Source organism: Chiloscyllium plagiosum, unplaced genomic scaffold, assembly GCF_037043375.1.
Source record: "Chiloscyllium plagiosum isolate Xiang-an unplaced genomic scaffold, Cpla_swu_hap1 HiC_scaffold_1, whole genome shotgun sequence".
Classification (NCBI taxonomy): Eukaryota; Metazoa; Chordata; class Chondrichthyes; order Orectolobiformes; family Hemiscylliidae; genus Chiloscyllium; species Chiloscyllium plagiosum.
In genome coordinates this window covers 48029336-48606051 of record NW_028270139.1, presented here as the reverse complement: position 1 = coordinate 48606051, position 576716 = coordinate 48029336, and the positions used below count along the sequence as shown (strand labels likewise).

The 576716-nt window shown below is 43.3% G+C and overlaps 1 protein-coding gene across 11 annotated transcripts; it reads left to right on the top strand.

The window, feature by feature from the left end:
- The first annotated feature begins 187354 nt into the window (after positions 1–187354).
- LOC122551847 (LIM domain-binding protein 2) lies at positions 187355–481375 on the top strand. Of its 11 annotated transcripts, none has more exons than XM_087986727.1 (11): positions 187355–187759; positions 253348–253450; positions 377047–377219; positions 385322–385444; positions 395996–396079; positions 397699–397794; positions 446375–446498; positions 449986–450075; positions 451990–452132; positions 453066–453209; positions 480609–480745. In XM_087986727.1, exons 1-10 carry the CDS (start codon positions 187628–187630, stop codon positions 453180–453182), a joined length of 1185 nt encoding a protein of 394 aa, XP_087842853.1. In that variant the 5' UTR covers positions 187355–187627; the 3' UTR covers positions 453183–453209; positions 480609–480745. The 11 variants fall into 11 exon arrangements, with proteins under 11 accessions (XP_087842853.1, XP_043550358.1, XP_043550333.1 ...); XM_043694423.2 differs by having other exon boundaries at positions 453063–453209; XM_043694398.2 differs by having other exon boundaries at positions 453013–453209.
- Positions 481376–576716: the final 95341 nt, after the last annotated feature.

The following is a 576716-nucleotide window of genomic DNA, read 5'->3' as shown; positions in this document are numbered from 1 at the left end:
TTTATCCTCAGTACCCTCAGTCGAGCAATCACTATTTGCACAGTAAAATCTGTGATAATCAAATGGAAAGTGCCAAGATGGCGGCACGGTGGCACAGTGGTTAGCACTGCTGCCTCGCAGCGCCAGAGACCCGGGTTCAATTCCCGCCTCAGGCGACTGACTGTGTGGAGTTTGCACGTTCTCCCCGTGTCTGCGTGGGTTTCCTCCGGGTGCTCCAGTTTCCTCCCACAGTCCAAAGATGTGCAGGTCAGATGAATTGGCCATGCTAAATTGCCCGTAGTGTTAGGTAAGGGGTAAATGTAGGGGTATGGGTGGGTTACGCTTTGGCGGGTCGGTGTGGACTTGTTGGGCCGAAGGGCCTGTTTCCACACTGTAAAGTAATCTAATCTAATCTAATCTAAAGATATTGGATAACGGGTTTCACATTCCTTTATGGAATGTGTGCATTGCTAGCAAATACAGCATTTGTTATCCATCCTTAGTTGCCCTTGAACTGGTTGCCTCTTAAGTGCCCTCTGAAATGGCCTGGGGAGCCAATCACATTATTAGAGTCTACTATAAAGATTGTAATAGCAGAGCATTTATAGTCATAGAATCAAAGGAGAAAGTCAGGACTGCAAATGCTGGAGATCAGAGTCGAAGAGTGTGGAGGTGGAAAAGCAGAGTCGGTCAGGCAGCATTTGAGGAGCAGGACGACATTTTGAGCATAAGCCCTTCATCATAGAATCCCTGCAGTATGGAAGCAAGCCATTTAGTCCATTGAGTTCCACCAACCCTCTGAAGAGCAGCCCACACAGACCCACTCTCATACCCTATCCCTGTAACCCTTCATTTTCCATGGCTAACCTACCTAGCGGATACATCCCTGGACACTACGGGCAATTTAGCATGGCCAATCCATCTAACCTGTACATCTTTGGACTGTGGAAGGAAATTGGAGCACCCAGAGGAAACCCACACAGACATGGGGAGAGTCTGCTAACACCACATAGACAGTTGTCCTGGGGTGGAATTGAAACCGGGTCCCTGATGCTGTGAGGCAGCAGTGCTAACCACTGAGCTACCGTGCCACCCTTTTAGAAATATGTAACATGATCAATCAGAGTCAGTACACCTTTTATGAAAGGAAAATCATGCCTGAGCAATTGATTAGAATTCTTTGAGGAGTTAACAAGAAGGATAAAACGGAAGTAGTGGAAACAATATATTTGGATTTTCAGAAGGCATTGTTTAAGAAATTAGGCTACCTGATAAGATGACTGCCCATGGATTGGAGGTTGTATGTTTGCATGGATAAAGGATTTGCTAACTATTGGAAGACACAGAGTTAGGATAAGGGATTCTGGATCAGTGGTGCTGGAAGAGCACAGCAATTCAGGCAGCATCCGAGGACAGGCAAAATCGACGTTTCGGGCAAAAGCCCTTCATCAGGAATAAAGGCAGAGAGCCTGAAGCGTGGAGAGATAAGCTAGAGGAGGGTGGGGGTGGGGATAGAGTAGCATAGAGTACAATAGGTCAGTGGGGAAGGAGATGAAGGTGATAGGTCAGGGAGGAGAGGGTGGAGTGGATAGGTGGAAAAGGAGCTGGGCAGGTAGGACAAGTCCGGACAAGTCAGGGGATCGTGTTGCTGGAGGTTAGGGGGTTCCCTCCGTGACTACCTGGTCAGGTCCACGCCCCCCAACAACCCACCCTCCCATCCTGGCACCTTCCCCTGCCACCGCAGGAACTGTAAAACCTGTGCCCACACCTCCTCCCTCACCTCCATCCAAGGCCCTAAAGGAGCCTTCCACATCCATCAAAGTTTTACCTGCACATCCACCAATATCATTTATTGTATCCGTTGCTCCCGATGCAGTCTCCTCTACATTGGGGAGACTGGGCGCCTCCTAGCAGAGCGCTTTAGGGAACATCTCCGAGACATTTCAACTCCCCCTCCCACTCTGCCGAGGATATGGAGGTGCTGGGCCTCCTCCACCGCCGCTCCCTCACCACCAGACGCATGGAAGAAGAACGCCTCATCTTCCGCCTCGGAACACTTCAACCCCAGGGCATCAATGTGGATTTCAACAGTTTCCTCATTTCCGCTTCCCCCACCTCATCCTAGTTTCTAACCTCCAGCAACACGATCCCCTGACTTGTCCGGACTTGTCCGACCTGCCCAGCTCCTTTTCCACCTATCCACTCCACCCTCTCCTCCCTGACCTATCACCTTCATCTCCTTCCCCACTGACCTATTGTACTCTATGCTACTCTATCCCCACCCCCACCCTCCTCTAGCTTATCTCTCCACGCTTCAGGCTCTCTGCCTTTATTCCTGATGAAGGGCTTTTGCCCGAAACGTCGATTTTGCCTGTCCTCGGATGCTGCCTGAATTGCTGTGCTCTTCCAGCACCACTGATCCAGAATCTGGTTTCCAGCATCTTCAGTCATTGTTTTTACCTCGTTAGGATAAGGGAGGCAAGTTCAGGATGGCAATCTGTAACCAATGGAGTGTCTCAGGGATCAGTTCTGTGTGATCACAGTTATTTAAAATATACATAAACGATTTGCATGAGGAAAGTGAATGCACTGTAGCCAAGTTTGCAGATGACACAAAAATAGACTGTAAGGCAAAACAGTAAGGATGATATTATCAGGCTGCATAGAATTGTGAATAGATTAAATGAGTGGGCAAAAGTGTGGCAGATGGAATATATTGTGGAACAATGGGAGGTTATGCATTTGGTAGGAAGAATAGAGGAGCTGGATGTTATTTATTTGGAGAAAGGCTACAGAACCGAGAGATGGGGGATTGTCCATGAATCAAGAAAAGCTAGCATCCAAGTTCGGTGGGTGATATGGAAGACAAATGCAATGTTGGCTTTAACTTCAAATGGAATGGAGTGTAAAAGTAGACAGGTTTTGATAAAACAATACAAGGTACTCGTCGGACCATAGCTGGAATATGATGAATAGTTTTGGACCCCTTATCTAAGGAAAGACATACTGGCGTTGGAGGCAGTTTGGATAAGTTTCACTAGGTTGATACCAGGTATAGAGGGACTATTTTATGAGGAGAGGTTAGATAGATTAGGTCTGTCCGCATGGGAGTATGGAAGGCTGATCTTATTAAAACATACAAGATTCACAAAGGACTTGACAGGGTAGATGTGGAAAGGTTTGTGGGAAAGTCTAGGATCACAGGGCATAATTGCATAAGGGGTCATGAATTTAAGCAGAGATGAAAAGGATTTTTTTTCTGAGGGTAGTCAGTCTGTGGAATTCTTTATCACCCGAGGCATATTGAGGCTGGGTCTTTAAATATATTCAGGACTGAGATAGACAGATATCTAACCAATAAGGGAATCGAAGATTGTGGGGAAAAGACAAGAAAGGGGAGGATTATCAGATCAGTCATGATCTCACTGAATGGTCAAGCAGACTTGATGGGTTGAATGGTCTATTTCTACTCCTGTGTCTTATGGTCTTACAGGATCAAGAAAGAGGACCTTGTTATTAAAGAAAGAGGGAAAGAATAAAGAGGGAATTATAGCCAATTAGCCTAAGATCAATTGGAAGAAATCTCTTAGGGTGATAAAAAGATCATTCAAAAACAATTATACAATCAACACAGATTTATGGAAAGAAATTGGTGTTCAACAGACGTCTTAGAGACTTTTTGAGGATTTACGAAGTCAGGTGGATGAGAAGGAAATTGGTGAATTTAGTGCATTTAAATTTCAAAAAATAGTCTTCATTATAATGCAAGACAAGAGATTAGGATTTATGGGATTGGGATTAGTTTTTAACTGATGGACAAAACAGAGATGGAGTAAGTGAAACATTTTCAGTTTGGCAGGCTGGAAGTAGAGAGGTGTCATAAAGATCATTACATGATTCTCAGCTACCATCATTTGTATTAATGACTTCAAGATGATTAAATGCAACTAACCGAGTTCAGTGGCTGCTTAAAAATCAGATGGGAAAGAAAACTGTTTGTAGAGCACGAAGAGGCAGCAGAGAAATATAGACAAGTTGGGTGAATGGATTAGACTTGATAGAATAGAATGTCTATTGTACATTGTCTATGTTCAGAAGGACCTGTTTGTCCTACACATGAATCAGAGAAGACTAATGTTTGGCTACAAAATGCAATTAGACAGATAAATAGTGGTAGCTTCAATTGCATCAATATTAGAGTAAAAGTGCAAAAGTGTTATCATAATTTTCAAGTCATTGGTGAGGCTGTACTAGAAGCACTACACCCTGTTCACCTAAGGAAGAACGTGCTTGTTTGGGAGTCAGTGGAACAAAGGTTTCCTCGACTGGTTCCTGGATTGAGGGCATTGTCCAAAGAGGAAGTTTGAGTAAACGGAATTTCTGATGTTTGGTGTTCAGAAGAATGAGAGGGTCAGATGCTAAAATAATGTTTCCCTCTAAAATTAGTGAGATCACAATCTCGAATTAAACGATTGACTATCTAATTCTGAGATTAAGAGAAATGTCTTTACTTAATTATGAATGTTTGGAGTTCTTGACCCACGAGAGCTAGGGTGTTCAGTCATCGAGTGTGTTTGAGAAAAAGGTGACAGAGCTTTGGGTTCCAAGTATTTTATGGGATAGCAGGCTCATGTGAGAAGGTAGAGTTGTGATCAGCCATTTCCTTGAAGAAGAGTCAAATTGTTTGCTCCTGTGCAGCTATTAGAGTCATAGAGATGTACAACACAGAAATAGACCCTTTGGTCTAACTCGTCCATGCCGACCAGATATCCCAACCCAATCTACACCCACCTGCCAGCAGCTCACCCATATCCCTTCAAACCCTTCCTATTCATATACCCATCCAGATGCCTTTTAAGTGTTGCCATTGCACTAGCCTCCACCACTTCATCTGGCAGCTCATTCCATACACATACCACCCTCTGCGTGAAAAAGTTGCTCCTTAGGTCTCTTTTATATCTTTCCCCTCTCACCCTAAACCTATGCCCTCTAGTTCTGGACTCTCCCATCCCACAGAAAATACTTTGCCTATTTACCCTATCCATGCCCCTCATGATTTTGTAAACATCTATAAGGTCACCCCTCAGCCTCCGACACTCCTGGGAAAACAGCCCCAGCCTATTCAACCTCTCCCTGTAGCTCACATCCTCCAACTCTGGCAACATCTTTGTAAATCTTTTCTGAACCCTTTCATGTTTCACAACATCCTTCTGATAGGATGGAGAATTTTCTGTGGCCACAATCTCTTGATGTTTCGATAGTGTTTAGAGGATCCACGAGCAGAATTTAAAGGTGCAGTACAATTAGGATGAAATCCCAGCAAAACTGAACTTGACTTATATTCCAACCTGTGCAACATTCCTATCCAACACCAGGAATTTCAGATCAAAGGCTCTAGAAATTAGATTTCTTTCAAAAATGGTCGATATGTGTATAAGATTCAAAATGCCCTATTCATTACAACCTGAAAATCAGTTGTTTAGTGTATCTCAGTAGGTAACATCATGTGTTCCCAAATGAATGTTTTTCTCTGCTTTTTATATGAAGGATATGGCCACTGTGATCCAGCTGTGATCCAGAATATTTGGCTGTTTTTTTAAAGCTGGCAGGTTATTTTTGCCAAAAACTCAACTGACTAAGAATCAAGCCAGTTATCAACATTTATTCATATTTGTGAGTAGTTAATTACCATAAATTAAATTGCTTATTATCCATCTTCAAAACATATGGCAGTGTTTGCTGGAACAGGATAAACACAGTTTTGATATAGATTATCTCTGTGGATCATCATCAGTGGGAAAACTAGCTTTGGCTGTTCAGTGGCAATTTTGGTCACTCTAAAATACCCGGGGTAATAATTTAACATTGCAGTCCTTGACTGAAATGTGTAGAATGTTAATAGGATTGTAATATTAGTCGTTGCTTCAATGCTGTGTGAAAATTGTTCCACAGTTATTTAATCTGCTGGTTCAAACCCTCAGCTTTGTAGTGGATTCCTGATAGAGCCTATTCTGAGGCAGTGAATGGTTTAAAGTAGATCAAAATGCAATTTCCACACAGCTAACAACAGAAGTAAAGCATGGCTTTTGATGTTTAGGAAAGTGCTTGTCATATCTTTTCACCTTTTCATATATAATATTTATTTTAATTGAGGTCTCAGAGAATTATAGATGTGACCATATATGTGCTATTGATGTCAAAAGCTGGGAAAATGATCACTGTCTTGCGGTCACTAATCTGAAGGAGAATGGGTAATCCTATATCATTAATTTTGTGTTATGTATTTCTTTATATTAAACTGTTAGCCAACAAATACTAGTCCCTCGTGTTACATATAATGAAATACTAATATTCCCTTGTAGCATAGGAAGATTTTTTGTTTCCTCTACTTTGTTGATATATTGGTCGAGATCATCTGGTCTCTGGATAGCCAGAAACACAGTGCGCCCTGGAAGACGTGCATCAAGACCACGTGGAATTCTTGATGCACTGTAATCGCTGGAGAATTTGAAGCTTCTGATGGGCAATTACCCAGCATTTGGAACCCTCAGAAAAATCCCATACCCAGAGTTAAGAGTCAGAGACTTCAGATTGTTCCAACTCTGGTACATAGCGTTGGCAAAATTGAGGACTGCAGACGCAGGAAACCAGAGTCTAGATTAGAGTGGTGCTGGAAAAGCACAGCAGATCAAGCGGCATCTGAGGTGCAGGAAAATCGATGTTTCAGGGAAAAGCCCTTCATGAGGAGGCTGGTACAGCTACCATCCCCATGGCGATCAATGACGTCACTTCCACAGCTACTTCCGCCCCTCACGATTCCTCATGCAACACACATTGCATCACTTCCGCCCCCACATCATCGCTGACGTCACATGCTCAGCGACTTCTGCCCCCCCCACTGCCATATTCGCCACCACTTTCGCCCTCACCAACGCCACTGACATGCATTCTGCCGACACGCCCCTGCCCCCCAGAACCCTGAGGGGAACATCATCCCTGCTCATGACTCCACCCCCATACCCCTACCATCACGCTCACTCTAGTTACAGGCTCCTCCCCCATTCCCAGCTCCACACCTACACCAGGTCCTAGCTCCCAGCCCTGCCGAGTTTTCGCCATCTCCCCTCACTGACGACGAACGATCAGTCCTCAGCAAAGGCCTTACCTTTATCCCCCTCCGTCCACGCATCGATGAATTTAATACACACCGTGACGTCGACCACTTCTTTCTCCGCCTCCGCCTCCGAGCTTACTTTTACAATCAGGACTCCTGCCCACCTTCCGAGAACCCCTTCGCCCACCTCCAACACACTCCATCCACCTGGACACCCCGCATTGGCCTATTACCTGCCCTCGACCTCTTCATTTCCAACTACCGCCGAGACATTAACTGCCTCAACCTGCCTACCCCCTTCCCCCACTCCAACCTCTCATCCTCACAACGCGCAGCACTCCAATCCCTCTGCTCCAATCCAAACCTCACTGTCAAGCCAGCAGATAAAGGGGGTGCAGTGTAGTCTGGCGCACTGATCTCTACACCGCTGAAACCAGGCGCCAACTCGAAGACACCTCTTCCTACCACCATCTCGACCATGGCCCTACCCCCCCATCACCAAACCATCATCTCTCAGACCATACAGGAGATCTCCCACCCACAGATTCCAACCTCATAGTCCGGGAACCCCACACCGCCTGATTCTACCTCCTTCCCAAGATTCACAAGCCTGACCACCCTGGCCGACCCATTGTCTCAGCCTGCTCCTGCCCCACCGAACTCATCTCTACCTACCTCGACACTGTCCTATCCCCCCTGGTCCAGGAACTCCCCACATACGTTCGGGACACCACCCACACCCTCCACCTCCTCCAAGACCTCCATTCACTGGCCCCCAACGTCTCATCTTCACCATGGATATCCAATCCCTCTACACCTCCATCCGCCATGACTAGGGCCTCCAAATCCTCTGTTTCTTCCTCTCCTGACGTCCCAACAGTACCCTTCCACTGACACTCTCATTCGTTTGGCTGAACTGATCCTCACCCTTAACAATTTCTCCTTTGAATTCTCCCACTTCCTTCAGACATAAAAAGTTGGCCAGGAAAGTTTAGATGAGCTAAAACCTGCTCTAAATCATGCTAACTATGAACCTGAGCACCCAAGCATTCTCACTGAACTCCCAATCACTGACACTGTCAAAGTCCCTTCCTGTGGACAACAGAATCTCCAGAACCTGCCCCAGTCCCCACCAAACCCCCCCTCATGCCTCTCCCCCTCGCTGTCCACCCCAGTTCCTTGTCATGATCCATAAGACCAGTACTCCAACTGGACCTGACCTGATAGTGTATAGTTTTAATAGAACATAGAACATAGAAGAATACAGCGCAGTACAGGCCCTTCGGCCCTCGATGTTGCGCCGATCCAAGCCCACCTAACCTACATTAGCCCACTATCCTCCATATGCCTATCCAATGCCCGCTTAAATGCCCATAATGAGGGAGAGTCCACCACTGCTATTGGCAGGGTATTCCATGAACTCACGACTCGCTGAGTAAAGAACCTACCCCTAACATCTGTCCTATACCTACCCCCCCCTTAATTTAAAGCTATGCCCCCTTGTAATAGCTGACTCCATACGTGGAAAAAGATTCTCACTGTCGACCCTATCTAAACCCCTAATCATCTTGTACACCTCTATCAAGTCACCCCTAAACCTTCTTTTCTCCAATGAAAACAACCCCAAGTGCCTCAGTCTTTCCTCATATGATCTTTCTACCATACCAGGCAACATCCTGGTAAACCTCCTCTGCACCCGTTCCAGTGCCTCCACATCCTTCCTATAGTATGGCGACCAAAACTGCACACAATACTCCAGATGCGGCCGCACCAGAGTCTTATACAACTGCAACATGACCTCAGTACTCCGGAACTCAATTCCTCTACCAATAAAAGCCAGTACGCCATATGCCTTCTTCACTGCACTATTTACCTGGGTGGCAACTTTCAAAGATCTGTGTACATGGACACCAAGATCCCTCTGCTCATCCACACTACCAAGTATCCGTCCATTAGCCCAGTACCCCATCTTTTTATTACTCTTACCAAAGTGAATCACCTCACACTTAGCTACATTGAACTCCATTTGCCACCTTTCTGCCCAGTTCTGCAGCTTATCTATATCCCGCTGTAACCTGCCACATCCTTCCTCACTGTCTACAACTCCTCCGACTTTCGTATCATCCGCAAACTTGCTCACCCAACCTTCTAACCCCTCCTCCAGGTCATTTATAAAAATGACAAACAGCAATGGTCCCAAAACAGATCCTTGCGGAACACCGCTAGTGACGGCACTCCAAGATGAACCTTTGCCATCAACTACTACCCTCTGTCTTCTTCCAGCCTGCCAACTCCTAATCCAAACCTCCAACTCATCCTCAATGCCATACCTCCATATTTTTTGCAGTAGTCTACCATGGGGAACCTTATCAAACGCCTTACTAAAATCCATATACACCACATCTACCGCTTTCCCCTCGTCCACCTCCTTAGTCACCTTCTCAAAGAATTCAATAAGGTTTGTGAGGCACGACCTGCCCTTCACAAAAAGGGGTGGAGGTGTGTGCAGGTGCGGGTGAATTTGTGGAGACGAAGGAATTGGGAATATGGGATGGCGTTTTTACAGGGGGCTGGGTGGGAGGAGGTGCAGTCTAGGTAGCTGTGGGAGTCGGTCGGTTTATAGTAAATGTCCGTGTTGATTCAGTCGCCGAGATAGAAATGGAGAGGTCTAGGAAGGGGAGGGAGGAGTCTGAGACGGTCCAGGTAAATTTGAGGTCGGGGTGGAAGGTGTCTGTACCTCGGACTAGAGAATCCCCTAACACAATTGATCTCTTGGAACCCGATGCACCCCTCGTTGCATTAGAGCCAGTCTCAATACCAGAAACTTGGCTGTTTGTGCTATGTTCCCCTGAGAATCCATCACCCCTACATTTTCCACCCCTACATTTCTCCCTCTTCACCTGACCCTTCCCTCCACCTGACCCTTCCCTCCATCGGACCTTTCCCACTATCATCCCCCGCCTCCTCACCCCCCTCCCCCCCACCCCACACCTGATCTATCCAAAAGCTACCTGCTGTCCTACCTTTCACCCTCCTGGACCATGCCATCCCATTGCCTGGCACGGAAACCCTCCATCTGCCTGCAGTCCCTCTCTCAACAGGTTTCCAACCCTGATCAAAAGATCTGGGTTATTTAGTCAGAAACGTGCCTTTGCCTGTGAGCTGCCGACCCTGAGCTTGGGTTTTGAGCTTCATTCAGCTTTTAATTGTGAGCTGCCATATTAAATGACTGTCTGACTGCAGTAACTTCAAGGTGAGTGCTGCGTGGACCAGGAATGTGGGGTGACTGTAATATATGGGCAATCAGGGAAGCGTTTCTGGTTTTCGTGGATCCTGGGAATGATTTTTAAGGATTTGTTGGTGGCTGCTGAAGAACATGAAGAACAGCAACACCCAAACAAATTTCTCTCAGCGGCATCATTAAACAATTGTAAGTCTGTGAATTAAGTTCAATTGCTTTAAGTGCTTGAGATGGCTACGAAATTGGTAGTGACCCAATTAAGGCCCAGGCTGTCTCACTGCTAAATCTGAAAAGAAGTTGTTCAGACAACTTCTCTTTCCAATCCTCCCACTTCTTCCAAACCAAAGGAGTAGCCATGGGCACCCACATGGGCCCCAGCTATACCTGCCTCTTCGTAGGATGTGTGGAACAGTCCATCTTCCGCAGCTACGCTGGCACCACCCCCCACTTTTTCCTCTGCTACATCGATGACTGTATCGGTGCTGCCTCGTGCTCCCACGAGGAGGTTGAACAGTTCATCCACTTTACCAACACCTTCCACCCCGACCTCAAATTTACCTGGACCGTCTCAGACTCCTCCCTCCCCTTCCTAGACCTTTCCATTTCTATCTCGGGCGACTGAATCAACACGGACATTTACTATAAACCGACCGACTCCCATAGCTACCTAGACTGCACCTCCTCCCACCCAGCCCCCTGTAAAAACGCCATCCCATATTCCCAATTCCTTCGTCTCCACAAATTCACCTGCACCTCCACACACATCATTTACTGCATCCGCTGCACCTGATGTGGCCTCCTCTATATTGGGGAGACAGGCCGCCTACTTGCGGAACGTTTCAGAGAACACCTCTGGGACACCCGGACCAACCAACCCAATCACCCCGTGGCTCAACACTTCAACTCCCCCTCCCACTCCATCAAGGACATGCAGGTCCTTGGACCCCTCCATCGCCAGACCATAGCAACATTACGGCTGGAGGAAAAGCGCCTCATCTTCCGCCTAGGAACCCTCCAACCACAAGGGATGAACTCAGATTTCTCCAGTTTCCTGATTTCCCCTCCCCCCACCTTGTCTCAGTCCCAACCCTCAAACTCAGCACCACCTTTCTAACCTGTAATCTTCTTCCTGACCTCTCCGCCCCACCCCCACTCCGGCCTATCACCCTCACCTTAACCTCCTTCCACCTATCGCATTTCCAACGCCCCTCCCCCAAGTCCTTTCTCCCTACCTTTTATCTTAGCCTGCTTGGCACACCTTCCTCATTCCTGAAGAAGGGTTCATGCCCGAATTGTCGATTCTCCTGCTCCTTGGATGCTGCCTGACCTGCTGCGCTTTTCCAGCAACACGTTTTCAGCTCTGATCTCCAGCATCTGCAGTCTTTACTTTCTCCTCAGTGCTAAATCTGTCATGGAAAATGGGCAAACTATTGCAGCGACTCATCAATGGTCCTCCATCAGCAGCTTCCAAACCCACAAGCTGTGCCACCTGGAAGGGAAGGACAGCAGCAGTACGAGAACTCCACTCCTTTATCCACCTTCAAGCTGCACACTACCTTGATGTAAAATAATAATACTACCTTGTTCTTTCACTGTCACTGGGTCAAAATCATAGATGTACCTATCTTCCCAATAGAGCAACAGTTCAAGAAAGCTGGTCGCCATCACCTACTCAAGGATGGTTAGTAACAGACAATAAATGCCAGTTTAACCAGCAATGCCCTATTTAAAAAAAATAAACTTTTAAAAAAATGCTGCCAACTTTCCATTGTTTAAATTTAATGTCCACATTTGATTTAGAACTGGTCCATTTAAACTTGTCACATTGTAGTTTTCTCTTCCTATGAGTGATGGCACTGTAGGATCAGAGTTGCAGATATCTGGCCCCCAGCCTGCACTATAGAGATTGTCTTATACTCCCAACATCTTTGCATCTCTGTTTTGCAAATTGTTGATGATCAAACAAAATTTAATGACGCTTATTACATAGGATCAGTTTCTGAATTCAGATGCCTAATATACATGGTTTAGTTTATTTAAATAAATGCCGTGGAAGTTATTTATTTTGATGGAACAGCAGTTAGAGAAATGTCCAAGGATCAAAGAAAAATTCCATGATGCAGCGATGTGTTTTGTTATGTTACTTTCTTGAATTATGTGCACTTAATCTGGTAATAAGAGAGATGTCTGCCAGCAGTTAACAATTGTTTAATTTAAAGTTAATTTTGTTTCATTACTTAAACAAGTAACTTGTAAAGTATGTAATAAAACCAAAAATAGGTATTTTCAAAATAGTGTGAAATTATGACAGTTTGACAATAGGCAGAGAAATTATATTGGCAAAAGTGGGAGATACAGCATTCAAGAGTACCACCATCATTGGGCAATACTTTGCTGTTGACTTGACAAGTTGATGCAGCAAGTAGACTCACACAGTCTAGGGAGATAACAGTTTGCATAAAAGGCCTGAACTGTTCCATTGATTTCTGGGGAGTGGATTCTGAGCTCACTCCCTCTGTATTAGAGGTTGGGGGTTAGGCCGAGCTCATCAAGGGTTTCTGCTCCTGATGAAGACCATAAGACCATAAGACATAGGAGCGGAAGTAAGGCCATTCGGCCCATCGAGCCCACTCCGCCATTCAATCATGACTGATGGGCATTTCAACTCCACTTACCTGCATTCTCCCCGTAGCCCTTAATTCCTTGTGACATCAAGAATTTTTCAATTTCTGCCTTGAAGACATTTAGCGTCCCGGCCTCCACTGCACTCTGTGGCAATGAATTCCACAGGCCCACCACTCTCTGGCTGAAGAAATGTCTCCGTATTTCTGTTCTGAATTTACCCCCTCTAATTCTAAGGCTGTGTCCACGGGTCCTAGTCTCCTCACCTAATGGAAACAATTTCCTAGCGTCCACCCTCTCCAAGCCATGTATTATCTTGTAAGTTTCTATTAGATCTCCCCTTAATCTTCTAAACTCCAATGAATACAATCCCAGGATCCTCAGCCATTCCTCATATGTTAGACCTATCATTCCAGGGATCATCCGTGTGAATCTCCGCTGGACACGCTCCAGTGCCAGTATGTCCTTCCTGAGGTGTGGGGACCAAACCTGGACACAGTGCTCCAAATGGGGCCTAACCAGAGCTTTATAAAGTCTCCGTAGCACAACAGTGCTTTTATATTCCAACCCTCTTGAGATAATTGACAACATTCCATTCGCTTTCTTAATCATGGACTCAACCTGCATGTTTACCTTTAGAGAATCCTCAACTAGCACTCCCAGATCCCTCTGTACTTTGGCTTTACAAATTTTCTCACCGTTTAGAAAGTAGTCCATGCTTGTATTCTTTTTTCCAAAGTGCAAGACCTCGCATTTGCTCACATTGAATTCCATCAGCCATTTCCTGGACCACTCTTCCAAACTGTCTAGATCCTTCTGCAGCCTCCTCACTTCCTCAGTACTACCTGCCTGTCCACCTAACTTTGTATCATCGGCAAACTTCGCTAGAATGCCCCCAGTCACTTCATCCAGATCATTAATATATAATGTGAACAGCTGCGGCCCCAACACTGAACCCTGCAGGACACCGCTTGTCACCGGCTGCCATTCCGAAAATGAATCTTTTATCCCAATTCTCTGCCTTCTGTCAGACAGCCAATCCTCAATCCATACCAGTAGCTCACCTCGAACACCATGGGCCCTCACCTTGCTCAGCAGCCTCCCGTGTGGCACCTTATCAAAGGCCTTTTGGAAGTCTAGGTAGATAACATCCACTGGTTTTCCCTGGTCTAACCTACTTGTCACCTCTTCAAAGAACTCCAACAGGTTTGTCAGGCACGACCTCCCCTTACTAAATCCATGTTGACTTGTTCTAATCCGACCCTGCTCTTCCAAGAATTTAGAAACCTCATCCTTAATGATGGATTCTAGAATTTTACCAACAACCGAGGTTAGGCTAATTGGCCTATAATTTTCCATCTTTTGCCTTGATCCTTTCTTGAACAAGGGGGTTACAACAGCGATCTTCCAATCATCCGGGACTTTCCCTGACTCCAGTGACTTTTGAAAGATCTCAACCAACGCCTTCGCTATTTCCTCAGCCACCTCCCTCAGAACTCTAGGATGTAGCCCATCGGGGACAGGAGATTTATCAATTTTAATACCTTTTAGCTTTTCTAGCACTTTCTCTTTTGTAATGGCAACCATACTCAACTCAGCCCTCTGACTCCCTTTAATTGTTGGGATATTACTCATTTCTTCCACTGTGAAGACTGATGCAAAGTACTTATTAAGTTCTCCTGCTATTTCCTTATCTCCCATCAGTAGCCTTCCAGCATCAGTTTGAAGTGGTCCAATGTCTACTTTTGCCTATCGTTTGTTTCTTATGTATTGAAAGAAACTTTTACTATCATTTCTAATATTACTGGCTAGCCTACCTTCATATTTGATCCTCTCCTTCCTTATTTCTCTCTTTGTTATCCTCTGTTTGTTTTTGTAGCCTTCCCAATCTTCTGATTTCCCAGTGCTCTTGGCCACTTTATAGGATCTCTCTTTTTCTTTGATAGATTTCCTGACTTCCTTTGTCAGCCATGGCTGTCTAATCCCTCCCCGGATAACCTTTCTCTTCTTGGGGATGAACCTCTGTAGAGTGTCCTCAATTATACCCACAAACTCCTGCCATTTTTCCTCTACTGTCTTCCCTGCTAGACTCTGCTTCCAGTCGATTTTCGTCAGTTCCTCTCTCATGCCCTCATAATTACCATTGTTTAACTGTAACACCATTACATCCGATTTTGCCTTCTCTCTTTCAAACTGCAGACTGATCTCTACCATATTATGATCGCTGCTTCCTAAGTGTTCCCTTACTTTAAGATTTTTTATAAAGTCTGGTTCATTACATAGCACTAGGTCCAGAATAGCCTGCTCCCTTGTGGGCTCCATGACAAGCTGTTCCAAAAAGCCATCCTGTAAGCATTCCATGAATTCCCTTTCTTTGTATCCACTGGCAACATTATTTACCCAATTTCTGATTTGAGTGTGTTTGGGGAAGGATTTCTGCCTTCACACTGTATCTTCCAATTAAAACAATGACTGGAATCTTCCCAGCTCCTGATGATTTGGGCAATGGTGAATCAGATGGGGAAAAAAATAGGAAGGGTAGCAGGAATTAGTTTCCTGATGTCTGATTCTGTAACCAGATTCTGAATAGTGAGATGAGAATCTCACTCGTGAGCAGTAAGAGGTCTATTTTCATTTGTTTGCATTCTATTAGTACCTAATCTTACCTCATTAATGGGCAATTTCCTGTTCTTCCACATGCTGGATCAAAACTAAACAGTGACAATTCAGGAATGGAAGTCAGAGTGAGTAACAGGCAAATCCAGCTCATTGCCTGCTCCTGACAGATGGTGGTTCAGTGGTTAGCATTGCTGCCTCTCAGTGCCAGGGCCAGGGACCCAGGTTCACTTCCACCATCTGGCGACTGTGTGTGGAGTTTATACAATCTTCATGGGTTTCCTTCAGGTGCTCCAGTTTCCTCCCATAGTCCAAAGATGTGCAGGTTTGGTGGATTGGTCATGCTAAATTGCCCAGAGTGTTCAGGGATATGTAGACTAGGTGGATTAGCCATGGTAAATGCAGGGTTACACGGACAGGGTAGGGGGTGGGGTCTGGGTGGGGTCCTGTTCAGAGGACTGGTATGGACTTGATGGGCAAAAGACCTGCTTCCACGCTGCAGGGCTTTTATAATTTGGGCCTCCAACTTAGATACCTGGAACCGACATCTTTTTCCATAACAAAATCTCCATCAACAGTGACTGGCCACAACCCCATCCTCCAAGGTTGGAATCAGACACATGCCATCTTCTCCACAATGCACTTTTAGTGGAGAACTGCATTATGGGGCAAAAAAGCATTTTTTATTACAAGGTTGCTACCAGGGCACTTTGCGGACAGGGACACGCACCTGGAATCTGCAAGGCTGCAGCTCCAAGCTTTGAGCTTGCTGTCTTAGCACTCACTCATTTTACACCTAATTGGATGCTCCCAGCTTCTCTGTCTGGCCTTGCTCTTTGTTAGTCTGCCCCCTTATTGAGAATTTTCCGACTCACTGTACTCCTGTCTTGCTTGCCATTGAGCACACATGACAAACTGACTGCTCATCAACCAAATGGCCATGTTTCAGAGTCTAAGGGGAGTAGTCCAGTCCAGTCAAGGGAGACAATCTTCAGTCAGTGAGTACGAGCACAGTAAGTCAAGGGCAGCATTTGATATCAGTCCATGTTGGTTGGCCGCTTGGAATGGTCAGAGATTCCATATCACTACAGTCTAGGGAGTAGGCCAAGATTAGTCCTGCTGGTTAACCTCAGTCAGTGAGGGGATTTACAGGAAGTCAGTTGGGAATTAGTCAGAGCCCAGTCTGGGCTGTCTGTCCAAGTTGCTCAGGTGGCTGAACCATAGTCAGTCCTGGAGTTAATCAGGGCCACTATTATGATGGGGAAGGTGCAGATGTGATTTGTGATGTTTGGAGGTGACATGATAGAATGCAGAGGGGAGAATCTTTGTGAAGGCGGCAACTCAACATATCTTGGCCCGCTCTATGTTAGTGCATTGGAGGACAGAGTGTGCGTGTTTGTGTGTATGGTGGTATGGTCAGTGATAGTTATGACCATTCTTGCCTAGACATGGGGACTGTGCAGTATGATGGTAGGCGTGACTAAGCTGTAGGACTGGGTTCAGGAGGCGATGTTGGGAGAGAACTGAAATGCAAGTCAATGAAAGAGTTGTGTTGGTATGTGTTGAAGTTCAGTGTTATTGGGGTTGACAGGAAATAGAGGTTCAGGAGTAGGGGTGGCACATGATTACCACATGAGGGTGAGACTCACAGTGCCAAACATGACCTGCACTACAATCAGTAGTGCATCTCATACAAATCAGAAATGTGGACTGAAAATGGAAAATGGCTGTCACCACACACCTGCAGCATGTTTTTTTCTCTGTCTGAAACACAAATTCTCCTTGTGAGTAATATGAAGTTGTACAAGGGGTATCTGCATTAATCTGATACTTACTGGTCAAAGGCTCTGAAATCATAGTACCCTGTATGTGAAATGTTTGCAGTCAGCTACTGTGTGACCAGCTACTGTGTCAGATGATAATCCTAGCTGCGAGCAATCCTGACCATGTCAATGGTCGTTACAAATTGAGAATAGTCATCTCTTTGAAGCCAAAGTAATCACAGGCAACCTTAAAAGTCTCACCTGTGTGTTACAATTCACAACGACAATCCAAAAGGCTGCACAGGGCATGGAACTGATTTCCTTTCACTGTAAACACTTACCAACACACTTTTGTACACAACACTATCTTTCTTAGGTGACATGGGGGATGTGGGGAACAAGATATCAATAATCATGCAATACACGATCTGCACGGCATGGCTTGTGTTGCATAGATCAGAATCAAGTCCCTATGTCAACACTCCATGTCCAGGTATTCTATAGCCCTTCTTGTCAGACTCCTCCATATCCCATTGTCTGGCACAGTATGTTGAACTGTCATTTGTGAGTGATGCAAATGCGAACTGCTGCCATTACTAAGGACCTGTTCTGTTTCTTATATTCCCAACATGGGTTCATTGCAAGTTAACTAATGGATCCAACCACAGCAGGATTATGATTGCTGTTACTGCGGTGCAACAGAGGTGTACAGCAGCATTGCTGCCTCACAGCACAAGGGACCTGGATTTGATTCTAGCCTCGGGTGACTGTCTGCGTGGAGTTTGCACATTCCCTCTGTGTCTGTATGGATTTCCTCCCAGTGCTCCGGTTTCCTCCCACAATACAAAGGTATGGAAGTCAGGTGAATTGACCAGGCTAAATTGCCCATAGTGTTCAGGGATGTGTAGGTTAGGTGCCTAAGTCAGGCATGAGTGTAATGTAATAGGGTAGGGGAAATAGGTCTGGATGGGTTACTCTTCGGAGAGTTGGTGTGGATCTGTTGTGCCGAAGGGCCTGTTTCCTCACTATCGGGATTCTATTCTATGAGGAAAAATTTGGAAGAGAAACACACTATCAAGCCCATGCCCATTAACAAGCTCCAGGGAATGCCAAGCCGTCTGCACCAGAAAATCTCACAGCTAAATGTCCCCCCAGTATGGACAGGAGTTAGAGGAGGGTACTGTACACTGTTCACACCTTGGCCTGGGAGATTTCATAATACCAGTTCCATACCATCATTGTGCAAGTAATCTGTGATCATTGATTCCACTTCTTAGATGTTTCCACCCAGTATCTTGGGAACTCTCATGATGCCCATAACCTTGAGACCATCATGGTCCTACTTAATTTCAAGGGCCGAATGTCTTGAAAGAATGCTGGGATGGAAAGGTTACTCTGTCCAACCTTGGCTCATGGCTTTGTTACACAACACCACGGACTGAGACTGAGCATAGATGCAGCATTGCTCATTCTTCCACCAGGGCTATCCCAGAGTAGATGATAGGCCACCTGAAAACAAGGTTCCGATGCTTGGATTGGTCTGAGGGGGCCTTACTGTAATTTACGAACAAGGTATCCATGTAATCCTATATACTGTTTTTCATATATCTGGGGCAGGAAAAGAGGGGATGCAGAAGAACTGGGAGAACCAGATCAGTCTTCCCAGGATGAAGATGAAAACATTGAGTAGGAGGAGCATCACCTTCTGCATGATAGAGTGCAGCAACATTGGGCACAATACTCCAGACAAAATTGAATTCACACCCGTTTCCAGTAGAGGGAAGCTGGCTGCAGTGATCACTCTGAATGTAGATTTATTTTAGCTCCAAAGGCAAGCATTCCCTATCCATTCCCAGAAGCAAATGAATCTTGTATTCATATTTTTAGTTATTGCTGAATAAAAATAAATATTTTCAGCTGTTTGAAGACTTTCAAGTGTGTATGCTCCCACATTGTAACATAATGTCTTCTCATTATTCACTGAGTGTTAGGGAAAGTGTAGTACTCCCTTTGACATGGTTTTTAGTTGGGATGACACCAAGAATGAGTGACCTGTGTTGCTTGCTTATTGAATCTGTAGTCACAATGACATTTCATCAGACAGGTGATGTTAAACAGCAATATGTTTATGAATGTGAGCGTGTATTTACAATGAAGTGCCAGTTGTTTTGTCTCTGTGACTTTAGGAGAATTTATTTTCCATACCCCTTCCATTATGTGCACTGTGCAAGGCAGATCCTGGCTAGTAGCACCAGACCTGGTGCAATCCTGGGCTTTAAAAGGTGGTGGTGATGCTGGGAATTTCAGGAGGTCGTGACAGTGCCAAGTACTTCTGCTGGTGAGGGCACGATGACACGAACAGGACCCCATGGCCGCATAGTGCTGTAGAGAAATGTCTGAGGAAACTCACTGGGGATCTTGGAGAGTAAAGCATACTTTGTTGATTTTTGTTTGGTAAAAATCAGCCAAATTCATTTTTAAGATATTTCATGAATGTTCTTCATTTGCAACCAAAACTATGCATGGCAATACATCTTTACCAGTGCTGCTGTATTCATAAACAAAAACAGAAGTTGCTGGAAAAGCTCAGCAGGTCTGGCAGCATCTATGAAGAGAAATCAGAGTTAATGTTTCAGCTCCGGTGACCTTTTCTCAGAACTGGTGTGTTAGTATGTGATAGAAATTGACTGTTATGGTAGTATAATAGGGTACTCTAGTGTTTTTTTGACTTCTGGTAAGCTCTGATGGTTTTTAACTCATGATTTCTGAAATGGTTCAGATTCTTAAAGTAATAAATAAAAGAAGATGGGGTGGGTCAGCAAGAGTAGGCATGAGGTAAGTGAGATTTCACATCAGGAATGTGGATTTGTAAGAGTCACCCAAGAAACTTGCTGCTGTAAGCTGCAGAATCTGGTAGTTTGCTGAATAGAAATTGGCCAGTTTACATTATGTCAAGAAAAAGCAAGATGTGATGGCTAATTCACTTAGGACTGCTCTGGGACCTCCTGGTGCTATGTTAATAGCTGGGATTGTTCGAGACTGTCTGCTAAGCCCTCTGGTGGTGAAATTGTGTGGGGTACCAAAAAGGGAATGAGAAGATCTAAATAAAAAGAAATGTCAGAAAGACATTGCATAGAAATATTAGACTTTAGCTTTCAGTAAAGAGAGCTTGTCAGGATTAAACTGTATCTTGACGTTTTCTTGCCTTTCTTGTGTCTGAGTTTTTTCTTAACGTGTGACAATGAGAGAAGAAACAAGCAATATTGTGCAATACAGTAGCGCCTCGACATACGAACGACCCCGTTCACGGACAAATCGCTTTACGAACAGGATTGTACGTAAAATTTTGCTTCAACGTACGTACGAAATTCAAGGTGCGGACGAAGGTACGAACGCACAAAGCCCATGTGTGACCACGTGGTTTCATTGTTCTGCTTTGCTACGCGCTTGTTGAACGCAAAAGCTCTCGGGCCCCGCGTGATCTCATTCAGTTCGTCTTTGGCATGTGCGCTGTGAACAGCGTTCGTTGCTACGTCTAAGCATTCCGAACAATGGGAAAAATTGATTCAGTTTGCGAACTTTTCGTTTCGCGAACCGGGTCCCGGAACGGATTAAGTTCGTACTGTATATAGTAGATGAGGTGATGGAATAAATTGATATAGTTTAGATTGGTGAGAGAATGACTTTGGCATGTGATTTGTTTGATGCATCAGGAAGTAGGGAAATTAAGTCTGGAACAACGTCGCTAGCAGCCCCATTGGATTCTCAAACTGGGAAGTATTATAATGTTGGATGAGTTGAAGAAGTAGGTTGGGGAGGAATTTACTTGACCTCTCCGCCTCCATCCTACTCCGACCTATCACCCTCACCTTGACCTCTTTCCACCTATCACATTTCCAACGCCCCTCCTCCAAGTCCCTCCTCCCTACCTTTTATCTTCTCCTGCTGAACACTCTCTGCTCATTCCTGAAGAAGGGCCTGTGCCCGAAACGTCGAATCTCCTGTTCCCTGGATGCTGCCTGACCTGCTGTGCTGTTCCAGCAATAAAGTTTCAACTTTGATCTCCAGCATCTGCAGACCTCACTTTCTCCTCGAGGAATTTACTTGACATTAGGCAAATGGCAGAAGATGGTCAGAGTGTTGGTTGATATAAAGCATCCAATTAACTTCAATGCTTGATGTTCTGGTCAATGTTAACTAGAATCTATATTGAAGCTGCACTAACTGCCCACTGTTCATGTTTGATTTTATTTGTCAGGATAGAGTCTTTTGCCATTTACAAAGCCTTCAAAAGAGTTTGGCAACCTAATCTTCTCGTAAGATGACATCTTTTGGGATTCTGAGCGATTAATCTTTGAAACAGTAATTCTAATGTGTTGCTGAAAGAAAAAAAGACATGTCCTGAATTTTTATAAATGAATGATAAGTTTTATGAGCTTCAATGCTGTTGTGATCCTGGGTATGGAGATGATATGCCCTAAAGATTGGTGGGTGTGTCAAACAGCATTTCTCTTTGGGTGTTTGCAACAATCAAATCTGTGCTGGCAAAACTTGCAATTACTCCCCCCTCCTGTTGATGGTGTTGCTGCATCTCAGGTTTGGATCTTCCAGCTCCTTAGACTCTTCTGCAAAGAAATTCCTTTGTTCCAATCAACTCAACTGCTCTGCTTACCTAAATTTTGTTACTTACCAATAATGGCCCATATCATGTTGGAGCAGCACCCTTTGCAGGAGGACCCATTTGTTTAGACTTTCGTCTGCCCCCGACAGCTCCATTTTGTTTTCATGTTGTAACATGCTGAATGTGCAGGTGACAACAGGGCACATTTGTACAATTTCACACAGTTTGCCAGCTGAATGAATGAGACCCCATTAGCTTCAGTTGTTTCTGAGCCAGAGAGATTTATTGGCGTGACATTAACAATGAGCACATAAGAAGTACCCATACTGTTAGTAACAGACTTACCTTTTGGTGATGAGATTAATGTTGAAATTGATTGGAAGACTAAAGGTGGGATGCAGTTGATGCAAAGAAAACAATGGGTGGAATACAACGCAATCAGCAAATTCTGGAGATTTGCAATACATGACATTTCTCTTATTCCCTAACCTGCTTGTCATTTATACATTAATAATGGTGTGTATCATGAATTCATATTTGGTCAGTTTGTCAGCAATAATATCAGATCAAAGTATTTTAATAAAACAAATTCAGATTCCATGGATTTCAAGTTATGACCGCATGTCCTAGTTATGTTCTACTCCATAACTTCACTATTTGCTGAATGTATGTGATAGAGTTCATGATGGCACAAGCTGCAAAGTTTGTCACTGCTTTCAGCAACATCTTTTTAGGATCTCCCTACAGAAAGAAGTAGAAATTACCTCCTGGCTTAATGACAAATAACTATACTCATGGTAAGGCCAGTTCAGTGCCACACATTGGCTGGCTCAATGGCTCTCTGAACTTGAAGGACTGTCTCAAAGATAAATTCAAGCAAAGATTCACTTCCCGACCACCCCCTATGCAATCTCTGCCTTAACTAACAAAATGGCTGGACCACCATTTGTTCTTTTCTAATGATTGTCGATAACCATCTCATTCTAAAAATAAACACTTTCAGTTATTGCACATGGCAACCATTATGCTGGTGTGAAAGGAGAATCACAGAGCACGCAACAGTTTCAGGAGCCATAGCACAATGATGAAAATGATATTGGACAATTACGTCAGGCAGAAGAATCCCTGCACTATGTCAGACAGCACAATGTTGCTGCATCTTTATAAACCTAGTAGTCATGGAATGACAACTATGAGGTTGAGGTGGATGACATTTTGGCTGCATTGCAGGTGAGGAATAATCCTGCATGCTGACTGTTTGGTCTACATGCAGTACAGGCCATTCTTTCCTTTAGAGCAGGTATTGTTAAACAATCAAACAATCTCATACAGTTCAGTTAACGTATTCCTCATGTGCTGCCATAGGAATCAACATTTAATTTACTACTGCCTCCGATCATCCTTTCTGGACTTTGTGCGTGGAAGTATGCAGTGTATGTGTGTGGTTTCATCTGCCTAGGTCCTAAGCTCTGGAACTTCATCCCTAAGCTTGCCTCACTCCCCATCTCTCCATCTTTAGGAGCCAGATTACAACCTACACCTTGCAGCAATTTCTGGTTCCCTTTTTGAAAAATGATCCAGAATTTGCAGTTATCAGTGCTAGGGTGGTGCTATTCATACTGTCAACAGCTGACCTTTTGCAAGGTTTTTCTCTGGCAGCTTATCATGCTGTTGTAAGATTCTGATTGATTGGTCATCTGCAGCTAGTATGAACTGCAGACTGCTTGTTGGGTCTGTTTGGTCGATGTGAGCCATATGACACCATATTCAAATATTGGTGGCAAATAATTGGGGGGAAAAAAAAATCTTTTTCAGATACCATGCCAGTTACTGATTATTAATCTTCCACTGGGCATCTTAACCAAAACGTTGATTTTTCTGCTCCTCGGCTGCTGCCTGACCTGCTGTGCTTTTCCAGCACCACTCTAATCTTGACTCTAATCTCCCGCATCTGCAGTACCCACTTCAGCCTATCTTAGCTACTATTCCCTATTTAAACCCAGTCCCAAGCCCTCCAGTCCTGAATGCATGGGTTTTTGTATCTTCATCATAATACTCTGGGTCTCTGCTCTTGCCCTGTCATACCCTCCAGGAGTGGGTTTTTTTGTGCTTGTCCACCTTAGGTCATCACACACACAACTTGTTAAGACTCCACTAAATGCAAAACTGGAAGTTTCCCATTCACCATGCTTTCCCAGACATCCTGCCCAAGCAAATATCAATTTCTCATATATCCAATGATTGATGTAAAGTTGTAAGCTGATTGGAACTGAGTGCTGCACCTTCACTAACATTCCCTGATGAGCAATGTAATCCACCTCGTGCCCACCTCCATCCCAATTCTCTATTTGTAGCAATCTTCCTGAACAAGATCCATTTGTCTGGGACACTTGGTACATCCAGACTTCACAGATTTTCAAGAACTATAAGTCTTCTTGAAATTTCCTGGTTCATCAGAATTATTTATTTCATTTAAGTTCAGATTTCATTTCACAATACTTCACAAAGTATTCTTTATTTTCTATCCATTACACCTAAAGTTTTGTTTTTTTGTAGTTAGGCTTTCATCGGGGTAAAATGAATATCAGAAATGCAGTTTTAAATTATGATATTTATTCAGTCTGTTTTTGCGCTAAACAAGTAACACCCACAAACCTGTCTGTAAATTATTCATTGTACTGAAGTTTAGAGCAATTACTGAAAAGCTTATTGAATCATTTTGTCCAACATGAGGAGAAATTTACCAAATATGTCCAGAAATTATTCATGAAAGCTAACTTGTTTAATGACTGCACAGTTCTTTCATAACAAGCTTTGCTAAGTGACAGTTGAATAGAAAGTTTTTAGTTTTGATGAAAAGCAAAATCAGGACCAAGAACCAGGATCCAGGGTTATTTTGTTTCCAGGAGCAGGAAACCTTTCTTGGTAGCATCAGTCAGTCAATGTTGAAATTGCTACTTTTAAACATCATTTTAAAACATATTTTTGAATAAATTGGAAACAAATGAAAATATTCATGCAACCTCCCATTTTCATTCTTTTTACAGCTATACATTTTGAATAGCTTGTATAGTGAGTATAAAAGAGATGCTTTTTGTTAATGAGCTAGTTCCATTTCAATGATTAAGTTTCTTTATTTTTTACCCATTGGGGTGTTAACAGTTTCAAAGAGCTTAACAAGTATCAGTGGAATGATTTGCAACCCCCGACACATCTTTAACAACATCTTCGAACAGAGTTTACTAGATTTGGAACCTGTGTTAATTATTTTAAATTTGCATGATCTGTCTTAAATACAGTATTTCCCCTTCCAAAAAAAACCCGCCTGATTTCTCCCACTAACATTGTTTTCTTATCTGAAAACCATATTGCATTTTATTTTCACTGGTGAAAGCAATCACAAAATCATGACTTGGCAGTTCTTTACAGTTCGCTTTTCTCAGAAACCTATCACTGGTAACAATGCAGTTGTCCTCTGTGTACATCTCTTGCTGTTTATATGTTTAAGAATGCTTTCTTTTGCTCTTTATTTCATTGCCCTTTGTTATGCTGACACTCTTTACTTGAAATTCTTATCTTGGGTTTCCTCTGTAATTTTTCTTACCCTGCTTTCTTATATTTTTGTGTTTTGTGCACATTATCATTTTTCCTTTGGCTTCTCTGATTTATTTTTTTGTTTGTCTTTGATTTTCTCTCCTCTTATATCTTTTTCTCGGGGTAAATTGCATTACCATGCAATACCTGTCTCCTATCTCCCTATGATAACTATTTTTTCTCCCTGTTCACTTCAATATATAATTTCCATTTAAGAAAGAGGAGGAATAGTATCAAATGTTATAAGTGTTTGAAATTTGGCATTCTTGCATTTGTCCTGATGAGTGCAACACAAAAAGCTTCATAATGTGTCCCTTTTGTCAGCAATCATTTACATTTTATTTATTTTGTGTGTGTTCACATCCCTCAAAGTCAACTTTCCTGTAGTCTAATTTTCTTAAACATTGCTATTCGTAGATTCCATTCAAGGTTATAACCAGTTATTTGTTTTATCCTATTTCAATATCATGGTCACTAAATAATCAAAAATGACAAATTATTTGAGATAAATCCAAATTGCCTCTCCTCAGTGGATTCCCTCATTCACAATTTAATAGAGGATGTTTAGAGGACTTCAATAAGCACAATGTGTATGCCTCGTGCTTGCTGCAAATCCCAGCTGATTTGAGGTAGATACTAATTCACCATGATCACAACTTGGGGATAAAGTCCCAAAACTGAATATCCACCTCTATTTTGCTGTGATTTGTAATGTAACAACAAATTTTTACACTTGTCAAAAACATGTTCTTGTTATGGAGGTGTTATTAGATTAGATTATTTACAGTGTGGAAACAGGCCCTTCAGCCCAACACCGACCCTCTGATGAGTAACCCACTCAGACCCATTCCCCCTGACTAATGCACCTAACACTGTGGGCAATTTAACATGACTAATTCACCTGACCTGCACATCTTTGGACTGTGGGAGGAAACTGGTGCACACCCATGCAGACACAGGGAGAATGTGCAAACTCCACACAGACAGTCACCTGAGGTGGGAATTGAACCTGGGTCCCTGGCACTGTGAGGCAGCAGTTCTAACCACTGAGCCACCATGCCGCCCACAAATAAGGTCTTTTTTAATGCCATTGTTAGCTGTACCGAGACAGTATTGGAATTTGGCTTGCAGGGTAATTACAGTAGCCTGGGTTTTTCTGTCAGTATTCTCTTCACTACTCAATAAAATCAACAATCGCTTATGATGCCTGCAATTAAACATTAAAATCTGGAAGTTGCTTTAAGAAATACCAATCTTTATTCTTGTTACAAATATAGAATCAAACAAGAATTCCATTTTTGTTCACCCAAGCTCATGTACGCAGAATATGTTTTAAGTATAAGCATAGAGATAATTAAATAATGTTGTCACTTTTGTTTTCTCCTTTCTTTCATGTTCCTTTACATTTCTAATGCTTTGTTAAAAGAAAAAATCTTGAGTTCTTCAATATCTGTTTCTCAGGAAACAACATTGCAATTACTGATATGACCATGGCAAAATGTTATCTTGAACAGAATACAGGCAAGACTGTGTATTTCCTATAAAGCAATAAATTTCTATTTGTTTTCACCCTGTCTTCATTGTTTTATCTTTATCCATTTCTCAAGAACAGGTAGGGATGGGAAATAAAGATTGGCCAAATTGACTACGTCCACACACCAAACAAATATTTAAAAATCTATAATTGAAAACTGACTTGGTAACAGTTTCCTGACCTGCATGTGAAATTTAAGTTAAGAATTATCATCGGATCACAGAATCATTGGATTTTCATAGCACAGAAGGAGGTCTTTAAGCTTGCTATGTCGCTGAAGGAGCAACTTGCCTTCTGCCATTCTTTTGCAAACATTTTCTTTTCACATCGTGATTCAATTCCTTTTTGAAAGCTTCAATTCACCCAGCCTCCAATCACCCTCAGACAGTACATTCAAGATCATAGCCACATGAGGCGTGAAACTGTTTTTCTTCATTTTACCATTGCCTCATTTTGCCAATTATCTGAAATCTGCGCTGTCTGGTTCTTGATTGCTTCATTGATAGGAGCAATTTCTTCCTGCTCTGGTCAAAAGCTAATGACTTTGAATATCTCTATCGCATCTCCCTGAAATCTTCTCATCTCCTGGGCGAATAGTTCAAAATTCTCTAATCTATCCAAAATACCTTCCTCATCCCTGGAACCATCCATTGAGCAATTAATGCACAGTTTCAGCTGAAAAGTACAATAACACATCAAAATTTAAAGACACCTAGGAATAAAAAGCAACTAATAATTTCAGCACTTCTAGTGACAATACAAATCTACAAACTATCTACAAGTAAAAGAAATCAAAAACTGTAATTGTAGGAAATTAAAACAAATGCTAATCTTACACAATGATACCCTTCCTTTTCACAGGCTGAATATATGTAGTCTTTGTTGATGAAATGTAATGATGTGAACTCAGGTTAATTATTAATTATTAGGTTAATTACCACCATTCCCATTCTAAAAATAGCTGGAATAATTGGAACTTGTTCAAACAGGCAGATGTAACTTTTGACAGTGCAGTAATTGATAGTTGCTCTTGAACTCACTTCTAGCCTTAAAAAAATTTTTGGTGTTCTTTCAGAAGAAAATTCATGTTGCATATCTTTACTACCATATATAAAGCCACACTTCTGTTTGAAGTTGTGTACAACAATTTACATTTGTTATTTTTAAAATTTGATTGTCTGAAGAGCCTTTCCATTGCTTGATAGGTAACATAGATCATTATCACCTGTATGTGTGCTAAATTGAAACAATTGATGGAAGAGTAGAAATCACTGCTGTTAAACCTGCTCACAGTCTGGGGAGATCTGTCCATGGAGCTGTATATGGAGAGGCAGCAGCTTCATGTATCACTGGACTAGTGATCCAGAGCTCCAAGCTAATTTTCTGGGGACAAGGGTTTGACTCCCACCATGGTGAAGTTTGAAATTTAATAGAATCTGAAATTTAAAAATTGGTTGATATGATCAGTTGGGATCATAATACTGGGCAAGTCAGATCCCAGAGTGAAAACTGACTTGGTACATCATAGATTTTATTTTTGCAATTTGTTCACTTTTGTGGTCCGTCACTAAACATATTCACAAGAGGCTACCAATGTACTTTAAAAAAAATTAACTTCAATGTTTAATGCACAAAAGTTAAAGGCGTGAACTATATCACATGCTGCAGGAGTCATTTGTAATGGCCTTATTATAAATGTCAGAAAGAAAGATTCAATCCTTTTACCTCAACAACCTCACAGAACATAATTCTCTGTGAAGAGACACTTTATCTTCACTTTAAAGTTGCTTTTTCATTTGATAACTGTAATCTGTTCCTTTTCTACAAATTTCTGTCTGCACTAGATTTTTTTTTCATTACTATTGCTTCCTGAAACCCTAAAAAAGAACTATAGATGCAGCTTGCTTAATATTCAACATATATTTTGTGAACTCATGTCTGTCACAACATTCTGGGCCTGAGGTTGTCTTTGAGGTAATGCAGGACTTCTATCCTCATCTCTGACTGTTTTAGAGACAGCTATTAACAGCATTTCTGCTACTCAGGAGCCAAGTTTTCTTACTGAAGCATGCACATTGTTTGAAGCTTCTGATTTTTCTGTTGTTGTGCAACTGCAAGCTATTTTCCTATAGCACCGAACCGTTCACGTCGAGGGTTTAATCATTTCATTAAAAACAAATCACCAGACACCCATTACCATTCTCAGACATTAAAATGAAACTGAAATTATGTCTCCCACTCACCCCTGCCCTCCTTAATCCACCCAGTATATAAATAAGAGCAAACTTAAAACTTTACATTGGTCTTTGGCTTTAAACCCTAGTTGCTAAATAATAACACACCATATCCCTTCTTCACATTGTCTAATGCTGACCATGAAGGCATTATGCATTGTTTTGAGAGCCCATCACATTCACTAATGCTCTTTAAGGAAGGAAACTGCTGTCCTAGTCTGGTCTGGCCTATGTGTGACTCCATTTAGCATGGTCCAGCAAGACAATTTGAGTCCAAAACAAAAATGAAACCAGATGGAACACCTGGAACTTACCTGGGCACCAGAAACCACAATGGCAACCCAGCCCTGTCGACCCTGAATCACCATGCCTAGCAACATCTGGGCGTTTATATCAAAATTATGAGACTTCCCCGGAGACTTATTGAGCAGCAACCTGGCATAGTCATATTCATGTAATTGTTTCTTAAAGAAAATGGCCCAGAGACCAACATTATCATTATTGGGTATGTACTGGCCCACCAGTGGAGGTGGCAGCACAGTGGTATACCGTTGGAAGAGTGTTATCCTGGGAATCATCAACATTGATGCCAGACCCCTTGACATCAAACATGGACAAAGAAACCTCCTACTGATTGCTATCCTTGATTGAATCAGCATCCTTCATATTGAACCCTACTTGTCGGAATTACTGAGGGTTGAAAGAGCATAAAATGTACTCCAGGTAGGTTACTTCAATGATCATTACCATGTGTGGCTTGGAAGGAGCACAATTGACTGAGCTAACTGAGTCCTAAAGGAAATAACTGTTGATGTCAGTAGTAGGTGTTTAGAGAGCCAACAAGAGGGAAAAACTGAACCTCGTCTTCACCAATCTACCTGTTGCCGTTACATCAATCCATAATGGTATTGGTAGGAGTGACCACTGCAGAGTCATTATGTAGATAAAGACCCATCTTCACAATGAAGATGTTCTCCATTTTATTGCGTGGCACTACTATCCCATTAAACAATATGCACTTTGACCACATGGAGCAATCCATGAGGTGCTGTGGTCCACTAGAAGCAGTACAACTGTACTCAAACCACAAGTTGAAACTGTGCTCAACCACAAGGCTAAGCATTTCCACCACTCTCCCATTGCCTTCATGCTGGGAGATCAGTCCTGACTCAATGAGGTGCAGGAATACATGAAAGGAGCAGCTCTAGACATACCTAACAATGAAGTGTCAACCTGGTGGAGCAACACTACAGGATTATTTGTGTACTAAACAATGGAAGTGACATTCAACAGGCAGGGTTAAATGATTCCATGATCAATGGGTTAGATCTAAGCTCTGCAGTACTGCCACTCTAAGACATGAATGGTGGTGGCCAAATAAGTAATTCACTGGAGAAAGCAGTTCCACAAGCATCCACATCCTCAACGAAAACAGAACCCAGTACATCAGGGTGAAAGATTAGACTGAAGCATTTGCAACAACCATCAGTCATAAGTGCCAAGTGCATATCCATCTTAGCCTCTTCCTGAAGTCCCCAGCATTACAGATGTCATCCTCCAGCTAAATCAACTTGTTCCACATGTTATCAAGAAACAGCTGCAGGCACTTGATGCTGCAAAGGCTAAGGGTGTTAATATAGTTCTGGCAATGTTGTTGAGAATTGTGTTCCAATACTAGCCACACCCACACTCAGTTGTTCCAATGCAGCTAAATACTGCCAACTACCCAGCAATGTGGAAAATTTACCAGATATTAAGAGTAAACAAAACACAGGACAAATCCTATCTGGCCAATTACTGAAATATCCCTCCAATCTCAATCGTTAGCAATGTGATGGATGGGGTCATTGACAGTGTTGTAAAACAGGAATAGCTTGCTCACTGACACTGTCCTAAGGTTTTTCCAGGGTGACTTAGCTCATTATCGGCTTGGTCCAACCATGGACAAACAAGCTGCTCTTCAGGTGATGTGAGAGTGATTACTGTTGACACCAAGGCTGCATTTGACCAAGTATGGAATCAGAAGCTCTAGCAAAATTAGAGTCAATAGAAATCAGTGGGGGAACTCACAGCTGTTTGGACCTGGCACAAAGGAAGATGGTTGTGGTTATTGGAAGTCAATCCAAAGACACCCCGCACGAGTTCCTTTGGGTTCCTTGGCCCAATTGTCTTCAGCTGCTTAATCAGTGAGCTTCCCTTCATCACAAAGTCAGCAGTGAGAATGTTTGCTAGTGATTGAAACAACATTCAGCAACATTTGTGACTCCTCAGATACTGAAACAGTCCGTCCATATACTGGTAATTCAAGATGGAGGATGGGAAAAATTTCTCACTGTAACAGCTGCTCCTTTTTTTTTGAGGTATTTTAGGTGCTGGAGGTGATTTTCTCGAATTCCAGGAGTAGCAGTTACTGTTTTATATGCTGTTGCATTGTTTTGGAACTTTGGGAAAAAAAAATCAAAACAACAGCAGTTTTAAAAGGGAGAAGAACAGACAAAGGAAGAACATGGTGAGGACAGTGCAGGAGAGAAAGAGAGAGTACCTGCACAGTTACGGGAAAATTAACAAACAGTGAATTTCACAACTAATGTTGGAGGAACCAGTTTGGGCGAAGTTCACAACACAGAATCAGATAAGTTAATTGTTGTTTTAAGTCTGTCCAATAGAAAGGCTGCAGTAGTGAGTAGAATGGGTTCTTTCTTGATTATGTGTTTTTGGAGATAAGTCTCTTGATTACACTTAAAATAGAAACCATAACTATTAATTTAACCTGTGGCAGTGTTTTGTAGAGGAATAAGACGGTGTTATTTTCTGGGTCTGTAGATTGTGAAGGAGCAAAAGTGGCCTTTAGTACAGTGATATGTACTTCTTGTCAGATGTGGGAGTTTAAAGAGAGTTTAAGGGTTACTGCGGATTATATCTGCCATAAATGCTGTTGGATGCGAATCTTATCAGATCAAATGGATTGGTTGGAGAGACAGTTAGGAGCGATGGGGAATTTGCAACAGCAACTGTGTGATGGATGGCAATTATAGGAAGGGGGAAAGTCTCAGATACAGTCTCATAGATGGGTTAACTTTAGGAAAGGTAAGAGAGGTGGGCAGCTAGTGCAAGAGTCTTTTGTGGATATACTCATTTCAAACAGGTATGCTGTTTTGGAAAATGTAGGGGGGATGGATTCTCAGGGGAACGTAGCACGAACAGCTAAGTTTCTGGTATTGAGACTGGCTCTAATGCAATGAGGGGTACGTCGGTTTCCAAGAGATCAATTGTGTTAGGGGATTCTCTAGTCCAAGGTACAGACAGATGTTTCTGTGGCCAGCAGAGAAAAAGCAAAATGGTGTGTTGCTTCCCTGGTGCCAGGATCAAGGATGTCTCAGAAAGGGTGCAGAATGTTCTCACAGGGGAGAGGGTCCAGCAAGAGGTCATTGTCCACATTGGAACAAATGATACAGGAAGGGAAAAGGTTGAGATTCTGAAGGGAGATTACAGAGAGTTAGGCAGAAATTTAAAAAGGAGGTCCTCAAGGGTAGTAATATCTGGATTACTCCCAGTGCTACGAGCTAGTGAGGGCAGGAATAGGAGGATAGACCAGATAAATGCATGGCTGAGGAGCTGGTGTATGGGAGAAGGATTCACATTTTTAGATCATTGGAATCACTTTTGGGGTAGAAATGACCTGTACAATTGGAAGGGGACTAATATACTGGCAGGGAAATTTGCTCAAACTGCTCGGGAGGATTTAAACTAGTAAGGTGGGGGGGGGGGGGGGAACCCAGGGAGATAGTGAGGAAAGAGATCAATCTGAGACTGGTACAGTTGAGAACAGAAGTGAGTCAAACAGTCAGGGCAGGCAGGGACAAGGACTAATAAATTAAACTGCATTTATTTCAATGCAAGGGGCCTAACAGGGAAGGCAGATGAACTCAGGGCATGGTTAGGAACATGGGACTGGGATATCATAGCAATTACAGAAACATGGCTCAGGGATGGGCAGGACTGGCAGCTTGGTGTTCCAGGATACAAATGCTACAGGAAGGATAGAAAGGGAGGCAAGAGAGGAGGGGGAGTGGCATTTTTGATAAGGGATAGCATTACAGCTGTGCTGAGGGAGGATATTCCCAGAAATACATCCAGGGAAGTTATTTGGGTGGAATTGAGAAATAAGAAAGGGATGATCACCTTATTAGGATCGTATTATAGACCTCCTAATAGTCAGAGGGAAATTGAGAAACAAATTTGTAAGGAGATCTCAGCTATCTGTAAGAATAATAGGGTAGTTATGGTAGGGGATTTTAACTTTCCAAATATAGACTGGGACTGCCATAGTGTTAAAGGTTTAGATGGAGAGGAATTTGTTAAGTGTGTACAAGACAATTTTCTGATTCAGTATGTGGATGTACCTACTAGAGAAGGGACAAAACTTGACCTACTCTTGGGAAATAAGGCAGGGCAGGTGACTGAGATGTCAATGGGGGACCAGCGACCATAATTCTATTAGTTTTAAAATAGTAATGAAAAATGATAGACCAGATCTAAAAGTTGAAGTTCTAAATTGGAGAAAGGCCAATTTTGATGGTATTAGGCAAGAACTTCCAAAAGCTGATTGGAGGCAGATGTTCACAGGTAAAGGGACGGCTGGAAAATGGGAAACCTTCAGAAACGAGATAACAAGAATCCAGAGAAAATATATTCCTATCAGGGTGAAAGGGAAGGCTGGTAAGTATAGGGCATGCTGGCTGACGAAAGAAATTGAGGGATTGGTTAAGAAAAAGAAATAAGCATATGTAAGGTATAGACAGGATACATCGAGTGAATCCTTACAAGAGTATAAAGGAAGTAGGAGTATACTTAAGAGGGAAATCAGGAGGCAAAACAGGGACATGAGATAGTTTTGGCAAATAAAATTAAGGAGAATCCAAAGAGTTTTTACAAATATATTAAGGACAAAAAGGTAACTTGGGAGAGAATAGGGCCCCTCAAAGATCAGCAAGGCGGCCTTTGTGTGGAGCTACAGAAAATGGGGAGATACTAAATGAATATTTTGCAACAGTATTTACTGTGGAAAAGGATATGGAAGATATAGACTGTATGGAAATAGATGGTGACATCATGCAAAATGTCCAGATTACAGAGGAGGAAGTGCTGGATGTCTTGAAACGGGTACGGGTGGATAAATCCCCAGGACCTGATCAGGTGTACCTGAGAACTCAGTGGGAAGCTAGAGAAGTGATTGCTGGGCCTCTTGCTGAGATACTTGTATCATCGATAGTCACAGGTGAGGAGCCGGAAGACTGGAGGTTGGCAAACGTGGTGCCACTGTTTAAGACAGGCGGTAAAGACAAGCCAGGAAACTATAGACTGGTGAGGCTGACCTCAGTGGTGGGCAAGTTGTTGGAAGGAATGCTGAAGGACAGGATGTACATGTATTTGGAAAGACAAGGATTGATTCGGGATAGTCAACATGGCTTTGAGCGTGGGAAATCATGTCTCACAAACTTGATTGAGTTTTTTGAAGAAGTAACAAAGAGGATTGATGAGGGCAGAGTGGTAGATGTGATCTATATAGGCTTCAGTAAGGTGTTCGACAAGGTACCCCATGGGAGACTGGTTAGCAAGGTTAGATCTCACAGAATACAGGGAGAACTAGCCATTTGGATACAGAACTGGCTCAAAGTTAGAAGACAGAGGGTGGTGGTGGTGGAGGGTGGTTTTTCAGACTGGAGGCCTGTGACCAGTGGAGTGCCACAAGGATCGTGCTGGGTCCTCTACTTTTTGTCATTTACATAAATGATTTGGATGCGAGCATAAGAGGTACAGTTAGTAAGTTTGTAGATGACACCAAAATTGGAGGTGTAGTGGACAGTGAAGAGGGTTACCTCAGATTACAACAGGATCTGGACCAGATGGGCCAATGGGCTGAGAGGTGGCAGATGGAGTTTAATTCAGATAAATGCGAAGTGCTGCATTTTGGGAAAGCAAATCTTAGCAGGACTTATACACTTAAGGTCCAAGGGAGTGTTGCTGAACAAAGAGAACTTGGAGTGCAGGTTCATAGTTCCTTGAAAGTGGAGTCGCAGGTAGAAAGGATAGTGAAGGCGGCGTTTGGTATGGTTTTCTTTATTGGTCAGAGTATTGAGTACAGGAGTTGGGAGGTCATGTTGCAGCTGTACAGGACATTGGTTAGGCCACATTGGAATATTGCATGCAATTCTGGTCTCCTTCCTATCGGAAAGATGTTGTGAAACTTGAAAGGGTTCAGAAAAGATTTACAAGAATGCTGCCTGGGTTGGAGGATTTGAGCTATAGGGAGAGGCTGAAGAGGCTGGGGCTGTTTTCCCTGGAGCGTCGGAGACTGAGGGGTGACCTTATAGAGGTTTACAAAATTATGAGGGGCATGGATACGGTAAATGGGCAAAGTCTTTTCCCTGGGGTCGGGGAGTCCAGAACTAGAGGGCATAGGTTTAGGGTGAGAAAGGAAAGATGTAAAAGAGACCTAAGGGGCAACTTTTTCACGCAGAGGGTGGTGCGTGTATGGAATGAACTGCCAGAGGATGTGGTGGAGGCTGGTACCAGTGCAACATTTAAGAGGCATTTGGATGGGTATATGAATAGGAAGGGTTTGGAGGGATATGGGTCGGGTGCTGGCAGGTGGGACTAGACTGGGTTGGGATATCTGGTCGGCATTGACGGGTTGGGCTGAATGGTCTGTTTCCGTGCTGTACATCTCTGTGACTCTATGCAGGACCCGGACAAAATCTGTCCAAATGTTGCAAATCCCAGGCCAGAAAAGTAATATGTAACATTTCCAACTATACATTCCACTCAGTAACCATTTCCAACAAGAGAGAATCTACCCATCATCCCTTGAGTTATCATCACAGAATTCCTCCCAGTATCAACATCCTGGGGTCACAATTGGCCAGAAACTGAACTGGATCAGCCGCATTATTATTGTGGCTACAAAAGGAAGTCATAGACCAGGAATTCTGTGGTGAGTAATTCATCTCTTGATTCCCGAATGCTTGTTATAAGCCAGGCATGTTATGGGATGCTCTCCACTTAAGTGTTACAGGTGCACTCAACCAATATTCAAGAATTTTGATGTTCACCAGGAAAAGTAGCCCATTTGATTGGCGCCCATCCACTAAGGTCACCAGTCACTCCCTTCACCACCAATGCACAGTGGTCGCAGTGTGCTGCATCTACAGGATGCACTGCAGTAATTAGGCTAGACTGTTTAGACAGCACCCATGATCTTCTATGATCCTGAAGGATATGGAAATGTCATGATCTGCTTGTTCTTTTCCAAATCACACACCATTCTGACAAACAACTATATTGACTTTCCTTCACTGTTGTTGGGTCAAAATACTGGGACTGCTTTGCTTTCTGCACTGTGGGTAGAGTCCTGCAAAGTCCTGCAGAAGTTCATGAAGCCAGCTCACCACAACCTTATTGGGGGCATATGAGCAGTAGAGTAGGCCATGTAGGCATTTCAATCAGATCATAGCTCACCTGATTACTTGACGTTCCTACTTACCCCAATAGCCTTCCATCCTCTTGCTAATCACTTTATCATACGCATTGCTGTGCTTGAAGAAGATTGCTCACAATCACCTTCTCAGGGACAACTAGGGATGGGTAATAAATGCTGGCCGAGCCAGTGATACTGACATTCCATGGGTGAACTTAAATTCAGAATTTATCTAGCTCTATCTTAAAAAATATTCAATGATTCTGGTTCCATTACCTTTGCAAGAAAGGTGCTGCTAAAACTTGAGACATGCTGTGAGAAAAAAAGCCTTCTTAAGTTGCTCTTAAATGGGCAACATTTTTAAACACTGACCCTTAGTTCTCGATTCTCCTGGAGCAGGAAACCAACTTTCCAAAATTCACCTTGTCAAGGCATCTCAGGAGCTTAAAACTTTGTTAACTCTAGCAGATACGAACCTGGCCTGTCCAACCTTTCCTCATAAGGCAGCCTACCTATTCCATTTATTAGTCTAGTTAGCCTTCTCTGAACTGCTTTGAATGCATTTGCAGCCTTACTTAAGTAAGGATACCAATGCTGTCCACAACACATGAGATGCAATCTCACTAATGTCTTATCTAATTGAAGCACAACTTCCTTACTTTTGTAGTCCGTTTCTGTTGCAATAAATAATTGCAATTAGCTTCTATTAGCTTTCCTAATTACTCGTTGCACTTGGATAAATCACAAGATGTTAGTACACACTAAGACAATCAGATCCTCCTATATCTCAGAGCTTTGCAATCTCTAATAATTTAAAATGTATCCTCTTTTACTATTCTTTCCAAAACTGGCAATTTTGCATTGTCCCACATCAGATTTTCGTCTGAATCATTTTACCTATCCATGTCGCTTTGTAGCTACCTTATGTCCTTTTGGTTTACAACCTACCTTTGCATCATCAGTAAGTTTGACAACCACATTTCAGGTCCTTTCATCCAAGTCATTTATGCAAATGTAAAGAATTTGAAGCTCCTAGAATGATCCCAGTAGTTGTACATCAATTATTCTATCTTACGACCAGCAAATGACCCATTTATGCCTCCTCTGTTTCCTGGTAGCTCTCCCATCTTTTATCCATACAATATGTTAACCCCTACATCAGGAATCTTTTTCACCTACAATAACCTTTGATGTGGCACCTTATGAAGTGCCTTCTGGAAATCTAATTATTGTCATTTACATTTATTTCCTCAAAGATCTCCAATAAACTGATTAAATATGATTTCACTTCCATAAAAAACACATTGAATCTGCCTGATTAAGCTTGAACTTACCTAAGTGCCCTGACATAATATTTTTAGTAATAACTTCTAATATCTTCTTGAGAACGGATGTTAAGCTACCCTTCTGTAGTTTCCTGATTTTTGTCTCCCTTCCTTTTTGAAGAGGCATCTGAGCAATTTTGGAAAATTGACAGCAACACAACAGTTATCACAAAAGTACTATTCCCCAAAGCCACTTCAAGTTTCCACGCATGGTGTCGGAACATCAGTCATGGTTGTGACATCTGATTTCAGAAGTCGCTGTTGCACATGGACCTTGGAGGCCTACACATCCGGCAAAAGGTTTAGAGGGAACCCTCCTCACGAGCCATTTCATTGTGGTAGAGTCTTAAGTCCTTCGGAGCCTTGTGAGTTGTCAGCCTACAATTTTAACAATTTGATCAGTATCACTTCCCTGGCGATTGTAATTTTTCTGAGTCCCTCTCTCCCTTCTATTTCCTGATTTCCAACTTTTTCTGGGATGTTAGTAAAGTCTGATACAAAAAGACCTGCTCAATTCATCTACCATCTCCTTATTTTCCCTTCACACTTTCTCAGACTCACTTTCAGATTGATGCTCACTTTGTTAACTATTTTCTTTGTTAATCATCTTTAAAAAATTACTGTTTTAATGTTTCTGGTAAGCTTTCTTTCATATTCAGTTTTTTGTTATGTACTAAGATTTTAGTCATTCTGTGCTGGTTTTGTTCTCTATCTGAACTTCAGACCTGAGCAGTAATATGCAGTTTTCCATAAATCGGTTGTGGCGTTGAACTTTTTGTAGTTAATCATGAATACTAGTATCTCCCTTGGAACATTTCTTTCTTATTAGAAAGTAACCACACTGTCATCTGAAATACCCTCTGAAATGTCGACACTGCATTTTTATTGACTTGTTACTTAGCATATTTGGCCAGATCATTTTAGGCTAGATCATTTCAGGCCATTATAAGTGCTGTTACTTAAATTTAAAAACTAATCTTGGCTCCACCCTTCTCCACCAGAATTTAACATTTAATATTTTTAGGCTCACTACTACCTAGGAGTGCTTCACCATGAAGTCACTAATTAATCCTACCTCAGTGCACAATACCGGTCCTCAGTGGCTTTAGAACATGCTGTTTGAAAACACTATCCTGAATTAATTCTAAACACTCCTTATCGAGGTTACGTTTGCCCATCTGATTTTGCCAGTTTATGTAGAACTTAAATAGATTAAAATACTCTCCATGGTTATTGCTGTGCCTTTCTACTGAGCTTGAATTAGCATCAAACTTTGTGATTACAGCATTTTTTATACCACTCCCACAAGTCATTTATTGCCTTTATCATAGCTCGACTCATAAACTATTTCCTCATTTTGGTTTCCTGAATTTAAATAAACCTTCTGGGTTGTGCTAGAGCTACCATTGATTAACAGAGCCAATCCTCCACCTTTTCTTGTCCTTTTGTCTATCCTAAATGTCCCATATCCTTCAGTATTCAATTCCCACTTGATGTCACCATGCAGTCATATATCCGTAATAGCTGGAAGATCATAACTATTTATTTCTATTTGCGCAAGCATTCCATCTGGTCTGTATTAAATGCTTTGTGCATTCAAATACAGAGCCTTTAGTTTTTTTTTGTTTTATTACTCTTGTTAATTCGAGATTTATCCCATCCTGTCATATTCCACTTATCATTTCCCATATAAACAACTTTCACTCTTGCCTTATCTTCATTTTGATTTACCAAATGTGATGCCTTTCCCCAACAATTTAGTTTAAAGCTCTCCGACCTTCCCTAGTTATGCAGCTCACTAGAACACTGATGTAACATGTTTCAGGTGTGAACTGTCCTAATAGTCCAGACACCACTGTGCCACAAACCAGAACCACTTCTCACACATTAGTTATTGAGTCAGGCATTTATTTCTTCAAACTTATTTGTCCTATTCCAATTTGCTTGAGTCACAGGTAATAATCCAGAGATTCTTACCTTTTGAGGTCCTGCTTCTCAATTACGTACCTAGTTCCAGATGCTAACTGGAGAACCACGTTCCTTCTCCTGCCTAGGTCATTGGTGCGTACATGGACCATAACAACTGGAATCGCCCAGCCAGATGTCTTGAGCCCTGGAACCAGACAGGCAGCACAATCCTCTGGACTCTTGCTCTTTGCGGCAGAGACAAGTATTGATCTTCCTCTTTATACAGTCCTCTATTAACTCTTCATTCCGTTTTGTTCTATGCATTTGAATGGCTTTCTGTATCATGGCGCATTAGTCAGTTAGCTCTCTTCACTTTCATCTATACAAGCAAAAAGAACCTCAAACCTTTCAGACAATTGAAAAGGCTGAGGTTCCTGCTCTTCTTCTCTCCAGATCTCCTGACGTGCCTCCCTTGCAGTCCCATCATCCTTTACCTGACCAATAGCTAAATTAGAAGATCCTATCCTAAGGGTTTGTCCGCCTCCTGAAATAGTATGCCCTGATTGTTTTTCCCATCCCTGATGTGTCTCACTGCATTTAGTTTGGACTCCAGTTCATAAACTATAAGCTGAGGCTACTTGGGTTGCAAACACTATTGCATTTTTACTGTGGATCACATTGGCATCCAGGAGACCCCACATTCCACTGTCGCAACACATCTCCCACCCCATCATCCTTAATGTATTTCAGCTAACCACTTAATAATTTTATTCAATTATTTATTTTCATTTTTGTAAATATATTTTGTCATCCTTACCTCAAATCCCTGTACTATTTAGGCAATGAGGGATAGGCAATAAATGCTGGCTTATGTAGTAACACCCACATCCCACGAATGAATAAAAAAGAAAGGATGAAGCAGTTTCCTTTGCTACTCACAGCACATTATGTGCCATTATTTCTTTCTGAGATGTTATAGCATTGAGTTGTGTTTTGACTGTAAAGATAGACAAAGTGATTGACATTTCAATGAAATTGAGAGTGGAGAAAGTCAAGAGGCAAACATGGTGCAAGTGGACTTTGTAATGTGGATACATATTAAAAGAATGGTTCCCATTTTGTGATTCTAGATGTAAGTTCCAAGTCGTAGTATCTTTACAAAGTAATTATTTTTCCAGTTACAAATCATTAACCAAATAAACACTGTGATAGTTCTTTAGTCTGCTGTACTTCTTTTGTTTATTTTCCACTAAATATTTCATTACATAACGGAGAAGTTTGCCCTGAGAATTGGAGGATAATCAATATTCTCTTCTATATTAAAGGTCATATTTCTAACCCATTGTTGTTACTTAAAACATTATTGCTCGGCAAAAAGTAAACTTCCTTTCAGAATATGCTTCTGTCAGACACAGTTGCTTTCTAAGTGGAACTGGGCTAATGTTGTCAGTCTATGCTTTTGTTTGTATTTGTCCACAATCAAGTTGTGTTCTGTTTGTATATTTATATTACCTGCTAAATACTTATCCTTTGGAACTTAATTAGTTGGCAATAAGAATCAAGTCTGGAGCCTATATCATTATTTAATTAAGAATCTAAGCTGAAGAGGATGTAAGGAGAAGATTGGTGCAATGATGAATGACTTTTGCAACATACCTGTCAAGAGAAGCAGAAATACATTTTTAAATAAGAAGTTCCAAAGCACATCATTTAATTTTAATTTGGAGATATCATTAAATGACATTTTAAAAAGATCCTCTGGGATTCTGATGCATCTTAGGTGCATTGAATCAGTTGTGCATTGGAGAAAAATGCACTGCACTGAGGTTAGTTTACAAGCCCCATAGGACTTGCAATGTGACATTCTATAGGGAAATACTTTTGCTGAAACCAATTAATTCTGTAACAAAACAGGGAATTATTGAAGTAGAAAACTGACAGCTTAAAATTGAGTTAAAAAATAAAAATAGATTTCAACACTTGCTTAAATGATGTGTGCAGAGAAAGGAGCTGTCAGACTTCCGAATTCAAATTGTGATCTAGCTGGGCTTATTGCTGTACCATTTGTACATTATTTCTTTGATAAAGCTAGCGTTTTGATACACCTTCTTGAGCTTGACCAGTCCTAAGTCACTCTGAGAAGAAATCCTGCTGGGTATTTCCATACTAATTTGCAATGATTATGTTATCAGGCAAGCCAGGCAAAAGGGAGGAGCAACCATAATTTGAAACCAGGATTAGGTTGAAATAACGAGGTCACTGAATTGCAGTTGCTATGGCTACAGCACATCTAAGAATACAGTATACTGCTACGAGATGAGTCAAGCCTAGATATTTTGATGTACATTGGATTTTAGCAAATGGCTTTCTCCTTTTAACCTGCTGTGCCCTCTATATGAGTGTAAGGCCAGAGTGACTTCAAAGAATTACGAATTCACTTTGCTCTTCCAGAACTGTTCGTCCTCAAACACCAAGGTTTTTGATCATGGACATAACTGGTTATCCCACAACATCAACATAAATGGTGAAGTATAGAGGTGGGCTGAGATGGAGATGAACCCCCTTGATATCCTGTGCCAGTGTGCCATGAACTAGGACCCATTAGTCACTGAGTCAGAAATTTATTTCTTTAATCTTATTTGTCCTGTGCTAATTTAAATCTTGATAATTAGGATTCACTGAATGAAATACGCTGTAAGAGAAATACATTGTAAAAGAATATATTCTTTGGAAGCCCCAAAAATATCAGTCTCCTAAAAGCCAGTTTTATCTTGTAATTAAGAACAATATCAGCACTGTTACTGAACAGAAAGTGAAGCAATTTTAATAACGTTGTAACTGAAAAATGGAGTTGATAAGATAGTTGTTTTCACATGTATGTTGCAGATAAGAGTCTTCAGTGAGGTATGGGCTTCTATCCAATCCATTGCTTGCCTGTTGAATAATGTTAAGGAAACCAACTAATTTTGTCATTTTACGTGTGACAAATGATAAATTTTGCTTTTTTATGGCAATTTCAGAAACATAAATAGTTTGAACTGCAACTTTTATGTCTCCTTTAATAAAGTCAACTGTGAATAATGCTGATAATATTTAACGTGTCTGTCAAGACTGGTTTGTGTCTCGAACAAGAAGTGGCCCAAAAATATTATCCTACCTATGGCAGGTGCTGATTATGTAATACAACAAAGTGGAACATTACTCCGACATGTTCTGTCCTCATAACAGGAAAAATCCAACCTGACCAATTGCCACCCCATCAGTCTCCTCCCAGTCATCAGCAAAATTTCAGTCAGTGATATTGACAGTGTCATCAAGAGGCACTTAGCTTGGAATGCTCAGTTTAAGTTCCACCAGGACTGCTCAGCTCCAGACCTCATTACAGCCTTTTTCCTAGCATGAACAAATCTAAATTCAGAAGTGAAGTGAAAGTGAATGCCCTTGATATCAAAGTGTAGCATCAAGGTGCCCTAGCAAAACTTAAGTCAGAAGGAAGGAGGGACAAACTCCGCACTGATTGGGATCATTCTAAACGCATAGGAACATGGTTGTGGTCAATGTAGACTAAGCGTTTCATCTCCAGACACTGCAACAGGATTTTAGGTCTGCACTAATAAATGGCAAGTAACAATTGTACCACACAAGGACCAGGGAGTGAACATCACAAACAAGAGAAAATCAAAGTGCATTGTGTTCACATTCAGTGATGCTACTATTGTTACACATTGCCTCTGAGCATTACCATTAAATTTTTAGATTACTTACAGTGTGGAAACAGGCCCTTCGGCCCAACAAGTCCACACCAACCCTCCAAAGAGCAACCCACCCAGATCCATTCCCCTACATTTACCCCTTCACCTAATACTACGGGCAATTTAGCATGGCCAATTCACCTAATCTGCACATTTTTGGACTATGGGAGGAAACTGGAGCACTCAGAGGAAACCCACGCAGACATGGGGAGAATGTGCAAACTCCACACAGACAGTTGCCTGAGGCGGGAATTGAACCCAGGTCTCTAGTGCTGTGAGGCAGCAGTGCTAGCCACCGTGCCACCCTTGATTAGAAGTTTGACTGGATCAGATTTATAAACACTGTGTGGCTCCAAGCCCAGGTCAGAAGCTGGGTATTTTGTGGCTGGTAACTCACCTCCTGACTTCCTGCAGCCTGTCCGCCATCTACAAGGCACAGGTCAATGTTGTGATGGAATACACTCTACACTTGCCTGAAGGAATACAGTTTGATAAATACTCACTAAGCAAAAAATAATCCAGGACAAAGCTAACCCATTTGATTCCAACCCCATTTACAACCTTAAACATTCACTCCCACCATCACTGAAACAATGCTGCATTGTGCAATCTGTCTGTAAGATGCATTGCAGCATTATATCATTTGCTGGATAAAAAACAAACCTCAAACTCATTCCCCTAACAGCACCCATGGTGTACCTTCACCACAAAGAATGCAATAGTTCAAGAAGGTGACTCATTCTTCCTGTTTGGAAGATTATGAGCGCTGGGCCATAATACTGACATTACCAGCCATACCCACATCCCACAATCTAAGTAAAAATAAATTACTTTTTGTTTATTTTTCCAGAATTTGTTTAAGACATATATTGAAATTTATTGGCTTGTGAATCACAAGATTAAAATTTTGTAATATAAGGGGTATTTTCTATTGATGTGGCTAAGGGAGCAGTTATTGTCTGATATTGAAGTTAGCAATCTATTTGATGTGATATGAGCGCATGAAGGTGTTGTAGTAAGTTTGTAGTACTGAAAACTATTGATATTTAAGTAAGTGGTAGTAACTCCAGATGAGTGAGTACTCTGGATCTACACAGTAGGAACCAAGTAACAGTAGGGAATAGCTTTTGTTTTGGAGAATGAGTACATATTGTGCATAAGAGGTAGGTGTATATTGTGACCTAATTATCTCTGAATTAATTAGTCATTAGAAGACTTGTAAGGTGGAAGCTTCATTTTTTAAAATCTCACTCTGCAGCAGTTGCAAAATAATCCTAATGTTGTTTCACTACGGCATCATCTATGTATAACTTCATAATGTAGATAATTTTGCTTCATGACATAAGGAAGTTTTAATCTATATTCAAATATAGTGGTGCATTGGTGAAAAGATTGCAGGTTCCTAGGAAAGTGCAGTTGTGCAGAATGTGAAGAAGACCCACATCCATTTATTTGATTCTTTTTGTTTGCTTGTCATTTCCAGTGTTCCATATTGGCTTTTCTAATTCTGATTTGTTATCTATTTCTGTCTCAAGACTCAGTCCATCCCTCACTCAATGGTTAAAAAAAAAGAGGTATTTGCAATCTCAAGTCATCCAGAAACTAGATACAATCTTGATTTCAGAAACCATTTTTCCTCTCAGTTCAATGGTTGGGGAGTAAACATTGGAATAGGAATGCTCTTGATATTTGAGTTGAGTTTGGATGGGAAGGTTTGAATTTGGTTTGACTCTAGTTTAGATGTTGGGCTTAAATTGAGTTTGAATCTGGTTTGGGTGGTGACTTGTGCTACCCATACCATCTCTTTGTTGCATTGGTGGAGAATCCTGTGACCTAACTGGATAATTCCAAACTTTGACCTGTCTTACCTGTCACGATAGAAATTGCTCTCTTTCCAAGTCCTGCATTTCTTACTGCCTTGAATCTTTAGTACTTTTATCCAGGCATGTTTACAATTCATTCTTAGCGTTATAAGCAGCAATTATAAATTATTATCAATGAAACGTATTTTCATTGTTCAACAGTATTTTTAAATTCCTGGACAGTCGTCAAAGAAAAGTGAGATGTTGATTGTAAGAAGGAAGGTCAAAGTAAAGATTTGTGACTACATGGTTGATGTTTACCAGTGATTTGCTCAGACTGTGTTGATGCATAAACAACATCTGTCAAAAATTCTGGCAGCATTTCAACATACATTTCCCATTTTACACTGACCCCATCCTGAACCAAGCAGTGTGACTTCCAGAGTGCTCTTGCATGTGGCAGAAATACATAGAAACCGTGCTGTCTGATATTGACAGTCCTCCCTGCTATCTTCCTGGCATTATGTTGTTTGATAAATTTACTATGTCCCATTAAGTGTTAAAAATGAACTTTGAAAGTTATAATTATGCTAATTTTAATGGCATATTTAACCTTACAGTAAAAAATATGACTAAATAAGAAACAAAAGATAATTATTGGAAAAAAAAATCAACCTCCATGCTGTTTCATTTTGTACAGAATAATTACATTTTTTATAAATTAAACAATTCCCATATACTTTAATAATGTAGACCTTTTTTGGGCTTGTCAGCTAATGAGTGTGCAGATTTATTTAAACATCCTTGGTAATAATACAACACCAGGTTGTAGTCCAACAGGTTTAATTGGAAGCACACTAGATTAGATTAGATTACTTACAGTGTGGAAACAGGCCCTTCGGACCAACAAGTCCACACCGACCCGCCGAAGCGCAACCCACCCATTGCCCTACATTTACCCCTTTTACCTAACACTACAGGCAATTTAGCATGGCCAATTCACCTGACCTGCACATCTTTGGACTGTGGGAGGAAATTGGAGCACCCGGAGGAAACCCACGCAGACACGGGGAGAATGTGCAAACTCCACACAGTCAGTCGCCTGAGTCGGGAATTAACCCGGGTCGCTGGCGCTGTGAGGCAGCAGTGCTAACCACTGTGCCACCGTGCCGTCGGAGCGACGCTCCTTCAGCAGGTGGTAGGAGCGTCGCTCCGAAAGCTAGTGTGCTTCCAATTAAACCTGTTGGACTATAACCTGGTGTTGTGTGATTTTTAACTTTGTACACCCCAGTCCAACACCAGCATCTCTAAATCATTGGTAATAATAAATTGTTGCTCAAGCTTTGAATTCTTTTTCATTTTGTTTAATCTTAACTGCAGCCCCATCTATTCCTTCAGGTAGATGGCATTATTGAGAGAAGAACAGGGCTTTTGAAGTGTCCCTCGCTAATTCTGCAATCACTAATGCTAAAAGGGATAATTTGGTCATTGTCACATTAGTAGTATCTGTGAGATTTAACTGCACACGTATTGGCTGCTGTTTATATGCATTTCTCCATCTCCAAAATTTTCTGGCATTGAGAGCTAGGTTGTTCTCAGTGCACCATTTTTCCACTTCCCATCTGTAGTCTGTTTCATCACCATCTGAGATTTGACTGAGTATGGTGGTGCCATCAGCGAACTTGTAAATGGCATTGGTCTGGTATTTGGCGACGCAGTCATGGTTATACAGCGAGTTCAGTAGGGGAGTGAGTATGTACCCCTGGGGGGATTCCAGTGTTGTGTTAGTGAGGATGAAATATTGTCCCCCATCTTCACTGTGGCCTGTGGGTCAGGAAACTGAGGATCCAGTTGCAGAGAGTGGATGTGTTGGAATATTAGTCATTTGTCTGAATAAATGCAACTCCAGCAACACTCAAGAAACTTGACATCCAGGACAAAACAACTCACTTGATTGGCATTTCACCCTACACGTTAAACACTTATGCCTTCCACTATTACTGCACAGGAGCAGCAGTGTGTACTGTTGAGAAGATGCACTGCAGAAATTCACTGAGGATCCTTAGGCAGCTTCTTTTAAACACATAGTTACTATCATCTAGTAGAATAAAAGCAGCAGATGCATGGAAACACTCACCTGCACCAATATTAACTTGACTTGGAAATATATTGCTGTTCTTTCACTGTCATTGGGTCAAAATCCTTGCACCTCCTCGCTAATAGTATTCTTGGTATAATTGCTCCATCTTCTCAAGGACAATTAGAGATGGACAATAAATATTGGCCTATCTCTAATTGTTCTTAAGAAGGTAGTGTACATAAGGTCTTCTGCACTGTATCATTCCTCTAACCACAAGTGACCACTTAATTACCTTTTCTTAGCTTAATAATGGTAGAATACTCAACTGCTGTCTTTACTTGGACATTTTTTCACCATGTCAATGTCTCAATTGTCTATTTGCAAGCTCTTCCTCTCAAATATCTCTGTGCCCCAAACACACCATCACAACACAACTCCATGTCACTCGCTTCCTGCTCAGATCCTTTCAGTCTGATCATGGAACTGGGAATAACTTGAATCGATATTTAATTTTGCTGTGCCAGGAGTTGATTATTCCTTTTTTTTCACTTGACTTCTGTGGCCTTTGAACTAATCCATCATTCTCAATTAATGTTTTACCATGATTCACTTCTGTGGCATCACACACTTGCGTTTCTAATCCTAGAGCAAATCTCCTGCAATTCCTTCTCCTGTGTGCCCTGAGATTCTGTTCTCTGACCTCTTCTGCTCTTCCTGTGTGCAATCAGTCTTTGGTTTGACAGCTTCCCGATGCACACAACGCCCAGTTTTAACTTTCTGCCAATATTTTTGACTCCTTAATTATTATTACGTTCTATCAGTTATTAGCTAGTTGTCCCATTCAAGAGGAATGGCAATGCAGAAAAATTTTAAACTGTTAGTGAAACATCCCAAAGTGGCTTTCATTCAGAGACAAAAATTAATTCGCAGCACAGAGTCATAGAGATCTACAACACAGAAACAGGACCTTTGACCCATTGCAAGTGCACCAGTCTAAGACAACCACCTGTCTATTCTAATCTCATTTTCCAGCACTAGGGCCAGAACCGTGCACATCTAACTACTTTAATCTTATGAGGGTTTCTGGGTGAAAACATTTTTCCTCAAATTTCCTGGAAATCTTCTGTCCTTTACCTTAAGTCTATCACCCCGGTCATTGATTCCTCCACCAAGAGATAAAGTTTCTTCTTGTCCACCTATCTATGCTCCTCATTATTTTGTACATTTTAATCATGTCCCATCTCAATGTCCTCTCCTGCAAGGAAAACAACCCCAGTGTGCCCAATCTGTCTTCATAACTGAAACTCTCCAACAAGGCAACATCCTGGTAAATCTTCTCTGCATCCTCTCCAGTGCTAGCACATCTCTCTTATAATAACAGTGGGAGAAGAGCTATTGGAAGAACAATGAAAGATAGATTTTGAGGTGAGGGTTGGAAAGGATAATCTCCTTAATGGTTTAAGGCAAAAATTCCTTAAATTTGTTCTTAAATTGTAGTCCAGAAGTGTGGTAGTGGTGATGGTAAAAGTGATGGTTGAGAAAGGGGAAACAAATGAATCCAGAGAGAGTAGGCATTTAGCTGATGAGGCTGAAAGATGGATGTGCAGGTGTGGATGAGATACAAGGTGAATCAGGAATATATGTTTTAGGTTCGCTGTGTTCAATCCTTAAGATTCATTAGAGGTTAGAGGCAAACACAGTGATGGTGGAGTGCTGCATAGTGTGAGATAGGATACTTGTTACAGTGTGTTAAATAATTTTGTGTTTGTACAGAGCTGAGTTTTGGAGTGCTGAAAAAGTGTGTTTAAGTTGGCTGTGGTAACTGGCTAAAGCAGTATTTTGGCATTGTTGGATAGAGTCAGCACAGAAATTTATGATGTAGTGGAGATGGAAATAAATAGCATCAATGATGGATTAGGCAAGGCATGGAACTCAAGTCAATGCCAAGAGAAACATTGTTTTGCCTCATTGGTTCAACCTTGCTGAGGTGTGGGGATTTTGATGGAAACATTCATGCTCTGCTTTACTGAGTTTGAATTATTTGGCATTTTATCCCCTGTTCACCCACTGTTGTTGACAGAACATTCAATCATTACGACTTGTCCTCTAGAATTCTCGTTCAGAGCTCCTCTGTCCTGATGCATCTCTTTCAAATTCTCTGAGAATTTTGTCGAGCTTATTTCTTTGACCTTGCCTTCCTTTCTAGGACTTGAACACAAAGTTCCACATTGACGTTCTAGTACGGAACACAAAGTTCCACGTTGACGTTCTAGTACGGAACACAAAGTTCCACGTTGACGTTCTAGTACGAAGAGTGCCTGATGTGCTGGCCAATCTGTGCTTCTCAATCAACACCACAAAGGCATTTTATCTGTTCACTATCGCAGTTACTTTTATGGAAAGTAGCTGTCACATTTTCCACACTACAATGGTGAGTGCATTTCAAAAGTACCACATTGGCTGCAAAGTCTTTTGGGATGCCTTGTATTAATCAAGGGTGCCACATGAACTCAAGTCCTTTTTATTCTCTTTGAACAGAAGTTAGGTTATTGTGTCAATTCCACCAGGCTCTCCCTCCTCATCACCCCCAACTTCTTTCTCCCTTATCTTGAAGTAACTTGGTGCAAATTACTCTCTTAAAAGTTATCCATAAGAATAAATTTGTTTTAAATTTTGTTGATAAATTATGTGATCTAGAAACAAGGATAAGGAGGGTGAAGATGAACAGCATTCAGAGAGAATCATACTATTGTCTATACGCATGTAAAAATCCACTTTTCGAGACTAGATTTTTCATTAAAAATGTGATGGTTAACCTTTGCATGAGTAACATTTTGGGGGGATGTTGAAATCCATCTTCATCCAATGTCTCGCTGGTGACCATCATTAAAATATAAACAATAGAAAATGCATCTAAAATATTGGTTACCATAGGTTATTATCAGTTAGTTTTGAAATAGTTTTCAATTACAATTGTTTCATTCTTAACAATGGTCTCAAGACTGGAAAAGCTAGGCAGAAGTGGTACTGCAGATGCTGGAGATGAGAGTGAAGATTAGAGTGGTGCTGGAAAAGCACAGCAGGTCAGGCAGCATTCGACGAGCAGGAAAATCGATGTTTCGGGCAAAAGCCCTTCATCGTGGAATAGCTGTCCAGTGACGTGAATGCTTTTTTGTTTGTTTGATGGCCTGTTCACAATAGTTGCACAATGAGTCAAACTTATTGAATGTTTCACCACAGGTAACGTGGATATTCAACTTCACAGCCCGTATACTGCTTTGTTTGGTGAATGTCTTCTCCCTTCTGAATATCCGTTTTTTCCCTCATTAACTTTGAATATCTTGTTTTGAGTGACATCCAATAGTTGAACAAGGCAGTTTAGATCACCAGGAATCACCTCAGGTTCACTGTTTTGCAATCTAATTTGGGCAACAAAGTGGACAGCTCCCAGAGAAGATGTTTTACTTTACATAATTTCTCTAGATTGAAAACTCTAGACTTTTCTCAGCCATATTTTAAAGCCACCTTCATCTAATTATTCTTTTAGGGTGAACTGCAGGGACTTGAGAAACTGGCTAACCACTTCCTTCTCATGAGCAATTACAAATGGGCAGCAATTGATACATTCCACAAAAGAATAAAATAAAACATGTTCTAGCCTATCTTGGATGCTATCCCACAAACTTTATTCTCTTGACTAATCTTCAAAAGTCATCTGGTAAACTTCCCCAAATCCACAAGCCTCTCACTCACTATCTTGATGCTTTCAACAAATGATTACCCCGCTCACTTCAGGTCTTGCTACAATTTATCATTGAATCCTCTTGGATATTTGATTATTTCAGTCTTTACTTGTAGCATGTCTCTCTGCTGACGAGAAGTCTTCATCAGTAATGATTTTATTCAGAATCTCAGCACAATTTTGGAATACTAATTAGATAGGCTGAAAAGATGGTTAATGTGGGGATCCAGGAACATACCACACAGTTACAGTTGTCATAATTGTGTGATTGTGACATTATAGGTTTTCATAACAAACTACCATGGACACATGAAACGTTTAGTTTTGGTTCCTGAAGTAACCTGGCAAAATCACCTGACTTCTCTTGTGGATACAACATCAATTTACGTAACTGTAGAGTTTAGACTATGTTTCTCTCAAGAAGGATCTCAAGCCATTAAAAATGGAATGAGCATTTCTGTAAGAGTAGACAGAAACACATTGAGAGTAGCTTCCCTGAAGGTGAGAATAGATCCTTCCTTTCCCACCAAACTTTGAAGAATGAGAACCATTCAAATTAATGGCTGAGACAGTTAACTGTTAATTATCTCACCTAAAGGACAATGGACGGAAATATGCTCCAGACTAGTGCTAACCCAATAATCAAAATGGAAGTATAATGTGACAGTTTGGGATAGCAAGCATTTTCAGCTTTGAAAGTGTGAAAGGGAACAGCCTTGGGATGCAAGCATTTCAGGAGACCCTGAGAATACCGTTCCGGGCACCACTTTCAGCTGAACAAACTGTGAACACCAGGCAACAAGTTTAGATACACAACTCTGTAATTGGGAGTTGCCAACAGAAGCTGTCCAGAAATCATCAAAGTTCTGCAGCAGCAGTGGGAGTGGGGAGAGCGGGGAGCTGAGTGGGAGTGGGGAGAGCAGGGAGCTGAGTGGGAGTGGGGAGAGCGGGGAGCTGAGTGGGAGTGGGGAGAGCAGGGAGCTGAGTGGGAGTGGGGAGAGCGGGGAGCTCAATGGGAGTGGGGAGAGCGGGGAGCTGAGTGGGAGCGGGGAGAGCGGGAAGCTGAGTGGGAGCGGGGAGAGCGGGGAGCTGAGTGGGAGTGGGTAGAGCGGGGAGCTGAGTGGGAGTGGGGAGAGTGGGGAGCTGAGTGGGAGTGGGGAGAGCAAAGAGCTGAGTGGGAGCAATGGGGAGCTGAGTGGAAGTGGGGAGAGCAGGGAGCTGAGTGCGAGTGGGGAGAGTGGGAGGCTGAGTGGGAGCGGGGAGCAGAGTGGGAGTGGGGAGACCGGGGAGCTGAGTGGGAGTGGGGAGAGCAGGGAGCTGAGTGGAAGTGGGGGGAGTGAGAAGTTGAGAGGGAGTGGTGAGAGTGGAGAACTGAGTGGGAGCGGGGAGCTGAGTGGGAGTGGGGAGACCGGGGAGCTGAGTGGGAGTGGGGAGAGCGGGGAGCTGAGTGGGAGTGGGGAGAGTGGGGAGCTGAGTGGGAGTGGGGAGAGTGAGGAGCTGAGTGGGAGTGGGGAGAGTGGGGAGCTGTGTGGGAGCGTGGAGAGTGGGGAGCTGAGTGGGAGCGAGGAGAGTGGGAAGCTGAGTGGGAGCAGGGAGAGTGGGGAGCTGAGTGGGAGTGGGGAGAGTGGGGCGCTGAGTGGGAGCAGTGAGAGCAGGGAGCTGAATGGGAGCAGGGAGAGTGGTGAGCTGAGTGGGGGGGGGTTAATTGGGAGTGGGGAGAGCGGGGAGCTGAGTGGGAGTGTGGAGAATGGGGAGCTGAGTGGGAGCGGGGAGAGTGGGGAGCTGAGTGGGAGCGGGGAGAGTGGGGAGTTGAGTGGGAGTGGGGACATTGGGGAGCTGAGTGGGAGCGGGGAGAGCGGGGAGCTGAGTGGGAGCGGGGAGAGTGGGGAGCTGATTGGGAGCGGGGAGCTGAGTGGGAGCGGGGAGAGCGGGGAGCTGAGTGGGAGTGGGTAGAGTGGGGAGCTGAATGGGAGTGGGGAGAGTGTGGAGATGAGTGGGAGTGGGGAGAGTGTGGAGCTGACTGGGAGCGGGGAGAGCGGGGAGCTGAGTGGGAGTGGGGAGTGGGGAGCTGAGTGGGAGGGGGAGAGTGGGGAGCTGAGTGGGAGGGGGAGAGTGGGGAGCTGAGTGGGGGGGGTTAATTGGGAGTGGGGAGAGCGGGGAGCTGAGTGGGAGTGTGGAGAATGGGGAGCTGAGTGGGAGCGGGGAGAGTGGGGAGCTGAGTGGGAGCGGGGAGAGCGGGGAGCTGAGTGGGAGCGGGGAGAGTGGGGAGCTGATTGGGAGCGGGGAGCTGAGTGGGAGCGGGGAGAGCGGGGAGCTGAGTGGGAGTGGGTAGAGTGGGGAGCTGAATGGGAGTGGGGAGAGTGTGGAGATGAGTGGGAGTGGGGAGAGTGTGGAGCTGACTGGGAGCGGGGAGAGCGGGGAGCTGAGTGGGAGTGGGGAGAGTGGGGAGCTGAGTGGGAGGGGGAGAGTGGGGAGCTGACGTGGAGGGGGAGAGTGGGGAGCTGAGTGGGAGCGGGGAGAGCGGGGAGCTGAGTGGGAATGGGGCAAGTGGGGAGCTGAGTGGGAGCGGGGAGAGCGGGGAGCTGAGTGGGAGCGGGGAGAGCGGGGATCTGAGTGGGAGCGGGGAGAGCGGAGAGTTGAGTGGGAGTGGGGAGAGCAAGGAGCTGAGTAGGAGCGGAGGGAGCTGAGTGGGAGTGGGGAGAGCAGGGAGCTGAGTGGGAGCGGGGAGAGTGGGGAGATAAATGGGAGCGGGGAGAGCAGGGAGCTGAGTGGGAGCGGGGAGCTGAGTGGGAGTGGGGAGAGTGGGGAGCTGAAGCGGAGCGGGGAGAGGAGGGAGCTGAGTGGGAGCGGGGAGTTGAGTGGGAGTGGGGAGACCGGGGAGCTGAGTGGGAGTGGGGAGAGCAGGGAGCTGAGTGGGAGTGGGGAGAGTGAGAAGTTGAGAGGGAGTGGAGAGAGTGGGGAGCTGAGTGGGAGTGGGGAGACCGGGGAGCTGAGTGGGAGTGGGGAGAGTGGGGAGCTGAGTGGGAGTGGGGAGAGCAGGGAGCTGAGTGGGAGTGGGGAGCTGAGTGGGAGTGGGGAGAGCGGGGAGCTGAGTGGGAGTGGGGAGAGCGGGGAGCTGAGTGGGAGCGGGGAGCTGAGTGGGAGTGGGGAGCTGAGTGGGAGTGGGGAGAGTGAGGAGCTGAGTGGGAGCGTGGAGAGTGGGGAGCTGAGTGGGAGCGGGGAGAGTGGGGAGCTGAGTGGGAGCAGGGAGAGTGGGGAGCTGAGTGGGAGTGGGGAGAGTGGGGCGCTGAGTGGGAGCAGTGAGAGCAGGGAGCTGAATGGGAGCAGGGAGAGTGGTGAGCTGAGTGGGGGGGGTTAATTGGGAGTGGGGAGAGCGGGGAGCTGAGTGGGAGTGTGGAGAATGGGGAGCTGAGCGGGAGCGGGGAGAGTGGGGAGCTGAGTGGGAGTGGGGACATTGGGGAGCTGAGTGGGAGCGGGGAGAGCGGGGAGCTGAGTGGGAGCGGGGAGTGTGGGGAGGTGATTGGGGGCGGGGAGCTGAGTGGGAGCGGGGAGAGCGGGGAGCTGAGTGGGAGTGGGTAGAGTGGGGAGCTGAATGGGAGTGGGGAGAGTGTGGAGATGAGTGGGTGTGGGGAGAGTGTGGAGCTGACTGGGAGCGGGGAGAGCGGGGAGCTGAGTGGGAGTGGGGAGAGTGGGGAGCTGAGTGGGAGGGGGAGAGTGGGGAGCTGAGTGGGAGGGGGAGAGTGGGGAGCTGAGTGGGAGCGGGGAGAGCGGGGAGCTGAGTGGGAATGGGACGAGTGGGGAGCTGAGTGGGAGTGGGGAGAGCGGGGAGATGAGTGGGAGCGGGGAGAGCGGGGAGCTGAGTGGGAGTTGGGAGAGCGGGGATCTGAGTGGGAGTGGGGAGAGCGGAGAGTTGAGTGGGAGTGGGGAGAGCAAGGAGCTGAGTAGGAGCGGCCGGAGCTAAGTGGGAGTGGGGAGAGCAGGGAGCTGAGTGGGAGCGGGGAGAGTGGGGAGATAAGTGGGAGTGGGGAGAGCAGGGAGCTGAGTGGGAGCGGGAAGCTGAGTGGGAGTGGGGAGAGTGGGGAGCTGAATCGGAGCGGGGAGAGGAGGGAGCTGAGTGGGAGCGGGGAGTTGAGTGGGAGTGGGGAGACCGGGGAGCTGAGTGGGAGTGGGGAGAGCAGGGAGCTGAGTGGTAGTGGGGAGAGTGAGAAGTTGAGAGGGAGTGGAGAGAGTGGGGAGCTGAGTGGGAGTGGGGAGACCGGGGAGCTGAGTGGGAGTGGGGAGAGTGGGGAGCTGAGTGGGAGTGGGGAGAGCAGGGAGCTGAGTGGGAGTGGGGAGCTGAGTGGGAGTGGGGAGAGCGGGGAGCTGAGTGGGAGTGGGGAGAGCGGGGAGCTGAGTGGGAGCGGGGAGCTGAGTGGGAGTGGGGAGCTGAGTGGGAGTGGGGAGAGCGGGAAGCTGAGTGGGAGTGGGGAGAGCTGAGTGGGAGCGGGGAGAGTGGGGAAAGTGAGGAGCTGAGTAGAAGTGGGGAAGCGGGGAGCTGAGTGGGAGCGGGGAGAGCGGGGAGCTGAGTGGGAGTGGGGAGAGCGGGGAGCTGAGTGGGAGTGGGGAGACCGAGGCGCTGAGTGGGAGTGTGGAGCTGAGTGGGAGTGGGGAGTGCAGGGAGCTGAGTGGGAGCGGGGGGAGTGGGGAGCTGAGTGGGAGCGGGGAGACCGGGGAGCTGAGTGGAAGTGGGGAAACGGGGATTTGAGTGGGAGTGGGGAGAGCGGGGAGCTGAATGGGAGCAGGGAGAGCGGGGAGCTGAGTGGGAGTGGGGAGAGCGGGGAGCTGAGTGGGAGTGGGGCGAGTGGGGAGCTGAGTGGGAGTGGGGAGACCGAGGAGCTGAGTGGGAGTGGGGAGCTGAGTGGGAGTGGGGAACTGAGTGGGAGTGGGGAGAGCGGGGAGAGTGGGGAGCTGTGGGAATGGGGAGAGCAGAGTGGTAGTGGGGAGAGCAGAGAGCTGTGTGGGAGCGGGGAGAGCAGGGAGCTGAGTGGGAGCGGGGAGAGTGGGGAGATAAGTGGGAGTGGGGAGACCGGGGAGCTGAGTGGGAGTGGGGAGAGTGGGGAGCTGAGTGGGAGTGGGGAGAGCAGGGAGCTGAGTGGGAGTGGGGAGCTGAGTGGGAGTGGGGAGAGCGGAGAGCTGAGTGGGAGTGGGGAGAGCGGGGAGCTGAGTGGGAGCGGGGAGAGTGGGGAGCTGAGTGGGAGCAGGGAGAGTGGGGAGCTGAGTGGGAGTGGGGAGAGTGGGGCGCTGAGTGGGAGCAGTGAGAGCAGGGAGCTGAATGGGAGCAGGGAGAGTGGTGAGCTGAGTGGGGGGGGGTTAATTGGGAGTGGGGAGAGCGGGGAGCTGAGTGGGAGTGTGGAGAATGGGGAGCTGAGTGGGAGCGGGGAGAGTGATCAGCTGAGTGGGAGCGGGGAGAGTGGGGAGTTGAGTGGGAGTGGGGACATTGGGGAGCTGAGTGGGAGCGGGGAGAGTGGGGAGCTGATTGGGAGCGGGGAGCTGAGTGGGAGCGGGGAGAGCGGCGAGCTGAGTGGGAGTGGGTAGAGTGGGGAGCTGAATGGGAGTGGGGAGAGTGTGGAGATGAGTGGGAGTGGGGAGAGTGTGGAGCTGACTGGGAGCGGGGAGAGCGGGGAGCTGAGTGGGAGTGGGGAGTGGGGAGCTGAGTGGGAGGGGGAGAGTGGGGAGCTGAGTGGGAGGGGGAGAGTGGGGAGCTGAGTGGGAGCGGGGAGAGCGGGGAGCTGAGTGGGAATGGGACGAGTGGGGAGCTGAGTGGGAGTGGGGAGAGCGGGGAGATGAGTGGGAGCGGGGAGAGCGGGGAGCTGAGTGGGAATGGGGAGAGCGGGGATCTGAGTGGGAGTGGGGAGAGCGGAGAGTTGAGTGGGAGTGGGGAGAGCAAGGAGCTGAGTAGGAGCGGACGGAGCTAAGTGGGAGTGGGGAGAGCAGGGAGCTGAGTGCTAGCGGGGAGAGTGGGGAGATAAGTGGGAGTGGGGAGAGCAGGGAGCTGAGTGGGAGCGGGAAGCTGAGTGGGAGTGGGGAGAGTGGGGAGCTGAATCGGAGCGGGGAGAGGAGGGAGCTGAGTGGGAGCGGGGAGTTGAGTGGGAGTGGGGAGACCGGGGAGCTGAGTGGGAGTGGGGAGAGCAGGGAGCTGAGTGGTAGTGGGGAGAGTGAGAAGTTGAGAGGGAGTGGAGAGAGTGGGGAGCTGAGTGGGAGTGGGGAGACCGGGGAGCTGAGTGGGAGTGGGGAGAGTGGGGAGCTGAGTGGGAGTGGGGAGAGCAGGGAGCTGAGTGGGAGTGGGGAGCTGTGGGAGTGGGGAGAGCGGGGAGCTGAGTGGGAGTGGGGAGAGCGGGGAGCTGAGTGGGAGCCGGGAGCTGAGTGGGAGTGGGGAGCTGAGTGGGAGTGGGGAGAGCGGGAAGTTGAGTGGGAGTGGGGAGAGCTGAGTGGGAGCGGGGAGAGTGGGGAAAGTGAGGAGCTGAGTAGAAGTGGGGAAGCGGGGAGCTGAGTGGGAGCGGGGAGAGCGGGGAGCTGAGTGGGAGTGGGGAGAGCGGGGAGCTGAGTGGGAGTGGGGAGACCGAGGAGCTGAGTGGGAGTGTGGAGCTGAGTGGGAGTGGGGAGTGCAGGGAGCTGAGTGGGAGCGGGGGAAGTGGGGAGCTGAGTGGGAGCGGGGAGACCGGGGAGCTGAGTGGAAGTGGGGAAACGGGGATTTGAGTGGGAGTGGGGAGAGCGGGGAGCTGAATGGGAGCAGGGAGAGCGGGGAGCTGAGTGGGAGTGGGGAGAGCGGGGAGCTGAGTGGGAGTGGGGCGAGTGGGGAGCTGAGTGGGAGTGGGGAGACCGAGGAGCTGAGTGGGAGTGGGGAGCTGAGTGGGAGTGGGGAGCTGAGTGGGAGTGGGGAGAGCGGGGAGAGTGGGGTGCAGTGGGAATGGGGAGAGCAGAGTGGTAGTGGGGAGAGCAGAGAGCTGTGTGGGAGCGGGGAGAGCAGGGAGCTGAGTGGGAGTGGGGAGAGTGGGGAGATAAGTGGGAGTGGGGAGACCGGGGAGCTGAGTGGGAATGGGGAGAGTGGGGAGCTGAGTGGGAGTGGGGAGAGCAGGGAGCTGAGTGGGAGTGGGGAGCTGAGTGGGAGTGGGGAGAGCGGGGAGCTGAGTGGGAGTGGGGAGAGCGGGGAGCTGAGTGGGAGCGGGGAGAGTGGGGAGCTGAGCGGGAGCAGGGAGAGTGGGGAGCTGAGTGGGAGTGGGGAGAGTGGGGCGCTGAGTGGGAGCAGTGAGAGCAGGGAGCTGAATGGGAGCAGGGAGAGTGGTGAGCTGGGTGGGGGGGGGGGGTTAATTGGGAGTGGGGAGAGCGGGGAGCTGAGTGGGAGTGTGGAGAATGGGGAGCTGAGTGGGAGCGGGGCAGCTGAGTGGGAGCGGGGAGAGTGGGGAGTTGAGTGGGAGTGGGGACATTGGGGAGCTGAGTGGGAGCGGGGAGAGTGGGGAGCTGATTGGGAGCGGGGAGCTGAGTGGGAGTGGGGAGAGCGGGGAGCTGAGTGGGAGTGGGTAGAGTGGGGAGCTGAATGGGAGTGGGGAGAGTGTGGAGATGAGTGGGAGTGGGGAGAGTGTGGAGCTGACTGGGAGCGGGGAGAGCGGGGAGCTGAGTGGGAGTGGGGAGTGGGGAGCTGAGTGGGAGGGGGAGAGTGGGGAGCTGAGTGGGAGGGGGAGAGTGGGGAGCTGAGTGGGAGCGGGGAGAGCGGGGAGCTGAGTGGGAATGGGGCGAGTGGGGAGCTGAGTGGGAGTGGGGAGAGCGGGGAGATGAGTGGGAGTGGACCGAGTTGGGAGCTGAGTGGGAGCGGGGAGAGCGGGGAGCTGAGTGGGTGTGGGGAGAGCGGGGAGCTAAGTGGGAGTGGGGAGAGCGGGGAGCTGTGTGGGAGTGGGGAGAGCGGGGAGTTGAGTGGGAGTGGGGAGAGCAGGGAGCTGAGTGGGAGCGGGGGGAGCTGAGTGGGAGTGGGGAGAGCAGGGAGCTGAGTGGGAGCGGGGAGAGTGGGGAGCTGAGTGGGAGCGGGGAGAGCGGGGAGCTGAGTGGGAGTGGGGAGATGAGTGGGAGTGGGGAGAGTGGGGACCTGAGTGTGAGTCGGGAGAGCGGGGAGCTGAGTGGGAGTGGGGAGCTGAGTGGGAGTGGGGAGAGCGGGGAGCTGAGTGGGAGCGGGGAGCTGAGTGGGAGTGGGGAGACCGGGGAGCTGAGTGGGAGTAGGGAGAGCAGGGAGCTGAGTGGAAGTGGGGAGCTGAGTGGGAGTGGGGAGCTGAGTGGGAGTGGGGAGAGCGGGGAGCTGTGTGGGAGCGGGGAGAGTGGGGAGCTGAGTGGGAGTGGGGAGCTGAGTGGGAGTGGGGAGAGCGGGGAGCAGTGTGGGAGCGGGGAGAGTGGGGAGCTGCGTGGGAGAGTGGGGAGAGCAGTGAGCTGAGCGGGAGCGGGGAGAGTGGGGAGCTGAGTGGAAGTGGGGCGAGTGGGGAGCTGAGTGGGAGTGAGGAAAGCGGGGAGCTGAGTGGGAGTGGGGCGAGTGGGGAGCTGAGTGGGAGTGGGGAGAGCGTGGAGCTGAGTGGGAGTGGAGAGAGCGGGGAGCTGAGTGCGAGTGGGGAGTGCGGTGAGCTGAGTGGAAGTGGGGAGAGTGGGGAGCTGAGTGGGAGTGGGGCGAGTGGGGAGCTGAGTGGGAGTGGGGCGAGTGGGGAGCTGAGTGGGAGTGGGGAGAGCGTGGAGCTGAGTGGGAGCGGGGAGCTGAGTGGGAGTGGGGAGAGTGGGGTGCTGAGTGGGAGCGGGGAGAGCGGGGAGCTGAGTGGGAGTGGGGAGAGCGAGGAGCTGAGTGGGTGCGGAGGGAGCTGAGTGGGAGTGGGGAGAGCAGGGAGCTGAGTGGGAGCGGGGACAGTGGAAAGATAATTGGGAGCGGGGAGAGCAGGGAGCTGAGTGGAAGTGGGAAAGTGAGAAGTTGAGAGGGAGTGGAGAGAGTGGGGAGCTGAGTGAGAGCGGGGAGAGTGGGGAGCTGAGTGGGAGTAGAGAGCGCGGGGAGCTGAGTGGGAGTGGGGAGCTGAGTGGGACCGGAGGGAGCTGAGTGGGAGTGGGGAGAGCGTGGAGCTGAGTGGGAGCGGGGAGCTGAGTGGGAGTGGGGAGAGTGGGGTGCTGAGTGGGAGCGGGGAGAGCGGGGAGCTGAGTGGGAGTGGGCAGAGCGGGGAGCTGAGTGGGAGTGGGGAGAGCGAGGAGCTGAGTGGGTGCGGAGGGAGCTGAGTGGGAGTGGGGAGAGCAGGGAGCTGAGTGGGAGCGGGGACAGTGGGAAGATAATTGGGAGCGGGGAGAGCAGGGAGCTGAGTGGAAGTGGGAAAGTGAGAAGTTGAGAGGGAGTGGAGAGAGTGGGGAGCTGAGTGAGAGCGGGGAGAGTGGGGAGCTGAGTGGGAGTAGAGAGCGCGGGGAGCTGAGTGGGAGTGGGGAGCTGAGTGGGACCGGAGGGAGCTGAGTGGGAGTGGGGAGAGCAGGGAGCTGAGTGGGAGCGTGGAGAGTGGGGAGATAAGTGGGAGTGGGGAGAGCAGGGAGCTGAGTGGGAGCGTGGAGAGTGGGGAGATAAGTGGGAGCGGGGAGAGCAGGGAGCAGAGTGGGAGCGGGGAGCTGCGTGGGAGTGGGGAGAGCAAGGAGCTAAGTGGGAGCGGAGGGAGCTGAGTGGGAGTGGGGAGAGCAGGGAGCTGAGTGGGAGCGGGGAGAGTGGGGAGATAAGTGGGAGTGGGGAGACCGGGGAGCTGACTGGGAGTAGGGAGAGTGAGAAGTTGAGAGGGAGTGGAGAGAGTGGGGAGCTGACTGGGAGCGGGGAGTTGAGTGGGAGTGGGGAGCTGAGTGGGAGTGGGGAGATCGGGGAGCTGTGTGGAAGTGGGGAGAGTGAGAAGTTGAGAGGGAGTGGAGAGAGTGGGGAGCTGAGTGGGAGTGGGGAGAGCGGGGAGCTGAGTGGGAGTCGGGAGAGCGGGGAGCTGAGTGGGAGTGGGGAGCTGAGTGGGAGTGGGGAGAGCGGGGAGCTGAGTGGGAGTCGGGAGAGCGGGGAGCTGAGTGGGAGTGGGGAGAGCGGGGAGCTGAGTGGGAGCGGGGAGCTGAGTGGGAGTGGGGAGCTGAGTGGGAGTGGGGAGAGCAGAGAGCTGAGTGGGAGCGCGGAGAGTGGGGAGAGTGGGGAGCTGGGTTGCAGTGGGGAGAGCAGGGAGCTGTGGGAGTGAGGAGAGCGGGTAACTGAGTGGGAGCGGGGAGTGGGGAGAGAGGGGAGCTGAGTGGGAGCGGGGAGAGTGGGGAGAGCGGGTAGCTGAGTGGGAGCGGGGAGTTGAGTGGGAGTGGGGAGATGAGTGGGAGTGAGGAGAGCGGGGAGCTGTGTGGGAGCATGGAGAGTGGGGAGCTGAGTGGGAGTGGGGAGAGCAGAGAGCTGAGTGGGAGCGGGGAGAGTGGGGAGCTGAGTGGAAGTGGGGAGAGCGGGGAGCTGAGTGGGAGTGAGGAGAGCGGGGTGCTGAGTGGGAGCGGGGAGAGCGGGGAGCTGAGTGGGTTAGTGGGGAGATCAGGGAGCTGACTGGGAGCGGGGAGAGTGGGGAGCTGAGTGGGAGCGTGGAGAGCGGGGAGCTCAGTGGGTGCGGGGAGCTGAGTGGGAGTGGGGAGACCGGGGAGCTGAGTGGGAGTAGGGAGAGCGGGGAGCTGAGTGGAAGTGGGGAGAGTGAGAAGTAGAGAGGGAGTGGAGAGAGTGGGGAGCTGAGAGGGAGTGGGGAGCTGAGTGGGAGTGGGGAGAGTGGGAAGCTGAGTGGGAGTGGGGAGAGCGGGGAGCTGAGTGGGAGTGGGGAGCTGAGTGGGAGTGGGGAGAGCGGGGAGCTGAGTGGGAGTGGGGAGCTGAGTGGGGGTGGGGAGAGTGGGAAGCTGAGTGGGAGTGGGGAGAGCGGAGAGCTGAGTGGGAGTGGGGAGCTGAGTGGGAGCGGGGAGAGCGGGGAGACTGGGGAGCTGAGTTGCAGTGGGGAGAGCAGGGAGCTGAGTGGGAGTGAGGAGAGCGGGGAGCTGAGTGGGAGCGGGGAGAGTGTGGAGAGCGGGGAGCTGAGTGGGAGCGGGGAGAGTGGGGAGAGCGGGTAGCTAAGTGGGAGCGGGGAGTTGAGTGGGAGTGGGGAGCTGAGTGGGAGTGGGGAGAGCGGGGAGCTGTGTGGGAACGTGGAGAGTGGGGAGCTGAGTGGGAGTGGGGAGAGCAGAGAGCTGAGCGGGAGTGGGGAGAGTGAGGAGCTGAGTGGAAGTGGGGAGAGCGGGGAGCTGAGTAGGAGTGAGGAGAGCAGGGAGCTGAGTGGGAGTGAGGCGACCGGGGAGCTGAGTGGGAGTGGGGAGAGTGGGGAGCTGAGTGGGAGCGGGGAGAGTGGGTAAGCGGGGAGCTGAGTGGAAGTGGGGAGAGCGGGGAGCTGAGTGGGACTGGGGAGAGCAAGGAGCTGAGTTGGAGCGGGGGGAGCTGAGTGGGAGTGGGGAGAGCAGGGAGCTGATTGGGAGCGGGGAGAGTGGGGAGCTGAGTGGGAGCGTGGAGAGCGGTGAGCTGAGTGGGTGCGGGGAGCTGAGTGGGAGTGGGGAGACCGGGGAGCTGAGTGGGAGTAGGGAGAGCGGGGAGCTGAGTGGAAGTGGGGAGAGTGAGAAGTTGAGAGGGAGTGGAGAGAGTGGGGAGCTGAGAGGGAGTGGGGAGCTGAGTGGGAGTGGGGAGAGTGGGAAGCTGAGTGGGAGTGGGGAGAGCGGGGAGCTGAGTGGGAGTGGGGAGCTGAGTGGGGGTGGGGAGAGTGGGAAGCTGAGTGGGAGTGGGGAGAGCGGGGAGCTGAGTGGGAGTGGGGAGCTGAGTGGGAGTGGGGAGAGCGGGGAGCTGAGTGGGAGTGGGGAGCTGAGTGGGAGCGGGGAGAGCGGGGAGACTGGGGAGCTGAGTTGCAGTGGGGAGAACAGGGAGCTGAGTGGGAGTGAGGAGAGCGGGGAGCTGAGTGGGAGCGGGGAGAGTGTGGAGAGCGGGTAGCTGAGTGGGAGCGGGGAGTTGAGTGGGAGTGGGGAGAGCGGGGAGCTGAGTGGGACTGGGGAGAGCAAGGAGCTGAGTTGGAGCGGGGGGAGCTGAGTGGGAGTGGGGAGAGCAGGGAGCTGATTGGGAGCTGGGAGAGTGGGGAGCTGAGTGGGAGCGGGAAGAGCGGGGAGCTGAGTGGGAGCGGGGAGAGCGGGGAGATAAGTGGGAGCGGGGAGAGCAGGGAGCTGAGTGGGAGCGGGGAGCTGAGTGGGAGTGGGGAGACCGGGGAGCTGACTGGGAGTAGGGAGAGCGGGGAGCTGAGTGGAAGTGGGGAGAGTGAGAAGTTGAGAGGGAATGGAGAGAGTGGGGACCTGATTGGGAGCGGGGAGTTGAGTGGGAGTGGGGAGACCGGGGAGCTGAGTGGGAGTGGGGAGAGTGGGGAGCTGAGTGGGTGTAGGGAGAGCGGGGAGCTGAGTGGGAGTGGGGAGCTGAGTGGGAGTGGGGAGAGCGGGGAGCTGAGTTGGAGCGGGGAGCGGAGTGGGAGTGGGGAGAGCGGGGAGCTGAGTTGGAGCGGGGAGCTGAGTGGGAGTGGGGAGCTGAGTGGGAGTGGGGTGAGCGGGGAGCTGTGTGGGAGCGGGGAGAGTGGGGAGCTGAGTGGGAGTGGGGAGAGCAGGGAGCTGAGTGGGAGTGAGGAGAGCGGGGGGCTGAGTGGGAGCGGGGAGAGTGGAGAGAGCGGGGAGCTGAGTGGGAGTGGGGAGAGCGGGTAGCTGAGTGGGAGCGAGGAGTTGAGTGGGAGTGGGGAGCTGAGTGGGAGTGGGAAGAGCGGGGAGCTGTGTGGGAGCGTGGAGAATGGGAAGCTGAGTGGGAGTGGGGAGAGCAGAGAGCTGAGCGGGAACGGGGAGAGTGGGGAGCTGAGTGGAAGTGGGGAGAGCGGGGAGCTGAGTGGGAGTGAGGAGAGTGGGGAGCTGAGTGGGAGTGAGGAGAGTGGGGAGCTGAGTGGGAGTGGGGAGAGCAGGGAGCTGAGTGGGAGCGGGGAGAGTGGGGAGTTGAGTGGGAGTGGGGAGAGCGGGGAGCTGAGCGGGGAGCGGGGAGCTGAGTGGGAGTGGGGAGCTGAGTGGGAGTGGGGAGAGCGGGGATCTGTGTGGGAGCGGGGAGAGTGGGGAGCTGAATGGGAGTGGGGAGAGCAGTGAGCTGTTTGGGAGCGGGGAGAGCGGTGAGCTGAGTGGAAGTGGGGAGAGCAGGGAGCTGTTTGGGAGCGGGAAGAGCGGTGAGCTGAGCAGGAGCGGGGAGAGTGGGGAGCTGAGTGGAAGTGGGGAGAGCAGAGAGGTGTTTGGGAGCGGGGAGAGCAGTGAGCTGAGCAGGAGCGGGGAGAGTGGGGAGCTGAGTGGAAGTGGGGAGAGCGGGGAGCTGAGTGGGAGCGGGGAGTGTGGGTAAGCGGGGAGCTGAGTGGGGGTGGGGAGAGCGGGGAGCTGAGTGGGACTGGGGAGAGCAAGGAGCTGAGTGGGAGGGGTGGGAGCTGAGTGGGAATGGGGAGTGCACGGAGCTGTTTGGGAGCGGGGTGAGTGGGGAGCTGAGTGGGAGCGGGAAGAGCGGGGAGCTGAGTGGGAGCGGGGAGCTGAGTGGGAGTGGGGAGACCGGGGAGCTGAGTGGGAGTGGGGAGAGCAGGGAGCTGAGTGGAAGTGGGGAGAGTGAGAAGTTGAGAGAGAGTGGGGAGCTGAGTGGGAGCGGGGAGCTGATTGGGAGTGGGGAGACCGGGGAGCTGAGTGGGAGTGAGGAGAGTGGGGAGCTGAGTGGGATTTGGGAGAGCGGGGAGCTGAGCGGGGAGCGGGGAGCTGAGTGGGAGTGGGGAGCTTAGTGGAAGTGGGGAGAGCAATGAGCTGAGCAGGAGCGGGGAGAGTGGGGAGCTGAGTGGAAGTGGGGAGAGTGGGGAGCTGAGTGGGAGTGAGGAGAGTGGGGAGCTGAGTGGGAGTGGGGAGAGCAGGGAGCTGAGTGGGAGTGGGGAGAGCGGGGAGCTGAGCGGGGAGCGGGGAGCTGAGTGGGAGTGGGGAGCTGAGTGGGAGTGGGGAGAGCGGGGATCTGTGTGGGAGCGGGGAGAGTGGGGAGCTGAATGGGAGTGGGGAGAGCAGTGAGCTGTTTGGGAGCGGGGAGAGCGGTGAGCTGAGTGGAAGTGGGGAGAGCAGGGAGCTGTTTGGGAGCGGGGAGAGCGGTGAGCTGAGCAGGAGCGGGGAGAGTGGGGAGCTGAGTGGAAGTGGGGAGAGCAGGGAGCTGTTTGGGAGCGGGGAGAGCGGTGAGCTGAGCAGGAGCGGGGAGAGTGGGGAGCTGAGTGGAAGTGGGGAGAGCGGGGAGCTGAGTGGGAGTGGGGAGAGCGGGGAGCTGAGCGGGGAGCGGGCAGCTGAGTGGGAGTGGGGATCTGAGTGGGAATGGGGAGAGCGGAGAGCTGAGTGGGAGCGGGGAGAGTGGGGAGAGCGGGGAGCTGAGTGGGAGTGGGGAGACCGGGGAGCTGAATTGGAGTAGGGAGAGCGGGGAGCTGAGTGGAAGTGGGGAGAGTGAGAAGTTGAGAGGGAATGGAGAGAGTGGGGACCTGATTGGGAGCGGGGAGTTGAGTGGGAGTGGGGAGACCGGGGAGCTGAGTGGGAGTGGGGAGAGTGGGGAGCTGAGTGGGTGTAGGGAGAGCGGGGAGCTGAGTGGGAGCGGAAAGAGCGGGGAGCTGAGTGGGAGCGGGGAGAGCGGGGAGATAAGTGGGAGCGGGGAGAGCAGGGAGCTGAGTGGGAGTGGGGAGAGTGGGGAGCTGAGTGGGAGTGGGGAGAGCGTGGAGCTGAGTGGGAGCGGGGAGCTGAGTGGGAGTGGGGAGAGCAGAGAGCTGAGTGGGAGCGGGGAGAGCGGGCAGAGTGGGGAGCTGAGTGGGAGTGGGGAGAGCGGTGAGCTGAGTGGAAGTGGGGAGAGTGGGGAGCTGAATGGGAGTGGGAAGAACGGGGAGAGTGGGGAGAGTGGGGCGCTGAGTGGGAGTGGGGCGAGTGCGGAGCTGAGTGGGAACGGGGAGAGTGGGGAGAGCGGGGAGAGTGGGGAGCTGAGTGGGAGTGGGGAGAGTGGGGAGAGTGGGGCGCTGAGTGGGAGTAGGGCGAGTGGGGAGCTGAGTGGGAACGGGGAGAGTGTGGAGCTGAGTGGGAGCAAGGAGAGTGGTGAGCTGAGTGGGAGTGGGGAGCTGAGTGGGAGCAGGGAGAGTGGTGAGAGCGGGGAGAGTGGGGAGCTGAGTGGGAGTGGGGAGAGCGGGGCGCTGAGTGGGAGTGGGGAGAGTGGGGAGCTGAGTGGAAGTGTGGAGAGCGGGGAGCTGAGTGGGAGTGGGGAGAGTGGGGAGCTGAGTGGGAGCGGGGAGAGCAGGGAGCTGAGTGGGAGCAGGGAGAGTGGTGAGCTGAGTGGGCGCGGGGAGCTGAGTGGGAGTGAGGAGAGTCGGGAGCTGAGTGGGAGCGGGGAGAGCGGGGAGCTGAGTGGGAGTGTGGAGAGTGGGGAGCTGACTGGGAGCGGGGAGAGCGGGGAGCTGAATGGGAGCGGGGAGAGTGGGTAGAGCGGGGAGAGTGGGGTGCTGAGTGGGAGTGGGGAGAGCGGGGAGCTGAGTGGGAGCAGGAAGAGCAGGGAGCTGAGTGGGAGAGTGGGGAGCTGAGTGGGAGCGGGGCGAGTGGGGAGCTGAGTGGGAGTGGGGAGAGTGGGGAGCTGAGTGGGTAGAGCGGGGAGAGCGGGGAGCAGAGTGGGAGTGGGGAGAGCGGGGAGCTGAGTGGAAGTCGGGAGAGCGGGGAGCTGAGTGGGAGTGATGAGAGCGGGGAGCTGAGTGGGAGTGGACCGAGTTGGGAGCTGAGTGGGAGTGGGGAGAGCGGGGAGCTGAGTGGGAGCGGGGAGAGCGGGGAGCTGAGTGGGTGTGGGGAGAGCGGGGAGCTGTGTGGGAGTGGGGAGAGCGGGGAGTTGAGTGGGAGTGGGGAGAGCAGGGAGCTGAGTGGGAGCGGGGGGAGCTGAGTGGGAGTCGGGAGAGCAGGGAGCTGAGTGGGAGCGGGGAGAGTGGGGAGCTGATTGGGAGCGGGGAGAGCGGGGAGCTGAGTGGAAGTGGGGAGAGCGGGGAGCTGAGTGGGAGTGAGGAGAGCGGGGTGCTGAGTGGGAGCGGGGAGTTGAGTGGGAGTGGGGAGATGAGTGGGAGTGAGGAGAGCGGGGAGCTGTGTGGGAGCATGGAGAGTGGGGAGCTGAGTGGGAGTGGGGAGAGCAGAGAGCTGAGTGGGAGCGGGGAGAGTGGGGAGCTGAGTGGAAGTGGGGAGAGCGGGGAGCTGAGTGGGAGTGAGGAGAGCGGGGTGCTGAGTGGGAGCGGGGAGAGCGGGGAGCTGAGTGGGTTAGTGGGGAGATCAGGGAGCTGACTGGGAGCGGGGAGAGTGTGGAGCTGAGTGGGAGCGTGGAGAGCGGGGAGCTCAGTGGGTGCGGGGAGCTGAGTGGGAGTGGGGAGACCGGGGAGCTGAGTGGGAGTAGGGAGAGCGGGGAGCTGAGTGGAAGTGGGGAGAGTGAGAAGTAGAGAGGGAGTGGAGAGAGTGGGGAGCTGAGAGGGAGTGGGGAGCTGAGTGGGAGTGGGGAGAGTGGGAAGCTGAGTGGGAGTGGGGAGAGCGGGGAGCTGAGTGGGAGTGGGGAGCTGAGTGGGAGTGGGGAGAGCGGGGAGCTGAGTGGGAGTGGGGAGCTGAGTGGGGGTGGGGAGAGTGGGAAGCTGAGTGGGAGTGGGGAGAGCGGAGAGCTGAGTGGGAGTGGGGAGCTGAGTGGGAGCGGGGAGAGCGGGGAGACTGGGGAGCTGAGTTGCAGTGGGGAGAGCAGGGAGCTGAGTGGGAGTGAGGAGAGCGGGGAGCTGAGTGGGAGCGGGGAGAGTGTGGAGAGCGGGGAGCTGAGTGGGAGCGGGGAGAGTGGGGAGAGCGGGTAGCTAAGTGGGAGCGGGGAGTTGAGTGGGAGTGGGGAGCTGAGTGGGAGTGGGGAGAGCGGGGAGCTGTGTGGGAACGTGGAGAGTGGGGAGCTGAGTGGGAGTGGGGAGAGCAGAGAGCTGAGCGGGAGCGGGGAGAGTGAGGAGCTGAGTGGAAGTGGGGAGAGCGGGGAGCTGAGTAGGAGTGAGGAGAGCAGGGAGCTGAGTGGGAGTGAGGCGACCGGGGAGCTGAGTGGGAGTGGGGAGAGTGGGGAGCTGAGTGGGAGCGGGGAGAGTGGGTAAGCGGGGAGCTGAGTGGAAGTGGGGAGAGCGGGGAGCTGAGTGGGACTGGGGAGAGCAAGGAGCTGAGTTGGAGCGGGGGGAGCTGAGTGGGAGTGGGGAGAGCAGGGAGCTGATTGGGAGCGGGGAGAGTGGGGAGCTGAGTGGGAGCGTGGAGAGCGGTGAGCTGAGTGGGTGCGGGGAGCTGAGTGGGAGTGGGGAGACCGGGGAGCTGAGTGGGAGTAGGGAGAGCGGGGAGCTGAGTGGAAGTGGGGAGAGTGAGAAGTTGAGAGGGAGTGGAGAGAGTGGGGAGCTGAGAGGGAGTGGGGAGCTGAGTGGGAGTGGGGAGAGTGGGAAGCTGAGTGGGAGTGGGGAGAGCGGGGAGCTGAGTGGGAGTGGGGAGCTGAGTGGGGGTGGGGAGAGTGGGAAGCTGAGTGGGAGTGGGGAGAGCGGGGAGCTGAGTGGGAGTGGGGAGCTGAGTGGGAGTGGGGAGAGCGGGGAGCTGAGTGGGAGTGGGGAGCTGAGTGGGAGCGGGGAGAGCGGGGAGACTGGGGAGCTGAGTTGCAGTGGGGAGAACAGGGAGCTGAGTGGGAGTGAGGAGAGCGGGGAGCTGAGTGGGAGCGGGGAGAGTGTGGAGAGCGGGTAGCTGAGTGGGAGCGGGGAGTTGAGTGGGAGTGGGGAGAGCGGGGAGCTGAGTGGGACTGGGGAGAGCAAGGAGCTGAGTTGGAGCGGGGGGAGCTGAGTGGGAGTGGGGAGAGCAGGGAGCTGATTGGGAGCTGGGAGAGTGGGGAGCTGAGTGGGAGCGGGAAGAGCGGGGAGCTGAGTGGGAGCGGGGAGAGCGGGGAGATAAGTGGGAGCGGGGAGAGCAGGGAGCTGAGTGGGAGCGGGGAGCTGAGTGGGAGTGGGGAGACCGGGGAGCTGACTGGGAGTAGGGAGAGCGGGGAGCTGAGTGGAAGTGGGGAGAGTGAGAAGTTGAGAGGGAATGGAGAGAGTGGGGACCTGATTGGGAGCGGGGAGTTGAGTGGGAGTGGGGAGACCGGGGAGCTGAGTGGGAGTGGGGAGAGTGGGGAGCTGAGTGGGTGTAGGGAGAGCGGGGAGCTGAGTGGGAGTGGGGAGCTGAGTGGGAGTGGGGAGAGCGGGGAGCTGAGTTGGAGCGGGGAGCGGAGTGGGAGTGGGGAGAGCGGGGAGCTGAGTTGGAGCGGGGAGCTGAGTGGGAGTGGGGAGCTGAGTGGGAGTGGGGTGAGCGGGGAGCTGTGTGGGAGCGGGGAGAGTGGGGAGCTGAGTGGGAGTGGGGAGAGCAGGGAGCTGAGTGGGAGTGAGGAGAGCGGGGGGCTGAGTGGGAGCGGGGAGAGTGGAGAGAGCGGGGAGCTGAGTGGGAGTGGGGAGAGCGGGTAGCTGAGTGGGAGCGAGGAGTTGAGTGGGAGTGGGGAGCTGAGTGGGAGTGGGAAGAGCGGGGAGCTGTGTGGGAGCGTGGAGAATGGGGAGCTGAGTGGGAGTGGGGAGAGCAGAGAGCTGAGCGGGAACGGGGAGAGTGGGGAGCTGAGTGGAAGTGGGGAGAGCGGGGAGCTGAGTGGGAGTGAGGAGAGTGGGGAGCTGAGTGGGAGTGAGGAGAGTGGGGAGCTGAGTGGGAGTGGGGAGAGCAGGGAGCTGAGTGGGAGCGGGGAGAGTGGGGAGTTGAGTGGGAGTGGGGAGAGCGGGGAGCTGAGCGGGGAGCGGGGAGCTGAGTGGGAGTGGGGAGCTGAGTGGGAGTGGGGAGAGCGGGGATCTGTGTGGGAGCGGGGAGAGTGGGGAGCTGAATGGGAGTGGGGAGAGCAGTGAGCTGTTTGGGAGCGGGGAGAGCGGTGAGCTGAGTGGAAGTGGGGAGAGCAGGGAGCTGTTTGGGAGCGGGAAGAGCGGTGAGCTGAGCAGGAGCGGGGAGAGTGGGGAGCTGAGTGGAAGTGGGGAGAGCAGAGAGGTGTTTGGGAGCGGGGAGAGCGGTGAGCTGAGCAGGAGCGGGGAGAGTGGGGAGCTGAGTGGAAGTGGGGAGAGCGGGGAGCTGAGTGGGAGCGGGGAGTGTGGGTAAGCGGGGAGCTGAGTGGCGGTGGGGAGAGCGGGGAGCTGAGTGGGACTGGGGAGAGCAAGGAGCTGAGTGGGAGGGGTGGGAGCTGAGTGGGAATGGGGAGTGCACGGAGCTGTTTGGGAGCGGGGTGAGTGGGGAGCTGAGTGGGAGCGGGAAGAGCGGGGAGCTGAGTGGGAGCGGGGAGCTGAGTGGGAGTGGGGAGACCGGGGAGCTGAGTGGGAGTGGGGAGAGCAGGGAGCTGAGTGGAAGTGGGGAGAGTGAGAAGTTGAGAGAGAGTGGGGAGCTGAGTGGGAGCGGGGAGCTGATTGGGAGTGGGGAGACCGGGGAGCTGAGTGGGAGTGAGGAGAGTGGGGAGCTGAGTGGGATTTGGGAGAGCGGGGAGCTGAGCGGGGAGCGGGGAGCTGAGTGGGAGTGGGGAGCTTAGTGGAAGTGGGGAGAGCAATGAGCTGAGCAGGAGCGGGGAGAGTGGGGAGCTGAGTGGAAGTGGGGAGAGTGGGGAGCTGAGTGGGAGTGAGGAGAGTGGGGAGCTGAGTGGGAGTGGGGAGAGCAGGGAGCTGAGTGGGAGTGGGGAGAGCGGGGAGCTGAGCGGGGAGCGGGGAGCTGAGTGGGAGTGGGGAGCTGAGTGGGAGTGGGGAGAGCGGGGATCTGTGTGGGAGCGGGGAGAGTGGGGAGCTGAATGGGAGTGGGGAGAGCAGTGAGCTGTTTGGGAGCGGGGAGAGCGGTGAGCTGAGTGGAAGTGGGGAGAGCAGGGAGCTGTTTGGGAGCGGGGAGAGCGGTGAGCTGAGCAGGAGCGGGGAGAGTGGGGAGCTGAGTGGAAGTGGGGAGAGCAGGGAGCTGTTTGGGAGCGGGGAGAGCGGTGAGCTGAGCAGGAGCGGGGAGAGTGGGGAGCTGAGTGGAAGTGGGGAGAGCGGGGAGCTGAGTGGGAGTGGGGAGAGCGGGGAGCTGAGCGGGGAGCGGGCAGCTGAGTGGGAGTGGGGATCTGAGTGGGAATGGGGAGAGCGGAGAGCTGAGTGGGAGCGGGGAGAGTGGGGAGAGCGGGGAGCTGAGTGGGAGTGGGGAGACCGGGGAGCTGAATTGGAGTAGGGAGAGCGGGGAGCTGAGTGGAAGTGGGGAGAGTGAGAAGTTGAGAGGGAATGGAGAGAGTGGGGACCTGATTGGGAGCGGGGAGTTGAGTGGGAGTGGGGAGACCGGGGAGCTGAGTGGGAGTGGGGAGAGTGGGGAGCTGAGTGGGTGTAGGGAGAGCGGGGAGCTGAGTGGGAGCGGAAAGAGCGGGGAGCTGAGTGGGAGCGGGGAGAGCGGGGAGATAAGTGGGAGCGGGGAGAGCAGGGAGCTGAGTGGGAGTGGGGAGAGTGGGGAGCTGAGTGGGAGTGGGGAGAGCGTGGAGCTGAGTGGGAGCGGGGAGCTGAGTGGGAGTGGGGAGAGCAGAGAGCTGAGTGGGAGCGGGGAGAGCGGGCAGAGTGGGGAGCTGAGTGGGAGTGGGGAGAGCGGTGAGCTGAGTGGAAGTGGGGAGAGTGGGGAGCTGAATGGGAGTGGGAAGAACGGGGAGAGTGGGGAGAGTGGGGCGCTGAGTGGGAGTGGGGCGAGTGCGGAGCTGAGTGGGAACGGGGAGAGTGGGGAGAGCGGGGAGAGTGGGGAGCTGAGTGGGAGTGGGGAGAGTGGGGAGAGTGGGGCGCTGAGTGGGAGTAGGGCGAGTGGGGAGCTGAGTGGGAACGGGGAGAGTGTGGAGCTGAGTGGGAGCAAGGAGAGTGGTGAGCTGAGTGGGAGTGGGGAGCTGAGTGGGAGCAGGGAGAGTGGTGAGAGCGGGGAGAGTGGGGAGCTGAGTGGGAGTGGGGAGAGCGGGGCGCTGAGTGGGAGTGGGGAGAGTGGGGAGCTGAGTGGAAGTGTGGAGAGCGGGGAGCTGAGTGGGAGTGGGGAGAGTGGGGAGCTGAGTGGGAGCGGGGAGAGCAGGGAGCTGAGTGGGAGCAGGGAGAGTGGTGAGCTGAGTGGGCGCGGGGAGCTGAGTGGGAGTGAGGAGAGTCGGGAGCTGAGTGGGAGCGGGGAGAGCGGGGAGCTGAGTGGGAGTGTGGAGAGTGGGGAGCTGACTGGGAGCGGGGAGAGCGGGGAGCTGAATGGGAGCGGGGAGAGTGGGTAGAGCGGGGAGAGTGGGGTGCTGAGTGGGAGTGGGGAGAGCGGGGAGCTGAGTGGGAGCAGGAAGAGCAGGGAGCTGAGTGGGAGAGTGGGGAGCTGAGTGGGAGCGGGGCGAGTGGGGAGCTGAGTGGGAGTGGGGAGAGTGGGGAGCTGAGTGGGTAGAGCGGGGAGAGCGGGGAGCAGAGTGGGAGTGGGGAGAGCGGGGAGCTGAGTGGAAGTCGGGAGAGCGGGGAGCTGAGTGGGAGTGATGAGAGCGGGGAGCTGAGTGGGAGTGGACCGAGTTGGGAGCTGAGTGGGAGTGGGGAGAGCGGGGAGCTGAGTGGGAGCGGGGAGAGCGGGGAGCTGAGTGGGTGTGGGGAGAGCGGGGAGCTGTGTGGGAGTGGGGAGAGCGGGGAGCTGTGTGGGAGTGGGGAGAGCGGGGAGTTGAGTGGGAGTGGGGAGAGCAGGGAGCTGAGTGGGAGCGGGGGGAGCTGAGTGGGAGTCGGGAGAGCAGGGAGCTGAGTGGGAGCGGGGAGAGTGGGGAGCTGATTGGGAGCGGGGAGAGCGGGGAGCTGAGTGGGAGTGGGGAGATGAGTGGGAGTGGGGAGAGTGGGGACCTGAGTGTGAGTCGGGAGAGCGGGGAGCTGAGTGGGAGTGGGGAGCTGAGTGGGAGTGGGGAGAGCGGGGAGCTGAGTGGGAGCAGGGAGCTGAGTGGGAGTGGGGAGACCGGGGAGCTGAGTGGGAGTAGGGAGAGCAGGGAGCTGAGTGGAAGTGGGGAGCTGAGTGGGAGTGGGGAGCTGAGTGGGAGTGGGGAGAGCGGGGAGCTGTGTGGGAGCGGGGAGAGTGGGGAGCTGAGTGGGAGTGGGGAGCTGAGTGGGAGTGGGGAGAGCGGGGAGCAGTGTGGGAGCGGGGAGAGTGGGGAGCTGCGTGGGAGAGTGGGGAGAGCAGTGAGCTGAGCGGGAGCGGGGAGAGTGGGGAGCTGAGTGGAAGTGGGGCGAGTGGGGAGCTGAGTGGGAGTGAGGAAAGCGGGGAGCTGAGTGGGAGTGGGGCGAGTGGGGAGCTGAGTGGGAGTGGGTAGAGCGTGGAGCTGAGTGGGAGTGGAGAGAGCGGGGAGCTGAGTGCGAGTGGGGAGTGCGGTGAGCTGAGTGGAAGTGGGGAGAGTGGGGAGCTGAGTGGGAGTGGGGCGAGTGGGGAGCTGAGTGGGAGTGGGGCGAGTGGGGAGCTGAGTGGGAGTGGGGAGAGCGTGGAGCTGAGTGGGAGCGGGGAGCTGAGTGGGAGTGGGGAGAGTGGGGTGCTGAGTGGGAGCGGGGAGAGCGGGGAGCTGAGTGGGAGTGGGGAGAGCGGGGAGCTGAATGGGAGCGGGGAGAGTGGGTAGAGCGGGGAGAGTGGGGTGCTGAGTGGGAGTGGGGAGAGCGGGGAGCTGAGTGGGAGCAGGAAGAGCAGGGAGCTGAGTGGGAGAGTGGGGAGCTGAGTGGGAGCGGGGCGAGTGGGGAGCTGAGTGGGAGTGGGGAGAGTGGGGAGCTGAGTGGGTAGAGCGGGGAGAGCGGGGAGCAGAGTGGGAGTGGGGAGAGCGGGGAGATGAGTGGAAGTCGGGAGAGCGGGGAGCTGAGTGGGAGTGATGAGAGCGGGGAGCTGAGTGGGAGTGGACCGAGTTGGGAGCTGAGTGGGAGTGGGGAGAGCGGGGAGCTGAGTGGGAGCGGGGAGAGCGGGGAGCTGAGTGGGTGTGGGGAGAGCGGGGAGCTAAGTGGGAGTGGGGAGAGCGGGGAGCTGTGTGGGAGTGGGGAGAGCGGGGAGTTGAGTGGGAGTGGGGAGAGCAGGGAGCTGAGTGGGAGCGGGGGGAGCTGAGTGGGAGTCGGGAGAGCAGGGAGCTGAGTGGGAGCGGGGAGAGTGGGGAGCTGATTGGGAGCGGGGAGAGCGGGGAGCTGAGTGGGAGTGGGGAGATGAGTGGGAGTGGGGAGAGTGGGGACCTGAGTGTGAGTCGGGAGAGCGGGGAGCTGAGTGGGAGTGGGGAGCTGAGTGGGAGTGGGGAGAGCGGGGAGCTGAGTGGGAGCAGGGAGCTGAGTGGGAGTGGGGAGACCGGGGAGCTGAGTGGGAGTAGGGAGAGCAGGGAGCTGAGTGGAAGTGGGGAGCTGAGTGGGAGTGGGGAGCTGAGTGGGAGTGGGGAGAGCGGGGAGCTGTGTGGGAGCGGGGAGAGTGGGGAGCTGAGTGGGAGTGGGGAGCTGAGTGGGAGTGGGGAGAGCGGGGAGCAGTGTGGGAGCGGGGAGAGTGGGGAGCTGCGTGGGAGAGTGGGGAGAGCAGTGAGCTGAGCGGGAGCGGGGAGAGTGGGGAGCTGAGTGGAAGTGGGGCGAGTGGGGAGCTGAGTGGGAGTGAGGAAAGCGGGGAGCTGAGTGGGAGTGGGGCGAGTGGGGAGCTGAGTGGGAGTGGGGAGAGCGTGGAGCTGAGTGGGAGTGGAGAGAGCGGGGAGCTGAGTGCGAGTGGGGAGTGCGGTGAGCTGAGTGGAAGTGGGGAGAGTGGGGAGCTGAGTGGGAGTGGGGCGAGTGGGGAGCTGAGTGGGAGTGGGGCGAGTGGGGAGCTGAGTGGGAGTGGGGAGAGCGTGGAGCTGAGTGGGAGCGGGGAGCTGAGTGGGAGTGGGGAGAGTGGGGTGCTGAGTGGGAGCGGGGAGAGCGGGGAGCTGAGTGGGAGTGGGGAGAGCGGGGAGCTGAGTGGGAGTGGGGAGAGCGAGGAGCTGAGTGGGTGCGGAGGGAGCTGAGTGGGAGTGGGGAGAGCAGGGAGCCGAGTGGGAGCGGGGACAGTGGGAAGATAATTGGGAGCGGGGAGAGCAGGGAGCTGAGTGGAAGTGGGAAAGTGAGAAGTTGAGAGGGAGTGGAGAGAGTGGGGAGCTGAGTGAGAGTGGGGAGAGTGGGGAGCTGAGTGGGAGTAGAGAGCGCGGGGAGCTGAGTGGGAGTGGGGAGCTGAGTGGGAGTGGGGAGAGCGGTGAGCTGAGTGGGAGTGGGGCGAGTGGGGAGCTGAGTGGGAGTGGGGAGAGCGGGGTGCTGAGTGGGAGCGGGGAGCTGAGTGGGAGTGGGGAGAGCGGGGAGCTGAGTGGGAGAGGGGAGAGCGGGGTGCTGAGTGGGAGCGGGGAGAGCGGGGAGCTGAGTGGGAGTGGGGAGAGCAGGGAGCTGAGTGGGAGCGGAGAGAGCTGAGTGGGAGTGGGGAGAGCAGGGAGCTGAGTGGGAGTAGGGAGAGCGGGGAGCTGAGTGGGAGTGGGGAGCTGAGTGGGAGTGTGGAGAGCGGGGAGCTGAGTGGGAGCGGGGTGCTGAGTGGGAGTGGGGAGCTGAGTGGGAGTGGGGAGAGCGGGGAGCTGAGTGGGAGTGGGGAGACCGGGGAGCTGACTGGGAGTAGGGAGAGCGGGGAGCTGAGTGGAAGTGGGGAGAGTGAGAAGTTGAGAGGGAATGGAGAGAGTGGGGACCTGATTGGGAGCGGGGAGTTGAGTGGGAGTGGGGAGACCGGGGAGCTGAGTGGGAGTGGGGAGAGTGGGGAGCTGAGTGGGTGTAGGGAGAGCGGGGAGCTGAGTGGGAGTGGGGAGCTGAGTGGGAGTGGGGAGAGCGGGGAGCTGAGTTGGAGCGGGGAGCTGAGTGGGAGTGGGGAGAGCGGGGAGCTGAGTTGGAGCGGGGAGCTGAGTGGGAGTGGGGAGCTGAGTGGGAGTGGGGAGAGCGGGGAGCTGTGTGGGAGCGGGGAGAGTGGGGAGTTGAGTGGGAGTGGGGAGAGCGGGGGGCTGAGTGGGAGCGGGGAGAGTGGAGAGAGCGGGGAGCTGAGTGGGAGTGGGGAGAGCGGGTAGCTGAGTGGGAGCGGGGAGTTGAGTGGGAGTGGGGAGCTGAGTGGGAGTGGGAAGAGCGGGGAGCTGTGTGGGAGCGTGGAGAATGGGGAGCTGAGTGGGAGTGGGGAGAGCAGAGAGCTGAGCGGGAGCGGGGAGAGTGGGGAGCTGAGTGGAAGTGGGGAGAGCGGGGAGCTGAGTGGGAGTGAGGAGAGTGGGGAGCTGAGTGGGAGTGAGGAGAGCGGGGAGCTGAGTGGGAGTGGGGCGAGTGGGGAGCTGAGTTGGAGTGTGTAGAGTGGGGAGCTGAGTGGGAGTGAGGAGAGCGGGGAGCTGAGTGGGAGTGAGGAGAGTGGGGAGCTGAGTGGGAGTGAGGAGAGCGGGGAGCTGTTTGGGAGCGGGGTGAGTGGGGAGCTGAGTGGGAGCGGGAAGAGCGGGGAGCTGAGTGGGAGCGGGGAGCTGAGTGGGAGTGGGGAGACCGGGGAGCTGAGTGGGAATGGGGAGAGCAGGGAGCTGAGTGGAAGTGGGGAGAGTGAGAAGTTGAGAGAGAGTGGGGAGCTGAGTGGGAGCGGGGAGCTGATTGGGAGTGGGGAGACCGGGGAGCTGAGTGGGAGTGGGGAGAGTGGGGAGCTGAGTGGGATTTGGGAGAGCGGGGAGCTGAGCGGGGAGCGGGGAGGTGAGTGGGAGTGGGGAGCTTAGTGGAAGTGGAGAGAGCAATGAGCTGAGCAGGAGCGGGGAGAGTGGGGAGCTGAGTGGAAGTGGGGAGAGTGGGGAGCTGAGTGGGAGTGAGGAGAGTGGGGAGCTGAGTGGGAGTGGGGAGAGCAGGGAGCTGAGTGGGAGTGGGGAGAGCGGGGAGCTGAGCGGGGAGCGGGGAGCTGAGTGGGAGTGGGGAGCTGAGTGGGAGTGGGGAGAGCGGGGATCTGTGTGGGAGCGGGGAGAGTGGGGAGCTGAATGGGAGTGGGGAGAGCAGTGAGCTGTTTGGGAGCGGGGAGAGCGGTGAGCTGAGTGGAAGTGGGGAGAGCAGGGAGCTGTTTGGGAGCGGGGAGAGCGGTGAGCTGAGCAGGAGTGGGGAGAGTGGGGAGCTGAGTGGAAGTGGGGAGAGCAGGGAGCTGTTTGGGAGCGGGGAGAGCGGTGAGCTGAGCAGGAGCGGGGAGAGTGGGGAGCTGAGTGGAAGTGGGGAGAGCGGGGAGCTGAGTGGGAGTGGGGAGAGCGGGGAGCTGAGCGGGGAGCGGGCAGCTGAGTGGGAGTGGGGATCTGAGTGGGAATGGGGAGAGCGGAGAGCTGAGTGGGAGCGGGGAGAGTGGGGAGAGCGGGGAGCTGAGTGGGAGTGGGGAGACCGGGGAGCTGACTGGGAGTAGGGAGAGCGGGGAGCTGAGTGGAAGTGGGGAGAGTGAGAAGTTGAGAGGGAATGGAGAGAGTGGGGACCTGATTGGGAGCGGGGAGTTGAGTGGGAGTGGGGAGACCGGGGAGCTGAGTAGGAGTGGGGAGAGTGGGGAGCTGAGTGGGTGTAGGGAGAGCGGGGAGCTGAGTGGGAGCGGAAAGAGCGGGGAGCTGAGTGGGAGCGGGGAGAGCGGGGAGATAAGTGGGAGCGGGGAGAGCAGGGAGCTGAGTGGGAGCGGGGAGCTGAGTGGGAGTAGGGAGACCGGGGAGCTGACTGGGAGTAGGGAGAGCGGGGAGCTGAGTGGGAGAGTGAGAAGTTGAGAGGGAATGGAGAGAGTGGGGACCTGATTGGGAGCGGGGAGTTGAGTGGGAGTGGGGAGACCGGGGAGCTGAGTGGGAGTGGGGAGAGTGGGGAGCTGAGTGGGAGTAGGGAGAGCGGGGAGCTGAGTGGGAGTGGGGAGCTGAGTGGGAGTGGGGAGAGCGGGGAGCTGAGTTGGAGCAGGGAGCTGAGTGGGAGTGGGGAGCTGAGTGGGAGTGGGGAGAGCGGGGAGCTGTGTGGGAGCGGGGAGAGTGGGGAGCTGAGTGGGAGTGGGGAGAGCAGAGAGCTGAGTGGGAGCGGGGAGAGCGGGGAGAGTGGGGAGCTGAGTTGCAGTGGGGAGAGCAGGGAGCTGAGTGGGAGTGGGGAGAGTGGGGAGAGCGGGTAGCTGAGTGGGAGCGGGGAGTTGAGTGGGAGTGGGGAGCTGAGTGGGAGTGGGGAGAGCGGGGAGCTGTGTGGGAGCGTGGAGAATGGGGAGCTGAGTGGGAGTGGGGAGAGCAGAGAGCTGAGCGGGAGCGGGGAGAGTGGGGAGCTGAGTGGAAGTGGGGAGAGCGGGGAGCTGAGTGGGAGTGAGGAGAGTGGGGAGCTGAGTGGGAGTGAGGAGAGCGGGGAGCTGAGTGGGAGTGGGGCGAGTGGGGAGCTGAGTTGGAGTGTGTAGAGTGGGGAGCTGAGTGGGAGCGGGGAGTGTGGGTAAGCGGGGAGCTGAGTGGGGGTGGGGAGAGCAAGGAGCTGAGTGGGAGGGGTGGGAGCTGAGTGGGAGTGGGGAGTGCACGGAGCTGTTTGGGAGCGTGGTGAGTGGGGAGCTGAGTGGGAGCGGGGAGCTGAGTGGGAGTGGGGAGACCGGGGAGCTGAGTGGGAGTGGGGAGAGCAGGGAGCTGAGTGGAAGTGGGGAGAGTGAGAAGTTGAGAGAGTGTGGGGAGCTGAGTGGGAGCGGGGAGCTGATTGGGAGTGGGGAGACCGGGGAGCTGAGTGGGAGTGGGGAGAGTGGGGAGCTGAGTGGGATTTGGGAGAGCGGGGAGCTGAGCGGGGAGCGGGGAGCTGAGTGGGAGTGGGGAGCTTAGTGGAAGTGGGGAGAGCAATGAGCTGAGCAGGAGCGGGGAGAGTGGGGAGCTGAGTGGAAGTGGGGAGAGTGGGGAGCTGAGTGGGAGTGAGGAGAGTGGGGAGCTGAGTGGGAGTGGGGAGAGCAGGGAGCTGAGTGGGAGTGGGGAGAGCGGGGAGCTGAGCGGGGAGCGGGGAGCTGAGTGGGAGTGGGGAGCTGAGTGGGAGTGGGGAGAGCGGGGATCTGTGTGGGAGCGGGGAGAGTGGGGAGCTGAATGGGAGTGGGGAGAGCAGTGAGCTGTTTGGGAGCGGGGAGAGCGGTGAGCTGAGTGGAAGTGGGGAGAGCAGGGAGCTGTTTGGGAGCGGGGAGAGCGGTGAGCTGAGCAGGAGCGGGGAGAGTGGGGAGCTGAGTGGAAGTGGGGAGAGCAGGGAGCTGTTTGGGAGCGGGGAGAGCGGTGAGCTGAGCAGGAGCGGGGAGAGTGGGGAGCTGAGTGGAAGTGGGGAGAGCGGGGAGCTGAGTGGGAGTGGGGAGAGCGGGGAGCTGAGCGGGGAGCGGGCAGCTGAGTGGGAGTGGGGATCTGAGTGGGAATGGGGAGAGCGGAGAGCTGAGTGGGAGCGGGGAGAGTGGGGAGAGCGGGGAGCTGAGTGGGAGTGGGGAGACCGGGGAGCTGACTGGGAGTAGGGAGAGCGGGGAGCTGAGTGGAAGTGGGGAGAGTGAGAAGTTGAGAGGGAATGGAGAGAGTGGGGACCTGATTGGGAGCGGGGAGTTGAGTGGGAGTGGGGAGAGTGGGGAGCTGAGTGGGTGTAGGGAGAGCGGGGAGCTGAGTGGGAGCGGAAAGAGCGGGGAGCTGAGTGGGAGCGGGGAGAGCGGGGAGATAAGTGGGAGCGGGGAGAGCAGGGAGCTGAGTGGGAGCGGGAGCTGAGTGGGAGTGGGGAGACCTGATTGGGACCGGGGAGCTGAGTGGGAGTGGGGAGAGTGGGGAGCTGAGTGGGTGTAGGGAGAGCGGGGAGCTGAGTGGGAGCGGAAAGAGCGGGGAGCTGAGTGGGAGCGGGGAGAGCGGGGAGATAAGTGGGAGCGGGGAGAGCAGGGAGCTGAGTGGGAGCGGGAGCTGAGTGGGAGTGGGGAGACCGGGGAGCTGACTGGGAGTAGGGAGAGCGGGGAGCTGAGTGGAAGTGGGGAGAGTGAGAAGTTGAGAGGGAATGGAGAGAGTGGGGACCTGATTGGGAGCGGGGAGTTGAGTGGGAGTGGGGAGACCGGGGAGCTGAGTGGGAGTGGGGAGAGTGGGGAGCTGAGTGGGAGTAGGGAGAGCGGGGAGCTGAGTGGGAGTGGGGAGCTGAGTGGGAGTGTGGAGAGCAGGGAGCTGAGTTGGAGCAGGGAGCTGAGTGGGAGTGGGGAGCTGAGTGGGAGTGGGGAGAGCGGGGAGCTGTGTGGGAGCGGGGAGAGTGGGGAGCTGAGTGGGAGTGGGGAGAGCAGAGAGCTGAGTGGGAGCGGGGAGAGCGGGGAGAGTGGGGAGCTGAGTTGCAGTGGGGAGAGCAGGGAGCTGAGTGGGAGTGGGGAGAGTGGGGAGAGCGGGTAGCTGAGTGGGAGCGGGGAGTTGAGTGGGAGTGGGGAGCTGAGTGGGAGTGGGGAGAGCGGGGAGCTGTGTGGGAGCGTGGAGAATGGGGAGCTGAGTGGGAGTGGGGAGAGCAGAGAGCTGAGCGGGAGCGGGGAGAGTGGGGTGCTGAGTGGAAGTGGGGAGAGCGGGGAGCTGAGTGGGAGTGAGGAGAGTGGGGAGCTGAGTGGGAGTGAGGAGAGCGGGGAGCTGAGTGGGAGTGGGGCGAGTGGGGAGCTGAGTTGGAGTGTGTAGAGTGGGGAGCTGAGTGGGAGCGGGGAGAGTGGGTAAGCGGGGAGCTGAGTGGAGGTGGGGAGAGCGGGGAGCTGAGTGGGGGTGGGGAGAGCGGGGAGCTGAGTGGGACTGGGGAGAGCAAGGAGCTGAGTGGGAGGGGTGGGAGCTGAGTGGGAGTGGGGAGTGCACGGAGCTGTTTGGGAGCGGGGAGAGTGGGGAGCTGAGTGGGAGCGGGAAGAGCGGGGAGCTGAGTGGGAGCCGGGAGCTGAGTGGGAGTGGGGAAACCGGGGAGCTGAGTGGGAGTGGGGAGAGCAGGGAGCTGAGTGGAAGTGGGGAGAGTGAGAAGTTGAGAGAGAGTGGGGAGCTGAGTGGGAGCAGGGAGCTGATTGGGAGTGGGGAGAACGGGGAGCTGAGTGGGAGTGGGGAGAGTGGGGAGCTGAGTGGGATTGGGGAGAGCGGGGAGCTGAGCGGGGAGCGGGGAGCTGAGTGGGAGTGGGGAGCTGAGTGGGAGTGGGGAGAGCAATGAGCTGAGCAGGAGCGGGGAGAGTGGGGAGCTGAGTGGAAGTGGGGAGAGCGGGGAGCTGAGTGGGAGTGAGGAGAGTGGGGAGCTGAGTGGGAGTGGGGAGAGCAGGGAGCTGAGTGGGAGTGGGGAGAGCGGGGAGCTGAGCGGGGAGCGGGGATCTGTGTGGGAGCGGGGAGAGTGGGGAGCTGAATGGGAGTGGGGAGAGCAGTGAGCTGAGCGGTAGCGGGGAGAGCTGGGAGCTGAGTGGAAGTGGGGAGAGCAGGGAGCTGTTTGGGAGCGGGGAGAGCGGTGAGCTGAGCAGGAGCGGGGAGAGTGGGGAGCTGAGTGGGAGCGGGAAGAGTGCGGAGAGCGGGGAGCTGAGTGGGAGCGGGGAGAGTGGGGAGCTGAATGGGAGCGGGGAGAGCGGGAGGCTGTGTGGGAGCGGGGAGAGCGGTGAGCTGAGCAGGAGCGGGGAGAGTGGGGAGCTGAGTGGAAGTGGGGAGAGCGGGGAGCTGAGTGGGAGTGGGGAGAGCGGGGAGCTGAGCGGGAGTGGGGAGAGCGGGGAGCTGAGCGGGGAGCGGGCAGCTGAGTGGGAGTGGGGATCTGAGTGGGAATGGGGAGAGCGGGGAGCTGAGTGGGAGTGGGGAGAGCGGGGAGCTGACTGGGAGTAGGGAGAGCGGAGAGCTGAGTGGAAGTGGGGAGAGTGAGAAGTTGAGAGGGAATGGAGAGAGTGGGAGCGGGGGGAGCTGAGTGGGAGTGAGGAGAGCAGGGAGCTGAGTGGGAGCGGGGAGAGCAGGGAGCTGAGTGGGAGTGGGGAGAGTGGGGAGCTGAGTGGGAGCAGGGAGCTGAGTGGGAGTGGGGAGAGCAGGGAGATGAGTGGGAGCAGGGAGAGCAGGGAGCTGAGTGGGAGTGGGGAGAGTGAGAAGTTGAGATGGAGTGGAGAGATGGGGGAGCTGAGTGGGAGTGAGGAGAGCGGGGAGCTGAGTGGGAGTGGGGAGAGTGTGGAGCTGAGTGGGAGCGGTGAGAGCAGAGAGCTAAGTGGGAGCGGGGAGAACGGGGAGCTGAGTGGGCACGGGGAGAGTGGGGAGCTGAGTGGGAGTGGGCACATTGGGGAGCTGAGTGGGAGCGGGGAGAGTGGGGAGCTGAGTGGGAGCGCGGAGAGCGGGGAGCTGAGTGGGAGCGTGGAGAGTGGGAAGTTGAGTGGGAGCGGGGAGCGTGGGGAGCTGAGTGGGAGCGGGGAGAGTGGGGAGTTGAGTGGGAGCGGGGAGCGTGGGGAGCTGAGTGGGAGTGAGGAGAGCGGGGAGCTGAGTGGGAGTGGGGAGAGTGTGGAGCTGAGTGGGAGCGGTGAGAGCAGAGAGCTAAGTGGGAGCGGGGAGAGCGGGGAGCTGAGTGGGCACGGGGAGAGTGGGGAGCTGAGTGGGAGTGGGGACATTGGGGAGCTGAGTGGGAGCGGGGAGAGTGGGGAGCTGAGTGGGAGCGCGGAGAGCGGGGAGCTGAGTGGGAGCGTGGAGAGTGGGAAGTTGAGTGGGACTGGGGAGCGTGGGGAGCTGAGTGGGAGCGGGGAGAGTGGGGAGTTGAGTGGGAGCGGGGAGAGCGGGGAGCTGAGTGGGAGCGGGGAGAGTGGGGAGCTGAGTGGGAGCGGGGAGAGTGGGGAGCTGAGTGGGAGTTGGGCTATTGGGGAGCTGAGTGGGAGTGGGGAGAGTGGGGATCTGTTGGGAGTGGGGAGAGCGGGGAGCTGAGTGGGAGTGGGGAGAGTGGGCAGCTGAGTGGGAACGTGGAGACTGGGGAGAGCGGGGAGAGTGGGTAGAGTGGGGAGCTGAGTAGGAGCGGGGAGAGCGGGGAGCTGAGTGGGAGCGGGGAGAGTGGGGAGCTGAGTGGGAGTGGGGAGAGTGGGGAGCTGAGTGGGAGCGGGAAGAGTGCGGAGAGCGGGGAGCTGAGTGGGAGCGGGGAGAGTGGGGAGCTGAATGGGAGCGGGGAGAGCGGGAGGCTGTGTGGGAGCGGGGAGAGTGGGGAGCTGAGTGGGAGCGGGAAGAGTGCGGAGAGCGGGGAGCTGAGTGGGAGCGGGGAGAGTGGGGAGCTGAGTGGGAGTGTGGAGAGTGGGGAGCTAAGTGGAGAGCTGAGTGGGCGTGGAGAGAGCGGGGAGCTGAGTGGGAGTGGGGAGAGCGGGGAGCTGAGTGGGAGTGGGGAGAGCAGGGAGCTGAATGGGAGCGGGGATAGCAGGGAGCTGGGTGGGAGCGGGGAGAGTGGGGAGCTGAGTGGGAGTGGGGAGAGTGGGGAGCTGAGTGGGAGCAGGGTGAGGGGGGCGAGCGGGGAGCTGAGTGGAAGAGCGGGGAGCTGAGTGGGAGTGGGGCGAGTGGAGCGCTGAGTGGGAGAGGGGAGAGTCGGGAGAGCAGGGAGCTGAGTGGGAGCGGGTAGAGCGGGCACCTGAGTGGGAGCGGGGTGTGCGGCGAGCTGAGTGGGAGCGGGGAGAGTGGGGAGAGCGGGGAGCTGAGTGGGAGCGGGGAGAGTGGGGAGCTGAGTGGGAGTGGGGCGAGTGGGGTGCTGAGTGGGAGTGGGGAGAGTGAGGTGCTGAGTGGGATTGGGGTGATTGGGGAGCCGAGTGGGAGTGGGGAGAGCAGGGAGCTGAATGGGAGCGGGGAGAGTGGGGAGCTGAGTGGGAGTGGGGAGAGCGGGGAGCTGAGTGGGAGCGGGGAGAGCGGGGACCTGAGTGGGAATGGGGAGGGCTGGGAGCTGAGTGGGAGTGGGGAGAGTGGGGAGCTGAGTTGGAGCGGGGAGCTGAGTGGGAGTGGGGAGAGTGAGGATCTGAGTGGGAGTGGGGAGCTGAGTGGGAGTGGGGAGAGTGGGAAGCTGAGTGGGAGCGGGGAGAGCGGAGTGCTGAGTGGGAGCGGGGAGAGTGGGGAGAACGGGGAGCTGAGTGAGAGTGGGGAGAGTGGGTAGAGTGGGGAGCTGAGTGCGAGCGGGGAGAGTGGGGAGCTGAGTGGGAGTGGGGAGAGTGGGGAGCTGAGTGGGAGCGGTGAGAGCGGGGAGCTGAGTGGGAGTGGGGAGAGCGGGGAGCTGAGTGGGAGTGGGGTGAGCGGGGAGCTGAGTGGGAGCGGGGAGAGCGTGGAGCTGGTTGGGAGCGGGGAGAGCAGGGAGCTGAGTGGGAGCGGGGAGAGTGGGGAGCTGAATGGGAGAGTGGAGAGCGGGGAGCTGAGTGGGAGAGGGGAGAGCGGGGAGCTGAGAGGGAGCGGGGTGAGCGGGGACCTGTGTGGGAGCGGGGAGAGCGGGGAGCTAAGTGGGAGCGGGGAGAGTGTGGAGAGTGAGGAGCTGAATGGGAGTGGGGAGGGCGGGGAGCTGAGTGGGAGCGGGGAGAGTGGTGCGCTGATTGGGAGTGAGAGAGCGGGGAGCTGAGTCGGAGCGGGGAGAGTGGGGAGCTGAGTGGGAGGGGGGAGAGTGGGGAGAGCGGGGAGCTGAGTGGAAGCGGGTAGAGCGGGGAGCTGAGTGGGAGCAGTGAAAGTGGGGAGCTGAGTGGGAGTGGGGAGAGTGGGGAGCTGAGTGGGAGTGGGGAGAGTGGGGAGCTGAGTGGGAGTGGGGAGAGCGGGGAGCTGAGTGGGAGCAGTGAAAGTGGGGAGCTGAGTGGGAGTGGGGAGAGTGCGGAGCTGGGTTGGAGTGGTCGAATTGCACTCTTGGAAAGTGAGTGAACTGATATATTTGGGCAGCAGCTGAACCCGAGACCTCCAAGTGTAGTTTCTCCCATCTGCCCTCCTTTTTTAACTAAAAAAAAGACTCTGTGGTGTGTTGATAAGGTAAGGATTTTTCTATTTTTTGATTGTATGTTTTGTAAAAAAAATTTATTTTTTCATTTAACTATTATTTGTTATTATAGTTGGACTAAGGTAAGCCTAAGAGTAAAAATGGAAGGAGATCTCAGACCCTTGTTATACTCCTCTTGCTCAACGTGGGAGCTCAAGGACGAAGCTGATGTCCCTGACCCCTTCACGGGCAGGTAGTGTGTCCAGCTGCAGCCTCAGACTGCATGACGGCTCTGGAGCTGCGGATGGACTCGTTTTGGAGCATCCACAATGCTGAGGAGATCGTGGATAGCTCACACCGCAGATTCGGATTGTTGAGGGAGAAAGAAAATGGGTGACCAAAACGCAGAGAAAGAACAGGAATACAGTACAGGTGTCCCCTGTGGCCATCTCCCTCCAGGACAGGTATACTGTTTTGGATACTGTTGGGGGAGATGGCTCGCCAGGAGAAAGCAGCAGTTGCCAGGTTCATGGCACCGTGGTTGGCTCTGTTGCGCAGAAGGGCAGGAAAAAGAATGGAAGGGCTGTGGTCATAGGGGAATTAATTGCAAAGGGAGTAGGTAGGCAGTTCTGTGGTCAAAAATAAGACTCCCGAATGGTATGTTGCCTCCCAGGCGCATGGGTCGGGGATGTCTCAGATTGGCTCCAGAACATTCTGAAGGGGGTGGGTGAACAGCCAGTTGTCGTGTTGCATGTATGCACCAATGATATTGGTAAAAAAAATGGGCTAAGGCCCTACAAGCAAAATTTAGGGAGCTAGGAGCCAAGTGTAAAAGTAGGACCTCAGAAGTAGTAATCTCAGGATTGCTACCAGTGCCATGTGCCAGTCAGAGTAGAAATTAAAGAATAGGCAGGATGAATGCACGGCTTGAGAGATGGTGCAGGAGGGAGGGGTTCAGGTTTTTGGGACATTGGGACTGGTTCTGGGGAGGTGGGATTATTATAAATTGGACTGTCTACACCTGGGCTGGACTGGAACCAATGGGGGTGCTTTTGTTAATGCTGTTGGGGAGGGTTTAAACTAATGTGGCAGGGCGATGGGAACCAACTGAGGAGGTTAGTGGACAGTAAGGAGGTAGTAACTAAAGTCTGTAAGGAACTAGATAATGAAGTCAGCATGACTACGGGGGAGAGTAGGCAGGGAGTAGATGATAAATGTGAAGGGACAGGTTGTCTGAGGTGCATTTGTTTTAATGCGGGCAGTGTAGTAGGTAACACAGATGAACTTAGGGCTTGGATTAGTACCTGGGAGTATGGTGTTATTGCTATTACTGAGAATTGGTTGAGGGAAAAGCATAATTGGCAAATACATATCCCAGGATATCGATGCTTCAGGCGGGATAGAGAAGGAGGTAAAAGGGGTGGAGGAGTTATATTACTGGTCAGAGAGGATATCACAGTTGTGCTAAAGGAGGGCACTATGGAGGCCATATGGTAGAGCTCAGAAACAGGAAGGGTGTGGTAACAATGTTAGGGCGATGCCACAGTCTCCAAACAGCAAGCGTGAGATGGAAGTGCAAATATGTAAACAGACTATGGAAAGTTGTAGGAGCAACAAGGTGATGGTGATAGGAGATTTTAATTTTCCCAATATTGACTGGGATTCACTTAGTGTTAGAGGTCAAGATGGAGCAGAATTTGTAAGGAGCATCCAGGAGGGTTTTCTCGAGCAGGCTGTAAATAGTCCAACTCGGGAAGGGGCCATACTGAACCTGGTGTTGAGGAATGAGGTGGTTAAAGTTTCAGTGGAGGATTATTTTGGGAATAGTGATCACAATGAGTAAGTTTTAGAATACTCATGGATAAAGATGAGAGTGGTCCAAAGGGAAGTGCTAAACTGGGGGAAGGCCAGCTATAGCAAAATCTGGCAGGAGCTGGGGAATGTGGATTGGAAACAGCTGTTTGAAGGTAAATCCATATTTGATATGTGGGAGGGTTTTAAAGAGAGTGGAGGATAGACGTGTCCCTGTGAAAATGGGGGATAGAAATGGCAAGATAAAGGAACCATGGATGATAGTGAAATTGTGAGATTAACTAAGAGGAAAAAGGAAGCACACATAAGGTCTAGGTGACTGAAAACAGACAAAGAGTTGGGAAAGTAGGACCAATCTGAAACAAGGAATTAAGAGGGCGAAAAGGGTTCATGAAATATCTTTAACTAACAGTGTTAAGGAAAATCCCAAAACCTTTTATTTATATATAAGAAACGAGTGGGCCAACCCTTTCCCTCACTACCCTCTTAAGGACAAAGGAGGAAAGTTATGTGTGGAGTCAGATTCTTAATGAGTACTTTGCATCGGTATTCCCTGAGGAGTGGGCCATGATGGATGCTGAAGTTAGGGATAGGTGTTTGAATATTCTAGGTCAAGTTGGCATAAAGAAGGAGGAAGTGTCGGGTATTCTAAAAGGCATTAAGGTAGACAAGTCCTCAGGTCCAGATGGGATCTATCCCAGGTTATTGAGGGACATGAGAGAAGAAATAGCTGGGGACTGAACAGATATCTTTGCAGTATCCTTGAACACTGGTGAGGTCTTGGAAGACTGGAGAATTTGTAATGTTGTCCGCTCATTTAAGAAGGGCAGCAGTGATAATACAAGTAATTATAGACCAGTGAGCCTGACGTCAATGGCCAGGAAGCTGCTGGAGAAGATAGTGAGGGATATGATCTATTCCTAATTGGAAGAAAATGGGCTTATCAATGATAGGCAACATGGTTTTGTGCAGGAAAGGTCATGTCTTACCAACATAATAGAAATCTTTGAGGAAGTGACAAAGTTGAGAGAAGGACTGTAGATGTCATATACATGGACTTCAGTAAAGCATTTGATAAAGTTCCCCATGGTAGACTGATGGAGAAAGTAAAGTTGCATGGGGTCTAGGGTGTACTAACTGGATTGATAGAGAACTGGCTAGGCAACAGGAGATAGAGAATAGTAGTGGAAGAGAGTTTCTCAAAATGGAGAATTGTGACCAGTGGTGTTCTACAGGGACCACTGTTGTTTATGATATACATAAATGATCTGGAGGAAAGTTTGCAGATGACAGTAAGATTGGTGGAGTAGCAGGTAGTGAAGAGGACTGTTGGAGAATAAAGCAGAATATAGATAGATTGGAGAGATGGGCAGAGAAATGGAAGATGGAGTTCAATCCAGGCAAATGCGAGGTGGTGCATTTTGGAAGACCCAATTTGAGAGCGAACTATATGGTAAATGGAAAAGCCCTGGGGAAAATTGATGTACAAAGAGATCTGGATGTTCAGGTCTATTGTGCCCTGAAAGCGGCAATGCAGGTCGATAGAGTGGTCAAGAAGGCACATGGCATGCTTTCCTTCATCGGTCGGGGTATTGAGTACAAGAGTTGGCAGGTCGTGTTACAGTTGTATAAAACTTTGGTTCGGCCACATATGGAATATTGTGTACAGTTCTGGTCGCCACATTACCAAAAGGATGTGGATGCTTTGGAGTGGGTGCAGTGGAGGTTCACCAGGATGTTGCTTGGTATGGAGGGTGCTAGCTATGAAAAGAGATTGAGTAGTTTAGAATTATTTTCATTGAAAAGACAGAGGTTGAAGGGGGTCATGATTGAGGTCTACAAAAGCATGAGAGGTATCGACAGGATGGACAGCAAGAAGCTTTTTCCCAGAGTGGGAGACTCAATTACTAGGGTCACATGTTCAAGGTGAGCGTGGAAAGGTTTAAGGGAGATATGCGTGGAAAGTTCTTTTCACAGAGTGTGGTGGGTCCCTTGAACGCGTTGCCAGCGGAGGTGGTAGAGGCAGGCATAGTAGCATCATTTAAGATGTATCTAAACAGATACATGAATGGGCAGGGATCCTTAGAAAATAGGTGACAGGTTTAGATAGAGGATGTGGATTGGCACAGGCTTGGAAGGCTGAAGGGCCTGTTCCTGTGCTGTAATTTTCTTTGTTCTCTTTGTTCTTTGTTCTGCTAAGAAGGAATCCAGGCATTGTGCTGGCAGACTCAGTGATGGGAACTGAATGTTCACATGCAGTTTTTGGTCTCTTTGTCTGAGGAAGAATGCTCTGGCTAGAGGGGGAATGCTGTGAAGGGTTACTAAACTGGTTTCTGGGATGGCAAGGTTGACTTATGAAGAGAGAATGATTTATTAGGACTGTATCCACTGGAATTTATAAGATTGAAGGGGGATCGCAAAGAAATCTATAAAGTTCTAACCGGACTAAATGATGTAAATACAAGAAGAATGTTCCAGATGACCAGGGAATCAAGAATCAGGAATCACAGTCAGAGGATATGGGATAGGCCATTTAAGACTGAGATCAGGAGAAATTTCTTCACCAGATGAGTAGTGAGCCTGTGGAATTGTCTGCCACAGAAAATGGTCGAAGCTAAAAAAAAAGTTTTCAAGAAGATATAGCCCTTAGGCCAAAAGAGATCCAGGAGTGTGGGGCAAAAACAGGAACCGAATACTGAGTTGGATGATCAGTCATGGTCATATTGAATTGTGGAGAGACTCAAAGGCTGAAAAGGCCTGGTCCTGCTCCTGTTTTCTAGGTTTCTATGTTTCTCCTGCAATCAACCACCGTTAAACTGTAAGCTATGGTCCTGCAATGAAAAACTAAAGAATTGAACTGAATTTTATCTTTAGAACTATCTGTTATTGGCATTTTATGCTTATATATATTTAGTTACTAACTAAATATAACTTGGATGTAAGTAACTTACAACAATATTGTTTTAATAAACAAACCGTATCCTATTTTAGATTAAAGCTTTACGACCAGTTATTTTAAAATTGGAAATTAAAATTTTATGCACACAGATTGCTAGCTAACCAACCACGTCTTTGAGGAAATGCCTTTTTACATGGTCATAACACGGTAAAGAATATATCAGATTTTCTGGGGCAGCATGGTAGCTCGGTGGTTGGCACTGCAGCCTCACAGCACCAGGGACGTGGGTTCGATTTCAGCTTCGGGAGTTTACATATTCTCCCCGTATCTGCGTGGGTTTCCTTCGGGTGCTCTGGTTTCCTCCCACAATTCAAAGATGTGCAGTGTGGGTGAATTGGCTATGCTAAATTGCCCATAGTGTTCAGGGATATGTAGATTAGGTGTAGGAGTCAAGGGTAAGTGTAGAGTAATAGGGTAGGGGAAATGGGTCTGGGTGGGTAAGTCTTTGAAGGGTTGGTGTGGACCTGTTGGGCCGAATGGCCTGTTTCCACAATGTGAGGATTCTATGATCTATGATTTGGGATTAAAGCATATTATTAAGTTGGAGCAGAGTTGCATCTGTGTGTTTTGTATTTGGCCTGGGAAAGTACATGATGTTCACATTAGAGGCTGGAAGTAGAAAATAGTTCCCACTTCCACTTGGCGGGCAAGAACTGTTTAAAAATAATTTGGGAAAGTGAAACATTTGTTTCCCTTTTATTACAAACAAGTCTAGGTACTCTTGTTAAGAATGCTGTGCCTCAAAAATTATTGGAATAACCTGTGGTTATCGTTTGATTGAATTTAGATAACATTTCTAAGCTTTAATCCACTTTATTATCTACAACAGCAAGAGATCAAGATATCCAACTATAGATAACTAGGCATGTGGAGAGTATGTAGGAAGGAAGATAAGACCCAAGATATTATAATCCACTCACTGTGACTGTGCCTCAAATTGAAACTCATTACCTGGATGATTCATATTATTATTATCACTGTTAAATTGTCAGGTGACCTCAAAAAACTGTAACAGTCATTCAAAGCTTGCATTACAGTCTACACTTTCTTCCTGTTAGCTGCTAACATTTCAGATTTACACGAAATAAAGAAAACTGAAAGACATGGGCGATAGGAAGAGAGAATTAAAGAATGGGAGGCAAGTAAACAGTTACAAGCTGGGGAATGAGGCAGTTTAAACAATAAAATGTTTAGTTCCATTGCAAATCAACTATAAAAGGTTGATTTTTTGAGTCTTCATCCGTGACATGAGGGCTGGCCTGCTGTGAGTGCAGATTGGAAAATAGTGGGTCCACTGCCTGTAATTTTGCAATCTATTCTTGGTGTTGGCCAGGTAACTCACCATTGGTGAGGAATTTGAAAATCAATGTTATTCCATCTACTCGACATGTGAGCATACAAGGACATAAACAGTTTGTTATGTTGCATTAGGTGCAAAAAGCAGCACTGTTCAATTGATTACAGGATGATTCCATATTCAGCATAAACTGTGTGTAGTCTGCAGCTGAGAGCTGCAGTGTTTTATTAAGGCTTTAAATAACTAAATACTGAAAATAATTTAGACAAAAATCAGCAGAGCAGCCATAAACTATATGGCCAGTGATATGTTGAAATTATTGAGGAAGTAAAACCTATGAAGTAGGTGCTTCTAGATTTTCTTTTTGAGTCAAAATGCATAATTGTTTGATGTCAGTGTTCAAATATATATTTATCTTTTGAAATGGTATTAGTTCCAGATTATGGGAGTCTTAATTCAGTTTAAAATAAACAATTACTTGATACAAATGCACCTTGAAAGAGTTTCAAATTAGACTAAAGCAAAATAATAGTATGTCAGTTTCTTAGAAGTTGTGAATGTTCTGCACAATGCTCAGAGGTACAGTTATTGAGAAAACACTAAGGACTGTGCTAGTTTGGGAAGCAAAATATCTGGTGTAAGGTATAGGGTTAAAATTGTGCAGAATAAGGGAACAGGTGTTGCTTCTGCAAAAGCTTACATTATAAAATTGGGCTGCGCATGAAAATGCTAAACAGTGAGAAGCGAAAACAGGTAGAATTATCTATAACTAATAAGGCAGAGCAATCGTGGAGCGGGAAGTACCAGGCATAGGAAAACAGAAGAAGCGAAAACAAGTAGAATTATCTATGACTAATAGGGCAGAGCGACCATGTAGCGGGATGTACCAGTAACAGGAGAATAGTGTGCCAATCTCAAGAGGGATGTGGCCAACGGATGGAATTTAGTTTGGCAGGATGATCGCACGAAGACAGCAAACTATGCCAGGATAGTCACATATAAGGAATGAGATAAATAAGAGTAAGGGGCGACAGGCTTAGAGTAATGGGAGAAGTAAACAGAGGTGGAGAGAAGCTAGACAAAGGTGGAGTGAAGCTAGAGCTTGTGATAGGCTACGCGCTACAGCAAAAGTAACCAATGGGTGAAAGGGGAGGACCGAGAGACGCAGCTGAACAGCATAAATCAGAATGTAACCCTCAGATCAGAGTGCTTACTTGTTAGGCACCCGTTCTTGCAAGTACGTATCAATAAAATTCGCTGCTTCAGAATTTGACTTGGACTGAAATTTATTAATATGTGAGTTTTGTTTCTCACATCTGGCAAAATGTCTGCACAACATTTTAGAGAAATGTTCCCAGCCGTTTGATTAAATTAATTGGTTTTCTACTGGAAATCAAGAACACTTTTGGGCAGTTAGTTGCATGTGGTGAGGTCATATTTCATCCAACTCCTGCTCCCACTCTTCAACAAGTGAACATTATGAATAATTGGGACCAGCTTATGGACCTAGAGAATTTGCTTCAAAATACTTCTTTTCTCAGTGCAGTTGATTCCAAAGAAATGAAGAAGAACTGAAGGAAGTGTAGAATTCCAAAATTCCAGGCGACATCTTCCCAATTACATGTATTCATTTTGATTATTCAGTCATGAAGTGTTCTCCAATTACTAGAATTAAAATGGTAAGCGCTCTAAGTATTTCTGCTAAGGTATAAAGCACAAATTAAAAATATAATCAATTTAATGTGAAACATATTCTTATGACAAGTTTTGATCTTTTTTCCTTAGATTGTAAATTGAATTACATGATGAACTAAAATTAAAATTGCCATTAACATTATCAAATAATTTGCTTTTGGCAGCAGTTTATTGAACTTTTAAATTGCAATTAGAAGTTAGAACATAGTTCAGCACCAGAAGAGGCCATTCGGCCCACCATGTCTGTGCCAACTATGATGCTATTCTAAACTAATCTCATGGTCCATATCCCTCAATCACCTGCTTGATGATGTGCCTATCTAAATGCCTCTTAAACATTGCTAACTCCCCTGACAGCTTGTTCCAAGCTCTTAACACCCTCTGTGTTTAAAAACTTGGAACAACTTCTCATTTAAACTTTCCCTATCTCACCTTAAACCTACGTTACATCGTGAATGAATTTTTCACACTGGAAAAAAAACTCCGACTCCACCCTATCCATCCCTCTCATAATTTTATATACTTATGTCAGGTAGCCCCTCAGCCTCTGACGCTCTAGCAAAAACAATCCAAGTTTATCCAACTTCCTCTTACAGCTAATACACTCCAATCCAGGCAACATTCTGGTAAATCTTGTTCACACCCTCTCCAGAGGCATCACATCTTCCTATAATGTGGTGCGCAGAATTATACACAGTATTCCCCATGTGTCCAAACTAAAGTTTTATACAGCTGCAACATGACATCCCAACATTTATACTTGATGCCCTAACAGATGAAGGTGAGAATGCCATATGCCTTCTTTACTACCTTATCTACTTGTGTTGCCACTTTCAGGGAATTATGGACTTCCAACCCAAGATCCCTCTGAACATCAATGCTCCTAAATATCTTGCTATTTAGAGTTATAGAGTCATAGAGATGTACAGCATGGAAACAGACCCTTCGGTCCAACCATTCCATGCCGACCAGATATCCCAACCCAATCTAGTCCCACCTGCCAGCACCTGGCCCATATCCCTCCAAACCCTTCCTATTCATATACCCATCCAAATGCCTCTTAAATGTTGCTATTGTACCAGCCTTCACCACATCCTCTGGCAGCTCATTCCATACACGTACCGCCCTCTGTGTGAAAACGTTGCCCCTTACGTCTCTTTTATATCTTTCCCCTCTCACCCTAAACCTATGTCCTCTAGTTCTGGACTCCCCGATCCCAGGGAAAAGACTTTGCCTATTTATCCTATCCATGCCCCTCATAATTTTGTAAACATCTATAAGGTCACCCCTCAGCCTCCGACGCTCCAGGGAAAACAGCCCCAGCCTGTTCAGCCTCTCCCTGTAGCTCAAATCCTCCAACCCTGGCAACGTCCTTGTAAATCTTTTCTGAACCCTTTCAAGTTTCACAACATCTTTCCAATAGGAAGGAGACCAGAACTGCATGCAATATTCCAACAGTGGCCTAACCAATGTCCTGTACAGCCGCAACATGACCTCCTAACTCCTATCCTCAATACTCTGACCAATAAAGGAAAGCATACCAAACGCCTTCTTCACAAAAAGTAGAGGACCCAGCACCGATCCTTGTGGCACTCCACTGGTCACAGGCCTCCAGTCTGAAAAACCACCCTCCACCACAACCACCCTCTGTCTTCTACCTTTGAGCCAGTTCTGTATCCAAATGGCTAGCTCTCCCTGTATTCCATGAGATCTAACCTTGCTAATCAGTCTCCCACGGGGTACCTTGTCGAACGCCTTACTGAAGCCTATATAGATCACATGTACTGCTCTGCCCTCATCAATCCTCTTTGTTACTTCTTCAAAAAACTCAATCAAGTTTGTGAGACATGATTTCCCACGCACAAAGCCATGTTGACTATCCCGAATCAGTCCTTGCCTTTCCAAATACATGTACGTCCTGTCCCTCAGGATTCCCTCCAACAACTTGCCCACCACCGAGGTCAGGCTCACCGGTCTGTAGTTCCCTGGCTTCTCTTTACCGCCCGTCTTAAACAGTGGCACCACGTTTGCCAATCTCCAGTCTTCCGGCACCTCACCTGTGACTATCGATGATACAAATATCTCAGCAAGAGGCCCAGCAATCACTTCTCTAGCTTCCCACTGAGTTCTCGGGTACACCTGATCAGGTCCTGGGGATTTATCCACTTTTAACTGTTTCAAGACATCCAGCATTTCCTCCTCTGTAATCTGGACATTTTGCAAGATGTTACCATCTATTTCCCTACAGTTTATATCTTCCATATTCTTTTCCACAGTAAATACTGATGCAAAATATTCATTTAATATCTCCCCCATTTTCTGTGGCTCCACACAAAGGCTGCCTTGCTGATCTTTGAGGGGCCCTATTATCTCCCTAGTTACCCTTTTGTCCTTAACATATTTGTAAAACCCTTTGGATTCTCCTTAATTCTATTTGCCAAAGCTATCTCATGTCCCCGTTTTGCCCTCCTGATTTCCCTCTTATTGTATAATATTTTTTATTTGCTTATTTCTTATTACTTATTTAATTTTCTTATATTTTAAAGTGTGCATAATTGGTATGTTAATTAGTGACTGTTGCTGAAAAACACCATGAAAAGATTTATTTTGAGATTTAATAATTAATGCAAAATAGAGTGTTTGATTTCAGATGCTTTGTTTCGAATTTCGTTGGAGATAGTGTTAAATTACATCCAACCCACAGCATATATTGTCATATTCCAGTCATCTGGGTCATATCTGTAAGGCAGTCGAACTTATGGTTGCCTTGACGATATTGTCTGCATTATAATTTTTTTTACTGTACTGAGGTTCCAGTTGTGAGATATTGTGGAGACATTGACAATTTTGAGCATTTTTATTATCCGTACCAGCAGTGCTAGGAATCTACTATGTTGAGATTGGTGCTAATATATTTTGTGGCAGGAACTTCATTTCGTGTCTAACTCCAACTAATTTGACCCAGAGGAATTGGTATTTTCATTGAGTTAGTAATCTTTAATGCATGCGTACATTAATCTCAAAACTGAAGTAAAAGCTATGCTATTGCCATGAAGTCTAATTTGTGTAATGGTTCTCTATTGTGATTTCCTTTGGTTTCAAAATTAGCACTCTAAGGTCCATTGAAAATATTTAAATTTGAAGCTTTAATTCAATTGTGTGTGTGTGTGTGTGTATGCATTCATGGCTAGCATTTATTGCCCATCCTAATTGTCTTTGTGAAAGTGGTGGTGGTGAGCTGTCTTCTGAACTACCGCAATCCTTACGGTGTCGGTACACCCACAGTGCTATTGGGAAGGTGAAATAACTGCACAGAGGCTGAGTCCTGTAACTAAGTCACCCTTTATTTACTGGTGCACAGTCCACTGGTTGTGGTTGGGCCACCTCAGAGTCAGTCCTTAACTGAGGAGATTCTAATCTCTTGGTTGTATTGGTCAGCCAAAGTTTTCTTGATTTGGCCCAGATTAACTACCCCAATCAAGAACCTTGTAGTCAGCAAGATCCACCTGGCCCCAGTCACTACCAATGGGTGTTTCAGTGACCCAGAAACAATGAAGAAATGGTGATATACTTCCAATTAAGTCCAGATGGTGTGTGGTTTGAAACTTGCAGGTGGTGGGCTTCTCATGTATCTGCTATCCTTGTCCTTCAAGGTGACAGAAGTTGCATGTTTGGAGGGTGTGGTTAAAGGAGCCCTGTGTCAGTTTTTGCAGTTCATCTTCTATATGGTTGTACACTGCTGCCACTGTGCGTCAGTGGCGAAGTGAGTGAATGTTGGTAGTGGATGGGGTGCCAATCAAGCGGCTGCTTTGTCCTAGATAGTGTTAAGCTTCTTGAGTGTTATTGGAGCTTCACCCATCCAAGCAGGTGGGGAGTATTCCATCAGACCCTGACTTGTGTCTTGTCAATGGTGGACAAACTTGAGAGAGAGAGAGAGAGATGAGATAGTCACTGCCTCACTTGCAGTTCATTGCTATAACTTTATAAAGAGAAGGCTGCCTGGAGCATCTTGCAAATGCTTTTCCTCCCCATGGAGTGTTGAAAAGATGCTCCCACTCAAATGGAGACTAGGGTTGTAGCTGTACTGCAATCATGAAAATAATGTTTGTAAATTTTGTATTTTGCGGAATGTAACATTGTCAGTGATGAAAAATGCAAATAAGAAAGTACTACGTATGTCGGTGCATGATGGTAAATCCACAGAAAATGTCCAGGAACATTTAAGGTTTTATAAGGAGAGATACAGAGTAAGGAGCAATATAAATTTGTAAATTGGTTAAACCACTATACTGTGTGCAGGTTTTGGTTGTTCCATAATCGAAAGGACAATGAATCTAATCTCTTTGGCTTTACTATTCCTGTGGTAATAGGAGCTATAGTTATGAGAAAAGATGTGCAATACAGACTGTTCCCATTTGCGTACAGAAAGCCAAAGAACAAGATTTCACAAAAAATAAACCAAGGTTTTGATACAGTGAATAGGGCAAGGCTTTTTTTAATTGATAGATCAGTAATAACATTTCAGACAGAGGGTTCTTCCACAAGGCACGTGTTTCTACAGGGACTAGATGATATGGATAGCATTCTATCTTTTAGGCAAAATTGATACATATTTAAAATAGAAGGGCACTTGGGCTTTGGTTAGAGAACAACAGTAGCATATTAGTTTGGGACTGAGTTAGTGAAGAGTAAGCCCAGATGTCATGTACTCAGTAACCCTTTGGCATGCTATATGTCTGCATGATTATGGAGGACTTTGTTTTCAGGCTAGCAATAAAAAATGTAAATAACCCTTTACATTTGTTGGTTTTTTAATTTGACTGTAAAAAGATAGGGCTTGCAAAACAGTGCTGACATTGTGGCACCATGTAGTCCTTGATCTACAGTTAAAGCCAATGAGAGAATGTGGACCTGACATTATTTACATATGCATGGCCAATCAGAAAGACTTATTGAATGAAAAACCATTCCAGCCTAATTATTCAAATTCATCTTTCAATTATGTTTAACATTTATAGTATACTGTTTCTTATTCTGGGCTTTACCACTAAAAGTTTTCTGTTTAGTCTTTTTAAGTACAAACAAAAGAAATGAGTTGTTAGTCACCTATATGTAACTGTGTGACTCTTTAATATAAAAGTAAGGTGACAAATAATATATTGCTCATTCGGTTGTTACCTGAAGAAGATGCAGATGTATTCTCCAATTTATTCTGGAATCTGCTGTAGAACAATGGAACTGAAGTTTTGATACTGGATAAAAGTGAATCCTTTGTTGTATGTCGAACATTATACATATAGTTAAAGCACAACATCACTCCAGCTGATGGAAGAAGAAAGACTTGTAGCCAATGTTTTTGAGTGAGTTTTCAAGTAGAATTCTTGAACTCTGAAGATAATAAAAGCCATAAGCAATCATTTTACAATGAAATTTTGTATGGTAATTTTTGTTACATATTGAGCCCTTAATTGAGAACATGATTAATTGGGAAAACAGGAGTGAAGGTTATAGCCAAGTGGTATTATCACCAGGCTATTAATCTGGAAACCCGGGTCATGTCCTGAAGTCCTGGATTTAAATTCTGCTATAGCAAGTGGTGGAATTTGAATTCCACAAAAATTTGGAATTAAGCAACATTCATATCTTGCGAATGAATTAAAAGAACAATAGGGTCTGAAATATGTTTTGACTGCTTGATTGGTTCACTTGGTTTGTGTTTATTCCTAGAAATGTCCACATTTATGATTGCTTTTAAAACATTCAATGATTTAGTGTAAGAAAATTCACTTCCTGGAACAAATTTCAATATCAATCTGTCAGCTCTAATTGGCACAGCACTTTGTCTAATACTGTTGTGGTAGTGAAGTATAATAGAATGAATTGAGCAGAAAATCTACCATTTTTTATAATATGGCTGGATTTAATAAATTATGCAGACATAGTTGACTCTGAACTCTAAGTTAAGAAAAAACACTCAAAAATATGAACAAAATGTCCATTCTTTCAACATGATTGAAATAGAAAAGGAAGGATTTCTACAGAGTCTTTTCCAGATCATATTGGACACAATCGTATTTAGGCATTGAACCTCAGGGACAATATGTTGACACTGGAAGATATACAATGGAGTGTGTTGCTGGTACTTAAAGAGTTAAATGATTATGGGAGATGATGGCATTGTGGCAGAGTCACTGTACTGTGATCCAGAAGCCCATGCTAATAACCTGGGAACATGAGTTCAAAGGTAGTGTTCTCAGCCCAATCATTTTCAGTTGCTTCATTAAAGACTTTCCTTCCATCCTAAGGTCAAAAGTGGGGATGTTCATTGATGATTACAAAATGTTCAGCTCCATTCTCAATTCTTCAGATTTTTAGGCAGTTGGTATAAATATGAATGCAAGTTCTGAACAACACCAAAGGCTTTGATTAGATGAGGGACTTTCCCTTCAAAAAAAGTGATACCAGGCCAATTGAAATGTTCAAATATGAGATTAATTTTTGTTGGATCTATTTGGGCAATGAATAGAATAGTATGATAATTTGATGTAATTTATATTTTTCCAAAAATTACAGTGGGGGGTGTTTAAGTCATCATACTCTGGCATCTATACCAACACCAGAAATCATATATTAAAAAAATTAAGACAAAGTCCATCTTTGTTCCATTCATGGCTTATGGGTTCTCAAGGTCGAAGGAAACCTCATTCACCACCACTGTGGAGAGCCGATATGGAAGCAGCCAATTCTCAGGCTGCTGGAATCACGGGCTGGGACCACCGTGCCACTGAAGAGGCTGTAGAAGCCACCTCAAGGACCCACCTCGTTACCAAAACTGCCACTCGTTTGCTGTCATAAGATAAATCAAATGTTTCTTGATCTGCACTGACCCCACAGTGTTTCATTTCAAAGTGGTATTAATTATAATGAATAGTTTATCTTTGTTCTATCTTTATAAAATTGATCTTTAATGATGGGAGAAGAAGAAGGACAATGTCTGCCTGGATTAACGCACTTCAGCATTTTATTTTCTTCTGCAAACAAACGAATGTCAGAACAAATGGCACTGCAAATCAGAATTCATTCATTGCTTTGAAGTCCTCTGAGACGTTCTGAGCACATAAAAGGCTCCATGTAAATGCAGGTTATTTAGTTATGTCGGTTTTCTCTTTTCATTTCCAGTTGCTCCCTTACGTTTTCCTGAACGTGTTCACCTTATTACTTGGCCAGGGCTGTTAAACTTATTTTGTATATTCATCGACACCATCATATCCACTTCTTCATTAATGTCAATTTCCACTATCGTCCAGCTTCACCATATATTAAAAAAAAATGACTGGCAAAGTTTGGTTCTGAATTAAATCTGTGTGCAAAAATAGAATCGAAGTCCGAATCTAAAATCTAACTATTTATTCATTTAAAATATTGAGATTAACCAGTCCATGTTGGCAGTTTGTTGCTTTGTTTAGTTTTGGCTGTATGATTCTATGTGGAAAGCATGCTTAAAAAATATTAGTAATTCTAGTGACCATTTGAATGTTTAAAAAAGAGATATTGTTGATTTAAACAAATTCAGATTTTTGTCCGTGTGTATTTTCCCGTAGGAAAACCTCTGATGATATTTCTTTCGGAGAATAAGATATAGTATTTATTTGCAAAATATTGTTTGTTCTGAATTGCTTGGAAATAAAAGAGTTAATCTTTTTTTCCATTGTTTGGTTCTGTCATAGATCAGTGGTGGGAGTCAGAAATCCACTTCAGATGCACTGCTTGCCTCTGTATTTGCAATAACCTTAGCTTTGTTTAAAAAAGATTCAAAGCATTACTATTGTAGAGGCCTGATTATAGTAGTCAAAGATAATGATGTCTGGGGATTTTGCAGTTCTTGGAGTTCAAAGCAATAACAGGGAAAAAAAATCTAATTTGCATTACAAGTGTAAATCAGACACTTAATTTCAGAATGTCTCACTAAGGTTCAAATCAAAAACTGCTACATTTCTATACCAGGATGTTTTCTTCATTTATTGCAGTACGTACACAGACAATTCTGTCTGATCACATATAAGTTTTCAATAATACAAATATACTTGGTGATGTAGCACAAATTTGATCTAACCTACAAGTTCCAAATGATACAGAAATGCTCTGCATTAATGTTTATTGAGTTAGTCTGTGCTGACATCTGGGATGTTAAATAAGACTTTATACAGAATAATTTGCTTTAAAGCTTTATAATTTTAAAAGTATCTTTGATCAACCACCTTCTTGTACCTCCATTTTATAACTTACAAGGTGTGCAATTCATGTGTTTGTTCATTTTGCAAGCAATTTTTTTTTAATGTTTTCCTCCTTGCATTTTTCTAGCTGGGTGTGATTTTGATGAGACCACTAAATATTTTAAAACAACAGTATTCTATAATTGTGGTTATAGGAAAGTAGATCTTTTTGTAAATGGTGATTATAATTTGAACAATGGAATTTTCAGTTGTGCAGATATAGCTTATATAAATTATTCACAAACCTTATAAGTAATGATAGGATATATATACTTTGGTCACAAATCTATTGTAATATCGTGGACATGCACTTGATTAGCTGAGAAAACAAAATTAGACAAACTGTAATACACTTAAAATTGCATGAGAGTGCATTTTAGATTTCATTTTTTAATTGTTTGCTTTTAGATTATGAACACAAAATTATTCCTCCTGTATTTTATATTACCACAAGTTACTCATAAACCATCACTGAATCTAGAAATAGCTTGTAAAGGTAAATGCCAATAAATAGAGTTTATCACATGCAGAGTCCCTTTAAATGCGAAAGCACATAATGTAATTATTTAATGCTTTACAGATTAAATGCTAAATATACTGATTACCATATTGATTTGTTATACTTTTAACTGCCAATTTCATTGATTAGATTTGCCTGCGTCCTCTCCCATAGTGAGTTAAATAGTGTTCGGCTTATCTGACAACTCTTTTGATTTCTGCAGAATTCCAAACCCTAGGAAACCTTTAGAGGGAATTCTTAATCAGGAAAAGCAGCTTATGTTGCTGTTCACTGTACGATGCAAATAGAATAGCCTGAGCTGTAAAATGACAGCTATGTTAAAAAGAAGACAGTGTGGCTTTTCTCTCCATATCATTTTAAATCTTAAAAACTTTCCAATAATAACTCTGCAGTAATAAAAAAAATTAGCCTTCCTTCATTTCTTTTCAAATTTGCAGTGAACTTCCTATGATTCCGACTGAATGGTATGAGAAATGTGCATTTCAGCATGTTCCATTCTGAGTCTTTATAAGCTTATTGTATATTAACATAGAAATTAGGCATTTTTGCGTAAGAGGAGTATGTGGCACAGTTGAGCATTCTGTGTTGAGGGAGATTGGGTGGTCTAGTGGGTCAGCACATTATCCAAGACTGGAATTCAAATGGAGCTTAGAGGAATAGATTGGAAACTTTTTTTGCTTGATTGTTAGGTTCCTATCTGAAAACTCTCAACTCATTCTTTATAGTATGGTACCCATAATGCAAATAATCCCATAATCCAGAATAAATTGTCACTCTTCTTTGAAGTTGAGGTTCAGACCACAAAACTGTAAGAAATAAGAATACAGGTAGGCCATTTAGCCCCTTGAGCCTACTCCACAATACTGTAGGATCATGGCTGATTTAATGTGCCTCACATCTATTTTCCTGCATTTTCCCTGTAAGCCTTTATTCCCTCACTGATCAATCCATCCATCTCAGCCTTAAATGTACACAAGAACTCTGCCTTACAGCTGTCTAAGGCAAAGAGTTCTAAAGACTCATAACCCTCTGAGAAAAGAAATTCCTGCTCACCACAGTCTTAAATTGGCACTCCTTTATTCTGAGACCTAGCCCTATGGTCCTAGATTTTCCCATGAGGGGAAACATTCTCTCAGCATTTACCCTGTCAAGCCCATTAAGAATCCTACATGTTTCAATCAGATCACCTCTCATTCTTTTAAAAAACAGAGAGTAGAGTCCCAACCTGTTTAGCCTTGCTGAGAAGGCCATCTTTCCATTCTGATTGGACATAGTTTTGGGTTGGTGAACAATCATGACTTTTCTCTGTTCCTGACTATATTTGGTGTGATCTACTTTTTAAACATTTTTTCAGGAGTTGAAATGTTGTTGGCGAGGTCAGTAATTACTGCCATTTCCTGATTGATAGCATGTGAGAGGTTGTGGTGAGTCATCTCTTTGAGCCATTATAGTCTGTGCTAGGTTTAGAGTTGGTGGAGTTTGACCCAGTGGTGACAAAGGAATAATGATGTAGCTCTCAATTACGATGATGAACTAGAGATGGTGGGATTCTCACATGTCTGCTGCCTTTGTTCTTCCAAATGATAGTGCTCCTAGGTTTGGGTGATATTGTTGAAGGAGCTTTGGCCCAGACAACCAGGACAACAACGTTGGTGTCAACGTTCTCACAGACTGTTGGAGCTACGCTCATCCATTACAACAGATCAACGTAAGAACTCAGAGCAGGAGTAGGCCATCTGGCTCTTCGAACCTGCTCCGCCATTCAACAAGACCATGGCTGATCTTTTCGTGGCCTCAGCTCCACTTACCCGCCCTCTCACCATAACCCTTAATTCCTTTACAGTTCAAAAAATTATTGATCTTACCTTTTAAAAACATTACTGAGGAGGCCTTCTTCACGGTGCAGGGAATTGCTTAGATTCTTCAATCTAGGCAAGTGTGGAGTATTCCATCACAGCCCAGTCCCTTATAGGCTGTGAGGAATCAGGCGATATGTTATATACTGCATTCTCAATGTGGCAAAGTATCTCACCTTTGAACTGCTGGACTAATGGAACATAGATCTCAACAAAAAGTATTGATTTATACTTTTCCTTTTTTTTGAAAAGCAAGTCTACATGATCACTGAAATTGGATTCCTTCTATGAAGGGCATTTCTTTTCAATTAAAAACAGGAATTTTACCAAGGCAATGGCAAATTGTTAATTTTTGGGGTTTATCTCCATGAGCTCTAGTGAGTTATCTCACTCAATTCTTTGATGCTCACCTCATTCTGGATGCTTCAGGCCTGTGTGGCACTGCTCGCACGCTATCCTGCACTTACCAGTGGCAGACGTACTCGCCATTGCTGGGATCTTCTGAGCATTCCCACATTGACATCATATTTACACCCCAGCTGTAGATGAGGTGCATCACTGCAAGAAAGGAACCACCATTCACAGTTGCACTGTGGGAAGAACAGCCCTGGAGATGGCCAGGAGATCTTGGTCCTGGTGGATGGGATGGACAGGAGGGTCACCCTGTTTCCTTGGGACCGCCAGAGGAGATCACATGCCAGAACCTTCCAGCCTGCTCCGAAGGTCAGTGCAATCCCACTTTCCAGAGAATGGCAGCTTTGCAGGAAGAAGGTTAATGACCTCAGTGCTTCACAAAAATAAGTCCCACCATCTTCTCTGTGCCGCCTCAGTCTTTGGCTGCATTCACTTCTCATCAAGGTTCATGGTCTATCATTCCTCAATCGCTCTCACCTATCCTACCTCCCAGGAGTACTAACCCTGCAAGGCTTCTGTGCTTCGTCTTCAATCATTTAGGATAATTCACGACCTTTCCCACCATGACCAGCACTAGCGGTGCTGAGGAAAGGTCACCAGATCCAAAATGTTAACTCTGATGTCTCTTCACAAATGCTGCCAGACTGACTGAGTTTTTCCAGTAAATTCTGTTTTTGTTTCTGATTTATAGCATCCGGAGTTCTTACGCTTTTTTTGTTTCTAACAGCTCTGGTGGCCACTTTCATCTCATTGCTTTGTCCAAACACCATTAGCTTTTCATCAATGACATTCCATCCATCATAAGATCAGAAGAGGTGATGTGTAATCAGCAGTGAACAATATTCAGCGTCATTTGTGACTCCTTAGATACTTAAGCAGTCCATATTAAAATGGAACAAGATCTGGACAATGTCTAGGCTTGGCTGACAAATGACAAGTCACATTCGTGTCACACAAGTGTCAGGCAATGACATCTTCAATAAGAGAAAATCTAACCATTACCCTTTACATTCAATTGCAATAACTATTACTACATCCCCCACTATCTATATCCTGGGGATTGCCATTGACCAGAAACTGAACATGACTTGTCATATAATATTGTAACTACATGTGCAGGTCAAAAGCTAGGAATACTACAGCGCATAACTAATCTCCTAACTCTCAAAAAGCTGAGCTATTATTTTCATGACACAGATCAGGAGTGTAATGGAACATTCCCCACTTGCCTGGATGGATGCAGCCCCAACAACACTCAAGAAGCTTGACACCATCCAGGACAAAGCAACCCGCTTGACTGGCACAATTCCACAAGCATCCATTCCCTCCACACTGATGCTCAGTAGCAGCAATGTGTACTATCCACAAGGTGCGCTGCAGAAATTCACCATTTCTTAGACAGCATATTCCAAACCCACAACCACTTCCCTTTCAAAGGACAAGGACAGCAGGTACATAGGAACACCACTACCTACAGGATCATCTCCTTCCCGAAGTAGAATTATATCGCCATTCCTTCTCTGGGTCAAAATCCTGGAATTTCTTCCGTTTAAGAGCATTGTGGGTTGACCCATAGCACATGGACTGCAGCAGACCATTACCTTCTCAAGGGCAACTAAAGAAGGGCAATAATTGCTGACTCAGCCAGTGCACCCACATCCCATGACTGAATCAAAATGTAGTCCCTCCCATTGTCTCATTCCAGGATAAGACAGTTCACACTAGAATGTGAGAGAACCAAGATCGGTAATGGGTTATCCGATATCTATCTCCTCACTCCTTCGAGGAGAGAATCCTTTCCTTAGTGGGAGAGGACCATGACTGCTCATGTGGTGATGCTAAGACCTCCATTTGCCAGCAACCAAATCAGATTCATTGGCAAGTGTTGTGCAGCTCTCCTGTTAGCACCTCTGCAGTCCTAACATGGCCAATTTTACAACTCATTCTCTCTCCTATACCGACAGGCACGAAAAGCATCTGCACAGTCTCTACCATGATGACACAACCCTGGACATGATCTCCTCTTCCACCTCTGAGGAAGAAGCCACAGATCCATTAGAAGAAATCACCAGTGAGGCTGCACCAGCTTAAATACTGACACCTTGGTAAGTACTTTAGGAATGTTACACTCAGGGGCACAATTCTGCTGAGTTCACACATCTCTACAGCTGGCAAAACAAAAAATGCAGAAGACCACCAGTAAAGTGGCATCTGCTCAGCCCCAGGCAGGTGTGGGCCCTATAGATTTCCCATCAGTAATGTCATTCGAATGCACAATAAGAGGAGAAGCAGCAAGCAGGTGAATGGGAGGTTAGAGGAGCCTACCAATGCTCTCTGCATGGCGCTGCCCCTGGCTTGTTTGTGTCTGGCTATGTCCATGGACAGATTGGCAGTTTCAATGGAGACTAAGTCCAGTAGTCTGTATCTGCTGAAAATATGCACAGACCTGCACTCCCATATTCCTTGATTGATAATAGTCCACCTTGAACTGACTGAAGACTGTACCCCTTCGACTTTGAGACATGGCTGTTTCATTGAAGTCCACACTACCTGTTTGCTGCGGAAGTTGCCGGCACCATGATGCAGGTGCAACATTAATGTAGCACTATGCCACACTGCAAAAATATTCCAAAAACTACTCACTGCTGACAACATGACATGTTGCTTGGCTTGTATCTGTGCCTGAAGGCAAGGCCAGACGGAAGCATGGTGAGCCTACAAGTTCTGAGGTTGCAAAGTTCAAATAGGCAAGTCAAGGCAGAAGTTCAAGGTGAGTGAGAACTAAGAGAGCAAGCTAAGAGCCCTGAGGTGTACCCTGCTCCAATTCATGAAATGAGGTGCTTGTTCCTTCGGAGATGTGGCCTGGCAGCAACATTGCATTGAAAGCTTTCAGGTGCTCCAAATGCCGTATCAAAGTGGAAAACTAAGTGAATCAGAGATGTGCTCTCATGATGTGGTGAAGTTGGCATAAGTTTGATGCAACCTCCATAGAATGCGCCCTGTGGTGTAGGGGATGGCTGGTCAAGATGGAGGCCTGGAGCTGCCAGAAACCCACTGTTGTGTTGAGAATTATTGACATCTAGTTTCTCTCTACTGTTTGGTACAATAGCAAACAGCATACAACTGAGGCAAAAATAGCTGATAAGGAGATATTAATCCATGCAAGTAGGCATCTTGTTGTTCACTAGTGAGATTCTCATCTTCACGTTCAAACCTTGCTGGTGTGCAGAAGCAAAAGATCTTGCCACTAATGTGGGCCCCTGCTTTAACCAGGAGATATTCCTGTTCTGTTTTGTGTAAGGAAACACATTTTTATGGCAGGGGAGCACATTGAATTCAAATCAATTCTTGAAACATATTTTGTACATTTTAGACTGAAGTGTTTTGAATTTGATTATAACTTATATTGACAATACTGCCATTGCTGTGGGTTAGTGCGAATGCTTTTGTGTCATTTTAGACTGTTCTTCTGTTTGCAGGCTTCTGGCTATTTGCATGTAATGTTGCGCTATCAAATTTCTAGATGCGAAACTGATTACAGCATTAATAGCAGAGAAGGAAAGGAAATGATGAAATGTGTGTTGGAGACTTGGAGTCTCTACGGGTCTATGTTTGCAAAATGTTCAGTGCACATCACACAGAACTTCAGATCATTTTTAGAGAAATCAATATTGAGAAATGAAAAGCTAGGCAGGTATGACCATATGAGTTATTTATAGTCACATACGTCTAGAGAGATACAGTGAATAGTATTTTGTTGCCACAATTCAGCGCCATTTTGAGTTACAAAAAGAATAAAAAGTAATTACATAAATAGAGATCATCTTCTGTACAAGGAATCTTCAAACCCAGCTCAAGTGCTTCAGCAAAGTCTCTGTAAGGTGTCCCAGACCTCAAGGATTCCTTGCTCTGGGTGTAGCAATGATGACCCTCGCAGAGTCCCTGTTCCTGGCACCACCTCCACTGCAGATGACGACGATCCGCCGAGTCCTCGCTCCTGGCACCGCCACTGCAACCACCGACTTGTCATTATACGCACGTAGAATGAGAGCCCATTGCTGAATTCAACCTGAAGCTGAATTCAACAAGGTGCGGCCTTGTCCCCTTTGAATAACCCTAGCAGTGGTTTGTAGTTTGTTACTATTATACATTTATATCCATAAAGGTATTAATGGAACTTTCTCACATCAAAGATGACCGCCAAACTTTACTTCTCCTGCTGGGTGTACTTTATGCTCTGCATCAGCCAAAGTTTCAGAAGCATATGTTAATAGGCATTCCTCTCTACTGGGCCATCATTGAGCCGACCTTACCCCAATATCATACAGGGAGGATTACATGTCAGTACCACATCTCATTCTGGATTATAGTCTGCCAACACCTTCGATGAGGGTAGCTGCTTTTTTCACTTCCCTAGTAACTACATCTTGATTATGAGACTATTTTCAATTCTGTCCCTTTTTCAACAGTAGATGTAAGGGTGCCTAGATGGAGGCTAGGTTACTTTCTGTATTAGGTCTTTCCTTGGATTGATGAATTAAGGTAAAGTACAGCCGTGGGAGCTGAGGCACCTTTGATTGCCCTCACTTTATCTTGGAGCAGGTATAACCCAATCTTGTTAAGTCTGTAGCTCAAGTAGGTCATTTGGGGTGCCTGGAACACACATTTTTCTCTTCTAAGGCATATGCCCGCCTGGGAGAAATGTCTAAGGACAATATCCAAGTTCTCTAAGTGTTCCTTATTGGTCTTCCCTGTTATTAGTACATATCAAGATAAATGGAGACTTACAAGGGGTAGACCTTGTAAAATGTTCTCCATTGTCCACTGGCACAGGCTGATGATCCCCTAAATAACAATCTCGTATATTGGTGCAAACCCTTATGGGTATTAATTGTAGCATACTACTGGGAATCCTCATCTGTCTGCAATTGCAAGTACACATGGCTTATGTCCAGCTTCATGAAGGACAACACCCGCTTCCCCCCCCCTCCCCCATCCACCACACTCCCCTCCCGTTCCCGACCAGCTTTCCATATAAATCCTTTATGTGAGGGATTGGGTATTTACCCAGCTGTAAGAAGCGGTTTACTATTTATTTCCACACAAAGGCGAACCGACTTGTCGGGTTTCAAAATCGGTACGACTGGTGCTGCCCATTCCAGAAGCTGTACCGATTTGATGATTCCTTCACTTTCCAGCCTCCTGATTTCTGCCTCTACGTTTGCTCGTAAGTCAAATGGAACTGGGCAGGCCTCGCAGAATGTTAGAATTGCTTCCTGTCAACATGCAAGGTGGCCTGGTCACCTTTGATAGGACATCAATTCCCTGATTGGAGCTGTTAACCTGATCAAATCAGGGAGCCCTGGCTGACAGATAAGAACAGCATTGCCTGCCACCGGGCGGTGGGGATCCCCAGTGGAGGGCTCTCTACGCGGGAGTCCTCCCCCTTTCTCTCGGGGATCTGGGGTGGAGGGTGCTGCACGTAGCAGTCCCCTGCAACAACAGATTGCGGTGGTTCACGGACTCCCAGCCCAACTGCTTGTTCTGTGGCGCTGTGGAGTCCGTGGACCATGTATATATTGGGTGTGGGCGTTTGCACTCCCTTTTTGATTTTCTTAAAAAACCTCCTCCTCTGCTTTTGGTTGCACTTCAGTCCCACGCTCCTGATCTTCGGGCACCCGGTACGGAGGAGGGAGGGCAGGTCTGAAGACCTCCTCGTGAGTCTGCTCCTGGGCCTGGCCAAACTGGCCATCAACAGGTCGAGGCAGCGGGCCGTGGAGGGGGTCGTTAGGGTCGACTGCCTGCCCCTCTTCCGCGGTTACGTTAGAGCCTGGGTGTCCTTGGAGAAGGAGCACGCGGTGTCCACCAACACCCTGCAGTTGTTCAGGGAGAGGTGGGTGCCGCGGGGAGTGGAGTGCATTATTTCCCCCTCCAACTCTATTTTGATTTAGTCCCTCCCCTCCCCTTCACTGTTTTGATCACACAGCACTGCCCTTTGATGTGAAGGGCAGTGCTTGTCACTGGCCACTCGGGTGTTTTCCTATCTTCCTGGTGGTGGAAATTGAATAAAGATTCGTTCACTTTGTGTCTTTCACTGTGTCTCTCACCTGCACACACATACCATGGGTGCTGGGGAAAAAATAAGCACTACCACGGTTAGGCAGTAGTGTGGGGGTTAAAAAGAAAAAAAAAGAACAGCATTGCCTGCCACCGGGCGGTGGGGATCCCCAGTGGAGGGCTATCTACGCGGGAGTCCTCCCCCTTTCTCTCGGGGATCTGGGGTGGAGGGTGCTGCACGCAGCAGTCCCCTGCAACCACAGATTGCGGTGGTTCACTGACTCCCAGCCCAACTGCTTCTTCTGTGGCGCTGTGGAGTTCGTGGACCACGTGTATATTGGGTGTGGGCGTTTGCACTCCCTTTTTGATTTTCTTAAAAACCTCCTCCTCTGCTTTTGGTTGCACTTTAGTCCCACGCTCCTGATCTTCGGGCACCCGGTACGGAGGAGGGAGGGCAGGTCTGAAGACCTCCTCGTGGGTCTGCTCCTGGGCCTGGGTGTCCTTGGAGAAGGAGCACGCGGTGCCCACCAACACCCTGCAGTTGTTCAGGCAGAGGTGGGCGCCGCGGGGAGTGCAGTGCATTATTTCCCCCTCCAACTCTATTTTGATTTAGTCCCTACCCTCCCCTTCACTGTTTTGATCACACAGCATTGCCCTTTGATGTGAAGGGCAGTGTTTGTCACTGGCCACCCGGGTGTTTTCCTTTCTTCCTGGTGGTGAAAATTGAATAATGATTCGTGCACTGTGTGTCTCTCAATGTGTCTCACACATGCACACACACAACGTGGGTGCTGGGGAAAAAATTAATAAGCACTACCGCAGTTAGGCGGTAGTGTGGGGGTTAAAACAAAAAAAATAAAAAAACGAAAGAAAAAAAAGAAGAAAAAAAAGAAACAAGAGTGTGATCACACAGCATTGCCCTTTGATGTGAAGGGCAGTGCTTGTCACTGGCCACCCGGGTGTTTTCCTATCTTCCTGGTGGTGGAAATTGAATAAAGGTTTGTGCACTTTGTGTCTCTCACTGTGTCTCACACCTGCACACACAAAAGAAAAAAAAGAAGAGAAAAAAACCCAGGAGTGTCTGTAGAGGAGACCGCAGCAGGCTAATCTGTGCCAAGGTAACCATCTTGGTACAGTGAGCCCCAAAAAAAAGAAAAAAAACACTGCCCTTTGATGTGAAGGGCACTGCTTGTCACTGGCCACTCGGGTGTTTCCTTTCTTCCTGCTGGTGGAAATTTGAATAAAGATTTGTGCACCTTCTGTCTTTCACTGTGTCTCACCTGCACACACGCAACATGGGTGCTGGGGGAAAAATAAGCACTACCGCAGTTAGGTGGTAGTGTGGTGGTAATATATTAAAAAAAGCAGGAGTGTCAAAGGGGTTCTGTTCACTCTGAGAAAAAACAAAAAGATAAAGCAACTATTTGTCCAACAAAATGACATTGTAGACAATCTCTCGACCGAACTTTCCAGTGCAGACTAAAGCTCATTTTGGTAGTGGGTAGCAAGTCCGTTCTCTGAGGCACACTTGTAAGCTAATTCCATTCTGACCATCTGCAAAGTCATTAGTTTTTCTGGTATTGGTTCACAAATGGACAGCCGCTGGGAAATAACTGCACAGAGGCTGGCATCTCGTCACAAAGTCACTCTTTATTTAGTTGTGCACAGTACACTGGCTGTGGCCAGTCAGCTCAGAGTCAGTCCCCTGAACTGAGGAGATCATAAATCTCCTGTTTATATTTTGTTTTACTTTATTAAACAGCACAGTTTACAAACAATTAACATTAACAGCTGTGTACAGAGAAACAGCAATTTACAAGGGAGAGGAGCAGCAAAGCCAGGCCCGAACCTCACCGTTCAACCAGTTTTCGAGGAAATTAGGACAAACCTCGACTCACACTTAAAAAAGGAACAGGATTGTCTTTGATGTGAAGAGCACTGCTTGTCATTGGCCACTCGGGTGTTTCTTTTCTTCCTGGTGGTAGAAATTGAATAAAGATTTGTGCACCTTGTGTCTTTCACTGCATCTCACACGTGCACACACACAACATGGGTGCTGGGGAAAATTTTTTTAACAAAGGTTAAAATATTTTTTAAAAAACAGGAGTGTCGTGCTGTCATCCCAGGGAAGGGGACGGGCTGTCCTAGAGGTGGCTAGAAGGTTTGTCAGGGCAGTCCACAACCCGGATGGCACATCAGGGTTGGCGAGAGCCCGATGGTACTTGGGGCACACCAAGAGCCAGAAGGTGGGTAGGCCGTCCTCAGCATTGTCATCCCGGGCAGGTATTGGGGCGGGCTGACCGAGAGGTGGCTGGAAGGTGCTAAGGGTGTTTAGGGAAGCCGGAAGGTGGGTAGGCCGTCCTGACCGCTGTCGTCCTGGGGAGCACTGGGTAAGCAGGATGGGCTGTGCTAGAGGTGTTCGGAAGGTGTGTCAGGGGGGACCGAGAACTGGAAGGGGAATGGAGTGGACCAACAGCCGGAAGGTATGTAGGGGCATACTGCCTTAGAGTGGCCGGACGGTGGGAGGGACGGAGGGTTTGCTGGATTTCTGGGGGTCTATATTGTATGCACTGTTTTTTTTATGTAATTGTCTTGTACGTACAAATGTCATCGTTACTGTTTTGTAATGTTTGAAACTGGGATTTGAGGTTTGTCTTCATTTCCTTGAACACTGGTTGAATGGTAGGGTTTGGGGCCTGGCTTTGCTGCTCCTCTTCCTTGTAAAATTGCCAAACAAACCCAGCAGTGCAGACACCCTGTTCACACTGAGAGCTGGCTCTGAGGGAGTTGGATCAGTGGTAAAGGCTCTCCAAGGATGACTTGGTGACGGGATACCAGCCTCTGTGGAGTTATTTCGTGGTGACGAGAGAAAAAAAATACACTGCTGAAGAAATTTGTTTGCAACTGTTGTCTTTGAGTTGGGGGTGAGCATTTCTGGCATCATGCCATTATTTGGGACTGTGAGGTCCAGCTGGCTGATCTCGTGACAAACACTACATGGGGATTCCACATCTCAGAGTCCTCACTCTTGGCACTGCCACTACTGCAGCGTCAAAACCCTCTGGCTGCCCCATGACATCAGAATATGAAGGAGAGGGAGGGAAGGATGTAGCTGGTCTGCAGTGAATGGGTTCAGAAGACCAAACCAAACCCTACTGGCACCAAAAGAGAAAATGCTGGAAAATCTCAGCAGGTCTGGCAGCACCTGTAAAGGGAGAAAAGAGCTGACGTTTCGAGTCTAACTGACTATAGTCAGTTAGACTCAAAACATCAGCTCTTTTCTCTCCTTACAGATGCTGCCAGACCTGCTGAAATTTTCCAGCATTTCTCTTTTGGTTTCAGATTCCAGCATCCGCAGTAATTTGCTTTTACCTACTGGCTCCGCCATCTCGAATTGAATATAGCACTGCCAGTAAATTCTGTCAAGGTATGGTTGGCAAGCAGCAAATAATATAGTCTTTGGCAGTTTTACTCTGCTTATAAACTGCTGGAGCAGACTTTTCTGTTCTTAATTTTTACTCTTACCAATGAAGCAGTATTTTTAAAGGTTATGAATCCCGAGAGAAATGGCTCAATGTTTATATCGTGCAGCAAAGCTCAGGCTGCATTTCCTGTTAAAACAGCACAAAATGGCAGAGCTGTTACTATATGGAAAGGATACCTGTCAAAATTGGGTATATTGGAATTATTCAAATTTGTTTTTAATAGAAATTTGCATCTTTTTCTTACAATAAGCCCAATCTTAATAATTGTGGTTTAATGTTTCTTTTCTATTGTTATATTCTCAGTCTTCTGCACACTGTCTCAGGTTATTATGCAATGTAACAATGTGCAGTTGACTGTTTTTTTTACCAGAAGATTATTTTTAGAAGGGAATTAGTAGCTTAATTATCTCCCAGTGTTACTTAATCTTGATAGTTTACAAATGAATGAATTGACACTGTCTAGATCTGTGCCTACACTCCTTTCCAGCCAGCGATGTAGCATATGAATGATCCAGCAGACAGTATCTTGGAATTTTTCCTGTTGCCTAGGGAGCAATACTTGACCTTAGTCAGTGCCTCCCTGCACCAAGATTATGAGAGGGAATTCAGTATGCATCCAGGCTTTCATGACATTGCAGTTGGGCACCACTGCAGCTGGAGAGAGCTCTGAAAATTTCACCTGCTGCTTTTAATCTGTCATCTTCATATTAGAAAACCCTTCTACATATAATCCACCTGGTAGCTGGTAGGCTCACAAACGGAATGAGAAATGTAACCACAGGGATGAGGGTTGGAGACTGCTTTCACAGTATGCGTACCAAGCTCTCGACACAAGTATTTCCTCATGAATGGTATGAAATCCTCTTGTGTCGGGATTTTAAAGCAAGATGTAAAATCAGGGCAAATAGTCACTTCTCTGTGCTTTTCTTTGTATATATTAATCTCGTTGCTGGAGGAATCGAGGATTACAGAGTCAAGTTTGCAAGCACAATACATTGTGTGAATGCAAACAGGAAGTTAGAAATGGCAGAGCAAACAGAAACGGACTTGACGATTAGACAAAGCTATTGCAGGTAGAAATCAATGTCAGGAAGAGTGAGACTCTCCGTTTTGGATGAGGAAGTGAAAATGGGATATTTTCCACACAGTGCACCTGGGAGTTCTTTTTATTCATTTGTGTGACTTGGGTGTTGCTGGCTGGCCAGCATTGATAGCCCATCCCTATTTGCCCTGGAGAAGGTGGTGGTAAGCTGCATTCTTGAATCATTGTAGTCCACTTGCTGTGGGTTGACCCACAATGCCGGTAGGGAGGGAATTCCAGATTTTGATCCAATGACTGTGAAGGAACAGTGGTGTATTTCCAAGTCAGGGTGGTGAGTGGCTTGGAGGGAACTTGCAGCTGGTGGTATTCTCAAGTACCAGCTGCCCTTATCCTTTTGGTGGAAGTTGTTTGCGGGTTTGGAAGATGCTGTCCAAGGATCTTTGCTGAATTTCTGCAGTGCACCTTGTAGATATTACACACTGCTGCTACTGAGTGCCGGTGATGGAGGGATTGAGTGTTTGTAGATGTGGTGCCAGGTTGTAGCGAATCTAGGTACACAGGTAATCACACAACCCTTAAAATTTGGTGCAGAGGTACAAAAGTAATCAAAAATGTGACTTGAATGTTGCCCTTTATCTCAAGGGGATTGGAATTCAAATGTAAGGAAGTGATCCTTTGGCTGTACAGCAGCTTATTCAGACTCAGTTTGGGATAATGCATTCAGATTTGGAGATAATCTCTCAGAGAAGATATATTGGGCTGGATAGAGTTCACACTCATCAGAATTATTCTGCCTTACAATGTGTTAAATATTCAAGATAGTTTGCAAAAGGCTGCTTTTTGTTCCCTTGCATTTGCAAAGTTGAAGTGTGATCTAATTACAGTGATACATTTAGGCAGGTACAAAGAAACCATTTTGTCTGTTCAGTACAAAAGAGAATCATGTTAAAATTAAGCCCGTTTGAGAATGAAGTCTAGAAGCACAATAGCCTCCTTCACACAAATAATCATGGCAATTCGGAATATCCTGAGTCAAAATGTTTGCAGCAACTTGGTTAATTGAGATTTCAAGCCTCAGGTCAATAATATTTGATTGGGCAAGGCAAGGTTAAGGAGAAATATGGAACCAGAGAATGTAAGTGGAGTTGAGGTCTGCTTTTCTTCTAATTTTTAGTGCTGCTGCACAGACCTTTGGGGTTTGTATGGAACAGCAAAGCAAGACCGAGAGTGTTGTGAGCCTCCGAGTTCTGAATGATGCAGCAAAGTGTAAAAAGATAAGAAGAAGATGTGAGCATCTAAGGGAAAGCAAAGGTTGAGAGTGCTAAGAGAGCAAACAAAGTCTGGTCCATTCCATGAGGTGTGTGCCTGTCCCTGCATGCAAAGTGTCCTGGCAGCAATATGATGATGAAAGATGCCAGAGCACTCCAAAGTTGAGAACTATATTGTGAATGAGTCCGAGATTTGCCATGATGATCCACTAAGGCCACTGCATGTCCAATGCAAATCTCCATGAACAGCAGTGTGGGTTGCTGATGTCCAAGGAGAGTCACATGCGATGTTGGGGACTGGTGTCCCAGATGGAGGCCATGAGGAACAAAAGGGGAGCTGGAGTTGCCAGATACCTGCTCTGAGTTTAAATTAAGAATTGTTACCATTCAGTTTCTATCCAGCATGTGGGAGAATAGCAATGAGACGAGATTAGATACTAATGGCAAACACATATACGCATATTGTCTCACACCACTCATTAATTTGATTTCCATCTTAACATTCAAAATGTGGTTCCAGTGTCTTTCCCTTGACACTGACAATCTCATTTTTTCTAATCTCACCACATTTTTCTAGTTGATTAGTTATTGTCTTCAGGGCAGGGCAGATTCAGACTTTTAAAAAATTAACTTCAAACTCTCAAACTGTGATGATGTATTTGTACCCTTGAGATTATTAGTCTAGATATCTGAAAGACTAGTCCAGTATTCCAGGTTCTATGCTACTCCACTCTTGTACTTCTGTCCGTTAACTAGATTCACTTACTTGGGCCTCTTCCTTGCTTTCACTTCCACCAGCACCAGCAGCAATACCCTCCCAAATAGCATCAACAGTTACCGTGTTCGGCAGTAATCTGGCATTGCAACTTCCTTATCAGTCCCACCAGCAGATTCGAGCCTTGTGTCTGATTCTAGTAGCAACAGAGAACTCATACCTTTACAGAGATGTCTCCTGCTGCAGAGCTGACTGTTGGTGCTTGGTGGGACTTTTGAATGTGTCAATTGCAGCTGTTTCCTCCGCTGGTTGGATGACTTAACTGGAGAAAAAGCTGGTGGAATTAACCTTTTGCTTTGAGATGCCAGCATTCCATATGAACTGCAGTTTTTAACCCTCGGGGTGATTTTTCTGCCCAATGATGCTGTGCTTCATTTCAAAACCATGCAGCACCTCCGTGGGAAAAAAAACAACAATCCACATTACATTTGTTGTTTCTGCGGTTATAGACAGAATAATAACGCTGCAAACATTTCTGGAGGTGCTGGCTAGGGTGGAATTTGAATTCCCAATCATCCAGCAGCCTTCCTGTCTCAGCCTGCCACACCGACTTGTCTTAGTGCCAACCAGAAGTGTAATTCATGTTTCATTTTTATTTTCCCTCCTAACTGTTTACATAGATGGCAAAACACAGACAATCCCAATTGACACAACAGGTCTAAGACAGCACCAAAAGCTGCCTCTCACTTCATCAAACCCATTAAGGAAATGTTTTCATCTCTTTCTCCCTCATGCGTTTGTCCAACTTCCTGTTAAATGCATTTCTCATTCACCTTTACTACCCCAAGTGGCAGCAGGTTCTACATTCTAACCACTTTTTGTTGATGCCCAGGCTTGGTTTATAGCAACATTTTGTTTTAAAAAAAACAATACCAGTTTTATTAACAAGTTTGAATTTATAAAATGTAGAGAAATGTTACTACTTATTCAGTTGTTAACCCTTCCTAGTGGAAACATCACCTCAATAACAACTGGATTTAAGTACTCAACAAGGTTTTACGTAGTTGACCCATAGTTCCAAGTTCTTCAGCAACTTCCCAGTGAGCCACCTCGATTGTTTAACTCAGATTGAATTTGAATTAAGCAACAGATTTCACTGGTCAAAAGCCATTTGGGAATTCACATTAACCATTAATTCAAATTAAAAGGTTTAGATGTAGTGACAGGTTGTGACATAATGGCCCAGATATGGAAGGAAAGGCATTCGCCTTTCACTTATCATAGAATCCCTACAGTGTGGAAACAGGCCATTTGGCCCAACAAGTCCACACCAACCCTCCAAAGAGTATCCCACCCAGACCCACTCCCATACCCTATTACTCTACTTTTCCCATGGCTAATGCAACTAACCTACACATCCCTGGACACTCTGGGCAATTTAGCATGGTCAATTCACCTAACCTGCACATCTTTGGACTGTGGGAGGAAACAGGAGCACCCACAGGAAACCCACGCAGACACACAGAGAATATACAAACTCCACACAGTCAGTGGCCCGAGGTGGGAATTGAGCCCAGGTGCATGGTGCTGTGAGCCACTGTGCCAACACCACTTTGTAGAGTCACTTCATGTAAGGGGGTTGTCCAGAGAATTTTCATGCGATTGTCAGGAGAGATTCTGAATCCTTTACAAAAATGGAAATTGCTGGAAAAACTAAGCAGGTCTGTGGAGGGAAAGTGCTGCTTCTAAATTCTGCTTTTTCTTCACAGATGCTGCCAGACCTGCTTAGCTTTTGCAGCAATTTTTGTTTTTGTTTCTGATTCCCAGCATCTGCAGATCTTTGGGGTTTTTTTGTACTTAATCCTTTGTCTGATCCAATGCGATATTTTTTCTTTTATTTCTGTTTTCTTTCTCTATAGCCAAGAAATAGGAAGATATTACAGTTGAATGTGTGCCTACAAGGCTGGTGTTGGAGGGAGGGTTTCACGTATCACTGAGATATCTTCCAGGGCAGATGGGACTTGTACAAGAAGGACAGATTGCAACTAAACTGGCAAGGTACCAATATCCTTGCAGGCACTTGGGAGAGTTTAGACGAATGGTGGAGGGTTGGGTGGGTGGGGTGCAGGAACCTGAACAGTAGGTCAGCATTGAGGAGAAAGTAGAAGTTAAGTTTAATATCAAGAATAGGTGGGGCCAGGTCAATGAACGCAGTGGTCTGAAGTGTACTTGGTTAAGGGAAGGGCAGGACTGGCAGCTCAGCATTTCACGGTCTATGTTTCAGGCATGATAGAGAGGGATGGAAAAGAGGTGGGCAAGTTGCATTTCTGATTAAGGAGTGTGTTACAGCTGTACTGAGGGAGAACATCTTGAGGGTTCATCCAGTGATGCCATGTGGATGGAACTCAGGAATAAGAAACGTGCATTGATGGAGTAATACTATATGCTGTCCAATAACCAGCAGGCTTAGAGGAACAGTGTGTAAGCAAATAATGAAAATATGTGAAAATAACAGTAGTGTGGTGAGCGATTTTAACTTCCTCAATATTGACTGGGTCTCTCTTAGAGCTGGGGTATATATGGGACAGAATTTGATAAGTGCATCCGGAGCGATTCTTGAAATGCAGATAGTCAAACTAAGGAAGGGGTTTTACAAGACCTTATCCTTGGGAATGAGCCTGGCCATATGATCGAAGTTTCAGTAGGGGAGTAATTGGGAACAGTGAACATAGCTTAAAGCTCATGGAACTATCATGGAAAAGGTTAAGTCCTCAGGAGTTAAATTGGGGGAAGGCTAATTTAAACAGCAGCAGCTGGGAACTGGAGAAATTAGACTGGGAGTGGGTGTTTGAAAGTGATATGTGAGAGTCTTTTAAAGGCTAGTTGATCAGAGTTCAGGATCAGTATGCTCTACGAAGATGAAAGATAAAGAGGGCAAGATTCAGGCACTCTGGATAACAAGAGATATCAAAAGTTTGGTCAAAAAGTAAAACAAAGCATATGTAAGGTGGTTTTCTTTTGTAGCAACTGTATTATGTGTGTTGTGCAGGGACTCAGTGAAAACGCCATTTGTGTAAATAATTTTATTTAATACTTCCAGCACCGGGAAAAATGCCCATTGGCCAAAGAAGCAGTAGCAAGCAAAGCCTGATAGAAGCAATGCTTACTTGAAAAAAGTGAAGGTGGAGAGTAGGGATCAAATCAAAATAGAATTGGAGGGGGAAATAAAGCACTCCATCCCCTGCAGTGCCAACCTCTCCCTAAAGGCAGTGAGACATTGGTGGACACTGCATGCTCCCTCTCCGAGAACACTCAGGCTCGAAAGTAACCGCTGAAGAGGGACAGGCAGTCGGTTGAAATGACCCCCTCCATGGCCCGCTGCTTGAACCTATTTATCGCTAGCCTGTCGAGGCCCAGGAGCAGACCCACAAGAAGATCGTCTGACCTGCCTGCACCCTTCCGCTCCAGGTGCCAAAAGATCAGGAGTGTGGGGCTGAAGTGCAACCAAAAGCAGAGGAGAAAGTCCCTTAGGTAACTGAAAGGGGAGTGCAAACGCCCACAACCAATATACACATAGTCCACGAATCCACCCAGTGCTGCAAATCAAACAGTTGGGCTCGGAGCCCATGAACCACCACAATCTGCGGTTGCAAGAGACAACTGCGAGCAACACCCTCCACCCCAATGTGTAAGGTTTATGAAACTGAAACAATACAAGGCATTTGAGGAAAATAAAGGAAACCAGAAAGAACTTAAACAAGGAATTGGGAGGGCTAAAAGAGACCATGAAATGTCCTTGGCAAGTAGGATTAAAGGGAATCCCAAAGCATATCAGGAGCGAGTGGACAGCTAGGGAAAGGGTAGGTTCACCCAAGGACAAAGGAGGGAATTTATGCATGAGGACAGAGAAAGTGGGTGATGTCCTTAATGTGTACTTCACATTGGCATTCACCAAGGAGAAGGACATGGATGCTTGTATAATTAGGGAGGGGTGTGTTGATATTTCAGGGCATGTCAATAGTAAAAAGAAGGTGTTGGGTATCTTAAAAAGTAGATAAATCCCTTGGACCTGAGAGGAAAGTATAAAGGAGATGTGCGAAGAAAGCTTTTTAGACAGAGGATGGTGGTCGCCTGGAACGCGCTGCCAGGGGAGATGGTACAAGCTGATACGATAGCAATGCTTAACAGGCATTTAGATAGACACGTGAAAATGCAGGATTAGAGGGATACAGACTACGTGCAGGCAGATTGGGATTAATTTAGAATGACATCATGGTTGGCACAGACCTGATGAGCTGAAGGGCCTGCTCCTGTGCTGTACTGTTCTATGTTCTATTTAAATCGCGCATGTTTCCAACAAATTCCAGCCTGGCAAAGACAATGCATACCATCAAGAGATGAAGGAGCGGGGTGATCCAGTGTGTTTTTTTTTAATCAACCTTTTCAAGAAGTGTTATAATTCAGCTCTGGAGCAGGTCAGACTCAAACCCAGAACTTCTAGCCCAGTGGTAGGGACACTACTGCTGTACCACAAGGACAGGTTTTTAATCCAGTGTGATGCCCTCCACAGTGAGCAACACAAGCTGCAGAAATACTTCCCAGTCAGAGTGAAGAATTCTTCATGAGCTATGCAATTTATAAACCAGGAAGTGAAACAATATAAAACACATGTAAATCATTGTGCAAAAAGCAAAACAATGATTGGGATATACTGATGAGATTAAGGGAGAAAATTATATGAGGAAGATTTAAACTCAAGTCTATTGGTCAGTGCACCTTGGTGAATAGCAGGTTACATCTGCAGTAACTTTTGTTAGCTTTGTTGCTAGTATTCCTACAAACTCTGGACCATTGGACTAAACTAATAAAATAATTCTAAGAAAATTAAGCCAAATGTGCTCCATTCCATGTGCTGCATCAGACAACATTTAAAGAATCCTTTGATAATGATTAATGACAGAAAACAAGTCAAACATGGAAAGTGTCACTAAATTGAGAATATTTCATTTATCTTGGGTTCTGTTTTATACTTCTGCTGTAATATTGTTGCAAAGCCTTTTCTGTTTATGCTGATACCATTCCATTATATACATGCAGCCAAAACCCAAAGTCCTTCGCTCTGAATTTGCACGAGTTTAATTTTGGTATGAAATCCTGCAAGTCCTGAAGCTTGCAAATAGTATGAAGCTAACCTCTCTCCATCAATGCTAAACTCGGGAATATAAATGCACCCTTAGTTGCCTTTGGCTTCTTTCAAAAGCAGATGGCTAGTTCTGTGGTTTCTAGTTAATCAAATACAGGCTGGTTCCTGAGATCCTCTTTCACTTCAATGAAGTTATCAGATCTTTGGGGGTGTTTTCAACCATCACCTTTCCATTCTTCTGGAGTGTTCATTATTCATGCACTCATGCAATCATATAGTACAGAAGAAGCCCTTCAGCTCATTGAGTCTGTACCGCCAAAAATACATTGCTACCTACACCAGTCCCACTTTCCTGCACGAGAGTCATAGAGATGTACAGCACGGAAACAGATCCTTCAGTCCAACTCGTCCAATCTGACCAGATATCCCAACCCAATCTCATCCCATTTGCCAGCTCTTGGCCCATATCCCTCTGAACCTTTTCTATTCATATACCCATCCAGATGCCTTTTAAATGCTGCAATTGTACTAGCCTCCACCACTTCCTCTGGCAGCTCATTCCATACACGCACCACCCTCTGTGTAAAAAAGTTGCTCCTTAGGTCCCTTTCATATCTCTCCCCTCTCATCCTAAACCTATGCCCTCTAGTTCTGGACTCCCCCACCCCAGAGAAAAGACTTTGTCTATTTATCCTATGCATACCTCTCATGATTTTATAAACCTCTATAAGGTCACCCCCCAGCCTCCAATGCTCCAGAAAAAAAACAGCCCTATCCTATCCAGCCTCTCCCGATTGCTCAAATCTTCCAACTCTGGCAACATCCTTGTAAATCCTTTCTGAGTCCTTTCAAGTTCCACAACATCTTTCTGATAAGAAGGAGGCCAGAATTGCATGCAATATTCCAAAACTGGCCTAACCAATGTCCTGTACAGCCACAACATGATCTCCCAACTCCTGTACTCAATACTCTAACCAATAAAGGAAAGCATACCAAATGCCTTCTTCACTATCCTATCTACCTGTGACTCTACTTTCAAGGAACAATGAACCTGCACTCCAAGGTCTGTTTGTTCATAGGACCTCACCATTAAGTGTATAAGTTCTGCTCTAATTTGCTTTTCCAAAATGCAGCACCTCCCATTTATGCAAGATTAAATTCAATCTGCCACTTCTCAGCCCATTGGCCCATTTGATCAAGATCCCATTGTAATCTGAGGTAACCTTCTTCGCTATCCACTACGCCTCTGATTTTGGTGTCATCTGCAAACTTACTAACCAAACCTCTTATGTTCACATCCAAATCATTTATATAAATGATTAAAAGTACTGGACCCAGCACCGATCCTTGTGGCACGCCATTGGTTACAAGTCTCCAGTCTGAAAAGTAACCCTCTATCACCATCCTCTGTCTTCTACCTTTGAGCCAGTTCTGTATCCAAATGGCTAGTTCTCTCTGTATTCAATGAGAATTAATCTTGCTAACCAGTCTCCCATGAGGAACTTTGTTGAACGCCTTACTGAAGTCCACATAGATCACGGCCAATGCTCTGCCCTCATTAATCATTTGCGTTACTTCTTCAAAAAACTCAATCAAGTTTGTGAGACATGATTTCCCACGCACAAAGCCATGTTGACTGTCCCTAATCAGTCCTTGCCTTTCCAAATACATGTACATCCTGTCCCTCAGGATTCCTTCCAACAACTTGCCCACCACTGACATCAGGCTCACCGGTCTATAGTTCCCTGGCTTTTCCTTAACATCTTTCTTAATTAGTGGTACCCCACATTAGCCAGCTTTCAGTCTTCTGGCACCTTACCTGTGACTGTCGATGACACAAATATCTCAGCAAGGGGCCCAGCAATCACCTCCTTAGCTTCCCACAGAGTTCTCAGGTACACCTGACCAGGTCCTGGGGATTTATCCATTTTCATCTGTTTCAAGACATCGAGCACCACCACCTCTGTAATATGGACATTGAATTGATCTACGTTTTCTGAATTGTTAGGTTGATGGTAAAGAAGGGGAACTTAGTTTTGTATGGAGTGTTTGAAAATAATTATCTTTGTGGAGAGGAACTTTGAAGCAATTTGTCTTCCTTTTACAAAATTCGTTCAAGAGATTATGGTGTTTCAGGCAGTTTAGCATTGTGTTTTGTGGATGAAAGGAACTGAGGATGGTTGTAGGAGGCTGACATACTTTCCTGGAATTAATTTGGCTATTTTTTAACAGGAGAATAGCATTACCCATGGAGCAGACTCTACAGTCACTATTTCTCCCGGGTTTTTTGCTGAAATTATACTAGGAGACTCGGAGAACCCATTGGAAAGTTTTCTCATTGCAAGAACTATAAGCAAAAGTGACGTATTTCTGCAATAAAGATGGGAAATGCTGGAAATTGTTATGGGTTGATCAATGCTTGAATGAAAAATTGGCAACAAGACTGTGTAATTCCTTTCTTCAGACATCAATTGAGTTAGCGCACATTTCTATTTCAAGTTTTGAGCATGTGTATTTGTTTTATCTTCATATGTTGAATCTTATTTTTCAAAATGTTGGGGATATTTATGTACAGATTTACCTTGATACCCATGTTGTTGTGATTACGTTTCCATTTGAGTATCACATTAGAATTGAGCAAATCGTAGTTTGGTAGTGGCCCCTTTAACTCAGCTGTAGTGTATAAGGCATCAACAGCCAGCCACACTCCTAATCTAAAGTAATGCAGTTGTTGCAAAGGTGATTGACTGTTTGTCTCAGGGTTTTTGGGTTGACGGAAGAGTTAAGCCTTATGATTCAGACATGAACATAATCTGTGGTTCGATCAGTTGTGTATTTGCTTACCTGTTTATTTTTTAAGTTGGCTGCCAGAAATTCCACAAACTCTGGTAATTTGATTTGGAATGTTTCAAAGCTGGAACATTCAAAAATACTTTGTCAACACATGATTTTTTTGAGGACTTGGCGCATTCTAATATTAATTGTATTTTATTTAGTTATTTATGTTCCTGTTCATTGATTGCTGAGTAAACCTACTTCATAGTTCAGGCCTAAAACAAGACCTGGTGGTATAAGGTTTTGTTGCTTTATTAAATAGGTGAGAAGGCTTTGTAAAGCGGCAGGATAGATTTCAGTAAAGAGAAGAAAGAAGCATTTTCTTTTCCTTATCCTCAACGAAGAATCCTTATCAAAGTTAACAAGGTAACAGGGCTACTCCAACAAAACAAAGAATTACAGTGATGGAAAGCTGAGACAAACACAGAAATTGCTGGAGAGACTCAGCAAGTCTGACAGTGCTGAGAAAATCGAGTTACTGTTTCAGATCCAGTGACCCTTCTTCAGAACTAGAAACATGTTATTGGAGTTGAAACCTGAACTCTGCTTTCTGTCCACAAATGCTGCCAGTCCTGCTGAATTTCTCCAGTAATTTCTGTTTTCGTTAAAAATCACACAACACCAGGTTATCGTCCAACTTGTTTAATTGGAAGCACTAGCTTTCGGAGCAACGCTCCTTCATCTGGTGGTTGTGAAATGCACAACTGTAAGACACAGGAATTTATAGCAGAATTTTTATAAATTCTGTGTCTTACAATTGTGTACTCCACAACCACCTGATGAAGGAGCAGCACTGTGAAAGCTAGTGATTCCAATTAAACCTGTTGGATTATAACCTGGTGTTGTGTGATTTTTAACTTTATACAGACGAGTCCGACACCGGCATCTCCAAATCATTATAAGACACAGAATTTATCGCAAAAGATTACAGTGTCATGCAACTGAAACAATATACTGAATAGACCTGGATAGTCGTTAAGTCTTTCATCTTTTAGAATGTTTCACTTCATTAATATGTAAATCCAGAACTTCTTTTAAGTCACCTTCTCGAGATAACTTAAGGTTTTATAACAAAAAGTGACATCTCAGCTCAGACAATGTATTAAAGGTGTGAGGTTAGAGTCTGTCTGTATCCCAATCTTGAGTCAGACTAGTTCTATTTCCAAATTGGAATTTGTACAATATCGCATGGAATAACTGCCTGCAGATTGTGCATAGTTTGAGCAAAATCGAATGTATCTACAAATATAATTCTGCAAATGCAAATTCACCCCATAGACTTATATATATATGTGTGTGCATGCATGAGAGAGAGAGAGAGAGAGAGAGAGAGACAAAGTGTGTGCGTGTGAGTATGAATGCAAGTGAGTGTGTGTTTGCATGTGTCTTATGGTCTTATTCTCTACAACCACCTGATGAAGGAGCAGTGCTCAAAAAGCTAGTGCTTCCAAATAAACCTGCTGCTGTATAACCTGGTGTTGTGTGATTTTTAACTTTGTCCACCCCAGTTCAACAATGTCTCATCCACATCTGGTTTTATTGTTGAAGGTAACAGGGCTGTTGAGTAAGGTAATGGACATGAAGGATTGGTGGCAGCATTTAAGCCCAACCACAAATGGTTGGTAGCTGTAACAAGGGTGAATATGAGCTTTCTCTGTTATGGAGACCTTTTGTGGGAACAGCTGAGTCACAGAAGGTAAAAATGATCTTCTCAAATAGGAGAAATAGATCCAAATCCTAGCAGTTGAATCTGATGAATGAACTTGTCTTTTTGCAAACATCAAAGCACTGATGTTAGACACTGGTACTAGTATTTTTGACAATTAAGAACAAATGTGTATGCAAAAAAAACACTTCAGAGACAATTGTATTTTCCCCAAACTCTCACTTTGTACTTGCTAAATGCTAGCTGTGATCTTACTGATACATTTGTTTTACAGAAAATAATATCTAATGAAGTAACAGATTCCCTTTATGTGTCTACCTTGTTTAGTTGTTTTCAGAACAATTGCCTTTCTATTTGATAATCCTTTATTGTGTTCTCACATCCATTATGTTTCCCAAAGATGAGGATTTGGTTCTTTCTACATTGTACTTTGTTCCTTTAAAAGATGGAGGGTTATGTCAATTTGTGTCATGACAGCACATTATAAAATCTGCATAGATTCTGTCAGCCTACATTACAAGAAAAGACTGAGCACACAGGTCAGAGTACAAGCCGTTTGTTGGATGTATCCACACACAATTCAGCAGGGACCCTTTATCTTTACTACAGGATAATCATTTTTATAATCATTTTAAAATAATAATCTTTTCTTTGGATTGTTGTTTCAAGGATGAAATTGCTACAGATTTTTAAATATACATTATTTAATATGATGTCAATACCGTTGTAAGGTTAGGAGTGTTAGCATAAGGGAATAGAAGTGCAGGTGAAACCTTTTCTGTTGACTCAGGATTTTTTTATTAGGTGTAAAGCCAACATTCCTATTGAAAGGAGCAAGCAGAATGTTGATGAATGCTTTAAATAAGGAGATGAAAATATATTTGGTTGCAAACTGTATTAACTGCTGTAAGCATGAGTAAATGTTTTAGAACTGCTATTCCAAAAAATATCAAGATCTAATCACTTGGAGTTCAGTAACCCTTGAGATTTTTTTTTTTCGGATTTGAAGTCAAGGTCAGAGACAAATTCTATTTTTATTGTATTCTGAAGCTCCTTCCTGTTCAAATTTCTTAACTCTTTAAGTCCAATCATTGTTTTGTCTCAGGATTTATAACAAATAATTCTTTCTTCAGGGGATCTGTATAGTAGAAGCTCTTTGTTCTTTGTTGTTCCAGTTCTGGGTTGGGCATACCTATTCTTGGAATGTCAGTGGGGACTTTGGGGAAAATAATGAATGGCCTATCAGATTTCTTGTAAACATATGCCCTCTGGTTTGTAATTTTATGTTTTGCTTGGCATGTCATAATGTTCTTTCTTGCATTGATTTAATTTTAGTTACTTTAATTTCTGGCGCCAGCCTTTTCTTATTTTTCCACTTACAATTTGTTTTCGTGATATAGTGAACTGAACCAAGAGGTTGTGGAGGTAAAAACATCTTTGCTTCGGGACCCTGGATTTCTCAAGTATTTGTCCAAATAATGTTAAGATTAAATTTGACACAAAAAAATCCTAATAGCTGCCTTACTTAGGAAGGCAGGAAATACTTTACGGCATGGAAAGATTACCTCTGTTGCTTCCCACAGGAAAAACATTCTAGGTAACTAGGTATCAAACCTGGGAAGGGAAATTAAAACATTGAGAGTAATAAAATTCATGAATCTTGAACCAAGAAGCCATGCAGAATGTAAAGTGGAAGGCTCAAATACATTTCTGTGATCTGGTTCCAGACCCCAAAGGTAGCTATGTTGACCATACACTTAAAGAAATGAATTGATTATAGTTCTGGAGATCAGAGGTGTGTATTTTCATTTATCTTGACACTAATCAAATGCTCAGGGACGGAACCAGCATTCTGTTTCAAACCTCATTTTTTTGATAGTCTGCCTCTTCTAAACTAATTTCATGAATTATTGCTGACGTGACAAGATACTTCAGAAGCAGGTTGAATGTGAGCAAAAACCCGGAAGTCTAAATCGAGATGGAGTTGGAGAGATCATTGGCATTAAAGAAAATGAATAAAATGTTGGATAATTAGAAAACCTAATTCAGAAAAATACAATAGTAATAAATGGAGACAGACAGAGAGAGGGGGATGTCATAGACATTACAGGCTCAATAGGGAGAAGGAGATTACAGAATGTGGGGAACAGTGAAAAGGTAATTACAAAACTGTGAACCTGTCAACCATCAGAAAAGTAAACACTAAGTGAGGAGGCAATCACAGAAATGCAGATTGCTTTTACTTGTTGTTCGGATGTGGGTGAAGGCCAAGGCTATGTTTATGGCCCTGTCATTGGTTTTCTTCAACAAGTTAGCAGTGAGTCTTTGGCTTTACCTGTTGTTGCCCTTGTGGTGATAGTACATTCTCTATGTGCTTGGTTGGGATTTACATTCTAATCTGGCAGAGTGAAGGATGTAAATTCAAGTTAGGGTGGTATGTGACTTGAAGTGTTTCCCATTATGCTGCTGCTTTTAGTTCTTCCTGGTGATAAATGTCACAAATTGGGAGATGGTGTTGAATTATGCTAAGAGGAAAATGATAGTGTATCCTGTTGTTTGTACTTTAACTGCTATCTGCTGGTATTGAAGGAATACTGAGTCTCCATTGTCAGTCAAAATAATTGGGTGATTTTGAGCTGTTGAATGTTTTTGAGGCTGTAATTACTGAGCTGATTAAGGAGTACTCTGATCTGAGCTGTATACAGAGAGAACAGGTCCTGAGATGGTATGGCAGGAAGTCATAGAGTCATAGAGATATACAGCACACAAACAGAACCTTTAGTCTGAATCATCCATGCCAAAAAAATATAGTCCCATTTGGCCCATATTCCTCTAACCTCTTCCTATTCATATATCCATACAGATACCTGTAAACAGACAACTGGGCATACCCTTCACTAACTCAATCCCAAACTAATATGCTACTGTTATTCTCCAACCAAAGCCCTGGTGCCCTTCTATTTTAAATATGTATCAATTTTACCTAAAAGATACAATGCCATCCATATCATCTAGTCCCTGTAGCAACACATGCCCTGTGGAAGAACCCTCTGTCTGAAATGTTATTACTGATCTATCAATAAAAAAAGACTTTCCCTATTCACTGTATCAAAACCTTCGAGTCATAGAGATGTACAGAAAGGAAACAGACCCTTCGGTCCAACATATCCATACTGACCAGATATCCCAACCTAATCTAGTCCCATTTACCAAACTTGGCCCACATCCCTCTAAATCCTTCCTATTCATATATCCATACAGATGCCTCTTAAATGTTGCAATTGTATCAGCCTCCACCACTTCTCTGGCAGCTCATTCCATACACACCACCCACTGTGTGAAAAGGTTGCCCCTTAGGTCCCTTTTAAATCTTGCCTCTCTCACCTTAAACCTTTGCCCTCTAATTTTGCACTCTCCCACCCCAGAGAAAAGACATTGTCTATTCACCCTATCCATGCCCCTCATGATTTTGTAAACCTCTATAAGGTCACCTCTCAGCCTCCGACACTCCAGGGAAAATCGCCCCATTATTTTCAGCCTCTCCCTATAGTCTGATGTTTCCAACCCTGGCAACATCCTTGTGAATTATTCCTGCACCCTTGAAGTATCACAACATCGTTCCAAGAGAGGGAGACCAGAATTGCACACGGTATTCCAAAGTGGCCTAACCAATGCCCTCTACAGCAATATGACCTCAACTCTATACTGAATAACACTGACCAATAAAGGCAAGCATACCAAAAGCCTTCTTCACTATCCTGTCTACCTGGCACTTTCAAGGAACTATGAACCAGCACTCTAAGGTCTCTTTGTTCAGCAACACTCCCAAGGACCTTACCTGCCCTGATTTGCCTTATCAAAATGCAGCACCTCACATTTATGTAAATTAAACACCATCTGCCATTCTTTGGCCATTGGCCCATCTGATCAAGGTCCCGTTGGACTCGGAGGTAATCTTCTTTGCTGTCCACTACACCACAATTTTGGTGTCATCTGCAAACGTACTAACTATACCTCCATTTCTCCAGCACTTCAAAATATGATGTGATTTTGTGGAATTATAGCACAATAACAAGCTGTTTGGTCCAGTCAGTTCATTGTGGTGTTTTATGCTCCATTCAAACCTGTTCCGCTTCTCCATCTAAAGTTATCATCATCATCAGCTTCTGTTCCTTTTTCTTTTATGTATTTTGCTTTTTATTGTGTCCAAAGTTTGATAATCCCAGACAAGGCGTATCATCATGACTGCACGGCACTTCCAGAATGACCAAAGCCTGTAACCATTGCTTACGAGCCAGGAATGAGAGTCTTGTGTGTCATAGTCAATATTGGAAGAAATTATAATCACAAAAAAATGTGTGCAACATTAGGAAGCAAGTGCATGATCTCACATTGCTAAGTGAACTAATTTGTCAGGTGATTAGCACTCTAAGTTCTAAATAGTCTCACTTTTGTTCACTATATACAAATACCTAGAGAACATGTTTATGGTTACTTTCAATACTGAATAGTTTAGTAAAGCAAACAATGATTGTCCCCTGACAGACTCAGTTGGTACTGACAATATAAAGGGAAGACTCGTGTTTTTGTCCATCCATCTATAAGACAGCAAATCTGCTTTCTGTGTGATCACTTTCATGACTCAGCATATTGCATTATCTCTTTACAGGGCCATCTTAAGGAGAAGGTTAGAATAATTCCTAATATGGTGACTTCTAATACACTAATATACAAAAATGTTGAAGGTGCCATAAAGTACAAAGAACTGCCTTCACAAGTCCAATTGGTACGAGTCATTGGTTGGAGGGTTTAACCTTATTTAGACTTGTTCATGAAAACTTTTGTTGGCAGATTTTTAAGACGTGGTCTGTTTACTATAAAATGGAATCTGCAACACCAAATATTCAACTTTCTTGCCAGTTGTCTTACAATAGACATGTTATCTTTGTTCCGAATCTTATGTCAGGTTGACTGCAAATGTTGTCTTTGTGGCAGCCAAACAAAGACCTATTATCTAGGAGTCTACTTCTCAGGTTCTGACCACAGAGTAGGCATTGGTTGTTCAACAGCAAAATACATTGCCAAACATTATTCTACTTCCATGGAATGAAACAAAAGTAGGACAGTGGCACAAGAACCATAAGAGATTATTTGGACACCCTTTTAAAAATAATTTGTCTTGTCACCCTGGGAAGTTTTAACAGTACTGTTTGAGTATACTTAAATATTTTATCCAATAACTGTATGAATGGTTAAAATTTAAATGCTCTTTGGTTTTCCAGGGTTTAGTTGGGGAATTTGCCATCTATAACTGGTGAATTGTCAGTTGGACATTATCCTTTCCTCATCTTCATTATGTTTTAGAATTTTTCCTTTTGGTCTTTCCTCTACAGCAGATGGTTCCCACTTTTGCTTTCATATTCCATTCTTTAAATTATTTTTTGAATCCTTGTTGTGGGATTCGTTGGTGATTGACAGGTTGAAGATGGAGGTTGAAGACGGTCCAATGAAGTTAGGAGCTAATAATTTGTGTATCTTTTAATTTATGATTTTGCAGCATGAAACAAAACAGTGTAAAAAGGAAAAAAAATTAGGGAAGATTAACCAAATGTTCTTATTTTTGCCATTGAAGTTTGGTACGTACTTTATTCCCTGTAGTTGACAGGATACTAATAAGCTACTATTACTCCCGTAATTTTCTTTCATGTCTTTGTAAGATCAGTCCTCTCCTCAATCTCAGCGTGTAAAGTTCAAAACTGGTTTCCAGTGTTTCCCCGTAACTCAAATGTGACAGTAGGAATCAGACTCTTGTCTCTTCACTGCATTGCCTCTACTGAGACTGGAATATGGCCACAACTGGATAAGGTGCATTCCAGTCAGTACATTGTCTACTTTGATCATATGAACAAGAACAGGGTGAGGCCAGTTGACCCATTGAGTCTGCTCTGTCATCTAATATGATCATGTCCAATCTGGTTGTGCTCTTAACTCAACAATTTTGTCTGCCCCAAAACTTTTGACTCACTTGTCTATCATAAATGTATCTAATTCTGTTTTCAATAAATTCAAACAAGCCTTCGTTGCTTTATGAGGAAGGGAATTCCACATATTAATGACCCTATGAGAGAGAAAAAAAGTTCCTTCTTAAAAGGGAGACATCTTATTCTCAAATTCTATCCCTTATTTCTAGCTTTCCAGTAAGAGGATTAAAAACATATTTTTTAAAAAATCATGGGATGCGGGTATCGCTGCCTGGGCCAGCATTTATTGCCCATCCCCAGTTGTCCTTGAGAAGGTGATGGTGAGTTGCCTTCTTGGACCGCTGCTGTCCATGTGCTGTTGGTTGACCGACAATGCTATTAAGGAGAGAATTCCAGGATTTTGTCCCCATGACACTGAAGGCAATATATTTCCAAGTCAGAATGGTGAGTGGCTTGGAGGGGAACCTGCAGGTGATGGTGTTCCCATGTATGTGCTGCCCTTTTCCTTCGGAATGCTAGTAGGTTTGGAAGATGCTACCTAGGGTGCCTTAGTGAGTTGTTGTAGATGGTACACACTGCTGCTACTGAGTGTCAGTGGTGCAAAAATTGAATGTTTGTGGATGTAATGCCGTCGAGCGGGCTGCTTTGCCCTGGATGGTGTCAAGCTTCTTGTGTGTTAGAGCTGCACTCATCCAAACAAGTGGGGAATATTCACTTACACTCCTCACTTGTGTCTTGTGGATGATGGACAGGCTTTGGGGAATCAGATGAATTACTCCCTCAGGATTCCTAGCCACTGACCTGCTCTTATAGCCACAGTACTTACATGGTGAGATCAGTTCAATTTCTGGTTAATGGTAACCTTCTGGATGTTGATAGTTGGAATTGTAGCAATGCTGATGCCATTGAGTGTCAAGGAGTTATGATTAGCTTCCACCATTATTCACAACTATATGTGACAGGATTGCAGAAGCTAGATCTGATCTATTGGCTGTGGACCCTAACATTCCCCTCAGTATCCCTCTAGAATTTCAATAAGATCAGCTTTCATTTTGCTAAACTGTGATGTGTATAAGCTTTTCAACCTTTCTTCATGAGGTACACCTTTCATCTCAGGAATGAGATGAGTGAACCTTCACTGACCTGCTTCTAATACAGTTACAGCTTTATTCAAATAAGTTGTCCACCGTGCTCCAGATGTGGTCTCCCCAAAGGCCTGTGTGCTGGCAATAAAACTCCCTAATTTTGTATCCCATTCCATTTGAAATAAACACCCATGTCTAATTGCTTTTCTTAATGCTTGTGACCTGCACAAGAACTTGTTGTGATTTGTGTATCAGGACACCCAGATTCCTCTTTACCACTAGTTCTGCAATCTCTGTTTATTTATGCTGTTTTCTGCTTTCTATTCTTGCCAAAGTGGACAGGTTCATGTTTTCTCATATTATAGTCCATATGCCAAATTGTTTGCTGACTCACTTAATCTATATCCTTTCAGACATTCTGAGCTTCCGTTTGACTATTTACTTTTCTACCTATCTTGGTGTCATCAGTAAATCTAATTATCATGCATTCAGTCTTTTCATCCTAGTCATTTAACTAGATTGTAAGTAGTTGGGTCCCAACCTTGATCCCTGTCATACTCCATTAGCTACAGCTTCCCAACTCAAAAGATCCATAATCCCAACTCTTTGCTTTTCCTGTTGGCAACCAGTCTTCTTTGGCAACCAGTCCACACTTGTAAGATACATCATGTGCTCTTACCTTGTGAATTAGTAACCTTTGATGTGGTACCATGTCAAGTGTCTTTTGGAAATCCAAATTCACTACATCTACAGTTCCCCTTTATTTGCCGTATTTGTCACTTTTTTTTGTAAAACTAATAAATTTGTTAAACACGGTTTGCCTTTCGAAAGACTATGCTGACTCTGCCTAATCATATTATGGTTTCCTAAATATCCTACTGACACTTCCTTAATAATTGGATTCCAGCAAATTCACAAATTGTCCTTGTGAAAGTAATGGTGGGCCATCTTCTTGAGCTACTGCAATCCAGAAGGTTTCGATATACCCACGTTGCTATGCAGAAGGGAATGTATTGAAGCTGACTCAAAGTCAGTGAAGAAATGGGTTGGTGTATGACTTTGAGGGAAACCTGCAGGTGGTGATTTCTTAAATGTTTGCTGCCCTTGTTCTTCTAGGTGATAGGAATAATAGGGTTGGAAGATGCTTTAGATGGTGCCTTAGTGAGTTGCTGCAGTGCATTTTCTATACACTGCAGTGTTTCTTTGGATTTATATTCTGATGTAAAAGGAAAGATTTACAATTATACATCACCTTTTCATGCCCTTGGAACGTCACAAAGTGCTTAATAGCCAGTGATGTACTTTTGGACTGTAGTCAACTTTGGAAAGTAAGAAACTGTATTGGTTATACTGTTCAGCATTCTATTGGCTTCATTTAATTTAGCTGCATGAGTTGGATATATTGACTGTTGTGTCTACTAAGATGATTGAAGCATATATGATGTCTATAAGTTGTGCGCATTTTCATCTGCCACTGTGTTTCCCATCTTCCCATCAATCTCACTTCTAATTTCTCAGCTATCGTTTCCTATTCCATTGGCCCTCTACCCTGCTGGGTACCATTAAAAGAGGGGAGAGTCAACAGTATAAGAATTGCTGTGTAAAGTGTGTAGTCCTGCAGCTAGCTGTCTATTTGAAAATTAACCTGCAAATTGAATTGTGAGGGAAACCTTTCTCATGTATTTCTATAACTGTAATGACATTTCCTTCAATGTGCTCATAATCATACCATGAACACAGATTTCAAAAGCATAAAACAAACTATAATTTCTGAGAATTATTTATGAAGGCAAGTCTAACTGCAATGCTTGAACAACAGGATTCTGCTATGGCTGTTATGAGCTAACAACTGTTTTGCAGATCTTGAAATCTCTGTCACGATTACCAGGCATATTCACACCATGGTCAGTAAACTGAATTAGTGTAGCTTGTTAAGGACCCCCTTTTTAATTTGTGATCATTCAAGTTAAAGTAGACCATCAGTCAAGCTTTTTTTTTATAGATATTTTTATTAGAAATTTAACATTTTTACAAGTTTACAAAAATAAACAAAACTCTCAGATATAAACATTGATATACAATTAGCTCAAATATACAATAGCCAAAATTTAACAAAAAACAAGCTTTTTTTTAACCATAGAATTATACAACGTGGACACAGACCCTTCAGTTCAACTCGTCCATGCTGATCATTGAGTGTATTCAAGAGTCTCATTCCTGATGAAGGGCTTATGCCTGAAACATTGATTCGCCTGCCCCTTGGATGCTGCTGACCTGCTGTGCTTTTCCAGCGCCACACTCTCGACTCTGCATTCAAGAGGCGGCTTGGTATATCACTTAGGGTGAATGGGATCAAAGGTTATGGGGAGAAAGCAGGATTAAGCTATTGAGTTGTGCAATCAGCCATGTTCGTGATGAATGGCAGAGCAGGCTTGAAGGGCTGAATGGCCTCCCCGGCTTCTATCTTCAATGTCTATGTCAATGACCAGATATCCTAAACTGATCTATTTCCATTTACCAGCATTTGGCCCATATCCCTCTAAACCCTTTCTATTTATGTACCCATCCAGCCTTTTAAACATTGTATTCCTCCCAGCCTCCATCACTTCCTCTGGTATGTTAAAGATTACTTAATTACCAGCTGTTACCAAAGATTCCTTAAGAATAAAGGAATAAAGCTATGAACTAAAAATTACAAACACCAAGATTAAAACAAGGATAGATAAAATAGAAGAATTCTCAAGAGAACAAAGTCCTGATGGCTTACTGGGTATATTGTTATTTGAGTTCCTTGTTGCTGAAGCTCATACGTTAATAATTGAAGCTGAAAATGTGTTGCTGGAAAAGCGCAGCAGGTCGGGCAGCATCCAAGGAGCAGGAGAATCGACATTTCGGGCATGAGCCCTTCTTCAGGAATCATTATAATTGAAGTCAAGTTCTGTGGTTGTGATGGCTTCTATAGATGAATAGTTGTTTTCGTGCATAGATGAACTTAGCAGATCAATGGATTTTGGGAGCAAGAGAAGATTCCTGGCTTCTACTTCTGCACATGTCATATTGAACTATTGAGTTGCTGTTTTGAAGTGTTTCTCTTTCTGGTGAGTTTTTTTTTCTCTAGATGATTCAAGACATCATCTCTCTCTAGGCCACTTGTCATTTTGTAATCGAGTGCAAAATCCTGTGCAAAAAGCTAAATCACGTACTTCCAAGTAAGACATTGGCATTCCAGAACAGTCCTACTCTCATCTGCAGTTCATGACCTATTGCCAGCCCAAGCCTAGTCTACCTTCTCATAATGACTTTTCATTGAAACACTTAGCTCCTGGATGAGAGTTTTTACTTTTCTGGCATGTCTCTCTGTAATCCACCTAAAAATTGATTGTATAGTCAGGTGATTTGTAGCATCAATTGTTTTAGATTCTTGACATCCATTTACTGTCAGATTAATGTTTTCAAAGCCATTTATTTCAAAAACATGATCAGATCGTAACTACACAGGCATGACATGTCAAAGGTACAGTAGATGGATGTAAATCATTCAAGTTTACCAGTGGGAGAAAAGATGAAGGGTAAGCAGCCTGTGCAAAACAACTTGCAGAATTATTTGATTAATAGTTATTGGTATATGGGTCAAACAGGTAACATATATCATGAACCATAATATTTATAGTGTAATAAAAAGTGTCTGATGACTAAGTGCATTTGCTTGTCATAGCAGAAATCAAAATTATTTTTTAAATCAATAGCAAAGTTAAGATTGTACAATAAAGGCAGTAAGGTATTTTATCTGTTATTTTAGCTTTTGTAACATTCACTTTGAAATGCTGGGAAGAGCTGTGTGGTTTGTCTTCTCATCATTGCTACTTGAGGCATTTATTCTGAATTTTTAAATGACTGCACAGCTTATACCAAAGATTGTTAGAGAGTCATAGAGTCATTCAGCACGGAAACAGACCCTTCAGTCCAACCAGTCCATGCCAACCATAAACTACATTAGTCTGACCTGTCTGCATTTTACCCATATCCCTCCAATCCTTTTCTACTCATGTATGTATCTAAATATTTGTTAAATGTTGTAACTGTAGCAGCATCCACCACTTTTTCTAAAAGTTCATTCTACACATCAATCGCTCTCTGTATAAAAAAATCGCCTCTCCAGTCTTTTTTAAACCTTTCTCTTCTCACCTTGTGCCCCCTCGTCTTGAAATTCCCCACTGTAGGGAAAAGACACCTGCCATTCACCTTATCTAAATGCCTCATTATTTTATAAACTTCTACAAGGTCACCTCTCAACCTCCTATACTCCAGCGAAAAATGTTCCAGCTAATTCAGCCTCTCCTTGTAACTCAAACCCTCCATTCCTGGCAACATCCTGGTAAATGTTGCGAGATATTCATTCATTTTTAAAAATCCATTAATTGGCTAGACTACCCACACCTTACCTGCTTTTTCTATTTGTTCCCACTCCTTTTCAAGGCAGTGACAGAAGAAGCTGCAGGAAGGGAAGCCTGAACCCCATGCCCATACACAGGGTGATAAAGATGTATGTGAACTCACTTCCTTTTAGCCTGTTGCATTTTTATCAGAGATCTCTAAAGAAGCTAGCCATCCAGTCCCATTCCTTATACTTTTCAAAATTATACATTTCAAATATTTATCCTCTATCCTTTACAAACTATTACCATTTTTTTGGCATTAAATTCCTTACCCTTTTAAGTGTGTAAAATAACTACAGTAGTTTTCTTCATATGGAGTGTTCTTAAATTATTCCTTTAGTTATTGACTCACTGAGCAATTAAACATAGATTTCCTTATTTACCTTCATCAAAACCCTTCATAATTTTGTACATTCCATCATATTGCTTGTTATGCTTCTCTGTTCTAATGTAAAGACCCCATGTTTCTCTCATCGTTCCTCAGATGCCTTGTCTCTAATTCTGTCCATCTCTGAATAGGAATCAGGACCAAATATATTGGCTGATTTTTTTTTTGCCATTGTTCAGCAAGATTATATTGAAGTAATTTTCAACTGCAACTCCAACTGATCATTTGTTTTGGAGAAGGAAAACGAGATTGAATTTGTTTTATTGCTATATATAGCTGAGTACAGCAACTCATTTTTATTTATATTCAGTAATCAAATAAACTCTTTGTGGGTACCATGGATCTGTGAGTCCAATGTAACATGTGATGCAGCCACTAACAATTATCAGGTTCATAACAAACTAATTGTTGTTACAGTAATTGTTGTCAGAGGGCTCTAGTGGCACAGTGGTGGTGACCTCATCTCTGAGCTAGGACACTTAGGTTCAAGAACTGTCTGCTCCAGAGGTGTATTGGAACATGTCTGATGTTTGATAACAGGTTGATTAAATATATCTACTTGTTTCAATGCCTGTTTGATCCCAAACATATGCAGGTAAAATACCACTAAACGAAAGTCCTGAAGTCTTAAATTTAATCCCACAATCTCCCACAATCAAGCTAGTTTATGATCATTATGATCTGAAGTCTAAATCCTAATGGTTGCCAATAAATTTCATCTGGATAACTAGATCTACTTTTAAAATCTGATACAAATACGCAAACCTAGAGAGAGCAAGGTGGAAGGCCTTGTGATACCACAGATGTTCAAGAGTATATCATGAAGTTATATAAGTGATGTCAAAAAGTGTGGCACTGGAAAAGCACAGCGGCTCAGGCAGCATCTGAGGGCAGGATAGTAGACATTTTGGACGTAAGGGCTTATGTCTGAAATGTCAATTCTCCTGCTCCTCAGATGCTTTCTGACCTGCTGTGCTTTTCCAGCGCCACACTGTTTGACTCTGACCGTCCAGCATCTGCACTCCTCACTTTCTCCTTAAGTGATATCAAGCTGAGTTTTAAAGCTCCTTAACATTGTAGCAGAAAAGGAAGACTGAGGAAGATGATGAGCTTGAGATTGTGAGGAAGAATGTGTTTGAGTAGGAAACTGAGGCCTTAATTTTGACATGGTTAATATGTGGGGTGAGGGGTTGATTTGAAATTTGGAAATAGCCATGCGTGGAGCAATCAGAAAGATGCTGAGTTTAGATGTATCAATAAAGTCAGGAAATATGAAACTGAAAAATATTGTCTTGGAAGCTGAAAATGATAGAAAGGTTTTCGTGTACGTTTTGGGTCCTGGATGCAGCAGAAGTGCTAGAGGAGACTCTTTCTTTATCCTAATATAAAAACAGCAATCAATCCCATTACCTGAATCTAGTGTTTGATACATGCAAAATCAAATATACCAGTAAGAAGAACAAACGCAGATAGAATATTGAAATCAATGTTGTTCATCTCAAAACTTCAGTTCCCTTAACCTTTCCCCTTCTTTCCCAAAGAATTTCTTTAAGCTTTCCTGTACCTCAAATCTTGATATTTGGGACAATAATTCTGGCTTGTCTCTAGAATTACAATAATATTCTTCATATGTTTAAATGATCAGAACTGAACATGAATATTAAAGGATGACATGGTCATTCAGAAGTATACTACACTGGCTTCATAGAATGTCCATTAACGCTGCAACTCTCCCATTCTGCCTTATGCTTTTGACCATACAATTGTCACATTGCATAAAGAAGTTTCATCTGGTTCCTGTTGGAAGTGTATTTTGGACTGGTTTATCATGCTCTGAGCATATGACTGGAAGTGTCTTTAGAAAATTACAAATGCTAATTTGTAGAGAATGCAGGGTTGCCTTTAGAAGCAGTTTTTTAAAAAAATATGAGCACAAGAGAGAGTTTTGATACACTTCCCATACCCCCATTGCAGTAATGATTACTTCCTCATCATAAGTAGCTCCCCTGCTGCAGTGAAAGCTGCCAGCAAACGAATGGATGTGAAGGTGGAGATTGAGAATCTGATGTAATCCTGCTCAATTCTGGCTTTAACCCAGACACATTTGCAGGTGAGTGTGGAACTCACGTTAAATTGACAAGTAATTCAAACACTCAAAGAGGCAATTAACTGTGAAATTAATATGATATTTAGATGTTATAGCATCTCCAAAGCCGCTGTCTTAAGTATTAGGTTTACAAAAAGAAGGGTAGAAATAGTTTTATAACATATTTGGGCGTACAATTATAATAACTAGGCTGTAGAGCTTGTTTTGATATTATGCAGCAGAGTAATTGACATCAATTTGACTATATAATTATATATCACTTTGGTTAATTTCCTGAGGTACATTGCTTTTGCTTATTGGGTATGATTGTGGAAGAGAGTGATTGAATTGACTGATGTAATAGACTATATTTGGGCTGACATTTAGTTTTATTACAAACTTGAAGAAAATACACGTACATTATCCAGGATCTAGCTGTCCAATAAAATTGAATTTTCTGAAAACCAGACATTTTTCTCTTGGGAGTTCAGGTGCCATTCATAGAACAGTGATTGAATCGCTTGTTCAATGATTCATTCATTCCCACTGCACACCGGCTTTTTAAATATTTACTTATGAATGTGGACATCGCTGGCTGGGCCCAGCATTTAATGCCCATCCCCAGTTGCCCTTGAGAAGGTGGTGGTGAGCTGCCTCCTTGGACCACTGCAGTCCATGTGCTGTCTGGATGAAACTCCAAGATGTTGATCCAGCAATGTTGAAGGTGATCTGTTTCCAACTTGGGATGGTGAGTGGCTTCGAAGGGAGTTTGTATGAATCACCCTCGAAAGCAAATTTAATAGACTGCCTTGATATAAACAGAGTGGGAATACAGGATATCTCATAGACCCTAAACTTCACAATAGTTCACAAATATAACTCATTACGTTGTTTATCACACAAGCACTGAAGTCCATTGTTTTTTTCTGTCAGAGTGTGATCTTCTAGTTTATCAACTCAAGCCCATGTCCTTTGCAGCATTTCTCTGCTTTAAGAGTCGTCACCCTTCCTACCCACAGCTGTTTCTATTCTTTGGACTGTGTGCTGCCTGTTCCACTAGTGAGTAATCCAAAACCTGGGAAAATCCAAAATCCAGCAAGATCTTGGTCCTGAGGGCACTGTAGATCAGACAAGGGACTTGCATTAACAGTTTTGTTTTCAAAGCTGTAATTTAGATATTAGCCCAAAATTAAAATCTCAAATGCTCTACTTTTGGATCCTTGTATTTTAATTGAAAACAATGGCAAAAAGAAATGTCTTTATGGGGTAGGTTGTGTAATAATGTGCTTCTGCGTGTCATTCTGGAGACTGAGAGTTGGAAGATTTCCCAGTAAATTCTAGAAAAGTGAGGTTGCAATGTTAGATTCTTTGGAAAGGAAGAACCATGAAAACTTTGAGGGTTTCAACTTGTTTTGTTCTTGTATATTTGAGACAGATTTTAACCACAAGAGATGAAGAGGATTCAGGTATAGCTGAGGAGTTAAAACTCTGAAAAGTTATGTTGTTTGAGAAACACAAAAGATCAAATTGATATGGGTTTAACCCCAGAGAATTGCAAGTGAGAGGGGTGAGTCCAATTCCCACCTTTCCTCATTCCCCCCTTTTGGGGAATTGGTGAGAAATCTCCAGGATTTACCTTGATCATGCTTGATGTGTACTGTGGAGTATTCAATTTCAGTCCATTGTTAATATTTATGAGATGTTAATTTAGGATGTTAGAAATAAATTATACATATATCAAAGATTGTATTGCTGCTCAAATGTTGCATCGTAAAGTTTATTCAAAATTGTGGAATCTTGTGACTTTATTCTCTCCAAGTCCCTTAGATCTCACAAATTGTCTACTTAAAATAAATGACTGATCCCAACCAGACTGAAATATAGACTTGGCAGTCAAGTCCAGGATTGTATCAATTTAAAGAGGCTTTTCATTGTTAATTCACAATGGTTTTTAACAACCAAAGCATGACTTTCCTGAAGAATTTACCAGGGTCAACGAGTGTAAAGTGTAAAGGGGACTCATTGAACTGACACATTGGAAGCCTTTAAAGAATGAAAACTCTAAGCTTGTGACCAGCCTTAATGAAAGACTTGTACTTGCAGGATTTATTCTAAGAGCCTGAATGCATTGAGTGGCATTTTCAACATTTTGGAAGTGCTTTCAGAAGCAACTTGATGATTTGTTTGGAGATGGCAACAATATGGCATTTTTGTGGTGTCAATGTTATTTGCCACTTTTCAGCCAAAGCTCAGATATTGCCCATTTGCTTCAGTATCTGAGGAGTCACAAGTGGTGCTGAATATTGTGTGAATATCTCCACTTCTGACCTTATGATGGAGGGAAAGTGATTGCTGAAGTAGCTGAAGACAGTTGAGCCGAGGACACTCCCCTGAGGAACTCCTGCAGAGATGGTCTGGAGCTGAGAGGACTAACCTCAAAAACCACAACCATTTTCCTTTGTCCTAGGTATGACTGTAACAAGTAAAGAGTTTTCTCCCAATTCCCATTGATTCCAGTTTTGCCAGAACGTCTTGATGCTGTACCTGCTGAAATGTGGCCTTGATGCCAAGAGCTGTCACTTCACCTTAACCCTGGAATTCAGTTCATTTGCCTATGTTTGTACCAAGGCTGTAATGAGATCCAGAGCTGAGTGGCCCTGATGGAACCCAAACTGGGCACCACTGAGCAGGTTATTGCTGAGCAGGTGCTGCTGGATAGCACCGCTAATGACACCTTCCATGAGTTTATTGATGATCAAGTGTAGACTGATGGGTGGTAATTGGTGGGGTTGGATTTGTCAAGTTCTTTATGAGCAGGGCATACTTGCACAATTTCTCATGTTGTCAGGTAAATAAATGCCAATGTTGTAGCTGTACTGGAATGGTTTCGCTAGGACAAGACAAAATCTCTTTTTAGTACTGTTGTTGGAATGTTGTCAGGATCCATAACCTTTGCAGTATCCAGGGCCTCCACTAAGTTTTGAGAAGATTTGTAGCTCAGGTTGAGGTTCTGGATGTAACTTTGCTTGCTGAGCTGGAAGGTTCGTTTTCAGACGTCCTGTCACCATACTAGATAACATCATCATTGAGCCTCCGGTAAAGCACTGGTAGCATGGTCCGCTTTTTATTTATGTGCTTAGGTTTCCTTGGGTTGGTAGTGTCATTTTCTGTGGTGATATCACTTCCTCTTCTTTCCTCAGGGGGTAGTAAATGGGATCCAAGCCAGTGTGTTTGTTGATAGAGTTCCATTTGGAATGCCATGCTTCTAGGAATTTTTGCACATCTCTGTTTGGCTTGTCCTAGGCTGGATGTGTTGTCCCAGTTGAAGTGGTGCCCTTCCTCATCTGTATGTAACAATAGTAATGAGAGTGGGTCTTGTCTTTTTGTGGCTGGCTGATGTTCATGTATCCTGGTGGCTAGTTTTCTGCCTGTTTGTCCAATGTAGTGTTTGTTACAGTTCTTGCAAGATATTTTGTAAATGACATTAGTTTTGCTTGTTGTCTGTATACAGTCTTTCAAGTTCCTTAGCTGCTGTTTTAGTGTGTTGGTGGGTTTGTGTCCAATGTAGTGTTTGTCCCCACTTCGACTGGGACAACACATCTATCCTAGGACAAGCCAAACAGAGACACGCACGAGAATTTCTAGAAGCATGGCACTCCAACTGGATCTTTACCAACAAACTCATTGACTTGGATCCCATTTACCACCCCCTGAGAAAAAGAACAGAAAATGATGTTACCATATGAAATGACATCACCAATCCAAGGAAACCTAAGTACATAAATACAAAGCAGGCCATACCACTAACGCTTCACCGGAAGCTCACTAAATATGTTACCTAGTAGGGTGATGAAACGTCTGAAAATGAACCTTCCAGCTCAGTGAGCAAACTTACATCCAGTACCTCCACCCTTTTCTTGATATCACATGGAGTGAATCGAACTGGCTGAAGACTGGTGTCTGTGTGCTAGGGAAACCAAGGGGAAGCTGAAATAGATCACCCATTCAATTATTCTGGCTGCAGATTGTAGTGAATCCTTCAGCATTTTGCATTGATATACTGGGCTCCACAAGTGTTAAGAATGGGGATATTTGTGGAGCTGCCTCCTCCAGTGAGATGTTTAATTGTCTACCACCATTCATGACTAGATATGGGCAGGGCTGCATAGCTTAGATCTGATCCATTGGTTGGAGGATTGCTTAGCTCTGTTACTTGCTGCTTATGTTGTTTAGTCACAAGTAGTCCTGTTCTTGTAGCTTCACCTGGTTGACACCTCATTTTAGGCCTGTCTGATGTGGTTCCTGCCATGCCCTCATGCACTGTTCATTGAACCAGGGTTGATCCTCTGGCTTGATGGTAATAGTAGAGTGAGGTTATACTGTGCCATGAGCTTACATGTTGTATGCGATAATTCCACTGCTGCTGATGGTCCATGGCGCCACATGGATGGCTAGTCTTGACTTGCTACATCTGTTTGAAGTCTGTCCCATTTAGCATCATGAAAGTGCCACACAACAAGGATTGTGCGGTGGTCACTCTTACCAATACTGTTATGGACAGATGCATCTTTGGCTGCCAGGCTGATGAGGATGAGGTTGAGTATGTTTTTCCTAGATACAAAACGCCACACTCTTACTGCTCATAGCCACCACTACTTCCAGTTACGCTGGCTAGCTGGCCTCACATTTCCACTTGTCCAGAGGAAAGAGTAGGGCCTCCAGCATAACCTCGAGAAAAGAGTCGAAGAACATCGGGTTTGGTTGGTAAAGGGGAAGCTAGGGAAGCTAACAACAGTCTGCTAAGAGAAAATTCCAAGAAGAAGAAAACAGGCAGGAATATGGGAATGTGTTTTCTGTTCCAAAAAAGAATGATGTTCTGGGAAGTGGGGAGGGGAAATAAAAAAAAGGAGATGGAATTATTGGGAGGTTCCCATTAAAAAGGCCTAAATATGCGATACTTCATTGTTACTAAGTGATGAAAGTATCAAATTTACATTATCCCTGTACTAGTCTTTTTCCATTCATTGTGCCAGAAAAAAAGCCAGCATCTTTTATAAATGTAAATGTAGGAATGAAAGGAATACCAGTGTTTTGTACAATTTCACATTTTAGAAAATTTATTATAGTCCCTTCATTATAAGGCAGGTTATGCCTTAGGCTATATTGGTCTGAAAACGCCCGATCTTGTCTGATCTTGGAAGCTAAGCAGACTCAGGTCTGGTTAGTACTTGGATGGGAGACCGTCTGGGAATGCCAAGTGCAGTAGGATTTGGAGACTTCTTGTGATACAGTGGTAGTGTTCTATCCCTGGAACTGGAGGCCTGCGTTAAAGTTCCACCTGCTGCAGTGCTGTATAATAGGTTGATTAGAAAAATAGATGATAACGCAGAGTATAAACAAAGTAAGAAATATTAACAAGGCATTAGCAGTTACAATCCACGCCACTTACTATCTAATCCCATGTGATTTGAACTGGAAAGAGATCAAATACGTGCTTCTATTCAGATCCCTGTCACTGAGGCAGGTGCACAACTCTGCTCAGACTGAGAAATGATCAGTTTAAATGAATTACCTAGTTGGCACCTCCAGCAGTGACCTGCAATTAATAGCTTAATATTTTACTAAGGTTTTGATTTATAGCACTCTATGAAGTTTCTAACATTTTGGAGTAGATTTTTTCATATACAAGTGTTTTATGATATGTATAGTGCTTTATAGAAAAGCATTTACCATAACAAACTTGACTGAAAACATTTATAATGAATGACTCACGAGTGTTGGCAAAATAATGTGCTCAATTCTTGAACAATTTATTTGCTCTGACTTTTTTTTTGAGTATAGGAATTTCTGTTGGTCATATTAGCAGATATTTTCATGTTTTTTTTATTTTCTATTCTGATAGAAGTGTTAAACCAGTTATTTAAAATGGGTTGGCAAATCCATTAAAATAGTGGGGAGAAAAGGAAAGTCGTACAAATTTGTTGAGTGCTAGCCTGCCCATTGTACTTAATCTCCAATGAGTCAATGATAATATAATAATATTGGTATAATTACAGTACTATAAAAGTGATTGTCATTCTCGTTCCTTCAGTTCTGAAGAAAAGTAATTTTGGATTCAAAATGTTAACTCTGTTTCTCTCCCACTGCTGCCAGACCTGTGAATTTCTCCATCATTTTAATTTTATTCCAGAGGTCCAGCATCTGTGGTACTTTGCTTTAATTCTGATTACAGTAAGTGCATGCACTGCAGGGACTCACAAAGATTTCTCCATGAACACCTTCCAGACCTACAACTTCAACCACTTGGAATGACAAGGGCAGCAGATGCATGTGAATACCACCACCACTTGCAAGATCCCGTTCAAAATACACACCATCCCAAATTGAAACAATGCACCGTTCCTTCACTCTCACGGTATTGATTCTAGGGTGTTTCATAATCACAGTTACCTCATGTAGGCAGTCAATAACATGTAGCAATTTTTTCTATTAATTTGGAGTTTTTTTAATGAATCAGTAGTTTATATAGGTTTAATTAGATAAATAAATAAAGATTGCAATCTGACATTCTAGTATGCTTCATTGATATCGAAGGACAAACAGGCTGTTGTTGGAGTATGTGTTAGTTTCATTCAAGTTTGGCGGCAGCATCCTGCCCCCTAGCCAAGGTGTTAGGGAATTCTTTTCTTGGTTTTCCTCCCGTTCTTCAGCTCCATTTTACAACTGGAGAAGACCGTTCAGCTCTGAGGTCCACCCTCTGCTCCTGAGCATTTTTTCTAGGGGCAAATAACTTACGCCATGTCAATAAATTGATTTGATTTGATTTATTACTTCACATGTACCTAGGTATAGTAAAAAAATTTAGTTTGCAAGTAGTACAGGCAGATCATACCATACAGAGTGCATTAGGGTAATAGAATAAAGCGAGGGATACAATGTTACGGCTGCAGAGAAAGTGCACAGACAGCAAGATCAACATATTATTTAAAATGTGAGAGTTCCATTCAGTAGTCTAATAACAGTGGGGAAGAAGCTGTTCTTGAATTTGTTGGTAGATTTGTTTAAGCTTTTGTATATTCTGCCTGATGGAAGAAGTTGGTAAAGATTATAAGCAGGGTGGGAGGAGTCTTTGATAATGTTGGCTGCCTTCCTGAGGCAGTGAGAAGTATAGATGGAGTCACTGGATGGATGGTTGGTTACATGATAGACTGGGCTCTGTTCACAACTCTCTGTAGTTTTTTTACCTGGGCAGAGCAATTGCCATTCCAAGCCGTGATGCATACAGGTAAAATGCTTTTGATATTACATCTTTATGGTCATGCAATATTTCCATAGCCTCCTGGGGAAGTGAAGGTGTTGTTATGCTTTCTCGACAATTGCATCAATGTAGGTGGACCAGGACAGATTGTTGGCGATCATCACTCCAAAGAATTTTGGCGTTCTTGACCATCTTCGCCTTAGGAGCATTGATGTTCACAGGGGTGTGTCCTTCACCTTGGTTCCTAAAGTCAGTGAATCCTTTGGGCCAATGACCACGGGTAGTTACTTATTATGGCAGGATGACAGTTGTCTCCTTGCTTAACTCCCTTTGGAAGGCTAGTTTTCATTCCTTCTAAGTACAAAGACAACTTATTTTCAAAAACATTGCACTCATAATAGTGTGGTCCCTAATGTTGTTTACACTGGGTCAAAATCCTCAAACATCTTCTGTGCGCATTTTGGGTGCACTTGCACCCAGTCCCCAAGTTCAAAAAGGCAACATCTCCAAGGCCATTACAGATGGTTAATACTGCCTGGGCCAGGCAACATCACCCATATCCCATGAAGAAATATTTTTTTCTAAAATCTGAACCATAAAGGTGAGATAGGGAGTACCAAAGTTATGTGTGAGGAATAAACTTAGAAACACCTTCAACAAAGTGGAAGGTCTTAGTTATTGCCAGAAGAAATCGGTATGAAAGTATTGTTTTTCTAAATACATTGAAGACGGGTGGGCAGATGGGTAGCAGCTAGAGGAAGATGTTTATAAGTTCCTGTTTTGATCCACGACAGTACCATTATAAATGACTAATTATTTAAACGTTAATTCACCAAAATGTAATCATACTCATCAAGTTATTGTCAAATAGTTGTGAACCTAATTTGAAGCACAGCAGTCTATATTGTCTCAATTGCCCAAGAATAACATCTGCCTATAAAAGACAGGGAGGGATAAATTACCTTATTTGAAGGTAATGAACATTTCTGCTGCCTTCACTTTTACACCCCAAACTTGGAGGATTATTTTAAGTTTGCTGTGAGATTTGTATTCAATATAGCTTTGTAGAAATTGTCAATTCATACATGTGTTTTCCTTGAGAGTTCACTTAATTTGTTTGGCGGTGGAGGTTGGGGTCAGGAGTCATAGAAATTCTTGCACAGTTGGGACAGTTGTAGAGAGGAAACATTTGACAATTAAAGTCAATCATTTAATTCAGATAAGTTCCTACAAAGACGCAACATACAGCCTTACTAGGCCTTGAGGGGTTCCATCCAGAACTATTCTCAACATCTGCCACATGTCAGTACACAAAATACAAGCCTACCCTTACAACTCTGTAACATTCAGTAATCGACACAAACCATTCACTTAACAAGAAGCATATGTGCAATTTGCTTTTAAGCAAAGCAACGTATGGATGATAGTTCCACCAGGAGACCCTTAATTGAAGCAGTTTATTCCAAGTCTGCTACATACTATTATCCACAGTAACGATGGGCATTATTTATGAAATTTAAATCAGGTGGTTGAAGGTTTTTCACCCCCTCCAGCTTACTCTGCCACAGATCTACCAGAGATTATTGGTATGGTGCCTGTGCTCTTAGGTATATATAAAAAAAATTAATCAAGTTTAATTTTGATTAAAATGAATTCAATATGAAGTACATCCTGAATGTAGAACTTATGAGAAAAGGGTTTCAGAACAAGGTCTGGACTGTACAAACCCTCTTAAAGCGAGTCGTAGAAAGAATTGAACAGAAAACAGAACTGAAACACTGATTTCCACTTTAGCTATGATTGTTGAACATCACATCATTATACCTGTAGCCTTAGCTTAACTATTTTGTAAAGGTGCCATTCAATTTTAGACAACAAAGACTTGAAGAACTTTGACGCCTAGTTCTAGGTATTTCTTAATAGGACATGTTCACATTACTCCATTGAGTAAGCGAGAGACTATTTTGCTTTGCATCTGTGCTGAAATTAGACTTGAGTGTAGGAGCTTGACCTGGGCAATTAAGACTCCATTAACTTTGGAGCCAGTTTGAGCTTTGACAACAAATCACACTGCTTTAAACAGGGACTAATCATATGCAAAGTTATTGTTAAACTGACACTAGTATAATTGACAATAGTGTAAAAATTCCCAGAAAGCTATATACTGGCACATTTCAAAAGGTTCAGTTAAAACCTACCAGGCTTTCTTTTCAGAACTCAGGCTTAGTAGCCTAACTCGGGTTTAACCTAAACAGTAGCACATGACCTGGGAAGAGTGGGAACAAATAGCAACTCAAATAAATTTGACAAAGTCTTAGCATTGTGAAGCAGGCACAGAAGGCTTTCACCTAAATTGCTTTTGCAACCCTCAAGCCTGTGCCCATGCTGGAAATTTCCACTTTTGGGCCATTTGGTGTCTGAAAAGCAAGGGGCTGTCTGGCCATGGATCCTGGGAGCGGGGTTGGGATAAAGAGATGCAGCCTCGAGCTGGTTCCCCAGAATGGAGAGTCACCCTTGGGTGCTTTTGATGAGATTGCAGACAGACATTGCACACATTAAGTAAGTAGGAAATATAAGTCTTACAGGTTAAAAACAACCCTAATGGTTTGTTATAGGGAGTTCAGTGGAAATCTTATAGCAAGATTTGGTGCTCAGAAACAAAATGTTGGCAGACGTTTGGCATAGGTAATAATCTGTTGGGCCAGGGAATGTTTGCCTGTTGTTGATCTGTGACTAGAGAGAAAAGTTATAGATGGCGTGCTGGAAATTGGCCTGTGCCAGATGATTCTGGATTAGTGGTGCTGGAAGAGGACAGCAGTTCAGGCAGCATCCGAGGAGCAGTAAAATCGACGTTTCGGGCAAAAGCCCTTCATCAGAAATACAGGCAGAGACCCTGAAGGATGGAGAGATAAGTGAGAGGATGGTGGGGGTGGGGAGAAAGTAGCATAGAGTACAATAGGTGAGTGGGGGAGGGGATGAAGGTGATAGGTCAGGGAGCGAGGGTGGAGTGGATAGGTGGAAAAGAAGATAGGCAGGTAGGACAGGTCATGGGGACAGTGCTGAGCTGGAGGTTTGGAACCAGGGTGAGGTGGGGGAAGGGGAAATGAGGAAACTGTTGAAGTCCACATTGATGCCCTGGGGTTGAAGTGTTCCGAGGCGGAAGATGAGGTGTTCTTCCTCCAGGCGTCGGGTGGTGAGGGAGCGGTGGTGAAGGAGGCCCAGGACCTCCATGTCCTCGGCTGAGTGGGAGGGGGAGTTGAAATGTTGGGCCACGGGGCGGTGTGGTTGATTGGTGCGCGTGTCCCAGAGATGTTCCCTAAAGCGCTCTGCTAGGAGGTGTCCAGTCTCCCCAATGTAGAGGAGACCGCATCGGGAGCAACGGATGCAATAAATGATATTGGTGGATGTGCAGGTAAACCTTTGATGGATATGGAAGGCTCCTTTAGGGCCTTGGATGGAGGTGAGGGAGGAGGTGTGGGTGCAGGTTTTGCAATTCCTGCGGTGGCAGGGGAAGGTGCTAGGATGGGAGGGTGGGTTGTAGGGGGTCGTGGACCTGCGAAGGTTGGTAGGGTGGAAGATGAGCACCAGGGGCATTCTGTCCTTGTTACAATTGGAGGGGTGGGGTCTGAGGGTGGAGGTGTGGGATGTGGACAAGATGCGTTGGAGGGTATCTTGAACCATTGTTTTTACCTAGTTGATTTTAATCCCACTGCGAATCCTCTTGCAAGGATGCCTGCCTTGAAGAAGTTTTCCTCCTCTCTCTACAAGAATCTCAGGGAGTCCCTCTCCAACTGCAACTCCCAGGTCATTTCCTCTGCCCTGAAGCTCTTCAACCATGCCCCGAAACAGACTCGCTACCACAGCCACATTTGCTTCCTCAGTGCCTGCTTCCGTAACCAACTCATCCCACACGGACTCCAGACCACCTTCAAACCAGCAGAGTTTGGACCCAAACAGTACAGACTACAGATTCAAAAACACCAGCAACGGTTCTCCTTCAAGTTCCTCCGCTCCACACTTGCAGCAATGCGCCGGCACCTAACGTCTCTACAGTCAGCTGAGGGCCACACTCTCTCAGAATTGCAAAGGACCCACTCGGTACTACACCCTCAGGAGAATTCATACTCTCAACAAACAGTATTTCAACTCCATCTCAAACATCAAAAACTGTAAGTACAACAAACCTTTATCTACCCAGCTCCATAACCAGTACTCCTCAAACATTCCAGTAGATTCCCCCGGCCTCTGGAACCGCTCAGACTCCATTAGCCATGCAGCTGGTGCAGCCACCATCCCCACGCTGATTGATGACGTCACTTCCGCCCCCATCATGGCCACTTCCACCCCTCACAATTCCTCATGCACCACATGTGACATCACTTCCGCCCCTCACATCATCGCTGATGTCACCCGCTCAGTGACGTCCGCCCCCCCCATTGCCGTGTTTGCCACCACTTCGTCCCCACCAATGCCACTCACTTGCATTGTGCTGACACGTCCCCCACAGATCCCACTGTCACCATCCCCACCCCCCAGAACTCTGAGGGAAACACCACCCTGCTCATGACTCCACCCCCATTCCCCCCACCACCACACCCACTCCAGTTACAGGCTCCGGCCCCACTCCCAGCTCCACACCCACACCAGATCCCAGTTCCCATCCCTCCAGACCTCCCCCTCACTGAGGGCAAACGATCAGTCTTCAGCAAAGGACTCACCTTCATTCCCCTCCGCCCACGCATCAATGAATTTAATACACGCCGCCTCCGCCTCCGAGCTTACTTTCACAATCAGGACTCCCGCCCACCTACCGAGGACCCCTTCGCCCACCTCCAACACACTGCATCCACCTGGACACCCCGCGCTGGCCTATTACCCGCCCTCGATCACTTCATTTCCATCTGCCGCCGGGACAATAACCGCCTCAACCTGTCTACCCCCCCTCCCCCAATCCGACCTCTCACCCTCACATCGAGCAGCCCTCCAATCCCTCTGCTCAAATCCTGAACTCACCATCAAGCCAGCAGATAAAGGGGGTGCAGTGGCAGTCTGGCGCACTGACCTCTACACCGCTGAAGCCAGACGCCAACTGGAGGACACCTCTTCCTACTGCCCCCTCGACCATGATCCACCCCCCATCACCAAACCATCATCTCCCAGACCATACAGAACCTCATCACCTCAGGAGATCTCCCACCCACAGCTTCCAACCTCATAGTCCGGGAACCTCACACCGCCCGATTCTGCTTCCTTCCCAAGATCCACAAGCCTGACCACCCTGGCCGACCCATTGTCTCAGCATGCTCCTGCCCCACCGAACTCATTTCCACTTACCTCGACACTGTCCTATCCACCCTAGTCCAGGAACTCCCCACATACGTTCGAGACACCACCCACACCCTCCACCTCCTCCAAGACTTCAGTTTCCCCGGCTCCCAACGCCTCATGTTCATCATGGATATCCAATACCTTTACAACTCTATCTGCCATGACCAAGGCCTTCAAGCCCTCTGTTTCTTCCTCTCCCGAAGTCTCCAACAGTACCCTTCCACTGACACTCTCATTCGTTTGGCCAAACTGATCCTCACCCTGAACAATTTCTCCTTCTAATTCTCCCTCTTCCTCCAGACCAAAGGGGTAGCCATGGGCACCCGTATGGCCGCCAGCTATGCCTGTCTCTTTGTTGTCTACGTAGAACAGTCGATCTTCCATAATTACACCGGCAGCACTCCCCACCTCTTCCTCCGCTACATTGATGACTGCATCGGCGCCACCTTGTGCTCCCGCGAGGAGGTTGAGCAATTCATCAACTTCACCAACACATTCCACCCTGACCTTAAATTTACCTGGACCATCTCTGACACCTCCCTCCCCTTCCTGGACCTCTCCATCTCCATTAATGACGACCGACTTGACACCGACATTTTTTACAAACCCACTGACTCCCACAGCTACCTGGATTACACCTCTTCCCACCCTACCTCCTGCAAAAATGCCATCCCGTATTCCCAATTCCTCCGCCTCCGCCGTATCTGCACCCAGGAGGACCAGTTCCACCACAGAACACACCAGATGGCCTCCTTCTTTAGAGACCGCAATTTCCTTTCCCACGGGGTTAAAGATGCCCTCCAATGCATCTCGTCCACATCCTGCACCTCTGCCCTCAGACTCCATTCCTCCAATCGTAACAAGGACATAACGTCCCTGGTGCTCACCTTCCACCCTACCAACCTTCGCATAAACCAAATCATCCTCTGACATTTCCGCCACCTCTAAAAAGACCCCACCACCAGGGATCTATTTCCCTCCCAACCCCCTTCCGCCTTCCACAAAGACCGTTCCCTCCGTGACTACCTAGTCAGGTCCACGCCCCCCTACAACCCACCCTCCCGCCCTGGCACCTTCCCCTACCACCGCAGGAATTGCAAAACCTGCGCTCACACCTCCTCCCTCACCACCATTCAAGGCCCCAAAGGAGCCTTCCACATCCATCAAAGGTTTACCTGCAAATCTACCAATATCATTTATTGTATCCGTTGCTCCCGATGCGGTCTCCTCTACATTGGGGAGACTGGACACCTCCTAGCAGAGCGCTTTAGGGAACATCTCTGGGACACGTGCACCAATCAACCACACCGCCCTGTAGCCCAACATTTCAACTCCCCCTCCCACTCTGCCGAGGACATGGAGGTCCTGGGCCTCCTTCACCACCGCTCCCTCACCACCAGACGCCTGGAGGAAGAACGCCTCATCTTCTGCCTCGGAACACTTCAACCCCAGGGCATCAATGTGGACTTCAACAGTTTCCTCATTTCCCCTTCCCCCACCTCACCCTAGTTCCAAACGTCCAGCTCAGCACTGTCCCCATGATTTGTCCTACCTCCCTACCTTCTTTTCCACCCTCCCCCCTGACCTATCACCTTCACCCCCTCCCCCACTCACCTATTGTACTCTATACTACTTTCTCCCCACCCCCACCCTCCTCTCATTTATCTCTCCACCCTTCAGGCACTCTGCCTTTATTCCTGATGAAGGGCTTTTGCCTGAAACGTCGGTTTTACTGCTCCTCGGATGCTGCCTGAACTGCTGTGCTCTTCCAGCACCACTAATCCAGAACCTTGTTTCCAGCATCTGCAGCCATTGTTTTTGCCTGTGTCAGATGATGCCAGCTGAGATGGGAATCTAAGTTCATTGAGAATCTCAGACATGAACACGAATTACACCATCTATTTGCAACAGCAGAGCTTTTCAAATAGTATACAAGGGCTCTTTTCAATTTCAGTAAGAATTCATTTTCAGTGATGCACAATAGTTTCCATGATTTAATTTACAGATGAATCTCCCAGGACATTGTACTGGTGTTAAATGTATCATTAGTTAACATATACTGATGATTTCCCATGTGATTTTCCTCAACCATTTGAAGGGGGAAGAAACTGTTATGTAACAATTTAATAAGTCAAATTCCTTGTCTTATTACATGATATTGCGGATATTTTATTAGTGTTTTGAGGATCAGATTTTTTGTTATTCAGTGAAAACTGTGAATGAATGGCTGTTGCTGTAATAGAGTTGGGGTTTAGCATGCACCATTTTGCTGAACTTTGGGAGAGCTGGAAGGCACTTTCAAACTTTACCAGTAATACAATTAGATTGCTGGGATTTGGCATCAAGGAAAGGCAAGTTGGAAACTTTGTTTATTCTCATATCATTGCGAAGGGGGTACTGGGGTCTAGCTGAAGTGCAGTAAGAGTGCCCAGAGTCTGCAAGAAGTTTTATTCAGTGGTAAAATCCTTTTGAGAGTCAGTGAGGAAAATGGATGGGATTCAAAGATCTGAATACGATGCACAAATCTCAGCAACAACCTTTTCAATCATTGCATTTGTACCATGTGGTGGATTTTGCACACCTATCCCTTCTATTTCACTGCATCATTCTCTTTCCTTAGATTTCTCTTTACCTTTTATGCACAGCAGTCACTGATGAGAATGGTTATAATTTCTAACAATCTGCAAGTGATTTTAATCCAAGCCTCTTTAACAGAAAAGTTTAATTTATTAAAAATAAAACTCAGGTTGAAGAGGTACAACACCATCTCTCTGTGTTATCTGAAGTTTAAAGATATGATTGGCTATGATTAAACCTACTTGAAGTCTTGCTGAATTTGTCATCCAGTTTGCAGTTAAATCCTCTACAATCAGTGTTGTGGTCAGAAATACCATTTGATTTTTCCACTGCATGACAATGTTACAACGTGACAGTCAAGGTTGGAGAAGTGCACTGTTTCCTTTTTTAAGTCCCACTCCTCCCAGGTTGCAACAAATTTTATTTGAAGTCAGGTTGTTGATATGGCCAATTATTACAGGCCTCCGGTTCAATAGAAACAAGAAGTTTGGTTCCTTCAGTCAACCATGAATAACTGGTTTATAATCAAAAATGAACTCATATAATTTTTAAAAAAGCTAATGTTCTTAGGTCTGGGGAGAAACAAAGAAAATGAAAATTTAAGTTTAAAGTACTTTGGCTAATAGTTAAATTCAAGAAAAAAAAGGATAATCACAGATTGTCCCAAAATGAACTTACTCGAACATAATGCAAACGAAAGCTAATGTACACACACTTACTCAGGTCAGAGAGAACCAAAAAATGAAAATTTTAACTTTAAAGTACTTTGGTTAATAGTTAAACTCAAGAAAAACGGATAATCACAGATTGTCCCAAGTGGTGTTTTGTGCCTGAATTTATTCTGCAAACACAAACTGCTGGCAAGGGAAAGCTGGTTGAGTGTGGGAGGGGGGGGGGGGTGCTCATGGGGAGGAGTGTGGGGGTGTCTCCCTGGAACTTAGTTCGCTGGGGGCAGTGAGATAGATTTCAACAAATTTTCTCCCTGAGTCCTCCATGGGTGATAATGATGGCGATTAGTTTTCAACTCTCTCACTTTGCTGAGATGAGTTGCAAAGAGAGAAGGAACTGTCAATTCTCAGCTGTTTCTCAAGTTCAAAAATGCAATAGTCTTATTCTGTCCACTAACTGGGCTATATGACCTGTATCTGAAAGCTGAAAGTTCTCCAGATTGTATCTGATCCACAGGAGCTCTCTGCATCTTGCAGGTACAACAATTTTGCTGTTGTATCCAGTGCCCTTTCCTTAAGAAAGTATCTTTTTCGTTTAGAAATACAAGGTGAATATATATGGGTCCACATAAACTTTTTACAAAACAGTATTTGGATCACATCTCTTCATAGCATCTCCACATCTCTCCATATTTTTAAGAGAAATGAAATTTAGCTTAGATTTGCTAGCTTAAGGCATTAAAGTATAAAAAGTAAAAAACCTATTTCACTCTAAGTCTAACTCATACAGTTATGTTTTTCTCCATCTTAACTTCTGAGTAATTCGAAACAAAGTTAAATTCTGACAAAGCATTATCACATTTCTTTTCTCTCCCAAGTGGATAATGGTTAACTGATAAGACTGCAAAGCAAATTTCACTCAAATGCTCGGACATTTCTGGTGTTTGAATGTGTTCATGAAAGTTAGGAGGTTGTCATCAGTATATATATGTTTTCCTGTATCTGTGAAAGATATGTGTACAAAACCCAGTGATAGTCCCAGAATTACCTTCTCCATAGCATAATACCATTTTTGGTGACAATTGAAGTTTTTGGAGATGCATCCACTGGGCCCTGAATGCCCGATCTACCTTTTTGAAGTAGTACTGTGCCTATTCCCAGATCCCAAACATTAATTGCTACCTCAAAGGATTGTTGGAAATTTGGTGCAGCCATCAGTGGTTTGTTGACCAAGTTGGCTTTCTGCAACTGAAGAAATGTTTGGCCGACCACATGACCTTTTGGTTTATCTCTATAACAAGCCAGCCATTGGAGCAGCATTGGGCTGAAGTTTGGTTTAAATGTATTATAGAAACTACACATCCAAAAAAATCCCATCGGTTCCATTTTGTTTTGGGACAGGGAACTCTGCCAATGTCCTCCCTTTACTGCTACTCTTGGCAGTACTTGTCCCTGACCCACTGTATACCCAAAGTAGATTACCTGTGCTTCTGCAAACTTGGCCCCTCCGAGTGTCACTGTGTACCAATATGTCAAAGTATACTGCTGCTTGCTCCGTTAGCCTCTGGAGCACTCTTTTTTTCGTCCAAATGGCAAAATTCAGTGTTGGAAGAGGCCATTTGGGGTGGCAAAGGCTGATTATTTCTTTAACTTGTCCCAAACCTCCTCACCTTCTTTCTGATCCTTCAGCTAAAGAGTTGTATTTGTAGACACTTACTGTTTGCAAAATTTATCAGATTTGTAGATGTTACTTTTGCCTTTTGGGTAGTCCTTTGTTTTAATTCTTTCCAGAGATGAGAAGAGGCTTTGTTGCCCATCCTTAATTGCTCTTGACAAATCTTTAGTATTACATTCCCTTCATGTGATTGAGTTGATTTAAATAGATCTTTTATGGGACAGATGTGACTTAATAAGAACATTACTTTGTTCAGATAAGACATTAAAAAAAACTATGCATAACTCCTGTCATCCTGTTTTTAATTTGAGTGATGTCCCATTCATGTGGAAGTAGAATCTATAGCACAGAGATGGTCAAAAATATGACACAGTATTGACTCTCGATGCTGGATCACAGCAGAAACTAATAGAAGGCACTACTGCCTCACAGCACCAGGGTCTCAGGTTCAATTCCAGCCTCGGGTGACTGTGTGTGTGGAGTTTGCACATTCTCCCCATGTCTTTGTGGGTTTCCTCTGGGTGCTCCAGTTTCCTCCCGCAGTCCAAAGATATACAGGTCGGGTGAATTGGCCATGCTAAATTGCCCGTAGTGAGAGGTGCGTTAGTCAGAGGGAAGTGGGTCTGGGTGGGTTGCTCTTCCGAGGGTTGGTGTGGACTGGTTGGGTCGAAGGGCCTGTTTTCACACTGTAGGGAATCTAATCTAATCTAATAAAAATCTAAAGTTGCAGAGCAATATGTGATTGGTATGGACTAGTTGGGCCGAAGGGCCTGTTTCCACACTGTAGGGAATCTAATCTAAAGAAAATCTAAAGTTGCAGAGCCATATATAATTGATTGATCATTAAAGGTGTATTCATGATTAACATCAAATATTTTGGCAAGGCAATCTTTTGGCCTGTTTAAACAGTGGGAAGCAACATTAAAACAAAATTTGTATGAAGTAAAAAAAAATTACAATCAAATTCAGTAAAATAATCTCTAGATTAGGATAGTTTTCATACCAATTGTGCAACATGGTAAATCTTTTTGGGAGCTATTAATGTTGGTTAAATTGCTCTGACACATGCTTAACAGGGCAATAAATCTTTTATGTTGGTGGAGTGTAATTTAGCTAATTATTAGAAACAAATCAAATCAACTTTAATCATGCTACACATTCTCAATGGCATATATCGTAAAGGTTTTGTCAGTTCCTGGACCAGGCTCAATGTAAACCTCCAAGCTAAAAATCAATATTACACAAATCATTTCTAAATCTCAGCATTTGCCAGACCTGCATATCATTCTGATGTATGTGGAGGTTCTGGAGATAGGTATTGATGAATTTTTTAGACATTGTGCAATCTGAGGGTTCCATCAATGAAATTTCTGCATCTTCTATTCAGGCAATGTTTTCATCATAAATAATAAATATTCCCCCTTTCGTATTATCCTTCTCCAGGAATAGCTGTGCATCATTGTTACCTTTCTGCAAGGCAGCAGCTTGGGCAGATTAGCGATGCCTTTGAAAACCATGGCTGATATATCTGTCTTTCTGTGTAAAGCATCAGAAACTATGCTGTTTGGATTTTGCATGCCTGTGGTCACATCCTGTGGGGAGTGATTAGTTTGTCAAGAATTAGCATCCAGAGGCAGCCAGTCTATCCATGAAAGACAACCTCATGAATACATGTGACACAATCCTCAAATGGTTGATCTGTACTCTATCTTTTGTGCTCCTGAGGGTAGTCTGCCTGGCACATCAATATCTTCTGCTGACCCTTTACCTATCTTCTTATCATCATGGTCTCTAGGTTTCCAGCTACGTCTAGTTAAGCAGATCTTGTAGACGGATGTGTACTCTCCACTGCTGCCCCTGCCATCAGTGTCTGCTTGTGCTCACTTATGAATTGCAGTTTTCTAGGTGAGTTTCCACCCAACTCTGTAACACCCATCAGAGGGTGAGTGTCTGTGCTGCTGCCTGGAAATGATGTGATCTGTGATTGTACAAAAAAAAGAATGAGTTGATTTGCAGAATCCTCCCGATTTCTGTGCAGCAGCTGCTGTTCCATGCGTGGTGGGTCATATGTTTTATTCATGGGAATGTAAAAGTGTTGCAACTCTGCATGATTAACGTAATCATATTTCATTCCATACTGAATTCAAGCCAAGTAGAGCATGTGAATTGCATAGATTAATTCTGTCAATCTGCAATACTAACTCCCAGTCTCTTCATCAGCGATGGTCAGGATGCAGAAATTCCTCTTTTATTAAAAACTTGCTCAGCTCAATGATCTATAGAGTCCACTGTAATCATCTCCCTTGTATTTTGCATTCACATATCTTCTAAGGAAGTACAAACAGTCAGAAGTGACTGTAAAGCATGTATACATTCAAAAAGGTCATGTGGGTCACTATCAGGCAAATTAGGAAGGAGTAGCTTGCATTTGAGTATATGTGGTGAGACTGGGGGAGCTGACTGAGATAGTATCACATTATATAAGGACAGTGGTGGAAGGAGGAATGAATGTTGCTGCTAAAACTGATGTTGGCTGTGAGAAGTGATGTGAAAGGATTACGTATCACAACACAGAGTAAGGAATATAGAGGAGTCTGCTCTTCCCTTGCACATTGGGTTAATTAGAACGTTCCTTGTACGAAATTCAAGTTATCATAATCTAGAGATCTACAGCATAGACAAAAGACACTTCAGCTCATTGAGTTTGTGCTGGTCACCCTCTTGATTATAGTATCTGGTGCTTACCTCTTGGTCACACCTGCCCATATCTTCTTTCTTGTGGCACAGCTATGGAAGAGGACCCACTTCCTCATCTGAAAGCTGCACCCACCAGTACTTCTAGCATAGTAACCTCTTCCCTCTTTGATTCCATTTATCATCTTGAACTTCACACATAATTCACAGGATAACAGGCCCCCTCTTTCATCACAACTTATGCTAAGCCTTTAAGTCCTTGAGGCAAAATTACAAGATGCTGGTATATGTCCCCCTCACCCATGTGGTGAGCATATAAAATCTGGAAGTTAAATTATAATGAGATATTTCCTTTGGAATAGTGTACACATGTATCATTTCTGAAATATCTTAGCAGGTAGAAAAGTGTGGTTTAAGCTAATGGAGAAACGTTCCTTTGCAGATGAGGAATTCTGGTGTCCAGTGCACCTGGGTGCAGATCTGGGAAAGTGCCCACCACTAGTGCCAGAAAGCAACAAACACAGCCACAATGGCCATACTGGACCTTTATGTTTGAGAATTTCTATTACGTTTTAGGATTGTACTTTAATAATACTGGGTCATCTTTTGACTTGAGGCGTTTCAATTTTGCAAAGTTTGAATTTTCTGCTTTTGCCAGTTTTCGCCCATCTCTTCACCAGTAGGTGCTTTGTGGGAAGTTATGATAACATTCACCAATTACCCTGTTACAATCCTCCCTCATTTTATCCCAATGGCCACAAACTGACAGACTTCAAAAATCAAAATGGGGACTCTCCAAGTCTATATGGCTTAGAAATACAGCAGATAAACCCATCCATCAGGGAGCTCTTTTGTATCCGTTACTACTGCTTACATATGTCACCTTAATTAACATTCATTTGACTACATTAGTATATGTAATGTATCTTGTTCTCACTCATTGAGAGATTTGAATAACTTGGATTAACATCTGATTAAGTATCTCAATTTGCTTTCTATTGTGGGAGAAGATGCACTGTATTTTAATTTGGACAATTTTGGACTGTATGGTAAATGAGTACACTTATCACCACATAACTGTTTATAGCTCTACAACAGCTGCAAGGTGAGGATATTATCTCTTCCGCATTATGCAAAGTGACATTGCTGCTAAGTAGGAAAACTCTGACATGAAATGCCTAGAACTGTATGAAAGTGCAACGAACGCCTTTATACCAGTATTTCTCATGAGTGCACCTTTTATTAAGCTCCTGTACATTGGAAGAGTTTTGGCTTCAGCTAATCTTGTCAGCTAGGAATAGTTCATGCTTACGGAGACCGAAGAGTAGGATATATTACAATTAAAGTATGATTTGTGAGATACTTTGAGGCACAGTACCTGTCGCAAAAATATAATTCCGAATCCATACATTTTAGAATATAACTTTTAGCTTTAGAAATTCAAGTTTTAACTGTGGAAAAATCTTCTGTTTGAGAAACCGATAAACACCATAGAAGTAAATGCAATTTAAACAAGTGTGGGGTTTCTTGCCTTTAAAATCTAAGCTGTGTTAATTTTATAAGATCAGAATTCAAAGATAAAATACAATATGACCTATTTCTGTGATCATTTGACAGAGCTTTTTGTTATCTCCACGAAAATAATGAAAAACTAACAGTTGTGGAAAGTGACTCAAAATTGGAAAGTTGAAATAATTAATTTGAGTAGCAGAATCAAAGAATTGTGTTGAAGGTAAAATATTTACTTTGGTCAGAGTCAAATAGAAATGCAAAGTGTTCCACAAAGCCATAGGGATAATGATTCAGGTCATTATGTTCTTTTATGAAAAATATCTTGCTGGAAAAACACAGCAGGTCAGGCAGCATCCAAGGAGCAGGAGAATCAACGTTTTGGACATAAGCCCTTCTTTGGGCTTATGCCCGAAATGTTGATTCTCCTGCTCCTTGGATGCTGCCTGACCTGCTGCGCTTTTCCAGCAACACATTTTTCAGTTCTGATCTCCAGCATCTGCAGTCCTCACTTTCTCCCATTACGTTCTTTTGTTTATTTATCCATGTGTTTGCTGACAGGATTAGGCAGTTCCATTTGGCAAACAGACAAAATAAGTCGTAGTTTTGCTCTAGGATAGACTACACCTCGCCAGATTGAGAGAGCCACTGGTGATGTTATTTAGAGTTGTACTTCGAGCAGAGAAAATACTAACTTCTTTGTTCACTGCTTGAAATGTGCATAGAACTCAAGTTTAATTTGTGTTTCATGAGGAAAAACCAGTTGGAAGATTTGCTCTAGAATTCTAAGTATGGAAGGAGTCAACAGTGGTCCTCTCAGCGCCTTGTGACAGAAAGTAGTCTGCCTGAATATTAATTTAGAAAGAAGCTGTGGGAAAGGTCTGGGAACTACAGCCTGTGTATAGCCAGGACAGGGAGCTGAAGAGTATGCAGAAATGAGGTGTTTAAAGGGTTGCTTAGCCCATAGCAAATGGATGGGTAATTGATACCTCATGGAAAAGTTGGAATAATCAGGAAAATTAAGATAAATTCCAGAGGTCAATGACCTTTGTTTTTGGATTTATCCTAGGATAAGTGCATGAATCTTCAATATTTTGTAAAATTAAGATCCTCTAGGGTGGATTTTAAAAGCATAACTGAGTTTACAGCATAAATTGTTATAAACTATAGTGTTAAGCAAGTGATACATGCTTTGATTAATTTCTCTGCAGCAAGACATCCCTCATCTGTACTTGAGTCATCTTGCTATAGAGGCCAACATACTATTTGCCTTCTTTACTGCCTGCTGCACCTGCATGCTTATCTTTAGGCAACTTGTGTTCTAAGACACACAGATCTCACTGCACATTCCCCTGTCCTCATTTATAGCCATTGAGATAATAATCTGCCTTCTGTTTTTGCTATCAAAGTGGATAACCCCACATTTATCCACGTTCTACTGCATCTGATATGCATTTGCCCAAATTACAATGAAGCATCTCTGCATCCTCCTCACAGCTGACCATCCTACCCAGCTTTATGTCATCTACAAATTAGGAAATATTACATTTCAAAGAAAACAACTTATTGCAGATAAGCCTGTTTTATCCTCGACAAATACCCCCAAAAAAGGTTAAACCTGAGGCAAATCTGTGTGTTTGGCTGGACATCTTAGTGTTTTTGCTTGGAATGGCAAAATGACTAAGAGGAGCGATTGAGCCGACTCCACCTATTTTCTAGGTTTCTGCTGGTGGGAGGAGGGGGATGGTCATTTGCCACCTCAGCCTGTTACCTGGTATTATCACCAAGTCACATCTTTCCTTCTATTTTAGCCATTCGCACCCTTTCTTATTCAAACATCTCACCTTGTTCACCCCCTTTCTCACCTTTCCTGTAAAAACATTCTCCCTCCTCCCTCAGCCTGTGTTCCAGGCAATTCCTCTTCCGGTGTAATTCTAATCTTGGCCACAGCTCCTCTTGTCCTCATTCATTCAAATCTATCATCCTGCTATCCCTTAACTGGCTCACCTGGATAGGTCAGAATCTTGGAACTCTCTGTCTAACAATATTGTGGCTGTATCTGCAGCAAATTGATTCAAGAAAGCAGCTCACCACCACCTTTGCTGATTGATTTAGCTCAGTTGGCTGGATAGCTGGTTTGCGATGCAGAGTATCGCCAACACCATGGGTTCAGATCTTGCACTGTTACCATGAGGTTACCATAAAGGATTCTCCTTCGTAAGCTCTCTCCTCGCCTGAGATTATGGTAACCCTCAGGTTAAATCACCACCAGTTGTCTCTATCTAATGAGAGAGTCTGGTAAGACTATGGTTACTTTAGAGTACTGTGTTCTCTAAGAGCAACTAGGGATGGGCAATAAATGTTGGCCCAGTCTGCAAATCCCATACGCCAGCATTGAATTTTTGAAATGTCGGTGTTAGTGTTCAATTAACCTTCCACTACACTCATCTCACCCTAAACATTTGTCATCTGCTCTTGTAGCTTCCCCTTAAAGGCATCTAAGTTAACTGCCTCAACTGCTCCTTGTGGGAGTGTATTCCAGATTTGTGCCATTTTTTGAGGAAATCGGTTCCTATTGGATTTATCAGTTCTATTTTTATAGTTCCTAGTTGTTGTGTTCCCTGAAAGTATGAACATCTACATGTCGATCCTTTCAAAACCTCTCATTTTTAAGAAGTCTATCAGGGTACCCATCAGTCTTTTTCATTGAGGCTATGTGTGTCCACTTGTTTAGTGTACACACCACACAGTCTTCTTAACCATCATAAATCTCACTTCATTCTGGATTTGGTTCTGACAAATACAAGTCACATATGGCTGCATTCTTAAACTTGGAACTGCTTCAACTTTGACTGAATTTGTCACAACTCTCCGTAGTTGTTCATTTTATCATTTTAGATGATTCTAAAACTCTTCACTACTGTCAACATGAGTATACTCTGGTAAGACCACAATGTTCCATTTATCAATGGGGCAGTACCAACTTAAGCTTGCTTACTTATTCGAGCAATATCTGATATCTCACCTCCTGATTCCCAAAAGCCTTTCCAACATCTACAAGGCAAAAGTCAATGGTGATGGGATGCTTCCCATTGCTCTGGAAAAATTATATTCCACCAACACTGAAAACTGCAAACCATACTAGATAAATACTGTACTGAAAACATGCACTCTCTCCAGCAATTGTGTACAATTCCTGCAGTTAAATATATAAAAGGTGCATTCGGTAGCTTATTTGAGGCTTGTTGAACAGCACCTTCCAAATTCTCAATCTTTGTCACCTCAAGGAATAAGGGCATTTGGGACAAAAGCCACTGGCAAGTTTCCATCCAGGTCCACGCAGCATTCGCAATAGGAATTACATTGCTGTTCCTTTCTCTATGGACCAAAATCAGAAAACTCTCCATCTAACAGCCCTGTGCAGTGATCCAAGAAAGTATTTCATCACTATATCTTCCAACAGCTAGGGGGATTCACAATAAATGATCACACCCATCCTTTCACCTTATTACTGAATCAAGAAAAGTACAAGTACAGTGTATGACTGTTGTTATTTTTTATGTCAGCCTAATTCACTGACTTATCAACCTTGGAATTTAGTCGCTAGTCTGGTATACTCCTCTTCCTCCAGCAATCCTAATTCCTTTTCTTTATATAAATTAATCCAGTTTTAGCACAATTTTTCCAGTATTCCTGATGTTGCCTTGTAAGGTAAATTATTCCAGATTTGATCTTTCTTTCCCATAGCTAACTAATATATTAGGTCTTCACAGCATGTTGTTAATATGTTTTTAAATACATCACAGGCAATAAACCAATATTTGTTTAATTGTATCTACTTATGAGCCAAACATATTAATTCAATTAACAATCCTTGAAGACTTCCATACTGCCTGTGTAAAATGGAATTCAGCTTCAGCTTTCTGGATTTTTGTTCCAAAAACAAACCATGTTTTATTACCATCACTGCTATGGCAAAAATTGATTTGTCTTGTGAAGAAATTCAGGAGAGGGAACCTATTAAATTAAAAAGCTTGCATACGCTTCTTTTCTTAACTCTTTGGGTAGTTTTGCATAGCAATATGCAAGACATCACATGTCTTTGAGAAAATCCTGTGGGAATACGCTCCAGTATGTCAGTTCTTTTCCCAGAGCTTGCAGCAATTTTGTTTTGAAAATGGCCTTATTATTGTTAGACAAAGGCTGCAATGGTATAGTGTTCATGGGCCTGCTGAAAAGGCCATTTAGTTGGGATTCTGTGACGTTGCTTTTAATTGTTGTAAACAATTGTTTAATTGTTTTATTTTAAAACACACACACATTTAATTCCTTGCATTTTTGCATTGTCTAACTTTGCTGAGAATTGTGTCTTAATCCGTATAGCTCAATATGGCTTTGAGACTGGAATCAGTAGTGTAGAAGAGGTGAAGATAGGTATGAAAATGGAGATGGGTAGTTGTCGACGAATTGTTGGATCCGTATGGAAAATTTCTCTAACATATGTTTTAGAAATAGAAATTACATGCTTGCAATAGTAGTATGGTGATAGTAACGGCAGTCCCACCTGCCTCATGAATAGATTGCTTGCCTGCACACTTGCCTTCCTGAACCTTGCCTGTGCTATTTTTGCAGACAGGCTTTTTAAGCGATTGAGGTTGCATACTAATGTTTATTCTGTAGATTAGTGATTTAAGTTGTAATATATTACTGTGCTGTTAATTGCTGTTTTAAAGAAACAAATGAGAATATCTCCTTCTTTTCATAATTGCCCACTAACCAAATGTGCAGCTTTGGCAGTGCCCCTTTATTAGCTAGTCATGAATTACACTTAAAATTCAATTCTGCTTTTACTACTTAAGGGAGAAATTTCACCTTCACTGTTTAAGATGATAAAATGTTGTTAGGTGGTAGGTAACTATGCGGTGAATCCATCTCCTAGCATATCTGCCTTTTACAATTCCTTCTTCAAAATTTAAAATAAATAATCTTTCTGATATTTATAGTCCCGCTGGAGGAGAATCAGTGTTATAAGAAATTCCTGTGACAGATTTAATACTAATCTATTGACAGACATATAGAATGTCATATAAGTTCAGCGTTTTTATGTGTTCATCTGTCAAATCATCGGTTATTTAGCAGCAGCTGATGATTTTTGTTATTGATTATACGATTACAGGATAACCCCTTTCTGGATGCATTGCGTGGAGGTACGCTATGTTGGCTGAAACTGGTGGTTGTTACTTATATTGATTGTTCTTAACAGAACTGGCCTTTTAATTCTTATAAAGAATTTTCACTTTCACTGAAATGGAACATTTCAAAAATGATACAGCAAGGATGCAGATATAAGTAGTTGCTCTGTGTTAAGGTTCTTTTGCAGCTGATGCTCTTCTGAACGCACTACTCTTCAGCCGAGTGGGTACTTGGCCCTCCTTTAGCAAATGCTTCTCTACAATTGAGAGAGTTACATCCTTGCACTTGGTCATTGACTTCTTCAGTGCAAATGAATCTGGACCTAAATATCATGATTTAAGTGTTCCAGGTCCATGATGACTTACCAGCTGAGATGGAAGTTGGATGGGATGGGATTATCTGACTGACAGTACGATTTTATTCTGATTTCCATGTACACTTTGAGTGAATCAATTTGAACTCCTGTTACTGATGAGCAGAAGTTGCCTCTTTCCTTTTATCATGAACTCTAATACATGTCTTCCAAAGATTAGTGGTGCAGTATTTAAGATCGGTGTTTCATGATACAAAAGAACATTTCTAATACGATTTGTAATTTCATTTTTATACCATTTTGTTTAAGATAAAATTGCAATCAGAATGACTAAACAACCAAATATTGCAGATATCACAGAAAGAGCTGTGCTGTTTAAATTTGTAATTGCGTGCAATCGTTTCTTAACTTTCTGTAAGAATTGTCCAGCTTGATTCACCTCCTCTTGGTATAAAATTGGAAAGAAAGGCATTTCCTAAGTGTGTAATTCTACTTAAGTGTGTAAAAGATTCAAGAGCAGATAGGTTCCAAAAGGCCAGATGATTGATATATTTCAAATACCCGTAGCCATTATGTTGAATTTGTTTCTCCTGTAAGGAATTATGTTACTCATGAGAATGGGGACAAATCCCATATCAAATATCGCTGACTCACATTTTACACGCTTTCGTCCTGGATGTAGGAAGACTTTCCACTTTCCACATACAAGTGGTAAAATTTCACCTTCAGCCCAACCAGTTCATATCCTTGAGGTTGTAAAATTGAATTCAGTAGCTTCAGAAAATGATTGCATTATGTTCATTTCCCACCCCACCAAGGAGCATCAACTTGTTTTGAGAAAGAGAGTTGAGCATAGTATTAGTCCCCTACTTAAAGGAATGCTGTAAATGCATTGCAAACCTTTTCTGAGCTGCTTCCTAAGTAATATCTATAACGGGTGGTTTTTCTTTTGAGGAACATATGGACAGCTGGGCTTATATCTGCTGGAATTTAGAAATGCAAAAGAAGCAATTTGATGGAAATATATTAATTAGAGAAATCCTGACAGGTTGCATATGGCAAGTACACTTTCTATTGGAGAAGATGCTAGAACTAGGTGTTTCCATTTTAAAAATAAGGGGCTGGAACTTCTGACCATGATGAGAAATCTTTTCTCTCAGAATGTCAGGAGTCTTTGGAACTCTAATTCTCAAGAGTTGGTGGAAGCAGAATCTGTAAGTCTTTCTAAGGCAGAGGTAGATAGGCTCTTGATTATCAATAAGGTGAACGATTCTGGTGGATAGGTTAGAGGATGGAGTCATCAGATCAGCCATGATCTTACTGAATGGTGGAGCAGTCTCAAGTAGTTGAGTGCTCCTAATTTGTACAGAGGGTCTCATCTCAATGTTACACATACCTATGAGGTTTATACTCTTTGCAAACTTCTTTTTCAAGGACAATCTAAAAATATACATTTTTAAAAAGTGCAAGTTTATATTAACCTTTCTTAGGCCCATGACAATTTTAAGCCTTAAATATCTACTGATAACCTGAGTTACTTTTTAAGGTATAAATAAAATGAAATTTGATGCATCGTTTGCTATCAAAATAACGATAACACTAGTAATGCTCACCCATACTTAGGTGCAATGGGGAGGGTAGATACGTACAAATTGAAAAGTTCTTATTGGAAATGCTCCAGTGTTAGCTTTGTGATACTTTTACTCATTTTTCAATGTTGTATTTCATTACTGCTCCTATGTTGCAAACACATTTTAAGGCACAGCATATTGTTTAAAGATTCTTGTAGTTTTGCAGTAGTTCTTCAAACATGTCAGGACACATTGTGGAGTTGGTATTCATGCCTTACCAGTGCCAGGCAATGACTGTTTTCAACCAGAGAGTTCATACCTTCCCTTTTGACATTCAACCCCCGCATCAATTTTACTGAATCATCCATTAACAACATCCTGGGGATCACCTTGGACCAGAACTTAACTGAACCAGCCATGCACACACTTTGACTTGGTAATTGGATAAACTTATAGAGAGATGACTAGCTGTTGAAATAATAGAGTAGTTGGAATTGAAGCATCTTGTTCAGAAAGAGAAAAATGAACTTTGTGCACCTAGCCGCACATCTCCTTACTGGGACTGATTGAAATTTAATGTGGAAAGTACAAATCCATCAGCTGTCAGAAATTTTTGTTTCATAATGTCAATTGTAATATTTTAGTAACAGCATACAAAATCAGGCAAGGGTCAGAGGTAATTAGTTTTGACTGTACAGATTCAGGAAAAGTAGAGAGCTATTCCATAATTTGTCAGTTTTTATAATGTTGTAAAATGTTGTGACAAAACTGCTCCTTGAACAAGGTTATGGTGTCCTTGGCTTTTTTTTTCCAGAGATGTCATAAACAATACAGACTCCTAAACGTCTGGAGGTTGAAGGGTTTTAGGGCCAATTTGATACTAGCTAACAGAGATTGTCTCAGTCAGAAGGCTTTCAAGTTTAAAAAAAACGCTTGTATGATATAAGGGGAATGGCCCATTCTCTCAGCTCAGCTTTTCTCTGGTTTGGTTCTTTTTTAAAGTGTGAAGAAAGGCTGTTGGACCCACAGAAGCAGGTCCAGGGAAGTACTCTCTCTCTCTGACCGCTGTCCTGTAAGAACTTGTGCTGGATTTTATCTTTTGTGCCAAGGGGTGTTTATGGGGAATGTTGCAAGTATTTGGAACAGCATCATTAACTTGGGATAGTCTGTTAGTTTTTCCAATAGGATAAGTTATTCGGTATTCTGTTTTCTGTTGTTTGTGTTTCATTCAGTAATCTTGTCAATGAATTCTATTTTGTTTAAACTGAAGTGGTTGGACCAGCTGATTCTCTCCTGGAATACCCACTTTACACCTGCTTAAAACAATGAGCAAATTTTACTGAGCTACCTTCTTGAACTGTTTTGATGGATCCGTCCTGGTCCATAACAGACTGGGGGCTCTTTGTTCTATAGTGCTAAATTGGAATTAGGATTGTTGGACTTGAAGGCAGCGAGTGGTAGTGTCTTTTGTTCCTGATGATGAAGTTGGTTGGTTTAAACAGTGCTTGAGATAGCAATGGCTCTTTTAATCACCAAGATTTTTCTGAGAGTGGAAGAAGTGACTTTAGGGGTTTTGCAAAAGGTGATTAAGGTCAAACTGCTGGAGTTAGCAGACAAGCTGGAGTTGGAGCTGCCTCCTTCTGTGAGGAAAGGGGAGATAATCACAGCAACAGCTCAGCATTTAAATTTGCTGGAAACACCATCAGAATCTTTGGAGATGGCTAAAATTCATTTGAAAATGAAGCAGCTAGAGTTAGAGGCAAAATGCAAAGAATTAAGATTAAAGTAGAAGAAAGAGAAAAGGAGAGGGAGAAAGGAAGAGAGAGAGTTTGCACTTCACAAATTGCCACTTAGACAGGAGTTCAAAAATTTATTTTCTGAAGTAGGGAGAACTCATGTGGAAGAGCAGAGACTTAAAACGGCAAGAATAGCAGCTGAAATGGCTGATGATTATGAGTTGGTCCATAAAGCAAAGTTTGGCTTCCAGAATCAATTTCAATCCATGAGGGATAGAAATTGGGGAAAAGAGAAATCCTCATGTGGAAAAAGAAAGGTAGATCTCGGTAAAGATCATAAGGATGATTAGATTAGATTAGATTAGATTACTTACAGTGTGGAAACAGGCCCTTCAGCCCAACAAGTCCACACCGCCCCGCCGAAGCGCAATCCACCCATACCCCTACATTTACCCCTTACCTAACACTACGGACAATTTAGCATGACCAATTCACCTGACCTGCACATCTTTGGACTGTGGGAGGAAACCGGAGCACCCGGAGGAAACCCACGCAGACACGGGGAGAACGTGCAAACTCCACACAGTCAGTCGCCTGAGGCGGGAATTGAACCCGGGTCTCTAGCGCTGTGAGGCAGCAGTGCTAACCACTGTGCCACCGTGCCGCCCATAGGGTATTTACCACAGGGTAAATAGGAAATCCTTGAAGGGGACAGAGAAGTTAAAAAGCTCCAGTGTTTTCACTGCAATAAAGTAGGCCACATGAAATCACAGTGCTCGTGGGTTAGGAGAAGCACTGGGAAACCCAATGTAGGAAAACAGGATAAGCCGGTGAATTTTGTTGGAGTGGGAACAGAAAGCACAGTGAAGGCTAGAAAGCTGCACCAGAATGTACAAGCTGGTTGGAGGTTGGTTAAGGAGGAAGTGCCAGATCTTCTTAAACTATATACCCGCAAAGGGAAAGTTTATTCACATAGACGAAGAGCAACAGGTAAAGAGGTTACAATATTAAGAGACACAGGATTGTCTTAGTCTGTGATGCTGAACATTGAGGAGAAATGTACTTCTGAAGGACTATTGCCAGAAAAGGTACAAGTAACGGGAATTCACGGTGAGACAAAAAGCGCTCCATTATGTAAAGTGAGATTAGAGTGTCTGGTGAAGAGTGGAGAATTCTTGGTAGGAGTACTAGACAAACTCTCAACTCCAGGAATATAATTTATGCTTGCTAATGATATAGCTGGTTCACAGGTAGAAGTGTTGCCTACTGTGGTTGAAAAGCCAGTTGAAACTCAGGCAACTGAACTATCTTAGGACACATATCCTGGAATTTTTCCTGACTGCGTGATAATGAGATCAGAAAGTCACGAGCTGAAACAGGAGAGATCAAAGAGTACAGATAAGCAAGTTGAAGTGGAATTAACAGAGATCCTGTTTGATCAGATAGTTGGCACAAACCAGAAACAAATAACGACAATGCAGACATCTTTAGCTCAGATAAATTAACTGAGTTACAGTAGAAAGATGAAAACTTAAAGCAAATGTATCAAAAGACATACACAGAAAAGGAATCCAAATGTACCTCTGAATGTTACTATCTTAAAAATGATGTCGTAATGAGGAAATGGAGACTCTCACATACTCAGATAGATGAGAAGTGGGCAGAAGTTCATCAAATCATATTGCCAGTGGTGCGTAGAAAGAAGGTATTGCGAGTGGCGCATGAACTACCATTTGGAGGTCATTTAGGAGGGAGGAAAACACAACCTAAATACAAAACCAGTTTTACTGGCCTGGACTGCACAAGGATGTAGTTGAATTTTGCCAGACATGTCATACATGTCAAGTAATTGGAAAACCACAGGCAGTAATAAAACTTGCACCTTTAATACCTAATACGGCATTTGACGAACCTTTTACAAGAGTCTTAATTGATTGTGTAGGTTCCCTACCTCAAACAAAAAAGTGGGAATCAGTATTTGTTAACAATAATGGATGTGTCGACTCAATTTCCAGAGGCTGTTCCATTACACAATATCACTGCTAAAAGGATTGTAGAGGAATTATTCAAATCTTTCACTAGATATGGACTACCGACAGAGGTACAATCAGATCAAGGGTCAAACTTCACACCAAAATTATTCAAGGAAGTTGCAGACAACTTAGGAATAAAACAATTCAAATCTACTGAGTACCATCGAGAATCACAGGGAGCACTAGAAAGGTGGCATCAGACATTAAAGACCATGCTGCGGGGCTTATAGTCAAGATTATCCGGATGATTGGGATAAGGGAGTTCCATTTCTGCTTTTTGCGATCAGAGATGCACCAAATGAACTGATGAAATTCAGTCCATTTTAACTTAGTTTTTGGGCATGAGAGGACAGTTGAAATTGATTAAGGAGAAATTGGTAATTCAAGATTCAGAGAGAGCACCTATTTGGACTATGTGTTAAATTTTAGGGAACGATTAAATAGAGCTGGGATGTTGGCTCGACAGTGTTTATCACAGCATTCAATGAAAGAGGAAGCAGACAAGAAATCAAAAATTTGCAATTTTGCTATTAGGGATAAGGTATTAGTGTTACTTCCAGTGATAGGTGAACCGTTAAAAGCAAGGTTTAGTGGACCTTATGAGTTGAAAGGAAATTTAATGAGGTGTATTACTTGATAGGAACTCCAGACAGAAAGAAATCTCAGAGTGTGTCATGTGAATCTGCTCAAAAAGTATTTTGACAGGGAAGGAAAGCAAGAGGAGAAGATGTTAATGATTACAGCACTGAAGGAAGAACCAAGTTCTGGGTTCTGAATTGGACATTCCTCAAATTAATTTGGACAATGAGGAAGTTGTCAAAAATTGGGATAAACTATTGAGTTACCTTCCAGAGAAAATTTGAAATGACCTGAAAGAGTTAGTACTATCACATGGGGAGAAATGTGGAAATAAGCTGGAAAGTACTAACCTAATTATGCATGATGTAAATATTGGAGATGTTGTTCCATTAAGCAATATCCTTATAGGCATAACACTCTAAGGTTGGCACAGGTTCAAAAGAAGATTGAACACATGCTCCGAGATTACATAATCGAACTGAGTTACAGTGACTGGAGCTCACCCATAACAATGGTGCCAAAACCAGATGGTACCCAACGGTTATGTGTGGACTATTGCAAAGTCAGTGCAATCACAAAGACTGATACATATCTGATTCCATGTTTGGAAGACTATGTTGAGAAGGTGGAAAAGCAACTTCTATGTGTAAGCTGGACTTTCTCAGAGTATACCGGCAGGTAAGTTTGTCAAAAAGAGCAAGGGAATTTTGGCTTTCATACCGCTGAATGGACTGTATCAATTTAAAGTCATGCCATTTGGCATGAAAAATGCATCAGCCACATTTCAGAGACTAACCGAAAGGGTCATTTCCGAATTACCCAATTGTGTCATGTATATCGATGACCTGATGATTTTTAGTCATGGAAGGAACATTTACAACATTTATCAGACTTGTTTGATCGACTTCGGAATGCAGGCTTGAAGATAAACCTGGCTAAAAGTGAATTTACCAAAGCCCAAGTCACCTTCCTGGGCCATGTTATTGGACACAGACAAATGGCCCCATGGGATGCAAAAACAAAGGGAATTGGGGAGTTTCCCATACCACCGACAAAAAGAGCAGTACTAAGGTTTCTGGGATTGAGTGGATTTTATTGAAAACTTGCACCAAACTTTAGCAGTGCGGCTGCTCCACTCACTGAATTGCTAAAGAAAGGCAAGCAGCGTCAGTGGACAGCGGACTGTCAGAAAGGTGTTAACCATTGCCCCGGTATTAGCTACACCTAATCACGCAAAGCCATTCAAGGTGGCTATCAATTGAGTGAAGTGGGTGTCGGTACTGTACTCTTGCAAGAAGACGACGTGAATTGAGAAAGACCTATTGGATATTTCTCCAGAAAGTTGAATATCCATCAGCAAAACTATTCAATGGTTGAGGAGGAGACTTTGAACTTAGTGCTGGCATTATAACATTTCAGTGTTTATATTACCCGTAATGTATCTGAGACAATCATTTACACTGATCTTAATCATAGAGTCATAGAGATGTACAGCATGGAAACAGACCATTCAGCCCAACCTGTCCATGCCGACCAGATATCCCAACCCAATCTAGCCCCACCTGCCAGCACCCGGCCCTTATCTCTCCAAACCCTTCCTATTCATATACCCATCCAAAAGCCTCTTAAATGTTGCAATTGTACCAGTCTCCACCACTTACTCTGGCAGCTCTTTCCATACATGCACCACCCTCTGCGTGAAAACGTTGCCCCTTAAGTTTCTTTTATATCTTTCCCCTCTCACCCAAAACCTATGCCCTCTCGTTCTGGACTCCCTGACCCCAGGGAAAAGACTTTGCCCATTTACCCTATCCATGCCCCTCATAATTTTGTAAACCTCTATAAGGTCACCCCTCAGCCTCTGACGCTCCAGGGAAAACAGCCCCAGCCTGTTCAGCCTCTCCCTATAGCTCAAATCCTCCAACCCTGGCAGCATTCTTGTAAATCTTTTCTGAACCCTTTCAAGTTTCACAACATCTTTCTGATAGGAAGGAGACCAGAATTGCATGCAATATTTCAACAGTGGCCTAACCAATGTCCTGTACAGCTGCAACATGACCTCCCAACTCCTGTACTCAATACTCTGACCAATAAAGGAAAGCATACCAAACGCCTTCTTCACTATCCTATCTACCTGCGATTCTACTTTCAAGGAGCAATGAACCTGCGCTCGAAGGTCTCTTTGTTCAGCAACACTCCCTAGGACCTTACCATTAAGTGTATTCGTCCTGCTAAGATTTGCTTTCCCAAAATGCAGCACCTCGCATTTATCTGAATTAAACTCCATCTGCCACTTCTCAGCCCTTGGCCTATCTGGTCAAGATCCTGTTGTAATCTGAGGTAACCCTCTTCGCTGTCCACTACACCTCCAATTTTGGTGTCATCTGCAAACTTACTAACTGTACCTCTTATGCTCGCATCCAAAACGTTTACAAAAAGTAGAGAACCCAGCACCGATCCTTGTGACACTCCACTGGTCATAGGCCTCCAATCTGAAAAACAACCCTCCACCACCACCCTCTGTCTTCTATCTTTGAGCCAGTTCTGTATCCAAGTGGCTAGTTCTCCCTGTATTCCATGAGATCTAACCTTGGTAATCAGTCTCCCATGGGGAACCTTGTCAAACACCTTACTGAAGTCGATATAGATCACATCTACTGCTCTGCCCTCATCAATCTTCTTTGTTACTTCTTCAAAAAACTCAATCAAGTTTGAAACATGATTTCCCACGCACAAAGCCATGTTGACTATCCCTAATCAGTCCTTGCCTTTCGAAATACATGTACATCCTGTTCCTCAGGATTCCTTCCAACAACTTGCCCACCACCGAGGTCAGGCACACCGGTCTATAGTTCCCTGGCTTGCTTTACCGCCCTTCTTAAACAGTGGCACCATGTTTGCCAACCTCCAGTCTTCCAGCACTTTACCTGTGACTATCGATGATACAAATATCTCAGCAAGAGGCCCAGCAATCACTTCTCTGGCTTCCCACAGAGTTCTTGGGTACACCTGATCAGGTCCTGGGGATTTATCCACCCTTACCCGTTTCAAGACATCCAGCACTTCCGCCTCTATAATCTGGACATCTTGCAAGATGTCACTATCTATTTCTTTACAGTCTATACCTTCAATATCCTCTTCCACAGTAAATACTGATGCAAAATATTCATTTAGTATCTCCCCCATTTTCTGCAGCTCCACACAAAGGTCGCCTTGCTGATCTTTGAGGGGGCCTATTCTCTCCCTAGTTACCTTTTGTCACTGATATATTTTTAAAACTGTTTGGATTCTCCTTAATTCTATTTGCCAAAGCTCCCTCATGTCCCCTTTTAGCCCTCCTGATTTCCCTCTTAGGTACACTCCTACTTCCTTAATACTCTTCTGAGGATTCACTCGATCTATCCTGTCTATACCTGACATATGCTTCCTTCTTTTTCTTAACCAAATCCTCAATTTCTTTAGTCATCCAGCCTTTCCTTTCACCCGAACAGGAATATACTTTCTCTGGATTCTTGTTATCTCATTTCTGAAGGCTTCCCATTTTCCAGCCATCCCTTTACCTGCGAACATCTGCCTCCAATCAGCTTTCAAAAGTTCTTGTCTAATTCCGTCAAAATTGGCCTTTCTCCAATTTAGGACTTCAACTTTTAGATCTGGTCTATCCTTTTCCATCACGATTAGAATTATGGTCACTGGCCCCAAAGTTTGCCCCCCCCACTGACACCTCAGTCACCTGCCCTGCCTTATTTCCCAAGAGTAGGTCAAGTTTTGCACCTTCTATAGTAGGTACATCCACATACTGAATCAGAAAATTGTCTTGTATGCACTTAAAAAATTTCTCTCCATCTAAACCTTTAACACAATGGCAGTCCCAGTCGATGTTTGGAAAGTTAAAATCCCCTACCATAACTACCCTATTAATCCATTGAAGTTTGTGGAGAAATTTAAGGACACTAATGCCAGACTGTTTTGATTGAGCTTGTTGTGTTAGCTATTCAATATAAGAACTGTGCATGTGGCAGGACAAGAAAACGTGATTGCCGATGCATTGTCGGGACTCGAATGAGAAACGGAGGTGCTCAGTGGCAGGAGTACAACAGATTAAAACAGAATGTAGTTGTGCATGTTTGCACATTTATAGTCAATGTAATGTATATGTGTGTTTTAGAGTGGTAACAATTTTTAAAGGGTTTTAAAATGCAGCCATCTTTAGATATTGATGGTTTTTTAAAGGGGGGAGATGTGACGAAGGCTGCTGCTTTTACAAGGTTTTGTTGTCCTTGGCTTTTTTGTCCAGAGAGGTCGTAAATGATAAAGACTCCAAAAAGTCTGGAAGTTGAAGGGTTTTCGGGCCAATTTCATAATAGCTAACAGAGACAGCCTCAGGCAGAAGGCTTTCAAGTTTAAATAAAAACACATATAATGAAAGGGAAATGGCCAATTCTCTCAGCTCAGCTCTTCTCTGGTTTGTTTTTTTTTAGCAGAAGTGTGAAGAAAGGCTGTTGGACTCACAGAAACAGATCCAGGGTAGTACTCTCTCTCTGACCTCTATCCTCTAAGAACTTGTGTTTGATTTTACCTTTTGTGCCAAGGGATGTTTATGGGGGTCGTTGCAAGTATTGGGAACAGCATCATTAAGTTGGGATAGTCTGTTGAGTTTTCGGATAGGATGAATTGGTCGGTATTCTATTTTCTGTTGTTTGTGTTTCATTCAGTAATCTTGTAAATAAATTCTGTTTAGTTTAAACCTAAGTGGTTTGTCCAGCTGATTCTCTCCTAGAATATCCGCTGTACACCTGCTTAAAACAACTATCAAAGTTAGGGTCTAGGCTACCTTCTTGAAATGTTTTGAGGCTTCTGGCCTGGGTCGTAACAATATTCATTTACCAGCTTTGACAGCATTCACTTTGAGCAGAATAATTCAAGTATAAAGGAAATAGCTACCAGTTGCTAATTAACAGATTTCAGCCAGTCTTAGACAAATGATAATTGTTCAACTCTCAATTCACCATAAAATGTCTGTGCACAATGTCACTGTAGATAAATCTAATTTGATTTATTACTGTCATGTGTGCAAGCTATGGTGAAAAATGTTGCCTTGCATGCTTTACAGGCAGATTGTACTACACAATTGTATCAGGATAACAGACAGTGCACAATACAATGTTATGGCTGCTGAGAAAATGCAGAGAGAGATTAATATTAACATTAAAGAGGTCCATTTATATGTCTGACAATAGTGGGGAAGAAATGTTCTTGAATCTATTCATACATGTATACAGAGGAACCTCGATTATCCGAATGAGATGGGTGGGCAGCATTTCGTTCGGATAATTGATTATGCAGTTAATTGATTCAATGCCTCTCCTCTGGGGCTCAGAGTTTTCTGAAGTTTCCTTTTTCCTCGCTTTGCTCCCCCTCTCTGTTTCAGGATTTGTTTCTGAGCAAACACACACTTGTGTGTAAGGGACCTGCAGCATTGCTGAAGCCTCCTGCGCATCCCTCCCTCCCCCAATCAGTTCAATGGGATTGACACAGCAAGCACTTGCTATGTCCACTCCCCATTAAGGAGACTAGGTAGCAGCATATCGCATGTGAACCCCCACCCCTGCTGCCCCCAAGCCTGTCCAACATCGCCCCCATCCACTCCACCGACTGTTCTCTCCCCTCCCCCCAACCTCCAGAGCCACCGGACTGGACACCAACAGCAGACTGCTACTGCCTTTGGGGGTTTGAGTCTCAAAATAGTGTGCGCACGCACACACACAAACAGACCTTTTTGACAATTCCACCTTTGCCCTGTTCAGGACAATGTTAGAGAGATTATCTGGGGAAGGGGTTTAGGGTACACCCCTGTGTTGAACTCCAGGGAAAGTGTGTGGAGAGAGAGAGAGAGAGAGAGGGTGGAGGTCAGTTATTGGGAGACAGTGCCTGGGCTCCCATCGATGTTCAGGACTGTTCTCGGCAGCATTTCAGTAAGCTGAGTTCATTTTTAATCATTGTAAACAAAAGACAAGATCAGTGTTGAAACACCTCTTTGAGGTAATGTTTCTATTAGGACCTTGAGATCTTCTTCGGATAATCCGGAATTCAGATAATTGATATTCGGATGGTCGAGGTTCCTCTTTATAAACCTTTGTATCTTCTGCCTGATTGAAGAGGGTGGAAGACCGTACAACTGGGGTGGGAGAGGTCTTTGATTATGTTGGTTGCTGTCCCGATGCAGTGGGAAGTATAGTTAGAGGTAATAGATTGGAGGCTGGTTTACGTGATGGAATTGGGCTGTGTTCACAACTCTCTGTAGTTTCTTTTGGTCTTGGGAAGAGCGGTTGCCATTCTGCGCCGTGATGCATCCACATAGGCTGCTTTCTAGGGTGCATTTATAAAAATTTTTAAGAGTCTTTATGCACATGCTGAATTTCCTTGGCCTCCTGAGGAAGTACAGCCATTGCTGTGGTTCGTGCTTGTAGTGTCAAAGTGGGTGGACCAGGACAAATTGCTGATGATCATCCCTTTCAGGAAGTTTATGCTCTTGACCATCTCGACATCAGCACCATTGTTGCAGACAGGGACGTGGCCTCCACTCCACTTTCCATTTTGCTGACGTTGATGGAGACATTGTTGTCTTTACCCTATGCTGTTCATCGCTTTCCTGTGTTCTTTCCCGTCGTTGTTTCAGATCTGACCGATAACAGTGGTTTTGTCAGCAGAGTTGGTGCAGAATTTGGTGTGTGTATAAGGATTATAGAAAGGGGCTGGGTATGTAGCCTTGCCGGACACCGGTAAGGATGATCGTGGAGGTTGTCAATAAATAGGAGTCTGGTGTAGGTATCCTTATTGACCAGATGTTCCATGGAGAGTGTAGGGCCAGCGAAATGGTGTCTGCTGTGGACCTGTTGCATTTGTTGTTGAATTGCAAGAGATCAGGGCAATCTGGGAGCCATGACCAACCCCTCGAAGCACTTCATAATGATGGATGTCAGAGCAACCGGTTAGTAGTTATTGATTTTTCTTTGGCACTGGGATGATAGTGGTCTTCTTGAAGCAGTTGGGGACTTCAGATCCAAGTAAGGAGAGGTTAAGGATGTCTGAGAATATTCCTGCCGGCTGGTCCAGACAGGATCTGAGTGCACAGCCAGGGACTCAATCCAGACTGGTCACTTTCTGTGTGTTCACTCTCAAAGGTCAATCTAATTGACCTAGATCTAGGTGACCTAGGGTCCAGGTGGATCCAAGGCTGATGGGACAGCTGATATCATTTCCAATATGCTCTTCCATTCAAAGCTCATGTAGAATGCATTGGGTAGGAATGTACTGTTGCCCACGATTTTCTGTTTGAGTTTGCTTTGTAGCCCATTGTGTTGTGTAAGCCTTATCATAAACGACAGGTGTCCATGTGGTTAGTCTGGGTCTCAAGCTTAATTTGGTATTGCCTCTTGGTGTCTCTGATGGTCTTGCGAAGGTTATACCTGGGATTCCTGAATAGGTCGGGGTGGCCTGACTTAAATGCCTCAGACCTAGGCTTCAGGAGGGAGTGGATTTCCCGGTTCATCCTTGGTTTCTGGTTGGGGAACGTTCGAATTAACTTCTTCGGCACACAGTCAACTGCAGACTTACTAATGAAGTCTGTAACAGTAGTGGTAGACTGATTTATGTTGGCTGCTGAGATTTTGAATATGTATCAGTCCACCGGCTCTAAGCAACTCCATTGCCTCAGACTAACACCACTACTTTCTATACTAGATCCTCATGCTTCAAGTTCTGCTTGTAAGTCAGGAGCAGGAGCACAGCACTGTGGTCTGATTTTTCAAAGTAGGGAATGGAGTGGTAGGCATTTTTTACAGTTGTGTAGCAGTGGTCAAGGGGCAAGAGATGTGTTGGTGGGAGTTTTGGTTGCACATTCTTGAGGTTGGTCTGGTTGAAGTCACTGGCTACAATGAACAAGACTTCAGGGTATTCTGTCTCAAGACTGTCTGTAACGTTGTATATACGTTCTGTTGATTTTTTTTTGCCCGCTACTTGGGTGTGTGGTGCTTCAACAGCCGCTGATTGTTTCTGTGTAAACAAACATTGTTGGTACAGAGCACTGGATAGATGAGCTCAAATGGCCATATCTGTATTCTCGATAGTTTCTTCCAGAAGCTGAACTGCAATCGTGAGTTTCCATTTCACTGATATAGGAAGTAACCACTTCCTGCAAATGGACAAATGAGCATGATACATCATTAAGAGCAACTGGTTTGTTGACACATGCACAATTCCTGGGTCAATATAGTTGGGTAGTACCTCCTCACAGCCAGAGCATGTGTTGCATTTGGATCAAAAAGGGAAGACGTCAGACTCACTCGGACATTAGTCTAGGAAGTGACATTCATCATGCTTCTCTAGTAACTGTTTAAAAGGTGGAAGACAGATCTGAGCCTGAAGGCAGCAAGTGAACTTAATTATATGGGATAGTGGTAGTTAGAACCCCACCTACATTCCTGTCCTTTTGATTATCAACTGAGGCTCTTAAGTAGTCGATTAATGACCATTTAAGAACTTCAGTTTTATCTGGGCTGCATTTGTTTCAGCTTCAGACAGGATGAGAGGGTGACCAGTGCAGGCAGGCTATGAGTTTGGTAAGGAGGATGTCTCTCAATCTGAACTAATTTGTTAATGATCAAGAAATGGGAACTAGGATAGGGGAATGGTTGATGAGAGCACCTCATACTCCAGGTGTCCTCTCCCTGGGAGAACTCCTCTCACACACCACTTACCATTCCCATGGGTAGTCCTGGGGGTCATGTTGGGCGTCCAAAGAATGTTGCTGTGTCCCTGCCATGTTGTGGGCCTGCTGACATCTCCTGGTGACTGGGACTTTATTGTCAGGGGTCCTCTTCCCTGCAGAGAGCTCACCAGCAGACAATCTGCTGCCTGATTGCCAGAAGCTCCAGCAAGCATTTTCACTGTCGTGTGTTGCAGATTTGTCTCCTTGAAATTCTCCTCTTTCAGATTAAATTCAAAAATAGGAAGATCCTGACCATGGTCTCTGCACCAGCTGCAAAATGGTCTCAGTGCTCGAGTAGATTAACTATTCCAAACATCTGCTACTGTCTGCGACTTAGAAAAAAACCCACCTAATTTGTAGCCTATTCCTGATTTTTGCATCATTTAAATCATTGCTCCCAAAACTTGAAAATTGGTGTGTGTGTGTGTGTGTGTGTATTGGAGGAGCAGAGTTGAGCATAGAGGGCATGTATGGTGTAGTGGAACTCTCTGTGGTCACCTGAGCTGAAATGTTGACTCTGTTTCTCTTTCCAGAGATGCTGCCTGCTGAGTTTCTCCTGCAATTGCCTTGTTTTTGTTTTCAGATTTCCAGCATCCACAGTTCTTTGCTTTTTGTGCTTTTAACTCTAGGTTGTGCGAAAATAAATAGAGGGACGATATCGAAAGGCAAAATTGTCTTCCTCCATACTTTTGAATTCTTGATATAACTTAATAACGATATGGGCTTTAGCAAAAAAAATTGTATGAGATTGATGGCAAGGAGCTTCCTGCTGTCAAGACTAAAATATATAATTTTTCACCAAGTGGTGAACAGTGAGACAAGATTCGCACTTGTGAGCAGCAAGAGGCCTATTTGCATGTATTATCATAAATTAACATCTCCTCATTACATCACCTACCCTCATTGATATGCGGTTTCCCCATTCTCCCACTCACTGCAAAGACAGTGACAGTTCCCAACATGAAAGTCAGAGCAGTCACCTGGAGACTCCAGCTTGCTATGTGCTCCTCTGGATTTCCATCAGTCATTAACATCTCAGGGCATATTCCTTGGGTAGTGACCATTCTCGACTCCTCCCAGCCCAGGTCCCTGTTGGTAATGGTGGTGCTAATTACTCTCTATCTGCCAAGTCTGGGAAAAACTGTAAATGCAGCTGCAGGCTCCAAGATGCACAGCTTAGCTTTGAAGATGGCATTGACACCAGGAGGTCCCAGCAGATGGGCAGTACTCCACTTGTGGCAAGTGGGAGAACACATTGTACTGTGCACAATGGCGGGGGGGGATAATGATGTGAGTTTGGGAAAATAACACAAGATAGCTTACTCGGGCTCGTGGAGAGAGACCCTGCATGATTGGCACTTAGCTGTTCTTTGGGAAGATTCAGTTCAATGTCTCAAAATAGAGCTTCACAAAAATATCTAAATTTTTGTGTTGACTAATTAGAAAACTTGAAGCTTAAAATACAGGAATTGTCTTGGTTAGAATTTGCTTGTTAGAATTTCAGAATCAAAATTGGTATTTGGTTCTTAAATTGTTTGGTCGGAAGGCTTGTTTTCTATGGATTATTAACCCCTACCTGCCCACACCCAGTTAAGCTTTACCAGGTAATCTTGATGGAAATATAATGATTCTTTTCAGAAAGCAGGTATCTTTTTATTTTCTGATATCAGTGAGTTCAGTAAGCCTGACCTCCACCTACCCACTTCAGTTTGTCTATCTGTGTGAGGAATGCAGAATGAGAGAGAGAGAATAATAGCTCATGGAAAATACTTGCGGGAAGCCGGAGAAAGCAGGAATATTGGGAAAACACACGACAATAATCTCAGGAGCCTGTTGAGAGTGGATCTTGGAGATTTCAGAAGCAGGGAGAAAGCAGAAGCCTATGAATGCATGATCAGAGATGAGGAAGAGCTCAGAGAAAGAGAGAGAGCAGGAACCCAAAGCATGCAGGAACAGAGGGAATGTAGAAGTCCAGAGGAGAAGCAAGGAGAGAGCAGGACAGTGCATCTGGGTTGCTGCTTACTGTTGATCATGGTGCACACCAGGGAGCAAACACTGATCAGTGAATGTTGGAACACAGAGATTGCAGGAATCTGGAGAGAGCAGAATCAGCAAGAAAGCAAAAAGCTGAGGGAGCCAAAGCCCGGATTGAAGAGGAGCCCAGAGAGAGGAGGGAGTTTCCCATGTCACCGATCCTGGATGGAAGACAGATTCAATGGACCCATTTTGAGATATGCGGTCTTGAAATATGCTTATGATATATCGTTTAGGCTGAGTTAGTTAAGAGCTGAATAAGAAGAGCAGAAAGCGAGAGAAAAGGAGGAAGTATTTCCAAAAATAATGCATCAGTAAAAAGAGCAGCATAGTGGCTTTGTGGTTAGCGCTGCCGCCTCACAGCACCAGGGACCCAGGCTTGATTCGAGTCTGGGGTGATCGTCTGTGTGGAGTTTGCACAATCTCCCCGTGTCTGCATGGGTTTCTTCCGGGTGCTGTGGTTTCCTCCCACAGTCCAAAGATGTGGAGTTTAAGAGGATTGGCCATGCTAAGTTGCCCATAGTTTGCAGGCTGAATGGATTAGCCATGGGAAATGTAGGGTTACAGGGATGGGGTGGGTCTGGGTGGGATGTTCCTTGGAGATTCGATATGGACTCGCTGGACTAAATGGCTTGCTTCCACATTGTAGGGATTCTATGACAGTATGAGTCAAGACAATGTAGATGCTTCCTGTATTCCATTGTGGACAACTGTATCTTCTGGCATTTTACAGGACATCAAAAGCCTTGAATTTTAAAATAAATAAATAAACTAATAAAATGTCATGATTCGGAGATGCCGGTGTTGGACTGGGATGTACAAAGTTAAAAATCACACAACACCAGGTTATAGTCCAACAGGTTTAATTGGAAGCACATTAGCTTTCGGAGCGACGCTCCTTCAATCACCTGATGAAGGAGCGTCGCTCCGAAAGCTAGTGTGCTTCCAATTAAACCTGTTGGACTATAACCTGGTGTAGTGTGATTTTTAACCTAATAAAATGTGAATGCCATGGAAACAAACTTCCCCTTCAACTTGAAACTGAGTTTGTAAAAAGCTGATCACCTGACTGCACAAAGCTAAACCATCTATCCAGTTTCATTCACCTACCCTGACAGTTTCATCATGTATTTTAACCAGTGGGACTGTTCTCCTGTATACTGTAGGGCTGTCCTTGTTAATTGTGAAAGAATGGAGATTTTAAAGAGGGGGTAACATTCTCATCATCATCTGGTCCATAATACTATATCTTTCCTCACCACCACACCACATGGGTTCTGGAAATTGGCTGGTAGGAAGTTGGATGCAGGAGTATTTGTAGGTTATACCAAACTTGACTGTTCATCAGAAGTACCACAAGTTATGTTTGTATAAAAATGTTAAGTTTGTTTGAATGCTAATTATCACTTCTCCTGAGCAGATTAGATTACCTACAGTATGGAAACAAGGCCTTTGGCCCAACAAGTCCACACCAACCCTTTCAAGGGTAACCCACCCAGACCCATTCACTTACCCTATATTTACCCCTGACTAATGCACCTAACACTATGGACAATTTAGCATGGCCAATTCACCTGACCTGCACATCTTTGGACTGTGGGAGGAAACCAGAGCACCCAGAGGAAACCCACGCAGACACAGGGAGAATGTGCAAACTCCACACAGACGATCGCCCGAGGCAGGAATTAAACTCGGGTCCTTGGCGCTGTAAGGCAGCAGTGCTAACCACTGAGCCACCATGCTGCCCCAGAAGAAATGTGGAAGATAATTTAGCCTTTTTCTTTTTAATAGGTTTGGCGGACAAAAGGAAGAAATGCAATGGTGTTCAAAATTATACATTTCATAAAATGAACCGTATTGTTTAGCAACAGCGCACAAGGGGCAGAAATACTTTTAATTATACAGAATGTGTAAACAGAGCTCTTTCTTGATTGAGTTTGATCCACTTATAGATTGGAATGAAATCACATGTAGTCGTTAGAATAAATATTTCTGGAGTAGATATTTGGAGTTTAGGGTAGCAAGTTTTTGATAATGTTAATGAAATGACATTGCAGAAGTAAAATGTTTCCAACAAAATACAGGCCACTAAAGAAGTGCTCACTGAAGAAGTTAGGCTATCTTATTTATATGTTCCTTTGGAAATAATCTAATAATGTGTTTCACTTTCTGCACTTGAAACCCTGTCATTTTACTTCACATATGAATCAACCCAATCTATGTTGCAATTCGAGCATAATAATGGGACTGGTATAAGCTGATTTTTAAAAAAAGAGTAATTGGAGGGAGCAACTTGGTATGTCATTGTTCTTTTTGTAATATATGTGCACTCAGATGTAAACAGAGGGTCAAGACTCCATGTAGCCATGTGACCTCAACAGGAAAAGGGGAGGGGGTGGGGGGGTCACTTGGGGAGGCTCACTCTGGCAGTGACTATTTAAAGTATATGAACTCAAAGAGTTAATGAATGTCACTGCATCAGCATGTTATGAAAAATGGAACGTTATAAACTCTTTAATATATGATTTTAACTTTTAGACTAATTTACCACACAATCATCAAATAGTCACATAAGTATGATGGATGTTATTCCATACCCCCCAGGAGGCTCCCTGTTACTGGTAAAGTATAGCTTCCTTATATTAACATAAAAATTTATGAAGAGGAAATCATTTCTGCTTGTCTTTGGAAAAAATATTCAAAACTTTTTGTAAACAAAACAATCTGTCTCCTGAGAGTTGTCTAACAAAGTACAGTTACTCATTATATTCTTCAAAAAGATGTATTTCTGTTCTTCCACCTCTTCTGTAATTCTAATTCTATTCTTAGGTGTTTAACACTTCAAGTTAATTGCATAGTACAGTCAATGTTAAGGATGCTCTTTAAAAGAGAGTGAAGTAAATGTGCTGTTCAAAGTGTTGACATTAGAAAATGCAGCACTGCAGTGTGGAATATTCCTTGCAGGAGGTATTTTAGTTCAGGCAGCTGTTCAACCACCTATATGCTAACAAGTCTTGCTGCCAGGTTCCTGAGGGGTCCTTGCTGGGAAAAATTAAAACCAAACCTCAGACCTCTCTGTCAGCTTGAAGAATTATATTTTTGCCAGTCTTTGGAGCGGACAGGAAATGACCCTTTCACAAACTGATTTTTAAAAACAAGTTTTTCTGCCTAGAGCTATCCAGTCTTTCTCTTGCAGTAGAGGGCTCCCAGAGCATTTCCCAGTGTGTTCTGCTGGTAGCTTGCCTGCACTGTAGCCTAAAGCCCATGTGCACTGTATGGATGTTGATGTTACAGTGTGTAGTTTAATTCTCTGCAAGCATCCAAGATGTCCAGCACACCTCATGACCCTTTCTATTCCTCTCCTTTTGGACCATTTTATAGGAGGCACACGCCATACGTGGTGCAACCAGACTATCGGATATATGAGCTGAACAAGCGACTGCAGACTCGCACGGAGGTAAGTCCTTCAGCTTTTTGAAAATAGCACATAGTACTTCAAATGTGGCTTTGGGATAATTTCGCAGCAACTCATTACGCTGCTTGAAGTATTCCATTTTATGGAGAAACACATAGCTGTGATTATTTTTGTAATTAAATAATGTGGCCTCATTATCTCTTGATGCAAATTAATTGTTTAACTTGATAAAAGCTGCTGCTTCTTTGCAGAATTTAATCAAGCCAAGAAATAAGGCATTTTGTTCTCAAGGTTGAACCTTTTAACAGGAAATTTTCTTGATTTGGGGAGTGGACGGGTGTTTGATGGTTAAGTATTTTTTTAATGGAAAGGAACTATCCCACATTACTGAAGCGAAACGTTTTAATTTATATTTTCTTTGGAAGAATACCTGTGTTTCCACTGAAATTATCACAAGCAACGCAGTGGGAGCATTTTACTAGATCAGTGACAGCTGGTTGTCTGATACTTACTGTAAGTAAGAGGTGCTTGGAATGGCTCTCACTGTTGCAATAGGGAGAGTAATAACAGAGGTTGAAATGGAAGTTACTCTTTCCTATTGTGCAGCCACCAAGCTCAGTTAGTTAAATTTAAGGAAGTGACAGGGAATTTAGAAGAAACCAGCAGATCTGTTAATTAAGAAAATCAGACTGTCATCAGTGCCTTATCAGACAGTTGCTCATAAATTCACCTTTTATATTTAAAGGCACATGAGATATTTATTGCAAAACTGAATTTTGCAAGCAAAGAAAATTACATATGTGTAGATGCTAGTCTGTAATCGGAGTTGATAACAAGTTCAGGTACTGATTACAATTTTGACATTGAATAAATCTTCAGTTTTTATTGCTGTTGGAAGCATTCATGTCCAGTGACAGGATCTTCAAGCTGATATTTAAAAAAAAAAGCAGGCTTCTCTTTCTCATTACACAGATTATACGACCAGTCAAAGCCGTAATAGGAAAAATGCATTGGAATGAATTGATGAGCTTTAGTGAAATTTAGACGCATCTGTTTGGTAAAAGTGAAACATTACCAGAGACCTTTTTGCTTTTACAATAGTAAAGGTTACCCGAAACAGAGTCTGTGTGTACAATATTTTTTCTGCGATGTGTTAATATTCTGTACGCAGCTGCATTTACAGCTCTTAATGTGATAGGAACAGCCGCCATAGTTTTAACATTTTCAAACTGCTGATTTTTGTTGATGCTGGGCTGTCTTCTGTTTTGTTTATCAACTTTCGAAAGTGCCGTTTCCACTATTTGCCTCTGCATTTTTAATATTGAAGCATTGATTTCAGCAGAGTGAGTAGTGAGCATCTCTAACTTCAGTGTTGATATAGTTTGTGCACTTAGATTTCTATATTGTAAATGGAAGCATTTGTTTTGTGCCACATTCTTGTTATTATAGAAATATTTAATGTTGTAAATGCCTGTCTCTCTCTCCCCAAATGACTGTTTTGATGTTGTCGAAATTTACTAATTTCTAGGAGTTTAAGTAGAAAGACTACTGCATGAAAGCTGAATTTTCTCTTGACACATAGTCCATGAGATATGCATGTTCACTTTGGCATGCACATGCATCAAAGAAAGATCTAAGACAAAATGTAGGGAGTATAGTAGGTATCACAAATAGTTGCATTTGAGTTTGCTGTGAATTGCAGTGCCAGTGTTGGGAGCGTGAACAGCAGTTAAGAGGTGTTGATGACAGATTGCTTTTTATTCTCCTTCAGGCTAAACGAAGTGATGGCCAAGTTCAGCAGTTCCCAAAGTACAAATTAATAATTATTCAGCAACTGCATCAATCTTACTAAATGTAACAAATTTAATGAGCTTGCTTTAGTTCAGATGGTATTTAATAAACAATCAGGAAGAAATGAATGTCATATTTGCATGATTATTGCTTAGTGTTTCGATGGCAATTTTATCATGAAGAGATTAAAAAGAACCAGGTTTATTTTTTATTTTAAATTTGAAGGGGAAGTGGTAACTGTATGTAACAATGCCTATGCTCCTCTAAAACATGAGCTTTTAGAGTTAAAATCTCGATAGTAAGGCAATACATTATTTCTTTTCTGTTTTTTAAAAAAAATCTGCCACAACTTTGTGCTTTGAGAGTCAGTTAGGTTAAGCCTTTGTCAAATGGTTTTCTTTCACCAGCTCTGCTGCTCGCTTCCCTCAAAGGTGATTGCTGCATGAGTGCTATAAGGTCCCAAAATGCTGCTGTAGATCTCTTCGATTAGTAATTGTAAATATATGAAGTTTTGTGGTCTCTGTCCAGCTCAGGACAAAATATTCTTGAACACTTATTCAACACTGATTTGTGTTAGTTGGGCATTTTCTTTGCTCATAAAAGACAGAGCACAGCCCACAATTTCGAACTGAGGGGCAGTGAATGGTTGGAAGACAAGTTGCTCTGAGTTAGGGACTAATGTTACGTTTTGGGGAAATTCATACTTTGATTCAAAATCATTTCATTGCTGGCCTATGACTTCATGCTGTACCCTGTAGAATACATACTGAAATAACGCTCAGTAATATGGAATGGCTGCTGCCTCATTTTTGAGACAAAACAGAACAAAACATGAGATGCCCCACCCCCCCCTTCTATTTTTGCCTGAGACATATGCCCAATTTTAATTATTTGACTAAGTTAAGATCCTGCCATTAATTCTATATTTATTTGATCTTGGGATATGCATCATGTTGTGCAGAATTACAATTGTAGCTCTTATATTTCTACGCTCAACGTGGTGTGGGCCACTTCAAAAATAATTTTGACCCAGGTCTCTAATGGTTATGGGATTGGAGTCACTTGTAAGGTAGTTAGTAATGAAAGCTAGGCAGATTCTCTTCCCCGAAGAACCTTTGGTGAACCAGATTAAAACTGTCTCATTTTATAAAAAAAAGCTCTTTAGTTCTTCTGACCCCCCTCGTCAACAGCAGAAAAAAGTCATTTCCAGCCCCCTTCAGTTCTGAGAAGTTATATTGGATTCCAAGTTGTTACTTTGTTTCCTTCTTCATAGATGTTGCCAGTTCTGTTGTTTCTTCTTGGTGCCAACACCTTGTTTTAATTTAGCATTAAAATACTTTATTTTTACAGTCGGTTCTGCTATCATGTATGTTTCTTCAACACGAGTTGGCTTTAACGTCCTTGAAGAGTTCAGAACGTTATCTGTGGAACATGAACTTTTCTTACCTGTATTGGTTATAACACGATTCTGGCTCCATTAGTTTAAATGACGTGGCTATTGCGCGATTTTCTTATGACGCGAGAATGGAATGATCGCGTTATATCAGAACCAACTGTATAATGTTATCTGATTTATTCTTGGTTGTTTTTCTAGTACCTGTCCACAGATTATTAGGTTCACAGAATTCAGTTTCACACCATGCCTTGATAGGGTTTCAGCTCTAAGTTGCAAACCCACATGGACTGCATGGTTAGTTACCTATGAAGTCAATATTTCATTTGGATTTTAGAATCCTAATAAAGCCTGGTTTTTTTTTGGTAAGTGCATTGAACGTTAAGATGTGGCGAACTGGTTGGCCTAGTGAATGACTCTCTGGCTTTTCACCAACCTCCAATTCAAATCTTACCTCTTTGTTTGATTTAAGACTCCCATGTGCACTAGGGTTTGGTCAGCCTGATTCCAGCTCCTGGTGGGCATGGCCATTCAACACAAAAGTGAGAAGTCACAGAGTTGAAGAAATCGTACTCTGGCGTGTATGGCGAGCGGTTCTGAGTTTGGAATAAATTGATTTGTTTGGGCACTAAAGTGTTTCTTTATTCATGCACAGAATGTGGGCATTGCTGGCAAGGCCAGCATCATTACCCATCCTAACTGATCTTGAGAAGGTGGTGGTGAGCTGCCTTCTTGAACTGTTGCAGTCATGTAGTTTTGGGTACCGCAACAATGCTTCCCGGGATGGAGTTCCACGATTTTGACCCAATGACACTGAAGGAACAGTGATATAGTTCCAAGTGTGGATGATGTACGTCTTGACTCAGGTTGTGTTTTCTTGTAGTTGTTAGAGTTCTTGGGTTTTGACAGTGCTGTTTAAGTAGCCTTGGGTGAGTTGTGACAGTGTATCTTATAGATGGTACACACTACTGCCATTGTTTGTCTGTGGGGAAGGGAACGAACGTTAAAGGGTTGGTCAGTTGGGCTATTTTGTCCTGAAAAGTGTTGAGTTCATGGAGTGGTAATGGAGCTGCACATATCCACGCAAGTGGAGAATATTCCACTGCATTCCAGACTTGTACCTTGCAGATGGCGGGTGGATTTTGAGATGACAGGAAGTAAATTACTTCCCACAGAATTCCAGGTCTTTGGGTTCCTCTTGTGGCCACAGTATTTATGTATCTGATCTCACGCAGTAGCTGGTCAGTGGAAAACTCCATTGAATGTTGAAGGATGATAGTAGGATTCTGTCTAGTTGGATATGGTAATTGTGATACTTGTATGGTATGACTGTTATTTGCGACTTGACAATGTTGGCCTCTTGATGCCTCACTGGATGCCTCACCCCACCAACCTCCATGTACAACGTATCATCCGCTGTCATTTCCGCCACCTCCAAACGGACCCCACCACCAGGGATATATTTCCCTCCCCTCCCCTATCAGCATTCCGAAAAGACCACTCCCTCCGTGACTCCCTCGTCAGGTCCACACCCCCCACCAACCCAACCTCCACTCCCGGCACCTTCCCCTGCAACCGCAAGGAATACAAAACTTGCGCCCATACCTCCCCCCTTGCTTCCCTCCAAGGCCCCAAGGGACACTTCCATATCCGCCACAAATTCACCTGCACCTCCACACACATCATCTATTGCATTCGCTGCACCCGATGTGGCCTCCTCTATATTGGGGAGACAGGCCGCCTACTCGTGGAATGTTTCAGAGAACACCTCTGGGACACCCGGACCAACCAACCCAACCACCCCGTAGCCCAACACTTTAACTCCCCCTCCCACTCCACCAAGGACATGCAGGTCCTTGGACTCCTCCATCGCCAGACCATGGCAACACGACGGTTGGAGGAAGAGCGCCTCATCTTCTGCCTGGGAACCCTCCAACCACAAGGGATGAACTCAGATTTCTCCAGTTTCCTAATTTCCCCTCCCCCCACCTTGTCTCAGTCAAATCCCTCGAACTCAGCACTGCTTTCCTAACCTGCAATCTTCTTCCTGACCTCTCCGCCCCCACCCCACTCCGGCCTATCACCCTCACCTTGACCTCCCTCCACCTATCGCAATTCCAACGCCCCTCCCCCAAGTCCCTCCTCCCTACCTTTTATCTTAGCCTGCTGGACACACTTTCCTCATTCCTGAAGAAGGGCTTATGCCCGAAACGTCGATTCTCCTGTTCCTTGGATGCTGCCTGACCTGCTGCACTTTTCCAGCAACACATTTTCAGCTCTGATCTCCAGCATCTGCAGTCCTCACTTTCTCCTTGCAGTACCTAGAGGACCAAGAAAGGACAAGCCTTTGTGAGTTTGGAGTTAGCTGATCCAGGGTCATAATTTGGCTTGATTGAATCCAACTTTTGTTTGGTTGTCTACTACATTAAACACTTGAGATTCACCACTGTCTCTCTCTCTCTCTTTCACTTTTTTCCAATGGTCTGTGAAACAATATTTTAGTACAGTAATTTAGTAAATTCATATAACAATTCAGAGTGTAATGATTTTTGTAGCTCCATGAAAACCAGTACAGTGAATGACAAAGTGTATAAATTGATTTGAAGTCAGTGTGCACATGCAGAGTAGAAGGAAGGAACAGCTGCAAACATATTTGAATGTGCTGATTGCATATGAGCGACGAAACTGTAGGTGACAAAAACACATTTGCCCCTCGTCAGGAGAACATCTCGGAAATAGAAGTGCAATTGTATTTCGCCCGTGTTACTTCACACGGATCTAGAAGAACCAAAGCAGTTTATACCTCGGCAAGGTCATAGATCTGCAGAAGCAAAAGTCAAATGATTTCTGAAGTTATCAGAATCATAAGTTCCAAAGTATTCTTGAATCGTTTTTAAAGTCACATAAGACTTGGCAATCACTTTGACACTGCCATCGGTATTCTGTATGCAGTTGACTGAGAGTAGACGGTGGTAAAGTAATGAGCTTGGTTGAATTTGACGTACGTTTTACTCTGCATCAAGTTGTGATTCAGCGTACAGTTGGTCTGTGCGTTGAATGTGCCTGTGTTTTGTGTTTCTTTTTGTTCTATATTTAAGGCAAATAAGAGTTGGTAGGAATGGAATTTCAAAACATGATAACCAAAATTTATGGGAGAAAAAGAGGTGCAGCCATGGCATTGTTATAAGGAAACAATTTAACCTAAGTTGCTGAATCATTTTCCGGTTGGGGTACAAAAATAATGTTTTGTTCACTAAAAGCAAAGGCTGAATATAAGAGTGTCCTCCTGTTATCTGCCCCACCCCCAATCACATTGGTGAAAAGTCTTATACCTGCATAAATCAAATTGACTTCGTGGGAGAATCCAGCATTCTATTCAGTTTTGTCAAAGCAGAGAGCCACATTGATGTAATTGATGTAAATTACATTGAGTTATTGATGTAAATTATAAACAGTGTTGCTTCAGCGGAGGGAAGGTGGAGGTCCCCTCAGTACATCCTATCCACTCCCTGCCCAATCTGATCTAACCCCTCTAACAAGTTCCTAATGTTTTCTACATTTCTGCCAGTTTCCTACCCTTTCCCCAGGTTATCCCATGTCCCCACAACTTTGAGCCTAATTCATACCATTTTATGTTAAGCTTTGTCAAATGTCTTTGGAAGCCTTGTTGTATAGTATTGCAGGATTTTCTAAAAATCCACTTAAGTTGCCACATCCTCAAAGAGTTTGGACAGACAGGACAATGTTCTTTCAATGCTATTCTAACTGTTGGTTGCTAAATTATGATTCTACAGCTGATCATGAAGTTTCCTCCTGAATATTTTTATTATTTATCATTTGTTGAAATAACTCTAATGACCCTGTAGTTACCTGTGTCTGTTCAATAACCTTTTTTGAATATAAGCATCACATTATCCTGTATCAAATTTACAATGCCATTGACTCTCTTAAACTTATTATCAATACCATAAATCTCCTACTTCAACTCCTTTGGTAATCTGGGATTAATTTGATGTATCCCGAGAGATTTATTTGCTTTTAGTTAAGTTGGTCTGTCTAGAGCTGCCAATTTTGTTACATTCAAATCATTATTTTTGTTTTGGTTACCTTTGGGAAGGGTGTCATCCTTATGTCTTCCCTGTAAATATTTTACAAGATGATTAGGGGTTTAGATAGGGTTGACAGTGAGAATCTTTTTCCACGTATGGAGTCAGCTATTACAAGGGGGCATAGCTTTAAATTAAGGGGGGGTAAGTATAGGACAGATGTTAGGGGTAGGTTCTTTACTCAGCGAGTCGTGAGTTCATGGAATGCCCTGCCAGTAGCAGTGGTGGACTCTCCCTCATTATGGGCATTTAAGCGGGCATTGGATAGGCATATGGAGGATAGTGGGCTAGTGGAGGTTAGGTGGGCTTGGATTGGCGCAACATCGAGGGCCGAAGGGCCTGTACTGCGCTGTATTCTTCTATGTTCTATGTTCTATGTTCTATTTAAGGAAAGTGTGGTAGATGTGCCCTTGAAAAATGGAAAGGAGCAGTATCCTTGCAGATTGAAATGCAATAATTCTCATGTTGATTATGTTGAAGATGGGAAAATGCAGGAAAACTATAAAATACCTATAAAATTGTTAAGTCAGAGCATTCTGCAAGCTAACAGTGTCTGTCAGTGAATTTGAGACCTATAAGTACCATCAATGTTCACTTCTGAATATTAATGGTGGGTGGGCATTGAAAGCATATTCTGAAAGCTACCTAATACATGTCCTGCCCAAAAGTATTTCAGTTGAGTTTTAATGTCATTCAAGTTCAATGTGACAACTTTAAGTGTTTCCATATAGTGGGCAAGATCAAAACTCTCTGATGTGTCTGCATTTATAGACACTAATCTCATTTGCTGCTGGACTCTGCTTGTCAAAGAGCTAAAAGCCATCAGGTAATGAAGGAGCATCGCTCCAAAAGCTAGTGCTTCCAAATAAACCTGGTGTTGTGTGACTTTTAACTTTGTCCACCCCAGTCCCACACCGGCACCTCCACCTCATGACTATCTATAGTAGATATGGAAACCTTTTGTAAATGTATGTTAAAGCAACAATGAACTCAACTATAACCAGGAATGTGCCATTAAAATTAATTGTGTTAACATTGAGATTTTAGGATAAGTAAAACCACAAAACAAACTTGTGGGATGTGAATTTTAGCTTTAGTCTTGATGCAACAAATGGTGACTGTTTGTGAGCTCTATGGCTGCCTCCTTGGAGCAGTGTGCGAGTGACTAAGTTCCAGTCTTCCTCACTGTAGTGAAGCAGATGTCTCTTGTTTGGCAGCACTCCGGGGCAGCATGCTCTGACACTGGAGTTCCAACGACAGTTGGAAAATCTCCACTGCTCACTGCCTGTACTGAAATCATGTGTATCTATAAAGAATGTGCTGATGATTTTCAGCAAACTGGTTAATTTATACCGCTGATGTAAATTTCTTGCACTGCACCTCGATTTTCTGTAGAAAAATTGTTGCTATTGATTCTTGTAAGGACAAGCAAGGAAAGAGTCAGCAATGCCTCTAACTTCACAGTCCTTCACAACCAGGAATAGCTGTCTGCAGTGTCTCTTTGACAGTGACTTTTGAGGTGTCAGGGATTGCTTTCCTCTTCTGTGAGCCAGGGCACCTGATGTATTGTTCAGGAGGCTGTCAAAGTCAGAAGTCGAGGAAGGAAAAATTGCCAAAATCTAAATGAACCATTTTCACTTAATTAATTTGATACAGAAGCTTCATTTTTTTTTTAGTTATGTGGACAGTGGACTGAATAGTTTAGCTGGACTTTTCTCCACTTTATATTTTCCCTCCAAGATGCTCGAGAACATGGACAGGTATTTGAGTGGAAGCAAAACATGGCATTCCATTTCGTTGAGGTCTCACAGCTGTGTAAGGCAAGGAAAGTTGCTCTTTGGGTTGATCATGTGCTGTTCCTTTTGCACATAATGGCCCAGAAGTGAATAGCAATGAATTGATGCAGGAGAGAGAGAGAGTGAAAACTGCAATGAAAATGAAATGTGGAACAAATGTCTTAAGAATACAATCAGTTTAAAGTTTTAAAATAAAAAGTAGATACAAAGACAACATGAGTACTAAACTGATTAGGGATAAGGCTTAAACCAAATTGTCTATTTTTAAACCCATTTAGTGGGTGATTTTTTATTTGTCCCAAAGTTAATAGTTGATACATGTTATATGTATTCTCTTATTTTTGCAGACCATGATATGTAGTGAAGTGTTCAAAAAGGCTTGTTAAAACAGGTTTTTTTGTAAGTGCCCACTTTAGCCTGATAGACAGACATACAGAAGCACTTGATATATAATGAGTGATTTGTACACTTAGACCTTGTCTGTGTTCTCAGTCCTTCTCTGTGTTTCAATGATCGGAGCAAAAGAACTTGAATGTTGGACTGTCATTTCAGGTTAATGGCAACATCACTCAAACCTAGTGGAATCAAAATGTGACAAGAAAAAAAAGATAAAAACACACATTAACCCTGAACCCTTGACTCTATGTGATCTGATTTCTTTTCTAAAGCCAGCACCATAAAGGGAAAGGGTTAATGTGCATTTATCAAAATGTCCTTTAAATTATGCATTGCAAGTATTAATATGAAATCACTTAATCTATTTTATGAAATTCCGTTGTCTTTTTAACGAAAGCATTAACCCATTTATGTGGCAGTTATAACAGTCTCATAGGAAATCATCAGGCATTTGGCTGTTCATACTTACATTCTGTAATTTTCGAGGTTTATGAATATTATTTAAGACTGCAGATTTGGGAATTGTTGTGCATAAATCACAGAAGTTAGCATACAATTTCAGTGAATAATAGGGATTGCCGATGGAAAATTGGCCTTTATTTCAAAGGGATAGGAATAATAAAATAGGGAAGTTATATTAAAACTACAGTTATAAGAATCTAGCTAAAACCATCAAAGGTATTAATCTGACTGTAGCTGCAATGCCATGAACAGATTTGGTCCCCTTATCTAAAGAAAGATCTACAGGCATTGGAGTGCAGCCCAGAGAACTTTGCAAATGTCCATTCCGGCTATGGAGGAACTGTTATATGAGGAGAGGTTGAGCAGGTTGGATGTTGGAGTTTAGAAGAATGAGAAGTGGCTTTATTGAAATGTATAAAATTGTTAGTGGGCTGGACAGACTATTTTTGGAAAAGGTTTTTCCCTCTTGTGGGTATTCTCGGACCAAAGGGCATAATCTCAGAAGAATGGGTCATTCAAGGCTGAAATAGACAGAGTTTTAATCAATAAGGGAATCCAGGATTATGGGGTAAAGGTACGAAAGTGGAGCTGGGAGTTAACAGATTAGCCAAATTTCATTGAATGGACTGCTTCCACTCCTACATTTTCTGGCCTTACAGTCTACCAATGCCACAAGCTGGAAGCTAGGCACTGGTTCAGTGAAGAGTACAGGATGTCAAATAGGACTAAATGAGCCCTCAACCAACAGATCAGATGCAAGCTCTGAATGTAGGTTTGCTCACTGAGCTGGAAGGTTTGTTTTCAGATATTTCATCACCATACTAGGTAACATCAGTGAGCTTCCGGATGAAGCACTGGTGGTATGGCCCGCTTTCTATTTATGCGTTTAGGTTTCCTTGGTTGGTAATGCCATTTCCTGTGATTATGTCGTTTCCTGTTCTTTTTCTCAGGGGGTGGTAAATGGGATCCAAGTCAATGTGTTTGTTGATAGAGTTCCAGTTGGAATGCTATGCTCCTATGAATTCTCGTGTGTGTCTCTTTGGCTTGTCCTAGAATGGATGTGTTGTCTCAGTCAAAGTGGAGTCCTTCCAGATCTGTCAAAAACAATACTAGTGAGAATGTGTCATGTCTTTTTGTGGGCTAATTAATATTCATGTATCCTGGTGGCTAGTATTCTGCCTGTTTATCCAATGTAGTGTTTGTTACAGCTCTTGCAAGATATTTTGTAAATGACGTTAGTTTTGCTTGTTGTCTGTACACAGTCTTTCAAGTTCATTAATTGCTGTTTTAGTGTGTTGGTGTGTTTATGGGCTCCCATCATGCCAAGAAGTCTGAGTAGTCTGGCAGTCATTTCTGAGTTGTCTTTGATGTAGGGGAGAGTGGCTAGGATTTCTGGACGTGTTTTGTCTGCTTGTTCGGGTTTGTTGCTGAGAAATTGGCGGACCTGTTCTTTTCGAATGCATTGTACAGACACCACTTTGACTGGGACAGCACATCCATCCTCGGACAAGACAAACAGAAACATGCATGAGAATTCCTAAAAACATGGCATTCCAACTGGAACTCTATCAACAAACACATTGACTTGGATCCCGTTTACCACCCCCTGAGAAAAAGAATAGGAAATGACATCACCACAGGACATGACATCACCATAGGAAATGGCATCACCTACCCAAGGAAATCCAAACACACAAATAGAAAGCGGGCCATGCCACCAGTGCTTCATCCGGAGGCTCACTGATGATGTTACCTAGTATGGTGATGAAACGTCTGAAAACGAATCTTCCAGCTCAGTGAGCAAACCTACATCCAAAACCTTGGCCTGAGCTACAAATCTTCTCAAAACTTGCTAGATGTAAGCTCTATCATCCCTCCATACCTAGTTAGAAAATCCTGACAGGAGAAGGAGGCCTCTCAAATATCCCCAATCTTATTGATGAAGACTAACACATCAGTGCACAATACAAGTTTGAAGCATTTGCAAGCAACTCCAGCCTTTAACATTGGCATCCCCCAGAGGTCCCCAGCACCACAGATAATAAACTCTAGAGCTGAGATAGTTAGGCAGAGTTCAGGCATGAAATTTTCTGGTCAGTTTTATTCAACTCACACATCGCAAACTCCAACCACACTGATTACTTATTTCCCATAATACATATATATATCTATATTCACACACCAAGTACAGTCGTTATCTAATTATCCCCTCAACTAATTTATGACTGTCATCTGTTCCCTAGTTCTATTTGGCCTTGGGTATCCCCACTACACCCAACCGGATGATAACAGATTTCCTTTCATTTATTAAAAGAATTAATATATACATAATAATAACAAACAAAACAAAAAAAAGACAACATGTTAGAGTTCCAAAGGTTCTTTTCCAGTATTTGCCAGGACCTTGCTTCTTTCTTGGGAAAGCATTCTGATAGCTGACTGCTATCAGCTCACTGTTTCAATTTGGAGATGCTTCTGTTAAATGTTCTGTTAAAGGAATACAATTGTATCCTGATTGGAAAATCTATGCATTTGTAATTTACACAAACATAATAGCTGTGTCATTTTCTACATTAAGCCTCATTTGTGCTTTTTCTCATTAATGACTTACTTTAATAACGATACAGTATTTGACTGGATTTGTGCTAATAAAGTTATTGATTTCACTCTTTTGCAAGGAATGACCATTCTGTTTAAAGATTTTAGTGTGTTATCATTTCCAAATCTGAACTTAGTGGTACTCTCAAATTTCTTAACTTTGTTCCAATCCTGATTACTCAGAGTCTCGGCAGGGTTTTAGCCTGTTCATTCCAGTGTGGGCATGCATCCACAGTTTAATGTGGCACAGTTGAAAGATTCTGCCACCAACAGATTGAATACTGGGCTAAAACTTTTTTATGACTTCAGGCATACAGGAAGAGCCAGCCATTTGGATACAGAATTAGCATAAAGGTAGAAGACAGAGGGTGGTGGTGGAGGGTTGTTTTCAGACTGGAGGCCTGTGACCAGTGGTGTGCCACAAGGATCCGTTTGAGTCCACTGCTTTTTGTCATTTATCTACATGATTTGGAGGTATTGGTAAGTTTCCAGATGACACCAAAATTGGAGGTTTAGTGGACAGCGAAAGAGGTTACCTCAGAGTACAATGGGATCTTGATCAGATGGGCCCATGGGCCAAGGATTGGCAGAAGGAGTTTAATTTAGATAAATTGAGGTGCTACATTTTGGAAAGGGCAAGATTTATACACTTAATGGTAAGATCCTGGGGTATATCAAACAAAGAGACCTTGGTGTGTGGGTTCATAGTTCCTTGAAAGTGAAGTTGTAGGTAGATAAGTTAGTGAAAATGGCATTTGGTATGCTTTCCTTTACTGGTCAGAGTATTGAGTACAGGAATTGGGAGGTCATGTTGCGGCTGTGCAGGACATTGGTTAGACCATGTTTGGAATATTGTGTGCAATTCTGGTCTCCCTCCTATAGGAAGGATGTTGTGAAACTTGAAAGGGTTCAGAAAAGATTTACATGGATGTTGCCAGGGTTGGTGGGCCATAGGGAGAGGCTGAATAGGCAGTGACTGTTTTCTCTGGAGCAATGGAAGTTGAGGGATGACCTTATAGAGGTTTATAAAATCATGAGGGGCATGGATAGGGTGAACAAGGTCTTTTCCCTTGCGGGGGTGGGGGGGGAGGTGGGGGGGGGGGGGGGGGGGGGGGGGCGGGGGGCGGGGGGGGGGGGGGGGGGGAGTCCAGAACTAGAGAGCGTAGGTTTAGAGTGAGACGGGAAAGATTTAAAAGGGACCTAAGGGGCAGCTTTTTCACACGGAGGGTGGTGTGTGTATGGAATGAGCTGCCAGAGAAAGTGGTGGAGGCTGATACAATGACAACATTTAAAAGGAATCTGGATGGGTGTATGAATAGGAAGGGTTTAGAGGGATATGGGCCAAATGGGACTAGATTAATTTAGGGTGTCCAGTCAGCATGGACGAGTTGGACTGAAGGGTTTGGGTCTATGCTGTATATCTCGATAACTCTATGACTAATATCCATATCTTCAGCATCTTCTGAATCATCCATTTTGTGTTTAGTTTGAAGGCACCATTATACTATTTGTGACAGTTAATGGTGTAATGGTACGCTGGATCACATCTGAAATATTGATTGTGCATTTCAGGGGTCTGTTCTTTTTATGGTAAGTCCCAAATTCCCTTCACTTCCCATACTTGTCAAAAGAATTTTTGTCCTCATTTCTCTTAGCTAAAGTTTTCTTTTGTATTGTTGTCTGCATTCTCTATCTGGATGGTTCTATCACTTTGTTAACCTTGCATCCTGCATTTTCTGTCTTGTGACCAATTGCCTGATTTGTGCCACGAGTACCATTGGATAGGAATATTTTCCAAGAAATATTTTTAGCGCTTCTGACATTTTGTCTCTCAGCATGTGATTACCTGCAAATTTAGCTTTTTTCAGAAATAGGAGTCTGTCTAAGCTGGATACTTTGGTACAGTCTAAGGATTTAAATGTCACCACAGACTGGGAATTTCCTGAATAGAATTTCTGCAGTCTTGCATACAATCTCCTGAATTCCATTATGTACTCTTCTATGGAGCTATCTTCCCTCTTTTTTTATGAATGTCAAAATCTGCTGTCACCCAATCGGTTGGTAAATCATTTCTAAAATAAATTGCATCCATGAAAGTTGTGAATTTGTCTAAATGGTCATCTGTGTCTAAATCATCAGTCTTCACTTCTGAAAAAAAATGTTGCTACTTATCTCGCTTTCATATGGTTAAAGCAGATCCAAGGTCATACCCTATTTCTTCTAGGTGAAGAAGTAATGTGGGTCCACATGGTTACTGCATTCTTCCACTGATCATAAGCTTCATATTCAGAAAACAAGGCTTCTTAGATTTTAATTCAACCATCTCTCTGAAGTTATCTTCAAATACGTTTTTGTTAGGACAATGTTTAACTTGAACTTGCAAGGAGCTAACAATCTCTGCTACCACTGATAAATACCAGTGCTTAAGGGTTGATTAGACAGAGTGCAAGAATATATTTTTCTAGTCAGAATTTTATTTCAATTTACATCACACAAATCCAGCCCCATACATTAAGTATGTGCATCTACACACCCAGTGAAGTTCTCGCCTAGTTTAACTCAATTAACATAAAGTCATCTGTTGTTCCCTCATTTGATTTGGCCTCAAGATTCCCTGCCAGATGCTATTAGATTATGGTAACAGATGGCAACCCCCATGATATCCAGAAACAGCTGCAAAGGCTGGATATTGCAAAAGCTCTGGGTCCTGACAATATTTGGGCAATATTATTGAAGACTTCTATTCCTGAACTAGTCTTATCCCCACCCACCCTGTTCCAGTGCAGCTACAAAGTTAGCATCTAATTGGCAATGAGAGAAATTGTCCAATAGTACCCTGTACATAAGGTACAGCACAAATTGCCTGGAGGAAGAACGTCTCATCTTCCGCCTCGGAACACTTCAACCCCAGGGCATCAATGTGGACTTCACCAGTTTCCTCATTTCCCCTTCCCCCACCTCACCCTAGTTCCAAACTTCCAGCTCAGCACTGTCCCCATGACTTGTCCTACCTGCCTATCTTCTTTTCCACCTATCCACTCCACCCTCCCCCCGCCCCTGACCTATCACCTTCATCCCCTCCCCCACTCACCTATTGTACTCTATGCTACTTTCTCCCCACCCCCACCCTCCCCTAGCTTATCTCTTCACCCTTCAGGCTCTCTGCCTGTATTCCTGATGAAGGGCTTTTGCCCGAAACGTCGATTTTACTGCTCCTCGGATGCTGCCTGATCTGCTGTGCTTTTCCAGCACCACTAATCCAGAATCTGGTTTCCAGCATCATTGTTTTTACCTACAAATCCAACACTCCGATTTCTACCCATCATTCAATCATTGTCCATTTCCTGAAAAAAGTAGCACAATCCAATCCAGCCTCAACAGTCTGCTCTGTCATTATTGAAGTGATAAAGGAGGCATTGACAGTGTTAAGTGGCTCACAAGAATCTCTTCAATGGTGTCCAGCTTGGTTCAGCCAGGCTTGCGAAGCTCCTGACCACATTACAGCCTTGCTTCAAACATTGACCGATAGCCAAGTTGAGAGGAGACGAGGATGATTGTACTTGACATCGAGGCAGCGTTTACATCGTGTGACATAAAGGAGTCCAAGCAGAACAGGTGCCAAAGTGAATCAAGGGAAAACTGGTTGGAGCTATACTAAGCAGAAAGGAAGATTGCTGTGGTTGTTGACAGTTGATCATCTCAGCCCCAGGACATCGTTGAAGATGTTTCTTGGGATAGTGTCCTAGGCCCAACCATTTTAAACTGCTTTATTAATGGCCTTCCCTCTGTCTTTAGGTCAGAGGTGAGGATGCTTACCGATGATTGCATAATGTTCAGCATCATTCATGACTTCTCAGATACTGAAACAATCCATGTTTAAATGTAGCAAAATCTGGACAATATCTATGTGTGAACTGACAAATAGGAATTGACACATGCATCATAAAAGTGCTAGCAATGCCCATCTCCAACAGGAGAGAATCTAACCCTTAGCCCTTGACATTCAATGGCATTACCATAGCTGTCCACCTGGGCAATACCATTGACCAGAACTTGAACTTAACTCATTAGTTTCCACTCATGTTTAGAAGAGTGAGGGTGACGAGATTATGGACATAAGATTCTGAAAGATCTTGACTAGATTGATGTGAAAGGTTGTCTCCTCTTGTGGATAAGTCTAGAATTACGGGACGTTATTCAAAAATTAGGAGCCCCTCCCCACCCCACCATCACCATCACTACCACCACCACCACTTAGAATAAAGATAAGGGTAGAACCTGTGTGGCTAGAATTGAGAAATACCAATGGGCTAAAAACATTATTGATCACAAAACTGGAGTGGTGATGTTGCGAATGGCATTAAACAGGATATCTGAGATAGGGTAAAGGAACATATGTAATTATAGGTGACTTTAATATGCATATAGATTGGACAAATCAAATTAGTCACAATACTGTCGAGAAAGAATTCCTCAAGTTTCTATTCTGGATCAGTGCATTGAAGAACTAACCAGAGAATTGGACTGGATATTATGCTGTGAGAAAGGAATAATGGGTAACACAGTTGCGAGAGACTTCTAGGAAATGAGTGACCATAATATGATAATCTCCAGCTTGATGAAGAATTCTGAGGTAGTTGATTTGCAACTAGAGCCCTGAATCTTGATAAGGAAAACCATGATGGTATGAGGTATGAGTTGGTTATGATGTTTTGGGAAATGTTACTGAAAGAAATGACTGTGGATAGGCAATGGCAAACTTGAAAAAAGAAGTTAAAAATCACACAACACCAGGTTATAGTCCAACAGGTTTAATTGGAAGCACACTAGCTTTCGGAGCATCACTCCTTCATCAGGTGAAGGAGCCAATTAAACCTGTTGGACTATAACCTGGTGTAGTGTGATTTTTAACTTTGTACACACCAGTCCAACACCGGCATCTCCAAATCTTGAAAAAAGAAATGAGTGAACTACAAAAATTGTTTATTCCTGTCTGGCATAAATGTGCAAAGAGATCTGTGGCCAAACCATAGCTGATGAAAGAAGTTAGAGATCATATTAGAGGCAAAAAAGAGGCAAAGTTGAGTTTGTTGCCGTGTGCTCAGGTCAAAGGAGTTGGTCTCCTGGACACACACAGTGTCCAACCAGGATGTCTCCTGCCCTGGTCTCATAAAGATACCACTTATACCAGTGGTGCTGGGAGCAAGTGTGTGTGTCATCTCCTGCCCCTTCTCAGATTATCTGTCCCCCACTTCTCTCCCCTTCCACCCTGCTCCTTGCTCCTTGAAACTCTGACCCATGTGTTGCCGTCTTGGTGATGGATCATTGTGCATATCCGTATAATTACAAACATTACAGTCAGGATTTAGGGAATATTGATTTCATGATTCAGTCAAGGAACATTTAATTCCAACAAATGGCTGTTTGGTAATATATTGAGTATTCTTTTCGAAACAGTACGGTTCTTCTGTAAGTGAAATGGAAATGGGATGTTTGAAGATTTTGATTAAGAATGCCACTTTGCCATTTGCTTTCATGATTGTTGGACCATTTCTGTGATGAGGATGCTGGGATGTGGCATTTTAGCACCTAGCCTTAGGCTCCCAGGATTGCTACTGCAGCCCTTTCTTCACTTGTTGAGAAAGCGACATGCTCAAATAGAAACAATTTAATTTTCATTTATTGCATTTATTTTGTCTGTGTTGCGTGAACAACATTGTAATATGTTGAATTTTTTTTTCTGCTTTTCACATCCAATATCAACATCAAATATACTGAACAGTTGTTGTGTGGCCAGATGTGATATATCAGCTTTCCTGTTCTGTTTGTATAAAATTGCCAATATGTGTGCTAAATGATCAACAGTGTCATAACTCACTTCAGCAGCAGGGATTTTGCATACACAGTGAGAATGTGTGTATTATGGAGACCCCAAGAAACAGATTCTGGATATGTCCAATGTTATTCATGAAACTTGGTATTCTTGATGCAGTATGAAGATAGAATGTAATATGTTAGAAATGAAACCTGGATTTAATTTGGGTTGGGGGAATTGCAGATGTCAGTTTCTGTAAAATTAACAAAAAATATTTTTAGACCTTTTGTGCACCTTTAACATCAATGATCACTTGAACACCACTAACCTTAATCTGTCGGCGTTTGTGTGTACATCAGAGAGTGATCTATTTAGGCTGGTCGTGCAGCATGCAGAATTACTTTCTGGGATGCTGGTGAGTCAAGAAAAGGGCATTTGTATGTGTGACCTTTTAGATATTAAGTTGATGGAAGAATTGCATTTACATGCAATATGATGTTAAGTCAGTAGAGGAAATTGGAAGGGGTAGGATTTATCAGCAATGTGCTGAGCTTCTCTATTGCAACTCTTAAATTTGTTACTGATGGGCTGATTTCAAATTTTGAGCATGAATTTAGATTGGCATCAGTTATGTTGGTGTTCCGTTATGTGCATGACCATTCACGCTATGAATATCACTTGTCTATAACTAAACACATTTGTTCTTGTGTATAAATCTCAAGTATAAAGTGGTTTTGAAGATAGAGCTTGACTTTTCAAATTTTGAATACACATTACAGACACGACAAACTAAGCTACTTAAGCCAACAAGAGGGAGCATTCGCCAAAGCTTTCACCTTTGCTTAAATCACTGTGCGTAAAGTAATGACATTAAGATCAGAATTGTTTGACTCCATTTGATGTAGGAACTCAGTTTATTAAAGAGCATTTTGATATTCCTTTGAACATATTTTATAAGGTGATAGTTTTTGTTTTAAAAAAATTAGAACCTCTTAAACCTGGCATATTTTATGTCTGTTTCCTGTCTTGAAACTTAATAATGCAATAATGCATGTAACAGTCGGCCAAGAATTAACAAAGGGAACATGTGTAATTGATTTCAGTGGGGTGAGCGGTGCCAGTTTGCAAATGAGCTGGAAATGTATGCTGCATTTTCCTAACTGTGAAGAAACCCGGTCTTTGTGTGTATTTATTTTATATAATAGGCAAAAGGCAGAAGATTATAAATAAAATAAGGTGCTATGATTTGGATTTCTTAATATTATTCTCCTTTTGCTACAGGACAAATTTTTGTAAAATAAACTTTATACATAAAAATTCATCTGCAAATACGTTCAGAAAGGACATCATTCTGTTTCATACAATTCTTTTTCAACAAGGGAAAAGAAACAAATGATACATTGAAATTTTGCATCCTTTGGAGCTACCATGCAATAGCAAATAACAAGGGCATTTTCAGCTCTTGCAGGAAGAAAATATTGTCATTTTGAGGCAACAAGAAGGTTTGATAACTGAACTGACCCCTGTTATACTTTGGCAGAAAGACTTTAGCCTTTCCCCACTGTGCTTTGCTGGCAGCTGGCCCAAGCTTTACTGCATCCTTCAGTACTTAATCCTGAACCTTGGAATGTACCAGTCTACAACGCACGGTTGAGGTCAGTTGTTGGAAGACCAACAAGTTGCGGACAGACCAAAGAGTGTCTGTCACTGAGTTGATGGTCCTCCAGCTGTAGCCAATGTTTGTCTCATTGTGAGTCCTGGGGAACAGACCGTAGAGCAGAATCCTGCGCCACGGAGCTGCTTGGGATAAGCCTCAATAAAAACCACTGCGTCTCTCTCCAGATCTTCTTTACAAAGCATGTTCCAGAAGGAGATGTGTGACATCTTGGTGCTTGTTGGGAAGTCCTGATGATGAGACGTTCTGCCAAATGACTGACACTCTCCTCAGCGAACCACCCAACAGGATCAATCCTCTCCTTTTCCCGCGGGGTCTGGAGGATGTTGCGTGCTGACCATTTCCTGATGGACATCCTGTCCAATAGAACAGACAATTCTAACATGATAGGAATTTGTGAAGCCTTGGCTCACCTGCTAGTTATTACAGATTTATTTGCGAAGTATTGCTTTGTCATTTCTAATAATTGAAATAAAATGCTAACTGAGATCTTAGTACAGGTAGTTGACCACAATTGAGCTTCAGTTCCCTTTCCTCAGCTCCCTTTAGGTTTTAAATGGGACAACAATAGCAGTTTCTTCCTCTAAACATTATTTACTGCTCCATTATGGAATTCTGCATCATGGGAAAACAGGGACCAGCTCTCGGCTGTGATGCCCCATGTAGATGACTAGGGGCTTTCATTAGCTAACAGCTTGTATCTTGTGCAAATTGCAGGAAGATGAACAGCAAGAATGTAATATCTTCAGGACAATAAAAAAGGGAACAAATTGTTTAAAATTTACTAAATACCCTTGGAATCATGACATTTGTAGTAACACCACAGCGATGTGTTCACTACCCGAATGCTAAAAATTATAGGATAGACCTGACAGATGAAAAAGCCACTGAGTATGAGGCTTTAAATGTGACCTTCAAAATTTATCACATACTCTAACACTCTGTTGTTTTATCAGACTATGCTTCATTGTACTGGTTTAAAAATATGATCATGCATACTTGTGAATAAAGTACTTTTTAATACTTGTGAACAAAGTGTGAAGTTTGATTTTCCAAAATGAACTTATAATTTGAATTTTGACAAGGATCATATTTATAAATTTTATAATGTAGGCTTCAGCAGTTGAAGGAATATAGGCGTAACACATGAACTCCTCCATAGTGACGACAATAATGACAAGCTATGTGAACATTTTAATTATGATTCTAGGACAGACCCTACATTTTGTTATGGTCATGGATTTATTGCAATCTGTTTACGAACAAGTAACGTTTTCTTTGTCAAATTAGACAAGATTTAAAACCCCAATTACTCACTAGGAGAATAAAGCCACAATATTCTCTGGTTTTTGATTATCTGAATAACTTTACAAAAGTCAGCAAAGCAAGCAGTCAACGCTATTGATCTTATATAATAAAAACCATTGCTGGAGAAACTCAATGTCTGGCAGTGTCTGTGAGGAGAAAATAGAGTAATGTTCTCCACAGATACTGCCAGATCTGCTGAGTCTGTTTAGCAAATCTGTTCCTGTTTGTTTCATATCCCCAGTATTCACAGCTCTTCTCTAGTTTCATATTACTATCTATTTTCTGCTCTAACATACAGAATTACCAGATGAAAACTGTGGTCTTATATACCACAAGCAGCCCAATAAATAGCAGACGCAACAGCGGTAGACAGGTCTGCTGAATGCTGTCATTAGTCCAACCAGACATTAGTCTGTCACCAAAATTCCTGTAGGCGCTATCTTCCTCATGAAGAATCTCAACTCTTCTCCTTAAAGAGTTAGTCTAATCCCAGCTGACAGCAACTCTTTTGTACCTGGCTTCTGTGGACACAATGTTAACCCAAAAGCAGCACTGTTCCTGTCTTCTCTCACGTCTGCTCACAGGACCAGCTGTCTTGGCCATCTTTTCCAGCTGATCTCTTGTTGAGACATTATCTTCACCTGACCAGCTCCAGCATCTCAATGCAAGCAAGATCCCAGCATTTGGGCCAAACTGCTGCCAACAATGGCTTCTGCACACTCCTGAGCTTTGTTTTAGATGCACCAAGCAAATCCTGCATCTGGGCTTCCTTGAGTGTCAACTCTCAACAACACAGGGCAATGAATGGCTCCCAGGGCTTCTCCAGTGCACTCAGTTGTATGGAGCTGACCCTCCTATTCATTTTGTCTGCTCCCCACTGACTGACTGTTCACTCCGCTCCGTGAATTAATTGGTGTGACCTGGTAGTAATGCATGCTATGAATCCTAGGCAGGATAAAATGCATCAGCCTTTGGTGCATTTGAAGCATTAAGTGCCCCAGTAAGCAAAGGTGTGAAACCGCAAAGGCACATACAGAGATTTTTGAAAAATCACAACACAATATATCACCACAATGAGATTTTAAATGGAGTCATTTGAAATTAAAAGTTATGTTGCTGTTAAAATCCACAATTTATTTTTCTCCCAGGCCTTCATCTTTTGAAATTTGTTCTTGCACAAGATGTGAACCATCTCGTTAACCTCAAACCTGGTACACGTCCAACAGTAGCCAGTTACACGAGAAAATAAACCAGGAAGAGAAGGACAATATGGGTAGTCAGGAAAAGGAAAAGTTAAGATTAGAAATAACTAATTTATTGAGGCAAGAACTAACAACTGAAAAAGGGAGAAATCGCAAAAGGAGAGAGCAACACAATTTATTAGATTGTTATGCAATCTCAAATAAATTATGCTGACAAAAGTAAGCATCAAAAATCCTGTCAGCTGTAAGTTGTTCCATCACTTCACGACACATAATTGCTGGTGTCTTTCTCTTCCTCAATGATGCTTCTTTTTGATGTAGCTCTCCAGCGGTCTTATGTTCCCTCTTATATGTTTTCAGCCCTCAGCTCTATGACCAGCAATGGGAACTGTTTATGTGACATTATGGATTGTTCTGCTGTAATGCGACAGTTGTGTTCCTCTGCAACCTTATCCTATGGAAAACCACTGCAGAAAATCGCACTGTAGAAGATCTCCATTAGAAAATCACTATACCCATTCAGTAGAAAGTTCACATTATCCAAACGGCGTCCATAATTTGTCAATCACATGAAAGCCAATTTGCGCTTACGGAAAGTGTATTACAGCAGAATGACCTATAAAGGATATTCTGTTTCTCAGGAGTTGCTGTGATCTGGTAGTTGAAGGTAACAGCATGTGAAAGACTTGTGAATTTACCCCTCTAGCAATGTGTCAATAATTTTGCACCAGTTCTGAAAATACACATGGGTTGTGGGAGGAGGTTAGCGTGGGGAAGAGATAGGGAGTGCAGAGAGGAGCCAGCAGATTAATTTGCCTCAAAAGCCTCCAAGACATTCAAGAAAATTCATCATGAGGGTGATCTCTTGGTTAAAATGTCAACCCCTAACATGTAGGTGCGAGTGTCGCTGAGGAGCTGTTCCTCAAAATCTTTCATGTTTGCTGCTAATAGGCTCATTCCAGCACAAGAGAGAAACAGCTTCTGATGATGGGGAAGGGGGAGAAGTTAAGTAGAAGTGGTGAGGGTTAGGGCCAGGGAAAGAGAAGCTGCGAGTCAATGAACCATCACGAATATTAGGGAAGTGTGGGTTGTAGAGCCTTTGTTGGAAATGGAGAAATGTAAGTTGCTACACTGGGAGTAGCAGGCTGGAGGAGAGGGAGACTGCAGGGGTGGGAGAACAAAGGGAAGATGGGGGAGCTGCAAAGCGTGGTCAATCATTTTAAAACAATTAATTCACTACTCAGATAAAGCCAGGAAAACCTAGTCACTGAGGTAATGTGTTCCTTGCAAGTGAATGTGGAATCTCCAGCATAAGGCTGCATAAGTGCGACAGCTGGCTTGTGGCAGAAAAGATACAGGTGCTTTTGTAATGAATAGTCACTTGTTAAACTTAAATCTGAAATTGTGATCGGACATGATTGTAATTACCTAGTTAAAATCCCCTGTGATGGAAATGCAGTGATCTTCTAGTCTGCAGAAGGTACGTTTAAGATGAAGGCTGTTTGCTTGTGTCTCAGTTAAATCAGAAAAGAAATTGTTGTTAATTTGTGTTGTTTTCTGTCAATTTAAATGCTGTGTTGACTGGGAAATTAGTGATTTCCTTGTGTTGTGGCTTAGGTTTGATTGAGTCCGATGATTATTGAGGATATTAATTAATTCTACTATCTCTAGTTCTGCGAGAGTCTAGATCCCCATGTATCTGTATGAATAGAAGAGGTATTGGTACGACTTGACTGCATCAAATAATAAAGGAGTTATTGAGAATTGTAATGAATGTCTAAAAATAAACAAAAACCTTTAAAGACATCTCAAGAGGACCCCTTTGGTTGAGGTGATGGGTGTCGGGGAGGGTCATATGTTTAACCCTTGTTTTGCATTCTTGTAAATCCCAGAAAAGTTCAGATTTAAAGAATATGTAGAATAAAGAACAGAAACAGCTTTTGTTTTCGAAATGAACCTCAATTATTCTTTGCAGTCCTGTTTACCTGACATGCATGAAAACAATGCGGCAGAATTTATTATCCTTGTCCCTGATTTCGGCAGGTTGTGTCTGAGGTTGAAAAGCAAGGCTGATAATGTGGTGCCAGTGAGTGATGAGATGTGGAATTCTGATCCAGATTGTGTCAATTGTGGGAAATGCCTGGCAAAGACCAAGTAATTCCCCACAGGGAGGAAGAGAGTCTCCTCATTATCTTGAACACCTTGCGTCGGAAGCTCGGCAATTTTGATAAGCTTGGGAACAGCTCTCCAACTCATTGTTTCACATTGGGGAAGTGAGTGCATCATAGGAAGAAAACTTACTTTGGAAAAAAATAACAGTTCAGAATTTAATACAGTTTTATCTAGTGTTATTGTCAACTACCTCTTTTCCTAAATCTAAATTTCTCTCACAGTTAGAAAAACAAACACTTCCTATTTTTGTACAGGACTGTCCAACTTTGTTGCAATAGAGGGGAGGCATATTTACATTTTTCTCTTACTTGTGGGGGTGGGGGATGGTGTGAGCCCATTTTGGAAAGTTAAGGTTTGCTATAATAGTAAATTTGAATTTCAGGGTTACTTCCCACAAATGCTATGGAAGTGAGGCCATTTTGGGTAGGAGGAATTGTAGGAGATTAGTATTAGTTAAAAAATAAACAAGCTCAAGAAATTAACGGGACTGAAGATTGATAAATCTGCAGATATTCTATATCCCACAGTACTAAAAGAGGTGACCATGGAAATAGAGCCTGCATTAGTTGTTATCTTTCAAAAGGCTATATCGTGGAACAATCCTAGTAGATTGGAGGGTGGCAAATGTAACCTCACTGTTTAAAAAGGGAGGGAGGGAGAAGACTGGGAATTACAGACTGGTTAGCCTAGCAGCATTAGTAGGGAAAATGCTGGAGCCCATTATAATGTGATGACAGCATGCTTGGAAAAAGTGCAGCTGCAGGGCATTCTTTTGCTGGTATAGGGGCTGGTGAAGAGCCAGAGGTTTGGGTCCACATTGGAACCAGTTATAAAAATAGAAGGAGGAAGAGGTCTAAAAGGAGAATTTATGGAGCTAGACAAAAATTTGAAAAGCAGGATATCAAAGGCAGTAATTTTTGGATTGCCCCCAGTACTACAGGGTGCACAGTGATTGCAGAAAATGTTACAAATCACACAAGGCCAGGTTATAGTCCCAACAGGTTTATTTGGAAGCATAGCTTTCCGAGAGCTGCTCTTTCATCAGGTAACTGTGGAGCAGGACCATAAGACACAGACTTTATACAAAAAATTACAGTGTCGTGCAACTGAAATGTATATTGAACAAACCTAGTTGAAGAGCTTATGCTCAAAACGTCGACTCTCCTGCTCCTTGGATGCTGCCTGACCGGCTGTGCTTTTCCAGCGCCACACTTTTTGACTCTGATCTCCAGCATCTGCAGTCCCCACTTTCTTCCAGAAAATGAGAAATTGGGTGAATGAATGAGCTGGGAAAATGGTGCAGGAGGGATGGCTTTTAACTCTATGACACAGGACGAGTTCTGGGGCAATTGAGACCTGTGTAAGGAGGACAGGTTGCACCTTATCGGGACTGGGACGAATATCTTCATGTGGAAATTTGCTAGGATTGTTGGAGAGGACTTAAACCAGCTTGTCAAGGGGATGCGAACCTAAAAAGGAATGTTACTGGAATGAAAAAAAAAGCTGCATTTGGTAAGTGGAAAATCTCTAAATGAAAGTGGAAAGAGCAGAAATAAATCCAAGAATCACCAGGATTAAATTACTGAAATAGGAGCATGCCATCTGAATACACACAGTTTTTGCAAAAAGATAGTGAATTGATGACACTGGTAGAAGTTACAGGATATGACTTTGCTGCCATTAGGCGACATGATTGCATGGTGATCAAAACTGGGAGCTGACTGTTAAAGGAGGTGACATTTAGGGAGGGCTGAGGTAAAAGGAAAAGTAAGTTAGGTAGTGCTGCTAATAAGGGAACAGGGTCAGTATTTGGCAGAGAGGATCTCCAATTAGAAGAGGTGTATGTAGAAACTATTTGGGTGAAGCTGAGAAACAGCAAGGGGCAACTAACATTGGTAAGAGTGAGAGGAGCCAAGAGGCAGTATTGAAGCATATGCATACTGTACGTGAATCAGAGAATGCCATGAAGTTTCTTAGAGACAGGCACGTCAGATATCAATGTTGACGGACATGCCAAATTCTTAGCATCCAGTGTCCGTGTGGTGGTTGGTACAACAGAAAGCTGAAAATTAATGAGGCAGAATCTGAGGTTAACAAGCAATAACCACCTTTTAATAGGCAACTCTCCATTGTCTGGTGAGAGTCTCATCTTGATGCCTGGAGCTTACAGAAAAGATGTTTCCAATGGTGAGAGAAACCTTGCTGCACTTCTTGTGCGATTCTGCCACATTGCTTGCTGTACACGACATTGTTCAGACCCCGTTAGGATTCTGTCTTCACAGAAGACACAAGAAGTCTCCCTGAAATAATTCAGATCCAAGGGTCTCATGAGAGTGTGAAACTGAAAGAATAAATGTTGATAAAAAAGAGCCTGAAAAAATTAATAAGACTGAATGTTGAGAAATCCCCAGGACCTGATGACCTTCACTCTAAAGTGTTAAACTAAATGGCTACTGACCTAGTGGATGCATTGGTGATCAACTTTCAATGGTGCCTGCAACTTGGAACTTTGAGAATGTAAGCCAACCTTAAGAAAGGCGGGAGAGAGTAAAATGGGGACTACAGGTCTGTTGACCTTACATCAATCAATCTATTATAAAGGAAGAGTTATCTGGATATTTAGAAGTTAATTTTGATTGGAGAGAGACAACAGGATTTGTGAAAGGAAAATTCTGTTTGACAAACCTGAGTATTTTGAGGATCTTATTAGCAGTGTCAGTAAAAGGGAACCAGTGAATGTGGTGTGTATGCATGTTCAAAAGGGTCTTGTTGATGCCCCACATAGGAAGTTGGGCAGACAAAATTAAAGCATGTGGAATTGGAGTTAAAAAAGAAGAAGGGTTGAGGATTGTGTAGCAGGCGGTGAGTAGAAACTAGGAGTAAATTGGTCATTCTCAGTATCACAGCTGTGGCCACTGGGTACCATAAGGATCAGTGCTTGGGCCAGGCTGCTCAGCATATATGACAGTGATTTTTATGGGGGAGGGGGATGTCTGTCTCTGTAATATTTTCAAGTTATATAATGTGGATAACAGTGAGGTTATAATATTTGATAGGAGGAGTAAGGATGCAGAGTATTTCCTGAATAGTGAGTGATTGGAAAGTGTAGCTGTTGAAAGAGACCTGCACGTCCTTGTTCACAAGTCACTAAAAAATAGTATTGAAATACAGCAAGCAGTTTGGAATACAAACTCACCCAAACAGCACTGTGTCACTCAGTCTTGCTCTCACCTTCTCACTCTCTCTCTCAGCCAACATCCACACCCACCACTCTCTCACTCACTCTCACAGCCACATGCCCACCTGCTAACCCCTCAACCCACTCGCCTGTCCACCTACTCATCCCCTCACTTGCTTCTTCACCACTGATTCACTCAGCTGCCCCATAATGAATAGAGGCACAACATATTTGCTCGACACCTTAACCATTTCATAATTTTCCATATGTTTCTCCGTCTGTGCCTTCATGATTACTTTGTAAATCCCTTTATTAAATATTTGTTAAAGCTTTTGCAATCGATTTTCATATTCCTGGTTGGATGTTCTCATTCTATTTCTTTCCCTTTCACATTTGTAGCGCCAGCCCATCGCATGGTGACCAACAAAAAAATTAAAACTTCAAGTATCTCTGATCCTAAACTTTATACAAAGTGGGCAGCAATTTTAGATTCTTTTTCTCACACTTTGGGAGGTAGGCACCAGTTTGATTCACCGCCTAAGGTACTTCATAGAATATATCACTGGAAATTAATTTTAAAAAATGTTAGTGCATTTTAATCAATCCTCAGAGTGAGAGAGCTTATGTTATTAAACCCCAGTTGCTGCCTGTGTGTTTGGAGAACTATTGCATTTTAATGATGCTTTGAAGCCTTTAGAAATTGAATAACCCAGATGGGTTGGGAATGTGTCAAATTCCCTATCCAGCTTCACCAAAAATGGAGAATGTAACAAAGTACCTCTAAAATATCAGCGTAAACGTTGAATGTTACCGAGACGAGGGACATGTTGCTAAAGGTTTTAATCCTATACTCCTCAGGACAATCACAAGAGTGCCAAATTTCAAATGATTGCAACAAGTTATGCTGCAAGAGAAAAATAATTGTTATTATTTGACAAACCACCTCTAGCCAAGGCACCATCATGGAAGTAGCAACTGAAAAATCCTAGCATCCCTATATTTTGAGAAATTCAATATAAATTGCAAGGCTTGAAGACATTCCTTAGCAAGCCCTGGCTTTTCAATGCATGTTGCTTCCAGCAAGTCTAAATATGAGCCACATTAAAATATCTGCCTATTACCTAAAATTAGCATTCTGGTTATTCAGCAAGTGCAATCCAGTTCCAGAATCACATCTGACTGTAGACATTTTGTTTTGGGTTTTACATGCGTGGACTGGTTGAACAAGGTCAGTACTCTGCCTATAATGAACATGTTGTTTAATTCAATCAGTGCTTCACAGGGACAGCCACAGGTTAAAGATTATATAAAACTATTTTTATATAAAATAGTTATATAAAATTATTTTTAAATAATGTGCACAAGAGCAAGTATCGGGCATGGTTCTGTTTAAAAGAGTGAGCGGTGAGTTAGCGAGTGCATGGTGAATGGGGTTGGGTGGTTTTTGGGGATTTGGGTTGTTTGGGATGTTTAGAGGTTTTGGGGTAGTGCTGACATCTCAATTGCCGGGTGGCTTTTGATAAAGTCCCATATAACAGATGAGTGTGTGAAATTAAAGCACATAAGTTTGGGGGTCGTGTACTGACGTAGATAAACTGTTTGGTACACTGAAACCAAAGAGTAGGAATAAATAGATCAAATGGCAGCCAGTGACTAGTTGGGTACCACAGAAATCCAGCTATTTACAACATATGGTAATGATTTAGGTGAGGAAACCAGGTGTCATATCTCCAGCTTTTCAGAGGATACAAAGCTGGGTGGGAGGGTGAGGTGTGAAGAGGATGCAGAGAAGCTTCAGTGTGATTTGGACAAGTTAAGTAAATGGGCAAATACGTGGCCAATGAGGTATGTTGTGAATAAATGTGAGGTTATCCACTTTTATAGCGAAAATAGGAATGCACATTATTTTCTGAATGGTAATAGGCTGTGAAATGGAGAAGTAAAACGAGACCTGGGTGTCCTTGTGCACCAGTCGCTGAAAGTAAGCATGCAGGTGCAACTGGTGGTGAGAAGGCAGATGATATGTTGATCCTCATAGTGAGAGGATTCGAGTACAGGAGCAGGGATGTCTTGCTGCAATTGTACAGGGCAGTGGCATAACTACACCTGAAGTAGTGTGTGCAGATTTGGTCTCCTTATTTGAGGAAGAAGGTTTTGGTTGTCAAAGGAGTGCAAGGAAGGCTTACCAGACTGATTCCTGGGACTGATGTAAAGGAAGAGACTGGAGCAGTAAGGACTATATTTAGTGGGGTTTAGAAGAATTGAAGGGGTGGGGGGTGCGGGTGGTGATGGAATTTCATGAAAACCTATAAACTTTTAACAGGATTGGACAGTAGATACAGGCGGAACTTTCTTGATGACTGGAGAGTCCAGACTAGGGGTCACAATCTAACCATGAGAGTAGGCCTTTAGGAAGGAGATGAGAAATAATTTCTTCACCCAGAGAGTGGGGAGCCTGTGGAATTCCCTGCCACAAGTATCTAATGAGACCAAGACATCGAGGACTTTCAAGAAAGGTGCCGATGTAGTTCCTGGGGCTAAAGGGATCAGAGGATATGGGGAGAAAGCAGGAACAGAGTACTGAGGTGGATGATCAGCCAAGATTATATTGAATGGTGGAGCAGCTCTAAGGCCCAAATGGTCTACTTTTGCTTCTTTTATCAGTGTTTCTGTGTTCAAACCCCTGTTCCTCCCACTGTCTGATCTCTTGGCCTCTATTCAGTGGGAGATGTTGAAATTTCATCCATCTGTTGGAGGTTGTGGGTGATGTCAGGAACTTGGCAGGGACAGGGCAAAGTCAGAATGGGAATATTTGTACAGTCTATGCACATGGCATTTTCATGTTGCAGCAAATTTTACAATATCTGTTTAACCAACTGTCATCTCAGATGTACTGAACTTCAGTGGAATAACAACTGACCAATCAAAATAGTGAGTGGGTGGGCATTCATTAGATTCTTCTATATGTTATTAGGCACCTTGGTTGAAGAGTGTACTACCACCTACAATGTGCCTCCTCTGTTGGTGCAATTGACATTGTCTTACTGTTATCTATACCTATTTCCAAATGAAGTTCATTAATGCAAACAGAGGCCTGGAAATGATGTTAAATTATTTTTGCCTCACTTTGTGCCACTAATGAATAGTTTTCAAATTGAAGGTGGCAATCAACTCACTACTGAGTAGCTTGTCCCACCGCACCATGTATTCAACAGGATGTGCTGCATGAATCCGTTCACAAATGGAAGCAGCTCCAAGACTAGCCTTTGTGTGATTGCAAAAATAATCTGTTGTAAAATAAAGCGATGCACAATCCAGAAGGAAGTAGCAATCCTCCTCCCACCCTTTTCCTGTGACTTGCCCGGAGTTCCTTTTGGGCAACAATGGTGTGCTGCTACCGAAGAGCTGATTTATTTTTGAACTGTTGGTCTGTATTCGATATTTAGCCTAAATTTCCAAGTGTGGGAGGATGTGTGTTTCATCTTGAAGTAAGGATTGGTGATATTTATAGATCAGTGCCTGAATTAACTGGAGGTTTTTGGAGTAATTTAGTTTTGTGCACTGGGGCTACAGTGAAACTGTAATGAGTCCAATTTGGATCTCCCAACCTTCCTGTTATGAAGAAGTTGTCAGCCACTGCCATCAGCAGGTTTGCTGAAGTATAAGAATGATGACTCCTGGATTATCCGGATTCACATGAGCTTATCTTGAGACTGCACCAATGAATCAGACCAGAGTTAGACCATATAGAATTGTGGAGCGCAAGGCCAGCCATCATTTGACATTGAGATTTTTGTTTGAAAGATGCGTAAATAATTAAAGCTGAGAAACAGGTAAATTGTTGATGACTGGAGAGAAAGGGAAGTTGATGCAGCAAATGCCAGATTGCTCTTTGATGTTTAAAAGTGAATTGAGTAATGGTCAAAAGTGGAGCAGGGACAAGATACTGCTATGGTCTGTTGCAACGTGGATGGCACCAAAATGTTGCTGCACCTTGTGACAGGAAAGTCCAAGAAGTGATGTTTTGTTGAATGATGAGACACTGTATGAGGCTAACAAAACAGCTTGGATCAGCAAAGTGGTTAAAGCACTTTGATGGAAGAAAAAGATTATTCTTGTTGTTACAGATGCCAACTCCATGCACCCTGACATCTCTGGCCTCAGAACCGTCGAGCTGAAGTTCTTGCCTCTCAAAACCATGGCCAAGCTCCAGCCAGTGGATCAGGATCTGATTAGGAACCTTCAAAGCACAATAACAGTCTCTGATGGCCATTGATGATGAGCAGGAATACAACCCGACTGCTCTGGAGGCCACTTTCATGATGAAAAAGGCATGAAAGATGTCTTTGAAAGTTGCTACCTGCCTTCACCCCACTAAGTTCAAATGGGCTACAACAGCAGCAGACGTCAAGAGTGGGGAGGATCACGGTGAGCCTGATGACCAGGTTCTTTTCACTCACTTGCAGGAAGCCAGCAAAGCAAATTCGAACTGAGACAACCAGAGAAGCATACACTGAGGTGGAATACACTATATAATTGCACCAACTGAGGAGGCACATTGTAGGTTGTAGTACACTCTTCAACTGAGGTGCCTAATGACTCATAGAAGAATCTGATGAACACCCACCCACTTGCCAGACTGTTTTCCTAGCTGAACATCAAAGGCTGTAGAAATATAACTGGGATTTCAAAATGCAGTACAAAAGCATCGAATATCTGTTTGACTGCATTTACAGCATGATTGACTGTATCACACTTGTCCAAAGGGAATGTGCTAAACAGAAAAAGACTGAGATTTTCTTGAACTAACTCCCAACATTTTTCAACATACAAGGGTCAGATCATTGTAAGATATCAACAACTTGATATCTTTGACAATTTACATATATTTGCAGCTTAACTATGTTTTCATTTGAAACATTTTTGACTTGGGTTACATCTTAGGCGGATCGGATTAGAACGGGACCTCTAGCGGTCTCACACTCCACTTAATATGGATTAGTGAGCAAGTCCCCTGCAAACTCGAAAGAAGGTTTTACTATATTCTCATGTGAGGTGATCCTGTGAAAGTGTTATACCAGTGAGTGGCAGTATAATTGCTGTGTTCACACATGGAGCTTCCGAATGTCATCGCACCATTGGAGGTTTATGGACAGTTATGGTCACTTCTATCGAAGAAATGACTGAAAGTTGAGAAATTAATTTTTCTGGTCATGTGATAATTTTTACTGAACCATACCTCAGAAAGTATAAATACCTGACCCAAACTAATACACCTCCTCAGAAAGACCCTAAAGTCCTCACATCTATTTACTCTTAAAATGATCTGTTTAACTTTCATTATACTACCTGGAGTCGTAAAATACAAGGAATTATGAAAGAACAGTATTGCTTGTAAACAATAAGTAATTCAGCTCTTTATTTTTCGTGTGTGTTTCTGCAGATTTCACATTGTCTATAATTCACTTCACTCCCTCTCATTCAAATACGGACTTCATTACGGTCTCTGCATCACTCTTCAATGTTTTTTCTTTATTTTTTTCCAGGGTTTGTAATTATCTCTCACCATCTGCTTATGAATGGCTTGAATATCTCTTTCTTTTTCACATTTGTTCCTTTACTGACTACTAATTTTTTTCACTTGCTAGGGTCTTAAAAAGCATCACATTGAGTTGGCTGAGGTTGGATGTTGTAACAGGGATGTTGCAGGGTGGTTGGGAAATATGACTGAGCTGAAGAGTTCACTTAGACTTTTATGTTAAAATTAAATCTCTTTTGTTTTCTGAACTCCTTGATGTATTGAGCTGCGTTTTATGATCAGTGATGAAGCAAAGTTCTCACCGTTCATTACATTTCTAGCTGTCTACAGGCATTTGTTGGGCTTTTGAGTAGCAACCTGTGATTCCTGGGGGATGCTTTTCATTGTGATGCTCTGAACTGGGAATGTTGTAGCACACATGAGCAATGCAAACAGCAGTGTCTCTTCAACATATCAGATAGAAGAATCCTCACTCAGGCATGCAGAATCTAAACTGGAAAGTATAAATAAGAATATTTAATTCAACATAAAATCATGTATGGAAGGTGAAATAACAAGAGTCAATTAAAGATGGGATGAAAGAGGGGAAAAGATGTAAATGCAATAATGAAATGCTGAAGGAAAGAGGGTCTACACTTTAAAGTTACATTTTTAGGGTTAAAGACATTGGACAGCAACTGGACCAAGGCTGATCTCAAACAATACACATTACTGCAGGTAGCAAAGGCACGTTTAAGATTTTCAACAACAGGGAATTAAGCCAAGACTGAGGTGAACAGTATTGGAGTGATGGTTTGGAATTTAAAGCTCAACGTAGGATTAGGATGCCAATTTGCAGTTGGTTTGACCTAACTGATGTTGCAGTCATAAATCCTGAGTCTTATTAAAGAGATGACATTGGAGAAGCAGTCTACCAGCCACAAACACTACATAGGACAAACAGGAAAGTTAGCCACCAGGATACACGAACACCAGCTAGCCACAAAAAGACGCGATCCTCTCTCCCTCGTAGCCCCACACACGGATGATACAAACCACCATTTCGACTGGGACAACACATCTATCCTGGGACAGGCTAAGCAAAGACATGCCAGAGAATTCCTAGAGGCTTGGCACTCCAACCACAACGCCATAAACAAACACATAGATCTAGATGCCATCTATCAACCCCTCAGAAAACGAACAGGAAATTACATCACCACAAACCCCAGGAACCCCATCCAGGAGAAAGATATAAATAGAAAGCAGAAGACTTGGAGGTCGCCACTGATGATGTTACCTAGCCAGGTAATGAAACGTCTGGATATCAAACCTACAGCTCAGCGAGCAAACCTACGCCCTAAACACTTGAAGCGTCAAGGGAAAGTGCTGTAGAGAATTGTTGGTATTCTTCAACATACATTTGAAAACTGATCCTCTGCATGATATTATAAGTGTATAAAGAGAAGAGAAGCAGGGGCCGAGGGTAAGTACTTCGGTGCCCCCCCCCCCCCCCCAGATGGAGATGGAGGGGGTAGGGTTTGAGGGGTGTGGTGGAAGGACTGCTGTAACTAAAGAGGTTCTAACTATATTTGAGTAGATATACATGGAGCCATGAATGACCATCTCATGAACTTGAAAGATCTTTGAGAAATATTGGATGGCATGGAGAGTGGTATTGATTTCTGTGAAGAGCTGATAGAAAGGATAAGCAGTTTTGATGTTAGACACAGTAGATGCAGTTTATATTTTGAGTCATCCTTTGAGTGTGAACACTAGAATAGAGAGAACTGAAGAAGTAATTTGGGGAGAAATAGGCATCAAAACATATAACATTGACATGCAGGAAAGTCCTATAAGATCTGATCATTCACACTGTCTGTCACACACTCATCATACTGCATCATTAGGCTAACAACAACTTGCATTTATACAACACTTTTACCTTATAAAATGTTCCAAGATAATTTCCAGGATCATTATCAAACAAATTTTAACACTGAACAATATCAAAACATATCAAGCCAGGTGAAAGCATTTTAAGGAATGAGTGTTAGAGAGGCAGAAAGATTTAGGGAAAAAATTCCATTGCTCAAGGCATAGACAACTGAAGGTCAGCTGCATGTGGTGGACCAGTAAAAATTAGAATTACAAGAGTCCTGAATTGGAGGAGTGCAGATATTTAAATGGATTGTACAGCTGGAGAAGGGTGCAGAGATAGAATGCAATGTGAACTTTAACATCAAGGTGTTCATAGATGGAAGTTAATTTAGGTCAGTGAGCATGAGTGAAGGGTGAATGGGACTTGGTATGACCTCATGTCAGGCAGGAGGTTTTGGATAACCTCAGGGTTTACAATGGTGCAATCTGGGAGGCCAGCAAGAACATATCGGAACAGTTGAATCTGAAGATAACATTAACAGATGAGAGGTAGATTTGGAGGTAGATTACTTACAGTGTGGAACTTTGGCAATAGTTGAGTTGACAGATTGAAAAACATTGTATTTCCATTATGTTTGTGTAATTGAGCAGATATAAGGTGAGAAGCTCTTCTCGAGGTTAATTAGGATGCCAAGCTTATTAACAGTCTGGTTCAGCCTCCAACACTTGCCAGGGAGAGGGATGGAGTCGATGACTGGAGAACTGTGCTTCTAATGGGAATGAAAATAATGGTGTCACATTTCCTGGCTTTTTTGGAGGAAACTTCTGTTCTTTGAGGACTGGATGTTAGACAAGTAGCTTGGTAAATCAAGGGCAGTGGAAGGATTGGAAGAGATGCTGGTGAGGTGGAGCACTGTATTGTGAGCACACATGTGGAACTTGATTGGACATTTCCTATCCAAGCCCTGACTCATAATCTCGAGTGAAGCGTGAGAGTAGTAAAAACACAACAGAGAAAAAAAAAACCTGACAAGTTTCTCATCAACCCTTTAAGTGATGAAAATGTGTCTTGGATAGCAGACAAAGTTTGTACGATCTATGCAGCCACTTACCTTGCAATGTTGCAATCTCTGTCTCAGTCAAGAATAAGTTCAGTTCCATTGATATTGGGCATACTGGATTACACACTCCAGAGGCATAAATTCAGCAACAATCTGAAGACCTTAGGAAGGAAAGGGAATTTGAAAATAGATTGATTTTGTTTTTGCAAACATTGGTCATGGTGTCTTTGAGGGTGGGTGGGATGCTCAATTGGGAAAGGGAACCATTATCCATATTAACTAACATGGGGATGATGAAGAGGAATTGAGTGGATATGAGTTGAAGCAAAAGATATAAAAGCAAGTTTCTTATTTGTTTTTACATGCCTGTAACATTGAGAAAATGCTTTTGGGTATGAAAGTCAAGTCAGGATCAAATCTTAGCAAGCATTAGGGAAGCTGGATGGGACTGGAGCGGGGATAATGAAGTCATTCTGGAAATGTATTGATTCCACTGGGACAGCTTAGTGGAGAACCAAGGGAAAGTGATACAGTGTTGGAGAAATGTTGCAGAAGGTTGAAATAGTCAATCTGATAAAGAAGACAAAAAAGGTCAAGTGCTGCAACTGTAATTCACAGCCAATGTTGATAGTTCTAAGTTGGGTATTCATAGCATTATGGTGAAGACAGAGACCTGACTGAAGAGAATTCGGGTTGGGTAAAGTGAGCTCTGAGCGGAGAGGTACTAATTAATTTGAGAGGCTCAGGGAGATCATCGTTGGCTTCAATATAGGGCTTTATGGTGAGTTCTTTTAGGTGCAAGAGGCTGATGACGGTCGTTTTGAAAATGTGAATTCAATGCCAGTCGAAGGAAAACCACCTAAAATTGTGGCAAATATTGAACCAAGGAGAGATGGTAGTTAGATCTGATGTGGGTTAAAGTAGCTCTGAGATATTATGCCAATTAAGTCCAGAATGCATTGGAATATTAATCTTGCTAGTTGATGTAATTTTTGTTTAACTTTAAACAAAATTAAATTTAAATGATACTTTTAATATTTAGGCACTGCAGATTATGCTAAAATGTGGAATACTGTAAATAATGGCATGGTAAATCATTCAGTAACTAGTTTAGCTTGCCAGCATTTATCAAGCAATTTCAACAGGTAAGTTTGAGTTGTTATTAATTAATGAATAAATCATGCAAACAACTAAGCAAGCCATGAAGACTGCCAGACAGTCCACAACAATTTTTTGATTATTTTACAGTGCCAGATTTTTGTGTATATTTATGTTGGGAGAGTTATCTTCTAATTCTTTGTCAGAGTTCACACTCCGGTGCTTCAGATATTGCATTGAGTTGCTGCAGAAATATAGGGACCATGTAAATATGTGAAGAGGCAGTGTACTCCAGAGATGACTACTTTGTATGTTCTGTCTGCTGTCATGTTTTCTGTTTACTACTTTATCAGATGCTGTACTTGGTTTAGAGACCTGAATGTTCACAATGTGTTTCAGACTCATGCTTCAGTGCTCTTTTGAGACTACCGACATGTAGATATAATTGAATAATGGCAACCTCTGATTTTAAGTGCCCTTTTGTAAACCTGAAATAGATACTTGTCAAAGTGGCCATCTTACACTTTGAATCCCACCGAGAGCAAATTATTAACACTATGCACCATGTGGTTTTTAAAATGCAATTTCTGGTACATGGCTTTGTGAAAACAATGAGTAAATCAATTTAAAATGTTTGTTTATTATTATCACATCATAGAAGAATTCAGTATGTTCTCAGCATCTGATTGAACAGGCATTTGACAAATGCATGCAGTTTTCTGAATACAGCAATCAATCATGCACTTAATCCACCTTTGAGAATAGATTGATTTAACCAAGAAGTCAGTGGAAGAGCTTATCTCCCTGATACTGTAATCACGTGCAGGGTCACTGTAACGACAGCTGGGAGTTGTGGTAGTAATGACCGGAGGTAACCACATGGCTTTTCACAGATACTGCATTCAGAATTCAAGTAAGTAAAAATAGAACAAGTGGCAGAGGGGCAACGTATTCTCTTTGAAAGTGGTTTCTTCATTATTCTCTGGCATGCAGACCTTCAACAGTTTGACAAACAGTGCACGTTTCACAATGGTTCAGAGGTGACATTATTTCATTACTTTATCACGTTTATTCTTGTTTTAGTAACATTTGTATTCACAAGAAAATTGTTTATGCAAATAAGTATAGCATAATTGTAACAGGGGTATTCAAAATTAGTTCTTAAAATGCACCATAATAAACATTTTATGTGTAGAAAATGAACTGGAGATATCTCCCCTGAGTTCACCTAGGTTCAGGAAACAGATTTCTACTCACATCTCCAAAATCGATCTTCATCTCCTGGGTTCTGATGACTGTGGAGTCTGTTGCTGGTACATTGTTCTATCTATCTGCTGTGTAAATGCACACATGAAGAAGAGTTCATTAAATTTCGGATCAAATATAATTATGGATTCTGTTACCTCAAATTCAGCAAAGACTTTACATTTTAATCCTTTACATCCTTTGCAGGCAACGTTCCAGCCCTATCCTTGTTCTACTCTGGTTTTGGAACCCCAAACTGCTGAAGACTTTGTTTCAGACAGTGATCTGTGATTTACAATTTTTTAAGACCATAAGATGCTAGAGGTTGCAGTTTTGCATCTCTGGGTCAATTGCAGATGGCATTGCTTTTAGAGTCACAGTGAAGAATAACTTGTATTACTGTGAAGCTAGATGTTTGTGAATGCATCCTTGGTGGGTATATGACAGCCATAAGTTGATAAAGAATCACTTTGAGTACCAGATGATTGTTTTTATGATTTGCATATGATGTGTGCAATTCTGTTCACAATTACAGTTTACCAAACTAAATAATTTGGTGCCAGTTATTATTAATACTAAATGGTTTTCTTCTGAAGAATTACAACCTGGATTCCATTAGAAACAATTACAAGTTAATGCAGCATTTTCAGACTTAAGATTTGTGGGTGGCACAGTGGCACAGTGGTTAGCACTGCGCCAGATACCCGGGTTCAATTCTCGCCTCAGGCGACTGACTGTATGGAGTTTGCACATTCTCCCCGTGTCTGCGTGGGTTTCCTCCGGGTGCTCTGGTTTCCTCCCACAGTCCAAAAATGTGCAGGTTAGGTGAATTGGCCATGCTAAATTGTCTCTAGTGTTAGGTGAAGGGTAAATGTAGGGGAATAGGTCTGGGTGGGTTGCGCTTTGGCAGGTCGGTGTGGACTTGTTGGGCCGAAGGGCCTCTTTCCACACTGTAAGTAATCTAATCTAATTTAAGAGAAATACTTTGTGCTAAATATAAATGAAAAAAAGTCCACAGTTAAATTAGCTTTTTGAAATCTTGCTTAGTGTTTATTGCACTATTTATTCTACTAATCAATTCCATTTGGCTGCACACAGTGATTGAAGTCCAAGTGAAGTATTAAGGCCCAAAGAACCAAAATGTAGAGCAAGATTGGATCAGAGAAGGGGTGAAAGAGGGAAACAAAGATAGCAGAATTACATCAGTGGGTGGCAAGCAAGCAAATAAAAATCTCTTAGGGTTTTGGAGGGCTGTGCAAAGCTCTTTTCCCTCTGTCATGTTTCATCTCATGAGTGGGAATGATGGGGACTACCTCATCACTGGGACTACCATTGGTCCAGTTTTTCTATCAATAGGATGAGGGTTTGTGTACTTGGTTGTATAGTCCTCAGTTCTGTACAGTACAGACAGTACAGGTGTGAAATCACAATCAGTCAAAGGATCTGGCCTGAATAGCTCTTCATTGTATTTTCTGAGGGGATTGCAGTGGATGCAGACTTGTGGACAACGATTGTTAGTCTTAAACATACCAACCTTGGAATGTTTCCCTGTGACATAACTTTCAGATTTCAAATTGTTGCAAGGTTACTGGGGAGTACAAATACCTTAATGATGGTGCTTTTACTTTTTATCCGCTGAGATGTCACAACGTTTTGGAGCTGCTCTGGGCTGGAAATGTTAATGAGGCCTGGTTTATTATTTATTGAGGTTCTCAGGTAAGCTGATATAGAGATATGGGACTAACCTTGTTGGTTTGGAGTTGGGAGGTCAAAATTGCTTATTTTGAAAAAAGAGGAATAAAGCTCTTTTACAGAATAGTCTACAGATTGTCAGAATCACTTGTTTTGATTCCAACACTACTTGGAGTGGATGCTGCTGAAGTTCATAGAGACTCATCAGAGCCACTCCAACTTCCTCAACTAAAGCCCTTCCTCTCAAAGTCCTTGTTCTTTTATTTAAAAGGAAAAATGTCGTGACCTGTGAGAATTAAAAGAACAATGGGTTTCAGAACTTCCTTGGCCTATAAATATTTTAAAATAAATAAAACATCAGTCCATGCCCTGGCCACTTGTCCACTTCTGATGGTGTTCAGGTTATTGGTTAACTTCAGGAATGAACCCCTAACCCATAGACTTTAGACGGTTTGTTGAAATAATAAAGAAAAAGAATGTTAAGATGAACCAGGTGACTAAGAAAGAAGATATTTAGAGAAATGTGTGATATCAAGACAGGATAAATGTGAGAAAGGTAAGATGTAAAATGTTTAACATTGAAAGCACCCACTAATGTCACCATGTACAGCCAGGACAGGTACTGTAGACAAGATGGTACTTGCCCATTGACAAAATGCATTTACTGAAGTTTGTTGATTAAAGTTATCTGGCATATCCAGTGTGTCTGAAGCTCACAAAACATCCTGATTGGTTCACTTTTTTCAGGAATGAAATGTGAATAATTAGCTGCGTGAAGTGGCTTATGGACAAAGAAAAACTGATGATGCTGGAATGTAAGGTAGACAGGCAGGAGGGTGGAAGAACACAGCAAGCCAGACAGCATCAGGAGGTGGAGAAGTCAATGTTTTGAGTGTAACCCTTCTTCATGGGTGGGAGTGGGGGACCTGCAGATAAAGGGGTTGGTTGGGGCAGGGTGGTGAAGAGGGTAAGGGGAGCTACAGATAAGGAGGGTGAAGGGGGCAAGATGCAGAAGAGAGGAAGTGACTTATGAGCATTTGGGAATGTTCCTGCTCAGTGACTCACTCCTTTTGCATCAATGCAGAACTATTTCACACTAACGCAATGCGGCCATATAGATAGCAGTTTAGCAAACATTGAAGGTGGTAACCATTTCCTTCAGAATGCTTTAAGCAGCCATTTTGATTCCTAATGTTAATATAAAATAACATGTTAATCTGCAATTTTGTGAAAGATGGTTTTTTCCCTCCCTCTTCATCAATGTTTAAATGAATATTGTCAATCATAGATGCCCTACCTGTGGAAGTAGGCCATTCAGTTCATCGGGTTCACACAAATCTTCCAAACAACATCTTACCCAGACCCATCCCTCCAAATCTAACCCTGTAACCCCTGCATTTCCCATGGCTAATTCAGCTATATTGCACATGCATGGATACTCTGGGCAAATGGATATGGGCAATCCACCTAACTAGTACATCTTTGGGCTGTGGGAGGAAACTGGAACACCTGAGGAAACCCATGCAGATATGGGGAGAATATGCAAACTCCACACAGACTGTTACCTGAGGGCAGAATCGAGCCCAGGTCCCTGGAGTTGTGAGTGTTATGAAGTTGAAGGCATGTACTCTACCTTTGAGAGAGTGAAAGCTGGCAAGCATATGTCGTGTCACAGAGTGTGCTGGAAAATTGAAAGATGCAATATTTTGGCTGTAACCTAGATACCAGTTGTTTTCACAGCAGTTCGAATTTAATCAGTTTAAATTATGCCCCAAGATACTAAAACCCAATCAAATTTGAATTTTACTGTTTTGACAACATCAAACCAATGAGACAATCTGATGTTTGGGATATACAAAGCAGACATTTTGTACTGTCAGCCAGAAAGAACATCACCTGCCATTGTCAGACAGACTGCCGGAAAACACAGTCTATCAAAGGTACCTTTTCATATGAAAAATCTGGGCAAAAGAAGACCAAAGGCGACCCAGGGAGATATACAAATAGAGGACGAACTATACCAGAGACGGCAGCCACTAATGGGTTTGAAAATTGAATTGCTGTAAATTTAATAGGGGCTTTATTGGATCAGTATATTGTTATAAAGTGGGAGGTAGATAACAAACGTTTAAGAGGAAGGAGGCTTACAGTTGTAAATAGCCATTATTTTATGTTCATTTTAGAGTTGAAGAATAATTTTTTTTTAAATAGTGAAATTTAGGTATATATCTGTCACTCATACTTTAACAGATTACGAGTTGAGCTTTTCTGTGTATTTGGCTTAATTAGCAGAAGGGTTCACCGGCGTGTCATAACATGAGGCAGCAATGCTAACCACTGACCCACCATGCAGTGGTGTGTTCCTCAACCCCTACTCTGTGTGTAACCCTTCCTCCCCCAAACGTATCCCTACTCTGTGTGTAACCCTTCCTCCCCCAAACGTATCCCTACTCTGTGTGTAACCCTTCCTCCCCCAAACGTATCAAACTCACAATTAATTCCAACTCACTTATTTCTCATGAGGTTAACAATTCTAACTATATTTCTCCTCTAATTTGTATTATTTTGCAGTTGTATTCCCAAAATAAAAAGTAATCCGTGACATCTTTCCTTTCCTTGGTACAAGAAGATGTTCCACTCTTTCTTAATTTTTGCAGCATATTTTTGGACTTAGTCATAGGGAAATGGATTGTCTAAAGGACCTCGTGAATGTGCCTAGCAAATAATTTTTACAATTTCCTTACTTCCTGAGGTCCCTGTTATTTTTCTTGCTTTGTTAGTGTTCATGCATCAAATAAAAAACATATCAATATACATGGCTTTGTTCCATGCTGTAAGAATTGATTGGAAAACAGCAAATCTGGCAGCTTACCACCAACCAACATAATGGGAGATCCACCGATGCAAACATTCAATATTGAAGTAATGGCCTGCAGAAGAACCATATTAAATCAAAGTTTCTCTGTGTTACTTCAAATTCTAAGAGCTTTACCACAATGTTGCAGAGAAAGGAGGGTTTGAGTTAGAAGAAGAGGCTGGATCAGGCTGGAACTTCTTTCACAGGAGCATAAGAGGTTAAGGGGTGACCTTATAGAGGTTTATAAAATCATGAGGGGGATAGATAAGGTGAATGGTTGTTGTCTTTTCGCTCAAATGGGGGATTTCAAGACCAGTGGACATATTTTTAAGGTGAGGAGATAGAGATTTAAAAAGGATGTGAGGGGCAATTTTTTTACACACTTCTCGAGGAAGTGGTGGGTATGGGTAGAGTTACAATGTTTGAAAGATGTTTGGATAAGTACATGAATAAGAAATGTTTGCAGGAGTATAGGCCAAGTGCAGGCAGGCATGAGTGGTTTAGTTTGGGATTATGGTTGGCATGGACTGGTTGGACAGAAGGGTCTGTTTCTATGCTGTTTGATGCTATGCCTCAATGACTATCTTTTAAGATAATGCATGAAAGTAACTGTGAAAAACTATATGTGTTAACAAGTTGATTGACTGATTTTTCAAATTGTCTCGTTATTGCAAATGATCATGTGAATGAATCATGAGTTAGACATAGTGAAGATAATTTGTAGGTATTAAGCCTTTAGGTTATTAACTGAGCCTTGAAGTAGATTCCAAGATGGAATGTTTGATTCTGTTTAATCTTTCACTGCGATGCAATAAATCTGGAGTGAATTAAGAAAAGTAGAAAAGAATTTTAAAATGTTTCCTCCAGAAGATGTTTTCTTGGTTCTGTGTGCTTGTTCAATAGAAACAGCTGTTTGATTAACTATATATATTTCCTTTTTGTATGTGTTAATATTTCTAGTTTTTATGGTGTTGGCAGTATTGTAAGAGTCCAGTATGAACAGATCCTTCATTGTTCTAGGAACTAGTAAGGAATAATTAAATCTGCAAAAGATGTAAAACCGTTAATGTTGCTGCTCCCAACCTCTGGCCCCGACCCATGACTATTCAGGGCAGTAGTAATTTGTATTTTGCAGTTTTCTGTTCTGATTTGGATGCGTTTAGGTTGCACCCAAGAGAACTCCATATGTTTGTAGCTGAATTGCTGTGAACAATTCTGGACATAATTACCATACATTGGCTTTGGAGGGAAGATAGTAGATTCACCAGAATGATAACAGGACTGCTAAGGTTAAATTAAGATAAAAGATTATTCAATTTAACATTCTATTCCTTTTGACTCCTTAGTTAGTCAAGAATCTATCTATCTCAGTCTTAATAAGATTGAGTAACCCCAGCCTTCACTGGTGTCTGTGCCAGAGTTCCATAGATGAATGATCCTCTGGGAAAAAAAATGTCCTTCTCTTCATCTTTAGTTAGGAAACACCTAATTTTTAAACTGGGCCCCCTCATTCTAGATTGTCCTATAAACCTTTCAGTATCCACTCTGTCAAGGTTCTTCAGGGATCTTATGATTTTGCAATGAGGTCACCTCTCATTCTTTTAAAGTCCACCAGAGAGGCCAACTTGCCCAATCTTTCATCATAAAATAACCTCTCTGAAGAAAAGCACCAATCCAGGAATCAGTTAGGTGAAATTTCTCTAAACTGCTTCTAATGTAATTATCCCCTTTCTTTAAGGAGACCAAACCTGTATACAGATGAAGTCTCATTAATGCTCTATATAGTTGCAGCAAAACTCACCTTATATTCCATTCTCCTTACAAAGAAAACAGCATTCAATTTGCTTTTGTAATCACTTGCTATAACTGCATACTAAAGTTCAGAGATCCATGTACCAGAACACCTGGCTCCCTCTGGGCCACAGAGTTCTGTAATCTGTCTCCATTTTATGCAATATGCTGTTTTTACTATTCTTTGTGTCAAAGTGAACAATTCATATTACCTCACGTTATATTCCATCTGCCATTTACTTAACCTGTCCATATTTCTTATGTCACCTTCATAATTTACTTTCCTACTCATCTTTATGCCTTCAGCAAATTTAGCAACCATATATTCAGTCCTGAGAGTGTGATGCTGGAAAAGTACAGCAAATCAGGCAGCATCTGAGGAGCAGGAAAATCAATGTTTTGGGCAAAAGCCCTTCATCAGGAGCCCTGCTCCTCGGATGCTGCCTGACCTGTTGTGCTTTTCCAGCATCAGACTCTCAACCCTAATCTCCAGCATCTGCAGTCCTCATGTTCGCCTACACATTTAGTCCTGTAAATCAAGTATTGGTACAGGTTATAAATACTCAAGGTACTCGTCATTAGACCTGTTGCATGTTTCTAATTTGAAAAAGACACAGTATCACTGTGTTTCCGGTTAGTTAACCAATCCTGTAACCATAATAACATTAACCCCTACATCATGAGCCCTTGTTTTATGCCTTTGATTTGGCACCATGTCAGATTCCTTCTTAAAATCTAGGTGCACCACATGCACAGGTTCCCCTTTATTCCATGTGTTACTTCCTGTAAGAATTTTGACAAATTAGGTGCGCACAATTTTCCATTCATGCAACAATGATGACTTTGCCTGATTGCATTGAGATTTTCTAAATGGCCTACTATAGCCTGCTTGACAATAGATGGAGCATTTTCCCTGTGACAGAGATTAGGCTAACTGGCCTAAAGTTTCCTGCTTTCTCTCACTTTCTTGGAAACAGGAGTTACGTTTGTTATTTTCCAAGCTGATGGGACTTCAAAGAATTTGGGGAGTATCTGTAGAAGTTCTAACAAACTGCCTTTGTTTTTCTAGCTAGCTTTCTCTTTATGCTCATAATTTCTCACTCCTTACTATTCCTTTAATTTTTTTAAATAGTCTTTCATCTCAGAATCATACAGTCAAAGTATTGTTGTGGTGCAGCAGGAAGTTATTTGGCCCATTGTGTCTATGCTGGCTGTTTGAGCACTTTAACTTTGCATCAATCTTTTGCCTTGCACCCCTCCCCCACACCCCCTCTCCACAAACCCCCATAATCCTGCACAATGTTTCTGTTTAAATAACCATTCAGTGCCGTTTTTGTATGTTTCAAATGAACCTGCGTCCACTACATTTCTTTTTAGATTTGATTTATTTATCATCAGGTGGATTTTGTATAAAATACAGTGAAAGGTGTGTCGCCACTCTCAGTGTCAACTTAAAACACAGAAAAATAAACTAAAACATAGAATATAGAGGCAGAAAAATAAAGAAATAACATTGAGCTTTACAGTCCATGTTACGTGTTCAGCCATGGGCCTGCCACGAGAACTCTCGCCAGGCTGTCAGAAAAAGGGTTGGCACTCCCTGGCGCCATCCTCCCTCCACCGGCACTGTCTACACCATAGATCCTCATCGGACCTCACCAATGCAGCTGCCACATCCATGAGTCTATGCTGAATGCACGTGCCCCCGGGCCTTGGCTCATGCCGCAACCGAGCTCTTCAAGAGAGGTAAGTAAAAAGAAGAAAAAAAGTGAGAAAAGAGAAAAAAAAGGCAGAAGAAAAGGAGACAAATTTCCAGGCAGTGCATTCCATTCCATGTGTACTCACTATGTGAATCTCATAGTTGCTTCTTTTGCACTCTGAAACTGTGCCCTCTGGTTCTCAATTTGTTTAAGCCAGGGAATGGTTTTGTTCTATCTACTCTCTGCAGACCCCACACAATATTAGAAACTTCTGACCTGACACTAACCTTTGCAGAATTGTATCTTATTTTTCTTTCTATGTTATGCAATCTTTTAAAAAGAGTGATTTTGAAGTGTTCAATGTATTCCTAAAAGTGTTTAGGAACCTAATTATTATACTGCAGTCATGAGAGGGTAACTCCTGCAATTATGTTTGCATTACTTGGATTCAGTCTGTGCAGGATTTGGATCAGGATCTGCTTCCTGACTTTCACTTCACCTTTTGCAATGATGCTTCTGTTGATGAGAAAATAACATTACAAATGCATGATATGAATGAAAACGAAGGTGCTAGAACTACATTAAAAGAAGTCCAATTGTTCATGTGTAAAAATGTTGTGGGCAGAATGACTAAAAGATTGAAAAGATTTTGTTGCTACATAGCAGTGCTGTTCGACAATACGCATGTTTCCCAATTGATATTTGTTTTTAGAATTAATTCTTGAAAGATATTTTAATATCATAAATAAGAATTTGTTTTCTGGGATTTGTGTGACATACAAAAAGCCACCAGTAAAAGTAAACTGTATAAAGTGCTAAGTAGGTGCTTGATTTCAACAATAAAGATAACATTAGAGTTGTTTTAGGTCTAATGGGAAACTTGGTTTCTAAGTCACTGTGAAGCTTATTAGTCACCTACGTGCATCATCCCTGTTGCATAGTCCTTTTTAGAAAGGCTGTGATTACTTGAAAGAGAGACCTTGGGTTTAAAGGTTAGCCAGTGATGCTTGAATCACTCTGTTAGGATGTGCAATCTTTATTGACACAATTCATATATAATATCTGACTCTAATCAGGATGGTGAGTGGCTTGGAGGGAAACTTGTAGATGGTGGCATTCCCATTTATCAACTGCCCTTGTCCTTTCAGATGGAAGTGGTCATGGCTTTGTAACGTGCTAAGCAGCTTTGGTGAATTTCTGAAGTGCATCTTGTCAATGGTGCACACTGCTGCTTTGGTGGTGGAGGGAATGGATGCTAATGGGTATGGTGTGGGCAAGTGGGAACATTCCACCACACTCCTGAATTGTGCCTTGTAGATGGTGGACAAACAGTAGAGAGTCAGGAGGTGAGTCACTGCCTACAAGATTCCTAGTCCCTGATCTGCTCTTGTAGCTACCATTCATAGAGTTAGTCAAGTTCAGTTTCTCATCATTGTTGATCTTGGGGGAATTCCATGATGGTGATGTCATTAACTGTCAAGGGGTTAAGTTCTCTCTTGTTGGAGATCATCATTGTCTGGCACTTGTGTGGCACAAATATTACTTTTCACTTGTCAGCTCCAACCTGGATATTGTCCAACTGTGTTTGGGTGTGGACTGCTTCAGTTGTATAGGAGCTTGGTTAGCCTAGCGTATGCAGTTTTCACCTCCTTATCTCAGGAATGATATCATTGCTATAGACGGAGTGCAACAAAGGTTCATCAGACTTGTTCCCGGGATGGTGGGACTGTTCAGTGAAATGAGATTAGATAAACCATTTGTATTCATGAGAGTTTTGAGGGAATTTCATTGAAAGTAATGAAATACTTAAAGAGAAGGACATAATAGATGCAGAAAATATGTAGAACCAGGGAGCACCATTTATAAACAACAGACATGCCACATAGGTCTGAGGTTAGTTGAGATTTTTGTTTAAAGTCAGAGTTGTGATCCTTTATAATTCTTTACAACATAGGGTTGTGGAAGCTCAGTCTTGAAGTCTATTTAAGGTGGAGTTTGATAGATTTCTGATTACCAGTGATGGACAGAGTTATGCAGATTGGCTGGGTAAAAGGCACAGCTATGATCATATCGAATGGTGGAGCAGACCTAATTGGCTGAACGGCCATCTCCTGTTTCCTATGCTCCTACATTCCTATAGGTGGGGTAGCAGACTGAGTACGTTGCTGGGAAAATAATCCAGAGATTTGTATTAGTGAGTTCAAATCTCACTTTAGTAACCTGGGATTTAGTTAGTTACATAAATCTGGAATTATGAAGCTAGCAAAACTACTTGATTGTCATAAGAACACATCTGGTTAGGCACCCTTACCAAACTGGCTTACATATCATTACAGAACCACAGCAATATGGCTTACACTGAACTGCCCCTCTGAAATGTGGGCGGCACGGTGGCACAGTGGTTAGCACTGCTGCCTCACAGCGCCAAAGACCCGAGTTCAATTCCCGCCTCACGCGACTGACTGTGTGGAGTTTGCACGTTCTCCCCGTGTCTGCGTGGGTTTCCTCTGGGTGCTCCGGTTTACTCCCACAGTCCAAAGATGTGCAGGTCAGGTGAATTGGCCGTGCTAAATTGCCCATAGTGTTAGGTAAGGGGTAAATGTAGGGGTATGGTGGGTTGTGCTTCGGCGGGGCGGTGTGGACTTGTTGGGCCGAAGGGCCTGTTTCCACATTGTAAGTCATCTAATCTAATCTAAAAAAACCCAGCCAACCCATCCAGTGATATCAAACTACAAATAAGAATAAAACTGGACAGACCACCCGACATTTGACCTATAAACAAACAAGACAGTGGGACATACAGTTCAGCCAATCTTGCAGAATCCTCTTTACTAATATATTTTGAATTTTACTAAATTGAAATTGTATCCCCCACGCTGTTCAAGCAAGTTTACGTGGTCATAGTCAGAATCATACCTGTAAGATAAAAATCCTAGGTTCCTCGATCATCAAGTTGTGATCTTGAGATGTACAACCAGAAGACACTCTGTCTGTCCCATGAATATTCAGTCATTTTTCCACCACTGACAGTGTGTAGCTGCAGTGTATATACCATCTGTAAGATTCACTGCAGAAACTCTACAAGGCTTCTACAACTGCATTGATGAGTCATTAATTTGTATCTCGCAGTCACTGACAGACCAAAGTACTTTGCTCTCCCAACTTGCTGTTCCCTCATTATTATTAGACCAAAAGTGAAGATACTCATCATCTTTTCAGTGGGTAATTAGGGATGGTCAGTTACTGTTGACCTTGTCAGTGACAGTTACACCCACTCCCAGCCAAAAATAAAACTGTTGTTCCTCTCCCTTGCTTGTTTTTAATCAAGAGTTCTTTTAAAGGCATCTGTGGGTTAATGTTTTAGCTACTGCATTGTGGGAAGGTGGCAGCTTAGAGGTAATGTGCTGGGGACATGGTTTGAATCCCACCCTGGTGGATGGTGAAATTTGAATTCAGTAAAAATCTGGAATAAAGAGCGGGTGCGATGTTGATATTGTAAGAAGTCATCTAATTCAGTTTTGGGATGGATATCTACTGTTCTTACCTGGTTTGGCCTTCATGTAACTCCAGAGCCACGACTGACTCTGAAATGCCATCTGAGTAATTGGGGATAGGTAATAAATGCCTGCTTAGTTGGCAATGCCCACGTCGCATGAACAAAAAAGAAATTCGTAGTGAATTTCTCAGTTTTGTCAACTGTCTTTATTACAAAAGATTCTCCTAAATTTCATTTATCAGTGACTATCCAGGAGCTGAAGTTACTGGAAGTAACTGGATGGCTTAGAAGGCCACTTCATTGAACTGTTAATAGGTAACTGCATTTGATATGGGTGTGGAAAGCATGGTGTGGAGAGCATGTTTCCTTTCCTGAAGAGTATTTATTAAACCAGTGAGTGTTTATTACAAAATGATGGCTCCATAATCAGTTTGACTTCTACCAATTTCTTTTTTTCTTATTCTATACTTGAAACTGATTTAAAATTCTTAAGCGATCTTGGGAGTTTGAATTTTTATTCCCTGGACTTTTTAGCCCAGATCTCTAGATTACTCACCCAGCAATCCTGCAACAAAGCTATCGTTCTGTAATCTGATACTAAACCAAGAATGACTGTGGAACAGGGCTTGTAGAGAAATGAACTTCAAATGAACTTCAAATGGTCTTTGGCTTTGGACTAGTTTTCCATTGTGTTAGAGAATGTGCCTCATAAAGAACACTTAATCAAAAACAGAAATTGCTGGAAAATCTCAGCAGGTCTGGCAGCATTTGTGGAGAGAAAGCAGAGTTAACGTTTCAGGTTGAGTGGCCCTTCCTCAGCACTCAGGGTTCTGCTGAGCTCTTCCAGCAATTTCTGTTTTTGTTTCTGATTTCCAATTCTTTTGTTTTGTATTTAGTAAAGAACACTTAATACTGGGTTTTCTTCTTGTCCGAAATCTGACAATCTGAATCAGTTTTAAAGTGAAGGAAAGCCTGTGTTCAGATTTGAGCATGCTTATGGTAAATTGTGTGGCGTAATATTGGTGTTGGGTGAAGCTGGATCTGTTGACTACTAATCAATTCACAGTTCTTTAGTAATGTATCATTTCCATAGCACCTATAAAAATCCAAATTTCAACACAGATCATCAGCCTTTCTCCTGCCAATGAACTAGTATTTACCTTCACATGAGGTGATATTTAAAAAAAACTTGTGCAAGTATTTTGTGGATCTCTACAAATGTACATCATTAATAGTTGATTTTTTTTACTTTTCAGCAACTGGGCAAATGTGGATATAAAAGAAAGTTGGTTAGAAAAAAGTTACCATGCATAGAATCATTTGTTTTGTATATTTCAAGCTTATTGGTCAGGAAATGATTGTTGGCTGAAGCCTCAGTTCCTGATATGTGTTTCCGGCTCTGAGCTGGCCGTGCTGAAGGTGAAAATTCACCACATGTGGAAAATCTTGATTTACTACCTAAAGGAAGAACGTGCATAAAATGTGACCCAGTAAAATTTGGGATGATTTATCCTCTTTTTCAAGAAACAAAATATTTTAAGAAAAATTGCTGTGAAGTGTTAATCATCCAGCCTTTAGAACCAGTGTTGAATCTTTTAAATTTACGCACTTAGGAAATGCCTTTCTTTCCAATTTTACTCCAAGACCAGGTTAATTGAGCTGGACAATTCTGACAGAAAGTTAAGAAATAATTGCACACATTTAAACAGTGCCCACCATTCCGTGATTGTTTTATTCATTCTATTGTTTTGTTTTAGATAAAATTATAATGTAAATATGAAATTACAAATCACATTATGAATTTCCTTTGTGTCACGGAACACTGACCTCAAGTATTGCAACACTTTTTTGGAAGACATGTGTTACAAGTTTAGGATGAAAATGTGCACAGCAGAACTTTAACAGAGAAAAAATATCTTATGTCAGTTGTGTTCAAGATATGGGCTGCAGGGAAGATGTATCCTGCATGCTGTTGATCTGCTGTACATTCCATTTGTCTTAGTGCAGTCATGTCAGCTTTATCAACTTCACATTCCTCACCTTTCAGATCAGTAAAAGCTGCTCCCTGATTAGTAGAGTGGGATGGTTTAGGAAGTAACTCTTACCACCTCAGCAATTATCACTTGCATTTATATAGCACCTTAAGCATGGTGAAACATCCCCAGGATGCTTGATCAGAGCAATTATGAAACAGAATTTGCGATCAGGATATGTAAGGACAAATTATGATATGTGATTGTAAGTAACGGAGGTAGAGTGTTTGAGAGATTCATGTGGGAATTCTTGAGCTTTAAGCCCAAGTTACTGAAAGCACAGACACAGCTATTGGAGCAAAAAGGTTCAGGATATGTAAGAGACCATGATGGGCTATTATAAACAGCTGAGGCACATTTATTCTGCATCCTGTACTGCTTCGATGACCTCAGTTAAATCTTTCCCACTAATTGTATTACTCGTGGAAAGATTTTGGGCTTCCTGAGTAGAGTTTATTGAATGCAAAAGCATGGAAGTTCTGCTTAATCTTTAGTATCATAAAACTTGACATAAAGTTTCAGCCATTTTGATTCAATCCATGTGATAACAAGAAATTGCTAAAAGCACTATATACTACAAGGTTTATGGGACCTGACAACATTACAGTACTGTAATAGTACAGTTAGTTCAGCTAGAACGTGGTGTTCTATTCTCATACAATCCTGTGTTATAAGAAAATCGTGTAATAACAACACCATTTAATCTAATGGGGCTAAAATCAGGTTATAACCAATGCATGCTTTAAAAATTCACACTTTAGAAATAATGTTCCCAATTCGTCAACCGTATTATAGCGACTTCGCATTCACAAAATGTGCCTTATACCAGAATGATCTGTATTGACAACTTGTGTTCCAGGACTAGTCATGTCCCTATCCAAACTGTTCGAGTGCAACTGTAACAATCTCTACTTGACAATGTGGGAAATTGCCCAGTAGTGTCCTATGCTTCAGAAGCGGGACAAATCCAACTCTGCCAATTACCACTCAACAATCAATTATCAGCAAATTGATGGAAGGTGTTTTTGACAGTGCTATCAAGTGACACTTGCACATGTGACAATCCCAATACTTGGTGCAGGTTGTGCCAGCGCTACTCAGCTCCTGCCTTATGCTAGCCTTGGTCCATGCATGAACAAAAGAAACTGAATTCCAGGGGGGGAGGCGAGTGTGACTGCTTTGTGGCATCAAGAGGCCCTAGCAAAACTGAAGTTAATTGAGATGGAGGTAAAGATCTAGTTGACACATTTATTGGTAATGTTACTGGGCTTGTAATCGAGAGGCCAAAACTAATGCTCTGGAGACATGGATTAAAATCCCACCATAATCCCTGGTATCATTGAAATGCAATCAATAAAATCTGAAGTTGAAAGTTAGTCTCAGCGCTGGTGACCATCATATTTATCATTGATTGTCATAAAAACACATCTAATTTGCCAATATGCTTTAGGGAAGGAAATCTGCCACTCTTAAATGTCAGGTCCAGTGTGTGAGCCCAGACTCACAACAATGTGTTTGACACTTAACCATCTTCTGAAAAGACTGAGCAAATGCATCTTCGTTCAAGGCCAACTAAAGATGTCAACAGATACTGGCCTTGCCAGCGACACCGACACCCCATGAAAGAATTTAAAAATAATTATCTGACTTCACTTGACAAAAAGCAAGAATGACAATTTTACTAAGTACTGAAAACCTCCCAGTGTTGATGGGGCTGTTCCTCACTAAGAGTCAACACCTGCAGGACAGGAAGGAAACTAACATAAAATGAGCCCATGAAGTCAGTTGTCTTTTTGTAGATACCTGCTTGCTAAAATCAAGTGGGTTGTTCAGTTTCTGGGTGGCTATCCCGTACTGCACTCAGATAAACATTCATTGAGGCAGATTTGGGCAGAAAGTGGAAAAGCAAGAATCAAGGTGGACTGCAGTTGGTCTACTTATGGTGCCTGTGAGCCCTCTTAGTAATTCGAATTTTATCTAAACTGTGATATTGAATGATTCTTATATGACCTAAATTAATAAATAATCCTGTAACTGGTATTGGAGTCATTGAGGAAACTTTTTTTCACCAAGAGGAAATAAAACAGCAAAGGCTGCAAACAAAAAAGAGCCAATGTATACATCAACTGGAGATACTGTGGGGATAAGAGAAGTCTTGAAGCAGCATGATATCCAGGAAGGTTGTCAATTCAGTCCTTATGATTCATCTTTCCTTGTGTTAACCTAGATAAGAACAACCTCTGCTTTCCAAGTTATTCATTTGAAGTGATAGGGTGCAATGGAAGGAGTTTTATTTACTTGTTCTTAAAAAAAAATATGATATTTTTGTTCAGGAGTGACAGTGTGGATTTAATTACTGCCTAATTCTGTTATGGTCTGTGTTATGATCCATTGGGGTAGTGCAGTGGAAATCAAGCCCCACTATTCCCCAAAGGTTGAGTTATAAAACCCAGATCAAAAGAATAAGTATATGGCAGTAGGTTCTTATACATAACCAGAGAGACATTAGTTATTGTGAACAAATTGTCTTTAACTGATGGAAACAAATATGAATTGCTAACAAATTCCATGACTGTACCCCTTCTTAATTATCGAAACGCACACAGATATACATAAAGACAGGGATTGTAAGTGCGAATGAAAAACAGGGATAATTCAGTTCAGTCATGCCAATCTGGAGTGCAGGGTTCAGTGAGTGGTTTTAGTTTGATGTCTTCCAATTTCCTTCAATATCCTTTCAGTTCTTTGTGGACGATATCAGTTGCTTGCACCAAAGTCCAGTCTTTACAGCTATTGGTTGAGAATTAGTCATCCTGGAATTACCCTGGAAGTCTTTGTTTTCTCTTTCTGTGGAGGGATGGGGTGGGGATAGGGGCTGGTAAAGAAAAGCAGTTTACGGGGAAATGAGTGAGAATGGGCAGTAGGAGCTGAATTTGCTACTAGCTTTCACTCACCGGAGAGAGAGGAGCTATAGTTTGATGCGTTTCCTTTGAAAGTTAGATTCTCTCCGCTGCCCGCACAAGTGGTCTTCTCTTTAAAAGCCAACCCACATTGTTGTTAAATAGAGTTTGTTCACATTTCACACATTCATGGTGAATCCAATCAGTTAATGTTGCTGGATCAGTTTGTCCTGAATATAGAGAAGTGGAGACAATTTATCTGACTTCAGTGTCCCCTACTCTTAACAATTTCTCATGCATCTGTTAGTTCCACTTGCTTTGTAATCTGTAACCAACTTCAGTAAGCAGATTTTTAAAACTGCTTACACTTTCCACTCAGTGAGTCAAAGCAATATTTTTCTAGATTTAGACCACAATAAAAAAAAGTGAATGAATGTAGCTTTGCATTTTTGAGATTTAAGACTTACGCATATACTTAAACACAGCTCTTAATTTTTTTTGTGGTCATATTGCCAGAACAGGGAAAGTTTCCTCCATATGCTGGGAGAATTTTTTTGCATTCAGTTTTGTAGTAAGTCATTGTTTTCCTGTGATTTGTCGTAAATTGCAACAAATGAATAGCAAGCTACAATTTGTGAAATACAGAGAGAAGATATTTGCCTGACTGATATTATCCCCAAGTATATAATGGGAAATGCTATATTAATTACAAGGTAGATCCAATATAATTGAGGCTCTTAGTGTAAAAGAAGCGTAACTTAAAATAACTGAGCTGGACTTCTTATTCTGCGACTAATTAATTGCATCAGCCACTCATTACATTTGAGATTACCCAAAGATTGTATGTGAGGCTTTGGAGTCCACACCCCCCACCGACCCAACCACCACTCCCGGCACCTTCCCTTGCAACCGCAGGAGGTGCAACACTTGCGCCCACACCTCCCCCCTCACTTCTCTCCAAGGCCCCAAGGGAAACTTCCATATCCGCCACAGATTCACCTGCACCTCCACCCACATCATCTACTGCATCCGCTGCAGCCGGTGTGGCCTCCTCTATATTGGGGAGAGCGATTCAGAGAGCACCTCTGGGCCACCCGGACGAACCAACCCAACCAACCTGTGGCACAGCATTTCAACTCCCCCTCCCACTCCACCGAGGATATGCAGGTCATTGGACTCATCCACCGCCAAACCACAACAACCCGACGGTCGGAGGAGGAACGTCTTATCTTCCGACTGGGAACCCTCCAACCGCAGGGGATGAACTTGGACTTCACCAGTTTCTTCATCCCCCCTCCCCCCACCTTGTCTCAGCCGGATCCTTCCAGCCCGGCACCGCCTTCCTGACCTGCAGTCTTCTTCTTGACCTCTCCGCCTCCACCCTACTCCGACCTATCACCCTCACCTTGACCTCTTTCCACCTATCACATTTCCAACTCCCCTCCTCCAAGTCCCTCCTCCCTACCTTTTATCTTCTCCTGCTGAACACTCTCTGCTCATTCCTGAAGAAGGGCCTGTGCCCGAAACGTCGAATCTCCTGTTCCCTGGATGCTGCCTGACCTGCTGTGCTGTTCCAGCAATAAAGTTTCAACTTTGGAGTGAAACTTATGGTAAAATTGAAAGCTTAAAACCACAGTGCCCTTTCTCAGGGATCTGGGATCTGTGTTTACCATTTCTTCAATTTGATTATAAGCTACATGAAGTCCAAACCAGGAAGTGCCTTCTCGAGTGTTTAATTTCATATCAAATTAGGTATGGGAAGCAAAATAAATAGAGGGAAAGAAAAATTACATTCAAGAGAGGGATAAAAGGGATATGAAAAGATTAAATAAACATTTTCATTCATTTTTAAAATTTTGAACAATAACCAAAATTGTGTGAATCAGACTCCATTCTTGAAAGAATAAATTTTTGGGACCAGAGAAATCGCTGTGAAAACAGCACATTTTTAAAGGGTTGCTTACACTGCAATGTTCAAACCCTTACTTTTCCTGGAGTGCTTAGTTTCCATCTCTGTGGAAACCTCGTGTTGCTCAGTACAGTTGAATAATGAACCTGTTGCTGACGTTACATTGCTATACAGGTTATAGTGAAGAAGGGCATCGTGGACGGCAGCTTTCTGATTTTTGCATTTAACTGTGTGTGTGTGTGTACATGTATGTACATATGTACTGTACACAGACCCAGACATTGTGCCACAAATTCCACGTAAATAACATGAAACCTTACCATTATTTTGACTGCAGAGTGGGTCCATTATTCAGGTGCTGGATTAGTGGTGCTGGAAGAGCACAGCAGTTCAGGCAGCATCCAAGGAGCAGCGAAATCGACATTTCGGGCAAAAGCCCTTCATTGGAAGGGCTTTTGCCCGAAATGTCGAGTTCGCTGCTCCTTGGATGCTGCCTGAACTGCTGTGCTCTTCCAGCACCACTAATCCAGAATCTGGTTTCCAGCATCTGCAGTCATTGTTTTTACCCCATTATTCAGGTGACCAATGCCCAAGAGATCTTTCCAAAAACCTGAAATGCTCATCCAACATTATGTAGTGAAAAAGGTGGAATTTCTTTGGTAAATAGCAGATCTAAAGTCAAATCTCTTAAATTTCCTGCCTTATCACCCAGGGAATCCATGATCATGAGGAAAATTGGAATGAAGTCTACAATCAGATCAGCTCTGATATTAAAGATCAGAGCAGGCTAATTGACCTACCTCTGTTCCTAATCCTAATGCTCTTACAACCCGACACCAGATCATTGTGAGGAATCAACCTAATGGGTAACAGCAAGGGGGTAATTTGCCCGGAGGAATGAAACATGAATCTATGCCCCTACATAGAACATTTTCGAATGTCTAGTAATCAAGTGTTTCCAGTCCCAAACACAGCAGGATAAGATGGGTTAGTATTTTGATGTTCAGTGACAGATGTGGCTTCACAGTTAGCCAGCTCCACTGTTTGACTAAAAGCAGATTGCACGCAAAATGGAGGTTAGCGTCATGATTTTGAACCATCTATTTTCTGAACTACATCTCCTAATTATACATGGGAAGAAAGTGGTATTGTATAACCTTTTAATATTTTTAAATGAAAAGCAAGAAAAATATTTGTTGCATGCATGATGTATCTTTGTAATTCTGTGGCATTGTAAAGAATAAGCAATGATTGAAATCTGAGAATACTTTGCCCATGGAATTAAATGTACATTGCTGTACGGAGCTAGATTGTAACGTGACTGTCAGAAAATGTTATACAAATTAAATGAATATAGTTCTTGAAGTGGTAAAATTTTATCTGTGGTAACAGGTAACTGTATAATAATTGTTGACTACTGGAATTTTCTATACAGTCAACAGGGTCAACATCTACCTTAGTAAATTATACAAAACAATTCCCATGTTGTTATCATGCTGGTATTTCTCCGATAATCTCCATTTCCATTGTTGTTGGATTATGGAGTGACTGTACTTGTTGACTGTTGCTTACTTAATGCAACACATATCAAAACCCACAAATTCCTTTCATAAATCATTGAGGTTGTCCTACTGTGATCTTTTCTACAAAGTGCCCTGACACATCTATAAATTATTTTGACAAGGGTAATATGTGAAAATCAATATCCGTTTATCAGGTGTCATCAAGTGGATATTCATGCTAGTTGGCCTGATGTAGGACCTCTTCAAGAGCTGTGTAATTGAATACGGCTGATGCCTGCAAAGTGCCGATTGTCAACTGACACTGATAAACATCCTTTCAATAGGTTTGTTGCAACCGTGTTTGATACTAAGACTCAACATAAAATCACAAACTCACCTTGGATTCATTTTCAGCAAGAAGACTGGTTTCTTGCTCAGTAGTTTATGAGGAGCTTTTTGCATTTTCTGTTGTCTTTGTTTCTATTTATTTTGTCTGCATACTGTAAGGTTATATTTTTGAATGGGGATTTGAAGCCCAAGCTGAATTCGAATGGAACAATACATCTAAAGGCAATGTTTAGAATGTTTAAGAAGTCTTTGCCTGTTGCCTTCTACCTGTGTAGTCATTTGAAGCAAAATTCGTTTCCTTCAGTGGTGGGCGTTTTAAGCACTGAATATTTAAACTTACACCATGTACTACATGAAGTCCTGCTCTGTCAAATAAATGATTTAACACGGTAGATGTTAGATTGCTAACTGTACTGCGGGTGTTGATCAATGAGTGTGACAAAAGGTCTGGAGATCTTTCTCAGGGCTGAAAGATTGTGCGGAGTGTGAACACCAGTCAGGTAATCTGCTGTGTGACGTCAGTTTTAGTGTCACTGTAGTTAATTATCTCATTACTGTACTATAAACCAATCAACAGTGCTCAAAGAATGGAATAAATTAATGAAATTAATTTTAAAAACACCTGAAGCAGTTAACTGATTCGGTAGATGTCATGTTGCCCTGACCACTGAAGGAGAAGCAAATTATTGTGACCTAGCATATTTGCGTTATTTGATATCAGTGTGACTATTGTAAGTAATACGATAAAATTAAACTTTTTAATCAATATGTTTTAAGTGTATAAAGCTTCCACAAGTATTTCTTTGTGAGGTAGACAAACTATAGCCTTAGTCTTTTCTGCAATTTCTTTGCTGTCCCCAAGGACTCTGGATATGAATAGTTGAGTGATCCATTACTGCTCTGGGTTGGCTGCTGAGAAATGTTTTTTGCCTTGTCCTGTGGGAATTGCTGAGCTTCTTGTCTAATGCAATTGGAATGAGGTTGAAGCTTAAGTGTGTTCCTGATTAGGGGCATGGTCGGGTTTTACAGTGTGTCTTCATAACAGGTTATCCCTATCTATGCTGCATTTGGACTGGAAGTCATTACCTTCATATTCAACATCAAGTTAACACAGCTGAGTCCTGCCAATCATGTTTTATACAACTTTTCTGCTTTTCATTGTGTGAACTGCATTGTGTGTGTCCTGAAATAATTCCACAGAGGCCAGTATCCCCTCACCAAGTCACCCTTTATTTTCATGTGAAAAGTCCATGACACTGATTCAGCTCCTTCAGGTCCAGCTCTCAGAGTGAGTAGAACCTCTGACACTCCTGTTTATATTCTGTCAGCAAGGGCTTCCTGATTAACAGCTCCAGTCAAGGAACGCATATTCTGAGAGGTCTGGCTGACATTGTTACAATTACTATATCCCTCTCCCAATGAGTCGGAGAACATAGGCCGGTTCTTTGTTTTTGTAGCTCCTCTTGTCAGGTTCCTCCAACTCTGCCTCTGATATGGGCAGCATGTAACATACAACAGCTCGCCTCTTGTGCCCGGAGCATCTCGGAAGAAATTCATTCTCCTCTTCAGGTGGCAAAGGCAGCAACACTTGCTGTGTTCATCTCAGATTCCGAGGTAGAGGTTCTCAATCTAACCGAGGTCTTGCGCAAATTTTAAAGGTTAGAATCTCGAACGAATTTTATTAAAGACTGGTTCTACGATCACTGAAACATTAGTGCCGGTATCGACCTGCAGTAGAACCAGCTGATCATTTAACCGGGTGTTTATTTTGATTGGTTCTGATTTGGATGTTGCTAAGCAATTTAATTGTTCCAAACCAGATGTAGGTGGACTTTCCAGGATGTGCACTCTGCTGGATACCGGCCTATGAGTTCTCTTAATCAATTTAGGTCGAGTGCAATTCTTTTGCTGTCTTGAGACTGCATACCTGTAGTAACTAGCCAGCCTAGATCCTGAAGAAAGTTTTAACTGTTTGGCTGAGGCTTGGCTTTGTTTTGGGGTGTTGCTGGAATCCTTCTGTTCAGGGTATATCCTGAGTGAGCCTATGTTATTGCCTTCACTCATGTGGTGGCCCCTAAGCTTAGTCAGACTGGCAAGAATGTTCACTTCCATCGGAATATCCTGCACTCATGCTCCACTTGCCACATTTTCCAATGATAAAGCCAGTTGTTGTCTCTATTTGAAGTTCACTTGGGCTTTGATCAGTAGGTACTTTTGCATGGTTACATCATTAATCCCATATACCAAACAGTCTCTGAGCATCTCATTAGGTGTTAAACCAAAATCACACGCCTCTGCCAGTTGTCTTAACCCAGTCAAAAATCCCCGTATGGATTCCGCTGGGTCTCGAATTGCCAAGTAAAACTGATAGCATTTCAGAATTAGAGAAGGCTTGGGGTCATAATATTCCTTAACTAAATCTGTCAACTGTTGAAAGGTTTTAGTATCTCAAGCCTTAGGGAAAGTTAGGCTCCTAATAATTGAAAAAACTATGCGTTCACAAGCTGTCAGGAGAGTTACTCGTTGCTTTATCTGCCCTAATGTCATTTGCCCTAGAAAGAATAATGCATTCTTTCCACATAGTGGGTCCAGTCTTCGACAGTTGGATCAAACAAATCAAGCTTTCCAAATAACAGCACAGTGCCAGAAATGCTTACCCCCCACACCCCCCAACTGAAAGATGACAATTGCGAGTGAATTTCTTCAGCAGTGTGCTTTTCTCTTGTCTCCACTGAAATAACTCTTCAGAGGCCGGTATCCCATCACCAAGTCACCCTTTATTAACACTTGGTGAGTCCTTGACACTGGTCCAGCTTCCTCAGAGCCAGCTGTCAGAGTGACACTCTTGTTTATGTCTGTCAACTAGGGCTCCCTTATTGGGCCAGATTAACAGCCCCAGTCAGTGAATTCATATTCTGTGATGCCCACCTGGCTGACCTTGTTACAATCACTGCACGTATCTTGTCTTTGGTCTGCCCACACAAATCTGTTGTTTTTCTGTAAATGTGCTTTATAACTTAGAATCTGTTTTAAATGAACTATGTATCACAAAAAGCTAGTATCTAAATTCAGCAGATAACAAAGAAGACAAATAGACTTCTGGCCTTTATTTCAAAGGGAATAAAGTATAAAAATAGCTGGGCCTCACTGCAACTATACAACGCACTCGACAGACAACAACTGGAATACTATGACTTTCTACTGGCATTAGAGGCAGTCTAAAAGAGGTTCACTGGGCTGATAACGATTTTAGAGAGATTTTCTTAGGAGGTTTACAATTGGTTCAGGATTGGGTGATACTGAATAAGTGAGCAATTACCGTTTAGGAAGAGTAGCAGATAATAACAAGGCAGAGCATAAGTGAGACCTCTAACAGCCTTTGACAACCATTTCATTTGAAAAGATTCTGCCAGGGACCAAATTCAATAAAAGGGTCCAGAAACCTGGTGTACCAGAGATTTGCAGACTGATTAAAGGTTGTGAACATGGAGACCTAAAAGTAGAATGAACTTGAGACTATTGTAGTCAGTGCTTCTGATGAATTTTAACGGATTAATGGCATTAACGGATTCAAGGAAACCTTAATTTTAAGTGAAGCAATTCAGTTTGAGAGTTAATCAGTGGTCCATTAACTAAACTGGGCAGTGCTGAGATATAGGTGACCAGATGGTTCCAGAAGCGCAGGAATTTAAAGAAGAAGCAACAGAATAAAAGATATAATTAAGAGGGAAAGTGTTATATACTCTAAAACTTTTCCAAAGATGTGACATCAAAGAGACCTACAGGGGGAAACAGTGCCTTACAAACATTGCAGAATGCTCTCCTTGCAGAGTAATTGAGCCTTTTGAAAATCTGTGCAGAAATGTAACCCTATCTTTGCAGGTTCCAAAGGAAAGGTCTTCAGAGTTATAAGTAGTCATGAACTTGTAGAATCTGTGGTAGAAAAGAAAAAAAACTTTAGGTGGAATCAGTGACTCCAAGCATACGTGCAGGACATAGCATTGCCAAGAGACAGATCACCATTTTAAACTATATATTGGAGCATGGGCTGGGTGCTGGCAGGTGGGACTAGATTGGGTTGGGATATCTGGTTGGCATGGATGGGTTGGACGGAAGGGTCTGTTTCCATGCTGTACATCTCCATGACTCTATGACTCTATAAGTGAAATGGTTTTCTCAGGCAATGATTTGGGAAACACCAAAACAAAAAAAAAACGGAAAGGGCTGTGGATGCTCGAAATCAGAAACTTAAACAAAAACAGCAATTGCTGGAAAAATCCATAGGTCTGGTTGCAACTATGGAGAGAAATCAGAGTTAATATTTTGAGTCCAGTGACCCTTCTTCGGAACGCAGTTACATAGTCTTGAAGCAACTGACATCTCACTCCATTGTGAATGTGCTGAAGAATATAATCGGAGGGGTAAGGTAGTTTTAAGTGGTCTACAAGAAGAAGGTTTGACACTCAATGAAATGTGTAATTCTAGAAAGCATCTATTGGTTTCTTCGGGCACCTTGCATAATGGTGGTGCCAACGATGTGGTGGCATAATGGCGGACCCACAATAAACAAGAACTGTTCATGAATTTCTGTTTCCATCCTGATTCTTCAGTGATTCCTTGAAACCAAAGGAGGTGCCAGAGCCAACAAAGCATTGTTGAAGGAGAGCAACAACTTTATAATTCCGCTCCTAATTTACATGTTCACTCTATTGCAGTGTGGGTTCGCACCATCAATTACTTCCAGGGCTAGTAGTCCCAAATTAACAAAGAGTTCAAGAATGAGAGCGGTTGTATCCAAACAGCAGGCTTGAGACTATGAGTAGAGATACCATTCCAGGAAGCTAGTCAGGTTGACGGAAGGAGAAAAAGTGAAGGTGAGAGACCAAGGGAGAGAAGGAGTCATTGTCCAGAGAGATGATAATCAACAAAGATCTTATTTATTACATACTTCAGAAGGTACTATAGGTGGTAAGAGGAGAATGTTATCTATATTCATCAAAGATAACAATCAGTCAGATATTTGGGAGAACCAGGTAATAAGCCAAAAACAAATAAAGGACCGGATGTTACACATTTCAGTGAAAACTGTCCAAGTCAAGAAAAGGAATTCACAGAGAATCTATTCACCTTCCTCATCTAACAAGAACATAATGAAGGAGGCCTCCTGACTGATTGATTGATCTTGTGACGTCAGAGACCTGGGGAAGATGGGTAATATGTTAAAAGCAAAAATGGATGAAAACTTGGGTGGAGATGAAGTATTGGGTTTTGTAAGGTTAATGCAAGGGAGTGTGTAACCAGCAACTTGCATGATGACAAGGTAAGAGAACGCATGACTTAAAGACAAGATGAGAGGAGAATGATCAGCATTGTTTGACCTAATAATAAAGAGCTGTATCTAATTCAGTAGTTTATAATGAACCAGTTGCCGTTTGAACATACCAGTGTGATGAAGCAATGCAGACATACATACAAGCTAGACTGGTGTATGGCCTGGAAAAGGTGTTTGGAGTTTGGAGAGAAGTTCAAAGTAAATAGCTGCTTTGTGCCCTGTGGATATATTGCATTTGTTGTGATGAATATTTGATTTCAATGATGTGGATATCATTCATTGGAACCATTTTATTCCTGAGCATGTTGAACATTTAGTGTTTGGTGGCTGCACCAATCAATGCGAATCTTTCCGAATTCTTGAAATGTAAAATGTCACAGTGTGAGCTATGGAGGATTGATTATTGCTTTACTTCCTTTTTTTCCTTCAGACCTTTTCTTCACTATTTAGCAGCATGCTTGAGAAGATATGCCTGAGCCTCTTTCAGCTTTATTTGTTTGTTAGGAAAATTGTCCCTTAAAACAAATGTACCGAATGGATTTTAATTCTGTCACCAATTAGAGGCAATGGCACTGCTCTCAGATTGTGTTTTGTTTTAGTTTATCATTATTATTTCTGAAGCTTTGCCCACAGCTTAGTGAACACTGTTTCCTTCTTTCTGAATTGGAGATGCCGGTGTTGGACTGGGGTGTACAAAGTTAAAAATCACACAACACCAGGTTATAGTCCAACAGGGTTAATTGGAAGCACTAGCTTTCGGAGCGCCGCTCCTTCAACCACCCGATGGAGTGTCACTCCGAATGCTAGTGCTTCCAGTTATAGCTGTTGGACTATAACCTGGTGTTGTGTGGTTTTTAACTTCATTCTGAAGCTATTGTTGTGTGTTTTTGAACTGTGAATACACCATCATTCTAAACTGGAAAAATGTGTCTTCCAAATTGTAGTTCCCCACGTACTGAGCCCCTGATCTTACCGGTATCATTGCTTTTGTGATTTCAGCCTCTTTTTGAAAAATAGTGGGTGATTTTGCAGATCTAAAGAGCAGAAGCATTGGTACATATGTTCATCTTCAACACATGAGTGGTATTCCAGTGAATCAGATTGCCTGACCATCATAGTACTTGATTGACATTAAATCTGTTGTTGAAATGAAAATAGGGTAGGTTCTATTAGTATAACCACTTCACCAGGTTACCACCCATACAGTCACAACATATATTTTAATTATGTTATCTCTGGGAAGTCTTGCAGTGCTTTAGTTTACAAAAAGATTACTCTTCTGATCGCGGATGTTGTGTATACAGTTTTATTTTGTAGCTAAATCAGCTGGATTCTCAGTACTGATTGTTCCCTTTCGGAATTTCTTTGTCTTCAGGATAGTGACAACCTGTGGTGGGATGCCTTTGCTACAGAGTTTTTTGAAGATGATGCAACATTAACACTTTCGTTCTGCTTGGAAGATGGACCAAAGAGATACAGTAAGAGGCTATTTTATCTGACTTAGACTAACCAGTGTAAATGTTTGTAATTTTTCTCGACTTAGGAAATTTGAGGGAAAAGAAACTCATTCCATTGTCACTCAATTCATCATCACGATGTTGGTTCTTTTTGGTCCTTTTCAAGTTTGTGTTGCGTTTTGTGGTCTTTACACTGGATTTATAATTTCACTGTGATGTAGATGAGGAGGTCATCTGCAATTATGAACTTGCGTTTGTCAATGAGGAAATTTCTGGCTATGTAATTTGCTTTTCAAAATAATTGAATTAAAACTGCGGTGGCTTTTTTCCATAGCAAAATTCTGAAATGTCTGTGGCAATCAATGCTTTTTGCAACTAATTAACTTAAAGTTGTTTCAAAGTTGGAGCATCTTGTTTGAGTTTTTTTAAAGAAAACGGGTGGCAGTCATCAAAATAGATCATTCTAATCTTGTTGAAATGCAAATATTATTTCAATCAACTTAACCAGTTTGTGGCTTCAAATGCCAAATAAATGAACTAATGGATGACAAGGAACTTCAGTTCCATTGTATTGAAACATACTAGTAGTGCCACAGCATGTGGGAAGAAATTGTGCAAACCTGCTCTTACATTAAACAATGGACATCTGTAAAATTTAGAGATATACTGATTCATATGAGCATGCACGTTATGAGCAGAAGTGGTCTATTTGGCCCCTGTAATCTGCTCTGTCATTTAATGATATCATGGCTGATCTGGTTATGACCTCAAATCTACACTCCCACCTACCCCCATCAATCTTTGACTCTATTTTAGTCAGGAACCAATCTACCTCTGCCTTAAACAACCCTGGGAAAGAGAGATTCAAAGATTCACAATCCTCTGAGAGAATCATTTTCCTTTATCTCTGTCTTGCATAAACAAACATGCACATTTGGAGCACGAGTCGGCCATTTGACCTGTCTGTGGTAACTAATTCCATTTTGCCAGTGCCTGTACCAGGGGTGAGTATGCCTCCCACAAACCAGTGATATCAGTCTAAAACATTCATTGAAAGATATTGCTGGAAGCAACTGAAGAGGAATGCCAAGGTTTCTGGAATTGTTCTGGTTTGAATGATTGTACACACAGACTCGTGTGCCTCTCAACTTTTCTGCATTATTGAACTTGTAAGTAAATCTGATCAGTTAGTTTGACTCTGTACATGGTGTTTAAAATGTTGCTTTTAACAATTACCTGTCTCCCAATTACTTAGAAAAGTAGAAATGTATGCAACATTTATGCTTTAAAGGTGAAAATCAAACTGAATTTGTAATTCTGTAAATCGAGTCTGACATTAATAACAGAACATCAGAGTCACAAACACTGAAGATAAGAACCGAAGATGTAATTTTTGTTCTTTTGTACTCATCGATCAGGGTAAACGTTAGACATTTAATGGATGTACAATTTTAATTGTGTCATTTTCAGTTTAAACACAGTTATTTGTTTATTTTATTGAAAAGCAAATAGTCATCTTCAGAAGTTCAGGTGTGGTATATTTGATGAATAAATTGGAGGGAAAGAAAAAGCAAACCAGTGAATGATTTTTTTTTGCTTGATGCCCGGTTATCTAATTATTTTTTTAAATGGATTAGTCTCTTATCAGGGTCACTAGTTTAGAAACTGAGCAAGTGAAGTACCATTTTCCATGTGGTAATATTCAATTTGTTTATGTGTCGTGGAACTTATTCCATTACACCATCCATTTGCAAGAAGAATCATGAAAAATAGTATATGTTTTGAATTTTTATTGGATTCTGCTGGTGTTTTCCACATCTGTAACTTTGTCCATTTTTCTGTGACAGCAATAGGATTGACCTTACCCTTGAGACTGTTCTCAAAAAAAATGAACAACTCCATCTCCATTCAAATTCTTTTCTATAAATTTGCAAAGATTTTAAATCTCACCACTTCTTAAGTGGAGTGACTGTTTATTGCTGAAAAGGTATTTTTAATTAACCTGTTCAGATTTGCTACTAAACACCACCTCTGGTGCAGGAGAGACTTGAACACAGCTAGCTCAGAGACATGGACACTACCTCAGTGCCACAAGATCGTTACATTTAGTACTTGAGGGCTTAAGTCCTAGATTTGTCCCAACACCAGGCTCCACTCTCCAGTCATTGATTTAGATATTTATTGAATATGCTGTTGCAATGAAGAATTGCAAGTTTTTTTTGGAAACAATAATTTCACTTGGAAACAAATTTGTTTAAAATATTATAAAAAAAGATATTCTGAATATTTCTTTAACATTGCATTCGTACTTGGTGCTGAAGCCCAAATCACTGCTGAGTTAATTTTGTATTGGATTTATCTCCACGAAGTAACTTCATTCACATTTCAAGAACATGATGGGATGTATCCTGTGCAGTCCCTGCCACGATGAACAAGGACACGGTTTAACACTGTGCCTCACAGCACCAGGGACCCAGGTTCTATTCCAGTCTCGGGTGACTGTCTGTGGAGTTTGCACATTCTCCCCGTGTCTGCGTGGGTTTCCTCCGGGTGCTCCGGTTTCCTCCCACAGTCCAAAGGTGTACAGGTCGGGTGAATTGGCCATGCTGAATTGCGTGTAGTGTTAGGTGTATTAGTCAGAGGGAAAAGGGTCTGGGTGGGTTACTCTTCTGAGGGTCGATGTGGACTTGTTGGGCCGAAGCACCTGTTTCCACACTGTAGGGAATTTAATCTAATAGTTTGATTTTAATGTTTTGGACGATTTTCACTTATATGTGGGCAAGAATGTTTTCTTGTATTTTCTAAGATATCATTAAAATATCAGGTTGATTAAAAATATCCTTGAACTGTTTAAACATTTCTTGGATGTTAAATGTAACCCCTTGACTAATGTGGCCTCTCTGCACTATCAGTTGGTTACGATATCTGCTAGAAATATAAACATGTTTGTGTGCCCCTAAAAAGATCAGAGTGTAGTCTAGGCCTGAAAAGATAATTCATCTTTTCTCTGTTTCAATGCCGATGGACCTGTGAAGTATTTCTGTCATTACTGGACTATTTTTCCTTTTTATTAAAGAATAGGTCATACATAGATCTGACCTATTTGTTGACAGATGTCTGTCAAATGCAATGACATTACTTCCCCTTGAATCAGAATGTTTGATTTAGCCTCCTCTTGGTAGAGAATGGCTGGCAGAACAAAATACTAAGACATCAAATTCTCTTCATCAACCCGCTGGATTGCATTTTTGTTCATGCTTTTTATTGTTATTGTGCTCTTTACAATGATTAAGTTTTATCGGGTATGAACATTGGCTGTTAAGAATCAAAAACGTTTATTCTACATCACATGAGTTTTATTCTGTTCTTCCAAACCATAGGAAAGATGATTATGACAGGTGCAAAGATTATAGAACAAGAGTTACAGGCAGTAGGGACTGACTTATATGTTTTCTCGAAGGAAATCTTTTCCCAGTGACTAGAAGGAATGGTCTATTTTTCTAAAGCTAACAGCTGTTTTACTGTTGAGGAAAGCATCGTGGGACACCAGTATTGACAATATCCAATTCATCTCTTTAAGAGCTACAGATAATTCTGCAGGCTACTAAAATTGCACCTTGTAGCAGTGATAAGAACAGGGGATAGGGTGCGATTAGGTCTATTCTTGTTGTCAGGCATCAGATTTGTTCGTTGTCTTATCAGTCAGCAAAGCATAGAACCTGGAGGGCAAAAGGCAATTAACATCTGGTCAAATCAGTTGGTGCATCATTCCTTGTGAACTGTTCCAGATAACAGGTTATGTCATAGAACAAAATTATTGTGTTGTCAGTGTAATGCAAACCTGTAATAGTAAATCTCTAGCCTATCTTTTCAGTAGCTCTGAATGTTTTATTGGCTATTTAGGCTCCCATTTTGTCACAGCATGATTATATTAAGCACTGGGTTTTTAGAATAATTTCTGAATGTACAATACACAGATTAACCGGAATTCTAATTTATGCACAATGAGAAAATTCTTTAGATAGAGTAATTTGGATGAAAGCAATAGACTTCTAGTGATAAAACTTCAGAAAAGCTCTGTACAGTGTACTATATATATACATATACATATAAAAAATATACTAGAACAATATGAAAATTAACTGAATAAGAAGATGTATCACAAACCCTGACTGATGTAATCTGAGTGATGAATGCTTGTTTTATACAAGTTGAATTTTTCTTTATTCATTCATGGGATGAGGGCATCACTGCCCATCCCAGAGGGCAATTAAGAGTCAACCCCATTGCTGTGGGTCTGGAGTCACATATAAGCCAGAAAAGGTTGGCAGTTTCTTTCCGTAAAGGACATTAGTGAACCAAATGGGCTTTTCCTGACAATCGACAATGGATTCATGGGCATTATTAAACTGTCAATTCCAAATTTTCATCGAATTCAACTTCTACCATCTGCTGTGATGGAATTTGAACCCGGGTCCCCAGAACATTACCTGGGTCTTTGGATTAACAGTCCATTGATAATACCATTCAGCCATCACTTCCGCTGTGATATACATGTTTGTGCATGCCATGTATACACATACGTATTACATTGTATTCAAGTGTTAGGATGTATGAGTGTGCAAGTGTTGTAGTGCTGAGCTGGAAGTTTAGAACTAGGGTGAGGTGGGGGAAAGGGAAATGAGGGCCTCACCACCAGACGCCTGGAGGAAGAATGCCTCATCTTCCGCCTTGGAACACTTCAACCCCAGGGCATCAATGTGGACTTCAACAGTTTCCTCATTTCCCCTTCCCCCACCTCACCCTAGTTCTAAACTAGGGCGGCACGGTGGCACAGTGGTAAGCACTGCTGACTCACAGCGCCTGAGACCCGGGTTCAATTCCCGCCTCAGGCGACTGACTGTGTGGAGTTTGCACGTTCTCCCCGTATCTGCGTGGGTTTCCTCCGGGTGCTCCTGTTTCCCCTCACAGTCCAAAGATGTGCAGGTCAGGTGAATTGGCCATGCTAAATTGCCTGTAGTGTTAGGCAAGGGGTAAATGTAGGGGTATGGGTGGGTTGCGCTTCGGCAGGTCGGTGTGGACTTGTTGGGCCGAAGGGCCTGTTTCCACGCTGTAATGTAATCTAAACCCTAGTTCTAAACTTCCAGCTCAGCACTGTCCCCATGACATGTCTGGACTTGTCCTACCTGCCGATCTCCTTTTCCACCTATCCACTCCACCCTCTCCTCCCTGACCTATCACCTTCATCCCCTCCCCCACTCACCCATTGAACTCTATGCTACTTTCTCCCCACCCCCACCCTCCTCTAGCTTATCTCTCCACGCTCCAGGCTCACTGCTTTTATTCCTGATGAAGGGCTTTTGCCTGAAATGTCGATTTCGAAGCTCCTTGGATGCTGTCTGAACTGCTGTGCTCTTCCAGCACCACTGATCCAGAACCTATTAAGATTTAGTTGAAGTATAATGGAATTTAAACAAATTCCAGTTTATGGAGATTGCCACTTGGTTAGGTTTAGATTAGAGTGCAATTCCTGATGAAGGGCTTTTGCCCGAAACGTCGATTTCGCTACTCGTCGGATGCTGCCTGAACTGCTGTGCTCTTCCAGCACCACTGATCCAGAATCTGGTTTCCAGCATCTGCAGTTATTGTTTTTACCTCGTTGATTTTAAATCTTAACAGGACAACCACCAAACAAACTCTTGACAAATGGAAATATTGCTTATTTTGCTACACACAACACGATGTTTAAAACTTGCTTGAAAAAGTCTTGAAATTCTGTAATACAAAGTTTACATGTCTTCTCACACTGTAACATTGTTTCACCTCAGCCTTCAGTAAAAGTAAGATTATTCATTTATGATGTTCTTTATAATAGATTTCAGAACGTCTGATCATCTGGTTCATTGTATACAAAAGGCTGCTGGAATTGAGAGGAAAGGTGACAGGGCTCCATGGAGCATGAGTTTGCCATCTTTTCTCTCCCTGCCATTTCAGCAGGGCTGCTATCCAGTCATTGCAGATGACTTCCATCAATGTCAAGATGGTATTGTCTGTGGAGCAGACACCAGAGGCTCAATAGCCTATGTCTGCACCACCATCTCATGGTTCGAAGCCAGGCCTTCTAGATCCAGCGATACATAAAGCTATGTTCCAAAGCCATTTTCAGCCTTTCAGTCCCCCACTGGCATTCACCTGCCTTCCACTAGCCACACTGTAGTCACTTGGCAACATTGTGCAGGAGCACAGGAGACACATGAAAGACAGACACTCAGGGAATGCACAAATGTGGTTGGTTAGCACTTGTAAACAGTGTGACAGTGATTTATTTATAAACTTGGTTTGGAATGTCCAAACGGAATGTTTTACTTTTGCATTATGGCCAATTGAACACTGGTGGTCAGTGACAGATAAGGTGTCAGGTGGTGCTGAATGGGATATTGAGGTTGCACATACTGATATCACACTTTGGCAAATGATTCATGGGCAGCGTGGTCAGAAAGGACTGTCTACATCACCTCCTCTCCTCTTCAAGTTCCAGGTTCTCAGCTGCTTGCCATCAAGCTAGTGGCAAGGGTTATCATCTCAGATTAGCAAAGTTGTTCACAACTTTGCTGAGGTTTTATCTGAGACCGGATTCATCCTGCCTCGAAGCTGTCCTCCGGTCACGGGGAGGGGGGGGAGAGGACACCATGTTGACTCAGTCAAAGGAAAGATTTCTCATTTAAAGACCTACTGTGTGGATTAGGATTGATTTAAGTGAAAGTGGAATTTTTGAGGCTGCAGCAGCCACATATCTGCAAAAGGGACATAGGAAGATTTGTACCCAGCCTGTCATCTGGAGGCCCTGTGCTGAGATGTGAGTGACTGCAGTGGGATGATCTCTCCCAAGAACGTGAGCAAGGGACATCCTTTCCATGTTATTAGGTGTACATGCAAGTGGCTGAGCAGGTCGGCAGCATGAGTGTGGTCCCACCTGGAGGCTGGTTGAAGTGGATTCAGGACCTCATGAGGTCTGGAACGTGAGTGTGGTAATATTTTCCAGTGTCTATCCCAACATTCTGATTTTCCCAGTTTTCTATTGTACAGCACTACTCAGGTCAGGTCAACATACCTGCAGTTTCAGAACAGGTATCTGTCAGCCCTGTTCAACAGCAGTCACCCAGACACTACTTCATGCTACTTTCTCTTGCAATGATGCCTCACAATCACCCTCTCCAAGCTCTCTCCTCACAAGTTGTCACTAATACTCTCTTGGCAACCACTGGAAATGTGTGTGTACCAGGCCCATTGGGTGATATGTTAAACCAGAGCAGGATGGAAAGGAAGGTCATTCACTGTGAAGGGGTTAGCTCTCTTTCTTTCACCACAGATGCTCCAGTACCTGCAGAGTTTTTCCAACATTTTCTGATTTTATTTCAGATTTTCAGCATTGGCGCTACTTTGCTCTTGCATCTCTGGAAAGTTGTTGTTCCAGGATGCTGCAGATGGAAGCCGTGATCTGCATGAAAATCCGAATATCAAGGCATGTCAAGAGGGTGACCCTCTGGATGTTGACTGTGTGAAGGCACCTGCTTCCTTCCAGCCAGACACCTCTGCCTATTCCATTTGTGGAGTAGCCCGTGACTGAGCAGGAGACTTTTGATGCAGATGTGAGTGGTCCTGCTTTTATTGCTATTGCTGCTCTTCTTGGTCCTTGGAAGAGGCGCACATTAGAGATGCTCATGCTGCTTTGTATGCTGTGGTGAAGGCTGACACCAGGGAAGTGCAGCTAGAGGTGAATGGTATGAAGTTGACATTGACAATCCTGAAAAGTGAGCAGAGCAGCCTTTCACCTGATCAGGCTGCAGCCCTTCACTTTCATTGCTTGAAGGGTTCCCAGTGGTCAGTCTCACTAACTCTCCCACTTTACACCCTCTTAGTGTTCCAGGTAGCTGCTGCCAGCTCGGATATTAGGTCTACTATTTGCTTGCTGTTAAAGCCAAATCTTTCCTAAAAATGCAGCTTATTGAACTATTTAAATATCTTATTCCATAGCTGCACGAAGGGCCCTCCACTTTCCGGCAAATCCAATTGATGGAAAGCTGGAAGTGAGGGGAGGGAGGGGGAGATGGGATGATGTTGTGCCATTGACCCACCATCACTTTGAAACAATCTAATTCCCCACACACTTTAATGCAGGTTTCCTTATACTGGAAGATTTTCATCATAACAGCAAGAAACGTCCAGATTTATTTCAGGCAGTGTGACAATAAGAAAGATAGAATTGACTTTGAAGCAGTCTGAGCGTTACCATTCCTGATTACTAACCAGTGATTTTTGCTGGCAAGTGTGTACTTTTGTACAGCTATGACCAGCTTGGGTTCCATATGAAGAGCTCTATTCTGAAATTGTATCACAGCACAGGTTGATGGCCCATTCAGGGCAGGACTGGCGTCAGTGTGGATTTTAAAAATACAGGTACTGCAGTATCTGTGTTGCCCTACAGAATTCAGTTCTGTCTTTTTAAACCACTTTATTCTTGAATGCTGCTGTTGCATCGTAAAACCCGGAGCAGTGATGTTATATTAATAACAAGTGCATTAACATACTTTGCAGCACCATTTTGAGTGGTGTACAGCGCAGCGTTTTATAAAGTGCTGTGAAATATGTCAATGCATCCTTCATTAACTGTCCATCATTTGTGGCTCAGGCTCCACCTCTGTAAAGTTATTGTGTTGTGAATCAAAAAGGATTGTGCTATTTTTACATTTTTTTTATAACACTGGATGTTCTTTCAGCTGTGAGGTGACTTTAATTTTGAGAATCTGATGCACTGAAGCTTGTGCACTTTATAAAGGCAGATAAACGATGGAGGAGCTGACACGACTAGACATCCACTGTTAAAAGAGTGGACAGAATTGAGTTGTGACAAGAAATGGTAGCACAAATAATGTAAATGAAAATTTTAATTAAATAAGGTACTGTAATGTTACACTTAGCTACATTGTATGTAGATATATAAAATAAGCAGCAATAAAATTGTAGTTCCTGCAGAGGGTAATCCCACTATTTGTAGCCCAATCTATCCTAGACATTTCTAAATTAGGATTACTTTATTAAAAATTGGGACTGTTAAGAATGAGAAGTGGCGTGAAAATGGAGACAAATCTCCACATAGAGAATGATTTTTTTTCTTACAGCAGTTGAAGTTATGAATGTGAGTTTGAATACCACGTCTATATTTTAGCAAGGAAAAGGGTATAGGGGAAACTTGTCCTCACTCGAGACATAGGCAGAAACAGACAGGTGACCTGGAGTGGACAGTTCTCTGTCCCTCAGAAGGAAAGCTGGTGGTCAGTGGACAGACCCAGAAGAAGCCTGCCCTGCAGCGATAACATGTAGGTTATTGGTGCAGCATGGAACATCAGCCCCTCAGCCGGAGGAAGTGCCCCCCCCCCACCCCTCCCATTGCAGCAGCTTGCAAATCTGATTGGTTGGCAGCTCCAATAGTCCTGGCAGTGCCACAGCTTGGACATAGGTGCTGCTGTGACCTCTTGTCAGTCCCAGGAAGAAGGCTCAATGGATCCTGGGAGCCAGGACAGTAGGAAGCATTGTATGGGGGAAGGTTTGCTGACCTTCAGGAAGGTGGGTCAAGACAGCTGACAGATGTCATTCTTAACAGTCCCAATTTTTAATAAAGTTTTCCTAATTTAGAAATGTCGAGGATAGATTGGGCAAGAAATAATGGGGTTGCCCTCTGCAGGAACTACATTTTTATTGCTGATTATTTAATATATCTACATACAATGCAGGGAGGAAGGAGTTGGGTTACTATCTTCTGGAGGTACTCACTATGTCCTCTGAAGATCATGTCCCCTTTCCTTCCTATATGTCTAAAGACTTTTTTAAAAAAAGCAGGATGCTCACTCCTGCCTGGTTTCCCATGCTAATAATAAAGCAGAATGGACAAGTTAATACTGGACTGAGTTCAGTGCATGCCCACTCTCTGCATTACAAAGGTGAGTTCAGGAATGGTTGGCTGTGATGTGGTGTACTGAGCACTCACCCTGGTTTTACATGACTGCCATTCCCTGCTGTAAAAAGGCATGGCGGTAACATGTAAATTCTGGCCCATTTGGTGAACAGAAGAGAACAGTCAAGGGATGCCATTGTTGGTGGAAGGAAAATTAAAAGATCAGACAGTGCAAAACCTAATGCTGGTTTATTAAAGGACAATACCTGACAGCCACTTGGCTGCTAACTAACCTTTGCTGTAACGTGCAACCTATGGCCAGTGATGAAAAAGAGAAAATGTTACTTAGAAAATATTTTTAAAAGAATATCTCTTCTGCTAATCTCAGTAGTTTTCTCATACACTGTATATCAGTATTATTTTTCGTAAAATTCTAGGTATGGGGCTTGTTAGAACTATGTCACTTGCCCTACTAATTTCTCATCAGCCTTAAACTATTACTCATTAACTTTGTGAATTTCACTCCACTCTCTTTCTCCTCATTTTCATTCTAGCAGTTTGTATCCAGTACACATTTAGTATCTTTTAAACACTGCTGCTGGAACCGTTTGACGATTTGCCTGATGTATTCCCTTGCACAGAGATTCTTTTGAACAAAATAGACTTAATATGGATTCTAATATTTGCTGGGTTCAAAGAGCTCAAGCAGTCGATGTCTCTTATGCCAAACTATTTCCAGAATTGATATGAGAAAGAGAGTTGACTGGCAGCCTTGAGGAGGCTCTCTGAATTGAGCACATCAGCTGCAGCAATGACAGCCCAGTGATGGGAGATGCAGTGAAGCTCTTCCACTTGGCAGTTGATTGGCGGCTTCTGACTTGGGAGCTGAGATGGTCAAATACTTCCTTCCCTGCCCCCATTTCCCAAAATAATCTGTGTCGGAGATGGAAAAAAATCCTTTATCGGTTATTTCTTATTGAGCATGCTGACATTAAGTTTGGGTCAGCATTGTTAAAAAAAGTCTCAAATTATATTGTTTCTTCACATTTTACAATGTTAATCCAAAAGCAATAGTTAAAACATTGAACGCGTCTTTAAATATTGATTGTCTTTAGCTATAAATATATAAAACCTGAATGAAATTAATTATTCAATTCTGTTTCGCTCTGAAAGTTGTGTCAGCTTTAACATTCCTATCTGTGCAGTACATCCACAATTGTTCTTTACAATTACAAAAGCTGCATATGCAGAAGCGAAATTGGAAGGGCTTGGGATGACTGTTAAGATGCAATGTATTTTCATTTAAAATAATAATATGGTTATATTTTATTTGATGCAGCAGAATAGCAAAGCAGACCTTCAAAGGGTCAGCTCAAATAAAAATGATCCATTTCCGTGCTTGATTCAAATTCTGAGCACAGTCTGTTTCTGAGCCTCTGTGTGAAATAGCGATGTAATACATTGTTGAAAGAATGTTTACCCCATCTCTTTGCTTTTAGATATATCTTGTTCAGTAATTACTGGAAACCTGAATCTGTGTGTAAAATGCACTTCATTAAAATTGGAGCTCGGTGCTACCTTCACTAAGTTGTTGATTATAAATGTCAGTGTTTTAATAGATTTTCATGCAACCCATAATTCTTGTGCTTTTTCTCCCCTGTTGCGTGCCTGCAACTGATAGTAAAGAAATCTATATCTCACATTAGCATGGTATATTCTAATAAAGTGCAAGAACATTGAATTCCCTTTTATTAAATCTCAATGATCCAATGTTCCAAACATCAACTAGTTGCATTGCATAGATGGGAGTGATTTAACAGGCAAGATAGTAGGTATGCATCATTAATGGATCTTCACCTTGTTTTCTCACTTCAATGAAATAAACTTTACCTCGTTTTTAGTAAACCTGCTTCAACATAATTATAAAATAATTCTATAAATTGTCATGACCCAGTTTGATTTTGCTTCATTAAAATCGCTACAGTTTTCTCTGCTGTTTAAAACAGATTTGTAGAATACAATGTCAAGTCAATCACATCAAATTATAAACTGGAATTAGTCCTTAAATTTCAAATAACATAGCAAACACCACGGCACTGGTTTGCATGATCATCCAGGGTTTCATCTTTGAGTCAATTTGACCTGCCCTAGAAATAACATTCAGGTGAGAAAAGATATTTGATCTATCTAGTCTACACATCCAATTATCCCTTCTTTCCTCTACATTGCTTTAAAAATGAATAAGTGTAAATTATTTTAGATGCCAAATGCAGGTCTATTTTCCCAAATTCTGTTGCACGTTTTAAAAAAGAAATGGATTTTACATGAAGTGAGCAAGATACACTCACAGAGAATATTAATGTATAATAAAGAATGATGCATAATTAAGAGAAAAATGATCTTATTTAAGTCTGAAGTAGCAGCTGAGAGAATTTCAGAATAATAAAATCATAGCCTCTGGGCTATTAGCAGATTTTTTTACCTTCCAAAGCTGTTTGGTACCAGTGAATCACTACGAGTAACACTCACAACAAAGCTAAGTTTGCTGAGGACTTAGTCATTCACCATTTACTCGTTCTTTTCAAATGCAGGAAGATATCATCCTTTGTTTACGTATTTCTGGTCCACACAATTTTCTTTCTACACTGTAGAGTCTTGGTCATCGTACCAGTATCTAATTCATAGCAGTTTCCCTGACACACAAATTCGCTCATTCCTTTTCACAAGATCACCTCTTGGCTACCAGTTTAAAACAAGCAGAAGTGAGGGTCCTCCTCAATAAAGACTGACACCAGCTAATTGCCCCTTTTCCCAGTTGAGAAACAAGGAATAAAGATCTCTTAAAGAGTCATCCATGATGTCTCTTACAGAATATGGAATTACTCACTCACCAGGAGTCACCCATTCCAAGAAGGAGTTGTTGCCATTTCACCCATCATGACCTATCTGACAGAATAATAGGAAAATCAACGCAATATTGAAAACTTGAATGAAATCCTGTAATTCTGCTTCCAACATCATGCTCAATTTATTATTAAAATAAAAAAGAACTGCCAACAATTTTATTAACAGTGAACTGTAAAACATTGACTTCAAGCTCACAATAAGGATATTAGTTCTTTAGCTTTTTTACTTTCAGTCCAAGTCTTCTCATTCACATTCAGTTTATTCCTTCAATGCTTACCTATAAACCTTGGAAAGCATAATTTTGCTCATCACATGTTGTATAAGGAACAATTTAGGAACAAAATTAGGCCATTTAGCCCTTCAGACATCTTGCAGTAAAACCATGAATAATCCATGATTTAACTCCATAGAACCGCCTTTGCTCATATCCCATGTACCTTCCAAAAATCTTGTTGGATTAAGCCACGTTTCAGAGTTAGGTTCTTTCTTGTGCCTCATTGTGATCATGGCTTAATTTTTGTGCAGCTTTTCTGAGTTCAGAATTCATAGCATAGTTGCTGAAATTTTACTGGGATCTCCTCTCAAACTTTTACTGGGATCTCCTGCCATTTTTCAAGGCTTTTGCTTATTTCTTGTTAATCACATGTCAGAAAATTGAGAAACTCACTGTTGAAATCCAGGATTGGGTCATTCACAATTTTTCTAAGTTCTTCCGAGTTTGGAATTTATTTTTCTTCATGAGAAGGACAGTGGGATGATGATGAGGCACAAATGAAACAGTCAACCCATTTTAAATATTTTGTTTGCTGAAATAATTCTGCATACCATTCCTTATTCATGAAAACCTATTATCATAAACTCTACTGAGTAATTTTGAAGATATGCTGCAAATATGACTGTACCTTAAAAATGAATTCAGTAATGACAGAGGCAGTCACTGATAGCTCTGAATTGAAGATTTTTTAAAATTGGATCCTTACAATGTGAAAACAGGCATTTGGCCCAACAAGTCCACAATGACCCTCCAAAGAGTATCCCACCCAGACCCATTCCTCTACACCATTAGTCTACATTTCCCTTGACTAATGCACCTAACCTACACATCCCTGAACACAATGGTCAATTTAGCTTGGCCAGTTCACCTAACATGCACATCTTTTGATTGTGGGAGGAAACCAGTGCATCCAGAGGAAATCCACGCACACAGAAAGAATGTGCAAACACCACACAGACAGTCGCCCGAGGGTGGAATTGAACCCGGGTCCCTGGCGCTATGAGGCTAACCACTGAAGGACTGCACAGCCGGCTTTGTAAACCATCAGAAATCTATTCAAAGCAACATAAGATTGCTTTGGAATTTAAAACAAGCAAAGATTGTTCAGCTCCTTCCCTCCACAGATCATATATAATATTCCCGTCATGGCATTGACCTAAGCCTCATGAATGACTGCAGATCAAGACTCCAAGAATTTCTTTGAGTTTCTCCCTGACCTCCAAGAAGAATTACTGCAGAATATTTATTGACAGAAAGCACCCACACACTTCTGACCAGTAACAATCCTGATATAATTCAACCATCATCTCAAACGCACATGACGATTGAGTTTTGGTAATGTTTGTTTATCCTTATAACGATCATTCCTGTCTTCAGGCACTTTGTTTATACAACTGTTTTTTTCAATTTAGTTAATTATCTATTCCACACATTCCCTATGCTACTTTCCATTTTAATTGGAGACCTTTAATTCATTTAATTATCATACTGTACCACCACTGATCAACACTCAGCCAAAAGATTTCTCCCTAATTGTGGATAATAGTTTTATGTTAGGGAGCTCAGATAAAGCATTCTTTTACCAAACATTAAAAGGAGAATACTTGTACAGATCTCTCATCTGACCGTACATACAAACTGGGACCATTTGGCCATGTGAGTCTCCTTTGTCATTCTATCCTGACTAGCACCAGTAATCGGTGACCTTCCATTTTAGTCAAAAATCTGACTACCTCAGCCTTGAAAACATTGAGCCACCCCCACCTGCACTGCTCTCTGAGGAAAAGTCCAAAGACTTCTCTCTAGAAAGGAAATTCTCATCTGTGACTGAAATGGGAGACCCCTTACTTTTAAACTGTGTCCTCTAATTCTAATCTCTCCCATGAGGGGAAGCATTCTTTCAACAGCTACTTTATCAAGATCTTACATGTTACAATAAAATTAGCTCTCATTCTTCCAAACCCCAACTGGACTGTCAAACTTTTTCTTACAAGATAACCCGCACATCTCAGCTATCAGTTGTGTGAACTATCTCTGAGCTGTGGTTGCAATCTGTATGATTCATCTATATTTTCATATCATTGATGTTGGACTTTTGAATTTTGAGCTAGTGATGTATGGGCTTTCTGTGTCTCTGAAGGGGTTAAATGATTAATTTGTAGGTATTTCTGTAGCTATAGTGTTTGTTTTAGGAGTTTGAGACAGAGTTCAGAGAGGTTAACGAAAATTTGTTTACTTTGGGTGGTTTTTATGAGTGATCAAAGTAAACAGTTGTACATCTAATTTTCTGTTTTAGAAAGTCAGGGATTGATATCTCTCTTTTCATTAGGTAAAGCGCCCATTGCTTGAAGAAAGACCATTTAGTTTGAGTTTGATAATTTTGCATGTGTCCTTGCTGAAGCTGAATGAGTTGCTCCTGAGAAAAAGTGTTCGTTTAGGCTGAGAAGAAAAGGGTTACATAAGTGTGAGGATGTTACTTACATATTCTGAATACTTCAATTCCAGATCAGAAGTGCTTGGTTAAGACCTGAAGGGGTTATACGATGCTGAGAAAGTCTGAGAAGAATTGTATGACTAATCCTAGAAGAGGCTATCAGAGTCTTCTGACCGCAAATTGAGACCACTGTTAAGTCAAACCCTATATGGGTTAGGGAAAAGCATTCGATAATAGGATAGTGTTGGGATTAGTGTGATTGTATTTTTACTAGGGTGTTTAAAATCTTTAAATGTGTGCTTTATTTAAATAGTTTGGTTTATTTAATTTTATCTTCAATTCTTTTGCATAAAAACAATCTTCTGTTTCATTGTTAAAAACAAATCTGTCGCATTGCTTGTTTGTCTTTCAGTGAAAGACCATCTCAGTAAAACAAACAAAAAAAATCTATCAAACTAGATTTCAGATTGGGATCTGATTGGTCCATAAATAACATCAGCAGGGATCACAAGTACTGCTTACACATTTACATCCTTTCTTGAATAAGGTGACCAAAACTGTACAAATCATGTTGCTGCTGCTGAATGATCAAGATGCAACTGGTATCAGAAATGGATATGAAAGGTCAACTTTGTCCATTAATACTGTAGTTACCACATCCTGCCATTAATTTTATAACTCAATTAAAAGCGAACTACCAGCGACAAGTCACATTTCATGCTGGACTTTTTAAAATGACTTATTTTATATAAGAGAGGTTCGAGTTTAGAAAATACATTGTTGTCTTTTAATGATGCTGCCTTTCATCCTGGTTAAAGCTCAAAAAACACAAAGCAATAATCCTATTGCAAGTATAGAGACTCAGGTTGTTAATGTGAATTTAAAAAATACAATCATTTTGATGTTGTCAAATAAGTGACTCTTCTTTTAATACATGTTGCAGAGCTTGGCTCTTAAGATTACTAAAGATTACTAAAAGCAGTCCTTTATGAAAATATTCAAATTTTTTGGAAGAGGTCACTTTTAATAATACATCATTTTGTGCAATTATGTATCGACCTCAGTACTTCGCCCTGAGTTCCTGCTAATCACAGAGCCAGACCTCCGGGCAAAGGGCAAAGATCATCAATGTAAATAGTTTAAGCCAAGCATTCTCCAGTTTAACCCTCTGTGAAAGCTTGGTACTAGGAATAATTGTTTTATCAATAGGTTTCCTTAGATGAGGCATTGCATTATATGTCAGCTAGACTGAAATATTATGCAACACTTGTAGTTTCCTCTCTCAGTAATACCAGGAGTTTTAAAAATTGATAATGTTTCAACTTCATAAGTAGTAAAAGAAAAATAAGAGATTAATTTAATTATGGCTGTGGGAGCAGATGGGATGAGTTTAAGTTAGTAGTGCACAGGGACCTCACTAACAGGATGCTGCAGTCAGTCCAAAATTATGTTGTATTGACCACACATTTGAGCAACATGCTGTGTGAATTTCAGTGCCAGTTTAATTTCAGGTCCATGAACTATACATCCTGACAAGTGGTTAGTTGACTCAAACACCTTATTTTTTTAATTGTTTGTAATAGTCAGACAAAAGACCATATTCAACATGCCTGTATTTGTGAAATCCCAAACAAAACATCTACTGCAAGATCTGATTACACAAAGTGCAACAATTGCTAAACAAACCTGAGTACATCAATTGCTGCACTAACAACCATTTTAAAGCAATCAATTGAGCTCATAATATCATTGATTTATGCTTTCTAGAAATCATTTATATTCATTATGAAGGTACCTGCTCTCTGTATGGAGAAGGAACATGTTCAAACCTAAGACCTTTATTGAATCACCTGGGATCTTGGAGCACCTAGTGTTATTTTCTCCAAAACAATACTCCAGCCAATCGAAGTTGATTTGATGACAATTGGTGCCCTTCCTTAGTATAAATTGTGAAGTGTTTGAAATTTTGCCGTTGTCCTGATGAGTACAAGATGAAAAGCTTTGGCAGCCTGATGGTGCAGGTAGAATCATTCTGCATCGGGAGAGCAGTATCCAGAACAGGGTGGGAACCAGCAGGAATTGGTTAGCCTTGGAATAATACTGACCTTAAAGAAACTGAATGGAGCTAGCCTACTCATTTGAAGTTGGCCAGTTTTAACAGAAAACAATGGCCAAGTGCAGGTCATAGCAAAGTATAGAAACCAGTGGAGAAATTGAATGCTCTGAACTCAAATCAAAAGCACAGTAGAACATGACGTCATGTTGATATTAGAACAGTAAGGTTGTAATTACTGGGAATTGTACTGTGGTTTTAATTAAATGCAGCCTCAGTAACCCAGTAATGAGACAATTAATATCCATATGTATTTAAAGATTACTGAAAAATTGAGATTAACTGTAATTGTAGAAGTGTCCATTTTGCTTGTGGGAATGTTCTCAGTTAAAGAGAATGATGCTTGACTATATTGCATCATGATTTATGGCAGTGAAAATTATGGAAGTATTGTGATTTCTAGTAATAATAAATTGGTGACTGGCAATTTCTCAGGCTCTTCACCTTCAATCATCCATTGTTCTTTATCCAAATAAAGTGACTGTGTTGGGTCACTGAGGAGTCAGATATCAGGTCTCCCCACTGACTCTTGAGGTGCTGGAGCTCCTGGGATAGCACTGTGGGGAAGGGATTCTGTTAACTGGCTGCTTGTCTTTATACTGTGTGGCTAGGGAGGAAGGGAAAAAGTTTTTAAAATTTTAACTTTTAACATTGCTAGAAGCAGATATTTTGACAAGGAAGATGAGGTTGGAAAATAGGATATCAGCCAGTATGTATTTAGTGTCTAACATTTACCAAACAAGCCTGTTAAATTTCTAGATAATATCAAGCTTGGAACTGGAACAGAACTGCTTTAGGAAAGTGTAGTTTTATTTTCAATGAGCTGCTCCGATCAACGGGGAGCCAATTCTGTCCAATTGTGCATCCAGTCATCATGAATCCAATTAAAGAGTCAGCATTCTTCCCTTTGCCTACTCTGTGCTTGGGTTTGAAAGCAACAGCTCTCGTCGGAGTAATTTGGTTTACAGGAGTGTGGGGCATGGTGAGAGAGGAGGCGTTTGGTTCATTTATTTCTGAGACTGCTAGTTAAAATTAGATTTGTTGTACTGGCCTATTTTTAATATGCTTCCATTGTAAGTGTCCAGAGTCTGAATTTGTTTCATAGCATTGCTCACCTAAGCTTAACATGTGAATAGTAACTTACTTTGTGCCAGCAGCTCAGATTTATATTTTACTTGTGAATCGTGCCACCAGTAGCCCTTTGAAAGAGTTAAAATAATGTGCAATTAAAAGTGTATTCATTGTCTATTTTACTTCCTAAGACAATATTATTATGAAAACTGATTAGCGTGATAGTAACATGAATTAATAATACTATTGACATTGTCCACTATTCTGCTTATTACATGATACATCTGTTGTAATGTGATGGAATAAAAATGAGATTATTACTGCAGTAATCCAGAACTATTTCCCTTGTAGTACATAAGGTGATGTTGAAAAAAATTCATTTCAGGAGACTGTTACAAAGCAAAATAGCTGGGCTTCCAAAAAAGCTGGCGTGATGATGCAACCATTGGAGAGGTTATTATCTGGTTTAAAATACAGTTCCCAAATGATTTTTCATCAAGCAGTTGTTGTGTATTTCTCTTTTATGTACAAATAGTTTGTGTTTATGTGAATATCATTTCCACTTCTTACTAATTGCATTTAATTTCCAAGCTTTTAAAAAAAAATGCTGCTTTCAACATGACTTAGATTATTTTAAACAATAACATGATTTATTGTAAATGTGGAGATCTTTCCAACTTCCCAGTATTTAACAGGCTAATAAAACCCCAGTGAAATTGTTAAAAGGTATCAAAACCTGATTTATCTTCAGGCTGCATGTACTATTTAACTCTTTGTATTTTGTTTATCTTTATATTCTATAAAAGATGGAGATTAGTTTGGGAGTGTTGAAAATGCATTTCCAACCTGTACATCGTTGGTGATTCAACTCATTAATTTGAGAATCTGAGATAAAATACTCTGGAGAAAATTAAAACAATTCCAAATCAACTCTGATGATCACCTCTCTATAACATTCCAAGTTCTATTTTGATCTGTAATTTGTATTGATAACAAAATGATTGGTTGCTCTTTCACATTCTTGTGGATACTTTCACATTGCATTGAAATAATTACTCAGTTTTGTTTTTTCCCTTACTGTGTTAACAATCAATTATGCTTTTGGGGAGGATACATAGGCATCTAGGAAAGTACAGAGCCAGAAAATATTACACAGAACTTTTGTCAGGTCTCTAAATTACCCACGTGTTTGGGAATAATTTCAGTCATTCTCCATTCCCACCGAGCCTCCCAGGAGAAAAGAAATGCAAACCAATGTAGAACCACTGAGTGCTGGAGTACTGAAAGAAACCAGTTGGCCTATTGTATCCATATCAACTCTCGGCAAGAACAGCTCACTTGTTCCGTTCTCATGCCTTTTCTCCGTAACCCTGCAAGTTTATTTTCTCTTCAGATAATTACAAATTCCTGTCTTGATTGAATTTGTCTCTACCACATCCCCAGGCAGAGAAATCCAGATCCTAACCATTCAAGGGGGGGAATAAGACTCTTCATGTCACCATTGCTTATTTTTCCCAGTCTCCTTAAATCAGTGTCATCTAACTCAGGATCCTTCCACCAGTTAGAGCAGTCTCTCCTTGTCTATCTTTATCATTTGAACACCTGTATCCAATCTCCTGTTAATCTTTTCCAAGGAGAACAGCCACGGTTTATCCAGTCTGTCCACATAACTGAAGTTCCTCATTCCTGGAACCAATCTCATGTGTCTTTTTTCTACTCTCTTTAATCTTTGCTAAAGTATGGTGCCCAGAGTAGGATGCAATACTCCAATTGAGGCTGAAGTAACATTTTATTCAGGTTTATCCTAACCACACTGCCTTTGTTCTCTATGTCTCTATTGAGTCGATGAACCATCGTAGTTAACAAAGTCAGTCAAGGAGAAAATTAAATTAAAAACTAAGACACACAAAGCGGTGAAAACTAGTGGTAGATCTGAGATTGGGAATTTTTAAGGAACAGCAGCAGATGAGTAAAAAATCAATTTAAATTGAGAAAATTGATTCTGGAAGAATATTGTAAGAAATTTAAAAACAAACAGTAAGGATGATAATGGGGACAATGTAATGGCAGGTAACTTAAATCAATATTTTTACATTGGTGGAGGATACTAAACATCCCAAAGATAACAGATAAGCAAGGTGTTCATGGGAGGAAAGCTTTTGTAACCTTCGCTATTACAAGGAAGGAAGATTTTGGCAAATAATGGGATTGAAATCAGTCAACATTCCAGGAACTGATGTCCTGTATTCAAGGGTGTTAAATTAAGTGGCTGCAGAGATAATGGAGGCATTGGTCAAAATATTCATTTTTGTTTGCACATCCTGGGTCAGTGGTACCACTGGTCCTTTTCATCTTATCTTTCAGGCTGTTACTTGAGGGCAGCTTGAACTCTTGGCCTCTCACTTTTATTTATTTTGAGATGACAACCACCAGGAGGGACCCAAGACATGAAAAACCATCTTTGTCACCATTTCAGATCTGTTCAGCTGTCGACAACTTAGTGACCTTCTGGCAGGTATCGTGTTACCAATCCAAGCTTTAGATTTGCTTCAGCTAACATGAGTGGATGTTCCTTAGCATATATGAGCTGAATCCACATCTCTGTGCTTCCCATTACATTGGGCCCTCAGTTTCATTTGTCCTCTTGGGATGAGTTTCATCATGTTGACCCAACCTCACTTCGAGTTTCATTTTCAGGTCACCATCTTGAAACGATTTGTACAGGTCTGTGAAGCCCATGATGTTTGCATGAGGGTTCCATGTCTCGCTAGCACTTTCCATTCACTTGATGCTCTCCCTCTGCATTTATCATTCTAATAGTTACAAGACCATTTGTTAACTTGACAGCTGACAACACCAGCCCATGATGTGTTAGAATCATTTGGATGCCGTCTCTCCATAGGTCACCTGTTATAGGCTTGCTTTGCTTCTTCCTAGGAGAAAGTGAGGTCTGCAGATGCTGGAGATCAGAGCTGAAAATGTCTTGCTGGAAAAGCGCAGCAGGTCAGGCAGCATCCAGGGAACAGGAGAATCGACGTTTCAGGCATAAGCCCTTCTTCAGGAATGAGGAAAGTTTGTCCAGCAGGCTAAGATAAAAGGTAGGGAGGAGTGACTTGGGGAAGGAGCGTCGGAAATGTGATAGGTGGAAAGAGGTCAAGGTGAGGGTGATAGGTCAGACTGGGGTGGGGGCGGAGAGGTCAGGAAGAAGATTGCAGGTTAGGAAGGCGCTGCTGAATTCGATGGATTTGACTGAGACAAGGTGGGGGGAGGGGGAATGAGGAAACTGGTGAAATCCGAGTTCATCCCTTGTGGTTGGAGGGTTCCTAGGCGGAATATGAGGCGCTCTTCCTCCAGCCGTCGTTTTGTTGTGGTCTGGCGATGGAGGAGTCCAAAGACCTGCATATCCTTGGTGGAGTGGGAAGGGGAGTTGAAGTGTTGAGCCACAGGGTGGTTGGGTTGGTTGGACCGGGTGTCCCAGAGGTGTTCTCTGAAATGCTCCGCAAGTAGGCGGCCTGTCTCCCCAATATAGAGGAGGCCACATCGGGTGCAGAGGATGCAATAGATGATGTGTGTGGAGGTGCACGTGAATCTGTGGAAGTTTCCTTTGGGGCCTTGGAGGGAGGTGAGGGGGGAGGTGTGGGCACAAGTCTTGCACCTCCTGCGGTTGCAGGGGAAGGTGCCGGGAGTGGAGGTTGGGTTGGTGGGGGCTGTGGATCTGACGAGGGAGTCACGGAGGGAGTGGTCTTTACGGAATGCTGATAGGGGAGGGGAGGGAAATATATTCTTGGTGGTGGGGTCCGTTTGGAGGTGCAAGACTTGTGCCCACACCTCCCCCCTCACCTCCCTCCAAGGTCCCAAAGGAAACTTTCATATCCGCCACAGATTCACCTGCACCTCCACACACATCATCTATTGCATCCTCTGCACCCGATGTGGCCTCCTCTATATTGGGGAGACAGGCCGGCTACTTGCGGAGCGTTTCAGAGAACCAACCAACCCAACCACCCTGTGGCTCAACACTTCAACTCCCCCTCCCACTCCACCAAGGATATGCAGGTCTTTGGACTCCTCCATCGCCAGACCACAACAAAACGACGGCTGGAGGAAGAGCGCCTCATCTTCCGCCTAGGAACCCTCCAACCACAAGGGATGAACTCGGATTTCACCAGTTTCCTCATTCCCCCTCCCCCCACCTTGTCTCAGTCAAATCCATCGAATTCAGCAGCGCCTTCCTAACCTGCAATCTTCTTCCTGACCTCTCCGCCCCCACCCCAGTCTGACCTATCACCCTCACCTTGACCTCTTTCCACCTATCACATTTCCGACGCCCCTCCCCCAAGTCCCTCCTCCCTACCTTTTATCTTAGCCTGCTGGATAAACTTTCCTCATTCCTGAAGAAGGGCTTATGCCCGAAACGTCGATTCTCCTGTTCCCTGGATGCTGCCTGACCTGCTGCGCTTTTAGCAACACATTTTCAGCTTTGCTTCTTCCTAGTAAACATTTGTGTGGAACGTCATTTAGCTCCTTCCAGTTAGGTATTACCTTCCCCACACTGGACATGGGTTCTTTTCCTTTGTGTGATGTTCTCCACAATATTTACATACTGCGCTCTGGCCTTGAACTTTCTGTTGGCTCTTCTGCAAATATTTCTTATGTTGTTCTTATTTGCCCTGAAATATGCCTCAGCCTTGTCTGTTCTCCCATTATTATATCTAGCTGATGGTTGACAACTTCAGACCCTCTGCACATGTCGATCACTTTCTTAAGAGTATGTTTGCATCCCTCAGTAGATAGACACGTGCCTAAGACAGTTTTAGCACTGCCCAAATCACAGGTATCAACAATTGATTGCAATTGTGTCATTGCAATCACATATCTGATCAATATTCTCCTTTTCCTCCAGGCTTTGACATTGAACATATAACATTCATCAGTAACCTTAATATGGGGTATTAAGCTTCTCCTAGCTGAGTTTCCTATTCCTCAGTCAGGTTTTAGCTTGTAACACTGTTGTCCCAGCACAGACAACGGGGTTGTAACTTTTACTTGCTCAGTCTTTTTATTTAGTTCGATAGCACTGAGTCTGAAAAAAGACATTCTCTCTCCTATTTCCTTTCATTTCCACAGTAGCAGGGACTGGAAAGTTCACTGTCATTCTGACTACCTGACTTCAAAGTTGCAGACTACATTTAAAAAAAAAATTCTTCCTCTCTTGTAGAGTAGCTGCCTCCCTTAGCATTCTGCAAATTCACTCAATCAGCTTGACACTTCTGACAATCATGTTTCAAGTAATGTGGTTCATGGCTGTCACAAAATGAAGTAAAAGGCAGTTACAGCAGAGGTTGAGGTCACATGTCCATAGCCATCTAGCCAGTACATGATGTATAAATGCTTTTTTCTAAATGCCTGCTGTATGTTTTCCATCACTCTGAAAAACAACCATTCAGCAATATTCTGTCTTATCACTGAGCCAATCTTTGATCCACGCCACTAGTGTCTGTTTCATTCTTTGGGTTCTAACTTTCTTAGTAATCCTGTTTTGTGGTGCATAGTCCTGGAAATGGTGGAGGCTGGAAATTACCAACATTCAGTTAAAAACATGCATATTGACGTTTTTAGTAAGGGAATTACAATCATTTCAGATCTCTAAAGATTTGGAGAGGAGTAAGTACATCGAGAAATTTGCTGTTGTGTATCTGTCCCCTGAGGAAGTAGTTCACTTCTAGATCAGGACTTTTGGGAATGATGTGGAGGTGCCAATGTTGGACTGGGTTGGACAAAATCAGAAGTCACACGAGACCAGGTTATAGTCCAACAGGTTTATTTGAAACCACAAGCTTTCAGAACATTGCTCCTTTGTCAGCTGAGGTTCAGGACTCCTGGAGTGATTGGAAAGGGATTCGAGTGTTGAGCTTTCTTACAACAAAATAAGTTCTGTTCTGCCGATTGAGGCGACACTGTCCATTGTTTGAGGTTACTTCTAATACGTTCCATGTCATGAAACCAACTGCATACACCTGATTTTCCTCTGCCTATTTCCCACCATGTGAGCCATGTAACACAGAAGAAAAAGGAGCAATGAAGAACTGATCCCCATTTTATTCCTGAACAACACTACACTTAAATTTACACTATGTGGTTATTTGGATTTGCTGACTTCAGAAGAGGGCATATTACAATCTACATGCAAATTGATGTCAGATGCCTCTCCATGCAAATTTCCTTTAACAGCATGGGTGCAAATTGGGGCAGAGTGACTCCACAAATCGCTGGTGTTGCACTTCTTGAACTACCATTTAGTCACGATGGTCCATATCAAACTTGTACCACTTCCTCAGTCAAATACACAAAAATCAATAAAAAAGTGTGCATTGTTTTGAGATTTCTTTCCAACCTTGAGCAATTAAGCAAGATAGGATGTAATTTTCACAGCAGAGCATCTGCTGGTTATTAGTTTTAACCTTGCACATTTAAGTTTATGAATTGTTAGTGTGTCAAGTTGCTGAAAATGCAGGCTGAAAGGATTGCAGCAAAGGAAAGCAGGCATCTCGAACTTAATTGAACAGTAAACACCGTATAACTTCATAACTTTACAATTCTTCAATATGATTAACAATACAAGGATTGATCAGGAAGTGTAAATTTGCATTGGTGAATTCTTTGTTTAATCAGCTACAGGAAGAATAGTAGAAAGTGGATTAATAAAAAAAGGAAAATTGAATTTAAAAATAACATTTTAAAAATCTTTAACAGCAAATATAACATGAAAGAATGAAACCCTGTGCTTGTAATCATTAATTTTCAATGCCAGAGAAGTTGATTGGCTGTAATTATCGCTTATAATATTGTTAAATTGGAACTTATATATGAAATTTTGACTTAAATTTGTGTAATGAGTTTAGTTTGTCTCTAATGTGCAAGTACAGAACCTTTGTGTCATTTGAATTGAAGTGCTGAAATGATATTTTCATAAACCTAATGAGTGGTGCAGGCAGCTTCTGGAAGTCCAAGTTTAACACATCTGTTCTTAGAGTAAAGTTACCATTGTCTGACCAGATCATAGGGCTGCTCTCTGATCAGAAAGAGACAACTACTTGTGGTTTCACCTGAAGGTCACCATACCTCAAGCAAGGGGAGAGGTTAAGAAGCTGGGACTTTCATGGTGAACTTAGACAATGTGAGAATTGAACCCACATTGTTGGCATCATTCTGTTTCACAAATCAGCCATCTAGCTAACTGGGCTAATAGTGAATACTTGCATACAATCCTAACAAATCAGGAGCATGTGCTTTCAGACCCGCAAGCTGCTCAACCGTCATGGCTGATTGACTGTGATATTTAACTCTATAATTCCACCAACACACTATAACCTTTAATTCCTTTGTTAGTCAAGAATTTACTTACCTCTGCCTTAAAAATATTCAGTGACCTTATTTCCATGCCTCTCTGGGGAGGAGAATTACATGGACTCATGAACCTCAGGGAGAGAAAAGAAAATCGATTTATGTCTATCTTAAATGCAAAACCCTTGGCCCAAATGTTCCAATCGGAATCAGAAACGTAACTCAGTTTGTGATTGGATCAAAACTACCCATTTACCTTTAGATGACTTCTGTGTTGGAGATAGCTGGAAGGTGACCTCCTGTTCTGAAGCAATGAGTACCTGCCTCCACCACCCTGTCAGACAGCACGCTCCTCTTTCTACGGCTGTCTGAATGAAAAAGGTCTTTCTCAGATTTCCTCTAAACCACTTGTTCCTTGCCTTATTTGTATGCTCTGTGGTCTTTGACAGGTCTACTATGGGGATTTGATTCTCATGTTAGTTGGAGTTTATTATAAAGGATGTAATAGCACAGCATCTACAAATACATAATATGATCAAGCAATGTCAGTATGGCTTCATAAAGGTAAAATTAAGTCTGACAAATTGACTAGAAATGTTTGAGTTGTAACAAGCAGGATAAGTAATGGGGAAGCATTGGATATAATATATTTTGATTTTCAGAAGGCATTTGTTAAGTGCCGTGTACTAGGCTGCTTAATGAAGTAACAGCCCATTGTACTGGAGTTAGTATATTAACATGGACAGAGGATTGGCTAACTGTAAAAGACAAAGAGTTGGGATTTGGGAGGTGTATTCAGGATGGCAATCCTGAACTAGTGGAGTGTCAGAGGGATCAGTGCTGGGGCCACAATTATTTAAAATATGTATTAATGACTTGGATAAGGAATGTGAATATATTACAGCCACGTTTGTGGATGATTCACAAATAGGTGGGAAGGGTAAGCTGTGAGGATGTCACAAAGAATCTGCAGAAGAATATCGACACGTTAAGTGAGTGGGCACAAAAACTTTACAGATGGAATATAATGTGAGTTTATGCACTTTCGCAGGAAGGATAGAGGAACTGAGAATTATTTATTTGAAGAAAGGCTGCAGAAAGCTACAGAACAGAGGGATTTGGGAATCCTTCCCATGAATCACAAAATCTGAGTTCAGTGTGTAACAGGAAAGGCAAATGAAATGGTGGTGTTTATTTCAAAGGGAATAAAGTATAAAAGTTAGGAAGGTTTGCTAAATTTATACAAGGCACCAATCAGGCCACAGCTGGGATACTGCAAACAGGTTTAGGTCCTTTATTGAAGACTGGATTGCAGGCAGTCCAGAGAAGGTTCACTAAGCTGATACTAGATGTAGAGTATGGGGAAAGTTTGAGTAGTTTGGGCTATATGCATTGGAGTTTAGAAGAATGAGAGGCAACCTTATTGAAATACACTTGGGTTTGAAAGTGGGTACTGAGCGGGATGATCACATTGAATAACAGAACAGGCTCGAAGGGCCAAATAGTCTGAGATCCTTAATTCCCAGTATCTCCATGTAATTTAAGCCCCTTATGCCTGGTGTAACCGTAAGAGATTTTTTAGAAGCATCATCTCCAGATGACAATAGTGGAGATATTGTCTCCAGCCTGCTGGACACACTTTCCTCATCCCTGAAGAAGGGCTTATGCCCGAAACGTCGATTCTCCTGTTCCTTGGATGCTGCCTGACCTGCTGCGCTTTTCCAGCAACAAATATTCAGCTCTGATCTCCAGCATCTGCAGCCCTCACTTTCTCCTAGTGAGAGAGTCCACAATCAAAGGTCACCATTTAAGGATAAGGGTAAATCTTTTGGGTCTGATATGAAGAGAGATTTCCTCACCCATAGAATGGTAAGTCTATGGAATTCCACCACAGAAAGTGGGTGAGGCCAAAATATTGTGGTTCCAAGAAGAAGATGAATATCACTCATGTGGCCAAAGGGATCAAGGGGGAAAGGGATTAGAGCATTGAGTTCAATGATCAGCTGTGATAATTATGAATGGCGGAACAGGCTCTGCTTCTATGTTACACTCCTCCATTCCCCTAAACCCTGACCTGCATGAGCCTCACCCCGCCTCAACCCTGCTCCCTGACCCAGAAATACCCCAAATCCAGCTCCCAACTCCCCCATCAGATGCCTTGAACTTAACCAATCTGATATGTGACCTGATTCTGACCCCAGACCCCACTCCAACTCAATTTCTGACCTACCCTGGCTTACCTGGAACCCAATATACCTCACTCACATGGTACCTGACCCCTTCACTTTACATCCGTATCCTTTCACAGTGACTGTGAAAGTGTCTGCTGGACATTTAAATAAAAACCAGGCTTCCCAAAGCAATGGCCACTGTAGAATACCAAACAAGTAGTACCAACTGTGCTCTTAACCATACAGGCCTTTCCTCTCACATCCACCCAAACCATTCTCATGGATCTCTATGAAGGGTTGCAAAAATCGTCATGCCTTGATATGGGGTCACAGTGGGAAAAAGCTGGAGAAGTCCCACAACACCATAAGATATAGGAGCTGAATAAATCTGCTCCACCATACAGTAAGAACATGGTTAACCTGATAATTCTCCACTCTACTTTCCTACCTTTTCCTTGTAATGCTGGATTCCCTTACTACTTAAAAATCGATTTATCTCGGCCTTGCAGACACTAATGATCCAATTTTACAGCCCTCCACGATAAAGAATTCCACAGCCTGACAAGCCTCAGAGGAGAAATTCTTTCCTACCTCCATCTTACATGTGCAACCCCTTAATCTGAGATTACGCCATTTGGGCCTAGACTCCCCCACATGGTAAACAACCCTTCTGCAACTATTTTGTCAAGTACCCAGAAAATCTTGTAACATGGAAACAGAAAATAGACCATTTGGCCCTTCGAGCCTGACCTGCACCTCCATGGACACTATGGACAGGTTAGCTTGGCCAATCCACCTAACGTTGCCCTCTGGCACTTCATCATGACCTGTTTTCTAGTCAATGGTCATATACTGTTGGCAGGGTGAGGAGGCAGGTCCCAAGCCAACCTCAGATGCAACTGGAATTGAATCCTCGCAGTTGGCATTAATCTGAACCACCCACTGGTCATCTATCCAATTGAGCTAGTGGTTCCCTAAGTGATTATGTAACTGGCTTACAAAAACCTGAAAAATGACCATTATGAAAAATCGTGGCAACGATGGGTTAATGCTGTGAATGTAAGACACTTCATCGAGATTTTTCCATTTAATTCAGAATTCTGGCGCTTTCAAATTTGTAAAAAAAATTTTTTTTAAATTGACTGATTATCCTTCTGCAGAAAACCTGTCTGTGGATCCAGTGTGGCAAAGCCATAGGTTTTCATGGAACATTCAATGACCTATGCTTATTTTTGTTTTGATACTGCAACCCCATTCTTAAACAGACATATATATCCAGCTGGGCTTTGTTTTGCTGGAGTCATCAGCATACCATTAATTTCTTTTGTTAGGCAGTATTTCCCATTTAGCCACTACTCTAGAGAGTGGGAAGCATTTTAATCTTTCGCCTTGCTTGAGGCTTGCTAATTTTGCATTCATGTCGCCTGGTTACTTTATTGCAGCCCAAGTTAAATGACCTGCTTAAATCTACTTATCCATTCCTCTCGTGTTTGAGCTTGTATCATTTGAGCAGCTTATTTTTAGAACAAATCAGTGAAGATAAAGTTTAGGGATCAGAAATTATTTATCACTGTGGAGGCAAATTATGAATAGCTTTCGTTCCAGTCTAGCTAAGTGTGTAGTTTTCAGCTCCAGTAACCAGAGCTCTGTCACCTCTCTCCCTGGATGGACTGGTTTGTTTGAGCATGTGCTGAGCACGATCTCCCAGACTATCATGGAATCTGTGCACCGTGAAAAACTGCAAGATCGTTCTATGAGACTAAGGACTAATGGCTGGAGCACACACACTAATACTATGTATATTGATGTGATAAATGTTGCTGTTGGCTGATCGTTGACCTTCACATTGACTTGGAAAATCATAAAGTAGTTACAGCGTAGAAAGAGGCTGTTTGGCCCATTGTGTTATTGCTGGCTCTCTAAGCAATTTACCTTGTGCCACTGCCCTGCCTTTTCCTTGTCAATCTATATATTTTCCTGTTTTCAGATAATCTCGATGAGCTATTGAAATCTTCCATTAATCCTATCACCACCAGATTCTCAGACAATACAATTCTAATCTATCTTCATGTTGACATTGCTTTTTTTGCCAGCAACTTAAACTTGTATCCTCTAGTTCTCAATCCTTCCACTAATGGTAACAAATTCTCCCCATCTACTCTGTCTCGACCCCTCATAATTTTTTAAAAAACTCTGCCAAATCTCCTGTCAACCTTCTCCAGTCTTTTAAAGCTTACAACAAATGCAAGCATTGTTAACCATGAGAAGGGTAGTGTATGAAATAGCTCGACAGAGGCTGGTATCCTGTCATCAAGTTACTCTTTATTTATACTTGGAGAGCCTTTGCACTGATCCAGCTCCCTCAGAGCCAGCTCCCAGTGTGAACAGGGCGTCTGACACTGCTGTTCTTATCTGTCAGCCAGGGCTCCCTGACTGCACCAGATTAACAGCCCCAATCAGGGAACTCATATTCTAAACAGTCCACCTGGTTGACCTCATTACAATCACTGCATCCCTCCCCCTCTGAGTATGAAGACATCTGGCTACTTTTTTTTTGCTCATTCCTTGTGGGGTTTTTAAACACTAGATCAGGATTCTCCAACTCTCCCTGTGATACAGGTAACATGTAAAGCATAGTAGATCACCAATTATGCCCAGAGCATCTCGGAAGAAATTCACTCTCTTCTTCAGATGGCAAAGGCATCGAGGCGGTGGTGTCTGTCATATCCATCTCAGGTTCCGAGGTAGCTTCAACACTCGACAGAGAGGGAGAATCTATAGGTTCCGGAACAGTCAGAAAGGCTGTCAAGGAGCCAGCACCTTTTGCTCCCACACGACTTGCGAGTTTGCCACTTTCATATACTCTACGTGCTTGTTCAGGACTGTCGCACCTATCCAAACTTCATACGTCACTGGACCTGACCACGTGTTGTCCATCCCTCTTACCCACACAGGCCCATTCCCGTGGTTCTGACAACAAACTTCGTCCCCTGAAGTAAATTTGTCTGTCTCACTGAGCAGAATCTTTCGTCTGGCATTGGTATGCCTCATGCTGTAGGGTAGATAATCAGAGGCTTTCTCTCATGGAGGGTCAACTACAAGAGGGCACCGGTTCAAGGTGAGAGAGGAATAGTTCAGGGAGAAGTGTGGGGAAAATATTTCAGACAGATAGTGATGTGTGCCTGGAATGGACTGCAGTGGAGGTGGTGGAAGCAGGTATATTACCAATGTTTAAGGCATATCTTGATAGACACAGGAATGAGAGGTGAATGGAGAAACAGAAATGGCATATGGGCAATAAGTAGTGGGCCTGAATAAGGATTAGGAATCAGCACAAGGGCCTGTTCCTGTATTGTATTGTGTGTTCTGGCTGAAGAACATTGGTAAGGCCACTTTTAGAATAATGAGTACAATTCTGGTCACCTTGTTACAGGAAGGATGTTGTTAAACTAGAAAGGGTCCAGAAAAACCTTTACAAGAATGTTGCCGATCTGGAGCGTTTGAGTTGTAAGAAGAGGCTGCATAGGCTGAGACATTTTTCCTTGGAGCGTCAGAGGCTGAGAGGGACCTTACAGAAGTTTACAAAATCAGGAGTGATATAGATAAGATGAATAGCAAAGGTCTTTTTTCCCAGGGTGGGAGAGTTCAAAACAAGAGGGTATAGGTTTAGTTGAGAGGGGAAAGATTTAAAGGGACCTGAGGAGCAATGTTTTCGCACAGAGGCTGTGTGTATATGGCACACGCTACCAGAGAAAGTGGTAAAAGTGGGTACAATTGCAATATTTAAAAGGCAGCTGGATGGATACATGAATAGGACATTTTAGAGGGATGTGGACCAAACACAGGAAAATGGGACTAGTTCTGTTTGGGATACCTGGTAAGCATGGATGAGTTGAACCTGTTTCTGTGCTCTATGACTCTGATATTCTGTCAGTCTGGAGTAGTGATTAGGTAAACATGTGTGAGGTTGGCAGATTTCCTTCCCAATTGATATTAGTGAACTTCAATGTCAAAACTTTGAAAACTTTGTGATGCATATACTATGACACCCAGATCCCTTTGCATTACAGAGCTCTGCAATCTCTCCTCATTTAATGATATGCTTCCTTTTATTTCCCTGCCAAAATGGATAATTTCACATTTTCTCACATTCTAGTCCATTTGCTAGATCAGTGCCCACACATGTAAACTATCTATCTTTATGTAGCCTCCTCACAACCTCTAGTAGCTCTGCAAGCATTGCACACCTCCTTTATATTACATCACTTTCTCTCTTAGGCTGAAACCATCCATTTCCTATTATAATATGATCATTTCTAAATATCTTTTACATTTTGGTATTTTTCCCAACTATTACCTATTGTTCCCACACCCTATCAAGCTTGTGTACATCTCTCCAAAGGCACTAGCAGATTTATCTGGGTTCTGAGTAGGTGCTATCTGTCTAACCTGTACAAGTCCCAGAATGATCCTCCACCTTTTCCAAAAACCTGAAGTGCTCCCTCCTGCTTTATTTCTCCAAATGTCTTATCTTCCTATTTTTACCCACCTACTTGCACCTAGTGCCAGGAGTAATCCAGAAACGATGGCTTTTGAGATCAAGCTTGCAAATGTTTTACTTATTTCCCCAAATTCTGACTGTGTCATTGGTTCTGATGTGGATCTCACTGTTGACTGTTCATTTCCTCCCCTTCACCAGATCTTCATGATATATTGTTGAGCAGTGAAAGTCAAACACTGATGCTGTATAATTGAAGACAGCTGTTATTTAAATCAAGATCCCAGTATCAGGCTGCTATTTAGTGACTCCAGTATTATCTGAAACTGTAACTTAAACTGTCATTCCTAGCACTGAAGTTCATTACTCCCCATATTGAGATGAGACTACTTTATTCTGTCTTCTGTCATTCGTGATGTAGAATTCTCTAATATTAGACAGAGTACATTGACAATTACATTTACAGGAAATAATATTCTGTATGGGTTTAAGTAAAGCTTGATTACTTCCAGAGGGAGGATTTTAAACTCCAGCCTCTGGTATTGAATGCTGCTCACCATTCTATTACCCTTTGAGTTTTAATGTAAACATCAGCTACTCTTCCATTAACCATCTTCCTTATCCAATATTTAGCTTCCAACATATTTCAGTGGTTTGTTTAAACAGCTTAACTAAATTGTTGTGAAACTGGATGTTGTTAGTTGAAGTTCCAGTCGATCATCTTATTTACTGCTTGCAGATCTGTGCCTAAACGTAATAAATTAGTGACCAGCCCTAAGTTTCCAATTTCAACCTTTGATCTTGTGTAGAATGGCAAAAGTCCATTTTGAAACTTGTATAATTGTATTTTATTCCATCAGAATTGAGTATGCCCAGTTATATTTGTTTCTGTAAACTGTTTTCTTCTGATCTGTTTTATCATTGTTTTTATTTTTGATAGGTTTATCAGTTCATTCCCCAAACTCCTCTTGTTCCAGTTTAGCTTTCTATCAGTGGGGAGATAGAAGTTTTGTTGTGTGGTTATTGGAATGTGCATCATAATAGCTGTGTGACAGATGCCATCTTGTATTCACTTCAGAAAGCAGTCTTGATATCTTATACCTTTCTGATGAAAGGTCATTGTGCTGAAATTTTAATGTTGTTTCTCTCCTCAGATGCTGCCCACTTGACTGAGTATTTCCAATTTGCTTGTTTTTCAGATTTCCACCATCTTTATTATTTTGCTTTTGTACTTTTATAGGAGTTGATTCACATTGCCCTGTATTCACTATCACAAAAACCACTGTACTGGGTGTGGGAAAATACTCCGTGCCACGTACATATCATCTGAAAGTATGATTGTTTAGTTTCTCTAGTTGTGGACCTAGTGAACAGTGAAAAAGCAAGAACAGATATGATTTACCATGATGCTTTTTCTCACAGCACATTAGCACACAATTCCAGTTTTCATTCAAAGGATGTGTCCCATTCAACTTTACATTTCGATACAACAATTGGCCGTTTTAAATGGAATTCTCATGCTTTTTTTCTGACAGTCTCTGTAGTAGCACTTTAACAGTTTATAATGCCAAGGACCACGCCTCCCCTCTGTTCCAACACTCCCGCAGCATTGTCAGATATTCTGAATCTTCCGAGAATCAAGGGTATTAATTGACACCCTTTGCTGTGAAGCAACAATTTTGAGTGTGTGTATTCTGCCATTATCATGCACCAAAAGGGTTTTGTACCATATAAAAGAATCCATTTATTTAAATGCTGTTCCCTAGCCCAGAATGTAAGATATCAAACTACTGTGTCAGTGATTACAGCTTGGCACAGGTATTGAAAGGCTTTAGAAAGAGCTAAAAGAGAGAAAAAGACGAATGTTGGAAATCTGAAATGAATACTGAAGTGCATAAAAAATCTGTAAGGAGCACTATCTGAGTTGCTAATCTAATGGAACTGTTGAATGCTGACAGATCTAATGTATAATTCGTGAATTCACTGTTTGTGTCAGAGTCTTCCAGAGTGTCTCAGCTTCTGTTGGCCTCTTACTGAGCATAACACCAACCTATTGTATGGTGAGTTTGTACATTATATTTATTCCTTTGCTCCCTTTTGTTTCATTTTGACACCCTGAGTTGGGAAAATGGCACCATCTTGCCAACTGATCTCTTCACATCCTTTCCTATTATTGAGCACTTTGAGAGGCTGGAATAAGTCTTTTAATGGCTTTTGCCTTATCCCACTGCTTCCTTGTAGCAAAATTAGTTTGATCTTGAAATGTGATATGATACTATGCTGGTTTTCTTAATTTATTGGAGTGAGTTTGAGGAGTACAGTGATAGACAATTGATCGCCAATTTTGTTTGCTGCTGAAGGTATTGCCATAGATCAAATGGAAACAACCGTCAAGACTACAAGATGCGTTTTGTTTTACTAGCACCAGAGGTATTAGATGCTGATACACATTCACCTGGGAAATCTATAAATGGGATGTCACAGCCTCCATTTGGGGTACAGGGTTTGATTCCAGTATCTGTGGGTTCAAAAATTGTCTCAAAGTAATGCAATGAAAATGGAAGGTATGCTTGAACATTATTCCTTTCAGACACAGGTCATGAATTTGGTCAGGTTTTGCATAATTTTGATTTAGTCAGCTGACATTTGAAATAAATGGAGTATGCGCAGTGAAGGAAAAATTGTGCAAAACATCTTTGTTCTCAGACATTTTTTTCAAAAGTCAGATTTTTGTGGCCGTCTCTTCTTTCACAACAGACCTCAACCATTTGTTTTCTGTTTTGAAACTTGACCGTTCATTTGTGAAATTACAAAGAGTATTTCTCGAGGCAATAGATTATAATAACCTGTATCACTTAGCTTTGACCTCTTAGATGCTCGTGTTTATCATTATCTACAGATACTTTCTAAACCAGAAAACCACTGTGTTCAGAAGAGGTTTATACTTTTCTGGGGAAGGTAAAGGCTACACATGAAGAGTACTGACAATACTTCTTTGTCATTATGGTGCAATAAAATGTTAATTGACAGTACTTTGCGTGAAGATTCACATTCCTGAGGCTTTGAGTTTGGACCACCCAGAATTCAGACCTCCCCGAATTTGGATCACCTTAACATTATTGACAAACAAAGGATTGAGCTGGTCTGAAACAGGGGAAAGGCTGATTACGTATTCTAGTAGAGAATAAATGTTATGGGATATGATGGAAGTGAATTCGTTATTAAGCAGTTGTGTAAAATGGATGACAGTGAATCATTATCTCATTTTACATTTCTCCCTTTGCCTGGGTGGAAATGAAAGTGGATAAAAATACAGAACAGGCATAATTGCACAATGTCAAAATGAATTTCACTGGCACTTTGTAAACTCTGAAAATGGCAGCATGTAGCACCAGATTAAACTGGAACAATCAGTGATTTAACCAGAAGATAGTCTTGTGTAAATTCCACAGCCATTGAATAGCTTGACGGCATTTCTTTTTTGAAGAATGCACAATTTGAGTACTGAATGTTAAAGCTTTATTCAACATGAGTCAATATCTTGAGGAAAATAATGGGACAGGAAAGTGTTAGATTGAATTTCTCGGTTTCAAACCACATTAAATTGAGTTTTTTGTTACTTATCCACTTTTTATGCTGTAAATCTCTAATTACAACTAAGCTATTTATGTTCTGATTTGCAGTATCTCTAAATGTTCTAGTCAGCATGGACTAGTTGGACTGAAGGGTCTGTTTCCATGCTGTACATCTCTATGACTCTAAGTTGGCTTGCTTTTTTAAACTCCAGTGGATACAAGCTTAGTATGCCCATATTTTCCTCATAATATACAAGTCAAAGAGGAATTATTGTTTTTAAAGGTGGAAATCTGTTTCTAGGAATGTGTAATTTAAAGAGGTGCATGGTGGCTGAGCGGTTAGCAGTATTGCCTCACAGTGCCAGGTTTGATTCCAGGCTTGAGCAATTGTCTATGTGGAGTTTGCACATTCTTCCCGCCTCTGCATAGGTTTCTGCTGGGTGCTCCAGTTTCCTTCAAAGTTATGCAGGTCAGATGGATTGGCCATGCTAAGTATTCCATAGTATCCAGGGATGTGCAGATTAGGTGGATTAGCCATGGGAAATGCAAGGTTATGGTAGTAGAGTTGGGGACTGGGTCTCTTCGGAGGGTTGGTGTACAGTTGATGGGCTGAATGGCCTCTTTCTGTACTACAGGGATTCTGTGATTCTATGAAATTAAACCCCTCGTTTTCCTCTCCTAAAGATGTTGGTGCCTTTCAGGTGTTCAATTCCATGAGTGCTCAATGGTCTTTTGTGTCTTACCACACAACCATTTCCTAATTAGCAAATGTAAAGATTCAGATTCACGCTCTGAAGTGCTGTCTTGTATTCTGTGCTGGAAAGAGCACCTCTTGTTCTGAAGTGAGAACTGAATGGAGATTGGCAGTGATGAGCACAGTTGTCATTCTGCCAGCAGCCTGTACCTCAGTGTACACCATGAATGAATGGCCTCTTGGACAGGACACCAGATAGCTGCCACAACCTGTGGAAGAGGATTGCACCTAAGAGTCATTCTGTTATTAGGAAAGAAAATCTACTATTGTTTTAAAATGCAACTTTTTAAGGACTTTGTTTGAACTCCTAAAAAAATTACTGCTCTTGTACTGAAGCTAATTAAATATTCAGCTTTTATTTGCACCATTACTGAAGCTTCTGGCTTGCATGCTACAGTCATACTCACATGAAAGTGTAGAGCCACTAATTACTCTCTAACTTCCTTCTCTGGCTTGGCTTTGTTCTTAAAATTATTCTTGATGTGCTTAACTTGATGATAATGTTCTTTTATGTTAGTTATTGTACAAATGAATCACTTATTAAAGCAAGCCTAACATTTACATGTAGAATTGTGGATTTTTGTGTGGTCTGTTTATATATACCACATTCTCCTGAAAAGGGAAATGGATTAGTTATGATAAGCATGTTTAAGCATTTCAACCTGCATAGTTTATCTCGCTTGCACTGAGACTGTTTAGGATTTTGTACAGGAGAAAGTGAGGACTGCAGATGCTGGAGATCAGAGTTGAGAGTGTGTTGCTGGAAAAGCACAGGAATTCCTGACAAAGGGCTTATGCGTCGATTCTCCTGCTCCTCGGATGCTGCCTAACCTGCTGTGCTTTTCCAGCCACAAACTCTCGACTAGGATTTTGTACAGGTTTGTCAAAATTAAGAATGAAAAATCGATTGTTGTTGTTATCAAAATTGTTGTCAATTTGAAGCTGAAATGACATTGAGGATATGTGGGTTGAAATATGTTGAACATTTGTCACATTCGGCCAATATTTCTGCAATGTTAAACTTCTGCAAGTTCCAGTTTGTTTCTTCAAGATCAATTAGAACCTGTTTAAAACAAAAGTACTTACTTATTGCATTCTATAAAGTGCTAAACTATATTCTAATTTCCAAACCCTTCCATCTAGAAGGACGATGGGAGCCTGCAATTTCCCGTCCAAGCCACTCACCATCCTGACTTGGAAATATATCCCTGCTCCTTCACTGTTACTAGGTAAAAATCCTGGAATTCCCTCCCCAAGGGCTGTGTAAGTCAACACACAGCACGTGGATTGCAACGGTTCAAGAAGGCAGCTCACCACCATCTTCTCCAAGACCACTAGGGACGGGCAGTAAATGCTGGTCAGCCAGTGACACCCATGTCCCACAATAAATAAAAACCCCAGTTTTAAAATAACACGATTAGCTTAGCAAATTTTTATCTTGCTGCCTGAGTTAGTTTAAGCAGGTTGGAGGAATCTGATTTGTCGTTGTATTTTTCTGAGTGGATCTGGTGATTAATTTCTGAAAGTAAATATTTGCAGAAAAAATTCCATTCTGTGCTGTGGAGAAGTGACAGATGTGTTTAACATGGGCACAGAGCACAACTGCCCTAATCTCAAATTTTATTAAGAATGTTTAAAAATATATGGGTATTTGATGATTATTTGGATACAAATAATATGCAAAGGTATGGCGGGGAGGGGAGAAAGCATGAGATTGGTATAATGTAATGGTGCTCATTTGAAGGGCTGCTGCAGACATGATGGGCTCAATAGCCTCTGTCTGCACCAATAACACTTCTGTGCTTTTATGATGTTTTTGACTCTAAATCCATTATTAAAGCTGAATGCAGAGCTAATTAGTTGCTGCATAATGGTGTCTTCAAGATATACCCTGAATGTTGTGCAAAATTGGAACGCCGCAGGAAGCAAAATTAGGTCATTTTAATTTTAATTGTAAACTGCGGCTTCGATGAGTGCATTTCCATTTCAGATGAGTTGAATGCTATGGAGTACAACATTGACTCAATGTGACATGATTCAATATATAAGCCTTTATTTGGTAAAGTTTATGATTGGCAAAAAAGATTAAGTAGTCTAATTAAAGATAAAATTTGTACACGTTTCATGGATCTTATTTTTGAGACTGAATTCCCCATGGTGAAGCATCCCTCATCAAGAAGGTGGTCACATGGACTGTCCAAAGTTAAAAATCACACAACACCAGGTTATAGTCCAACAGATTTAATTGGAAGCACTAGCTTTCAGAGCGTCGCTCCTTCATCAGGTAACTTTGTACACCACAGTCCAACACCAGCATCTCCAAAACATGCACTGTACCCATGCTTGCACCAATGGAGAGGGCTGCTTCCTTTCCTATTGGGTCTTGGTGCAACATCAAAACAACCACATTGACTCACCACATGTACCCTCCTCCTTCCACACAGTACCCAGCAAAATATGATCATAAACTAGAAGCAACTGAATTGGAAAGAAAGCAAAGTTGCCGTTCAGTGACCGTTCATCAGTATTAATGAAGAATTAGCACTCTGATATGTTAATCTTGTTTCTCTCTCCACAAATACTGCCAGACCTGCTGAGTGTTGGCAGCATTTTCTCTTATTATTTTGGTTTTCTAGCCTCCATAGGTGGCTTTTGCTATTAGCTAGATAGGATGTATGATTTCTCAAATTCTAGTGTCTAATGTTTATGCATATTTTTGTATATTCGTACTGTTCTGTATTCACAACTCTGGTATGTACTCTGACTTTATAAAGTTTGAGAGTTGGCAGTTACCAGTGTGTGTGACTCATGTGACAGATGCATGACTGTGACAAGCCAAAAAGCATATTGGGAAGATTGTATTTCTGCCCCAGGCCATCCCTTTCTCACATGGGCGACACAGTGGTTCAGTGGCTAGCATTCTGCCTCATGGGTTCAATTCTAGCCTTGGGCAACTGTTTGTGTGGAGTTTGCACATTCTCCCCGTGTCTGCGTGGGTTTCCTCTGGGTGCTCCGGTTTCCTCCCACAGTCCAGAGATGTGCAGGTCAGGTGAATTGGCCATGCTAAATTGCCCCTGGTGTTCAGGGATGTGTAGGTTATGTGCATTAGTCAGAGGTAAATGTAGAGTAATAGGGGAATGGGTCTGGGTGGGATACTCTTCGGAGCGTCAGTGTGGATGTGCTGGGACGAAGGGCCAGTTTCCACACTGTAGAGATTCTATGAAATATGAGAAAGTAAACAAAAGAAATTGCTCACGTTAAAAAAAACAAAAATGCTGGAAATCAGAAACAAAAGCAGAAATTGGTGGGAAGGCTTAGCAGGTCTGGCAGCATCTGTACAGAGAAATCAGAGTTAATTTTTCGTGTCTAGTGACCCTTCCTCAGAAGTAAATTGCCCATTATTAGGTACATTTTGAGTTACCCAATATACAAAGAACTGTTATCATGTATCGGTTGTTATTCTCATCAGTCTGAGTGTGCTGGTCTCTTAATAAAATGCATACTGTTGTGGTCATTCACTTGGGTGATGTTCGTTCCTTGAGAGTGTTGTTCATTTGTTGTTTGTTGTTGCCATGGTATCTGTTGTTCTATTTCTGTTGTTGGCTTGCTCTGAACCTCTGGGACACATGGTTGGACCTGTGGACTGTGCAATTGGTGAGTTGACATCGTGATTTACATATCTACATCAGCTGCCTGCTGCTGAGGAACAGCTTTTCCACTTCTATGTATGTGCCTGTGGTCGCAAAGGTGTACCTGGTCATTCACTTCCATTGGGTATGATCGAGGTGACAACAGCTCTGCACAAAGAGTCATAGAGATGTACAGCAAGGAAACAGACCCTTCGGTCCAGTTCGTCCATGACCAGATATCCTAAATTAAACGAGTCCCATTTGCCAGCACTTGTTGTATATCCCTTTAAACCCTTCCTATTCATGTACCCATCTAAATGCGTTTTAAATGTTGTGTAATTGTACCAGCCTCCACCATTTCCTCTGGCAGCTCATTCCATACATGTACCACCTTCGGTGTGCAATTCTGCTCTCCCTCCTGTCAGAAGGATATTGTGAAACTTGAAAGAGTTCAGAAAAGATTTACAAGGATGTTGCCAAGGTTGGAGAGTTTGCATTATAAGGAGAGGTTGAATAGGATGAGGCTGTTTTCCCTGGAGCATCAGTGGCTGAGGGTGACCATATAGAGGTTTATAAAATCATGAGGGGCATGGACAGGATAAATAGACAAGGTCTTTTCCCTGGAGTGGGAGAGTCCACAATAGAGGGCATAGGTTTAGGGTGGGAGGAGAAAGATTGAAAAGGAACCTTCTTCACTGTCCACTACACCTCCAATTTTGGTGTCATCTGCAAACCTACTAACTACTCCTTCTATGTTCACATCCAAATCATTTACATAAATGTTCTTGAGACCATTGAAGATTTGTACCTCTGGGTAATGTTCAACTCTGGCAACAGCTTGACAGTCTTGTCAAAATGAAATTTGACTTTCTGCCATTTCATCTTGATATTGTCACAGCTGTTACCATAATTGACTTCAGTGAGTTTTTGCGTTTGGAAGAGATTGGGATGACATTAGTCTTTCTATTGACTGACCCTTCGTGCCATCAGTAAATGTGTTTCTCCACTCTAGGATTACCTTGTATACACTGGTGCTGGAGTTGCTCAATTTATTTGATTTCTTTGATGATTTTCTTGCTGCTTTAGCCTTTCATTTGACTGGGAATAGTGTGGAGATGATGTGTGCTGTTGATTTCCCAATCCTTTATTCAGCAATTGAAGTTTTCAGTCATGAACTGAGGGCAGTTGTGGTTCCATCACAATGTCAGGAATGCTGTCTCAGTAATGGCTGAAATGTACTTTCAAGTATGCAATAATCTCACTGGTGGTTGTGCCTGCCAGTTGTCAAATGGTAGTCTGTGGTGATGAAATGATCAGTTCCTGTGAAAATAAAGAAGTCTATTCCTAACTTCATCTTTCCTCTCTCTCCTTGGGATGTCATGTATCATTAACGGCACTCTAACTTGCTTAGCTTGGTAGTCATTACAGCTCGTGCACTGCTGAAGTGTCCCTGAGTTTGCTGCTTATGTCTCTTGCTGAAAATGTGTTGCTGGAAAAGCGCAGCAGGTCAGGCAGCATCCAAGGAACAGGAGAATCGATGTTTCGGGCATAAACCCTTCTTCAGGAATGAGGAAAGTGTGTCCAGCAGGCTAAGATAAAAGGTAGGGAGGAGGGACTTGGGGGAGGGGCATTGGAAATGCGATAGGTGGAAGGAGGTCAAGGTGAGGATGATAGGCCGGAGTAGGGTGGGGGCGGAGAAGTCAGGAAGAAGATTGCAGGTTAGGAAGGCGGTGCTGAGTTCGAGGGATTTGACTGAGACAAGGTGGGGGGAGGGGAAATGAGGAAACTGGAGAAATCTGAGTTCATCCCTTGTGGTTGGAGGGTTCCTAGGCGGAAGATGAGGCGCTCTTCCTCCAACCGTCGTGTTGCTATGGTCTGGCGATGGAGGAGTCCAAGGACCTGCATGCCCTTGGTGGAGTGGGAGGGGGAGTTGAAGTGTTGAGCCACGGGGTGGTTGGGTTGGTTGGTCCGGGTGTCCCAGAAACCGGTTGGTCTCTGAAACGTTCTGCAAGTAGGCGGCCTGTCTCCCCAATATAGAGGAGGCCACATCGGGTGCAGCGGATGCAATAAATGATGTGTGTGGAGGTGCAGGTGAATTTGAGGTGGATATGGAAGGATCCCTTGGGGCCTTGGAGGGAAGTAAGGGGGGAGGTGTGGGCGCAAGTTTTACATTTCTTGCGGTTGCAGGGGAAGGTGCCGGGATTGGAGGTTGGGTTGGTGGGGGGTGTGGACCTGATGAGGGAGTCACGGAGGGAGTGGTCTTTTCGGAACACTGATGGGGAGGGGAGGGAAATATATCCTTGGTGATGGGGTCTGTTTGGAGGTGGCAGAAATGACGGCGGATGATACGCTGTATATGGAGGTTGGTGGGGTGGTAGGGTGAGGACCAGTGGGGTTCTGTCCTGATGGCGGTTGGAGGGGTGGGGCTCAAGGGCAGAGGAGCGGGAAGTGGAGGAGATGTGGTGGAGGGCATCGTCGACTACGTCTGGAGGGAAATTGCGGTCTTTGAAGAAGGAGGCCATCTGGATTGTAGGCTTTGGAACTGGTCCTCCTGGGAGCAGATGCGGCGGAGACGAAGGAATTGGGAATATGGGATGGCGTTTTTACAGGGGGCAGGGTGGGAGGAGGTGTAGTCTAAGTAGCTGTGGGAGTCGGTCGAGATAGAAATGGAAAGGTCTAGGAAGGGGAGGGAGGAGTCTGAGACGGTCCAGGTGAATTTGAGGTCGGGGTGGAAGGTGTTGGTAAAGTGGATGAACTGTTTAACCTCCTCGTGAGAGCACGAGGCAGCGCTGATACAGTCATCGATGTAGCAGAGGAAAAGGTGGGGGGTGGTGCCAGTGTAGCTGCGGAAGATGGACTGTTCCACATATCCTACGAAGAGGCAGGCATAGCTGGGGCCCATGCGGGTGCCCATGGCTACTCCTTTGGTTTGGAGGAAGTGGGAAGATTGGAAAGAGAAGTTGTTCAGGGTGAGGACCAGTTCAGTCAGTCGAAGGAGGGTGTCAGTGGAAGGGTACTGGTTGGTACGACGGGAAAGGAAGAAGCGGAGGGCTTTCAGTCCTTCGTGATGAGGGATGGAGGTGTACAGGGACTGGATGTCCATGGTGAAGATAAGGCGTTGGGGACCGGGGAATCGAAAATCATGGAGGAGGTGGAGGGCGTGGGTGGTGTCCTGAACGTAGGTGGGGAGTTCTTGGACTAAGGGGGACAGGACCATGTCGAGGTATGCAGAGATGTGCTCAGTGGGGCAGGAGCAGGCTGAGACAAGGGGTCGGCCGGGGCAATCAGGTTTGTGGATTTTGGGCAGGAGGTAGCGGGGTTGTGGGACTATGAGGTTGGAGGCGGTGGATGGGAGATCCCCTGAGGTGGTGAGGTTATGGATGCTTATGGTCTGGGAGATGCTTATGTCTCTTGACTTCCTCAGACTTGGCTGGTGGGTTGCATGGTGCACTTTAGCCATTCTCCTCTCAATTTCTTAATTATAACAATTCCATTTATTTTGGACTGTGTGTCATCTTGTGCTGTCATTTCACCTGTCATTACATCAATAGATGTGTCTCTGATGTTTTCAGACCATTTTTTTATAGCTCCTTTTTGCAACACTTGTTCTGTTCTAACCTGGACAATTCTCTTGGTTTGAGCAAGATGCTTTCTGTTTAATTCACTCTGCTGGTTCAATGATGTCCAGAGCTGCTGCTTCACATCAGGTTCTGTTAAAGCATTCTCTAATTTCTTCTTATGGAGTGCTGCTCTCAGCTGTATATTTGTGATATCTGCCTGCTTTCCTTGCTTGTATTTCATGTTGGAATGATATCTCTGTAACCAGAGTAATGTTTTTCGAATGCACAGTGAAACAACTCGGAGTGGCTTGAAGAAAATGCTTTGAAGTGGTTTATGGTCGGACTGTACTGACTCTTAGTCTGTTCCAAGAAGGCATTGATGAAAGTGTTCACAAACAAAGACAATGGCCAAGCCCTCTTTCTCTGTCTGAGAATAGCATTGTGCTAGTTGTGTTAACTCTGCATCCAAATGCATGTCGTTGTCCTTGCTGCATTAGGGTTGCTCTGATTTCTGTCTCACTGGGGTCACGCTGCAGGGTGACTTCAATACCAGCACTGGTATTGCTGTCATTCATTGTTTGATTTTACTGAATGTTCCTTTTGTCCTGTGCCCCAGTAAGGCTGCATTTCACTGTGAGTAAGTTCACACTCTGGCAACAAATTGGCAACAATTTTGCTAAATAGTTGACTAATTCAACAATTCATTACATTGCTTTTACACCTACTGATCACTGTTTAGGGATTTGGACAAAGACCTTTTCCTGTCAGTACGTGGGCTATGTACTTGACTTCAGACAATCTAAATTGCAACTTTTTATTCTTCAGGTTCACTCTGCACAGTGGCTATCTTGCTATTGTGCTTGATTTTGGTTATGGTCAGAAATAGCTTCTATTGTATACCTGCTCCCAGAAACTAGCTGATCATCCAGTATTGCTTCCACTATGGAAGATCATTAACTATCTCGTGTTGTTTGTGTTAATGTTCCTATGCAGGTGTGAATATGTCAAACAGATTGTGCAAACAATTGGAGAGGTGTCCAGAATATAGTTTGAAAGTTATTGCTTTCATTTAACTTCTTTTGTTGGTAACTATTCTTTGCATCTGTGGTAGAGAAGATTTTTGCCTTTGCAAGTTGTGGTAAAATTCCTATTATAATTGGCATGGGGAAGTCAGATCTCTTCTGAGCTTCATATCGATCCTTGCATGTTGAAGAGCTGGAAAAAGCACATTTACTGACTGAGACACAGGAATGTTCAGGGCAGTGAGAGCTACTACAGGCACCTGAAAACGAACATAGAAGCAAGCCTCATCTCGGTTACTGTAGTGGCTACAACATTTCCTCTCCCAACTCCAGTCAAAGTGAAAGGTGACATAAAGCATGTCTGACGGTATTGTAAAATAGTGATAGATTTGCTTAAAAAGCTGAGTAGCTACGTTAATTCTTGCTGGACATAGACTGTTTACAAATGCATTCTGCTCTAAAACAGGAAAAAAAAACAGAAGGAATAAACTGCAGAAATTTTGAAGTGAACACAACTTCAAAGTGAACACAACTTATAAACAGAATGTATTCAATATTGGGAGCCAAGGTTAAAGGTGAAGAAGTTCCAATTGATCATTATGTTTCTTTATTAACTTCATTCTCAGGATCCTGTGAATTTGTCCAACTAGAAGACCATGTGATTAAAGGCAGGATTGTACAAGGCATAAACAGTCCTGCAGTAAGAGCTTGTCTTCTGAGAGAGGAGAAAATTACTTTCTGGAAAGGAATTGACATGCAGGTGTTGTGGGAGAGCAGCGAGAACAAAACAAGCCACTCCTTGCATTATGTTGAAAGATACTCCAGGTTCAAAGGACAGAACAATTGCAGACAAAGGGCAGGATGCAAATATTGTGCAAAGGCAAGAAAGGCCTGTACAGCATTGGGAAAGCAATATTCTCACGACATAAAGTCAAACTATTTTGCACATAAGTGGGCGGCACGGTGGCACAGTGGTTAGCACTGTTGCCTCACAGCGCCAGAGACCCGGGTTCACTTCCCGCCTCAGACGACTGACTGTGTGGAGTTTGCACGTTCTCCCCGTGTCTGTGTGGGTTTCCTCCGGGTGCTCCGGTTTCCTCCCACAGTCCAAAAGATGTGCAGGGCCAGGTGAATTGGCCGTACTAAATTGCCCGTAGTGTTAGGTAAGGGGTAAATGTAGGGGTATGGGTGGGTTCGCTTTGGCGGGTCGGTGTGGACTTGTTGGGCCGAAGGGCCTGTTTCCACACTGTAATGTAATCTAATCTAATCTAATCTAAAAAAAAAGCGTATGCTAGAAAGATGTGCAATAGTAAGTACAGATAGCCACTGGAACAATATCAACTGACAATTCTGACGGATCACTCTGCACCCTACAACCATTCAGTTTGGTCTGCACTCTGTCTTTATTGGAGAGCTTGTAAGATGGCTGCCTCATAGTAGATGTCACATGATTGTGCCAGGTCAAGGAGCACCTTGGTAGAGCTGGTATTTCTATCCCAAACAATTGCTCACTTACACAAACAGAAATTGCTGGAGAAACTCAGCAAGTCTGGAAGCATCTGTACAGATAAAACAGAGTTACTGTTTTGAGTCATGTAATCCTTCAGATACCACCTACTCTTGGACATTCTGAGAAGCAGTTTGTGGATGCAACGTAGTTAGAGTTGGTTACAGAATTCTGTAGTCAGCCCTGCAGTGTATTAATTCTTCATTAAATACTTCCAGTCACGTCAGCAGCAGCCTTTGGAAAGTGAATGTTCAAAGCGCAGATTTGTTTTGGCATTTAATGTGTACATAATTCTACCAAGTTCTAATTTCAATCTTTATAAAAGTGAATAAGGATCAAAGACTGCTGTCTATTTAACATTACTGTTCAATATTATAATCGCACATTAAGAGAGAGGTTACATTTTTTTTTCATGGGATGTCAATGTTGCTGGCAATAATTATCTATCCCTAATGCCCTTCTATTGAGTGGCTTATGAGGCTTTTCCAGTTAAGAGTCCAGGACATGGCTGTGGATCTGAAGTCACCTTTAGGCCAGACTAAGTAAGAATGACAGATTTCCTTCCCTGAAGGGTATTAGTGCAGGAACTGGGTGTTTTGCAGTAATCAGTGGTGGATTCATAGCACAATTATGGTGGCTAGCTTTATATTCCAGATTTATTAAATGAATTTAATTTCCACCGTCCACAGAGCAATCTGTTTTCTGGATCACTGGTTCTGTGACATTAGCACAACATCACCTGTGACGGTACTATGGCTTTAAGAGGTGTATTTTATCCTTTTACTTTAAGAAAGAAGTTTGAGAGACAGATACCAGACCATAGGGCAATTCTCTCATGAGAGAGAGATGACTGGTGGTGGTTTAACCTGAGGTTCTTCATGTCTCAGGCGAGGGGAGAAGTTGAGAAGAAGATGCCTTCATTTTGACCTCAGCTGGTGAGGGAGTTGAACCCATACTGTTGGCATCACTCTGCATCACAAACGAACTGTCCTATCAAGGGAGCTAACTGACTCCTGTGTTGTTAGGTTACTATTATTAATAAGTAATTTCTGCTAATTTCTGTTATACAAGTTATTCATATCAAGTATGATATTGTAATGCTGGTTTGATATACACAATTTTCCTGTGATTTAGAAGAAGGAATGCCAGCTATGATCTGCAGCACTTTGGTTTCAACATTGAGTTGGTTTACTTTGCAGAAAAGTTTTGCCTCTGCCCCTAACTGGCAGTTGTGAAGAGTCAAAATGAGTGAGTTGCAAACAGAGGAAACTGTTCAAAAGTTGTAGGTTAGCAAGCTGAAGTGCCCAAGAATGGGGAGACTATTCAGAACACTATGATTTCTCACTTTACAAATTTCAGATCTGGAAGTGCCATTTGTGTGAATGGAAAAGAAAATCTGCCAACTACAGGCTTGGCACTGTCTATAGGGAGGAATGGGGAAGTGTGACAGTAAAGTTAATGTGGAACATCCTCTTGTACTTCCCTTCTGCGTACTCGTGAAAGATAAGTTGTATTATCTTGATGGGGAGATGATGCATGTTCTGAGATGTTGAAAATTCATATCCGGAATAAATAAACAGAAAAGAAATGTTATTTTAAGATTTTATTGGTCTTTTCCTTCCAACTGAATCAGATGCATCTGACAGAATTTGAAGTGATAGAGTTGTATTCATTTCAATGAAATGAATCAGTAATGAGTTTTATAATGAGTGGCTATTGTTTAGCACTATGGAAAAATAGACAATGATAGCTCATGCTCCAGCATTTTACAGATTTTATCTAATGTTACATTGCATTCATGGGTGGAATTCCCTCTGGTTTAATTAAAGGATAATTTACAACCCAGAATTAATAAATATTTTAGGAAAATAGAAGCATTTGGGTCTCTGGGTAACTAATTATTTTACAGAGAGTTGCCCCTGTGCTGATCTTCCTGTTCAAAATTTCTATTTTGTTCTCAAGATGCAACCAATGTAGTGACGATGTATTTGCAACTTTAATCTCCCTGCAGCATTTAGTCATCTTTCAAATGCAACTTCAGTTTTACTTTGAGCACAAATTAATTTTGGTACCTTTATGTTTTGTCAAGAAATAAAATTGGTGAAATGAAATCACTTCTGTTTATGGGTAAATGCGCCCAATGAACAAATGGGAACATTAGAATTCAAATTCTGAATTTTAGAACGTGCAGATTTTAATTTTGGTAAAGAAATCAATCTGCATCTTACATAACTAATTTTTGTTACTATTTCTGCAAATATTTAAATATTACGTCTTTATATACTTGTACAATATGCATTCAAGTGCTTTATTCAGATTGGAGACTCTGGATCTCAGTGAGTTTATAAGGAGACAACTATACAACCCTGAGGTTATCAACCCTCTGCATATCTCACTGACTCCCTTAATTTTCTGATTAGGATGTGCATTACTGTTTATTATTTTTATATTATCTTAACAAAAAAAACTCTATAATGACAGCTGACACAGCCTTCGAGAAGATACCCTGGATACCCAGGGGTCTGTCACTAGGGGTGTATTTAGATTAGATTAGATTAGTTACAGTGTGGAAACAGGCCCTTCGGCCCAACAAGTCCACACCGACCCGCCGAAGCGCAAACCACCCATACCTCTACATTTACCCCTTACCTAACACTACGGACAATTTAGCATGGCCAATTCACCTGACCTGCACATCTTTGGACTGTGGGAGGAAACCGGAGCACTCGGAGGAAACCCACGCAGACACGGGAAGAATGTGCAAACTCCACACAGTCAGTCACCTGAAGCGGGAATTGAACCCCGGTCTCTGGCGCTGTGAGGCAGCAGTGCTAACCACTGTGCCACCGTGCCGCCCACAAAAGTTGGAAATCCCTTTGAACTTTTATATACGTGAGTGGCAACCCAATTCATTTTATGGATGAATGGGGATCTTCTATGCAGGCAGTCAGTGTTTTAATCTGAATGTTGAATGACATACAAACTTGCCTTGCTCTAATGGACTGAGGGCTGAATTTTCCCTTTTAGAGTTGAAGTGTGATGGCGAGTGAGGTTTGTGCTGTCAAACTCCATCTTGGCCTGGAGCAAGCTATCATACATGATCTCCCATTAAATCATCATTGCAAATCACTTAATGAGAATTCGGTCATTAATTATGCAAGCATTAAATTAGGAGCGTTTCTAGGTGAGGTGTGCGGTCAGCAGGATGGATGTGCTTACCACTGCCAGCACCTGCCAACTTACATACCTTTGGCACCCTACTTAAAGTCCAGTGCACACTACTTCAGGACACTGCCATCGAGGAACTGCCCCCTGAATGCAGTGTACAGCTTTAAACTCTGCAGAAGAAAGCCAGGCTTGCTGCCTGCTTCCTGGAGAATGATACTGTGCCACGTGCAGAGAGGTTGGTGAACAGAAGGTCAGTTCTTTTCCCAGCTGACTGCAGCAAGAGACCCAGACCAGTGCTGTAGGCCGAATGGCCAGTGAAGACCAGCAGTGCTGCTTCCAGAAGGTCGCTGCTCTCCTATGCTCTACATGGTTAAATGGCACCACCTTCTTTGTGTTACCTCACGCTAACAGGGTCATCAATCTTCTTAACACTTTCACTTCACACTCTTCCCACCAAGGCTGATGGACAACAACTCATTATTACTTCCACATGACCCTGAAGGGCTCTCACCTACCTCATCCTTCCAAATTACAAACTCTTCTTACCCTCTGTGTTTCGTGTTCACTCACTGGGGGCCTCTCCCCATCCACTCCTCCTCTAACTACTCTCCCATTCACTTCTCTCATACTGAATCTCTCTCTTTTATAGAATCTTACAATAGAGAAGAAGCCCTTTGGCTCATTGCGTCTGTACTAAGAATAAAACTGCTTTAAATCTATGCTGGGCCCATGTTCTAGCACTTGGCTCAAGCTTGCATGTTAGGCCACTTCAAGTGCTCATCCAATACTTTTTAAAGGTTTTAAGTGTTCCCGTCTTTATATCTCAAGTAGTGCATTCCAACTTCCCACCACCCTCTGGGTGAAAAAGTGTTTCCTCAAATCCCCATTCACCTGAAAATTATGTTCCCATGTTGCTGACCCTTCAACTAAGGGGAACAGGTGCTTTCTATCCACCCTATACAAACCCCTCAATCAGATTCCCCTTCAGCCTTCTCTGCTCCAAAGAAAATAACCTGAGCCTATGCAGCCTCTCTACTTAGCTAAACTGCTCCATTCCAGGTAACATCCTAGTGAATCTCCTCTGCATTTCCTCCATTGCAATCATATCCTTTCCTGTGGTGTGATGACCAGAACTGCACATGATCCTCCAACTGTGGCCTACCTAAAGTTCTTTGCCGATCCAGCATAACCTCCCTGCTCTTGTGATCTATGCCATGACTGATAAAGGCAGTTGTCTCACACGCCTCCTTCACCAACTTATTCTGAATTACCCACTTGTCGCAGGGTAAATGGGTGCACACGTGGGCCGGGGGAAGGTGGGAGACATGGGGCTCATCACCTCATATGAGAAGAAGGTACAAAGGTCTGGGGAAGACCAGGACTGCTCACCATAGGGCAACTAACCGAGCAGGCCTGGGCATTCCAGGCCAAACCCACCATTTCGATCATCACACATGTCTTCAAGGCCTAACTGAAGTGCAGGCTACTTCCACCCCAGCTGTGGAATTCAGGGCTGGATTTAGACGTAGTGGGAGTGGTCACATGTTATTTAAACGTTAAGGGAAGAGGATGTTGGCTATGCTGAAATTAACATCGGTCATCCCCACTTGGGTGCACTTATGATTGGAGCATCGGGAAATGCCTCGGAGATCCTCAGTCGATCCCCAAAGTGAGCCACTAGCTTAAAAGTTAAAGGCAGCTGTGATCTTGGTGGCCACTGAGATGGGATTTCTGCCCAGCCCTTGTTATCAAAAGGCCCCCTCCAGCAGCTGATTGCTTATACGATGGAGCAGAACATCTTTAATTAACAGCAACATTGTTGTACAACATTGAAGATAACTGCATGAAGCCTATACACTGGGGGTCGAACCATTTCCCTGTGCATCCTTGGTGAACTGTGACCTGCAGTGTCTTCAACTAGAGGCTCCATTCCATGGCGCTCTGAGGTATGTGACCATCTCCAGTTTCATGGTGGACAGCCAACGTGTCTGTATTCCTTTGGAATTGGACTTGTGCCAGTAAACACTCATGAAGTGAAAGCCCTCAGTAAAATCTCAAAAATCCTCCCTTCCACATCACAGCCCACATTGTTACATCCTTATTTTTCCCTGTGAGGCTATGACAGCAGCAATGTCTTTCCAGAACTTGCTGTGGAATGTCCTTGCCAAATGGGAACTTCAGGTTCCGCCTTTAGGTTCCTTGCTACTGTAAGACTTGTTGAGTGTGCATGGTAAGGAGGCAGTTAATGGGCACACTGTATGCTCATGATTGCTTGAGGTCATAACTTGTTATCCACATTTTTTTGATGGTTACTGAATTTCACACAAATTAAAAATTGAGGCAGATAGGTGACATTGCCTAATCAGTGGAGGCAGTATTACTGCAATTGTCCCTTACAGGGTCTCAAAATCAATGTTTGTAACTCTGTCCCGTATAGCTTACCTCCCATGCTTTGCACGCATTCACAACCATTCTCTGAAGTTTTTATGCTGTTGACTTTCTATCCAAAGTTCTAATTTGCATTAGCCTGAGTGATTTGCAGGTTCTCCCTGTGGCAAAGTAATTTCATCCCAAATTCTCATGCTCCCTTTTCTGTTGCTGTCCCTGTGATGACCCTTCTACCTCCCCACCCCTCCCAATTCCAGTAGATCCCCTTTACATCCCTAATCATATCCATGACTTTGGCAATTCCTTTGTCACTCTCAGCAGTACAACCTCTCCTTGTAGAGGTCAGACAGAGCTCCAGTCCCCTCGCTTTCACTGAGGACCCATCCTATCTGCAATTGTCCCCTATCAGTGTGACCATTCCCTCAACAATGAAGCTGGTCCCTACATGTGAGCTTCTTCCGTTTTTCCCTTTGGCCATGAATAAATGGACCAGCATCTGATAAGCCTGTTAACTAATTATTAACCAACTGACCTCTTGCCCTCCCCATGACTAGCTTGGAAACAGCTCCAGCTCACAGAGACCCACCCTGGACTGATACCTACACAACATCCTGACAGACAGACCTGTAATGGCTTGACTGCTTTCACTTGCCCCTGTGACTGACCATGGCCCCGACCCCAATTGAATTTAGCTCCCATTAAGGACCACCCCCCTCCGCCCGCCTTTGACTATCACAAATCACCAGACACATGCTGCAGCTCTGATATTGCCACTGTATAGTGCTGCACAGTAACATGTCCAGCTCCTTGTCTGATACCACAAACTAGCTGCCTCTCCCAGGAAATTGAAAAGTCAGCTAACCCACAGGGACAGGTGGTGTATAATTCAGTAATAAAAGCTTACTGCACTGAAAAAACAAGCTAACCCGCAGCGGCTGCCTGCCTCTAAGTCATTACTAACGACATTGTGCACCAACATGCAAGCTAAATCTAGAATTATCCTGGCTCCATGTCAGTGCTGCAAATTCTGCATCGATAGATAAGATTACTGCAAATTACTGCAGATACTGGAATATGTACTGAAAACAACAAATGCTGGAAATCACAGCAAGTCAGGCAGCATCTAGGGAGACAGTGCAAGCTAGTGTTTCAAATCTAAATGACTCTTCATCAGAGTTTATGGATAAGATGCCTGGCCATCCCTCAGCGCAAACCAACCTGCCCCAGGAGTGCAAGTCCTGGCTGTCTGTCAGTTCCATAGCGTAGACTTGAAACCTTGGAGTAGTGGCTGAATTGGACTGAGAGGAAGTTTGGTTATTTTTGAGGCTTGTGCTTTGCTGAAACTAGGTTTGGAAAAGTAGGATCCAGGAAGAATGTGGCCATTGACCAAAGGGACTGAAGTAGGCCATTCAGTGTTTCAAACCTGTTCCACCGTTCAGTGAGATCACGGCTGATCTGTGGCCTAACTCCATTTACCTGCCTTTGGTCCATATCTATAAACACCTTTGCTTAACAAAAATGTATCTATCTTGGATGGCAGATTTACTTACCTAAGGAATATTAATCAACCAAATGAGTTTTTACAGCATTTGATAATAGTTATGATAGTTACCATTACTGAGACTAGCTTTAAATTCCTGATTTATTATTTGCATTTAAATTTGACAATCTTGAAGTTAGGGTTTGAAAGTATGTCACAGGAACACTAGCTCTGGATTACTGGACAAGTCGGACCCCAGAACTTTGATAGTTTTTCTTCGATTTAATATCGTGCTCTTTCTCTTAAACATAAGCATGCATAGATGTATTTGGTTTTAACAATAAAAAATGAATTTTATTACGCAAATAGAAAATAAAATAAACCAAACCAAGCTATCTAAACACAACACAGTTTGAAAGATTTTAAACACACTGCAACACAAGCCACATCAACTCCCCAACACTATCACATAGCAATGAATTAGAATCTAGAGAAATTTTCCTTCCCTCTCAAATCTATTGGTTTGATTTAAATGTTTCTTCCAAATTCCAGTCCTGTCAGCCATGAATGCCATCCACCCTCTTGAACGTTGTTAGAGCTGTGCTCATACAGGCAAGCAAGAGGTATTCCATTGCACTTCTGACTCCTGCCTCGTCACTCATGCACAGACTTTCACGGGTTAGGGATGGACTAACTGGCTGCAAAGTGCTCAAACCTTTGACCCCCTTTTGTAGTTTATCTGCTCCAGTAAAATTTCTGGTTGATGATTAATCCCAATATGTTGACAAGAATTTCAGTATTCGTAAAGCTGTTAACTGTCAAGGGAAGAGAGTTAAATTCTTTCTTGTTGGATATTGTCAATACCTAGCACTTGTAAAATGTACATTTTGCTTACAGCTTTAAGCGGGCATAGATCGCTTCAATACGTGGGGAGTCACAAGTGAAATGGGATATTTTACAAAAAACAGAGAATATTCCCACTTCTGATGGATCAGCTGATGGTGGTAGACTGAAGAACTCATTCTACTGTGTTTTGGGATTCCAACAACCAGAACCATTTGCCTTTCTGCTCAGTAACACTCCAGCCAGAGGAGAGTTTTCTTCCGGAATCAGATTATTTTCAGTTTCTGTTCGGACACCTTATTGCCACATTAGGCCAATGTTGCCTTAATGTCAGGAACATTGATATTTAGTCTAACTCTTGAGTTCAGCTCCTTTACCCAAGTTTGGACCAAGGCTGTCATGAGGCCAGGAAATGAATGAAAGCCAAATTGAGCATCAGTGAGTCAGTTATGGGTGAGTAAGTGTCCCTGTCAATGACCCCTCCCACCACCTTGCTGATGATTGAGAGTCTATTGTAAAGGTGATATCAGATTGGATTTGTCCTGCTTGTTGTTGAAATGTTATAATTAGGCAATTTTCCACATTATCAAGGATGCAGATGCTGTAACTCTACTGGAACAGTTGGGATATGGGTACTCTGTCTGAATTATTGAGTAAATGAGTGCAAATCTGATTCATTACCTATAAACTGTTGATCCCAGTACGATAGATGGTGAAATTTGAATTCAATTCAATTTCAACTGATATCAACTGAAATAAATGCCATTTGGTTCATTTTGGAAAGGAAACCTGCCACTCCTATTTAGTCTGGCCAATATATGACTCTGCACCCACAGCAACATCGTTGGTTCTGATCTGCCATCTGAAGTGGCCCAAGCAAGACACACCATTTAAGGACATTTAGGAATGGGCAATAAACGCTAGCCAAGTCAGTGATGGAGTGCCCACATTCTATAAACAATAGGGAAAAATGAGCTCAAGCAGAATGTTGTTGCTTCTACTCTAATTCACACCCAAGTCTATTCCACTCATACTCATTGATTAAATTGATTTGATAACATCTCAAAATTAAAATTATAATTTTCATGTTGAAAGCTTTTGTGGCTTTGTCCCTCCCTTCAACATTGCAGTCCACTATCTGCTCAAGTCACCTTTATTAACCTGTAGTTTGTGTGTGGACTCTGATCAGTCTGCTCAGAGCTAGTCCCACGGTTCAGGAGACTCTGTTTTTATTTATTAATTTTTTTTCTTTTTTTTTTACTATGTCGGGTCTGAGCACTGCTGTCTTAAGGCGTAATCTCCTGTTTTTTTTTGTGTAATCTCCTGTTTTTATCAGTCAGCCCGGCTCCCTAATTGGCCTAGATTTACAACCTCAGTCAGGGATGTCATAGTCAATGAGATCCACCTGACCTTGGTTCCAATCGTTACATCTACCTTCTTCCAATTGTCCTTTTGCAACCCACTCCTTTGTGCGACCATTGGTCATTGTGCCTTCAGCTACTTAGGTCTTGAGTTCTGGAAATCTCCCCATAAATCTCTTTTCTCTTTGTCTTTTCACTCTTCTCGCTTTGTTTCTCTTTGCTTCTCTTCTCTTTTCTGAACCTCTCTAAAATCTACTTTTTTTTGACGAGTTTATAATCACACTTACAAATATCTTCCTTTTTTGCCTTGGTATAAGTGTTTGAATATGTCCGTATTATGTACTTTGGGATGTTTCAGAATGTTACATGTGCTATATCAGTGTAAGTTGTTGCTGTTCCTCATTCAGTTCAGTGCAGTGCTGTTTTTGAAAAAGAGACACTGAACATTGATGACATGCGCGGTGCCAGAAAGCTCCTGCCCAGCAGTGAACTCTACCATAATCCGTGCTATCTCCTTAAACTTAGCAGTGCTTTGAGATGCATGTAAGGCTGTCAACATTTCTTCCCTGCATATGCTGTCAAATGGTAGAAGCAAGATGATGTTAGGTCTGAGCTTAGGGAAGCCTAATTCTTTACATTTCTGTGCTTTGATGTCCAAGAATGTTTGTGATACCTTTCAGCCAGTTTGGCACATTGGACCTTTGGGGAGGCAAAGGCATAGAGGTATTATTGCTGGATTATTAATTCAGAGAATCAGGCAATATTCTGGGGACCTGGGTTCAAATCCCACTATTGCAGATGGTGGAATTTAAATTCAGTAAATATCTGGAGTTAAGAGTCAAATGATGACGATGAAACTGTTGTCGATTGTTGGAAAAACCCATCTGGCTCACTAATGACCTTTAGTGAAGGAAACAACCATCCTTACCTGGTCTGGCTTTCCTATGACTTCAGACTCACAGCAATATGGTTGACTCTTAATTGCCCTCTGGGTAGTTAGGGATGGGCAATAAATGCTGGTCTAGCCAGGGATGCCTGTATCCCAAGAATGCTTTAAAAATACTTTGTGATTTCCAAATATTTCTCCAGTTGGAAGCTAATAATTTAAATTTTATGCCTTTGTATAGTTCATTTAACAGTGTTTTCTTGAAATGGAAGTTATTAAACATATGAACAATGCCTGATATCTTGGATGTCAGTTAAGTGATTGGTATGATGCATCTAGATTGTGGTAAAGCAATTGATGCAATGTGTTAATGTGCCATCCTTTTAGCTGTAAGTTGTAGCTTGAACGTTTGCCCTGGTAAAATATGACCATCATGAGATAAGGTTGTAAGGTTGTCAGAGTAGTTCGTCACACAGTTTATGTTCCTTCTATTTCCATATACTTTCCAGGTATGGATTACACTGTATGGCAAATGTTAAAATGGGCTTGCATATAATTTTCTCCCAAGAATTTAATGTGAATAAAAATATCGAATTGAAAATCTCGCTATGAAAAGTTACCGTAAACTGTGAGAGAAGTACTTAAGTGTATTTGCTTTTAAGAGATACCTTACACATGGAGTTACCTGATCATATTTGTGTTCCGTAACAGTTAGACTCCAAGTAGAAAAAGAGGAAGATCTGTTACAAGATGATGTATTTAAAGTACCTTCTTTGTTTCCAACTGATAACACCTGTAAACAGAAAAAGATAGATTTTATAGGACTCCAAGGAACTGGTGGTTAAATATAACATGCTGTGTGAATTTCAAAGGCTGATTTGATTTGATTGATTGTTGTCATATGCACTAAGATACAGTGAAAAGTGTGGTTTTGCATGCTATACAGGCAGATCATACCAAACAAAGTACATCAGGGTAGCAGAGCTGAGTGCAGAATACAGCTGCAGAGAGATTAATATTAACATTTAAAATTCTGACAACAGTGGGGAAGAAGCTGTTCTTGAATCTGTTTGTATGTCTTTATTCTGCCAATGGAGGAGGGTGGAAGAGACTGTAACCAGAGTAGGAGGAGTCTTTGATTAGAATTTAGAATTAGAATCCCTGCTGTGTGGAAACAGACCCTTTGGTCCAACAAGTCCACATTGATTCTCCAAAGAGTATTCCAGCCAGACCCATTCCCCTAAATTTACCCCTGACTCATGCACCTAATCTATACATCCCTGAACACTATGGGCAATTTAGCATGGCCAATTCACCTGACCTGCACATCTTTGGATTGTGGGAGGAAACCAGAGCACCCGGAGGAAACATGGGGAAACACAGGGAGAATGTGCAAACTCCACACAGACAGTCACCTGAGGCTGGAATCGAACCTGCATCCCTGATGCTATGAGGCAGCAGTGCTAACCACTGAGCCACCATGCCACCCTGTTTGACTTCCTTAGGGAGTGAGAAGTATAGATGGAATCAATGGATGGAAGGTTGGTTTGTGTGATAGACTGGGCTGTGTTCACAACTCTCTGTAGTTTCTTTTGATCTTGGGAAGACCTATTGTCATACTGCACTGTGATGCATCCATACAGGCTGCTTTCCATGGTGCATCGATGAAAATTGGTAAGAGTCTTTGTGGACATGCTGAATTTCTTTAGCCTCCTGAAGAAGAGAGGCTGCTGTGCTTTCTTGACCATTGCGTCAGTATGGGTGGACAGTAGTTGGCTGAGTACGCAGCTTTGTGGAGCACTGTTGTTGAGGATTATTGTGGAGGAGGTGTCGTCATTTTCTATTTCTGATTGTGGTCTACAGGTCAGGAAGTCAAGGATGCAGTTACAGAGGGGAGAGCTGAGATCTAGATTTTGGAGTTTGGATTTGAGTTTGTTTGGAACTATGGTGTTGAAGGTGGGGTTTTAATCAATAACTAGTAGCCTGATATACCTTCTTATCTAGACGTTACATGGAGATGGTGTCTGCCGTGGACCTGTTGCCCTGCTAAGTGAATTGCAAAGGGTCAAGGCAATCTGGAAGGTTGGAGTTGATGTGAGCCATGACTAATCTCTCAAAGCTCTTCATAATTGTGGACATCGGAGCAACTGTGCGGTGGTTATTGAGGCATGTTGCATGATCTTTCTTTGGCACTGGAATGATGGTCATCTTCTTCAAGCAGGTGGGGTCTTCAGCTTGAAATAAGGAGAGATTAAAGCCATCAATGAATATTCCCACTAGCTGATTTGCTCAGGATCTTAGTGCACGGCCGAGAACTCGATCCGGGCCAGTTGCTTTCCGCATGTTCACCTTAAGAAGGCCAATGGAACGTCTGCGGTGGTGACCGTGTATACATGTGCATCTGAGAGTATTGGGACAAGTGATATTGTTTCACTGCCCTTCTGTTCAAAGTGAGTGTAGAATGCATTGAGCTCATTGGGTAGGGATGTACCGTTGCCCGCAATTCTGTTCGACTTTGCTTTGTAGCCCATTATGTTGCGTAAGTCTTGCCAAAAATGACAGGTGTCTGTGTGGTTAGTCTCAAGCTTAGTTTGGTATTGCCTCTTGATGTCTTTAATGGCCCTATGAAGGTCATACCTGAATTTCCTGTATAGGTTAGGACTGGCCATCTTGAACACCTCAGAACTGAACTTCAGTCGGGAGTAGTTCTCCTGGTTCATCCATTTTCGGATTACCTTCTTCAACATGCAGTCTTCTACACACTTACTGATGAAGCCTATAACAATAGGTGGCATACTCATTTAGATTGACCGCTGAGTTTTTGAATATGAATCAGTTCACCGACTCTCAGCAGCCCTTCCATTGCCTCAGACTAACAGTGTACCACTTTCTGTCCTGGGTCCTCATGCTTCAATTTTTGCTTGTCTGCTGGGAGGAGGAGCACAGTGTTGTGATCTGATTTTCCAATATGCGAATGGTTGGTGGAGCAATAGGCATCTTTGATGGTTGGTATAATAGTAGTCAAGGATGTTCAGCCCTCTTGGGGACAGGATATGAGTTGATGGTACTTTGGCAGCACATTCTTGAGGTTGGCCTGGGTTGATGTCACTGACTACGATAAACACGGTCTCGGGATATTCTGTCTCAGGACTGTTTGTAGTGTTGTATACCTCGTCAAGTGCATTCTTCATTTTCATATGGGATGGGATATAGACCACTGTCAGGAGAGCAGAGGTGAACTCACACAGCATGTACTATGATTGGCACTTCACTGTTAGATACTTGAGGTCCAGGGAGCAGTAACTCACCAGGGTCGCCATGTCTGAGCACCAGGAACTGCTGATAAGGAGGCAGACACCACCGCACCTTGCCTTTCCAAAGGATGCCAAGCGGTCTGTTAGAAACCGTCAGGGTGTAAGGCACAGTCAAATGGAGCAGGAGTGAGTTGCATCTTTGTGAAACAGAGCACAAAATTACCTTTGGCGGTCAGACGAACTTTATGTTCATCCATCTTGTATTCAGTGGCATAGACATTTGCCATGAGTATTCTTGTGGGAGAGGAGACTTGAAACCTCAGATTTTCATTTTTACCTGAAGTATAGTGCATCTCCCACATTTCCTGGGTACGTAGCTGCTCTTAGCCAGGGATCCTTGACATCAGTGAGTGATGTCTGCTGCTCCGAGAGATAACCGTATGCTCCTGATGGGGTCCTGGGCACTAGTCATGGCCTTGAATGTTCCAGGCAGCCTGGTGGTAGGTTCAGTCGGGTCTCTGCGATGTCAAGTCACTGTGGGGTCAGGTCTTGTTTTTGCACTGGTCAGGCCTCATCGGTCAGAGAATCTTCAAACCTGAAAGTAGATTTAAGAGAGCATTGTTTGTAATTCTGATAGACTTAAAAATGAGGTTTAGAATGACAGAACGATTGTAAGATATGTAAGAATAAGATCTGCTGAAGGCAGCTCACAAAGGGCATGATTAATGTGGATTTCACCAGTTTCCCCATTTCCCCTCCTCCCACCTTATCCTCGTCCCAAGCCTCCAACTCAGTACTGCCCTCCTGACCTGTCCATCATCCTTCCCATCTATCCACTCCACCCTCTTCTCTGACCTATGACCTTCTCCTCTACCTCCACCTACCTATTGCATTCCCAGCTACCTTTCCCTCAGCCCCACCCCCTCCCATTTATCTCTCAGCACCCACCCACAAGCCTCATTCTTGCTGAAGGGCTTATGCCCGCAACATTGATTCTTCTGCACCTCAGATGTTGCCTGACCTGCTGTGCTTTTCCAGCACCACACTCTCAACTCTGTGTGAGATCAGTAGAATGGCTGCAGCCAAGCTAACATGAGCTTTCATCCCTTCAAATCCTTATACCATGAGCAAACTAAAAAATATATTCCAATATATTAAGATAAATTCTTCATATCTTATTTTTATTGTATGGATTCAAATATATAAAAACGAGCTGTGTACTTCTTCATATGGACTGAAATTTTATGCTCCTTGAATGAAGTGTTGGGATGAGTACCTTCAGGTTAACTTGACAGCTCTCCACCATCCATGAGAAAGCTCACTGGATCAAGCTCCAATTAAGACCTTCTCAGTGAATTATGACCTCGACAGTGAGGCCCTGCCCTATCAGATGCTCCTGGCCAGTCAGAAGCCAACTACCACTCTAATCCAGAATCTGGTTTCCAGCATCGGCAGTCATTGTTTTTAACCTAGAAGCCAACTACTTCTGGGTCTTGGCGATCATTGTTGGTTGCCCGCATTTCTGGAGATGCAATGGTGAAAGGTGTTTCCTTTCAAATCTTGTGTAGCGGGATTCATGGAAAATGGGGGCAGAGAGGTCGGAGGCAATGGCACATGATGGCTTTAAGCAGGCATCATATTTCTCCCTGCACCATTTCTGCCCCAATTGGGTTCAGATTAAGGCGTGTGCTGGCCCCTCCGAAAATGGCAGGTAGGTTGTCCTTTCTCCCAGTGAGTAACACTTATTTTGCTTGCCAGAAGGCAGGTAAGGTTGGTAGCAAGTGAATGTCTTTGAGTGGCCATTAATTGACCACCTAAGAGCTTTAATTGATGAGTGAAGAAGGCCCCTAATGAACCTCCTCGCCCACACTTAATTGCTGTGGAGGCAAGTATTCTTAAAGGGCCAACTTGCCCTATTATTTGCACTCAATACCATCTTCCTTGCCACATCTAGGAAGAGGATAATCATGCCCAATTATACAAAATACAGCCAGCTCTATTTAAATACAGAATGAAATGCATATTTGTACGGGAAAATCAACAGAAACCAATAGAAAATGCATAAATAGGTGAATAAAATAGTCAATACACGCTAAATCATTGAGAATTTAAGGTTTTAGATCATTTTAATCAGAATAAAAAAAGGATTTGATGCAACTATTTGTGAAAGCCTTCATTTCCATCCACATTTTGTTCTTTTATTTGTTGTTTATAGTGAGTGAAGTGGTAAAAACCATTTGTCAAAAATGTTAGCACCATTTATCTTAAGTGTTTTTCAAATTCTGCTTATTTCATAGGCAAGACCATATGTCTAACTAGTTACTATACTGACAATTTATTTCCAGATAGTTGCTGTAGGTAATGACAGTACAATGGCAGCTTGTAATATTTGAACCTGTAATCATCTATTATTATCAAACTTGATGAATCCTTCTTGATGGTGTGTTTTGCATGTAATGTTGTGTACATTTCTGGTTTTAAATTTTCCTTGCTTCGTTTTTTTCTTACACTAAATATCCGAAACCTAAAATGAATAACTAATACCTGGAGTGTCTGCTATGCTAACTCCATCTACTCCTGTGCAAAATGGTGGTGAACTATCAACATTTCTGTGCTTCTGAACTGCACAAAGTAAACCTTTATTGATTGATTGCTGTCATGTGGACCAAGATACAGTGAAAAGTGTTGTTTTGCATGTTATACAGGCAGATCATACACTACAACATGCATCAGGGTAGCAGAATTGTGCATAGAATACAGTGTTACAGCCACAGAGAAGATGCAGAGAGAGGGAGATCAACATTAACATTTGAGAGCTTTGATTAAATATGTAAAATACTTGCCCTGCCTATTTTAGGTGTAGCATGTATTTTATATATAATTTAGGTCAAAGATTAATTGTTAAATTCCACATGCAAATTTTGTACATAACATGTTAATATTGAATGTAGATATTGCTTGTGCAGACTGACCTCTTGAGAGTGTACATTGACGATACTATATGATGTTTTAGTAGAAGGAAGTTTTGCCTGAAAGTCCAGAAAAGTAATTTGTTGTTCAAAGCTGCTAATAAAAAAAATTCTGTGGCTTGGTTCTTTTCACATCTGTTCCTCCTTGCCACAAAAGGTTTAAGTATTTATCCCACACTTCCAGTGGGAAGCATTGTTTATGAAGCACAATATGGATAATCAGCATTTAAAATCTCTGTTCTTTATCTGAAGTGCAGTATTTACCCTCTGCATTCTAAAAATGCTGTACTTGTGGTCTGTAGCACACATGAAATGTTCTCAGATTCTTAAGACTAGATCTTCATTGTTTGTTCCTTCAAAGTTTTCCCTCTCTAGGTGTGATTTGTCCCTTCTCTGATTATCATTTTGAGAGTTGCAATTGGTTCAAACTGCTGTGATTCATGGCTGAGATTTGAAGAGAATGCTGACTGTGTTTTTACAGTGAATGGCACGACAGCCAAATCTAATACTGCCCTCGCTCACACTATATACACTCATGTATCCATTGATAAAGGTGTAATGGGGAGTAGGGTCTGTACAGGAGCCCAAGCCACAGCAAGTATCCCCTTTTCTATTATGGATGTTACAGCCAATTGCTGCACCCTGCATCAGCTATCTCATCACCAACAGTAAATTCAATATTTTTCACAACACGGTTTAACAAAATATTGTGAATAATTAATTTGAACTGTGACTTAACAATTCAGTTTGTAATAAATTTATGTTTATACAGCATTTTTGTGACAACCAGACTCTCAAAGATCTTTATAGCCAATGAAGGACTTTTTGAGTGTAATGTAATTGATGTAATGTAGGAAATGTGCTGTTTGTGGGTAGACGGTTACTGCTACCAATTCTGTTTCCTTAACTGAGTCTGAAGGCCTACTTGGTTCACCACATTTCATTCACAGCAAAAATTGACCATCAATATTCACTTCCCTAAATCAGTATTCATTTCACTTTCATACCTAAGACTTTCATGGGCTAAAAATGGTTTTGTAAAATACATCACTAACCCAACAAGCCCAGGCGACCTACATAGAACATAGAACCCACATATCAAACAGGCTGTTTTTGAATTACCATTTTAATCAAGAGACACTGAAATTCTGTGAGGCATCACGAAATTTCTATCTCTTGTTTTACTCATGTCTAAATAATAAACTCACATTGGAGATGAAAGGTGGCATGCAAAGTGTTCACCTTGAAAAAGACAATTGAGCTAGACTTGGAATTTTAAATGAACATTTCAATAGTCCTCTTTGAGCAACACAGGAGAGACAGAGGATTCCAGCAAGGATACTGAAACTTCCTCTTTCCCTCTTTCTGTCAATCCCTCAAACTCAGAAACCAATGCTAATGACAAACCATCATTTACTGAAGAATCAAGGTTAGCTGTAAGTGTCACCACTCCTGAGGAAAGAGTACAACAGCTAAATCGTTGGAAGTCAAGTTTTACTTCCACAACTCAAGGATTTTTGAAGATTTTAAACTGCAATATATCCTCCTGTCTGTAAAGAGACTGATCTCATTTCCTCTTCATTTTACACTTATTGCCTTTTGTTGTGTGTATTTGTTGAACGCTATGTTTTATTATAATTCTTAGGTTTAGTAGGTAATAAAAGTTCACTTTTTCATTCACAGAAACCTAGAGAATGGTTCTCCTTTGTTTATGATCTGGTTGACTAAACTTAATTGAAATGTGATAGCTATGTGCTAATAAAACGCTAGAAATAAAAATCAATTGTGAGGGAGTAAAAATGAGGGGAACCAATCACACTTCCTCACTTGGTCATACTATAGTGATCGAGCAAAAAAAACACTGGTGAGTCTCAACAAAATGATGCTCTTTGCCTTCACAAGATGTAGTTTATTGAATGATAACAATTAAATACAAGTTACATTAGCTAGTCAGACATGTTACTAAGAATATTCATTGACATTGATGCCACAGGTACTTAAAGATCCGAGCTGGTCTCTTAATTTTCCTGGTTTTTGTCCCTCAATTTTCTAATCAACCTGTTCAGAGTTGTTATTACACTCCTCTGGAGGAGGTTGGACTTTAATGGGATGTCCTGGACCATGGGCATGGACACTACCACTGTGCCACAAGAGGGCCTCTCTCCTAATTTCCCTACACACGTGGCATGACATCATCAGACTGGGTGAAGCTTAACACAATCTTTAATTTTTTCACAACTGTTACCATGTACAACATGTTCATTCACCAAGCATTTTTCCACAGTTAACATTTGTATATTAATGTGAATAATTGGATTAATTACATTTAGCAATACTTCATCACCCATCCACACCACCCCCCCACTGAAGTCTCTGACTTTATAAATTCAAGCAGTCTGAAGGTTTCAGGTTTCTTCGAGAATGCCCTCTCTTCATACTTGGAAGAATTCTTATCATTATGACATTACTCATTGCATTCATCTCAATCATGGTGGAAAAGATTCCTACATACAATTTCCTCAGTAGTATTGTTAAGATATGATTGCTGCCTCTCTAACAACTATATCTTTACTCTAAGGTCCTTTATCCATAACTGGGGGCCTTAGCACAAATATGGTACCTGCCATGTACAATGATGCCTATTCTGCTGGATAACATTCTGCCATTGGTAGTATTGCTGCTTTTTGCAAACACTTGGACAGTTCCATGGCCTTGACTGTGCAGTCAACCTCTTTGGCAAACCAACTCTTTGGTTTTCTATTCATCAATAACTCTAGAGTTACTAAGCCACACCTGAGGTGGATGGACCAGTAACTTAACAAGACTGTACAAAAGCCAACACTGTCATTCAAAGGGGATTTAACCTTCTGGACTAAAAGCAAACTATTGCAGATGCTGGAACTCTAAAACAAGCATTGAAAATGCTGGAGAAACTCATCAGGTCTGACAGCATTCATGGAGACAGGAACACAGTTCATGTTTCAACTCCAGTATGATTCTTCTTCAGAACTTAGTTCTGTCAGAACTGCCAAGCTTCTCCAATATTTTCTATGTTTTTTTAACCTTCTAGACCCCATGCTCAGATTCTCCATCTGACTGTGGATACCATAGCAAGCTGGTTCAGTGTACAAATGCAGAGCTGGCTGCAAACTGGCTGAAAGACTCATTAACAAACTGAGGGCAAATTTCTGATGTGACATCCATCAGAGATCCCATGTGTAGTAAATACTGCATGCAAGACCCTGACAACTGCCTCTGTGATTGTGGTTTTTAACATTTTCAGCTCATTCTATAAGATCACTCGGCCCATTGTGTCATTTTATCATGGCCGAAATGTTTCTCAACTCCGTTCTCCTTCCTTCTCCCTGTGACTCTTGATCCCCTTCCCAATCAAGATCCTATCAATCTCTATCTGAAGTACACTCAATGACATGGCCTGCAGAGCCCTCGGTAACAATGTGTTCCACAGATTAACCACCCTCTGGCTGAAGAAATCCCTCCTCATTTCAGTTCTAAAGGGTCGACCCTTCACTCTGAGACTGTGCCCTCAGGTCTTTGCCCCTCTACTAGTAGAAACATCATCTTCATGACCACTATCCAACAGCATAATGTAAGAGTGTCAAATGTAAGTAGGTCCCACTCACTTACATGGTCGAGTGAGGAATGTAGTAGGATCAGTGCCTCTCGTTGCTTGGGCCTGTAAATAGTGCAAATTTTAGGGTCAACTATGAGATTCCCAGTCTCTTTTGAGAGCCATGGTTCTGCGCTTGGTATTCCCCAAGTGTCACTGCTGTATCTTAGAGTCATAGAGATGTACAGCATGGTAACAGGCGACTGACTGTGTGATGTTTGCACGTTCTCCTCGTGTCTGCGTGGGTTTCCTCCGGGTGCTCCGGTTTCCTCCCACAGTCCAAAGATGTGCAGGTTAGGTGAATTGGCCATGTTAAATTGCCTGTAGTGTTAGGTAAGGGGTAAATGTAGGGGTATGGGTGGGTTGCGGTTCGGCGGGTCGGTGTGGACTTGTTGGGCCAAAGGGCCTGTTTCCACACTGTAATGTAATCTAATCTAATCTAAAACAGACCCTTTGGTTCAACCCGTCCATGCCGACCAGATATCCCAACCCAATCTAGTCCCACCTGCCAGCACCCGGCCCATATCCCTCCAAACCCTTCCCATTCATATACCCATCCAAATGCCTTTTAAATGTTGCAATTGTACCAGCCTCCACCACATCCTCTGGCAGCTTATTCCATATACATACCACCCTCTGGGTGAAAAAATTGCCCCTTAGGTCCCTTTTAAATCTTCCCCCTCTCACCCTAAACCTATGCCCTCTAGTTCTGGACTCCCCCACCCCAGGGAAAATACTTTGTCTATTTATCCTATCCATGCCTGTCATAATTTTGTAAATCTCTATAAGGTCACTCCTCAGCCTCCGAAGCTCCAGGGAAAACAGCCCTAGCCTGTTCAGCCTCTCCCCTGGCTCAACCCTGGCAACATCCTTGTAAATCTTTTCTGAACCCTTTCAAGTTTCAAAACATCTTTCCAATAGGAAGGAGACCAGAATTGCAAGCAATATTCCAACAGTGGCCTAACCAATGTCCTGTACAGTTGCAACATGACCCCCCCAACTCCTGTACTCAATACTCTGACCAATTAAAGAAAGCATACCAAACGCCTTCCTCACTATCCTGCGACTCCACTTCCAAGGAGCTATGAACCTGCACTCCAAGGTCTCTTTGTTTAGCAACACTTTCTAGGACCTTACCCTCCAGTATATCTTACTGCAGTGAAACTTGAATGACTAACATTTCATCAAACACCAGTAAGATATCTACAATTGTGAAATGTTGTTGATGCTCAAAATAGGTTATAATGGCCAACCCTCTGGGCCTTGGTCTGGCTAAGTTCAACACAAAACAGATGAACATCAACAATCTGTCTTTCGTTCATGTCACATTTGATTGAGCCTGTTCTGGGTGGCTAGTCCCTGTATTATGCTTCATGCAATTCACCTATTAGATAAATGACCTGCAGGAGAACCTGAAAACAGCAGCCGATGCACTCCCTGATTCTAGATTATAATCTCACCACCAAACTCCTTATTATTTATTGTAAAGCTCAGTTGTCACTTGGGAGAGTGCGTCTGCTGTTGTTTGAAGCTTTTCCTACATTTCATAGGTGAACCTTATGAAGCAGAATCTGAATCTATTTCTCTGAATCTCTCTCTGCGTGGGTTTCCTTCAGATGCTCCAGTTTCCTCCCACAATCCAAACTTGCAGGGTCAGTGGATTAGCTGTTGTAAATACAGAATCATAGGGATAGGGCAGTTGCTACCTCTTTTTCATTGGTGGGAAGATCAATAGTTTAAGTTGAGCACATTCAGGCCAAAAGTATACTCTGAAAATGTCTTAGACGACCATGTAAACTAGAGAACCTCTTCTTTTATAACTGCATAATGTGCCTCTGTGTCTGACACCAGTTTGTGCCAGCCAGCTGGTTGCTGCTGAAAGAGTGTCGCTTGTGCAGCTACGATCATTGGAAAGGATGGGTTGTCGTGTGTCAGGACATTGCAGATATCAGTGTGTCCTTGGTCTTTTAGAAAGCCTCCTCCTGAGGTACATCCCAGCCCCATTCTTGAGGAGTTAGAGTTTTACAATAGGGAAAGAGGCTTTTTGGCCCATTGTTCCACATTGTTCGTCAAACATCCATTTTCTAGCACATGGACTAACATGTTGTCTATTATGGCTTTTCAAGTGTTCATCCAAATACAGTATTCTTCAAAGCCTTGACTATTTTTGCCACTGCCATCCTTTTAGGCAGTGACTTTAAGATATTTACAATCCTCGAGGTGAGAAACCTTTTCCTCAAATCCCCTCTGGATCTCCTGGCCCTTATTATAAAACTGAGCCTCCCTCACACCCCAGTTATTGATCCCTCTACTAAGGAAAATTTATCCTATCAACCTTTTCTATCCACCTCATTTAGATCCACCCTCAGCTTTCTCTGCTGTAAGGAAAACATCTCCAGCCTATCTACCCTTTCTTCAAAGGTGAAGTTATTTTAAAGGTTCAGTCATAGTTGCCAAATGAGGCAAATATTTAATCAAATCAAACGTTTTTACCCAGGACGAGCAATTCAGCAGAGGTTCACCAAAGCACCTTCCAAACTCATGACCATCTGGAATGAAAAGGGCATTGAGCACATAGGAATACCACCACTTGCAAGTTCTCCTCCAAGTCACTAACCATCCAGATTTGGAAATATAACTCTGTTCCTTCAGTGTCATTGGTACAAAAGCCTGGAATTCCATCCCTGGCAGTATTGAGAGTCTATCTACAGTAAATGGACTGCAGCGGTTCAAAAGGCAATTCATCACCACCTTCTCAAGGCCAACTAGGAATGGGCACTAAATGTTGTCTCAGGCAGCAACACTCATCTCTCATGAATGAACAAAAAAAAGTAATCGTTATAGGTCATGAACTGGTTCTGGAGTAGGAAACTCCTGAACAGCTTTTGTTTTCTGTGGGCCCAGCATTATTCCTTGTTATTCATCAGTTGACAATGTGTCGCAATGTGTTGGAAATTGACACTTAGCATTGAGGATAAATTCTTCAGCCTCTTGGAATTTCAAATTTGTGTGGGCCCTCAGGTCATGTTCCTTTACTCTGTCCCAATGTATCAATATTTCTTCCATGTGGCATTAGGCACCTTAAAAACCTTGAAGAACAATGGATAGTGTCTCCTGATAAATTGGTGACACTGAGGTAATCCCAAACGGCTGTCTTTTGAAGTAGAATCTCCCAAATGAAGAGATAAATGTAGTAGTTTTGGTTGCTGGTCTAATGGCATCTGCTAGAACCCACTGTTGCATGAGGTTTAGTGAAAGGTCTACTTTCAGATGACTTAGCTAAACTGTCATCCAACACGGACATAAGGATTTCCATTGCTACTGCCTTGATGAGCTGTTAGGTCAACACATATTCTGTTGGACCCATAGTAATAATTTTGTCCTAGCACCATTTGATTAGTTTTGGCTCCACAGAAGTTAGATAGCCCATCTCAGAGGAACTTTTACTTACATGTTGTTCAATGTCTTCAATATTTTGCAGAAGATTGAAAACAAAATGCACATTTTGTTCAAGTGAGGTTTCCTCATTAAGAATAACATATGCATCTTCTTATCTCCTGTGCATTTGTGTTGCAGAGCTGCTTGTAGCATACTTTAAATCTTAACAGTCATCCCACCTGAACAATGTAGTTCGATATGTGTAGGTTTAAACTTGTGTTTCTTTAGCCATGGATATTTGATCTAATAACACAGTGATATTTGTCCCACAAATTAATGGAGCATCCATTGACATGAACAGATTCTGTCAAACTCTAGTTGGTTGGCTCCCCAGTTCCCCTGAAGAATGCATTGATACCTTATCTACTGTTGGTGGTTCTATTTTATGATGACCTTTTGTGAGAAAGAATTTGAGTCGTTTCTTCTGTGAAATTATTTCCTTCTTCTGCACATTGTCTGAAAATGACAAAGAGTTTTACAGACATTGATAAGATTGATCAATGATAAAATAATACAATGATAAAACTTCATCATTTACTTAGCACACTGCTTGAACTTGTGAAGATTTTTATGTATCACAATGCTGACACTGACTCTTATTATCTTCTTTCTAGCCAACTCTTTTGTTGATTTATCATATGTATCTTTGTAATGTGGATAGGTTCTGTTGTATTCCTGGGTTAAAGTTTAGATTAGATTAGATTCCCTACAGTGTGGAAACAGGCCCTCACCAGTCCCTCCGAACAGTAACCCACCTGCCTCTGACTAATGCACCTAACACTATGGGCAATTTAGCATGACCAATTTACCTGACTTGCACATCTTTGGACTGTGGGAGGAAACCCACGCAGAAACGGGAAGAACGTGCAAACTCCACACAGACAGTCATCCGAGGCTGGAATCGAACCTGGGACCCTGGTGCTGTGAGGCAGCAGTGCTAACCACTGAGCTACCGTGCCGCCCCTGTCCTCTCAGGATTTGTCTGTAATTATACATTCCAAATCAATTTCTCCACAACCTAATCATTGAACTGTAATAAATATGACAAAAGACCCATTAATATTTCCAATAATAATTCTGACTCTTAAGAATTCTGAATTAAAATCTCCTTGGTCACAGTTTTCCACTAATCTGTAAAGATTCTTAATACAGTTATTAATTGGTTCTCTGGATACCTAACTTAGGTCTTGCTCTTTCAGTGATTTTATTTTGTAGAACTTCAAAAATATCTGTGCTTGTTAGATTTTGGTAACTTATGGTAACATCATCAATAGGTCGCATCTGAATACATGTAATTATTTGTTTAGCTTGCAGTTTAACGTTTACGCTCAAAGCAGTTCTGTAACTTCATAATTGTTTTCTTCAAGAAGACTAATACTGTATTCTATTTGATTCATCTCAAATATGACATCTTGAAGGTAGTGTTATTCTCCTGCCATGTTTTCTTAATGTGAACTTTTATTCTTCTTACTTTAAAGCTTTAAATTCAGCTTTATCTCAATGCTATTTAACATTCTTTCCATTGAAGACTGCTACTGTAATGAGGAATACTGTTTTGGTTTCTCTGTGTTAAAGCTTTTAATTCTATTAAATAGTAATGCTTATTGGGGGATTTCCTCTATTTTTGTGATAAAAATGATTTTCTACCTTTCACAGCCTGATAAATAATGTCTGTTCTACAACTTAATGAATAAAACTTTGTGGTTGCAGCCTTTATAAATTCCTCCTGCGCGAACCATGGTTTAAATTATGTATTTCCTGTCCTTATCATGGCCTCAAAACTCTTCTAACTAAGTTCGTCTGTTAGACTCTGTCTGCAATTAAATTGTCCCTTTAGTTGCCTTAATTTTGCTTCAAGCATTCCTGGTGAAAGCTCCTCTAAGGCCCCTGGTTTCCCTAATGCAGCTGTACCAAGTGAAGTGTGCTTACTATGGTGGGGACACTTGCTGTGAACTGTCCTTTTTTTTACTTCTAGCCTTCTCAGCCTATTTTTTAGCATTAATTTAAAAGTCTTTCTACTTGCTAAACAGGGAATTTTACTTTCAGTTGCTGAGCTCTGATATTTTGGCTGCCTCACTCCCTGATAGAATATGCAACTGCCGACTGTGACTTGATTTTAACTTGTTTTTAGCCCACACTGTTCCTCTGTGCTTCTTCCCAGGTCTGGACTGCTGCTTCTCCGTTGTTGGTCTTTTCACAAGCTCTTGTTAACTTGTTTGTTTGTTCAAGTGTTTGCAACTGCTGACTGTATACGTGAGGAGTTCTGAATGCAGTAAAGTCTTTAAAACTGTAAATTCACTTGGTGCTTTGGAACTTACTTCTCCAGTGGATTTTTTTCATCATTGCTTCATATCACAAGGTACAATGTTGCCCACAACTGACCAGTACTCAGTGGTATTTGTGGGTTGACGGATGCTGCCATAATCCTCTTTCCTTTGATTAAGTCCAAGGGTCTGTTTGGGTTTCAGTGGCAGACAATCAACCAGTAGTGAGTATTAACAAGAGGCTTTTGTCTTAACAAGTTGTAGTTTATTGCATGATGGCAATTAGATACAAATTACATTAGCTCATTAGACGTTGGCTCCCAATAGTCCTAGTAACATAGAGACAATGGTGGCCCTTTGAGATCCAGAGCCAGTTTCTAACAATAATCCTTTCAGAACCATTACCTTACACAAAAGAAACTCATTTGCGCCCAGCAAAACACCCACAAATAGCGATGTGATAATGACCAGATAATCTGTGTATTTTTGAGATGTTAATTGAGTGATAACTCGCCTTCCCTTTGAAGTGGTGCCAAGGGAGCTTCTGCATCCCAAGTCGACACAAGTTGTTTCAGTTTTACGTCTTATTGAAAGATCATGCCTGCAGCAGTTCAGTGATGCCTCAATGACCGCCTTGAATTTTATGCTGAAGTGGGGCTTGAATGCAAAAGGTGGTGTTTCAGAGATGAGAGAACTCTTCCCCTGAGCCATGGCTTGTATGCAATTTGACCAGTCAATTTTGGCGGCACAGTGGCACAGTGGTTAGCACTGCTGCCTCACAGCGCCAGAGACCCGGGTTCAATTCCCGTCTCAGGCAACTGTCTGTGTGGAGTTTGCACATTCTCCCCGTGTCTGCGTGGGTTTCCGCCGGGTGCTCCGGTTTCCTCCCAAAGTCCAAAAATGTGCAGATTAGGTGAACTGGCCATGCTAAATTGCCTGTAGTGTTCGGTGAAGGGGTAGATGTAGGGGAATGGGTCTGGGTGGGTTGCTGTTCGGAGGGTCAGTTTGGACTTGTTGGGCCGAAGGGCTTGTTTCCACACTGTAAGTAATCTAATCTAAACCAGTAAAGGGCTAACTTGGCACTGACAACAAACATTTCTTTCGTCACCTCAAACTCAACCACTGCACTGCTATTTTTTGCCAGTCTTTCACCTTCCACACTCTGAGTTTTGGCTGATCGAAAAAGCTGTTCGTACCTCAGTTAGCTTCACTCGTTATCCTTGTGACAGTTCATTGCTAAGATTTGACACTGATTGGCCAAAATATTTCCATGGGGAAATGAACCACTGCATGGCTGTTATATGTTTTATTGAGTTGTAAGAGTGCAGTGTGCCTGCAAAGAACAAGGTCCTGTGTGTAATATGTGCAGCCTCCAGCGCACAGAAGTGTGCCATGCTGAAATCACACACACAGGATTGTTTAGCAAATGTTATTCAAGTGCAGAATCATGTCTAATGTTAGACATAGTATTGTGAGTTTTGCATGGGTTAGTTGCTTTTCCAGCACCACATTCTCAACTCTAATCTCCAGCATCCTCAGTCCTCACTTTCACTTAGGGGGTACAATCAGTGCTGCGCTTGTTATGAAAGCCAAAGGGATATGCTGTTCAATACAACTTGCCAGTGTTTGGGATGCACACCTACTACCTAGTATAGGTGAAAGTGAAGACTGCAGATGCCAGAGATTAGAGTTGCGAGTGTGGTGTTGGAAAAGTACAGCAGGTCAGGCAGCAACCGAGGAGCAGGAAAATTTACGTTTTCCTGATGAAGGGCTTTTGCCAAAATGCTGATTTTCCTGCTCCTCGGATACTGCCTGACCTGCTGTGCTTTTCCAGCGCCGCACTCTCGACTACATAGCATGATGCAAGCACTTAACCTCATATACTACATTTCTCATTTATAATAGGCAGAATGTCCATTTGGTTTGATGGCAGTATCTTCTTAAGGCCAAAGACAATTCTTGCTGCTACTGTATCATAGTAGCATGAAATAGCTGTTACTCACATTCCTTGAGGTTTCATAATCTGAGGTAGACTGGTAACTTTACAGGACCAGAAACAATGACCTTGGGCCTATTCATGAATTTATGTCATATACAGTGAGAAATGGTCTGCTCAGGGTAGCCATTATCCCACAGAATTGCTTTGCACCTTGTTTTAGCACAAAGCTTGCACAGTGAACAAAATGGCTTGGGTCTTATTTACAAGGTTGCTGATAAAGCCAATCTGACAGCTCATGGAATTGTAGGAATCCCAAAATGTTTGTTGTTGTATGAAGGTAGGTTTGTGGTGAACCGTTATAGAGAATCCATTCCCAACTTCTCAACTAAGAGATTGAGTAAAGGGAGTTAATTTGATTGCTGGATTTCAAGGGTGAATTTGAGCACAGAATGGAGACTTTAACCCACCTTTCTTACATGCAAATTAGGGTCATATTGTCTGACTTTTAACCTCTCTGAGTTGAAGTAGTAATTGATAATTAACAAAAATTTGGTAGATTTACTTAAAACTGCCCAGTGACTCTTTAAACGGATTAAAAATTGCTGATGATAATGGATTTTCATCATCTTTATTACAAACTAGAGCTTAAACCTTTGAGTTAGGATATACAAATACTAAATTAAGGCATGCTTAGCTCCTAGCTTAAGAAATATGTTGGCCCAAATCTAGCCAGGCAATCCTCACCATTAGGTTGCTGTTCCCATCCTTGGTTTTGTTTAGTACCTATGTCAATCCTAGTTACCTCTGGGCCCAACTTCCAAAGCCAAATACTTATAGTGTAAGACAGTAATAGGAAGCCAAACTGCACCCCTTTCTTACAGCAGTGACTGCTGTATTTGTATAAATTAATGCATTTACTAAGAGACTGAATAACGCTAGTTATGGGACATTTAACCAGTTTTCTGTGTGTTAGTGAATAAGTGAGAATCAGATAAGTGACGAAGGGATGGGATTTGCAGTCAGCTGGCAGAGTAGCAAGGGGCCAAACTGGATATGGTGGTATCTAGAAAGTGAAGGTAGGTGGAGTCAGGTTCATGCTGGTGGATAGTGGGATTTGAGTCGGCTCTCCAGGTTGGGGGGCTGGCCAGGTGATAGGGTGGGGGAGTAGAGTTGGATTCAGAGAGGGTTTGAAATGAGCAGGAGTTGGGACAGGTGTCCAGGATGGTCAGGGTGGGGTGGCCATTGAGACAGAGTGTGTGTGTGTGTGTTTGTGTGCGTGTTCCCTGACTCTGAGTCAGATTTGAGGACTAACCCAGAGGGCTCAAGGTGCCAGAACAATCGACTGTCAAACATTTAAACTTTCTGGGCACTTACAGCTTCAGGACTTCTGAGGCTCCCAATGTACATCTTTCAGAGTAAATCCAGTTCCAACTGTCCAGATCTGGGTTTATACACATGGATTGTTCCTCATTCAGGAGTGAACTGTTCAGGCCTCAGTGAAGTCAGAGAACATGCTGATGTATGAGGTATGCTTACATTATTACAATCTATTTCCTTCACCAATTGCCTTCTGGTTGCATGAAGAATTTCTTTAAGGGCATAAAATTATGTGAATGCTGATGTTTGTCATTATTTGACATGTCTCTTCATGTACCTTATGGAAGCCTTTGGGCCAACAGCTGAAGCTTTATCTGCTGTTAAATTGTGTGAAGAAAGTGCACTTTTATTCAGAGTCTTATTGTTTGCTGAAAGCTTTATTTCCATTTAGTAACGAGTGTGGATCAAGGTGTCCTTGACTGCAGTTGGCGAAAACATTTTATCTGATGTATGTTGTCTAACATCTATATCAGTTTGTTTGAATTATGCCTTGAACACATCCACATTTTAATGGAATTCACTTCCATGACCATGACCACTGTCCCTGATATGTTTAACTGCAGCTTTATACTTCAGAGCTGCAACAATGTTTTTCAGTAAGTATACAATGTGAATATTTGAAGTGCTGGTGAAATTGGCTGAAAAGAAAGGAAAGCTGATGCAAAAATAGGATTTCAGTCGGCAAGGTGATTGTCCATTGTTGCAGGAGAGAAAAGCAAATTTTCATGTTTTAAGCAAAGAAGTACAAACATTCACACAAATCCCTTCTGAATGACCATGCTTCTGTTAACGATTTAGCAATTCTCAAGGAATGCTTCTAAATCTATAACTTCTGGCTTGTTTCCTTCAACATCATCTTCACTTGTGAGTTAGCATTTGTGCCATCAAGCCCTCTGGTTTATCCATTTCGCACATGACCACTGATTTGCCATATGAAGACTCCTTTAATGACCCTAACCTCGAAGTTACTTGTGGCGCCAGTCTCAGAACTGGTGCTTACTAGGGCCATTTCAAGTTACGAGAGTATCTTTCAAAAGCCTGTGATAACAGAGATGTCATTACGTTTATAGCACTAAAATACAAACAGGAACAAAGATTTACTTTTAGGGTAAAGGGAAATGAGAGAGAGAAGTGCTTGCTGAAAGGAATTGCAGTGTTGCATGTGGGTTATGGTGGGTGAGATAGGAGAAAGGAAATAAGGTGTGAGGGACCCTTCAGTATCTCCAGTGTTACCATTTGATGAGACTGTAAATCTCCCTTGCCTGTGAAGACTTGTCTATTTGTGTGTATGGATTAGAGTGGTGCTGGAAAAGTACAGCAGTTCAGGCAGCATCTGAGGAGCAGTAAAATCGACGTTTCGGGCAAAAGCCCTTCATCGGGAATACAGGCAGAGAGCCTGAAGGGTGGCGAGATAAATGAGAGGACGGTGGGGGTGGGGAGAAAGTAGCATTGGGTACAATAGGTGAGTGGGGGAGGGGATGAAGGTGATAGGTCGGGGGGGGGAGGGTGGAGTGGATAAGTGGAAAAGAAGATTGGCAAGTCATTGGGACAGTGCTGAGCTGGAAGTTTGGACCTAGGGTGAGGTGGGGGAAGGGGAAATGAGGAACCTGTTGAAGTCCACATTGATGCCCTGGGGTTGAAGTATTCCAAGGCGGAAGATGAGGCGTTCTTCCTCCAGGTGTCTGGTGGTGAGGGAGTGGCGATGAAGGAGGCCCAGGACCCTCCATGTCCTCGGCAGAGTGGGAGGGGGATTTGAAATGTTGGGCCACAGGGAGGTGTGGTTGATTGGTACGGGTGTCCCGGAGATGTTCACTAAAGCCCTCTGCTAGGAGGCGTCCAGTCTCCACAATATAGAGGACACCGCATCGGGAGCAACGGATACAATAAATGATATTGGTGGATGTGCAGGTAAAACTTTGATGGATGTGGAAGGCTCTTTTAGGGTCTTGGATGGAGGTGAGGGAGGAGGTGTGGGCGCAGGTTTTGCAATTCCTGCGGTGGCAGGGGAAGGTGCCAGGACGGGAGGGTGGGTTGTAGGGGGGCATGGACCTGACCAGGTAGTCACAGAGGGAACGGTCTTTGTGGAAGGTGGAAAGGGGTGGAGAGGGAAATATATCCCTGGTGGTGGGGTCCGTTTGGAGGTGGCGGAAATGTCGGCGGATTATTTGGTTTATGCGAAGGTTGGTAGGGTGGAAGGTGAGCACCAGGGGCGTTATGTCCTTGTTACGGTTGGAGGGGTGGGGTCTGAGGGCGGAGGTGCGGGATGTGGACGAGATGCGTTGGAGGGCATCTTTAACCCGGTGGGAAGGGAAATTGCGGTCTCTAAAGAAGGAGGCCATCTGGTGTGTTCTGTGGTGGAACTGGTCCTCCTGGGAGCAGATACGGCAGAGGCGGAGGAATTGGGAATACGGGATGGCATTTTTGCAGGAGGTAGGGTGGGACTCCCACAGCTACCTGGATTACACCTCTTCACACCCTACCTCCTGCAAAAATGCCATCCCATATTCCCAATTCCTCCGCCTCTGCCGTATCTGCTCCCAGGAGGACCAGTTCCACCACAGAACACACCAGATGGCCTCCTTCTTTAAAGACCGCAATTTTCCTTCCCACATAGTTAAAGATGTGGGATATATTTCCCTCCCCACCCCTTTCTACCTTCCGTAAAGACCGTTCCCTCCATGACTACCTGGTCAGGTCCACGCCACCCAACAACCCACCCTCCCATCCTGGCACCTTCCCCTACCACCGCAGGAATTGCAAAACCTATGTCCACACCTCCTCCCTCACCTCCATCCAAGGCCCTAAAGGAGCCTTCCACATCCATCAAAGTTTTACCTGCACATTCACCAATATCATTTATTGTATCCGTTGCTCCCAATGTGGTCTCCTCTACACTGGGGAGACTGAACGCCTCTTAGCAGACTGCTTTAGGGAACATCTCCGGGACACCCGCACCAATCAACCACACCGCCCCGTGGCCCAACATTTCAACTCCCCCTCCCACTCTGCCGAGGACATGGAGGTCCTGGGCCTTCTTCACCGCTGCTCCCTCACCACCAGACGCCTGGAGGAAGAACGCCTCATCTTCCGCCTTGGAACACTTCAACCTCAGGGCATCAATGTGGACTTCAACAGTTTCCTCATTTCCCCTTCCCCCATCTCATCCAAACTTCCAGTGCAGCATTGTCCCCATGATTTGTCCAACCTGCCAATCTTCCTTTCCACCTATCCACTCCCCCCTCCCCCCTCCCCCCCGACCTATCATCTTCATCCCCTCCCCCACTCACCTATTGTACTCTATGCTACTTTCCCCCCACCCCCCCCACACCCCTCTCATTTATCTCTCCACCCTTCAGGCTCTTTGCTTGTATTCCTGATGAAGGGCTTTTGCCCGAAACGTCGATTTTACTGCTCCTCGGATGCTGCCTGATCTGCTGTGCTTTTCCAGCACCATTCTAATCTAGACTCTGGTTTCCAGCATCTGCAGTCATTGTTTTTACCTATTTGTGTGTATGGGAAGGTGAATGTGCAGGCAGACCTGGTCTCCTTTGGAGGCATCCTATCCCTCCAACCTAGCCCTTTGGTCAATTATAGATCATGGCCATTTGTTGAAGAACCTGGCAGTGATATGCTGAGCAGGTATCTAGATTTTTGAACTTCTGCATCACTTCCTCCTAAATGATCGAATGGTTCGATCCTAGAAGGAGTCTATTCAGGATTGCAGTTTGACAAAGTTGGTGAAAGAGTTGTTTATGGAAAGCACACATGGTAATGTGGAATTAGTCTGTGACTTTGTGCATGATGACAAAGATCCCAATAAGTGAAAAGCCTAACTTTCTTTCTTTTTTTAATGCCGTGTCCACACCAGAAGAAATGTAGCTGTTCCTCCTGCTGTAGGAGCCTCAGTCACCATCCTGGTAAAGTAGTGGATTGTAAGCTGGCAGAGGTTGCTGTCTTCACTCGCAACAGCCAAAAAGGAGCTGAAAATGTGTTGCTGGAACAGCGCAGCAGGTTTCCTGAAGAAGGGCTTATGCCCGAAACGTCGATTCTCCTGTTCCCTGGATGCTGTCTGACCTGTTGCGCTGTTCCAGCAACACATTTTCAGCTCTGATCTCCAGCATCTGCAGACCTCACTTTCTCCTCGAAGACAGCCAAAAAGGAGCCAGTTTAATAAAGGAAATGCGATTGGTGAAGTGAGTTTGAGGCTCAACTTGCCTTTGCAGTAAGTGATATAGCTCAGTGGTAGTTTCCTTTGTGAAGTAAAGACATCTGAGACATTCCTCAGGTTGAGGTAGGAGAAATTCTTCCTTAAGATCTGCTTTTGGACTCCATTATATTTCCCTCACTGATCTCTGCATTATGTTTTTTTCACTCTCATCTCCAGCCTCTAAGGAAGTCTGACCAGACTACTGGGATTCCAGTGAAGCTGTTCTGAAAATCAGAAAGCAACGTTTGGTTATAGAAGTGAGAAAATCCATCAAAAATACTCAAGATAACAAGCAGGCAAAAAGAACCATACAGTAACTAACCTGTAGGTAGTGAATGTTCCACTTTATTTGTTAGCGTGGCTGTTTTGCTAGGGGTGACCTTATTTATTACCTGCAGCAGCAAATCAAAAGTTGGAAATCCAATGGTGTGGTAGCAATCAGAGAGGGAGTATTATCCCTTTGTTCTGTAATTCTGTGCAGCCTTTCCAGTGCTGCATTCAGAGACAAAATTCATTAAAAGTTATGCTTAATACATCCCTGTAATTTACATAATGTTGCCATACCCCGTTGGGATTAACCAAGAGTGAATCCCTGAACCTAGCCTCATTGAACATTTTACAAATCATGCTCTTCATACTGGCGCCCTTATGTATGCTGGAAAGTGGCCACAGAGGCTGAATGAAATATGATTTTCTCTATTAATGTGAAAAAGCTCAGCACAGTTATTTTTAGCATCAATTGTGCTTACTTTCTGAAAGCTGCAGAATAATTTTCTTTTTGAATATTAAGTTGAACAGCAGTCTGGCAGCAAATTCAGAAAGCCTCCTCCAAAACCCTTCAGCAAAATCAAAATAGAAAATGCTAGAAATACCTGAGCAAAATCCTGCAGATGCTGGAAATTTGAAATAAAAATATAAACTCTTGAAAATGCACAACAGATCAAACTGTGAAGGTAAAAAGCAGTATTTACATTTCAAATCCTTGATCTTTCAACAGAGCTGGAAAAAGTTAGAGACAGAACAGTGTGTGAGGAAAAGAATAGGAGTGAAGCAGGCAACAGATAACTTTGGTACCATGGTGAGAGGGAATTAAATTAAATGACAAAGGGGAGATGGTGCAAGATGATAAGAAATGTAAATGGAATAAATGCAGAAAAAGTAAGACGATGCGTAAAGAGGGAGAAATGTGACGAATGATAGAAATAATTCTTGTGATATAAATGAGATTAGCAATGATACCAGGAGGGCGGTCTGACTCCAGTAGATATCAACAGTTGAGTGTCAGTGATGCATCCACAGTGGTATAGGAGGCTGAGAGATAAAATCCCAGAAAAATCCAATACAATCCAATAAAAATCCCAGAATCTATGGGAGAAGGTATTCCCTGGTGTAATGTGAAAAATCTTGTGGTCATACGGTTTTCTAGCTTGTGGGAGTATGATTCATTTTATTCCTTCAAATTTACTTTGGATCATTGAACTATGCACTCACTAAATTTTCTGTCCTCCTGTGAAAATTAAGATTTATTTGAGTTTGTATGTACAGTATCTTACATAGACATGGATTAATGCCAAGGGCCCAATTCAATTGATCAATCAATTCAGTTATTTGGAGCAAAATTAATAAATTTTGTATAGCTCCACAGAGGGCCAGGGATGGGGCAGGGTGTACATAGCTTCTAATAACCAAGTTCTGAGGCTCCCGGAGCAACACCAGGACCTGTACCTGGTTTCTGCCCCTGCCCCTGCCTCTTGGGCTTATCTATTGCAATGTGTAACATTTTGGTGCAGTTGCAACAAATCAAGCAAGTTTACACAGGGGTTGATTTTAAAGATTAAGCTGATGTTATTTGACTTCTAGAAAGATTACAGTAATTCCTTTGATATTGGCTATTTGTTTGAGTCATGCTGCTTAAATATGCTCAGAGTTTCTGACCCAACCAGCCTTTCAGACATTAAGTTCCACATTCCCACCACCCTCTGTGTGAAAACAAATCTCCTTAAGTCCCTTCTTAGCTGTTTACCTCTTACCTTAAATCTATGCTCCAGATTATTGACCCCTGTACTAATGGAAAAAGTGCCTTCCTATCTACCCTATCCATGTCCTCGTAATTTTGTTCACCTCTATCAGGTCCCCTCTCAGACTTTGCTGCTCCAAGGAAAATCACCCCAGATACTTCCAAAACAATGACCAATAGTAGTGTGTCTTGTTGTGTTAAGTTCTGCACTTAGCTCCACACATAACTGGTAATTATTAGGTTGAGATTTGCTGAGACATAAAATACTGTTATTCTTTGTATAAAAATAAAAAGTTTCGTAACATGCTTTTGTGGGAATTTGCTTCACACAAATTGGCTCCCCTATTTCTTAAAGTACTCGGAGACAGCACTTCACAAGTACATTGTTGGTTGAAAAGAACTTTGAAGCGACTGATGATTGTGAAGATGCTATATAAATGCATGTCTTTACTCTTTCAGAGCGACAAGTACTTTACAATCAGATTTGTATTGTGCTTCTGATAAGTTGATTGCAAAGCACATAAGTGCTTTTACCTGGACCTCTGTGCTTACAGCACACAGTTAGCTAGTGTGTTGAAGTAGTGCCGGAGTTTCCCATTGCCAGATAACTGTCTTAGAAGAATAACTGGGAGTAACAAGAGGACCCTACGGAATTCCCATCACAGCTGGTTCAATGGAATTGCCCAGGGAATTGTACTTTCCAGTGGGAAATTCCCCTATGCCTGGAGCCTTCTGAAAGTATCAGTTTAAGTTGGAGAATTCAGAGGGTCCTATTGCAGTTAAACAAGTACATAGTTTTACTCCTGAGCAACTATTAAGCTGACCTCCAGTTTTCCTCACACGGCCCCAGCGATACCTGACCCACACCCCTATCTCTCCCCTGATCCTCCCTTGACAGTCACCCTGGGACTTGATTCTCTGCCAGTAGTGGTCTCTCCTCCTCCTCTGCCTTCGGACCTGACCCCTTCTGTCTCATCACCAGATCAGAATTCCCTTCTCTCTCCACTGGATCCAACCATTCTGCCCTGCTGATGGACAGAAGCTCCCTTCTCCACCACCGAACCCAATATCTTCGACCTACTCTAAACGTTGCATACCTAATTGGTTCAGCCCTCACCAAAGATGTGCAGGTCAGGTGAATTGGCCATGCTAAATTGCCCATAGTGTTAGGTGCATTAGTCAGAGGGAAATGGGTCTGGGTGGGTTACTCTTCGGAGGGTCGGTGTGGACGTGTTGGGCCGAAGGGCCTGTTTCCACACTGTAGGGAATCTAATTATCTGAGACGTGAGGATTTTCTTGTTATTCCACCATATCAAGCTTCTTGAGACTTCAGAACGTTGCAGTGTACAGGTATCATTATGAAATTAAATTTGTACAGGGGTGTGATGCCTCACCGAATTCTGCAATGCTACCAATTAACTGAATATGACTCATTTCAAACTGCAGAGTCAGCAATCAGCAGGAAATTCAACACCAATTAGATCCCAAAGCTACACGGCTGAGCATCTGAACACAGTAATTATGTGAACACAGTAATTATGTGCGTTTCCCTTTGGTTACAATTATTCATAGAAATCCGTCCATGATTTAATATTTTCTTTTAGTCAGGCTGACTTTCTATAGTCTTAAAAAATATTCACTTTGGGGCTCAGTGTTTTTCTCATCACTTAACATCCTAAATTTCCCTTACTAGTAGTATAAAAGAGCATCAAGCAAAATTAAATTCAGCAATCACTGTTTATTAAAACATATGTTCACTTAGATCTTAACTCTAAAGCCAAATTTGAGTTTTTGTTGCATTCACATCATCCTGCTCATATGACATAGAAATCCACAATAAGCTTTTTAAATTTAATAAATAGCATAGGGACTTCTGACATGAGATTGTTAGTTCAAGATACATTTGTACCTGAAGATATTTCTCCTTTTGTGGCACTAGAATATTTGTTGAATGAAATTGATTTAGATTGGATATTATTTTCATATTGTGTATAAACTTTCTTTCTCTGCCACTAATAAATGTGAAAGCTAGAAGCCAAATTCTTATTTAATTGTTAGTAACAGAGGAAGAGGAGTAAGCAATTTAGATCCTCCAGCTATTTTATTATTCATTTTGATCATGAATGATCTATACTGTAAATCTGTCTGAATTTTTTTGTTTCCTTCCCCTTGATATCTTTCTCTCACTGGTAAGTAGGGAAAAAATAGGCATGGACACCCTGGGTAGCACTTGTGCATATTCTGTTGATTATGGTTCTACCTTAAAGCATAGTTTTATTCTAGCAATTAATTATTGCATATACCCTGTCCAGACTCTGAATAACCCAGCTGTCAGAATGGCATTTGTACCAAAATATTAATTAATTTGGTTTTACTGTTTGATTCCTAGAGGTGTAGATAATAAACTACTGTGGTAGCATATGCGTATTCATTAAAACCACAATTTCATTTTAGCTGATTTAAGTCTCTTAAACTCTTCTTTGTGTGATCTCCTGTATGATTGATAAATTGAGCAATTTCATGGAATGAACCTTCCACAGGGATGGCTTATGCATTTAAAACGTTAACCTACTTGTGTTAGAACATAGAATAGAGAGCAGTACACCACAGGACCAGACCCTTCAGCCCACTGTATCTGCACTGACCAGGATGCCATTCTAAATTAGTCTCATCTGCATGCACATGCTCTGTATCCTACTATTCCCTGCCTGTTCATGTGTCTGTCTAAAAGATTTGAAAATATTGCTATTGTATCTGCTCCTACCTCCACCCCTGGCATTGTGTTCGAGGCACCTACTACCCTCTGTGTTTTTAAAAAAAACTTGCCTCGCACATCTCCTTTAAACTTTATCTTTCTCACCTTAAATCTATGCCCCTAGTATTTGATATTTCCACATTTATTAGTTCCTGTAAATAATGCTATTGCTTGAATCATCCTCAGCAATTTTCCCTTTTCTTGAGCAGCAGAGAGATTCATGGGCTTTGATTAGAGTGGTGCTGGAAAAGCACAGCAGGTCAGGCAGCATCCGAGGAGCAGGAAAATTGACGGTTCCGGCAAAAGCCTGATGAAGGGCTAATTTCCAGCATCTGCAGTCTTCACTTTCGCCAGATCCATGGGCTTCACTGAGTGATAGAATATCTTCTCACATGTCTGTTTTACTCTAAATTTCAATTCCCACACATTTTCATCTTGCAGTTCAGACTCATGTTCATTGGATATGTCTCTTTATCTAACTCAACAGATTGTAAATAACTGAGTTACCAGCACCGATTCTTGCAGCACTTTACTAATTACAGCCTGTCAACTAGAAAATGCCCTATCTATCTTTAGTCTTTGCTTCCTGTCCAATAACCAATCCTTAATCAATTCTAGTACTTTACCCCCAACTCCATGTGCCCTTAGCCTCCATATTTTGAATGGTACATTCATTATTAGTAAATACATATTGGGCATGTCTGATTATTTTTGCAATGCAGAGTTCTTCATTAGGATTCCATTAATAAGAGTTTCCAGAATTTTTCTGACAATTATTGTCCAAGTGCTGGAACCGTTTTAATCTCTACAGAATTTTGGAAAGTCATCCGTTATTGTTTATGTTTTCTTTTGCAGTATACTATGATATAGGCCATCATAGACCACCTGAGGACTTGTCAGCTTTCAGTCCCCCATGTTTCTCCAATTTTTTTTGCCTGCTGTACAAATTAGTTTACATCTTTCACCTTTATTAACCCAAGTAACAAAGGAACTTGAGTTTGCACAAAGTTTGTTAGAAATTCCAGAATAAGCTGTCATAAAATGCTTTGCAAAAATGGCCTGTCACTGATTGTTTAGATTAGATTACAGTGTAGAAACAGGCCCTTCGGCCCAACAAGTCCACACCGACCCGCCGAAGCGAAACCCACCCATACCCCTACATTTACCCCTTACCTAACACTACGGGCAATTTAGTATGGCCAATTCACCTGACCCTGCACATCTTTGTGATGTGGGAGGAAACCGGAGCACCCAGAGGAAACCCACGCAGACACGGGGAGAACGTGCAAACTCCACACAGTCAGTCGCCTGAGGCGGGAAATGAACCCGGGTCTCTGGCACTGTGAGGCAGCAGTGCTAACCACTGTGCCACCGTGCCGCCCAAATTTGAAACTATGAGTTTGGTAATGAACATCCAGAAGCTCAAGTTACTTCAGAAGTTATCACTCTCATTCCTTGAGCAAAAGTGTTAAAAAATGTAACTGACGCTGAATGGATCAGGATACTGTCTATAAAGGTTCACTCTAGAGAAACCTGCTACAGCCATGAAATTATATCATACTCAAAAGTCCGTGATTGCAAATAACCTGTTACTTTTCCCTCACCCAGATGAAATTCACACATTTAGCCAGAATTTGTTTCAGTTGGATATCATTTGTAAATTTGTTCAATGCATTTAGGTTTCACAGTTTTTTTGCCAGAACCTGGATACTTGATGAATAGTGGGACAAACGGTCTATTTCCTTTGAGATCTAACAATTGAGAAATAAACACAGGGTACCCCATGAATTTAGAATGAGTAAATTAATGTTGTCATGTATGAAAAATATTGGATTACAGGATGGAAGGAGAAAGTAAAATAAAACTCAGAATTTAAAATTAACCATGGTTTCTAGTTCTCCTAAAAGAATAAAGGAATTAAATTCCATATTTAAAAAATTACTTTCTGGGCAAGAGACAGCCATTAACAATTATTATATTGTTCTAAGGATACTTGTGCCATTAATTATGACAATATTCTGTGACATGTTCCATAGTTAATACAAAATGGAAGCATAGCAACTTTATACAGCAAATTATATGTCAATGATTTAGATGAGGGAACTAAATGTAATACCTGGGTGAGAGGGTGAACTGTGGGGGAGGGTAAAGAAATGCTTTATTGTGATTTGGACAAGTTGAGTGAGTGGTCAAAAGTATGGCAGATGGGGAAATGTGAGGTTACTCATTTCGGAAGCAAAAACAGAAAGGCGAAAGTGAGGACTGCAGGTGCTGGAGATCAGAGTCAAGATTCGAGTGGTGTGGAAAAGCACAGCAGATCAGGCAGCGTCCGAGGAGCAGGAAAATCGACATTTTGGGCAAAAGCCCTTCATCAGAAAAGCAGAAAGACAAGTTATTATTTGAATGGTGATAAATTGGCAAAGGGGTAGTGCACCAACACCGGTGTGTCCCTGTGGAGCAATAACTGTAAGTAGGTGCTGCCGGTGGTGAAGAAAGTAAATGGTATACAAAAAAACCGAAAGAACTGCGAATACTGTAAGTCAGAAAACAAAAACTAAAACAGAAATTGCTGGAATGTTTTTTAATTTCAAAAATATGCTTTATTCATAAAAATATTTTGATATCTGTACAGTTAGTGATACCATGCATATGTATACATTGCATGTCTTTACCTACAGAGATCAGACTGAATCATTTGTATATACAGGTCTGTATGTTAACCATCCAGGTGTTTAGCTGAGGCATATCAGCAGACCCCAATTACTGAGTGGGCCCCCCCCCCCACGTTCTTCTTCAGCAGGCAGACTTTACACGTTGGTCTTTCCCCACCGCACCTTGGCGACAGTGGGTCCCTCAACACATAGTCCTGGACCTTGGAATGTGCCAGTCTGTAACACTCAGTCGGGGTCAACTCCTTCAGCTGGAAGACCAACAGGTTTCGGGCAGACCAAAGAGCGTCCTTCCCCGAGTTGATGATCCTCCAGGCACAGTTGATGTTCATCTCGGTGTGCATCCCGGGGAACAGACCGTACAGCACAGAGTCCCGCGTCATGGAGCTGCTCGGGACGAACCTCGACAAACACCACTGCATTCCTCTCCAGACTTCTTCTGCATAGGCACATTCCAGAAGGAGGTGTGAGACAGTCTCGTCCCCTCCATAGCCACTTCGAGGGCAGCGTGCGGTGGCACAGAGTCCAGGCCTGCATAAAGAAGCTCACAGGCAGATCCCTTCTCACCACTAGCCAAGCCATATCTTGGTGTTTGTTGGAAAGTTCTGGCAATGAGGCATTCTGCCACATGACTTTGACAGTCTGCTCAGGGAACCGCTGAACAGGATCCGCCCTCTCCTTTTCCCGAAGGGTCTCAAGGACACTACGTGCTAACCACTTCCTGATGGACTAATGGTCAAAGGTGTTTTTCTTCATGAATTTCTCCATGATGGACAGGTGATACGCAACAGTCCAACTACTTGGAGCGTTCCACAGCAGCGAGGCCAGGCCCATCCTTCGCAACACTGGGGACAGGTAGAACCTCAGTACGTAGTGACACTTGGTGTTTGAGTACCGGGGATCCACGCACAGCTTGATGACAAGGCTGGGAGTGGGGGGCGGGGGGGTGTGGAGTTGGGGTAAGGACATGACCTCAAGCCCTAAAATTGCTGAACTCGAACTTATGTCCAGACAGCTGCAGAGTTCCCAAACGGAAAACGAGAGGCTGCTCTCCCAGCTTGCACTGAGCAAATGGTGTGCTAGCCTTCTTAGAGAGAAGATTCAAGTAAAGGAGCAGGGATGTCTTGCTGCAATTGTACAGCCCTTGGTGAGACCACACCTAGAATATTATGGGTAGTATTGGTCTCCTAATCTGAAGAAGGATGTTCTGGCTATGTTAAAAATCACACAATTCCAAGTTATAGTTCAACAGGTTTATTTGGCAGCACTAGCTTTTGGTGCACTGCTCAGGTGGTTGTGGAGTATAAGATTGTAAGACACAGAATTTATAGCAAAGGTTTACAGTATGATGTAACTGAAATTATATATTGAAAAAGACTTGGATTGTTTGTTAAGTCTCTCAACTTTTAGAATGACCATGTTGGTATCAGTTCATTCATATGTGAATTGCAAAACCTTTTTTAAAAGTTACATTCTCAAGTGAGCTTTAATAATTGGTGTCATGTCTGCCCAGATAATGTATTTAAGGCGTGAGCTGCCCTGTGTGAGACTGTCTGTGCTGCAATGGTCAAACTGAATCTAATCTAAAAAATGGATTTACAGAATCTTACATGGATTCATGCAGTTTTTGAGCAAAGTAAAATGTAATCCTGCAAGTATAAATTCACCTCACAATCTTGCGTATGTGTGCATGTGGATGTGTGTTGGGGTGGGGGTGGTGGGGGTTGTGAGTGTCTGTGAGAGAGTCTGTGTGTGTGAGTGTAACGGAGTATAATTCTGAGAGAGGGTGTGTGTGTGAGTGTATGAGGGTCTGCATGAGTGTATGAGTCTGCAGGAGTGTGTGCGTGTGTAGGAGTGTCTATGTGTCTGTGTGTGTGTGTGTGTGTATAGTGCTATGGGGGCACTGACGAAGGAGGAGAGACTGGATCAGTTAGGATTATAGTCCCAAGAGTTCGGAAAAATGAGTGGGATCTCATAGAAACCTGTAATACTCTAGCAGGAGTAGACAGGGCATAAGGCAGGAAGGTTGTTCCCAATTACTGTTTTATATGCTGTTGCATTGTTTGGAATTTTGGCGAAAACAAAAGTTAAAACAACAACACTTTTAAAAGGAGGAAAGGCAGACAAAGAAAATAAGCACGTGGTCAGAAAGGAGAGAGAGAAAAAGAAACCTGCTCACTGACACAGCAGTGAATCTACACAGTTAAAAGGAACCTAAGGGGCGACAGTTTCATGCAGAGGGTGGTGTATGTGTGGAATGAGCTGCCAGAGGAAGTGGTGGAGGCTGATACAATTGCAGCATTTAAAAGACATGTGGGGGTGGGTGGGTGGTATATGAATAGGAAGGGTTCAGAGGGATTTGGCCAAGTGTTGGCAAATGGGACTAGATTACATTAGGTTAGGACATCTGGTTGGCATGGAAGAGTTGGACCGAAGGGTCTTTTCCATGCTGTATGTCTGTACGACCCTGTGACCGGGAGTCCAAAACCAGGGAGACAGTCAAAGGATATGGGTGAAATCAATTAGGACTGACATGAGGAAAATTTTCTTCACTCAGAGAATAGTGAGCCTGTGAAACCCTCTGCAAGAGAAAGCAGTTGAGATTAAAATACTGGATGTTTTCAAGAAGGTGTTTGATATAGTTCTTAGGGCTAAAAGGGATCAAAATGTATGGCTTGAAATTGGGAGCAGGGTATTGGATGATCAGCCATGATCATGTCGAGTAGCGGATCAGACTTGAAGGGCTGAATGGCCAAATCGTGATTGTGTTTTCTATGTTCCATGAAAATCTCAGAGTACTTCACTGAAATACTGCTTTTACAGAATTTTGTTCTTGGTTATCTTCTTTATCACAGGTTACAGGGCTCATTTACATATTAATGATGGTCTGCGCTGTCGAGATCTAGGCCATGAATAACTGCCCAAGAAATTAGTTGGGAATAACCTGCCCTTTGTGTATATTAAGTTTATTCATTAAGAGATTTCTTATAAAGCACTTATTTCAAGCCCAGTGTAGCAGACTGTTTTTTTGTGTGTACAATGCACTTAGGTGAGTTTTGAAAAGACACAGCTGTCAATCATTGCAATCTCCGAAAAGATTTTTTCCAACTCTGCCTGATGATAACTCTACAAGTTTCAAGCTTTGAATGCATCAGTGTCACTGTGGTAACTGCAGACAGAAAGGACATACTGCCAATAACTTCAAAGTGTATTTTCCCCCAGTCTTCACCTTTTGCCGATGGCTGTTTCCAAGTGCTTTTAAAGTATGGCAGCAGAACTTCCTGGAATGAATTGTCATTCTGTATGTGCAAGAAATAGGAAATGTAGCAACTGTCATGGCTCTAATGAACTGACTTTCCTTTGCCCTTTAGATTCTTGCCTTCCAGTGACATACTTTCTAATGCAGATAACCACTATAATTATTAACGTCAACTTGATAGGGTGCCTGCATTAGTGGTTGAAGAGCAGTATGTGATTTTGGAGGACAGATTTGTACTTAAATTTATTTCTCAAGTTTCTAAAAGATAATGTCACAGGTCAACCTGGGCGAGTTATATTTTCCATTATCGTTCCCTGCTGCACAGAAATCTGTGATATATTTCACTATGTTAATATAAGTAGGATGCTTGGTTATTATGGTGAATACACAAATTATGTTAGCTATGCTAGTCAGTTATTAATACCTGTAAAATTATAGTATTATCCAATCCTGGTGGGAAGAAAGGATAACTTACAAGTTTTTAGTTGACCCTCCTGTTATTGCCTACTTGGATCAGATCAGTTTTTGTCTGATTGCAATTCTCTGAAGCCCATTTCAATTAGATTCCCCTACAGTGTGGAAACAGGCCTTTCGGCCCAACCTGTCCACACAGACCCTCCGAAGAGTAACCCACCCAGACCCATTTCCCTCTGACTAATGCACCTAGCACTATGGACAATTTAACATGGCCAGTTCACCTCACCTGCACATCTTTGGACTGTGGGAGGAAACCAGAGCACCCAGAGGAAACCCACGCAGACATGGGGTGAATGTGCAAACTCCACACAGACAGTCGCCCGAGGGTGGAATCGAACCTGGGATCCTGGTGCTGTGAGGCAGAAGTGCTAACCACTGAACTACCATGCCACTTTTTTTAAATGTATACAAGTTGTGCTGGACTATTTAACAACCCATAACAGTGATATCTATCTAGTTATTGACATAATATTTCTAATTATTCTGTGTAATAAGCATTTTGAAGTATAATTTAGTACTTTTGGATATATTGGTAAGGCAAAAAAAACTTTCTAATGCTCAGCCAAGTCACATTGGTTTGAACTACATTGTTCCATTCTGAGCAATCTCAATTCCCACAATGTAGCTGAAAGACCAGACCAGAGGTTATACCACATTCAGACATGAATGTTCCACTACAAGCTTTCATGAAAGTTTCAAATGAAAGTGTACTTAATACCTACCTAAAGTTGAAGCTAATGTGAGAAAACAAGTACTGGGCCTCTGACCACCCATCATCTCCCTACATGTCAATGTTTCTGTGCACTTTGGATCTGAATTTGTTGAAATCTTCACTGCAGTAAAGGCCCATCTGTGATGTATGCCATTATTACAGTGCAGAAATTCCAGCAAATGGTGGAATGAGTGACTTATGTTATCGTATATAATTTGCTGGTCCTTTTGTACTCTCCATGGCAACTCTCTAAAAATGTTGAAAGTTATCGTAACTCCGCACTCCCATTACAGTCATGGTGAGATTGTGTTTACTGAATTAACACCACTGGTCAGAAACAAAACCAGAAATTGTTGGAAATGCTCAGCAGGTCTGGCAGCAACTGCAGAAAGAAAGTAGATTAAACATTTCAGGTTCAGCGACCCTTCTTCAGAACTGATCAGAGCTGACCACTATGATCAGAGTAGATTGAAGGACTCAGAATTAATAAAGTGTTCAATTGTTGTGCATTTTGACCCAGTTTGCACAAAGCTTCCAAAATGTCAAACATTGAAGGAGTGTTGTACTCAAATGGAATAATCTGATTATAACAGTATTGTACTCTTCCCTGTATTTATATAGCACTTTTTAAATGTAATGAAAAAAATCTCAAAAGTGCTTCAAAGAAGCATTAACAAAAACTTTTAGTATTGAACTAGAGTCATACAGTACAGAAACAGACCCTTCGGTCCAACCAGTCCATGGCAATCATAATCCCAACCATAAACTAGTCTCATCTGTCTACGCTTGTCCCCTATCTCTCCAAGCTTTTATTCCTGATGAAGGGCTTTTGCCTGAAACGTCGATTTTGCTGCTCCTTGGATGCTGCCTGAACTGCTGTGCTCTTCCAGCACCACTAATCCAGAATTGGTTTCCAGCATCTGCAGACATTGTTTTTACCCTATCTCTCCAAGCCTTTCTAATTCATGTACTTATTCAAATATCTTTAAAAAGTTGTAACTTGAAATAACTGCACAGTGGCCTGTATCCCATCACCAAGTCACCCTCTATTTACATGAGCACAGTCTGAGGAGGCCTTCTGAATCTCCTGTTTATGTCTGTCAGCCAGGGCTCCCTGATTAACAAACCCAATCAAGGATCTCATAGTCATGGCCCTGGTTCCAATCATCACAACTGGACCTGCACCAACCATTCCTTTGGAAGTTCATTCCACACACGCACCACTCTCTGTGTAAAAAAAAAAAATTGCCCTTCAGGTCCTTTTTAATCTTTCCCCTCTCGCCTTTTAAAAAAAAGAGATTGTTTTAAGTCAGATCACTAAAATCTTATTTGAAATGATAGATTTTAAACAGCATCTTAAGAGAGAGTACAGAGGCAGAAAGGTTTTAGAAAGGATACTTCAAAGGTTAAAGCCTGAGTAGTTGGAATCATAGCTGCTAATCTATCGATCCTTGTAAAAAAAAAACTTAAGACGTTTAGTCTAAAACAAAAATTTTATATATTTGTGCTAGTCACTTTAGGTTTTCAGGGATCAACCACTTTTAATTTCTAATTACTCACCTGTAAATATTGCAGTTTGCTCATTACAAGATAGTCACAGGAACTTTTAGATTTTCTCTCTCAATTCCAGGAAATCTCCAAGCTAATCAACAAGACTAATGTACATTACATTGTTTATAATGAATCATTTGAGAGAGAGTAGTAAGTACACAGCTGAATTCATGATTAAAGTTGTAGGATTCACCAAGAAAGCAAATAATCGTGTAGCAGAAAGAGAAGTCAGCAATTTAGAGAAAATGATTAAAGAAAGAAAAATATACAGATAGAAGCAGGATTAGGACACTTGGCCACTTTGCCAAGCCATAAGTTTATGGCTGATCAGGTTACTCCACATTCCACATCCCCTTCCCATAACCTTTCAGCCCCTTTTTGTTTCTAAAAGATCAATCTTAAAATCTATATTAAAATTATTCAGAGTCTGTTTAACTACTTTTTCAAGAAGAAAATCCCTGATCCTCAGAGAGGATCTATCTTTGTTTCAAATGGGTGACCTTGATTCTTAAACAGTGAACCCTAGTTCTAGATTATCCCACAAGAAGAAACACCCTTTGCATATCCATTTTGTCAAGACTCCTTAGAACCTGGTACATTTCAATCAAGACACCTCTTCCTCTTCTAAATTCCAGCCAATACAAGACTAACCTATCCAAGCTATCCTCATCAATAAATATGCTCAATCCAAGTGTTGACCTGGTAAAACATCTCTGAACTGCTTCCTACGCATTTACATCCTTCCTTAAATAAGAGGACCAATACTGTAAACAGTACTTTAGATGTAACGAAATAAAACTCTCAAGGACAGCATGCAAAAGATATGGAGTAATTAGATATTGCAAGACAGACAAAACAATCACTCATGGGAGAAATGTGCAACCACACTCACTCTCAGCAATCTATAAATGGGTTTATGGATGCATGGAAGAAGTTGATCTCAATATTGTCAAAAAAATTTTCTACAATCTGGAAACTTAAATGTTCACACCGTACCAAGAATGATTACTTGTGGAATGATGATGCAGACATTACCAGTATGACTGATGATGATGATGAAGACAAGGAAAATCCATATATAGATGCTATATTTCCATTTATACTGGGACTTCAACATAAAGCGCCGTTGTAAATTTGTTTTAGCACAGCAAACATTTTATTAACTGGCACCTATGGGACCAGGAATGTTCCAGTTGATCAAGAGATCCACATAATTGTTGTAAAAACACACACTAAGTAATAGAAACATAATGCAAGGGGTACACACGTTACTGTTTATACTTTATTTACAGCATAAATCACTTAAACAATAATGGAACTTTACCTTAACTAAAACTTACTGGCTGACAGCCTTCTTACTCGCACCCTCTACCAACAACTCGGACATTGTAGAGATCGTGTTAATATTGTAAAATTCTGGTATTTGAGATTTATCATTTTTGCCAGTTTGTGGAGAATGCCCGTTCATAAGGTGCCAGTTAAAGCAAAATTTGCTATATATATTTATACAGTGGTAGTGTTCTTAATTCTGAGCCAGAAGGTCTAAGTTCAATCTGCATCAGAGACGTGTCATAATGTATCTAGAGTCCTAGAGTCATACAGCACAGAAACAGATCCTTTGGTCCAACTCATCTGCATCGACAGATATTCCAATCTGACCTGTTCTCATTTACCAAGCATATGCCCTATACAGGGGAACCTCGATTATGCAAACGAGATGGGCAGGCACTATTTCGTTCAGATAATCGATTATTCAGTTAATTGATTAAATGCCTTTCCTGTGAGGCTTGGAGTTTTTAAAGTCTGCTCGCTGTTCAGGAGACTGCAGCAGCACACAGTGCGTGAGCCCCCGCCCCTGACATGGCCCCTCCCCCCCGCTCCCCAAACCCGTCCAAAACCACCCCCCCAATCCATCCAATACCGCCGCTCGCCCCCCAAACCTGTCCAACACTGCCGCCCCTCCAACCCTATCCAACACCCCACCCCTGCCCGCCTCCCCATTCCCATCCAACACTGCTCCCCGCCCGCCCCAACCCCTTCCAACACCACCCCGTGTCCACCCCCCCATTCTCATCCAACACTGCCCCCCACCCGCCCCCAACCCCTTCCAACACCACACCCTGCCCACCCCCCCATTCCCATCCAACACTGCCCCCCCACCCGCCCCAACCCCTCCAACACCATCCCTCATTCCCATCCAACACTGTCCCCCGCCCGTGTCCCCATTCCCATCCAACACCGCCCCCTACCCCCTCATTCCCATCCAACACTGCCCCCACCCGCCCCAACCCCTTCCATCACCACCCCTCATTCCCATCCAACACTGTCCCCCGCCCAAGCCCCCATTCCCATCCAACACCGCCCCCCCGCCAACCCCAACCCCTTCCAACACTGTCCCCCACCCGCCCCCAACCCCTTCCAAAACTGCTTCCTGCTCCCCCATGCCGTCCAACACTGCTCCCCTGCCTGTCCCCCAACCCTGTCCAACACCATCCCCCGGTTCCCCAACCCAATCCTGTGACTCCGCTTTCAAGGAACTTTGCGCCTCCACTCCTAGGTCTCTTTGTTCAGCAACACTCACCATGAACTACCTTTCACTGTACAAGTCCTGCTCTGGTTTGTTTTGCCAAAATGCAGCACCTCATATCTATCTAAATTAAAATCTATCTCCCACTCCTCAGCCCATCTGATCAAGGTCCCATTCTATTTTGAGACAATCTTTTTCACTGTCCAATACACCGCCTAGTCTGGTGACATCTGCAAACTTACTAGCCGTGTCTCCTATGTTCGCATCCAAATGATTTATATAGATAACTTGTGGCACACTGCTGGTCACAGGCCTCCAGTCTGAAATGCAAATCCTCTATCACCACCCTCTGTCTCCTACTTTTAAGCCAACTTTGTATCCAATTGGCTAGCTCTGCTGGATCCCATGTGACCTAACCTTACTATCCAATCTACCATGCGGAACCTTGTTGAATGCTTTGCTGAAGTCCATATAGACAATGTCTACCGCTGTGCCTTTATCAAGCTTTTCTGTCATCTCTTCAAAAAACTCAAGTTAGTGAGACATGATTTCCCATGCACCAAGCCATGTTGACTATCCCTAATCAGTCCTTGCCTTTCCAAATGCATGTAAATCCTGTTCCTTAGAATCCCCTCCAACAACTTAACCACCACGAAACAGGTTGTTCAAAAATACCTGTATTGTATTGGATGAAATATATATTGTATACCATGTTATGAAATAAATGTGTTACAGAATTAATATGAAATCACTAATGATGTTAGTTTTTACTTTATCCTGGTGTGATGATCCTTTTTGGGCCCTAATGAAGTATATATGTTGGTCCCTGAAAAACATTACACTTTGCATAAAGAACTGGCCTGAAGAACATTGACTTTCCCATGGTTACATACAGTAAATTCAGGCATGTCCCAAGAGGTAAGAATTAAAGGAACCTGTGTAATTTTCAAGGACGTTGTAGGACTGGAGGAGATTACAGAGATTATGGGGAGGCAAGGCCACTGAGGATTTTTGAAACAAACAAAATTTTAAAGTAAGTCTATTGCCCATCCAGGAAGCAAGGTGACGAGGAAACTGGATTTGATATGAATTAGGATACAGGCAGTAGATGTTTGGATGATCTTCAATTTGTGGAGGGTAGAATATGGGGGAAACCAGCTAAGAATATGTAGGAATGGCCAAATCTTACAGGGATTCCAATAGCACATCAGCTGAGGCAGGTATAGAGTCCGATGACCCTATGGAATTGAAAATATGCCTTCTTAGTAATGGCTTTGATCCATAGCTGAAAGTTCTACTCAAGATCGGGTGTGGCATCAAGGTTGAGAACCATCATATTTGGCCTCTTGGTTGCCAGAGAGAAAGATGGAGACAAGGATAGCAAGGGACAGCAGCTTCAGAATTTCCATCAGTCAGCCTTAATTATGTTTAAGTAATGCCACCATCCACATATTGACAATAGAATGTCAGAATTGAAGTTAACCACTTAATTGTGGAAGTAGGCGCAAGCCTTGTTTAAGAGACTGATGCTGTTATTAGCAAGGAAAATTTGTTACTTTTTGAAAAATACTCGATTAAGATTAATCCATTTTGATGAGGGACAGTGATGTGGTGTTAGCATCACTGCACTCATAATCCAGAAGACCAGGCTATTATTCCAGGGAGCTAAGTTTGAATTCCAACAATAGCATCCGAGTGGAACGTTAATCCAATAAATACGTCTAGAATTAAAAGCTAGTGCAAAGAACAGTGGCCATGAATCTATCATCATTTGTCATAAAAATCCAATTGATTCATTAAGGAAAGAAATCTAACATTTCTACCTGGCCTGGACTCCAAGCAATATAGTTTACTCTTTACTGCCTTCTCATATAGCCTGGTAGGCCACTCCTGTGCAAAATTAAGGATGGGCAACAAATCCTGGCTTTGCATCAATGCCACATATCATGAAATTTTATTTATAAAATTAAACTATGGAAAAAGGAAACCGTTGCAAATCATTTTGCTTTTCTACTTTGACAGTCACATTAAATAATCTGTCCTGTGTTTGGCCCCGTTGATTTGATGCATATGATATGTAGGCTGCACTGAGCCACTCTGCTGTTTTGCAATTTATCTTTGTTATTCCTCCACCAAGGATTCTGCACTGGAGGACTGGAAGGCATGGAGGTCTCACCTTAGGCAATTGCTATCAATAATTGCAGCACATTGTGGATCGACAGTTTTGCAGCAGTGACTTTGCCAGATGCATTTCAGGTTTTCATGTTTTCTCCGTTTATCAGAAATGAATGACATTCTCATTAAAGGATGTTATGAGGTTTAAGCAACGCATCAATGCAGCTCTTCATTAAAAAATCAAACTAGAAACCTTTGTAACAGAACAAAATTGCATTGAATAACAACTTGTAATCCAAAGTACAATAATGCACTGATTCATTTATACGATGGTTATTATTCCTTGGCCTGTATTCAGTATTGGTGTTTGGGTTAGGAGTGTGGGGTTGGGGTGGATCTTTTTCACTTCATTGTGTTCAGTTTTCTCTTATCTAGAGCTTTCTCAGTATGATATGCTTGCAACTAAAACACTGTATAAGTTTATAATTTCAATGGAATTGCTGCTTTAAAATTTGTTTCAGTTGCATCACTTCATTTACTCCACATTTACATATCCCATTTGCAAACTTCAGCCCTCTGTGCACAAAATACTATCTTGCTGCATAAACAAACGATTTTAATGTCTTGCAGTAGTGTAGTGTTTTTAAAACAATGGTTTTCTGTCACATTTCCATATTTTACCTAGTAATGCTTTTGATCTGCAGGAGGCAATGATACATGTAATCAAATTATTGAAGTTTGAACCTACTGTGGGGGGAAAAAAAATTGAAAAATATAATATGGTTGTTCTGAATGAAGGAGCAGTTGTGTAGATTTACTGCTTTGTTTTGCTAGATCATATATAATTATTTACACTGTTTAAAGAAGCGTTCAAAGTAATTTAAGCAGCCATGTTTTGAATTTACAAAGAAAGTCTTCCACCTCACTTTTTTTAAAAATAGTATCTACATGAAATTTCCTTTGTAATTAATAAATAAATTGATTAATTACAATTATGATTATAACCTTCATTGTTAATAATATTTAATAGTAAGTAATTAAATTTGAGAACATTAACAGCATAGAACATGCACTAACATAGATAGCGTTTGCATATCCTACAGTGACTCAAAACCTGTACTGAACTTTCGCATTAAAATTGAATATCATGTATGTCAGAATATAGCAGACGCCATGTACTGAAGAGTTGACTGTAGCCTAATCTTGAGCTTCAAGTAATGGTTTGAAACCTTAGTGTTATTGGCATCCTTCAATGAGATTGCCATCTTTTATTCATTCCTCAGTCGTTACAATGTTCAGAGGTACCTTATCCTGTCCTCCCTGGTTGCATACCCTTGTTGACTAATACAATGTTAGAGTTGATCAAATGCTCTTTTGTGCCCTCACCAGTAGCAAGTGCTGAAGCATCTCTTGTGAGATGATAACTCAAGGGCAACTAATAGCTGAAATTAGGCTATTGAGTTATTATAGAGAAGCTGCAAAAATAAGAATAGTTTGTATTGCAGAACAGAGGTTCAGCAGTGATGTTATTGAAATGCTCAAATTCCTGCAGTGTGCAGGCAGATTAATATAATCATTATATTGCTGCTTCTACACTAAGAAGAATGAAAACTGGGAAGGCTGAGTGAAATATTATTATTTCATTAACTACCTTACTTAGATAATATTGAGTTTAAAGAACAGTCAGCCATGGGAGGCAATGGCCTCTCATTGTGTCAGTAAATCCAAGTGGGAATTGCATAAGTACCTGGTGGATGAAGTTTATTGGCGATGGGGAGCTGCAAAATGTGGAACTGCCTAAATCTTGGGACTAACCTTTTCCAACTGTATTCCCATAATTAGTGGGGACGCAGAATTCTTAATGAATTAAGAATAAATATATTAAAACACCCAAATGTGGAACTCCATTGCCATTCATTGTACTATCTGTTGGTGCTTCAGAACTGAAGAAATTGGTATGGGTTGACATTCCAATTTTTGACATGTTTGTACTTGGGAAATGTGCCATATTATTCAGCTTTCATTATAAATTTTCACTGTTTTCAAGCCTGATCACTCAAGTTTTATAAAGCTATAGTAAAAACAGAAAGTGTTGAGAAACTCAGCAGGTCTGGCAGCATTTACAGAGAGAGAAAAACAGAATTAATGGTTTGAGATCAGTATGATGCTTATTTGTGCAGTTATGAAAAGCTAAGAGACTGAACAAGGGGGAAAGAATAGAATCAAGATAGGAAGAAATAAATTGACTGGGACTGGAACAGGCTGAAAGGGTCGGTCGGCCAGGGTAGTCCTGTTTGTGGACTTTGGGCAGGCCATGCCAGGCTAGGGACTATGAGGTGTGAAGCTGTAAAGGAGTGGTCACCAGAGGAGATGAGGTCAGTGACAATCCTGGAAATAGCAACTTGTTATTCAGTGGTGGATTCAGAGGGAGATACAGGAGGCAATGTCTGAGAATTGATGCTCAGCCTGTGTAAGGTAGAGCTTGGCCATGCCAGAAGACAACAGCACCATCCTGATTGGCAGGTAGTTCACCAAGTCAGGAGAGAACGTAATGCAGCAAATTCAGAGGGAGGCAGGTTTGAGTGATTGAAGGACACAGAGAAATGAAAGTGCTGATGTTATGAAGGCAGTTCTTGTTGAAGAGATCACGTATACTGAAAAAGCCAGAAGAAAAGTCCAGGCAGAGGAGACAGGTGAAAGGGTCCATGCAGTGGTGACAAGATTCCTGTCTAAAGAAGTGAGCATGGAGGCAAAGACAATGGGAGAAGAGTTCATTGTCATGTCGTGCCCAAATTTCATTGAGGTAGAAGCATAAAGGGGTGAAACTAAACGCTTTGCTAAGTGATCATTCTGCATCAGAGAGGGAAGGTCAAAGGATATACTGAAACACAGTAGGAATTAGATGAAGAGATAGAGTCGGAGGGAAGGTGAGGGGAGGAAGAATCCAGTGGATGTTCTGTACCTGAGAGTTTTTGGTGGTGGTGTTCCATAATACCTGCAATAGATAAATAGAAGATAAAATGAAGGTGAATAGTAAAGGTCCTTTCCCTAAGGTTAGAGGAGTTCAAAACTAGGGGGGTGTAATATTAAGCTAAGAGGAGAAAGATTTGAAAGGAACCTGTTTGAAAGGAACAGGGTGGTGCATATGTGGAATGACCTGCCAGAGGAAGTGGTGGATGCCGGTACAGTTACAACATTTAAAACATTTGAACACGTACAAGAATGGGAAGGTTTGGGAGGGATATGTGCAAAACACAGGCTAATGGAACCAGTTTAATTTGGGAAACCTGGTCGGCATGGATGTGTTGGACCGAAGGGTCTGCTTCCGTGGTGTATAACTATGGATACGTTTCACACATTAAAAATATATTTATCGGCAGAAGACCATTGATTGTGTTCCGAAACCTGAAACAATAGCTTCCAACATGACTGAATGCGTCACTATCTTACAAGTTTACAAAGCTAATAAAACAATCATGTAAGATGATCAACTGAGATAAATGTGAATGGGTCAGGAGATGTGGCCTATTCTTTGAAGATTCAGAGGACACCTGGGTGGAAACCAAGCATTAGATGTAATCATATCGAACAACTAACTCTGGCTGAGAAAGGAATTCATCCAACCATTATCTAATTAAATTGAAATCAAGTACGAGGAATCCACTAACCATGATCACATCGAGTCACTTCTCAAATGGAGAGAGGGGAAGGTGGGAAGCCAGGTAACTAGTTTGTGACTATACAGCTGTTTACCTCTCGAGTACATGGCAGGAACAAAAGCAACACTGAAGGACCAGAACATTTGAGTGGGCTCCTCTGTTTCTTTATCCACTTACAACTCTGAGCCTCGTATACCTTTTGATCATCCAAGTTCTGCAGACAGAGGTTTAAGACATCAATCCAACAGCTGCATACAAGGGATATGTTGGCTACCAACATATTTGAGTCATCCAAAACCCAAATTCCAGGGACCTTTAAGCTCAGTCCAAAAACCATCCAAGTCAAAAACTCCTGTATGTCTATAACTATCACTTAGAACTTTTCTAAAAAAAATGTTTAATCTGTCGTCTCACTCTGTAACTTACTGGTGTGTTTGGGAACCTCAGTATCTGTGCAAATGTTAGTCATAGAGTCATAGAGATGTACAGCATGGAAACAGACCCTTCCGTCCAACCCGTCCATGCCAACCAGATATCCCAACCCAATCTAGTCCCACCTTCCAGCACCCGGCCCATATCCCTCCAAACCCTTCCTATTCATATACCTATTCAAATGCCTCTTAAATGTTGCAATTGTACTAGCCTCCACCATTTCCTCTGGCAGCTCATTCCATACACGTACCACCCTCTGCTTGAAAAAGTTGCCCCTTAGGTCTCTTTTATATCTTTCCCCTCTCACCCTAAACCTATGCCCTCTAGTTCTGGACTCACCTAAACCGGGGAAAAGACTTTGTCTATTTATCCTATCCATGCCCCTCGTGATTTTGTAAACCTCTATAAGTCCACCACTCAACCTCCGACGCTCCAGGGAAAACAGCTCCAGCCTGTTCAGCCTCTCCCCATAGCTCAAATCTTCCAACACTGGAACATCCTTGTAAATCTTTTCTGAACCCTTTCAAGTTTCACAACATCTTTCCAATAGGAAGTAGACCAGAATTGCACGCAATATTCCAACAGTGGCCTAACCAATGTCCTGTACAGCCGCAACATGACCTTCCAACTCCTGTACTCAATGCTCTGACCAATAAAGGAAAGCATACCAAATGCCTTCTTCACTATCCTATCTACCTGCGACTCCACTCTCAAGGAGCTATGAACCTGCACTCCAAGGTCTCTTTGTTCAGCAACACTCTCCAGGACTTTACCATTAAGTGTATTCGTCCTGCTAAGATTTGCTTTCCCAAAATGCAGCACCTTGCATTTATCTGAATTAAACTCCATCTGCCACTTCTCAGCCCATTGGCCCATCTGATCAAGATCCTGTTGTAATCTGAGGCAACATTCTTCGCTGTCCACTACACCTCCAATTTTGGTGTCATCTGCAAACTTACTAACTATACCTCTTATGCCCGCATCCAAAAGTTTTATGTAAATTACAAAAAGTAGAGGACCCAGCATCGATCCTTGTGGCAGTCCACTGGTCACAGACCTCCAGTCTGAAAAACAACCCTCCACCACCACCCTCTGTCTTCTGCCTTTGAGTCAGTTCTGTATCCAAATGGCTAGCTCTCCCTGTATTCCGTGAGATTTAACCCTGCTAAACAGTCTCCCATGGGGAACCTTGTCGAACGCCTTACTGAAGTCCATATAGATCACATCTACTGCTCTGACCTCATCAATCCTCTTTGTTACTTCTTCAAAAAACTCAAATCAAGTTTGTGAGACATGATTTCCCACGCACAAAGCCATGTTGACTATCCCTAATCAGTCCTTGCCTTTCGAAATACATGTACATCCTGTCTCTCAGGATTCCCTCCAACAACTTACCCACCACCGATGTCAGGCTCACTGGTCGAAAGTTCCCTGGCTTGTCCTTACTACCCTTCTTAAGCAGTGGCACCACGTTTGCCAACCTCCAGTCTACCAGCACCTCACCTGTGACTATTGATGATGCAAATATCTCAGCAAGAGGCCCAGCAATCACTTCTCTAGCTTCCCACAGAGTACTAGGGTACACCTGATCAGGTCCAGGGGATTTATCCACCTTTATGCGTTTCAAGACATCCAGCACTTCCTCCTCTGTAATATGGACATTTTGCAAGGTGTCACCATCTATTTTGCTACTTTCTATATCTTCCATATCCTTTTCCATAGTAAAACCTGATGCAAAATACTTATTTAGTATCTCCCCCATTTTCTGCGGCTCCACACAAAGGCCGCCTTGCTTTGAGGGGCCCTATTCTCTCCCTAGTTATCCTTTTTTCCTTAATGTATTTGTAAAATCCGTCTGGATTCTCCTTAACTCTATTTACCAAAGCAATTTCATGTCCACTTTCTGCCCTCCTGATTTTCCTCTTAAGTATACTCCTACTGCCTTTATACTTTTCGAAGAATTCACTCGATCTATCCTGCCAATACCTTACATATGCTTCCTTCTTTTTCTTAAGCAAACCCTCAGTTTCTTTAGTCATCCAGCATTCCCTATACCTACCAGCCTTTCCTTTCACCCTGACAGGAATATACTTTCTCTGGATTCTTGTTATCTCATTTCTGAAGGCTTCCCATTTTCCAGCCGTCCCTTTACCTGCGAACATCTGCCCCAATCAGCTTTTGAAAGTTCTTGCCTAATACCATCAAAATTGGCCTTTCTCCAATTTAGAACTTCAACTTTTAGATCTGGTCTATCCTTTTTCATCACTATTTTAAATCTAATAGAATTATTGTCACTGGGCCCAAAGTGCTCCCCCACTGACACCTCAGTCACTGCCCTGCCTTATTTCCCAAGAGTAGGTCAAGTTCTGCACCTTCTCTCGCAGGTACATCCACATACTGAATCAGAAAATTTTCTTGTACACACTTAACAAATTCCTCTCCATCTAAATCCTTAACACTATGGCAGTTCCAGTCTATGATTAGAAAGTTAAAATCCCCTACCATAACCACCCTATTATTCTTACAGATAGCTGAGATCTGCTTACAAGTTTGTTTCTCAATTTCCCTCTGACTATTAGGGGGTCTATAATACAATCCCAATAAGGTTATCATCCCTTTCTTATTTCTCAGTACCACCTAAATAACTTCCCTAGATGTATTTCCGGGAATATCCTCCCTCAGTACAGCTGTAATGCTATCCCTTATCAAAAACGCCACTCCTCCTCTTCTCTTACCTCCCTTTCTATCATTCCTGTAGCATTTGTATCCTGGAACATCAAGCTCCCAGTCCTGCCCATCCCTGAGCCATGTTTCCGTAATTGCTATGATATCCCAGTCCCATGTTCCTAACCATGCCCTGAGTTCATCTGCCTTCCCTGTTCGGCCCCTTGCATTGAAATAAATGCAGTTTAATTGATTAGTCCTACCTTGTCCCTGCCTGCCCTGACTGTTTGACTTGCTTCTGTTCTCAACTGTACCAGTCTCAGATTGACCTCTTTCCTCACTATCTCCCTGTGTTCCCCCCCCCAACCCACCTTACTAGTTTAAATCCTCCTGAGCAGCTCTAGCAAATCTCCCTGCCAGTATATTAGTCCCCTTCCAATTTAGATGCAAACCGTCCTTCTTGTACAGGTCACTTTTACCCCAAAAGAAATTCCAATGGTCCAAAAATGTGAAACCTTCTCCCATACACCAGTTCCTCAGCCATGCATTCATCCTCGCTATCCTCATATTCCTGCCCTCACTTGCTCGTAGCACCGGGAGTAATCCAGATATTACTACTCTCGAGGACCTCATTTTTAAATTCCTGCCTCACTCTCTGTAATTTCCCTTATTAGTGTTTTATTATTTTAGTTAGATTGGTTCGATACACATTTTTCTTTCATAGAAACCAAAAAGAAACACCGTAACAATGAAGCACTCACTGAATAGGAAAACATATTGTTTTAAAAACCCCATTGTGGTCGAACAAAGAGAGGAACCATTCTACTGCTCCTCACCAGATCACAACACAAGCAAAATGCCACATTTCATTTTGCACCTGAAAAGTCACCTGCTTTGTAGAAATGTTTCCTTGATGAATAAGAGAGAGCTTTTTTGAACAGCTTCTCTCCATCAAGTTTGAATTATTTGAATTGCCAATATTGAGGTTAATTCCTGCTAGTCAATCAGCTTCTCTGGTCCCAGCTGCCACATGTTTATCTAGTATTACTCAGTCAAAGCCCTTATTTTAACCTGATATGAATTTTCACATGCTTCAGCTTAAATTGCTGGCATCTTTCCTAATGTCTCTGAGGAAATAATTTAATACAGTGGCATAAATTAATGTGACTAATTACCACAATGTTAATTATTTGTAGATTGTGCATATATGGATACACATTACTTAAGAGGCATATGCTTCTTTAAACATTTAGTGAAACAATTAATTGCTAATCTCATCTCTTGAGTGCTCCATTCAGCGTGATGTGTACACAGAAGTCTGAATATTTTCAAATGCAATCCTGTGGGAAAGTATGTTGTGTACCATCAGTAACAAAATCTGAACTGTAAATAAGAAAAGAAAATGCCTTTGGGGTTGCATTGTGAAATAAATCCAGCCTTTTAAGTTTACAGTCCATCATTATGAATAATTAAACATTCCCATTCTTATGATTTGTAAGACAACAAAGAAGTTTTGAGTGCAAGTATTGTTAATCGTTACTCCAGTGTTGTAAAAATTCTCTTAATCAGACAAAAGGATTTTTCAAATTTTGAAACTTGCTACATAATTCTCTCAGAAAATACAATTGAACACAATGTAAGAACATTGTCCAGAGTTTCTCATGGTCTCGCTCAATCTTCCAAGATGACTGGCATTCACAGCATTTCTTAAGAGTTTCTATGAAGTAGAAGATGAAGAGACTCAGAATATATTTTAAACGTCTTGCACAAAGGATATGTTTACAGAATAATAATGATCCTTGTGGTGGAAAAGACAAAAGCTTGAATAAGAGTGTGCCTCTGTCTCTGATACTCATTATCACTTTGTTGACGATAATATTTTCTGGCAATAAATTTAAGTTTTTTAAACTTGATTTTATTTCATTCCAATGGATGTTACCTAACCCAGGAGAGCAGCCCAGTTTGGTTATGTACGTTATACTGGGAAAACAGAAAGAAAGGAAGGAAGTAGTAAAAGGGTCAGGAGGGAGATCAAGGATTCACATTGTAGTATCAGCTAATGATAGTACAGATAATTATTCAATGAGAAATAAATGCCAGGTTCATCAAATTGTAAAAGGGTTAAAAGATGGCTAACTAGTTAACCCCCATCTTCCCAAATATCAGTGTTATCAGTTCGATGAATTAATCTGCGGAGGTCATTGAAGGTTAGGCTTAAAACTCAAATGAGAGAGATCTGAAAATATTGTACGTTGCAGTGGCAGAGGAGAGATCAATTATGTTTCCAATGTGACCTCCTAAGTCCACTCATAAATATCTCTGGTGCCATCGGAAGTCAGGAATATTACAGGATCCATACACTGTAGATAGCTGTGGTTACCTCATTAAGCTTTAACGTTGCAGTGTAATGGGGCTTGTGTATGCACAGTGTCAGGACCTTCATTTTAGCATCATTTCACCCCAGTGCCTAAGTAGGCGTGATCCAAGTTTTGCTGTTTTGGGGTAACCTCTCTCACTGACCAACCTTCCTGCTTACCACTTCTGTCCCCAAACCTCCATCTTGCAGTTTCTCTCGCTCAATCTCTCCTTCTCACTGGTCCTCTCCCAGGCTCTTGCTCACAGTGGGAAGGGAAAGCGTGGGGAGGGAGGCAGCAAGGAGAGTGGGTGAGAATCCGAAGAGAAGTAGAGTTGGCAACAAGCAGGAGATAACCAAAAAGAGGTTGCATATTTCTTTTCTATTTATATTTCATTGCTTTTCAAAGTTATTTCATTGGAGATGTGAATTTAGGAATATACAGAAGTTTAAATATATTTGTTATAATTTTCAGGAACACAACTACAACATTGTGAAGAATTACTGTATTTATCAATGGAGAAAGTGAGGGCTGCAGATGCTGGAGATCAGAGCTGAAAATGTGTTGCTGGAAAAGTGCAGCAGGTCAGGCAGCATCCAAGGAGCACCTGAAGAAGGGCTCATGCCCGAAACGTCGATTCTCCTGCTCCTTGGATGCTGCCTGACCTGCTGCGCTTTTCCAGCAACACATTTTCAGCTCTGTATTTATCAATGCCCCACTTCATCTTTCAAGCTGCCTATTTGATATTTGATTTTACCCTATCTTTGTTAGCTTTCTGGCCACATGGAATCAAATAACTTTGTTCTTTGTGAAGTGCAAATCATTTTATCTTCAGTCAGATTTATTTATATATTTCAGTTGCAGTAGGACTACTCTAAACATGGAACTCACTTGCAATCACCTGATGATTCAGTGGCAATGCCTCAGTGTGAAAGTGGATCAGATAACCAATGGAAGGTTTTTATATGCAACCTATGGTCTACATTCAGATGGCTTTTATTGCTATTGGCCTGAGGATTTCCAGAATACAGATATTACAAAGAAACAGTTAGGTTTCTTGTTCCTGATTGCTGGCTAATGAATCTTATTGAAGGCAAAATCAGATTTGATGCCTCACCGTAACTCTGGCAATTGATGACACTCACATTCTAAGTTCTTTCATGATGAATGACTGCTGAAGGAATTATTATGGGAAAAGTATATGGAATTATACTTCCACATTTAAAGAGCTGTTGGAGATAAATTGGAATGGGAAACAAAACAGTTTAGAAGTCTTTTTATTTCCCAAGAGCACACATTACTCTGGATATTACATCAGAAATCATGTTCATTCTTTTGGTAGCCTTTGAGAATATTTTGCTTTTATGGACCATGCCTCATGTTTGTCTTTGTAGTTAATAGAAGTAAACATTATCTTAATTACTGGGTTTCTACAATTGTAGAAATACACACATGTGCTTTCACTGTACTGGAATGATGAATGACAACCATTATTGTATTTAGTTTAGTCCTAGCTTGACCCGATACATTGAGAGTGGTGATAAACTGCCATCTTCATCCTGATTGACACAAATTAATTTTCAGCTAGAGGGAATTACTGTCTGTATGTCACAAGTAGCAGGTTGGACAATCCTATTTTGATTTGTGCGATGCTGACTTTTTGCTTGCACGCTCAAAGCTCTGAATCAATTCTTAATCTTGACTATCCTTGATCAGTGTGCTTCCAACTTCTCAGTTTAACAATGTCCTATCAATTCAATAGATTAAAATAGCATTGCAAGTACAATCCATCTCAGTGGTTTTGTTTACAGGTCTATGCATTGAAACAACAACAACAACAGCTTGCATTTATATAGCTGCTTTGACATAATGAAACACCCCAAAGTGCATTAGAAAATAAAGTATAGCACCTCGCCCAGCCACATTTGTGATCAAGTGACCAAAACCTTAGTCAAAGAACTTTAAACAGTGTTTTGTAGTAATATACCTGTCATTTTAAAAATCTTTTCAATTTCAAGACTGCTTTTTAAAATTGATAGTTATATTGCAACAATTACAGCTAATTAATTGATTAAACCTAACCTGAATACTTAGTGGTTTCAAGGCTTGTTTATACATGGCACTTCAGGAGAGAAATACTGCATCTGAACTAATCTAGGAGCAAGACAGGAGGGGAATTTGAGATTTTGTTTGGTTTTGTTGAGTGTACTTCATCCAAGAGTGATCAAACCAACTGAAAAGATTATGGCATTTCAATAGCTCCTTGTCCAAGTTATGTCCAATGCAAACCAAACTTCCGTGATCTTTTGCACTGGTTTAAACACATATTGCTCAGACAGCCAAACTTGCCACAAAATTGGGCATCACTAGATTGAATTAATCACTATCATGAATTTCTGCCAGTTTAGAGTCATAGAGATGTACAGAATGGAAACAGACCCTTCTGTCCAACTCGTCCATGCTGACCGGATATCCCAACCTAATCTAGTCCCATTTGCCAGCAGTTGAACCATATCCCTCTAAACTCTTCCTATTCATATACCCATCCATATGCCTTTTAAATGTTGTAATTGTACCAGCCTCCACCACTTCCTCTGGCAGCTTATTCCATGCATGTACTGCCCTCCATGTGAAAAAGTTGCCCCTTAGGTCTCTTTTATATCTTTCCCCCCTCAGCCTAAACCTATTCCCTCCAGTTCTGGACTCCCCCACCGTAGGGAAAAGCCTTTGTCTATTTATCCTATCCATGCCCCTCATGATGTTATAAATCTCTGTGAGGTCACCCCTCAGCCTTTGACACTCCAGGACAAACAGCCCCAGCCTATCCAACCTCTCCCTATAGCTCAAATCCTCTAATCCTGGCAACATCCTTGTAAATCTCTGAACCCTTTCAAGTTTCACAACATCCTTCCTCTAGGAGGTAGACCAGAATTGCATGCAGTATTCCAAAAGTGACCAAACTAACATCCTGTACAGCCGCAACATGACCTCCCAACTCCTATACTCAATGTTCTCACCAATAAAGGAAAGCGTACCAAACGCCTCCTTCACTATCCTATCTACCTGCGACTCTACTTTCAAGGAGCTATAAATCTGCATTCCAAGGTCTCTTTGTTCAGCAACACTCTCCAGGACTTTACCATTAAGTGTATAAGTTCTGCTAAGATTTGCTTTCCCAAAATGCAATACCTTGCATTTATTTAAATTAAACTCCACCTGCCACACCTCGGCCCATTGGCCCACTGATCAAGATCCCGTTGTAATCTGAGGTAACTTTCTTTGCTGTCCACTATACCTCCAGTTTTGGTATCATCTGCAGACTTACTATCTACACCTCCTATGATCATATCCAAATCATTTATATAAATGACGAAAAGTGGTGGACCCAGCACCGATCCTTCTGGCACTCCATTGCTCACAGGTATCCAGTCTGAAAAATAACCCTCCTCCACAACCACCCAGTCTTCTACCTTTGAGCCAGTTCTATTTCCAAATGGCAAGTTCTGCCTGTATTCCCCCTGTATTCCGTGAGATCTAACCTTGCTAACCAGTCTCCCATGGGGAACATTGTCAAATGCCTTACTGAAGGCCATGTAGATCATGTCCACCGCTCTGCCCTCATCAATCCTCTTTGTTACTTTTTCAAAAAAATCAAGATCGTGAGACATGATTTCCCACGCACAAAGCCATGTTGACTATTCCTAATCAGTCCTTGACTTTCCAAATACATGTACATCCTGTCCCTCAGGATTCCCTCCAACAACTTACCCACCACCAAAGTCAGGTTCACCGGTCTATAGTTCCCTGACTTGTCCTTACCACCTTTCTCAAATAATGCTACCACATTTGCCAACCTCCAGTCTTCTGGCACCTCATCTGTGATTATCAATGATGCAAATATCTCAGCAAGAGGCCCAACAATCACTTCTCTAGTTTCCCATAGAGTTCTAGGGTACACCTGATCAGGTCCTGGGGATTTATCCACCTTTATCCATTTCAAGACATCCAGTACTTCCTCCTCTGTAATATGGACATTTTGCAAGATGTCACCATCTATTTCCCTAAAGTCTATATCTTCCATGGCCTTCTCCACAGTAAATACTGATGCAAAATACTTGTTTCGTATCTCCCCCATTTTCTGCGGCTCCACACAAAGGCCACCTTGCTGATCTTTGAGGGGCCCTATTCTCTCTCTAGTTACCCTTTTGTCCTTAATGTATTTGTAAAAACCCTTTGGATTCTCCTTAATTCTATTTACCAAAGCTATCTCATGTCCCCTTTTTGCCCTCCTGTTTCCTTCTTAAGTATACTCCTACTGCCTTTATACTCTTCTAAGGATTCACTCAGTCTCTCCTGTCTATACCTGACAAATGCTTCCTTCTTTTTCTTAACCAAGCCTTCAATTTCTTTAGTCATCCAGCATTCCCTATACCTACCAGCCTTTCCTTTCATCCTGACAGGTATCTACTGTCTCTGGACTCTCGTTCCCTTATTTCTGAAGGCTTCCCATTTTTCAGCTGTCCCTTTACCTGCGAGTATATGCGCTCAACTTTTGAAAATTCCTGCCTAATACCGTCACAATTAGCCTTCCTCCAATTTAGAACTTCAACTTTTAGATCTGGTCTATCCTTTTCCATCATTATTTTAAATCTAATAGAATTATGGTCGCCGGCCCCAAGTGCTCTCCCACTGACATCTCAGTCACCTGCCTTGCCTTATTTTCCAAAAGTAGGTCAGCTTTTGCACCTTCTCTAGTAGGTACATCCACATACTGAATCAGAAAATTGTCTTGTACACACTTAACAAATTCCTCTCCATCTAAACCCTTAACAATATGGCAGTCCCAGTCGATGTTTGGAAAGTTAAAATCCCCTACCATAACTACCCTATTATTCTTACAGATAACTGAGATCTCCTTACAAGTTTGTTTCTCAATTTCCTGCTGACTATTAGGGGTTCTACAATACATTTCCAATAAGGTGATCATCCCTTTCGTATTTCTCAGTTCCACCCAAATAACGTCCCTGAATGTATTTCCGGGAATATCCTCCCTCAGTACAGCTGTAATGCTATCCCTTATCAAAACTGCCACTCCCCTTCTTCTTTTGCCTCCCTTTCTATCCTTCCTGTCACATTTGTTTCCTGGAACATCAAGTTGCCAGTACTGTCCATCCCTGAGCTACATTTCTATAATTGCTATGATATCCCAGTCCCATGTTTCTAACCATGCCCTGAGTTCATCTGCCTTCCATGTTCGGCCTCTTGCATTGAAATAAATGCACTTTAATTTATCAGTCCCATCTTGTTCTCTGCTTTGTTCTTGCCTGCCCTGACTGTTTGACTCACTTCTTTTAACTTGCCCGTTTGTGAGCCGTCAAACAAGATTCTTTCAAGTTGCAAGGACCCTAATAAATGAGTTTTGAATTTTTAAAAATGTTTTCAAGTGTACACCAACAAAACCACTAAATGATCTATACAGTTCTTCTGAAGTCACTTCCAGTTGTCACACATGTTACAGAATTCCTACAGTGTGGAAGCAGGCCATTCAACCCACCAAATCCAGACTGAAGAACATCTTAGCCAGGCCCAATCCCCCTATCCTGTCCCTGTAGCCCTCCATTTCCCGTGGTTAACCCACCTAGCCTATACATCCCTGGACACTATGGGGAATTTAGCATGGTTAGTCCATCTGACCTGCACATCTGTGGACTGTGGAAGCAAACCTGAGCACCCAGAGGAAACCCATGCAGACACAGGGAGATGTTGAACTAAGCTATTATCTTAGAATTATTTATGATAAACTAATTTATCATTGTATGAATAAAACTACCCCACATTACGACTCGAAAATACATTGAATGTAGACAAATACAATTTTTCCAAATTGTATTTGAAAACACTGTGTGGGAAATATGCCAATATACAGATGAACTTGAATAGGAACCTGAGCAATTAAAGGCATTTCAATTTATTGCACAATTTGGCAGAAATATTTGGCCATATTCTTTATTGTTTATTTGTACCACCAGCGAAAGTAACCTCAGAATCACCTGAGGTTCCATCTCATAAACATTGCCATCTTCATCTTTACACTTCTATCAGTCCCACAGCTGTTAATTTAAGAACCAATCAGACTGATAGCTTTGAAACTGGATATAATGTCCAGGTGTTTGTTCAGTTAGATAACTGACAGATGAAGAAAAGTTGCTTTGCTGGAAGAATGCAGAATCCATGGGCTGCAAATTAGAATGAAGTGTTAACCCTGTAGAATGGCTGCAGTGCATATTCCTCCTTAGAGTCCCTCCCATTGCTCAGTCAGTTCTCAGCTTTCAGTTTGAGATATTGATATGCAGGTCAGGTTATGAGGAAAATTAGCAGGAGACTCATTACCAGGTTAATTTTGCACATCTGTCAGGAGGTGGTTCCACATGGTGTTAGCTGCCTCGGATCTGTGCCTGCGTATTCTCAGCTTCTATTGCCACAGGATCTTGGGAAACCAGCGGAAAAAAAAATCACTTACTTGAGAACAGCTGGAGAAAGAGAATTCAAAGCCCTTATCAGAATATAGAAATTTAAATAGTGACAACCTGTGACCCACTGCATTTTAAAAGGAGGAAGAATCCATAGGAGGAAGGGAGGACTTGCCCTCCCACGCAAACCTCTCTGCATTTCCAATAACAAGTGTCAACCACAATCAAAGGAAGCTGAAGACAAAACAAGAAATAAGGTGCTATAGGAACAGAGATAAAATTATTGTTCTATATACATATATACATTCCAGCTTCTAATAGCAAACATGGGGCAGGCAGTGAATGTGTATGTATGTGTAAGTACATCAAATGTGTGTTTGCCTCCATTGGTCTAAGATGTAATTGGAGCTGCAAGTGTATGAATAGTTGTCAAGTTATTCAAATACTTAACCATATGTGTCTTAAATATCCCAATATCATTAGAAAAGCATCCTCTCTATTTACAAGACTGAGGCAAAATTTTATTTTTCATATGTTTGCACAAATGAGAACTTTTTAACATGGCATTTCTTCAGATGCGGGTTTATGTTGTAACCAACAAATCAGGTTCCAGACTGAAACTTGCCTTGTTAAGTTATATTTTGATTTGCTTTGGTTTCAACCAACTGGTCTCTCATTGAAATATAAGCACATAATGCTGCATTTTTTGCTCTTATAATGAAACAGGTTGTCAGCAAAAGAAATGAAGATGAAGTAGGGTAAACAAAATAATTTACTTATCTTACAAAGGGTTTTAGACAAATGTTAAAAGTTATAGTCCCATTAATCCCAAGACACTCCTTTTGAAATTGAAAAAGAAAACAACAAACAAAAACACCACTTGTACATTACTCTCACTTGTATCTAACTGTAGGTTTAAGTCACTTGTGCCTTCAACCTTTAAACTCAAATGGCAGATCGTTGCTGCTTCTTGCCCCTGTCCTACAGCTGAGCTCCAATGTACTCATTGGTTTATTCCCACCATTTCTAGTCTGAGACTGAAACTACCTCTTAACTCCAAGGTAATCTTATTCACTATATATATACTTCCATTTCCAGGAGCACTGGTCTCCACTAAAGCAAGTAGCACTGGGAATATTGGGTGCATTGATTGTTATTTTCCAAAACCTATAAACTCTGGAGCAGTTTCTACAGATTAGAGGTTGCAAGTTTATATGAGTGAGTAATGACTTGATTGAGGTATATGAGACCCTGAATGGTCTTCTCACGGTAGATGTGTCAAGGGCTACTTTCTCAAGGACATCTAGTGATGGGCAATAAATGCTGGCCAGCCAGCGACTCGCACATCTCATGAGATAATAATGTAAAAAAATTGTTCGGTATGTTGTTATGTTTCTCTCTTTTCTAAATATGGTAATTCATTCTTTGGGATAGTTTTAACAGGGCTGAGAAGCTTTCTGCCATTTCCTCAGCAAAATTAAATGGTGAAAATTTGGCAAAATAGCCATCAATCAGGGCATTTCAGAACTTTCGTGTGATTAACTCCTGAAAGAAGCAGAAATATTTTTGTCTTCTTCCTCTGTTACCTAGCTTCGGGATACTGAAGTTAACTGTAGGACACCCACTTGAGATTAGCTCATTTCCCACTGGAGCTTTAAGCAGTGTTGGTGGAGACCTAAATGTCTTTGCATTACATGATTGACCAGGCTTCTCTTCTGCTGTTAATGGCTGCCATGGGTGGACATTAGAAATGCTGCCAGGTTGTTACTCAGGCTATTTGGCCACATTATACACCCATCTTCCTTGGGGTTTGAACCTCAAGTTTCATATTCGGGTTTAGAACTCCATGAAAAGAATCAGCTGGAATATTGCATTCAATGCCAAATCATGTCGAGAAAGTAAAATAAAATACTCCAACAATGATTAAAATCAGAATCTCAAATTTAATTTTCAGTTTTAGGAGATTGTTTAGCAATAGAATCTTGCTGTTTGTAAAAGCTTGAAATGGGCTAAGTTGCAGTTAACACAAGCGATTATCAATTCTGAACAAACAATCAAAGTGTTACAAGGATTGCATTCACATCAGGATATAACGAATGTGAATGAGCAGATTTTGCTTTTTAAACTCTATGATACAGCACTGCATAAGGAAGTAAAAATAGTTGACTAACAGCTGTTTTTTTTTCCACATGGTTGTGTGTTAACCAGTGCACTATTTGCCACGTTGTAATTTGAATGTCAGATTTATTGATAAGTTTATCAGGATTGACTGCAGCCAATATGGTGGGTATGTTAAATGTAATCATGACTGAACATAATGCACTAGTTATACAGGAAAAACTTAAGCCTGTGCCAAGTGTCCAAGTTGGCCAGGATGGCTGGTTAAAATGAACAACCGCTTTTATTTCCCTTCCTCTGTCCCTCTTCTCAGTGCCCAAAATATTTAAAATTTCCCAAATTCCCCAGGAGTAGTTTCATGGGCTTCTACCCTTGGGAGTTTTCCTCCATTTATGACTGCATTTAGGCATTAAGCCTCATAATTTATGCCTTCTTTTAAGGGTGTATCTGGATCAATTACTGATGAGACTTTACACTCCTGTAAAGATTTACTTTCGTTTGAAAAAGTAAGCCAAGCCAGAGACGCCCACATGCTGTGAGTGACTACGCGATCAAATGTCAATGCTTTGTTCCAGTCATGGAGTGCAATTCCACCATCAATAAGTCCATAAGATATCAGAGCAAAATGGGCTTATCAAATCTGTTCCACCATTCAGTCATGACATGTTTCTCAACCCCATTCTCCTTCTTCCTCCCTGTAAGCCTTGGTCCCTTAATAATCAAGAATCTATCTGTCTCTGTCTTAAGCATGCTTAATATCTTCACCACCATAGTCCTCTTCTGCAAAGGTTTCCACAGATTAACTACCCTCTGGCTGAAGAAATTCCTCCTCGCCTGAGTTCTAAAGAGTTGTTCCATCATTCTGAGGCTGTTCCCTCCTGTCCTAGTCTCTCCTACTCATGGAAATTCTTCTGCACTTTATTCAGGCCTCTCGATTTTCTGATAGTTTCAACGAGATCCTCCTTCATCCTTCTAAGCACCATTGATTCAGACCCATGGCCTTTAACTGCGCCTCCTATGACAAGCCCTTCATCCATGGGATCATTCTTGTGAACTTCCTCTGGATCCTGTCCAAAGCCAACACATCCTTCCTTAGATATGGGGCTCACACAGTATTCTAAGTGCGGTCTGACCAAAGCCTTATACAACCTTGGCAATGCATTTTGCTGTTGTATTTTAGCCCTCTTGAAATCAATGCTAAAGTTACATTTGCCTGCCTAGCTGCCAATTAGACCTGCATGTTAACCTGAAGAGAAACTTGAACCAGGACTCCCAATTCCCTTTGTGCTTCAGATTTCTGAAACCTTTCTGTGTTTAGAAAATTGTCTAAATCTCTATTCTTCCCACCAAAGTACAGAACCTCACAGTTAACAATGTTATCCATCTACATCAACTTTCTGAACCTTCACTTGTGCCTTCTGTCCTTGATCAACCTATCTTTGTATCGTCTTTCCTTATTTCACCCTGTGCCACTCCCTAAGGTTGGTTTAGTAATTCCCATCCATCTGATCATTGGACTAACCTCAGAGGCTCCATTGTTCAGACTGGCCTGTTAACAAACTCCACACACACACATGCACTCTCTTTCTCTCTCTCTCTCTCTCTCTCTCAGACACATGCATGCACAGCCACATATAAGTCTATGGGGTGAATTTGTATTTCCAGATACTTTCTATTTTGCCCAAAAAAATTTTGGGATTTACATATTAATGAACTGAAACCTGCTTTCTAAAAGATGAAAGTCTTAACAATCCAGGTTTGTTCAATATATCACTGTGTGACACTGTGACCTTTTGCTATAAATTCTGTGTCTTATGATCTTATACTCCATAACTATCTGATGAAGGAGCAACGCTCTGAAAGCTAGTGCTTCCAATTAAACCTGTTGGACTATAACCTGGTGGTGTGTGATTTTTAACTTTGTACACCCCAGTCCAACACCGGCATCTCCAAATCATTCATAATGGATGTCTACTAAAAGTGGTCTAACTTCTTATCTGAATTTGGGAACGATTGGATTGTTCACTAACTTGTATCCTTCTTCCACATACTAATTAGCTGAAGTATTACAACAAGCTTCTTAATTAGACAAGGTAAGGGAAAAATCCCAACAGTTACGATGTATGTTTATTTATTTGTTTTAGTATCTACCAGTTGGGGGCTGATTTGCTTAGTTGACTCAAAGATTCAATTTGTGGATCAGATAAACATTAACAGCATGGGGTTAAATCTGGGTCTGATTGAGGTAGACTTGAGGCCTGACTCCTTGCCCTAACTGGAAGAAGGAAAATCACAGCACTTTGCCTCGGTTTGGCAAATACTGACTTGCTTCGTAAAGAAAACCTAAGAAAATTGTTGCTCTCCCAATGCTATAGAGGCCATGTCTTTGCATAGGGCTGTTTGGTTAGATTGTTACAGCTATCAGCGCCTGAAATGAATCTGAATGTCTCATGAGAAACAAAATGTTAAGTAGTTACCATTAAAATAAAATTGGCAACACACATCTACTCCTTTTTCTCCTTCAGGCTTAATTTTTATGCGTTATACTTGCAGTAAACATAAGGCTCCTTTCTAACATCCGGCAATTTCTGGTGTAACACTACGTGGAGGAGGTGGAGATGTGCATTTACTGAAAGGTGAAAACCGGACAGCAAGAAACTTCCGAGGTGAAAGTGAGGACTGCAGATGCTGGAGATCAGAGTCTAGATTAGAGTGGTGCTGGAAAATCACAGCAGATCAGGCAGCATCCGAGGAGCAGGAAAATCGACGTTTCGGGCAAAAGCCCTTCATCAGGAAACGGCAAATTTCCTGCTCCTCGGATGCTGCCTGACCTGCTATGCTTTTCTAGCACCGCTCTAATCTAGAGCAAGAAAATTCTTGCTTGGATTTAACTAATTGAATTTTTATCATCTTTCTGTTGGGAATAGGTTTTGCTTTTACTGAGCTTTCAGACTTCTAAATATCGAATTATTTCTAAAAGGCAGAATTGTACTCATTGCTCAGCAGGTTCCCCATTACCATCACCATTACCATCAAGTCTGTGGATTCAGTGAAGAATGCAGGAAGGGATGCCAGCAGCAGCACCAGGCATACCTACAAATGAGATGTAATCCTGATGAGGTTCCAAAAGAGCAGAACTACTTGAGTGAAAAACAGCATAAGGAGCAAATGACAGACAGAGCTAAATGTTTCCACAACTGATGAAGCAGTTCAAAGTTCTACAGTCCTGCTACATCCAGTTGTGAATTGTGGTGAACAATCAAACAACTCACTGGAGGGGGAGGCTCCATAAATATCCCCATCTTCAAAGTTGGGGGAGCCCAACACAGTAGTGCATAAGATAAGACTGAAGTATTTGCAATATTCTTCAGCCAGAGGTTTCAGCTCAGCCTCTTCCAAAGGTCCTCAGCATCAAAGATTTCAGTCTTCAGCCAATTTGATCCACTCACTCAATGTGATATTAATAAACAGCTGGAGTTACTGGATATTGCCAAGGCTATGGTCCCTGACAATGTTCTGGCAACAGTAATGAGGACTTGTGCTCCAGAATTTGCCATTCCCCTAACCAAGCTGTTCCATTACAATTAAAATACTCGTTGAAAAATGTGGTGCTGGAAAAGCAGAGCAGGTCAGGCAGCATCCAAGGAGCAAAAGAATCAATGTTTCAGACATAAGCATATGCCTGAATTGCTAGGGTATATCTTGTACACAAAAAACTGACAAATTCTACCCAGCCAATGACCCCCCTGACAATCCACTCTTGGTCATCAGTAAAGTGATGGAAGGGGTCATTAACAGAGCTCTCAAGCAGCACCTACTCAGCGACAGTCAGTGACACCTAGTTTGGGTTCCGCCAGGGCCACTCAGCTCCTGATCTCATTACATCTCTGGTTTAGACATGGACAAAAGAGCTGAATTCCAGAGGTGAGGTGAGAGTGACAGCCCTTGGCATCAAGGCTGCATTTGACCACGTGTGGCACAAAGGAACCCTAGCATAACCAAAAGCAATGTATATCAGGGGGCAAATTCTCCTCTGGTTGGAATCATACCTGGCACGTAAGAAGATGGTTGTGGCTGTTGGAAGGCAAACATCTCTGCAGAAGTTCCTTAGGGTGGTGTTCTAATCCCAACCAACTTCTCTCCAATAATAAAGCCAGAAGTGAGGATGTTAACTAATAAGTGCCATTCACAATTCCTCAGATATTGAAACAGGCCATGTCCAAATATAGGAAGACCTACACAATACCCAGGTTTGGGAAAGTAACATTTGCAACATACAAGCCACCTACAACCAGAGAGAATCTAATTATCACCTCTTGAAATTCAATGGGGTTATCACTGAATTCCCTATGATTAACATCTTGGGGGTTACCATTGACCAGACATTGAACTGGAATTGCTAAATGAGTACTGTGGCTGCAGCAGCAGGTCAGAGGCTGGGAATCTTGCAGTGAGTAACTCACCACCTAACTCCTTAAAAGCTGGCCACTGTCTACAAAGTACAGATCAGGAATGTGATGGAATGCTCCTCACTTCCCTAATAAATGCGAGGTGCTGCATTTTGGGAAAGCAAACCTTAGCAGGACTTATACACTTAATGGTAAGGTCCGAGGGAGTGTTGCTGAACAAAGAGACCTTGGAGTGCAGGTTCATAGCTCCTTGAAAGTGGAGTCACAGGTAGATACGATAGTGAAGAAGACGTTTGGTATGCTTTCCTTTATTGGTCAGAGTATTGAGTACAGGAGTTGGGAGGTCATGTTGTGGCTGTACAGGACATTGGTTAGGCCACTGTTGTAATATTGCATGCAATTCTGGTCTCCTTCCTATTGGAAAGATGTTGTGAAAGTTGAAAGGGTTCAGAAAAGATTTACAAGGATGTTGTCAGGGTTGGAGGATTTGAGCTATAGGGAGAAGTTGAACAGGCTGTGGATGTTTTCCCTGAAGGCTGAGGGGTAATCTTATAGAGGTTTATAAAATCATGAGGGGCATGGATAGGATAAATAGACAAAGTCTCTTCCTAGAGGTGGGAGAGTCCAGAATGAGAGGGCATAGATTTAGGGTGAGAAGGGAAAGATGTAAAACAGACTTAAGGGGCAACTTTTTCACTCAGAGCAGGTACGTGTCTGTAATGAGCTGCCAGAGGAAATGGTGGAGGCTGGTACAATTGCAACATTTAAAAGGCACCTGGATGGGCATATGAATAGGAAGGGTTTGGAGGGATATGGGCCAAGTGCTGGCAGGTGGGACTAGATTGGGTTGGGATATCTGTTCGGCATGGATGTGTTGGACCGAAGGGTCTGTTTCTGTGCTGTACATCTCTATGACTCTATGACCCCTCATCCACAAACATCCATTCCCTCCAGCACCAATGTTCAGCAGCATTAATGTGTACCATGTACATTTAGCACTGTAGAAATTCACTAAGTCTCCTGAAACAATACCTGCAAAATTGTGACTACTGTAATCCAGAAGGGCAAAAGTTGCAGATCCATGGGAATGCCAGCTCTTTAACTCACTGGTCACCATTTTTACTTCGAAATACAACCCCATTCCTTCAGAATGCCAGAGTCACCTGGACGAAATCCTGGAGCTCTCTACTTTATGGCATTGTGAATCTGCCGACAGCACGTGGACTTCAGCGATGCACAGAGGTAGCTTACCCCCACCCTCTCAAGGGCAATCAGTGATAAACAACAAGTGATGATCCAGCCAGTAACATCCACATTGTACAAATGATTTTTTTAAAAATATGGGAAAATATTTTGCCATAATGCTAATGGCATCGATTCTGCATTTTCCCATAGTGTATGTTGGTAGCATCCCTGTAGTACAAGATCAAAAAGAAATCACTGAACTGACAAGAAACTCACTTTTTCTCCTATTTGTGTCAGTGTAAAATTGCTTTTAAAAGTTGCATTTTGTTAAATGAAATGCAACTTTTTAGTGATTTACTAATTTTCAGAATTTTTGTGGGCAAAACATATACACCACAACTGAGAAACTAGTTTTATACTTATGACATGGCAAATTTCACCATTATGATTAAAGATTGTAGATTTTTAAAAAGTTTTCTGTATGATAGTTCAGAGTCTACCTTAATCTCATGTCTGATTGGTCTCTAATAAAATGTAAGTAAAAGTTAAAGATAGTCATTTCATTTATTTCAAAGTTCACTGTCTGTGAGAATCCTTCAGTCTGATTGGCTGTTTTCCCTGCTCGATGGCACCTCTGGTGATGGTTCTCTGGAAATCTCACATTGAAGTTGGTGCCAGATTCAAACTATCAAAGCAAAAGGGGTAATCCATTTCACAGAGGTTGCTATATCTTTGTGGACAGTATCCTTTGAGGCCAGCAGCAAATACAATTGATTTATTGCTGACTGCAAAATCTGGATTGGACAACAATATTCAATATGCCAGTGCTTTAATAGAAAACATTTGGTATATTGATCCACCTGTTTGAGTACACAGCAAGAACAGTTCTACATAGGCTTCCTGCAAAGGCTGACTAATTCATACTGTGCTATGTTTCATAATTGAATAGTTGAGGATGAAGATCCCAGCAGATGTGAAAAATACACAGCCTGAAACAAGGAAGAGAGAAGGGGTGGTAAATGATGCGGAGGAGCTGAAACTGAGCCAAGCAGACATAGTAGTGCAAGCTGTTTGAAAAGAGGTTTTACACCAAAAGAAATTAGCATTCCTGAAGTCTAGAGGTCAATAGTTAATAGGCAAGAGCTGCCAACTTTATGTAGCCTTATCATTATTCTATAGCAAGACAGGCTGACAGGGCAAAGATGATGATCCTGATGGTGAATCATTCTTGGACAAATATGTTGTACACGTCTCTGAATTTGAAAGAAAGAACAAAGCTTCAGACTAAAATTTGCGCCTTTTCCAATTTTAATACATGGGCCTATTGTGTTGATGTGATTGCATACATAATGGTCATTCATTGTTAATAATTATTCACAAGTGTGAAAGACCCATGAGCCATAGATGACCTATATGATACTTTTGCTGTAAAACATAAGGAATGGTAAAATGTTTCTGGAACACCTTTCATACTGTGAACCATTCAATAGTAATGAACTCCCGCCAGAAATATAAATCAAGTAATATTGCAGCACTGTTGTAAAACAGAAGAACATGTTATTCCTAGTCATATCCTCATCTGAGTTGACCCAATTTTACACCTTGCCTAACACAATGTGGGAAAAAGTCTCTTTCTTCCCTTTATATCTGACTTTTTATGAAGAATGTTAACACCCAAGACTATGATGATTGTGAGATTGCTATTGGATAAACCTTTTTAGCAAATAGTAGAAATGGGAAACTGCGTATTTTTAAATAAAAACACAAAGATCTGGAGCATCTAAGCTGGTCTAAAGGCACCTGTGGAGAGAAAAGAAAAGTTCATGTTTTGAGTCTGATGTGGCTTTGTTGGAACACATATTTTTTTAAATACTGGGTCTTAGAGGAATGCTCACAACTGTAATAATATTTTAAGGATTCAGATGGGCATGCACCCTGGCATAATATATGACTTTGTCCTAACCCATGTTCAACTTTGTACTGCACGACGATGGGCAAGCATTATATTTTCTTTTTTTTCTTAATGCTTTGAAACCAAGGTGACTTTACATAGCTTTCACTGAAAACTTTTATTTTAATGCAGCCTGGTGTAATATGCCAGTGTGACTTGGGCTTTATTTTAAAACACAATTGGTGTATTTTGAAAATCTGTAAACAGCAATGAACTCGGGGACTGAGTAATCCATACATATCTCATTCTTTTCTTGTTGTGATTTTATCTTGTACAGCTATTGGAAGAACCCTCATTCCTCGATATTTCAGTACAATCTTTGAGGGGGGAGTGACAGACCTTTACTATGTTCTTAAACACTCGAAGGAATCCTACCACAATTCATCCATCACCTTAGACTGTGATCAGTGTACTATGGTCACCCAGCATGGCAAGCCCATGTTTACAAAGGTAAGAGAAAGAAGAAAAATGTGAGGAAGAATTAGGAAAAGCAAATTATTACATTGAGAATGATGAGTTATAAACACATTAAACATTCCAGAATATTATGTGCGATTGTCATTTCAGGTACTAATGCAGTATGTTGGGAGGTCACACACAATTTACCTTCATCAAGACATTCCATGTCACTGTTCAATGGCAGCAGTAAACGAAATTTACAAGATTAAAAGAGGTTCCAAATAAGACCCTGATATGGCATTGGAGATTTCTAATTCACCCATAATTAATCAAGTTAGCCAAAAAGATCAATGCATTTCAAATAGAAGCTATATTCACACGAATTGAGTTTCTGCATTCTTCTGTGCTAGCTTAAGAGCATTGCACTGACTGCTAGCCCCTCCACCAAAGCTGTTCATGCCCCAGATCAAATTGATCATCATTGTGTATTTCCACGAAGTTTACCCATTTTCAGCCTTTTGAAGAGATGCTTTAAAATTAAGCTAGATTTGCAGCACAGTGCCACTAATGACACCCTTTTAAAAGGAAATGACAACTGTACATCATTGAAACATAAGATCCAGTGTAATTATTTTAAGTAATTTTAATTTATTTAAATTAGGGTTACATGCAGAATGACTGGACACTTATTAAAGAGGTGTTTTTTGTAGCACACACATTTTCAGTTGTGTTTATAAAACTGCACCAAGTTACAACCATGAAAGGTGTTATTTATTTTTCTAATGCAAGAGTCTTTTTTTAAAGAAAGTTAACTTCTAAAACACCACTGACTGCCTTGGCTCCTAAAAGATTTGAAGTTTATGATATTACCAAATGCGTTTGAGTGGACGCCTGAACCATAACTTCATTTTGGAAAGCTGGCACATATGTAAGTGCAATTATCCCTCAGAAGACGACTTCAACTTCACAGTTCATGGTAGAAGCACAAATTAGACCAGGAGAAATAGGAACAGAATAGGCTCTTCAACCCCTCAAACCTGCTCTGCCATTCAATAGGATTGCAGCTGATGCAACATCCCTCATGTCCATTTTCCTGCCCTTTCCCACAATCCTTTATTCCTCTACTGATCAATAATCTATGTTTCTCAGCTTTAAACATACACATGGACGTTGCCCCTGCAGCTCTCTGTGGCAAGGAGTTTGAAAGACTTAACCCTCTAAGAGAAGAAATTCCTCATCATTTCAGAAATGTTATTGTTTCTAAACAAAACTGATTGAGGAGAGATGTATTTCCAGTCCTCTGCTCTTCCTGCTGTTTAACAGGTCATGGTACAGTTCGTGAGAAGAGGGGGATGTAGCTGTGATGGTGGTGGTTGCCTGAGTCACTTATTTTCTACTTCTTCATGTGGAAAATTCCAGCAATGTTTTGTCTTACATCAAATATTTTGTCTGCTCTGAGGGGCTGATACTTGCAAAACAAATTTATATAGAAAAATTAAACCAAAGTCGAGGAAGGTGAATAGTGGATTCTTGCACACAGCAAAGTACATGACTGAAAAAAAATCTACAGTCTATCTGCTCAGTTGCAAAATAAATGAATGCTGCTTGATCACTAATTCCTTTAAATATCAATCCAATTCTGCCTGAACATTTTCCACACTTTCTGCTCTGGTTCCAATTTAGAAACTTCATTTCACATGTTCACTACTGTGCATAAATTAATTAAATCTTTTATTCCCTGGGTGCTTTCCTTTTTCGAAGCTAAAGATGTGCTTCTGGCTCTAGAGTTTGTGGCAACTTTGAATATATTATTGGGGTTAAAATTTGCTGTTCACTTGTATATCCTAAACACTTGAATGTTATTTCCCCATAGACTCATTCTCTCCTTTATATCTCAAGTGGTTTAATTAGGTATCACATCATAATATTTTTTTTAAATGTCATCTTTCTTTCCTCATGCCTTGATCAATTCTGCCCCCATCCACACAGAGTTATACAGCACAGAAACAGGCCCTTCACCCACCATGTTTATGCCAACCAATAAACACCAAGCTACATTAATCCCAGTTACCTGCACTAACTCCATGGACAGCTATACCCTGGCATTTTAAGTACTCATCCAGATGCTTCTTAAAAGTTGCGATTGTACCTGGCTCCACCATCCTCTCAGACAACATGTTCCATATATAGATTAGATTCCCTACAATATGGAAACAGGCCCTTCAGCCCAACAAGTCCACACTGACCCTCTGAAGAGTAACCCACCCAGACCCACTCCTCTATATTTACCCCGACTAATGTATCTAACCTACACACCCCGAACACTATGAGCAATTTAGCATGGCCAATGCACCTGATCCACACATCTTTGGATTGTGGGAGGAAATTGGAGCACCTGGAGGAAACTCACGTAGGCATGGGGACAACGTACAAATTCCACACAGTCACCTGAGGCTGGAACTGAGCCCGGGTCCTTTGCGTTTATGAGGCAGCAGTGCTAACCACTGAGCCACTGTGCTGCCCCACTGGTTGAAATTTTGTTTTCAGCTGTCCTCCAGATGATTTACTCCTCTCACCTTAAACTTGTGTCCTCTTGGTCTTAAACATGTCCACCATGGGGGAAAAATTCTCAGTCTAATCTGCTTTTGCCTCTCATAATTTTGCATACCTCCATCAGAATCTCCCTCAGTGTCCTGTTTTCCTCCAAGGAAAACAAACCCAACCTATCCAGTCTCTCCTCATAACTGAGACTTCATCTCAGGCAGCGTCCTGGTGAATCTCTGCACCCTCTCCAGTGCAATCACATCCTTCCATTGGTTTGGTAACCAGAACTGCACACAGTATCCCATCTTTGGCCTAATCAATGTTGGATAAAATTGTAACAAGACTTCCTTGCTCTTACGTTCTATCCCCTGGCTAATGAGGTTGAGCATCCCATATGTCTTCCTCACCATCCTGTCTACTTATGCTGACATCTTTTGGGATCTATGGACTTGTATACCAAGGTCCCATTGTTCCTCAGTACTCCATAGGGACCTACCATCCATAGTGTACATCCTTCCCTTATTAGATGTCCCAAAATGCATAACCTCACATTTATAGGGATTAAATTCCATCTGCCATTTTTCTGTCCAATTTACCAACTGATAGATATCAGACTATAGTTTGAGAACATCCTATGCACTACCAATAACACAGGTTTTGTGTCATCTGCAGACTTAATAATTAAACTTTGTGCATTCACATCCAAGTCGTTCATGTACATATTAAACAGCAAGTGTTCCACCACTGATCCCTGTGGTACACCACAGGCTTCCAATAAAAGAAAACCTCTAACACCACTCTTTGCCCACTATTTGTAAGCCTATTTTGGATCCATTTTGCCAACTTGCCTTGGATCTCATGGGTTCTTAACTTTTGGACTAGCCTTCCATATGGGACCTTGTCAACTGCCAATGTAAACCACATCAACTGCACTATCCTCATCAATATATTTAAATATCTTTTCAAAAAGCTCAAAATTAATCAGGTAGGATCTCTGTCCAACAAATTATTGATGAATCCCTGCCTTTCCAAGTATTGAGTAATTCTTTCATTCAGAATTTATTGCAATAATTTCCCTACCACTGATGTCAAATTAACTGCTCTGTAATTACCTGGCTTATCCCTTCTGCCCTTCTTGAACAAAGGAACTACATTAGCTCTCCTCCAGTCATCTGGCATCTCATTTGTGGCCAGCAAAGTAATAAGTATCTCCACCAAGGCTAAGGAAATTTCCTTTCTTGCCTCCCGTAGCAGCCTGGGGTAAGCTTCAACAGGTCCTAGGAACAATCACCTTTATGCCCACTAAACATTTAATACCTCCTCCTTATTAATCTTAAAATGAACTGGAACCTTACTATCCCAGCTGAAATTTCCAGCTACCGTACTTTTCTCCTTTGTGAATACAGATGAGAAATATTCATTTAAGACCTCCCTCATTCTCTGGTTCCATGCACATGATCACGGAAAGTCAGTCAGGCTAGCTAACCACCAAAGCCTAGAGCCAAGAAAAATTGATTATGTTCAAAATGTTCAGTATCTATCAACTATAGTTACATGCTATGCAAGTATGCAATACTTTCACATTCAAGTTCATACTTTGAACTTGGTATTTTTAAGGTACCTTACATGGATACTATTTTGTGCTAAGCAGTTAGATTGTGCACCCCACCCATTAAAGCTGATGTAAGGTAAAATTGTGAATTTAAATAATAATTCTTTTAACGTTTTTGCAAAACAAAAGTTACCATGCTTTCGCATCATTATCAAATACGCCATATTCTGGAAATCAAGAAAGGTTTGGCTTTGTACCTAACTGCATTTGCTTACTAATATGAATTGTGGCGTGAATGTTAGTTGATTTAAAAAAAAATATTGTTTGCAATGTATTCTTTGTAAATGATGAAGTGTGAAACAATAAGGAACAGAAGGTGACAAGTTCTTGCTCTGTGTAAGAAAGCTGATTGCAGTGAGGACACAAGCTAAGACATGACCACTTACCTCAGTATCCCTAAAGAGAGGAAAACATATTACCTAACAACTGCTGAAGACTGTGGGTATGGTTATTGCTTAAGCATATCAGCTAATTCAACATGGTCACTATCTTAAATTCAAGAATTCTTTGGTCTGAGAATGGCTTGGGAGCTATTGCCAAAGTGAACTCATCTTCTGTTGCACACAATCCAGTTTATCAAATAAATTGTCATTGCCTTTTTGGAAGATAGAAGTCCACATGATGTTTTTAAAATCTGGTTGCACGCCTAAATTTGGTGTGATTTCTGTGGATTACTTCTAGAGAAACTTGATTTTCCGAAATGCTAGATCATTTAAAACAAATGATGGCTTTTTGAAGAAAAGCTTAAAGGAATGTTGGACATATACATTTAACAAATCAGTCCTTGCAAGAGAGGCAAAACAAATGCCCCATTGGCATAAATTCCTCCTTTGCTGAGAAAATTGACAGTAAGAATCAGTTTTTGCTGATACTGGAAGTAACAATTTTAGTCAATCTTTATTAAAAAGATAATTTTCGGATTGTTTGGCATTAAAGGCACTCCTGTTGTATATTTAAATTATTGATGACTTTCCCCTCTGTATCTTTAGGTGAAAAACTGTACTATCTAAATTATTTATCATTCCTGCTTAAAACACTGTAGTACCAAGCGGCACTTGCCAAGTCAATTGAAATTGGTTGTGTGCCTCTCGCTGTGGAGTACATGATGTGTGGAACTGATTTTCACAAGTATAGAAAGTGTTGTTTCCACTTATCAGTTGATGAACTGTGTTTATGAATTATGCTTTAGTTACAAACTGAGAAAGTAAAAACTAGTGATCGGAACAATTCACACCAGATAATTAGTTCAGTATAATAATCACTACTTCATTTTTAAAATAATGTTTGCAAGGCTCCTCTTGTCAAACCATGCAACAAAGCATTTCAGTAGATTGCTTGCCAAAGCCATCACTCAAATTTTAACAGTGTCTTTGGGACCTGTGTAAATGTGCTTGCTATTTCTAACACATATTCCCTCACTGAAACATTTCACAATGATATACAAGTTGATTGGGAAAATCTCAATGAATAAAAGCATTTGTTCGTGGAACATGAGTAACACTGACAATGCCAAAATTTATTGCACTCAATAATTACCCTTGAGAAGGTGATAATAGGCACCATTACAATCCAATAAGGCAAAGGTGTAAGAAAGGACTAATGTATGATAGGTAGGGCGATACTGGGTTTTGACCCAGTGATGATGAAGGAACATCAATACATTTCTAAGCTAAGGTGTTATGCGAAGTCTTGGTGTTCCCATACATCTGTTGCCCTTCCCGTTCCACAAGGGTTTTGGAGGTAAATTAATCCACAGTTTGAATGGGTTTCAGTTCACAGTTTAGTAGTCTTGAGTCTTGTTGCAAATAAGGATTTCACCTTTTTTCACAAGTTAATATGTATGACAATATGCCTTGAGTGTTACAATCTTGTGTTACAATATTATTCCTTTCTTCTTTCCTGCATTACTAGAGTTGAGTCACGGTTTATAATGCTGGAGAAATGCAAAGTGATAGTGAAGTGAATCCTCACATTCAGCAAAGGACAGCCAGCAGACAGCTCAAACCAGGCTGCTCTCAAAGATCTGCTGAGAGCCAATGAAGCTGGATTCTTTAGAGGGATGGACAATCAAAAACAGTTGTCAGTCCACTATGGGGAGACTTTTATGAAAGCAAACAGTACAGTACACACTTTATGCCAGATTTCATTCTTTAATTTTATTACATTTAAAATTATTGAAATCAGAGATAAAAGCAATTTAAATTTAAGCTTCCCTATTAGGAATGTGAATAAAGATGCCGTCCAGAGCAGAATCAAGTTATAAAGATTAGAGGATCCCTGCTTTGAGTCCCTATCTGTTTGAAAGTAACTGTCTTAGTTGTGTGAGAGATTTGCTTCGAATCCCTGAAACAAAAAGTTCCCATGTCCAATTCTCACGACTGGAAAATGTGCATAATATATACTGCATGTACTCAAGTATTAGTAGAATTGTTTTGAAATATTTTTAAGGTTAAATTTATGGGGTCGACTATTACATGGATACTACTTTTGAGTGGCTGAAATTCATGCGCATCAAAATTCACCCTGTATCATTAGCAGAATCTCAATTGATCTCTAAACGAATAAAGAAATAAAATGAATTATGGTAATTCTGAAGACCCGGAGCGGCGCAGGATGACCAGCAAACTAGAAAGCCAGAGCTGAGCACAATGGCTGACACACTAACTCATAAATATTGATTTGTTATCTGTGAAGAACTAGGATCAACTTTTACATGAGATGTATGGAAAATACCAGATTTATTTGGCCAAAAATAGGAGGTCGACTTTTTCATGAGATTGACTATTACTCGAGTATATGTGGTGTATATATACATAGAACAGAATCTGACTCGGCTCTGAGCCCGTACATAGTCAAGTAGTTTGCTAATATTCTGCATTCACAGATAGGGAGTGGTCAGTGACATGAGATACTGAGAGTGGTTAGTTGCTTGTGGAATAATATACCAGAAGGAGTCAGCCTCTTCAGGGAGGGAAGGTTGAACATCTGCAAAATTAAATCCATTGAACCCTAATTGTTAAGTTCTTTACTTCAAAAGGGAAAAAAAAACATGAGGGAGTCGAATTAGAGCAGTATCCTTACTTATCTGGTAGCCCTGCTTGAATCTAGCCCAGCTTGATGAGAAATGAGTCTTCCAAATAAGAAGTTCCTATGTGGAATGGATTCAAGAGCCGTCCCACTACATTTCTCAGATATTCCTAACCTAAGTGTAAAACTGTTCCTGATTAACATGAAATTGGGAATCACAGAAACCCCACCAAGTTTTATAATATGGATCTGAAATGATCAATTAGTGTACTAGGTGAACATTCCTAAGTTTAGAACCAAGGGAGCATATTGGATCAAAGCAGAGGGAGATTTATTTTGTGTTTGATAGTACTTTGAACAATGCATAAGTATGTGACAATACTTGATACCTGAAGTAAGAATATATTTCCACTGTTGAGCATAACTTCTATCAAAAAATAATGTTTTCGTAGTAAGTGTTAAAAACTGAGATTTTTAAATGAAAAACTGTCAAGTTTTCTAGTGCCATGTAGTAAAGGCATGTGATGTGCTGAATGCTTGAGAGACTCTTTCTTGTTGATCCTCTAGAGACCATCTGTGCTGGGAGCATTGATTATAACGCGTCTGCTGGAATTACATCTTTCTGGTTGCCATGCCAACTAATCAGCTGGCTCCTGTTGCCATGGCAATAAAATGTCACAGCTCAGAGAACCGTAACAGAAATTGAACAAAACAGCAAATGTTTTCTTAATTGCAACTCTCCAATATCAAAGATATATTGTTTTTTAAAAAAGCAAGATGAAATAGAGAAGCTGCAAAAAACATTTAAATAGGTCAAAGTTTGGTGAGAAACCCCATACTGTTTGATTTTTAAGGTTCAATGTTAGATTTTAAATTCCTTTATTTTGTAAGGAAAGTGCTTATTTGTATCATTTTCTTACACTTAACTCTGTATTTCCTTTGTTTTAAATCCCTGATCTCAATCTAATAGGTTTGTACCGAAGGGAGGTTAATTTTGGAGTTTACATTTGATGACCTGATGAGAATAAAGACATGGCACTTTACCATCCGGCACTATCGTGAGTTAGTCCCCCGCAGCATTCTTGCCATGCATGTAAGTAACAGCCTTTCATTGCTCCTATGAAGCCAAATAACACTGTCCTGTCAAATAACTGACATAAATACTTTTGTGACACCCCTTAAATGTACAGAACCCTCATTTCTTAATTCCAAAAACACAGGAATATTATTTGATATTTTGCAACAGTATCTGGAGCTAATGAAATCTGAAAAAGACAGTATGTGCAACTTAGGAAAAACCAATATGCCAGTCTTACACTTCAAAACTATTTAATTGAGTCTTGATGTAGTAAAAGGCACTATATAAATTTAATTTCTAATTTGTATCACTTTGACAGTGAAACTGATAATTTAACACACATTGTGCGGTTTGCTTCATGTGTTTTATCTCAATGAATACTAGCCAACTCCTTGATAAAGGCAGTATGTTAATTGCAACCAATCTTTGGACTAGATATTCCATACTAGTTAATTATTTTGTTTGTAATACTTTTGTCACAGGTAATTCCATGTTTAAGGGCATTTCTATGTCGTGGTAAAGTGTTTACCAAATTTATTTTATTTGTTTGTTTGTCATACCAGTCCATTTGTTCCTTGACTCTGCTTTCTCTTTTCCATTCTCCAAACTATCTCTGCACAAGAGTTCCAAAAATTCTTCTTTGTGAAGAAAACATACTTTTAGTTATTACTTAGACCTTGTTAATTCAGAGAGATCTATTTTGTAACATCCCCTTTTCATTATAACGTTACTCATTTAAAAATATAAATTTTTATTTTCTTGGTTCTTGTAGGTTTACACAAAAGCCTTTTAAATGAAGTTTCAGTAGTGTACATTTGAATTCTCAGGACGTACCGTTCCAATTACAGTGAACCATGATCATCAGTTTTGATCATCTGGAGAAAATCTGTGCCTGCATAAGAATCTAAGATTTGTAGCAGTTGTTATTGTTGCTTTAATGTTTGTTGACTATTAGTTATGTTGTTGGTGTATAATATCACCTGAAAATTTACCTTTTTCTTGTTCATAATGAATGTTAATATGGTATTAGTTTATTCTCTGGTTACTGAATTGCAAGTAAAACCTGGCTAGCATTTTTATTTGTTGTTGATTGTTATACTTTTGCTTCTCAACCATACACTTCACTGTAAGATATGAACATTACACTGTGCCACCTTCAAGATTAGATGGTGATCTGAGGCTGTCTTTGATCAATGTTGTTCTGCTATCCCAGTGTGCCCTAACTGATGGCACTTTCAAATTGTCATCTACTGGCAGGGAAGTGCTGTAGAGTATCCTGAATATATGGAAGGAAATGTTTAAATTCAAGTGTTTTCTCTCATCCTCCTGTCAATATTAAGCAGTATTTGCAGATTTTTTAAAAAAAAAACAAGTTTTAAAAATTTATGTTGCAGATTTTGTTCAAAAGGCATCAGAATCAAATTAAACAGGGTTATTTATTTATGACAGCCATAAGCATTGCTTTGTACAGCTCACTCTTAAGTATAATTGGTGTTAGTTGCTGCTATTTGTAATGAAGCATTGGCTGACTCCTTTGGCATCCTAAGAAGTCCCACCTCTGACCAACGACTTAACACAATGGCTGTGCTAAAGAAGCAGAACAAATCTCCATGACTTGTCAAACAAATAAACAATTGGCCTTCCGACAGCAAAGATTGTCACTGGAAAAGTAACATTGTTGCAAATATGTAATAAAATCACCAATGAGGATGACATTGCAAACTCTGCTGGAGTATTAAGATTTACAGTTCGTGTTATTTTGCATTTCAGTAAGGATGTTTACTGCATTTTTAAAAATTTTATTTGGAATTTTTACCTTGTGACATCAAACTTGTTAATAAAAAGGAAATTGGATGCACTTAATGTTCTCATACCTAATGTTTTCATACAACATAATGTTGTATGTCAGTTATTTATCTCTACAACCAAAATGTTTTTTTTCATACATATCTCTCTACATGACAGTTAAGTGAAGAACACATCTTGGCTCTCCAAATAAAAACCTCTAGTTGGCCAAATTTTAGCCTGAGTGAATTTTCGTCATCATTTGGAATGCAACTAGGTTAAGTAGCTATCTAGCCCATATCCCAATAGTACAAGCTTTCAAACCACTGGGGAGATGGCACATGGAGTAATTACTGAACATTGTTGCAGGTTTCATCTTTTAAAATAATTAGATGAACAGCAGAATCTACTGAAAAAGAGACTTCTAGTTTTGCTTTTTAACCAGATGCTGCTGCCATCAGCATTTAATGATCTGTCTGACACATTGCATTTCCCTGGGAGGATACTAGCTGGTGTGCTCTCTGTAACACATTGTTTCCCAGCTTGAAAAGGCATCCATAATCAAGGCATACAGTCATCTATCAAAAAGAAAAACAGAATGAATTACTGAATCATGATCAAGAGATTCCTTCAATGTGCCCCTACCCTTTCCACCCCCAGTGGATTCTGCTGGATTTATTCTAGTTGATTGTGGTTTTGCACCATTGAAAATTGATATTAATGTAAGCAAACTGACTAAAGAGCAGAATGTTTTGTGTTCATGTTCATTATTTCTTGATTTGTATTATTGTGATGCCACCAAATAGTGCAGTCTGTGGACTCACTAAATTACTAGGTTCCATCTATTTTGCTCCGCATTTTCCAATACCTATTGTCAATACTGATTTTTGCACAAAAAATGCATGATATGGAAAAGTGGCCACTCTTATCAATAAGTTAATCTGTGAGAAGTGCACACAACACACTTACAGAATAAAACATAAACTCAGCATATTTGATCTTTAAGTCTCAGGAAGGAGAATATGAAATATTTATCTGGATGTGGGTGGATGTACACATATACAGGGTTGGTGATGTACCAGATGCAGGATTAGTGAAATAAAAGATCTGCTTTTTGGTGGGCACACTGCAATTTCAAAGTTTGTGGGCAATACAAACGTGGCAGGACTGTAAATTGTGAGGACCGTGTAGAATACCAAAAGGATATTGATAAGTTGATGCAGGGGGTGGTCATCTCACAGATGAAGTTCAGTGCAGAAAAGTGAGAGATGATACATTAAGGTAGGGAAGGCATGCAGAGACAGTGTAAAACAAAGGGTACTATTTTGAAAGGTATGCAAAAGCAGAGGGCGGGGGGGAGTGGGGGTGCTGGTAATGCTGAACTTACATAGGACACTAGTTAGGCCTCAGCTACAGTACTGTGTATTGTCTGAGTGCTACAATTTAAGGAAGGTTATGAAGGATGTCAGAGAGTGGAAAAGGGGCTCACAACAATGTTTCAGGGTGACCTAAGGGGCAACTTTTTCACGCAGAGGGTAGTGCGTGTATGGAATGAGATGCTAGAGGAAGTGGTGGAGGCTGGTACAATTACAACATTTAAAAGGCATCTGGATGGGTATATGAATAGGAAGGATTTAGAAATGTATGGGCCAAATGATGGCAAATGGGACTAGACTAATGTAGAATACCTGGTTGGGAGAGACAAGTTGGACTGAAGGGTTTGTTGCTGTGCTGTACATCACTATGACTCTTACGTCAAAGTGACTGATCTGTACTTGACTTATGCTTACAACCTTTTTTTGAACATGAGTGTTGGGTTTGTAATTACCCAGTCATCTGGCACCACCCTTGAGATTAGGAACGATTGAAAGATTAATGCCAATTGCTCTGCAATTTCCACACTCACTTCCTTCAATATCATTGGGTGTATCTCATCCAGTCCTGATGACTTATCAACTTCAAGCATTGATATCTTATCCAATAATACTACTTCACCAATTTTAAATATTTCTAGTGATAGATCAGTCACCATGGCCTGGGCAACATCTGCCTTGTCAGTAGAGACAGATGCAAAGTAATAATTAAATGCTCCCTGCCTCCATATGTAATTCCACCTATTGGTTGCTAATCAGCCCAGCTCTAATTTTAAACCCTTTTTCTATTGATGCCCGGATAGAAGACTCTGACATTTCTCTGTATGTTAACTGCCAGTCTTTATTTACTAAATACTCTGCTTTTCTACTTTGCTTTTCCACCTCGCTTCGGAATTTTTGTTTTCTGCTTGGTTCTCAAATGTATTTTCTACCTGACATCCATCATAAACTTTTTTCTTCTTTAGCTTAGTATCTCCATCATCTAGAGACTATAGATTTATTTGCCTTGCCTTTCCCTGTTGTGGGCATATTCCCCGACTGTGCCTGATCCATCTCCTCTTTGAAGGTAACTCATTGATCAGCTACTGTTTGTTCCTGATGAAGGGCTTTTGCCCGAAACGTCGATTTTCCTGTTCCTCGGATGCTGCCTGACCTGATGTGTTTTTCCAGCACCACTCTGATCTAAAAACTACTGTTTGTTCCCACCAACCTTTGATTCCAGTGTATCTGGCCCAGCTTTGTCCTTACACCAGTGAAGTCTCTTTCAGTTGATTCTTCTTACTTTTAATTATTCGTTCTCATTTTCTGCCATAATCCTAACCTGATGATACAATGAACACCTAAATGTTCACCCATTGTCTATATCTAACTTGTCTACTTGCCTTGCTGCCTATTTTTGTGTCACCCACAAACTTGGCTGTAGTATGTTCACTTGCCTTGTCCAAGTCATGAGAATGTATTGTAAATAATTGTGGCCCTAGCACTGATTCTCCGGCACACCACTAGTTACTGGTTGCCATTCTGAAAGTGCCCCCGTATCCCAATTCTCCTGTTAACCAATCCTCTGTCCATGTTCATATTCTACTCCAAACATTGCAGGCTGTGCCCTTATTAAGTAGCCTCATGTGCAGTACTTTATTGAACACCTTTTGAAAATTCAAATATTTTATACAACCTGGTTCCCATTTATGAATCCCACTTGTTCAAAGAATTTAAATACATTTTTCAGGTATGATTTCCCCTTCATTAAGCCACGCTGACTCTTACTGTCAATCATTAACAAATGTCATTGCTAGCTCGATGAAGTAATCCTTGCTATTAGCCTGTTCCAGATCTCATTATAGTCCTGGTCCAAACATACACGAAGGAGCTGAATTCCAGAGGTGAGATGAGAGTGATTGGCCTTACTATCATGATAGGATTTCTTCAAGTGTGGCCCGAAAATTGAATTCAGTGCAAATTAAGATGCTAGCTCCTCAGTTGTTGCAGATGTCTTACCTCGCATAAAGACAGATGTTTATGATTTTTGGAGCCAATCACCTAAGCTTCAGGACATCATTGCAAGAATTCCTCAGTGCCATGCCCTAGACTCATCCTCATCCTCACCCTCATCTACTCCTGTCCATCATAAGGTTGGAAGTGGGATGTTTGCTGAGTGCAGTGCTTAGTATTAATCATAACTCCTCAGACACTGAAGTAGTCCATATGCAGTGTTCATATTTCGATATTCCGCTTTGAGTTGATAAGTGGTAAGTCACATTTGTCCCATTCCATTGTCAGACAACAACTATCCTGAACGAAAGAGAATGTAATCATCTCCCCTGTAATTTAGAGCTATTACCATTCGTAACTACCACCACACATTCTTCACCTCCTCCCCTCCCACTCCACCACAACCTGAGGGCTACCATTCATCAGAAACTTAACCAGACCAGCCACAAAAATGCTGTAGCTACAGGAGCTGCTCAGAGACTGTGAATTTGATGGCAATTAATTCACCACCTGATTTACCAAAGTCTTTTCACCATCTACAAGCCACAAGACAGGAGAATGGTGAAATATTCTACATTTGTCTGGATAAATACAGTTGCACCAACACTAAAGAAGCTTAACACCATCCATCACATTCACTCTCACTACCACTGACATACGGCAGCAGCACGTAGTACTGGGTAAAAGATGTATTGCAGAAACGAACAAAGTTGCTTTGAATAGGACACGTGACCCAAACACCTAGACAAAGAAAGGCACCAGGCACATGGGAACACAACCAATTGCAACTTACCCTCCTTCGTCATTCTGACTTGGAGAATGTTGCCATTCCTTCACTGTTGCTGGGTTAAAGTCCTGGAACTCCCTTTCTAACAGGTCTGTTGATCTGTTTACACCACATAAGCTACATTGGTAAGTGATTCACTACCACCTTCTCTAAGGCATTTATGGATTGGCAATAAATGTTGTTCTTGCCAGTGACTGCTATATCTCATACACATTTTTTTTCTTTTTTAATATTAGCATAGACTGTTGATGTACATATCATACAATAGCTAGTTTCTGAATACCTTTACCCCAAAACAAATTAATGAATGTTGAATATTTATAATAACTTTGGATTCTCACTTAACAGAAGTGCTCAGTCAGCAAGTTTCCATTTAAGTAGTTAATAATTACTTATGATATAGGAATAATGGGTATTTACCGAGATTCTGAACAAGAGATGGTTCTTTTTTTTTAGAATTATGCTAAATCCTTCTTTTTCTAAGCATTCTTCATGCTGCGGAAGCCAGCATTTTGTGAGACATAAAATTCAGGGCAAACTCAGTTCCAAGGAATTATTATGTTTGGCTGTTCCAATATATAACTTCTATGAAATTCTGCCTAGAAATACGGGTGATACTTGTTCTAAGGTTTTCAATAAGTAATTTGTGATGGTTCAAGGATCATTGAGGAAAGTCACTTATGTGTGATAGAGGAGAGATAGACAACAGCATAGACTGCGCTACATTTGCAGGGTTCACAAACCTTTTTGAGTTTTTTGCAGAAGTAACAAAGAGGATTGATGAGGGCAGAGCGGTAAATGTGATCTACATGGACTTCAGTAAGGCGTTCGACAAGGTTCCCCATGGGAGACTGATTAGCAAGGCTATATCTTATGGAATACAGGGAGAACTAGCCATTTGGATACAGAACTGGCTCAAAGGTAGAAGACAGAGGGTGGTGGTGGAGAGTTGCTTTTCAGATTGGAAGCTTGTGACCAATGGAGTGCCCAAGGATCGGTGCTGGGTCCCCTACTTTTCATCGTTCATATAAATGATTTGGATGTGAGCATAAGAGGTACAGTTAGTAAGTTTGCAGATGACACACCAAAATTGGAGATGGAGTGGACAACGAAGAAGGTTACCTCAGATTACAACAGGATTTTGTTCAGATGGGCCAATGGGCTGAGAAGTGGCAGATGGAGTTTAATTCAGATAAATGCGAGGTGCTGCATTTTGGGAAAGCAAATCTTAGCAGGATTTATACACTTAATGGTAAGATCCTAGGGAGTGTTGCTGAACAAAGAGACCTTGGAGTGCAGGTTCATAGCTCCTTGGAAGTAGAGTCGCAGGTAGATAGGATAGCAAAGAAGGCATTTGGTATGCTTTCCTTTATTAGTCAGAGCATAGAGTATAGGAATTAGCAGGTCATGTTGAGGCTGTACAGGACATTGGTTAGGTCACTTTTGGAATACTGCATGAAATTCTGGTCTTCCTATAGGAAGGATGTTGTGAAACTTGAAAGGGTTCTGAAAAGACTTACATGGATGTTGCTAGGGTTGGAGGATTTGAGCTATAGGGAGAGGCTGTACAGGCTGGGGCTGTTTTCCCTGGAGCGTGAGAGGCTGAGGGGTGACCTTATAAGAGCTTTATAAAATTATGAGGGGCATGGATAGGATAAATAGACAAGTTCTTTTCGTTGGGGTGGGAGGTCCAGAACTAGAGAGTATAGGTTTAGGGTGAGAGGGGAAAGATATAAAAGAGACCTAAGGGACAACTTTTTCACTCAGAGGGTGATACGTGTATGTAATGAGCTGCCAGAGGAAGTGGTGGAGGCTAGTACAATTGCAACATTTAAAAGGTATTTGGATGAGTATATGAATAGGAAGGGTTTGGAGGGATATGGGCTGGATGCTGGCAGGTGGGACTAGATTGGGTTGGGATATCTGGTGAGCATAGATGGGTTGGACTGAGGGGTCTGTTTCCGTGCTGTACATCTCTATGACTCACGAGAAGCAAAGATCTTTGGATTTAATAGAAATTTGGGCAGAAGTTCTAGGAATTAATAGGTAACTATATATTGGAGAGAAAGTGAGGGCTACAGATGCTGGAGATCAGAGCTGAAAATGTGTTGCTGGAAAAGCGCAGCAGGTCAGGCAGCATCCAAGGAAAAGGAGAATCGACGTTTCGGGCATAAGCCCCGATTTCCTGAAGAAGGGCTTATGCCCGAAACGTCGATTCTCCTGTTCCTTGGATGCTGCCTGACCTGCTGCGCTTTTCCAGCAACACATTTTCAACTATATATTGGAGTCAGGAATTCAGAAAAGTGCTCAGAACTGTGAGGGCTCAGAAGAAGCTCTGTCTGCTGGTTGTGCAGTGCAGCTTAGTGTGGGTTGAAAAGCCTGTAAATGGTTTTTGTTTTATACAGCTGAACAAGATTCGAGCTCAGGGAAAAATGAAGAGGTTGCTTTAGCTTGGTAAAGCTGGCTGTTGGTGAATACTTCAAGTTGTGTCTGTCACAGAGTATTTAAGTGCAGTATCAGGGAGTCCAGGCAAATCTAGATCTAGGAAAGGAGAGTGATGTATTGAATCAGAAACAGTCATTAAAGCAGTTTATCCCACTTAATAGCTTTCTTGAAACATTGCATGGCTCAATCAGTAAAAATGAAGTATTGCAGTCCCTTGTGAAGTTAAATGAGATTTAATGATCCACCGTGCTAGCTATGTCCTGGGGCATATTGCTGAGAAATCTCTGGAATCTGTTTCTATTGCATTTGCTAATTGATGTGCTCTATGAGATGTTTTACCCCATTACCCATATTTACCACATGTTAATTTTGGGTGATACAATCGATAATACATTCCATTCTATTACTGTTCAAATGTTGTGTAGCAAAGTTTGTTCTTGGTTGTTTAAAACCCAGAAATCTTGAAGTTTTTTTTCTCTTTGTAAGTCTCCTGGATCTTATACTTTATCTGTGTTTTTTAAAAAAAGTTACTGACCCATAACTAGATTTTAATATAACTTAGCAATCCTGTCTGTCTTATAACTACAATTATTTTAAAAATTTTAACTAATGTTAGAAATCAATGAAATGAATATGGTACAATTTTGTACAATATAGGTTCTGCTCTCATCTTGTACGTTTTTAAGCGCATACAAAGGTTCTAAATCACTTCTGTACAGTCTTTATAGAGTAAAAAACAATGCAACATTTTAACAACAGTCCTTCTAAAGTAGCAAAACCAGCACAGCAAAGAAGTTTACAACAATGAGGAAATCAAATTTGTTTTTTCTCTGGATGCTCCGGTTTCCTCCCACAGTCCAAAGGTGGTTTGGCCATGCTAAGTAGCCCATAATGTCCAGGGATGTGTAGGTTAGGTGGACTAGCCATGGAAAATGCAGGGTGACGGAGATAGGGTAGGGGGTCGAGTCTGGGTGGGATACTTTTCAGAGAGTCATTGTGGACTTGTTGGGTCGAAGGGCCTAGACCCACACCGTAGGGATTCTATAAATTCTAAATTCTGTAAAATTCTGATTTTTTGGGCATTGCTGGCTGGCCAGCATTGATAGCCCATCCCTATTTCCCTATTTGTCCTTGAGAAGGTGGTGATGAGCTGTCTTCTTGAATTGCTGTAGTCCACTTGCTGTGGGTTGACCCACAACACTGGTAGGGAGGGAATTCCAGGATTTTGACCCAATGACTATGAAGGAACGGCGGTATATTTTCAAGTAAGGGTGGTGAGTGGCTTTGAGGGAATTTGCAGTGATGGTGTTCCCAGAGCTCCTCTACAGTTCCCAGAGTTACAAAGAATAAAATGCATTTCCTATTTACACAGGAAACTTTAATGTTCATTTTGAGGAACTGAGAGGGTCTGAAAACTGACCTTGTTAAACCTTGGTATAAAGACCATGATCTTTCTCCACTGCGCCTTGGTGGCAGCTGCCCCAAACATTAGTGCATCCCTCAGCATGTAGTCATGGATCTTGGAATATGCTAGGTTGCAACACTCAGTTAAGGTCAACTCATTCTGATGGAAGATCAGCAAGTCTTGGGTGGACTAAAGAGCAAGTTTCATCAAGTGGATGGTCCTCCAGTTGCCGTCAATGTTTGTCTTAGTGTGCGTACAGAGCATTGAGCACAGAGTCCTACAAAACAGAGCTGCTTGGAACAAACCTCGAGAAAAACCATGACATCTCTCTCCAGACCTTATTTGCAAAGGCACTTTCCAGAAGGAGATGTGGAACTGTGCGTTCATACTAATTCTGAAGTTTCAGCGAGTCAGATGAACTGATCTGTAGCTCAGTTTGGTAGAAAAAGCAGTATGTATGAATTGAGATAGTCAAAAAAAATCTATTATTTACAAATCTTTTTGATCTTTATATCCCAACTGTTGAAGGATTAATGTATACCTAGTGTGGTGCTGAGTGACACGGATTAGCAGAATCATTCATGATGTTAGATGGAGCACGATAACTGGATTTTGAAAATAAGTAACACAAATCGCATGCAGAATTGTGTTCCATGCCAATTAAAGATATGTTCCTAATGCACGCTGTAAAAATAGATGCAAAGGCAATTGTTGGTTTGCATGCAGTTTGCTTTTGTTTTTATCAGTTATTACATGTTCTAACTCTCTACTGTTTTCAGGCACAAGATCCTCAGGTGCTGGAACAACTGTCCAAAAACATCACTCGAATGGGGCTGACTAACTTCACTCTCAACTACCTCAGGGTAAGATCAATAATCTAGAGATTCATTTGATAAATGCCAACATAAATAACAGTTTCAGAGTCAAATCCAAGTTATTACATCTATTATCTTCATTTGAAAGATGCTTATAACATCTAAAGGTGAGTAATCAGCTTATTTATGCCATGAAGATGGGCCTAACAGCAAGAAGTATGTATAAATTTATGACAGGAAAAAATACATGTCAATGAATGTCAATTTACAAAGGTGACAATATTTATTTGCATTACTTTCATTTTTGTCAAAATGCTGTTCTAGTTATTTGAAATCATGTACTTCAGATTTAGTATTGCATAGAACATACATCTTTCAAAATGGAAGTTATTGAAAGGAGTATAAACTACTCACAATAGCCTCGTTAGTGTCTACTTTGAGTAGTCAATTATATGGATTTTTTGATGTGTATATTTATACTTAAGTCATATTTATATAGTGCTCTTATTGAATTGACTATATGCTATTTATAATAAAAGAGTCTGACAATTCATTTAAAATATTATTAATCGACAAAGTTATGAATGCATTGCCCATAATTAATTTGAACATTAAGTTATGACTTTTCCTGCAATAGCTGTCAATGAATTAAGATGTTTATTTGAATAAGGTGAAGAGGTTGCTATTTTTGAAGAGTTGAGAATTGAAAGCTGGAATTTTCTAAGCTGTAGTATGCAAAATCAGGAGTGGGAATAGAGTGGATGACCTGATGGTGGATCTGGACCTGTTACACCCACCTAAACAGGGAGGCCAATTGCCCAAACCTTTAAAGTCAGGGAGTGGATGGTGAGGGTAAAGAAAATTATTAATTTTCTTGCCTTGCTGCCACAATACTGTCAATCCCAGGTAAGTTCAATACAAGGTGGAAACAGGGAGACAGCTGGTTCGGATGGAGAGAGCAAGCCTTGGAGTAGCCACTTCTCCCTGACTTCAAAAGCCAAGATATCCAACAACATTGATGCAACCTCATTCTGAATCTCTCACAATTAAAACAAAACACTTCTGCATCCTTTAATAGTGGCTTCTCCTGCTTCAGCCACTGTAGGCAGAGACAATCCAGTACAGCTCTGTTGGTGTTTATTGTCCACTAAAGACAGACTCCTTTGTATCAAGTATACTAGGGACTTGCTCTGCATTTTTAATTCAGTCCCAATTGCATTGCAGCAGTGAACAGAGTCCTTCCTCAAGTAATGAAACCACCTGCAAGAAAAGCCAGGCCAGATGCTCTACCATAGATTGCAAACAGTAGTTCTAGATTTTCTATCATTGGTCTCCAAAAGTAGTGACATTTAAATCAAGGATCCAGATGTGGTAAATGCATACCTTCCCCCTGGAAATCCACTGACCTTATGGCTTGGTGTGATTTCAAGAGTGAAGGGACCATCCATGTAGGAAATTTCCATCTCAAATTGGCATCAGTGTCAATTGAATATTGGGAGGAAATTAGAATTGTTTGGGAATCATTTTAATGGTAGCTTATCCCAGGGGCACTGGTAAGTAACTTAAATCTTTAATATGTAAGTCATTTTCTGACCATTTCGGTATCTTTTTCTGTGGCACTTCTCATGAGCTTTTGTGCCAATTGTTCAATTTCTTTTGCCCCCCAGCACCATTACTGCAACCACTGGGTTACTCAATGGGAATTCCCCTATCTGAGGTGTTTGGAAAAAGAAGAAGAGGATCTACAGAGGGATGCCAGGCAGGTCAGGCTGCACCAGAGGTGCTTTGTGCCCACCTGTCAGGGTTCTGTCATCTGCATCTGCAGACAAATTGTGAACATAACTTACTTTGCTGGGTAATTAGTGCATGTGGCAGCCCCATTTCCTAAAGGAGGACTGGCTAGTGAACCCAGCTGCACTGCTCAGCTCCATTAATGCCAAGTAACCGTTGTAAAAAGCATGACATTCAACCTGGCATCCAGGTTGGCCAAACCTGATTAGGTACTACCAACCACACCTGCGGGCCATCAAATACTATTGGTTAAATCACTCTGACAAACTGTCTCCGCTGTGTTTAGGTCACAAGAGAGGGAAATAAAGAGATGTGTCCGGAATATAAAGGCATGCAAGTTATCTGACAACTTTATAACATTCTCATTAGATGGTACTTGCAGCATTATATTTAGTTCTGAGCAGTGATGGTGGCATCATATAGATTCATTAGAATTATTCTCACTCGAAAAGGGTTAAATTAGGAAGGCAAATTGAAGAGACTAAGTTGTATGAGTTGAACACTGTGAGAAATTCAAGGGGTGACCTAATTGAGATGTTTATAAGCATTAAAGAATTGAAAACATTGGCTGGAAACTATTTCCCCTGGTGGATGGGTGGGGTGGGGGCGTTGGTGATGATGCGACATAATCTTAAACTTCGAGCTGTGCGGGCATATCAGGGTTAATATAGGGAAGCGATGAAAATTTATAGCTTTCTTCCAACAAATTGTTGAAGCTTAATCAATTGGAAAAATTAAAATTTCAAAATTTCAGGGGCGGCACGGTGGCACAGTGGTTAGCACTGCTGCCTCACAGCGCCTGAGACCCGGGTTCAATTCCCGCCTCAGGCGACTGACTGTGTGGAGTTTGCACGTTCTCCCTGTGTCTGCGTGGGTTTCCTCCGGGTGCTCCGGTTTCCTCCCACAGTCCAAAAGATGTGCAGGGTCAGGTGAATTGGCCATGCTAAATTGCCCGTAGTGTTAGGTAAGGGGTAAATGTAGGGGTATGGGTGGGTTTCGCTTCGGCGGGTCGGTGTGGACTTGTTGGGCCGAAGGGCCTGTTTCCACACTGTAATGTAATCTAAAAAAAAAAATCGCATATTCATAGCTTAAGACAAGGCTAATAAGAGAAATTACATCAAGGCAGATAAATTTAAGTCGTCATTGGACAAGCATATGAACATACATGGAATAGTGTAGGTTAGATGGGCTTCAGATTGGTATGACAAGTCGACGCAACATCGAGGGCCGAAGAACCTGTATTGCGCTGTAATGTTCTATCTTCTATAAATAAAGTTTGCTTAGAGAATGGCAGAATGGGTCAAGAGATAATCTACATCTATTCCTTTATGTCATTTTAGTAGAATCATAGAGTCATAAAGATGTACAGCACTGAAACAGACCCTTTGGTCCAACTCGTCCATGCCGACCAGATATCCTAACCTAATCTAATCCCTTTTGGCAGCACTTGGCCCATATCCCTCTAAACCCTTCCTATTCATATACCATCCATTTGCTTTTTAAATGTTGTAGTTGTACCGTCTCCACTATTTCCTCTGGCAGCTCATTCCATACACACAATACTCTCTGCGTGAAAACATTGCCCCTTCGGTCCCTTATAATTTTTCCCGTCTCACCCTAAACCTATGCCCTCTAGTACTGAACTCCCCACCCAGGGGGAAAGACCTATTTACCCTATCTATGCCCCTCATGATTTAATAAACCTCTATATGGTCACCCCCTCAGCCTCCAATGCTTCAGGGAAAACAGCCCCAGCCTGTTTAGTTCAAAGTCTCCCTTTACCTCAAAGTCTCCAACCCTGGCAACATCCTTGTAAATTTATTTTCTGAACCCTTTCAAGTTTCACAACATCTACAATTCTTATTCAACACAGAACTAACAGATCGAATTGTGGAATAGTCGTGCACAATGGTAGTAATTCTTCAGGAATGCTGCAATGCTGAGCAATGGGAATGGTGCTGTGAACAGATCATCATCATCCTTGCAGCTGCCTCCATTTCAAGGACTCAAATGTTAGCCCACTCAGCATTTTCCCTGCACAGTCATGCCTTAAACCTGTTCCTTTTCCTTCATTTTTTTTCATGCCACTTCTTAGACACTTTCCCTTCATCCTTAGCAAAGAGGATTAATTGATTAAGATGCTTTCTGACTCCTTCCAAAATTTTGATCCTCCTTTTTTGACTAGTTCAATTTAAATTTCTCTTTTGTAGTTTTCCACACCCACCATTAGTGTACTCTCTTCATTCATTCAATTGTGGATCGAAGTCTAAACAAAGTAACTAATCTCAGAAACTTGGTTGTAGACAGTACACTTTTATTTGAGTCTATTTAAAACCTGTCAATAACTGTTCTAGTCCAGGTTGCTCCAGTTCTGGATAACTAGAAAAGAAATATTGCTCATCAAGTCTCTTGAACAATTATTTAAAATGGGAGCTTAATTCCTTTACTGATAAAGGATGATGTTCTATTATATCGTTACGGATTTCCATGACTGTCTCTCCACAACTATTGACATGCTGTTCAACCAATTTAACTCTTTGAGAACCGTGCTGTGTTTGCTTTGTGCACTCAATCGTATCTATGGCTCAGAATGTCATACCCATATCAGCCATGTCCGCAGAATCATCCATGAGCTGTGAATTGGCAGAAATTGTTTAGCTGCAATTTGACTTTTTGTGTGCCAGTGTAAAAATAACCAGCAGCATAGTTTTAATCTTAAGAAAGATTACAGTTTATTATATGCACAACTATTGTTGAAGGATAATAAGTAAAATGTAATATAGTTGCTAGTTAAAATGTAAATCTACAGTTTAAACATGGTAAGAGTAAAATATACTTATAAGATGATAGTAAGATCAGTCCGTTAACTTTTCAGGCATATAGCTTAGTTAAATGCTCTCTTTCTGAGGTGAAGGGTTTGAAATCCTGAAGTCCAAATTCAGCAGCTGTGATGGCTTCTATAGTTGAATAGTTGGAGGTTTCTTCAGAGGACAGAGCAGAGCAGTTGGTGAGGAAGTGAAGACTTCTTTGATTCACTTTTGAGACAGTGCATATTGTGGCCCTTGCTAGCCAACACAGCAGTTCTTTAGCTGGGTTACCTTACTGCCTTGTATTCCCTTTGAATGAGACACAATCACTTTCTGAGTTCTTATTGGAGTTCTGTATAACTGCTTTGTTAAAGACTGCCTTATACAGATCAAAGCTTACAATAACTGCTGTTTAACATGAGTGGAATATTGGTCCACAAAGCAAAGTCCATTCTGCTGGAATTCTATGTCTTTGACCTTCCAGTCTCTTGTTTTTTTTCAGAAACTTTAAATGCTGTCACATTTTAGAAGACCAAATGTATTTTCCAAAGGTTACTCTAAATGTCTCTCATTATGTTTGATGCTAAATAACATAATAGTCTTAACAAGTACAGTCATGCACCTTCTGAGAGTCATCTTGTAATTTGATGTATCTATTTTAAAAGTTAAATTAGCCTTCTTTATAAATTATATAACATTATAATTACACCGTCATGAGATGAATTGATCATATTAAACTTGCTTGCATTTCAAGATGTTTTGGCTATTTGTTCAGAAAGATATGGAAATATCATTTAAAATATGTTTACATTGCAACATATTTTACTTATTCTGCCTCAGTGATTCGTAACTCCTCGTATTGATTGTGCTAAGAAACCTCTGAAACCTTTCTGGCTGTGGACAGAAGGAGATAAAATGTAGAAATAGAGACGCAGACACTCAGATTTTGAAATGATTGCTTTAAAGGTAAATTAGACTCAACAAAAGCTGTGAGGTCAGAATGTGGGTGGATAATTATAACTTGTTTAATTCATCAAGTATTCATCACAATTGCTGATGCTGGGATGCTATCCAAAGCGCAGAGTAAGAGCAGGCAGAGGGAAGTCGCAGGGCTTAGAGGGAATGGAGATCTGGAGTGTATTTCCTTCAATACAGGAAATATAACAGGTAAGACAGATAAAAAAGAGCATGGCTTACTATGAAATAATTATGTTATTGCCAGTACAGAGACATGGTTAAAGGAGGGGCAGCACTGGCAGCTTAACATTCCAGGGTATCATTATTTTTGATGGGACAGAAAGGGAAACAAAAGGGATGGGGGATTTGCACTGCTGATTAGGGATCACATCAGAGCTGTGTTGAGGCAGGACAAATTGGAGGGATCTTGCAGGGAGGCACTGTGGGTGGAGCTCAGGAATAGGAAGGGTGAAATCACAATGTTGGGAGTTTCTATAGACCTCCCAACAGCTCACAGTAGACAGAGGAGCAGATATATAGGCAAATACTGGAATGGTGTGAAAAAGGGTAGTTTTGATGGGTGACTTCAATTTTCCTCTTATTGACTGGGAGCCCCTTAGAGCCAGGGGCTCGGATGGAGAGCAATTTGTTTGATGTGTCCAGGAGGGCCTTTTGAGGCAGTATTTTGACAATCCAACCAGAGAGGAGGCCATACTAGAATTGGGATTAGGGAATAAGCCAGGACACATGATCAATGCTTTAGTAGGAGAGCATTTTGGGCTGAGTGACCATAACTCCATAAGATTTCGAGTAGCCATGGGCAGGGCAAGAGAGGCTCTCAGCAGGGAGTGCTTAACTGGGCATCGGCCAATTACATCGAAATTAGACAGGAACTGGGGAATGTGGATTGGGAGCAGTTATTTGAGGGCAAATCTACATCTGGCATATGGGAGGCTTTTAAAGACCAATTGATTAAAGTGCAGGACATGCATGTTCCTGCAAAACTGAAGAATGGAATGGCAGGATTCAAGAACCATGGATGACAAGGGAAATTGTAAGCTTAGTCAAAAGAAGAAAGAAAGCATAAAAGGTTTAGGCAGCTATAAACTGATGAAGCCCTTGAGGAGTATAGAGAAATTTGAAAGGAACTTAAACACAAAATTAGGATGACTAAAAGAGGCCATGAAATGTCTTTAGCAAGCAGCATCAAGGAGAATCCCAAGTCTTTTTATGCATATATTAAAAGAAAAAGGGTAGCAAAGGGAAAGAGTAGGCCCACTCAAGGACAAAGGAAGGAAGTTATGCATGGAGCCACAGGAAGTAGGAGACATCCTTACTGAGTACTTTGCATCGGTATTCACCAGGGAGAAGGACTTGACTAATGTTGAGGTCAGGAACGATTGTGTGAATACTCTAGAGAATGTCAATATATTGAAGGAGGAAGTTTTGGATGTTCTAAATTGCATTAAGGTAGACAAGTCCACAGGACCAGATGGGATCTATCCTAGGTCACTATGTGAGACAAGGGAATAAATAGCTGGGGCATTAGCAGATATCTTCATGTCCTCTTTGACCAGACCACAGGTGAGGTTCCTGAGGCCTGAAGGTTAGCCAGTGTTTTCTTGTTTAAGAAAGGAATCAGGGATAATCCAGGAAATTATAGGCCGGTGAGCCTGCTGTCTGTGGTGGGGAAGCTCTTGGAGAAGATACTGAAGGACAACATATGTGCACATTTGGAAGAAAATGGACTATTGGTGCCAGACAAAATGGTTTTATATAGGGAAGGTCATGTCTCACCAACATGATTGAATTTTTTGAAGAGGTGACAAAGATAATTAATGAGGGAAGGGCTGTGGATGTAGTTTATATGGACTTTAGTAAAGCATTTGATAAGTCCCACATGGCAGATTGGTACAAAAGCTAAAATCACATGGGATTTGGGGTAGGCTGCCTAGATGGATACAAAACTGACTTGGTCATAGAAAACAGAGGGTAGCGATGGAAGGGTGTTTTTTCAGAATGGAGACCGGTAGCTAGTGGCGTTGCACAGCTGTCACTCTTAGGGCCTCTTTTGTTTGTAGTACATATAAATGATCTAGAGAAAAATGTGGGTGGTCTGATTAGTAAATTTGCAGACGACTCAAAGATTGGTGGAGTTGCTGATAGTGCCGACGATTGTGAAAAGATCCAACTGGATATAGATAGACTGGCGACTTGGATGCAGAAATGGCAGATGGAGTTTAATCCAGACAAATGCGAGCTGATACATTTTGGGAGGATCAAATTTAGGTGTGCATTATACTGTGAATAGCTGAACCTTTAAAAATATTAACATACAGACAGATCTGGATGTACAGGCCCACAGTTCCCTAAAAGTGGCAACAGAAGTGGCCAAAGTGATTAAGAAGGCATATGGCATGCTTGCCTTCAACTGCCAGGGCATGGAGTACAAGAGTTGGAAAACCATGTTGCGGCTACATAAAACCTTTGTTAGGCCGCATTTGCAGTATTGTGTGCCGTTTTGGTTGCGACATTACCAGAAGGACGTGGAAGCTTTGGAGATAGTGCAGAGAAGGTTCACCAGGATGTTGCCTGGTCTCAATGGCATTGGCTATGAGGAAAGGTTACAAAGACTAGAATTATTTTCACTGAAAAGACAGAGGCTGAGAGGAGACCTGATAGAAGTCTACACAATTATGAGAGGCACAGATAGGATGGATAGTCAGAGGCCTTTTCCCAAGGTTGAAGTTTCAGTTACAAGAGGGCACAGGTTCAAGGTGAGAGGGGGAATGTTTAAAGGAGATATGCGAGGGAAGGTTTTCATGCTGAGAGCAATAGGAACCTGGAACGCACTGCCAGAAGAGGTGGTGGAAGCAGACATGTTGGCAACGTTACATGAATAGGGAGGAAATAGGGGGTTACAGGCTGAATAAGGGCAGAAGGTTTGTTTTTTGGTTTAATTGATGCATGTTGATTAGCACAGACTTGAAAGGCTGAAGGGCCTGTTCCTGTGCTGTACTTTTCTTTTGTTCTTTATTCTACCTTGTGGAATCATGGCAGACTCCAAAGGAATTGCCCTGGAAATTGGATTTACAATTGAGCAATTCCTCTTCCCTGGATCTCTCTGAAAGTCTCTATTTAAATCTTCAGATGGTTCCAATGAAATTAAGTAAAATAGTTACTCAATAAAAGATAAACTGTTAAATACATAGTCAGTATTCTGAGAAACTATTAAACTGGCTCCATACTCACCTCACACACACCAAATTACACCTCCCCAAGACCCAGCCCTGACTGTCCCCATGCACTTGTCCTGGGCTAAACCCCCACCCCAGTCCTTCTCCACCAGTGGACGTGGTCCAACATCCACCCTCAGAATCTGATTCCTCTGCCCCCAAGCTCCCGCCAGACCCAACCAGCCCCACATCTGTCGTTGGACCCAACTCAACTCCAGACCCAACCAGCCCTCCCTAGTATCATCTCCCTCCCCCTGCCAGACTCAAATTCACTGCACACTCCTCTCCTCAGCCAGATCCAACTTGACAGCAGCTTTCAAAGTGACTGTTAGGAACTCAAAATTTTAGAATACAGCTGCCGATTGCTGTGAACAGGGAGTGTGGTTGCTTTCCTTTGACAACTCTATGCTACGATAAACTGTCAGTATGAAGTACGACTCTACACTTCTGAGGGAGTCCTGATTGGAATCTCCTGTCAGACATGCAGAGATCCCTTCTACTGTAAAAGCAAAGTGTCAGAGAGGTAATCTGTGGAAGATTACCATTCTCTGTCAAATCTGCCCCGTTATCTATACTTATTTGTCAAAAAATTCTAAATTCCAGTTCACACATGACTTTTGTTAATATGTACCTTGTTTCATTTGAAACTGGAAACTCTAATATTCTTTGTTTTCTTAATAGTGAGTTGCAGTGTAATAATTAAAACATAGTGCCTCCATTCAGCAACTGTAGGTTTAAATTGCTCTCTTCAATATTGATTATAAACACATATTTGCATGAAAGTTCGATATTTATTACTTTAAGCAAGTTAATACCTCGAATACAATAGTGGACAGAAAAATTTCACATTAATGGCTTTGCTATTACTATTACTTAACAGTTTCAATCTACACATTTCCAATGAAAGATGGCATGTGGAAAGTTGGCATTTCAATATGTGTGGCTCTGAATTTTATGCACTAGAGGAATAATGTCCTAAGTTAATATCTCAATCATTTAAAAAATTGAGAACTGAATTTTCATCAGACTCTTTTGATTGGTGAAGGGCTTGATCCTGTGCTGTCCTGTCCTTTGTTCTCCTTGAATTTTAGGCGTGCTAACTTCTGATGACAAACACAGACCCTTGCAAGTTCATTCAATTTCAAACATACATATAAATCTTCTCATCAAACACTGCGTTCCTTACACAATCATTTGCATTTAATTGCATCTTTAATATAGTAAAATGCACACCACGATCTTCAAAGAGCCAAAATCAAAGACCAGGATGTATAGCTAAAACCATGGGATAGAGAGATTTAGAATTCTGTAGAATAGCCTTCATTAGGTTGTGGCACAAGCTGCTGATGTTGGGCGCATTGAGGGGATGATGTGGAGAACTAAAATAAGAGAGAGAATTTGGGAGGAGGAGAGGGGGAGAGAAAGGTGGGAAGGGACTGCAGAAATAGAGGCAAAGCTCTCTAAGGATTGACTGAATGAAATTGAGGCATCAGGTGACTTCAAGGCAGTTTGGCTCAACAAGCATAGTGATAGTGGGCATTCGGGAGAGCATTGAATTAGATCCAGAGGCATTATGTACATAAGTAGCTGTTCAGGTGCAGGTAGCTGAGATACGCGCAATGGTAGATGGTATTATGGAGAGGAGAACAGTTAATCTTATACCTACATTTTTGCTGTAATAGAAAGCCTCATCATGCTGACAAAAGTTCCTAAAAATGGCAAGTGCTGCATATGTCTGCAACATTTCAGTTTTTGCAGTGATGGGGATTGCCAAAGATTCATATATACACAGTTCAGGGTGAAGCTGGCCATTTAGATAATTTGCCATCTCTATTTAGTCCCATTTTGTTATGCTGTGTGTGGTACCATGAGTGCACAGAGCAGATGAGGTCAGATTCAGAAAATTTGCATTGGATAACGAGATAGTCCTTTTTGGAGAACATGTATTCCAGAGGGGTTAGGAGAGAGATGGGGGAGGTGGTAAAGTACTCTTTAGGATGGTTAAAAGTAATTAGAATATGCCTAAACATGCTGAATCAATTGGAACTGATGAGGAGCTGTCAAACTCTGAAAGAACTGTTTAAAATAAGGCAGCACACAATATTTGTTTTCATGAGAGATAAGTTGAAGGAATTTCAATTGTTTTCTGATTGAGAATTTTAACAGTGGCATCATCAATAGATCTTAACTTTTGCCGTCAATGTGGCTCCTGAGGTCTGCCAATGAATATGAGGTGAGTTGGCATGGAGGGGACAGAGGGCTGTAGATGAGAGCATAGTTGACGAGAGTTTGAGTTTCCCTACAGTGTGGAACAGGCCCTTCGGCCCAACAAGTCCACACTGACCCTCCAAAGAGTAACCCACCCACTTCCCTCTGACTAATGCACCTAACACTATGGGCAATTCAGCATGGCCAATTCACCTGAACTGCACATTTTTGGACTGTGGGAGGAAACCGGAGCACCCGGAGGAAACCCATGTAGACACGGGGAGAATGTACAAACTCCACACAGACAGTCGTCCAAGGCTGGAATCGAACCCAGGTCCTTGGCGCTGTGAGGCAGCAGTGCTAACCACTGAGCCACCGTGCCGTTGACATATAAAGAGCTGGCTATAAAGGGGGATGTGTGGGAGAGCATAAAGTTTATTGGGAGACACAGGGAATGGGAAAACAGGAATGTATGGAATAGAAAGTTTAGTAGGCCATGGAAATAGGTACAAAGAATTTAGGTACTGTGCGTTAGAATTAGTGAAGCACGGGGATTTGGAGGAATGGTGTGTGGGGGAATGGGGCATGAGGGATGAGGGCTGGACAGCTGCATTTAGTTTTGCTATTTTTTTTATTAATCTTTTACACAATACCAACACAAAAAGGTAGACGTTACACCCACTCTGTATTGATAGCCAGCAACTTTCACTTCCATTCACAACCACCCTGTCTGACGAGAAACCCCACCAGCCCAGGATGAAAGCCTCACCTCACATGTTAATTTTTGATGAGTCCAATATGTGGAACCGGAAAGTGTCCTGAGCGCAGCAGTGAAAAATCAGGCCTTTCTGAAGGAAGAGCTATCACGTCAGAAACTCAGCTTAGGACTGACATGAAACAGTGTCCAAGGAGTTGTTGATGGTGGAAGAGATGTGAAGTTTGTGGCAGGAATTGAGGTATTTGACTCCCTATCCGAAGATAATATTGTCAAGGAGCGGCATAACAATGATGAAGAGCAGAGGAGCAATGATAGATTGATGAGGGGTCTAAAATTATGATGTTGAGTGAAAGGAGAACAGCAATGACTAGAGATTATCTGGTTTTGAACAAATAGTTAAGAGTGAAAAGGGATTCCAACTTAGCTTTGTGAAGGAAGAGCTAGGTGAACGAAGATTGCGTTATCAGCTGTAGCAAGGCTGAGGAGGATGAGGAAAGGTGACTACTATCATAATCATAGAATGTCATTTGTGGCTTTGTTTAGAGTACTTTATACACTGTAGGAGGGGCAGAAAATTGAGAGATTCAAGTATGGTTGCAGGGAATTGATCTAAGAGGTGACAGTGCGTTCAAAGACTTAAGTATCAAACATCTTTGGAAATAAAACAGTTGTTTGCAGTTGGAGGAGTGTTAAGAATTTGTTTTTCATGAGACAGCGATGATGGCTACTTTTTAACAGGCAGGTAGCCAGTGCCTGAGTAGAGGGAGCCGCATGTGAGCTGACATGGAAACTCAAAGTGAAGTTGAGAAATTGGGAGATGATGAGATTGATGAGCAAGGTGAATATGGTGATGGCATAGGGTGAAAAACAGAAAGCAAGGAAATAGTTTTTGATTTTTAGCTCCTTTTTTGGCCATTTGGGATGTACCAAAACCTTTCAAGTATTGTTTGAAATGTAAATGCAGGATAAATGTTGCCCAAGAAGCTAGTGATGAGAATTAGTTGTCGTCAGTACTGGTCATAGAGTCAACAGCACAGACACAGGCCCTTCGGCCGAAACTTGTCCATGCCAGTTTGCAGTCGCATGGGGTCCAGGGTGTACTATCTAGATGGATAAAGAGCTAGCTGGGCAACAGGAGATACAAAGTAGTAGTGGAAGAGAGTTTCTCAGAATAGAGAACTGTGACCAGTGGTGTTCCATAGAGATCCATGCTGGGACCACATATACGCACATGATTTGGAAGAAGGTATGGATGGTCTGATTAGCAAGTTTGCAGATGACACTAAGATTGGTGGAGTAACAGATATTGAAGGGGACTGTCAGAGAGTACAGCAGGATATAGGTAGATTGGAGAGTTGGGCAGAAAAATGGCAGGTTGAGTTCAATCCGGGCAAATGCGAGGTGGTGCATTTGGAAGATCCAATTCAAGAGCGACTGTACAGTAAATGGAAAAGTCCTGGGGAACATTAATGTACAGAGAGATCTGGGTGTTCAGGTCCATTGTTCCCTTAAGATGGTAACACAGGTCAATAGAGTGGTCAAGAAGGCATACGGCATGCTTTCCTTCATCAGACAGGGTGTTGAGTACAAGAGTTGGCAGGTCATGTTACAATCGTATTAGACTTTGGTTTGCAATACTGCATACAGTTTGGAATACTGTATACAGTTCTGGTCGCCACCTTACCAAAAGAATGTGAATGCTTTGGAGTGGGTGCTGAGGAGATTCACCAGAATGTTGCCTGGTATGGAGGGTGCTAGCTATGAAGAGAGGTTGAGTAGATTAGGATTATTTTTGTTCGAAAGACGGAGGTTTAGGGGGTCCTGATTGAGGTCTACACAATCATGAGAGGTATCGACAGGGTGGATAGCCAGAAGCTTTTACCCAGAGTGGAGGACTCAATTACTAGAGGTCACAAGTTCAAAGTGAGAGGGGATAAGTTAAGGGAGATATGCGTGGAAAGTTCTTTATGCAGAGAATGATGGGTGCCTTGAATGTGTTGCCAGCGGAGGTGGTAGAGGCGGGCACAATAGCATCATTTAAGATGTATCTAGACAGATACATGAGTGAGCAGGGATCAGAGGGATGCAAACCCTTAGAAAATAGGTGACATGTTTAGATGAAGGATCTGGATTGGTGCAGGCTTGGAGGGCTGAAGGACCTGTTAGCTTAAACTGACTCCCTCGAGTCATCAATTCCCCAACCCTGGGAAAAAGGCAGTGCATTCACCTCTAATGATCTTACACACCTCTATAAGATGCCCCTCAGTCTCCTGAGTTTTCTTTGAGGGAAAAGGAAGGAGGAAACATCAGAACCAGCTGGAGAGCTGAGAGGAGATTTTGTGGAGCCTGCAAGGGCAGAAATGTAGCCAGTTGAAACATTGCTTTCCCAATAGTGGGTTCACCATCAGAGATTGAGTTTGATCTCATGTTATCCTGTGGCAGATTCTTACTTGAAATATATTTGCATTCATGACAATTCATGACTGAAACTTCTTGGTTGATGTCTTACCTTCACAATAAAGTCAGCAGCTCACACAAATCATGTGGCACCCAGTTTTCATTTGTTTAAGGGTGATATGGAGCAGTCTGCTTTGTGCTGTTATGTTTGAGGTCTTCCTTGTTGAACTCTGGCACAATGAAAGAGTGAGTCAGGGGAAGGAGTGGATTGGGCTTGGGGGCATGAAAGAGAGATCCAACGGAAAACAGAAGGTGGATTTGGATGCATTGCTGAGTATATTGAGGGTGATGGGATCAGTATACCAGGATAAGGAATTTAGAGGCCTAAAGGGTAGAACATAGAATATTACAGCGCAGTACAGGCCCTTTGACCCTCGATGTTGCGCCGACCTGTGGAACCAATCTGAAGCCTATCTGTCCTACACTATTCTATTTCCATCCATATGTTTATCCAAGGACAATTTAAATGCCCTTAAAGTTGGCGAATCTACTGCAGTTGCAGGCAGTGCGTTCCACGCCCCTACTACTCTCTGAGTAAAGAAACTGCCTTTGGCATCTGCCTATATCTATCACCCCTCAATTTAAAGCTATGACCCCTCGTGCTAGCCATCACCATCCGAGGAAGAAGGCTCTCACTGTCCACCCTATCTAGCCCTCTGATTACCTTATATGTCTCAATTAAGTCACCTCTTAACGCATTCTCTCTAATGAAAACAGCCTCAAGTTCCTCAGGCCTTCCTTACAAAACATTCCCTCCATATCAGGCAACATCCTAGTAAATCTCCTCTGCACCCTTTCCAAAGCTTCCACATCCTTCCTATACTGCTGTGACCAGAACTGTTTCCAATACTCCAAGTGTGGCTGCACCAGAGTTTTGTATAGTTGCAGCATGACCTCGTAGCTCCGAAACTCAATCCCTCTACCAATAATAGCTAATACACCGTATGCCTTTTTAACAACCTTATCAACCTGGCTGGTAGCTTTCAGGGATCTATCTACATGGAAGTGTTAGTCCTGCCCGATGTGTGTTGGCTAGCAGAGACTTTGAGTTCATCTCAAACATTTCAACTATTCCCACTGTGACTGATCCCAGACAGCATCCTTTCTTAGGCATAGAAAAGCATGCTATCTGAGTCAGCAAGTTCAGCCATGTCCTACTTACTGGTGAATACCACAGTGCGCACTAACATGAACTTTCAATAAAGAGTGAACAAAGAACACAAGAATGATTCTTTTATAATAAAGGAGTGCCCCTACCTCCTCCATTACCATCAAATCAATCCTATCATGAGGACTGCCGGTATTTAGCTCCCTGACTAAGCTAATCTCAATTAGTAACAATGATGCATTTCTGAATAAAATGGGAGGGAGGCAAAAAGTGGATAACAATAGACTGATTAACTTAGCATCTATAGTTGGCAAAATGTTGAAATCAATTATTAAAGAACATACTTGGAAAATCATAATCTAATCAAGCAGAGTCAGCATGGTTTTATAAAAGGGAAATCACATCTGACTAATTTATTCATTTTTTAAAGAATTCTCAACCAGAATGGATAGAGGGAACCAGTAGATGTATTGAATTTTGAAGGTGTCCGATAAGGTACATCACAAAATCTTGCATCATAAGAGCCCGTGGAGTTGGAGGTAGTATATTGGAATAGATAAAGCATTGGCTAAAGGGCAGGAAACAGCAAGTTGGGATAGGAGTTTGCCATTGTAACCAGTGGGGTTCCATAGGGGTCATTGCTGGGGCTGCATCTGTTTGCAATATATGTTAATGACTTGGAGGAAGGAAGTAAATGTACAGTAGCCAAATTTGCAAATGACACAAAAATAGGTGGAAGGCCAAGTTATGAGAAAAATACAAATAGCTTGCAGAGCGATATTGACAGGTTAAGTGGGAAAACAGTTGGCAAATGGAATATAAAGTGGAAAAGTATGAATTGTTCATTTTAGAAGGGAGAACAAAAGAATGGTATTACTTGAGCGGAGAAAAAAATCTGTAGAAATGTGCAACACGAAAGAGCTTGGGGTTATTTATGCATGAAACACAGGAAACTAGTGCACAGGTGCAGCAGGTAATCAGGAAGGCTAATGAAATGCTGGCCCTATTTCAAGGGGATTGGAGTTTAAAGGTAGGAAAGTATTACTCCAACTGGACAAGTTGCCTGTTAGACCACATCTGGAGTACTGTGAGCAGGTCCTCTTATTTAAGAACAGATTATTTCATTTAAGGCATTTCAGAGGATGTTATCAAGGCTAATCCCCACTATAGAAGGATTGTCTTGAGCAAAGGCGAAGCATGTAAGGACTCTACTCAATGGAGTTTAGCAGAATGAGAGGTTTAGGATTCTCAAAGAGCTTGACAGGGTAAATGTTGAGCAGATGTTCCCCTCATGGGAGAGTCTCGAGCCAGAATTAAGAGGTGTCAACTAAAGACAGAGAGGAGGTTGACTTTCTTTTTTCAGTGGGTTGAGAGTCTTTGGAACTCCTTGCCATTTGAGAGTTATGGGGGCAGAGTCCTTGTGTATATTTATGGCTTGATCAGTAGTGGATTTGGTGTTGTGGGGAAAATACAAGAAAATAAAGGTAAGGAATCTTGACTGTGGCACGATCCTAGTGAATAGCACAGCAGACTTGATGGACTGAATGGCCTACTTCTGTTCCTTTTTATGGTCTAATGGCTTTATAGAAAGTAAAGTAATGTGAAATAATTACAAGGAAATTTTATATTTGAAAGAAACTAGTGCTGTCTTTGTGCTCTCAAAGAGTGCTATGTCCATAGCAATGAATTTGGGCAGCTAAGTTGTGGCTGTTTATTCAGGAGTAAGTCCTTTGTTCCTCCTGTATCTGCTGCATTGTCAGTGGGTTTGACCAATGAGAAGCTTCCCGGCTGCACGATCACTTGTGACCTCTCCTACCCACTGCCAGCACTTGATAAACATGATTAGGTTTCTGTTTGTCCATGCAAATGTCTTGGTTCAACTTTGTAGACTTTGCAGGAAATTTGCAGCATGCTAGTGGTAACTAATGACTAGCATTATTAGAAAATATTCACATTTAATAACATAATTATTAAAAAGCATAGCATTACATTGAAACATAGAAAATATAATATTATTTTGTTATCTACAACTCTTTCTGAGAAGAGTGAATCAAGAACTGTGGGAACATGTCTACTCAAAACCAACAGCAATGGGGAGTTCTTGTTCTGTGTCACATTATCTCTATTCTTCATGTACTCTAGATCCTTTTTAATTTCGTATTGCATTAATTTCCTGAGGGTAATTTCACGGCGCTATGTGACTTTCAAAACCCAAAGCACTGTTACTTAACTGTGTTCAATATAGTTAACCATGGTTCCACAGCTAAAGCTGGACAGTGACAATAGTGTTCCATTATATTTGTGATACTTTTATCTTGGCATGCTGCTGTCTTCCTGATTTTAATCAGATATTCGTCCAGCGTCCTGTTTAAAGGTCATTGATTTTGAGTGTAAGGGGAGGAAATATTCTCATTTGAAGAGTTATTGATTCTGTGGTGTAGAAATTTTATTTGTGGTTATTCACCTCCTTCAAGGGATAAAATAAACAAATTATGCGGAACTCAAGACAATGTAAATCATAATTGGTGTGCTTAAAATGAATGAGTTCAATGGTTTAGTTGGGCTTGCATCATTTCGCGTTTTCTCAAGCTCCCATTGCTTATTTGAGCCTTGTAAGATATTTTGTTAAATAGAAAATATCTTGCACTTTACTAGATCACTCACAAAATAGTGCAAGGGAGCAGTTTGTCGTGGACATTCTACTTTGTAACCAACATTCGTAATTAAAATTTAACATGAATATTCTTGATTAAGAAAAGCATTTTCCCTGTGCTATGAAAGCTGCCTCTGTATTCAAAGTGTTAATACCAGATACATTTTATATTATCACTGTAAGAAACTGGCTTCCTGCAAAACGGAACAGAGGCATTAGGAATATATTTTATTTTGTTTTTAAAACATAATAGTTAATAGAGGGCGGACATCCAGTCCGTCACAGTTGTACTACTGAAATTGTTATCAAACAGCTCAATTGTGCAGATGAACCCTACCAATTCTTTTGCAGGAACATTGCCGGCATAATGCCAGCAAATCCAGGAAACTTGTGGTTATTTTGATAATTCAATGGAAAATTATTAATTAGATGCATGCAAGCCAGTTCTAAAACCAATTTTTAATATATTTGTTAAAATATCAAAAGTGTGTTTTTGTTTTGACCAGTCATACTGGGGCAGTTCTGTGAGCCTTTAATCTATAGCTTACACAAAGTCAGATGGACAGTAGGTAAAATGACTAAGATTCTTGGCCAATACTACCAATGAAAAAGCATGAACTGTTTTGGTGACCAGGTACCATTTACATTTTAAAGGCAGGCTGTCCGTATATTTCCTGCATTAATTAGCAGTTGTCTTATCTGACTTGTGTGGAAATCAAGCAGTCTCTTGCTGGAGCCAAATTGGTCGAGGACCCTCAGAGATTGAGACCCAAACTACTTGGGGGGGTACAGAAAAAAGGAGACAGTAGGTATGACTTTAATGGAGGAACAGAAACAATGCTTACATCGTGGCCCCAAAGTATCCTGCACCGATCTCAGTCAGAAATCACTTCAATGGATCAAAAACAGAATTTGCTAGAGGAACTCAGCAGGTCTGGCAGCACCTGTGGAGAAAATAGAGTTAACATTTTGAGTCCAGTGACCCTTCTCCAGAAGAGGTTTTACTGGACAGGTATCATACAGATTATCAGATTAAAATAGCATCACAGCTTTATCCATATAACATAACACCAATTAGCAAACATTAAATGAGAAGGATTTTGTAATCTGATCCAATATGGCAATGGGCAGAAAGAGGGTGTTTTTATAGGATTGTAAAGTAGCCAAGATTATCACCAGAGAGTGCTTTGCCTCCAGCTAGAACTTCAATTCTGAGTCTACAGGAAGAAATTACAGCCTACATCTTCACATTCTTCAAATATTTAATCATTCTTCACTTCAAGATAGAGTCATGGGGTCATACAGTATGGAAACAGACCCTTCGGTCTAACTAGTCTACATTGTCCATGTTCCCAAAGTAAACTACTCCCACTTTCCTGCACATATTCCTCCAAGCCTTTCCTATTCTTGTATTTATCCAAATGTCTTTTAAATGCTATAACTGTACCGCATTCACACTTCCTTTGGCAGTTCATTCCACACACTAACCACTCACTGTGTAAAAGTGTTGCCTCCAGTGTCCTTTTTAAATCTTTCTCCTTGCACCTTAAAAATATGCTCCCTAGTTTTGAACTCCCCCACTTTGGGGAAAAGACCATTGCTATTCAGCTTATCTATGCCCCTTATGATTTTATAAACTTCTAAACCTCCTACTCCCCAGTGAAAAATGTCCCAGCCTCTCCAGCCTATATTTATTACTCAAACCCTCCATTTCTGACAGCATCTTGGGAAATCTTTTCTCAACCCTTTCCAGTTTAATAATATCCTTCCTATAGCAGGGTGGCAAGAAGTGCACACTGTACTCCACAAGGGACTTCACCAGTGTTCTGTACAACCTATACATGATATCCCAACTCATATACTCAAAGGTCTGAGCAATGAAGGCAAGCTGCTAAACACCTTCTTAACCACTCTGTCTACCTGTTAGGGTTTTGTTGCAAATACTCCCAGTGAGAATCATCCTATGCTGTAAAACTGATTTGCATTGACTGTTTCTGCTGAAGGTAATTTGTTTTCCATTTTAATTGGTGTGGAGGGGATGCCGAAGAGGGAGGGAGAGGGAGATGTTGGAGATGGTGATGTAGCTGTAATGTCACTGGACTAGCAAACCTGAACACCAATGGGGAAAGTAACAGATGATGAAATTTGAATTGAAGAAGTATCCGGAAGGAGGAGCTCAACTATGTAACTACTGTCTGGTTCATTAATGATCTTTAGAGATGGAAATATGTCATCCTTACCCAGCCTGTGGACATGTGACTCCAGACCCACAGCAACATGGTCAATCTAGACAGTTAGGAATGAGCAATAAAGGTTGACTTAACTGGTGATGCCCACATCCCATGAATGAATTTTAATAAAGTATTCTTGTGCCTGATAGTAATGCTGTGAAAAAAAACCTTACTGTCAGTGATTATATTCTGAAAAATATAGCTTTTATAACTTCTACACATTTCCACCATTATAATGAGGTTGCTCTAAAAGAATTACCACTGAAAATACACAGCCACTGTTGCCTGATCAATGAATAAAAAAAATCTACTTGACAACTTGCACAGGTTCAAGTTGATTTTCATCTTTAGTAACTTGCCTATTCTGGGAAGTACACCATCACACTGTCCCATCTGTCTTCAATCCTTCCTTGCATCTTTATCTGATTTCCGTTGGCTTCTGATCCTTTCCTGCCCCTACTCTCATTTCCTGTCATTTCTACGTGTCTATTTTATCCATTATTAGATTTAGTTCATTGTACTTTCAGTTCAAGTTACTAACTTTGGCTGAAAGGAATTGACTGCAAGGGTGAAGTTATAATCATATATATCCAAACAGAGTGGCTTTGAGAACAGGTTAGAGGTGTGCTCTGTTGGTCAAGATATGATCTTTACTGTGAAGAAATCAACAATCAATACATAGAGGAATGTCAGAATCTCCGAATGCTGAGGAAACTTCACTCACATGGATGAGAGGGGGTAAAAAGTTGCCCCTTTAAGATGAATGCTAGGAAATGCTGAGGAGCTGCTAATGCACTTCAGGCTGGGTCTATCCCATGGTTGTTCTGATAGCATCAAACATGGAAAAGAAACAAACTGTGATTGGAGGAGGCACAGCAGGATAAGCATGTGCTAACCATGAGGGAGTTGCCTGGGGCCAGGACTGGGGTCCCTAGTACTGAGAGCGGATGCGCAGTGCCTGAGGCTGGGGTCGGGGACCAGGGGCCAGAAGCAGAGGGCTAAGGAACTGAGATCAAGAGCAGAGATGCAAGGACGTGGGTCCAGGAGCAGAGAACTGAGAGCCTAGGGCCAGAAGCTTAGTCAGGTGCTTTAGGCAGCCAGCTGTATCCATAGGTGTTAGGGAGGGAGTAGTCAGCAAAGAGAAAGGAAATCAGGGAAGCCTCAAGGGATGGGGAAGAGAGGGAAGCTCCAGGCATTGGGAAAGAGAGAGAGGCTGCAATGAAGAGAGAATAGTGTGAAAGCTGTCAATAACAAAAAGCTCAATGAACTAGGAGCTAGGAAAATTTGAAATTATTAAGGTAATGAATTACTTGCAAATGACTGTGGAATTTCTAGCTCAACGCTTCATATGTTCAGGAGCTAATATGTGGGAAAAATGTAGTAGATATCATTGAAAGGAACACTATAATTTGTTAAATTTAAATCTGAGATTGAGATCTGAGGTGCAGTAAAAAGGCTAGTAACAGCCTGGTTACAATATTGCAGCCAATATACAATAGAAACGAGTGAGTGAGAGTGCATGTGTGAATGAGAGCAAGTGTGAGAGTAAGAGTGGATGAGAGTTTGTTTGAGTGAGAGTGTGCATGAGTGAGTGAAAGTGCCTGAGTGGGAGAGAACACGAGTGAGTCAGCAAGTGTATGGATGGAAATGTGCTAATAATTTAGAGTGTGCAAGTAACTATATATGCAAGTATGTGTGCAAATGAGTACAGGGAAAAGATATAAAAGAGACCTAAGGGGCAACTTTTTCACACAGAGGGTGGTACGTGTATGGAATGAGCTGCCAGAGGAAGTGGTGGAGGCTGGTACAATTGCAACATTTAAGAGGCATTTGGATGGGTATATGAATAGGAAGAGTTTGGAGGGATATGGGCCGGGTGCTGGCAAGTGGGACGAGATGGGGTTGGGATATCTGGTCGGCATGGACGGGTTGGACCGAAGGGTCTGTTTCCGTGCTGTACATCTCTATGACTCTATGACTCAATGTGTGAGTGAGAGAGAATATGTACGTGCAAGAGAGCATATGAATGAGTGGGCCAGTGTGAATGAGTGCAACAGAGTGAATGAGAGTGTGTGAGAGGGAGAGAGAGAGAGAGCATGCTTGAGTGAGAGAGCACACAAGTGAATGAGAAAGAGAGATAATGAGTGCAGGTGACCAACCGTCTGAATGAATGAGTGGACAAGTGAGAAAGAACCTACAAGGGAGTGGGAGCCTGCAACAAAGAATGTGTGTATGCGAGAGGGAAAATTGCAGGAATGTGTATGCAAGTGAATAGGAGTGTGTGAGTGAGTGTCTGGCAGTGTGAAAGAGAGAGAATGTGTGTCTGATTAAGAGAGAGTGTAAGAGTGAGCAAGGTAATGTTTGCCAGTCAGCGAATAGGAGTGTGCAAGTGAGATAGTACAAGTGAAATGGAGCATGCGAGGCAGAGTACAAGCAAGTATGCACGAGTGAATGCAAGAGTGTATGTACTACTGCAAAAGAGAGAGAGTGATTAGATTAGATTAGATTAGATTGGATTCCCTACAGTGTGGAAACAGGCCCTTCGGCCCAACAAATCCACACCGACCCTCCAAAGAGTAACCCACCCAGACCCATTTCCCTCTGACTAACGCACCTAACACTATGGGCAATTTACCATGGCCAATTCACCTGACCTGCACATCCTTGTGACTGTGGGAGGAAACCGGAGCACCCAGAGGAAACCCATGCAGACACAGGGAGAATGTGCGTACTCCACACAGAAAATCGCCTGAGGCTGGAATCTAACCTGGGACCCTGGTGCTATGAGACAGCAGTGCTAACCAGAGTGAAAGTACGTGAAAGAATGAGGATGTGTGTGAAAGTGACAGAGTGTAAGAAAGTGAATGGGATCACATGAGAGAATGAATGTATGTATGTGAGAGGGAGTGTCCGATGAGTGAGAGTACACACACGAGTGTGCGACAATGAGTATGCATGAGCGTGTGAAACTGTTTAAAGGTGTGTAAATGAGTCAATCAGAGTGAGTGAGAATCTGTGAGCTTGTGAGAGTTAATGAGAGCATGTGAGTGAAAGAAAAAAGGTGTATATGGGTGAGTGTTGTTGAGGATGCACAAATGAGCATGCATAAGTGGATGGAAGTGTATGTGGATGAGTGAGAGAGAGTGCATTAATGAGAGAGATTATGTGGAGGTGAGAATGTGTGTGCAAGTGACAGTAAGGGAGATTACGAGTGTGTTATGCAAGTGAGTGTGAATGAGAGAGATTGCAGGTGAGTCTGTTTGCTTGAGTGAGTGTGCATGAATCAGTGAAACAAAATGTCAAGGTGAGAATGAGAGTGTGTACAAATGAGAGTAAGTGCGAGTATGATTGTATAAATCTACATGAGAGAGCAAGCAAGATGGTCGATCCAGATGCACGTGCATGCTCTCCCCTTTTTCCGTTGCAAGAAATATGTCCACAGCCTCGGGTCAGGAGGGGAAAGAAACTGGGATGAAAGGTTGCCTACATTTTTGTCAATAGTGATTATAGTGAGTTCTTTCTTGATTATATGTTTTATTTGAGATATGTTTTTTGATTAAACTTAAAAATATAGGCCATAAGTATAACATTAGCCTGGAGCACTGTTTTATAGAGGAATACATTATTTTCTAGGTCTGTAGATTGGAAGAAGCAAAAATGGTCCTCAGTAGAGTTATATGCTCCATTTGTCAGGTGTGGGAGTTTAGGGAGAGTTCACGTGTTACTGAGGATTATACCTGCAATAAATGTAGTTGGTTGTGAATCCTAGCAGATCAGGTGGATCGGTCAGAGCAACAGTTAGAGACGATGAGGAATTTACAAGAGCAAGGGGGTGTGATGGACGGTAATTATAGAAAGAGAGAAGAGTTGGTAATACAGTCACATCGATGAGTTAACTCTAGGAAAGGTAGGCAGGTAGTGCAGGAGACTTGTGGTTATTCCCATTTCAAACAAATATGCTGTTTTGGAAAATGTAGGGGGTGATGGATTCTCAGAGGAATGTAGCACGAACAGCCAAGTTTCTGGTATCGAGACTGGCTCTAATGCAATGAGAGATACGTGGGTTCCAAGAGATCAGTTGTGTTCGGGGACTCTCTAGTCCGAGGCACAGACAGACGTTTCTGTGGCCAGCAGCAAAAAATCAGAATGGTGTGTTGCCTCCCTGGTGCCAGGGTCAAGGATGTCTCAGAGAGAGTGCAGAATGTTCTCACGGAGGAGAGGGGCCAGCAAGAGGTCATTGTCCACATTGGAACCAACGACATAGAAAGGGAAAAGGTTGAGATTCTGAAGGGAGAATATAGAGAGTTGGTGGGAATTTAAAAAGGTGATCCTCAAGAGTAGTAATATCTGGATTACTACCAGTGCTACGAGCTAGTGAGGTTAGGAATAGGAGGATAGAGCAGATGAATGCATGGCTGAGGAGCTAGTATATGGGAGAAGGATTCACATTTTTGAATCATTGGAATCTCTTCTGGGGTAGAAGTGACCTGTACAAGAAGGACAGATTGCACCTGAATTGGAAGGGGACTAATTTACTGGCAGGGAGATTTGCTAGAGCTGCTCAGGAGAATTTAAACTAGTAAGGTGGAGGGGGATCCAGGGAGATAGTGAGGAAAGAGATCACTTTGAGACTGGTACAGCTGAGAAAAGAGTCGAGTCAACAGTCAGGGCAGGCGGGGACAAAGCAGAGAACAAGATAAGACAAATAAATTAAACTGCATTTATTTCAATGCAAGAGGCTGAACAGGGAAGGCAGATGAACTCAGGGCATGGTTAGGAACATGAGACTGGGATATCATAGCAATTACAGAAACATGACTCAAGGATGGGCAGGACTGGCAGCTTGGTGTTCCAGGATACAAATGCTACAGGAAGGATAGAAAGGGAGGCAAGAGAGGAGGGGGAGTGGCATTTTTGATAAGGGATAGCATTACAGCTGTACTGAGGGAGGATATTCCCGGAAATACATGCAGGGAAGTTATTTGGGTGGAACTGAGAAATAAGAAAGGGATGATCACCTTATTGGGATTGTGTTATAGACCCCCTAATAGTCAGAGGGAAATTGAGAAACAAACTTGTAAGGAGATCTCAGCGATCTGTAAGAATAGTTGGGTGGTTATGGTAGGGGATTTTAACTTTCTAATCATAGACTGGGACTGCCATAGTGTTAAGGGTTTAGATGGAGAGGAATTTGTTAAGTGTGTACAAGAAAATCTTTTGATTCAGTATGTGGATGTACCTACTAGAGAAGGTGCAGAATTTGACCTACTCTTGAGAAATAAGCCAGTGCAGGTGACTGAGGTGTCAGTGGGGAAGCGAACATAATTCTATTATTTTTAAAATAGTGATGGAAAAGGATAGACCAGATCTAAAATTCAAAGTTCTACATTGGAGAAAAGCCAATTTTGATGGTTTGAGACAAGAACTTTCAAAAGCTGATTGGGGGAAGATGTTCACAGGTAAAGGGACAGCTGGACATGGGAAGCCTTCAGAAATGAGATAATGAGAATCCAGAGAAAGTATATTCCAGTTAGGGTGAAAGGAAAGGCTGCTAGGTGTAAGGAATGCTGGATGATTAGAAAAATTGAGGGTTTGGCTAAGAAAAAGAAGGAAGCATATGTCAGGTATAGACAGGAGAGATTGAGTGAATCCTTAGAAGAGTATAATGACAGTACATAGAACATAGAATATTACAGCGCAGTACAGCCCTTTGGCCCTCGATGTTGCGCCGACCTGTCATACCAATCTGAAGCCCATCTAACCTACACTATTCCATGTACGTCCATATGCTTGTCCAATGACGACTTAAATGCACTTAAAGTTGGCGAATCTACTACCGTTGCAGGCAAAGCATTCCATACCCTTACTACTCTCTGAGTAAAGAAACTACCTCTGACATCTGTCCTTTATCTATCACCCCTCAATTTAAAGCTCGTGCTCGCCATCATCATATTTGGAAAAAGGCTCTCCCTGTCCACCCTATCTAACCCTCTGATTATCTTATATGTATCTATTAAGTCACCTCTCAACCTTCTTCTCTCCAACGAAAACAGCCTCAAGTCCTTCAGCCTTTCCTCATAAGACCTCCCCTCCATACCAGGCAACATCCTAGCAAATCTCCTCTGCACTCTTTCCAAAGCTTCCACATCCTTTTTATAATGTGGTGACCAGAACTGTACACAATACTGTGTGGCCGCACCAGAGTTTTGTACAGCTGTAGCATAACCTCATGGTTCTGAAACTCGATTCCTCTATTGATAAAAGCTAAAACACTGTATGCCTTCTTAACAACCCTGTCAACCTGGGTGGCAACTTTCAAGGATCTGTGTACCTGCACACCGAGATCTCTCTGCTCATCTACACTACCAAGAATCTTACCATTAGCCTTGGACTAACCCACCCTGCTATGCCCTCATCCAGGTTGTTTATAAAAATGATGAACAGCAGTGGACCCAACACCGACCCTTGCGGTACACCACTAGTAACTGGACTCCAGGATGAACATTTTCCATCAACCACCACCCTCTGTCTTCTTTCAGCATGCCAATTACTGATCCAAACTGCTATATCTCCCACAATCCCATTCCTCCGCATTTTGTACAATAGCCTACTATGGGGAACCTTATCGAACGCCTTGCTGAAATCCATATACACCACATCAACTGGTTTACTCTCATCTACCTGTTTGGTCACCTTCTCAAAGAGCTCAATAAGGTTTGTGAGGCACGACCTACCCTTCACAAAACGGTGCTGACTATCCCTAATCAAATTATTCTTTTCTAGATGATTATAAATTCTATCTCTTATAACCTTTTCCAACACTTTAACAACAACTGAAGTAATGCTCACTGGTCTATAATTACCAAGGTTGTCTCTACTCCCCTTCTTGAACAGGGGAACCAGATTTGCTATCATCCAGTCTTCTGGCGGTATTCTTGTAGACAATGACGATTTAAAGATCAATGTCAAAGGCTCGACAATCTCCTCCCTGGCTTCCCAGAGGATCCTCGGATAAATCCCATCCGGCCCAGGGGACTTATCTATTTTCACACTCTGCAGGATTTCTAATACCTCTTCCTTGTGAACCTCAATCCGACCTAGTCCAGTAGCCTGTATCTCAGTGTACAGTAGGAGTATACTTAAGACGGAAATCATGAGGGCAAAAAGGAGACATGAAATAGCTTTGGTAAATAGAGTTAAGGAGAATCCAAAGGGTTTTTACAAATACATTAAGGAGAAAAGGGAAAATAGGGAGCGAATTGGGCCCTTCAAAGATCAGCAAGGCAGCCTTTGTGTGGAGCCGCAGGAGGTGGGTGAGATACTAAACAAGTACTTTGCGTCAGTGTTTACTGTGGAGAAAGACATGGAAGATATAGAATGTGGGGAAATAGATGGTGACATCTTAAAAAAAAGTCCATATTACAGAGAAGGAATTGCTTGATTTCTTGAAACACATAAGACCATAAGACCATAAGACATAGGAGAGGAAGTAAGGCCATTCGGCCCATCGAGTCCACTCCGCCATTCAATCATGGCTGATGCGCATTTCAGCTCCACTTACCAGCGTTCTCCCCGTAGCCCTTAATTCCTCTAGACAACAAGAATCTATCAATCTCGGCCTTGAAGACATTTAGCATCCCGGCTTCCACTGCACTCCGTGGCAATGAATTCCACAGGCCCACCACTCTCTGGCTGAAGAAATGTCTCCGCATTTCTGTTCTGAAATGACCCCCTCTAATTCTAAGGCTGTGTCCACGGGTCCTAGTCTCCTCGTTTAACTGAAACAATTTCCTAGCATCCACCTTTTCCAAGCCATGTATTATTTTGTACGTCTCTATTAAGTCTCCCCTTAATCTTCTAAACTCCAATGAATACAATCCCAGTATCCTCAGCCGTTCCTCATATGTTAGACCTGTCATTCCAGGGATCATCCGTGTGAATCTCCGCTGGACACGTTCCAGTGCCAGTATGTCCTTCCTGAGGTGTGGGGACCAAAACTGGACACAGTACTCCAAATGGGGCCTAACCAGAGCTTTATAAAGTCTTAATAGTACATCTCTGCTTTTATATTCCAACCCTCTTGAGATAAGAGACAACATTGCATTCGCTTTCTTAATCACGGACTCAACCTGCATGTTTACCTTTAGAGAATCCTCGACTAGCACTCCCAGATCCCTTTGTGCTTTGGCTTTATTAATTTTCTCACCATTTAGAAAGTAGTCTATGCTTTTATTCTTTTTGCCAAAGTGCAAGACCTCGCACTTCATAAAGTGGCTAAATCCCCAGGACCTGATCAGGTATACCTGAGAACTCTCTGGGAAGCTAGGGAAGTGATTGCTGGGCCACTTACTGAGATATTTGTATCATCGATAGTCACAGGTGAGGTCACTTACTGAGATATTTGTATCATCGATAGTCACTGGAAGACTGGACAAGCCAAGGAACTATAGAGCGGTGAGCCTGACATCGGTGGTGGGCAAGTTGTTGGGGGCAATCCTGAGGGATGGGATGTACATGTATTTGTAAAAGCAAGGACTAATTAGGGATAGTCAACATGGCTTTGTGCATGGAAAACCATGTCTCATGAACTTGACTGAGTTTTTTTGAAGAAGTAACAAAGAGGATTGATGAGGGCAGAGCAATAGACATGATCTATATGGACTTCAGTAAGGCGTTCAACAAGGTTCCCCATGGTAGACTGGTTAACAAGGTTAGATTTCATGGAATACAGGGAGAACTAGCCATTTAGATACAGAACTGGCTCAAAATTAGAAGACAGAGGATAGTGGTGGAGGAATGTTTTTCAGACTGGAGGCCTGTAACCAGTGGAGTGCCACAAGGATCATTGCTGGGTCCGCTACTTTTCATCATTTACGTACATGAGTTGGATGTAACCTTATAGAGGTTTATAAAATCATGAGGGGCATGGACAGGACAGATAGACCAAGTCTTTTCTCTGGGGTGGGGGAGTCCAGAACTACAGGGAATAGGTTTATGGTGAGAGTGGAAAGATCTAAAAGAGACCTAAGGGGCAATTGTTTCACGCAGAGAGTGGTATATGTGTGGGATGAGCTGCCAGAGGAAGTGCTGAAGGCTAGTATGATTGCAACATTTAAAAGGCATCTGGATGGGTATATGAATAGGAAGGATTTGGAGGGATATGGGCCAGGTGTTGGCAAGAGGGACTAAATTGTTTTGGGATAACTGGTGGGCATGGACAAGTTGAACTGAAGGGTCTGTTTCCATGCTGTACATCTCTATGACTTTATGACTGTATGTATTTCATCAAGGCAGCTCAGAGAATGCCCCAACAGTGTTGCTAGCTAAACTTCAGTCCTTAACTCAGTTCCAGTTCTCTGAACATTCCATTGTGACCTGGAATTGGGGTCTGGTCCATCTCTTCCTTAAGTGAAGAGGCTGAAAAGATTTTACTAATTAACACTATGTATTTCCATTTGTTAATTGCCATCTTCATTAATTATTCATCTTTTTTAGTTCGCAAGTTATTGATTTGATGCCTATTATTTTTCAGCAGATTATATTTTCTTCATATCAAATATTTTTCTGAAATTCATGTCTCCTATTATGCAAGACCTTGTCACCTTAAAATTTTCACTTGCTCCTTCCATGAGAAAAATTTGAAAATGTGGTTCCTCAAACAAAATACTGCTGCATAAGATTTTGGATTCTCTTTTATGGTAACTGCTAGTTGCATCTCAATTTTCATTTTCTGCACCTTTTCATTTTCTACTTCCCTTCTGAACCTTCTGTATTCAACCTGGTTCTCAATTAAATTACCTACTTTACATCTGTCTTTGGTCAGCGAGCTCTTTGTTTATCTTAGCTTTCTCCTCATGGAAATATGCTTTTACTGTACCCAAACTATCTCCTCTTTAAAATCAGTCCATTCTTCCATTGCAGTTTCCCTGTCAAACTTTGATCCTAATTTACCTGAGTCAGATCCATTCTCATAGAACTGTGCTCTACCTGTAGGACTTAGCGCATTACCCAGTTAATTATTTTACCTTTGATTGCTCCTTTTGTTTTCCATAGCGAACCTAAACCTTATACTACCATTATTCTTCCCTAAATGTCCCCCCTACTGATACTTGATCCACATGGCCCAAATCAATCCCCAAAATCAGAGTCGGTGATGCCTCCTTCCTCAATTGACTAAAATATTACAGAAATAGAAAATTCTCTTGAACACAGTCTAGAAAGTCTTGCTCCTCGGTCGTTTATTTCCAGTCCATAGTAGGACAGTGAAAATCCACAACTTTAATTATCCTGTAGGTTTTTTGCATGTGTCTTTAACTTTCTTGAAAATTTGTTTCACTATATCTTTCTCAATGGTTAGTGTTCTGTCAAATGTGCTCAATAAGGTAATGGTACCCCTATTATTTCTTAGCTTCAAGTAGATTTTGTCCTTGACATCTCTCAGGCATCATCTCACTCCAGGAGTGTAATGTTCTCCTTAATCAATAATGTTCTCGCTCCTTTTTGTTCCTTTGCAATCTTTCCACAGCACCTGAATAAAATATTAACTTAAACATTTAAGAATATTAAACTCCCTCAGTTTATTAAGAGACTGACTTGAAATCGACTTTTGCGACGTGAGTTTCCTGGGGATTGGGAAAATTGGTGCTGAAACAGGCTAGAGTCAACTATTCCCCAATATAACTGGTTGTTTCAGGACTCTAGCCAGACAGAAGCTTCTTCCAGCTGCCTTCATGAACCCCCCTTTCCCCAACAACCTCCAGTTATTCCTGATCTCCAGTTGACCCCCAGCTCTCCTGATCAAAGGCCTTTCCTTCTTCCTAACTGCCAAGCCTCAAATTTGATTTCTGATTAGAGTAGATTAGAAACAGTATGGAAACAGGTCCTTCGGCCCAACAAGTCCACATCGACCCTCCGAATCACACTGAGGATTGCTGAGGACTGCCTTCAAGTGTTCCTAGCAATAACTTCCTGCATTGTTGTCTCTTCTAGCCACTAAGCAGGATGCCTGTTTGGCCAGTTGTTGAGTGAAGGTCAGGCATTTAAGAGGTTAATGAAACTCTGCCATTAGGAGAGGCAGAACCTCCCTGTCCCCAGACTTGCCAGATTCTTTAGTCATTTTTCATCTCATCCACATCATCCCACCTCCCAATTAATCATTATGCACACTATCAGAATAAAGAGAAGTAACAATATAAAATTCATTATTAATTAATGGACTCTGTGGTCATTTACTGCAGAAAACAGAATTGTTGTAGCTCTGGTAATCACAATAGTTCAGTGAGAATGTAAGAATATCATTTGTGGTTATATCCTAATATCGTATCAGTGCAATATTAGGTATAACACTACCTTTGAAAAGCAATGGAATAAAATCTTGCATTTCAGCAAAATCAATACAAATAGAAATGCGGCAATAATTTTAAAGATAATTGAAATAAATCACCAAAGAATCAGAAGTAAAAGCATGTTTGCCTGTTAAAATTACCTCTTGATAGCCACTTCTCCAACTACCATTTGAACTTAGCAAACCTCTATGCCTACTGTATACTTCTTTGGCTAGGTTCTTCTGAGCATAATGAACATAATATATGTAAATTATTCACAATAGTGTAAGATTGTGTGTAAAAATATATTTATTGGAATTAAGTTGCAGATTATCATTTGGATTTAGGCTTCTACTGTTGACTTTGAGGAAGTGGAGTGGGTGTGTGGCAGGGAGGGAGGCGGAGGGTCATTGACACAGTAACTTTTGCTGTGGGTTATGTTTCCCTCCTTTTCCTTGATCCAAATCCTGGTATTGTCTCTTGTAATCCCCACCCAACTCTTTCTGCATGCTTGTATCTCTACTATTACATCCTGAAGGAAACAGTAAAATGTTAAGAGTGCTGTTTATCAGCTAGTTCATGCTGAGCACTACTTGAGAACACTACCCAGATGCTGGGTACACAAATAAATTTGCATTTCCAGTGTTTAGTTGGAGACAACTATGCTAAATGGGACAGATTTCACTCAGATCCAGCTATTCCAAACTGGGTATCCATGAGGTGCTGTTGCTATCAGCAGTAGTGGAATTGTACTCAAACAAAATCAGCAACCTATAGCCCAAGATATCCCCAGTCCAGAATTACCACCAATCCAGGGAATCAACCCTGTTTCAGTAACATCATTTGTTTAATGATCAATCAATGGCTATATCAGTTTGGGGTTGAGTTTGCTTTAAAATGGCACCAAACAATGGACATTCAATAGCGTGTGAATTATATTACAAGCTGCATGGAATTGCTGTAGTCCCAGCAATGACCACTTGTGCCAGTTGGCACTGCTGAACCAATGCAATTTCAACATTTACATTAATGAATGTTATTTCTCAGAAATATCTTCAAAATACTACAGATATTTAATTACTTGAAAGTGAAAGTGTCCATTGTAACCAAATACAATGACAGATCTGTTGCCTATCTGATTGGGTGTCAGTTCCCTGTGGTGAATCCTCCTCCTGTGAAAGTTGCAGATGTCTAACCTTTAAGGAATTGATGCTCATCAGTATTAAATTGTTGGAGGCAAGCTGTCAAAAATTGGATGAGCTGGGGTGTTTGTGGAGAGAGCAGCACCCCAAGACACCCATAAGTCTTCTCAAATTTCACTCTTTATCTTTTTAGTATTTTGGCTTTTAACACAAATGGACCAAAGACTGGATTTTACGTGACCGTGAGGAGCCCAAGTGTGGTCCAGGATCTGGGATTCCCATCAAATTGGATGAAGAGAGTGAACACCAACTCCTATCCCCCCACTCACACACACAGATACTATCTTTCGCGCTCTCACTCTCTCACACACACACTCTCACTCTCTTTCAAGTGCATGCGCACGTGTGTGTGCACCTGCCAGTAGGCAAGGTAATATCCAATTGATATTGAAAGTAACGGAAGAGATTTGACACCATGGCAATGATAGGTTGATGTGGGAGAAATGGGTTTGAATTCATGGGACACTGGCACCAGTACTGGGGAAAAAAGGGACCTGTTCTGATGGGATGGTCTTTATCTGAACCATGCTGGGACCAGAGTTCTAACGAATTGCATAACTAGAGCTGTAGATAGGGCTTTAAACTAAATGGGGAGAGTTCAGTTGTAGGGAAAATTAGAAAACCCGAATTAAAGGAGGAGGTAAGAGTGCAGAACTCAGGAGACGTTATTAAAATCTCCAGCACAGACACAAATAAGTCAGAGTGTTTGGAAAGGGTTAGCAATTAAACTTCAAGCACACTGGACAAATGAAAGACAATGAGAAGAGGAACAGTTAATACAGGATTAAAGCTGTTATATCTTAATGCACGCAGTATAAGGAATTAGGTAACTGAGCTTGTGGCGTAGATTGAAACTGGCAGGTTAGACATGGTGGGCATCATGGAGATGTGGCTGCAAGGGGATCAGGATTGGGAGCAGGAAAGACAGTGGAACGGCAGTGACAGGTGTTTCTGGGAGTAATTCAGGAGACGCAGCAGAAATCATCCTGAGGACAAAGAAGCATGGTATAGGGAGGATGAGGCAACCCTGGCTGACCAGGGGAATCAGGGACAACATAAAGGCAAAAGAAAACATATAATGTGGTGAAGTGAAGTGGTAAACCACAGGATTTACAAAGCTTACAAAGACCAACAGATGGCAACAAAAAAAAAGAGGAAGAAGATTAATGTGAGGGTAAGCTAGTCAGTAATATAAAAGAAGACTGTCTGAGTTTCTTTAGATATATAAAGGGCAAAAGAGAGGCAAAAGTGGACATTGAGCTGCTGGAAAATGGTGCTGGAGAGGTAGTACTGGGGAACAAGGAAATGGCTGAGGAACTGAATAATTACTTTGCGTCAGTCTTCACGATGGAAGACACGAGTAATATGCAAATATTCAAGAGTGAGGGTGCAGAGCTGAGTACAGTGGCCATCACCAAGGAGGAGATGCTAGAAAAACTGAATGGCCTGAAGGTGGATAAATCACCTGGACCAGATGGACTACACCCAGAGTTATAAGGAAGATAGCTGAAGAGATAGTGGAGGCGTTAATGATGATCTTTCAGGAATCACTAGAATCCCAGAGCACTGGAAAATTGCTAACATGACACCCCTGTTCAAAAAGGGAGTAATGCAAAAGACAGAAAATTACAGACTGATTAGCCTAACTTCAGTTGTGGGTAAGATCCTGGAATCCATTGTGAAGGATGAGATTTCTGAACACTTGAAAGTGTATGGTAAAATAGGGCAAAGTCAGCATGGTTTCATTAATGGGAGGTCATGCTTGACAAATCTGCTGGAATTCTTTGAGGAAGTAACGAGTAGGTTAGACCAAAGAGAGTCAATGGATGTTATTTCCCTGGACTTCAAGAAGGCCTATGACAAGGTATCTACTGAGTAAGATGAGGGCCCATGGTTTCAGAGGCAAGGTGCTGAAATAGAAACTTGGCTGTCTGGCAGAAAACAGAGAGTGGTGATAAAAGGGTCCTTCCCAGGATGGCAGCCGGTGACAAGTAATGTTCCACAAGGCTCAGTGTTGGGACCACAACTTTTCACTTTATACATTAACGATCAAAATGAAGGAACTGAGGGCATTCTGACTCAGTTTGCAGACAATAGGTAGAGGGACAGGTAGCATTAAGGTGGTGGGGAGGCTGCAGGAGGATTTGGACAGGTTAGGAGAGTGAGCCAAGTAGTGGCAAATGGAGTACAATGTAGGAAAGTGTGAGGTTATACACTTTGGCAGGAAGAATAGAGGCATGCAGTATTTTCTAAATGGGGAGAAAATTCAGAAGTCTGAAGTGCAAAGAAATTTTGGAGTTCTAGTCCAGAATTCTCTCATGGTAAACTTGCAGGTTGAGTCAGTAATTAGGAAGGCAATGATGGCATTTATTTTGAAAGGACTTGAATATAAAAGCGGGAATGTACTTCTGAGGCTCTATAAAGCTCTGGTCAGATCACGTTTGGAGTATTATGGACAGTTTTGGAGCTCCATATCATAGAAAGGATATACAGGCCCTGGAGCTTGTTCAGAGGAAGTTCACGAAAATGGTCCCAGGAATGAAAAGCTTAACATATGAGGAACGTTTGACGACTCTGGGTCTACACTCGATGGAGTTTAGAAGGATGAGTGGGAATCTAATTGAAACATTTAGAATGTTTAATGGCCTAGACAGAGTAGATGTTGGGATGATATTTCCATTGGTAGGTTATTGTCCAGCAGGTTTATTTGAAAGTACAAGCTTTTGGAGTTTTGTTGCTTCATCAGATGGGGCAAGATGCATAGGACACAGAATTTATAAATAAAAGATCAAAATGTCATACAATGTATTTGACAAACCTAGATGGCTGTTAAATCTTTAATCATTCAGAATGGAGTTGCAGGTTTTGATTCATATGCAAATGCCTGAATTTCTTTCAAGTCACAGCCCTGAGATAATGTAAGGTTTTATCAGTATGTTAAATAAGTGACATCTCAGCTCAGACAATGCATTGAAGGTGTGAGGTTAGAGCCTGACTGTATCCCAAACTGGAGTGGAAATGGTTTTATTTCCAAAGTAGAAATTTATATAATGTCACATTGACTGACTGCCTGTGGATTGTGTGCATTTTGAACAAAATAGAATGTATCTGCAAGTACAAATCTGCAAATGCAAATTCACCCCATAGATTTGTGTGTGTGTGTGTGTGTGTGAGGGCGAGGGAAAATGTTTCTGCATGTGTGTGTGTGTAGGAGAGAGAATGTGTATGTGTGTGTGAGAGTGTGTGTGTGCATGCTTGATAGAGTGTGTGCACGAATGTGACATAGTGTATGCCTGTGAGAGTGTGTGTGTATATGAGTGTGAGAGAGGGAACGTGTGTATGAGAGAGGGTCTGTGCGAGTATGTTTGTGTGTGAGAGAGAGTGTATAGCGTGGTGAGGTCATCTGTAGTGTGACATGAACACAAAATCCCGTTTGAGGCCGTCCTCATGACACCGAACTTGGCTATCAGCCTCTGCTCGGCGACTCTGCATTGTTATGTGTCCCGAAGTCCGCCTTGGAGGCCATTCACCCGAAGATCCGAGGCTGAATGTCCCTGACCGTTAAAGTGTTCCCTGACTGGGAGGGAATTTCCCTGTCTGGCGATTGTTGCATGATGTCCATTCATCCATTGTTGTAGTGTCTGGCTTGGATTTGCCAATATACCATGCCTTGGGGTATCTTTGCCTCCAGCATATGAGATAGACAACATGGGTCAAATCACATGAGTACCTGCCAGACACATGCTGCAGCTATAGGGTGTTGAAGAGAGTGGATGTTTATGGATATGGTCCCAAAAATGGGGCTGCTTTATCCTGGATGGTGTCAAGCTTCTTGAGTATTCTTGGAGCTGCACTCATCAAGCAAGTGGGATATATTTAAGCACACTCCTGATTTGGCTAGATGAGTGCAGTTTCAGCTTGTTCTTCCCCTTTAATTTTCCAAATATCCCTTACTGTCAACCCTCCCAGTATTTAATTTAAAGCCATCTCTACCACTCTAGTTATGAAATGTTTGAGGAGAAAGTGAGGTCTGCAGATGCTGGAGATCAGAGATGGAAATGTGTTGCTGGAAAAGCGCAGCAGGTCAGGCAGCATCTAGGGAACAGGAGAATCGACGTTTCGGGCATTAGCCCTTCTTCAGGAATGAGGAAAGTTGGTCCAGCAGGCTAAGATAAAAGATAGGGAGGAGGGACTTGGGGGAGGGGCGTCGGAAATGTGATAGGTGGAAAGAGGTCAAGGTGAGGGTGATAGGTCAGACTGGGGTGGGGGCGGAGAGGTCGGGAAGAAGATTGCAGGTTAGGAAGGCGGTGCTGAATTTGATGGATTTGACTGAGACAGGCTGGGGGGAGGGGAAATGAGGAAACTGGTGAAATCTGAGTTCATCCCTTGTGGTTGGAGGGTTCCTAGCCGGAAGATGAGGCGTTCTTCCTCCAACCGTCGTTTCGCTGTGGTCTGACGATGGAGGAGTCCAAAGACCTGCATATCCTTGGTGGAGTGGGAGGGGGAATTGAAATGTTGAGCTACAGGGTGGTTGGGTTGGTTGGTCCGGGTGTCCCAGAGGTGTTCTCTGAAACGCTCCGCAAGTAAGCGGCCTGTCTCCCCAATATAGAGGAGGCCACATCGGGTGCAAAGGATGCAATAGATGATATGTGTGGAGGTACAGGTGAATCTGTGGCGGATATGGAAGTTTCCTTTGGGGCCTTGGAGGGAGGTGAGGGGGGAGGTGTGGGCGCAAGTCTTGCACCTCCTGCGGTTGCAGGGGAAGGTGCCGGGAGTGGAGGTTGGGTTGGTGGGGGGTGTGGATCTGACGAGGGAGTCACGGAGGGAGTGGTCTTTACGGAATGCTGATAGGGGAGGGGAGGGAAATATATCCTTGGTGGTGGGGTCCGTTTGGAGGTGGCGGAAATGACGGCGGATGATGCGCTGTACATGGAGGTTAGTGGGGTGGTAGGTGAGGACCAGTGGGGTTCTGTCCTGGTGGCGGTTGGAGGGGCGGGGTTCAAGGGCGGAGGATCGGGAAGTGGAGGAGATGCGGTGGAGGGCATCGTCGACCACGTCGGGGGGGGAAATTGCGGTCCTTGAAGAAGGAGGCCATCTGGGATGTGCGTTTTTGGAACTGGTCCTCCTGGGAGCAGATGCGGCGGAGTCGAAGGAATTGGGAGAATGGGATGGCGTTTTTACAGGGGGCAGGATGGGAGGAGGTGTAGTCCAGGTAGCTGTGGGAGTCGGTCGGTTTGTAGTAGAAATTTCCCCCCCGACGTGGTTGACGATGCCCTCCACCGCATCTCCTCCACTTCCCGATCCTCCGCCCTTGAACCCCGCCCCTCCAACCGCCACCAGGACAGAACCCCACTGGTCCTCACCTACCACCCCACTAACCTCCATGTACAGCGCATCATCCGCCGTCATTTCCGCCACCTCCAAACGGACCCCACCACCAAGGATATATTTCCCTCCCCTCCCCTATCAGCATTCCGTAAAGACCACTCCCTCCGTGACTCCCTCGTCAGATCCACACCCCCCACAAACCCAACCTCCACTCCCGGCACCTTCCCCTGCAACCGCAGGAGGTGCAAGACTTGCGCCCACACCTCCCCCCTCACCTCCCTGCAAGGCCCCAAAGGAAACTTCCATATCCGCCATAGATTCACCTGTACCTCCACACATATCATCTATTGCATCCTTTGCACCCGATGTGGCCTCCTCTATATTGGGGAGACAGGCCGCCTACTTGCGGAGCGTTTCAGAGAACACCTCTGGGACACCCGGACCAACCAACCCAACCACCCTGTAGCTCAACATTTCAATTCCCCCTCCCACTCCACCAAGGATATGCAGGTCTTTGGACTCCTCCATCGTCAGACCACAGCGAAACGACGGTTGGAGGAAGAACGCCTCATCTTCCGGCTAGGAACCCTCCAACCACAAGGGATGAACTCAGATTTCACCAGTTTCCTCATTTCCCCTCCCCCCAGCCTGTCTCAGTCAAATCCATCAAATTCAGCACCGCCTTCCTAACCTGCAATCTTCTTCCCGACCTCTCCGCCCCCACCCCAGTCTGACCTATCACCCTCACCTTGACCTCTTTCCACCTATCACATTTCCGACGCCCCTCCCCCAAGTCCCTCCTCCCTATCTTTTATCTTAGCCTGCTGGACCAACTTTCCTCATTCCTGAAGAAGGGCTAATGCCCGAAACGTCGATTCTCCTGTTCCCTAGATGCTGCCTGACCTGCTGCGCTTTTCCAGCAACACATTTCCATCTAGTTATGAAATGTACCCAGTACAACAATCCCAGCATTAGTCAGGCAAAGGTTATCCCAATGGTAATTCTCTCACTTTCTCTAGAATTGTGTCCTATGAATCAGACCCAATTTCATCCATACTGATCTTTGAACCACATATTCATCTGTATGATTTTATTTATTATCTGCCAATTTCTGTTTTTTATTTTAGTTTTAGATGCTCATATTCTTTCAGTGGAACGTCTTTCTTGATACCATTCACTCCTTGGACATTCGCATGGACCCGAACATTTTAATTGAAGTTCCTCATTTTCGCTGCAGATGTGGTTGCTGTGGATCACATTGGGAACAGAGCGATCAGAACAACACCTTCCCTAACACTGTGCCCAATTCCATTACTCAGCAACTTCCCAGGATGAAGCAGGCTGTCTCACTGCATTCAGTCAAACTTCACATTCATTCTGTTTTACAAACAGCTGTCACTGCTAATGCTGACTGCCAATGTATTCAGTGTCATTCATGTGCAATGGTATCTAAACAAAATAATTAGTAATCTAATGTCACAACTCTTTTCAAACTGAGGATTACTTCAACATATTTATTTATAGTAAATAACAAACACTCATGACTGATGTTAAATCTTCATTATCCCAAAAGTGATATGAGCCTATGTTCTGTTTTCTTCATATTTGTTTTTTAAATTTAACATGACGAGTATTTCAGTGGTGAGGGAGGTTCCCCAGTATCTGTGGCGATGGAAAGAACTGGCAGCTGAGGTGTCCCAGGGAGTGAGCTAAGCAGAGGAGATTGGCGCCCCAGCAAGCACTCATCATAGACTATTGAACTTTTAACTTTATTTTTCTAGTTTATATTAAGAAGGACTTTAAGGGCAACAATTATATTATTTCTTTATTTTTCTACTTATTCTGTGAAAGTCTGTAATGCTTAACTTTTTAACTTCCTTTCTTTTACGACTTTTTACCTGAGTTTTGCACTAAGGTACCTTTGTACCTAAGATGGTGTCGTGTGTGGCGACATCAGACACTTTTCATTGTACTCCTGTACTTCTATACTTGAGTACATGTGACAATAAAATCTAAATCCAAATCTGCATCATTATTTGTGTTTTAATGAAAGACCATCTTGTTAGAATCAAGCAAAAAACAAAATATGGAAACAAAAACAGAAATTGCTGGAACAACTCAGCAGGTCCTGTTGCATTTGTGGAGAGAAAGCTGAGTTAACGTTTTGGGTCCAAAGTTCTGAGGAAGGACCACTTGAACCGAAACGTTAACTCTGATTTCTCTCCACAGATGTTGTCAGATCTGCTGAGCTTTTCCAGAAATTTCTGTTTTTGTTTCCAACATTTCCTCCTTGCAGTTATACTCCATGCCAAGACTGATGAAAACAATTGTCCCATATGCCTTCTTAACTATTCTATTCACGTGCTGTGCTGACTTCTGTGAATAATTACATCAAGATCCCTCTTTTCTTTTAAGCTACCCAGTGTCCTGCCATTCATTAAATATTCCCTCTTGTTTCTTCTTCCGAAGTACATCACCTCGCACCTATCAGGGTTAAATACCTGTATACCACTATATCTCCATGTAACCAATAATCATCTTCGCTGCTATTAACTATTCTACCAATCTTGGTGTCTTCTGCAAATTTGCTTAACATTCTCCTCATATTTTCAACTGTATCATTTATGTATATAACAAACAATAAGGTCTCAGTACTGATCCTTATGGTACACTGCTGGATACCGGCCTCCAGTCACTCAAACAGCCTTCTACCACTATCCTTTGTGTTCTATTACTCAACCAGTTTCTGATCCATCTCACCAAGTTTCCCTAAATTCCATGTGCTTTAACCTTCCCAGTCTCCCACGTGGGACCTTGTCAAAAGCTTTGTTAAAATCCATATAACCTACATCAATTGAACTCAGCCACACACTTGATCACATTTTCAAAAAATTCTAACAGATTTGTTAGGCACGACCTCCCTCTGACAAAACCATGCTCACTATCCCTAATTAACCTATGCCTTTCCAATTGGATATTAATTTGCTCCATCATAATTTTTTTCCTTCAGAGTTTTCTCCAATAATTTCCCTACTACTCATGTGAGGTTCACTGGTCTGTAATTTCTTGGTTCATCTTTACCACCCTTCTTAAAAAGTAGAACCACATTAGCCAACCTGCAGTCTTCTGCCATTCCCTTGTGCCCAGACAGGAATTATAAATTTGTCAGAGCCCCCGCAATTTCTTGTCTCGCCTACCACAATAGTCTGACATGCAATTGATCAGGGGCTGGGGGATTTGTCTATTTTTAATATTGACAGAGCCTCCAATACTTCCCAACTTCCTATATTAAACTGTGCGTATTCCTCACAGTCCATTTTCCTGAATTCCATACCTACATTCTCCTTTTCCAGAATGAAGACTGAAGAGAAGTATTCATTCAATATCTTTCCAATATCCTGTGGCTTCACACACAGGCTGGTCCCTTAGGGGTTCTGTTCTTTCTCTGGTTAACCTTTTCCCTTTAATGTATTTATAAAATATCTTAATTTTCTCCCTAATCATGTTTGTCAGTCCTTTCTCATGTCCCATTTTTGTTCTTCCAATTGCTTTCTTAAATTCCCTCCTACACTTCCTGTATTCCTCTCGCCCTGCAGCTGAATTGCTCCCTTTGGACTTGCATAAAACCCCACTTTTCATCTTCATCCAGTCCTGAATTGTTCTAGACATCCTGGGTTCTCTGAATGTATTCCTCCTGCACTTCCCTGTCAAGAGCACATGTTAGACCTTTACTCTCGCTAGTTCCTTTTTGAATGCTCGCCATTGCTCCACTGTAGACATACCTCAAGGAGCTGTTCCCAGTCTACTGTGGCCAGATCTTTCTTTATTCGAAGAAAATCTGCCTTCCCCCAATGTAAAGCTGTCTTGTGCAGGCCATTTTCTTTCCTTGTAAAGAACAAACTTGAACTGCATTGCAGTGTGGAGGCTCACTGTCACCTAAATATTCCCCCACTGCTTCATTAAACACTTGTCCCGCTCTTTCCCCAGAACCAGATCCAGCACCATGCCATCCCTTGTTGAGCCATCTACATAGTGATACAAACAACTCCCCTGGATATATTTCCAAGAAACCCTTAATACTATGACTATCCAAATTTATGTTGGGAAAGTTGAAGTCCCCTAGTATAATGACCTAAGTATTACTCTTGCATATTTCTGTGAACTGGCTACATATTTGCTCCTCTATTTCCCACTGACTCACTGGGGACCTATGATACATTCCCAATAAAGTAGCTGCCCCATTAACATTCCTAAGTTCTACCCACAAAGCCTTGTTTGAGGACCCTTCCAAGGTATCATCTCTCCTCATTGCAGTAATAGACTCCTTAATTAATGGTGCAATTCACCACCCGTTTTACAGCATCCTCTGTCTTGCCTAAAGATCCAATACCCCAGAATATTGCATTGCCAGTCTAACCCCTCCTCAATCATGTTTCTGTGATGGCAACAATATCATATCTCCATGTGTTAATCCACACCATTAACTCATCAGTATTGCCTATTACACCCCAGCATTAAAAGCCATCAGCCTCGCCTTACTCTTTTGACACTCAACATAACTGAACTCATGATTTGGAGATGCCGGTGTTGGACTGGGGTGTACAAAGTTAAAAATCACACAACACCAGGTTATAGTCCAACAGGTTCAACTGGGAGCACATTAGCTTTTGGAGTGATGCTCCTTCATCACCTGAAGGAGCGTCGCTCTGAAAGCTAGTGTGCTCCCAATTGAACCTGTTGGATTATAACTTGGTGTTGTGTGATTTTTAATTGAACTCATTGTGATTTGCTTCCTTTGTTGTAGCACGATGTATCTTTGATTCTTCGATATTCTGTGTCCTCTCCCCCTTTTAGATGAGTTTAAATTCCTCCCACAGCACCAGCAAAACTACCTGCAAGGAACTTGGTCCCAGGGTGGCTCAGGTGCACACTGTCCAATTTTTTACATGTCCCACCATCCCCAGTGATCCAAAAATCATGATCAATTTGGATTTCCAGAGGCATGTAACAAGGTGCCAGACTGCTAAAGAAGATAAGACCACACGGTGTTAGGGGCAAGGTACTGACATGAATAGAGGATTGGTTGACTGGCAGAAGGCAGAGAGTGGGAATAAAGGGGTCTTTTTCAGGATGGAAGCCTGTGACTAGTGAAGCTCTGCAGGGTTCCTTGTTGGAATCAAATGTATTCATGCTATACGTTAACAATCTGGACAAAGAAACTAAGGACATTGTTGCTAAGTTTGCAAATGATATAAACTCATGTGGAGGGAGAATGGGCAAAGAAATGGCTGATGAAGTACAATGTGGGCAAGTGTGAGGTCATGCACTTTGGTAGAAAGAATAGAGGCATAGACTATTTTCTAAACAGGGAAAAGCTGAAATGCAAATGGACTTGGCAATCCTAGTTCAGGATTCTCTTAAGGTTAACATGCAGGTTCATTTGGCAGTTAGGAAGGCAATTGCAATGTTAGCATTTATTTCAAGAAGGCTAAAATAAAACAGCAAGGATGTAACTGCTGAGGCTGTATAAGACTCTGATCTGAACACATTTGGAATACTGGGAGCAATTTATGGCCCTTTTGTATCTAAGGAAAGATGTGTTGGTGTTGGAAGGAGCACAGACAATGTTTACAAGAATGATTCCAGAAATGAAGAGCTCGTCATATTCGAGTGGTTGAGGACTCTGGGTTGTACTTAATGGAGTTCAGAAGGATGAGGTGGAATTGAATCGAAACTTAACCGAATACTGAGAGGCACAGACAGAGTGGACATGGAGAAAATGTTTTCACCAATAGGAGAGACTATGACCCGAGGGCATAGCCTCAGAGTGAAGGGACAACCCTTTAGAACTGAGATGAGGAGGAATTTCCTCAGCCATAGAGTGATTAATCTGTGGAACTCATTGCCAAAGAGAGCTGTGGAGACAATATCATTGAGTTTATTTAAGACAGGGATAGATAAGTTCTTGATTGATAAGAGACTCAAGGGTTACAGGGAAAAGGCAGGAGAATAGGATTGTAAGACCTATCAGCCATGATCAGATTGCAGGGCAGACTTGATTGGCTGAATGGTCTAATTTTGCTCCTATATCTTATTGTCTAATGGGCAAAAAATTCAACAAGAGTTTGTGGAAAAATGATTAACTGCCATTTATGCACAAAGCAGTTTTGGTTTCCTCACATTTCATGAATAAACATATTGTTAGCTCCTTTATTTATCCAACTAATTTTGAGACAAAAAGTAAAGGTTGTTTTGAATGGCATCATAATGACATCTGTATAATAACTGCAGTCAAAACACTCCAACAGTGAATGATAATGTGTTGTTTAGAAAGCTACCTCAGCTTTCAGCCAACCACAATGCAAAATTTCAAATTTGTTTACAAGAAAATGATAACATGGCACAATACCTAATTTCATAGTTAGTTTATAGCTATTAAAATAGATTTAGTTTTCATTTCTATTCATCTCACAATAGCTATTGATGAGTGGAATTTGGTTGTAAGTTTGCACTTTATGTTGTGTGAAGGTGATGCAAATTTTATTGCAATGTGCCAAGGATTATCTGGCTTTGAGTCAGAGCAGTGTATGAGTTAGTATCAGACAGTTTACAACTCATTGTGAAAGAAGAGAATCTGTATCCATTATGAACTGGAGATAAACTTTTCAAGATTTATGTTATATAGACTGAAACAGGATTGTATGATATTACAAAATGAGATGTGCAGGTTCAATTTCACTCATCCATTGAGATCCTGATCTTAGTTGTCTTGCAGTGCAGAAAGAAGGCTTTCATTGCAATGGAAGTTTGGAAATTGGAAGCTCGTGTCATTTTTGTTCCAGGATGTGTGTGGCCTGGTAGAACTGAAAAGGAAAGAAATTTAGAGGAAACACTAGTTGACCACCTCGCTGTTACATGAAGATTGTTGTTGGAGGGCATTGTAACAATTCTGGGTTTGAAACATTGATGTTCTACTTCTGATAAAATAGATTCAAATCAGCTCGACTTAGTTGAACTGAAATTCCCAATGACAGTTGGCTTGAAATATTAAAATGTTTAAAACTGAAGGTTTCAATTTGTTCCTAATGCATGTGACTACAATATATACTCATTACTAATTATCATCCTCATTCAGCTTCTTAGTGAGGGAAATTAAATCTTAGCATATTTTATTTGGAATATTACTGAGGGAACTGGAAATATTTATAAATATGAAATGCTGTTCTACAGTCAGAACTAAAACATTTACCTCATTGCACCTCTTTGAGAAGCATATTGAAAATCTAATAAAACTAATTTTGAGTGTTATCCAACTGCTGGCTTATTACTTGTTCCATTTACAAATCTGGAAATTTAAAAGTTTTGTGAGTGCTTCCTTTTTTGAGACAGTTGGGAAAACACCAATGTATCTGTATGTCCTATTTAATATTACAATCTCTCTTCTGCCCATGCACACTGCATTTGCAGTACAATCACTTTAAGAGACACAGTGGCACATGTGCCTTACATTACCATCTATTTGTGCAAAGAGAGAAAAATTTTCTTAGGGATGGAACCTCACTTGAAATGAGTTTCCAACAGCAAACTTGGACAACAAATTTAGAAACAGATTTAAACCGGCGCCACCTTTGCCGTGTGAATACATAACACAAAGATGTAATGAAAATATCATCTAATTAGATTGGCTGGTATTAAATGTATGTTATAAAATTAAAGCAGTTTGTTTTTATGAAATGTTGAAGAAATTCATGGGATGCTCTATTATATTCATCTGCTGAAGAGAAAATGTCAAAAACAGAAATTACCTCCAAAGGAATTTCCTTGCTTTTAAATTGAGTAGTGTCCAAAGAGGAAGTAGAATCAAAAGGGAGTAAATGAAACATTGTGTAACCTTTAACACAAATCAGTCTAAGAGAAAAAGTCCATTTAGCAAATCTGGGTAGAATCTAAATCATTGCGCCACCAATCTCCACGCAGCTATCTATTTGAAATTGCGACCAGTTTTGTGCAATTTTAATCAACATTAATGTGGCTTGCAATATTGCAAGTTGAAGAATTAAACGCATATATTCTTATAGAGGGCTGAGCAGTATTCTCCCATAATTTTCTTTCTTCTGCATGGGATCTCTAAGTTCTGTGCATGGCAGCAAGTTCCCAACTGGAAGTCAATGCTATGATCCATGTTGGCACATTGATTGCCATGCACTGAATGTCTGAGCAGCAGCACAATTTAGAGGCAACACTGGGTCTGAGTGATGGAGACTGTGGTGGGTTTTATGGCAGAATCATGCAGAAGGTCTAATGAGGCCTATTTTGGTGTCAGGAGCAACTCACTCCTTTTATTCTTTTAGAATCATATAATCTTGCAACATAGAAACAGGCCCTTCAACCCAGCATGTCTAATCCGACCAACAAACACCAAACTACACTAATCCCATTTACCTGCACTTGGATTGTAGCCTAATGTGCCCCCGCATTTTAAGTATGTGATGAATGATGAGGTGAGTTTCTCACTAGGTAGCAGAGTATTACCAAGTCAGAGGATCATACTTTGTTAAACGTCTCATTAAGGTAAATGTTGAGAATTCTCAACAAAGAAGGCAAAGCGGTTATCTGGCAACTTCAGTTTGTCCCTTTGTCCAATGTTGGACACCGGGCATGATCATTTCAGGCATGTTGCATGGGCGCTTGGCACATGCACCCCATATCCATTGTGTACAATATGTGCCAGCCTCTCAGAGCCCTTCTGGTTCATCTCTAACCTATTTACAGTACACTTCCGTGCTTCAATGCTATGCCTCAGCTGCAAAAGCAACCATCATTGTAATGTTGGAATAAGGACATTGTGCATTCAGGTACACAATTCCTGTTTATAGATTGGACCAGGCTGCATCTCTGACCTGTTCATTTGCTTTCATAATGCTCAGTCACTCTGAGGCTACCTGGATGCTCACAGCATCTCTGCTTTGCTTTGCTGTTTTGTACTTTGTTCCTTCAGACAGAGATACCAGGCTCTCAGTATTGCTGCACTTTTTAGTACAGACATAAAGTCATAAGGTTTGTCATAGTTATGATGTGGAGGTGCTGGTAATGGATTAGATTAGATTAGATTAGATTAGATTAGATTAGATTAGATTAGATTAGATTTTTAGATTAGATTAGATTAGATTAGATTAGATTAGATTAGATTAGATTTAGATCTGGGGTGGACAAAGTCAGAAGTCACACAACACCAGATTATCATCCAACAGGTTTATTCAAAATCACAAACTTGCAGAGCGCTGCTTCATCAGGTGAAGGTTTCATGTGACTTCTGACCTTATTATAGTTGGCAGTAAACCTCAGTTAAGTCAAGAGCCATAGCTTTCTTTCAGGTAGTCCCAGCACAGTAAGTCAAGGGCAGCCCCCATTACCAGTCCAGAGGCTTGGACACAATCATTCAGCTGCTGTTGAGGTCAGAATTGAGATTTGTTCCACATAACGGGTGAGGAGCCAAATATCAGGCAGCTCATGACCTATCTTCACCCTTGCTGACCTGCTGGACGAATGGGAGATGGGTAGGTATTCGGGAGATGTTAATTTTGGTGCAGATTTTGCAGTGTCCTGAGTAAGTGAGTTGGCAGTGCATAGGACATGCAGGACTAGTGACAATAGGAGTTGGGAGTTGGTGACTGTGAGTAAGGGAAGATGTTGGCAGGCAATAATGACAATGGTGGAGCATAATTCTTGGTGAGAGGTGGGAACAGGAGGAAAGGCTGAGTGTGGGATATTAGAGAGGAGATGATGACACTTAGGCTCTCAGATTGAAGAAGGTTATTGACATTCTTTCTAAGTTGTTAAGCATTTCTCCAGCTAGCTGAGACTGCATTGACCCAGGTAGCAACCTTGGAGTAGGTTGGCATGGTCTGGTGTTATAGCCTCCTCCATTGGTCTTGGGTGAAGAGGATGTCCCTCTTCTGCAACATGCTGTTCACTAGAACCTCCAGATCCTGCCTGCAAAGCTGAGTGACAAATTTCTCTTATTGCCCAAGTCCAGGGCAGAAATCAGGAACCATGCAGTACTGCTCCAGATTTACAGTGCTTGGCTAGGTGCATAACAGCCTTTTAAAGATGGCATCTTTGTAAAGGATGCCTGTGAATTTGAGGATGTCCTGGCAGTGGCAAGTTGTTCTGGGAACAGTGCGTGGTAAGGGAGGGAATAGCATTGGGACACCAAATTGGGACACCAAATAGTTAATGAAATGAGTATGACAAGATATAACAAGAAAATTTGCTAGACTTTGCAGTGAAAAATACACAAAAAGCTTGACACAACTTTCACTAAGCCATAAAAAAAATGTACAGTCCATAATCTTTGAACAATTAACAATGTCTGGAGCCTTCAGATAATTTCATGGTGATCAAAAATATTGGAAAATAAGTATCCTTCATATAGATTGAGAGAGAATGATTGTAAAAGTGTTTGTGTGAAAGATAACATCTGTGAGCCACTGTGAAAGTGGCTCACAGATGTAACAGCATAAGAAATAGAAGTAGAACTAGGCCACTTGAACCATTTAGTAAGATCAAAGCTGACATGATTATAGCCTTAACTCCACTTTCCTGCCAGCCACCATAATCTTGTTATAGATTCATAGAGATGTACAGCATGGAAACAGACCCTTTAGTCCAGCTCGTCCATGCCGACCAGATATTCCAACCCAATCTAGCACCTGCCAGCATCCGGCACATATCCCTCCAAACCCTTCCTATTCTATAGTCATCCAAATGCCTCTTAAATGTTGCAATTGTACCAGCCTCCACCACTTCCTTTGGCAGCTCATTCCATACACGTACCACCCTCTGTGTGAAAAAGTTGCCCCTTAGGTCTCTTTTATATCTTTCCCCTCTCACCCTAATCTTATGCCTTCTAGTTCTGGACTCCCCAATCCCAGGGAAAAAACTTTGCCTATTTGCCCGATCCATGCCCCTCATAATTTTGTAAACCTCTATAAGGTCACCCCTCAGCCTCCGACGCTCCAGGGAAAACAGCCCCAGCCTGTTCAGCCTCTCCCTATAGCTCAGATCCTCCAACCCCAGCAACATCCTTGTAAATTATTTCTAAACCCTTTCAAGTTTTACAACATCTTTCCGATAGAAAGGAGACCAGAATTGCATGCAATATTCCAACAGTGGCCTAACCAATGTTCTGTACAGCTGCAACATGACCTCCCAACTCCTGTACTCAATACTCTGACCAATAAAGGAAAGCATACCAAACGTCTTCTTCACTATCCTATCTACCGGCGACTCCACTTTCAAGGAGCTATGAACCTGCATTCCAAGATCTCTTTGTTCAGCAGTACTCCCTAGGACCTTATCATTATGTGTATAAGTCCTGCTAAGATTTGCTTTCCCAAAATGCAGCATCTGGCATTTATCTGAATTAAACTCCATCTGCCACTTCTCAGTCCATTGGCTCATCTGGTCAAGATCCTGTTGTAATCTGAGGTAACGTTCTTCGCTGTCCACTACACCTCCAATTTTGATGTCATCTGCAAACTTACTAACTGTACCTCTTATGCTTGCATCCAAATCATTTATGTAAATGACAAAAAGTAGAGGACCCAGCACCGATCCTTGTGGCACTCCACTGGTCACAGGCCTCCAGTCTGAAAAACAACCCTCCACCACCACCCTGTCTTCTACCTTTGAGTCAGTTCTGTATCCAAATGGCTAGGTCTCCCTGAGATTCCGTGAGATCTAACCTTGCTAACCAGTCTCCCATGGGGAACCTTGTCGAACGCCTTACTGAAGTCCACATAGATCACATCTACTGCTCTGTCCTCATCAATCCTCTTTGTTACTTTCTCAAAAAAATCAATCTAGTTTGTGAGCCATGATTTCCCACACACAAAGCCATGCTGACTATCCCTAATCAGTCCTTGCCTTTCCAAATACATGCACATCCTGTCCCTCAGGATTCCCTCCAACAACTTGCCCACCACCGACGTCAGGCTTACTGGTCTATAGTTCCCTGGCTTGTCCTTACCACCCTTCTTAAAAAGTGGCACGTTTTCCTTGTAGACCAAAGATCTGTCTAACCAGGGCTTGAATATATTCAATGTCTTCATCTCAACTGCTCATTGAATGTAGTCAATAAGCTGAGTTAGACATTTTTGATCTATAAGAGAGTTGAAGCTAATGGAGGCAAGCAGGAACGTGGAGTTAAGGTCATAATCAGAGCAACTAGATTGTATCAACTTAAATATGTGTTTACTTTTTCTTATTTTTAACATAACTCATGAGGAAGTGTAACAGTATAATTTGTGTTCATTTTCCAGTTGTGTGTTATATTGGAGCCAATGCAAGAACTGATGTCCAGACATAAAACATATAATATCAGCCCAAGAGACTGTTTGAAAACCTGCTTATTCCAAAAATGGCAGCGAATGGTGGCACCTCCAGGTAGGTTGACAGTATACATAAGTGAATTGTATGCTCAACTCACTGAAAGAGAATAGTCTTCATGAAGTTAGATAGTGCTCCAATTATACATTCTTTCAGTTCCTCACAGATAACACAGTATCAAAGTTACTGACCTTGAAAGAACAACTATCCTTCCAGGAACCCAGAGTTGTTAGTTGATGGACTGTTGTGTCTCCATGCCACATAATCTGTAGTGCAGGTTGTTGCATTCAATAAAAATAGGCTGAAGAAAATCAGTAGTAGAAGCCAATCTTTACACAGCTACCATTTATTTACACAGTAAAACATTGCAATCATGCATCTGCTAATTCAACTACCACCCCAATTACAGTATTTATTTGTCTTGTTAATCAACCTACTTTAGCATGTCACAACATATTTCCATGGCTATCACATTCTCAGGTAGTACTTGAACCTGGACTTTCTGACCACTGTGCCACAAGATGTGTTTCTTCACATCTGCTCAAGTAAAACCTCAATTTTGGAAGCAGACACGGAAGTTTCCATGGCAATATTTTGAGAAAGAGCTATCTTGAGAAAGAGGGGAACTATCCCCCATGTCTGGCCAATTTCAATCCTTCAATTAACATATAAAAACAGATTATCCAACCTATGATACTGCTGTCTGAGGGAGCTTGGTGTGTCCTTATTGAGTGCTATGTTACCTATGTTGCAAAAGTGACCACAATTCATAGAGTACTTCACGGCTATGAAGTGCTCTCAGATACATTGAGGTTGGGAAAGCAGCTATAAAAATTTAAGTCTGCCTTTTAATGCTCAGAATGTACTTTTTTCAATAGTCCACAAAGTGTCTTCACAATATTTGCTTGTTTTTTAAATGGAAGGAAAGTTTATTCTCCCATTTTATAGAGAAACTAGATGTTACCAGATATTGCTTCACTCACATGGTGATTCCCAATTACTGTTTTTTTCAGTATAAGGCTTCTATGGTGATAACAAATACAGGCTGTTGCTAATTTAAATTTGCTTAATTTGCATTATCTTTAAATAGAATTCATGCAAATAGAAAGTATCCCGCATAATTCTATTAAAATTGATTAATTTGTAACTCTACATACTCAGTTAAGAAAAAATATACAATTTTGATTGAATAACAGAAGAATGTTGATGGACATTCAAGAGTTTCCATTCTGAACAACAGAGGAAGGCTGGTCTGAGCCACTTTAGAGTTTCCTGAACACAGAAATTGCAAGTGTTTTTAAATTACCCATTCCCTATTGGTTGTAATATAGCCATCAGGATAGTTCCAAGAAATATATTTTCAAAGAAGTATCTGCTAAAAGTTATTTTGCAGCATAAAACAAGATATTCTGAGAAATCAATTTCCAACATTTGTAACCTTTAATTCATTGTATATTGTTTTTCCACATCTTCTACAGATGTTCAATCACTGCCATTAGTGGTTTTCCTAGGTTTAGTACTGAAACATCCAACTCCTAGCTCTGTCTCTGTAGATTGATTTTTTTTTAGACAAATTGGGTCCAAGGAGTGCCCAAAATATAATTTCACTGTGCAACTCTGAAAATTTCGTTAAGCCGACCAATCCAATTAGCAGATCTTTTAAAATTGAATATCTGAATTGTGATTTTATGTATCAATCTAAGTAGATATATAAAATAATATTAACTAAGGGAGGTAGATAAATACTTGGCACACAAACTAAGAACTGTTGCACAAATATTCAGAGGTGATAATTAACTGGAAATTAGGTAGTAGTAAATCAGGCTGAGGTTTATATGAAATCATGCACGTAAAGTTAAACATACAATTCTTTCCAGGAAATGTAGAATTTTGCTGACTCATGTATTTAGTAGATGATATGATTACTTTGACATTTAGCTGCTTTTTGTTTTGTGGTACTGAAGCTTACAGCTTTAAAAGATATTTTAAATTTCTGTTAAATATTTTGCATTTGGTATCAAATTTGCTGTGAGATTGCTATGAGTTTTGGTGGCAGCTTTATTGTGGTTACTAAATCAAGTTGGCAAACCGCAGAAATATTTAGTTTATGATTGTCAAAACTAAAATTGGCCCATTTACCTTAGTGTTCTGGTGCTGCAGTAATAGTGAATCTTGGAATAATGCCCTACAAGCCAATGCAGTGCACATTGGTGTGGGTCTGTCTACTCACCAGCACAAGTGTAACTCCTCTTGGGCCTGTAGGCATGCTTCACTAAGTTAACCTTTTGTGTCTGTATGATTGGGTGAGGTAAACCTATAAGTTGTTGAGTACTGCAGTTTTTTTCCCCAAACTACTTGCGGCAAGCAGAATATGCTGACTAATAGTCAGTTTAAAATATGAATCTTGTGTTGTGAATAGAGGAATATAGAGGACTTCCTTCATGCTAAAAAAATTACTGACTAAAGATGAAATTAAGAATTCAAAACAGCAAACAGAAAAAACTCATCAGATCTGACAGCACCTGTGAAGAAAGAAAAAGAATTAACATCTCAGGTCTATAACCTTCTCAAGATAGAACCAAGAAGCTTGAAATATTCATTCGCTTACAAATTTGCACAATTCCCATTCCTAGTACACTGTCTTGCTCAATACAACCATGAATCAGAGAATTGGTCACAGAGTCTGGTATATTAATTAATAAAATCAGTGACCAAAATACTAGGAACATCAGGCTTACTTCTCGAATCAATTCTGCAATCAAGCAACATGGCTAAACCATAAGCATTCTTGAAGTTTCAGGGTTTTTGTGCATTTGGCAAATGCCAAAGAAGAGAAGTCTGTTTCTGTAACTCTTAGCAATGCAGTGTCTAGTCTGTAGTACAGGGCTGTTACTGATTGATTCTAGAAATATGTTGCCTTCAGACTGTTCAAAGATTTGCCATTGTTGCACTCTTTACATAATTCACATTACTGTGGAATAAATCTATAATACTGAAGGTAATTAGTTTGTCAAATGCTCTCACTATATTTTCATCTTATACTTTTGAGTGTGAAGATGATGTAGTGCTTTGAGAACTCTATAATAATACCATACACATGGCACAGTGTCTGAGCACGTTGGAGCGTCAGCACACTATGTTACAATGGTGGTACATTGAAAGGTGTATTCTCCAATGTTGCTCAGTTTCCAATCTCAGCCGTGCTGCCTTGGGAAGGCGCTGAGCAAAGGTCAGATGCCTCCCCTAGAAGGGGAGGTAAAATTGGAGGGATTTGGACCCAAGATATTTTGTGCTGTTACAGGTGTCAGGCTCATAGTGGCACTGGCTGAGGCTTCAAACAGATTACTTGCCTGCCCTTTTGGCCACAGAGGTAAGTGGCTTAGAGGAACCGGGAGACTGAGGAGAAAAATAAATGAAATTCATACTCTCAAAATTTTTTAAAACTATATAATATATACTATATCGTATATGAACCAGTAAAACCGCTGAAAGTAACAACCATGTAAGAGTAAAATACCTGTCCCGTGATGCTGTAATCCTTCAGGTCGAACCTCACAATCAGCTGTTATACCCTTTCTCCTACGTCACACCGCCTCAACCCCACAACCTCGCTCAGCGCGCCCAGCGCATAACGGTAAGAAAACAAAGTTTAATTACTTTTTAAGTCATTCAAAGTATATATTATATAAAATAACAAAGATGGGGAGGGAATAATGAGGCTTTCCAATCTTGTGAGGTTCAGATGGTTTCACAATCCTAATGACAACATCTAGATCCCATGATTTGGAACAGAACATTGTAAAGACCTGTTTCATATCAATTAATCTACACATGACTGGTAGTTGATCCATTATAACCTATATATAGAGGAAAATTATGTTTTGTCATAATGTGCTGTTAATGTCGTAAATAGAGAGAACATTGTTTATGTTTCCACTTCTAGTGAAATTGAAAAGCTTTGTAAAATAATGTTTTTAGAATCTTGCTAAAAATAATGATTAGAGGAAATCTTTATCTATGTTTACTCCATTATTATTGTACAGCTAACAGAGGAAATCTCCCTTAGTTAGACTTGGTCTGACGGTGCTCACTTAATATTTGTGTGGTTCCATGCACAAGGCTTTACTTTGGCAGGCACATGCATCTTGCAACCTTTCAGCCATGACTTCAAGTGAAATGTCTTATAGAAGCTGAACATCTCACTCAAGTTAAAAGTGGCATTTTATCTGCCTCACCACAGGTCACCTCCTGCTGGCTTAATGAGGAGTAGCATTGTCGTTAGGAATGGGCAAAGCCAAATATCTCTATTTACCTAGTTGGTTGAAATAGAGCTTAAAGAAGAAGAGCAAGAATAATTCAGATACTTAGGGTTTTGCTATAAGGAAAAAAAGTCACAAAAACGAATTTGTTTTGAGTGGATTACTATCAAGAAGCATGAACAATATAGAAGTAGAGATGTAACCTAAAACTGGAGGACAAGTGTGATGTTTTGCAAGGCTAAACGTTTGAATGTTTTCTTTCTCAGTGTAGCAGAAATGCAGAATGTCCAACAAAAGTACTTAATACTTTTTTTTTGAAAAGCAATTCCAAGAAAATAGAGCAAGATGCTTATGAAAAAAACAGATTGATTTCTGCCTTCTTAAAAGGACATTAACTAGACTGGCCAAGTCCACATGATATAAATCATTAAGTTATACAAAAGAATGAAAAACAAGCTGAATGACCTTCCTCATTGAATGTTTTTCCTATACTTCAATTAAACCTAGAAGATACCAACAAAGGAAGTTTGTTCAATTATAGATATCCGTACCTTTTAATTGATAGAATAAAATAGAATAATACCAGAAACTGGTATTAAAGATAAGAAATTACTTTGGCCAGGAAAATACCATCAATACAAACGACATATCCCTCCAAAAGAAGCATTTTTAAAATATTACTGCAAAGTAGGAAACATTTTCGGTTTAATTTTGGCCTTCATGTTTTGAAGATCTGATATTTCAAGTCCAGAAACCATCAGAGAGTCATGAAACTGACATCAGGAAATCAGCATTGTTGTCTTTTTGGACCCCTTTCTTTATCCAGTAATGTTGTGAAATCAACATGTATCAGTTGAATACTGAATATTTGGTTGACAAATACTGAAACTGAAATGGCCAACCACTCCCAACAAACATCCAGGAATTGAAAGAATGATAATCTTCAACTCTCTCTTCTGGCTTTGGTGGTTTCAAATGATGGAAACTTTTAAAAACTGCCCAGCTTAAGTTAATTACATATTTTTTAAGTAAGTGAACACAATAAAGGGTATTCATTTTTGAGACAATGTAAGGAGATAGAACCCATGTGTTTTAGTTTGACTGGGCAGAATTCTAAAGCTTTACGCAATATGTACCTGCAACATGTTGCACTTGACATAGCAGCTCCTCATATTCAGTCAGTTAGGAAAAGACAAAATATAATCTGTTTGGAGCCCTGGAACATTAGTATCATACCAAAACTCTGATTTTGATTCTTTTTGCCCTTTTTTTTGTTTTATTTTGAGCAGCGGAACCTACCAGACAACAGACGAACAAACGAAGAAAGAGGAAGAATTCAGCAAGCAGCACCTCAAACAGCAGTGTAGGAAATACCAACAGTACAAACAGCAAGAAAAAGAGCCCTGCAGGAAACTTCAGTCTCTCCAGTCAGGTACCTGTAAGCATCTCCTTTCACTACTGTGTACATTCTGTGTTAATTTATCCATTAGTTTCTTCAACAAAATACATTGTTAATAGGATTGTATTAAACGTCTTTGTTGTGCCTGCCTTTCTCAGTAATCTTTATATGCTTAGAAGCAGAAAATAATTCAAATGTAATTACAACCTGTCACATTTTCATCCAGCTCTGCCCAGGTCTCTTTCAACTCAAGTCTTCTAAATCAGTCTTCTCCAATAGTGTCTGCCTGGTATATTGCTTTGTTCCATCAGCACCTGTGCTTTATATGAAATAAATTATTCCCAAGTTCATAAAACTGAATGGAAAACAAAACTAACTTTGTAACAGCAAAAGTGGCTTGGTAACTTTGTAAATTCTGTAATCCTTTCTTCTCTAAAAAAAACTTTGTAAAAATAAACCATATACAAAACCACAGTTGTGAACAGTGGTAGCATGTGATAATACAAGAATAATGCTGACTTGTTTTTTTCCACGGGTCTGCTTTTATTTCTTCAATAATTTAAGATAGATGACTCACCAATCTCAAATTCTAGCTCCCAAATAAGACAATGTGCTCCGTATTGATTTAGCACAGTTTAAAAAAAGGGCTGAACTGCAAAATTCTTAAAAATTAAAAATGATGGAACTCCTCTAAGCCTGCTCCTCAATATCTTCATGTTCCACAATGATATCTGAATCCAGAAATTAACATTCAAATAATATCCCGAAAGCAGCCGCATCTCATGCATTTACGACCTTCACTAAATCCCAGTTTTAAAAGATTGTAACAAGACACCGCAGAGCAATTAAAAAGAAAAGACGCACAGGCAAACATTAAAAACTGAAAAAAAACTAAAATTATTTTTTTAATAAGCGGCTCCAACAATGTAATCGAGACCCACGGTATCCTCCCTCCTCTGGCAGCAGCTCCAGCAGGGCTTCATCCACGTCCTTCAGGACAACGTCTCCCCCGTGGTGGCTCCTCCTGAAATGTCAGCGTCCTCTTCGCACAGTTCAACACAACGGCTCCACATGACATCCTAGATGTCGTCTTCCACTGCTCCAGAACAGGTAAATCCCCAGATATACAGTAGGGACAAAGACAAAGAAAATGTTTTTTATTTTAAAATATATTCACTCAGCATGTAGCTGAGAAATACACACAAAAGTTCCCAAATTATATCCCCCTCTCCATAATGGAATAGTTCTTATAAGCCAGGATAGTCGGGTGTTATAATTCATGGCAGCATCTTTAGGAAAACAGAAAAGACAACTGTATTTATATCAAATTACCTTAAATGCAATATAAAAAAAGCCCAAGTTGCTTCACAGAGAGTTGTAATGCATAATAAGACACCAAGCCACATGAGAGATATTAGGGCATTTGATCAGGCTTTACCAAAGTGTAGATTTTAAAGAGCATTTTTTTTAGGAGAAAAGAAGGTAGGAGGGTATAAAGATTTAGGAAGAGATGTCCAGAGTTACGGACTTGGCTGCAGAAAGCAGACAATTAATGCAGGAGTGTTTAAAATTGCTAACATCAAAAGATCAGAATTAAATGACAAATTTTTTGAATGAGAGAAACAAGACCGTGCAGGGATTTGAAAACAAGTGATGACCATTTTTAAAGTGAGGCATTTCAAAATCAAACCCAGTGTAGGTCACAAAGACCCAGATGATGTTTGAATGCTACTTGGTGCAAGTTAGCATGTGAAGTTTTGGATGACCTCAAGTTTACAGAAAGTATAACTTTGAAGAATGGCTTGAAGCCACAAATGGAGGTATCTATGACATGGGTGTGGGTTTAAGCATTGGATGACTTGATATAGGATGGACTTAGGTCATGTTATAGAAATGATAAAAGATGATCTTACTAAAACCTTATGGCACAGATGAGGCTTTTCAGCCCATTTGTATGTTGCAACAAAAAGCAATTATCTAGCCCAATTCCTTCTTGTTGTTCTTGGCCTGTAACCTACTTGGTTATAGTCCCTCAAGTACATAACCATGATGGATATGTGCAGTTGGGAGCTCATCTTGGGGTCAGCTATATTATTGTGTTTATGAACAGTCTGATTCAAGAATGGTAGTGCTGGCTTTTTGGTTCAGTGGCCCTGACTAGTGCACTGAAGCCATAAATTCAAATCAGATTACTTACTTACAGTGTGGAAACAGGCCCTTCAGCTAAACAAGTCTACACCGACCCTCTGAAGAGCAACTCACCCAGACCCATTCCCCTACACCTAATACTACAGGCAATTTAGCATGGCCAATTCACCTAACCTGCACATTTTTGGACGGTGGGAGGAAACCAGAGCAAACCAACGCAGTGAGCAAACCCACGCAGACACGGGGAGAATGTGCAAACTCCACACAGACAGTTGCCTGAGACGGGAATTGAACCCGGATCCCTGGCTCTGTGAGGCAGCATTGCTAACCACTGTGCCACCGTGCCGCCCATTAATAGCTAGAGAATTCTAATTCAATATCTGTACTCAAAGATGTGAGTCTCATTCATCATGTTGAAGCTTTTGGATTGTTGTAAAAACCCATCTGGCTCACTATTTTCTTTCAAGGAAGAAAATCTGCCATCCCTACTTAGTCTGGATCATTAACTGCCCCCTGAGATGAATTAGTAAGTCAGTCAGTTTGTCAAATTCATCCTGAAGGTATAAAAGGCAACCCACCCAGGTAGCTCTTCAACGATCTCAAGACTAATAATTGGGATTTATGCCAAAATCGGAAGAGCTGTCCCACAAATAGTCAAGCAACATCCTGACATAATTATACTCATCCAATCATACCCTACAGAAATTACTTGTACCTTGCTGTCCAGCCAATGTCCAAGACTTCTCTATTATCATCTCTGAGCCTTTGTCTTGTCCCATTAGCAAAATAGACCTATCAGAGATGGCACAGTGTACAGTCAGGAGAGTGTCACCGCAGGTTCTCTAACATTAACTCCAGGCCTGAACATTGATGCCAGATAGAAAGGAAATTTCTTCTTGATTGTCAGCTGTGACCTACTTCAGCCAACAAATTAGCTTCATGTTAATACTGATTCATATTGAATGCCACTTGATAGAACCACTGAGAGGAGAAAGGGCACAAAATGTATAGCAGATAGAGGACTTCCGTATAACCAACAAGATATGTAGTGCAACTGTGGATCAAGCTGGTTCAGGAATTATCTGCTGGACTGGACCTGGCCTAGACAAGGGCTGAGAGAACAATCCATGTCCTCACCAATCCACCTGTTGCAGATGGAATCGGTAGGACTAACTATCACATGGCCTTGTGGAGACAAACTCATTTTGACACTGGGGACATCCTGTATGTTGTGTGGCACTATTACCATACAAAATGAGATAGACTCAGTATCAACAGCTCAAAACTGGCTAAAGGTGAAGAGCTGTCAGCCATCTGCAACACAAGAATTTTATTCAGCCTCATTTTCTGGTACAATTCTCACTCTGCCATACTATCAAATCAGAGTATTAACCCTGTTTCAAAAGGAGAGTAGTAGCACCATGGGAGCAGCCCCATGCATACATAAAAATAAGGTGCCAATGCGGTGCAGTTACAGCACAGGATTACATGCAAGTCAAACAAATGAAGCAGCATGCAATTGACAGAGTTAAGCAATCCTACATGGAACAGATTAACTCAAAGCTCCAACAGTCCTGCTGTAGCCATTTAGGAATTATGGTGGATAATTAAACAGCGAACCAGAGGAGAATGTTGTATGAATTTTCCCATCCTCGATATTGAGGAATCCTGTAAATCAATCTAAGCCACAAGGCAAAAGTATTTGCAGTCATCTTCAGCCTGACGTTCTGAGTGAGTAAGCTATCTCATCTTTTTCTGAGATTCTCGGCATCACTGATGGTGGTCTTAATTCAATTCAATTCTGTTCAGTTCAATTCAGTTCAGTTTAATTCAATTCAGTTCAGTTCAATTCAATTCAATTCAATTCAATTCACAATGGATACAGCAAAGGCCATGAACTCTGATGATATGCTGACAGTGAAGAATTCTTTCAGAATTATCCGCTTACTTAGCCAAGCTGTTACAGTACGGCTACAACGTTACACAAAGACAGGTGGCAGGTCTGAAAATTGGACAGAATATTAAAAGCAGAAAAGAATGCCCCAAAAAATCAGTAACCAAGGCAAAGTTAAAATATGAGAGAAAGCTAGCCAGAAATATAAAGACATGATAAGAATTTCTATAGATATGTTTAGAAAAGGAGTTAACAAAGTCAGTATTCCTCCAAAGCAAGTGAGACTGGATAATTCATAATAGAGAGTATGGAAATGGTAGATGAATTGTTGAATGTATTTTGCATGTGTCTGTAGTGTAGAGAAATCCAAGCAACATGACAGAAGCACAAGTAAGTCAGGAAATGTCTTGGGAAAGAGAGATTCAGAAAAATCACAATCACCAAAAAAAGATACTGAGTAAACTGTTGGAGCTGCAGGTTGACAGGTATCTGAGTCATTCAAGGGTCTTTAAAAAAGTGGTTACTGAGATAGTAAAATGTGTAGAATATAAAGAATGTAAAAACTGAAAGAATTATAGATGCTGTAAATCAGAGAAAAGAAAATTGCTGGAAAAGCTCGCAGGTCTGGGAACATCTGTGGAGAGAAATCAGAGTTAACATTTCGGGTCAAGTGACATTTCCTCACTTCTGAGGAAGCGTAACTTTACTGAAACGTTAACTCTAATTTCTCTCCACAGATGCTGCCAGACCTGCTGCAATAGTTAATGTATTGGTTTTAATTTTTCAAAAATCTCTTGATCTGGGGACGGTCCCATTAGATTGAAAGATAGCATGTTTAACATCTTTATTCAAAAAGTGAGGGAGACAGAAAATATGAAACTCCAGCCCATTTAGCTTAAAATAAGCCATAGGTAAATCTGTCACAGGAGTTGTTATTTAAAAAGTTATAGCAGGACATTTACATAAGGTCAAGGTAATTAGGGAGCGTCAGCATGGTTTTGTGGAAGGGAAATCGTGATTGACCAGTCTATTGGAATTCTTTGAAGAGGACTTGTGCTATGGTAAAGGGTGGCTGCCAGTGAATTGTACTTGGATTTCTTGGTTGAAAGGGTGGCACATCAAAGGTTATTGTAAAAAAGGAAAGCTCATAGTGTAGGGGGTAACATATAGCATGGATATCAGGTTGGCTGACTAACAGGAATCAGAGAGTAGAAGTGAATGGATCTTTTTCATGTCGGGAAGATGTAATGAATGGTATGTCACAGAAATCGAAGCTGAATCCTCAACTGTTTCCAATTTATATAAATGACATAAGTAAAGGGAAGGGAGATATGATTTCCAAATTTGCTGATGACACAAAGATAGGTAGAAAAGTCAATTATGAAGAAGATGTTATGCTTTTGCTGTACAGGTCACTGATGAAAACTCATTTGGAGTATGGTGTAATTTGGTCACCCTATTGAAGGAAGGGTGGAACTTCACTGAAGACAATTCAGAGAAGGTTTTCAGAATAATACCTGAATGAGGGGATTGTCTTGAAGAAATGTAGGATAGGCTGGGCTCATAACCACTCTAATTTAGAAGAGTAAGAGGTAACTTGACATAAAAGGTCCTCAGGCATCTTGACAAAGTAATGTGGAGAAGATGTTTCCTCTTGTGAGAGAATCTAGAACAAGCATCACCATTTAAAAATCAGGGTCACCCATTTAACACAGAGATTAGGTGAGTTTTTTTTCAGATGACTGAGTCTTTGGGAAGGTCTTCCTAAAAAGGTGGTGGAAGCAGCATCTTTGAATATTTTTAAGGCAAAAGTAGATGGTTCCAGTATGTTCCTGTGTTCTGGATGATGTCCAGCTTCTTGAGTGTCTTTGGAGCTGCATTCATCTAGGCAAATAGGGAATATTCCATCACACTCTGATCTGTGCCTTGATAGATAGTGAATAGACTTTGTGAAGTCAGGAAGTGAGTTACTCACAGCAGGATTCCTGTTAGAAGCACAAACACATACATACACATGCACATATACACAGACATGCATGCACCAAAATATCAAAGTGAACTGTGGATTATCTGCCATTTACTGGAAAAGCAATTAATTTTAGAATGCAGTGTCTAGCATAACTTTTCAAACCTGTCTCAGAGATTGCTCTCATATCCTTAATTGCTAGACAAACAGAGTTTGGCAAGAGGACTTGTGCTGATCGATGCCTAGCAACAGTCTCTAAGACTTTTGTTTTGATTTGCCATAGATTAGGATGCTGTCAGGTCAGTTGGAAAAGGATCTTCAATTTGGAATAGCAAATTCTGTCTGTCTTGAAATGTGGGAGTTGGAAGGAAGTTGGCAGGAGGGAAACATCTCTGTCTCTGAGTAAAAGGTAATCCTTTGAGGAGATATCTCAGTGAAGTATTTTCTGGGAACCAGAGAAAGTTCCAGAACTCAGCAGCATCTCTAATATCCTCACAAATGTTGAATATGAACTATTAATTCAGTCCAAAAACTTGACCTTCCACCTGAACTGACGGTCTTCCATTATTCTGGGACCATCAGAAAGTTGATCTTCTAGAGAAGAAACCAGAGGAAGTGAGAGTGGTCAACTTTTAATTTGGACTTTTGATCAAAAGAGTGTTGTTTTCTTCCCTATTTTCCCGTCCATAATATCTTTTCAAAGCTTTGTCTTGTCCGGTCTGTGTATGAATGTTTCTGTATGTTTGGATGAAAGGAGATATAATTTAGTTTTGCATTGTAGCTTAGTTGTTAATCAGTTTTGCCAATTATCTAAAGAATGCACTTGTTCTTAATAAACAAACTATCTCTGAGTTGATTAAACCCAGGTGGCCATTTAGTCACTCAATGAGATTCATCAACAGGAAGACTTCACTCCCTTCATGCTCAGCTGGTCTGCAACTTTAAAAGAAAAGATTTCTTTGAGCTGTAATGTTTGTAGCTGCACGAAGCAAATATTGCTTATGGAATTCTGTTATCTGCTGCATTGAACTATTAATTGTTCACGGTGTTCCTGGGAGACATAAGTTCTGCTAAGCTCTTAGTCCCAATATTTAGCTGTATCTACTGACTCTCAGGTCTCCTCCTGAGTCCTAACTGCATCAAACAACTCTTGGGGCTTCTTGCTGAATCCCAACTACACAGAATCAATGGCTTCAGTCACCATCTGAACAGCACATCAAACAACACTCCTCTTGCTTTGGAACTTACTTCTCATTCTCTCTCTCAAACTCATTTATTAAATCTACATGCCTTTGACCCTTGAAATATTTTAACTGACTTCTTGGAAACTATTCAACAAGCCCTAACCTTGTTCCAGGCATGATTGTGGCAATCAAATATAGCAAATATTGGATCATCCACTTCCCTGAATGTTACTATTTACACAGTTTGCTGGCATGCACAGCCCACATTCATCTCAAATGAAAGGGATTTCATCACAAATTGGATGAATTCAGCCCCAACAGCAATGCCATCCAAGAGAATGCAACCTGCTTCATCAGCATTCCACATACCACCTTAAATGTTAATTCACTCCACTACTGCATTGCAATAATTAGCTATGTCTACTCTGATACCATTTACCAAAGCTGCAGCCGTTACCATCTGTAGTAACAAGATGAGCAAATGCATGGAAGCACCATCATCTGCAATTTCCTCACCAAATCACTCACCACCCTGACCTGGAACTCTATTGCCATTCCTTTGTTGATACTGGATCAAAATCTTGTTGCTTCTATCCTGACAGCATTGTGGTAGTACCTAAAATACAAGGGCTGCAGAAATTCAAGAAGGTGGCTCACCCACCCTGATCAACAGCAATGAGACATCTCACAAACAAGTAAAAAAAAATTGTTAGGGAGAGAAGTAGATTTGGTGGATGAGGAACGTTTCAATTCTGTTCATCCAGTACTAGATGGAGAAAGTGAGGTCTGCAGATGCTGGAGATCAAAGTTGAAACTTTATTGCTGGAACAGCACAGCAGGTCAGGCAGCATCCAGGGAACAGGAGATTCGACGTTTCGGGCACAGGCCGAAGAAGGGCCTGTGCCCGAAACGTCGAATCTCCTGTTCCCTGGATGCTGCCTGACCTGCTGTGCTGTTCCAGCAATAAAGTTTCAATCCAGTACTAGATGTCATACAAGCAGAGACTTCAATAAATGGCAGTGATGAGTTGAGTTGGATGTCATCAGCACATACAGACTGACTCTGAATGACACCAAGGGGACAGGGTGAAGATGAGAGTTAGGAGGGGGCCAAGGATAGATCCTTGGACAATACTGAGTTAAGAGTGCACATAAATACAAATAAATATGTCAGAATGAAACGAGCTAATGTAGTTCCACCCACCTGAAGAGGCATTGGGGAACACCTGAAAGTCTGCAATCAGATCAAGGAGGGGTGGTTTATCTTGACATATTAAGGAAATCTTCAGCCAAGGTTTCTGCTCCTGACCATAAATCTTCATTGATTGTTGAAATTGCATGTAAGTGAACACCAGCATGAAACTAAAAATATTCACGAAAAGTAAGCATTTACATACAGTTAGTAATCTCTTGGTATAAACAGATTGCTTTCTCAGGATCATCATCATGTTTATTTTGCAATTAATCAATGAGTGAATAACTGAGATATTGGTCCTGAAATGGTAATGGTTGAGACATTCAACTTATGATCATCTGGATCAACATAAAGCCATAGCTAATTGTATATGCCTGATGGTCTCGTTTTCACATTTAAGATACTGATCAGTTCACAGTTGCTTCTGTGCCGATCATTTCCTTTTTTTTTAATGTTTTATGCAGCTGGCCGTGACCTTTACCAGCTGATTATTTATCTTTGATGGATTCTTGCCACTGAATTTATCAGTTGAATTCTCAGATTTAAACACAAATCAGGAATTTATACAATGATCAGTAATTTGATTTTGACTATTTATCTGGTTAAAGCTGTTTAATATTACATATAAACAAAGGTAAGGGGTATGGCTAACTTGACCATAGCTAAGTAGGGGAGGCAATGGCCGAGTGGTATTATTGCTAGACTATTAATCCAGATACTGAGGCAATGTTCTGGGGACCTGAGTTCAAATCCAGCCAGAAAGAAAATCTGAAATTAAGAGTCAAATTATGATGATGATGTTCATGAAACCATTGTCAATATTAGCAAAAACCCATCTGGTTCACGAATGTCCTTTGCGGAAGGAAATTGTCATCCTTAACTGCTATCTGGGCAATCCGGGTTGGGCAATAAATGCTGGCTGAGCCAGCAATGTCCACATCCCATAAATGAATTATATAAAAAAGACAAAGCAAGTTCTTGGTTTCTTTGGGTCATACACATACATATACAGAGACAGTATACTATGACAAAATGGAGTTCCAGCAATTTTTCACATCACAACTCGATTTAAAGCAATGTTATTCAAAATCTATAAGAAACCTGCATTTACCTCAGGTGTTGGTGAAGGACAGAAAATTAAAGGGGCTAAACCCCCAACATTCCAGTCTGTATTCCAGATGCATAAAGCCTCTCTGCCACAAATTTACTATCTGTGTGATGCCAATTATATATGATTTCAGAGTTAACAGCAACTTCTTTAATAAGAAGTAAAACACAAAAGTAAAATAGTATGAATGCTGGAAATAGTCAACAGTTTAGACAGCATCTGTGGAGAAAGAAACATCTTAACATCAAGTAAATGATCTTCAGTGAAATTGAGAAAAGTCAAAAATGTAATGGGTGTTAATGAAATGGAAGGTGGGTGGAGGAAGAACAAAATCCTGGCAACAGTCATGATACTTCAATACCCTGTTGGACAGTTTAAAATTTCCTAATTCTAACGCCTCCTGTCTTTACTCTCTGTATCATTATCCCACTAAAGTGGTCACATGGTTATCCACTTTTCGTTGTTCATTTCCTACCAGTGTCCTCCACTTGGTGGAATGTATTGTCACATTGAACAACTTCCCATTTAACTCCACTCATCTGCTCCAAAGAAACTATATCAATATTGAGACTTTGATGGGTCCTCATTGTGCATCGCTTTTTTTGAGTTTGGGGAATGTTTCTTGCTCTACATTTGTTTAAGCCTCCAAACCTTAACTCTTTTTTTGGTACACAAATGATAATACTGATGCCATTTCCTATTCCCAGCTGAAACTGAAAAGATTCATCTACTTTATTTACAATTTGCACCTTTCTCTTACATTATCATCATCCAACTCAGATACTTCCCTTCCTTGAATTCGCTGTCTCCATTTCTGATGATAGGCTATCATCAAATATCCACAATAAACCCACAGGAAGTTCAGCAACACCTTCTCACACCCTGCTTCTTCCGTTACATTCTGCTAATTTCCCTGTCTCTGTCATGTCTGTTCAGACGTGACTTCGCTAGCACTTCTGATATGTCTATATTTCCTCAACCAAGTATTACCCACCCATTTTAATTGACAGGATAAGTGACTATCCCATTTCCTACATTTCTGCTCTCACTCATTCCTTTCCTTCCTCCCTTCGTGTATGAGGATAGAGAACCTCTTATCATCCATCTCACAAGTTTCTGTATTTAATGAAGCTTCTTTCAATACCTTTGCCACCTCTAGCATTATTTCAGGAACAAATACATCCCTTGCCATTTTCTTTCAAGGGGGATGAAGTGATCATTTGTCCATTTATACTGGTCCATTCTTCACCTGTCCTGAACACACATTCTCCTTCCCAAGGCACTTCCCATGCAAACTCAGGAGATGCAGCCTTGACCCTTCTACCTCCAATTTCTTCACTCAAAGGCCCTAAACACTTCTCCCAGATTCAGCAGTGGTTTGTAGTTTATTGTACTGTATCTTCCACTCAAAATGCAGACTGCTGTATGATGAGTGATCATAAGCAGAATCAGGGTTAGGGGTAAACAAGCAATGCTATTTACTAGGGCATTGGCTGCCAAAAGATAATTTTAAATGACTAATATGAATTTTGCGAATGAGTGGGGTGGATGAGGTCAGTGGTTAAGGTGGCAGATGTAAGGGATGGAATGTGGTTATATTGATAGGAGAGCAGGCGGGTAGGGTGACAGTTTTGGGTAAGGTTTTTGGGTAAAAGATGGGTAGAGTAAAAGATGGTTGAGGTAATCAGGTTGGAAAGGGTTGTCAATTTCAGGGCTAATTAATCAAGGTGGTAGTTAGGTGATGAGGAGTATTCTGAGCTGAAAAATGTGTTGCTGGAAAAGCGCAGCAAGTCAGGCAGTATCCAAGGAGCAGGGGAATCGACGTTTCGGGCATAAGCCCTTCTTGAAGAAGGGCTTCCTGTTTCACCTACCTTGGAATATTTTTCAGTTTCTCTGTTTTTCATCTCTTTTCCAGTGAAAATATATTCCAAAATTAAAATCGTAGCTTTCATTTCTGAATGTCAGTATTATTCTGGAAAATCTTTTCTGGACTCTTTCCCTGACTAAGATCCTTGCTGTAAAAGGTTGCACTCATCAATGCCCTAAAAGATTCAATAGCACCTCGTTGCTTTTTTATTCAGTACTATTACGTATAGAACTCAGAATCCCTTAAACCTTTGTTATACTATCCTCTGCTCAGATTCGCACCTCTACAAATCCATGCATCTGGCACCACTGGATCGGAGTTCATCATTCCTTCTACTGCTTATAATTTACAATATATTTACTTTCATTTTCCAAACAAAATTTCCATTACCTTTCAAGTAGTATTTCTGCTTTTTTGTAGGTAGCCCCATTATCCAATTATAACATGATCAGTCTCTGTTGTAGGTTGTATTATTGTCCTTTGCAGACATTGGTGTGAATGAACTGGTTCAGGTGCTAGTGGGTATTATTGAGGTTAGCAGGCCTTTCATGTTCTTGTTTATTTTTACAGCGTGTATTCTTTAAAACAATCTTTTGTTTACATCATATCTTTTTGTAACTCGATGTCCCTACATATTTTTCTGATTAGCTGCAGCACTTGCTTGCCCATATGTATTAATTTTTTTCCCTGTTAATGAGATGAGTAGGTTTATTCATCAGTGTATTGCTAATTAGTAAGAGGCTGTCTTCCTCCATGCTGACATTCTGTTTATTATAACAGCTGGGCAATTTGGAACATTTTCTGCACAGATTGTTGTAAGGTTCCAATATGTTTATAGGTGACAGACTCTTTGGTAACAGATGGTAAATTTAAGGCTTGTTGGCAATCAGCAGGTTTTTGCTAATGACTTAATTACCTATGCAAATTATCACATTAGTATGTGCATTGTTATCTCTCTTTTAAAAAACTTTACCTAAATTAATTACAGTAATCAAGCAGTGGAACAAACACTAGATTGCTGGTGGCTGGAGGATTGAACGTCTTGCCAACTTTGGGAACAAGCTGATGGATTGCACAAATAAACTTGTTCAGCAGTTAATCATTCTCAGAGATGCAGAATTTCACTCTTAGACATTTGTAGCAGTTCAGAAGGTTAATACCCTATCATTCTAATACCCTCACCTCCATGCCAGCCCTGTGATCAGTAGTTAGTGTATTTGTTTTTTTTTTATTTTAACCTTCAAAATTCATATTAATGCAGTAATGAGAATCCATTTATTGTTGTTAATTTTTTTTGCTGAAACAATTTGTATTTTAAAGGGTTTTATGTATTATTGATTTCTTTTGCTTGTTGAGTACTATGTTTGTGGGTGGGCTTTTCTTTCCTTGGACAATACATAAACTAATTTCTCAGTATTTTACATTAATTCATTCCATTCCATCATTCCACATTATACCAGTGCACTGTGCCATGCATGGTATAATCCCTCATTAGTGACTTACAAATTTCAGATACGGGTTCATGGACTTGCATTGAATGAAGAAGGCTAGGCATGAGCTTGCAATGAATAATGGTAAACTGAAGGATGAATCACACTTTGTATTCTTACAATATCCTAATTCTCATGTGTTGACTGTCAGAAGTATAGATGAGAATGGATTACAAGCCAGAAACCTTTCTAGAGAAGGTGTTAAGATAGAAGGAGAAACGAGGAAACATTTTAAAAAAATATTATATTGGTACTATTACAGTCACATCATTGTTGATTAACAATTTTTCCTGTTATCTATAAACTAAAAATTTAGATGATATAATCTTTAACAGAACTATCTACATAACATCCCCATATCCTTTAAATTATCTTTGTTTTATAATACTGAAGCATTTCCCATTTCAATAATTACAAAATGTCCCTACCTTCTCCATTTGATAACTTTATGCACTCAGAGTTAATTACCAGTTTTCCATTTGATTCTCACTATATTTTTGAAATTTCTTTTCATCTATCACCACCTTTGAGCTCCTGATTTAAATTCTTTCAGTAAAGAATCTGAAGGTTATTTACTGGGGAGTGGGGAGGGTGCAAGGTTTCCTGAAAATGTGGAAGAATCTAACAGGGCTGGAGAAATTGGAGCCTTTCAGAAACTTTCTGGCAGGACCTCAGTTTTTTTTTTGATTTGTTTCTCACATGGCAGCCAAACCAACTGACAGACTGCCTGGTAGCTGGATGGCGAAATCATTGGCAGTGGGACACTGAGAACTGAGATGGGAAGGTCAACTATGGTGCCAGGTGGGTCAGGAGGGAGAATCAACGTCACCGCAGAGGAAATGTGGTGGAGAGGATTGAAATCATTGGATTTCAATCACAGAGGAGACGAGACTGGTAACTTGTTAAGGAAGAGGTGATGTCAAATAAGAGAGGTCAAACATTTTCTTGAGGAACTGTAGGGAACACTCATACATCTTTCCCGTAAGAATTGTTGAGAAAAGGCACTTATTTTTCAAGTTGCCAGCTTCCTCCTCCCTCACATTGCCAGCCGGGAATCTTGCACAATGGCAGGGATATTGAAATTGGAGTCCAAATTACATTGTAGATGCCTTATTTAAATATGTTAATGAAATATCTCACCTCGCCACGGTGACTCATTCAAATGCCATAAGACTTGCAGTATGTCAGGGTCACATATAGCATCTTTGATGTTTTAATTTCAACCCTCTTCCACCTTTTGTGGAGGAGTTAATATTGAGGCTAATATGTCTAAATATTTTTAAAATTGCTTTAAAAATAGTAGAAGAGAATACAGTTTAATTAACAGGAAGGCAATGGCCTAGTGGTATTGTCACTGGATTGTTAATTCAGGGACCCAGCTAATGTTCTGGGGATCCTGGTTCGAATTGTGCAATGGCAGGTGGTGGAATTTGATTTCAGTAAACATCTGGAATTAAGAGTGGTGTTGGTAAATGCATCTGGTTCACTTATGTCCTTTAGGATGATCCAGACCTACAGCAAGATGGTTGACTCTTAATTGTCCTCTGGGCAATAAATGCTGGTCTAGCCAGCGATACCCTCCTTCGGTGAATGAATAATTAAAAATATTTACTGTTGTTTAACTTTGTCATTTTAAATAGCAGGTTTTTCTATATATTATGAATGAATGATCTGTCTAATAGTTTTGACTGGAATATTGTGAATAAGATTTCTGATTCTCTTTTTGCTTTGAAATTATTTTAAAAACCAAAGGAAACAGTAAACAGCAACAATACAAAATGATGAAATAATTTTAAATAAAATAACATTTTGATACAAAAATGATAACAACTAAGTAAGTATCATCATCTTTTCAAGGAAGTTAGGGATGGGCAACAAATTTTAGCTTTGTCAGAGATGCTCAAATCCTATAGAGAATAAAATAAACTGCACAGAGTAGAGCTGGAACAAGTCAAAAAAGATAATGGGAATTAAGATACAAATAAGCAGAAAGAGTTGGTAGGAAAACAAGATGCTGGAATTCTGAATGAAAATACAGTAAATGCAAGATAGACTTAGTGGGTTGACAGCACCAAAGGAGAGAAACATGATTTGGGTGGCACAGTGGCTCAGTGGTTAGCACTTCTACCTCACAGTGCCAGGGGCCCAGGTTCAATTCTAGTCTCAGGTAGCTGTCTGTGTGGGTTTCCTCCAGGTGCTCCGGTTTCCTCCCACAATCCAAAGATGTGCAGGTCAGGTGAATCGGCCATGATAACTTGCCCATAATGTTAGGGAAATGGGCCTGGGTGGGTTATCCTTTGGAGGATCGGTGTGGACGAAGGGTCTGTTTCCATTCTGTAGGGAATCTAATCTCATTTCTGGCACCACATTTGAAGCCTAGCTGTGTATCAGGATAATTGTTCACCAGCCACGAATTTTGCTGATAATTGTTTGGAAACTAAAGACATCAGCTTTTGAAGTCAATTGGCATAGATGACTCTTCTTTGGAAATAGCATCTCACGTCAGATAATTGTTTGCTATTTTACATCATCACCTGCCTGATCAACTGTCAAGAATCAAGTTTCAAGTGCTACCTGTCCTTAGTAGTATTTTGTGTTAGAACCGTGTCTAAGTGAGTGCTACTTCTTCTACCATCCCCAGCATAGCATACCACTTTGTTATTGTGAAATATGTTCAAAAACTGTTCATTATGTTGAAAGGTTTCAAACAGTTGAAATCATTAATTTTCATTGAATGTCAGGAAAAGCAAAAAAAAATCAAAAGAACCATTTACTTCTGGGACTAAACAGGGTCAGCTTGCCTATTGTGCAACAACAAATTTATGATCAATGAATGATCACTTCATCCAACATACATCAATTTGAAGTGGATGTCCATTAAGTCCTGTCAAGCTTGTTGCATCCAACAATGCAACATTCCACCATGCTAAAGGTGATGATCAATCTGTTCCATGTCTTCATCCTTCTCCTCAGAAGACTGTTATTCTTTCCCAGCTTTTCAACATCCATCACAACCTTTTGTTTTGCTCCAGTTGTGCAAGGCGTTGCATGCAAGAATTGTGCAACACACTCTGTTTGACTGTACAACAAGGCCACTGCACACTCATGAAGGCTTCTCAAGAGGTTCCAAAGAACTGACGATGTCACCTAGACAGGGTACGAAACATCTGCAAGTCAACTTCCCAGCTCGACAAATGTACCCATGCCTACAACAACCGGCACCCGAGCTACAAATCTTTACACAAGCCTATCTTCCATTCCAGTGTGGCCAAGTGGCAGATATGATACATTATTTCTATACTCATTCTCATTCAGGGGCTATGTAACAGAATCATCAGCCATGGATGCAAGAGGTAACCTTGGTCTCCCATTAATCATCCTTGTAAGGCATCGTTACACAATGTTGTACAGTGTACAGGGAAACTATTGATGGAATAGAATCCATACTGACCAGGTTTCCTAAACTAAACTAGTCCTATTTGCCTGTGTTTGGCCCATATCCCTCAAAACCTTTCCTAATCATGTAGCTATTCAAATGTCTTTTAAATGTTGTAATCATACCCGCCTCTACCACTTCCTCTGACAGCTTGTTCCATACACAAACCACCCTCCGTGTGAAAACGTTTCCCCTCAGGTCCCTTTTAAATCTTTTCCCTCCAAACCTTAAACCTATGCCCTCTAGTTATGGACTCACCTACCTGGGAAAAGACCTTAGCTATTCACTTTATCTATACCCCTCATGATTTTGTAAACCTCCATAAGCTCATCCCTCAGCCTCCTACACTCCAAGGAAAGAAGTTGCAGCCTATCCAGCCTTTCCTTATAACTCAAACTTTCCACTCTAACATCCTTGTAAATCTTTTTTTCACTCTTTCCAGTTTAACAACATCCTTCTTACAGTAGCGCAACCTGAATTGTATGCCTTCAAATGTGGCCTTACACTTATTTTGTACAGCTTTAACATGACATTCACAGCTCCTGTAGTCAGTGCTCTGACTGATGAAGGCAAGAAAACCAAATGTTGTCTTCACCACCCTATTGACCTGTGACACCACTTTCAAGGAACTGTGTACCTACACCTCTAGGTATTTCTTCTTGACAACACTCCCCAGGGCTCTACCATTAACTGTGTAAGTCCTGACCTGGTTTGTCTTATTAAAATGCAAAATTTCACATTTATCTGCATTAAACTCAATCAAACAGCCCTCAGCCCACTGGCCCAGTCGATTAAGATCCTGTTGTATTCTTAGGTAACACAGAACATTACAGCGCAGTACAGGCCCTTTGGCCCTCAATGTGGCACCGACCTGTGAACCAATCTGAAGCTTATCTATCCTATACTATTCCATTTTCATCCATATGTTTATCCAATGAGCATTTAAATGCCCTTAAAGTTAGTGAGTCAACTACTGTTGCAAGTAGTGCGTTCCACCCCCTACTACGCTCTGAGTAAAGAATCTACCCCTGACCTCTGTCCTATATCTATCACCTCTCAGTTTAAAGCTATGGCCCTCGTACTATCCATCACCATCCAAGGAAAATGGTCTACAGTCCACCCTATCTAATCCTCTGATTATCTTGCATGTCTCAATTAAGTCACCTCTCAACCTTGTTCTCTCGAAGAAAAACAGCCTCAAGTCCATCAGCCTGTCTTCATAATACCTTCCCTCCATACCAGGCAACATCCTAGTAAATCTCCTCTGAACCCTTTCCAAAGCTTCCACATCCTTCCTATAATATGGTGACCAGAACTGTACGCAATACTGCAAATGCGGCTACATCAGAGTTTTGTACAGCTGCAGCATGATCTCGTGGCTCTGAAACTCAATCCCTCGACTGATAAAAGTTAACACACAGTATGCCTTCTTTACAACCCTATCAACCTGGGTGGCAACTTTGAGAGCTCTATGTACATGGACACCGAGGTCTCTCTGCACATCGACACTACCAAGAATCTTACCATTAGCCCAGTACTCTTTATTTCTGTTGCTCTTTGCAAAGTGAATCACCTCACACTTTTCCACATTAAACTCCATTTGCCACCTGTCAGCCCAGCTCTGGTTAGGCCCCATTTGGAGTACTGTGTCCAGTTTTGGGTCCCACACCACAGGAGGGACATACTGGCACTGGAGCATGTCCAGCGGAGATTCACACGGATGATCTTTTATAAAGTCTGGTTCATTACATAGCACTAGGTCCAAAATAGCCTGCTCCCTTGTGGCTCCATGACAAGCTGTTCCAAAAAGCCATCCTGTAAGCATTCCAAGAATTCCCTTTCTTTGGATCCACTGGCAACATTATTTACCCAGTCCACCTGCATATTGAAGTCCCCCATGATCACTGTGACCTTGCCTTTCTGACATGCCTTTTCTATTTCCCAGTACATGTTGTGCCTCTGGTCCTGACCACTGTTAGGAGGTCTGTACATAATTCCCATTATGGTTTTTTTGCCTTTGTGATTCCTCAATTCCACCCACACAGACTCCACATCATCCGACTCTATGTCATTCAGTGCCTAGATTTAATTTACAAGGCCACCCCGCTCCCTCTGCCCATCTCCCTGTCTTTTCAATAAGTTGTAAATCCTTGGATGTTTAACTGCCAGTCCTGAACCCCCTGCAATCATGTCTCTGTGATGCCTACCACATCATAATCATTCACGATGATCTGTGCCGTTAGTTCATTTACTTTGTTACGAATGCTACGAGCATTCAGGTAAAGTGCCTTAATGCTAACATTCTTATCATTAGAGATATTGGAAGTCATAAGATGTCCTAAATTAACCTTCCTTTTTGTTGCATTCCTAATCTGCCTCAAGGTTAAATCCACCTGCATACATGCTATCCTCCTGCTTATCTTTCCATTTAACTCCATACTGCCTGTCGCTTTCACTTTCCCTTCCCCCCAACTCAGAAGTTTAAAGTCCTACTGACCACCCTATTTATCCTCTTCGCTAGAACATTGGTACCAGATCGGTTCAGGTGGAGACCGTCTCAACGGTACAGATCCCCCCGGTTCCAAATCTGATGCTAATGCCCCATGAAATGGAATCCCTCTTTCCCACACCAATCCCTTAGCCACGTGTTTACTTCCCTAATTTTCTTATCCCTATGCCAATTGGCACGTGGCTCAGGCAGTAATCTGGAGATTATGAGGACCTGTACTTCAATTTCCTTCCTAGTGCTTGATAATCCCCAAACAGGTCCTCCACCCTAGCTTTGCCTATGTTGTTAGTCCCAACGTGGACCACAACAACTGGATACACCCCCTCCTGCTCCAATATCCTTTCAAGCCGGTCAGAGATGTCCCGCACCCTGGCACCGGGCAGGCAACACACCATGCGAGACTCCCGATCCGGCTTGCATAGGATATATCTGTCCCCCTAATTATAGAATCCCCGATAACAACTACTTGTCTTTTTGCTCCCCCCTCTTGAATGGCCTTCTGCACCATGGTGCCGTGGTCAGCTGGCTCATCCTGTCCAGAGCCCTTTTCCTCATCCGTATAGGAAGCAAGAATCTCATACCTGTTGGACAAGGTCAAGGGCTGAGGCTCCTACACTCCTGAACTCAAGTTCCCCCTACCTGCCTCACTTACAGTCACACTCTGATGTCCCTGATCACTAACTGAATGTGAATTACTTAATCTCCAAGGTGTGACTGCCTCCTGAAACAAAGCGTCCAGGTAACTCTCCCCCTCCCGGATGTGCCGCAGTGTTTGAAGCTCAGATTCCAGATCATCAATTCTGATCCGGAGTTCTTCCAGCAACCAACACTTGCTGCAGATATAGTCACTGCCATTCAAAATGGGATCAGCCAGCTCCCACATCATACAGCTACAGCACATCACCTGCCCAGCCATCTCTGCTTAGTTAATTACTTTATTACTTCGTATAGGTTTGAGTTGAAATACTTTCTGATACATCTCTGCTATAGTCTTTTTCTAAGAACCAATTAATAGATAAAGCATAAAAAGTAAATTTTTAACCATTCACCGATAAAGAAATAGAAAATCCTTACCTTAACAAACCAGAGTCCTATTTTTGGTTAGAGGAGGGTGTGGGGGTGGGTGGGGGTGTGTGGGAGACACAACACATGTAGTGTCTCGGGTTCAGCCACTTCCCAGATATATTACCAGCAGTCCCCTGGTCGTCGCTCCCACTCTTCCTACTTATTAACTAGGTTAGAGGAGGAGGGCGGGTGGGAGACACTACAGTTGTAGAGTCTCGGGTTTAGCCGCCTTGCTGATATATATGGTCACTGCTTTCCTTCCCAGCTGCCCCTCCGGTCCACGTGACTTCCTCCGCTGCTCCCACTCCTTCTCCGCTGCTGCTCGCACTTAAAATGCGAGGGAACTATAATTTAGGGGGGAACTATAATTTAGGTTCCCATCACCCTGCTGAATTAGTTCAAATACTCCTAAAGAACATTAGCAAATTTTCCCCCCAGGATATTTGTACTCCTTTGGTTCAGGTGTAGACCATCCTGTTGTAGAGGTCCCACCTATCCCAGAATGAGCCCCAAATATCAAGGTATCCAAAATCCTCCCTCCTGCACCATCCCTCCTGCCACGTGTTCAACTCCTCTCTCTCTCTATTCCTCACCTCGCTACCACATGGCATGGGCAACAAACAGACATAACAACTCTGTTTGTTCTAGCACTAAGCTTCCACCCTAGCTCCTTGAATTTCTGCCTTAAATACCCATCCCTTTTCCTACCTATGTTGTTAGTGCCGATGTGGACCACGGCTTGGGGCTGCTCCCCCTTCCCGTCAAGGATCCCGAAAACACAATCAGGAACATCACGAACCCTGGTACCTGCGAGGCAACACAGCAACTGTGAGTCTCTCTCGTTCCCACAGAACCTTCAGTCTGTCCCCCTAACTATGGAGTCCCCAATGATTAATGCTCTGCTCATGTCCCCTTCTCCCTTCTGAGCAACAGGGACAGAACCTCTGTCACCACCCTCTGTCTCCTCTGTTTAACTAATTAAAACAGCTGCATTATGATACAGCACTTTACATGCAACACAGTATAACCAAATGTGCTCTGCACCTAGTGGAAACCAGCTATGTTGGAAAGGCCTGCTGTCCAGGTTACAGCACTGATCTCAACTCAGGGAAAGGCGATGAATGTAGAATCTGTCACAAACTGCATCAGTAATACCCTTGATTCATTTGTGGGTTGAGGATTGTAAGACCTCAGCGGATCCTTGGAAACAGCCAGTTGCATAAAAATTACACTCAGCTATCACCAGCATGATAGGATGGCCATCCGCCATTTACATTCTGCAGCTGTGTCTCAGGACATCCTTGGTCTGCGGTGGGAATGCTATTCCCTCATTTGGAAGAAATGATATTGAGGATGATGGACTCTGATTTCCTGTGTCGTTGATTCTAGGTCTCCAGGAGACCTTCAGCTGCAAATGTTTCTGTGGAGACTGCTCAGCATCAGCTGGAGCTTTCCATTAGCCCTGGGCTTGCTGGTACTTTTGTTCCACCTTGATTTCCCTACATCACTGTTAAACCATAATGATGGTGGCAATTAGCCCTACTTCGTTGGATCAATTAATCAGGATTCCAAGTGGGAATATCAGAAACCTAACCGGGCTTTAGTAATGTAAGCAAATACCATTCGCAGCAGACACAAATGACAGTTAAGCAAAGGCCTTGATATGTTGGGACATAGAAGTCTCTGAAGAGGAGACTGTGCAATGCCTGTCTCCTCTGCATCTCAGTATGCTACCCCAAATTCCCAGAATTGATTTTCCCGACTTCACTTCTACAGCAGCGGCCCTTTATAACTTGGCTTGACTTTTGTGAATAGACCCGGAGGACTGAGTATGCCTCATCACCCTCTGACTGATTTGGAAGGATATCCTCAAATGATGGATAACAAGAGTCATCCTTGTCCTGACCAAGGACTAAACTCCTTAAATTTGGGGGCATGACTTGTTGGCTGGAGTATTTATCGTGTAAGCTGCTTTTGCAAGCTTCAATTGTGAATTTGATGTAGCAAACAGTTGTACAGCAAAATATCCAGCCCCTTAACTGATCACTGCTGACAACATGACAAGCTGTGTTTTTTTTAAGTCACTCATGGGCATCATTGATTGGCCAGCACTTTTCCGTCCCTAGTTGTCTTTGAGAAGGTGATGGTGAGCTGCTTTCTTGAACTGCTACAGTCCATGTGCTGTAGGTAGCCCCGTAATGCCCTTAGTGAGGCAATTCCAGGATTTTGACACAGCAACAGTGAAGGGACGACAATATATTTCCAAGTCAGGATGAGGAGTGGCTTGGAGAGAAAGTTGCAAGTCATGGATCCACTGCCCTTATCTTTCTGGATGGAAGCGGCTATAGGTTTGGAAGGACATAGAGTCATAGAGATGTACAGCATGGAAACAGACCCTTCGGTCCAACCCTTTCATGCCGACCAGATATCCCAACCCAATCTAGTCCCACCTGCCAACACCCGGCCCATATCCCTCCAAACCCTTCCTATTCATATACCCATTCAAATGCCTCTTAAATGTTGCAATTGTACCAGCCTCCACTACATCCTCTGACAGATCATTCCATACACGTACCACCTTCTGCGTGAAAAAGTTGACCCTTAGTCTCTTTTATATCTTTCCCCGCTCACCCTAAACTTATGCCCTCTAGTTCTGGACTCCCCGACCCCAAGGAAAAGACTTTGCCTATTTATCCTATCCATGCCCCTCATAATTTTGTAAACCTCTATAAGGTCACCCCTCAGCCTCCGACGCTCCAGGGAAAACAGCCACAGCCTGTTCAGCTTCTCCCTATAGCTCAAATCCTCCAACCCTGGCAACATCCTTGTGTAAATCTTTTCTGAACCCTTTCAAGTTTCACAACATCTTTCCGATAGGAAGGAGACCAGAATTGCACGCAATATTCCAACAGTGGCCTAACCAGTGTCCTGTACAGCCACAACATGACCTCCCAACTCCTGTACTCAATACTCTGACCAATAAAGGCAAGCATACCAAACGCCTTCTTCACTATCCTATCTACCTGTGACTCCACTTTCAAGGAGCTATGAACCTGCACTCCAAGGTCATGTCTAAGATTTTTGGTGAACTTGTGTGGTTCATCTTGTAGATAGCACACAGTGCTGCTTCTGACCATCATAGAGTCACAGCAATGAACAGCACAGAAAAAGACCTTTCAGTCTATCTTGTCCATGCCGATCAGATATCCTAAATAAATGTAGTAACATTTTTCAGCCTTTGGCCCATATCCTATAAATCTTTCCTATTCATTTACCCATCCAGAAACCTTTTAAATATTGTAATTAGACCAACCTACAACACTTTGGCAGCTTATCTATACACACACCACCCTATGCATGTAAAGTTGGCCTTTAGTTCCTTTTTGAATCATTTCCCTCTCACCCTAACTTCTGCCCTCTAGTTTTGGACTCCCCCACTCCAGGGAAAATACTTTGTCTATTCACCCTATTCATGCCCCTCATGATTGTATAAGTCTCTATTAGGTCACCCCTCAGCCTCCAACGCTCCTGGGAAAATAACCCGAGCCTATTCAATTTTCTCCGTATAGCTGAAACACTCCAACCCAGGCAACATCCTTGTAAATCTTTTCTGAGCCATTTCAAGTTTCACATCAACCTTCCAAAATGAGGGAGACTAGAATTGCATGCAATAACCAAAAATGGCCTAACCAATGTCCTGTATAGCCACTCCATGACCTCCCAACTCCTATACTCAATGCATTGACCAATAAAAGCAAACATATCAAATGCCACCTTCACTATCCTATTTACCCGCAACTCCACTTTCAAGAAACTATGAACCTGCATTCCAAGGTCTCTTTGTTCAGCAACACTCCCCAGGACTTTATCATTAAGTGTATAAGTCCTACTCTGATTTGCCTTTCAAAAATGCTGCACCTAACATTTATGTAAATTAAACTCCATCTGTCACTCCTCATTGGTCCATCTTTGCTATACACTATACCACCAATAGTTTGTCATCTGCAAACTTAGTAATGTACCTCCTATGTTTACATCCAAATCATTTACATATATGACCAAAAGCAGTAGACCCAGCACCAATCCTTGTGGAACACTGCTAGTCACAGGCCTACAGACTGAAAAATAATCCTCCACCACCACCCTCTATCTTCTACCTTTGAGCCAGTTCTGTATCCAAATGGCTAATTCAGTGGTGGAAGGAGACTATGCTTGTGGATGTAATCCCAATCAAGCTGGCTGCTTTATCCTGGATGGTGTCAAGTTTCTGGACTGATGTTAGACTTGCACTCATCCTTCACACTCTTGACTTATGCCTTGTCGATGATGGACAGGCTATGGCGAGTCAAGAGGTGAATTACTCACCACAGTATTCCTAGCCTCTGATCTGCTCTTCTAGCTACTGTATTTATATAATGAGTCCAGTTGAGTTTCTGGTCAATGGTGACTCCACGGCATATTCAGTGAAGATAGCACCATTGAATGTCAAGGGATGGTGGTTTGACTGTGTCTTATTGGAGAGGATCATTGCCTGGTATTTCTGGCATGAATGTTACTTTCCACTGTCAACTCAAGTTAGGAAAGTGTCCAGATCTTGTTGCATTTGAACATGGACTGCTTCAATATCTGAGGAGTCATGAATGGTATTGAACATTATGCAATCATCATTTATTATCCCCACTTCTGACCTTATGATGGAGGTAAGGTAATTGATAAAGCAGCTAAAGATGATTAGGTTGAGGACAGTAACTCAAGGAATTCCTGTTGTGATGTCCTGAAGCTGAGGTGACTGACTTCCAACAATCACAACCATCTGCCTACGTGCCAGGTATGACTGTAACCACTGTAGAATTTGCCATCTGATTCCCATTGATGCTATCTTGATTAAATGTGGCCTGTAAAGAGCTGTCACTCTCACCTCACCACACCTCTGGAATTGAGCTGTTTTGTTCACATTCACTCAAGGCTTAATGAAGTTGGGAGCTGATGTTGTCCTGGTGGAACCAAAATTGGCTGTCAGTGAGCAGGTTGTCGCTGAGCAAGTGGTGTTTGATAGCACTGTTGATAACATCTTCCATCACTTTACTGATGATCAAGGGCAGTTAAATGGCTAGCTTCAATTTGCTCAGCTTTTTGTGTATAAAACACACCTGGGCAATTTTACACATTGTTTTATAGATGCGAGTGTTGTAACTGTACTGGATAAGCTAGGGGAGCGGCCTACAGCCTTGCAGTATCCAGTGCCTCCAACTGCTTCTTGATATCACATAAAGAGAAGTGAATTGACTGACATCTGAAATTCTGGAGACCTTTGGAAGAAGCCGAGATGGATCATTCACTTAGCTCTTCTGGCTGAAGATTGATGTGAATCAGCCTTACATTTTGCACTGACATGCTGGGCTCTTCCACCATTGATGATGGGGATTGTTGTGGAGTCTCCTCCATCGGTGAATTGCTTAATTGTCTACCATATTCATGACTGGATGTAGCAGGACTGCAGAGCTTGGCTCTGATCTATTAGTTGTGGTATCACTTTGTTCTGTCTATCACTTGCTGCTTATGCTGTCTGGCGCACAGTCCTGTTTGGTGGCTTCACCAGGTTTGACACCTCATTTTTAAGTATGCCTGCTCCTGCTCCTGGCATGCCCTCCGGCACTGCTTGATGGTAATGGTTGAGTTGGGGATAAGCCAGACCATAATGTTGCAGATTGTGTTGGAGTACAATTCTGCTGTTGATGATCCACAGCACCTCGTGGATGCCCAGTCTAGATTTGCCAAATCTGTTCAGAGTTTATCCATTTAGGACGATGAGAGTGCCACACAACACAATGAAGGGTATTCTCAATGTGAAGGCAGGATTTCATCTTCACAGGGCAGTACAATATCACTCTTACCGATACTGTCATAGACAGATGCATATGCAGCTAGCAGATTAGTAAGGATGAGATCAGGTATGTTTTTTCATCTTATTGGTTTCCTCACTTGCCAAAGACCCAGTCTAGCAGCTATGTCCTTTAGTACTGCTACTGAGCCACTCTTTGTGGTGGATCGAAATCCCCCCCCCCCGTTCTTGTATATTTTACATCCTTGCCAACAGCAATGCTTCTTCCAGGTGTGTTCAACATGATGGAGTACTATTCATCAACTGAGGAGAGTAGTACATTGTAATCAGTAGGAGGTTTCCTTGTTTGTCTTTAACCTGATGCCATGAAGTCTGGAGTCAATGTTGAGGACTCCAAGGGCAGCTCCCAACTGTTCTGCCACCTCTGGTTGGTCTGTCCTGTCAGTGGGACAGGATATATCCAGGGATGTTGATATTGTTGTTGTCTGCACTAAAGAATTACTGTGAGCCTGTATGCTCTGAATGAGGTGGCAATGTGTAAAAAGAGTAAAAAATGTGTAAAAAGACAAGGCAAGGCAAAGATGCTGTGAGCATTTATGAAGTGAATAAGCACTAAGAAAGAATGTGATATGTGCCTGATCCTGTGCACAAAGCAACAGCCATAAGAATGAAAAATGTTAGTGTGTTCCAAAGTGCAGCATTAAAGTGAATAATTGTAAAGTAAGTCAGAGGCGTGTCATGATGATGTGGTGAGGCTGGTGCATGTCCGATGCCAGTGTCTGTGGACAGGGCTACAGGTTGTCCATTGAGCATGCCCTGAGTTGTTGGAATTACTGCCCAAGATAGAGTTTTGGAGGAGCAAGCTGGAGCTACTGTGTACCTCACCCGATATTCATGTTAGGAACTGTAATCACCTAATTTCGCTTTGTCGCATTGAAGAATAACAAACTCAATATTGAGAAGATGGGAAAAGATAATAATGAGGGATGTAACTGCATGTAAAGCAGCCTCTTACCACTAGCAGTGAGATACTCATCTCACCATTAAATCTTTGGAAAACTGGACTTGTTTCTATCCATGTAAGAGACTACTTTTTAAAAAATCTTGTCATATTCTCTGAACTGACTCCCACATAATTCAGGACTGGAAAATTCAGCTCAATGTTACAGTTCAGGTCAAGTGTCTTGAAAAGATCAATCTACTTCTAAGGTTAGATTTGTCTTGTTCCACAGATGCTGTCTGACGTGCTAAATTCTTCCAGTACTTTTTTTTTGTTATTACACAAAGGATTGAAATAGATTACAATTGTTTGCAGTTCTGTGTGTTGCTTTGTTTCCCACATTTCTAAAATAATTAATCTCTGAATCTCAGGCAAGTGGATTCATCTTAATGCAAAATTTAAGGGTTAAACACAAAGGTTTGTTGCTTGGAACAAATGTTTTTTTTTGTGATTCTTTTCTTTTCTACAGATAGGATGTAATTTGGACTTTCCTTTATAAAGACAGAACTTCCTCTGGGAATTATGTTTGATGATTTTAAGTAAATGTAACAGACTTTATGCTTGAATGAACGATATTCAAATTGATATTAATGATGAGATCTCAAAAATGTAGCTAGCTAAAGAATATTTCTAATGGAAACAGGTTATTGGAAACAGGTTGATGATATCTTTTGAATTTGAAATAATTACACTGACTTCTCAAGACTACACTTAGATTTTAAAAATTGGAAAATGTTTACCCTAGCTCTAATTCAAATACATCAGAATATGAGCTAGATAAATAAATAAAGAAAGAGTCCTGTTAAGTAAAGCAATGTTACCCTGACAACATATAAAATAGGCTATTTTATACCAAAAATATATTGTAAAAAAGTAATTTATCAGGTGCAGTCAAGTTTGAAGTTTGTTTAAATAGATTCAAACCAATTCTATGTAGAAATGCAAATGAAATTTCACCTCTGTTTATACTTCCTTTTAGAAATAACTGAAAAATAATTTTGAGCTGAAAGCCTTCATTTTCAAAAGTTTGCTTTGAATTGCTTTTCATATAATATTCTTTAATTCCACAATTGTTATGTATCTACATTTCTGAACAAAGCATAAATGTTGTCAAGTTGTGTGTTTTCTTTTCAAGCCTTAACTTGAAAGTATTAATTAAATTGCAGTAATCAGTAGGATTATACTTATGTGTTTCACATGTTATGAGAAACGTGCAAGACCATTAATCAGATTTTATCTAGTGATACTCTAGAAAATTTGCGATGAACACACAGAAAGAAAATATAACGGTGATGATATATGGAAGATATACCATTAAGTGATAAACCTGGTAAATTGCAAATGGCACATGTTATATATTTGAACAGCATTTGTTTCAATGGTTCTTTTCTTGCATTAAAATATGCTATAAACAGAGCAGATGCACCATCTAGTGGTCACTGAATGCAGAGTACCTTTACTTGCAATGCTGCATCAAATTTTGTTTGGCATCTAAGGAAACAGGTTAAAATGTGTTTAAAAATAAGTTATATTTATAAAGATTAGGAACTGTTGTATCCGATTAACATTTGACAAAATAGTGACTTGCTTAATACATGCTGTACAATTTTGTTGAATTGTAAGTAGAGGTAGTTGGTTGACAGATTTGAGTTTTGTTGGTTAAGTGAAAGATAAAGTTTACCTTAACTATCAATCATATCAAAAGTTATGGAATATGTTTACCAGACACACCTATATTCCAATTCACAGCTATTCAAACAAAATCTCTGCAATGTTTTACCACATGACTATTTGTTCCTATTATAGGATGTTATGGTGGTGGGCGAACCTACGTTGATGGGAGGAGAATTCGGGGATGAGGACGAGCGACTAATCACTCGATTAGAGAATACACAATATGATGCAGCAAATGGCATTGATGATGAGGAAGATTTCAATAACTCTCCTGCACTGGGAAGTAATAGTCCCTGGAACAGCAAAGCCCAGTCCAGTCAGGAGAGTAAATCAGAAAATCCCACACCACAAGCCTCTCAATAAACCAGAACATATCACTTTTATTAAAAAAAATTTTGTGCTTTTCCTCTCTGACCCGTCCTTTCTTCATGCTGCACATGAACGTTTCTTGTTTGAAAATGTTTGCAGTCAGCAGTATTAAAATATTAAAACTTCTACTTTAATTTAGTAAGTTCATATTTAAAGCTTTAAAAACCCACTTGGTATTATAAGCCATGCAACCCATTATATTTTGTGGGAATTTTAGTGTGACATGTTTGTGGTTTCTTTGAATTGTTCCTAAGTTTGAACAATTGCTATCATGGAAATCTGGTAGTGATTATCGTTTATATTCAGGTTTTGCTGGAACCTTTGCTGGTCCACCTTTTGCTTGTGTATTTATGTAAGCTTTTTGTAAGAGGCCTAAAAGATAATTTAGAGCAGAAACTATTTCATTCACATAAATGTTCAGCACAATATGTGAAAATTAGAAATGAGTCTTTGTGTCATTATACAGATGTATTTTATGTATGCTTTGCCATTAATTAAGTGTGCCAATAAACAGTGGTAACATAAATTGACATTGTCTGGAAGTAGTTAATCACAGTTGAAAGGTTTTCTACTCAGTCAAGAGAACTTACATATAAATAATGATAAAATATTGATAAATTGACTTTTTTCTGTAATATGCATAACTTAGGTTGCAGAAATATGTGACAGATGTAATATAGCAATGACCCAATGTGGGCAGCACAGTGGCTTAGCAGTCAGCACGACTGCCTCACAGTGCTGGGGACCTGGGTTTGCTTCCAGCCTTGGGTGACCATCTGTGTGGAGTTTCTACATTCTCCCCATGACTTGTGGTGGAGGGTTGCTTTTCAGACTGGAGGCCTGTGACCAGTGGAGTGCCTCAAGGATTGGTGCTGGGTCCACTACGTTTCGTCATTTATATAAATAATTTGGATGTGAGCATAAGAGGTATACTTAGTAAGTTTGCAGATGACTCCAAAATTGGAGGTGCAGTGGACAGCGAAGAAGATTACCTCAAAGGACAACAGGATCGTGATCAGATGGCCAATGGGCTGAGGAGTGGCAGATGATGTTTAATTCAGATAAATGTGAGGTGCTGCATTTTGGGAAAGCAAATCAGAGCAGGACTTATACACTTAATGGTAAGGTCTTGGGGAGTGTTGCTGAACAAAGAGACCTTGGAGTGCAGATTCATAGCTCCTTGAAAGTGGAGTCACAGGGAGATAGGACAGTGAAGAAGGTGTTTGGTATGCTTTCCTTTATTGGTCAGAGCATTAAATATAGGAATTGGGAGGTCATGTTGCAGCTGTACAGGGCATTGGTTAGGCCACTGTTGTAATATTGTGTGCAATTCTGGTCTCCTTCCTATCGGAAAGATGTTGTGAAACTTGAAAGGGTTCAGAAAGGACTTACAAGGACGTTGCCAGGGTTGGAGGATTTGAGCTATAGGTTGAATTGGCTGGGGCTGTTTTTCCTGGAGCATTGGAGGCAGAGGGATGACCTTATTAGAGTTTTATAAAATCATGAGAGGCATGGATAGGATAAATAGACAAGATCTTTTCCGTGGAGTTTAAGGTGAGAGGAGAAAGATATTAAAGGGACCTAATGGGCAACTTTTTCACGCAGAGACTGGTGCGTGTATGGAATGAGTTGCCTGAGGATGTGGTGGAGGCTGGTACAAATATCCATCTAGATGCCTTTTAAATGGTTAAATGAAGAGCAAGGGTTTAGAGGGATATGGACCAAGTGCTGGCAAACAGAACTAAATTAGATTAGGATGTCTGATCGGCATGGACAAGATGGATCGAAGGGTCTCTGTGCTCTATATCTCTATGACTTCATGGATTTCCACTGAGTGTTCTGGTTTCCTCCTATTGTGTCTCAATGTGTAGGTTAGGCATATTGTCAATGCCTCATAATATCTAGGGATATGCAGTCTAGGTGGATTAGCAGTTGTAAATGCAGGATTATGGAGATAGTGTGGGAGGATGGTCTTCAGAGGGCTGAATGCACTTTTTCTGCTCTATAGGGATTCTATGATCCAATATCTGAACTCTCTAACCTTTCAAGCTGAAGCCAACAGTATATTAAGCTTTTGAAACCAACATATAATGCATTCGATATTGCCATTTTAAGGAAATGTAAATGTTCATATTTTTATGTAATATTCACAGGCTTTCTGGTCCTACACATTTGTTGAAAATGCCACTCAGATATCCTCAGCAAAATGAATCAACTATTGTGGACATTAGGCACAATGCAACTCCATATGCAATTTTCACACATTGATGGAAAAATCAAGTACCAGAACATTAAAATGTAGTAATTAATTTTGTAGAAGATAATTTAATCAAGCTAATGGAAAAAAAAGTAGACTATACCAGACAACATTATACTGTTATATTTTGTTTTAAATTCAGAATCCTAATTGAGGTCCAAAATTAGGACAGTGAAGAATGAGAACCAAGGCAAATTGACAAGAAGGTTAGATTAAATGTAGGTTTAATGCCGCAGATTTTATGAATTTCAAGTCAGATTAGATTAGATTAGATCAGATTCCCTACAGTGTGGAAACAGGCCCTTCGGCCCAACAAGTGTGAAGTCAAATTTTGTTTTTTAAATTTTAAGATCCACAGGGAATAAAAGATGGAACGCAATGAGTCTTGATTTCACCACAGTAAATACTTTGTATTCTTGTCAGCGCTGATCCATACTTTGTAAATTTATTACTGTTAAAATCTAGTCAGATGTTTGCATAAAGTAGCAATTCACCCAAGTTATTTCAATAATGATTTTTTTTCCTTTAGACCTCTATTACTGAGTACAACAAGAGCACTCTTGCAAGAACTCTATCTGCCTCTAAGTCTCACAACATTCTGTTTGGTCATTTGATAATTCAGAACTTGAATCTTGCTAAAAAAATAGACACATTTTGTCAAAGCTTTTTGTTTTCATGACGACTCATGAGGACATTCTCCAGAATACCAAATTAAAGAGGAACAACATTTTATACCTATGAGAATTAGAATTAGAGTTTGTTTATTGTTACTCGAATGAATGCAGTGAAAAGTTTGTAATGTCACTGCTTATGGTGCCAGCTTAGGTACAGGCTACCTAGGTACAGATACTTAAGTATGTGTCACAGAATTGAAAGAATAATAAAAGTCTAGCATAGGAATACCAAGTTGTTTCTTAAATTACTTGAATTACTCAAAATCCAGCATAAGAATAAAATGTCTTTTTAAAAGTAATCAAATTACAGTCCTGTTCAACAGGTCCATGCCAGCACCTAGCCTCCAGACAATACTGGGCCAAGCATCCAGACCACTCTGGGTTTCAAAACTCAAATCATTACTTCCAGTCTGCAAGGGCCTCGCCTTTTCCTCAGTAACCTTCAGTTCAGGATGCGCCACCAGGACTCACCTCCCCACGACGGATTGGTTAGCAAGTGGATTCTGACAAATAGTGGAGGTGATGCCATGTAGAATGCACTAGTTTAGTTGATGGCAGACTGACAGCTTGGTAGTTAACTGTCAGTCATCATCTAACAGGTACATTCACCGTAGCAATGCCTCCACCAATCAGAGTCCACTTACCAAGCAATTAGCTCTCACTTTTTCCACAGTATAAATTGTTCTCCTTTATAAAGGTCTTGCAAATGCTCTGGATGCAAGATGAAAAATTTTGATAAAATGTGTTTTTTTAGCAATACATTATTGTTTCTTTCTATTGATATGTGTTTACATTGATATGTAAATACATTAGAATTTCCTGCCAAGCACCATTTAAGGGTAAGGCCCAATCCATAATTTGTAGCAATAAGGTGAAAAGGTACTGTTTTCTGTGTCTGGAAATAACCCAGGAAGCATTAGTATAGCCAAGTATCATAAAGTACTTTTTAAAAAAACACACTAAATATGTAGTATTTAACAATTCCAGCAGTTTCCATTGTCAGTAACTGAGCTGTACAGACCAGAAAGGTTGAGTTCAATCCCCAAACTGTTTATTATATGATCTCAACCATGATACTGTCACAGAAAGCCTTTGCTGATGACTCCCCACCACCACAACCTGTCATGAACTTCATCATCAGGAATGCATGCAACCAAAATCATGGGAACATTGTTTTTAATTTACTGAGGTTTAAGTAGATGTGATCTCAGCATTGTGGCACTGGAATTGTTATTTGTCACGAGTGCTGACTTGATAATGCAATGTGAGGATAATTCATAATATTCTGACTCCCTGGAATCACGAAATGTGATATTTGATGTCAGTAATTCTTAGTAGGTCACATGTTTCCCTTAAAGCTTGTTCGCCCTTGAGGTGGGAGAAAAAATCAAGGAAAAATTAAAGTTCCAACTTAAAATGGTTGCCAAACTAAATATATTCACTTTTTACAACTGTGCCTTATAGGTGGTTCCATTCCCCACACAATGATTTTTGGACTTAGATTTTGTAAAGAACAAAATCATGCTGGTGGAGCATATAGCTTGAGCACAAACTTGTGTATTAAAATAAATCCCCTGATATGAAACCTTGAAGCTAGAGTAAATGACACAATTCCTTAATTGGGTTTGTCCATTTGTCCATGATTTAACCTCAACTCCCACACAAAAAAAGTCATGGCAATGGCCTAGTGGTATTGTTACTGGCATGGTAATCCAGAGACCTAGATAATATCCGTAGGACCCTGAAAATTCTGGGGATCCAGATTCAAATCTTGCAATGGCAGATGGTAGAATTTGAATTCATGAAAGAACCTGAAATTAAGGGTCTAATGATGACCACAAATCCATTGTTGTTTGCCAGAAAAATCCATCTGGTTTACTAATGTCCTTTAGGATAGGAAACTGCCACCTTTACCTGGTCTGGTCTACATGTGACTCCAGATCAACAGCAAAATGGTTGGTCCTTAACAATTAGGGATGGACAATGAATGCTGGTCTAGTTAGTGACACCATCATCTCAAGAATGAATAATAAAAAATAACTTTATTCAAGGAACAAGAGGCAAAAGGCACATTTCTGTCCAAACCTTACCTAATTCAGAGCCAAACCCACCTAGATTTGGTTGCTAACTTTTGATTATGTAACCTCTCGGTACCAATATCTCTTCGATTTGATAGGTAAATTACAATCTTCCACATGAACTTCAGATCATTCGGAAGACGAATGGGTTTATTGAGAGGAGTTACAGGGAGATAGTCACACCTCATGTACAAGAAGAAGGTAGATGAATTATCGTCAGGGAATGGAAAGGGAACCAGCAGGCAGTGCAGAGATACCCTGTGGCCATTCCCCTCAACAATAAGTATACCGTTTTGAATACTGTTAGGGGGCTGACTTGCCAGGGGTAAGCAATGGGGCACAGGTCTCTGGCACAGAGTCTATTCCTGTTGCTCAGTAGAGAAGGGGGAATAGGAGCAAAGCAGTAATCATTGGGGACTCCATAATTAGGGGGACAGACAGGAGGTTCTGTGGGAACGAGAGAGACTGTGGGTTGGTGTTTTGCTACCCAGGGTTCATGATGTCTCAGATCGTGTTTTTGGGATCTTTTCAAGGGAGCAGGAGCAGCCCCAAGTTGTGGTCCACATAAGCACCAACAGCATAGGTAGGAAGAGAGATGGGGATTTAAGGCAGAAATTCAGGGGCTAGGGTGGAAGCTTAGAGCTAGGACAGAGTTGTGTTCTCTGGTTTGTTGCCCATGCCACATGTTAGCGAGGTGAGGAATAGAGAGAGAAAGGACTTGAACATGTGGTTATAGAGATGGTGCAGGAGGGAGAGTTTTGGATTCCTGGATAATTGGGGCTATTTCAAAGTATGTGGGACCTCTACAAACAGGATGGTATTCACCTGAATCAGAGGGTACCAATATCCTGGGGGGAAAGTTTGCTAATGGTGGGTTTAAATTAATTCAGCAGGGGGATGGGAACCTAAATTGTAGTTCAAGTATAGAGGAGGTTGAGAGTAGGAAGGTCCGAAATAAGGTTTCAGGGTCACAAAGGGGCACCAGCAAGCAAGCAGTTGGTTGAAGTGTGTCTACTTCAATGCCAGGAGCATCTGGAATAAGGTGGGTGAACTTGCAGCTTAGGTTGGTACCTGAGACTTCAATATTGTGGCCATTCCAGAGACATGGATAGAGCAGGGACAGGAATGGTTGTTGCAGTTGCCAGGATTTAGATGTTTCAGTAAGAACAGAGAAGATGGTAAAAGAGAGGAGGTGTGTCATTGTTAGTCAAGGACAGCATTACAGTGGCAGAAAGGACCTTTGATGACTCACCTACTGAAGTAGTATGGGCTGAGGTTAGAAACAGCAAAGGAGAGGTCACTCTGTTGGGAATTTTCTATAGGCCTCTGAATAGTTCCAGAGATGTAGAGGAAAGGATAGCAAAGGTGATTCTGGATAGGAGTGAGAGTAACAGGGGAGTTGTTATGGGGGACTTTAACTTTCCAAATATTGACTGAAAATACTATAGTTTGAGTACTTTAGATGGGTTAGTTTTTGTCCATTATGTATAGGAGGATTTTCTGACAGTGTGTGGGGACAGGAAAACAAGAGGCCATGCCACATTAGATTTGGTACTGGGAAATTAACTTGGTCTGGTGTTAGATTTGAAGGTAGGTGACCACTTTGGTGATAGTGACCACAATCCGGTGATGTTTACTTCAGCGATGGAAAGAAAGAGGTATACACCAGAGTGCAAGAGCTGCAGCTGGGGGAAAGGGAAGAAGTTGTCAGGCACAGTAGCTGTGGTTTACTAAGGAAGTTGAATCTCTTGTCAAGAGGAAGAAGAAGGCTTATGTTAGGAAGAGTTGTGAAGATTCAGTTAGGGCTATTGAGAGTTACAAGTTGGCCAGGAAAGACCTAAAGAAAGAGTTAAGACGAGCAAGGAGCAGACACGAGAAGTTGTTGGCAGATAGGATCAGGGAAATCCCTAAAGCTTTTTATAGGTATATAAGGGATAAAAAATGACTAGAGTAAGATTAGGGCCAATCAAGGACAGTTGTGCATGGAGTCAGAGGAGATGGGAAAGCGCTAAACGAATATCTTTCATCAGTATTCATACTGGAAAAAGACAATTGTCAAGGACAATACTGAGAAATAGATGGGATTGAAGTTCACAAGGAGGACGTGTTAGAAATTCTAGATAGTGTGAAAATAGATAAATCCCCTGGGCCGGATGGGATTTATCCTAGGACCCCCTGGGAAGCCAGGGAGGAGATTGCCAAGTCTTTGGTTTTAATCTGTATGTCATCATTGTCTATAGGAATAGTTCCAGAAGACTGGACGATAGTAAATATTGTCCCCTTTTTCAAGAAGGGAAATAGAGACAACCCTGGTAATTTGAGAAGGTGATCAAATAGGTGGATGAGGTAAAGCTGTTGATGTGATGTATATGGATTTCAGTAAGGCGTTTGGCAAGGTTCCCCATGTTGGTTCCTGCACAAAATACGGAGGCATGGGATTGAGGGTAATTTAGTGGTTTGGATCAGAAATTGGCTAGCTGAAAGAAGACAGAGGGTGGTGGTTAATGGGAAATGTTCATCCTGGAGTTCAGTTACTAGTGATATACCACAAGGATCTGTTTTGGATCTACTGCTGTTTGACATTTGTATAAATGACCTCGTTGAGGTTGTAAAAGGATGGGTTAGTAAATTTGCGGATGACACTAAGGTTGGTGGAATTCTGGTTAGTGTTAAAGGATGTTGCAGGTTATAGAGGGACAAAGATAAGCTGTAAACTGGGCTGAGAGGTGGCAAATGGAGTTTAATGCAGAATCAGGTGATTCACTTTGGAAGGAATAACAGGAATGGAGAGTACTAGGCTAATGGTAAGCTTCTTGGCCGTGTAGGTGAGCAGCGAAATCTCAGTGTCCATGTCCAAAGATCCCTCAAAGTTGCCACCCAGTTTGTTAGGGCTGTTAAGAAGGCTTATGTTAGGAAGAGTTAGCTTTTGGTCTGTTAGCTTTTCTTAGTAGAGGGATTGAGTTTTGGAACCATGAGGTCATGCTACAGCTGTACAAAACTGTGGTGCGGCCGCACTTGGAATTTTGTGTGCAGGCCTGGTCACCGCATTGTAGGAAGGATGTGGAAGGTTTGGAAAGGGTTCAGAGGAAATTTACTAGGATGTTGCCTGGTATGGAGGGAAGGTCTTGCGAGGAAAGGTTGTGGGACTTGAGGCTGTTTCGTTCGAGAGAAGGTTGAGAGGTGACTTAATTGAAAAATATAAGATAATCAGAGGGTTTGATCGGGTGAACAATGGAAGCCTTTTTCCTACGACGATGATGGCTAACACAAGGGGGCATAGCTTCAAATTAAGGGTTGATAGATATAGGACCGATGTCAGAGATCGATTCTTCACTCAGAGTAGTAGGGACATGGAATGCACTGCCTGCAACAGTTGTAAACTTGCCAACTTTACAGGCATTTAAATGGTCATTGGATAGGCATATAGACGAGAATGGAATAGTGTAGGTTAGATGGGCTTCAGATTGGTTTCAGAGGGTGGTGCAACATCGAGGGCCAAAGGGCCTGTACTGTGCTGTAATGTTCTATGTTCTAGTCCATGATTTTACGTATGTGCCATGGTCTCCGCCCCCTGTTGCCATGTCTTCACTCCTGATGACCAATGATTGGGGCACTAGAATGCAACTGTGTGCACCTCCCCAGCAGATTTTGAAAGTACTGGAGCTGGCTGTCTATGGCTACTGCCAACCTGACCATGGAGACGGCCAGACATTTGCATGATTCGCTGCACTTACAGCTCCTGTTTGTCCCTGTGCAGATGAACAAAGTCCTCAAATAATGACACCACTCAGTCCTCTGTTGTCTGGGGCTGAGCAGGTGCCTGATCTCTGATAGTTCTCTGACTGCTACCAACCTGAGCAAATTCTTCCTCCCCCTCAGGGAGGTGTGGAGCTGTGGCAGTGAGATGCTCATCTTGAATGTTCACATCAAGGTGTTAGTATCTGTGCTGATGGGGGAGAACAGGAGACAGCCTTGCTGATGCTTTGAGGCTCAGTACTCTCGTCCTTAGAGGTCATGGAGGTGACTTCTGGGGGCAGCCAACATTTCGCTGCTGAGGTGGTAGATATACAGATTGTACCGGGATGTGAGGGCTTGCACCTCCACGATCTTCAGCTGTTCCTCCACAAGTACATAATGTGAGTGACACCTAATGCAGTCTTCAGTCTTTACTCTTTCAGATTCTTACATACAAATACAATCATATTCTTTACTAATATGTTTCTGAATCAATAATGAGGCATTTGAGATAGTTCAGAAAAGATTCATAAGAATGGTTACTAATTAATAGGATGAAGAAGTTCAGTTATATCGAAGATGGAAGACAAATTTATTTAAAAAGGAAAGGAGTCAAAAAAAAGTATAGACCAGTTAGCTTAATATGTTACTGGGAAACTGTTAGAGTCTATTGTAAAAGATGTAACAGCCAATCATTTAGAAAGATATCACATGATCAAGCTGAGTAAGCATGCATTCATGAAAGGGAAATCACACCTGACAAATTTATTGAACTCTTTGAGAAGGTAATAAGCAGGATAAATAAATGACAAACACTACTATAGCAGTGTAATATATGTGGATTTCAGAAGGAGTTTGATAAGGTAGTATGTAATAGATGACTTAGTAAACCATGGTGTTGGAGATAGTACTTAGCTTGGATAGAAGCTTGGTTAACAAATAAAAAACAAAAATTTGTATAATGAGGCATTTTCAGGTGGCAATCTGTAACTAGACAGGTACCACATGGATTAGTGCTGAGGGCCATAATTATTTATATTATAGATTAATGATTTGGATGAGGAAAGTGAATGTAGTACACACAAGTTTGTGCAGGACAGGACAATGGACAGGAAGGCAAATGGTGAGGAGGACACAAAGAGCCTGCACAGGGAGAGAGAAAGGTTAAATGGGTGGGCAAAAACCTGGCAAATAGCTTATTATTTAAAAAAATGAACAAAGAACTGTGGATGATGGAGATCTCAAATAACTCTCCTGCAAATAGACACTATACTAGAGACATTAACTCTTCTTTTCTTCAATGTGTACTGTCAGACATGCAGAGTTTCTCTGGCACTTTCTGTTTTTGTTTGTTTAGTGAATCTGTGGAAATCTTTACCACAGAGGGCTGTTGAAACTGGATTGATAAGTATATAAGATAGACTGATTTTAATCATTAAAGGAATCAAAGGTTATGGGTAAACAGCAGGAAAGTGGAGTTGAGGATTGTCAAATCAGCCATGGTCTCATTGAATGGCAGAGCAGATTCGTTGGGCTGAATGGCCTACATTTATTACTGTGCCTTATAGACTATGTTTTCCTGATAATATTATGCTTTCTGGTCTGCTAGAATCTTGTAAATCTTTTCTGTCATTTCACCAGTACTTCAATATCCTTCACTAATAAAGAGTCCACAACAGGCAGAGATGGTCTGATCAAGGTTATATATAAATTTAACATTCTGCTTTCACCCCTATTAATTCACTGCGTTTTTTGTACTCTTTATAGCATCATAAAATTATGTTGCTACTTTTGCAATTGATATGCTTGTATTTCCAGATCGCTACTCTTTTAACTCAGTTACTTTCTCTTATTTTATTTAATAAGTACTCTCTTTATTCCTCCTACCAAATTGAACGAACTCATACTTGGTTATGTTCTATTTCATTTGCAATTTCTCTGTCTATTCAGTAAGGTTGTCTGTGTTCTCCTGCAGTAGTCATTCACATTATTACACAAACACAAATTCCTACTGCCTGTATACACACACACACACACAAACAATTGATCATCATCGGCAGACTTTTTCACCCAACTTCCAATAAGGATAAAGTCACCACAGTTCCAGTCCCTCATTAGAGAGAGACAACTGGTGATACTTTAATGTGAGGATCATCACACCTCAGACCAGGGAAGAAGCTGAGAAGAATAACACTTTATGGTAACTTCAGCCAGTGCATGAATTGAACCCATGCTGTTGATATCACGCTGCATTAACAAACTAGCCATCTAACAAAGATAAATAACACTTGACCCAACTTCCAGTATCTGAGTGTAAATCATTGGTGTGTATGCATAGTGATCTGCAGCACAACACCTTCCAATTTCTCCCCAACCTATTTTTGACCCCAGTCAACTACTCCTTGATGTTAAAATTCTCATCCTTGTTTCCAAATTGCTCCGTGTCTTATCCTTTCACAACAATTCCAGCTCTTCCAGTCGTATAAAATTCTGTGTTATCTACATTAATCTAATAAGGCATTTTATGCATTCCTTATTTAAATTACTCCCACCAATTAGTTCCCATGCCTTTAGCTGCCTAGATCTCTACCTCTGGAATTTTCTTCCTAAAAATGTCTGCCTCTTGATTTTATGCTCCTCCTTTCTGATACTCCTTGGAGCCTGTTTCTTTGAACAAGCATTTAGACCATCCTCCCTTATGTTGCTTTATGTGAAACATCTTGGAAAGTTTATTGCATTAAAGGGACAGTGTTCTCATTGTTGCTATTGTCTTTCATGCCCTCAGAACATCCAAAAGCACTTTACAGCTAATTCATAATTTTTTAAGTATAGTCACTGCTTCAATGTCAGGAATCAGAGTAGTTAATGTACAAACAGCTAGGTCCCACAAACAGCAACTTAAATAAAAAACAAAGTTGTTTTTAACAGTTGATAGTTTATGAACAAATATTGAGCAGACCCAAGAAATCGCCCCAATCTTTCTTTTCACATCCACCTAAGAGAAAAAGCAGGATAGTTTAATATCATAATCTAAAAATCAGTATTTCAGTTACTGGAGCCATCCATCAATATTGCATGGACATATCAGCTTGGAAGTGTTCAGGTCTCTGGAATGTGATTTGATTTCATGAACTTCCAATACAAAGGAAAGAGCTTAAAAGAATGAGACAAGAATTATATCAAGACTGCTTAACTGTTTCTCAGAATCATTATCTATTCATATCCATAGCCCTTGAAACAAAGGTTTACTTTTGCCAAAGATCCTTAACAAGCCTTCTGAGCTCCTAACACAAACACCAATTCATCAAAATCTCGAGTACTGAGCATATCAATTTAGAAGTGCCCTTATTTTCAAATCCATCCATATTTTCTCTGCTGTGAAGATGATATCTTTTTATTTTTGAACTGAAGTGGACTGAAATCAGAAGGAACTGTTTAAAACAAGGGACTTACCAGGATGGCTGCATGTTTTGGAATCAGGAATTTGACACCTATTCTGTACTCTGTGTAGTTGTGGGTTCTAACAATGTGCAGAAAGCAAGAGCTAATTAACAAGTGAGGATGATTGGTTCATAAACTGGGGAACAATTATCAATGACAAAATTTCTTGCCTACCAACAACAAAGTGATTGGTCTTTAGTTAGCTGAACAGGTGGACTGTGAGGGAGATAGAGGGAAGCTAGTTAGATCGAAGAGAAACCATCATGTCTGTGGCAGCGAAAAAAAGCTGCAGTAAGCCCCTCTCCCGAGAGCCTGTCCATCATCTACAAGACACAAGTCAGGAAAGTGATTGCATTTTCACTACTTGCCTGAATTAATACAGCTCCAACAACATTCAAGAAGTCTGCTACCATCCAGAACAAAATAGCCCACTTCATTGGCACCATATCCACAAACATTCTCTCATTCCATCACTGACATTCAGTAGCAGCAAGGTGTAACATCTGCAAGATGCACTGCAGAAATTCACCAACATTCACTTCTTAGACAGCACCTTCCAAACCCATGACAACTTCCATCTAAAAGGGCAAGGGCAGCAGATACATGGAAATACCACCACCTTCAAGTTCCCCTCCAAGCTGCTCACCGTCCACACACACACATATATATATATATAACCTTTCGTTCAGTACCACTGTGTTAAGAGTCCTGGAACACCTTTGTGATTTTAAAAGTGTATTTTTTGAAAGAAGGGATTAGTTAAGAAACAACAGGAATAAGTGGAAGTCAGGACTAATGATTGGGTTGATGCTGCTTCTTTAGCAAGATTATGGTGTCCGTGACATTTTCTTCGTAAAAGAAAACTCCAAAAAGTCTAAGTTTGAGGATTTTAGATCAAATTTGATTATAGTTAACAGATAATTCCTCAGAAAAAAAAAGGCTTTCAAGTTTTAAAAATAAACACTTGTACAATGAAAGGTGAGTGGCAGTTCTCCCAGCTCAGCTTTTATCTGGTTTGATTTGGTTTTTAGTAGTCTGGCTAATTACTGAAACCAGTCAGGCAGTTGTAAAAGCTGCTGGACCCAAAAAGCACGCCCATGCTGAACGTCTCTCTCTGACTTCTCTCCAGTAAGACCCTGCATTTGATTTTATCTTTTGTACCAAGGGGCGTTTATGGGGATTGTTGCAAGTATTGGGAACAGCATCATTAAGTTAACAGTCTGTTGGGTTTTCAGATAGGTCGTTATTTGGTATTCTATTCTCTTTTGTTTGTGTTTCATTTGGTAATCTTGTAAATAAATTCTGTTTTGTTTAAAACTAAGTGGTTTGACCAGCTGCATCACTCCTGGAATATCCATGTTATACCTGCTTAAAACAAATAGCAAAGTTAGGGTCTGGGTTACTTTCCTGAAATACTTTGAGGGGGTCTGGCCTAGTCCATAACATTATGTAAAGTAAGTAAGCAAACTGAGATGAGGAAAATACAGTTTGTGTAAAAGAAGTAAATTAATTGTATTCTTACACAAGCAAAATTAACTTTTTTTTAGAAAAGGAATAACTAGGGGCTTAAAGGAACAGGGCTTGCACATATCATATGCTCCTCCTATGCCACTTAGCTAATCATGGAAGCTTTAGCTGTCCCTAGTGGCTATGTGTGCAGGAGGTGTATCCAGCTGCAGCTACTGGCTAACTGCATTCCAGAACTAGAACTGCAGATGAATTCATAGAGTCACAGAGTCACACAACATTGAAACAAACATTTTGGTCCAATCAGTCCATGCCAAACATAATCGCAAATTAAGCAAGTCCTACCTGCATACTGGCCCATATCCCTCAAAACTTTCCTATTCATGTACTTATCTAAGTGACTTTTAAATGTTATAATTGTGCCCACATCCACCACAAAAACCATCCACTGTGTAAAAAATAATTGCCCCTCACGTCTTTTTAAAAGCTTTCTCCTCACACCTAGTCTTGAAATATGCTCCTAGTCTTGAAATTTCCCACCCTAGGGAAAAGATAACTACTATTAGCTCTATCTGTACCCCTCATAACTTTATAAATCTCTACAAGGTCACCCTTCAATCTCCTATGCTCTACTGAAAGAGGTCCTAGCCTTTCTTTATAACTCAAACCTTTCATACCTGACATCTTGGTACATCTCTTCTGAACCCTCTCTAGCTTAATAATGGCCTCCGAGAACTGGGTGAACAGAATTGGAGACAGTACTCCAGAAGAAGCCTCACCAATGTCCTGTACAACCTCAATATGACTTCCCAACGCCGACATTCAAAGAACCAAGCAGTGAACACTAGCAGACTAAATGCTTTTTTAACCATTGTATCTACCTGTGGTACAAACTTCAAAGAATATGTCCCTCTGTTCTACAATGCTACCCAAGGCCTTACCATAAATTGTATAAGTACTGCCCTTGTATGTTGCACCAAAATGTAATATCTCATTTTTATCCAGATTGAAATCTGCCATTTTTCAGCCCATTGAAGCATTTGATCAAGTTCCCCTTTGTAATCTTAGAAAACCTTATTCACTATCTACTATTCCACCAATTTTGGTGTTGTCTGCAAATTTACTAATCCATGCCTTTCATATTCTCATGCAAATCATTTATATAAATGACAAACAAAAGAGGATCCAGAACTGATCCCTGTGGCACACTGATGGTGACAGGACACGATAGGGCATCCGCAATGCTGAGTATGTCATGGATAGTACATTCAGTGACATGGTCACACATTGCAAGTGAAGACTGAACAGGCAGAAGTGGCACCAGAGTGTCCAGCAGAGTAGAGGAAGGAATGCAGTGCAGGAGTCGCCTGTGGCCATCCATCTTTCTAAGAAATATGACATTGTAGACATTGAGGAGCCAATGTTGGACTGGGGTGGACAAAATTACCTGATGAAGGAACAACGCTCCGAAAGCTAGTGCTTCCAAATAGACCTGATGGACTATAACCTGTAGTGTGATTTTTAACATTGTGGAGATGATTCTGCAGCGGAAAACAACTTCAGGCACCGGGGTGGGGGGAATATGTGTTGGAGTTTGGGAGAGGAAAGAAGAAGAACACCAGGACTATAGGAGTCAGGTATTCAATTATAAAGGGAACAGTCAGGTGTATCTGTGGCTGCAAAAAAGACTCCAAGGTGATATTGTACCTCCCTGCTGCCAGGGTCAGGGATATCACTGAACTTCTGCAGGGCATTTTGAAGGGGGAGGGCAAACAGAGAGCGATCATGGTATATATTTATACCAATAACATAGATTTAAAAAGGACTGGGAAGTAGATTAAAGAACAGCACCCAAAAGGTAGTAATCTCTGGACTAAATCCGGTGCCATGTGCTGGTTATTACAGAAATAGGAGGTTAGTTCAGATGAATACATAGATGGAGAGATGGTGCAAGAGGGAGGGCTTTAGATTTCTCAGAAATTGGGGCCATTTTTGGGGGAAATGGAACCTGTAAAAGGTGGACAGGTTGCACCTGAACTAGGAATAGGGCAAGCATTCCCTGTGGGGAGATTCGCGAGCGCTAATTGGGGGGGGGGGGGGGGGAGGGGGATATTTAAACTAACTTGGCAAGGGGTGGGATACACAGAGAAGGTTCAACAGGAGATGAATTGCCAGGTACAAATTAGAAGAACCAGCAAGAAAGTCAAGAAGTCATGGAAGTTATAGGCCACTTAAGACACAAGGGAGTTTGGAAGGTCAATGGTATTTGTGTTAGCGCGAGGTGTCTGACAAACAAGACAAATGATTTGAGGGCACAAATTAAAACCCTGGGGGCAGGGGGGTATAATGTAATTGTTACCATGAAGACATGGTTGAGAAAGGGGCAATTGCCAGCTCAATATTCCAGAATATAGAGTGTTCAGGTGAGACAGGGAAGGAAGTTAATGAGGATGGGCGCTGCAATATTGATGAGGAAATCAATTCTTGCAATTAGTTGGAATGACATCTTACAAGGCTTCTCAAATGAAGCCATATGTGTATAACTTAAAAAAAAAGGAGCAGTCACATTGCTGGGACTATACTTATAGGCCCTCTAATAGTCCAAGAGAAATAGGAGAACAAGTATGTAGGCAAATTACAGAGTGATGTAAAAGCAATGAGATGGTTATAATAATGAATTTCAACTTCCCCAACATTAACTGGGGGTGGTCACAGTCTGAAACCTTTAGAGGGAATGGAATTCTTAAAATGCATCCAGATGAGCTTTTTTCTTAAAATATTTTTGTTGAGAATATTTTTCTTTACAAAATTATAAAATTACAAAAATATAACAATCTAAAATTATAACAAAAATCACAATGAACTACCTACTACCCTACTCTACAAAACAAATCAAAACAACATTCACTACAAATCAATAAATAAGTAAATAATTAATGCCACTCAGCGCAACCACACTGGAGCTCCCAACCTTTGGGAACCTTAATTATTACACACGTATTTATTCAGTATTCTTTCTCTCAGGGCACAAAGCTCACTAAACCTAATCATCATGGCTAAACAAAGGCCCTAATTAAAATGGCAGACAAATCTACTTCCAGGTATTTAAAACAAAAACTGCGTGTATTATAAAAAAGTTCAATTTTATAGTACACCACGTCTGTGAGGAAATCCAATGGGATGTATTCCGTAATTAACTTACACTACCTCCGCAGGTCCAGAGAGCTCTCAGACACCCAACTCATTAGAATGTTCTTCCTTGTACAGTAAGTGATAATGTTAAATAGCTTTTTACCATGCGCATCTAAGGAAGATAAATTCAGCAAGCCCAAGAGAAGAGATACCAGGTCTACCTTAACCTCCGACCCCAGGACCCTCTCTATTACTCCAACCAGTATCTACGAAGCATGTAGCATGACCACAAACAATGAATGAGGGTACCTATGCTTATTTTGCACTTGGAGTACATTGGAGATGCTCCCTTTTTGAATTTCACAAGAAATCTGGGGGCCAAATGAACCCTATGAAGAACCTTCAACGTTATGGCATGTGTTCTGTTACACATTGGAATCTTTCTTGTATTCACCCAAATGCCCTCCCAAGTTTCTGAGTTGATTTCCACTCCCAACTCTTGCTCACAGACCTCACATCGTCGCTCAATATTGGTTAAGGCACCTGACCCCAGTCGGTGGTGGAGAGTAATAATCGAGAGACTGCTTGTTGCATGAAGCACTCTCTTCTCTGTATCAGACTGATAGGGGTTGGTCAAAAGCGTACTTTTTTTTTGGATGAAATCGCTAATCTGTAAGAAACGACAAAGGTCTCTGCTGGGCAATCCATACTTGTGGCTCAATTATTCAAAGGACATCATAATCTTCCCCTCAAGCAAATCTCCCAAACAGGAGACTCCCCCTAGTTACCCCAAGTTTGAATCCAGGGTCCATCATCCCTGGCCGGAATGGGTAAGAAAGGAGGTGTTAGATAAACTGCACTCACTCTGTCGCATTCCACTCCACACTTTGACCATATTAATAATAATGGATTCTGACAGTATTCCATAACGGTCATCATCTTACCATAAACAACAGACTAGTAAGGGGCCACTTTGTCTGGGAGGTCTCAATATCCAACATGTTGACGCCAGGTCCTCACAAGCCCAGTCACTCATGAAAGACAGAAGGGTGTTAGTTGGTATCTCTTAATATCTTGGAAGTCTACTCCCCCCATCCCTTCGGGTAGCTGCAATTTGGTGAGCTTAACAAGGAGCTGCATGTGATGCCCAATCTAAGAACTAAACCAGCCAGTAAATTTCCGCAATGTTTGCCTGGCAAACATCAGAGGGAGCATTCGCATGGGATATAGCAAATGCAGAAGGACATTCATTTTGATAAGGGTATTCGACCTAACCAGGATATTGGAAGGGCCTCCCATCTTGGAAGATCTTGTCTAATTTTGTCAAGCAAGTGAGCAAAATTAGCCTTAAATATCTGATCTGACAAAAATACCCAAGTAAAGAAAACCCTCGCGATTATTTAAAGGGGGTTCATAATTCACCTTCAATATCAGATATTCCCATAAGATCCCCCATGGGCATAGCCTCCGACTTTGCAAAACTGATCTTATGTCCTGAAAAAGACCCAAATAAATTAATACATTATATTAAATAGGGTACAGAAACTGCCGGGTTTGATAAGAAAAGGAGAACATCATCTGTATACAATGTGATCCTTTGTGCCCTTGATCCCACTTCTGGGGCAGCTATGTTAGGCCTCTGGCAGCAGCTCAATCACCAACATAAAGATAAGAGGTGAGAGGGAACAACCTTGCCGACTGCCCCTTACAGATGCTGAAATTACTGGATCATACACCATTGGGGAGCGCCGCAGCCAGAGGATCACTATTCAGGACCTCCACCCATCTGACAAAGACCTCACCTGGAGCAAACCATTCCAAAGTATAAAAAGATATGGCCACTCGAATTCCTTCTCTGCATCTAAAGAGATTACCAACCCCCGAACTGATCATTGCTAAAACACTTGGACCATATTCAGTAATCTTCTAATATTATTGGAGGACCTGCAGACCAGCCTGGTCCTCTTTAGCAATAGAGGGCAACATCCTCTCCAATCTCAATGTAAGTGTCTTGGATGAAATTTTGAAGTTCGAATTTAACAGGAAAGTGGGCCTACATGAAGCACAATCCTCCGGAGTCTTCCCTTTCTTGAGAATGAGAGATACTCGTCTCTCTCATGGACAGTGGGGGCAGTCATGACTGTCTGAATAGTTGTACATGTCTAGCATCGGCCCTGACAATATATTTATAAATTATTTGTAGAATTCATTCAGGGGACCATCAGGGAAGGTGCCTTCCCACTTTGGAACTGTCTTACTGCCTCCTATATCATTTGCACTGTAAAGGGGGCATTAAGAAGAGATGCTTGTTCCGAGGTCACACTTGGAAGGTCCAGGTTCTGAAAGACTCCATCTTAGCCAACTTATCTTCACAGCATCCCAGCCAATATAGTTCAGAATAAAATCTCCAAAATGCTGCATTGATCTTCATAGAATCACAAGTAAGAAACACAGTACCTTTTCTGACTGATGTAATGGATTGGAGGGTGTTCTATTTTCTGGTGAGATATGGCTGGTATTTGCTGGGCCTATTGCCATGCTCAAACAGCCTTTGTTTCACAAAAGGAAGTTCTCTCTTCACTGTCTGAGTGAGCATGGAGTTCATTGCAATTTAGTCACCGATGGCCTATCAAAATATGTTGTCTCGCCTGCCTTCAACCGTACCTCAAGCAGACGCTGCTGCACTCCCTTCTGTGGCTTCCGACTGGCCGAACAAGAGATAATTATCCCCTAGCGTAGGCCTTAGCAATCTCCCAGAGCATAGACAGGTTACTAGCCGTACCCGAACTGTTAGCCATGAATGCTTTAAACGCACTCGAGTAGTACTGTCTTTGAGAATAAAAGGATTTATTCGCTAATGCCGTGAACCTGTTCCATTGCCTTTAATCTGAACCTCAAATACAGAGCCGCATGATAGGAAATGGCTATGTTTCCAATTTTATAGGATATCACCGAATCCAGAGAAACAGAGAGCCGAGGGACAGTAAACATTTGGAATGCCATACTCTTCATAAATGTATTAAAGCTTTACGGATTATGAACTGCCCATATTCATCTATAATTTGGTCTAATAACTTAAATGGGAGATTCTTCTGGACATGTATGGCCACTCCCCTGCTCTTATTGTTAAAGGACGAGAAGAACACCCAATCAAACCCACCCTGCTGTGACTTTAGATACTCCTTATCATCAAGGTGGATTTCTTGCAACAGGGCAATATCAACCCTCTGCTTTCTGACAAAGTACTTTTTTCTCTTGACCAGCGAGTCACTCCCCTTAATATTCCAGGTGCACCATTTAAGGAGAAACTTCGCCATATCCCTCAATAACAACCTTTGAACCCCCGAGAGGAAGAACCCTACTCACAATGTGTTGAGTTGTAAATAAGTAGAGACTCATAGAGCCTAGAAAATACACATATACTAAAACTATATTAACAAAACTTCCAAAAACTACATCTACTAAAAACCAGCAAACTAAGCCAATTACAACATACAACAAAAACTTGATGGGAGATGCCATGCTCACAGGAGGCACTTACACTACTCACATACACCTCCATAACTCCTTGTAGCTTGAGCCGGACCCCAAACTCAAGCGAAGGATAAAAGAAAAGTAGGTATTATAAATAAAGAAACTGAAAGTGGGTATTTCACCCAGCCCCACCCATACATTGACCTCAGTTATCACTGGAAAAAATCCAACACTTTCTGTAATAAAATAATAAAAAAAGAGAAGTACACGAGGTAGAGAGATAAAGAAGGGAAAAGAAAAGAGAACCATTATTGTCCATGTTCTTTCAACCATCTGATCTATTACAAAGTGTCCAGAAAGTTCTTTGCTTTTTCTGATGAATCAAATACATGCATAGACCCTTCGTGGTTAAAATGATGCACTGCCGGGTACATTATGGAACATTGAATATCCAGATCCCTCAGTCTCTCCTTCACCTCGTCAAAGCATTTCCTCTTGTTGATCATGGCTGCAGAAAAGTGCTGAGAAAGTATAATCTTGGATTCTTTGTAAATCAGAGCCTGTGGATCCTTCCCCACTGATCTGGAGGCTTCCATTACCTTTTATTTGTCCCTATTGGACTGGAATCGCATTAGGACTGGGTGAGTCTTAGGAAGGAATGCGTTGATATTGCCCTGTAGCAAACTGGGCCTGTGCACTGCCACCCGATGAGCTCTATCGATATGCATCTGGCCCGCCTTGGCCTCCCAGCCCAGAAATCGCAGCAGCCATCCTTAAAAAAAAACCTGGTTGGCTGCTTGTCTACCTTCCGCTCCAGCAACCCACCACTAGGATGTTCTTTCTTCAAGGTCGTCGACCTGCTATTAAGGCCTGTACCTGCTTCTCCAGGGCCTGGATCTGTCCCGCCAAGGACACGATCATGGTCTCTCATGTCGCGGTCCACCACTTGACCTCCTCCACTTGCTTCCAGCAACTCTCCAGCTCCTGCTCATGCTTTTGTAGCATGGTTGAGATCGCTTCCAGCCTGGTGCAATTCTCTTCAATCGATGCTTTGATCTTCTCCTGGAACTTCACGAACTCTGCAGCCAAGCCTTGTTGAGCAGGTGAGTCTATTGGGATTTCGGCAGAGGTCAAAGCTGCAGCAACAGGCTTGTCCGATGCTGCAGGGGAACATTCTGCATGTTGCTATTTGTTCGGTGCTTTGCCTCTAGTCATCTTCCCTTACTGGGAAAAAAAATGTATGTAGCAATTCTACTAATATTAAACCATCGATTTTCTCCAAAATAATTTAGATGGAGAATGTAAAAGCACCACTTTGCCCGAGTTATGGCGCTGACTGCAAAGAGAAGTCTGTTAGATCTGCAAGACCTGTTAGATCGCTGCCATCTTGGATCCCTCCAGAAGAGCTTTTTAAGTCAGTACGTAGAAGGTCCTACAAATGTGGGTGTAATCCTGGACTTAATTTTGGGTAGTGAAGTTGAGCAAGTGTTTGAAGTATCAGTGGGGATGCCCACTCATGATTTTGAAAACCTCTACCGGAGCTCTGCTTTGCCTTCTACTCTCTAAGGAAAACAGTCCCAACTTCTTCAATCTTCCTCATGACTGAAGTTTCTAATACCTGGAACCATTCTAGTAAATCTATCTGCACTCTGTCCAATGCATTTGCATCTTTCCTGTCAAGTGACACACATATATACACAAAATGCTCCAGTTGAGGTCTGACAAGTGTCTTAATACAAGTTCAGCATCACGTCTTTGCCCTTCTACTTTATGCCCTTGTTGATAAAACAGAGAATACTGTATGCTTTGTTCACTGTTCTCTCAACAGGTCCTGTCACCTTCAATGATCTGTGCACATATGCACTCTGATTCCTCTGCTCCTGCACAACCCTTGCTTAGAATTCTACCCCTTTTTTAATATTGTCTTCCAATGTTCTTTCTACCAAAATGCATCACACATTGAAACTCATATGTCACCTATCTGTCCACTCCACCAACTTGTCTGTGTCTTTTGGAGGTGATACTGTCTTCCTCACAGTTTACATTCTTCCAAATTGTGTGTCATCTGCAAACTTTGAAATTGCCTTCTGCACACCACAATCTAGATCATCAATAGACAGTTAATTGACAGTGTTTTGATGAGTTTTCTTGTCACAGAAAATCAACAGATTCTTACAGTGAGTGATCCAGAAAGTTTATTTGCTAGATGGGTATATGTTTAATACGTTTGAATTTTGTGAAACCAATCACTGGTGTGACTCTAAGTTTGTTACTGAGCCCTGTTTATAGAGCTCCAGCTTGATAAATTAAAATAAATGTACAGTGTACTTTAGTTGAGGCAATAGTGGAGAATTACATGCAGGCCATTCCAGCTTTTTACAGATTTATTAATACAAACAAAAATTGTGGTGGGGGAGGAACCACAAATATTTGGACTTCAAGGTGCGGTAAAAGGAAATTAATTTATGAGGTTGTAATAATGGATTACCCTATGCTGTGGGTGCCTGACGGGCTTTTAAGATTTTCAATTCTGATCAAAGAATGTATTCTGCAGTAAACCCAGATGACAAAATCTAGAAACATTCAATATTAACAGTAAAAGATTAAATATCAGCAGTTATCATGCCATAATCCAAATAGTCTTCATCGATTTATGATTGAAATATGATTAGAAGTTTATTTTGTTGTGTAATTATAGTGAACAATAATTAAAATAACAAACTCCACAGGATAAACAAGCAACCTGCTGATTTTCCATCACTGATACTGAGTTCCCTACAGGTGCCTACAGATGTTTTGTTTGAAGAGACATTGCAGCACAATTCTCTATGATACATAGAAAACAATGCATAAATAATTAACAGTTTATTTAATTTAAATAGTGCTTGAGTTAGGTTTCGCCTATACTAAATTTTATATCATCCTCTCTTTGAGCTCTGATTTAGAGTATGCTGGTTTTATAGTTAGTATCTCTGCAACTAAGGTATTTAAGCTGGAGAAATGTTATTAATTAGCTTCATATTTAATTGTGGATTTTTAATTATTTATTTCACTTACTTATTTTACCTAACTCCTTATCTTGCAAAGTCTAAGATCATCCACTTCATGGCATTATATATTTTGTGAGCTTCATTGAAATAACACAGTTAATTTCACTGGAGAGCTTGGATTATCTGTGGTGTATACAAACTAACATCAAGAAGAATGTGATGCCAAAATGTAAGTGATTCACTGGGGAACAAATTATAATATTACCAATTTATACATTATAAATTTCAATCTCCTTCTATATGTCAAAGAAAACCACCTGCTGTCAATAATTACTCATTTAAATGACCGAGACTGTTCCTTCTTTCATTAAGGATTAAAAATATGGTTTTGTAACCAGATTTTAAGCTAACAAGCAATTAATTGCCTTATTATTAGTTATAAGTTACAATACTTGTTTGAGGTAATATATAACTTTAAAGGAAAAACATGTTCTAAACTGCTAGACGTGATTACAAAAGATTTTGTCACTTAGCAAATGAGAAGTTTAGTAGCAAAAGATATTTAATATATAAAGTAATTTATGAATATTAATTCAATCAAACAAAACAGGCAGGGCACATTAGTTGTGCAAATTAGAATGAATGGACATGCCATAGGGGCCATCAACTAGAGTGAAATACAGTGGTTTTCTTATTTTTAAAAAATCAAAACAATAGACAATAAAATAATAAGTGTTCCTAAAAAGAGTCATTGCAATGTTAACTCTGTTTCTTTCTCAACAGATATTGCTAGACCTACTGAGTTTCTTCAGCACTTCTTGCCTTTTCATTTCAGAAGTTAAGGTCCTAGGGAATGTTGCTGAACAAAGAGATCTTGGAGGGCAGGTTCATAGCTCCTTGAAAGTGGAGTCGCAGGTAGATAGATAGTGAAGGAGGTGTTTGATATGCTTTTCTTTATTGGTCAGAGTATTGAGTACAGGGGTTGGGAGGTTATGTTGCGGCTGTACAGGACATTGGTTAGGCCACTGTTGCAATATTGCGCGCTGGTCTCCTTCCTATCGGAAAGAAGTTGTGAAACTTGAAAGAGTTCAGAAAAGATTTACAAGGATGTTGCCAGGGTTGGAGGATTTGAGCTACAGGGAGAGGCTGAACAGGCTGGGACTGTTTTCTCTGGAGCGTCGGAGGCTGAGGGGTGACCTTATAGAGGTTTACAAAATTATGAGGGACATGGATAGGGTAAATAGGCAAAGTCTTTTCCCTGCGGTTGGGGAGTCCAGAACTAGAGGATATAGGTTTAGGGTGAGAGGGGAAAGAAATAAAAGAGACCTACAGGGCGACTTTTTCACACAGAGTGGTACGTGTATGGAATGAGCTGCCAGAGGATGTGGTGGAGGCTGGTACAATTGCAACATTTAAGAGGCATTTGGATGAGTATATGAATAGGAAGGGTTTGAAGGGATATGGGCCGGGTGCTGGCAGGTGTGACTAGATTTGGTTGGGATATCTGGTCGGCATGGACAGGTTGGACCGAAGGGTCTGTTTCCATGCTGTACATCTCTTTGACCATCTCCAGCATCCGCATCATTTTAATTTAGTTGAAGCAATATACATCACTTGGTCTTAACTAAGTGAGAAATGAAAATAAATTGCAAATATGTCTTCTATAACATAAAGCCATGAAGCAATCATATATTTAAGTTATTAATTTCTGCTCTGAACCAACTAAGCATTCTCAGTTTGTATTTGGTTGATTTGAAATCACCTGTTAAATAACTTTTCAATTTGCAATCTTTTCTCTGTTTTTATGGTGCATATTGATTTGACCTGATGTACTGTAAACACCTTGACTGTGGCCAATGCTTTTCTTCAATTTAGGACATCTAATTAAAATAGTTAATTTTGTTAACTTTCAACTTTCCATGGGATCAAATTTCTTCAACTTCCCTGGTGACAATGCTATTAGACAATTTTGCCTACCTGCTGTAAATTATCAAAAACTTGATTGCCCTTAATGCTGCCTTCAGTATCATCTTCTGGGACTAATCATATTTCTGATATTCCTACTTTATTGCATTTATTTCCTGCCACATCACTGTATTTCTAAGGCTTCTAGTAGGCATTGCCTTGAGAAATAAACTAGAGAATGGCTAACACTTAGTTTGAGGAGTTGCAATAGGTGTTGTGTAGGTACATGTTCTTTCTATTTGCAAAGAATAGGACCCTGTTTATTAATATATGTAGATTTGACTACACAGAAGTTTTTTAAATTAGTAGTATTTTTATTTTGTTTGTTTTTCTACTGACTTACTTTCTGGAGAGTGGCAGTGGCTGTAACGAGCTCATTGAAATTGAAGTTGGCTAGATGACCAGTGCAAGGTTGCAGCTGGGGGTCTGACCCGGATTCTTACAGAGTTCCCTATGCCTGGCATGCTGACCGAAGGCGAGATTGAGGATTGTTGCACAGACCGAAGGTGAGGCCAAGGCCTGGTGCATGGACTGAAGGCAAAGTCAAGTCCTGGCGTGGATGACACCTGGATAAGGGCTTTGGTGGTCCAGTGTGTGGCAGCAGCTGAAGTCCTGGATCGGAATGTTAGCAGTCTGAGATTCCAGGAATGAACCCAGCATGGCAATAGAGGTTCCACCGACATCTGCAGTGATGACGGGAGCAAGGGAGATCAAGCCAGTGCAGGGGAAAGTGTGCCAAAGTGGAGGAAATCGAGCCCTTGTAGCAAGTATGATCCCAGCTTGGTGAACCACATAAAGACTGCAATGGTTGAACTTTTAGCTTTATTTCTTTATTTTTAGATTTAGTACTAAGAAGGACTGTAATGTTTAACTTCAAATTTTTTTTTTAATGCTATACTAAGATACCGTCACAGAACAATGTCATCTGCTGTACTGGTACCTGTGAACTGCAGGAGTGGGTGGTAATGTATCCCAATGGCTGTTAAGGTAATTGCTAAACTTTAATGTAATTGAATACTTCCAAAGATGCACTGGGGACTGTGTGGGATCTTTCAATCCTCGACATATAAATGGAAACATACATATGTGAAGTCCTCGTCATCACACTAATTGAAGGATGTGATTACATTGGAGAGTGTGCACTGGAGATTTACCAGGTTGTTGACTAAGATAGAAGGTCTTAGTTATAAGAAGAGACTGGATAGGCTGGTTTGTTTTCCTTGGATTAAAGGAGGCTGACGGGAATCTGAATGAGGAATACAAATTATGAGAATGGACAGTGTAGATCTTTTCCACATGGCAGACATGCCTAAGACCAGAATGCATAAAGTTTAAGTGGTTTAGAGGAGATGTGAGATAATATTTTACCACCCAAAGGTAGAAAAATGGAATATGCTGCCTGAGAGGGTGGTGGAGGCAGGTAATCTTGCAACACTTAAGAAACATCTGAATTAGCAGTTAAATGTCAGCGCATAGTAGACTAGAATTAGAACTAGGTTTATTGTCACATGTAACCAAATAAGAAGTACTTTGAAAAGTTTACAATGTCGCTTCTCACGGCGCCATCTTAGGTACAAAGTGCCTAGGTACAAATCTTAGATACAAAATAGAGAAATGAAGAAAAAAAAGTTACATTACCTTAGTGATTCATAGTATCAGTTACAAAAGAAGAAATAAAGTTGAAAGGATAAACATTGCAGTCAGATTAAAAGATTACAGATAAACATTTGATTGCTGGAGATCAGCGCAAGGGGCGTCTACATGTGTCTGACCGGATTTGCAAGCCACTGACCACTCACATCGGTCCCCAGCCCAACAACTGTCCTCACTCTGCTCTGGTCCTCAGGTGCTCAACTCTGCTCCATGTCTCCAGCCCAGTCTGCTGCAGCCCTCAGCTGCTCCTAGGAAAGTTTTCTTTCTTAAAAAAAAACTTTAAATTATTAGAAAAAAGGGGAGGGGAAGGGAAAGAAGAAAAGAAACAGCAGACAGTTGTATGAGTCCTGGGCTGAGGAGCCTGGATGCTGCTGGCTATGGACCAAGTGCAGGTAAATGATTGATGAGAGCAGAGCGATAGACGTTTTTCACATGGACTTTTGTAAAGCTTTTGATAATATTCCACAGGGTAAACTAATTAGTAAAGTTAGATCACAGGGGATTCAGAATGAGCTTGTCAATTGGATACAAAATTGTATGACAGAGGGCTGTTTCTCAGACTGGAGGCCTGTAAGCAGCAGTGTTCCACAGGGATTGGTACTGGGTCCACTTCTGTTTGTAATTTATATAAATGACTTGGATGAAAATATAGGAGGTATTGTTAGTAATTTTGATGATGACACCAAAATTGGTGGCACAGTGGGGAGTGAAGAAGGTTATCTAAGATTACAAAGAGATCTTGTTCAATTGTGTCAATGGGCTGAAGAGTGCCGGATGGATTTTAATTTGGATAAATGCAAGTTATTGCATTTTGGTAAAACAAGCAAGGGCAGGAATTACACATTAATGATAGGGCCCTGTGTAAAGTTGTAGAACAGATGGACCTAGGGGTTTAGGTGCATAAATCTTTGAAGTGTGCGACACAGGGAGACAGAATGGTTAAGAAGGTGTTTAGCATGCTTGCCTTCATTGCCCAGACGTTTGAGTATAGGAGTTGGGACATCATGTTGAGGATGTTGGGGAAGCCTCTTCTGGAGTACTGTGTCCACTTCTGGCCAGCCTGCTAAAGGAAGAATATTATTAAATTGGAGAGGGGTCAGAAAAGATTCACCAGGATGTTGCTGGGAATACAGGGCTTGATAGGCTGGATAGGCTGGGACTTTTTCACTGGAATGTAAGAGGTTTAGGGATGACCTTATAGAAGTTTATAAAATCATTCGAGGCATAGATAAGGTGAATAGCAAAGGTCTTTTCCCGAAGGTGGAGGAGTTCATATTTTTAAGGTGCGAGGACAAAGATTTGAAAAGGACATGAGGGGCAACATTTTTACACAGAGAGTGATTTTTGTGTGGAATGAACTTCCTGAGAAAGTAGTGAATGTGGATACAATTACAAGACATTTGGATAGATACATAAATAGGAAAGGTTTAGAGGGATACGGGCCAGGAACAGACAGGTGGAACTAGTATAGTTTGGGATTATGTCTGGCATAGACTGGTTGGATCGAAGGGTCTGTTTCCATGTTTATGACTCTATGACTCTATTTAAAAGACATTTGGATAGATACATGAATGGGAAAGATTTGGAGGGATAAAGGTCAAACGCAAGCAAGTGGGACTAGTTTAGTTTGGTGTGGACAAGTTGGACCAAAGGGTCTGTTTCAATGTTGTATGATTCCATGATAATAAACAGGATTAGTGTAGGTTGGTGTTTGTTGATTGGCATAGACATGGTGGGTCGAAAGTCCTGTTTTACGCTGTATGAATATGACTCTTTGAAATGCATCAAGGCTATTACTGATGCGATTTGTGATAGATCACACCATTTCATCTGCTTTCCCTGCAATGAGATCAATGCTGTAACATGGACAAGCTTTGTCAGCATAGCTGACTTCCATCAGGTGCAGGCTGCTATATAAAGTACTGTGTCACATTGAGAGTGCATATCACAATGCAGCTGACTTCAATGGCAAAAAAATTCCATTCCATCAATGTACAATTCATCTGTTATCACTGCTATCACATCTTCAAAGTCTGTGCCAATTACCCTGAGAGTCAGCATGATGCTTATGTCCTAAATAACTACTATGTGCCTGCTTCATTTCAGGGACTGGATGTCTTAAAGATGGTTCCTAGGAGCTGAGGGGGTATCCTCTGCAACCAAGGCAGATGACTCAATTACATAACTCCGGACTGAGGCCAAGCATAGACAAATTCAGCCTATTCTCCAAAAGGGCCATCATGGAGCAGGTGACAAACTCCTAGAGATGATGTTCTGATGCATGGATTGATTGGATGGATGGCCCCATTCTAGATCAGACAGAGTGCATCATGTAATTCTTGCATGCTCTGATCTGCACAATAAGAGCAGGCAAAGTGGTGTTGTGGACACTGAATAGCTGGGAGAGTCTTCTGAGGAGGAAAATGAGGATATTGAGTAGATAGAACATCGCCTTTGTCAGATTAAGTGCAACAAGCTAGATAGGACTTAATTTTAATTCTCACTTTCAATGGACGTGAATAAAAGAAATCCAGCAGATCTTGGAAATTAGATAACCTACAGTCTGGAAACAGGCCCTTCGGCCCAACAAGTCTTCACTGACCCTCCAAATAGTAACCCACCCAGACCTGTTCCCCTACATTAACCCTGAACACTTAGCACAGCCAATTCACCTGACCTGCACATCTTTGGATTGTAGGAGGAAACCCACGCAGACACGAGGAAAACGTGCAAACTCCACACAGACAGTTGCCTGAGGCGGGAATTGAATCTGGGTCTCTGGTGTTGTGAGGCAGCAGTGCTAACCACTGAGCCACAGTGCCGCCGCCCATTGAAATCTGAAAGAAAAGCAGAAAGTGCTGGAGGAACTCAGCAGGTCTGGCAGCATCTGTAAAGTAAAAAAAACAGAGTTAACATTTCAAGACCAGGGATACTTCATCAAAACTGTTCTCTTTAGATGCTACCAGACCTGCTGAGTTTTTCCAGCACTTTCTGTTTATGTTCCAATAGATAGGAGTTGAGTGAAGTGATCATTTACTGATTCAAAATTTGTTGTTATTGAAAGGCAGGCAGACTCTTTGTTCCTTGAAGCAAACCCAGTTTTATTTATTGATGTTTCTTTGCTTTTGCTCTTATTAATGAAAGCTAATGTTTTCAACTGTTTGAACAATTTCTGACATATTACGCTGTCACATTGAACAACAGCAAAGATGTTATGCTGCGCTGCAAGTTGGAGAAAAAGGAGAACACCTTTAGAAAGGATTCTAACATAGTGTGCTCTTAAGAATGGATAGCCATATAACTTGATTATTTAGCTGCAGTTACAATGACAGTTCATGTGATTTTGTAAACTAGCAATACTTTAATGAACATGGGCTTCTTCTTCCTATTAAGAGTTAATCATGCCACATATATGCCCTCAGAAGCTGTTTTTTAAATAGAACATAGAACATAGAACAATACAGCACAGAACAGGCCCTTCGGCCCACATTGTGCCGAACATTTGTCCTAGCTTAAGCACCCATCCATGTACCTATCCAATTGCCACTTAAAGTTCGCCAATGATTCTGACTCTGCCACTCCCACAGGCAGCACATTCCATGCCCCCACCACTCTCTGGGTAAAGAACCTACCCCTGACATCTCCCCTATACCTTCCACCCTTCACCTTAAATTTATGTCCCCTTGTAACACTCTGTTGTACCCGGGGAAAAAGTTTCTGATTGTCTACTCTATCTATTCCCCTGATCATCTTATACACCTCTATCAAGTCACCCCTCATCCTTCTCCGTTCCAATGAGAAAAGGCCTAGCACGCTCAACCTATTCCAGGCAGCATCCTGGTAAATCTTCTCTGCACCCTCTTCAAAGCTTCCACATCTTTCCTAAAGTGAGGCGACCAGAACTGCACACAGTACTCCAAATGTGGCCTAACCAAAGTCCTGTACAGCTGTAACATCACTTCACGACTCTTGAATTCAATCCCTCTGCTAATGAACGCTAATACACCATAGGCCTTCTTACAAGCTCTATCCACCTGAGTGGCAACTTTCAAAGATCTATGAACATAGACCCCAAGATCCCTCTGCTCCTCCACCTTACTAAGAACCCTACCGTTAACCCTGTATTCCGCATTCTTATTTGTCCTTCCAAAATGGACAACCTCACACTTGGCAGGGTTGAACTCCATCTGCCACTCCTCAGCCCAGCTCTGCATCATATCTAAGTCTCTTTGCAGCTGACAACAGCCCTCCTCACTATCCACAACTCCACCAATCTTCGTATCATCTGCAAATTTACTGACCCACCCTTCGACTCCCTCTTCCAAGTCATTAATAAAACTTACAAACAGCAGAGGACCCAGAACTGATCCCTGCGGAACTCCACTTGTAACTGGGCTCCAGGCTGAATATTTACCATCAACCACCACTCTCTGACTTCGACCGGTTAGCCAATTTTCTATCCAACTGGCCAAATTTCCCTCTATCCCATGCCTCCTGACTTTCCGCATAAGCCTACCATGGGGAACCTTATCAAATGCCTTACTAAAATCCATGTATACTACATCCACTGCTCTACCCTCATCCACATGCTTGGTCACCTCCTCAAAGAATTCAATAAGACTTGTAAGGCAAGACCTACCCTTCACAAATCCGTGCTGGCTGTCGCTAATCAAGCAGTGTCTTTCCAGATACTCATAAATCCTATCCCTCAGTACCCTTTCCATTACTTTGCCTACCACCGAAGTAAGACTAACTGGCCTGTAATTCCCGGGGTTATCCCTATTCCCTTTTTTGAACAGGGGCACAACATTCGCCACTCTCCAGTCCCCTGGTACCAGCCCTGTTGACAGTGAAGACGAAAAGATCATTGCCAACGGCTCTGCAATTTCCTCTCTTGCTTCCCACATAATCCTAGGATATATCCCGTCAGGCCCGGGGGACTTGTCTATCCTCAAGTTATTCAAAATGTCCAACACATCTTCCTTCCTAACAAGTATCTCCTCTAGCTTACCTGTCCATTTCACACTCTCCTCTTCAACAATACGGTCCCTCTCGTTTGTAAATACTGAAGAAAAGTACTCATTCAAGACCTCACTTATCTCTTCCGACTCAATACACAGTCTCCCACTACTGTCCTTGATCGGACCTACCCTCGTTCTCGTCATTCTCATGTTTCTCACATACGCATAAAATGCCTTGGGGTTATCCTTGATCCTATCCGCCAAAGATTTTTCATGCCCTCTCTTAGCACTCCTAATCCCTTTCTTCAGCTCCCTTCTGGCAATCCTGTATCCCTCCAATGGTCTGTCTGAACCTTGTTTCCTCAACCTTATGTAAGCCTCCTTCTTCCTCTTTACAAGACATTCAACCTCCCTCGTCAACCAAGGTTCCCTCACACGACCATTTCTTTCCTGCCTGACAGGTACATACATATCAAGGACACGTCGTATCTGTTCCTTGAAAAAGTTCCACATTTCCACGGCATCCTTCCCTGACAGCCTGTGCTCCCAACTTATGCTCCTCAGATCCTGTCTTACAGCATCGTATTTACCCTTCCCCCAATTGTAAAACCTACCCTGTTGCACGCACCTATCTCTCTCCAAAATCAAGGTGAAAGTCACAGAATTGTGGTCACCATCACCAAAATGTTCACCCACTAACAAGCCCATCACTTGTCCCGGTTCGTTACCAAGTACCAAATCCAATATGGCCTCCCCTCTGGTCGGGCAATCTACATACTGAGTTAGAAAAGCTTCCTGGACACACTGCACAAACACCGCACCATCCAATCTACTTGATCTAAAGAGCTTCCAATCAATGTTTGGGAAGTTGAAATCACCCATGACTACTACCCTGTGGCTTCTGCACCTTTCCAAAATCTGTTTCCCAATCTGTTTCTCCACATCTCTGCTGCTATTGGGGGGTCTATAGTAAACACCCAACAAGGTGACTGCACCTTTCCTATTTCTGACTTCAGCCCATACTACCTCCAAAGGCAGATCCCCCTCGAACTGCCTTTCTGCAGCCGTTATACCATTTCTAATTAGCAACGCCACCCCCCCTTCCTTTTTTACCACCCTCCCTAATCTTACTGAAACATCTGTAACCAGGAATCTCCAACAACCATTCCTGTCCCTCTTCTATCCACGTTTCCGTGATGGCCACAACATCGTAGTCCCAGGTACCGATCCACGCCTTAAGTTCAACCACCTTATTTCTGATACTCCTTGCATTGAAATGTACACACTTGAGCTCATCTCTGTGTCCGCAAGTACTCCCTGTCAGTGCTACCTTCTCCAAATGTTTCATTCATACCACGTGTACTGTGAGGGGCTATTTGTAGATGGCTGTGATTGTTCTCATGAACAGTTGGGCTTTAAATATGGAGTTGGCAGCAGACATCCTGAAGATACTGGCAGTGGCACTGGTAAATGCTGTACATGATAGTGTGAGAGCACCACAATAAAGGCGTGTTGCATACATAATGAAGTGAGCAGCATAGATTTGTGTGAGGTAATTTGCAAGAGCTTAGGGAGAGAAACCTTCCATGAAACTCCCAGAATTAACACTTAACTAATTCTTGGTAGAGGTCAGCCCATTTTGTTTGATTATTCAAATTATGCATAAATGTGAGGCTCGTTTCTCCATTAGGAGAAAGTGAGGACTGCTGATGCTAGAGATCTGAGTTGAGTGTGTGTTGCTCGGAAAGCACAGCAGGTCAGGCAGCATCCGAGGAGCAGGAGAATCGGCGTTTCTGGCATAAGCCCTTCATCAGGAATGAAGCTAGGAATGCGTTCCTAGCAACACACTTGACTTTCGTCTCTTAGTAGCAAACCTGGAACTGTTATTGTCCAAAGATTTTGTGTCTTTACAGAAGCGAGTGGTGCAAGTTTGATCCAAGTTATCGTCAAAATGGTTGATATTTACAGAACTCTACAGAATGACTCAATTTTTACCTCGTCTCAACTTCACAATTTTCTCAAGTCCCTGTGCTCCTCTAATTCTGGCAGTTTGTACATCCCACATCATAATTACTCCACTATTGGTTATTGGGCTTCAGTTAACTTCTTCCCAAGCTTTGAGATTTCCTTTCTACCTCACTTATCTCCTTTAAGATTCAGTTTAAAATACAAGTCTTTGATGAAGATTTTGGTCATCTGACCTAATGACTCCTTATGTGGCTTAGCATCATAGTTTCTTTTAAAATGCTCCAGTGAAGTGCCTTGGAATGTTACATTACTTTAAAAGTGCATTTAAATTCAAAGTTCTGGATAAATAAAATTGAAATTTAAATTTATTTTAATCTCAAAAAACCCCATAACTCAGTTGTTTGCTTTCAATGATAAACATGCTGGGCATTAACATTTAGTTTTCTTTACCCCAGGAACAAATACTGTTTATCTAAAAGCTGGACTTGAATTTGACTCTAACTTAAAGGCTCCTTTCTTTTGTTTGGCCCTGAAATTGCTAGACATGAACTTATAGTCCATATAAGGTTGATGGAATAGGCAAAATGTTTAGGAGGTATCAGGTTTCCTCCATGCTAACATTATTATTGTAATAATAGATTGATCATGGTTTTCTATAAATCAGTTGGAAGTAAAAACATTACACTTTTTTTAAAGAGGAAAGTATCTGAATTGTGAAAAGCAAAGCACCTAAAATTGACCTGAATGTACAAGTTGATTTTTTTTTGGATTTGCAACTGTTCAGGATTGTTGATTATCACTTCAATCAACTCGTGCTTCCCTGAAGATCTCTATGTTTCCAACAATGCCTCACAATTGCAACTTGCAGGAAGATTCAGAAAAACTCAAGCGTTATGAGCATTGTAAAACAGCTTCAATATTTTCAAAAACTGAAATAGTTTGTGAAATTATACGCCAATCACCTAAATATAGGCTTAATGATAAATGATTTTCTATGAATGCAAGTAAAGTTCATCTAATAATGCTAGAAGCAAAGGGTCTTGCCACATTAATTTTTTAATGGATGTGGCAAAACCATCAATTGAAGATGACCAGTTTATATCATTTTTAGTAATTTTTAGAAGGCGTTTAATATAACTCACTTTTCTTTATATTTAAGGACAATGAGAGGTATAGGATCACACTGTGAAAATTGTGGGAGGTCCACAAGCATTGCAGAGATACAGCACTGTAAAGAGGGAGAGAGAGGATTGTGAAAACAATAATAGGTCCAAGGAAAAAACAGGAACAAACAGAGAGTGAGAGATAACTGTGAAAACGAAAAGCCCAGCATGAAAAGTGAAAAAAAAGAACAATTCACTATGAGAACATTGAGAGGCTCATGAGTACAATAGGGAATAAAGTAGAGAGAAAGAGAGAGACTGAGATGACAATTCAACAAAAACAAAATCAAGACCGATATCATAGGACCAGATTAATTGGTCGGTGAGCATAACAGTTATCACTCTAAATTTTCAGAGTGGATTAAAGTAGGACTTGGACACTTTTGGGTTAAATCTTTGTCTCTGGATAGTTGAAGACTTGTGTATGACCAGAACTAAGTGTCAGGACCCCTTAGAAGTCCCAATACATTGAGTCCACAGGAACTACCTGGGAAGTTTGGATGATCTGAAAATGTGATGCTGGAAACGCTCAGCAGGTCAGGCAGCATCCAAGGAACAGGAGAATCAACGTTTCGGGCATAAGCCCTTCTTCAGGAATGAGGAAAGTATGTCCAGCAGGCAAAGATGAAAGGTAGGGAGGAGGGACTTGGGGGAGGGGCATTGGAAATGCGATAGGTGGAGGGAGGTCAAGGTGAGGGTGATAGGCCGGAGTGGGGTGGGGGCGGAGGGGTCAGGAAGAAGATTGCAGGTTAGGAAGGCGGTGCTGAGTTGGAGGGATTTGACTGAGACAAGGTGGGGGGAGGGGAAAATGAGGAAACTGGAGAAATCTGAGTTCATCCCTTGTGGTTGGAGGGTTCCCAGGCGGAAGATGAGGCGTTCTTCCTCCAACCGTTGTGTTGCCATGGTCTGGCGATGGAGGAGTCCAAGGACCTGCATGTCCTTGGTGGAGTGGGAGGGGGAATTGAAGTGTTGAGCCCGGGGTGCTGGGCCAATGCTCCTCCACCACCACGTCACTGCCACCTGCGCTGGACCCACCAATGTCAGAGTTGCATATCTCGCTACTGGGCCCACCTCGTCAATATTGCTGTGATGCCCTTTCACACTACTTTGCCACTGCCAGCGCCAGACCCAACCAACGACGAAGTCACCAATCCTTGCACTATCTTTCACTGCTAGGCCTACCTTGCCGACATTTCCTCTGCTAAAGTAGCAGCCGCCGATTCTGGTGTCAGGTCCCGCGCACCCGCCAGAAAAGTAAGTAGGGGCTTACTTGAGTCCACGCTAGGATCACTTGAGTTTATACTGGGCCCACTCACATGGTGTTTGAGTGCAGGACAAGAGGTAAGTGAAGAAGAAAGAAACCAAGAAAAGAGAAAAAAGAAAAGCAGTTGGAGCAGATGAGTCCCAGCTCAGCAGGTGAACTCAACGACAATCTTGATGATGTACTGGTGGTGAAGTGAGTGAATATTCAAGATGGTGGATAGGGTGACAATGGATTGTTTTGTTTTGGATAGTGTTGTTGGAGCTGGACTCATCTAGGCAAGTGCAGAATATTCCTAAGGACTACATATATTTTATTTGGAAATATAAACTGAAAAATGGAAGTTTGGAATATTAGCCTTGTTTTACAACTTAAAGGAAAACTGGAACTGTGTAGGGATTTTTTTGATGAACTGGATTTGACACTTTTGAGAGATCCTGGCAACTATCCAGCAACAGATGTAGATAGGTTGTAAGTGCTGTTCTGTCATAGAGCTGAGGTGGGTCTCAGACATTCAAACTGTCTCTCTCAATCTGTTTAAGTAGAAAGAAGTAACACTCAAAGACTCTGCAAAAAAAAAGTTAACTAGGAGAAAGTGAGGACTGCAGATGTTGGAGATCAGAGTCGAAGAGTGTGGTGCTAGAAAAGCACAGCCGGTCAGGCAACATCCGAGGAACAGGAAGGTCAATGTTTCGAGCGTAAGCTCTTCATCAGGAATGGTGAAGAGCTTATACTCGAAATGTCGACTCTCCTGCTCCTCAGATGCTGCCTGACCGGCTGTGTTTTTCTACCACTACACTTCGAAAAAATATGTTAACTCAAGCCAACTAGGGCTAACCGATTGTTGCGAAAACTAAAATTAATTTGGGAGAAAGTCATCTCATATCCTCTATGTGGTTTATCCTCTGATTCATAGGCTTTGTGCCTTTTTGCCTATGTTTCTCACTCACCGTAATCCTGCAAAACCCCTTTGTCTCATTTGTCCTATGTGTGAATTAATGTAAATTTGCATTAAAAAGGGATGCAGTTTACTATTTATTAATAATCTGATTGTGCTACATGTTACAGGATAAATATGGTTTTGTTTTATTGCTCATTGATGAAATCTGGTGTGAGTTTATTTTATCTTATGACTTGGAGATGCCACTATCATACAAAGTTAAGAATCACACAACAACAGGTTATAGTCCAAAAGATTTAATTGGAAGAGTTAGTTTTTAGAGGGTTGCTCTTTCATCAGGCAGTATAAGATCATAAGACACAGAACTTATTGCAAAAGTTTAAAGTGTGATGTAACTGAAATTATATTTTGAAAAAGATCTGGATTGTTTGTTAAGTCTTTCATCTTTTAGAATGAGCATGTTGGTTTCAGTTCTTTCATATGTAAATCTCAGAACATTTAAAAGCTACATTCTCAAATGAACTTTAACAATTGGTGTCATGTCGACCCAGATAATGCACTGAAAGTTTGAGCTGTCCTGTGTGAGACTGTCTGTGCCACAATGGTCAGACTGATTCTAATCTACAAAATGGATTTACCGAAACTTACATGGATTCATGCAGTTTTTGAGAAAAGTAAAATTTAATTCTGCAAGTACAAATTCACCCCACTAACATATGTGTATGCGTGCATGTGGGTGTGGGGGTTATGAGTGTCTGTGAGACTGTGTGTGTGAGTGCAAGTGTAAAGGGTTAAATTGTGAGAGAGTGCACGTGAGAGTGTGGGAGTGTATGTACGTGCGTGCGTATGAGAGATGGTCAGCGTTTGTGTGTGTGTGTGTCTGTAGGAGTGTGTGTGTGTGTAGGTGTGTCAGTAGGTGTGTGTGTAGGTGTGTGTGTAGGTGTGTGGGTGTAGGAGTGTGTGTGTGCAGGTGTGTGGGTGGAGGAGTGAGTGTCGTAGGTGTGTGTGTAGGTGTGTCTGTAGGTATGTGTGTGTGTAGGTGTGTATGTAGGTGTGTGTCTGTAGGAGTGGGTGTAGGAGTGTGTCTGTAGGTGTGTGTCTGTAGGTGTGTCTGGAGGTGTGTGTGTGTGTAGGTGTGTCTGTAGGGGTGTGTGTAGGAGTGTGTGTAGGCGTGTGTAGGAGTGTGTGTAGGAGTGTGTGCAGGAGTGTGTGTAGGAGTGTGTGTAGGAGTGTGTGTAGGAGTGTGTGTGTGTAGGAGCATGTGGGTGTGTGTGTAGGTGTGTGTAGGAGTGCATGTAGGAATGTGTGTATGTAGGAGTATGTGTAGGAGCGTGTGTGTGTGTTGGAGCATGTGTGTGCATGTGTAGGAGTGTGTGTGTGTCTGTGTTTAGGAGTGTGTGTGACTGTGTAGGTGTGTGTGTAGTTGTGTCTGTGTGTGTGTGTAGGCGTTTGTGTGTACAGGAGTGTGTGTGTACAGCGTGTGTGTGTGTACAGTGTGTGTGCGTCGGAGATGGTGTGTGTCGGAGTGTGCGCGTCGGAGTATGCGCGTCGGAGTGTGCGTGTCGGAGTGTCTGTGTCTGTAGATGTGTTTGTGTAGGTGTGTCACAAGGTGTGTGTGTAGGAATGTGTGTAGGAGTGTGATTGCGTAGGAGTGCATGTGTAGGAGTGTGTGCGTAGAACAGTGTGTGCGTAGAGGAGTGTGTGCGTAGGAGTATGTGTGTGTCTGTAGGTGTGTGTGCGTTTAGGCGTGTGTGTGTGTAGGACCGTGTGTAGGAGTGTGATTGGGGAGGAGTGAGTGTGTAGGAGTGCGTGTATAGGAGTGCGTGTGTAGGAGTGCGTGTGTAGGTGTGCGTGTGTAGGTGTGCGTGTGTAGGTGTGCGTGTGTAGGTGTGCGTGTGTGTGTGTCTGGAGGTGTGTGTGTGTCTGCGTGTGTAAGTGTGTGTGTCTGTGTAGGGGTGTGTGTGCAGGTGTGTCTATAGGTGTGTGTGTGTACGTGTGTCTGTAGGAGTGTGTATGTAGGAGTGTGATTGTGTAGGAGTGCGTGTAGGAGTATGATTGTGGAGGAGTGAGTGTGTAGGAGTGCGTATGTAGGAGTGTGTGTGTGTAGAAGTGTATGTGGAGAGGAGTGTGTGTGTATGTAGGTGTGTGTGTGTATGTAGGTGTGTGTGTAGGTTTGTGTGTCTGTGCGGTGTGTCTATAGGTTTGTGTGCGTAGGTGTATCTGTAGGAGTGTGTATGTGTGTAGGAGTGTGTGTGTAGGAGTGTGTGTGTGTGTAGGAATATGTGTGTGTGTAGGAGTGTGATTTTGTAGGAGTGCGTGTAGGAGTATGATTGTGGAGGAGTGCGTGTAGGAGTGCGTGAGTGTAGAAGTGTATGTGGAGAGGAGTGTGTGTGTATGTAGGTGTGTGTGTGTATGTAGGTGTGTGTGTAGGTGTGTGTAGGACTGTGTGTGTGTGTAGGTGTGTGTGTGTGTGTCTGGAGGTGTGTGTGTGTCTGTGTGTAGGTGTGTGTGTCTGTGCAGTGTGTCTATACGTTTGTGTGAGTAGGTGTATCTGTAGGAGTGTGTATGTGTGTAGGAGCGTGTGTGTAGGAGTATGTTTGTGGAGGAGTGTGTTTGTGTAGGAGCGTGTGTGTAGGTGTGTGTATGTAGGTATGTCTGTAGGTGTGTGTGTGTAGGTGTAGGAGTGTGTGTGTAGGTGTGTGTGTCTGGAGGTGTGTGTGTGTCTGTGTGTGTAGGTGTATGTGTCTGTGCAGTGTGTCTATAGGTTTGTGTGTGTAGGTGTATCTGTAGGAGTGTGTATGTGTGTAGGAGTATGTGTGTGTAGGAGTGTGTGTGTGTAGGAGTGTGTTTGTGTAGGAGCGTGTGTGTAGGAGCGTGTGTGTAGGTATGTGTATGTAGGTGTGTCAGTATGTGTGTGTGTAGGTGTAGGTGTATGTGTGTAGGAGTATGTGTGTGTAGGAGAGTGTGTGTAGGTGTGTGTCTGTAGGTGTGTGGGTGTAGGTGTGTGTGTCTGGAGGTGTGTGTGTGTCTGTGTGTGTAGGTGTATGTGTCTGTGCAGTGTGTCTATAGGTTTGTGTGTGTAGGTGTATCTGTAGGAGTGTGTATGTGTGTAGGAGTATGTGTGTGTAGGAGTGTGTGTGTGTAGGAGTGTGTTTGTGTAGGAGCGTGTGTGTAGGAGCGTGTGTGTAGGAGCGTGTGTGTAGGTATGTGTATGTAGGTGTGTCAGTATGTGTGTGTGTAGGTGTAGGTGTACGTGTGTAGGAGTATGTGTGTGTAGGAGAGTGTGTGTGGGTGTGTGTATGTAGGTGTGTCTGTAGGTGTGTGGGTGTAGGTGTAGGAGTGAGTTTGTGTAGGAGCGTGTGTGTCTGTAGGAGTATGTGTGTAGGTGTGTGTGTAGGAGTGTGTGTGTGTAGGAGTGTGTGTGTGTAGGAGTGTGTGTGTGTAGGAGTGTGTGTGTAGGAGTGTGTGTGTAGGAGTGTGTGTGTAGGAGTGTGTGTGTAGGAGTGTGTGTGTCAGTAGGTGTGTGTGTAGGCATGTGATTGTGTAGGAGTGTGTGTAGGAGTGTGTGTGTAGGAGTGTGTGTGTAGGAGTGTGTGTGTAGGAGTGTGTGTGTAGGAGTGTGTGTGTAGGAGTGTGTGTGTAGGAGCGTGTGTGTAGGAGCGTGTGTGTAGGAGCGTGTGTGTAGGAGCGTGTGTGTAGGAGCGTGTGTGTAGGAGCGTGTGTGTAGGAGCGTGTCTGTAGGAGCGTGTGTGTAGGAGCGTGTGTGTAGGAGCGTGTGTGTAGGAGCGTGTGTGTGTAGGAGCGCATGTGTAGGAACGTGTTTGGGTGTGTAGGAGTGCATTTGTCTGAGCGTGTGTGTGTGTCTGTAGGTGTGTTTGTGTAGGTGTGTCTGTAGGAGTGTGTGGGTGTATGTGTAGGTGTGCGAGTGTGTAGGAGTATGTTTAGGAGACAGTGTAGGAGTGTGTGTGTAGGAGTGTGTGTGTGTAGGTGTGTGTGTGTAGGAGTGTGTGTGTAGGAGTGTGTGTATGTATTTGTGAGCAGAAAAGTGAGTGTAGGAGAGTGTGAGTGTAGGAGAGTGTGTGTGCGTAGGAGAGTGTGTGTGCGTAGGAGTGTGAGTGTGCGCAGGAGTGTGTGTGTAGCAGTGTGTGTGTGTAGCTGCATGTGTGTGTAGGAGTGTATGTGTGTAGGAGTGTGTGTGTAGGTGTAGGTGTAGGTGTAGGTGTGTGTGTGTGTGTGGGAGTGTGGTTGTGTAGGAGTGTGTGTAGGAGTGTGTGTGAGTGCCTGTAGGTGTGTGTGTAGGTGTGCGTGTAGGTGTACGTGTAGGTGTGTGTGTGTAGGTGTGTGTGTGTGTAGGAGTGTTTGTAGGTGTGTCTGTAGGTTTGTGTGTGCAGGAGTGTGTGTGAAGGAGTGTGTGTGTAGGAGTGTGTGTGCAGGAGTGTGTGTGCAGGAGTGTGTGTGCAGGAGTGTGTGTGCAGGAGTGTGTGTGCAGGAGTGTGTGTGCAGGAGTGTGTGTGTGCAGGAGTGTGTGTGTGCAGGAGTGTGTGTGTGCAGGAGTATGTGTGCGTGTAGGAGTGTGTATGTAGGAGTGTGTATGTGTGTTTGTGTGCAGGAGAGTGTGAGTGTAGGAGAGTGTGAGTGTAGGAGTGTGTGTGTGTGCAGGAGCGTGTGTGCGTAGGAGTGTGTGTGCGTAGGAGTGTGTGTGCGTAGGAGTGTGTGTGCGTAGGAGTGTGTGTGCGTAGGAGGGTGTGTCTGTGTGTGGAGTGTGTGTGTGTGTGTAGGAGTGTGTGTGTGTAGGAGTGTGTGTGTGTGTAGGAGTGTGTTTGTGTGTAGGAGTGTGTGTTGGAGTGTGTGTGTTGGAGTGTGTGTGTGTGTGTAGGAGTATGCTTCAGTGTGTCTGTAGGTGTGTGTGCGTAGGAGTGTGTGTGTGTAGGAGTGTGTGTGGGTGTAGGAGTGTGTGTGGGTGTAGGAGTGTGTGTGGGTGTAGGAGTGTGTGTGGGTGTAGGAGTGTGTGTACATTTGTAGCTGTGTGTATGTAGGAGTGTGTGTGTGTGTAGGTGTGTGTGTCTGTGCAGGTGTGTCTGTAGGTGTGTGTGTGGTGTGTCTGTAGATGTATGTGTGTAGGTGTGTCTGTAGGAGTGTGTATGCAAGTAGGAGTGTGTGTGTAGGAGTGTGTGTGCAGGAGTGTGTGTGCAGGAGTGTGTGTGCAGGAGTGTGTGTGCAGGAGTGTGTGTGCAGGAGTGTGTGTGTGCAGGAGTGTGTGTGTGCAGGAGTATGTGTGCGTGTAGGAGTGTGTATGTAGGAGTGTGTATGTGTGTTTGTGTGCAGGAGAGTGTGAGTGTAGGAGAGTGTGAGTGTAGGAGTGTGTGTGCGCAGGAGTGTGTGTGCGTAGGAGTGTGTGTGCGTAGGAGTGTGTGTGCGTAGGAGGGTGTGTCTGTGTGTGGAGTGTGTGTGTGTGTGTAGGAGTGTGTGTGTGTAGGAGTGTGTGTGTGTGTGTGTGTTGGAGTGTGTGTGTGTGTGTAGGAGTGTGTGTTGGAGTGTGTGTGTTGGAGTGTGTGTGTGTGTAGGAGTATGCTTCAGTGTGTCTGTAGGTGTGTGTGCGTAGGAGTGTGTGTAGGAGTGTGTGTGTGTAGGAGTGTGTGTGGGTGTAGGAGTGTGTGTGGGTGTAGGAGTGTGTGTACATTTGTAGCTGTGTGTATGTAGGAGTGTGTGTGTGTGTAGGTGTGTGTGTCTGTGCAGGTGTGTCTGTAGGTGTGTGTGTGGTGTGTCTGTAGATGTATGTGTGTAGGTGTGTCTGTAGGAGTGTGTATGCAAGTAGGAGTGTGTGTGTAGGAGTGTGTGTGTAGGAGTGTGTGTGGTAGTGTGTGTAGGAGTGTGTGTGTGTAGGAGTGTGTGTGTAGGAGTGTGTGTGTAGGAGTGTGTGTGGTAGTGTGTGTAGGAGTGTGTGTGTGTAGGAGTGTGTGTAGGAGTGTGTGTGTGTAGGAGTGTGTGTAGGAGTGTGTGTGTGTAGGACTGTGTGTGTGTAGGAGTGTGTGTGTGTAGGACTGTGTGTGTGTAGGAGTGTGTGTGTGTAGGAGTGTGTGTGTGTAGGAGTGTGTGTGTGTAGGAGTGTGTGTGTAGGAGTGTGTGTGTAGGAGTGTGTGTGGAGGAGTGTGTGTGGAGGAGTGTGTGTGGAGGAGTGTGTGTGGAGGAGTGTGTGTGGAGGAGTGTGTGTGGAGGAGTGTGTGTGGAGGAGTGTGTGTGGAGGAGTGTGTGTGAGGAGCGTGTGTGAGGAGCGGGTGTGGAGGAGCGTGTGTGGAGGAGCGTGTGTGGAGGAGCGTGTGTGGAGGAGCGTGTGTGGAGCGTGGAGGCGCGTGTGGGTGTGTGTGTGTAGGTGTGTGTAGGAGTGCATGTAGGAATGTGTGTATGTAGGAGTATGTGTAGGAGCGTGTGTGTGTGTTGGAGCATGTGTGTGCATGTGTAGGAGTGTGTGTCTGTGTGTGTGTACAGGAGTGTGCGCGTCGGAGTGTGCGCGTCGGAGTGTCTGTAGATGTGTGTGTGTAGGTGTGTCTCAAGGTGTGGGTGAAGGAATGTGTGTAGAAGTGTGTGTAGGAATGTGTGTAGGAGTGTGTGTGTAGAGGAGTGTGTGTGTAGAGGAGTGTGAGTCTGTAGGTGTGTCTGTAGGTGTATGTGTAGGTGTGTGTGTGTAGGAGTGCGTGTGTAGGAGTGTGTGTGTATCGGAGTATGTGTGTGTGTAGGAGTGTGTGTAGGTGTGTCTGTAGGAGTGTGTATGCAAGTAGGAGTGTGTGTGTAGGAGTGTGTGTGTAGGAGTGTGTGTGGTAGTGTGTGTAGGAGTGTGTGTGTGTGTGTGTGTAGGAGTGTGTGTGTAGGAGTGTGTGTGTGTAGGAATGTGTGTGTGTAGGACTGTGTGTGTGTAGGAGTGTGTGTGTAGGAGTGTGTGTGTGTAGGAGTGTGTGTGTGTAGGAGTGTGTGTGTGTAGGAGTGTGTGTGTAGGAGTGTGTGTGGAGGAGTGTGTGTGGAGGAGTGTGTGTGGAGGAGTGTGTGTGGAGGAGTGTGTGTGGAGGAGTGTGTGTGGAGGAGTGTGTGTGGAGGAGTGTGTGTGGAGGAGCGTGTGTGGAGGAGCGTGTGTGGAGGAGCGTGTGGGTGTGTGTGTGTAGGTGTGTGTAGGAGTGCGTGTAGGAATGTGTGTATGTAGGAGTATGTGTAGGAGCGTGTGTGTGTGTTGGAGCATGTGTGTGCATGTGTAGGAGTGTGTGTCTGTGTGTGTGTACAGGAGTGTGCGCGTCGGAGTGTGCGCGTCGGAGTGTCTGTAGATGTGTGTGTGTAGGTGTGTCTCAAGGTGTGGGTGTAGGAATGTGTGTAGAAGTGTGTGTAGGAATGTGTGTAGGAGTGTGTGTGTAGAGGAGTGTGAGTCTGTAGGTGTGTCTGTAGGTGTGTCTGTAGGTGTATGTGTCGGTGTGTGTGTGTAGGAGTGCGTGTGTAGGAGTGTGTGTGTATCGGAGTATGTGTGTGTGTAGGAGTGTGTGTAGGTGTGTCTGTAGGTGTGTGTGTGTAGGAGTGTGTGTGTGTGTAGGAGCGTGTGTGTGAGTAGGAGTGTGTGTGTGTAGGAGTGTGTGTGGAGGAGTGTGCGTGGAGGAGTGTGCGTGGAGGAGTGTGTGTAGGAGTGTGTGTGTCGGAGTGTGTGTGTAGGTGTGTGTAGGAGTGCGTGTAGGAATGTGTGTATGGAGGAGTATGTGTAGGAGCGTGTGTGTGTGTTGGAGCATGTGTGTGCATGTGTAGGAGTGTGTGTCTGTGTGTGCGAGTCGGAGTGTGCGCGTCGGAGTGTGCGCGTCGGAGTGTGCGCGTCGGAGTGTGCGCGTCGGAGTGTGCGCGCCGGAGTGTGCGCGCCGGAGTGTGCGCGTCGGAGTGTGCGCGTCGGAGTGTCTGTAAATGTGTGTGTGGGTGTGTCTCAAGGTGTGTGTGTAGGAATGTGTGTAGAAGTGTGTGTAGGAATGTGTGTAGAATTGTGTGTGTAGAGGAGTGTGAGTCTGTAGGTGTGTCTGTAGGTGTATGTGTAGGTGTGTGTGTGTAGGAGTGCGTGTGTAGGAGTGTGTGTGTATCGGAGTATGTGTGTGTGTATGTATGGGTGTGTCTGTAGGTGTGTGTGTAGGAGTGTGTGTAGGAGTGTGTGTGTGTAGGAGCGTGTGTGTGTGTAGGAGCGTGTGTGTGTGTGTAGGAGCGTGTGTGTGTGTGTAGGAGTGTGTGTGTGTAGGAGCGTGCGTGGAGGAGCGTGCGTGGAGGAGCGTGCGTGGAGGAGCGTGCGTGGAGGAGTGTGCGTGGAGGAGTGTGCGTGGAGGAGTGTGCGTGGAGGAGTGTGTGTGTAGGTGTGTGTGTGTAGGTGTGTGTAGGAGTGCGTGTAGGAATGTGTGTATGTAGGAGTATGTGTAGGAGCGTGTGTGTGTGTTGGAGCATGTGTGTGCATGTGTAGGAGTGTGTGTCTGTGTGTGTACAGGAGTGTGCGAGTGTGAGTATGCAAGTCGGAGTGTGCGCGGAGTGTGCGCGTCGGAGTGTGCGCGTCGGAGTGTGCGCGTCTGAGTGTGCGTGTCTGAGTGTGCGTGTCTGAGTGTCTGTAGATGTGTGTGTGTAGGTGTATCTCAAGGTGTGTGTGTAGAAGTGTGTGTAGGAATGTGTGTCGGATTGTGTGTGTAGAGGAGTGTGTGTCTGTAGGTGTGTGTGTAGGAGTGTGTGTGTAGGAGTGTGTGTGTAGGAGTGTGTGTGTAGGAGTGTGTGTGTATCGGAGTGTGTGTGTGTAGGAGTGTGTGGGTGTGTCTGTAGGTGTGTGTGTAGGAGTGTGTGTGTAGGGGTGTGTGTGTCTAGGAGTGTGTGTGTCTAGGAGTGTGTGTGTCTAGGAGTGTGTGTGAGACTGTAGGGGTGTGTGTGTGACTGTAGGGGTGTGTGTGTAGGTGTGTCTGTAGATGTGTGTGTGTAGGTAGGTCTGTCTCTAGGGGTGTGTGTGTAGCTGTGTGTGTCTGTGTAGGTGTATCTGTGTAGGTGTGTCCTTGCAGGTGTGTTTGTAGGAGTGTATATGTATGCAGGAGTGTGTATGTGTGTATGAGTGTATGTAGGAGTGTATGTAAAGTGTGTGTAGGAGTGTGCGTGTGTGTAGGAATGTGTGTGTGTGTAGGACTGAATGTGTAGAAGTGTCTGTCTGTGGAATGTGTGTGTAGAGGAGTGTGTGTGTGTCTGTAGGGGTGTGAGTTTGTAGGTGTGTGTGTGTCTGTAAGTGTGTATGTGTAGGTGTGTGTGTAGGTGTGTGTGTAGGAGTGAGTGTGTAAGAGTGAGTGTGTAGGAGTGAGTGTGTAGGAGTGAGTTTGTGGGAGTGTGTGTGTAGGACTGTGTGTGTAGCTGTGTGTGTGTGGCTGTAGGGGTGTGTGGCTGTAGGTGTGTATGTGTAGGTGTGTCTTTGGGCGTGTGTGTGTGTATGTAGGTCTGTCTGTAGGGGTGTGTGTGTAGGAGTGTGTGGGTGGGTGTGTCGGAGTGTGTGTGTGTAGGAATGTATGTGTGTGTAGGACTGAAGGTGTAGAAGTATCTGTCTGTGGAATGTGTGTAGAGGAGTGTGTGTGTGTCTGTAGGGGTGTGTGTCTGTAGGTGTGTGTGTCTGTAGGTGTGTATGTGTAAGTGTGTGTGTAGGTGTGTCTGTAGGTGAGTGTGTAGGAGTGAGTGTGTAGGAGTGTGTGTAGGAGTGTGTGTGTAGGAGTGTGTGTGTAGGAGTGTGTGTGTAGGAGTGTGTGTGTAGGAGTATGTGTGTAGGAGTATGTGTGTAGGAGTGTGTGTGTGGCTGTAGGGGTGTGTGTCTGTAGGTGTGTGTGTCTGTAGGTGTGTATGTGTAGGTGTGTCTTTGGGAGTGTGTGTGTATGTAGGTCTGTCTGTAGGGGTGTGTGTGTAGGAGTGTGTGGGTGGGTGTGTCGGAGTGTGTGTGTGTGTAGGAGTGAGTGTGTGTGTCTGTGCAGGTGTGTTTGTAGGCGTGTGTGTAGGTGTGTGTAGGAGTGTGTATGCATGTAGGAGTGTATGTGTAGGAGTGTGTGTGTCGGACTGTGTGTCTGTGTGTATGTAGGTGTGTGTGCAGGAGTGTGTGTGTATGTAGGTGTGAGTGTAGGTGTGTGTGTAGGTGTGTGTGTAGGTGTGTGTGTAGGTGTGTGTGTGTAGGAGTGTGTGTAGGAGTGTGTGTAGGAGAGTGTAGAAGGGTGTGGAGTGTGTGTAGGAGTGTGTAGGAGTGTGTGTAGGGGTGTGTGTGTGTGTAGGAGTATGTGTAGGAGCGTGTGTATGTCTTGGAGCATGTGTGTGCATGTGTAGGAGTGTGTGTGTGTCTGTGTTTAGGAGTGTGTGTGACTGTGTACGTGTGTGTGTAGTTGTGTCTGTGTGTGTGTAGGAGTGTGTGTGTACAGGAGTGTGTGTGTACAGCGTGTGTGTGTCGGAGATGGTATGTGTCGGAGTGTGCGCGTCGGAGATGGTATGTGTCGGAGTGTGCGCGTCGGAGTGTGCGCGTCGGAGTGTGCGCGTCGGAGTGTGCGCGTCGGAGTGTGCGCGTCGGAGTGTGCGCGTCGGAGTGTGCGCGTCGGAGTGTGCGCGTCGGAGTGTGCGCGTCGGAGTGTCTGTAGATGTGTGTGTGTAGGAATGTGTGTAGGAGTGTGATTGTGTAGGAGTGCATGTGTAGGAGTGCATGTGTAGGAGTGCATGTGTAGGAGTGCGTGTGTAGGAGTGCGTGTGTAGGAGTGCGTGTGTAGGAGTGCGTGTGTAGGAGTGCGTGTGTAGGAGTGCGTGTGTAGGAGTGCGTGTGTAGGAGTGCGTGTGTAGGAGTGCGTGTAGGAGTGCGTGTAGGAGTGCGTGTAGGAGTGTGTGTGTAGGTGTGTCTATAGGTGTGTGTGTGTACGTGTGTCTGTAGGAGTGTGTATGTGTATAGGAGTATGTGTGTGTGTAGGAGTGTGATTGTGTAGGAGTGCGTGTAGGAGTATGATTGTGGAGGAGTGAGTGTGTAGGAGTGCGTATGTAGGAGTGTGTGTGTGTAGAAGTGTATGTGGAGAGGAGTGTAGGTGTGTCTCAAGGTGTGTGTGTAGGAATGTGTGTAGAAGTGTGTGTAGGAATGTGTGTAGGATTGTGTGTGTAGAGGAGTGTGAGTCTGTAGGTGTGTCTGTAGGTGTATGTGTAGGTGTGTGTGTGTAGGAGTGCGTGTGTAGGAGTGTGTGTGTATCGGAGTATGTGTGTGTGTGTATGTATGGGTGTGTGTGTAGGAGTGTGTGTAGGAGTGTGTGTAGGAGTGTGTGTAGGAGTGTGTGTAGGAGTGTGTGTGTGTGTAGGAGCGTGTGTGTGTGTAGGTAGGTGTGTGTGTGTGTGTGTGTAGGTGTGTGTGCGTCTGGAGGTGTGTGTGTGTCTGTGTGTAGGTGTATGTGTCTGTGCGGTGTGTCTATAGGTTTGTGTGCGTAGGTGTATCTGTAGGAGTGTGTATGTGTGTAGGAGTATGTGTGTGTAGGAGTGTGTGTGTGTAGGAGTATGTGTGTGTGTAGGAGTGTGATTTTGTAGGAGCGCGTGTAGGTGTATGATTGTGGAGGAGTGCGTGTGTAGGAGTGCGTGTAGAAGTGTATGTGGAGAGGAGTGTGTGTGTGTGTATGTAGGTGTGTGTGTAGGTGTGTGTGTATGTAGGAGTGTGTGTGTATATGTAGGTGTGTGTGTGTCTGTGTGTGTAGGTGTATGTGTCTGTGCAGTGTGTCTATATGTTTGTGTGAGTAGGAGTATCTGTAGGAGTGTGTGTGTGTGTGTAGGAGCATGTGTGTGTAGGAGCATGTGTGTGTAGGAGTATGATTGTGGAGGAGTGTGTTTGTGTAGGAACGTGTATGTAGGTGTGTATGTAGGTGTGTCTGTAGGTGTATGTGTAGATGTGTGTGTGTGTAGGAGTGCGTGTGTAGGAGTGTGTGTGTATCGGAGTATGTGTGTGTGTGTGTGTGTGTGTGTAGGAGTGTGTGTAGGTGTGTCTGTAGGTGTGTGTGTAGGAGTGTGTGTGTGTGTAGGAGCGTGTGTGTGTGTAGGTGTGTGTGTGTGTAGGAGTGTGTGTGTGTAGGAGTGTGTGTGGAGGAGTGTGCGTGGGAGTGTGTGTGTCGGAGTGTCTGTGTAGGTGTGTGTAAGAGTGCGTGTAGGAATGTGTGTATGTAGGAGTATGTGTAGGAGCGTGTGTGTGTGTTGGAGCATGTGTGTGCATGTGTAGGAGTGTGTGTCTGTGTGTGTGTACAGGAGTGTGCGCGTCGGAGTGTGCGCGTCGGAGTGTGCGCGTCGGAGTGTCTGTAAATGTGTGTGTGTAGGTGTGTCTCAAGGTGTGTGTGTAGGAATGTGTGTAGGATTGTGTGTGTAGAGGAGTGTGAGTCCGTAGGTGTGTCTGTAGGTGTATGTGTAGGTGTGTGTGTGTAGGAGTGTGTGTGTATCGGAGTATGTGTGTGTGTGTGTGTGTGTGTAGGTGTGTCTGTAGGTGTGTGTGTAGGAGTGTGTGTGTGTGTAGGAGCGTGTGTGTGTGTAGGAGCGTGTGTGTGTGTAGGAGCGTGTGTGTGTGTAGGAGCGTGCGTGGAGGAGCGTGCGTGGAGGAGCGTGCGTGGAGGAGCGTGCGTGGAGGAGCGTGCGTGGAGGAGCGTGCGTGGAGGAGCGTGCGTGGAGGAGTGTGCGTGGAGGAGTGTGTGTGTAGGTGTGTGTAGGAGTGCGTGTAGATGTGTGTGTGTGTAGGAGTGTGTATGTAGGTGTGTCTGTAGGTGTATGTGTAGATGTGTGTGTGTGTAGGAGTGCGTGTGTAGGAGTGTGTGTGTATCGGAGTATGTGTGTGTGTGTGTGTGTGTGTAGGAGTGTGTGTAGGTGTGTCTGTAGGTGTGTGTGTAGGAGTGTGTGTGTGTGTAGGAGCGTGTGTGTGTGTAGGTGTGTGTGTGTGTAGGAGTGTGTGTGTGGAGGAGTGTGCGTGGGAGTGTGTGTGTCGGAGTGTCTGTGTAGGTGTGTGTAAGAGTGCGTGTAGGAATGTGTGTATGTAGGAGTATGTGTAGGAGCGTGTGTGTGTGTTGGAGCATGTGTGTGCATGTGTAGGAGTGTGTGTCTGTGTGCGTGTACAGGAGTGTGTATGTAGGAGTGTGTATGTGTGTTTGTGTGCAGGAGAGTGAGAGTGTAGGAGAGTGTGAGTGTAGGAGTGTGTGTGTGCAGGAGTGTGTGCGCAGGAGTGTGTGTGCGTAGGAGTGTGTGTGCATAGGAGTGTGTGTGCGTAGGAGGGTGTGTCTGTGTGTGGAGTGTGTGTGTGTGTAGGAGTGTGTGTGTGTAGGAGTGTGTGTGTGTGTGTAGGAGTGTGTGTGTGTGTGTAGGAGTGTGTGTTGGAGTGTGTGTGTTGGAGTGTGTGTGTTGGAGTGTGTGTGTTGGAGTGTGTGTGTGTGTAGGAGTATGCTTCAGTGTGTCTGTAGGTGTGTGTGCGTAGGAGTGTGTGTAGGAGTGTGTGTGTGTAGGAGTGTGTGTGGGTGTAGGAGTGTGTGTGGGTGTAGGAGTGTGTGTACATTTGTAGCTGTGTGTATGTAGGAGTGTGTGTGTGTGTAGGTGTGTGTGTCTGTGCAGGTGTGTCTGTAGGTGTGTGTGTGGTGTGTCTGTAGATGTATGTGTGTAGGTGTGTCTGTAGGAGTGTGTATGCAAGTAGGAGTGTGTGTGTAGGAGTGTGTGTGGAGGAGTGTGTGTGTAGGAGTGTGTGTGGTAGTGTGTGTAGGAGTGTGTGTGTGTAGGAGTGTGTGTGTGTAGGAGTGTGTGAGTGTAGGAGTGTGTGAGTGTAGGAGTGTGTGTGTGTAGGAGTGTGTGTGTGTAGGAGTGTGTGTGTGTAGGAGTGTGTGTGTGTAGGAGTGTGTGTGTGTAGGAGTGTGTGTGTGGAGGAGTGTGTGTGGAGGAGTGTGTGTGGAGGAGTGTGTGTGGAGGAGTGTGTGTGGAGGAGTGTGTGTGGAGGAGTGTGTGTGGAGGAGCGTGTGTGAGGAGCGGGTGTGGAGGAGCGGGTGTGGAGGAGCGTGTGTGGAGGAGCGTGTGTGGAGGAGCGTGTGTGGAGGAGTGTGTGTGGAGGAGCGTGTGTGGAGCGTGGAGTCGCGTGTGGGTGTGTGTGTGTAGGTGTGTGTAGGAGTGCATGTAGGAATGTGTGTATGTAGGAGTATGTGTAGGAGCGTGTGTGTGTGTTGGAGCATGTGTGTGCATGTGTAGGAGTGTGTGTCTGTGTGTGTGTACAGGAGTGTGCGCGTCGGAGTGTGCGCGTCGGAGTGTCTGTAGATGTGTTTGTGTAGGTGTGTCTCAAGGTGTGGGTGAAGGAATGTGTGTAGAAGTGTGTGTAGGAATGTGTGTAGGAGTGTGTGTGTAGAGGAGTGTGTGTGTAGAGGAGTGTGAGTCTGTAGGTGTGTCTGTAGGTGTATGTGTAGGTGTGTGTGTGTAGGAGTGCGTGTGTAGGAGTGTGTGTGTATCGGAGTATGTGTGTGTGTAGGAGTGTGTGTAGGTGTGTCTGTAGGAGTGTGTATGCAAGTAGGAGTGTGTGTGTAGGAGTGTGTGTGTAGGAGTGTGTGTGGTAGTGTGTGTAGGAGTGTGTGTGTGTGTAGGAGTGTGTGTGTAGGAGTGTGTGTGTGTAGGAATGTGTGTGTGTAGGACTGTGTGTGTGTAGGAGTGTGTGTGTGTAGGAGTGTGTGTGTGTAGGAGTGTGTGTGTGTAGGAGTGTGTGTGTGTAGGAGTGTGTGTGTAGGAGTGTGTGTGGAGGAGTGTGTGTGGAGGAGTGTGTGTGGAGGAGTGTGTGTGGAGGAGTGTGTGTGGAGGAGCGTGTGTGAGGAGCGGGTGTGGAGGAGCGGGTGTGGAGGAGCATGTGTGGAGGAGCGTGTGTGGAGGAGCGTGTGTGGAGGAGTGTGTGTGGAGGAGCGTGTGTGGAGCGTGGAGGCGCGTGTGGGTGTGTGTGTGTAGGTGTGTGTAGGAGTGCATGTAGGAATGTGTGTATGTAGGAGTATGTGTAGGAGCGTGTGTGTGTGTTGGAGCATGTGTGAGCATGTGTAGGAGTGTGTGTCTGTGTGTGTGTACAGGAGTGTGCGCGTCGGAGTGTGCGCGTCGGAGTGTCTGTAGATGTGTGTGTGTAGGTGTGTCTCAAGGTGTGGGTGAAGGAATGTGTGTAGAAGTGTGTGTAGGAATGTGTGTAGGAGTGTGTGTGTAGAGGAGTGTGTGTGTAGAGGAGTGTGAGTCTGTAGGTGTGTCTGTAGGTGTATGTGTAGGTGTGTGTGTGTAGGAGTGCGTGTGTAGGAGTGTGTGTGTATCGGAGTATGTGTGTGTGTAGGAGTGTGTGTAGGTGTGTCTGTAGGAGTGTGTATGCAAGTAGGAGTGTGTGTGTAGGAGTGTGTGTGTAGGAGTGTGTGTGGTAGTGTGTGTAGGAGTGTGTGTGTGTGTAGGAGTGTGTGTGTAGGAGTGTGTGTGTGTAGGAGTGTGTGTGTGTAGGACTGTGTGTGTGTAGGAGTGTGTGTGTGTAGGAGTGTGTGTGTGTAGGAGTGTGTGTGGAGGAGTGTGTGTGGAGGAGTGTGTGTGGAGGAGTGTGTGTGGAGGAGTGTGTGTGGAGGAGTGTGTGTGGAGGAGTGTGTGTGGAGGAGTGTGTGTGGAGGAGTGTGTGTGAGGAGCGTGTGTGAGGAGCGGGTGTGGAGGAGCGTGTGTGGAGGAGCGTGTGTGGAGGAGCGTGTGTGGAGGAGCGTGTGTGGAGGAGCGTGTGTGGAGCGTGGAGGCGCGTGTGGGTGTGTGTGTGTAGGTGTGTGTAGGAGTGCGTGTAGGAATGTGTGTATGTAGGAGTATGTGTAGGAGCGTGTGTGTGTGTTGGAGCATGTGTGTGCATGTGTAGGAGTGTGTGTCTGTGTGTGTGTACAGGAGTGTGCGCGTCGGAGTGTGCGCGTCGGAGTGTCTGTAGATGTGTGTGTGTAGGTGTGTCTCAAGGTGTGGGTGTAGGAATGTGTGTAGAAGTGTGTGTAGGAATGTGTGTAGGAGTGTGTGTGTAGAGGAGTGTGAGTCTGTAGGTGTGTCTGTAGGTGTGTCTGTAGGTGTATGTGTCGGTGTGTGTGTGTAGGAGTGCGTGTGTAGGAGTGTGTGTGTATCGGAGTATGTGTGTGTGTAGGTGTGTCTGTAGGTGTGTGTGTGTAGGAGTGTGTGCGTGTGTAGGAGCGTGTGTGTGAGTAGGAGTGTGTGTGTGTAGGAGTGTGTGTGGAGGAGTGTGTGTGGAGGAGTGTGCGTGGAGGAGTGTGCGTGGAGGAGTGTGTGTAGGAGTGTGTGTGTCGGAGTGTGTGTGTAGGTGTGTGTAGGAGTGCGTGTAGGAATGTGTGTATGGAGGAGTATGTGTAGGAGCGTGTGTGTGTGTTGGAGCATGTGTGTGCATGTGTAGGAGTGTGTGTCTGTGTGTGTGTACAGGAGTGTGCGCGTCGGAGTGTGCGCGTCGGAGTGTGCGCGTCGGAGTGTGCGCGTCGGAGTGTGCGCGTCGGAGTGTGCGCGTCGGAGTGTGCGCGTCGGAGTGTGCGCGTCGGAGTGTGCGCGTCGGAGTGTGCGCGTCGGAGTGTCTGTAAATGTGTGTGTGTAGGTGTGTCTCAAGGTGTGTGTGTAGGAATGTGTGTAGAAGTGTGTGTAGGAATGTGTGTAGGATTGTGTGTGTAGAGGAGTGTGAGTCTGTAGGTGTGTCTGTAGGTGTATGTGTAGGTGTGTGTGTGTAGGAGTGCGTGTGTAGGAGTGTGTGTGTATCGGAGTATGTGTGTGTGTATGTATGGGTGTGTCTGTAGGTGTGTGTGTAGGAGTGTGTGTAGGAGTGTGTGTGTGTAGGAGCGTGTGTGTGTGTAGGAGCGTGTGTGTGTGTAGGAGTGTGTGTGTGTAGGAGCGTGCGTGGAGGAGCGTGCGTGGAGGAGCGTGCGTGGAGGAGCGTGCGTGGAGGAGCGTGCGTGGAGGAGCGTGCGTGGAGGAGCGTGCGTGGAGGAGTGTGCGTGGAGGAGTGTGCGTGGAGGAGTGTGCGTGGAGGAGTGTGCGTGGAGGAGTGTGTGTGTAGGTGTGTGTGTGTAGGTGTGTGTAGGAGTGCGTGTAGGAATGTGTGTATGTAGGAGTATGTGTAGGAGCGTGTGTGTGTGTTGGAGCATGTGTGTGCATGTGTAGGAGTGTGTGTCTGTGTGTGTACAGGAGTGTGCGAGTGTGAGTATGCAAGTCGGAGTGTGCGCGGAGTGTGCGCGTCGGAGTGTGCGCGTCGGAGTGTGCGCGTCTGAGTGTGCGTGTCTGAGTGTGCGTGTCTGAGTGTGCGTGTCTGAGTGTCTGTAGATGTGTGTGTGTAGGTGTATCTCAAGGTGTGTGTGTAGAAGTGTGTGTAGGAATGTGTGTAGGATTGTGTGTGTAGAGGAGTGTGTGTCTGTAGGTGTGTGTGTAGGAGTGTGTGTGTAGGAGTGTGTGTGTAGGAGTGTGTGTGTAGGAGTGTGTGTGTATCGGAGTGTGTGTGTGTGTAGGAGTGTGTGGGTGTGTCTGTAGGTGTGTGTGTAGGAGTGTGTGTGTAGGGGTGTGTGTGTCTAGGAGTGTGTGTGTCTAGGAGTGTGTGTGCCTAGGAGTGTGTGTGAGACTGTAGGGGTGTGTGTGTGACTGTAGGGGTGTGTGTGTAGGTGTGTCTGTAGATGTGTGTGTGTAGGTAGGTCTGTCTCTAGGGGTGTGTGTGTAGCTGTGTGTGTCTGTGTAGGTGTATCTGTGTAGGTGTGTCCTTGTAGGTGTGTTTGTAGGAGTGTATATGTATGCAGGAGTGTGTATGTGTGTATGAGTGTATGTAGGAGTGTATGTAAAGTGTGTGTAGGAGTGTGCGTGTGTGTAGGAATGTGTGTGTGTGTAGGACTGAATGTGTAGAAGTGTCTGTCTGTGGAATGTGTGTGTAGAGGAGTGTGTGTGTGTCTGTAGGGGTGTGAGTTTGTAGGTGTGTGTGTGTCTGTAAGTGTGTATGTGTAGGTGTGTGTGTAGGTGTGTGTGTAGGAGTGAGTGTGTAAGAGTGAGTGTGTAGGAGTGAGTGTGTAGGAGTGAGTTTGTGGGAGTGAGTTTGTGGGAGTGTGTGTGTAGGACTGTGTGTGTAGCTGTGTGTGTGTGGCTGTAGGGGTGTGTGGCTGTAGGTGTGTATGTGTAGGTGTGTCTTTGGGCGTGTGTGTGTGTATGTAGGTCTGTCTGTAGGGGTGTGTGTGTAGGAGTGTGTGGGTGGGTGTGTCGGAGTGTGTGTGTGTAGGAATGTGTGTGTGTGTAGGACTGAAGGTGTAGAAGTATCTGTCTGTGGAATGTGTGTAGAGGAGTGTGTGTGTGTCTGTAGGGGTGTGAGTTTGTAGGTGTGTGTGTCTGTAGGTGTGTATGTGTAAGTGTGTGTGTAGGTGTGTCTGTAGGTGAGTGTGTAGGAGTGAGTGTGTAGGAGTGTGTGTGTAGGAGTGTGTGTGTAGGAGTGTGTGTGTAGGAGTGTGTGTGTAGGAGTATGTGTGTAGGAGTATGTGTGTAGGAGTGTGTGTGTGGCTGTAGGGGTGTGTGTCTGTAGGTGTGTGTGTCTGTAGGTGTGTATGTGTAGGTGTGTCTTTGGGAGTGTGTGTGTATGTAGGTCTGTCTGTAGGGGTGTGTGTGTAGGAGTGTGTGGGTGGGTGTGTCGGAGTGTGTGTGTGTGTAGGAGTGAGTGTGTGTGTCTGTGCAGGTGTGTTTGTAGGCGTGTGTGTAGGTGTGTGTAGGAGTGTGTATGCATGTAGGAGTGTATGTGTAGGAGTGTGTGTGTCGGACTGTGTGTCTGTGTGTATGTAGGTGTGTGTGCAGGAGTGTGTGTGTATGTAGGTGTGAGTGTAGGTGTGTGTGTAGGTGTGTGTGTAGGTGTGTGTGTAGGTGTGTGTGTGTAGGAGTGTGTGTAGGAGTGTGTGTAGGAGAGTGTAGAAGGGTGTGGAGTGTGTGTAGGAGTGTGTAGGAGTGTGTGTAGGGGTGTGTGTGTGTAGGAGTATGTGTAGGAGCGTGTGTATGTCTTGGAGCATGTGTGTGCATGTGTAGGAGTGTGTGTGTGTCTGTGTTTAGGAGTGTGTGTGACTGTGTACGTGTGTGTGTAGTTGTGTCTGTGTGTGTGTAGGAGTGTGTGTGTACAGGAGTGTGTGTGTACAGCGTGTGTGTGTCGGAGATGGTATGTGTCGGAGTGTGCGCGTCGGAGATGGTATGTGTCGGAGTGTGCGCGTCGGAGTGTGCGCGTCGGAGTGTGCGCGTCGGAGTGTGCGCGTCGGAGTGTGCGCGTCGGAGTGTGCGCGTCGGAGTGTGCGCGTCGGAGTGTGCGCGTCGGAGTGTGCGCGTCGGAGTGTGCGCGTCGGAGTGTGCGTGTCGGAGTGTCTGTAGATGTGTGTGTGTAGGAATGTGTGTAGGAGTGTGATTGTGTAGGAGTGCATGTGTAGGAGTGCATGTGTAGGAGTGCATGTGTAGGAGTGCGTGTGTAGGAGTGCGTGTAGGAGTGCGTGTGTAGGTGTGTCTATAGGTGTGTGTGTGTACGTGTGTCTGTAGGAGTGTGTATGTGTATAGGAGTATGTGTGTGTGTAGGAGTGTGATTGTGTAGGAGTGCGTGTAGGAGTATGATTGTGGAGGAGTGAGTGTGTAGGAGTGCGTATGTAGGAGTGTGTGTGTGTAGAAGTGTATGTGGAGAGGAGTGTAGGTGTGTCTCAAGGTGTGTGTGTAGGAATGTGTGTAGAAGTGTGTGTAGGAATGTGTGTAGGATTGTGTGTATAGAGGAGTGTGAGTCTGTAGGTGTGTCTGTAGGTGTATGTGTAGGTGTGTGTGTGTAGGAGTGCGTGTGTAGGAGTGTGTGTGTATCGGAGTATGTGTGTGTGTATGTATGGGTGTGTGTGTAGGAGTGTGTGTAGGAGTGTGTGTAGGAGTGTGTGTAGGAGTGTGTGTGTGTGTAGGAGCGTGTGTGTGTGTAGGTAGGTGTGTGTGTGTGTAGGTGTGTGTGCGTCTGGAGGTGTGTGTGTGTCTGTGTGTAGGTGTATGTGTCTGTGCGGTGTGTCTATAGGTTTGTGTGCGTAGGTGTATCTGTAGGAGTGTGTATGTGTGTAGGAGTATGTGTGTGTAGGAGTGTGTGTGTGTAGGAGTATGTGTGTGTGTAGGAGTGTGATTTTGTAGGAGCGCGTGTAGGTGTATGATTGTGGAGGAGTGCGTGTGTAGGAGTGCGTGTAGAAGTGTATGTGGAGAGGAGTGTGTGTGTGTGTATGTAGGTGTGTGTGTAGGTGTGTGTGTATGTAGGAGTGTGTGTGTATATGTAGGTGTGTGTGTGTCTGTGTGTGTAGGTGTATGTGTCTGTGCAGTGTGTCTATATGTTTGTGTGAGTAGGAGTATCTGTAGGAGTGTGTGTGTGTGTGTAGGAGCATGTGTGTGTAGGAGCATGTGTGTGTAGGAGTATGATTGTGGAGGAGTGTGTTTGTGTAGGAACGTGTATGTAGGTGTGTATGTAGGTGTGTCTGTAGGTGTATGTGTAGATGTGTGTGTGTGTAGGAGTGCGTGTGTAGGAGTGTGTGTGTATCGGAGTATGTGTGTGTGTGTGTGTGTGTGTAGGAGTGTGTCTGTAGGTGTGTGTGTAGGAGTGTGTGTGTGTAGGTGTGTGTGTGTGTAGGAGTGTGTGTGTGTAGGAGTGTGTGTGGAGGAGTGTGCGTGGGAGTGTGTGTGTCGGAGTGTCTGTGTAGGTGTGTGTAAGAGTGCGTGTAGGAATGTGTGTATGTAGGAGTATGTGTAGGAGCGTGTGTGTGTGTTGGAGCATGTGTGTGCATGTGTAGGAGTGTGTGTCTGTGTGTGTGTACAGGAGTGTGCGCGTCGGAGTGTGCGCGTCGGAGTGTGCGCGTCGGAGTGTCTGTAAATGTGTGTGTGTAGGTGTGTCTCAAGGTGTGTGTGTAGGAATGTGTGTAGGATTGTGTGTGTAGAGGAGTGTGAGTCTGTAGGTGTGTCTGTAGGTGTATGTGTAGGTGTGTGTGTGTAGGAGTGTGTGTGTATCGGAGTATGTGTGTGTGTGTGTGTGTGTAGGTGTGTCTGTAGGTGTGTGTGTAGGAGCGTGTGTGTGTGTAGGAGCGTGTGTGTGTGTAGGAGCGTGTGTGTGTGTAGGAGTGTGTGTGTGTGTAGGAGCATGCGTGGAGGAGCGTGCGTGGAGGAGCGTGCGTGGAGGAGCGTGCGTGGAGGAGCGTGCGTGGAGGAGCGTGCGTGGAGGAGCGTGTGTGGAGGAGTGTGCGTGGAGGTGTGTGTGTAGGTGTGTGTAGGAGTGCGTGTAGGAATGTGTGTATGTAGGAGTATGTGTAGGAGCGTGTGTGTGTGTTGGAGCATGTGTGTGCATGTGTAGGAGTGTGTGTCTGTGTGCGTGTACAGGAGTGTGCGAGTGTGAGTGTGCGAGTCGGAGTGTGCGCATCGGAGTGTGCGCGTCGGAGTGTCTGTAGATGTGTGTGTGTAGGTGTGTCTCAAGGTGTGTGTGTAGAAGTGTGTGTAGGAATGTGTGTAGGATTGTGTGTGTAGAGGAGTGTGTGTCTGTAGGTGTGTGTGTAGGAGTGTGTGTGTAGGAGTGTGTGTGTAGGAGTGTGTGTGTAGGAGTGTGTGTGTATCGGAGTGTGTGTGTATCGGAGTGTGTGTGTATCGGAGTGTGTGTGTGTGTGTAGGAGTGTGTGGGTGTGTCTGTAGGTGTGTGTGTGTATCGGAGTGTGTGTGTATCGGAGTGTGTGTGTGTGTAGGAGTGTGTGGGTGTGTCTGTAGGTGTGTGTGTAGGAGTGTGTGTGTAGGGGTGTGTGTGTCTAGGAGTGTGTGTGTCTAGGAGTGTGTGTGTCTAGGAGTGTGTGTGTCTAGGAGTGTGTGTGAGACTGTAGGGGTGTGTGTGTGACTGTAGGGGTGTGTGTGTAGGTGTGTCTGTAGATGTGTGTGTGTAGGTAGGTCTGTCTCTAGGGGTGTGTGTGTAGCTGTGTGTGTCTGTGTAGGTGTATCTGTGTAGGTGTGTCCTTGTAGGTGTGTTTGTAGGAGTGTATATGTATGCAGGAGTGTGTATGAGTGTATGTAGGAGTGTATGTAAAGTGTGTGTAGGAGTGTGCGTGTGTGTAGGAATGTGTGTGTGTGTAGGACTGAATGTGTAGAAGTGTCTGTCTGTGGAATGTGTGTGTAGAGGAGTGTGTGTGTGTCTGCAGGGGTGTGAGTTTGTAGGTGTGTGTGTGTCTGTAGGTGTGTATGTGTAGGTGTGTGTGTAGGTGTGTGTGTAGGAGTGAGTGTGTAGGAGTGTGTAGGAGTGAGTTTGTGGGAGTGTGTGTGTAGGACTGTGTGTGTAGCTGTGTGTGTGTGGCTGTAGGGGTGTGTGTCTGTAGGTGTGTATGTGTAGGTGTGTCTTTGGGCGTGTGTGTGTGTGTATGTAGGTCTGTCTGTAGGGGTGTGTGTGTAGGAGCGTGTGGGTGGGTGTGTCGGAGTGTGTGTGTGTAGGAATGTATGTGTGTGTAGGACTGAAGGTGTAGAAGTGTCTGTCTGTGGAATGTGTGTGTAGAGGAGTGTGTGTGTGTCTGTAGGGGTGTGAGTTTGTAGGTGTGTGTGTCTGTAGGTGTGTATGTGTAAGTGTGTGTGTAGGTGTGTCTGTAGGTGAGTGTGTAGGAGTGTGTGTGTAGGAGTGTGTGTGTAGGAGTGTGTGTGTAGGAGTGTGTGTGTGGCTGTAGGGGTGTGTGTCTGTAGGTGTGTATGTGTAGGTGTGTCTTTGGGAGTGTGTGTGTATGTAGGTCTGTCTGTAGGGGTGTGTGTGTAGGAGTGTGTGGGTGGGTGTGTCGGAGTGTGTGTGTGTGTAGGAGTGTGTGTGTGTGTCTGTGCAGGTGTGTCTGTAGGCGTGTGTGTAGGTGTGTGTAGGAGTGTGTATGCATGTAGGAGTGTATGTGTAGGAGTGTGTGTGTGTCGGACTGTGTGTCTGTGTGTATGTAGGTGTGTGTGCAGGAGTGTGTGTGTATGTAGGTGTGAGTGTAGGTGTGTAGGTGTAGGAGTATGTGTAGGTGTGTGTGTAGGTGTATGTGTAGGTGTGTGTGTGTAGGATTGTGTGTAGGAGTGTGTGTAGGAGAGTGTAGAAGGGTGTGTAGGAGTGTGTGTAGGGGTGTGTGTAGGGGTGTGTGTGTGTAGGAGTATGTGTAGGAGCGTGTGTATGTCTTGGAGCATGTGTGTGCATGTGTAGGAGTGTGTGTGTGTCTGTGTTTAGGAGTGTGTGTGACTGTGTATGTGTGTGTGTAGTTGTGTCTGTGTGTGTGTCGGAGATGGTATGTGTCGGAGTGTGCGCGTCGGAGTGTGCGCGTCGGAGTGTGCGCGTCGGAGTGTGCGCGTCGGAGTGTGCGCGTCGGAGTGTGCGCGTCGGAGTGTGCGCGTCGGAGTGTGCGCGTCAGAGTGTGCGCGTCAGAGTGTGCGCGTCAGAGTGTGCGCGTCAGAGTGTGCGCGTCAGAGTGTGCGCGTCAGAGTGTGCGCGTCAGAGTGTGCGCGTCAGAGTGTGCGCGTCAGAGTGTGCGCGTCAGAGTGTGCGCGTCAGAGTGTGCGCGTCAGAGTGTGCGCGTCAGAGTGTGCGCGTCAGAGTGTGCGCGTCGGAGTGTCTGTAGATGTGTGTGTGTAGGAATGTGTGTAGGAGTGTGATTGTGTAGGAGTGCATGTGTAGGAGTGCATGTGTAGGAGTGCATGTGTAGGAGTGCATGTGTAGGAGTGCGTGTAGGAGTGCGTGTAGGAGTGCGTGTAGGAGTGCGTGTAGGAGTGCGTGTAGGAGTGTGTGCGTAGAGGAGTGTGTGCGTAGAGGAGTGTGTGCGTAGAGGAGTGTGTGCGTAGAGGAGTGTGTGCGTAGAGGAGTGTGTGCGTAGAGGAGTGTGTGCGTAGAGGAGTGTGTGCGTAGGAGTATGTGTGTGTCTGTAGGTGCGTGTGTGTGTTTAGGTGTGTGTGTAGGACCGTGTGTAGGAGTGTGATAGGGGAGGAGTGTGTGTGTAGGAGTGCGTGTGTACGAGTGCGTGTGTACGAGTGCGTGTGTACGAGTGCGTGTGTAGGAGTGCGTGTGTAGGAGTGCGTGTGTAGGAGTGCGTGTGTAGGAGTGTGCGTATGTGTGTGTGTAGGAGAGTGTGTGTGTGTAGGAGAGTGTGTGTGTGTAGGAATGTATGTGTGTCTGGAGGTGTGTGTCTGTCTGCGTGTGTAAGTGTGTGTGTCTGTGTAGGTGTGTGTGTGTGTAGGTGTGTCTATAGGTGTGTGTGTGTACGTGTGTCTGTAGGAGTGTGTATGTGTATAGGAGTATGTGTCTGTGTAGGAGTGTGATTGTGTAGGAGTGCGTGTAGGAGTATGATTGTGGAGGAGTGAGTGTGTAGGAGTGCGTATGTAGGAGTGTGTGTGTGTAGAAGTGTATGTGGAGAGGAGTGTGTGTGTATGTAGGTGTGTGTGTGTGTGTAGGTGTGTGTGCGTCTGGAGGTGTGTGTGTGTCTGTGTGTAGGTGTATGTGTCTGTGCGGTGTGTCTATAGGTTTGTGTGCGTAGGTGTATCTGTAGGAGTGTGTATGTGTGTAGGAGTATGTGTGTGTAGGAGTGTGTGTGTGTAGGAGTATGTGTGTGTGTAGGAGTGTGATTTTGTAGGAGCGCGTGTAGGAGTATGATTGTGGAGGAGTGCGTGTGTAGGAGTGCGTGTAGAAGTGTATGTGGAGAGGAGTGTGTGTGTGTGTGTGTATGTAGGTGTGTGTGTAGGTGTGTGTGTGTATGTAGGAGTGTGTGTGTGTATGTAGGTGTTCTGTGTAGGTGTAGGTGTGTGTGTGTAGGAGTGTGTGTCTGGAGGTGTGTGTGTGTCTGTGTGTGTAGGTGTATGTGTCTGTGCAGTGTGTCTATATGTTTGTGTGAGTAGGAGTATCTGTAGGAGTGTGTGTGTGTGTGTAGGAGCATGTGTGTGTAGGAGCATGTGTGTGTAGGAGTATGATTGTGGAGGAGTGTGTTTGTGTAGGAACGTGTATGTAGGTGTGTATGTAGGTGTTCTGTGTAGGTGTAGGTGTGTGTGTGTAGGAGTGTGTGCATAGGTGTGTGTGTCTGGAGGTGTGTGTGTGTCTGTGTGTGTAGGTGTATGTGCCTGTGCAGTATGTCTATAGGTTTGTGTGTGTAGGTGTATCTGTAGGACTGTGTATGTGTATAGTAGTATGTGTATGTAGGAGTGTGTGTGTGTAGGAGTGTGTTTGTGTAGGAGCGTGTGTGTAGGTATGTGTATGTAGGGGTGTAAGTATGTGTGTGTGTAGGTGTAGGTGTGTGTGTGTAGGAGTATGTGTGTGTAGGAGAGTGTGTGTAGAAGAGGGTGTGTAGAAGTGTGTGTGTAGATGTGTCTGTAGGTGTGTGGGTGTAGGTGTAGGAGTGAGTTTGTGTAGGAGCGTAGGTGTGTAGGAATATGTGTGCAGGTGTGTGTGTACGAGCGTGTGTGTAGGAGCGTGTATGTAGGAGTGTGTGTGTAGGAGCATGTGTGTGTAGGAGTTTGTGTAGGTGTGTCTGTAGGTGTAGGTGTAGGAGTGTGTGTATGCAGGAGTGTGTGTGTGCAGGAGTGTGTGTGTGTGTGGGAGAGTATGTGTAGAAGTGTGTGTGTGTGTGTTTGTGAGCAGAAAAGTGAATGTAGGAGTGTGTGTGTGCGTAGGAGTGTGAGTGTGCACAGGAGTGTATGTGTAGGAGCGTGTGTGTGTAGCAGCATGTGTGTGTAGCAGCATGTATGTGTAGGAGTGTGTGTGTGTAAGAGTGTGTGTGCAGGAGTGTGTGTGTAGGTGTGTGTGTGTAGGTGTAGATCTAGGTGTGTGTGTGTGTGGGAGTGCATGTGTAGGAGCGTGTGTGTGTAGGAGTGCATGTGTAGGAGCGTGTGTGTGTGTGTAGGAGTGCATGTGTAGGAGCGTGTGTGTGTAGGAGTGCATGTGTAGGAGCGTGTGTGTGTCGGAGTGCATGTGTAGGAGCGTGTGTGTGTAGGAGTGCATGTGTAGGAGCGTGTGTGTGTGTGTGTGTAGGAGTGCATGTGTAGGAGCGTGTGTGTGTGTAGGAGTGCATGTGTAGGAGCGTGTGTGTGTCGGAGTGCATGTGTAGGAGCATGTGTGTGTGTGTGTCTGTAGGTGTGGGTGTAGGAGTGTGTGTAGGAGTGTGTGTGTAGGAGTGTGTGTGTGCGTGTAGGAGTGTGTGTGTGTAGGAGTGTGTGTGTGTGTAGGAGTGTGTGTGTGTAGGAGTGTGTGTGTGTAGGAGTGTGTGTGTGTAGGAGTGTGTGTGTGTAGGAGTGTGTATGTGTGTTTGTGAGCAGGAGAGTGTGAGTGCGCAGGAGTGTGTGCGCAGGAGTGTGTGTGTGTAGGGGTGTGTGTGTGTAGGAGTGTGTGTGTGTGTAGGAGTGTGTGTGTGTGTAGGAGTGTGTGTGTGTAGGAATGTGTGTGTGTAGGAATGTGTTTGTGTGTAGGTGTGTGTGTTGGGGTGTGTGGGAGTGTGTGTGTTGGAGTTTGTGTGTGTGTAGGAGTATGCTTCAGTGTGTCTGTAGGTGTGTGTGCGTAGGAGTGTGTGTGTGTAGGAGTGTGTGTGTGTAGGAGTGTGTGTGTGTGTAGGAGTGTGTGTGTGTAGGAGTGTGTGTGTGTGTGTAGGAGTGTGTGTGTGTGTGTTGGAGTGTGTGTGTGTGTGTGTATAGGAGTGTGTGTGTGTGTGTGTGTGTGTGTATAGGAATGTGTGTGTGTGTAGGAGTATGTGTGTGTGTAGGAGTGTGTGTGTGTGTAGGAGTGTGTGTGTGTGTAGGAGTGTGTGTGTGTGTAGGAGTGTGTGTTGGTGTGTGTGTTGGAGTGTGTGTGTTTGTGTGTGTGTGTGTGTAGGAGTATGCTTCAGTGTGTCTGTAGGTGTGTGTGCGTAGGAGTGTGTGTGTGTAGGAGTGTGTGTGTGTGTAGGAGTGTGTGTGTGTGTAGGAGTGTGTGTGTGTGTGTGTAGGAGTGTGTGTGTGTGTAGGAGTGTGTGTTGGGGTGTGTGTGTTTGTGTGTGTGTGTGTGTGTGTGTAGGAGTATTCTTCAGTGTGTCTGTAGGTGTGTGTGCGTAGGAGTGTGTGTGTGTGTGTAGGAGTGAGTGTGTGTGTCGAAGTGTGTGTGCGTGTAGGAGCGTGTGTGCGTAGGAGTGTGTGTGTGTACATTTGTAGCTGTGTGTGTGTAGAGGTGTGTGTGTGTTGCGGTGTGTGTGTTGGGGTGTGTGTAGGAGTGTGTGTGTAGGAGTGTGTGTGTAAAGGAGTGTGTGTGTGTGTGTGTGTAGGAGTGTGTGTGTGTAGGTGTGTGTGTATGTTTGTAGCTGTGTGTGTGTGTAGAAGTGTGTGTGTGTAGGAGTGTGTGTGTAGGAGTGTGTGTGTAGGAGTGCGTGTGTGTGTAAGTGTGTGTGTGTAGGAGTGTGTGTGTAGGAGTGTGTGTGTAGGTGTGTGTGTGTAGGAGTGCGTGTGTGTGTAAGTGTGTGTGTGTTGGAGTGTGTGTGTTGGAGTGTATGCGTTGGAGTGTGTGTGTTGGAGTGTGTGTCTGTAGATGAATGTGTGTGCCTGTAGATGTGTGTGTGCCTGTAGATGTGTGTGTGTCTGTAGATGTGTGTGTGTGTGTGTGTGTGTCTGTAGGTGTGTGTGTGTAGGAGAGTGTGTGTAGGAGAGTGTGTGTAGGAGAGTGTGTGTAGGAGAGTGTGTGTAGGAGAGTGTGTGTAGGAGAGTGTGTGTAGGAGAGTGTACAGGAGTGTGTTTGTGTGTAGGAGTGTGTTTGTGTGTAGGAGTGTCTGTAGATGTGTGTGTGGATGTGTCTGTAGGAGTGTGTGTGTAGGAGAGTGTGTGTGTAGGAGTGTGTGTGTGTAGGATTGTGTGTGTAGGAGAGAGTGTGTGTGTATACGTTTGTAGCTGTGTGTGTGTGCAGGAGAGTGTGTGTGTAGGAGTGTGTGTGTGTAGGAGTGTGTGTGTGTAGGAGTGTGTGTGTATAGGTGTGTGTGTGTAGGGCTGTGTGTGAGTGTAGGAGTGAGTGTGAGTGTAGGAGTGTGTGTGAGTGTAGGAGTGTGTGTGAGTGTAGGAGTGAGTGTGAATGTGTAGGAGTGTGTGTGTGTGTAGGAGTATGCTTGAGTGTGTGGGTAGGAGTGTGCGTTTGTAGATGTGTGTGTGTGTGTCTGTTGGTGTGTGTGTGTAGGAGAGTGTGTGTGTAGGAGTGTGTGTGTGTGTAGAAGTGCATGTGTAGGAGCGTGTGTGTGTAGGAGTGCATGTGTAGGAGCGTGTGTGTGTCGGAGTGCATGTGTAGGAGCGTGTGTGTGTAGGAGTGCATGTGTAGGAGCGTGTGTGTGTGTGTGTAGGAGTGCATGTGTAGGAGCGTGTGTGTGTGTAGGAGTGCATGTGTAGGAGCGTGTGTGTGTCGGAGTGCATGTGTAGGAGCATGTGTGTGTGTGTGTGTCTGTAGGTGTGGGTGTAGGAGTGTGTGTAGGAGTGTGTGTGTAGGAGTGTGTGTGTGCGTGTAGGAGTGTGTGTGTGTAGGAGTGTGTGTGTGTGTAGGAGTGTGTGTGTGTAGGAGTGTGTGTGTGTAGGAGTGTGTGTGTGTAGGAGTGTGTATGTGTGTTTGTGAGCAGGAGAGTGTGAGTGCGCAGGAGTGTGTGCGCAGGAGTGTGTGTGTGTAGGGGTGTGTGTGTGTAGGAGTGTGTGTGTGTGTAGGAGTGTGTGTGTGTGTAGGAGTGTGTGTGTGTAGGAATGTGTGTGTGTAGGAATGTGTTTGTGTGTAGGTGTGTGTGTTGGGGTGTGTGGGAGTGTGTGTGTTGGAGTTTGTGTGTGTGTAGGAGTATGCTTCAGTGTGTCTGTAGGTGTGTGTGCGTAGGAGTGTGTGTGTGTAGGAGTGTGTGTGTGTAGGAGTGTGTGTGTGTGTGTAGGAGTGTGTGTGTGTGTAGGAGTGTGTGTGTGTGTGTAGGAGTGTGTGTGTGTGTGTTGGAGTGTGTGTGTGTGTGTGTATAGGAGTGTGTGTGTGTGTGTATAGGAATGTGTGTGTGTGTAGGAGTGTGTGTGTGTGTAGGAGTGTGTGTGTGTGTAGGAGTGTGTGTGTGTGTAGGAGTGTGTGTTGGTGTGTGTGTTGGAGTGTGTGTGTTTGTGTGTGTGTGTGTAGGAGTATGCTTCAGTGTGTCTGTAGGTGTGTGTGCGTAGGAGTGTGTGTGTGTAGGAGTGTGTGTGTGTGTAGGAGTGTGTGTGTGTGTAGGAGTGTGTGTGTGTGTGTAGGAGTGTGTGTGTGTGTGTAGGAGTGTGTGTGTGTGTGTAGGAGTGTGTGTGTGTGTAGGAGTGTGTGTTGGGGTGTGTGTGTTTGTGTGTGTGTGTGTGTGTAGGAGTATTCTTCAGTGTGTCTGTAGGTGTGTGTGCGTAGGAGTGTGTGTGTGTGTGTAGGAGTGAGTGTGTGTGTCGAAGTGTGTGTGCGTGTAGGAGCGTGTGTGCGTAGGAGTGTGTGTGTACATTTGTAGCTGTGTGTGTGTAGAGGTGTGTGTGTGTTGCGGTGTGTGTGTTGGGGTGTGTGTAGGAGTGTGTGTGTAGGAGTGTGTGTGTAAAGGAGTGTGTGTGTGTGTGTGTGTAGGAGTGTGTGTGTGTAGGTGTGTGTGTATGTTTGTAGCTGTGTGTGTGTGTAGAAGTGTGTGTGTGTAGGAGTGTGTGTGTAGGAGTGTGTGTGTAGGAGTGCGTGTGTGTGTAAGTGTGTGTGTGTAGGAGTGTGTGTGTAGGTGTGTGTGTGTAGGAGTGCGTGTGTGTGTAAGTGTGTGTGTGTTGGAGTGTGTGTGTTGGAGTGTATGCGTTGGAGTGTGTGTGTTGGAGTGTGTGTCTGTAGATGAAATGTGTGTGCCTGTAGATGTGTGTGTGCCTGTAGATGTGTGTGTGTCTGTAGATGTGTGTGTGTGTGTGTGTCTGTAGGTGTGTGTGTGTGTGTAGGAGAGTGTGTGTAGGAGAGTGTGTGTAGGAGAGTGTGTGTAGGAGAGTGTGTGTAGGAGAGTGTGTGTAGGAGAGTGTGTGTAGGAGAGTGTGTGTAGGAGAGTGTACAGGAGTGTGTTTGTGTGTAGGAGTGTGTTTGTGTGTAGGAGTGTCTGTAGATGTGTGTGTGGATGTGTCTGTAGGAGTGTGTGTGTAGGAGAGTGTGTGTGTAGGAGTGTGTGTGTGTAGGATTGTGTGTGTAGGAGAGAGTGTGTGTGTATACGTTTGTAGCTGTGTGTGTGTGCAGGAGAGTGTGTGTGTAGGAGTGTGTGTGTGTAGGAGTGTGTGTGTGTAGGAGTGTGTGTGTGTATAGGTGTGTGTGTGTAGGGCTGTGTGTGAGTGTAGGAGTGTGTGTGTGTCTGTAGGAGTGTGTGTGTGAGTGTAGGAGTGTGTGTGAGTGTAGGAGTGAGTGTGAATGTGTAGGAGTGTGTGTGTGTGTAGGAGTATGCTTGAGTGTGTGGGTAGGAGTGTGCGTTTGTAGATGTGTGTGTGTGTGTCTGTTGGTGTGTGTGTGTAGGAGAGTGTGTGTGTAGGAGTGTGTGTGTGTGTGTAGGAGTGTGTGTGTGTAGGAGTGTGTGTGTGTAGGAGTGTGTGTGTAGGAGTGTGTGTACGTTTGTAGCTGTGTGTATGTAGGAGTGTGTGTGTGTAGGTGTGTGTGTCTGTGCAGGTGTGTCTGTAGGTGTGTGTGTGGTGTGTCTGTAGATGTATGTGTGTAGGTGTGTCTGTAGGAGTGTGTATGCATGTAGGAGTGTGTGTGTGTCTGTAGGTGTGTGTGTAGGAGTGTGTGTGTAGGAGTGTGTGTGTAGGAGTGTGTGTGTAGGAGTGTGTGTGTAGGAGTGTGTGTGTGGAGGAGTGTGTGTGTGGAGGAGTGTGTGTGTGGAGGAGTGTGTGTGTGGAGGAGTGTGTGTGTGGAGGAGCGTGTGTGTGGAGGAGCGTGTGTGTGGAGGAGTGTGTGTGTGGAGGAGTGTGTGTGTGGAGGAGTGTGTGTGTGGAGGGGTGTGTGTGTGGAGGGGTGTGTGTGTGGAGGAGCGTGTGTGTAGGAGTGTGTGTACGTTTGTAGCTGTGTGTATGTAGGAGTGTGTGTGTGTAGGTGTGTGTGTCTGTGCAGGTGTGTCTGTAGGTGTGTGTGTGGTGTGTCTGTAGATGTATGTGTGTAGGTGTGTCTGTAGGAGTGTGTATGCATGTAGGAGTGTGTATGCATGTAGGAGTGTGTGTGTGTCTGTAGGTGTGTGTGTAGGAGTGTGTGTGTAGGAGTGTGTGTGTAGGAGTGTGTGTGTAGGAGTGTGTGTGTAGGAGTGTGTGCGTGGCGTGTGTGTGTGGAGGAGTGTGTGTGTGGAGGAGTGTGTGTGTGGAGGAGCGTGTGTGTGGAGGAGCGTGTGTGTGGAGGAGTGTGTGTGTGGAGGAGTGTGTGTGTGGAGGAGTGTGTGTGTGGAGGAGTGTGTGTGTGGAGGAGTGTGTGTGTGGAGGAGTGTGTGTGTGGAGGAGCGTGTGTGGAGGAGCGTGTGTGGAGGAGCGTGTGTGGAGGAGCGTGTGTGGAGGAGCGTGTGTGGAGGAGCGTGTGTGGAGGAGCGTGTGGGTGTGTGTGTAGGTGTGTGTAGGAGTGTGTGTCGGAGTGCGTGTAGGAGTGTGTGTGTGTGTAGGAGTGTGTGTGTGTAGGAGTGTGTGTGTGTAGGAGTGTGTGTGTGTGTAGGAGTGTGTGTGTGTGTAGGAGTGTGTGTGTAGGAGTGTGTGTGTGTAGGTGTGTGTGTGGAGGAGTGTGTATGGAGGAGTGTGTGTGGAGGAGTGTGTGTGGAGGAGTGTGTGTGCGTGTAGGAGCGTGTGTGCGTAGGAGTGTGTGTGTGTACATTTGTAGCTGTGTGTGTGTAGAGGTGTGTGTGTGTTGCGGTGTGTGTGTTGGGGTGTGTGTAGGAGTGTGTGTGTAGGAGTGTGTGTGTAAAGGAGTGTGTGTGTGTGTGTGTAGGAGTGTGTGTGTGTAGGTGTGTGTGTATGTTTGTAGCTGTGTGTGTGTGTAGAAGTGTGTGTGTGTAGGAGTGTGTGTGTAGGAGTGTGTGTGTAGGAGTGCGTGTGTGTGTAAGTGTGTGTGTGTAGGAGTGTGTGTGTAGGAGTGTGTGTGTAGGTGTGTGTGTGTAGGAGTGCGTGTGTGTGTAAGTGTGTGTGTGTTGGAGTGTGTGTGTTGGAGTGTATGCGTTGGAGTGTGTGTGTTGGAGTGTGTGTCTGTAGATGAATGTGTGTGCCTGTAGATGTGTGTGTGCCTGTAGATGTGTGTGTGTCTGTAGATGTGTGTGTGTGTGTGTGTGTGTCTGTAGGTGTGTGTGTGTAGGAGAGTGTGTGTAGGAGAGTGTGTGTAGGAGAGTGTGTGTAGGAGAGTGTGTGTAGGAGAGTGTGTGTAGGAGAGTGTGTGTAGGAGAGTGTGTGTAGGAGAGTGTGTGTAGGAGAGTGTACAGGAGTGTGTTTGTGTGTAGGAGTGTGTTTGTGTGTAGGAGTGTCTGTAGATGTGTGTGTGGATGTGTCTGTAGGAGTGTGTGTGTAGGAGTGTGTGTGTATCGGAGTGTGTGTGTGTGTAGGAGTGTGTGGGTGTGTCTGTAGGTGTGTGTGTGTATCGGAGTGTGTGTGTATCGGAGTGTGTGTGTGTGTAGGAGTGTGTGGGTGTGTCTGTAGGTGTGTGTGTCGGAGTGTGTGTGTAGGGGTGTGTGTGTCTAGGAGTGTGTGTGTCTAGGAGTGTGTGTGTCTAGGAGTGTGTGTGTCCAGGAGTGTGTGTGAGACTGTAGGGGTGTGTGTGTGACTGTAGGGGTGTGTGTGTAGGTGTGTCTGTAGATGTGTGTGTGTAGGTAGGTCTGTCTCTAGGGGTGTGTGTGTAGCTGTGTGTGTCTGTGTAGGTGTATCTGTGTAGGTGTGTCCTTGTAGGTGTGTTTGTAGGAGTGTATATGTATGCAGGAGTGTGTATGTGTGTATGAGTGTATGTAGGAGTGTATGTAAAGTGTGTGTAGGAGTGTGCGTGTGTGTAGGAATGTGTGTGTGTGTAGGACTGAATGTGTAGAAGTGTCTGTCTGTGGAATGTGTGTGTAGAGGAGTGTGTGTGTGTCTGCAGGGGTGTGAGTTTGTAGGTGTGTGTGTGTCTGTAGGTGTGTATGTGTAGGTGTGTGTGTAGGTGTGTGTGTAGGAGTGAGTGTGTAGGAGTGTGTAGGAGTGAGTTTGTGGGAGTGTGTGTGTAGGACTGTGTGTGTAGCTGTGTGTGTGTGGCTGTAGGGGTGTGTGCCTGTAGGTGTGTATGTGTAGGTGTGTCTTTGGGCGTGTGTGTGTGTGTATGTAGGTCTGTCTGTAGGGGTGTGTGTGTAGGAGTGTGTGGGTGGGTGTGTCGGAGTGTGTGTGTGTAGGAATGTATGTGTGTGTAGGACTGAAGGTGTAGAAGTGTCTGTCTGTGGAATGTGTGTGTAGAGGAGTGTGTGTGTGTCTGTAGGGGTGTGAGTTTGTAGGTGTGTGTGTCTGTAGGTGTGTATGTGTAAGTGTGTGTGTAGGTGTGTCTGTAGGTGAGTGTGTAGGAGTGTGTGTGTAGGAGTGTGTGTGTAGGAGTGTGTGTGTAGGAGTGTGTGTGTAGGAGTGTGTGTGTGGCTGTAGGGGTGTGTGTCTGTAGGTGTGTATGTGTAGGTGTGTCTTTGGGAGTGTGTGTGTATGTAGGTCTGTCTGTAGGGGTGTGTGTGTAGGAGTGTGTGGGTGGGTGTGTCGGAGTGTGTGTGTGTGTAGGAGTGTGTGTGTGTGTCTGTGCAGGTGTGTCTGTAGGCGTGTGTGTAGGTGTGTGTAGGAGTGTGTATGCATGTAGGAGTGTATGTGTAGGAGTGTGTGTGTGTCGGACTGTGTGTCTGTGTGTATGTAGGTGTGTGTGCAGGAGTGTGTGTGTATGTAGGTGTGAGTGTAGGTGTGTAGGTGTGTGTGTGTAGGAGTATGTGTAGGTGTGTGTGTAGGTGTATGTGTAGGTGTGTGTGTGTGTAGAATGGTGTGTAGGAGTGTGTGTAGGAGAGTGTAGAATGGTGTGTAGGAGTGTGTGTAGGAGTGTGTAGGAGTGTGTGTAGGGGTGTGTGTGTGTAGGAGTATGTGTAGGAGCGTGTGTATGTCTTGGAGCATGTGTGTGCATGTGTAGGAGTGTGTGTGTGTCTGTGTTTAGGAGTGTGTGTGACTGTGTACGTGTGTGTGTAGTTGTGTCTGTGTGTGTGTAGGAGTGTGTGTGTACAGGAGTGTGTGTGTACAGCGTGTGTGTGTCGGAGATGGTATGTGTCGGAGTGTGCGCGTCAGAGTGTGCGCGTCAGAGTGTGCGCGTCAGAGTGTGCGCGTCAGAGTGTGCGCGTCAGAGTGTGCGCGTCAGAGTGTGCGCGTCAGAGTGTGCGCGTCAGAGTGTGCGCGTCAGAGTGTGCGCGTCAGAGTGTGCGCGTCAGAGTGTGCGCGTCGGAGTGTCTGTAGATGTGTGTGTGTAGGAATGTGTGTAGGAGTGTGATTGTGTAGGAGTGCATGTGTAGGAGTGCATGTGTAGGAGTGCATGTGTAGGAGTGCATGTGTAGGAGTGCGTGTAGGAGTGCGTGTAGGAGTGCGTGTAGGAGTGCGTGTAGGAGTGCGTGTAGGAGTGCGTGTAGGAGTGCGTGTAGGAGTGCGTGTAGGAGTGCGTGTAGGAGTGCGTGTAGGAGTGCGTGTAGGAGTGCGTGTAGGAGTGCGTGTAGGAGTGCGTGTAGGAGTGCGTGTAGGAGTGCGTGTAGGAGTGCGTGCGTAGAGCAGTGCGTGCGTAGAGCAGTGTGTGCGTAGAGCAGTGTGTGCGTAGAGCAGTGTGTGCGTAGAGAAGTGTGTGCGTAGAGGAGTGTGTGCGTAGAGGAGTGTGTGCGTAGAGGAGTGTGTGCGTAGAGGAGTGTGTGCGTAGGAGTATGTGTGTGTCTGTAGGTGCGTGTGCGTTTAGGCGTGTGTGTGTTTAGGTGTGTGTGTAGGACCGTGTGTAGGAGTGTGATAGGGGAGGAGTGTGTGTGTAGGAGTGCGTGTGTACGAGTGCGTGTGTACGAGTGCGTGTGTACGAGTGCGTGTGTACGAGTGCGTGTGTACGAGTGCGTGTGTAGGAGTGCGTGTGTAGGAGTGTGCGTATGTGTGTGTGTAGGAGAGTGTGTGTGTGTAGGAATGTATGTGTGTCTGGAGGTGTGTGTCTGTCTGCGTGTGTAAGTGTGTGTGTCTGTGTAGGTGTGTGTGTGTGTAGGTGTGTCTATAGGTGTGTGTGTGTACGTGTGTCTGTAGGAGTGTGTATGTGTATAGGAGTATGTGTGTGTGTAGGAGTGTGATTGTGTAGGAGTGCGTGTAGGAGTATGATTGTGGAGGAGTGAGTGTGTAGGAGTGCGTATGTAGGAGTGTGTGTGTGTAGAAGTGTATGTGGAGAGGAGTGTAGGTGTGTCTCAAGGTGTGTGTGTAGGAATGTGTGTAGAAGTGTGTGTAGGAATGTGTGTAGGATTGTGTGTGTAGAGGAGTGTGAGTCTGTAGGTGTGTCTGTAGGTGTATGTGTAGGTGTGTGTGTGTAGGAGTGCGTGTGTAGGAGTGTGTGTGTATCGGAGTATGTGTGTGTGTGTATGTATGGGTGTGTGTGTAGGAGTGTGTGTAGGAGTGTGTGTAGGAGTGTGTGTAGGAGTGTGTGTAGGAGTGTGTGTAGGAGTGTGTGTGTGTGTAGGAGCGTGTGTGTGTGTAGGTAGGTGTGTGTGTGTGTAGGTGTGTGTGCGTCTGGAGGTGTGTGTGTGTCTGTGTGTAGGTGTATGTGTCTGTGCGGTGTGTCTATAGGTTTGTGTGCGTAGGTGTATCTGTAGGAGTGTGTATGTGTGTAGGAGCATGTGTGTGTAGGAGTGTGTGTGTGTAGGAGTATGTGTGTGTGTAGGAGTGTGATTTTGTAGGAGCGCGTGTAGGAGTATGATTGTGGAGGAGTGCGTGTGTAGGAGTGCGTGTAGAAGTGTATGTGGAGAGGAGTGTGTGTGTGTGTGTGTATGTAGGTGTGTGTGTAGGTGTGTGTGTGTATGTAGGAGTGTGTGTGTGTATGTAGGTGTTCTGTGTAGGTGTAGGTGTGTGTGTGTAGGAGTGTGTGCATAGGTGTGTGTGTCTGGAGGTGTGTGTGTGTCTGTGTGTGTAGGTGTATGTGCCTGTGCAGTATGTCTATAGGTTTGTGTGTGTAGGTGTATCTGTAGGACTGTGTATGTGTATAGTAGTATGTGTATGTAGGAGTGTGTGTGTGTAGGAGTGTGTTTGTGTAGGAGCGTGTGTGTAGGTATGTGTATGTAGGGGTGTAAGTATGGGTGTGTGTAGGTGTAGGTGTGTGTGTGTAGGAGTATGTGTGTGTAGGAGAGTGTGTGTAGAAGAGGGTGTGTAGGAGTGTGTGTGTAGATGTGTCTGTAGGTGTGTGGGTGTAGGTGTAGGAGTGAGTTTGTGTAGGAGCGTAGGTGTGTAGGAATATGTGTGCAGGTGTGTGTGTAGGAGCGTGTGTGTAGGAGTGTGTGTGTAGGAGCATGTGTGTGTAGGAGTTTGTGTAGGTGTGTCTGTAGGTGTAGGTGTAGGAGTGTGTGTACGCAGGAGTGTGTGTGTGCAGGAGTGTGTGTGTGTGTAGGAGAGTATGTGTAGAAGTGTGTGTGTGTGTGTTTGTGAGCAGAAAAGTGAATGTAGGAGTGTGTGTGTGCGTAGGAGTGTGAGTGTGCACAGGAGTGTATGTGTAGGAGCGTGTGTGTGTAGCAGCATGTGTGTGTAGCAGCATGTATGTGTAGGAGTGTGTGTGTGTAAGAGTGTGTGTGCAGGAGTGTGTGTGTAGGTGTGTGTGTGTAGGTGTAGATCTAGGTGTGTGTGTGTGTGGGAGTGCATGTGTAGGAGCGTGTGTGTGTAGGAGTGCATGTGTAGGAGCGTGTGTGTGTGTGTAGGAGTGCATGTGTAGGAGCGTGTGTGTGTAGGAGTGCATGTGTAGGAGCGTGTGTGTGTCGGAGTGCATGTGTAGGAGCGTGTGTGTGTAGGAGTGCATGTGTAGGAGCGTGTGTGTGTGTGTGTGTGTAGGAGTGCATGTGTAGGAGCGTGTGTGTGTGTAGGAGTGCATGTGTAGGAGCGTGTGTGTGTCGGAGTGCATGTGTAGGAGCGTGTGTGTGTGTGTGTCTGTAGGTGTGGGTGTAGGAGTGTGTGTGTGCGTGTAGGAGTGTGTGTGTGCGTGTAGGAGTGTGTGTGTGTAGGAGTGTGTGTGTGTGTGTAGGAGTGTGTGTGTGTAGGAGTGTGTGTGTGTGTAGGAGTGTGTATGTGTGTTTGTGAGGAGAGTGTGAGTGCGCAGGAGTGTGTGCGCAGGAGTGTGTGTGTGTAGGGGTGTGTGTGTGTAGGAGTGTGTGTGTGTGTAGGAGTGTGTGTGTGTGTAGGAGTGTGTGTGTGTAGGAATGTGTGTGTGTAGGAATGTGTTTGTGTGTAGGTGTGTGTGTTGGGGTGTGTGGGAGTGTGTGTGTTGGAGTTTGTGTGTGTGTAGGAGTATGCTTCAGTGTGTCTGTAGGTGTGTGTGCGTAGGAGTGTGTGTGTGTAGGAGTGTGTGTGTGTAGGAGTGTGTGTGTGTGTAGGAGTGTGTGTGTGTGTAGGAGTGTGTGTGTGTGTAGGAGTGTGTGTGTGTGTATAGGAGTGTGTGTGTGTGTGTGTGTATAGGAATGTGTGTGTGTAGGAGTGTGTGTGTGTGTAGGAGTGTGTGTGTGTGTAGGAGTGTGTGTGTGTGTGTGTGTAGGAGTGTGTGTGTGTGTAGGAGTGTGTGTTGGGGTGTGTGTGTTGGAGTGTGTGTGTTTGTGTGTGTGTGTGTGTAGGAGTATGCTTCAGTGTGTCTGTAGGTGTGTGTGCGTAGGAGTGTGTGTGTGTAGGAGTGTGTGTGTGTGTAGGAGTGTGTGTGTGTGTGTGTGTGTAGGAGTGTGTGTGTGTGTGTAGGAGTGTGTGTGTGTGTGTAGGAGTGTGTGTGTGTGTAGGAGTGTGTGTTGGGGTGTGTGTGTTTGTGTGTGTGTGTGTGTAGGAGTATTCTTCAGTGTGTCTGTAGGTGTGTGTGCGTAGGAGTGTGTGTGTGTGTGTAGGAGTGAGTGTGTGTGTCGAAGTGTGTGTGCGTGTAGGAGCGTGTGTGCGTACATTTGTAGCTGTGTGTGTGTAGAGGTGTGTGTGTGTTGCGGTGTGTGTGTTGGGGTGTGTGTAGGAGTGTGTGTGTAGGAGTGTGTGTGTAAAGGAGTGTGTGTGTGTGTGTGTGTAGGAGTGTGTGTGTGTAGGTGTGTGTGTATGTTTGTAGCTGTGTGTGTGTGTAGAAGTGTGTGTGTGTAGGAGTGTGTGTGTAGGAGTGTGTGTGTAGGAGTGCGTGTGTGTGTAAGTGTGTGTGTGTAGGAGTGTGTGTGTAGGAGTGTGTGTGTAGGAGTGTGTGTGTAGGTGTGTGTGTGTAGGAGTGCATGTGTGTGTAAGTGTGTGTGTGTTGGAGTGTGTGTGTTGGAGTGTATGCGTTGGAGTGTGTGTGTTGGAGTGTGTGTCTGTAGATGAATGTGTGTGCCTGTAGATGTGTGTGTGTGTCTGTAGATGTGTGTGTGTGTCTGTAGGTGTGTGTGTGTGTGTAGGAGAGTGTGTGTAGGAGAGTGTGTGTAGGAGATTGTGTGTAGGAGAGTGTGTGTAGGAGAGTGTACAGGAGTGTGTTTGTGTGTAGGAGTGTGTTTGTGTGTAGGAGTGTCTGTAGATGTGTGTGTGGATGTGTCTGTAGGAGTGTGTGTGTAGGAGAGTGTGTGTGTAGGAGTGTGTGTGTGTAGGATTGTGTGTGTAGGAGAGAGTGTGTGTGTATACGTTTGTAGCTGTGTGTGTGCAGGAGAGTGTGTGTGTAGGAGTGTGTGTGTGTAGGAGTGTGTATGTGTAGGAGTGTGTGTGTGTAGGAGTGTGTGTGTGTATAGGTGTGTGTGTGTATAGGTGTGTGTGTGTAGGGCTGTGTGTGAGTGTAGGAGTGAGTGTGAGTGTAGGAGTGTGTGTGAGTGTAGGAGTGTGTGTGAGTGTAGGAGTGAGTGTGAATGTGTAGGAGTGTGTGTGTGTAGGAGTATGCTTGAGTGTGTGGGTAGGAGTGTGCGTTTGTAGATGTGTGTGTGTGTCTGTTGGTGTGTGTGTGTAGGAGAGTGTGTATGTAGGAGTGTGTGTGTGTGTAGGAGTGTGTGTGTGTAGGAGTGTGTGTGTGTAGGAGTGTGTGTGTAGGAGTGTGTGTACGTTTGTAGCTGTGTGTATGTAGGAGTGTGTGTGTGTAGGTGTGTGTGTCTGTGCAGGTGTGTCTGTAGGTGTGTGTGTGGTGTGTCTGTAGATTTTTTTGTGTGTAGGTGTGTCTGTAGGAGTGTGTATGCATGTAGGAGTGTGTATGCATGTAGGAGTGTGTGTGTGTCTGTAGGTGTGTGTGTAGGAGTGTGTGTGTAGGAGTTTGTGTGTAGGAGTGTGTGTGTAGGAGTGTGTGTGTAGGAGTGTGTGTGTAGGAGTGTGTGCGTGGCGTGTGTGTGTGGAGGAGTGTGTGTGTGGAGGAGTGTGTGTGGGGAGGAGTGTGTGTGTGGAGGAGTGCATGTGTAGGAGCGTGTGTGTGTCGGAGTGCATGTGTAGGAGCGTGTGTGTGTGTAGGAGTGCATGTGTAGGAGCGTGTGTGTGTGTGTGTAGGAGTGCATGTGTAGGAGCGTGTGTGTGTGTAGGAGTGCATGTGTAGGAGCGTGTGTGTGTCGGAGTGCATGTGTAGGAGCGTGTGTGTGTGTGTGTCTGTAGGTGTGGGTGTAGGAGTGTGTGTAGGAGTGTGTGTGTAGGAGTGTGTGTGTGCGTGTAGGAGTGTGTGTGTGTGTAGGAGTGTGTGTGTGTAGGAGTGTGTGTGTGTGTAGGAGTGTGTGTGTGTGTAGGAGTGTGTATGTGTGTTTGTGAGCAGGAGTGTGTGAGTGCGCAGGAGTGTGTGCGCAGGAGTGTGTGTGTGTAGGGGTGTGTGTGTGTAGGAGTGTGTGTGTGTGTAGGAGTGTGTGTGTGTGTAGGAGTGTGTGTGTGTAGGAATGTGTGTGTGTAGGAATGTGTTTGTGTGTAGGTGTGTGTGTTGGGGTGTGTGGGAGTGTGTGTGTTGGAGTTTGTGTGTGTGTAGGAGTATGCTTCAGTGTGTCTGTAGGTGTGTGTGCGTAGGAGTGTGTGTGCGTAGGAGTGTGTGTGTGTAGGAGTGTGTGTGTGTAGGAGTGTGTGTGTGTGTAGGAGTGTGTGTGTGTGTGTGTAGGAGTGTGTGTGTGTGTGTGTAGGAGTGTGTGTGTGTGTGTATAGGAATGTGTGTGTGTAGGAGTGTGTGTGTGTGTAGGAGTGTGTGTGTGTGTAGGAGTGTGTATGTGTGTGTGTAGGAGTGTGTGTGTGTGTAGGAGTGTGTGTTGGGGTGTGTGTGTTGGAGTGTGTGTGTTTGTGTGTGTGTGTGTGTAGGAGTATGCTTCAGTGTGTCTGTAGGTGTGTGTGCGTAGGAGTGTGTGTGTGTAGGAGTGTGTGTGTGTGTAGGAGTGTGTGTGTGTGTGTGTAGGAGTGTGTGTGTGTGTGTGTAGGAGTGTGTGTGTGTGTGTAGGAGTGTGTGTGTGTGTAGGAGTGTGTGTGTGTGTAGGAGTGTGTGTTGGGGTGTGTGTGTTTGTGTGTGTGTGTGTGTAGGAGTATTCTTCAGTGTGTCTGTAGGTGTGTGTGCGTAGGAGTGTGTGTGTGTGTGTGTAGGAGTGAGTGTGTGTGTCGAAGTGTGTGTGCGTGTAGGAGCGTGTGTGCGTAGGAATGTGTGTGTGTACATTTGTAGCTGTGTGTGTGTAGAGGTGTGTGTGTGTTGCGGTGAGTGTGTTGGGGTGTGTGTAGAAGTGTGTGTGTAGGAGTGTGTGTGTAAAGGAGTGTGTGTGTGTGTGTAGGAGTGTGTGTGTGTAGGTGTGTGTGTATGTTTGTAGCTGTGTGTGTGTAGAAGTGTGTGTGTGTAGGAGTGTGTGTGTAGGAGTGTGTGTGTAGGAGTGCGTGTGTGTGTAAGTGTGTGTGTGTAGGAGTGTGTGTGTAGGAGTGTGTGTGTAGGTGTGTGTGTAGGAGTGCGTGTGTGTGTAAGTGTGTGTGTGTTGGAGTGTGTGTGTTGGAGTGTATGCGTTGGAGTGTGTGTGTTGGAGTGTGTGTCTGTAGATGAATGTGTGTGCCTGTAGATGTGTGTGTGCCTGTAGATGTGTGTGTGTCTGTAGATGTGTGTGTGTGTGTGTGTGTGTCTGTAGGTGTGTGTGTGTGTGTAGGAGAGTGTGTGTAGGAGAGTGTGTGTAGGAGAGTGTGTGTAGGAGAGTGTGTGTAGGAGAGTGTACAGGAGTGTGTTTGTGTGTAGGAGTGTGTTTGTGTGTAGGAGTGTCTGTAGATGTGTGTGTGGATGTGTCTGTAGGAGTGTCTGTGTAGGAGAGTGTGTGTGTAGGAGTGTGTGTGTGTAGGATTGTGTGTGTAGGAGAGAGTGTGTGTGTATACGTTTGTAGCTGTGTGTGTATGCAGGAGAGTGTGGGTGTAGGAGTGTGTGTGTGTAGGAGTGTGTGTGTGTAGGAGTGTGTGTGTGTAGGCGTGTGTGTGTATAGGTGTGTGTGTGTATAGGTGTGTGTGTGTAGGGCTGTGTGTGAGTGTAGGAGTGAGTGTGAGTGTGAGTGTAGGAGTGTGTGTGAGTGTAGGAGTGTGTGTGAGTGTAGGAGTGAGTGTGAATGTGTAGGAGTGTGTGTGTGTGTAGGAGTATGCTTGAGTGTGTGGGTAGGAGTGTGCGTTTGTAGATGTGTGTGTGTGTGTCTGTTGGTGTGTGTGTGTAGGAGTGTGTGTGTGTAGGAGTGTGTGTGTGTAGGAGTGTGTGTGTAGGAGTGTGTGTACGTTTGTAGCTGTGTGTATGTAGGAGTGTGTGTGTAGGTGTGTGTGTCTGTGCAGGTGTGTCTGTAGGTGTGTGTGTGGTGTGTCTGTAGATGTATGTGTGTAGGTGTGTCTGTAGGAGTGTGTGTAGGAGTGTGTGTGTAGGAGTGTGTGTGTAGGAGTGTGTGTGTAGGAGTGTGTGTGTAGGAGTGTGTGCGTGGCGTGTGTGTGTGGAGGAGTGTGTGTGTGGAGGAGTGTGTGTGTGGAGGAGTGTGTGTGTGGAGGAGTGTGTGTGTGGAGGAGTGTGTGTGTGGAGGAGTGTGTGTGTGGAGGAGTGTGTGTGTGGAGGAGCGTGTGTGGAGGAGCGTGTGTGGAGGAGCGTGTGTGGAGTAGCGTGTGTGGAGTAGCGTGTGTGGAGGAGCGTGTGTGGAGGAGCGTGTGTGGAGGAGCGTGTGTGGAGGAGCGTGTGTGGAGGAGCGTGTGTGGAGGAGCGTGTGTGGAGGAGCGTGTGGGTGTGTGTGTAGGTGTGTGTAGGAGTGTGTGTCGGAGTGCGTGTAGGAGTGTGTGTGTGTGTAGGAGTGTGTGTGTGTAGGAGTGTGTGTGTGTGTAGGAGTGTGTGTGTGTGTAGGAGTGTGTGTGGAGGAGTGTGTGTGGAGGAGTGTGTGTGGAGGAGCGTGTGTGGAGTAGCGTGTGTGGAGTAGCGTGTGTGGAGTAGCGTGTGTGGAGGAGCGTGTGTGGAGGAGCGTGTGTGGAGGAGCGTGTGTGGAGGAGCGTGTGTGGAGGAGCGTGTGTGGAGGAGCGTGTGTGGAGGAGCGTGTGTGGAGGAGCGTGTGGGTGTGTGTGTAGGTGTGTGTAGGAGTGTGTGTCGGAGTGCGTGTAGGAGTGTGTGTGTGTGTAGGAGTGTGTGTGTGTAGGAGTGTGTGTGTGTAGGAGTGTGTGTGTGTGTAGGAGTGTGTGTGTGTGTAGGAGTGTGTGTGGAGGAGTGTGTGTGGAGGAGTGTGTGTGGAGGAGTGTGTGTGGAGGAGTGTGTGTGGAGGAGTGTGTGTGGAGGAGTGTGTGTGGAGGAGTGTGTGTGGAGGAGCGTGTGGGTGTGTGTGTAGGTGTGTGTAGGAGTGTGTGTCGGAGTGCGTGTAGGAATGTGTATATGTAGGGGTGTGTGTAGGAGTGTGTGTGTGTGTGTGTTGGAGTATGTGTGTGCATGTGTAGGAGTGTGTGTCTGTGTGTGTACAGGAGTGTGTGCGTCGGAGTGTGCGCGTCGGAGTGTATGTACATGTGTGTATAGGTGTGTCTCAAGGTGTGTGTGTAGGAATGTGTGTAGGAGTGTGATTGTGTAGGAGATTAGTGTGTATGAGTGTGTGTGTGTAGGAGTGTGTGTGTAGGAGTGTGTGTGTGTAGGAATGTATGTGTGTCTGTAGGTATGTGTGCGTTTAGGTGTGTGTGTGTTTAGGTATGTGTGTGTAGGAGCATGTGTAGGAGTGTGATTGTGTAGGAGTGCATGTGTAGGAGTGCATGTGTAGGAGTGCATGTGTAGGAGTGCGTGTGTAGGAGTGCGTGTGTAGGAGTGCGTGTGTAGGAGTGCGTGTGTAGGAGTGCGTGTGTAGGAGTGCGTGTGTAGGAGTGCGTGTGTGTGTGTAGGAGTGTGTGTGTAGAGGAGCGTGTGTGTGTCTGGAGGTGTGTGTGTGTGTCTGCGTGTGTAAGTGTATGTGTCTGTGTAGGTGTGTCTATAGGTGTGTGTTTGTGTGTACGTGTGTCTGTAGCGTGTACGTGTGTATGTGTGTAGGAGTATGTGTGTGTGTAGGAGTGTGATTGTGTAGGAGTATGGTTGTGGAGGAGTGAGTGTGTAGGAGTGTGTGTGTGTAGAAGTGTATGTGGAGAGGAGTGTGTGTGTATGTAGGTGTGTGTGTATGAGTGTGTGTGTCTGGAGGTGTGTGTGTGTGTGTCTGTGTGTGTAGGTGTATGTGTCTGTGCAGTGTCTATAGGCTTGTGTGTGTAGGTGTATCTGTAGAAGTGTGTGTGTGTGTAGGAGCATGTGTGTGTAGGTGTGTGTATGTAGGTGTGTCTGTAGGTGTGTGTGTGTAGGTGTAGGCGTGTGTGTGTAGGAGTGTGTGTGTGTAGCGGTTTGTGAAGGAGCATGTGTGTAGGAGCGTGTGTGTGTGTGTAGGAGTGTGTGTGTAGGTGTGTGTATGTAGGTGTGTCTGTAGGTGTGTGTAGGTGTAGGTGTAGGTGTGTGTGTGTAGGAGTGTGTGTGTAGGAGTGTGTGAAGAAGCATGTGTGTAGGAGTGTGTGTGTGTAGGTGTGTGTATGTAGGTGTGTGTGTGTAGGTGTGTGTGTAGGAGTGTGTGTGTAGAAGTGTATGTGTCGGAGTGTGTACAGGAGTGTGTGCAGGAGTGTGTGCAGGAGTGTGTGCAGGAGTGTGTGTAGGCGTGTGTGTAGGCGTGTGTGTAGGCGTGTGTGTAGGCGTGTGTGTAGGCGTGTCTGTAGGCGTGTCTGTAGGCGTGTCTGTAGGCGTGTCTGTAGGCGTGTCTGTGTAGGTGTGTGTGTAGGAGCATGAGTAGGAGAGTGTGTGTGTGTGTGTGTGTGTATAGGAGTGCATGTGTAGGAGCGCGCTTGCGTGTGTAGGAGTGCATGTGTAGGAGCGTGTGTGTGTGTCTGTAGGTGTGTGTATGTAGGTGTGTCTGTGTAGGTGTGAGTGGGTGTATGTGTAGGTGTGTGTGTAGGAGACTGTGTAGGAGTGTGTGTGTGTGTAGGAGTGTGTGTGTAGGAGAATGTCTGTAGGAGTGTGTGTGTGTAGGAGTGTGTGTGTGTAGGAGTGTGTGTGTGTAGGAGTGTGTGTGTGTAGGAGAGTGTGTGTGTAGGAGAGTGTGTGTGTAGGAGAGTATGTGTAGGAGTATGTGTGTGTAGGAGTTTGTGTAGGAGTTTGTGTAGGTCTGTGTGTGTCGGAGTGTGTGTGTGCAGGAGTGTGTGTGTAGGAGTGTGTGTGTAGGAGTGTGTGTGTAGGAGTGTGTGTGTAGGAGTGTGTGTGTAGGAGTGTGTGTGTAGGAGTGTGTGTGTAGAAGTGTGCGTGTAGAAGTGTGTGTGTGTGTTTGTGAGCAGAAGAGTGAGTGTAGGAGAGAGTGAGTGTAGGAGAGTGTGAGTGTAGGACAGTGCGAGTGTTGGAGAGTGTAGTGTAGCGCGCGCAGGAGTGTGTGCGTAGGAGTGTGTGTGTGTGTAGGAGGGTGTGTGTAGAAGTGTGTGTGTGTAGAAGTGTATGTGTGTAGGAGTGTTTGTGTGTAGGAGTGTTTGTGTGTAGGAGTGTGTGTAGGTGTGTGGGTGTGTAGGTGTGTGGGTGTGTAGGTGTGTGGGTGTGTTGGAGTGTTTGTGTTGGAGTATGCTTCAGTGTGTGTAGGGGTGTGTGTCTGTAGATGTGTGTGTGTCTGTAGGAGAGTGTGTGTAGGAGTGTGTGTGTGTGTAGGAGTGTGTGTGTGTGTGTAGGAGTGTGTGTGTGTGTAGGAGTGTGTGTGTGTGTGTAGGAGTGTGTGTGTAAAGGAGTGTGTGTGTAAAGGAGTGTGTGTGTACGTTTGTAGCTGTGTGTGTGTAGGAGAGAGTGTGTGTATGTAGGAGTGTGTGTAGGAGTGTGTGTGTAGGAGTGTGTGTGTGTGTAGGAGTGTGTGTGTGTAGGAGTGTGTGTGTGTAGGAGTGTGTGTGTAGGAATGTGTGTGTGTGTAGGGCTGTGTTTGAGTGTAGGAGTGTGTGTGAGTGTAGGAGTGTGTGTGAGTGTAGGAGTGAGTGTGAGTGTGTAGGAGTGTGTGTGTGTAGTAGTATGCTTGAGTGTGTGGATAGTAGTGTGCGTCTGTAGATGTGTGTGTGTCTGTAGATGTGTGTGTGGGTGTGTCTGTAGGTGTGAGAGTGTAGGAGAGTATGTGTGTAGGAGAGTATGTGTGTAGGAGTGTGTGTGTGTGCAGGAGTGTGTGTGTGTAGGAGTGAGTGTGTGTGTAGGAGTGAGTGTGTGTGTAGGAGTGAGTGTGTGTGTAGGAGTGTGTGTGTGTGTAGGAGTGTGTGTGTGTAGGAGTGTGTGTGTGTGTAGGGCTGTGTGTGAGTGTAGGGCTGTGTGTGAGTGTAGGAGTGTGTGAGTGTAGGAGTGAGTGTTTGTGTGTAGGAGTGTGTGTTTAGGAGTATGCTTGAGTGTGTGTCTGTAGATGTGTGCGTGTCTGTAGATGTGTGTGTGTGGGTGTCTCTGTAGGTGTGTGTGTAGGAGAGTGTGTGTGTGTAGGAGTGTGTGTGTAGGAGCGCATGTGTGTAGGAGTGTGTGTGTGTGTGTGTGAGAGTGTGTGTGTGTGTGTGTGTAGGAGTGTGTGTGTAGGAGTGTGTGTGTAGGAGCGTATGTGTGTAGGAGTATGTGTGTAGGAGTGTGTATGTGTGTAGGAGTGTGTGTGTGTAGGTGTGTGTGTCTGTGCAGGTGTGTCTGTAGATGTATGTGTGTAGGTGTGTCTGTAGGAGTGTGTATACATGTAGGAGTGTGTATGCATGCAGGAGGGTGTGTGTAGGAGTGTGTGTGTGTCTGTAGGTGTGTGTTTGTAGGAGTGTGTGTGTGGGAGTGTGTGTAGGAGTGTGTGTAGGAGTGTGTGTAGGAGTGTGTGTGTAGGCGTGTGTGCGTGGCGTGTGTGCGTGGCGTGTGAGCGTGGCGTGTGTGCGTGGTGTGTGTGCGCGTCGGACTGTGCGCGTAGGATGTCCGTAGATGTGTGTGTGTAAGTGTGTCTCAAGGTGTGTGTGTAGGAATGTGTGTAGAAGTGTGTGTATGAATGTGTGTAGGAGTGTGATTGTGTAGGAGTGCATGTGTAGGAGTGTGTGTAGGAGTGTGCGTAGAGCAGTGTGTGCGTAGAGGAGTGTGTGTTGGAGTGTGTGTGGGTAGGAGTGTGTGTGTCTGTAGGTATGTGTGCGTTGAGGTGTGTGCGTGTGTAGGATTGTGTGTGTGTGTGTGTGTAGGAGTGTATGTGTAGAGGAGCGTGTGTGTGTCTGGAGGTGTGTGTGTGTCTGCGTGTGTAAGTGTGTGTGTCTGTGTAGGTGTGTCTGTAGGTGTGTGTGTGTACGTGTGTCTGTAGCAGTGTGATTGTGTAGGAGTGCGTGTAGGAGTATGGTTGTGGAGGAGTAAGTGTGTAGGGGTGCGTGTCGGAGTATGACTGTGGAGGAGTGAGTGTGTAGGAGTGTGTGTTTGTGTGTGTGTAGGAGTGTGATTGTGTAGGAGGGTGTGTAGGGGTGTGATTGTGTAGGAGTGCGTGTAGGGGTATGATTGTGGAGGAGTGTGTGTGTAGGAGTGCGTGTGTAGGAGTGCGTGTGTAGGAGTGCGTGTGTAGGAGTGCGTGTGTAGGAGTGCGTGTGTAGGAGTGTATGTGGAGAGGAGTGTGTGTGTGTAGGTGTGTGTGTGTGTCTGTGTGTAGGTGTATGTGTCTATGCAGTGTGTCTATAGGTTTGTGTGTGTGGGTTATCTGTAGGAGTGTGTGTGTGTGTGTAGGAGCGTGTGTGTAGGTGTGTGTATGTAGGTTTGTCTGTAGGTGTGTGTATGTGTAGGTGTAGGTGTGTGTGTGGGTGCATCTGTAGGTGTGTGTGTGTAGGAGAGTGTGTGTGTAGGAGCGTATGTGTGTAGGAGTGTGTGTGTGTAGGAGTGTGTGTGTAGGAGTGTGTGTAGGAGTGTGTATATGGTGGTGTGTAGTGTGTGTAGGAGTGTGTGTGTGTAGGAGTGTGTGTGTGTAGGAGTATGTGTGTAGGAGTGTGTGTACAGGTGTGTCTGTAGGGGTGTGTGTGGTGTGTCTGTAGATGTATGTGTGTAGGTGTGTCTGTAGGAGTGTGTATGCATGTAGGAGTGTGTATGCATGTAGGAGTGTGTGTGTGTAGGAGTGTGTGTGTGTCTGTAGGAGTGTGTGTGTGTCTGTAGGTGTGTGTGTAGGAGTGTGTGTAGGAGTGTGTGTGTAGGAGTGTGTGTGTAGGAGTGTGTGTGTGTGTAGGAGTATGTGTGTAGGAGTGTGTGTGTGTAGGAGTGTGTGTGTGTAGGAGTGTGTGTACAGGTGTGTCTGTAGGGGTGTGTGTGGTGTGTCTGTAGATGTATGTGTGTAGGTGTGTCTGTAGGAGTGTGTATGCATGTAGGAGTGTGTATGCATGTAGGAGTGTGTGTGTGTAGGAGTGTGTGTGTGTAGGAGTGTGTGTGTGTCTGTAGGAGTGTGTGTGTGTCTGTAGGTGTGTGTGTAGGAGTGTGTGTAGGAGTGTGTGTGTAGGAGTGTGTGTGTAGGAGTGTGTGTGTAGGAGTGTGTGTGTGTAGGAGTGTGTGTGTGTAGGAGTGTGTGTACAGGTGTGTCTGTAGGGGTGTGTGTGGTGTGTCTGTAGATGTATGTGTGTAGGTGTGTCTGTAGGAGTGTGTATGCATGTAGGAGTGTGTATGCATGTAGGAGTGTGTGTGTGTGTAGGAGTGTGTGTGTCTGTAGGAGTGTGTGTGTGTGTGTAGGTGTGTGTGTAGGAGTGTGTGTAGGAGTGTGTGTGTATGAGTGTGTGTAGGAGTGTGTGTAGGAGTGTGTGTGGAGGAGTGTGTGTGGAGGAGCATGTGTGGAGGAGCGTGTGTGGAGGAGCATGTGTGGAGGAGCGTGTGTGGAGGAGCGTGTGGGTGTGTGTGTAGGTGTGTGTGTTGGAGGGCGTGTAGGAATGTGTGTATGTAGGAGTGTGTGTAGGAGCGTGTGTGTGTGTTGGAGCATGTGTGTGCATGTGTAGGAGTATGTGTCTGGGTGTGCGCGTCAGAGTGTGCGCGTAGGAGTGTCCGTAGATGTGTGTGTGTAGGTGTGTCTCAAGGTGTGTGTGTAGGAAGGTGTGTAGAAGTGTGTGTAGAAGTGTGTGTAGGAATGTGTGTAGGAGTGTGATTGTGTAGGAGTGCATGTGTAGGAGTGCATGTGTAGGAGTGTGTGCGTAGAGCAGTGTGTGCGTAGAGCAGTGTGTGCGTAGAGGAGTGTGTGCGTAGAGGAGTGTGTGCGTAGAGGAGTGTGTGCGTAGAGGTGTGTGTGCGTAGAGGTGTGTGTGCGTAGAGGTGTGTGTGCGTAGAGGTGTGTGTGCGTAGAGGAGTGTGTGCGTAGAGGTGTGTGTGCGTAGAGGTGTGTGCGCGTAGAGGTGTGTGCGCGTAGAGGAGTGTGTGCGTAGAGGAGTGTGTGCGTAGAGGAGTGTGTGCGTAGAGGAGTGTGTGCGTAGAGGAGTGTGTGTGTGGGAGTGTGTGTGTGGGAGTGTGTGTGTTGGAGTGTGTGTGTTGGAGTGTGTGTGTTGGAGTGTGTGTGTTGGAGTGTGTGTGTTGGAGTGTGTGTGTTGGAGCGTGTGTGTTAGAGCGTGTGTGTGTGTTAGAGTGTGTGTGTGTGTTAGAGTGTGTGTGTGTTAGAGTGTGTGTGTGTGTCTGTAGGTATGTGTGCGTTTAGGTGTGTGTGTGTGTGTAGGAGTGTGTATAGGAGTGTGATTGTGTAGGAGTGCGTGTGTAGGAGTGTGTGTGTGTGTGCAGGAGTGTGTGTGTGTGTGCAGGAGTGTGTGTGTGTGTGCAGGAGTGTGTGTGTGTGTGCAGGAGTGTGTGTGTGTGTGCAGGAGTGTGTGTGTGTGCAGGAGTGTATGTGTAGAGGAGCGTTTGTGTGTCTGGAGGTGTGTGTGTGTCTGCGTGTGTAAGTGTGTGTGTCTGTGTAGGTGTGTCTATAGGTGTGTGTGTGTACGTGTGTCTGTAGCAGTGTGATTGTGTAGGAGTGCGTGTTGGAGTATGGTTGTGGAGGAGTGAGTGTGTAGGAGTGTGTGTCGGAGTATGATTGTGGAGGAGTGAGTGTGTAGGAGTGTGTGTGTGTGTGTAGGAGTGTGATTGTGTAGGAGAGCGTGTAGGGGTGTGATTGTGTAGGAGTGCGTGTAGGGGTATGATTGTGGAGGAGTGCGTGTGTAGGAGTGCGTGTGTAGGAGTGCGTGTGTAGGAGTGCGTGTGTAGGAGTGTGTGTGGGTAGAAGTGTATGTGGAGAGGAGTGTGTGTGTGTAGGTGTGTGTGTCTGGAGGTGTGTGTGTGTGTCTGTGTGTGTAGGTGTATGTGTCTGTGCAGTGTGTCTATAGGTTTGTGTGTGTAGGTTATCTGTAGGAGTGTGTGTGTATGTAGGAGCGTGTGTGTAGGTGTGTGTATGTAGGTGTGTCTGTAGGTGTGTGTAGGTGTAGGTGTGTGTGTGTAGGGGCTTGTGAAGGAGCATGTGTGTAGGAGCGTGTGTGTTTGTAGGAGTGTGTGTGTGTAGGTGTGTCTGTAGATGTGTGTAGGTGTAGGTGTGTGTGTGTAGGAGTGTGTGTGTAGAAGTGTATGTGTAGGAGTGTGTGTAGGTGTGTGTATGTAGGTGTGTGTAGGTGCAGGTGTGTGTGTGTAGGAGTGTGTGTGCAGAAGTGAGTGTGTTGGTGTCTGTAGGTGTGTGTGTAGGAGCGTGATTAGGAGTGTGTGTGTGTGTAGGAGTGCTTGTGTAGGAGCACGTTTGTGTGTGTAGGAGTGCATGTGAAGGAGCGTGTGTGTGTGTGTGTCTGTAGGTGTGTGTGTAGGTGTGTGTGTAGGTGTGTCTGTAGGTGTGTGTGTGTAGGTGTGTCTGTAGGTGTGTGTGTGTAGGTGTGTCGATAGGTGTGAGTGGGTGTATGTGTAGGTGTGTGTGTAGGAGTGTGTGTAGGAGACTGTGTAGGAGTGTGTGTGTGTAGGAGTGTGTGTGTAGGAGAGTATGTGTAGGAGTATGTGTGTGCAGGAGTGTGTAGGAGTGTGTGTGTGCAGGAGTGTGTGTGCGCAGGAGTGTGTGTGTGCAGGAGTGTGTGTGTGTGTAGGAGTGTGTGTGTGTGTAGCAGTGTGTGTGTGTAGGAGTGTGTGTGTAGAAGTGAGTGTGTAGAAGTGAGTGTGTAGAAGTGAGTGTGTAGAAGTGAGTGTGTAGAAGTGAGTGTGTAGAAGTGTGTGTGTAGAAGTGTGTGTGAAGAAGTGTGTGTGAAGAAGTGTGTGTGAAGAAGTGTGTGTGAAGAAGTGTGTGTGTGTTTGTGAGCAGAAGAGTGAGTGTAGGAGGGTGTGGGTGTAGGAGACTGTGAGTGTAGGAGAGTGTGAGTGTAGGAGAGTGTAGTGTAGGACAGTGCGCGCATGCAGGAGTGTGTGCGCGCGCATAGGATTGTGTGTGTGTGTGTCGGAGTGTGTGTGTGTCGGAGTGTGTGTGTGTCGGAGTGTGTGTGTGTAGGAGTGTGTGTGTAGGAGAGTATGTGTAGGAGTATGTGTGTGCAGGAGTGTGTAGGAGTGTGTGTGTGCAGGAGTGTGTGTGCGCAGGAGTGTGTGTGTGCAGGAGTGTGTGTGTGTGTAGGAGTGTGTGTGTGTGTAGCAGTGTGTGTGTGTAGGAGTGTGTGTGTGTAGGAGTGTGTGTGTAGAAGTGTGTGTGTAGAAGTGAGTGTGTAGAAGTGAGTGTGTAGAAGTGAGTGTGTAGAAGTGAGTGTGTAGAAGTGTGTGTGAAGAAGTGTGTGTGAAGAAGTGTGTGTGAAGAAGTGTGTGTGAAGAAGTGTGTGTGTGTTTGTGAGCAGAAGAGTGAGTGTAGGAGGGTGTGGGTGTAGGAGACTGTGAGTGTAGGAGAGTGTGAGTGTAGGAGAGTGTAGTGTAGGACAGTGCGCGCATGCAGGAGTGTGTGCGCGCGCATAGGATTGTGTGTGTGTGTGTCGGAGTGTGTGTGTGTCGGAGTGTATGTGTGTCGGAGTGTATGTGTGTAGGAGTGTGTGTGTAGGTGTGTGTGTGGGTGTGTGTCTGTAGGTGTGTGTCTGTAGGTGTGTGTCTGTAGGTGTGTGTCTGTAGGTGTAGGTGTGTGTGTGGGAGTGTGATTGTGTAGGAGTGCGTGTAGGAGCGTGTGTAGGAGCATGTGTGTGTGTAGGAGTGCATGTGTAGGAGCGTGTGTGTGTCTGTAGGTGTGTATGTAGGTGTGTCAGTAGGTGTGCGTGTGTAAGAGTGTGTGTAGGAGTGCGTGTGTGTAGGAGTGAGTGTGTGTAGGTGTGTGTGTCTGTAGGTGTGTATGTAGGTGTGTCAGTAGGTGTGCGTGTGTAGGAGTGTGTGTAGGAGTGCGTGTGTGTAGGAGTGAGTGTGTGTAGGTGTGTGTGTGTAGGAGTGTGTGTAGGTGTGTTTGTAGGTGTGTGCGTGTAGGAGTGTGTGCGTGTAGGAGTGTGTGTGTGTTGGAGTGTGTGTGTGTTGGAGTGTGTGTGTGTTGGAGTGTGTGTGTGTAGGAGTGTGTGTAGAGGAGTGTGTAGTAGGAGTGTGTTTGTGTGCAGGAGAGTGTGAGTGTAGGAGTGTGGGTGTGCCCAGGAGTGTGTGTGTGTGTGTGTGTGTAGGAGTGTGTGTGTGTGTGTAGGAGTGTGTGTGTGTGTGTGTGTAGGAGTGTGTTTGTGTGTAGGAGTGTGAGTGTGTGTTGTAGTGTGTGTGTTGGAGTGTGTATGGTGGAGTATGCTTCAGTGTGTGTAGGAGTGTGTGTCTGTAGATGTGTGTGTGTCTGTAGGAGTGTGTGCGTAGGAGTGTGTGTGTGTAGGAGTGTGTGTGTGCGTAGGAGTGTGTGTGCGTAGGAGTGTGTGTGCGTAGGAGTGTGTGTGCGTAGGAGTGTGTGTGCAAAGGAGTGTGTGTGCAAAGGAGTGTGTGTGCAAAGGAGTGTGTGTGTAAAGGAGTGTGTGTGTAAAGGAGTGTGTGTGTAAAGGAGTGTGTGTGTGTACGTTTGTAGTTTTGTGTGTGTGTAGAAGTGTGTGTAGGAGTGTAGGAGTGTGTGTTGGAGTGTGTGTGTGTGTAGGAGTCCGTGTGTGTAGGAGTGTGTGTGTAGGAGTGTGTGTGCAGGAGAGTGTGAGTGTAGGAGAGTGTGAGTGGAGGAGAGTGTGTGCACGTAGGAGGGTGTGTGTGTGCGCTGGAGTGTGTGTGTAGGAGTGTGTGTGTGTTGGAGTGTGTGTGTAGGAGTGTGTGTGTAGGAGTGTGTTTGTGTGTAGGTATGTGTGTTGGAGTGTGTGTGTTGGAGTATGCTTCAGTGTGTGTAGGAGTGTGTGTCTGTAGATGTGTGTGTGTGTAGGTGTGTGTATAGGAGTGTGTGTGTAGGAGTGTGTGTGTAGGAGTGTGTGTGTAGGAGTGTGTGTGTTGGAGTGTGTGTGTTGGAGTGTGTGTGTTGGAGTGTGTGTGTTGGAGCGTGTGTGTTAGAGCGTGTGTGTTAGAGTGTGTGTGTGTGTGTTAGAGTGTGTGTGTGTGTTAGAGTGTGTGTGTGTTAGAGTGTGTGTGTGTGTCTGTAGGTATGTGTGCGTTTAGGTGTGTGTGTGTGTGTAGGAGTGTGTATAGGAGTGTGATTGTGTAGGAGTGCGTGTGTAGGAGTGTGTGTGTGTGTGTAGGAGTGTGTGTGTGTGTGCAGGAGTGTGTGTGTGTGCAGGAGTGTGTGTGTGTGTGCAGGAGTGTGTGTGTGTGCAGGAGTGTGTGTGTGTGTGCAGGAGTGTGTGTGTGTGCAGGAGTGTATGTGTAGAGGAGCGTTTGTGTGTCTGGAGGTGTGTGTGTGTCTGCGTGTGTAAGTGTGTGTGTCTGTGTAGGTGTGTCTATAGGTGTGTGTGTGTACGTGTGTCTGTAGCAGTGTGATTGTGTAGGAGTGCGTGTTGGAGTATGGTTGTGGAGGAGTGAGTGTGTAGGAGTGTGTGTCGGAGTATGATTGTGGAGGAGTGAGTGTGTAGGAGTGTGTGTGTGTGTGTAGGAGTGTGATTGTGTAGGAGAGCGTGTAGGGGTGTGATTGTGTAGGAGTGCGTGTAGGGGTATGATTGTGGAGGAGTGCGTGTGTAGGAGTGCGTGTGTAGGAGTGCGTGTGTAGGAGTGCGTGTGTAGGAGTGCGTGTGTAGGAGTGCGTGTGTAGGAGTGTGTGTGGGTAGAAGTGTATGTGGAGAGGAGTGTGTGTGTGTAGGTGTGTGTGTCTGGAGGTGTGTGTGTGTGTCTGTGTGTGTAGGTGTATGTGTCTGTGCAGTGTGTCTATAGGTTTGTGTGTGTAGGTTATCTGTAGGAGTGTGTGTGTATGTAGGAGCGTGTGTGTAGGTGTGTGTATGTAGGTGTGTCTGTAGGTGTGTGTAGGTGTAGGTGTGTGTGTGTAGGGGCTTGTGAAGGAGCATGTGTGTAGGAGCGTGTGTGTTTGTAGGAGTGTGTGTGTGTAGGTGTGTCTGTAGATGTGTGTAGGTGTAGGTGTGTGTGTGTAGGAGTGTGTGTGTAGAAGTGTATGTGTAGGAGTGTGTGTAGGTGTGTGTATGTAGGTGTGTGTAGGTGCAGGTGTGTGTGTGTAGGAGTGTGTGTGCAGAAGTGAGTGTGTTGGTGTCTGTAGGTGTGTGTGTAGGAGCGTGATTAGGAGTGTGTGTGTGTGTAGGAGTGCTTGTGTAGGAGCACGTTTGTGTGTGTAGGAGTGCATGTGAAGGAGCGTGTGTGTGTGTGTGTCTGTAGGTGTGTGTGTAGGTGTGTGTGTAGGTGTGTCTGTAGGTGTGTGTGTGTAGGTGTGTCTGTAGGTGTGTGTGTGTAGGTGTGTCGATAGGTGTGAGTGGGTGTATGTGTAGGTGTGTGTGTAGGAGTGTGTGTAGGAGACTGTGTAGGAGTGTGTGTGTGTAGGAGTGTGTGTGTAGGAGAGTATGTGTAGGAGTATGTGTGTGCAGGAGTGTGTAGGAGTGTGTGTGTGCAGGAGTGTGTGTGCGCAGGAGTGTGTGTGTGCAGGAGTGTGTGTGTGTGTAGGAGTGTGTGTGTGTGTAGCAGTGTGTGTGTGTAGGAGTGTGTGTGTGTAGGAGTGTGTGTGTAGAAGTGTGTGTGTAGAAGTGAGTGTGTAGAAGTGAGTGTGTAGAAGTGAGTGTGTAGAAGTGAGTGTGTAGAAGTGAGTGTGTAGAAGTGTGTGTGTAGAAGTGTGTGTGAAGAAGTGTGTGTGAAGAAGTGTGTGTGAAGAAGTGTGTGTGTGTTTGTGAGCAGAAGAGTGAGTGTAGGAGGGTGTGGGTGTAGGAGACTGTGAGTGTAGGAGAGTGTGAGTGTAGGAGAGTGTAGTGTAGGACAGTGCGCGCATGCAGGAGTGTGTGCGCGCGCATAGGATTGTGTGTGTGTGTGTCGGAGTGTGTGTGTGTCGGAGTGTATGTGTGTCGGAGTGTATGTGTGTAGGAGTGTGTGTGTAGGTGTGTGTGTGGGTGTGTGTCTGTAGGTGTGTGTCTGTAGGTGTGTGTCTGTAGGTGTGTGTCTGTAGGTGTAGGTGTGTGTGTGGGAGTGTGATTGTGTAGGAGTGCGTGTAGGAGCGTGTGTAGGAGCATGTGTGTGTGTAGGAGTGCATGTGTAGGAGCGTGTGTGTGTCTGTAGGTGTGTATGTAGGTGTGTCAGTAGGTGTGCGTGTGTAGGAGTGTGTGTAGGAGTGCGTGTGTGTAGGAGTGAGTGTGTGTAGGTGTGTGTGTCTGTAGGTGTGTATGTAGGTGTGTCAGTAGGTGTGCGTGTGTAGGAGTGTGTGTAGGAGTGCGTGTGTGTAGGAGTGAGTGTGTGTAGGTGTGTGTGTGTAGGAGTGTGTGTAGGTGTGTTTGTAGGTGTGTGCGTGTAGGAGTGTGTGCGTGTAGGAGTGTGTGTGTGTTGGAGTGTGTGTGTGTTGGAGTGTGTGTGTGTGTTGGAGTGTGTGTGTGTTGGAGTGTGTGTGTGTAGGAGTGTGTGTGTGTAGGAGTGTGTGTAGAGGAGTGTGTAGTAGGAGTGTGTTTGTGTGCAGGAGAGTGTGAGTGTAGGAGTGTGGGTGTGCCCAGGAGTGTGTGTGTGTGTGTGTGTGTAGGAGTGTGTGTGTGTGTGTAGGAGTGTGTGTGTGTGTGTGTGTGTAGGAGTGTGTTTGTGTGTAGGAGTGTGAGTGTGTGTTGTAGTGTGTGTGTTGGAGTGTGTATGGTGGAGTATGCTTCAGTGTGTGTAGGAGTGTGTGTCTGTAGATGTGTGTGTGTGTCTGTAGGAGTGTGTGCGTAGGAGTGTGTGTGTGTAGGAGTGTGTGTGTGCGTAGGAGTGTGTGCGCGTAGGAGTGTGTGTGCGTAGGAGTGTGTGTGCAAAGGAGTGTGTGTGCAAAGGAGTGTGTGTGTAAAGGAGTGTGTGTGTAAAGGAGTGTGTGTGTAAAGGAGTGTGTGTGTGTACGTTTGTAGTTTTGTGTGTGTGTAGAAGTGTGTGTAGGAGTGTAGGAGTGTGTGTTGGAGTGTGTGTGTGTGTAGGAGTCCGATTGTGTAGGAGTGTGTGTGTAGGAGTGTGTGTGCAGGAGAGTGTGAGTGTAGAAGAGTGTGAGTGGAGGAGAGTGTGTGCACGTAGGAGGGTGTGTGTGTGCGCTGGAGTGTGTGTGTAGGAGTGTGTGTGTGTTGGAGTGTGTGTGTTGGAGTGTGTGTGTAGGAGTGTGTTTGTGTGTAGGTATGTGTGTTGGAGTGTGTGTGTTGGAGTATGCTTCAGTGTGTGTGTAGGAGTGTGTGTCTGTAGATGTGTGTGTGTGTAGGTGTGTGTATAGGAGTGTGTGTGTAGGAGTGTGTGTGTAGGAGTGTGTGTGTAGGAGTGTGTATGTAGGAGTGTGTATGTAGGAGTGTGTATGTGTGTGTGCAGGAGAGTGAGAGTGTAGGAGAGTGTGAGTGTAGGAGAGTGTGAGTGGAGGAGAGTGTTTGCACGTAGGAGTGTGTGTGTGTGCGCAGAAGTGTGTGTGTAGGAGTGTGTGTGTGTTGGAGTGTGTGTGTAGGAGTGTGTGCGTAGAAGTGTGTGTGTAGGAGCATGTGTGTGTGTGTAGGAGTGTGTGTGTAGGAGTGTGTTTGTGTGTAGGTGTGTGTGTTGGAGTGTGTTTGTTGGAGTGTGTATGTTGGAGTGCGTGTGTGTAGGAGTGCGTGTGTGTGTAGGAGTGCGTGTGTGTAGGAGTGCGTGTGTGTAGGAGTGTGTGTAGGAGTGCGTGTGTGTGTGTCTGTGTAGGAGTGTGTATGTAGGAGTGTGTATGTAGGAGTGTGTATGTAGGAGTGTGTAAGTAGGAGTGTGTATGTAGGAGTGTGTATGTGTGTTTGTAGGTGTGTGTGTGCCCGAGTGTGCGTGTGTTGGAGTGTGTGTGTGTAGGAGTGTGTAGGAGTGTGTAGTAGGAGTGTGTATGTGTGTTTGTGTGCAGGAGAGTGAGAGTGTAGGAGAGTGGGAGTGCGCAGGAGTGTGTGTGTGTGTGCGTAGGAGTGTGTGTGCGTAGGAGTGTGTGTGCGTAGGAGTGTGTGTGCAAAGGAGTGTGTGTGCAAAGGAGTGTGTGTGTAAAGGAGTGTGTGTGTAAAGGAGTGTGTGTGTAAAGGAGTGTGTGTGTGTGTACGTTTGTAGTTTTGTGTGTGTGTAGAAGTGTGTGTAGGAGTGTAGGAGTGTGTGTTGGAGTGTGTGTGTGTAGGAGTCCGTGTGTGTAGGAGTGTGTGTGTAGGAGTGTGTGAGTGTAGGAGAGTGTGAGTGGAGGAGAGTGTGTGCACGTAGGAGGGTGTGTGTGTGCGCTGGAGTGTGTGTGTAGGAGTGTGTGTGTGTTGGAGTGTGTGTGTAGGAGTGTGTTTGTGTGTAGGTATGTGTGTTGGAGTGTGTGTGTTGGAGTATGCTTCAGTGTGTGTGTAGGAGTGTGTGTCTGTAGATGTGTGTGTGTGTAGGTGTGTGTATAGGAGTGTGTGTGTAGGAGTGTGTGTGTAGGAGTGTGTGTGTAGGAGTGTGTATGTAGGAGTGTGTATGTAGGAGTGTGTATGTGTGTGTGCAGGAGAGTGAGAGTGTAGGAGAGTGTGAGTGTAGGAGAGTGTGAGTGGAGGAGAGTGTTTGCACGTAGGAGTGTGTGTGTGTGCGCAGGAGTGTGTGTGTAGGAGTGTGTGTGTGTTGGAGTGTGTGTGTAGGAGTGTGTGCGTAGAAGTGTGTGTGTAGGAGCATGTGTGTGTGTGTAGGAGTGTGTGTGTAGGAGTGTGTTTGTGTGTAGGTATGTGTGTTGGAGTGTGTTTGTTGGAGTGTGTATGTTGGAGTGTGTGTGTAGGAGTGCGTGTGTGTAGGAGTGCGTGTGTGTGTAGGAGTGCGTGTGTGTAGGAGTGTGTGTAGGAATGCGTGTGTGTGTCTGTGTAGGAGTGTGTATGTAGGAGTGTGTATGTAGGAGTGTGTATGTAGGAGTGTGTATGTAGGAGTGTGTATGTGTGTTTGTAGGTGTGTGTGTGCCCGAGTGTGCGTGTGTTGGAGTGTGTGTGTGTAGGAGTGTGTAGGAGTGTGTAGTAGGAGTGTGTATGTGTGTTTGTGTGCAGGAGAGTGTGAGTGTAGGAGAGTGGGAGTGCGCAGGAGTGTGTGTGTGTGTGTAGGAGTGTGTGTGTGTAGGGGTTTGTGTAGGTGTGTCTGTAGGTGTGTGTGTGCAGGAGTGTGTGTGTGTAGGAGTGTGTGTGTGTAGGAGTGTGTGTGTGTGTAGGAGTGTGTGTGTGTGTAGGAGTGTGTATGTGTGTAGGAGTGTGTGTGTGTAGGAGTGTGTGTGTGTAGGAGTGTGTGTGTAGAAGTGTGTGTGTAGAAGTGTGTGTGTAGAAGTGTGTGTGTAGAAGTGTGTGTGTGTGTTTGTGAGCAGGAGAGTGAGTGTAGGAGGGTGTGAGTGTAGGAGAGTGCGAGTGTAGGAGAGTGTGAATGTAGGAGAGTGTAGTGTAGGACAGTGTGCACGCAGGAGTGTGTGCGCGCGCGTAGGAGTGTGTGTGTGTGTTGGAGTGTGTGTGTGTAGGAGTGTGTGTGTGTAGGAGTGTATGTGTGTAGGAGTGTATGTGTGTAGGAGTGTGTGTTTAGGAGTGTGTGTTTAGGAGTGTGTGTTTGTAGGAGTGTGTGTAGGTGTGTGTGTAGGTGTGTGTGTGTGTAGGTGTGTGTGTGTAGGTGTGTGAGGGTGTGTGTCTGTTGGTGTGTGTCTGTAGGTGTAGGTGTATGTGTGGGAGTGTGATTGTGTAGGAGTGTGTGTAGGAGTGTGTGTAGGAGCGTGTGTAGGAGCGTGTGTAGGAGCGTGTGTAGGAGC

What these genes read in the sequence shown, in the direction of transcription:
- LOC122551847 (XM_043694374.2), top strand. Translation starts at nt 187,628, where the DNA reads ATGTCCAGCACACCTCATGACCCTTTCTATTCCTCTCCTTTTGGACCA. An exon ending in GCAAGCCCATGTTTACAAAG is followed by an intron (nt 377,220 to 385,321) that starts GTAAGAGAAAGA and finishes TCAATCTAATAG; the next exon opens with GTTTGTACCGAAGGGAGGTT. An exon ending in GCAGCATTCTTGCCATGCAT is followed by an intron (nt 385,445 to 395,995) that starts GTAAGTAACAGC and finishes TACTGTTTTCAG; the next exon opens with GCACAAGATCCTCAGGTGCT.